This window comes from Scomber scombrus, chromosome 17 (genome assembly GCF_963691925.1).
Source record: "Scomber scombrus chromosome 17, fScoSco1.1, whole genome shotgun sequence".
Classification (NCBI taxonomy): Eukaryota; Metazoa; Chordata; class Actinopteri; order Scombriformes; family Scombridae; genus Scomber; species Scomber scombrus.
The window spans coordinates 9,651,047-10,161,931 of NC_084986.1; the positions used below are offsets into that span (position 1 = coordinate 9,651,047).

At 39.9% G+C, this 510,885-nt stretch overlaps 10 protein-coding genes across 11 annotated transcripts; 4 read left to right on the top strand and 6 right to left on the bottom strand.

Annotated features, from left to right (window-relative positions):
* Positions 1 to 45,367: 45,367 nt before the first annotated feature.
* On the top strand, positions 45,368 to 76,456 carry opn8a (opsin 8, group member a). Its single transcript, XM_062437788.1, has 4 exons — positions 45,368 to 45,440; positions 60,055 to 60,348; positions 64,635 to 64,960; positions 76,082 to 76,456. The coding sequence occupies exons 1-4, from the start codon at positions 45,368 to 45,370 to the stop codon at positions 76,454 to 76,456; spliced, it is 1,068 nt and encodes a 355-aa protein (XP_062293772.1).
* Positions 76,457 to 87,545: 11,089 nt separating this feature from the next.
* opn8b (opsin 8, group member b) lies at positions 87,546 to 100,985 on the top strand. The gene is made up of 4 exons (XM_062437789.1): positions 87,546 to 87,615; positions 97,972 to 98,265; positions 99,612 to 99,937; positions 100,641 to 100,985. Exons 1-4 carry the CDS (start codon positions 87,546 to 87,548, stop codon positions 100,983 to 100,985), a joined length of 1,035 nt encoding a protein of 344 aa, XP_062293773.1.
* A 4,372-nt stretch (positions 100,986 to 105,357) lies between these two features.
* On the bottom strand, positions 105,358 to 121,948 carry mmut (methylmalonyl CoA mutase). The gene is made up of 13 exons (XM_062437355.1): positions 121,856 to 121,948; positions 120,380 to 120,816; positions 119,210 to 119,577; positions 118,953 to 119,110; positions 115,317 to 115,488; positions 114,965 to 115,213; positions 114,748 to 114,859; positions 111,908 to 112,023; positions 110,453 to 110,568; positions 109,175 to 109,306; positions 108,926 to 109,073; positions 108,402 to 108,569; positions 105,358 to 106,288 (listed from the first exon to the last, which is right to left on the bottom strand). Exons 2-13 carry the CDS (start codon positions 120,774 to 120,776, stop codon positions 106,160 to 106,162), a joined length of 2,265 nt encoding a protein of 754 aa, XP_062293339.1. The 5' UTR covers positions 120,777 to 120,816; positions 121,856 to 121,948; the 3' UTR covers positions 105,358 to 106,159.
* Positions 121,949 to 123,057: 1,109 nt separating this feature from the next.
* fkbp1b (FKBP prolyl isomerase 1B) lies at positions 123,058 to 133,205 on the bottom strand. The gene is made up of 4 exons (XM_062437347.1): positions 133,027 to 133,205; positions 132,264 to 132,311; positions 125,010 to 125,122; positions 123,058 to 123,773 (listed from the first exon to the last, which is right to left on the bottom strand). The coding sequence occupies exons 1-4, from the start codon at positions 133,061 to 133,063 to the stop codon at positions 123,645 to 123,647; spliced, it is 327 nt and encodes a 108-aa protein (XP_062293331.1). The 5' UTR covers positions 133,064 to 133,205; the 3' UTR covers positions 123,058 to 123,644.
* A 1,063-nt stretch (positions 133,206 to 134,268) lies between these two features.
* On the top strand, positions 134,269 to 138,242 carry wdcp (WD repeat and coiled coil containing). The gene is made up of 3 exons (XM_062437345.1): positions 134,269 to 136,188; positions 136,444 to 136,564; positions 137,335 to 138,242. The coding sequence occupies exons 1-3, from the start codon at positions 134,269 to 134,271 to the stop codon at positions 137,526 to 137,528; spliced, it is 2,235 nt and encodes a 744-aa protein (XP_062293329.1). The 3' UTR covers positions 137,529 to 138,242.
* A 244-nt stretch (positions 138,243 to 138,486) lies between these two features.
* Positions 138,487 to 155,924, bottom strand: mfsd2b (MFSD2 lysolipid transporter B, sphingolipid). The gene is made up of 14 exons (XM_062437346.1): positions 155,583 to 155,924; positions 150,753 to 150,878; positions 150,498 to 150,622; positions 146,577 to 146,700; positions 144,849 to 144,927; positions 144,523 to 144,704; positions 143,104 to 143,194; positions 141,870 to 141,991; positions 141,277 to 141,360; positions 140,923 to 141,006; positions 140,562 to 140,671; positions 139,319 to 139,462; positions 138,907 to 139,083; positions 138,487 to 138,699 (listed from the first exon to the last, which is right to left on the bottom strand). Exons 1-14 carry the CDS (start codon positions 155,922 to 155,924, stop codon positions 138,651 to 138,653), a joined length of 1,839 nt encoding a protein of 612 aa, XP_062293330.1. The 3' UTR covers positions 138,487 to 138,650.
* Positions 155,925 to 160,036: 4,112 nt separating this feature from the next.
* Positions 160,037 to 165,774, bottom strand: ubxn2a (UBX domain protein 2A). The gene is made up of 7 exons (XM_062437129.1): positions 165,704 to 165,774; positions 165,245 to 165,307; positions 164,761 to 164,872; positions 164,417 to 164,526; positions 163,415 to 163,552; positions 162,785 to 162,946; positions 160,037 to 161,185 (listed from the first exon to the last, which is right to left on the bottom strand). Exons 2-7 carry the CDS (start codon positions 165,286 to 165,288, stop codon positions 161,002 to 161,004), a joined length of 750 nt encoding a protein of 249 aa, XP_062293113.1. The 5' UTR covers positions 165,289 to 165,307; positions 165,704 to 165,774; the 3' UTR covers positions 160,037 to 161,001.
* Positions 165,775 to 168,107: 2,333 nt separating this feature from the next.
* atad2b (ATPase family AAA domain containing 2B) lies at positions 168,108 to 246,598 on the top strand. The gene is made up of 28 exons (XM_062437087.1): positions 168,108 to 168,263; positions 170,027 to 170,193; positions 171,111 to 171,142; positions 171,256 to 171,403; positions 171,980 to 172,079; positions 172,185 to 172,314; positions 173,158 to 173,307; positions 173,471 to 173,546; positions 174,104 to 174,205; positions 174,414 to 174,525; positions 174,763 to 174,878; positions 175,561 to 175,735; positions 175,986 to 176,074; positions 176,952 to 177,111; positions 177,996 to 178,086; positions 178,302 to 178,613; positions 179,251 to 179,401; positions 181,742 to 181,928; positions 182,735 to 182,920; positions 195,146 to 195,281; positions 196,543 to 196,736; positions 196,888 to 197,047; positions 200,860 to 200,982; positions 203,125 to 203,253; positions 223,233 to 223,970; positions 225,779 to 225,909; positions 236,176 to 236,304; positions 243,385 to 246,598. Exons 1-28 carry the CDS (start codon positions 168,165 to 168,167, stop codon positions 243,424 to 243,426), a joined length of 4,365 nt encoding a protein of 1,454 aa, XP_062293071.1. The 5' UTR covers positions 168,108 to 168,164; the 3' UTR covers positions 243,427 to 246,598.
* Positions 246,599 to 247,413: 815 nt separating this feature from the next.
* On the bottom strand, positions 247,414 to 463,322 carry LOC133997421 (kelch-like protein 29). Of its 2 annotated transcripts, none has more exons than XM_062436992.1 (15): positions 463,130 to 463,322; positions 446,927 to 446,995; positions 379,758 to 380,069; positions 344,784 to 344,931; positions 341,420 to 341,941; positions 317,558 to 317,696; positions 310,949 to 311,145; positions 308,507 to 308,619; positions 307,446 to 307,592; positions 295,442 to 295,640; positions 281,824 to 282,006; positions 279,353 to 279,533; positions 258,835 to 259,028; positions 250,778 to 250,922; positions 247,414 to 248,777 (listed from the first exon to the last, which is right to left on the bottom strand). In XM_062436992.1, the coding sequence occupies exons 3-15, from the start codon at positions 380,028 to 380,030 to the stop codon at positions 248,594 to 248,596; spliced, it is 2,625 nt and encodes an 874-aa protein (XP_062292976.1). In that variant the 5' UTR covers positions 380,031 to 380,069; positions 446,927 to 446,995; positions 463,130 to 463,322; the 3' UTR covers positions 247,414 to 248,593. The 2 variants fall into 2 exon arrangements, with proteins under 2 accessions (XP_062292976.1, XP_062292977.1); XM_062436993.1 differs by having other exon boundaries at positions 446,922 to 446,995.
* Positions 463,323 to 475,079: 11,757 nt separating this feature from the next.
* trib2 (tribbles pseudokinase 2) lies at positions 475,080 to 482,958 on the bottom strand. The gene is made up of 3 exons (XM_062437292.1): positions 481,480 to 482,958; positions 479,676 to 479,968; positions 475,080 to 477,363 (listed from the first exon to the last, which is right to left on the bottom strand). Exons 1-3 carry the CDS (start codon positions 481,747 to 481,749, stop codon positions 476,889 to 476,891), a joined length of 1,038 nt encoding a protein of 345 aa, XP_062293276.1. The 5' UTR covers positions 481,750 to 482,958; the 3' UTR covers positions 475,080 to 476,888.
* Between the last annotated feature and the right edge of the window lie 27,927 nt (positions 482,959 to 510,885).

Genomic DNA, 510,885 nt, shown 5'->3' on the forward strand with positions numbered 1-510,885 from the left:
CCTTCCACTATTTGAGCATTCAGTCATGAAAGGATGAAAGGGTTTTCTTTTTAAATTAAACTAAGCAAAGCAAATCCTGAATTTGATGCAAGATTGAAGTTTGGTAGTGTATGAAAAAGGGAAACATGGAATTTTCCACTCCTTCTGCAACAAAAAACAGCATAACTAGAAACTAGCTGTTTTACCTTCTGAATGGGCAAACAGGAGCTCTAATAAAGAAATAAAACAATATATGCAGTAGTTTGAGAAGGATGACGCAGCCTAATACAACTGCAATAAAGTTAGAACTTCAACTATGGCTGATTTATTTGAAGTGGAAGGGAAGTGTTTAATATGAGACACATGGTTTCAATAGATAGCTGAACTTCCATGCCATGAATTGCAGAAAGATGTATAACTGACTATACAGGAATCGGTCAGTGATAAGTACATGATATAAGCCAGACACAGAAGGATGCCATACGAGCCTATTCTCAAACAGACTATCCCTTTTATTTCAGATTTTTTTCAGTCAGATCTGTCAGTAAGCTCTAATACAATTCAGATTTTACAGAATGCAATGTTCTAAAAAGTTTTAAAAGTCATATTTTCACTACTATGATAAACTTTTTAAAAGAAACCTATTTTAGTCCTTATCCCATATGGCGGCTTGCATCTTTCTGGGTTATATCTACAGAGACAGACAGGTGCAAACAAATACACACCGCAATGTGCTCCAGGGCCTCTACTGTACACAACCGTGGATGTCCAAATATACCAAGTCCCACACCAAATCTACTTATGCAGTCTTTGTTCAGTTACATAGACTAACATTTGGTGCCTCTGTTGCCAGAAAAATAAACACAATCACTCAAGACTGTGACACAAACCCGAAATAGTATCTGGTGCTGAGCAGCTGGCCAGTGATCCCAAAGTACAAATCTAAACCCCCTAAAAACCCTGAATATTCAACTCAAAGTTTTAATCTAGTTTTAATCAACAAAATAAAAGTATTTTGTCTAGTTTTCAATAGTGAAATTTTAGTCTAATTTCTGTTGTTTTTAATCCTTGTGTTTTCAGCAGTTGTCTGAGGCTACAGCTTTTGCCATGGTTGATCTTGACAATTACTATGGCAATTCTTGTCTATCATGACGTTAACAGAAAAAGGTGATCAAGCTGTTCACCTACTGTCGGTCTCCCTCATTCAATTTTGCAGCTACCGGTGCTCTCTGCTGCAGAGCAACAGCTGTGCACTCACTTGTTCACTGCTTGAGACAAGCAGCATAATCTCAGATAACATTAATATAAAACTGGTTATTCAGTTAACATCTACCAGAAGATTGAAATTGGTGATACAACAACAACAGATATTCCTACTTATAATAATAATGTTACATTAGGTCCAGGTCTTGATCATTTCTGCTACATCAACATTAGCTTACTTTCTAAATTGTGGCATGCTGGAAACATAGGTTTTAGTTAATCCAAGATGTTTTTGTTATTGTTGTTGTTAATGTTGTTTTCCATTTTTAGCTTTCAGAGTCTTGGACGGTGGAGGATTCTGCTTAACCAATCAGGAGCATTTCAAGTGATTCTGCAGATGTGTGTAGGTTGATAAACTTTGCATTAAAACAGTTATTAGTTTATCTGTCTATTCAGCTGTGTTTCACTTCATTTACATTTTATTCATGAACAAAAATTGTAATGTATATTGTCATAGTATTCATTTTCAGAGGTATTTTGATTTGGTTTTTAAAAAGGTCATTGATTTCTTTGATAAAATTCAGACTGTTCTTAAACCTTTAGTTTTCCAGTAAAAGTCAGCATAGTATACATACTCTTTTCAGTAACACCTTCCTTCACATTTACACAGTTACACACATTCACACCTGGTAGCTTCAAAAATATTCAAGTCATCAACTACTGGCCACAAAGCAGCTCCGCTGGAGTGGATAAGGGTGAAATACCTTGTACAAGGCAGCCTGACAGCCTTTCCAGCCTTTCAGCAACTTTCTGGTCACTCTAACCTTTAGGCTGCAGCCCACCATTCAAATCTCCTACTACACTGTCTGCGTGCAGGCCAGCTGCTAAATCAAACACTTCTTTCTTGCTGCTTAGCGTTATGTTGTGGTGCTGAAGCTTCATTTCACAGAATTTTAATAGATGTTTTTTTTTCTGCTTGTTTATGGGCATGTGTGTGTTTTTTGCGAGAGAGAGAGAGAGAGAAAAAACCAAGAGGGAGGGAGCATGGGGGGTTGGGGTTGGGGGGGAGGTCGGAGAAAGATGGAGAGCTGTGTGAGAGAGTGGGAGTCCTGAGATGAAACGCTGACATGGAGTTTCCTTATGGTGTAGAAACGGCCCATGAGTTCGGAGGCGTTGTTGAGACTACAGAGAAACGCTTTCCTCGTTTGTGCTCCGGAGGAACTGACTGATCACTGGCCAGTCTGCTCGCTTTCGAAAGACAGTTGTCTCTGTAGTTTCCTGATCCGGACCAAAGCCCTTTGTGACTAAACAAATGGAATAAATTACCCAACTGGAGTGAATTATAGATTTTCCCCCTAGAAGTTGCTGGCATTTATTATATTACAAATGCCTTTATGTTAGGAACAGAAATTAAATGGGGAAGTCGTAAAAGTGCACTCCCAGACTTATGGCAACAGCCTCCATTATTCTGTTAAACAGAAACGCTCCTCTGGAAGGGTCAAGCATTTATACTTCTGTATATGTTTATATCATTTTGAAGATCTCAGTTATTAGTTCAACCTGGTGACCCCACAGACGCTTTGCCTTCTGCCTCAGACGACATTTCCTACAGTGTCAAATGGGCTCCAGGCATAAGCCTTTGAGCTCGGCTGCTACATCTGCTCTACATATTCATCCCAGGGCCTCTTTAATTCTTGCCCCGCGCCCACACACACACTCTCGCTCACACACACACAAACAGAAAACACACACGCCAAACTACACATCAATGCGCACACACACAGACAAGCAGACACACACGGGATTGAGCACACATAAACATGTACTGTGATTACGGAAGTGAAAAAAACAAATCATTATTTAAGACTTTAGACAGTTAGCAATCTTTTGAAAACAATAAGATGGTGTAAGACTAAACATGTAATCTTATTTCAAACATCTGTGATCTTACTGACCAGCCAAAGAAGTTAATGGGCCCAATATCAAACAACAGAACTGGTGATGAATGGAAAGTTTTAATGAATGTTCAGGACTGCCCGCCTTCATAAATGCATCAATAAATTTGGTTTAATCTATTTTTTACAGTGCAGAGCCGTGGTATCTCCCAGACATATTATGCATTACACAAACATATAATCTTAATAAAATAATTAATTCCACCACCCTTCCCTGGTTTGATGCTACACTGACGCAGCATGACTCAGGTTCAATATGTGGGCTCTCTCTAATGTGGCAAATGTTTTTTCGATCTTGATTTGAGAGCTGGTGAAGCTCACAGACAAAAGTTTTGAGCATCACCAGGCATTAAGACCAAAAAAAGCCCTGTTACTGTATCAGCAAAATGCTGAAAGCAAGCAGACAAAGGCTGGTTTTGGATATGTTTTGAGGCTTCTCAGACGCTGCTTAGCACTTATAATACTATCAGTAAGGATTATACAACTCTGGAAAGTTTCAACCATGACAGTCATACTGTAGTTTGTTGCAACAATAACCAGGAATTGTAAAAAGTAAGATTCAGCATTTACATTTCAAATGAATCTAACAGAAATGGGAACTTGAACACAGTACCTTGTCAGATGACCCTGCAGTGCATTGTGGAAGACTTTGAGCCAGGTTCAACCTTTTTTTCTTTTTTTTTAAATCATAACCCTCTGTGTTGACACCCGTGCTGTCCCAAAGCAGTACTGAAATGAATAAATGTGAATTTTTTTCCATACAATTCTGTCTGTCTGAACACAGCCTTTGAAAGAAAGGAATAGCTAACATACTGTAGCACCCCCCAGGGAAGTTTTTCTGTGGTCCTGATCTGCTTACAGAAAGGGAAACTTTGCTTCTGGTGTTATGTTAAATTCCACATCAATATGTGTTTTACCCTTACCTTAACCTAAAACCAACTTTAGCCTTCACCCCACTGGCGCCTAACCATAATCTAACCTTAGGCCCAACCTCAACCACTGATGAACACACCACAGGAAACACTTTTTTATGAGGAAACAATCAGCACATGATCAGCTTGAAGTACATGTTTGAGGCGCACCACTGATAAGACAAACAGTTCACAACAGTTTTAAGGAATGCCAGCAGTGGAGAACGGGGCAAAAAATGGTTGCTGTTCTGAAAAAATCAAACTGTGCGTTTGCTAAAGACGTGAGCAGTAGTTGATATGATACAGCAGAGTCTGAGAATGAGCAGCAGCAACAGCATGGCTGAGCACTGACAGCTCAAATAGACCGCCTTACTGCAAATGCTACGTTCGATGTGTCATGCAGCAAGTAGAGTATGCCATGTGTGACTGTAGCATTGCACTTGAGTTGCGGGCCTGAACTAACTCACAAGCTTCACTCCATTTGGTTTAAAAAAAAAAACAGACTTTATCTCAGTTTGCTTTACCGCATTTATAACAAGTGACATTTCAGATCAAAATAATTTCCTTTTAGTTGAATTTCCACAATCAGCTTTCATGTATAGTGAACTTTGACCTGCAAATTCATGTCATTGACCAACTGTACATCATCTTTACATTGCTGACCTTTGAAGAAACAGAAATAAAATTGATGGAGAGACCAAAATGGAGGAAACAATCCTATTAGCTGTGTACCATTAATAAATAAAAAGAAAACAGCAGAGCTCACAGCTGGCAGAGGTAGAGAGATAGAGAAAAAAAAGAGAAAAAATAGGAGACACCCAAACAGAATTGTTTATGACAGCGCTTCTAGGCTTATACAAAAAAGGTAAGTAGGCTATAGCGTGCAATATTATTGTAACTGTCACTGTGTTTGATTGAAAATACACTTCTTGGCCTTGTTTGCTTAAATAAATATGAAAAAAACTAAAGTACTGTCAAAACACTTGATATTTGAATGTCAGCAGTGTAGAGCATGTGTGTGTACATGCTGTAGGTATTCTGTGTATACAGACGATCTAAAACTACTTAAAGCAGTGTCTTGTTTATGTCAGCAACTTCTCAGAACTTCAGTTGATTTTAGACGTCAACATTTCCTTTGTGATTTTCAAAGGTTATGAAAATGAACATGGGTCATGTCCAGTGTTCCGTCAGCAGAAATCTGCGGGCTGTGAGCTACTGTTTTCCTTGAGATGGAGAGATGGAGAGCTGTTTGCCAACGCGTCATGGTTTGTTAACAAGTTTCTGACTACCTGCATATAAATAAATCTGCCAAGTTTCTGCCGCATGCTTCTGTTGTCTGTTATTATTAGTATTTTTATATGAAACGGCATAACTCACTCAACAGAGAAAGCCTGCTGGTTTGAACCCCCCACAACGGAGAGTTTGGGTCAAAGAAAAATCAGCAAACTGCGAGACAAATTGCTCCTGGGGAATACTGGGAAAAAAAACCTACTGAACTTGAGTAATTGAGTTACACAAAACAGAAATGTACAAAATCAGCGTCGCCTTCAAACCAAGTCTCTTCCTCTCTCGTGTGTCTACCAATCTTTCTCTCCTGTCTGCCAATCTAGGCTCTGCTACAGCCTATGTTCCCACTGAGTCATATTATTTCCATATTTATGTCGGCAGCAGCCCCTCGCTTTGATCTCCTGCCTTGTTCAGAGGCTGATCCTGTTATGGCTTGTTCCTGTAAATACTTTGAAGGGCTCCAGGATTAGAAGATCTTGGACCCAATGAAAAAACAAACAGCTCTTACACAGATTCATTTATAAGGCCCCTGAAAAGCACAAAAAAAATCATTTGGTAACAGTAGATGGAAGTTTACTCTGTAATTGTTGGTAATTGTGGAGCCACTGTTTATGGGTCCTGACAGAGTCAGATTCTGAGTGATTGAATTTGGAATGTATTTCTGCCACACACAGCATTTACCCTTTGAAACTTGACTGCAGCTGGGGTTTGCACACTGTAACCGTCTTTCTGCTGACCCCTTTGCTCGCCATGGGTGAGGCTAGAAATTTAAGTTAATGGGATACCACTGAGCATGCACGCTTGTCGCAGTTTGACAATAACAAGACGGGATACACGGAAACATAGTTTACATACATCTTAAAGAATGCACACAGACACATTCTCATGTTCACAAAGACAGCAGATACTGAGAAGTATTTTACAATATTCGGGCCAGTGGACTTGAGTGAGCACAGGTGCTCTCTGATCCTCTGTATCAACCCCCTGAATCACACAATCCTCCAAAAAAAGAAAAAGAAAAAAAAGAAACTCAATTACACCCAACTCTTTTTCCACGCTATCCATAGAACAAAGACACCATGATCCTTTTAAGTGACAAAAAGGCGAAAAATAAAAACAGAAAGCCAACTAAAAGAGGAATGCGTGTTGGTGGCTGCTCCACATCCCCTTGTAGTTGTCAAGATATGTAAGGAGTTTCTTCTTTTCCCCCTTTTATGAAAGCCTGTTAACTGTCGCACAAGTAGTGACCGCAGCTGTTTCGTGACATTTATTTTCATGTCGTTTTTTTCCCATCGTTCTCTAATTGGCTTCTGTTTGTGTCCTCCTCTCATGTGGTCTCTTTACACTCAGCTTAAATGAATGTGCACTCAGGCTTGCTTTGAGGATGGGGTAGGGGGTGGTGGGGAAGGAGACAAGTACACATTTTTTCAGTGGAGGTGACATAAATGTTGGAGGTCACAGAAATTATTATCTTTAATTCCCAGGCTGCGAGTGTCTTGATTTTCAGTTGCAGCGTGCGGGTGACCTCATCCACTTCATTGCACATTTCATCGCACATTTCCTGTCCTTTTGCCACTTGGTCTGTGGTCTATCGCCCTTCATCGTGTGGTCTCCCTCTGACCAAATCACCAAGCTGTGTAAATTGCACATTGGGACAGACAAAAGAGTAGGGTATCATTTTGACTACTGTATGCTGTGGCACAGTATTTAATGAATGAAGTATACTTAACTATAGTAAAACGGACACACACGCTGCCTGCTCATTTTGCATTTGTTTAATCTCCCTCTGAAGTGCCTCCAGTCCTTTGATATTCTAGAGCGTGTCTTTTTACGTCATGACAGCCTGTCAAATTAGTTTTTTTCTTTGCTGCTGTTTTATAATAATCTTTGAAAATGACTCTTACTCCTGGATAACCTACAAAATCTTTCCTCCCACACAGCTTTATTACAGCAGTTAATGAACAATCTCTAAATCGTACAGTATTTACACTATTATTATCGCAATAAACAGCAACCAAAACAAATATTCTCAATTTATTCTGAACTTATAAAATCGGTTTCACTGTAAAACAGGCCAGGAAAACATAGTAATGGCCGAAAGCAGAAGCACACACTGTAGGCATTTACCACAACAGGCCACAGAAGCTAACCATTTTTTATAGTGGTGATGTGAATAAGCCAGATAAATGGGGGTAATGCATAGCCCAGAGGTTGCACATAGGAAGTGTAACCAGCAGACCTTATTGTGTTCTTTGGACATGTGTGACTTTACATTCCAACTCAATACCCAAGGCTTGTAAAGATAGTATAACGACAAACACAGACAGCAACCGGAATAAAAACATGCCTCCGTAAAGCACAAACACACACACACACATACACACTCACACACATGCACGCACACACATTTACTGGAAGAGTGACAGAGCATTGCAACGGGAGAAAAAAAACAGAGAGAAAAACAAGTGGGCAAAACCACTCGGGGGAAAAAAACACCCTATATTATCAGGGGTGGAGATCTGCCACAAGCACATTCCTGAATCAATACTCACTTCATCCCAAGCTATTTCAATATTGTTAAATAATACTGTTGAACAGGGGTCAGCCACCTATGGCATCAGTGCCCAGAGTGGCATGCAAGGCCATTAAAACGAGTGTGCGGAGGAATTGGTGAGCTAAATGAACAATTTGACTTTAAACAATACTGAATTATTTAAAATAACAATGAAAACTTAATTCTCAAAATAGTGTCAAAATTAACCATTGTTTTTGACAGCAAGTGAACACACACAATTGATGTGGTCTATTATACCCCTCCTCCCCCCTCCCTCTGATCTGCAGCTTCACAGCGGTAGTGAAAATGTAGCTAGCTAGCTAAAAAAACAAAAACAAAAAAAAGTAGATGTGTCTAATATTCGCCTCTTTCAGCCATCTTGAAAAAACTAATATGGATTAATTTCACAAAAGGGCCGAGCTGTGTACACTCTGTTGAATCAGTCAAGAGGGTAGTGAACACATACGGGAAGCAAAACAGTGTATTTAAAATCCACCCAAATTTTTTAAAGGAGGTTTTCCTCATGTTATGTGTAATAGGTTACGAAACAGAGACACGATCGTTAACAGGAACAAAGAAATGCCTGTTTCTGCTGGAACTATACAGGTGCATTACCGACAGGGCTGAAAAGTTAAGGGACCAGCGAACTTGCATTGGTATTCAGCGTAGCTCTTAATGAGAGCATGGATGTAACCGTTGTTCTAGCAGTGTTGGCAACAAAGGAGAGATATGCAAGGAACTATGTTGTTTAAAGCCCATGCATGGCACCACTGTAGGGGAGGATGTGGTAAAAGAATTTACTGATCATTTTAAGGAGAGTTGAGTTGATATTGAGAAATCATTTGCTGTTACCTCTAAACACCCGCACAGTGTGTGTACAGTGCTGATTTTTTGGCATGCAGAATCTAGACGAGGAAAAAAGTAGTAAGAAATAAATAAATAAATAGATACATTCTCATTATGAAAATGAACTAGCATTCAGGTCTGTGATTTTTTAAAAATCACACAGAACATCCAAAAGGTTACCGACCCCTGCTGAAGAGAATCCACCAGGTGAGGACTATGCTGCATCCAGCAGACATCACATCTCTGGGTTAGACATAAAACTGGTTGTATCATAAAAGCCAATACTAAAAAATTCCGTTAAATTAGTAGTAGTTAAATTTAATGTAAATAATCTATTTATCTACCTAATACGCTTACTGCTAAGCTATGCTAACTGACTGTTAGCTGACGCCTTAAATTTACGATACTGATATGTGAGTGGCATCGATCTCCTTATCTAATTCTAAGGAAGTAAGCAAAAAAAGCATATTTCTCAAAATGTAAAACTATGAAACATTTATAAAAAACCTGCAGAACCTCAGCACACAGATGTAATTAAAATACATCAGAAAAAGGGTGTGTCAGGTAGTTCCCATGAACCATGATGTGTGTGTCTATGTGTTGTGTATTTGCAAGTCCTGTGAAGCAATGTGAGCAGAAATTTTGTCAGGCTGTAGAATGCATTTCTGGGAACTTGTCGAATAGCCAAATTCATTTTTGATTACACAAAAAAATAACAAAATAAAACAAAAAAGAAATGTGGATCAGTAAGTTAATGAATCAGTTGAGAAATAGTCCAAACTCTCGTAAACAAGCAAGAGAGAACATCATTACGTAAGTGTTTTGGGGAAGGAAAGAGGAGTGTGGGTGTACAGTAGGTGGGTTGTCAGTGAGAAGAAACTGGACAGCAGCAGAAGATAGTGAAAAAGCAGGAAAGAAGAGGCAGAAGAAAAAACAGTAAGTGACTGAAACGCTAAGGGGGTGAGAGGTCACAACCCTGACACGTGTAGCTAGTTGAACCTTTAACTTGTAGCAGAGGTCACCGCCGGGAGGCTTGCAAGGGAAGCGCTTTATTGTTCTGGGTTACGAGCTCCTCTAGGAGCTCCTAAATCACACACACACACACACACACACACAGACACACACACACACACTACGGGTCATTCGGGGCTGCTGAGCCAGATACTGCCTGGCCTGAGCAGATTTTTCCCCTGGTAAAGTCTTTATCCTAGACGCCTCACCAGTCTATTCCTAGAGGCTGCTGAAATGGAAAAGACGAGATGGCTTTTATTTCAGACCATTTTATGATATGAACTAATGTATATGAAAAGACATCACCTCATAAACCAATAGAGTTGCCTTGCTCGTGCACCTACTTTATACACCACCCAGGATAATTCACATGAAGCGTGAGAGCTGCAAAAAGCATTCAGATAATGGCATGAACTGTAATGTTGACTATATTACTCAAGCTAAAACTATTATAAATAGTTAAATAAATCAAATACATATGATTAGTCAATTGACAAAAGATTAATCCGCAACAATTTTGATTATCACGTATGTCACTTTTAAAATTCTCTGGTTCAAGCTTTTCAAATGTAAGTATTCATTGATCTTCTTTGCCATTTACAACTGAATATTTAAAACTGACTATCTTTAGGTTTTAGAGCTTACAAATCAAGGAATCTCAATAAGTAACTGTCTCTGGGAATTATTTTTCAATTTTCTGACATTTTATAGCAAAAACGATTATTTGATTAATTGAGAAAATAATATGCAGATTAATTGATTATGAAAGTAAATGTTACTAATTGTTTTTTTTGGAGAGATGGCAGGTATTGAAGGGAGAGAGTGAGGCGACATGTAAGGAAAGTCTGCGGCCAGATCCGAACTGCAGATGTTGCAGTTGTGTGGCATGTATCTTAACCAGCAGGCTACCAGGCCAGGGCAACAAGTGTTTTAATTGTTTTGCATTAAAGATCAGAGGAAAAGGATGTAAGAAAAGGTGTTTTACTTTAAATTACCAGTTTAAATATACATCTTCAATACTTCAAAACAACACACTTGAGCATCAGTTCAACAAACCTCACGAGGCATGTGTTTACCTTTAAACCCAGATTCAAATCTAATTTGACCATAATCTGGGCCCTAACAGTAGGTGTTCTTCATTGATTCATTGTAAACTCTGGTAAGTGTCAGACTGAGAGGTAGCAGAGAGGAGTGTGATGATGATAACCTCAAATGAATTCTCCTCTCTCCACCCTCCTCCACAGTTTATTAGTTTAGGCCAGAGGCCACTTGTAGCCTTGCAGAGTGGACGGTAATTGTGTGCGTGCTCCTTAAGCACCAACCGCAGCAATAATAGACTGAATTATACAATAAATTCCCTCCAGATGTGCTCCCTCCACTCCCACCCACCCACTCCAATTTGACAGTTCGCACACCCACAATCTGCGCGAGTGGGCCTCTGTCCACACACACACACGCACACACACATACGTGCACTCAGTCACCCATACACACGCTTACAAATGTACACACACACGGTGGCTTAGTTGCAGTGTTTGCATTGTCAGATTGTTTCCATACTGGTGTTAGCTTGCTGCGTTTCCTCACTGCTGGTGTAATTACAAGTCGTATTAGCTGATAGTGTTTTGCTAACCTCCTAATAGATGTCCTCCTGCCTCAAAAACCTCACAGAGACTCCATTCAATAATAAGCTTCCTTTCTAATACCCAACACTATGACACACACACACACACAGACACACACACACACACATACATAGGATGATGTTTACAAGTGGTTACATACAGTTGTCCCAGTTGCTCAAAAACAAAATGATGCACAGTTAACGTTTATGTGATGTGGATTTTTTCATAAATTTTTGATAAGCATTATAAATGTAGTACTCAGAGAGAAATGCAGTGAAAGCACATCCTAAATAAAAAAACAGAGACACCCTGCATGGGAATCTAACCATCTATTTCTGTCTTATGGAGGAGGCAAGCGAGGAGCAGGATAAGGACAAGAGGAAGAGAGAGGAGGAAAAGAGCGGTCAGACTAATTATTATGTACACTGCTGTTGAAATGTGAGTCCGTTCTCTGAAAGGGGGTATTTCTTCCAAAATGTTTTCATTCCTGATTTTTGTGTACTCCTGCCTACCACCATAGAAACAGGGTTTCATATTTTCTCATGGCTAAATATTGCCCAAATCTCAGCCAGCATTGTGCTGATGCAGGAGGATGGTGAGAGAATGGACCACCAGTTAGATTGGCTGCTACACTTTCTCTCCATCTCCAGCTTTTGTTGATCAGCTGCTGCCAAGATCTCTGCATCAGCCTGCACAGTGCCACCCAGTGTTCAAGCAAAGGGCTTATTCACTGCTATAGTGCATGGATGAATGAGTAAACAATGATTATCATTAATTATATATTTTTAAAAACATTAGAAATACAACTGTTATTAGGAAGATGTATCTTGAGTATCAAAATTAAAATATCAATTATTTACACTGCCCTCGGTGAACGACATTACCATCATTATTAGATCATGTATAAAATGTAAGAAGCATTTTAATGAAGCAGCTGGTGGAGGTGTAGCAAATTTCTTACTGCTTTATACTTTAATGGGCTGTTCAATCCAGAGCAATGCATCATACATTGTAGGATAACCATATGTTTTGTATGTTAAATCTTAATCTGTAAGTAGTAGAGCTAAAGGTCGTAGTAGAGAAGTAGCAGAAAATTGATATATTCAAAGTACCTCAGAACTGCACTCAAGTATAGTACTTAGTTACTTTTTACCACTGGAAATAATAAAAATGCATTTCTAATAATACATGTAGTGAAATAAATTAGTGAATTTGTGTTTGTCTGTGTGTGTAGTGAATTTACTGGATTTCAAAGTAAATAAGGACAGAAGATACAGGAAAAAGAAGACGAAGGATGATGTACAAGAAAGATCCTTGATCCTTTGATCTACTTGAGCAAAATAATATTAATAATGTAGAGCAGCAACGCCTAATTCAAGATCCAAATGTAATAACAAGGTAATACTACCCCCAAAATTAAAAGTTAGTCACTCCCAAATGAATTGGTGGGTATTGAGGTTATTAATGTTTCTTCAGTTTCTTCACTTGGAAAAAAAAGGGGAAAAAAAGAAAAAGAAAAAAAGAAGCCTGTTTTTAATTAGCACCAGCTAAGACAAAAGCAAAATTCAGATTTTTCATCTAAGTCTACTTACATTGTTAAATATTTGACCTTTAAGTAAGAATGTGCCTTAGCATGTTCATTTTTGTTATTAATGATGGTCATTTTGATGATATAATGTAATTTTGAAGATTTTGTTCGTGGAAGGATTAAATTAAGATCCATTAATATCCATTATTAGGAATAAAAATATTACCTGAAATGTTCCCTTACAACATGGCCATGTTTCATATATCTTAACTGACAGTGTTACCTCTGTTATAGTTCTGTCACATGGTGATATTGTGTTTGCCAGGTGAGAGGTTGGCTGCACTAATCAGTAAAGGCAGAGTAATTTGCCTGCAGACATGTTCCAGAGCAGAATTCCCCTGTGCTTTGCTCAACCTGCTGTCCCAGGTGGCTTCAATGCTTCAATACCCCTTTTACCTGCTCCAAACTACAGGGCCAGAAAAAAAAACAGAAAAAAAAAAAACACGTCATAACAGGAAACAGGAACAGGAAAGAGACTTGGCGGACTCTGAAGAGACCAGGTGCAGAGTTTGGCTTGACTCCCCTCTCCTGCTCTCTGGCTTGTGCAGGCGGGAGGGTGGCTGCTGGTAGCGGAGGACTTTTCATCGCCAGGCTTCTTTATCAAACCCCTGGGTCTAGTTTGTTCTCCTGTTGCTGCTGCTTGGTGGGTTGCCGTTATAAATTAAACTGCAGGAGATGTGGGGAGCTCCCTGGTGTATCCTTGCCTTACGACTGCTCACACAGAGGGTCAAATGAAATATCAGCTACACTGTTCATTTTTTTAATTACAAGAAGCCAGCTCGTAAAGGCAGCCTCATGAGCCAGGGTGGTACAGTTTCCTCTTTTTGTGTTTTTCTCTACATCTTACCTCCCTCGCTGTCCGCTGTATGTCTTTCCAGAATTACATTTCTGTTAAAGGTCCTTGAGCAGACCTTTAATCACCATGTTGAGGTCTTCGTAGCAGCTAGTGCGATTTATTTGACCCATCAGAGGAGGCATACTCACTAATTATTGCTTGTAAGATAGATATCCTTCATCCTTTCCAAGCTTACTCTTGGAAATTTACTGCTCAAGTTCACTGTCTGTACAGCGAAGGGAACAAATTAATTTACAGTCCTGCTGACCAGTTTAGAACATGATGACGTTTAGAGGAAAGAATTACTTTTAGCTTACCCCTAAAAGCCACACTGTAAAACAGTGTGAAAGAGATGAAATCAGATACTAAAACAAAAAAAAAATCTAAAATCATTAACATTTACAGCTCGGACAGATTTTTTTTCATCTTCCCTGCTAAAGATGCTTTCATTGAGAATATTAGCTTTCCTAGCACCAAAACCCTTTGCCCAATTAATTATTTGCGTCCCAAGTAAGAGTGTGTTGTTTTTGTTTATTTTTTTTGAGTGGTCATCGGCTAAGTTCGTCATTCGGAGCACTTGTGGCCTCCTGGGTGGTCGCAGCAAGTGCCAAAGATGCCCCTGCCGTGTTTAATCTTTGACATTTATTTGTTTGCTTTGCGAATGAATATGCAAGTTGGAAAGACTTATTAGTTCTAGTGTATCTTCATTACAGGGGGCCGTTCATCCTGCTAGACTGTGGTTGTCCAGGCAGCCGTTCCCCCAGACCAATGTCCAGACACCGCCTGGTAACCTCGCCTTTAGTCCGCGCTCAATCACTTCTTACTATCTGGCAACTGTCAGCATGCCGGCGCTCAGCTCGAAGCCACACTGTCATCACAACAGCAAATGGAGCCTAGAATTAGTTCAGGTTTGTATCAACATTTTGAAAATCCAAAAACTTAAACTTTTGATGAACCAGCTAAATAGGGAGCGGGTTGTAATGCTTTTAAATATTGACTCTTTTATTTTCACATTTGTTGTTGTCTCTCATAACATTTCGAGGGACCGTGCTTGTTGGTGTATGCACGTGTAAGTGTGTTTTATTCGTTCCTCCTCTGTAGCATCCACTAGGCCTCTATAAGCTGGCCTCACCTCATCTGGCAGCCATTACCTGCACACATGCTCCTGTCTGAAGGTTGATCTGCTGGGTTAAACAAATCCAGGCAGTGCAGCGCGGCCCGCCAGGAATCAGCTCCATACATCAGCTGTGGAACAGCCAACATGTCAGGGTTAGAGCTGGCTACCGTTAGCCGCGCACTATCACTGATCTCGCAACGCCAAATATGCTAGAAAACGACAAACTCACTTTAGTTCAGGTGCTGGATGTGGTGATCAAATATACTGAGATATGTGGCTTCTGCTGAAGAGGCGTTTGGGAGAAGGGAAAAGACTTGTGAGTTTTCTCTCTAGAAAGATGTGACACGAATCATTTCTAATGGATGAAGTTCCAAACTAAACAGTAACAGGCATATAGTCTCGGTATTGAATGTGGAATTCAGTAATTATCTGCAGCAATATGCTTCATCCAGCATTTTGGTGTGAGACGAGGCATAAATGCGTAACTGTCTCTCAGCGGGGATGGCATGGAATTGACAATTCGACCAAGTTTGTGGAGTCTGATTCAATTCCGTTCCCAATCAAAAGCTTGAGATTCCATTTATGTTTATTACATTTCCTGTTTCTCACTTCATCACGTCAGAATTGAAACTGACAGGGTAATTATCATTTCATCCTAAATTGATCCCAATCCATGTGGGCTGGCTCCAAACACAGAGACACGAGAGGGGGAAAAAAGAGAGATGGAGGAGGAAAAAAAAGCATTTTGGGAGCATTTGGCGATGGTTCAGTCATCTGTAAGACGTATCGCTTGAAGGGTGGGGAGAGATGGAAGGAGAGAAGCAGGGAGGGAGAAAAGGAAGGGGAGACATTTGGAGATTGCGTTGCGGGTGTTCCCTTGATGTCCCCCTGACAGGAACCAGATTGGGAGCCGCACGGCGTCGGCGCTTTGGCTTTTTATTCGTCTGGCTCCGCCGGGTTTTTCCTGGCCTGAGCAGGCCCGGTTCTGAGACGCTGTGGCCCACTTGTGGAGCCAGCCTGTAGTTTAAGTGAGAATAACAAATGCTTGAAAAAATAATAGGCCTACAAAAAGAAAAAGAGAGGAGCAGCACAATCCTACTATTGTTCATGGTAGCTAGGCAGAAAGCACAGTCAAGCCACGTCTTTGGGACATTTTACTGGCTCTAATAAAGAATGTGTGGTCCCTGTTTTGGAGAGGTCCGCCAGACTGACAGATATGCTCTACAGTAGTATTGGATGGTTCCGTATCATGTATTTTGAGTTGTGTTACTTGGCACGGCTCAGATGAGACCTGTCATTCATCATGCTTTTGCTTAGCTGAAAGTAGTGGTCCGAGTTGCTTATGATGGCATAGTGTGTAATAAGTTGAATAAGTAATCATAAAGGCGCTTGTGGATAGTGGCGGACAGGGCGATTTCACCCCAAAACCCCCACGTACACTGACAAAATCCTCCAACCTGACTGGCATGCTTTAACTTATAAGTAATGGTATATGAGGCTTTTCATGAACAGAAAAATATGTATATATGTCACTAAGAAATAAAGCTGTGAGTTATTTACAGTACATGAACCAAATGTACTCTGAATCAAAGGTTTTATTGCTTGTGTGTAATGTGTAGCTCAGCACCAGGGGGTATGCAGCTTGACATTGAACATCTTTGTGTGGTTATAAGGTTATGGGTTTATTTCAGATGGAGTATACAGAAAAAAACAAAAACTTTTAGTCTGTAACCAGAGCACCTGGAAAAAATAGGTGAACATCTCTAAATCATCAGCTCATTTATAGAATATAGCATTAAATTTCATTTGAGTTTATTCTCCATTCGTCAGCCTTTTCTTGTTCAATATTATTCATCGTTATGCGGTGTTAATTCCTGGACTTGTAACCCACACACACACACACACACACACACACACACACACACACACACACACACACACACACACACACACACACACACACACACACACACACACACACACATACACACACATGTCCCTGGCTCTACTGTGTGGGGTACAGAAACACAGTTTGGTCTGTGCTTAATCAGTTCTGTTTTTAAGTGTTCTCTGCTCAGTTTTCCAGCACAGCCCTGTGAAAGAAAAACGTCTGGTCGTGGGTGGCTTAGCTGGGTCACTGAGCCCACAGAGTAGAGCATTTCATAAGAAAGAGCCCACTTAATTCTGAACCATACATCGCATTAGCTGATTTACATGTGGACAGCTATCATTTTGTGAGGAGTTTGACATTGATAAATGAGGTGTTTTACCTAATAGGTAATAAAAACAAATTACAGGTCTTAAGAGAAAGGATGTTCTTCATTTGGCTCTGTTTTCTGTCTCTTCGAGGGCAAGGGCCAGATTGTTTCCATATGATTGTAGCCTTCATTTGTTAAGACTGCAGACAGAGATTAATAACGGTATTTTCTGATGACCGATCCATACTTTGCCTTGGGGTTATTTTAAGGAAAAAATTATAGGAACAACTAAACATCAGGGACAAATGACTGTTTTATCTGCACACTTGGTTGGAACAGATTTATAGGTTACTTAGCTATTAATAATATACTGTATTTTAATGTATCGTGAAGTATTATTTCTCTCCCTGTGATTCTCATTCTCTTTCTTTAAATAGCCTTTTACACTGTTTGCACAAATTAAACTTTATTAATTACAGGAAACTAAATTCTCTTACCACCGCCATAAAAATGTGAAATGAACACATTAATGATATTTATGCCCTCTGAGTTGTATGTTGAGAGCAATAAACATTTCTCTGATTAGCAAGGCACAAATAATCTTATGGCAAAAAAGCCACGATGTTTTTACTATAAAGCTGTTAATTATGGCGGGTATAAATGCCTCAATGCAGTAATTATGTGGCTGGTGCCCTTGTCCGTGATCCATCAAATACCCTAAAATCAAATTAGTGAAACCATAAACAATCTACTTATGGTCAGTAGGGATTCACAGAGGGCGAAATGCTGACATACAATGTGAAATGACAAATGATAGTCCAGAGACGGGAACAAATCAGTGCTCTGACCAGAGTTTTTTTTTCCAAAGAGAAAATATTAACCCAAACAGTACTTAGTAGGTGAGGGTGTGTTATTCTTAACCGGTTTGAATCACTACTGGACTCTCCAAGTCCCACAGAGCTCGTATATAAGCTCTCTCAAGTTTCTTCAGCTAGGCGTGAAAAGGCTTCCCTTCTGGTGTAATGCAAGCCTGACAGAGGACAAGTCTGCCTCTATTCCCCGTCTCAGCGCAGTCAAACTCAAACTGAAAGGATGAGGCAGCCACATCCACGGTCACTCAGGCCATCATTTTTACCCAGCCTAAAAGATCCTTACATTGTAAAAGCTGATCAGTGAGGTATGAAACCTTACCTGACTATATGTCTGCAAGTGGCAATAAATTATCACACTGCTCTGTGGGAATTGTACTTAAAAAAAATCTAAAAAAATGTGTCAATCTTTTTTTTTTTTTAAACTGCACTCATGTACAGGTACTGATGAATACATTATGTTTGCCATGTTGCTAAATGGAAAGTCCATATGTACATGTTCAATTTGAGAGGCTGGAGACATCGCTTTTTAACCCTGAAATTATGGGAGTTATGTTTTGTCACAATCCTGCAAACATCATATAGAGAAACAAAGGCGATACTTTCCCTGCGAATTGAATTTTGCCTTGCTTGTAAATGATGCAGGCGTACGTAATAACTGCGTAGTCAGACCGAGGTAATTTTAAGTGCCACATCCAATCAGCACTATCACCACAAAGCATCGCAGCTTGGAGCACAGTCATTCTCTTCACAGAGCCCTCAGCTGAGGTGATACTCAACCACTGAAACACAGTAAAAGTTACCGATACAGAGCAAAAAGAAAGGGTGAGGAAAGAGAAGGGGGCAAGAGGGATCGGGGGGTGGAAGGGGTGAAAGAGTCTTGGATCTTGTGGTAAGTGCCAGAGGGACACATTTTGTTGGAACACAGGGTGTGCTGAGTGATGGGAGAACGGCTACAGCAGTGTTTAGAAACACCAGTCGGCCAGTCTATTGCCTAGGAGCCTGGGTGTCTGCCTTGAGCTCTCCCCCCCACCGCTCTAAGTAGGATGGTACATGCAGCCTCACTGCATACCGCTCCTGCGCGCCGCTAAAATTAGCCCCCCTGGAACCAGATGGAATTCTAAACAGAATAAACTTTTCTTGACTTGATTATATTGAGCCTTTCCAAGCTCCGACATTAAAAAGAAAGAGAGAAGGCAAAAAACGAGGGGGAACCTTAGAAGCTAATTGCCGTGGGTCTGGCGTGCACATTGGGCATTGTGTTTAGTCGAGACGTTGCAGTAATGCCGGAGCCTTTCCCCGGGCCGTGTCTCCCAAAAGGGGAACTGTCACATCTTCCATGCGTTTGCGGTGGGCTTGCAGCTCCACACGGACTGCATGTGAAGCCGCTAATTAAAAGCAAGCGATCCGTAACTGTCTGGCTCACCACGCCGTGCTCATCCATGTGGCCCCCATCGGCTCTCGTAGACCCCCTGGCCCCTGACGATGACTGTTTGGCCTCTGCATGGGGGTGATTTTGAGAAAAAATTTGATGATTCCCGCATGAAGCAACACCGACAGTATTACTGTGTATTTATGGGATTCAATGAGATGTATTTTTAGACACTGACTTTATATAAATTGGGTTCAAAACATTTAATTTTTATATCCTTCATCATATCAAAAAATAATCATAATATTTTGTAAGTGACAGAGTGTTTATCATTTTTTAATTATATTATACTGATTCTTTGTCATTTGTATGCAATTTCTGTGCATTTTCTGTAATATAACTGTATATAAGCAGCCAACAGCCAAAACTCTTGGGGTTTTAAAAATAAATACAAATAAATTGTGAGGCAGACAATAGCTGTAACAAAGAAGTGTAAACAGATCAATCTAAAGAGCACTTACAATACTATACAAATTCCTTTAATGAAACAACCCATGGTTGGTAGAGAAGATGGAATGGGACTTTGACTCGCTCCAAACAGTGACTTTGATTACCAAGATTTGTTTGTTTCCACAAAATGACAGCTAAAACCCCAAGTCCTTCTCTAAACCAAAGTCTCACAACACTCCAAACTCGGCCCAGTGGTTGGCCACCTACAGAACTGAAAAAGAAAAAACAAAGGGGGAAAAACCCTTTTGTATCAAAGGCTATCTTCTAGTGACTCCCTGGCTCATGTTTATCGAACGCTGATTTTAATGCTCCATTTTTATCATGGCGATTAGCATTGTTTAGTAATCAGTCAAACCGAGACTTAACCTTGTCCATGTGAGTGTAAACACTTGTCTTCTCAAAACAGCTTCATTTGGATAAAGAAAGGACAGAAATGTCTCTGCAAATGTGATGGTATATTTCTTGTATTGTTTGCTGAAGCAGAAGCACATGATGCAATGCTTGTGTTTGGGGGAAAAAGCAGTAATTGCAGTATCAGTCATATGTGAGCCATGACACATATGACCACCATGAATCTATCTGCCTTTTCTCTCTCTGAAATCTGTCCCATCCCATCACAGTTTTTCCACCCCTCGTTGGCTTAGCTTTCTGCCGCAAATTTTATATGATCCCTTTTTTCAATAACCTCAGTTTGCTTTGATTACTTTAATCACCTTTGAATGCAACCAATTTTCAGAGTTTGCGGTAGCTCGGCCTGGGCCTGCTTGGTGGCGTGTGTGTGATTGAGGTAAGGCACTGCTGCAGTAGCTCATGTGAGCTGGGGCTGAAGCGTTTCCTCGACAGAAGGAAGGAAAACCTTACAGAGGAGGGGGGGTGGGGGGTTGGATGGAGGTAATGTGAAGGGGAGAGTGAGGGAGCGACCCAGACGGTGACTTGGCTGGGGTCAGGTGTAAACACATGCACAGCTGGCAGACAGATGTGCTCAGACGAGAGCCAGTGACCATGTCTTTGGTTCCTTCCTCTCCGCTCACCTGATGTTCGGCTAATTCAGCAGCAGATGCAGCGAGCCTCATTGAGAAACAAAGAGTTAGCTGCAAGAAAAAAAAATTTCACACACATGTAAAATTGTGTGCAGACTTGCTTAAAATATACACAAGTGATCTTACAATGCAGACAGTAAGAAAAAATGAAAAAGTGGGAGCACAAAGAAATCAAAAGCTCTGGTTACTCCAAAAGTGGCCTCTGCTCCACTGCGACTTAGCTAGTCGAGCGAGTGTGTGGTCGATGAGAGAGAAAGTATAACATTTCCCATTTTCTACTTTACTGGAGTGGTCTGGGAGACTCATCGGATGGGATTTTAAAAAGATCTTTCAGTGCACTGACAGCCATGAACGCACCATGATTACATTCCTTTCACCCAGAACTTTCTTCTTTTTTTTCTGCTTTTATTCAGCATGTGCCAGGCCAAAAGGGACGGACAATTTTGTGCATTTTTGTGGATTTTCTGAGACCCCTAATCAAACTTTCAAACAAATGATCTCATGATGTAATGGACTGGAGAGATGCAGGCAACAACAAAACAAACTCTCCTCTACTGCAAGAGCAATAACCAAAAGTTTACACCCCAGCAAACACTTTAAATATTTACCAACCTTAGTAAAACAGTCGGGGATTATCCTGTATTGTTATAACACTGAGAAAAGACTCTCATACTTTCCATATTTTCTACTGATTCCATGAGGCTGAAAACAAGGAGAGGGATCAGATTAAAATCTCTTTGTACATAAACTACCCATTGACTCACTGTCTTCCTGTCGGAAGGAGCAATTAGCTCTCCGAGACAAAGATCTCAGACATTTTAAATGGCTGAAAATAAATAAATGTGGGTATTGCCGTTAGACTTTAGGCCCTGTTTCAATTAGAGCAGAGGCCGTGGTCTGTGTCTCTCACTGAGCTGCTGGCTCCTTCAAGCTCTGCTTCTATGGGGACTTTTTAATTGCTACGTTTTAGCTGAAAGGGAAACAGAGAGGGGAAATGTACTGTATTCATCTTGGCCTCCCACTATGCTTCACTCATGAAGGCCTGGGGTGATTTGTCTCTTTAACGCGGAACGCCGTACAGTGAAGTACAGTGCTGCTCAGACAATGCATTCATTCTTCCCATCATGAATGGAGATTTTCTTCCACAGTTTTTTTTTTTTTTTTTCAGCGGATTGATTTATGTGACATAATTTATTATGACCAGCTACCCGAGCTCCTTCAATTTCAGGAGGTAAAATGATCTAGAGATTTGCTAAAATCACAACACCTTCAATATAAAAGCTTTTGACAAAGTCTGCACTTGATATTCATCATTAGATTAGCGTCTGGCATCTGTTAAGCCTTATATAACTGATAAAAGTAGTCTGTGGCTCTTATTTTAAGGATTGCATTCCATTTCAAACATTCCACACAATCTGCTGAAGTTGGTTATACTTTCGATGGAGCATAAGATTTCAAACTCCTCACTCTTATTGCTTTTTTCCACATCCAGCTGATGGCAGCCATGTCAACTATCAAAAGGCAGAGTCTGCTTACTGAGATGACTGATGAGCGACAGTAGCCAGATCCGTGTGTGTGCGCTCTCTTTCCAGCATCCAGACATGTGGGTCATAGAGAGAGACCAGATACACACCTCCTGATCTCTCTGCTGTCAGATCAACACTTTCTGTCAGCACATCCCTGTTTCCCTCTGTGCCACTATCACACTCTATCTATCCCGTCTATTCCCTGTCCTTAGGCATCCCATCAATCATCCTCGTTCAGAGCTTCACAACCCCAGAAATTTCTTTGCATCTGCATTGCGTCGGGGCGAGAATGTTTAAAGGTCCCTTTGTCCCTTTGAGAGCGGGAACAACGTGAATTTCCTCTCAGATGCGATAATATGATGACGGTTACGCTATTTTCGGGGTCGCCGCAGTCTCTTTTTTTTGTTTCTCTCAACACCCATAATTAGCAACGTGTGCCTTCCACAGCGACGGTTATACCTTTCAACCTTCCCTCTCTGCGCGTTGCGTGATTACACACAGACAGATGGTTTGAGTTTGAGCCCAGCCGCCTCGTGCTAATATCAGACATGCTTTGAATTTATCTCACATCTTAATGGACGACAGTATAGACAGGCAGTTTGCAAACTGTCGAACCATTCTTCTCGCCCTCTGTTTATTACCGTATTTATTTGACTGGATTCAAGGAATGAAGCAAATTGGCCCCTGCGAGAACGACATAGAGAAACTATGAAAGTGAGAGGGGTAAGGAGCTCCACAATGAATGGTCATGTATTTAACTGTTAAGACTGCGGTCTTAAGAGCTGTCTAATGCTTGTCTGTCTGATAAAAAAAAACCATTACGGAGTGATCCCACACAATCAAACCATTCTCTTCCATCCTATTTCCTCTTTGAAAACCAAGGCCTCTCCTTCAGAAACTGAAGTCTCTTCCTGTCTCTGGCAATACTGGATCAAAGAACGTCTTCCATTCAGTGACCAGGCTTGTAAGGGTTATAAGGTGATCAATGATTTCCATCACCCTGGGGCCTCTGCTGAAGAATATCTTAACACGCTGTCTTGACCCAAAGGCCACAGGAATACATCAGTATACTTGTGGTCATTTTTAATTTTAATGTCAGGCCTCTGCAGTTGTGTAGTATCACGTTTCACTACAGTGGCCTGTTCACTTACTGAAAGATAAACTCCTTTTGTTGATCTAAAGTGGTTTGCTTACGCTTCATCAATTGGTTGGTCGGTCAAGCAGCAGTTTTGGGAGGAGAGGCGAGGGCGAACGCCGTTGCCTCAGCAGAAGTGGTAGAGGGAACAAAGACTGGTTTATGGCGTGTGGCCATCAGACAGGCTACATCAACACTGTTCGTCAGGACCCAAGAATAGTGCGGAGGGCTGAGTCAGCCTAGCAGCAACTACCCACAGCAAGCAGAAGAGAGGGATAAATGTGTGTGTACTTGTGAGATGGCCAGGGAGAGAGAAAACAACCCTAGGTTCTTGTTAAAACGAGATTGTTAAGGATTCCTGCTGTGGCATTAACTTCTTTGCCATTCACCGTTTGACTCCATGACTCCACTCTTGACCTCGTAGCACACAAACACAAATGGGGACTTGGCCTCTATAACAGCCCTGTTTACTGGAAATGCTGCTCACCAGGGACAATAAAGACTTATGATGCATACAAGGCTCCTGCCGACCTTTGCATTTGTGGCCTAATGTAAGTCCCATACACACATGTGCACTGTACACACGAACACAAAGAGAAAATGAATAGTAAACAACATACATAGAAATAATTACTCATTTTATGATAAACCATGGATAAAGATGCAAAACATTAATGTCCTTTAATGAAGGCAGGAATAAAAATTTGTCTTTGTTTCGGTTCAAAGGCCCAATAAAAACCCACATTAAAGATTAAGGGGAATGATATTAGGTGAGCGCATAAGGAAAGAGGTGCACCTATTAAAACGCTGACATGCAAGCATTATTTATGGAGCTACTGTTTATAGCAACAGGACCCAGCGTTGTCATCGACCTAACACTTAGGGTGTTGTGCGGCAGAGGGACGAGCTGTTTATTTTGTTTATCACTTCACTCTATCGGCTGCATATGGAGTGTGTATGAGTGTGTGCACGTGCATTTTCATTTGGAAGTGATCTCCTGTGTTTTTCCTGTTGCAGAGCACAGAAGCGTGTGGTGTGGAAGCTCAAAGCTCTCGCCCACATCAAGAGAAACCATCCGTCCTTACAGCCGCAAGCCCTCCCTCTCTTCCCCCCTCTCAGGCGTAATAACAGAGCCATCAAATAGCCATATTTATAATCTCTGAACGGGCCAATTTTAAAGTGGTCAACTCCAGAGGTATAGGAATTGTTGAGAGCAATTTGCGGTTTTCATTCTTAAAGAGGCACCATCCCAGTGGCAAATGAAATAAAGTCAGTTTCCTTTTTTTTTTCCATTTGTCAATATGAAAGCTGGGTTTAATTACATCTTTGGCTCTCTTCTGATATCATTTCAAAATGATTTATTTAAATTGGGTTGGGCAAAAATTATATTGTTATAATTTTGCTCCATGTTTGTGTGCCACAGAAATTAGGGCATTTATCAATTTCCAAAACGCAATGATCAGATTGTGCCAGCCTGGTACAGCAGGCTATGCGTGGGATTCATATGAAAGCAATTACTGTGTATTTTCAGTAGCAAGTACTGTGTTCAGTATTAATATCATTTGTCTTGACTTTACTGAAATAAAATTAATTTGTTTATCATGAGAACGTCTTCTAAACACACCTACATATCTACAATATTCATCCGCGCTGAAGCACCAGTTTTCAGAGGAAAAGGGAAGTTAAATGCAAGCAAATAGCATCTGGTTTAGCAACACATTGTGAGCAGAACCAGCAGCAGATCAGCATACATTAATACATTTCATCTGGTCATTACTGTGCAGTCATGGAGCCAAGCGTTCCTGCCAGTTTCCAGCCTCCTGTCACTTGCCGGTATCTGACACTGATGGAAAATGCAGCGTGTTTCGATCACCACAACATTACCATTCTGTTTTCTCTATATGTTGAGATCAGATGACTCCCGAGTGTTGATCTAGTATGATAAATGTAGTGCTGTGTAACACGCAAATCACGCTTGATTTGTGTGTGTGTGTGTGTGTGTGTGTGTGTGTGTGTGTGTATGTTTGCATTTGCCTTTACAATTCATTATAAAGTATCAGCGTTAGGAAAGAATATATGTGAAAATGAATTGATGACATAAAAACCGGACAATGAGGAATATGGTCTCATTTATTATTATGTATTTAAAGCCACTGTGTGGAATGCATTGAGATGATAGCATCTATCAAATTTTTCTAATGGCATGTTTTTGTGTTTAGATACATGATACTTTAAAGCCACGACGCAGAACTAACAAATAAAAATAATAATAATAACAATAAACACAGAACCTAGAATAATTGACAACATTTCATTCCCCCTTTACGCAGAGTTGTATATTATATTTATTTGGTAGACCAATAGAAAATCGAATTACTCTTTGCTATTCAAAGAGTAGGTTAACGGTTTTATTCTCATTTTCAACACAAAATATATTACAAAACTAAAAAGATTTATAAAAACAAAGTTCACACAGTATACTGCTCAAATCGTATAGCTGTGATTTGTTATCCTGTCATCAGACATGCTTTTAGCCACATACTCCACTGAGAAACAAGTACTGTAACAATATAGTAACTATATTACAAATCAATGGTCATCCATTTGTCTAAATAAATGCCATGCATGTACAGTATACCAAATATTAGAAAAACCAAACAACTTTACTAATACTAAAAGTTGAAATATTCACATTATCTGACCTACTACATACATGCATCTCATATTATATTGTTTTAGAAAGAAACACTGCCAGTTTATCTTCTGCACAAGCGTCTGCAGTAGCCAAACTACACTAGAATTAAAAAGGAGCAGTTGCTTTTGGCCTGAGGGCCAATAATTAAAACACATTTTCTCCGACTTTATAATGAAGGAACAACTGAATATTTTAACCGTCTTAATCACATTGTTTACTGATGCCGTCTCTGAATCCTTTCAGACTGTGTGTGATATGCAATGCCAAACCCGTAGCTATTAAGTCGAGCCTCCTTTCATCTTTCTGTCCTTTCTGTTTGCTCTCTGCCCCTGAAGGGTTGTGCTCACGCATGCCACCCTCATAATCAGCCATTCTGATATTCAAATGAGAACAGAAAAGCATTATTCACACATGTGCAGTTGACGACCAGAATACATCAACAGACAGATGGCATGAAAATGGCCTCATTTTTCATTGCTTTGTAAAAGTGGAGATTAAAAAGGATTGAAGTGAAGCATGAGGGGGAAATATTGTGAAAAAAGGGGCCAAACAGGGGGAGCTGTAGAGCTGTTAAAACATGGCCAAATTACACTGCTGTCTGAGCAGGAAGGAAACCGGGCTTTATACACTCCTCAATAACTTCCTGTTAAATATCCACAAATCACAAACTCACAAAAGGATTACAAAAAAAGTATGCTAGAGACCCAGAGTCATCTAAACACTGGCTGTGTATTTATGTGACTCCACTTGTAGGAAGCTGACCACCACCAGGTCCCTCTGAGTGTGTGTGTTTGTGTGCATGTGTGCTGTGTTGGATGGGATGTGTGTATCATATAGAGGAGGATGTTATCAACATGGCAGTGATGAGAGATGAATGGCGTCCCACAGGGCCGACCTAAGCCCCTGCACATGTGCACAGCACTACCGCCCACTAAAAATATGACTCCTGGATACTTTTCCGACTTCTGGCTCTGTCCATAAATCAGCAGCCGGACAGCAAGGCCTGGACTTGGCAGAGTATCAGACGTGCCTCCAGTGACTTGGCCTGTCCGTCATCCTGCCACTGCTGCCTCAAGCTTCTTAATTAATGTGCCAATTGAACGCTGCATATCATAATGAACACACAGCCCCTTCTATCTCAGCCTTCCTGGGCTTGTTATTCTTGGTCCCCGTTAAGGATACGTCCCTGTGTATGTTCGGATATTTATAGGTAATGGATCTATTAAAATGCATGAGAACGAATTAAAAAACAAATAACTGCAAAGGTGCTCAAACGAGCTTGGAATGTTTGGAAGGGGATTTTCGGTTTGATGTGTTTTCACAGCGTAGCTGGCAAATTTATCACATTCACTTTTGTTGGTGTTACTCCGTCGCCTAACTTCATCATTTAGAACACACAGGTTGTTTCGGCTCTAGAGATTTTTCATTTTCATGAGGATTCCCACTGGCTGCAGTGTGAAATATGCTCAGGAAGCTGACTTTAAAGAGTTAAGTAACCTGTCCAACAGCACTTTTCAAAGAGAAGAAATAAAAGGTTCACTTTCTCAAATCAAGTGATGACAGAGAGCTACATGTAACTCTTTTTCCACCACTGACCATACAGAATATCTAACCTTTATGGAGCGTTGTAACTTATAGAGCTCATTGCTCAGCCTCGGATGGCAGTTTTTCTCCAAGCAAGGGGGAAACTGTATCAATCTGACAGCCACAGGTAGAGGTTAATGTCTCTCCATTTGTAACTCTTTGCTGTGCGTAATGCCACCTCCCTCGGTTATAAAGACTTCATAAATCAAGTGCGTCGATCCTCTGCGATTCTCAGACCTGTGACAGGCTGATTTACGGTTACAACTGCTAGCAGGCTTCTCATCCTTTATCCTCCTTTATTGCCCCCCTTCCCCTGTGTTGAGGCAACTATTCCCTTACCTCTCTTTTTCGCTCTCTCCTCTCCAGGTGTCTGGACTCTGACTTAGCACCACAGCTAGCCAACCAACACATACACACTCACACAGGAAAGGGATCTACTTCTAGGGAAGGCTAATAGGATGTGACATAGTTTTTGGCTGACTGGGAGTAATGTGTGACATGTCTACTCTCCATGGTGGGATGTTTTTCAGTGAAGTAGGACATTTTTCAAACCTGCCACAGTGCAGGGTTTAAAATTAAGTTGCATTACAAGCAATGCAGTTTCAAAAATAAGCAATACAACAAACTCCTGAGGCCTTGATGCAGGGGAGCAGGCCAAGAGTCTCTGGTGGGATTTATTACTACCTGGTCACTTTTAGAGGAGGCTTCCTCTGCTCACAAATCATGCATTTTGATCAGATCGACCCTGGCCTTGGCTGGGGAAGTAAGCATGTAGATTAATTGGACTGGACTTCTCTCTGAATTATGATCCAGGGCTTTTGATGGTAAGGTAACTGTGCGCACTTGATGCACTTTCCAGGTTATTTAAGAGGAGCATTGGGAAGGAGGTAGCATACCACATGCTGATAAGTATTTAGGAGGTTTTAAACTGTAAATCTGAGGTATATACCTCTCCAGTGCTGATATACTTCTTGTACTTCCATAAGTGTGTACTCAAGTACCCAGTCTAATACTTTCTATGTTTCCTTGTCTCAGGCCATATGCTATTTTTCAAGCTTCATGGTTCTTGTTGTACTGGGAAGACCTTCAGTGAGTCTACTTTGAACCCCAATCCAATTTCTCCATGCAACTCAAAACCATAAAGAGCAATTTTTAAGGAGTCTTTGTTTCGGTCATTGAAGAAAGGAAACAGTCCTTCTTGGATATGTTTGTACTCAAAATAGTGGAGTCTTTGTTTTAAGAGACTTTCATTTATTATGGCTTCATGTCTCTATTTCTGCTGCAGCATTGCGTAAATTTTTTTGTCTTTAGCCTTTGCCTGTGTGTGCAAGTGTGTTTCTCTGTACATTTGTGTGTGTGTGGCAGAGAAAGCTATAGGCCAAGTCTTTTAATAGTCTTCAGCGCTGTTGCTGAGACGGGAAGGGGGCAACCCCAATCCAATAATCTTGTTTGACAGTTGGGAGCAGGGGCAGCTAGGCGACAGTGTCCCACAATGAAATTGTAAAAACAAATAGCATATGAATATGTGAAAAGGCATGGGAGGAACTTTTCATCACATTCTGGGCCTCTTATCTTCAGCAATATATGTATACACACACACACACACACACACACACACACACACACACACACACACACACACACACACACACACACACACACACACACTATAAATGTAAACTCCTCACAGGCCCTGAATATGTCAGACTTTAATCCAGTCTACTTCACACGTGTGTATTATGACAAGCACAACTTCTCTGTGTCACTTTTCTCTGATTTTCTCTCTGTTGCTCTTTTTGTGCAGACTGGGGGGATTCTAATCCTGTTAAGACCTGCCAGGACTAATACAATGACAGGTCAAACAACTACTACTACCCCTCCACCACCACCTCCCAAGATTAGGGGTGTTGACACAGGAGAGGAGAGCAACTGTGTTTGCCTCTTTGGTGGTTACTATCAAACCATTATGTACCATTCTTGACTATACAAAGTTAGAGGACACATATAAAGCACAGAGGCCCATTTGTTCTCTATCAAGAGATTATAGTCATGACAGCAATCCTACTAGGTTGGACCTATACATTTCTGTATCACTTTAACACAGCACAAATCTAAACTGAATGTCGTCTTAAAAAACAGGCAGCAAAAGTGATTATTTTTAATTTAATTTGTAATTCATTAGTGGATTCAATGCGAGACACAGGTTTCAGCTTTCCTTGTGCTCAAGATGGTCATCAACCACAGCTTCTGTCTTCTTTTTCCGTATCACAACATTTTTAACTCACCACTGTGCTCTGCTCTGTCTCATGCACCAGGTGCCAAATATTGTGCAAGTTTAATAATCATTAACATAAAAAAGACCTATTTCTGAATAACAAAAAGTCATTATTTTAACAGATAGCTGACACCAGCAGTATTACATAACCCACAGCATGATGTTGCATTGGAGATGTACCAATGCCACTACCACTTTCAAAGCAAAAAGACCAAGACATAGTCAAAACATGTGTGCATATTATTTATCAAAAAACTAATACTAGACAGTGTGGTCTGACCACCAGAACCAACCAGACCTACATATATAATATTAAAAGTTGTTACTAGAGACAGCAGGCCTTTCCAGGCTGGCATCATAGAGGATGGAGTGCCACGTACTGCTCTCATTTTGCCGTTTCTGTCTTAGATGGGTCGTGGGTTTTTCACCTGCGGTATACTTTCTGCAAATTTTATAATTGTGCAATAGTTTGCTCCATATTGCTTTCTACCTTGTCCAAGCAAACACTGACTGAATATTTGATTAAATAATTCATTAATACATATTCAATGTATTCATGGGACTGTAATAGAAACCTCAAAGCTATACTATACATAGAACATTATTCATTGAACCCTGTTTAATGTAATATGCACATCTATGTACATCATATCCACACATTCACACATGACACACTAACTAAAGAAACAATATAAGAACTGATATCTGAAAGTTTCTTCTAATTGTCAACAACCATAGTAGAAGAAATCTCCAGAAAAAATGGAGCAGCTGTTACGGAGAGTTGTGTGTAAAAACTGAATCAGATGTAGGAAAAACTTCAAATGTGGACCCGCTGCTAATATTACTGGTGCATATGGTGTTTATTCCAATGCATAAAAAAACAAACACATTTTATGTGTCACTTCCAAAGTGCCAACTAGCCATGAACATCTAATACATGCTTCTCAGCAATCTATGACATTGCCTCCACCCATGATAAATGTGCCTGCTTGCGTGTTTTACATTACTCCGCCACATCTGTGAATATTTTAACAATTTCATGATTTTAAAAGATATTGCAAATTTAGTTTGAGCTTTATATAACAAATATATTTCAAAATATTAAACACACATTCAGTTTCAAATACATTTGAGATTTCTGATCAATAATACTTTCAGTAACCTTGGACATTAGTGGTCAATTTTATACATTCCATTTTTTATACTTTGAGTGATACTGGCAGAGTATTTTAATGTATTTTCAGTCATCCAAACATTCCACTGATTTCAAATCTCCATGGACTCAAACTGTCGGCTTTATACTGCATTAAAAATAGAGACTCTTTTCAACTTTAATTTCGCACTTGCCTCTCTAGTGCTCAGAACTTTAAGCTTAGTGGTCAAGCTTTACCGCAGTGTGCAGCAGTGGCCCTGTTTGGCCTAACTTAACAAACCTCATTATTAGACAAGGGAATCTCTTTATGACAGCCTCTTCTAACTAATGGCTCACTCTTCAGACTGGCCGGACACATAATGCTTTAAACAGCAGTAAACCAGCACTGCCCAGTCTTGTGCTTGTGAGCTGTTGAACAGATGAATGCACAATGTGTGTGCATTAGCGTATGTTCGTGTATAAGGGTCTGCTCTGCCATTATTGGATCTGCAGGACACAGTATGTTGACCCATGGGACTAGAGTTCACACCAACACACACGCTATGACACAAAAAACACACGCTGTGGTTTCTCCTGCGGCCGCTCAGCTCATTCAACTCTGACCACCATCAGCAGCCCCCCTGCCTCACTGGTTCCCCATCCCCAGGGATCACACAGCGTCGCTGGGCACTCACATCCTCGGCTATGGGCAAAGAGCCAGCCGCTGGGGCTGAGGCGGGGGGGGATGCGTGAAGGGCAGAGGGAGAAATATGAGAGGACGATTTATTAAGGAAGGAAAGAAAAAATCTGGATGTGAAGAGGCAGGGGAAAGAGGAAAAGGTGGAGGTCGGTGGGGGTTACATATCACATACTTTATCATATACAAAAGTTCCAAGTGTGCCTGTCATTCTGGAGACTGCGGCAGAGCTGAGGGCTGAAGAGTAAACGTCTGTGTGCTGATGGAGATGAGGCGATGGTGACATAGGTTACACTATGGTCATTGTATGAAAGCTTAGGAAGAGTTTGCTTATCTTTAAAGTGATCGCTCAATCAAAATGAAATATATTCAACAGGAATTTTATTAAAATTGTGATATATATATATATATATTCCCTGACAAAAAAATCTACTGTGATGCATTTATTTGTGCTTATTGATTTATTTTAGCTACCTCGAAATGCGCTTGTTTTCAAATCTCTTGTCTGAAAATTATTACTCCAGCAAAAAAGTCTGTGATTCAGCTTTGTCCACTATTGTTCTGGGCTTCCATCAAGGAAAAGAAAAAGCTGTGTCATCACAGAGGAGGTAGTGGAGGGGTGGGTTGGGGTGTGTGTAAAGTGGGAAAACTGGCTTGTTCCAAGCCTTCTAGGCTGTTAATGCCCTCTTTTCTTAGACACACATCAGCATATCTCGGGTGTGAGAACAGAGGGAACGAAGACGAAAAGAACAAGAACATTGCTCAGCAACAAGTCTGACTTCCCTAGCATCCTTTCCTCAGTACACGTCCTGCCAGCCCCACATAAACATGGTGAACCTGTGGAAAGTTTCACTCCCCTTTGGAGGGTCCCTTTCTCTACTTGCTCATTTTATTTCTGTCTATCTGGCCCTTGACTCTGTTGTCTTGTTTTAGGAAAATTCCGCTGGTGGTAATGGTGTGCACACCTATAGCCCTAACGTCTTCCATGTGACCATCACGGAGGCAAATACCAATTTGTGTTTGTTTTAGGCAAACAGATCAGTTGCCACTTCATCCATCCAGTTTACCTCTCTGTCCTGGAAGTTGATGTTCTCCCCCAGACACACTGTGGGCATACAGGCTCTGAAAGTTGGCCACACCTCAGCTAAAAAATCCCCACCCCCACCCGTCACCTCCTCTCTAGGCTGCACTTTATTTTCAACATCATGTGACAAAGTCTTTGATATCAGGCCCCAGGCCAAGAGGGAATGGGAGATGGAGACAGGGAGAGACATTTGCATAGGCTTGTTAAAAGCTACCAATTAGGAAAAAGGCCTCACACATAGTGGCCTTGGCTTTGCTAGAGTACAATCTCAAATCAGGACAACATCGCCATCTGCAGGAAAGCAGCAAAATCAAAACCAATAAAAAAAACTTCCATAGTACAGTGCTGCGAAAACAACACCAATTCTCCTCACTGAGTAGTAGAATTATAATTTTGATATCAGCAGGCTCCTCTTTTGACCTGACACCACTGCACAAGAAAAAGTAAACAAAATGTGTTGCTACTTGGCCTCCTCTGCTGCTGGTGGCGCTCTGAATTCCTTCTCCGTTCATGACTGCGGTAAGAGCTGGATGATGGCCTTGTTTGTTTAGCCAACAGTGTTGACGCCCACCCACAGGTGCCAAAGGTATAGTGAGTACTGTGCCAGCTGTTTGCAAGCCACAGCAGCCCCTGCACTGCTTGGCTTCACCCTGCTTGACTGCCTGATCTCACAGGAAGGGAGGAAGTGGTTGAGTTACCCAGCAGCAAATTTGAGGTTTATAAAGGGAGAAAGCCGTAAAAAAAATCCAAGTGCAGTTTCCTTTAACTCAGCAGCTAGCCTGAGTGAGGTACTCTTTCCTAATATGTAATTCGTTCATTGTCATTAGTCATTAGTCAGTGTTAGGATTGCTCTCAACACCCAGTCAGAGATAGTGGAGAAGAGATGTAAAACACTTTTTAATGTTATGAGTCAGTGGCAAGCTTAAGTGGAAAGGCGAAAGGAAGGTGTTCCAATTTCATGGAAGCTTGATTACCTTGTAAAGTTGAATTCATTACACTATTAATCTGTTGTTACCTGTGTCACACCAGGGAACCACCCACAGCGACCACAAACAGGCAACACATGCTCACTGCAGGACCAATAATCTGAGAATGTTGCTCAAGCAAAAGTACAATATCAGTCATCACTGTGGCAAGCTTGCAAACAGTACACACATAGTCTAGCTGCAGGGGGAAATACCTTTGCATTTCTCATGATAGCATAAAGCTGCATTTTACTTGAGATGTGAAATCAGTCAGGCATGTCTAGCATTTGGATTTCATGAAGGCTTACCTTAGCATGGTCCTGTCTTTGCCAAGAAGTAATAGGAAGAGGGGGGTAAGGTAGGGAACTGGCAGCTTTGCTTGACTTGTTATTGCCAGTACAACGAAGCTCAGTTCACACTCAGCTGTGGCATATTTGGAAAACTTCAAGTAAAGCGGCGAGAAAAAAAAAAAGCTTTTAAATCAGTTCCACTCTCCAGTAAATTACAACCCTGCATTTTTAATTTCCTCTCTACATACAATGTTATTCACTTGCATCCAAGCCAAACATGGGCCCCTGCAGCTTGCATAGCTCTGCAGGACAAACTGTCCTCTCATGCAGCCGCTACCTGTCAGGAGCGCAGGGGCGTGACTGAAAAAATGTACTCCTTGATGTAGAGTGGAGAGGTGTGTAAAGTGGAAGAAAAAAAACAAAAAAAGAACAAAACGAGACTAAACCGCCTTTTCTATGTGCCTAAGGGCTGAATTTTACATCATATGTGGTTTGAAATATTCTAAATTTAATCATTGATAGCAGTCATTGTCAATTATCTGTATATGTTTGTCCAGATGAATACTGTGGTGAAGTGATGTCTGCAGTCTTTAAGAAGAGCCAGACGTGCAGACAAATGTTACTCCAATTTCAAATGAAACAGAAGTCCTTAAACATACTGAAGATACAAACTGGTGCCATGTCGAATCCTGAATTCGTGGACTTTGCATACCAATATTTCATGGCAATAATATTGCTATTACACGCTAAGAAGAGAATGTGCATACCCAAACATGCTTAGTCCATGCCTCAGGAAACTGTCTAAGCTCCTCTAACCACTATAAAGAGACGGACTTGGCTGCTGAAATAACATTAAGAGCCTGTTACTATAATAGCAAAGCCTCATTTGTTAGCATTACATATCTAAATACCATCTGAAAACCATGGCTCATTTTGATTAAGCAGAGTACTGTAACAGTGTAACATTTCAAACAGCTTTAAACCCACTGTAGTGTGTAGGCCCCATTTCTATGTCATGTTTGGAACCAAGTTAAATTACATGTTGCATTGAGCAAATGTGTTATCAAGTAAACAAAAAGTTTCGTTGTACTGTGTCTGAGCCACAAAAATTGAAAGCCAGAAGTTGTTCATTAGCATAATGCATGAATAATGTCATTTAAAAGACAAAGCAGTGTATCTGCTTTTGTCATCAGCGATGAATACTGCAGGCCTGTTTGACAGAGATGTCTAACAGGTTTCAAACATGAAAGAGGGTATGAGATCTCATTTAGTACACCAGACTAAAGTTATCCAAGGTTCTGCTAATTCAGCTCTTTCTGTGCCACACAAGGCGATAGGATTTGGCACCTGGCTTTTGCTTAGGCAGGCCTTGCATGTCTATGTAATCCAGAGAGACAGCAGGGGCAGGGCTCGAACTTCTCGTTAGATTTACCCCAGAACACAACAACATAATCATGTCATTACCCTTAGGCTATTCTGCCACATTGTTGTTGCGGGTGGGAGACACTGGATTTGATTTCAGCAGACTTAGCTGACCTCTGTTTCGTGGCCCACCAGAACAGGGGAACTACAGCCGGCCGTCGTCCATGCTGGCACTCAGCCTAGCTAAACATTTTACTTTCATAGACAAAAACAAAAGCGTTTCGCCTTTCTTTTCCCCCATTTCGCCGAGTTCTAAAATATTTTTTCTATCAAGCATTGAGGGGACATGTTTCTAGGAACTTTTTGGTCTTGCCATTTTGTGCTGCTGCTGCAAAATTCTGCCAAAATTCCTCCACACACCCCCTCGATCTTTCTGCTCCAGTGTTGATTATTTTGCTTTTTGTCTTTTCTTTCCTCCTAAATGTGTTATTCATCCTGTTCCGTGTGTCTCCAGGCACACTTCAGAACTGGATATAAAATAAACAGTCGCGTTTTCACCCCCTGTCGCTAGGTCTTGACTGCATATACCTGAAACAATAAACAGCTGGGTTTCTGGGCTTGTTTATACTCATCTCTAGCCGTTTGAGTACAGAAGCACAACAGGAACTAGACTGTGTGTATGGATTTGCTAGGCTGACGCCCACTGCGAAGCATAGGGTTGGTGGACGCTACTAGACCATGATAGAGCGGAGGCTGCTGGCAGGTAGTGTGCGCTCTGTCTGGCAGAGCTGAGGTTTACCTTGGAGTGACACCAACCATCTGCATGCTATAAGGACTAAATTGCCAGCTTGATGTCCAGCAAGCGAGACAAAACCGTTCCACATACATGAGTGTGTGTTTGTCTGACTTTGTGTATGTATGTGTATGCCTGTACAAGAGATCCAGACAGAGACAGAAATACAAAGACGGAGAAAAAACAGCCACTGCTAAGGTATTATTCAGTATCTCATTCTGGAAGATTTAAATGTAATTTCAGCCTACTTCCATTTACTGTCTATTATAAGTTAAAGCTGTTCTGATGCTTTAACATAAACAATGAGTAAAATTACTCTGTATAACGTGAAATGGAACGCTCATAGTGACAAACATACTGTTAATAATTATTCCCTTTCTCTGCAGTTCATTTCTCTCAGCGCTACTTACCCTTTTAGTGTCATTAAACTCATTGTTTTGGTTTTAAGGCAACAACTTCTGCAAAACTGTGTGAGCTGTGATTCACACTCATCGCTTTCAAGAATGTTGTTTTCAAGGCAAAAAGCTCTGATAAATTATTTTAGTCTATATGCATAGCACCAAACAGCTGACAGACAAAGGTTTTTAAAGGAATAGTTCAGATTTTATGAAGTTTGTCTGAATGAGGTATTTATCCATAGTATCCGGTGTATTACTTGCAGTATATTGGGGTCGGCATGCACTTTGGCAGCAAAAGTATTTTAGCCACCTAAAAAAAGACACCTTAAAAAAATTTTCATTTTCCTTTTTTTCATATTCCCATGAATGTCACTCACTGTTTACAGTGTTCCACATGCATAGGAATATGAAAGTTCTGCGATTGAGAACATGTTGTACCAAAGAACAGGGCTGTTTGACGACTAGGTAAAATAAATATAGCATGCGCTTAAAGCTGGAGTGCAGGACTTTTGTCTCCCCCCTCTGGTGAGGTGAGAGTAATTACAAAAAAATGGCAGCACATGCTTACGTCAAAGGTTCAGTCGTAGCCTACTCTGTCGCAACTGTCGCGACTGTAAAACGCCGGATAAATTGATTTGAGTATCACACAACCCCCACAAAATGACTCATTTAACCATCAGAATTTGATCAATTTGGTCCAATAGCATTTGGAAAGTCAAAAAGAGCCACACAATTTAATCATTTTATCCCCATTCAAGTTAGCAGAGAGATAACTGTAAATTAGCCACTCGGCTGGCTGAAGTCTCTAGTGTGCATGCCCCGCCCAAAGTGCATGTGCAGTATGCATTCATACAGGCAGCCAGGAATGTCAAACCCGACACCCGATTAAAAACTTTAGTATACTGTGAAATACAAAGAGACTTACGTGGCAGTGATAGGCTTCAGTATTGTGTGACTCATTTGGCAAGGGGTTGAATGTAACGGATGTTCATTTAGATGTAAAACTTCCACATTGCAGGTTTAAACTGATAACTTTTTTTTTTAGGTGGGCCTTTATTTATAATGTGTTGCTGCTGGCCCTGGCCCTGTACATTGTTTAGCTTCCTTGCAGGTAGTTCTGTCTGCTCCTCCAAACAGGGACTGCGCTGACCCAGATCTACTGCAGGCAACACATTGACTCATATCACCCCACTTAAAAATCCGCTTTCTACAAATGTTGCAGAATGCATTATTTTTTTAAATATTGGCATGTGGTGTAGAAAACCTAACTGAACAAGGTTTTGGAGAATAATCCATTCTGGATTTTCTTGTCTGGTAATTGTCTTTCCCCTGGATGACTGATCATCTTCATACACTGATGGTACTGACCTCTTTCACACAATGTACTCTTGGTGTCGTGCACACTCACAGGCCTGGCATTTACGGATTTGTGTCCTGGTCCCATCCTTTGTCCTGCTTTACCCTCTTCTCTGTCAATCCTCTCTATTATCTATAAAGCAGACATGTCCATGAAACAACAATTGAGTAATCATTAAAAATGTACACTGTGCACACCGATGAGTATCTTTCATTGGACAGCCAAAGTGCAGTTCATGCTATAAAGTGTCAAGCTGTCAAGCTGTAGCAAATGTACTTAATCTAGTTGGGATTAAGAGTTGGCCGACACACACAGCCATCATGGTTTAGTCAGGTATGCAGTGAAAGATTCATAAATAATCCTCCCAGCATCTCAAGACACAACACGCCCCACTGACGCCTTTAATTCAGCTGACGACAAAATTAAAGGCCTTCATTACCCTAAAGTCATCTAGGGGAAACAATCTTTAACAACTGAGACAATCACAGTATAAATGTCGTTTGGCAATCCCCAGTCAGCTTTGGGTCTCTGATTGATTTTCCAGAAGGATGTGGGACTCACAAGTGTGGCAGCTGCTTAAAATAAAGTGACAATTTTTAATGGGGTTTCAAACCTCAGCGAGTCACTGCATCCTGCCAAGCCCCTTGTGATGGCATGCATCCAAACCCCTGTTTTATCGAACAGGACATAGAGGAGTGAGCTTGTTCTTTTAGCTCAGTACCATTAGGATGCCTTGATGCAGTCAAGCATTTTCTAGGGTTGCGTCTCGAATCAGCAGTAACTTTTAATATATGCCATATGTGTTCACAACATCCTCTGCTTTAAAGTTACTTTTTTGAGGTGAATGCTCCCCTGGCAATCAATGGCATCAGAAAATTCTGTTAAGTTGAGTTAAACCTAATAGGGTCAGGTCAATCCGTGAGGTCTGGGTAAAGCTGTTTTCTATTATGATGATAAAAACGTAATGAAAAACATTCTTCACTATAGAGAAGTGATCCGGGACAGCTGAAATAGGTGTTCAGGCACACACAGAAATCGAGAGAGGGAAAGAGAGTGAAAAACTCAGATTAACAGAAAATGCAATTACTGTCTGTCCAGCATTCCTCAACAGTATGGCCAATTTCACAGCAATTTTAGCGAGTCAACAGGTCGTAAGTAATCATAATGAGCACCTTAATGTTTTCACACGGCGCACAGCACCCCTTTGTGGTTTTATCCCCTGGCCATTTGATCCTTTTAATCATCTACAAGCTATTTAAACTGTACACAGGAGCTGTGGGCTTGTACAAGTCCCAAGAGAAAGCCCACCACCTCCATGTTTGTGGAATACTGTCATTTAAACACTGTGTCAACAGGGATCAGGTTCCTCTCATGGTTTCTCTTTTGCTCAAAGGCTGCGGGCACACTGTAAAAGTGGATCCTGCGGTGACATTGAGTGAGTAGCTATTTTTTACTGCAAGTCATTATGGCACCGTACTTTTCAAGTTGTGTCTGACAGGTAGGGGTTAGACTTTTATGGGCGACTGTGTTGCAAATAACAAATGACAGCTTCAAACTGAATGACTGCAGGGCAGACACTGTACCTCTAAAGTATTGTCTGTCCTATTACTTGATCAAACAGGCATCCAGAGTGAGTGAAATGTAATCTTGGATCAATGGCTACAGGAATTTCTGAGACAACTGCAATATAGCTAGCTGCTACTTTACTTAAAGTCACCTATACAGGAATGGTGTAAAACTACACCCACAAAAAAAAAACTGCATCAAGCATTAAGAAACACACACCCTCTTATTTCTTCTAACACCTATGCTATTTTTATCCAAGCTAGCGACATAGCTCTAGGACTGTCAGTTGCTCCACCACTTTGCTCCACACTGAATTGACTGTTGGATGGTTTGCCGTGAAATTAGGTTTGGACATTCATGGTCCCCAGAGAAGGGCTTTTCCTAGAAACGTCAGTGGCAAGACAAAGGTTTCACTTGTCATTTCAAATATCGCAACATTTACAAGATGGACTGGCACATTTTGTACAGATATTCATTACACAAATCATCCACCAATCCTCCAATCTGACTGCATTCCCCATTGGTAAAAAAAAAAACAACAACGAAAAAACAAACATTTCAGGCATTTGGCCCAGATATTTTAGCTATTATGAACCCATTTCCAAGTTGCCTTTATTGTTGTTGAGATTTTAGAAAAAAAATGTCTCTAAACAACCAACAGTTTTTTAAAGGATTTAAATCAGTTTTTTTGTTCTCTACAGACTGCTTTGGTTAAGATAACCAGTGACAAACTGCTTGCTACTGATGCAGGCCTGTACTCTATTTTAATTCTGCTTGACCTCTGCTCAGCCTCTCACACAGTAGACCAACATGTCTTGATCAGCAATCTGAAACTGTTGGCATCACATGGTTCATGTCCTATCTCAGGGGTTTTTTTGGTGCCCGTTTTATCTACCATATACATGCAACCCCTTGGGAAAAATCATCCAAAGACATGACATTGAATTTCGTTGCTATGCAGGTGATAATCAATTGTATGTCCCAATAGAGCCTTATACTACAGCTCTGTCTCTTTTCTAAATTATAAATGGGATGTCCAAAGATTTTCTCCAGTTGAATGACTCCAACTCAGAAATGATTGTAGTCACCCCCTCTGACCCATGCACTAGCATTATTAACACTCCATTATCTAGACTGGGTGCCTTTTCTAATATTAAAAAAGGAGGCTGGTAACCTAAGTGTCATTTTTGATAAAGAGTTGTCTTTTGATGTTCAGGTGACTAAAGTGGTGCAATCCCGTTTGTTCATTTAACCAAGTTTAGATCATCCCTTTCATTGGGTACCTAGAGTAGGTCATCCACATTTTATTTTCTCCAGACTTAACCATTGCAATGTACTTTATTCAGGTTTTAGCAGGTGAATTTTAAGGCTGCAACCAATTTTGCCAGGCTTTTAAACGCTCTAAGAGATGCGACCACATCACACCAATCCTTCATGGCCATCACTGATTACCTGTGAGTTAAAGAATTTTTGAATTTGTGATCCATATGAGCCTCATCACTGCTTGAGATCCAGGGGCACATGTACACTGACAACACACAAGCAGTGTCTGTATGAACGGAGTCCAGGTTGTCTGTGCATAGCTCTGTCGGTGCCAAAATGATTAAACAAATACCCCCTTTGTGCGCAGCAGCCTTGATTAAGCTAGGTTGTAAGGAAAGGAAAGTGCCTTTGGTGGTGCCAAAATTCACTTGCCCTGTTAAAACATTGCTGCTGTCAAAGTTGTTTTTACTCTCTCACATGGAAACTAAATTTATCATGCCTCTCTCAGGTATTCAGGGTGTTTTTTAAGAGCATGAGTGTGATTATTTATGTGAAAAATAAACATTGAAACCTTATCTGTATTAACGGTCACAGAATGCTGAAACCAATAAATTTCATTATGAAATGATTTGCAGTGGCTCGATAAAAGTGGAAATAGGTTTGTTGTGGTTTATTTAATAGATTGTGGGATCTTCAACTTTAACTTGATACAAGCCAACATTCGTCATTACTTATTTAAATATCAGAATATATGCATCTGCTGTATTGCAAAAGTGCACCTAGTGTGGTTACAATCATCATCCCAGCTCCCAATAAATTATAGTACTGTGCAAAGGTTTGAGGGCCCTAAAAGTAAAAAGAGGATGCTTTCAAAAATAATACCAAGAATACTTTTTACCTATCCCTAACCCTATCAATAACTTCATATAATGTTCAGTACACAAAAGAAACCTAAATAAATCAATAATTGGTGTGACAACACTTTGCCTTTAAAACAGCAGTTCTCCTTGGTACACCTGCACAAAGTTTTTCAAGATACTTGACAGGTGGGTTGTTCCTGCATTTTGGAGAACTTGTCACTGTTCTTCTGTGGATTTAGTCTCTTCATGTAATTCTGGAATAACTTAATGATTTTGGTGATCAACCTCTTTGGGGGCCATACTACTGTATCTGCTGCAGGACTCCTTGTTCTGCTTGTAGCTGAAGATAGTTGTTTATGACTCTGGCTATATGTTTGGGGTCATTGTCACATTGCATAATAAATTTAGGACCAATCAGAGGACTCCTTGATGGTATTGAGAAACGGAGCATCTAAACATCTAAATTTCCTGAAACCTTTGCCTAGTACCAGGGCTCAACTGATACTGGATGTTTGGGGCCAATGCCAATATCGATATTAAGGAGCATAAAAATGTTAAGCAAATAATCTTAAACAGAATATATACTTAAGACATGATCCCTCAAATGTAGCTATCAAACACTTGTAATAAAAGTATGTAATGGAGGCATGACATTTTACAGTTTAACAATAAACTTTATTGTAGACAATAACGTCAGCACACTGAAAGAGTAAAAAAACACATAGAACAAGAACGTGCATATATATTACACTTGAATTAAGAAAGACAATCAAATATTCACATAAAATATAACAATAAAAATGTCAGCTCATATTGTCAAGCATACCGATACAGATATATCCGTGATGGGCCAATATCGACAGATAATATCAGCTGAAAAATCAAGTCGGGATTTTCCAAAGTTAAAGAGAGAATTTGAACTAAAAAGACTATAAATGACACCAATCCAAACTCAGACTCATGATTTTGACTGCTGAAACCTAATCTTAGCTCACAGAACAGAACGAAGACTATGGATTATTTCCTGGATCTCTTTGATTAAAATGGGAGTAAGGTAGGCATCTCTTCATCATTAGGCAGACTTGAACAAACCTATCTATTAACCAAAATGCAACCTTTATTTCAAAAGGTATCGTCATTCATTGGCCATACCCAGTCCTTTCATGCGGTATACACAGTTCTTCGTGCGGTCATGCCTTACACAATATTTCATTAACATGTCAAAGTTGAGCGCTATAAATAGTCCACAGGTGACAAAGATTTGTTCTTCAGTGGTGATAGAAGGTGTATCACTGTACATATTCATGCATGACTGCATGTCTCTTACAGTCAGCGGATAAGGCATGTGGTGATATTGGACAAGTCATGCAGTGATATTGATGTGGATACTATCAAGGGCTGGATACACCACTCAATGTGATACTTACATAAACATTGCTTATGGTGTTGATGACTTGCTGTGTTGTGGACCTCAATGAGAGAGGATACGGCTACACAGCAACCTTTTATTCTCCCTCTATGTGCCTCTCTTTGTTTGGTTTCTGGTTATCTTGTTTGCTGGTGAGTTTATTCTTGCCATATTTCATACTGTACACACCTGGGCTCTATGTATTGTACTGTGTATTTTTCATACAGTCATTGACAACAGAGCAAATACAGAGAACACAAGCAAATAGAGAAATTGATTAACAAGATAACAATGATTCTGATATTATTAGAGTTAGAGGCATATTGCTGTTTTATTTAATTTATGTGCAATATGCCTATTCATTCAGGTATAGAAATGACTCAAAAAATGACTTTTTCTCACCTTAAACCCACTCTATTAGCAAGGCCTGACATTCTTTACCAAGCTGTGACTGATTTTACTCTCACAAGTATTCAGAATCTTGAGAAATTCTTCTAAATGTCTGTGAGCCTTGAACATACCTGCTTTTGTATAACTCTTTGGACAAAGGTTGTTATTGTTCCTTCTCTTCACACAGTTTTGCTAATGCATAAACCAGTGTGTCACTTTTAAGAAGTGCTGCAGCATATGACATTGCAGGACAATATGATAATTATATATGGTCAAATCAGTTACACAAATATTGACAGGACTTTTATACCTCACAGTAACACCACATGAACTCTGATGATTTCACTGCCCTTTTCACACATAAAGAGGTGCAAAGATCACTTGGATAAATGTGGAGAAGGTGCAAGGTAAAGACATGCTGTAGGCTATATTAAGTGGGGCTAAGGGTTCAGTTGTCCCTTGAGCCAGTACAAAAAGACTGAAATTTTCCAGGAAACTGTCCATTAATTGTTAATCATGTCCATTGACAATGGCTAAAATAGCCTGAAAAATCAATTCATATAACACAGAAACAACAGTACTTTACTATACTATACAATACTATAGTGGATTTTTTTTCCTCTTGTAAAGCATAACGTTTATGTTATAGGTTTATGCACAGTTTTCTATACATTGTAAATACAAAAGAAGAAATTCAATGTGATGCACATACAGGTGTGTGTCTTTGGAATAAGAAGAAATTAGACCCTCTATGTCTACAAAACAGTTCATACTAGGACTCATACTAGCCATACACAAGCTTAACCATGCATCCTCACATGTATTGTACTGTATTTATGGATAGACAGCGGCCTGGTTTGCACCATAAATCCCCCTGACTAAGATATTAATCCCATTCCATTTGATCTTCAATTCAATCTTCAATAAAAGCTACAGCAGACAATAACACTTCTGTCCCTTCTTCACTTTTCATAATTAAGTTACAGAAAATGATGTTTCAAGTATAGCCTAATTTAGTTTTAAGTAATTAATGCAATTGATTCATTCATTAATTCAAGAGATTAGAAACCATGTTTTGTAATTTTGCTGTTGGCAAGAAATAGTGGTTCGTCTTTTCCACACACTGCTGAGCCGACATCATAACATTTAATTACCTCTGCTTGGCTGTGTTTGTGTTTGTGTGTTTATATTCAGTGTTTCTTTTCTTTTTTTGAGGGATAAGTAAAATGTGTGATGAAGTAATTGTTAGTAATCATAATCTGGATTGCTTTGTGTGTGTGTGTGTGTGTGTGTGTGTGTGTGTGTGTGTGTGTGTGTGTGTGTGTGTGTGTGTGTGTGTGTGTGTGTAAGCCTGCACAATTGCAATTGCGCAGATATCAGTGTAGCTTGTGTATGAGGAGGGTGGAGAAGAGTCTGTCGATCATTTCAGCCATTGTGTACCGTACAGTAAACTGACCAAGCAGCCATGCCCATATATTACAGTAGGTGTCACATCCTGCACTGCATAGAAAGAACATGAGGGCTGACAGAAGAGACAGGAGGCAACATGCTCAGTTTTTCAAACATTCAGTACAGATATATTTGGGACTAGACTTGAGCTGTTAAAAGGTTGTTTTTTTTTCCTTCATTGATTTCTTTTTTTTTCACAATTTGTGTGTTGTTGTTTTTTTCCACTGACCGGACAAACATGGATGATAAATACATGTCCAAACTGTCACCTACTGTTGATTTCTGGGCAGGGATCTACTTGTTCATTATTGGTAAGTACACTGCTTATTCACTTCACTGCTGTACTGTGTTAACTGTAGTGAAGGATACATCTGAAGTATCTCCTAAAATTAATATTTTAAGCTTGCATACAGTTCTGAAAAGTGATACCCTTTCTTTCAAATGGATGCAGGCAGAAGGTAAACACCATTAATGACTCATGATAAATAACTACTTTATTAAGACACATTCAGGGTGCAAAATTTCAATGTCCACCTGTACTGCATGTTTAATTCTTATGAGCTCTCCATTGTAAAGCCATATAATATAACTTTTGCTGTATTACTATTTGTTCCTATAGCTTATAAGAAACTCAGCTGAGGTGGTAGGGCTTGAGTATGCCATCAGAGGATTTTAAACATGTTAACTGGTACACAATTATTGATTTTTGATATTTATTAAGAAGATTTAATTTGATTATTAAATGGTCCCCTTTTCACAAAGAAACATTTTTTATCTCATCCAATTTGCTTTTCATGCCAACTGTTCTACTCTTCATTGCATTTATACACATCATGCTTTTATACATGAGAATAGATATCTCCAGTTCACTGTATCTCAATTGAAATAATGACTATAAGATTTATACTGTATGCCACCCTTCAGTGTTTCTTTGATCTAAAAGTCCAATGAATACCCAATGTGCTGAGTTGACACTAGCCATTGTTCACATTGTATATATACATACATAAAAAAATGCATGCGGGCGGGCGCGCACACACACACACACACACACACACACACACACACACACACACACACACACACACACACACACACACACTGTGTTTTGTTCTATAAATCTCAATTTGCTATAAAATGCCCACTATATTGTGAGAAAAAAAAAGCAAGGTAAGACTTTATTTTACAGTATTAGATGTAATAAGCCATACTTTGTATCAATTTAGAAAAAAAATACATTTAAACCCTAATTAAACCCTGATTATACCTGTACAGATTGAGGAAATGTTCCTCAGTGCAGCTCAAATGCTTAGTGAAGTAAGCAAGATGTTTTGATGCCCGTCTTCACCATGCCCAAAATCACTCAGAGAGGTGTACCTATGGGTGTTCACCATCTATGGGTGTCAGCTGTGCAGCACCTCATTGCTTTACTAAAAGGACCTAAGAGAACAAGAAGGCTAGCATCACTTCCAGACGTTAGTGTAGAATAGAGGAGATATTTACTTTTTAAATATGGTTCACTAAAACTACAAAAAGATAGTGAGCTAGATAACTTTTCCATGAACTACCAGGTAACAGCCCAGTTGAGTTCTAAGTCAAAGTTGTTGCTGATTGCTACAATTGATCTATTAATTAAACACATATAGTTATAACCTGCAAATATTGTGCTCAAAGGTATCATTTAGTAACATTATAACAGTTATTACTATTACATTTGACCACTAAGCAAATTATTCCAAGACAATCAAGAATGAAGTAAACATACATGTTAAGAACAAGGGGAAGTGCTCATCTTCACTCCTGAATCCCATTTCATAATATCTTAAGACAAATAGAGCACTCCAGCTGTGTTACAATTTACACAAAAAGTGAAGTCCAGGCAAATTAACACAACAGCAGCCGCCTTGAATCCTGCAGTCATCATATAAGTCAGATGTTTTGCCCCTTTTTTATCCCAGAACATCTCAAGGTGGTGGGGCAGTGGTAAGGACATCTCCCTAACGCTCCATGCAGCTGACCCTAAGATCCTTGTTCATCCTACTTTGCATCTTTTGAGCAAACGTGCACAGATTTGCAAGATGGCGCCAGCATGTGCGGCCTGCCGTCTGCCAGCTCTGCTGTGTTTGATATTTGCTGTTGTATTACTTTGTGATCTCTGCCAAGATTCCTTTGCTCTGTTTGTGTATGATCGCCAAGCACTTCTTGGCATTAGAGCATCTCAAAAAACACTGCCAAACTTTGATTTGGGTGATCAAACCTCGGGTCTTCCTCCTCCACTGGCGTCTGTGCCAGCTTACCTGCTGCACTCACCGGCTGTCATCCTACGAAGGAAGCGCTCCAGAAGACGCGGAAAGAGGGCAGGTGTCTTGGTGAAACTCAAGATCCTCAGACGATCCACCTGTTGGACCGATCCTCGCCTTCTTGTCAGAGGATCTCATGTGCGGCCCTTGTGTCTTCGTTGGATCCAGCCTGTTGTTCCTTCCCGCCAAGCCGCTGGATGCCTTCACCTGCCGGCGGAGGTCCCCCCTCCCAGATGTCGGGCCCGCAGCGGCGGTGTGGATCTTAGGAATCTCCGGCCTCTGCGCCGCGTTCTCACCCAGGCCCGCGAGGAGATTACTCTTAGCCTGGCTCTCTTAAATGCTAGATCGCTAGCAAACAAGACTTTTGTCTTGAATAACTTCTTCACTTCACGTGAGTTGGATTTCATGTTTTTGACAGAGACGTGGATTCAAGTTGGTGAGTCTATTCAGTTCTCCGAGCTGCTCCCCCCTAACTGTCTCTTTTTTAACTCCCCCCGAACCACCGGCCGAGGTGGAGGGGTAGCATCTGTATTTAAATCCAGTTTTCAGTGTCGATTGTCACCGTCGATCTCTTTCTCTAGCTTTGAGCTGCAGACATTCATTGTAGACTTTACTACACCCGTCCTGTGCGCTGTAGTCTATCGTCCGCCTCAGTTCAATAAGGATTTTATAAAGGACTTCACAGACTTTGTGGCAGGAGTGTCAGTGAACTATGATCGGTTTTTAATTGTTGGGGACTTTAATATCCATGTCTGCTGCGAATCCCGTCCCTTGGTGAAAGACTTTCTGAATCTCATTGACTCTTTTAACCTTACTCAGTCTGTGTCTGATCCGACACATGAGAAAGGTCACACACTGGACCTTATATTATCTTTTGGTCTGCAGTTAAATGTCAGTGAGATTTGTGACTCACTTATGTCCGATCACTTCGCTGTTTTATTTAATATTACACTGCCTCTCTCCCATGTGAAACGGTGCGCCACGAACCGCCGTGTGCGCACAATTAACCCTTCCACTGCTTCTGATTTTTCTGAAGCTTTTAATCATTCTGTGCTACATACTGAGGATCAGTATGGTACTCTTACTCCCGATGAACTTTTAGACACTTTTAATTGTACTTGCATTGACATATTGGATTTGGTGGCGCCTTTTAGGTGTAAACGCCCCAAGCCAGTAACAGAGCCATGGCTTAATGACACCACTCGCACTTTAAGACGTGTATGTAGACGCGCCGAGAGGAAGTGGAAGAAAGATCATCTACACGTTTCTTTGGACATTTTAAAAAACAGTCTATTGCAGTATCAGAAAGCTGTTAAAACTGCCAAGAGTCTGTTCTTATCCAATCTTGTGTCTGCTAATAGCCATAAACCTCAGTTCCTTTTCAACACCTTAAATACTCTTTTAAACCCCTGTAACCACAATGGTGTTGTTCCTTCACTTAAGCTGTGTGAAGATTTCCTAAGGTTTTTCATTGACAAGATCTCAGATATTAGGTCCTCTCTTTTGCCGTCTGCATTGGATCCTGCCGTCTCTCCCATTTGCCCTGATGTTTTTGACACATTTGAGCAAGTGTCTCTTTCAGCTTTAACTGATATTGTCCAGCACCTCAGGCCTTCTCACTGTCCTCTTGACAGCATCCCACCCCGTCTTTTTAAGGACGTTTTCCATATTATTGGGCCCTGTGTTATGGATCTGATAAATTCATCTTTGATGTCTGGATGTGTCCCAGCTGCCTTTAAACATGCTGTGGTCCAGCCCCTCATCAAAAAACATAATCTTGACCCCACAGTTTTATCCAACTTTAGGCCTATCTCCAAGCTTCCTTTTCTTTCCAAGGTCTTGGAGAAGGTGGTTAACGAACAACTGCAGTCTTTTATTGATCTAAATGGCATTTCAGAGAAGTTCCAGTCTGGTTTTAAGTCACGCCATAGCACTGAAACAGCACTTTTAAGAATTTTAAATGACCTTCTTTTAACAGTTGACTCTGGTAAATCTGCTGTCCTGGTCCTTCTGGATCTGACAGCTGCCTTTGACACAGTGGATCACAACATCCTCCTGTCTCGCTTAAACACCTGTGTGGGCATTAAGGGTACCGTTCTTAAGTGGTTTCAGTCATATCTCTCAGATAGGAGCTTCTCTGTCCAGCTGGGCCAGTATTCTTCGGCCACTTCGCCGCTGAGCTGTGGGGTGCCTCAGGGCTCTATTTTGGGCCCCCTCCTCTTTTCAATATATATGTTGCCATTGGGATCCATATTCAGAAAGCACAATGTCTCATTTCATTGCTTTGCTGACGATGTACAAATCTATATACCCTTAAAAACAAATGAGCAAGCCTCTGTCCAGGTCTTATTAGACTGCCTCAATGACATTAGATCTTGGATGGAAGTGAACTTTCTCTCCATGAACAAAAATAAAACTGAGATTATTTTATTCGGCCAACAAAATCTCCTAGATGGTTATAACAGCGCCATTGGCACCCTGAAGTCTCACTGTCACCCTTTTGCAAGGAACCTTGGTGTTATCTTGGACAGTGACTTTAGGTTCGATAAACAGATAAGCTCTATTGTTAAAACGAGCTTCTTCCAGCTAAGACTAGTAGCTAAAGTAAAGGCTTATCTCCCTAGAAAGGATCTTGAGAAAGTTATCCACACCTTCATTACATCACGCCTAGACTACTGTAACTCTTTACTTGTTGGTCTCGACCAGTCAGCACTGCGCCGGTTACAGGTTGTCCAGAATGCAGCTGCCCGCCTGCTGACTGGAAAGAAACGGCGTGATCATATCAGTCCCGTCCTTGCATCATTGCACTGGTTGCCTGTTCATTTTAGGATCCAGTTCAAGGTTTTATTAATTGTTTTTAAGTGTTTAAATGGTCTGGCACCATCTTATTTAGCAGAGCTTGTGCAGCCTCACAGTACGTCCAGAGCACTTAGGTCGGCAAACCAGCTGCTCCTGGCAGTACCTCGGTCCAGACTCTGTACCCGTGGGGATAGAGCCTTCTCAGTGGCGGCCCCAAAGCTGTGGAACAGCCTACCTATCCAGGTCAGAGCTGCACAGTCTGTTGAGCACTTTAAAACACTGCTGAAAACCCATCTTTTCTCCTTGGCGTTCAGCCACAGCTAGGCGAGAATCCTTGGCTCTTATTTTATTTTATTGTATTTTTATCTTTACTTTTACTCTTTTTAAATTGAGCTCTTATTATTCCTTTACTGTTTTATTTATTATTATATTTGTGTCTGATTATATTGTATTTTAATAACTGTACAGCACTTTGGTTCAACTGAGGTTGTTTTTAAATGTGCTTTATAAATAAAGTTTGACTTGACTTGACTTGACAAACACCAGAAACTCCCTCGTTCCACGTCCTCAACCAGTTCCCAGAGTGCCTTTGTCTACTTGGACACAGTAATTCCAAGCACGTTCAGGAATTGCTGTGTGTATTTTTCAATGAAGCCCTGCAGAGAGCTTGTTGTATTTCTCCTTCTTAATATTAGGCCTACAGTAACCATTTTATGGATGAAGAAGAATTGAGACAGGTTTGCATGCTCGAAGACATTGGTGTAGTTGAGTTAAAATAGGGTTAGACTTTGAAATTCATAACGTGCATATGTTAGTTAAAAGGACCTGTTTATGTTTTGGAAGGTGGCAGGCTCCGTGGAATAGGACCTGTTCTCTATATAGATATAAAGGGCTGACTCTAAGGCAACAAAAACATCACAATTCCTATTTTCATGGGAAAATGTTATAGAGAGAGAGAAATAAATAGATCTTTCTTTTTGTACAATGTATAAGACTAATAAATATATTATTAATATCAGTACGTTTGTTTCCCTTTTATGCATCTGACTGTAATTGCCTGCCATATAAGCCATAATACTTACTCTGTTCAATATTCTTAGAGTATTGCATCTAGATCTTAATAAGTATGTTGTTGTGTTGGTTTTGGATACGTCCCAATCTGTAGACTCTGCTTAGGGTTAGGGTAAGGTAAGTATTCCATTTTATGAATATAGACTTAGTTTAACAAAATAATGAAGAAAGCACTGAGACCTCTTAAAATCTGACTCACAGTGTCATCTATCTTAGATTCAATTCAGCCATACAAATGCAATACCAATAGCTTCCCAGCAGATGTCGCCATTTCAACTGTATAAAATGCTTCAAAACAGTGAACCATTTTCAATGCAATTGCTTCAAATTTGATTTAGTGCTTCAGAAAGTTTTCTTTAACCCCCTTCACTCATGGCTGGTAAACAAACTCACGTATCTAGCAAAGTAAAGGACAGCAGCAGACATTTTGACTTCTCACAATAGGAAAAGCACAGGTGGAATTAATAACATTAATGAAGGCTGCATTACATTAATTTGAACCTGTTCCAAGGCTTTGGTATTGTGTATGCTCACTCACTGACATGGCTTACTGGGACAATTAATGGAATGGAGCCATCATTAGTGTTTTTATTTACACCTGTACTTTTTCTTCTGTCATGAAATGGGTATATTTAGAGATAAAAAGGAAAGTGAATTTTGGGGAAATTGGGTTGACATTAAACAGGTGGTCAGAAATAATGAATGCTAATAAAGTTCCCTATCTGCTAGACAGCACTTTTTGTCAATACGTTAGCCCAACTGCTTGTGTATCCTGCAGATTGAGCCAAAATCCAATTACAAAGGCTTTGAGGAAGTGCCATGCTGTTTGAATTTGTATGTCCTCCAGATACATATATACTTTACAGAATTGTGTCTTCTGAATTTAGTTTGCCCATTTGAGTAGAATGAAGACAAGACAGATACTGTTGATGTTGTTATGGGATAGAACATTTATGCCTTACAAAGGGGCAACAGTTTGTGACACTTGTCTACATGTCTACCACAAAATGTTGGTTAAAGTTTAAAGTCTAGCTTTCAAAAATAAATATAACGACTGAAATGTGTGTGTGTGTGTGTGTGTGTGTGTGTGTGTGTGTGTGTGTGTGTGTGTGTGTGATTCAAATAAACTACAGTACTACGTCAAATATGTCATTCACACGACACCATATCAAATTTGTTTAATGAGTGTACAAAAGCAGCTGCCTTATATGGTTGATGTTCATTGCTAATTCATTCTGATAGCTGATCCTCACTCTCTCTGAGAGTCTTTTCCCACATGACCATGAGATCCTCTTATTATTCCCTGCCTGAAGAGTCCAAAGAGTTCATGCACACTGCTGGTTTGTAGAGATCATTCACCACATGATCAGTGGCATTATCCTGAAATAATGGTTGAAGCTAAATAAAGAAGTGATTATTTGTATTGTGTGACACACACCCACTACAGGATCATCCTGAGCCCCCCTCCAGTGATCCAGCAGAATAAATGTCAAAATCCCTCAAGAGAAGACCTGGTATTAAATACAAAAATACAAACAAACAAGGATTTACAATTTGATTGTTAGTAGAACATTTCCTGTATTAATTAAGTGTAATGTACTATAATTGGGGTAAGAAACTTAGGGAAACCTGGTTTCTTGAAACACTGATTTCTTGGCCAGGTATAAGAGTAGGCAGGTTTCTAATAAGCTATGCACATGCAAAAAAAACCTAAGACTGCAAGCAGGCATCTATCAGCAACAGCAAAGAGGCGGCATGAAAGGAGAGATTACAATGATTAATGTGTCCTTTCATTTTTAAAAACACCAAAAATACACTAACACAAAGCAGCCTCCAGAAGTATAAATAAGTTCATTTCCCCTGCTGAACATCTGACCATTAATGTAATTAACACACTTTATATGCTGTAAGGAACAGCGCCGCTCTGTCTGTCTTCTTTGCATGATCAGTCTGTTCCAACACAGACACACAAAAAAGCAAAATAACAGTTTACAGTTTACAGGTTACAGTGCATGTATAGTCAGTCAGTCAGTCATTGGCCCTGTTTGGACCTGGTGTTAAAATACTCCTGGGTGAGCCAATCACAACTAGACAGCCGAGACACATTGCTGTTTATACCTGTCTCTATTATGCGTCTCAAGTGATCTCGAGCTGACCACTTATGTCCAGAGTTCATTGCTGCCTACATAACTTCCACAAGGAGGTCAAACGGCCCCACGCAGTTATTACGTCAGTCAGACAAGCGCCAGACTTGTTTTTAGAGCAGGCTGAAGAGCTAAGAGCTAAGAAAAATGTTAAAAAAACTATTATACATGTACAGGCAATTCCAACCGTTCAGATGATTACAGTCACGTACATCTGTGCTCCCCTCCATTCTTTCAACCGTTTACCAAAACAACCCCCACGTCCTGCATTGATGACGTATTTTCCTTTCACGTCCTGGTCGGGGACACGTCGGGACGCATTAGCGTTTACACTACAAAAGATAGCATCCCAGAGGTCGTTTACACTTGTATTAAGCGCTGTCCAGTTGTGCTCGGATGTTAATGCCAGGTGTAAACAGGGCCATATTTTTCAAGTATACACAATAACAGAAGTTGTCACTGCAGACAAAGAAACTTTGTCGTCTGTACCCTGCTCTACAAATAAAATTAGTAAACACATTATCTGAATATCTGCATAACCTGGTTAACTAATTTAATTCAGTCTTTGTTGAATTTCACTAAGATGAGCGCAAGTTGTTTCGCTTTCACAAGCTGAAAATAGTACATTTAATAAATTCATACATTTCAGTAATGGTCAGCATGTGTCAAAATATCAGACGACTAAAAGTGAAAAAAACGGGAGAGAAAAAACTCCTTTAGGAGACACGGTAAACCCCAGGAATCAAGGGGTTGAGATGCAACTTTTGCAATTCTAAGTAGCAGAGGAATGTCTAATAGACAAGTCATATGTTAATTTAAATAGTACTCACCATGTCCATTCATTGTAAATCTGATTACTTCTTCCCACTTATCATTACAGCTGAAGGCTAAAGCAATCAAATCTCACTAATCCTGCTTGACTAATTGACTTGGGTTTCAGGACCATGCCTTAGTTCACAAGGATGCACATTCAATTGTTTAGTCATCTTCTTTAAAAATGTGGCAGATTCATTTAGATTGCAAACAACCATATTGTACTGAAAAATGTCTGCTAATGTTGCATTGATGTCTCGCAGTGATACAATGAATGAGGTGTGAATGCATATCATTCAAGGCTGCACCATGAGAGAAAATTGCCTGAGGGACAACAACCTCATATGCTTTTTAACAGATTAAAAGGACTATTTAAAAAATGAACACATGCCTGCAGAATATTGCTTTTTGTATCAATCAACTTTCCACAAGCTTATGTAAGAGAGAGATATTATATAAAGCAGATTGAACCAAGCACACACAAACCAATCTTTTTAATGGAGATTGGCAGTAATTTTGTAATTATGGTCAACAGTCTTTCTATTGTTAGAATCATATGCACTGTAATCACTTTGCTATACAAGAGTAACAGAAAATATGAAATATTGTAAAGATGTAATTTGCATTTACATATTGTTGGTTACTGACTCCTGGAACCCAGTAATCTTATTCAGTTGAAATACTTTTATATTACATATTACCACCAGTAAATTACAAATAATTTATATTTTTATTGAATTATTGTTTTTCATAAATATATTTATATAGAGCTTTATAGAGCCATATGCATTCCTATTGGAGTGGAAAGCAGTAATAGGTAGGGGGTCGGGTAAAAAAAGGAATTGAGGGGACAGCTTTGCACAGTTCTTAATTGCACCAGTCTTTGTCGTGTTTCTTTGTCTATCTGCATACTGTCTGAGCTTGTACTTCAGTACCATCTTTCCCCCGGCACATATTTTTGCAGTCATTTATCCCTCTTTTTCACCTGTGGCATAGTGATACCACTGAGGTCTTTAGTAAGGGCAGTATGGAAAAGGAGATATGTTCTTACATTGGCAGCTCTTGGTTGTCCTTGGATCTGGGGCACTGGAATTTCTTCAGCAGCCGCTAGAATCTTTTTTTGAATTTTTCCTTCTCTTTTATTCCTTTTGCAGCTCTCTTTCATCTTTACATTCAATGTTATTTGGAGTCTTTTTGAATGTTTTCTTCCTTCTTTATGTTGGCTGAAATATAAACATTAACAAAAAAATCGACCCTGAAGTTGCTACCCAGATGATTGCTACCCAGATGGTTGCTACACAGGCTCACCTGGAATGCATACATTAAACTCCACTAGTAGTTGCCTGCATATTATGCCATAGATCATCTGTGTTTGTACTTAGCATGTATTACGCTATGTCTTGTGCACTCTTTGCACTATACATCTGTGTATGTATAACATGGCTAGTTGACTAAAAATAATTTAACTTTCTTCTTGTTTTCTTCTATGTAAAACTGTGGTCCTTTTTGGTGAAATAACAAGCTCAATATGACCTTTTCAGTAATAATAAAAAAGTCTGATACAAAAACTACTAAATTTGTTTTACTAATTCTAACCTTGAAGGACCTGCAGTAAGATTTAGATGCACACATGGATGCTATCTAAGGTTGGGTATCTAGAGTCAAGGGAGTACAAGCCAAGAGGAGGACCATAAAACGCCAATTACTCAACAACACCTCGGGGCTCTAAAACTCCAGCACAAGCTTTCCATGTTAGAGAACCATAACAGAAAAAATAACATAGGATCACCAGGATCACAACCTACAGAGATGGTAACAACACAATTGCTTTACTTCAGGAAACACTTCCCAAAAGGATACTCTCAATTGGTATAAAACATATTGAGATACAAAAAACACGTCCGATTAACAGTCTGCACAGGAAGGAAAACATCCCACAAATCATGATGGTGCTGAAGCATGGAGATTGTAATATTGTGAATGGTGCATGTGAGGTGATGAAAAATGCTCCTATCCAGGATTTCGGCAAAGCCCTGCATTATATGCTGACAACAGTGACAGAAAATATTCTCCGATGTGCAGAAGATTCTACACAAGAGCATCACATCCTTCCTGATTTACTCCAACACTTTGAAGATCAGCGAACTGCGCAGCTTTACCGTTCCTCAAGATGTGGAATAGTTGTTGTGAGGGTCTCAGCAGGGGGACAGAGGGAACACCCAAGGGCCATCGGCACTCCATCAGCACAGGAAAGGATCAAGAGCGCTAATACCAAGGAAAAGGCATACTTTTACAACCTTGATTTCACCACAAGGTCTGCCCCATTTATTATCAACACATGTTGCACCATTGAAACTTTGACACTAATGGTTACAAGACTGCTCTTAATTCTGTCACTTTAGGAGGCAATCTTGACTCCACTAACGAAGTTATCTTCACATGCTGGGGAGACAAAATTACATTTACATATGGCTTAAATCTATACATTATCTATATATTTCACGTTTATCCCTGTTGCCACTAAATATATGGGATAAAGCTGAGTTTTGGAGCTTCGATGAGTTGTATTATGCGGTTGTCACATTACACAGAAACAAATGCGGGCACTGTGGCCTGTTCATATTGTCGTGGATTCCACCCCCTTAGTACCCCCTTAATCTAGCCCCTAACACCCGCAACTGCAGGGCTAACCGCCAACATCTGTCTTTAAAGTGAAGTGAAGTTACACCATCGGTTGGCCGATTGCCACACATCATCACAAGGCAAGGAGCAAGAGAGTAAGAAAAGCTTAATTGCATTCTCTGCTCCTCTAACATCTTACATCTCGTCTTGCTCGTCCATTCAACACAACCACAATACTGATGGAACAGAAAATCAGGCTTAGGTTATTCATAACGACAGTGGCTAACAATGAGGCTAGCATCAATCAAAGCATAGTTTCCAAACCTTTTGTAATGGAAACCACGTATTTTGTTCTATGGAGGATGGCGGAATACACAGTTCAACTACACTCAACTACAACAGGCTGAGCAGTAATTGTTGAAGGCAGCATCCATAATTAGCCTTTAGGCTCGTTCATACAGTGATCCCATATTGTTAGCTGTAAAAAAGATTCGTCGTTATGCCGTCTTTGCATTTTTACATTGAACCAAACAAAGCCGGCCCGTGTAACACAACAACATGAGCTCCCTGTCCTACTGTGCTGCTGTTCCTTTTCAACAGATGTTGACAATCCAGTTCTGCAAATATTCTTGTGTCTTCTCCATTTGTTTATTGGCAGAACAACTTAGCCCACCCAACTCCATGCCATGTACCTTTAATACAAAACAGGCTGTGTAAAAGGGGCTTTTATTGACTTAAATTTTGGTTATGATGAATTCAGTCAGGATGTTGATTATGTTAATCTGTTGTTTAACTCCATGCTTAGCACATCTCAGCACCTGTCTGTATCACTTCCTGCCATGTTGTAGGCTGTCCACTTTGTATATGAATAGGCCTTATAGTGATGTAGACAGCTGTGTCTACTTTATATGGGAGAAGACCTTATATAGTGTTGCATACTGCTGTGTCTATTTTATGTTTGAATAGGTCTTGTAGTTTTGAAGACCACCGTGTCTTTTTTATGTTTATATTATTCCCATGTAAGAAAGACATGGTACTGAGAGTTTTCAGTGCTGAAACATTTGAAAGTGACTGGCAACCTGTTTTCTTTTCTTTTTTCGAACAAGCTTGTTTGACAGAGTAGCATCACTGTATGTTTTATTAAACAGTAGGCTTGCTTGGCTCTATAAGTGGCAATTTGTGTTTATGGATAGGATATGCTATGTTATGGTTGTGAATTTTAAAATTACTTAATAAGAAGGGCCCCTTGAGAATGCTCCGCCGCCCCTGAGCTGAGATCCCATCTCTGGTATCTTTTACTCATTGCAAAACTCAGAATGTAATACTTAATTATTTACTTATACTGGCTGATACACGTACTAGCATATGAATTAATGGAGTACTGGCACTTATTTTTTTCCAATTCAAGCTCTAGAGCAGAAGAACACCATACATTACATCTCTCTCAATTAACTATGGTCGTTAGGGGGTCTATTAAGAAGGACACTGCCATGAGAAGGGAGGATGGGAGGGAGTGGGGAATTATATGCATGCACTAAGCTTTAATTATTTGTATCTGTTACCTCTGAGTCATTTACAAATGGATTTGTTTACAACACATCCTATGTATTTTGAGAAGCTGTTACTTGATATTGATTACATTATGAGAAATAAATAATTGTTTAGAATTATATGTTAAAAATGGTAACAGTATTGATGTTGTACGCTTGTTCCTCCTATTTAAACCTTATAAAACATCTAAAATGGAACATCAGAGATGAGAGAAACTAACTTGTCTTGTAAATGATGTCATTTCTTATATGCACTATTATTTTTCAAGGTTTTTTTGGTGAGGATAACAGTGTTAGTATTAAATCAGGTGACACTGATAAATTAATGTATAATTTTAAAAACTAATATATACTTATATCAAAAACACTTTAATGCCATACTGAGGAGAGAAGACATAGTAATGTTACATTTTAGATTACATATTTATTTGTTGTAATTTTTTTATTGCTTATTTCTTGGACACAGATCTATGTGACCATCACAATTATGTGGACGCTATGATATGCATTATATTATAGATGTGATTTGAAATGTTCCTTTTGCTTTTTTGTGAGGATTGAAAATGTTAGCATACACAAAGAAGTAGCTACACAATGTGGCACTTGTGGAATGGGTCCACCTGTAGAAATGGTAAAGAGCTGAACATTTATGAGTTTTCATGCCAGTCTCAACATCTCACAAACAACAAGCCTCAACACACTTTTTTGAGCTCTATAGTGTCTGGAGTTAACCAAGCGTGGTGTGAGAACCAACCGCCTGCAGTGACTGAGGTCAGAAGAATAGGAACAATTGTTCAATTTACCAGGGGAGGGTCACAAGTATTGAAATGATGCGTCAGTACAACAGTACTTTAAAGAATCACATCTCAAATTACACAACACATTAAACCCCAAATGGTTCTCATCCTTTTAGGAGTAAGAAAATAAGTGAGCACATGATGATCAGTGAGGAATAAAAGTATGCTCTGATGCATCCTGATCTTTGTTGTGGAAGGCTGCGCACAGGAATTGAATTTTGAAGAAGTCATGTCAATTAATTTTTTAAGAACCATCATGAAACACAAGGACTGCCATTACAGTATGTTTCCTTTCCTAGTTGAGGACACAAAACCTGTGAATATCCACACAGCAAATCCAAATAATCAACTGCAGCATATAGTACTATCACTGTTGTGTTTCATTTGATCAGAATACCAATACACACTCACTTTAAATTAAATTTGTAACATTTCTTGTTCCATTCCATGCAATTGTCTCTTGGAAACCGATGTGAAGGTAAATGGAGAAACGTAATTAAAGTAGAACACAACAGGGTCGTAACAATAGAGGTAATGTAGGGGTTTTCTTAGTAACACACTTGCAGAGGCTGAGACATGTTGTTTCCCAAATGACCAATGGCTTTCTACACCCACTCAAAACCTCTTTTCACTCAAGCTTTATCTGGGTGGCGTTTCCCACTGAAGCACCCTTATCTAATCCATTGCTGTAGCTTTCATGCCGGTAATGCTTTCAGACCTTCTTTGACGGGCGAGGGGAAACCAATCTTTTTACAAGTTTAGTTAAGTTAATATGTGTTGAGATGTTTCTTTTCTTGTTCCTCTATTCTTTTCTCATTATTTCCTGCAGCCATCCTGTCCATCTTGGGGAATGCAGCAGTCCTGGTCAATGCAGCCCGTCGAATCACCCTGCTCAAAGCTCCAGAGCTGCTGACGGTGAACTTGGCCATAACTGACATTGGCATGGCCCTCAGCATGTATCCTCTGTCCATTTCCTCCGCTTTTAACCATGCCTGGATTGGAGGTGACACCTCTTGCCTCTACTATGGCTTGATGGGCATGATCTTCAGCATAACCAGCATCATGACTCTGGCTGTGATGGGAATGGTCAGGTACCTGGTAACAGGAAGTCCACCAAGGACAGGTAGTGAAATTTTCTTTATGGTCTAGGACCAGATGGGATTTGAAGGAAATCAGAGCAGTTCAGCTTTTAGTGTAAATACCAGCTGGCCTTAAGAAATCAATATCAAAAGTAAGCAGTCAATCTTACCAAAGGTCATAGGCAATTACCCTTATTCTGTAAAGCAGACCATCTGATGATAAAGAAATCCTTTTAAATTTCTAAACCTTATACCAAACTATTATCCATAAACCTCACAGATCATCATCTATGACATTAACCTCACGTTTGTTGACCAGGATCATTGATAAAAGTAAACAAATAACCTGAACCAAAGTCAAAAGTAATTTAACAATCAGGACCTGACCTGACTGATCTTTACAACCATGATTTATTGATCTGTAATAGTTCGGCTAACTCCCAGTTCTTCGTTAAGCTCAATGAACAAGACTCACTTTCCAGGGGATTTCTGTCTTCTTTCATCTCTCTGCTCACTGAGTGCTTTATTCTTGCCAGCCAGTCGGTTTTAATAGGATCACAAGCAGACAGTACACACAGCACGGTCTGCTGAATAATATATACAACTGATGCTATAACTGACATTTAGGCTGATATCTATTTGTTCTATAACACCAAGCAATTTCATAGAGTACATACTGCATATTAACTGACCTGGGTTACCTGTGGGGAATAACAATACTATCCAATTAAGTATTCTTGTGTCTTACAGTATCTTTTACCAGGAAAGGTTTATATAAATATAGAATAGTAACTAGGACAATCACTGACCCAAAAAAAAAATTGGTATCATGAGTTCTGTCACTGCAATAAAAAAGCTTCTGTCTGTTTGTGGGTATATAACTAATAAGATCTCTGTTCTCGAGTAATAGGCAGCAGCCTTGCAACCCCTTAATGTTGTAGCAGCCTGTACTACTGCCACAGGCACATAATGGTTTGAAAGGATAATAACAGAATAAACTGAGGGTGTTTGTTTCTAAAAGAAAAAAAAATCTTTCAGTCTTTAAATTTAACATAATTAGCCATAATTAGCCACAATATAAACAAAGGATTGTGATGTGATGAAGCTAAATACAGCTAGACCTGGCTTGAGAATATGCTGCATATATTAGGTGATAACTGTTCAGGTTTTGGCACAAAAGGAAGCACTGAAGATAGCTGCAGTGGATTAGAATAGTGATATATTAAAAAACACACCCACGGAGGTAGTTTGAAATCCAGATAGTCTTATAAAGCCACACATGATGACTTTCATTCCCTCCCCTTACATACAAAATCCTTTTGCTACTGCACGGTGCTGTCTCTCATATTCAGTATTTTATGTAGTATGTAGTTTCCTTCACAAGCATTCATTGTTTGAAGATATATAAACAATACAAGAAAATGAAATAGAAAAATTATACATAAATAAGCACCTACGATGATAATACGGTAAAGGAATGGAACAGCAAAACAGCAGGTGCCAGTTTGCACTTCAGCTGGAAAATTGCAGTGGGATTAATTTGTGACTGAAGATGAATATTAGTTATAAGAGTAAATTGACGTGGGTATAGCTGTACACATGTTGCAATACACAAGTTGCATGCTAATGCTGTAAACAAATAAGGGGGCTTTGAACTTTGTGTTATTTACACATTCGATAATTGCAAGTACATATCAGATGGAGACAGCCTGTTCTGAGTTCTCAAGAACAAACAATCCAGTAAGCTTTGAAAATCCCAAGGAGCCTAAGGCTCTGCCTGTATCACCCCAGACTCATAATGTTCTGATCTGCGGGTGATTCAGGGCCTCTAGATGCAGCCGGCATGGTCATGTGAGTCATAGGCATCATCAATACATGCTTCTCCCCTATGAAACCGGTGAGCATATATACACTACCGGTCAAAAGTTTTAGAACACCCCAATTTTTCCAGTTTTTTATTGAAATTCAAGCAGTTCAAGTCCAATGAATAGCTTGAAATGATACAAAGGTAAGTGGTGAACTGCCAGAGGTTAAAAAAGGTTACCCAAAACTGACAATTATACAAAAACACTGTGTCAGTGAGTACAGTTTCCTTCACCATCAAAACGCACTCAGAAACTGGGGGAAGCTCTGAAAGGAAGAGGTCTGGCAGACCCAAAGCCACAACAGAGTCAGAAGACACAGTATGCAAGTCTCAGTTTCAACTGTGAAGAGAAGACTTCGAGTTGCAGCAAGAAAGCCATTGCTAAGGCAAGGCAAGGCAAGGCAGTTTTATTTATATAGCGCGTTTCATACACAGTGGCAACTGTTTTTCCTTTCCTCATCTATTGGCTATAAATTAGGGATGTGCATGAGCCCTTTTTTCACGGTCAGCTAAACGGTGGGTATAACCAACGAATAACCAAATGTTCGCTGCATGCCGACATTCACAAGATCTAAATAGATAATGCATCTAAAAATAACTTTCAATATTTATTATAAACAACAAGCTTTTAAAAACAAAAGTAAAAGGGCATCCCTCCCATGGATCAGTGGAACAATAATTCAAAGGATGAAAGAAAGGGATAGAGCCTTAAAAGTATCCAAACTTACAACTGACAGACACAAATTTACATCATTCAGAAACAAAGTAACAAGAGAACTTAAGAAAGCCAAAGCAAATTACTTCCTCGAAATAATAGAAAATTCTAAGGGAGATGTTAAAATCATATGGCAGCAACTAAAGAAATTAATTGGACAAAATAATGTTAGGAAACAGATAGAATTAAGGATAAATGGTACAGTAACAAATAAACCATCTGATGTGGCTGAAGCCTTAAATGATTATTTTGTGGAATCTGTGACTACTATTGCCAACAGTTTCTCCACACAACAGCAGCCCAGGGATACGTCTTTATCACAACAGTACAGTTTCATACTACAAAATCCTGTTGCGTCCACTTTTAATCTGAAAAGAGTGTTGGAAACCCAAGTAGCGAATGTAATTAATTCACTTAAACCCAAATGGTCAAAGGATGTGTATGAGATGGACTCTGCTATGGTTAAGGATCTTTGCTGTGCATTTTTTAGATTTCCGGAAAGCTTTCGATACAGTCAATCACAATATTCTACAATCTAAGTTTGGTCAGTTTAATTTCTCTTTGTCCACATCCAGCTGGCTTAAATCATGTCTCTCCACTCGAACTCAGTGTGTCAAAATACAAAATGTATTATCCAGTTTCAAAAAACTCACTACAGGTGTGCCCAAAAGGTTCCATCTTGGGTCCAATCCTTTTCAGTCTCTATATAAATTATTTACCATCTGTGTGCCAAGACTGTGAAATTCTAATGTATTGCGATGATACCGTGATCTTTGTAAAGGGAAAAAATCACGTTGAGGCTGCGGCAAAACTTACTAGGATAATGGTCAGAGTATCTGACTGGTTAAATAACTGCTGTCTTCAACTTAACACTACTAAAACTGTTGCCATGTTCTTTGCAAAAACAAACAAATCTTACACAGAACACAATGTTTTTATTTCAGGGCAGAGTTGTAAACGAATATCAATATCTGGGTATCCTGATTGACTGTAACCTCACATTTAAAAAACATGTAGAAAAAATGTGTAAAAATCTCAAATTTACACTGGCCAACTTTCGGAACCTCAGGAATCATATGTCAACAGAAGCAGCAAAAATGTACATGTTTTCTTTTATAATATCGTACATCAACTACTGCTTACCTGCCTGGTCCATTGCTAACTTCAGCACTCAAAAAACGCTCATATCATTATAAAACAAGCCCTCAAAATCCTAGATAAAAAACAAAAACCTTTCATCACTGTTCAATTTTACAAAAATATGGACTTCTAAGCTGGGACAACCTTATCCTACACCGTCCCTCTTGTACAAATAAAAGAAAAGTAAAGTAAGTAAGCTTTAACAGCGCAAACTTGTATTTATTTAAATGATAATCAGCCTTCATTTCTTTACAAAAACACCTTAATTAAAAGAAAAATCTTGTAGGCTTACGACCCTTAAAAATATAACAGCGTGGATTTTGTTTCTACCCATCGTAAAAAAACATTTGGTATTTGGTTTTATTGAACCATCCCCACTATAAATGGTCAGTTTTATCTCACAAAACTAACTGTAACATGTAATGGATCTTTATTACTAGCAGACTCCTCATTGCATTCTGGTGAATGCTACTGAGAAGAATAATGTGCACATCTGGGGTCTACAGTAGACAACGTATAACAATTATTTGCCTAGTTACTGCTTATGTTATGTATAGGGGTTTGCAGATAATTGACACACTAACATGAATTTAAATTCTGTTTATGCACAGGTTTCAAGTTCCAGAGGAGAACCATCAGTATTGTGATCAGTGGGATCTGGCTGTATGCTGGCCTGTGGGCATTGTTTCCTTTGCTAGGATGGGGAAGCTACGGGCCGGAACCTTTCGGACTTTCCTGCTCAATAGACTGGACCGGTTACGGGGAGTCTCTAAACCACGCCACCTTCATCATGTCCCTGTCTGTACTCTGCACATTCCTCCCCTGTCTGACAATTGTCTTCGCCTATTTTGGAATTGCCTGGAAGCTGCACAAGGCTTACCAATCCATCCAGAGCAATGATTTTCAATATGGCAACATCGAGAAGAAAATCACTCTTGTAAGTATAAAACAATCAATGCTGCATTGAGTCTGTTCCTTTTTTCTTTCACTGATTGCAACATCCCCATCTTAGGCGGCGTCATTTGTGTAATGCAGAGAGGGATTAAAAGTAGGGATGTAATATCGGGAAGTATCGGTATCGGGTTTTTATAACTGATGTTTGTTCTGTAGGCTTCAGCATTTTCAAGCCTGCATGAACGCAGCATGGGACATTTAGTAGCGTGCGCTTGATGACGTATAACAACAACAACACGCTAGAAAAATTCATAGCGTCCACCGCCATGTACACGCACACACAAACCAGAAACGAGGTTTGCCTCCTCGTTGTCATTTTCTCTGTTATGTTTTCGGCGAGTCGCCTCTGTGACGTCACCGTCAGAGTCCGGTGGGTCCTATCTGGGTCCTACTCTGCCATGAGCCCCGTTTCCACTGCAGGAGAGACACAACAGCTGAGAGGACCGAGTGAGAGGATGTTCCTGTAAAGGTACCGCCTCCAGAAACGGGGCTTATGTCTGTGGTTTGGAACTATTTCCAAGTGTGTCCTACGGATAGTAAATTTGCAATTTGCAATGACTGCAAAGAAGAAGAATAAATATGGCAGTGCCATATTGGCACTTTTTTCCATAACTTAAGTTGAAGTTGTTCTCTTATTTTGCACAGACAGTGTTTACATTCGGAAAGCCATGTTGCATTTATGTATGCATCCAGTGGGGCATCACAATAAAATTAGGTATAATGTGTTAATTCCACAACAGGAGATGTGTTATGTTGTTACCTAACAGTTTTGGTGTAAAAAGCCTGCATATATCGGTATCTTAAATTAAGAGTTGGACAATATCGGAATATTGGATATCGGCAGAAAAGTAAATATCGAGCATCCCTAATTAAAAGTTCTTAGACCTTAACAGTGATCAAAGACTGTTAGGAGTAGCAGAGCAGGTGTCCCCAAATGCAGGAGACTGCAGGCAAAGGGAACTTGAAAACGACATATGTATTCCTGCTCTGTGCGGGATCTCGTGCGACCACACAGTATTTCAGTGATCGCGCAAGATTTCGTCGATGTTTACAGCATTAGCTGGATCAGGTAAGTGTTATTTTAATAAACTCCTGGTGTACTTACAAACTTTCCAATGCATTGATTTATGAGTAAAGATCCTATTTGTACTACTGTATACGTTTGATAACAATCCAGGCATTATTAGTGGGGTAATTTACGAGATACACTGTTGGTCCCATTAGCGCCTGTACTAAGCCATTCGGCTGATAGCTCGAACTCCACCAATTTGCGACCAAGGGGAAATGTAAACTAAAGTCTCTTTAAAGTTCTGTAAACATAAACTAAATATATTCTTTTACACCTCTGAAATAACATAAAATATTCCCTGAGGTATAGGCTACATTCACAACATACAGAGAAATACCTCACCATTTTCTGGGAGCGTGTCTATGTTCCCACAGCTCTATGTTCCCACAGCTCTATGTTCCCACGTTTCAACCCTAACCCTAATCCTGTGGGAACATAGGGCCTAATTTTGAAAAAAAATTAGAAATGTGGGAACATTTTCTTACACCTTTGCCACACAAAAAAGAAACCGCATCTTCATTCCTGCTGGTGTGACTGCAAAAGTTTTTCAAATAGAGCATTTGTTGTTTTAATTTACCCCATGATTTCATCATGCCTCCGTTGAGATGCTTCCTCACACTCTTTGAGAAAATCCATTACTTGAGTGTTATCTTCTTGCGGCTTCCTTTTACACTTGAAACCCACAGTGGTCTGAGCAGGTGGTGAGAATGGCAAAGGTCATGAGCATTCGGAATCAAAAGATTGTGCAGCATCAAAACTGGAGGAAGGAAAAGACGGACCTTCTTCAGCGGAAGGGTTTGCGAATTGGGTTGCTGTAGCAGAGCTGCCTTGCTTGATGACCTCTGGCTGCCTGACAATTACTCCCGTTGCAGTACTGACTACAGGACATTCAATATCATGATGCCCCCAAATTAGTTTACTCATTTCTTTAAAAAACTGAAACTTTGTGGTTGCTTTCCCTGTTGAGGCATTGTTATCTATGGCCTTCTTATAGGAGTCTTCCAGGGTTGTCCACTTTCTGGACACTTTTTCAATTTCAAAATTCTGGTGAAACTGAGTTTTCAATTTAGCTCTAATTTCCCCTCAAAATAACTTATTTTTCCCTCTGGCCATTCTGATTTTGGAGTTCAATTCTGCTAGATTGCAAGGGGGCTCACAGTTGTCTTTCTTCAAATGCTGGTGCATGAGATCAATTAAGAAGAGGGTCTGGTCTTTGCTGAATGATTGATTCTGGGGCAGCTCCCTCTCTTCTGTACTTCTCTCACCTAAATGGATAGAGAAAACAAGTTATTCAAATCTAACCCTCCTTTTGTGTTTGATTCACATTTATCAGTTTGGTGTTTTCAGCAAAAAATTCATGGTGCATTTTAACATAATGCAATAGGTTATTTAATTAACCACGGGAATATTGCAGACAATCAGGGTCCTCAAATCGGCTGGCTGCGACTGCATCATCTCGTTTTGTGAATGGGCACTCACCTGTTTCAGAAACAGTACTAGATTGAATTATGTGGAGAGCAGTCGTGTAATCTGAGTCCACATACAGCCTGCCATCTCCTTCCTGCTGATATAGAGTTTGGGCAGTGGGCTGGGTCATCTCCCAGTCCCAGTATACCATACTGTCACTGGCATACACTATAAACCAAGTAAATTCACGTGAGAAAGTAGCATCCTACAGACCGCATATCCATAGGCTATCGTTGGCTGACCCAACTGCTAGCTAGCATCTGCTCTGGGTAGGTAAAACCAAACAATAACAGCATTTTTTTAAATGATGCTAAGTGTAAATAGAGATGACATTAAAATTCTGTAGGCTACAAAATAATCAGCTAACAGCAGCAAAAATGTTTATTGCTTACCATTCACGATTCCCTGGTTGCTCTCCACCATGTTGAAAAGGTCAAAGTGTATCTCATCTTGGCAGCTCGTGTATCAAAATTATCTCCAAGTTCTCCAGTGGAAATAACGACGTGAGGGGGCATTCATGTGCATAGCACGTGAAGGCAGCATTAAATACAAGCTAAACTGACAAGTGAAGTGCAGGAGGAACAGGAAAATTGGAAAGGAGATAATTGGCAGAGCCAATGAGACTGATGCAGGGCAGGTGTGGAAGGAACAGCAGGCTAAGGACTTAGAAGGAAAATCACAGGCCAAATAGAAAATAAAAACACAGAAAAACACAAAAAGTAGGCTCAAGAAATCCTAAAATGCCAGCAGGCCAAATGTGAACAAAAACGCCATGTGCTACAGAACCAAGTGGGCTACAAGACAATCGGAGAGAAATGCAGCCATTAAAGTCCAAAACATACATCTTTTCCACTACCCAAAAATTGATACATCACCACCTGGAGAATGAACTGCATGATTAGCACAAAACCTGCAGAGAAACCAGCCTGAAACATAGTCTCAAAACAATCTGTCATAAAACAAACATTCCTGTTCTGACCCTGCAGCCTGTTTCAGAAAGCAGGCTTTAATGAACTCTGAGCCTAACCCTGAACTCTGAGTTAATGAAACCCAAGATGGAAAATCCCTTTTTTTAAATTCCAGAACAGCTGATCAGAGTCAGTCGATAAAGTCTGAGTATGTTCACTGTGAGTTAAGCACGTGCATAACTGCAAAAATCCATAATCAATGGAGCTACAATGCTAGGATTCACCATAGCAACAGGTAAAAAAAGTAGAGCCTCCAATTGAATCACATAGGTAGACAGTGCACATTTATTTTTAAAAACATAAAAAATAAAAGATAAAAAGAGCCTTAGAGTGTGAAAAACGCATCAATAAGTTAACACAAAGTTGTATTCTGTGTTGTCCATTAATTAATAATTTGCCAGACATTTCCTTAATGGATGATGAAGTGGAATCTGACTGTGTATCAGGTTGCAGCCTTAAAATATATTTGTTCAACTTTTATCTGATGGGGACAAAACACAAGAGGCAGCAACTGAAGATGAAAAATATAGTTAGGTTTTTTTAAAACATCAGATATTTACATTTAGTTCAAGGACATAGAAATATGACTGTAAGCTCTCACTCTGATCCAGTAATAATGTATAAATGCTTTGCACTTGAAAAGGTGTTGAAATTAAAATACAGTAGATTTTAAAATTTTAGACATCTATTTGTATCTCGACTTAACAGCATTCAGTGATGCTGCTCCATCCTGCCCACTCAGAAATATTAAAATATAATCTCCAAAGTGGAAGTTTTTAAAGAACCATACACTCACATAATTTATAGTATAACTGGTTGAATTACAGCAACCTGTATTCAAACAGAATGTAGCCTGGAGTCCTACAACAAATTGCATCATGCTATATCACTGTCACACACCTGATTAAATATATGAATGAGTATATGAATGAAATGAAGGCAATTTAATTAAAACGGTTTAGTTTGAAAACAAAAGGCCTTGAGTGGTGAAAAGGCTGCTCCTTTAAAAGACATTTAGCACATATTGTTTCTAAACAAAGAATTGTTCATTCAGATGTGTCATTTTACCAACAAAGTTAAAGTAAGAGAGCAACAGATTTTCGTTCTCATCAAAAACAGACTACATATCACATGATTTACACTTGTTTCCTATGTGTTAGTCTTAGTAAACAGAAATAAAGTACCACAAAGCTTATAATGAAAATGATCAGTGCTGAATACTAGAAAGACTGAACACTAAAAACATCAAAAAGTATTAATGCATGTACATGACTTACACACTGTGTTCAAATTCACACGTACAGCTACAGAGAGACATTGTATCATCAGAGAATAAATTAGACACAAAAAGAGACGAGTTACATGTTACTCACCGTTTCTGATGTCTTCTTCTTTCTTTGATGGAGATTAAGTATCCATGTCATGATGTCACTGTTGCATGCGTGGCTGTTGATACAATTAACAACAAACAAGGTAACTGTACTGGTTGTTTCATTTAAGTTAAAGAGCAGGTTGCAGGTTAAAGACCCCATTGAATGAATGTTTAGAAAAATAATGTAGGAACTAGTTTTTCTTTAAAATATACTTATAAATACACTATTGAGGCTTTTGGAGTCGTTTTTGTGAGAAAATTCAACTTCCGAAACTGAAAAAGCCGAACCGGAAGTGACGTAACGAGAGGGAAAGCAGTGAAGGTGTGGTGTCAGGACAACCAGTGGAGAGCAGGGCAGGTGTCTTGGTGAGGGACAGGTGTTAGCTCATAGACACGTTAGCCAACGATATGTAATACTGTGCTCACATCATAATATTGTACAGATTACTATCATGTATCAGGTAATAGCAAAACTATTGGTCATCTAATACAGGCAGGAGTATTAATACTTACCAATAACAGAAACTAATGAGCTTGTTAAAGTCGCGTCTCATACTCGTTAATATCCGCCCACACTAATATTTTGTCCTCTCTATTAACATACATGAGGGGCAAAATATTAGGAACACCAGTCAAATATAATGCACCATAATACATCACCATTACTTAGTATGACCTCAGTAATACACATAAAGCAGAACTATCACCTTCTTGGCAATGTTAAACACTGAAAATGTATAATCTACATAAATGTAGAATTTTGAGGCTACACTATGAGTCACAGTGAAGCACAGATGATTGAGGAGCCAGCAGACAGCAAGCCTCTGAGTCAGTAAATATTGCAGCTCTGGCTGTAGAGTCATCTCCCCCTTCATTACTAGCAGAGTCTCCCAAATCCTTATAAAAACACCTCAAATGTATTTACTGTACAAAGAAAGTCACCAAGCTGTAACTAAACTTGACTAACTAAACGCTAGCTAGCGTTAGCTGGCATTGCTGACTTATGAGCTTGGTGGTTATAAATTAGCTGCGCTGCTTTACAACAGCTTATACGTATCACGTTGCTTCTCATAACTGACATCATTATGTTGACTAGGCTGGTAATTAGCAAATGATATAAAACAAAACTTACAGTGCACATTTCACTTTTTTGTGAGCTGAGTCTCTGACGGGTCCATGTCTCCTGCCGGCGGCAGGAAGCTGCTGCTGACTATACAGTCTTTGCTGACAACTGATGGAGGTTTTTTTGTTTTTTTTGTTTTTTTTCTTCAAAACTTTATTAAAGTTTGCAATGTACAAAAAGAAATCAGTCATTCCAGTTGACATTTTGTGCAATAGCAGAAACTGATGGAGCTGTATGCACCGAAGGCACCAGCTATGATGTCATTAAAATGAGAAACTATCTCAAGATAATGATTTAGTATCTCAAAATAATGATAAACTAACTTAGAATAATGACTTAGTAACTCAAAATAACGAGATACTATCTCACAATCACAATTTAGTAGTCTATCTCAAAATAATCTCTCAAAAAAACGAGAAACTATCCCAAAATAACAAAGTTTCTCATTATTTTGAGTTACTAAGGCATTGGGTAGTAGAAATTTTTTACTAGAAGTTTCTCTGAAGAATCACAGACGACGGAGTGATGAATCTTTCTCTTTTACTCATGCCAGCACGGAGAAGGACACACAGGGGCGCATTAACATCACTGGAGGCCCCTGGGCTACAGAACTTTGTGAGGCCCCCATCCCTAAGTGGTTGACACACTATATTTTGCCTATAAAAACTCAATACAAGGTCATCTTTGGCTCTGTGCTATTTATTTGTACCAATGTATGTACCATTAACTATGTGCATTTCACTTTTCCAAATGAGTCAACATATACTCACACACACATGCACCCACACATATACACACACACAATTACATCAGCACAATACTTCACTTAGGCAAATAATAACTGTTCCATAGGCTATGCAACAAATCAAACATATTGTAAGCAAATAACTGATTTATCTCTGTGCCATTTATTTATTTAATGTATGTGCATTTCAGTTTTGCAATTGAACCAACATGCACTCACACACACATGAACGCATGCACACACACACACAATTACAACGCCACTTGGGTGTGAACGCTTCATTGTCGAAAATATTAGGCTATGTGTTGTTGTCTTGTCTGTCGCTTTGTGTGCCGTCTACGAAGCTGCGTGTTGGATATATATGGTGTGATTTTGTTACATTGTATGAAAGATATGGGAGGAGTGGAGGGGGGCCTCTCGGTGTCGCACCATCCCCATCACTTTTACCAACAGATGTCACTGTAGTGCAGCATCTTGTGCATGACGGTCGAGTGTTCATTAGCCTACATAATTATTCTCAATTTTTAGAGGCCCCCCCATGGTGGAGGCCCTGGGGCTGTAGCCCAGGTTAGCCCGTTCATTAATGCGCCCCTGAGGATACACAGTTGTTCTACTGAAGAACAACAGTTTCAGCTTATACTGTAACTCCTAGTAGATCACATAAAGGAGTCATAAAATAACTTCATTTATTTTATAAATGATACTGAAATTTTATTAATGGTTTATTTTAGCCAATTACTTTTTGCCTCTCAAAAGTAGAGGAGGAGCAACCTCATCTGCCTCTATGGACGAGCCGCCTCTATAAATAAGAACTATCATGTGTCCCCTCCACGTATGTACTGTAAATGTCTAAATCACTCGAAACCCCCCATCAAACCTCATAGCTGTCAGATATTTCCCAGCAGCAGCCTTGTTCATTTTATGTTTTTCTATGTGCTGTCAGGTGGAGGCATGTTTTGAAAATAGATATCCAGTCTTCTGTATGTTTTTTCATGATTTTTATAAAGCTAAATCTATAATGTCATCCCATCAAACTGTGTCATAAACCGCAGTCATGTTCAGGCAGTATCTGGGCAAAACATATTATTTGACAGGCGTATAGATCTACTTGGTTTGCGAAAGACCTAAAAGTAACCGCTATGACAACCTTGACAAAGTTGATCTAGTGGATACACAGTATCATTGCAATCCCCATTCCCCTCCCCCCCCACTGTTGAGTCAGCTTTTGGAATATCCAAGAAAAATAAGGATGTGAGGGCTGATGGGAAAGGGTTGCTCAAAGGATAAGGATGGGTTTTGTTGTTGTTGTTTTTTTGTTTTTTTGCCAATGTAACTGAATGTAACTGAGCTCTGCAAGACACAGCTAAAACTGGCAAGTTAAGTAACCCCCTGACTCTGTTTACTGTTGTGTTGCAATATGCTGGGCAGTGGAATAATGGGCAGGACATATGTGTCTATTTCTGTGCTGCTTTTTATTGTCTGGACAGGGATGGAAGTCATGCACTGGTCATTCATACGGTTGGCTCTGACACAGCACACAAGGGTATATCTCTAATGAGCTGTTAGAGTTACACGGTAGAAATGCAGTAGCATGAAAGTATGTACCTGGGTAGGAGCAAATTACACATACTGGTCAGTCATACAGTTTGCTCGCCAAGGTCAGCTCAGATACAGCACATTTTAAAACAAAAATACAATATTCCAGCACAATGGCTAATTAGGTAGCGTATTTGAACCATATCATATTATACGATCAATTTAGAATTCTTTACACTTTGTTATAACATTTTAATAGTCACAACACTAGCATGTTCAGTATGTAAATGAAGTCAAATTTAAAGGTGCTATAGGCAAATGTTTTACTTTAGACAGAGCCAAGCGTATAGTTTTCCCCTGTTCTTCATGTCAGGCTAATTGCTTGCTGAGTCTTGCACCATTTACCGGACAGAAATGAGAGTAGTATGAACTCTCTGCGATATTTTAAATATACAAAGTCAAATATATCATGTCAAACTATCCCTGTGTCACATATGTGAGCATTGTTTTTTGAAAATGGCTCTCCTAAAACAGCAGGGAATTTCTTTTAGCACACCAGCAGGAGTAAATAATGTCTTTCTTTGAAACTATTTTTCAGATTTATTAACATTTGATATCATATTGGTGATTTAGGGAATATTAACAGCAGCAGGGAAATGTATGTGGGACAGACTCAAAATAAATGACAGTGCCCCTGTTCATCGCAATGAAAGAACAGTGAAACGCTGTGGTTCATTCATGTGTTTTTAATAGTTTTTGGGTAACAGAGCACAGAGGAACAAGATATCAGGCTTTGGCTACAGACTCAAAATAAACGACAATGCCCATGTTCATCGCGATGAAAGAACAGTGCAACGATCTGGTTCATTCATGTGTTTTTATTAGTTTTTGGGTAATAGAGCAAAGAGTTACACAATTATTACCTGTTCGCAGGATAACGTATTGTTGGATTTTGTCTCTTCATATAATCTGTTGAAGATAACAAAAAAACATATATACAGGATATTGCTTAAAATGTATGTATGCCCGCCTGCAGGAATCCCAAGCGGTAGAAAGTGGGTTTTTTCACCTCTATTATCACCAGCACATTGCTACTCAAAACACTCCATTCCACATTAAGAATGATGGGCAGGTTGAAGAGTGGCTGCTCTCGTGAGAACACCGGCACTCCTTCTTTTATCATTTCCTCATTATTTGAGCACTAATCCACTCTATTTTGATCTGAACATTTACATTGCATCTCCATATGTGAGCTGTTTTTTATATGCATGTGTATGTTCGGGTGATTGCTTATTGATGAGTTTGTCAAAGTGTGTGCATCAGGGAGAGTGCAGGAGAAGGGGGGCTAAACCGTGATAGCAAATAATTGAAATTCATTTTGGTGTTTGCCACATTTCCTGAAATTCTTAAAACTGCCCAGCTTTGAAAGTGTTGACTTGCTTGTTTTTTTACTGCATATTAAAAAATTCAAGCGTCTGTTCATAATTATTTTGCCTTATATCTTTAATCTATCACAAACATAATGGTCAGGCTTTGGTCAGGCTGCAGGGAATGTGACAGTGCAGTTAATAGAGGAGGGATTGACAAAGATAAGAAGAGAAAGTGTTTCACTGATGTGCCGATGTTGCTTGACGGAGCGCGCAAGGTCAACAACTGGTCACCACTCTGGGGTTTTACGCATCTGGGTTTCTGTGAACACAACATATTTGTTTGTGTAGCCACAAATGCCCTGTGGACATGGCTGTTGGGGGTGTGTGTGTTTGTATGTATGTGTGTACCTGTCACATTCAGTTTCACTTTGTTCTTCCACACAAATGCATTTTATCCTAACCAAATACTTAAATGTGTTCTGTAGATCACAGAGGTGGATTTATCAGCATCGCCTGATTTGTAAGTCTAACTTTTTACTTACAGAAAGGCAGGCCACTTGAATAAAGAAAAAGTGTCTTTTTTTCCCCTTAATGCTCTTTCTCCTCAGCCACTCAAGGTAGGTTGAATCTATGACATGTTCAATAAATTTACAGCATATAACAACCTCTGCCCCCTGTTCAACCTCAAAGTTATGTAACGGCAAGTGTAGTGCACTGTACCTGCACTGTGCATCATTTTCAAGTGGATAACAGAATACACTTTTTAAGCATTTATCCTTTTATTGTAAAGAAATGTATGGTATCTATCAGCTAAATAAACGGTTTGAATCAGAAGACTTTATTGTTCATCACATGGAAACTTTCAGTATCTTTCGAAAAATCTCTGTATGCAGAGGGAGTCATGTTTTCTGGTTTGGTTTCTTAGTCAAGCATGTGATATGTGATGGATTGAATAAAGCCCCAAACATACAGACCACTGGCAGACTAATCAGTGCTTTTTCATCTTTTACATGGGTTTGCAATTCATACTCAGATGGGAATAACTGTCTTTTTTTTTTTTTATCACGATCAAGAAAATGATTGATGCGTAATAGGCAAAGCCGGAATGTACAGTGTATTCACAATTATGTATTAATTGCCATGTGGAATGACATCCTGCTCATCAACAACTTTTTACCTTTTTTGTCCATCACATATTATGTCAGGAAATCATATCCCTCATTTCTAAACAGATGTAACTCATTTCACCTCACCCATCTGCTTGATTTGAATTACTACCAGAGCGATGGCCCGCTGTTTTGTCTTAATTACGTACCCATGGTAACACAATGGTTTCCAATGATACATCTAGCCCTCATCAGTAACAATTATTGCAGCTGTTTAATTTTGTACTATTTCTCTCTTCCTTCCCTTATCTTTTCCTCTCTTGCCTCTGTCTGCTATGCTTATTTTAGATGGCTGTGATGATCAGTTCAGGTTTCCTCATTGCATGGACCCCCTACGTGATTGTCAGCTTCTGGAGCATGTTTCACTCCCTGGAGCAGGACCACATGGCTCCCGTCATAACACTGTTACCCTGCCTCTTTGCGAAGAGCTCCACTGTATACAACCCTTTAATATATTTCGTCTTCCAACGTACCTCCAGCCACAAGCTCCTCCGCCTGCAGAGACTGGTGTTTTGTTGTTCTCATCAAGCCAGTTCATCTGCTGAAAGAGCAGAGCTGGAGAGCAAAATAGTCAAAGGCTCAGACGGTTCAGACAAAGCATGTGTGGGTCTAATGGGAGCTCCTGGAAGACACCCTGGCAGTGAGGTGACGACTGTGAGCTGAGACTGTACATGATGACGTCTACGTTCTTTTTTGACCCCTTTGTTTAATCTGTCATTAAGAGATTATATTGACATATTATGAAATACACTTACTTGCTTTCTTGCCAAGAGTTAAACAAGAAGAGTAATACCACTATCATGATGCAAACCAGAATCATGGCTGGCAGTTAGTGAAATAGTCACAATCCCACAAATAATACTTATACAATAATCACAGCTTTTATCCTTGTTTTTATTTCAATATTATCAGTCCACATTAGTCTGGCGGACAGACCAGAGGACCTGCAGCTGGGAAACATTTTCCCTAATGTCAGTTCCCATGTTAAGGTTTTCTTTGAATGATATTTCAACATTTCTCAATACAAAAACGTGAAAGTGTCCTTAATAACTCGACAATATGATAGATTAATGTTACAGCCATCTGTTTTAATTATTTCTCCTTCAATTCTGAGAAATCAGGTTTTTTTTTGTCAGTTTTCGATAGCAGAAGGCTACATTACCCATAATCCTCAGGAACTAATGCTATAAGGACGATGACTGTCCACTCTGTTACCCTGCATTTATTATTAAAACTACTATTCACTTGTAATTACTTGTGTATTCCAAACTTTAAAAGAAGAAGAAGGGGCAGTAGAGAGAGCGAAGCAGTGAACAAGAAAAATTAATTATTTTCTTATTGTTTCATGGCGATCACGTGCTAAATCAAAAATAAATAACCATCAAACATTTGGACAACAGATGATTTACTGTGGAAAAAGATGCTATTGTAATTTCATTTTTCTGCGTTCCTACCTTTTATTCATTCATTTTCCACTGCAGGATGTCTCGTATCATTTAAGTGATGATTCTATTGACAATTCCCTGACAAATCAGTGGTCAGCGTTGTTTTCACATCACCTTTTAGTATTGGCTCAACTCATTTGGAACCTCAACAGGCTTGATAAAACCTGGTATCCACAACTTTTACCAAAAAGTTGAATAAAGTCAAGTGGAGTCAAGTTGAGCTGTACTATGCAGTGGAAAAGCGGCTTATATCTCTGTTCCCAATTCCCATAGCATTCTCTATGTACGTGTTGCATTGTATATGGGCTTCACATCAATTTGAAAACTCAGAAAATTGTATTCAGCTCTGAATTATGGTCTGCACGACAAAAATAACATATAACACTGACTATAAAAATGACATCTCCTAGAACTGACAACTTGAGCAACCACTTGTGGGATCTCATAGAAGAATACTAAAACAACTTGATCGTAAAATCATAACAATGGATATGGCTTTTTGTCCAGCATTTCTCATTCTGCAAACTATAAAACTGTCAAACTCCTGTAGCTTTCAGATAATAAAACGTTCCTACATTTCTATCTTGTTGTCGTATGGTGCACATTAACAATGCAGCACAGATGGAATGGGACACAACATTAATAGATTCTTCCACATGAATTTGGCCATGAGGGACTTACTGTATATCCCACATTTTTGCAAACTTGCATATAAGAATCTAATTAGGCTAACTGGAGCTTGATAAAGAGAAACAGCTTGCAGCATTAGTGTGTTTATGATAAAAAAAGACGAAGACGATTAGACTAGGAGGAGGAATGGTTTGTATAATTTGGTTGTCTGTTTTACACAAAGAATCAGACTGGGAATTATAAAGCTCAGATAAAAGATGACTGATTGGTATTTACTTTGTGTCATACATCAGAGTAAAGTACAGACAAATTGATTAAAAGTTGTAGAAAAATGGCAAATGCACAACACTGTATTATACAATGTACTGAATGGCCTGTCCACACATCTGTTAAACATGAAAATGCACTTTTGTTGACTTGTGTTTGTGTATATTCGCAATAAAGAAATGTGTTCAGTGTGCCAGAGTTTGTGTACCCTAATTGAGATATTTATTGAGAATAATTGATTGTATTTGCATAGCTGTTTTTCTCTCTCGTGCAGCTCATCTGTTGTTGTTGTTGTTTTTCTTTTCTTTTCTTTTTTTACATTTCAGTGCATTTGTATTAATGTATGAAGCAACTTATTTAATTTAAAGAATTAAGACACTGACAGAGGGAAAAGGGAAATGACAGTGACACACAAATGACAGTGACACACAAATCATGATACCATAAGAAATTAAATCATACCCAGCAGCACTGCTGGAGGACATGACATTTACAACCTGAACAGGTGCCTTGAGATTAATATGAAATCAATACCCATCAGGTGCCAAGTGTCCAACTTGTGTAATATATATTTTCCTTATTTCCATGTTCTTATCCATTCCATCATCAAAATAGAGATGTGCTATTTCTACTGAGAAAAAAATTATAAATTATTTGTAGGATTAGCATGCGTATTTTAAACAAGCTCTGCTGTGCCTGATGAGACCTTCATATCCCCTATGCTGTCTCATTATTCTTCTTATGATTTATGAGGTTATCAGAAAATGGTTAGTTACAGGCTCCAGTGATGCTGTCACACTGAGGAAATACGAATACCAACTCTTCCTGTATTCATATTTTAAAATACTCCTGCAGAAGAAGAAATGTCCTCCGACAGAGCTGAGAAACCTAAAACCCATAGATGTATCAACAGTTCATCAATCTCCCTTCAACTGGCAAAATCTGGCTGAAATTGTGTAGTGTGATCCTGACATAAGCTTTTATCAAAGAGGTCAGAAGTGTTTAACCCTTACTCGTAAAAACCATAGGGTAAAAATAGGGTTTTCCAAACCAATATGAGAAAACTAGCATAATCCAATACACATAAAATTATTAAAAAAGCAGGATTTGATTATTTCTTTCAACGCAGAAAAAGCTTTCGATTGTGTGGCTTGTATAATTCGTGTGTAAGTGAACTGCAGGCAATTACCTTTTTATAAATAAAGATACAGAAGAAAACTATCTCACTTATTAACTACCCACCAAATATGAATATAAAATTAAATAGTATAAAAAATCATTACATTTCAGAAATTGATCACTCACTGTCTCTATCCTCTACACCTCCTAAGGCAATTTGAGTCTCTGTCTCTAAATGTATGCATGATTTTAAGTACTGATAGACAATCAATTATCTCCCATCCCACTATTCTGTTATTTCAGAGAAAAATAAAAAAAATTGCTATGTCAATATAATTGCATGAGTTCAGTGTCATTGATGAGGTGGGTTAGGAGACCATGAATTTAGACTCCAGTATCTAATCTACCTGGAACATATGGTACCTGGTAGTGGTTTGACGTATTGAACAGACTATGTTCCATTATCAGAGCTTATTGAATGTGGGGTCAAAAAGGTCATTTTAAGATTCTTTAAATGTTCATTGGAAAATGGGGGAAGGACTTAATGTTATGCAGCATCTTTGTCTCTTCAGTATGCCTTGGTTACTGTTGCTACTGATGCTTTCCAGTCTTGTGTAGCACATACACGGTTTAAGAATGGTGACAGATTTAACACTTGAAATTCTTAGTAATTTCTTGAATAATGGATTTTCAATTTCACATACGAGTAAATAAAACCAGGCTTCTCAGTTCTAACTGATACCCATGGATTTTTTTCAGCTGAAAAAATGGTCTCTAGCAGCTGTAGCTATGCTAATACTGAGTTGACTGAAAAGAGAAGCCTTTCAAAGGGTCTTAAATATGCATTTGATGTTAGTATACATGAAGTAATCCTAAAAGACTAAGCTAAAATGACGTGTTTCAGGCAACATAATAACTTTTTGCCAATAACGTAATAATTAATTACGTTATTATACGTAATAAGTTATTACGTTATTGGGCTGTTTTAAAAAAAAAATCCTTTACAAATGTAATAACTGGAGGCGATAACGAAATAATATCACTTTATTTAAGTTTAATTTATTGGATATAAAGTTTTTCTACTATCTTCTCTCTCTCTCTCTCTCTCTCTCTCTCTCTCTCTCTCTCTCTCTCTCTCTCTCTCTCTCTCCTCTCTCTCTCTCTCTCTCTCTCTCTCTCTCTCTCTCTCTCTACACAGATACAGAGATTTCTTATCATACAATTGTGTGTCTTTGCAAACATGTCTGCTAAGGAGCAGAAGAAGAAAAATAAATAAATATATACATGTTAAATGTTAAAGAAACACATTAAGCTTTGGTCTTTGTATTTTCAAACAGTATGCTTCGCCTTCACAAGGGAAATTGACCTGACAATGAGAAATAATTGATGGCTTTGGCAAATTTTGGCTCCCAGGTGAATGCATTACTCCTGAACAGGTATTTTTGTGTAACCTTAAACCTCACAGAATAATGTAGTGAGTAGAAACCACATGTCTTGCCTTTGAAAGTAGCTCTAAATTAACACCAGTAGTAAACTAGTTAGCCAGGAATGCTAGCAGCTCACATTAAAGCAGAACAATTACATTACCCTCCAAACTCTTGAGATACCTGAGTAATACTCTGCTTAGAGCATCATACTGCAGGTACACGGCTTTAACATGTGGACAAAAAAACAAAGCTTGACAGTCCTGCCATGCTTAGTTATGGTGAAAAATGTTCAGGGAAGCGTTATAGAGGCATATAAGCTCATGACCTTGCTACTTATAAAATACTGGTTATGGTCCATGTGTAAATTAGTACAAATACTGTATAACAAAAACTTACAGTAGCTTGGTGCTACCTATAAAGTGTATTTTGGCAGTCAACATCATGTCTGTTTTGTAAGAAAAACAGGAACACAGTGTTCTGACTGATATAAAAAAGGGATATTCTTCAAACTAATTAAAATGTTTTGGTCAGGGTATCCTGCACTGTGAATGGATATCTCACTTCCTACTAGCTGAGAAAGCAAATGACAACCTGTTACCAAGCCCTGTCATCATGTTGTCCCTGAAAGTGTTTCCGTGTACAAAATGTGACAGATGAAAAACACTGAAACATCACATCCTAACTGCCTTTTTATCTGACTGATCAAATGCTGCTGTGATATATATCCAGGATTTATGCTTCAAATCTCTGACACATGGTGTTAATCGCTTAATCTCACATTACCTGTACAAAATCCTGCAAATCATTTAGACTCTATGAGGTAATGAGGCAGAAATGCGATGGTCCAAACATCATGAATTAGATGGAAAATAAGTGCTTGCATGACAACTAATTTTCACCTCCCCCCTGATGATGGGGGGAGATAATTGCGGTAAATAAAGGCACTGTACCCTGTATAGTTTTTGTTGTAAACAACCAGGTTTGTTTACATTCAACATCTCACTATTCACTCTGAAAATGACCTCAAGGTTTAACAAACAATACCTTTCTTTCTACCTCGTTAAACATTTGAAAGCATTTTCGAATTATTTAAAGCCTGAATAATTGAATTCAGTGTTAACATTGGTCTATTTCTGCTCCTCATTATTTCAGACCTATAGTTAAATGAAAGATAAGGGTTAACATCAATAATTCCATGTAAAAGGCATATCACACCCCCCTCTCTCTCCGATTATTTCCTGTCTGTCAACCGTCAAAATAAAGATGTCTGTGACTGAAAAAAACCTTTAAAAAATAAATAATAATAATTCCATGTAAACAAGCATACTCTTCCAGGAAAATGAATGCCACTTCAACACTGGTACAAAAACATCTTTGTCTGCTTTATCCTCCAAGAGAGTCTAATTAATACACTATTATGTTAATGTTGTTTACATTTTGGTTTCTACAATCACCTCCCTCTGTTTCCATATTCTCGCTATGTGACTCTGGTTTCCTTCAGCTTTACCATGAAGAATATGGTCAGTCAAACAGATGCATACCAAATAATTTATTTCACTAACTAGAAATACTGCAAACACCTCTTGTTTGCCATTGTGACTATTATTGAGGTGTCTATATCCCTCACTGTGAAATGCAACCAAACAAAACAAACATGACTTGCATATAAAGCTGAGACTCAAAGGATTGAATCAACAAAATCAGATAAAATATTTTCAAAGGGACGTTTTCACTGAGGGTTGTGGGTCATTCCAGATTACATAGGGAAATTGATTCTGCAAGCATACAATTGAACAGCTATGGTTCATGACCTCTCATAACTGCTGTCAACATCTGGATGGGTTTGTGTTGTGCTAATTGATTACTTTTTCCTTCGGTTAGAAAAAAAAATCTATTCACATACATTCAAGATGTTGTAAGTTGATTACCAGAACATAAAAAAATGAATTGCTGCCACTACAATTTTTTACAGTAAGTCGACTGAAAATGACTTTTGTGGGGTGGATATATCACTCACTTGATTGGGTGGGACAAACAAACAAAACAAAACCCCAAAGAACCCCTCTCAACGAAAAAAGTACCAAGAAGTATGTATCTGTGTGTCTGTGTGTCATAGCACAACATTGTTGGATTACATACCTGTTCTACAAAATGCTTGAATGATGGAGGACACGGTTGTTCTCCCAACAATCAGCTGCAACCTTGAGAACATTGTACAAAATTGTCACCCTTATATATTTCATCAAAAACATGCGTAAGTCCAACACAACCTGATCTCACAAAAATACATGAAATAACCATTCTTGTATTTCTGTGAGATCAGGTTGGCCAGTCCTTGGCCTCTTCTACCTTTTCCTCTGTTTTGGTTCCCTACCCTTCTCAACGCAGCCTTACTTCTTCCCAGATGTCAACCCTGTTCATTTCCTTGTTTTTATTCCATTGTCAGAAATTATAGATATCCAACAACTACTCAATTTAAATTCATCAAGCTGTCACTTTCCACAAACCAAATGAACAATGTGACAGTTATGTCTCTGACAATGACGCAAGCCATCAGCAGACACTGTCGGATGCATTCGACACACACTTTGGGGCCTCATAATCAAATGTAACATCACTACAGTGTGCAGGGGACTGTGCCTAAACTGTGTTGTTTTGAGTTGTCCTTGTTTTTCATTTTTTGGAGAAACTTTTTGGTTACCTAGATCTGAATAAATCAAATTAATCAACCAACAAGTTTGTGTCTGCCTCTCAACATCTTCCTTAATGCTCTGGCTAAGTTCCCTCACAGAAAAATAATGAAATTCAGTTCCCAATTTTCTTATTTTGGGTCTGAATGAGATTGGTGTACGGCTAGATATAACCTTTAGATAGGGTGGATCAACGGAGGAGGTGAGGTTAGTGATACTGTCAGCCTATTACTGTGGTGGATCATCAATACTACTGTAGGTTCACTTCAATGGAGGGGGGTTTCAGTATTTCATGAGAAAATGTCTTTAGTGTTCTTCATAGATTTTTTTCTTCTTTTTTTTCCTTTTCTAAAAGCACATACAGGTGTTCTTTGGTCGGTACACTGGTTTTCATCATGAATGCCTGATCCATTTTCATCTTCTTCCAGTTCCGTTTGCTGCTGGTAATTATTGTGTCCTAGTCCACAGATCATTATTGCTGATCTTTTTTGGCCAGTGACTATTAAGAATTCTTCTTAGGCAGTTGTTGATAAAGGTTTGTACTAAACTGATTCTGGTCTTTGTCATCCTCCAGGTCTCGGTGTTATAAAGCAGCACATATTTTACATTGGAGTTGAAGATTCTTATTTTTGTTATTGCTCTATCGCTCTAGAGCAGTGTTTCTCAACTGGGGTCCGTGGACCCCTAGTGGTCCGTGGTGTAATTGCAAGGGGTCCGTGAAAACAAAATAGCTTTTAAACAAAGATCCTATGACATTTATAGAAATAGGATTATTTTACTCAAATGTGACTGAGACTTTTATCTACCTAAACCAGAGGGTAGCAGGACTTTTTTTTTTCTCTAATTACATGTTTCACAAGTGTAATTTATTGTATTTTAATAAGAGATCTCGCTCCCGTTTGCATTGTTAAAAGTTACTGCATGACGCTGTTAATACAAACTTAACACGATCTGCATCCGTTTCAAATTATGAGCCCCCTACTGTTTCAGTGGGCATACACCATTCATTTCCTCATAATGCAAGAAATGCATTGAAACATCTGCAGGAAGGTGATGTGGGAAAACTCATTAACTTGCAAGGTTCAGGTTAGTGCTTGAAATTAAGCTACGAAGAAGAAGAAGAAGAAGAAGAAGAAGAAGAAGAAGACGACGACGACGACTCTGGGCCACCCGAAAAGAAAAAGAAAACAGACAGCAAAAAGAGGCTTTACAAAGAAGATTACATAATATTTGGATGTACAGCAACTGATTCGGACCCTCAGCAGCCTCTGTTTTTTATGTGGAGAGGTACTGTCAAACCACGCCATGAAACCGGCACACCTGCAGGGGATTTAAGCACCAGGCACCAATCATCGGTGGGCAAGACTGGATCGCGCCCCCCCCCCAGATCTGGTGGGAGGGTCCTCAGGGTAGATAATAAATATGCAGGGGGTCCAGGACCCCAAAAAGGTTGAGAACCACTGCTCTAGAGCACCAGATGTTATTGAGATGTAGAAAGCCTGTCTTTGCCTTGCCAGTTCTTCAATCAACCTATGTTGCTATACATCCCTTTGTCCGTTTGTCAATGACACTCCCCAAGAAGATAAAGGATTCTGCTTCTTTGAGCCTACTGCCTTCAAGTGTGATTGGTTCAACAGTGGTTGTATTCATCCTCATGAATTTAATCTTTCCCTTACGGATGTCAAGTCCTACTTGTGAGGAGGCAGCTGCATGTGTTGTGGTCTTATTCTGCATCTGATGGTGGCTGTGTGACATTAGTGTCAAGAATGGATCATCTGTGCTGTTTGTATGAGGCTGACTTTCACCCCTAGACTGTAAGAAAACTACAAAAACTAAGTACAATGACGTATGAGTATATGAAGATGACAAATAAAACAAATCTATCTTTATAGGTCAGAGTAGTTTACAACCCTAAATAGATAATGAAGAATTGAGCAGACAGCACAGAAAATACCTCTTGAGCAGCTAAATGCTCCACTATGTTCACCATGTCTGCCATTAGTGTTGGGCAGGTTTGTCAGAGCTTTTTCACTGAAAATAGCTGCCTGTTTTGCCAGGATAGTACATTGAGCAGCATTGGATACTGAAGTGTCATTTTTAAAATGCCCCTGCCCCAACTGTAGAGAGCAGTAACAGTTGGCAACGTGAAAGGCAACAATAAGAAAGGAGAAGAATGAAAGTGCAATCAGATGTAAACAATGCAAGTTGCAAAATATTCAAAAAGGGTTTGTAAATGTTTTATAAGATAAGAAGTGCATTCGACATATGCCTTGGGGGATAAACTCAATGTGTTTCTGTATAACATCAAATATAAACAATGGTGCATTTGTTTACAGTGAAAGTTCCATGGAGTAAAAGTACCCTGTGGACCCACCAGCTCAATGAAAGCTTTTCATGATTTACCAAACACTCCCAATGTTGTTTATCGCAGACAAAAAGAGCAGTACCTTTGAGTTGTTTTTGCTCATTTAACTTCACAGATACTCAATACTTGCACTCTAGATTGCAAGTACAGCGTCATGTAGTGCTGATGCTTTCAGATCAAATCTCTAGTCAGAAAAACCCGAAAAACATCCATCAAAGTTGAATCAACACTTAACATACTTTTGAACACATTACCCCATGGCTATATCAGCTTTTTGAGTAGACAAACAATACTCCAATCAACACCTTTCACCTTCAGAATGACTTGTCAAAGAAAAATCTAAATTTACAAACCCTTTAAAAATTGCTAAGTACTCTCAACATGACAAACCGTTTTTCATTCAATTTTTGACAGCCTGGCATTATCACGCTGTCCTTTTTCACACACACTTGAACGCAGCAGTAAAATATGTCTGCCTTTCTGTCCTTCACCTAGCTGTTAATAATAACGTCATTACTGGATGACCGTCTGGACAATGTAGGTCACTGAGTCTCCTCAATGGATGTCTGGGCAATCATCTAGCTATCCCAGGTGTCATCAGTGATGGACATACTGAACAGTTAGAAGACAGCTCAAAGAAAAAAAATCCAATCAGCCTGTCAATCTTGAAGATACAGGCTTTTGGTTCTTTGAGATTCTGTCCTAGAAATATCCTTTTCTCTATGTTGTTATTTCACTTTGATTGACTTGTCACTGAAAACGCTATGTAATTCCAATAGAAGATAATCTTCATTATGATCTAATTAGCTTCATAATAATAGCTCATGTTGATGTAATGCTAACTGGATTCACTGTTGATGTAATTAATTTAGAATTTAATGTATATTGACAGCCATAAACCAGAAGCACTGCTCTGGAGAAAAGGGGGAAGCAATTTCAAAGCCCCCAGGATGCCAAAGCCCTTCCCAGTCTCCGTGAGCCTACTGAACAGGGCCATATTTTAGAATACTGACCACAGGAGTTCAAGTTGCCCCAAAACACTGAGGACATGGCCACTCTATCCTCAATGATAGCTGTGGCTATCATTGAGGATAGACAAAAAAAAAATTACTTAAAATTTGAAATAAGTCATGACACTAAGAGGTTACCTAGACATGGTCCAAATAAAACTAACCAATTATTATACTGACTACACAAATGAGAAATCTCCCCCACCCTTCTAAATCTGTAATGGAGCCAAAGGCATTACATACAATGGTCTCAGCAAAAGCATTTATGTAAATATAACACGCTGCTTATAGGCCAGATACTATCCATGACCACTCGTCAACTAGAGCTCATCAGTGCGCTTGAATGCTGAGGTGTAGTGGGCGGGGAAAGCGGGGGAACACCGTCCACCCACTTCTTTCAGTATGATTAAAAATAAAAAGATAATTATAACAAGTAGCAGAAGAAAAAAGACAGGAGAACGAGACCTGCAACCGATCCAAGCAATAATCATTCTGACCCTTTGTGGCCATTCATTTGACTGTTTTGGAGTAGTAGACTAATGAAAATCAAAACATCAAACGTAAATTACACTGCTGTTTTTTCATTATGGCAACCACGTTTGCTCAGCTCTAATCTGCCCCCCCCCCCCCCCCCCCTCACACACACACACACACACACACACACACACACACACACACTCTCCCTCCTACTTCAGGACAGATGGATCTGCCATCGGAGCGCACCAGCAGCGGCACATCTTGACTTTTCTCCAACCCATTAAGACGGATCGCGTCTCTCTTGTTACTGGTTAAGGTTCCAATGGATATCTACAGTTCAGCTTTATCACCAGCGCTGGACATCGGGACAGGTTGTTACCTGTTTGTTTTAGGTAAGTTTACAGCCACCCAAGCTTGAGTAAATGTTATAGTAAAGTTGTCAATAGGGGCTTGAAGGCTTTGCATCTCTGCTCATCGCAGTGCTGTTTGGGTAGGGGGAAAAATACAGTATCAACTTCTTCTCCATGATTTCGGGAATGGAAAACACAATAAGTACTAAATCATAGCCTACCTTTTCATAGTTCAAATTCACGCACAATTCGCTTTGATCAGGCATTTACCATTAATTATAATAGCACGCTGATTGTGAAGTGGGTGGACTTCTCTTTCATGCGCACATAAAGATTTAATAAGGCACTTATGTCAATATCTCTGCTGTCTGCTGTTTTATTCCTCCTCATGTCAAACTTTCATGCACCACACCTAACCCAGGTACGCCTGTTAAATGTTTTCAAGGTGAGAAATCATGACAATATTATGCCTAAAATCTACATTAACAAATCCCTTTCTCTCTGAGACAGCTCTTACTTACGTGTGTGTAATGTGTGTAAAAATGTATTTAAAAGGGCCACATTTTGAGAATTCACCTCCCATTTGGTGGAAAAAAGGTCAATGTGAACTATGGAATTTCAGGGTTAAGACTTTTGGTTACAAGTATGGTTTGTCATAGTATGGTTAAGGTTAGAGATATAAATGAATATAAGTCAATGCAATGCCTTCATATGTGACACAAACACGAGTGTGCATAAAGGTTGTAAAGGTAACACTAACCCTAAGATATATTCCAACCTTTCCTATTACATAGTTCCACATGGACATGCAGTGCCCATAGTACTGTAATTTAGTTGTGCAATTATAAGATAAAGTAAAACTCATCCTTTAGAAGATAATTGGTGAGCAATTAGTCCAGTGTTTTTTTCTGCTGATAAAATGGCTATGCTGTGAGATGCTATAATTGTATTACTGCACATGCTACATTCATTGATTATATATCTTACAGTAAAGCCAGGCTTAATATTGTGTAGCTTTGTTATGATACATGCGGCTCCCAACTGCTCACATCCTCTCTCCACAGGAGTGCCTTCATCTTACTCTGCCACCATTATCTAGTAGATGTTGTAATCAGTCTAGTAGATGTTGTAAATGAGCATTGACATTCACCTCACATCTGGTTTCATCCCTGCTCATTTCTCTGTTATTCACCAGAAGGAGTTTGCAACTGATTCTATAATTTTATCATTGTGGTGCATATTACGTAAAAAAAAATAATTTCACACATATTTGGATTAATGATTAAAGTCCCTACTTCACTATTATTTGAATTTGTAACACAAACTGTAATGGTATGTATGTATATGGTGCAAGGAGGAAGAGGGTGCAATGAGAAAGATGAATACATAAAACAAACAAAATTAACTTAAAATAAAAAGCAAAAAGAGGGAATTCTAATAAAATATGAACTCATTGATTTCTCACAGAGGGAATTATATTATTTTGTGAAAGCCTGACTCTTTCATATATTCTCAATATTGCATATTACTGACAATGATTATGGAGACATACATTAGAGTTATTTCACACCTTGTGAGGGTTTTAACAATAAGCATCTTACTTTCATCATTTCCTCACTTGTATTCAAATAAATAGGTAAAGAGGATTATTGGCTTATCAGATGGTTGAGGTAACATGACTTTAAAATAGCACAATATAATTAATCATAGCATCAAAATGAAATAAAACACAAGGGGGTAAAAGGTGTGGAGAGAAGAGCCTAATTGGGTCTTGAAATGAGATCTTGAGCTGGTTCAAATACCTTGGTGTGGCATGCTGTTCAATTCTTTTCACACCACACACTGCTTTTATTAGCATGGAAATAGAGTGGGATGTCAGCGCTATGGTGATTACTCTGATTCAGATCATTAGGATGAAGCAAGCCTCCTCTCAGATGCTTTGCACAAATAATACAGAATCCAGGCCTAATGATGAAACTAATAGTAACATCAAAGGCATAGAAACTAAGATGAGTGTCAGTCAGTACCTGACTCCCTTCAAGAATTTCTATGGGTATTAAGAGCCACAGGTTTCAGGGGGTTGACCCTAGATTGGATCTAATCATACCTATCAAATCGTACTTAATGGTTTGTGTTACTGGCAAGAGTCATGGGATGTGGGGTACCACAAGGTAGCATCCTGGGTCCTCTATTATTTTTATTCAGTGTAAAAAGCAGTTGGCTCATGCAATATATTTGATATGCTGACAATTCTGTTTTATTGGTCGCACACGAAGATAAAATAGTGGGAGAGGAACTTTGAAATCTAAGTAGATAGCCTTCGGATAATAGATTATCCCTACACTTTAAAAAAAAAAAAATGTTTTTAAGATTTATTTTTGGGTTTAGTAACTGGCAGAGAGGGCCCACAGGAATCAGTGAGAGAGTGAGAGGAATGACCCACAGCATAGGTCCCCGACCGACCCGAACCAGGGATGCCGTGACTATATGGCACCAATCCGATTACTCGACTACCAGGGCGCTCCCCCAAGATTATCCCTACACTTGAGAAAAACTGAAGGCATTTCTTTTGTGTTTTTTTGTTTTGTTTTTTGTTTTGGTTCTAAAAAAAATTGAGCAAGGTTACCAGGTTTTAAGGTCAAAGTTAGAAAATTCGATAAAACTACTACAGACGATGTAAATGATCTTGGCTGCATTTTAGACAGGTTTTTATCAGGTGAACATGTGGATTTAAATGCGTTCACCAAGATTAATCAAAGATTAAATATGTTTTTAGCCAGAAAAGCAACCTTTCTGGACAGCTCAGTTCGTCACACACTAGCTGGAGCTCTAGTTCAAATTAATGTTGACTACACTGCCATCTCCTGGTACACCAGATTATCACAACACCTTAAAAACAAAGTACAAAAGACTCAAAATAAATCGATAAGGGTTATATACTAAAAGTGCACCAACTTGCACATCCTGATCCTAAACATTTTAAATAGCTTAACAGGTTGACAGTGCAATATAAATATATTAAGATGCTGCACATTTTTAACAAAATTGTTAAAAATATGTCATTAAGTTATAAATTAATTATTTATCAGTACTAAGAGACAATCATAGCTACTTTACAAAATGTAGCATGACAGACACACACCTTCCAAACCTTTTTGACTCAGTATCCTAATGGACAGTACAGTGGAATAATCCGGCCACTATCTTAAATTAAGTGTTTCGCAAAACGTGTTTAAAGTGGCATTAAAGAAATAGCCACAAAGTACCATGTAGTATAATTCTATTTTAATTGTAATTTTTTATGACCAAGACTGTTGCATGTTGACATAGCTAACCCGCCACCTGCCATTTATATACTGACTGTATGGTCTTCCCTTGCTGACTTGTTTTGCTTTTATTTTGTGGTTACACTAGAGAACTGCAATGTAATATATATATATAAAAATGCAGTGTTATATGTGTTTTTCTAAACCATCACTAAAACACTGCCACCCGCAGGGTGAAAATCAAATTTGTGGAAAACAAGAAGGCCAGAGACAGACCTAATACATAAATAAATAATAAATAACTAAATACAGAAATGAATAAATCTGATAGGAAGTCAGCACACCTTTGCTTGCCCACATGGCCTAGTTCTACCAGCTGGTCATGACATGCGACTTGACTGTTCAGAAGCAAAGTGAACAGAGCATTAAAGAGTTTTTCCAGTGGGTTTTAAGATAAAGATCAATACATTGTTTCTATCTATCTATCTATCTATCTATCTATCTATCTATCTATCTATCTATCTATCTATCTATCTATCTATCTATCTATCTATCTATCTATCTATCTATCTATCTATCTATCTATCTATCTATCTATCTATCTATCAGTTGTCCTGCTACTTGCTACAAAATGTCACTCATGCATATAAGCATCATACAATCTGATCTGTGTGATTGGAATGTTTGGGTTAGGTAAATGTTCATAAATTACCTTTGATTCTGTGTGTGGTCTGTCTCACTTCCTATCTGCCCAAGAGGATCAGGCATGGTTCATGTTTTTAATATTACTGTTGGAGCTTAACTAAGTCTGTGGCCTGTCATACCCAAACAAAAAAATGTGTAATTTGTCCCTATACCAAATTTTTAACCACACATGTTTTTTGCATTCATATCTATATTATCAGTTTCAGAGAGCAGAACGTGTTTACTTTATGTTTGATACAGTTAATTTATACAGAAAATACATTCATAATCTAACTTATCTTAAATTTTGCTGAAAGTGAAGGATACAACAACAACATAGAACAGTAGGTTTTTATTATAACCATTAAAACCATCTATCACCTATCAATACTGCCCACAAACCACATGACTTCCTCCTCTGTCAATCTACACAATCAACAGCGTTTAGTGTATTAGTCATAAAACAAAACCACAAACTGGTTTGCAATTTTCAGACAAACACAACTGCAAAGAACATTTCTTTTACAAAATACTTTCATATTGTGCAGAAGTTGCACCTCCCTCTCTTGTGTCCCCTTGTGGCAACTGAGTGTTTGACTGCGGATTGATCAGGGAAAGATTTGGACATCTATGTTGCTGTAGCTGGTATGTTGGGAAAGTGTTATCACCTTTGCTTGATAGAAGTCACAGCTGCCTTTCCTCCATGCTGTCCTTCTTTTCTGATACTTTCTCTCCATCGCTCTCCTTTTTCATCTTGAAATAACAGATTCACCAAATCATTCCTTTCACTCCACCAAATCAGTGAAATAAGGGGTCAGGACCAAGTTTTCCATAAGTGCCGGCTGTTGGCCAGATGGCCGAACATTAAAATATTTCCAGCCAACTACTGTTTTTTTCCATTCCCTACTGCTGTAGGGTGCCTTGCATCCAACTGAGTGGAGCCTTTGTCATGAAAGTGAAAGCTAAACTGTCACTAACAGCTTGTTTGAGTGTGCTTGTCAGTCACATAAAGAGTAGGCAGGACTCAATTAGGCCACACATTTGCTGGGTTTGGTAACTTCAGTCCAAATGGCTTTCCAGAAAATATACACAATAGACACATGGCTTTTTGTTATTGTGAGCTGCTTTTCACCCCGATTTATTGATTTGGAGTGTTGTTTTAGAACTCACTTGTCTTGCCCATCTGTCAGTCACTGAGAGGTTTAATGTGCAATTTTGTCCACATTATAACCTAAAAGCCTAAAAACGACTGGACCTATGTTATACATTTTTGTCTACTTGTGTACTTACATTATCCTAAATGTTTCCAACAGTGTTCAAACTCAGAGAAATTTGTAATTTCAATCAAGGTAATGTTCTGTTGTTTCATTTGGTAGCCTGTCCGTGGCATCATATCCCATGGAGTCCGTCTAGATGCGAATCCTGGCAAATATGGCAATATGGAGGGGAATGGGCAGTTCTTGTGACAGTGTCAAGTTCCCCATTGAACTGTGTTGAAACCTTTGGACCTGAAATGCTCTCTATGTACAGAAATTCATAGCAGCTGCACACAACAAAATAATTTTGAAATATTTCCGATCTCTGAGTTTTGTGCTTAAATAGTACCACAGCTGACAATGAGTTTGAGTCCAAGGTTAAGTGTTAGTTTTGGGTAAATAGAAAGTCACAGCAAACAAGGTGCCATATTTAAGGATTCTGTCTCAAATAACGTAGCAGTGTTAAAAGAACAGAAAAGCAAGCTTAAATATTATCTGCTAATCAGATAGAATAATGTTTTATTGGGCTGAGCAATCAGTAATTAGTAATTTGTCATTCAGTTGGAGCTCTTGTTGAGAGTTATTTGCAAATGTGGCTTCAGAGGTTGCTGTCTTGATCATTGCACACATCCTACTATTCAGTTCTCAAAGCAAAGAACACATGTCATTAACTGATTTACAATTAGCCCACAACTAGCTCAACTTGCTTATGTTGTGTTGCTGTAGTGCTCTGTGGTAAACAGAAACAGCTGAGCTCTAATGCTTATCTCTACCTCATGATGATTCAGGTTATTAAGTATTTGCATTCTTTAGAATATTTTTACTCTTTCTGTCTGGAAGCTGATATAAATTAAAACAATGGAAAGAATACATAACCATGCGTTTTGAATGGCTACACTCAGTCAACATCTGTTGTGACATCATATTGGTATGAAAACATGATAAAAACCAAATAGCAACACATTCTGACCAGTCATCATGACTACTATAACAGTGACATGAGCATTTAATCCCTGTGCTGTGTGAGAGAAATTATCATATTAGTTCTGCTATGAAAATAGCCCTCAGTGTTTGCCAGACTGCTGTAGAAGACAGTCTCTCATGTTCATTTCAGCACTGTCAATCCTTAACACTGTAGTCATATTATAAAACCTGACAGATGTTTGGTCAAATGTAAGAGCAAGCAGCAGATGTCAATGCACACAATGCAACATATCTCTACTTCCGGCAGACAGGATGTTAAAAGACACAATTTTGGAGTCGGAGCACTTCCTTGTTGCTGGGAAGCATAAGGTCAATAAGTTTGCAGTCCAGAGTTCAGAGAAGGATTAAACTTCAACCCATTGACTTTGACTGAGATCCGACAACCCACTCATGCTGTGGGCGTTGAATCTTTGGATGGACTCCATGATTCTGCTTGAGCAGTTTGAAAACTTTACTAGAGTGTGAAGCTAATTAAAAATAAAGAAACATTTTGGGATGGTCATGGAAATAATTTTAATGTCTACTGTAGGAAGCCATGTCTTAAATTGAAAAAATGTAATTCAACTAGTAAAACCTGCTGCCTACACTGTACCCGTGTGATGTGCAGAAAAAGCTTATGCAACATCAGCTGTTCTGTCACGCATGAAGCATCTCCACCACTTACTGAGTCAGAGTGGTGCTATCAGACTGACTCTTTGAGAGGAGGTGCAAGTCTCCAGGGTTATACACTATACATTACTGATGGTCATGTGGACTGAGGTGAAAGTACCTATAAAAATTTAAAGCTGTACCCGGGGCATTCGATTAATTATGTGCTGTCTCCTCTGAGTCAGATGCTACAACTGATGTTGTGGTTCTTGGAATGTGATTAATTGTATAAATTGACAACTTTTCTCAGATCTGGTGTGAGATAGGGTGTCTAGAAGAATACAGACCTCGCTATTGTCATACAACACTAAGCGTCCATGGGCCCTGTAAGCACTACTAATATTAGCTATTTATCAATTCCCTGTTGAAAAGAGAGCTATTTCACCTCCAAGGAACCTAAACAAAGGCTAATGTTGTCATTTTCTTCAACTATCTCTGTAACAGGAAAAGAAAAAGGTTTTATGCAGAAGCTTTATCTTTGTTTGTGTGCCTGCTAATGGCTCTCCCTTGCTCCTATTCTGGTTTTCTTCCCTCTCCTCTCAGATCGAATGGGAGATGTACACAGCAATTCCTGTCATTTTATTTGTACAACTAATAAAGTATTAAGACGATTTAATCTCAGTTTAACCAGGTTAAACGAATCATTGGATATTGTCGAATCACACATATTTGCTTTCTTGCCATGAATTAGTTTAGAAGATTGATACCACTCTTGTTACTTTCTGTTCAGCATGAAACTCTGTCCCAAGAAAAAACTATCAGCCTACCAGCACCTCTAAAAGTGTGTTCAGAGAGAATGCCAGACGATAAGCGTGGGCGTGATGCAGTTTTTTGTTTTTTTTAAAAGATTTTTTCTGGCATAGACACCTTTATTAGCAGAAGAGAGACAGGAAATCACGGGAGAGAGGGGGGTGTGACATGCAGCAAAGGTCCTCCAGCCAGGATTCAAACAGGGGTCCTCTGCGTATGTGGCAGGCGCCCTAACCACTAAACCACCTGTGCTCCGGCGTGATGCAGTTTTGCCTGGGGCAGCACAACTGAGGGGGAGTGCAAGCTGAAAATATCCCAACTTGAATGAAATCCTGGGGCTTGATCAAGCTGCATAAAAGTACAAAGACAAGGTATTGTCATCTACTTTCTTTATTTGAAAGTAGATGGCATCGAGGCTGACAGGAAACAGGGAGAGAGGGGAATGATATGCAACAAATGTCCCTTGAGTTGAACCAGGGATGTTGCAATTATGTGGCATGCAACTTTTGTTTGAATTTTTTTGTAAGGTTCAATATGTAATTTGATGAATAGTCCAAGGGTGTCACCTGTTCAAATGATGAGCTGTCCAGGGCTGCTAGCCCTGCTGACACACATCTATCTTTGTAAAGAGGATGCATTTGTTTTGTTTTGTTTGTTTCAGTTTTTGTGCATTTAAAACTAGATTGTGATCAGTAAGACCTGTAAATCCGTTTGTAGATTGGGTATTGCCAATAAGTGCAATGAAGCTACCAAATACAAATTTGTATCATCTGCATAAAAATATGTTATGAATGTTAAGAATAGACATGGGACAAAAAACAAAATGGTGATTTTTCACTTTGCCGCAAAGATTAGGTAAAAGTCTATGGTTGGGCCATGGGACCTGGCTGTAACATGGTGGCTTCTGCACTATAAAATGGCTGAGTAACTGAGTATGTGACCCTTTGCTTTGTTTTGGTTCATGTGTATTGAGTCTTTGTTTGGCCTGTCTGTCCAGAAGGACAACATGCTGTTTAATTTTGGACACATCAAGTAAAGGAGTATCCAAAGCAAACAGAACTTAGGGGACACTTGTCAATTTATGTCCTAAACAAGTTACAGAGTGCCCCCCCACCTGCCACTGGGACATCACACTGTCTACATCGTGAAAGTCAAGGTGGAAAAAACATAGAAACCCCATCAAAACAGGAGAGGCAGACAGATGAAATGTAAAGCAGGCTGCCAATAAAGTGTGCACAGTCAACTGTTATCTCCTTCACATTGTAGTTGATTTGCCTGTGAGTATGGTTAAAAAAAGAACAAAGGACTAACCAGTGAGACAAAAGAACAAGATCCTCGTTGGAAAAACCGAGCCAGCTCATCCTTGATGAGCAGGCAAGACTACACTGGCAGGAGAACCCAGACTGCAGCCTAGGTTCATAACAGAAAAGCAAACACTGGTGGACCAAAAAAAGTCCATTGAAAGTCAGATACAGGATGAGCTAGCTTGTTCCAGTTCAGCCCGCCGCTACCTTGAAAAGAGATAAAATAATTAAATTGTACGGCTCCTCTAGGCTTTTTTCTTATCAGACCAAATGGCTGGGTTTCCATTATCTGGTAATTACTTTTATTTAGTGGTAAAATCTGTTGAAGTCAGTCATATTTTAAATCTCTCCAATTGTAATGTCTTAGAAAACAATTTACTCAGGCACAATTTTAATTGTGATTTAAAAAAAGGATAAAAGTGTGCCAGCAGAGACAGGTTTCTCTCTGCAAAACTAAAACATGACAGCACAGTGTAGTCGCCCTGAGGACATGGTCACAAGGCTTAAGCAGCTGACCTAAAATCGTTGAACTAAAGCTGAAGGAAATTCTTTCTTGTTTATGTGTTACCCCAATGAACGTAGGCTAGCGTAACTTTAAAAAAAAAAAATATTTATTTATTTTTTAAATAGTGTTATGCATGTGAGTCTATTGACTGGGTTTATTTGATTTGGAATACAATCTATAAGCAAAAGTAGCCTATTTTTCAATCAATAATGAATATTCTAAATATACATGCCCTGATGATATCATTCTTTATAAAGCATGCTTATCAGTTGTTTTTAAGCTCAATGAAAACTGAAATTTGACTGGAATTTCTGCCATTTGTCAGGGATGTTGAAATCATTCCGGACACATGGACTTTAACCAATTTTTTAAAATGGAAATCCTGCCAAATATATCAAATTCAGGAGTTGTTCAAAGAAATCTATGCAGTTTTACATCCTTTTCCCATGATTGTGTGCAAGTATCATAAGTTGTAATTAGTCAGTTTGTCTACTATATCAAATAGGTTGAAAGCTATTGTTGTTCCTGGGCTCTTGCTTTGCCCAGGGACTACTAGCTTCTTGTCAGTCTGTTGAGAGCGTCCTGTCTGACAATGAAAACAAACGCTTCTCTCTCATCATTTCACTCATTTAACAGGACATTTATGTCTGGTCGCTTGCCCTGCCATCTGGGACCTGCAAACCGAGCACACCTAAAGTGATTACAGATAATAATGTGTGCAAGGTTTGTTGATTCACAACATAAACAGTAAGCTGAGGTAAAAAAAAATAAATAAATAAAAGCTGCTGGAGCTGCTATGACGCAATCAAGGCCTGTAAATGCAGATTATTTGTTGTTGCAGAGAAATTGCCCAACAGGTTTTGTTTCATACACGAGGGAACATGTATGGATGTATTATAAGAAAATCCAATGTGTCTTTCCATTCACACAGTCATCATTAAAATGTAGCATAATTTTTACCTTTAATCCTTTATCCTTACCTTTCTGTTTCCTTGTCTCAGCTGTTCTCTCCATCCTGGGAAACCTCTTGGTTCTTTTTATGGCGTTCAAAAGGTCATCAAAGATGAAGCCACCAGAGCTGCTGAGTATTAATCTGGCAGTGACAGACCTAGGGGCAGCTGTCACCATGTACCCCCTGGCTGTGGCTTCTGCCTGGAACCACCATTGGATCGGGGGAGATGTTACCTGTATTTATTACGGCCTGGCAGGATTCTTTTTTGGCTTGGCCAGCATCATGAACCTTACTATCTTGGCCATAGTGCGCTTCATTGTTTCACTTGATCTGAATTCTCCCAGTGAGTATTACAGGTGTCTGAAACACTGACAAAATATAACCAGACATTTTCTGAAAATATTTTAATTTATAAAGCATTTACTGTCCTAACTCCGATATTTTCTATTCTCCAAGAGACAGTAGCTACCATTATTAAAAAATGACTGGTCATGTGGTGGATGATTTAACCAGTAGTGATAAAAAGCATTCAGTGATAAAACATAATTTAGCATGATGATAGTGTTGTAAAAGATTAGGGCAAAAGCAAACAGGTCCAAGAATAATGTCAGCATCCTCACCAATTGATTATTCATGTAGAACACATGGACACATTGTTCTTAATTATCATACAGTTAAAGGCAGTCATAACACAGGTAGAAAGGTAGTTAGCCAAACATTTGCAGCTTATGTTACAGCAGATTTTTAGAAAAGGCTAATAAAAAAGGAAACAGGCCTTAAAATTCTTTAGATGTCATTTCTACAGCACCATATTTAGTAAATAGTAGCTGCTTCAATTTTGCAATTAAAACATAAATGTTCAAATCCAGTTTAAAAAATGTTGTAGAACATTTCAGTATTGGATGTTCATTTCTCTGCCCCAGCTAATAACTTTTTGTGACTGTCTAACCTTTGTGTTGGTATATTGTTTGTTCTTTTTGATTAACAATTCGGCTATATTGCCAGCCAGGCTATAACTTCCTGCTATGCCACTTGAAAATATACCAAACGAACCTCTTTTCTGCTGACAAACCTAGTGGCAACTTTGTGCCTGAGGTAAACAAACGGTATTGACAGTGCAGTTGAGAAATGTAGAGTTCATTTTATGCCTTATAGTTGACAATGTTGAAAAAACTGTAGAGACTTAAATAGGCTATCACACAAATAGTATTGGAGAAGAAAGGTAGTCAGATGGTGTTTTCCATGAACTTATTGACTAGCTATGTGTGGTCAAAAGACCTACACATATGTCCAAATAGATATTAAAAAAACACAAATAGAGTACACATATTTGCCCTGATAAGTACATAAGAACTGTAATGTAAACTTGGAGAGCATAAGACACACACACTAAGGAAGTCCACAATGAAAGTGATCACATCAGCATCAGGCTCTAGGGAAAAGATCATAGTAAACAAGAGATAACTGTGGGAAGACCCTCTGGATATAGTGCCATTTTAAATAAAATCCTTTTATATCTTATCATCACTGCCTCTTCATTGTTTAATCTGTTGGAAGAGGCAAATTTAGGTTCATTTATTTCCCCATGAGCTTCAAGATATTGGTTAGATAAGCAGACTTGTTTTAGAAAATATAAAATAGTATTTTCTGTCCATCTATATTATAGCTCATTTCTCTTTCTCTCTGCAGAGGAAAAAATCAGCTGGAGGAAGGTGAAGATGCTGTGCTTGTGTTCATGGCTGTACGCATTGCTCTGGGCTCTGTTCCCCCTCCTTGGTTGGGGGCGGTACGGACCGGAGCCCTTCGGCCTGTCTTGTTCTCTTGCCTGGGGACAGATGAAGCATGAGGGCTTCTTTTTCGTCATCTCAATGTTCACTTTCAACTTCATCATACCTTCTGTCATCATCTTCTCCTGCTACTTTGGCATCGCCATCAAGCTCTATTATACCTACAAAAACTCCCTGAACTGCAACCAAATCCCCAATATTGTCAAGCTCCAGCGAAGGCTGTTAATAGTAAGTAAAGTACCAATATGTCATTGGGGGCTTCAACACTGAATTGAATCAATCTTGATTAAATTGACAGTAGTCTGTTATTAACATTATGTGAACATTGTGAAATAACCCAAATACACCTAGAAGCTGCAGTGCACAGACAGTGTGCATGTACAGTACAGGCCTTACTATTAGTTGTTTTAATCATTTATCAGATACTTGTAGCTACAACATTATTCTGACCATTTATCCATTACTTTTAGCTAACTACTTTACAATTTTACAATTTTACCATTACCTCCATTATTTTCTACATTATTTTCTACATTGTACATTTCTTTCCATTACTATCTATTTTAACCATGTATATATTACTTTTTACCCCCAAATATCCATATATCCATTAACTTCAGCTAACTAAACCATCCATTTAGTTATTACTTTAGGTAGTTGTTAAAACAGTTTAATGGCTTTTAGCATCCATGCATCAATTACTTTAGCCAATTATTTCAACAGTTCATTAATAACCTTTTGCTCACTTCAAAAATTTCAAATAATTTGCTGTGCAGCTGAAGGCACAGGCCGTTCATATACAAACTTGTTATACCTTGTATTTCAAACAGAACTCAAAACATACAAACTAAAAAATGCCTGATCATATTTAAAACTATTTCCAGAGATGTTGTGGCGTTTTTACTGACTTTATATTCCTGTTCTCTTGCAGATTGCTGTTTTGATCAGTGTAGGCTTCATAGGCTGCTGGGCTCCATATGCTGTGTTAAGCATGTGGTCAATTTTGGGTGACAGTAACACGATCCCGCCTGAAGTCACTTTGCTGCCGTGCATGTTTGCAAAGAGCTCCACCGTATACAACCCCATAATCTACTACATCTTCAGCCAGAACTTCAAAAGAGAGGTAAAGCAGTTGCGCTGGCTGTGTCTACCTTCCAATCCAAGCCACGTCAATGACAACTGCATTTATTTGGTCAGCGCTGGCATAAAACCCAAGGAAACTGCCCGGTCTACTTTACACGAGATCATGGAGTCAAAGGCAGAGACTTTGGATTGAGTTTTTGGGACATGCTTCAGTGGAAAGACTTTACTAGCAGCAAACACTTGTTGTGCTATTAGATGTACATCATGAGCGCCTGGTTATGTTTTAAAATGGTGGAGTAAACGTGTAATGCTCTCAAAAAAAAAAAAGAAGTAATTTAAAACAAATTTCCTGGACTTCTACATCATCTAACCTCTTGGATTAAGTCAAAAAACAGTGACCTGCACTAGTCTAGATTAGTTTGATTGAGTGTGCTATAAGGACCAAAAATGTTTCAAGAACACTATATAATTGGGCAGATCAGGATATGGCTTTGCATGTAGTAGGTTGCAGGCTACTAAGCCATCTTCAGTGTTAAACCTGATGTCATCTGATGTAAGATAATGACTGTTGTTTACCACTGTGATGCCTGTCTGCAATAGAGACGAGCAGCCTTATAACTTTGGCCTACTGACTTCCACGACTACTTTTCTGGGTCAGTGTTTCCCAAACTGCACCAGGAGTAACCCACCACCTGTCCAAAATGTTTTTCATCCCTTCCAACCCTGCTCCACCAGAGAAAGAGCAGTAGCTAACCTGGTGTGCTGACCTCAGAGCTGCACTGATTTGAGCCAGTTGTGGTGATGCAGGGTCTCTTTATTATTATCAGATATGAATTTGTTTTTCACTGTGTGAGAAAATGGACATGTGGTGTGAGAGCGTGTGAAAATTGTCAATTACATGAAGGTCAAGGTCAGTGTGCGAGAGTTGGCAGCCCTTAAAAGAGCTGGTTCTGATTCAGTTGCCTCGCAAACATCCCACAGCCAAATTCTGTCCCACCAGCAAGCTAACGTTAGAGCTAAATTTAGTTAATGTTGACTGGCAGATCAGTTCAGCATTTGAGTAACAGTACAATCGTACTTGTAGTTCATTTTCAAGTTTGGCTGAAGTCAGTGGGCCAAGCAGGTTCATTGAACATACGCAAGCCTATCTTTTCCTATGTGCTATTTTCACAGTTATGCTAGATGGCATGTTTCTCACCTTTGTAGTCAGTCAGACTCCTGTATGAATTGACAGACTGTGATTGACAGCCAAAGCATGTTGTGGCAAATGACCAGGGACAAGTTTGAATGAACCAGCTCAAAAAGTGGTCCAAAAATGTAAGATTTGTATTACTTGTTTTCATTTGCTGAAAATAGTAAAATGATCATTGCTTTATGCTGTTTAAGTATAATCACCTGATTGTAGGTACTGTACAATAATACGTTTATTTTAAAAAAGACAAAAAGTGGAGTAGCAAAACCATAACTTTGTTCCCCATAATTGAATAATATGGATGCATTTGTTCCACTTGCTCCATTGCTCAGGCGCCTATGGGTCTCACAGACATTTTCAAGATAGAAATGTTTTGTGTTTTTTTCCCAGTGCAACTGGTGTGTGCTATTATAACATAGCAAGCAGGGTAATACTGGCCTCCTTTGTGTGTGGCCAGTATGAATGAATGGGAGGGTGTGTCTGCATATTATGTTTAAATGCTGTGAAATTGCAGTCAACTAAGATAATACATTAGGGTTAAATCTGTGCTTAGAGAATACAAATCCCATAAACCATTGTAGCCCAGACACAGAGTCCAATTCACTGTTGAGTTAAGTGTGTTATTGAAGAATTAACCTTCTTAAACTGCTTTTAGTTTTGACATTCGCTGTGTACTGTACATGTTTACGCAAATATAAAGCAAGATGTGAAAGCAGAGGAGTGGCAGCTGCACAGGATTCAGGAAAATGACTCATTTTAAACATGTGACAAAACCAAAGCTTGTATGACAGATCTTATTTTGAACACAGAAAAAAAAAAAATACAAGAGACGTTTACATTCATGTTTCAGGTTCAATCTGTGATAGCTGCTTGGTTGCTAGATTTTGTTGTTGACATGTAATCATTCGTATGTGTTTGATGTTACTTTATAAGTGACAGCTGAATGTTTCTCAAGCCTGCCCATAAAAATGTTTACAAAAGTTTTGGTCACCAACATAATCTTGCGTCATGAAAGTAAGAGAAATACCTTCTTTTTTTTCTTCTTTTTTAAATTTTTATAAAAATGTTTGCAATTCATATAATTTTTAGCAGCTCTGTGCATGTTGTTTAGAATGAGGCTGTTATACTAGCTATTATATGAAAAGGGCAAGACTGACATTATTTTATTTTAATATTATAAACAAGTCTGAGAAGAATACAATAATTAATTTATTCTACTAACAAGCAATGTCAGTGCAGTCACTACACTGTCTATAGTCATTGAAATGAAGGATTAAGCCACCTGCATAGAGTCTGGATATGTCTAAAGTTAATAATATCCACCAGAATAGTTTTCCAAAATGTCAGACGAGTTGATAATTCATTTGTAACCTGGGAGCATCAGTTGACAAAACAGAATCAACTCAAGGTTCGCTTACTCGTCTGTTATGGAGCTCTTGAACGTATCACACTGTCATCATTAGCACATTGAGTTTGCTCTTTAGCCATTGAGCTGTAGACTTTATACTAAACATGGATCTAGAAGTTATAAAGAAAACAATTGCAACTGAACAAATTCAATCTACTAATGAGGACCAGGTGATATGGTCGAAAGCACCAGACTTTGAGTGTACCTTGAGCTGAGATAGTCAACAGCAATGAACTTCTATGGCACAGAAGGATAAGCTATATCAAGTTTAGACTACTCAGACAGTACTTGTCAGGAGGATAAATTAATTGCTGATTTTGGTTTTTCACAGTATTTGTTTGATTTTAAAGCCTTATCATTTAAATCCTTCATTTTGTAACTTTGTGAACACTTAGAACTCTGAAAATAAGAGTTTTGGGGTTTTTTGTTTAAAAAAAAAAAGTGTGTATAGCAGATTTTCATGTCACCACAGGGTTTAACGAAAGAGTTGTTGGATTGTTACTGGAAATCCACTATGATGGTCTACTGCCTGTAATCACAGGATATTATTGTATGTAATTCAGCTTAAAAATTGATTTCTGTCACACTTCCGTTTAACAGATGACTGCTTTTGCTTTGCTTTACCCAGAGGTTGCTTTCCCCTCGATACACTGTCACCTGTAGTCCAGCAATTATTTAGCCATGTTTGAGAATAAACACTGATTGAATGCAATTCTTTAGTGGACATCAAATCCATTGTAATTCAATAGTTCCTGTCAACCACACATCCAAACTTCATCACTGTAGCAGTGTGCTGTGGCTGTGTTTACTGAGGAGATTGTGAGGCTCATCCTGAATTCCAGTCAGCGACAGATGCAACCGTGGGACTTGTGTGCATTCAACCTTGGAATAAGTAGCTGACTGAATGCTGACATTTATGTGTCTATTTTCTTAGAGTGAGAGCTCAGGCACAAATGTTGGCAATGTCAGTCTAAAATGTCACTGTGTAGATATGCATAAAGTCCACGCACTAAAATATTGAGTTTTACACTGAATATATTTATTCCTTAAATTAAGTATTGAACAACTAAAAAATGTTGACATGACATGTCGTTAATGAAGTGATTACAATAGACCCTTTTCAGACAGACATTTTGATCTCTAAAACGCAGGAAAAAGACGTGTGTAAATAATAATGTAAACGATGATTCATTTTCATTAACTTTCCCAGTAAGCGATGTCAGTGAGAGAGCATACATAATACCAGCTAAGTCCTGGAACTGGCTCATTTAAATATAATGCAGCCTTCATTCATGTTATTACTCCCACCTGTGTATGTATGTCTGCTGTAAAAAGGGTCTATTCATCCTGAGGAACATGAACACTTGTAGTAAACTTTATGGCAATCAATCTGATAGTTGAGACATTACACAATACACTAAATATGTCAAGAAAAAGCCAGGTATCACCAAAGTCATTAGGATTCATCTGTTGAGGAACATGAATTAAACGAATGTTATGACAACCTATCCAGTAGGCTGGACTAAATTGGTGAACTAGCAGTGCAACATTAACATCCCTGGAGCAATGCTGCTAGCGTGGCTGAAAGAACAACTCAAACAGCACCAGAGGAGCTGCAGAATTAAATATGATACACTGGAACTGAAAATGGGTGCAAGATGGATTCTGTGGAACATAATGTCCCAACACACTGATGTGTTTGATATCAAACGAGGCCAGCAACAACTAGCCTGAACCAGAAATAAAAGTACAGAGTATATCCAGAGAATAATTGCTGTGAGGGAGATATTCTAAAAACTATACATATGCCAACTCTGTCAGGCCAATTACATCAAAAACAATAATTCCCAGAATGTTTAAACTTTCACCAGCTAGGTAAGAAATATTGACCTGATATATATCTAAAATAAGATTGAATGAATCCAAACTTTCAAAACTGCACTTCAAATAACAATTAAGCAGATGTTCAAAGTTCACATACTTTATTTTAGAGCACAGAGCACTACATCTGATTCAGAATCAACAGTAGAAAAATACTATCTCCAGCTTTTTCATACATTGCAATCACTGTTCTGTGGTTTTATCCTTGAACGAGAGCCGGTTAAATGTAACATGATGCACGGAGGCAGGAGATCAAAACCACACAAGGCCACTTTGAAGATAATATCCATGAATGTAAAAGGCAGGGGTATTTGTTGTTGTTGTGATGTGAAAGTCTGTCTATCATGTCCATTGCACTAACACTGTTAGACCCTCCTAGCTAAAAGCAGATGACACATAGGCATTTTACAGAAAACCCCAAAACATTATGTTGTAGTGTGATTTTAGTTTGTTTACATGTGGGTATGCTTTGAAGTCTAAACATGGTCTCATTTATATCAGACATATTGAAGTCTTTCCTGTTAAACTCTAGTATTGATCAAAGAGTAAAGAGGTAAAAAAGTGTTGAGTGACAGCAATCAATGAGCAGAAGAAAACAGTACCTCTTGTGATCTTGTCTCATGAGGTAACAGAAAATGGCAAACTGTGAAGCTACTGATAATAATTACAATCTAATTTATTATACAGAAAATGCAAACTTAATACAACCATGCCACTCCAAAAACTGCTTGATTGTGTGGATTGCTTTACATGCTGTGGAATTGTCAATTTTGTGCTACAAAACAGACCCATTCTGAACACAGCAAGAAATTTAGGATCCCACCCCCCACTTCTTTGTTTAAAAAAAAAAAAGTATGAATGGAAATATTAGTTTTTCCTCTTAAGTTCACATGGCTTGCCGGATGTTTTCTAGGCTCTTCTCAATATTGTCGATAACATCCATCGCAGCTTGTGGGATCCTGGTTCCTGGGCCGAAGATGGCGGAGACACCACTGTGGTACAAGAACTCGTAGTCCTGCATATATAGGGAGGTGGAGCACAGTTTAGATGAAGTGCAGCTAATGAGGAATTCAGCTTTCATTATATAGAGACAGAAGCGAAAGTCCCTGTGTGATTCTGTGGTTAATTATGCTATAGATGGGTCTACTAGAGGTATAGTCCCTGTGTGATTCTGTGCTTAATTATACTATAGATGGGTCTACTAGAGGTATAGTCCCTGTGTGATTCTGTGCTTAATTATGCTATAGATGATGCAAATGGGAGTAAATCCCTAAAAGGACTGGGCTTAAATTTATTCTGCGGTTGAACACCAACATTGACAACATGAAATGATTGCAGGAGGCTGCTCTGCATGGAGAGGGGAAAATGCTGTAGCTACTGTGGTAATGATCATTAAACGAAACAGGGATTGGTTCTTTGGACTGACAGGTTGTTTTTTTTGTCCCCCTGACATTTTTGCATTTGTATTTGTGGGCTTTTCATCCAATGCCACGTGTTGCCATGCTGGAGGCGATGCAAGCTAATCTTGCTTGTGAGAGATGGAGGGAAATTGATTTCTGTCTCTGTAGACTGTTATTCAACCTTAGCCTTTGATACCTAAGTGCCCACATCCTCTAAAGTGATGATACAGGGTTGCTGCACACTTTCTTAAAATCAAATGTAATGATTTTGAAGACCTTTATAAGACCTCAACGGAGAAAAAGGAATACCCTTTCCATAGTAAAATGAATGCACCTTATGGATGAGCTAAATGTTTGAAAGCAACTTAACGATATTTATTTTATCTTTCTGGATATTTTTGTTTCTACATATGACCTATCACATGTAAAATGTTAAAGGCAATCAAATCAATGGCAAACGCTCTTACACTTAATATTAGGTTAAACTCAGCATTTTAAAGTTTAAATTTGACAATTTCCTTGGAATTGTTCATTTAGTTAATTCTCCACATTAAGACACATCCAAGTTTCAGTATATCTACCTTTCATCTACTTAAACAGTCTAATAGATCTGTAAACTCCAGAAAAGTAGCATCAAAAAACCATCCTCTCCTCTCTTTCTTCTTGCATTATGGCTTCGTACTGAAAACATTATTGTCCAGATTCTGGCAACTATGAGAAATAACAGAGTACTTTGTGTCTTCACTAAAAGCCCCCAGCCAACTAACTGCTGGGGGCTAACTGATTATCATCTGTACTGTTTTGTGTACTTATTTAATCCTGTTGGTGAGAGCAAGCAGTGGCCAATCGAAACATTGTCAGAAAAAGAAAGACCTGTATTGAGTCGTGACCGAGGACCAAACCACTTTTAAATGAGTGAATGCTGTGGTGTGATATTTCTCATGCAACCAAGCATCACTTCAACATTTAAGATCTACCATAAAAAAGACTTGATAAGGTATTTTATGACCTTAAATCCCAAATATCTAATTTAAGATCTGCAGGAACCCTGTGATAACTAAACAAAGACCACTATACATAAATCAAGGTCATTTAATTTTGCACATAGTGCTGGAGTACCAGCTCAGTGTGGGAATGTTCTAATCATGACACTGGCAACTTGTACAGACTTTCCAAGGCTCATTAGGAGATTCAATCTACTGGTTTTGCTTCATTTATTGACAGAAAGTGCACACGTACTCTGCAAATGTGATGCTTTCATCGACTTTGGGAAACATAAAAGCCTAGTATGAAACATTGGTTTGGCTGAATACAAATGAAGCATCTATGAAGAGTATGCACAGAGTCATTAACGCATGGACTTCTAATTCAAGCATGTAGAACATCTAATTGAATGCAAGTGAAAGCAAAGCTTGTGCTAATGATTTGGTCACATTGAGGTAAATAACAACAGCTGTTGAGATCTAGTTGTCAATATAGACACAAAATCCGAACATCCATTTATAAAATTGAGTCATTTTACTTAAGGGAATTTGGACTATGACATTAAGGGGGACAATGAAAGAGAAAACAAAGATGGATGTTTATGAAATGATGTTAAACAACCGGTTGGCAGGAAACTCTGATGAATTCAAAAATGTAAAGATTTGATAAGATAGGATGTATCCATATTCATCCCCCTTAGGAGAAATCAAATTGACACAGCAGTACAGTGGAAAAAGAGTTTACCTGAGGTGGGATGACACCTCCACAGATGACCAGGATATCTGGCCTGTTAAGCTTCCGCAGTTCCTTTATGAGCTCTGGGACCAGGGTCTTATGTCCTGCGGCAAGTGTGCTGACTCCAACACAGTGAACGTCTGCGTCAACCGCCTGCTGGGCAACCTCGAGCGGAGTCTGTCAACCAAAAGCCAGACATGGAGAAACAGAGAAAACGCAGAAGGCCAAAATGTTAAAAAAAAAGAAAAAAAGAAGCATTTATTCAATCTTGTGAAGGGCACGTGTAGAATCTCCCTCCAAAACATTCCAAGACACACATTAGGGTTTGTGTAAATTTAAAACACCTTTATTTCACATGGCAAAGTGAGCAAAAATGACCCAATGCAATGAGCCCTTCACAAGATTGAAGAAACACAGGGCACCCCAAGTATCTAAAGAGAACCACAAAGAACCAGCAGTGCTTCAACTCCCAAGTGTGTGAGATGATGTAGGCAAGTGTGAGAAGTAGCTTCACTCAACAGTGTGACACCGACCTGAAAAAGTGGTCCAATGTCAACATCAAAGCCCAAGTCAGCAAATCCAGTGGCAATGACTTTGGCACCTCTATCATGGCCGTCCTGCCCCATCTTTGCCACCAGCAGTCGAGGGTTCCTGCCCTCGAGCTTCTTAAATTCTGCAACTCTGAGATTAAGAAAAAGTGGAGGAAAATCCTCTGTAACTCAACCGGTTATGCAATCAGTCTGTACATTATGATGCCCCAGATGCTGTTTGTTATTTTCTACCTATTGTGGGCTGAGGAGATTTCTTCATGCTCGCCAAACTCGCTGCGGTACGCTCCGCTGACCATCCTGGTGCTGGCCTTGTGTTCGCCAAACACCGTCTTCATCGCATCAGTTATTTCACCAACAGAACACCTAAAGAAAAAAGAATCGGCTTCCTCAATATGTTTTTACATTCAAATGTAAATAATGGTAATTTTAAGGAGTCATTGCGGATGTTTTGCTTTTTCATTACAGACTTTCCCATGATTGTTGTATGCTTGATTATCTGTATGATTTATGGTAGTGCTGTACCCGTTTCTGTGTCTTATGTCAGAAAGATTCTCTGTAGTGACAATTTGCACAAGATCACTACCGCAGAGATGGTAATAAAACAGCAGCAATCGTGTCACTTTCAACATCATTTGTAAGTTAACTGCTGAAATGCAAATTACAGAGCTGTTTGTGGTTATTTGAAAGTATACATCATATTGTACTGCGGTGCATTAAGGGTCTAATGGTAGTGGAATAGCACACTATGTAGATATAAATAGCCTGTTCTAAGCTAACGAAAACAATGATTCTTATTTTCAGGTGATTATATACTAATAAAAACATAGTTATGAAAGTTATATTTAATTTCTGCCAAGTACATTCCAGTAGATGCCAGTAAATTATACACATGTTGCACCTTTAACAGTTCAAATACAGTACATAAAGCACAAATCCAGCTTTGGTAGTCTAGTTGCTCTAAAATACATTAAAAGAGAAAACTGTGAATTACAAAATCCAGATATAAATACAGACTTAAGTAAGAAAGGTGGCCAGACAGTTTACCTGCGAGATCCAACTAGAATTAAGTTAAATCTAATTTCTGAGGAAGTCTCTGGCAGCAACAAAAAAGCATTTTACAAAATCTGACTCGCCTCTAAAGATTTAGTGTGAGCGTGGCTTTAACTTCCGCATGACAGCCTCAGGCATGGAGAAATACTGACCGCAAACTAATCTAAGTTATCAGTGAACAAGAGATCTTGACCAGAAAAATATCACAATGATCATGTTACTGTGCGGTGTGTGTGTGTGCGTGAAACAAGATTGCATACTTCTTATGAAGTAGGACATTATTTTACAACAATAATCTGTTATACTTTAGCATCCACCATCTGGTACGCCTACTGTGTGCAACCTTTTCACCGGGATTGTTTGATTACGGAAACGTTTCGGTGAAGACAACATTAGGTCATGAGCAATGAATGCAAGTACATCGTAACGGCTAGATTTGATTTGTGTGGGAGTTGTGACCTGGCTCGCGCTGCCTCCACAGCCAGGGCTAAGAGGTTGCCCTCCCTGGTTCGGGCACACTCCTCAATGGCAGTCAAGCACTTCTTTGCTGCCTCTGGGTCTCGACTCTCCCTCACCTATGAAAGAGAAAGCAGAGTTTTTATGTTCACTGCTGACAACACTGATATAATTCTGTGTTTAACAAAGCGAAGGAAAACATCCAAATTGCTTATAGCGGATAGTTTGATGTGTCACAGCAGATACAGCACAGGTGTTACATATATCATTAATGATGCCTCTGTTTCATTTTAGTTGCTGTCATTTTCAATTTTCCAGTAAGACATGCAGAGAGCCAGCTAGCATGCATAATAATAACAACAGGACCCTGGTTGGTGACAGACCTGATTAGAATGCAGCAATCATTATTAATTGAAGTTATTAGTTGCACCTTTGTTCCTCAAGTCTAAATGCCACTTTGGCCCATATTGCACAGCCAGGTAAAAATGTATGCGCTTGAGGTCAAACCAACGGTGGTTTGGACCAATCAGCGTTCTTTATGTAGTCGTGAGCATCGATGCATCACTCAATGAAAAACAATTTGTCATGTGGGACTGCCACATTGTGAGAATCCTCCTGACTGTCAGCTAGTCTGACTTCTAGATAAACCCTTTACGTCCTAGAAACACTTGATTGACTTCATCTTCTGGTTGTCACAGGAATAAGAAAAGCTTGTCATCTTTCCTCCTCTTCGAGCACACGTCTAGCAAACGTCAAGCCCTAGACATTTGACTGGCAGATGACAGCAGGTTCAAGGAGCATGCTTGATAACTGCCTGCAGGCTCACTTGACTTTATTGCCATATGCATATATCTCACATATGCAGAGAAGAACAGTTGAGGAATACAAAGTTTAGGGCTTAATCTTAAATATAGCTTCTTAAAGATTTATGAAACTTGTCTAATATATATACATGCGCAAAGCCAGCAGGATGGCTCTAAAATCAGCAAATTCCAGATGCGGAATCCTCTGTTGGTTTTTGTATTTGATCAAGTTATATTTAGTTTTCTAGTATTTTAATATGAAAAACAAACTGTCACAAAGTTATGTCATTGACAATTTCATAGTAACAAGTTTACGAGTTAGAATTGTTTTCTTCACATTTACTTGAATACATTTTTAGCATTTTCCTTGTGAAGAAATAGTTTGATATTTGAAAATACAAATTCTAATATACAGTACAAAAATGACATCTCTCACAGTGTAAAATTTAGTTATAAGAATGGATGATGAGAGCCTTCCGCCTCCCAGTAGCATAGTGGTGTAACACACTTAACGTGTAACTGCAACATTGTTTTGCTTCCTTTTCATGGCTTGAATTGGAGTGAAATTTGTAGTATCTTTTAAAGCAAACAGTGCTATCTTTTACCCAAGATACTGCTGATATATCTAGGGAAAAAAATGTCAAAGAACACTGACCTTGATCAGTTTTTCAATCTGTTTCTGACGTACAACAGTATTATCTATGGCCAACACTTCCACACTCTCCTCCTTCTCCAGACGGTACTTGTTTACCCCGACAATGACCTCCGATCCTGAAGAAGAAGAAGAGACACATACAAAAGCATATGCATTAGTAAGTAAAGAAAGAAATACTGCCTTTACTTATGCTGCCGCCAACCAGACAAGTTGACTTTCTAGGACTTTGAAGAAATTAGATCTAAAAAAGGTATTAAATGTATTTTCCTTGTATACGTTCACATGCTTGGTCAATAAAGCTGATTCTGATTGAACACCATGTGGTAGTCATGAAAGTAGATGATGCTTTAGATATGGATGTTGCTGCAAAGAAGCTACAAATACTAAAACATAGATGCTTCACACACATCTTAAAGCACAGAAGATCTATACAATCACCAAAGTTTCAAGCTGGGCACCCAAGATTAGTGTCACTAATTCAGTATCCGACCATTTGTGTGAAACCTTGTCTTACATAACGCATTAATTCTTGAGTTATGGCCAAATACTTGTCTTGTGAAGTCACAGTGACTTGACTTTTGACCACCAAAGCCTAATCAGCTCTTCCTTGAGTCCAAGTGGACGTTTATGCTAAATTTCCTCAAGGCGTTCCTTATTTATCAGATTCACGAGAATGCGAAAGAAAGACCGACAACCCCCAGGTGTTCCTGAGATATTCATAAGAATGGAGCGGATATGAAGTCACAGTGACCGCCAAAATCTTATCAGTTCATCCTTGAGTCCAAGTGGACATTTGTGCTAAATTCCCTCAAGGCGTTCCTTATTCATCAGATTCACGAGAATGGGAAGTAAAGACAGACAACCTGAAAACATGATGCCTCCGGCCACAGCTATTGCTGGTGCAGATGTATAAAAATGCATTCCAGTGGTAAGGAAAAACAGTCTTGTGAACCTTTGTTGTGTTTTCTAGGAAACAGAACAAGGAACTTTCAGATGAACAGAGGTCTTCACTATCACATAGAAAACACAGTTCTCAGTGGCGTCACAATACAAAATTCAAGAAGTAAACTAAAATAGTGCGTGTAGGATTTATTATGATGGACCTGGAATCATTCAATCCTTGAGGTTATGCCCAGTTTTACTTACTATCCTTACTGAAAATAATCCCCCTATTATAAAACAAATCAAAATGGCAAACTTACAATATACCAAGATAGTAGGTGCTATGTGCAGCAGGATCTGTGAACGCAAGCATATCAACTGATTCTTTAAAAGGCAAACATGACAGAAAGCTTCAAATTATGAGGTTCACCTGCTTGGTTTTTGTTTTGAGCAGCATAAACCTATTCTCTGATTTACCATTACTGTGTGGTGGTGCTATACTTAATTATCAAGTTACTGAAAAGGTCCCATCTCCATTTCACACACTGTATGCTGAAAAAAAGCCTCAATCTATACAAGTCTCAAAATGTACAATCTCACAATGTGATCCCACTGCATGAAAAGTCCAACATACGCAAGCAAAACTGAATGCCCATCTTAAGTGAAAAAATTGTCAGCTGCGAAGATGAGCTGTCACGTTGAATCAGCAAGCTGATGAATATAGATGAGAGCAGGCATCAGGGGGATTACAGAGAAAAGCTAGAAGGTTGTGCTCTATCATAGTAATTTATGGCACTATGGGACATCAGTAAAAATAAATCTCTAAAGAGACACGAAAGGAGCCACCAATTTAACTCACAGTTAACACCCTGATTTACACATTACGTAGCTCCCCTTTCAACTCAGCAAACCAAACACTCAGCTGGATTCATGTGTGTATTAAATGCTGTTCTATAGGCTACACATACAAGATAGATCAATTGTAATCACTCGGTATAAACTCGCTTGTAAATTGCTACATAAACAACTGGTGAACTTACAATATTACAGCGTAATCACTAACAGTAACTAAACATGTTCACAATACACAAATTTAGCACTAATTTGTTCTCATGAACGCACATAAACTGAGGAAATGAACTTAACGTGTCAGAAACTCTTGAAACCATCTAACTTTGATTAGTCTACTGCTGTTCTCTACAGCCTAACGCGAGCCATTAGTAAAAAGGTGTTGCCTAGACGATTAAAACTCACTGTCCATAACCCTTCATGTTCCTTGAGTTTTTTGAACAGTGCAGCTAATGTGTGAAGGGCCATCCTAGCCACTATGTAAAGGCTGTTACAGCTGAAAAACAATAAAATTCAAAATACAGCATGCCTGAGCTCATGTGATTGAAACTGAAAGAAAACAAGACCACTGGATACGGAACAGAACTGTTGTTTTTTTGTTTTTTTAATTTATAAAAAGATAGAAATATTATTTCATCCTTATTTCAGAAGGCAATTTTAATCTGGCTCGTTCAAAGCACTGACTTCTGCAGGATGAAAGTAAACTGAACTAGATAATGTTATACATAACAAGCGGTTTTAAAGGGCAGGCCACTGACCTGCTCAAAGTAACGTGCCATTTTATACCACTTTGAGGTAGGAGATAAGCATTTAGGAAAAAATTTAATTCTCAGGCTGTGTAGCATTAAAATGCTAAACGTGTAAATGCTTGCATGCTTTTGTGCTTGTGAGATTGGCAGAGACTTCAGTGCTGGCAGTGGAACAGCGGCACTAAAACGCAGAGAATCAGTTTAGCCATGCGGAGCACTGAGTTCACTGCAGTGGTCTCCTGATAAAGCACATACACAAGTACTGTACGGTAATTAAAAAATGTACGGTACGCAGAGGAAGAGGATTAATAGATGAAAGAGTGAGATTAAAGGCAATAAGTAGATGATATTATACTGTACCTGAGTCAATACGGGCCTGTCTACGTGCAGCACATTCCTCAATGCGAAGTTTAGGAATTCCCTCTGCCACAGCTCTGGCCATGCCTCCCACCTCTTCGATCTCTTTAATGAACTGTACAGAGGAAAACACACATTTTTTAAGAGTTTAAGTTTACCACACATGCTCTACATTTCCAATATTTTCTATTTAATTCGATTTCATTTACTTTTTACAAACCTTTAAGGCTGTGTTGTAGACGTCATCCGTGAGAGCTTCCATCATGTGTGAGCCCCCCCAGGGATCAGCGACCTTCGGGATGCCTGACTCTTCCTGGATGATGATCTGGGTGTTCCTGGCGATGCGAGCGCTCTTCACTGTGGGCAAGCCTAGAGCTTCGTCAAATGAGTTGGTGTGGAGCGACTGGGTGCCCCCGAACACAGCCGCCATGGCTTCAATCACAGTCCGGATCACATTATTGTAAGGGTCCTAGGAAAAGGAGCCATATGGGAAAGCTGTAATTATTCTACAGGTTTGATTTTTTAAAGTTTTGACATTTCTTATTTTATTTTAAAAAGTAACTAATGTTTACTTGTTCAGTGAGAGACCAGCCTGATGTCTGACAGTGAGTGCGGAGGAGGAGAGACTTGGCATTCTTGGGCTGGAAGTTCTCTTTAATGAGCGTGGACCACAACTTCCTGCCTGCCCTCAGCTTGGCTATTTCCATGTAGAAATTCATCCCAATACCCCAGAAGAAAGACAACCTGACAGCACAGAAAAAAAATGCCAAAAGAAAGAAATACAATAATCAAAAGAGTGAAAATTACTACGAAGTCAATTCTGCACACAAAAGTGTTTTCTATACAAATCTTCTATTTGTAGACGACAATATTAGATAGATCTACCACTGTTAACAGTCTCTAAGAAGGACAACCTGCTTGTTAGTGTATGAATGTGTGTGTAAATGGGTGAATATCTACATTTATTAAAAGGTGCTTTGAGTGGTTACGAAACTAGAAAAGTGCGATATAAATGCAATTCATTTACCATTTATGCATTCATCCATGTCTAATTAATTATGCTTTATATCAATGCCAGTAATATAATAACAGATTTTAGCCAGTGATGTCTATAATTATAAGGCAGGTGCTATTACCTTTTTAGCAGAGACAAGCATTAAACCTCACACATGGTTTTTGTTTGCAGCAATTTTCTAACAAAATGCCATACGGACAAAAATCCATGTCACAAATAGAACAGGGTTTTGTGCTACACTGATTAATTTAATGATCCATAGTAGTTGGGAGCATAGTGTCCTTTCTGCCCATTTCACCTGTCAGAATCCATAAGGACTGCAGTGAGAATTTGGCAGGTGATTATACATTTATAAGGGCTACAATGGGAAGGCAGACCGTGAATATTGACTGTCCAACTGTCCAACTGCCTCAGTGTGATATTTGATAACAGGGCGACACTCTTGAACTGGACTTTTATAATAAATGCTCTTTTCACACAGGTGACCAACATTATTCTTATTATTCTTTAGGTAGCCAAGACAGAATTAGTTATGGTAATTTTTTAAAAATCCATTGGTATTACTATACAGTTTGTACTACATAATAATCGTTATAGTATACTGTCATCATACTTAAAGGAAATGTCCAAAAATGTTTTGAAATGGATACAAATTCTCTGCTTTACATAATAATTTATGTCTAATATGTTTTTTCCATAGAAACGTTTAATGACTATGATTTAAATGTACTTCTTCTCCCTACTTGATGTCACACACCATGCTCGTAAGTACACACCTCAAACTGAGATTTCAAATGAGCACTGACGATAACAGATTTCTAGTGTCAAACACACACATCATTCTGCACAGTGAAGCTTAAACATCACAATAAGGAAAACACATTTTACAGTGGAGGGGGACTTTAACTAATTTATACTAACTGTGAAATAATACAACGTCACTGCTAATTTAACTGCACACAAAGTTTTCTACATCTTTCTGAAGGTGTCTCATCACCACCAACAATAACTTAAATGATGCTCCACTCGTGAGCATCTCCTCCATTTCCTTTGTATTGCACTGTGTATTTAAAAATCCATCATTATGCACGCTGTCTGGTTTGACCATTCTTCATTTTGTCTTTTTTTCCAGTGTGAATACCCTAAAAAAACCCAGCTAGAATCATAAATAAAACTGACAATAGATAAGGACAACTGTAAATAAATCATACCCTTTTATTGCACTATAGAAACACGACTGTGCACTAAAATCCTACTTCCGGGGCTTCAAAAAGTCAAATGATAAAAATTAATTTCCAGAAAGTACAGTATGTGCGAGCTGGTTGTGAGTCTAGAAAAAAATCAGAACATTCAGCAGTTCAATTAGCTCTGGGAGGAAAAGCTTCGATTTCACACCAATTTAATTAGTGTGGCTGTTTGTGAAGCCTGTCTGTGAAGTCATTATGTGATTAAAGCTCAAGCTAGACTGGGCTCTGACCCCGTGCCTATACAGCAGGCATGTGAAACGAGTTTTGCACACGCAACAGATTTATTTTAATCTATGCAGCCGACTGCACCGTCTCTGTGCAGGGCTCACATCTCTGCCATAACCGCAGCATTCATTTACGCGTGTATTGGGCTCAGAGCGCTTTCGACCCACAGATGACGTATGCCCAGACACGCAGACGGTGCACTCGCTGCTGCTGCTCTGCTGATGTGCTGCTCACGCTACACTTGCTATCTGGACACAGGGTCAGGATGTTTGTGAGGACAGCATGACTGAGCCAAAGAGATTTATAGAAGTCGTTATACAAAAATTATACCATTTTTAAAAAATAGTGTAGTTTTTGCTGTACTCATTGGTAAGTATGCATTACTATAGAGGGTTCGGGGTTTGTAAAGAAGCCTTCAGAAGCCGTCTGTTATTTCAGATCCTAGATGTTTGACTTTTAATGATTTCACATTGAAGAAAAGCTTCAGTCAAAGCCAACCATGAGTAATGTCACTTTTACTGTGTCTAGGAGCCGATAACAGTAATGATTGACTCGTGCCACGAGATCTCGCGAGATGAAACGCAACGATATTTCTCGTTGAAGTGAATTTTGTCTCGCAAAGCTATAATTAAGGGGCGCACCAAAAAAAAAAAAAAATGTATATATTAGAATACTCTACTCTTTATAATTTACTTTTTGGTATTTGTGATTGTATCTAACTTTTGTATTTATGGTTGTTATTTCCATAAATACCAAAATGATCCATCTATAGAATATCTTTATTGGGAAACCTTTTACAGTGCTGCATACTGCATATGATAATTATATATTTAGAAAGTAGAACTAAAGTGATGATTCTTACAAGATGATTAGTTAAAACATTTCAATTCAATTTCCATTTTGTGAATTTCAAATAAAAAAATCATGTATTTCCTCATTGAAGTTTTCTTAAAAATAGTGTTAAAATCTCGTCTCGATCTTGTGAACCCAATATCGTGTATCATCTCGTGAGCTGAATGTATCGTCACACCCCTAGTAATGATTGATGGTGTTATGAGATGTGATACAACAGCCATTTAGATGTAACCCAAATTTGTTTCTGATTACAGAGGTACATCGAGTGCACATTCTACACACAATAAGAAAAGAAGAGTTTTTTGTTTGCCTTTTGTCAAATATTTACATCAGACTGCACAGTCCTGACTTGTTTATCACTCATCCATCCACTTTATCCTGAATGTTGAATCACACTATTATGACTGTAATTTGCATTGTGCTCTCTGACAGAATTGCAGAGTACAAAGGAAGGATTATACAATAGGTACCTATTCATTATAGAGCCATTATATATATTTAACTGTTGCTCATTTAAATTTAAATCGGTGCATGTCTTGTTGCTTTTGATCTTCATGAATGCTGGCAGTCGTCAGGAAGGTCTTGTGCGTGATCTGCCAAGAAGCAAGACTTAATAGCTCATTTGTCCCTGCTGCCATTGGCCAACTCAATGTGATTTTTATATATTTTTTGTACACATTGGGCCTGATTTACTAAAGGTCTGCGTGTGTAAAAACGTGTGCAAACTTGACAACAAATTACCCACTCAGGGCCTTGTGTTTAGTGTGGAAATTTAAAAATGCAGCTTTTAAAAAGGACATTATCCAGTCATAGCTGTGAGCTACATATATTTAAATCACGCTAAGAACCACCTTTATATTTTGTACCTTGGGGCAAACTCATCGATGGTTAAGCCTGCTTTCAGACCAGTTCGGCAGTACTCCAGGCCGTTAGCGATGGTGTAGGCCACTTCAAGGATGGCATCAGCTCCAGCCTCCTGAAGATGGTAGCCACTGATGGATATGGAGTTGAACTTGGGCATGTGCTGTGAACATCAAATTATGATTAGTATTAAATTAGCACCATGATATCACAAAAGGAGATATACAGGTAAATGGCATAGTAGCATTTAAGTGGTACATACCTTGGAGGTATAGGCGAAGATATCTGCAATGGCGTGCATCGAAGGTTCCGGGGGGAAAATATACGTGTTACGCACCATAAACTCCTTCAAAATGTCGTTTTGAATTGTGCCTGTTAGTTTGGCTAAGGGAACACCCTGCTCCTCTCCAGTCACAATAAACATCGCCAACACAGGGATAACCGCTCCATTCATTGTCATCGAAACAGACATTTTCTCCAGAGGGATTCCATCAAAAAGCATCTTCATGTCCTCAACTGTGTCTATGGCGACTCCAGCCATGCCGACATCTCCGTGAACTCGTGGATTGTCTGAGTCATAACCGCGGTGGGTAGGCAGGTCAAAAGCGACGGAGAGACCCTGTTGTCCAGCTGAGATGAAAGAGCGAGAGAGAGAGAGAGAGATAGTGGGTTATAGAAAAGGAAAAAGGAGATAGACACAGAGCAGGTGAGTCATAATGGAGCTGTGATATAAAACATCACTGAAAACATCCACAGACATTTCTGCAGAGCATGAAAATGTCTGAATGATGTGCAGGCTCAGTGCTTTACACAGTATTACATTAAAACAACACTGTATTGTAAACTTTGACGGCATTGACAGCCTCTAACCCTTTGCATTATTTCACTTTATTGATTACTGAAGGAAGCTGATATTGTAATTACTAATTAGGACTTGAAAAAAATACTGTTGCTTCCGATTCTGACATCCGAATTGCTGCCTATATCTCAAATTGTTTTAGCAATTCAAATAGAGGGATAATGAAGTGAAACAATATGACATTTCAATCTGATTATCAGGATATAAATAAATGGTATTTTCATTAAGATTACACAGCATTTTAGTCTTTGCATATTTATCGATCAAAGTTTTAGATATTGTATGTAATCCAGATTGAAGAGTCTAGTATAGTAATTTTACTTACTGACTGAAGTCCAAGGGAGGTGTAACAGTCAAAAACACATTGACCCTATGTGAAGGGTTCAGATATTTTACAGATATATGCTGTCTAAAATTATGTGTTGAAATAAATCACACAATTCGGGAGAAGAAAATATGAATGCACATGAGATTTAAAGTGTTGCAGAAAAATGTGGGTTTTCACTTTGGTTTGAATCTTTGGTGTTTTAGCTAAAACATAGAAGTATTCACAAGGACAAAATTTTGAGCTACCTTTAATGTTATCCTTGTAGAACTTGTTGCTCTCCTCGACAGTACTAAAGCCAGCATACTGTCTGATAGTCCAGGGTCTGTTGGTGTACATGGTAGGATAGGGCCCTCTAGTGTACGGAAACACTCCAGGCAGTTCATCTGCACTGTTGGCTGAGTCTGCTTTGGTGTACACAGGCTTGATGTCGATGCCTTCGGGCGTGCGCCAGATCAGATCTTCCGGGTTTTTCCCCTTCAGCTGTTTCTTAGCCAGGTTGGCCCATTCTGTGTGCAGTTCGGCCAGATCCTGACACGATGCGGAGGTGTGTATCAGAGAGCGGTGTATGTGTGCCGAGGTGACAGAAGCTCTAACCAGGCGGCGAGCAGCCATCGATGCACATGCCCTCTGAGCTGTCAGCATGCTTACTGTTGGCTCAATCACACACACATGGAGGGATCACCTGAGGGAGGCAGGGAGGAGCAGATAAGAAATTTAGTTGGACCAAACTCTAATGCATCCCATTTCCTCTTTTATGGAGATTAAGTTACAGCCTTTAAAAAAACAGAACATTAGAGACAAAGAAGCTGCTTCACATATGATCATTTCTGAGTTATTATTAAGTAATTCAGCATGGATACCATCCACCAAAGCAGCATTACAGTTATAAATTAACCTGTAGTTTTGGTTCACTGCTGGATTACGGACTTCTCTTGCATCTTGCATTAATCCTACTGACTGGGGTATATCTTTGTCATATCCCACAGGTGCTTTGTGCTATCACTTCAATTGTTCATGACTTTGTCAATCAATTTGCTCCTAATGTCCTCATATCATTGTCTTCTGTTTTAATTAGTGCTTTCTTAAAACCCAGTCAAGAGCACCCAATAAACTCAATGAAATATCTGTTTTTCATGGATCTTAATTTAAAGTATCACACACAATTGGGGGGGGGGCTTTGTGGAAAGACTATAAGTCGGATAAAAGCTGCTTGTTGTAATAAGGTAAAGTTCATATTTTCATTTTATGCAATATGTTAATTAACTATCTTTTCTAAAATGAAAATAATCGGGGGTTTTCAGATGACATTGATTACATAACTAATATCAAATAATTTTAGTTATAATATTAAATAATATTAGTTATAGTCACTGTCGAGTTATTATTAACTCGACAGTGAAAACGTTAGCTAACCTAACCAACCAAAAGGTTAACGCTAACATACACTTGTCATCCTTCATAGAGGTCGTTAAGACATTAAATGATTAAATAAATACGGTCGAGCATGTAAACTTGTTGAAATTTATAGTTTAAACAAAGCCCAAATTCCATATTTATGTTGAAATAACACAAAATAAGCTGCAGCTGCGAGCTTGATAGCTAATCGTGTCTCTTTGCTACCATAGCTTACAGATGTTTTCTAACCTTTAAAGAACAAAATAGTGCTTCCGATGAATTTCATAGCACAAATTTTACTCAATATTTTAGGATAATTTGCTGACCTTGTATTGTGTTGGGCTTTTTTCGGGTAGGCGAAAGGCGTGTGTTGGTCTGTCCAATGAAGTTTCATAACATTGGCTGAACTTTAACCTGCGACACCGGAAATGAATGGAGCAGCTAAGATTGTTGCATGTCATGGAGATCAGTAACACCAGTAATGTTAGTAGTGCATTCTCAATTTGTGTTATAACCAGTGTCGGGGAGTAACTAGTTAGCCTACATATAAAGAAATTAAATAATTTAATTATAAAAGTCAATGTAACTGAAATCCGTAACAGTTACTGAGAAAGAATTTAGGTTCGTATGGAAATGTTGATGATTACCAAAGAGAATACATCTGAATATTTTTTCTGTAAAAAGCTTAGGCTATAATATTCATTCATAATAATATTCATTTTGTTACTTTTCATATTTTTGATGTGCACAATGCCTTCTTTTGCCATTTCCTGTCATGGCTATTTAGTAAAGCCTGTCTGAGAACATGCTACTGAATACATTTATTGGTGTTTTTAATTCTTTGAAATATTTTTTTATATTTTGTAATTATATCTTGACGTGGGCCTATTTTAAACACACGTGGGCTTAAATGGTGTCACAGTACCAATTAAGCCCATGTCGGACTTTTTTCATAAAATATCTTTATTTTATATTCCAAAATCGACATGAAACAACGAATGCATTTTCAAGTGAGATACATCTTGCTTTATAAGTTACAATCCCCCTTATAAATCATGTTAGTATCCATGAAAAACACCTGAACTTAGATTTTGGTGCTTAATGGATACACTTACCTTAACAGCTGAAAACATTCGTTAGAAAATTAGAAAAGTAATTAAATGTAATAAGTTAAATTACTTTGATTAAATAATTACATTACTTATTACATTTTAAATAGAGTAACTAGTAATCTATAACCTATTACGTTTTCAAAGCAACCTTCCCAACCCTGGTTATTAAATATTACATCTATTAGTGAAGCTGGTCCATACCATTCGCTTTGTAGGATTGATACATAAACTTATGTATGTGGCACTTTTACGATATTGGTTCTAATAATGTACTATGAATAATTTGGACTCGGCCACATTTTTATAAAATGTGCCACTAGGAGGCAATGTTGCAGCAGAAGCCCCCCCATCAAGCAAACCTCATTTAGCATTAATCCCTTGTCACTCTCAACCACAAACTGAACACGGGACACATCTTTCTCAACACAGTACATGCCATTTTTATTCAAGAGTTGGTCAATAAACGGTCATAGTAGCAATGGCTCTTACAGAGTTCTGTACAGTATTGGATTGGGTTGATTGGATCGGGTACACTTGCAGTTAAATGTTTATGAGGGATATAAAATATACTAAACATAGCAACATCATTCAGAGCATTCAGCAGGACAAACCTTTTCTCAAAGTGGCAATGCAGACAGTGGTATAATGCCCAGTTAAGATACAGAGCAGAAGTATTGTACTTTCAACATGTACCTTTCCTCTGTTGCTGAACCTGTAAGGCAGTATATATTTTTTTTTTATTGAACAGAAACCAAAATGTGGTGCATGTGTGGAAAGAGTCTCACATGATGTGAAAATTGTCTTGCAGTATCTATTATTACAGTATTGCAACAAAGCAGCAGTAGATACGTTTAAATATTGAACTGAAGAAGACTGTAGAAATCAAAGAGAAGGAGAGCAGGTGGATGGTTGGAGGCAGCAGCCGGGTATGGTCTCCCTGTGGAAACAGGTTGTGGCGAACGCAGCCTCTGTAACCTTTAACCTTCGTATTTCAGCCCAGGCGTCACTCAAGCTTGAGCAGTTCCACATCGAATATAAGTGTGGCGTTCGGAGGGATGACCCCGGGGTGGCCTGTCGCTCCATAAGCCATATCTGGTGTGCAGGTGATTTTAGCCCTCTGGCCCAGGCTCATCTGAAGCACAGGAGAAGAAAAAAACAGGAATGAGTACGGTGATTTTTTTCCCATGTTTCCCATACAAGCTCCCACTCAACCAAGGTACACCCACAGAGGGATTTTTACTTATTTGGGCTGATAAATTACGACATCTTGTCAGACTTTCCTTGCCACTGTCGCCAAGAGTACGGTTTAGACCTGCTCTATGTGTAAAGTGCCTTGAGATGACTTTGTTGTGATTTGGCACTATACAAATAAAGATTGATTGATTGATTGACTTTGCAGGCTTGTTCAGGCCATGTCTCATTAACCACTCGTTGTTCTATTCAAATATCCCAGTAAACCATGACGGTGCAACAGTGAGCCAACATGCACAATAACAGATCCCTGACACCCAAAGCAGCTCATGAAATGTAGCCATCATTCATTTTGATTGTTTACACCTGTACTTTTTCCTTCAGCCACATGACCACACCAAATTACGTAATAGCGTGATTTCTTATTTTTTGAGGCAAGAATTAGTTTGTTCATTTTAATTCACTTAGTATTAAAAAAACAACAAACAGAGATGTTTAACTATATACGTAGTAAGGATCATGTAAGTCTGATAACTTCTTACATTAAAATAAAACTCCAACCAAAACCTTGTTTAAAACAGTATATCCTTTTTACTGTATTATTACACAACAATACAGCTTTGACAAGAATACCTAACTGATTGGTCTAATCTCTCTAAATATCACACTTGAATAGGGCTGAGTATCAGTACTCAGTACCTTTCAGGTATTGACTGAAATAACAAAGTACCAAGTGGTAGCAAAAGTTTTCCAAGTGATACCAGCATTTGACTCTTTTTGTACCCAGATCTAAAAACAAAAAAATCCATTTGAATGTTTTTTTCATGCAGCCAATTACTGCAAGCGTTCTTTGATTTAATGTGACAGGTGATTGGCTCTCTACCTCAGCAGCTACAACCTGTACAGTCTGTGGTGGGTCAGCATGCTGAGATCACACCAAATGTTTGAAAGTATAACTATGCTATGCTCAGCCTGTTGAACAGAGTAGGAAAACAAGTATCAAATGAAGTACTCTATTAGTATCAGTATCACTTTAAAGGTACTGATGCTGGTATCAATTTTTTTTTTAAACAATGTCCATCATTACACTTAAAATACCACCTGAGGTAACATGGCCTGAATTAAAGCAACAAAGCAAAAAGGTCAAATAAGGACTATGTAAACGTTTTCCTCTTACCTGTGCTACTCCTTCTTCCCAGCCTTTAATGACCTCCATTCGTCCAATCTTGAACTTGAAGGGCTTGTTCCTGTCTCGAGAAGAGTCAAACTTTTTTCCATTCTGCAACATACCTGCCAAAGACAAATTACATGTTTTTATGGTTATTTTTTCACTTTTGTATGGTTACTGTTGCTTGTACTATATTTGCACTGTACCTATAATGTAAACACAGCATTGTTATTTTGCACAGTGTGATGCCAGATCAATGAGTGCCTTTCCTTCAGTCGCTAATGTTTTGGACTGAGTCTTTTTAAGATTAAAGGTCTAAGGAAACATTGGCTCCGATTGAAGGAATTATTCTGCTGGGTCTTCTTATCAGGATCTTTGGGTCTGTTTCAATTATCCAAATGAACAAAGGGAATGTGAATCAGGAAGCATTGGCCTGGTTTAGTGAATTATTTTTAAAGTTAACTAGGCCATTGCTTGCCAGTATCTAGACCACAGGGAGAAAAGGATAACAAAGGCGGTGCAGTGCGGGATTATTCTCCTTCAGAACACTGACCGATCATTCAGGCATGATAATAACACTGGGGCTAAATACCAAAGGCACAGAGACACTGGCCCCACTTCATTAGTCGTTTTAACATGCCCTCCTTGACTTCCCCTTGCCACTTTCGCTTGAGGGACTCCAAGCTGGCATCTGAAGAAATGCTGTTACTCTGATAACTCATGTAAACTTATTGACCCTTTCTACAGTGAACAGAGACAGCCAACAACAGACTTTGTAGACTTTGGGACAGTTTGTAATTTTCTGTAAACAAAGATTTCCATTTTCCAACATGCAGCACCAAAAATACAAAGAAGATAACATGGTCACCATGTCATCAACATGAATGTAACTAATTTGTGCCATATGATCAATCTTAATCTGGGTTAAGACACCAGTTTTTAAGATTTTCTTCCTTGTTAACATACTAAATTTATACCTAGCTCTATGAAAGAATTCATGTAGTAAATTTATAAAAAATTAAGTGCAATTTATTGTGAGAAATAATTGAAATAATCTGGTTGTGTTAATCCAATAGTTAAAATCCAAAGAATTTGATGCATTAATCTGATGAAATACCTTGATTTGGCTGAATTAATTTCCTTTTTAATTTAATTTAATTTAATTTCCTACATTAGCCAAAAGCAAATTCAATTTTGGTTATTTTATCACTAAGTGGAAGATGCATTAATATTAATAATATAGAAATTAAATGAGTCATTAATCCATATCCCCCACCCCCAGTATTAAGTTAGCTTTTTAAACCTGGTTACCAGTCTTTCAACTGGAAGTTCAAAAAAATAAATCTCACAACAACCACTAGCGTTTTCGAGGTTCCTCTGGAATACTCTGTTGATTTATCTTTTCTCTGTAGTAATTCAGTGAGTGTGAATACTTGGCATTTAAAGTTGTGTGTTAACTAAAGTTTACTAATGGTGTCGGGCTCATCTAGTCGGATGAATGTTGGTACTGTACTGCTTCTCTTATTTCATTCTCCCCTAAACTTAGTAGGTCCTTCACTTCCAAGAATCACAGTAGCCCAGATATCGGTGGTCTGGGCTCGGTCCAGCCATGGAGTCATCAGGTGCACACATCCCAAAGTGAATACCACCTGCTTCTGGTCATGTGGGTAGCAGAGAAGGGAAAGCTTTCTTGTATCAACTGCAGAAAAGTGGGTACAGTATTCGGGCAGGAAATATTGATGAGCAATGTTTGTTGGTGGGAAGCCAGCGAGGGATCATATCTTGGGGCGTGGCACTAATACCTCCTAGTGGTTGGTTGGAGTGTCTGTTCAGCAGAGGGGTTGTCAGCAACAGGGACTGTGGTTCACACTGGCAACTGGTCAAAACCAGTTTTGAGAAATAAAACTAAAAAACAGCACCTGATAAGTGTTTCCTGTGGAAAAATAGCAGTGTCCTAGAGAGAGAGAGGGGGATGAATTCCAATATTTCACTAACTGACAACAGGAAATATAGATTACACAGTGTATAATGAAAGGTAGGTCAAATTTCACTGTTGCGCTTCACAATGCAGCACTTCCCACATAAAGATAACAATGCTAAATGTGGACTGTATCTTGCAGGAAAGCAGAAAACATCCAAAACTAATCCTAAACCCCTGCTTGTATCACTGCTCCGTTATCACTCTCTGGATAAGCATGGGTGGGGTCTGAAAAAAGAAAGCCGGACCCGTCCCTTCCTGACGCTGGCTCCGAAGCTCTCTCCCCTCATGAGAAGCTTTTAACTTGGTTGTGCTGCAAAAAGCTGGAGTGCACAAAGGGGTGGGGATATTTTTACTCCGTTTACTGTATCCCGTCTCGCCCCTCGTCTAGGATGGCTGCCAGCGCGACAACCCCTTGGCCCGAGCGTGGATGAAATGAGATGGGTGTAAAGCTATCTGTCTACGACAAACTTGTATGTGTTGCTGCAGTTCACAGCTGCTCAATGGAAAGAATAAAATCTTGCTCAGGCTTCACTAATATATCGAGTGTAATGAACTGGGAAAAGGTGAGATTCTGAGTCCGGTGGGATTTGCTTGGTAATTATTCATTCGCCATGTAGCCACTGTCGTATTTCTCCTCATAGTCCTGTCCCATCGTCTCTATGAAGAATATAAGCCATGTCAAACACCCAGACGATTCAATATTCAACAACGTGTGATGATTAGAACGAAGTGAGGTCTTTATATCCATACTCAGGAGACATATTTCAGCAGCAGATTCCAAAAGCTCAAACCGATTTAGAATTAAAAGCTGCATGACAACTCTTTCTTCCACACTAAAATGAAAGCACTGAACACTTCTCACGGCATTCAATCACAACATTATCCCTCAGAGGGCCAGTTTGGCAGTTCCTGACATACAACCCGGTGTTCCACTCCGCAGTATCTATTTCTGTGCCACACACTAAGTGCCATTAGGTTTCCACTTCAGCACGTTTCATGGTGAAGTGTGGAGTTCAAACATGGTAAGGAATGACGTCCACATTTAGGCATGACATCACATCCAGTGAGCCTGTCTCCAAAGCTGACACGACTTATCAATGGAGGTGCTGTTTATCGTCATGGCCAAGTTCTATAACTTTGTCAGTCATAGAAACCTGCGTGCTGCTGCTGTAGTTTCGCTTCATACTGACTGATAAAAGATCTGATACCATTTCCTTCCTCTAGTGAAGGCCTGAAAGAGTAGTTTGTGACTGCAATGGCTCAGACTGTCTCACAAATAGTGCAAGAAAAAAAAACCCAATCATCTCTCTTCAAATTCATAATATGTCCCTGAATGAGTCCATTTATTTGGGCTGCAACTTATTAATGTTTTTTTTTCACATCTCACAGTCTTCCTTCATCTTAGCAAACTCCATCTGCTCAGGATAACTGTGAGGATGCCTAAGCTAAATTAAGATTAAATAAAAAAAAAGAAGCAGAAAATCCTCACACCAGAGAAACTTGAACCATGCTTATAGTTTTTAACTGAAAAACAATTAATTGATCATCAGAAAAGTTGCGTGTGCAGTCTATAACTGGACTGGGCTGCTCAGAGTGTATATGTGTGGGGGGGAAAAAAGCATAAGCAACTCCAGTGAAAAATAATCAGAGACGAAAATAATAACACTACTCAGGCCAGCTTGACCCACGACAGGCAGCTAGTCTGTGTGACACTGCTCTGAGATGTGCTGCTGATAGAGCTGCTGCTCTGCCAACACGCTACCAGTCAGGCATGACAGAAACAAGAATGTGTGTGAAAGAGTGAGCAGCTTTTCTAATTATTTTGTCCTGCCAGTTACATGAAGCCAGAGCTCAGCCTCGTGGCAATGACTACTTGCCTAATTTGGGAAACCACAACTCTCACCAGAGTCAAAAGAGGGTCATCACACACACACACACACACGAGAGTGAGTGTCTGTGTGCTCTGGCATGTGTGCGTATGTGTCTGCGTGGTTCGAATCCCAGGGGTGAAAGTGAAGACCAAAAAGGCATTGCAGTCAGTGCCTGTCTGTGTGTGTGTGTGTGTGTGTGTGTGTGTGTGTGTGTGTGTGTGTGTGTGTGTGTGTGTGTGTGTGTGTGTGTGTATGTGTGTGTGTGTGTGTGTGTGTGAGTAGAGGCCGCCTAATGTTAAATGCTGGAAACAGAGTGGTTTCAAATCCCATTACGTTTTAGAAAATCATTCTAGCTTTACCCTTATCTTCACTCCGCTATCTGGAAAACTAATACCAAGGAAGGGTGCAGTGGGGGGTTCTGTGTTAACAGTCAGCTTGATGACTTGGACAGGCTTATGTCTCAAATCTACTGCTAACCTCTATTACCGGAACTATCTCTATATAAGATCTCGAAGTAATCTTGTCGTCGACCTTTTAAATAAAACAGTGTCTGCCTTTAGATTGCACTGGCCTGTGGAGTAAATATGTAATCTGAGGTCATTGTTCATTCGGCTTTTTAACAACTAAATGATTATAAGGGCGCTACAGGTGCATACATACTTTACTGTGAGGCACATATTTTATCTGGTATGACTAATTACAGAACAAATCCTCTAATTTCATCTTTGATAACAACATTCTTCCTCATATCTTGTGGCTTGTGTTCACCACTACGGCCTTATGTTCCCACGGTGTGCAGCTCCACTCCTAAATAACGCTGCATGTTTTTTACCTACCCACTGCAAACGCATTTCCCCCCCTGATACAATAACATATTTATAGCACTTTTTGTGTTCTGTGGGCAAGGTCCTTGCTTCGGCTTTACTCAGTTTTTGTTTTTGCATGCCACCACTGCCAAAATACCAGGAGCTTATGGATAAATCCTGTGAGCTGAAGAGGAAAAGCGAAAAGAGAGATGGGAGAGGGAGGACTTTGATGAAACATATTGAAAGAGAAATCCGTCTGCACTAAGAGTGCCAAGCTCACTTTGAACAACCACAGAGGCCATTCCCAGGCTCTAGGACATCCTGGTGTTAAAGGATATCATTACACAGGACACTGTAACCAATTTGTTCCATTTGGGGAAGTGATAACAGAAAGCCGCTGTTAATGGTGTGATTGTCGCCATGGAGCAAAGGGAATAAAGGCAGAAAAAGCAAGGACGGAATGCAATACACGCATCGTAGAATCGGGTGAGGTGCTGATGGATATTAAGACTCATTACCAAAGAAACAATGGCAGTTAAAAGGAAAATGGGGCTGCCAGCCAATAAGCGATTAACTACCAAACCCTCCCATGTGCAGGACTGAGATATAGCTATCTCAAAAGACTGGCTTCACATGCTCAGATGTAACATTTCCAATTACTGCATAATTTGTTACTGCAGTGGCTGATCTCTGCACGGATCAAGCCCGAGGGGAAATCTGATTACTTTTTCCACAGTCCCAAAAAAATGTGAACAACACAACACTTGTTATCCAGAGTTGGCCTGTATCTGTCTGACTATCACACACGCTAGGGAGACAGATCTTCAGTTCTTCCATGAAAGCAAATATTAGAAGCAAGCCAGTGAACCCAAGCAATCAATTCAGTCACAGATTAAGACAATCATGTGAGCCCAATTCAAACGATAAAAGATGAAACTCCCAGCAACAGGAACAAGCAGGAATTGGCTGTAAACCAGGGTGGGAAATTAACTTTTTAAAATATGAACATTTACTAGCCGCTGACAGATAAATGTTCAAACCACTCAACAGTAAATCATTATTTCATATTATTACCAGCCACCTTCTTCTTTTACCAGCTGGAGACTAGTGCTAATTTATCACCATGCATGTACACATCTCTCCACTAAAGGAAAGAATCTCTGTATGTATGTATGTCTGTCCTATGTCCTTATTGCTGGGCACTGCAATACACATTTGATTGGCAGCAGAATCAACCAATGAAAGGCTGTAAACTGCTTCCATGGTCCCACCTCAGACAAGTCTCACCAGTGAAGCTTCTGTCTGGGTTAAAACTACTTAATAAACTAAATCCTTATTGTTTTAATTGGTACATTTGTCAAATGATATAATCACATGCAGTTCTCAGAAATAATAAAGGATTGGCATGACTTACACAAGCACCGCACTACTGCACAATAAATTCAACAATACCCGCACACTTGAGTTACACCTGTGTACTGATAACACAGAGCGTGCAGTAGCATTTGTAACCATGTAATAAACCTTGCGATTCTCAGACAGACAGATGACATGTGAACTAGGTTTTGTTTACTTTCTGTCTGACCTAGTTGTCTGGACTGCCAACCCCAGGGCACTAAACAACCCAAATGTATTTCTCAAATGTCTCAGCGTCTTACTGCCCCACCTCAAAATTGAGCAATCTGACAAGAGACAAGCATGAAAAAGAAAGCATATGTGAGCAGAGCAGTATTGCCCAAAACAAAGGGTAGTAAAGCTGACGATAGATGAACCTAACCAAAACTGGATCTTTTTACAATGATAAAAAATGAATATGGTATGGAGAATTTTGCCTAAAAAGCAAAGATCGATATGTGCACAGCTGAGATCTGGTATTTTACTTCTGACTGTTGAAAATGGACAGTATGTGCTGTCTAAATGAGAGAACATAAGTTACATTTTTCTACTGTCTTTTTTTTTATTATCAACTGCACAATACTTTGTTTAGTAAGACAAAAATAGATATTGATTTTGTAAATATGGATGATGCACAAAGACTGAGTTGACTGTTCATGTATGAAACATAAATTAGCCAGTTCTCTGGAGAAAGCCTGGAAGAAGAGGTAAAAAAAAAAAAAAAACTCTTTATCAAGACAATTCATCAGTATGCAACTTAATGTGAAAAGTTCATTTGGGATTTTTTTTTCTGATATATGCAATACCAGAAGATGTAGTTTTTGTATCTGTAGTGGTATCTTGTAAACCCAAATTGGATGGACCAAATGTTTGGCATGACACACTAATGAAAATAAAACTAAACTAAGTATGTGTGTGGTACAACCTCTCAAATACAACTGGAGGCTAAATGCTCATTCTAATCAAAATCAAATTAATAACTATTGGGTGTGGTGGCATCTCCGCGTCTTGATCTTTTAAAACTGTAAGTGATACACAGGTGAATACATGTTTTATAGATGAGTGTACTGTACCGGCTTCAAACTGAGTCATGTTGTTCCACAGATATTGACAAAAACACACACACACACGCACAGGGACATTATTTCCTCCCACAGCAACGGGACAGGAAAGATGTCTCTTGCCAAAAACAAAGAAAGAAGTCAGTTACCTATGTAATGAACAACACATGTCTGACCCTTCTTTGGAAATGTTCTTCCTGTTGAGAAAAACAAGAGAAAACATGTGTTATTGTTTTTTTTTTATGTGTTACACTTCATAACAATGGCTGGGTTAGGGTAGGGGAAGTGTTGTGTTTCTGGCAGGAATGCCAACCCCTCTTTTTGCCTGCAGACATAATGTAATCAGATATACTTTTAGTCTCATCCTCAAACCAGTAGTAGGCTATATAAAATACATTTCACATATTATATGCTTTACATTTTCTATTACACATATCACAGAATGAAACAGGACTTTAGAGCTTTTTAGTTTTGCCTCACTTATTTTAATTTACTGACAAATCTCAGTTTTATTATAAGTAAATTCCCAATGCGGATTAACCTTGGCAGAGTCATTCAACAGCAAGTATGGAGAGCTCTAGAAAGATGATGAATAAATAACACAGTAAAAATATACTGTGTTGAAATTATTTTTGGCTTTACAGACAGACAGATCCTTATAACACCCTAGAATGCTATTTTTTACCTTAACTATCTATCTAACAAGTTAATAATCTTACCACACACATATTTTTAGTGTGTGTGTTGTATAAATTATGTTGACATTTCAGCAGTTTTTTTGTTTTTTTTGGCCGGCTTTATGGGGAGCAACCGAGCCCCACCACTACCACCACCACCTCCTCCACCTCCACCACCACCACAGCCGCCGCCACCCCCGCATTAAAGCATGCACAAGCGAATAAATGAACTTACCATCACCGGGGGATATTGTTTCGACTTCCACGCCCATGGTTGTGCTACTTTTCGAAGATTAACCCTGGAGCATACAGCCTTTGACAGCCAATGTTACCCGTTTAGCGGTGACAAGTCGGGCTTTATCGGTGGAAACCATGCATTCACCGACCACTACCGACCCGTAGCTCTCTGCACTACCGTCGACACAAAGATATGTTCGTGTTTGTAGCGCAGCGGCGTCGAGATCTTCAACTACCTCACGTACGTCGTCTTCAGCTTTGAGCTAATTAAAATAGCCCATGCCCTTAATTTGTAAATGAATACATCAACTAGTATTTATTCTAGTTTAATTTATATTATTTGGTGGTTATATTCCTTATCACAGTTACTATTTTAGTTAATTTAACTTGCAAAAGGATTTGACATTTAACGCACACGCAGCGCCCTCAAGCGGACAAAATTTGTGAAAAAAAGATGCTTATTATAGTTCAACTACATATCCCACAATGCACTTACATCGTCAGTTAGTTTTGCTTCCAGGTCAAATAGAAATGAGCATTGGAGGCACATTTTAACCGGATAAATGTGAATTAATGGTTGGGAAATCCATTCTCAGTGTTTAACTAGGATTCTTCATGATATGTTTGAGGTTTAATAAGGTATGTTTAGAGTGAATGTGTTTGTTTTTTGCTTGCTATATGTAAATGATAAGTTCGCATTAACTAAAAGCATGTCATGATTTCATGTGAGTTTGTATTGGGAACTTATTTGTCTATGTTTAAAACCTCATGCCAGTCACACATGTAATATACCTTTATAACCTTCTCTGGCTGTAATGAATATGGGGTTTTTTTCTCCTTCTACTCTTGACATCTGTGTTTCGTGGGGGGACGACATACTTTTTTAGTACTTTTAGTGATGCTGTGTCACCAGAACCATTTTGAATGCTGGTATGAGACACTCCCACTTCATAGTTAGTTAATGCCCTGAGGTCCTGACAGGACCAGTGTGTTGTTAAGGTCATTCAGGTAAGCAGCTATAAGTGTTCGTCACCACTGCCTCAGCTCAGGGAGAGGATTAAGGCATGTACTTGGAAGAAGACACAAGAGAGGTTTTGCTATTCTTAAGCTGCATAGGTAGCAATAGCTACTGTTGTGTGAGACCCATTCAGATCAGATACAGATCTATGCCATCAATGATAACTTTTTGAGTCTTTTTTTTCCTTTTTCTTTTTGCTCCAGCTTCCTCATACCTGCCAGGATGGATCTTGGTAAGGCAAAGCTGATTAGGACAGGACTCAACACTCTACACCAAGCCATCCACCCCCTGCACGGGATAGCATGGACAGACGGCAAGCAGGTCTGCCTGACATCGCTCTACTTCGTCCATGGCGAGGTGAAATTCGGGGACACCAATGTTATCGGGCAGTTTGAGCATGTCTTCGGGCTCTACTGGGGCCCGCTGTGCTGTTCTGACTCCCCTGCCTTGCTGGCTGTTCAGCACAAGAAACATGTTACCGTCTGGCAACTGCAGCTCAGTGCTCTGGAGCATAACAAGCTGCTGTGCACTCAGACCTGTGAGATGAGTGAGCCTTTCCCTTTGCTCTCCCAAGGCTGTGTTTGGCATCCTAAGCAGGACATGTTGGCTGTACTGACTAAGAGGGACATTTCTGTGCTGTTTTCTGTCAGAGTGGACAACAGGAGAATCAAAGCAGACATCAAAGGTAGTGGGCTTATCCACTGTGCTTGCTGGACTAAGGATGGCACACGCCTGGTGGTGGCTATAGGCAGTGCTCTTCACTCCTACATCTGGAATGATATCCAGAAGAGCCTGGTGGCCTGCTCCTTCTGCCCCATCTTTGATGTGGGAAGCTACATCTGTGCCATCGAGACCACAGGGGAAGCTCAGGTAGCTGTGGCTACAGAGCTGCCTTTAGATAAAATCTGTGGGTTAAATGCAGGCATGACTTTCGACATGCCGACAGAGACGGAGTCTGTGCAAGGCCACGGCTCACATATGGTCATGTCAGATGAAGATAGCCCTCATGACTCAAGAAGAAGATCATTTGAGTCAGACAGGTGTTTTATGCCCAGTTCAGGCCCTTTAGACCTCACCCACCTCCTGGCAAGGCACCGTCGCTCAGACCCCAGCCCCCTTATTAACCTGCGTCGCAGAGACACTATGACAGGTTCGGGCCAGGACTCCTCACACCTCATCCTGGTCACGTATGAGCGTAAAGTCACTACCACTCGCAAAGTCAGTATCCCTGGGGTTTTGGTCCCAGACATTGTGGCTTTTGATCCACGTGGATCAACTGTTGCAGTAGCTTCCAACACATGCAACATGGTGCTTGTATACTGCATTACAGCTTCAGCCATGCCTAACATCCAGCAGATCTCTCTGCAGACGAACGAGAGGCCCAAAGGGGTCTGTTTTCTCAGTGACAAGATGCTGCTGATGATGGTGGGAAGACAGAAGTCCAATGACCCTGCCTTCCTCCCATCTTCCAACACAGATAAATATATACTTCGTCTTATAGCCAAAGAGTTGATATACGATGGAGAGACTCCTATCACACCATCGCCCTCTGTTCACAAACCTGAGTCTACTTCTAATGTCTGCGCACGGATTAGGAGGCACTCAGAGCACCTATCTAGGGATGACAGGGAGCGCCCAGGGATAAAGGAGTTGATGTTGCCTGGAGGGGGGGTGATTCGTTCGCCAGGGAACAGACGCAGGCTGGTGGAGGAGGTGAGGAGCACTGAGCCAAGCCCCACCACCAGCTCTGTAGACTTTGCTGACCGAGCATCAGACAGAGCCCCGTCCAGTGCCTCATCCATCACGGTTGAGAATTTCGATATGGACCACGTCAGCCGCATGACCAGTCTGGCAGTGGCTGGCCAGGCCAGCAGAGACTCCAGTCGGAGCAGTTCTCCACGCTTGGAGCAGTTGGACAAGCTCCACACAGAGCCAACGCTGCCTATGCATGAAAAGACACCCAGCCCTTCCAGGGAGCGCGCACTGGAGCAGCTCGTTCACAACATGGAGAGGCTTTTTACTCGCTTTGCAGATGTACAGCAGTGCCTGACAGAAATCAGAGATTATACCCACAATGGCAAGAAGGCCCTGACTGCATACCCCAATGCCTGTGAACCCCCTTATGTCAATGTCACATGTCAGGTACAGTGTTACTCTACATTATCTCTGTAGATAATTGTTACATTATATGTAACAGACAGTGCCAGTATAGTAACCCTAGCTAATGAGGAAGAGATTCCCTCTGTTCGTCATTAGCGGCTTTTACTTGAGGGGCTTAAACAACTCAATCAGCTGCAATTTTCACTCTCAGGCTAAGACTGCTGTAATAGCTTTTACACACTTATTTATTCCGAATTCCTGCGGTTGTTTACTTTTTCCATCTTTGTGCAAATGCAGAAGCAGTTGTCAGAAAATGTGTTCATTGATGAGCGGAGGCCAGTGCTGCTGTGTGATGGCAAGTTGTGTCTGCGAGCCCTTCAAGACCTCTTCAACCTAACCATTGTCGAGATGATGTACGGTATGTGGAGCCTGTTAAGTTTATGAGAGTAAATGACATACTCCGCATCACATTCAAGACTTAACTGCTGCCAGTTTGATGCAGTTAAGGACCCAAAATAGCTTTGTCTTAACTATGACTCAATATCTGCGCAGCCCTCTTAAATCATCTATGTTGCATTGCTTGAAGATTAAGCATGTTGTGACAGGTACTTTACAGGGTTGATCTATTGAAACCACTTCAAGGAAACTCCTTCTAGGCTTCTTAGGAAGGTCCCCCCCCCCTGAGTAATTTCAGCAGGCTTGTGAGTTGGGTTTCCCCTCTGAGGTCACGCAGATGTCAGCAGTTATTCTTTTTAAATGTTCTAAACCTACAAATTACCCACTGAGAATGCATTTTTTTTCATTTATACATATTGTGTACAATAGTACAATCTTAAGACAACACTTTTTAGCATTGTTCTTATTTTAACATGCGTAAGCTATAATTGGAAGTGATTAAAAGCCTAGGTCAGATTACAAGGTTTTAAACAAAAGCAGCTTACCACCATTTAACATGGACATTGTTTTGTTGCCATTATAGTAAAGGCAGTCCTAAACTGTGTGTCACTGAATTTGTGACCGTGCAGTTTTAACTCGCATTGATTTACTTCAACGGATACAATATGATTTAGAGACTACAGTCTGGCTTACATTGAATCTCTTTGAGGCTTAATTTGTTAGATAATTAAATGGAGCTCAGATGTGTAGAAGATTATGCTGAGCCAACCATTTTCTGTTTTTTTTCTTCAGGGCCATTGTGGATTGTACTTGTGGCAGATGCAGACGGCTTTGTCCCCCTGACATTTAAATCCAAAGAGGAGCTCACAGTGCGGAACGGGAAGCGGAAAACTAACCTGAAGGCCCCTGGGAGTCCAGAGACCTCATGCCCATCTAGTCCAGCCCCCATCCAAAGCCCCAGCGCAACCATAGAGGCCCCTGTATAGTGCTGCCTAACACTCACCTCAATCTATGGACGTGATGCATCCATGCAGATAACCAAAACTAGATGTCATATGTATTTTTGTATGTATTGGAAAACACTAGTAATTGGAAAAAGAGCTGCCTATTCTGTTTACATGTTGCTGCTTTGAAAGAAATTTGAGTAATAACCCATTTTTTTCTTTTTCTTTTGTTTTTTGACAAAATGTAATGCAGTTATGGTGTAATCCTTCATTAAAGCAGGACACCGATTGTAGTGCCATAGCACCAAAATTTGTTTGAAATAGCCTGAAGACATATTTTCAGTTTTATCTGATTGTTCCAATACCAATTATTCTAATGCCCTGGTAAAAAAAAAAAAGGCATAGGCTAATGTCTGATGTAAATGTTTTGTTTCTTTATTGGAGCTCTGCAGAAACCCTTACATGTATGGGGTTACAGTAAAGTCTATGTAATTCTGATTTTTATGCAAAATAGTCCAACTCAAATGTTACAAGTCTAAACTTACCCCCTTGAGGTATTATGCTTGTTGCCTAATATATTCAGGAGAACACAGTTGAAGATCTTTGCATTGTAATATTATCAAGCGCAATAACACAACTGATCACTAGAGGGGGCAATACTCAACAGAAACCTTCCTGACAGTAAAGTGTTCGAAGATCTATGGAATACCAAATCAGTGTGTATCTTGTTTCAAGAAAATTCAATATTTTGGTAGGTTTAGGATATTAAATTTGCATTAGTGTACACTTTTTTGTATTATTTCACTTATTTCCATTTCCTCAGCAAAGAAACACAACACACACAAATGTACTCTGTCTAGAAACCAACCTCTACAACATTTATTCCCTTCATATAATCAAACCTTCATCATCATCATAAATAAATAACAGTGTTGTAGAGCTAAACACAGCAAATAAGGATATACATTCATTTATATAAATTAGGTAATATATATTCATATATCGAAGATAACTATACAGTACATGTTCATGTGAAGATGAAACAATAATGTTTACAGTTAAACAATTCTACTATTTCTCAGTGTAATATACACTAATGAACAACCTTCCAGCTGCATGGCTGGAATACGTGGCTTTGTGAATTCACTTCATTCAAGATCCAGGTCACACGTTACTCAAATCTTCCATCGTTTTGGAGCTGATGCTTTGTTTCCTGTGGGAGACATCGATATTGATAATAAGCTACATTAATTGTAAATCAAATGCAAATTACACCATTATTGGCATAATAAGAGTCTGAGAGAATACTAGAGAAGCAGTGCTAACATTTCTCTAATATGTTAAAATGTAAAAAATGCAATTAATAGTTGAGAGGTTCAGGTGTTTTTTCTCATAGTGAACATTTATGATTTCAACTCACCGTAGCTCCTCCAGGCAGAGTTTATTCCTGAGCCGAATGTCTTCACTGATAGGATAGAGGAGTAGGATCATTAACCCTGTAACAATGAAGGCCACTGGGGCGGCACCGATCAGCAGCTTCAGAGTGTACACAACAGCAGCAGGCTGCTTGCAGGCACCAGTGTTATACCCTGCAAACCTACACACACACACACACACACATGCAGAGATCCCATTTAAACACAGGCTATAGAAAATCGACAACCAACTGCTGCAACAGTGCAAAGGTGCATACTCGACACCTTTCACGTGATGAATTATACATCAGGGCTGGGGGTTAATGCATTTTTTGCAAAGTGTCACTTAAAGGCTAATATAAAACAGCATACAGTGTGTAAATTAGGTGTGTATGCGTGATAGCGAGGCAAACTTACTCCAGACACAGGGTGGACACTCCCAGGGAAATGCCTGCAGCAAACTTGGTGAAGAACACGTAGAATGAGTAGAAGATGGCTTCATGGCCTTTAGAGTAGGGGTTGGCCAGTCTGAAATCATCCACCACATCTGGCAGCATAGACCTGAATTGAACACACACGATACAGAGTTGAGTGACGGCACCTCTGGATACCAATCTGTGGTATTCTGTTGTTTTTTTTCTGCAGGATTTTGAGAGCATGTGTCCTTTGCCTTTAATTTAATGATCATCACTCCTAAGACATGGTAAAATTTTAAGCTAATGTGTGCGTACGACCTCCCTCACGCTCTCCTTTTAATCATCTTACACAACCAGCCACTGATAATATGAGGTCTACTTATAGCACTATGATAAACTGGTGGGCTAAAATTACAGGGCTAATAACATGATTAGATAATGAGCTGTAAGGGCAGACACTGCCTCTAAATCATAAAAATGACATCACTTCCATGACCGTGACGTGACTCGGGCAAATGGACAGGAGTTACACAAAGCACAGAGCCTTCAAGGCATGGAGTCACCACTAAAAGCCTGTTAGTTTGATTTTGACAATTTGCATCAAACCAAATTACTAGTACAAGAAGCAGTGTCGCCTCACAGACATTTACATAACTGACACTAAAGGTTTCGTGAATTTTGAATATCTCAAGGCTGCAAAGTGAACTGTAATATATTTACATGTGCGACTAAACAATAATGTAAACACTGTCACGACATTAAGATGCATAAATTATATTAATATTTTATTATATGTGTGTATTTATGTGTGTGTGTGTGTGTGTGTGTGCGTCTCCTTCACCTAGGAGTATTTTTAATTTTGAGAGGTCATTAAGCTCTTTGAAGTCTGAAATTAGAGTTAAACCTGTTAAAGTAAATGTTCCTTCATTGAATGTGTTTACATTGGAGGAGGAAGTGCACATATTCTGTTTTCTTTTGGTTGCCATGGCGTGGTCAGTGGTTAGGATCCGCTTTACCAGCGGGCAACATAGAACGTTTACCAAACTTGCCTGTTTTTAAGCTGTGACAGAAAACTAGAGCAACCAGAAGAAGGGGAAACTCAGGATTCATCTGATATCGTGACAGATGTTTTCACTTTCAGGGTTGTGTTGTTGGCTGCCAGTTTGGCTCAAATATTTAAATCACATCAATAAAAGATTTGTGGATGAGTGTAGTGTGATATCATGTGCTCTGAAGGGTCTTACCATGGTAGCAGGAGTGAGGCGGCCACACTGAGTCCAGAGGAAACAGCTACAACATAGGCCACCACCACATTAGGGATGAACACCAGCATCATGGTGAAGGGCATGATCCACTAGATAGAGATAAAGAGTGGTAAGACATTCACTTCATATTCTTTATTCATCTGATGTACTTTTTTTTCTTTTCAGAGGCATGGAGTGTGCCAAGATCTTAAGTCTTCAACAACTTGCATTTTTCAAGCGTTTCTGTGGGTTTCAAGGATGCCACATTTCCAAATTCATCCACAAGATGGCACACACATCAAAGCGTAACAATCAGTGCTCAAAGCTACTCTGGCAAACCAAATAAAAACAGTCTACTCACTGTGATACCACAAAAAGCTGCCGTCTTCTTCCCAAACCTCTGTAGGAACCATTGCCAAAGTGGGATGCTTATCACTGCAGAAACCTGGATAAACATGGGCAAGCAATAGATGTGTGACGCACCAGTGAAGAGAATTGTTTTGAATGTGGTTCAGTGTGCAAATGTGCCGTGAGTCAGTAAATTGGGGGCAAGTTTCCTTTTTTAAAATGAGATATTTTTAAAATGAGTTAGATAATGACTGAATAGAACAAATGCATTTTGCCTTGTTTAAGTTACATACTACTTCATTTAATACATCTTTTTAGACATTTCAGGGTGCTTGTGAGGTGAATCAGTGATAATAGCAGGACTCACCAGGATGGTCAGCACAATATTCTGGAAATGATCCCTCAGGTCAGCGGCGTAAGTGCAGAAGAGAACAAAGTTGCTCTGTACCAGCTGCAGAAATAGAGATCAAACATTCAGATATTCAGAACTATCTTGTCTATTCAGCACCGTCACCGGGCACTCAGTTGCTGTGTTGAGTGCCAAAGGAAGCGACTGGAGAAGCTGCTGACGGTGATTCACAGAGATTTATTCCCACCCCGGGCTCACATGGATGACAGCTGACACCTCCGCGATGAGATGGCGAAAATATACAGAAATAGATCCCATGCAAAAGTTGGAAAGTCTGCAATAATTTAAACAGTCTAAACCCAATGTGTCAAAACAGAAGCAAAGGCCTACAAGAGACACATAGCGAGACAGTGCTGTGCTGGTATCACTATCAAGAGTCCTCAGATTTAAAACATGCTTTAAACCATGAGCTTTCAGTAAGTGCTCTTCTGCACTGATCAAATCAATATTGAGCGGCAGCAACTGCTGCATTTTCAGGCTCCATTTACTGTAACATTGAGGGTCCGGAGGGTCATGCCTAAGAAGTGCATTATAAATAAATTTGCATTTACCTGAATGGCAACAGTAATGAACAGGAACGCAGCAGTCAGAGTGAGGTACGGCCCATGTCTCATCACCAGGATGAAGCCGTGATGGAAGGGGATCTGCTTCTCTGTCCTTGGGGTATATGGATCTAGAAGAGTTACATGTGGAATAAGAATATAAGTGTGCAGCATATCAAATAACACGCAGTAAGTAAGAGGTGATGGATTTGCTCACTGGCAATCCTGGAACTGCCACTGCATTGCAGTAGATGCTGTTTGTCGTCATTTATAGTGTAATAAAGAGGGATTGAGAACTTACACTGGTACACAACCAAATAGTATTTCAATGACACACTCTTGTGTGGGAAAAGATGCAAGGGATTTATACTCTTACCATCCCAGAAATAATGCATATTAAGGGCTTTCTTCAAGGTTTTATTTTGACTGTAGATTGCAAAAGAGTTCCTGAAAATGTTAGACTTAGAAGTTTCTCTTCTGTCACATTATATGTGTGCAAAATTTAAAATAAACTTACAACACAGAATGAATATCTCCTTAAAGTACATTTGTCTCCTTGCAAGAAAGCCATCAAATGGAAATGGCTGCAGGCAGAAGCTCCAATATGAACAATTCATTATGAAATATTGGACTGCATTTGTTAATTAAAAGGGGCTGCATGGAGAAACTGACCTTTAACTTCAGACACCAATATGAACAAGATGTAAAATACTCAAAGGATTTGCTTGTAAGATCCACTAAAGCCCCTGTTCGTACACATGTATCAATAATAATATCAATAAAAAATAAAGTTGGAAAGAAAATGCAGAGAGCCACGTACACCGATCTTACCCACCTAACGAGAAAACACTTCTGGTTGTACTAACCTCAAGTTCAGTACATTTAAGATGACTTTTAGTATTTTTGTTTTTAATTGATAGCTAGCAGATGAAATTGACAGGAAGAAACATTGGGAGAATGAGGGGCATCACATGTCCTCAAACAAACTGATTTAAATCCTAAATGTGTTCCCAAATGTGGAATAGTTCACTAAATGCTGCAAGTAATGTTATAATTGATTTATCTGTAGATTTAGTCCAAAACCCAAAGATATCACCTTTGAGAAGCTGCAATATTTGCTATTTTTTTTAAAGAAATAACTTCAATCATTGTCCATCACCAGAAGATTAAACGATTAACAAATAATTTAAAAAAAATTTGGCACCATTCTTCACACACTCAAAAAGAACAAAATAAGTCTCACCCTCTCTCTCTTTGACTCCCAGGAACATCACCAAAGTGCAGACGAGGAACACTCCGCCTATAACACCCGCAGCTATCATGTACACCTCCTTCTGCAGAGAAAAAGAACAAACATGTAGCCTACATCAATCCATCTCTTCTTACACAGGCGGCACAATCCAGTCTATTCTGAGCCCTTCTATAATCTTTAATTCATAATGCGCCTAAAAAATGCAAGTGCCTTCATTTCCAAATGCTATACATCCATTCTGGAAACAAAATGCCACAATATAGTCATTGTTAATTTCTTAATGATGAATACATTCATCTTGTTCTGTTGAGTTCTTTATAATTAGTGTATGATTTAGTGCGTGTGACTTCCTGTGTTGTTTTCCTTTTAAACGGCAAAATACGTCACGCAAATTTCACTGTACAAATACAAGCATAAACAGGAAGAAACCTCAAGTAGATCTGTATCCCAAAATACAACCTCGACCATTTAATGCCGTACCCCGACAGGAACTGCTCTGCCTTAAACAACCTCTGTTTGTTTGCTATTTTTCCATGTAGCTCAGCCCAGCGGTTCATTATTATTTATGCACATCAAACACTCCCTGTTTCCGAGGGCAGACTGAGTTTGCCCAGACGGTGTGCCACCCTCACCAGTGACCACAGAGGAATTTAGCGGGTGGCTGCAGAGGGTTTGGCGTGGTGACTAGGTTGCCCTGGTAGGGTTCAACCAAAATCCATTGGAAAAGGACCATTTGAACCCCAAATAGCTGCGGTGCAACCAAAATCCAATATGGGACAGTTTTGATTTTGGCTTGTTTCATCTTTGGGAAAAGTCCCATGACGGATTCACAGCAGCACTCATGTTTATTCACAGCTCTGCGAACTGAAATGTGGACATGAATGTGTCCTATCATGTTCCTTTTCCTCCAACTTCAAGTTAAGCTGCAGCTGCCTTGAAGTAAAAGACTAATAATTCCAACATATTGAATCTGGGGTGCCTTCAAATGTTCTGGGTGGGATATAAATAGGCCTAATGACTTGCAGACTGTGACTTGAGACCCCTCAATGCGGGGCAAGACTTTGGAGTCTGATGTGAGGGAAGGGACCCTCTTTGTGGTCTTGAGAGGGGAGCTGGCTCAGGATGTCGGGTTCAGATATCAAACAGTAGGGTCTCCTTTTATTCCAGTGGGTTATACGGGTTAAAAACATGGAGCCATTTGGGTGTCAGAACATGTAGACTGTAGTCTGTAAATATGGACCCAATTTCAAACAATCCTCCTTTTTATTCAACATCGTTTTGTTTTTTTAACCTCGGATATTTAGCGAAAGTAAACCGCCTTGAGCACAAACAGTCCAAGTTATTTTCAATCCAACTCTGTGGCCTACTTTGAGAGCACCTGGGTTCCTGGCTTGGCATAGTGACACTTACAGAGTGTGACAGGTAGTCCTGGGAGCGCACCAGGCTCTTGATGATCTCTGTCCCGCTGCTGTTGCCAAGGTTACCGGCAGACATGTTGTGAGGCGGGCAGTGCTTCAGAGTGTGGGCGCTTGCCACAATCTGACCCTGGATGGCGGCGCCCACAAGTGTCCCTAACACCTCCATGGTCATTCCTGAGAACAGTACAAGTCGAAATCCAACTATTAGTCACCACAATTCAAAGGAGATAACGCTGCCTTAATCGGAACAGACATGATAAAGATGAATTCAGCATCGCAGGCATTAATAACTGATTTTTGCATATTAAAAGACCTTACTGTAGGCAGTGGCTGAGTCTCTTTCCTTCTGGTCTGTGCTCAGGAACATGGTGAGAGCAGAATAAGGCACGTGGAAGCACTAAAATGAAGCAGAAAGACACAGTCATGGCTCGGCTAAAACAGAAATAAATACTACTGCCGTCAAGCAGTTACACAAGTCTCATGAGGTAATAGAGATAATGATTTACATATACACTGCTACTGTTGCACCTCTATGGATATCAATCTGTTGATTGTTCACTTACATACAGATTGAAATATGTCAAAAATTGTTGGATGGATTGCCATATCATTTGATTTAGACATTCATTTTCTCCTTAGGGTGAATTCAAGTGACTTTGGTGATCCTTTGACTTCCTCTAGTGCTAATATCAGGTCAAAGTTTCAAGTTGTCCTATAGTTTGGTTTATGAACAAATACCTGTGTTTTTGGTCATGTAACAAACTAAGTTGGTCAAAACAGTAGTGCAACCTGCTCTACATAAGCAAACTTGCATTGTTATAGTGTGTATATGCGTAAGCCTCACACAGCCACTAACATGGCAGTAGACTCTTAGTTGTGTTAAGATATACCATTTGACTGACAATCAAATGGGAACACCCAAGATATCTCATGAAATCTTTTATCCGCATGTTCCTGTGAAAATGCAGATGCAAAATATATACTGTATATATATCAAAAGCAATGTTTGCAGTTTCCGTGCTGGTGAACCTCAGCTCTCTGTTTTCTCCTTCCTCACCACCTCTCTAAGAGAATAGACGAGCAAACCGAGTCCTGCTTCACTTTGTAATTTACACAAGGGCTCAGTCAGCACTGCGGCCAAAGGAGCATGCATAGCCACGACAAAAATAAACGCGGCCGTGAAAGGATTTTCTTCTTTTTTTTTCAGCCACTGGTTCTATACAGCATGTCATTTATGGGGCCTTTACTGGATGCAAACATTTATAGAATTGAAACTGCTTGACTGCGCTGTGCAGATGGAAGTGAGAACTCATAAATTTGATGGAGACCCAGAATTAGTTGATTACGTAAACAGATGATATACTGCACTTTAACCTCTGTTTACAGATTTTGACCCATCTGAATGATAACAGCTGGATTTTTCCCAGCTAACTTCACACAAACACACACATCCAGAGACAATGAAGCAAGGCTAAAAGTGGTAACCAGCATTTACCCAGCAGGAGGTTCCTGGCAGGACTGACCATATACTTATCAAGTAGTTAGAATGACATGCCAATTACAGCTCACCACAGTGTGGCTGTAGTGGTCTACATGCTCTGTGGCACATGTTATATGGGTTACCCCAGAGCAGAGCAGAGCAGAGCACAGAGGGAGAGATGAATAGTTTGGGCCATAATAACAAAAGGCAACCTAAATAACTACACTTCCCTTTGAGGTGAGCTATCTAAGAGCTCTGGGCTCTAATCTGCTGCACATGTCACAAATCAAAGTGTAAATCCCACCAGGAACTGTCGGAGGCTTGCATGAGATGACTGTAATCGCATCCACTTTAAACGTTGTTATTCATAATGTTTGTTGCATTCGGTTCATATGTTACGTAATGTGTCATCTTTAGATGCTGCACAGACCTCAGTCAGAGCTTTCATCTCCGGCTACCCACTTAACGTCTCTCTTGTGTTTCATGTGAAGTCCTGCCTAATTATTTAAGGCATGCACACTTTCTTAAACATCAAATTTGCTTCTGAAAGAGCCATCCATACTTACAGTGATGAGTGTTTGATAGAGGCAGTAGAAGCCTAGATACCAGATGAACCTGCCGTTGATGAAAGGAGGAACGAACCAGAGGTAGAAGTAGGACACCACCAGAAATGGAGTGCAACCCACCATCCTAAAGAACACAGAAATATGTCAGGTGAGACTTTTTCCAAAATGTAGTTTGCCCTGAAAAACGTCAACTTGTTTCAAAGAGGTGTGCATCTAAGCAAACTGAAAGCAGTTATCATTACCATTTGAAGCTGACAGATTAGAGATGACAGTGGTTGTGTTAAGTAATTTTCCTAGCAGTGTTCAAATCAGGCCATATTTCTGGCAGATTACAGCACGGCTAAGCTAAATGATCATGTTGTTGTAAGTATGTTAGGAATCTGTCCTAGGATGGGATGGGCAAGCAAGGAAATACCAAAATATTTCAAACCCACATAGCATTTAAAGATCTAAGCACACACACACCCACACACACACACACACACACACACGCAAACACATGAATATGCAGTACACACTCAAGCAAGCGCAGCATGAAGCGTTTCTGCTGCGTTGTGCCTTTCTCTGGACTTGGAGTGATATGTGGGCCATGTATAATTCATAAGTAAATAACTGGCATGTATTATTATGGTCAAAGTGAACAGCTGTGCATTTCAAAATGAGTAGAAAAAGGGCAGATGATGGATGATGAACAGTATGACTCATCTACAAACACCAATATGTCATCCACCCTCCTATATCATTCCTTTTAAGAGCAAATTGAGTTTGCTTGTCGTGTGAGTAACATGAACCCAGGGGCAGGAAAATTGTTCTTATCATTGACCTTAGTCTGAGGCCTGGAAATGCTGTAATACCAGCACATCTACAGGTAGCAAAATGGAGTGTTGGAATTTAGGTGACTGTGAAAAAGCTCACAGGGGCTCTGACCTCTGACCTGTTCAACATCAGGAATAACAAACAGAGAAAGTGGGAGAAAGAGGTAGAGAGAGGCCGGGAACAGTCATTTCTAGCATCGTCCAGCCCTGCCACCTCACTCTCCTCCTGATTGTTTGCTTAAACAAAGGCAGCTGACAACGCTGGTGCTGCAGTATTGACCGGTTGGTCATGGGAGCAATGAAAGGGCCCTGTGGCCGGTGAATGGGACAGTTAGAATGTTCCTGCAAGATGACTGTGTTCGGAGAGGCAACAAAGGTATACGAGCAAAAACACTTGCACACTTTCTCACACGTCAGTTGCACATGAATACACACTCACACCTGTCCCAATCTTTTCCACAGTCTTAATTAAGAAGGAGAAGGTTGATAAGAAGCTGGCACTTAAATTCTCTGCTCTCTGACTTGTTTGGGACACTTAGAGCATGCTAATTAGATGGTGTGCAAGGGAACAGAAGGGATTTACAAGAGGTGAGAGTGTGCTTTCTTGGTTGATTTTGAGTTTAATGTAAATATCCTAAATTTTAAACTACTTTTGAACTATGTTATCCTTTTGCTCCACTACACAGCAAACATTGTACTTTTCACCCCACTTAATTTATTTGAGAGCTATAGTCACGTTACTTTCATGTTAAGATTGAACATTTAAAAAAAAAAACCATTCTAAAACACAAACTATTGTTAAAGATTAAAACAGTGGTTGCCAGCCTTTTTGGTTTGTGACATCCTACATAAGAGCAGCGTCTAGCTGGGGCCCCTCGTCTCAAGGGTTGTTAGTATTGCCCCCAAATTGAGGTTTCCCCTCTCAACTTTTCAGATGGTTTCATTTAAACTGTCCACTTTTCCATGGCCAAGAGCTACAATTATCCAATATTTCCATAAAACAAAAGCAAAGATTAGAGAACAATTCCAAATAATGAAGAAAAATCTGTGCAGTATAACTTTGTTTCTTCTATTAATCATCCCACCAACCCCCAGATTTATCCTGTTATCCTTTGGAAGGGGCCCAAAGCCTACATAGACTGGGAACCCCCAAACTAAACTATCGAACTGTTTATATAAAGTAGTTAAAACTAGCTGCACAGTAAAAGTAAAATGCTACTCACGCATTGAGGCATTTATGAGCAATTTAATAACGTTAAAGGGGACAATCACTTTTAATATGTCTTTACTCTTACATTGTTTTACATTGTTGTATTTCTACTCTATTTTTATTATATCCACCACTGATATACCTTCACTGACACAATATTATATGAGAAAAACTGCTTTCTCAAGGTAATAGTTTTCACTGGGATGGTAGATAGCTACAATCACAAAATAATAAACAGGGCAGCACCCAAGGGGGGGAGTTTTGGGCCAAATGACTCCATCCTAAAGAACTCAAAGATACAAATCACTTCATGTCTGGCCACTGATGTGACAGCCAGCAGGGACACGGACTTCCTGCTGAATGGGCAGAGGGGACTTTCCAAAGGGGGTAAAAAACGAGGGAGTGTCTTGCAATCTCATCACAAATACTAGTGAACACACATATCAAAATATCCACATACATCAGACAAAGTATTCACATGGACACAGTCACATACACAAGCACAAATACATACATACACACACACACACACACACACACACACATACACCTACAGCTTCCCAGGGGTAATCAAAGCTGATTTAACAGCATTCAGCATCTGTCTACTAGCAAGCGCGGTCGGCTGGCCACAGTGGACTTGGTCCCCCTCCAGCACTGTCAGTTTGTGTGTAATCTATGGTTTATAATGCAGTAGGCATTAGATACGCGCTGTGTAATTACATTAAGTGTCATGCCAGTGTGCTCAAAAGACATATATTGCGCACACACGCAGAGCCGCTTATAAAGTCATCTGTAGTAATCGTAAATTATGGAAACTGTGGTAAAAGCTTCATATAATCCGCAGTTATAGAGTCACAGATTGAAAATTGCACTTGCTTTTGAAGGCCGTGGGACATTGAATGACAAATTGCAAACAGACAAAAAGAAATCTGGAAGATGTCCAAATGTGTAATGAGGTGTCAGACAAAATCAATAAAATGTCACCAAGCAGCATGCTAGCAGATGATTTATGAAAGAATGCGGTGGACTTCCTTGTTTATAGCTGTGTGGCATCAAAAGGCACAAGCAGCCCACACCCTTTAAGCATACAGTATGTATAGCTCATCAGAGGGAGCGTCAGGAACAATGTAATTAAAAAGCACTGACTGCTTTTTCAGTTCAATGCTCCCATGAGCCCAAAGAATTATTTAACAACCAACTGAAACTGGAGCATGTGGTTTGTTTTTGTTGAGATTTTGCACAAATGTTAGCATAATATAGCTACTGTGTTTATGTCTAAGACAGTGAGGGCTAACCAAAATATGTTTCATAATTCTTTGTAAAATTGCAGCTTGCACGATCATAAGATGGATGTGAACAGCAGCACTTTACCATGTGTTTTCTTAGGAAAAGAGCATCATTTGTCCGAGGTTATTAGCTCAAAATATATAAATGGACACTTAATTTCATTCTTAGGTGACATTTTAGTAAAACAAAGCAAAATGTCAATATTGTCAAAAGACTAATGGCTAATGCAATGCCATGCCTATGATTAATTACTTTTTCTGGGTTCATTTTAACAATGCTCAGTGATTGCCTCTTTCTGTGTGGTCCTAATGTATATATTCATATCTTATTGGTCATTTCTTGAATTTTTAGAAAATAATTAAGGGAATGACCATTTCAAAATACCCATTACTGACAATTTCATCATATTATCAGTAAAGAAGTGGATGGAAATATTTTCAGTTTCATTATGTATGAACCAACTGGGCCTATTTTCGAGGTGACAAACATTCTCAATGTAAAAGTGTAGAAACAATATAAGGAAAATCTCAGACATACAGAAATATGTGATGAAAAATAAGAATTATGTATGAATACAAGAGTTTCCTTTAGTGAAAGCAGGGAGCTCACCAGGGCATGAGCCTGCCAATCTTGGTCCATTTGCTCTTTGTAATGAAGAAGCCAACAACAGGGTCGGTCACTGCACCCCAGGCTTTACCAATGAACAGCACCATAGATGCCTGGAAGGCATTGATCTACAGAGCAGAACAGGGACAGACTGGAGTTAAAAACACAGGCAAAGAACTCACATTCCTATTTCTTCATATAAAGGAGCCACACACACACATTCTTGCTCTTTCTAATTCTCATCCTCAAACACATTACCTGAGCGACATCCAGCAGGTAGATTTGCAGGAAGAAGGCTGTGGCGCTGGCAGCCACCTCCTTGGGTGCACCACCGATGGCGAAACACAGCTTACTGCTTAATGACAACTTGTGGCTCAAGTCTGTCTGTGGAGATAAGAAGCAGAGAAGGAAAAAAAAAAATCTTAAATTAAGATTTTGGTGTCCTTGTAGGTGAGGCTCCTAATGAGCCTCACCTTTTCTCCCCCTGCAAGCAGTCTGATGACCACTCTCATTTCAAGCAGGAATGGGAAATGTGGGAAATAAAAGATGCCAACCACTGCAAAATGATTCCTGACATGAAACACATTGACTTTAACTGCTTCTCATTAAAGTTTTAAGATACAGTATGCATAAGTAACTATAAGATGGCTATGCAACTGTGGACAAAAACAGATGACTGCTCAATGGTAGGGTGCAAAAAAGTCACATATCTATGATTGTTAATCAGACATTTAAGGTGAGGACATTTCATCAGACTCATTCTGGGAAAAGGAAGTCAGCAGTACATGTAAGGAATGTATCACTTCATTAGTTAGTAATGGTGGGATATTAAGTGTTAACATGATAAACTTGAAGTTTCATTGTACATAATCAACCATAAACAAACACTTTAGTTTCTTTTCATAAAGGAAGCTCAATATTGTAACAAAGACAACACAAACTCCCCCAAAAGTCAAAACTTCTTCCAAAACACACTTGCGTGAGAGGTGTGTCGCTCTCAAATGAATTAGGCCATGAAAACAGACTTGTGACTCACAAACTGTGAATCTTGTTATCATTCATGATCTGAATCCTGAAAGGGAATTCTATTTCAGGTGCTCCAAAAATAACAATCCTTCATCTTTAAATCTCAACGGTTTAGTGATTCAGTGGAACGTAAAGAAAAGCAGTTACTGCCTCAGTGTTATTACGTCAATCTGTGTTTGCTGTGATGTATGTGTAGGATGTGTACATGGTGACTAGTATTAGTATTTGCCTTTACAAAAACACACACACATTGTCTACAACCTTACGTTTCCTACATCTGAATCATCATCTCTTCTTTTTCCTAACACGTATTACTCTAGCAGATAAGAAAGATGTTTATGTTTAAAATCTGTGGAAGTGAATGTGTGTGTCTGTGCAAAATAGAGGATCGGAAGGAGACCTCCTGCTGGCTGTTTGTATTGTGGTCTATCTGTGCAGACACTGAGGGACATGGAGGAGCCTGAGGAACCCACAGAGTCATCCGCGACTCCGTTTCCCCTCGCCTAGCTCTGCTTAAACCATCAGGCATGTGACTCTGTGTGCGCTTAGTGTGAACTTGCGTGTGTGAGTGTTTAGCAGGAAGGGCAAGCTTTCATCTACACACATGAATAAGACAAGACACCACAGTCTAGGGAGCCCAATATTTACGACCGTCTCAGAGGCTGTGCACACATATCAACCTTTGCCTGCTCCCGCTTCTATAAGAACCTTTGGTGTCAGACACACACACACACAGACAGACAGACAGACAGACAGACAGACAGACAGACAGACAGACAGACAGACAGACAGACAGACAGACAGACAGACAGACAGACAGACAGACAGACAGACAGACAGACAGACAGAGAAACACTCACACACAAAACAGTGTCACTCCACATCCAGCGGCTGGGTCTTGGCCCACAGCTACTCCCCTCAGGGCTTTATGAAAGAAGGAAATCACCAAAGGAACCACAGTCCCAACCGACACACTGTTATTATCCGGCTCACGTTTTCTCTTCCTCCTTTTTTCGCTCCATCAAAACGTCGAGGGGTTCGAGAACGACAATTACCAGGAGGGAGGTGTGTAATTATTCAATCGCAAGACAAGCGGGTCAGAGGTAAGTAAAGGCTGCGCAGCGGTTCCAACTTCAAAACTCTCTCTTCTTCCACTCTCACTGCAATTACCCCTAATTGGAGAGGAAATCAAAGTCTTTGGTGTCTGGAGAACGCTTCTTAACTGATGATGTGCAAAAATACTCTGCACACCCAAAACTGCTCTCATTCTCTTAATCTAAAAACTCATTCTTTCCCTCCAAACTCTCAATCTTTCCTTACTGAGTTCTTATCATCAAAGAGGATAAACAGGATATCCCATCTACTGTTGTGTGGATGCTCTGCCTAAAGGACAAACAAAACCACATACACACAACACAAGACATACACACACACACCCATATAGTAACACTGCAGAGTAAAGGGAGCATCTGCAAAGTTCAGACTGTCAACAAGCAAAGGACAAGGACAGATAAGACTAATCTCTAAAGTTAATGAATCCTAACACTGAGGAGGAAACAATTTAAAATGTCTGAACTGCACAGCAAGTAATTTAAATCAGGATTGAGGATAATTCTTGAGCAAAGAAAGGAGGAGCGGCAATGAAAGAAAAGTCCTCATCCAGCTGAGCTATATCCTCCAGAAATGTGTACACTGAATGTTTACACGCACAAAGTTAAGCTGGTAAAACAGATCCATAAAGCTGTTTAAATGTGTATTTGGTGAGGGATTTTCTGACAATTCTGGGTATCGGGGTCACAACACATATTCAAGTCATAGAAGTCAACAACAGTAGCTTTGCGTTGTCAATTCAGATTATAGATTATGAGTACGAAAGGAAAGGTTGATTATGTCAGTGATGGCAGCCAGCCCATAAATGTCCCGTGTCAACAGGCTACTGTTGACACTGGCTAAACTCCCAGGGAATCGGTCCAAAACGTAGAGATGGACTGCTGTCAAGAATGTATAGCCTGAATCACTTTTCTCATTCTTCTAATAAGTGTGTGAATACACAAACATGAAAGTAATATAAAAGGAAACACTGTGTGCATGGGTCTTGTCAGCAGGACATCGCTCTGTTTAAAGTATTCTTGTAATGGACTGGGATGCTCCTCATGTTGAATTTGCTCTGGCAGTTTACCCATTACTGACTTTAGATCCTTCCTTTTATATTTTAGTCTCATTCACAAAGGGGGAATAAACTTGTATCATATGTCCCACTCATATATCCTTATAGGACACATCTTACACGTGAAACATAAAAATTAAGTTCATGTTACAAGTCTATCAGAGAACAATGAAATGCTATGTATCTACACTGTAAAACACAATATAGAAATTTAATGGAATAAACTCATCTTTTTATGCTGAATGTAAATATTAAAGTTTTAAGTTTAAATACCTATTTCAGTTTTTCATTTTTAAACCACTGTCCATTTTTAGTTCACTTTACTCATCCAATTCAATTTTAAAGAAGATGATTAGCACATTAGGAGAGTTTAACCTTTCTTAATTGTAGTGTAGGAAACATTTGCATAATGGCCCCTTATTGTGTGTTAAGTCATAGTTGCCTATCCACTTTAGTCCCTACTTTGTACCTCTTCTGATATGCAAGAAGCTCCAACAGGAGCAGTTACAGCTGTGAGGTCTCAGAGAAAAATAAAAACAGACTCTTCAAACTGAGAAAAAAGTAACTGCAGAGCAAATCTGACTTCATCATTTGTCAGCGTGTCTAAACAAAAATAGATTGACTTATTATCATACATTAAATGGACGTGTTTTATGAAATTATTCAGCCTCAGGTCAGTTAACTGTAATAGTGATGCATATTTTAGATGAGCTCACGTCAGGAATGTTTTGCTATCTTTGGGGAAACCTGCTTTGTAATGTTTTGTTTGTACCGAAATCTTCATCTCAGGTGTCAAATCCAAGTCAATAGAGTCAGAGTGAAACAAAGAACACAGCAAATGACACAGAGGTTTAGTGGAAATGTTGCAGAACTGGTTAGATCATGTGGCGTGATGCTACTTTGTGGGCACCTTGATTAAATATAACAAAACAGAAAATTAGTGACTAATTGTCCTGGTATTGCATTACAAAAGCATTTGTAATACTGTCTACATATAAGGTATCGACCAAGGGACAATATTGGTATCTATGTAAAGGTTTGGTTTTGCCTTGATTTAACAACCTGTGTTAATGAGAAGCATCAATCTGGACATCTTCTCTTACTTCGCACTTCTTAATCTTGATTGTGTGCTACTCTTTTTCTAAATGACATTTCTTTTTTCTTTTTCTTTTTGAAGCCAAATTTCCACCGACAGGCCAAACACACTCTCACACGAGCTTCCTTCACACTTCCAACTCAAACAGCGATCATTTCTCATAAACAACATAAAACAATCACAGGAAAGTCGACTCAATATTTTGGCGTTTACCAAAGGTGAGTGAAATTACCCCTCTCTAACATGCATCCATTGTCTTGCTTCCTATAATGGCTTTGATTATAACTGTCTACATCACGAACGTCTTCCTTACAAAGAAATCCTGACTTTTCATCAAGCAAGGGTCATTCCTGTCAGTGAGACTGACCTTTCTTGTCAACACAATCAACTTCCAGGCATTGAATCCAATATCAGGGGGATTACAGTTCACAGGAAAACAATGGAGCTGAGTAATCAAAAACAGATAAGCGACTAAAGAGATCACACTTTCCATCTTCTCCTCCTTCTTCCATCCAATCATGTGAAGTCACTCACAGCCAAACAAAGGTACACACACACACACACACACACACACACACACACACACACACACACACACACACACACACACACACACACACACACACACACACACACACACACACACACATCAGATAAGTTTGACAATTTCAGTCACTTAAGTGTCTTAATACATCTAAGACATGAACAATAGTCATGATTTACAACAATTCCATTATGCTACATGTGATAACAACCTGTAATACAACACAAAAGAAGCACTAACAACAGATGATCTTACCTGGTGAGGTGTTTTGGTGAACAGCGGGTCTGTAGGCTTGATGAGCTTCCCCGCTGAGCCCTGCGCTCCCTTCTCTCCCTTGGCCATGGCTGAGAGACTGTGAGTGAGGCGACAGCCGTACTTATGCGACTGTGTGTGTGAGGGAGTGTTGAAGTGAGTGTGACTGTGACTCCTGGTATGAGCGAGAGTGCGAGGAGCCTGCCACTGCGTGCTGTGTGTCAGAGGGGGAAACTGGATGTGGCTCTGACTCCGGGTGTGTGTGTGGTGTGCGTGAGTGACGGCTCCTGAGGCTGGGAGCTCCTCCTGCTCCTCTGTCACAACTCTGCTGCTTTCTGTCGCCATTCACATGCTGTTTTGCTCTGGAATGAGGCCAGGAGGGAAGGACAAAGTCAGACAGGTGGTGCCACACACACACGCGCGCAAAAAACGCACACATATAGGTTGCACACACACTCAATAACAAGCATGTGCTGCAGCATACAAACACAAGAATGTAGGCAAACACATAAACACACACATGTATGAGCACAGACAAAGACTCCCTCATTGGATTCAAGCACAGAACACACACACAAACACACACACACACACACACACACACACACATAAATGGGGCAATGCAGAAGAGCACAGATGATGACAGCTGCAGGAGAATGCAAAAATAAATCACACACACACTTAACCTTAGGCAACCCTTTCAGTTATATAAGAAAAGTAAGATGTCATGCAGGTTAACATCATGCAGTTGTGCTCTGCTGTATTTCAAATGCAGCTGATTAAGGCTGAAGGCACAGAGAGGGGTGCAAAATAAGACGATGTCCCGTGCAGGAGTAGCTATGTTGTCTGCTCTCATCTTACTATTACTGTAAATCCATCAGCCACTCTATACACCTGATAAGAACCTGCAATTTAAAAAAAAATGTATCATCTTACCCCGTGTTGATGGAAAAGCAGCCAATGCTGTCAGCGATGCAGTGAGTTGGGACACTTAGTTAGTTTGGTCAGTGCGGTGATCTGGCAGTCAGTCAGCCAGTAGACGTTCAGGATGAGAAGGAGACTGCGGAGACGGAGACGGTCTGCGCTCCTCCACCACTCACTTGTTTTCAGTGTGTGGTGACGGAGCTGCGCCCCACAGCGGCCGTGACGATGCGTGATTCAATCGGATTGCATGTGCGCATCTGTGAGGAGATTATGGCAGGCGATGGTTTAATACCAGCAATGTACGTGTGTTTTGGATGAACGTGTATCGCAACAAAGACACAGTTATTTGTAGAGTAGCCTAAGCAAAAAATAGTCACCTTATTTTACCTTATCTGATATAATAGCCATTCTACATTCATCTAAGATACGATTCATGTAAGACATCTGTTCTTGGCACCTTCTTTTGTCAATAACACGCTTGGTCACAAACTTGTTTACAGAAAGCAGGCTATAAATCTTTGTGTGTATTATCTTGGCACTGACAACATCTCCTCAGTTCGTGTGATTGTTGTCACGAAGAAGTTTTTGATAAACCCGGAATGTTAAATATGCAGTTTGTGGTTTTTTTTTTTTTTTTTTTTTTTTTTTTTTTTTAACCTGTGTGTTAATTACCCGTGTGGTTCGTTAGAAGAGGGACTTGGAAAGGTGCGTGTGCGTGACAAGAATTCAAAGAAGGAAGCGCTTAAATATCCAGCTACATATTTCCCAGCCTGCATCATCACCTTCCTCAAAGTCATATAACATAATCATCATTATAATGGTGTTTGTGGAATTCAGTAGCCTGCTTTGTAGTGATAGCTACTGGTAAATGCCAAACGGCATTTTAGATAAATAAACTTAAACTTGTGTGCCAAATATTTTGTGTGTGTGTGTGTGGTTAGGTGAAGGTTAGGGTTAGGTTAAGGTTAGGGTTATGCAAGTGGTGGTTATGATTAATGTTAGGATAAGTCTCAAGGACACGTAAATCTATATAATGAATCTATATAATATCTATTAATGTGTGTGTGTGTGTGTGTGTGTTTGTGTGTGTGTGTGTGTGTGTGTGTGTGTGTGTGTATGTGTGTGTGTGTGTGCGTGGTAGGCCTACTTAAAGGGATACTCCAGTGATTTAACACAGCGTTTTCAGAAAGTTGAAAGTCATTCAGACGAGACACACAATTATAAAAGTAGAATGATCAAAATCCAATTATTGGAGGTCGAGATTTCCAGACTTTTAGTCCCAGATCAATCTCCAACACTATGTCCTATATTTCCCAAGATTTAACAGTATCTTTCATTAAGGCCTGGTCCACCCGGCTTTTAAAATGACAACATTTTGAAGCAAGATAAATTAATTCTAATGGAATTGCCGAGTTTAGTGGATTACACTCATGGTGGTGAAGTAAATCCACTAAAATTTTTCAAATTGAGTTCAACTTTGACCCGCATGTTTGAACTGTTGACTAAAAGCAAGCTGTTTTTACAGTGCTGACCTTTGAAGGATTCAGAACTGAAGAGTCCCAATTGGAGAAAGCTGTCATAAATCATTAGCAAGGTTGCACTGTACCACTTTTATTTAACCTCCTCTGTTGGAGTATAAAATGCTCTGTAAAAAAGGAAAGGTTTACATCTCTTGGATAAACTGTGTGAACTTACTGTACCGCAACAACATTGTAAACCAACAGTTAAGTAAGCTTGGTCGCCTGGAAAGATTTTCAACTTCAGCTGAACTCTTAATTGAATGAAATGAAATGTTACCTAACCTCTAGCACCACATATTTTGTGTGCATGCACAGATTAATTTCGCTTTCTGGTGTGAGTAAGCCTTTAGACTGCTTCTGTCTCCTGAATATCCACTTCTGTCAAAACCCATACAGCCACACCTGACATCTGGGTGATTTCTTAATGACTTTGAAAGCTACCTAGAGTACCACAAAAGTCATTATACATCTGATTGATAGGCTGGAGTGTTGCCATTCTCATAATGTTTTGCAGTGTTGCAATGCAGGGTTGCAGTGCCAGTGCCAGATTATTCTGTATAAAAAATTGTTCTTTTTTTGCTTATCTCTGAAAAGAAACGTAGCCTTTTCTTTACATTTTTGTCTGGTTGGACACATTTGTAATATTATTTTTATAAGAAATTTTTCTTTCTTTCCTTTTCCACACACGCTTTCCTTTTCATAAGCAGTTCTTTCAGTGCAAGATGCTTACTCTCCACAGTAAGCCTCTCCTCAGAGCATGACATCAAACATGTCATGGAGACCTCAACTGCTGAACCCAGACCTCTGCATAAATTCCAAGCATGCAAACCCCTCTACCAAAACCACATTATTGACAATGAAAGAGGCACCACCACAGAAAAGGCAGGCATATGACCTGCATTAGAATGGGTATGTTTCCGATAATGCGTGAAGAAGAATGTGCAAAATGAAAGGTTGGCTCCTGCATGAGTAAAAGGGTCATTCTGAAAGGAAATGTGGGAGTTAAAGGGAAAGTAATTCCCTGCATGCTTAGCCTTATTAAATATGTAGCACAAAGGAAATGTGCTCCCTTTTACTCTTTAGCCAGAGCCCCTCTGGCTGCCAATGCAGTGAAAACCACAGCCTCCACATTCAGGTAAAAGTCCTTAAATGTTCAGCATGGCCTCATGAAAGCTAATCTTTCAGAAGGCATTATGATATTCAAGACATTTCTGCAGCTGAGTGTCTTCCCCTGACCTTGACCATCCTGAGGCTGTCATCTCTTCTTCCTCCTGAACCACGAGCAAACACACACCCTCTGCTGTTCTGTACACCACCCTCCCATTGCTTTAAATATTGAAGATGGATAATGGTGTTCGCCTTTTCCCAAGGCCGTGCAGAAAGCTTGGAGATGGAGAAGCAAGCACACGTGTGCTCTTACACATGACAAGAAACACAAGATGCCTCATTCAAGACAAGGAAAAAAAAATCCAACAAGGATTGAAATTTACTTCACCCCATCTGATCGTTTTTTGTTCATTTTTGCCTTCTTGGTAAGTTTTCTTGCAATGCCACTTATTCGTACAATACAGTGACTTCTATCTACACAGAGTGATGGTTTAGTTTTACACCATACCATCAGATGCTTTTCATACTAAGTGCCTTGAGAAACACCACTGTTAAGTCATCATTCACCCAATTTGGACTTCTTTGACATCAGTGGTCCCTTTCCGACTCCTTTATCTTAGTCCCCATTAAATCTGTAATGACAGCACAGATGTTGCATTACAATATGAAATAAGGTGCTCCTTGGTGTCATGCCGTAATCAACATGATCATCTTAATCTCCTGAAGCTGATGGATGCCTCAATTATGAAATGACTCTGTCAGCAGTCTTCAGACAACACCTGGGCAGTGTTAAAATGGATTTGAAATCTTTGAGTAGGAATTCTATGGTGCAATCAAATATATCAGACTTAATTTAGATTTTATTTCTCTTACAAAATGAAATAATAGAAATACACAGAGCTTTGAGGATTTTTATTGTACCTTGAGCTGTGATATGTCTTGAAAGGATGCATTCAAATAACATAATACATTCCACATTCTATCTTAAATACCCCCCCCCCCCCCAAAACAAAGGAAAATCTTCACCAAAAAAAAACAACAATAAATGACAAAACAACTGATAGACCTAAACAGGCAGGCCACCATAAATAACAAGTTGTAATATTTCCTTATTTTTATCATCATAATATGCACTTAATAGATCATATGTTCATTAAATACAATTTTAAACCTAAAGATAAAAATTCAAACAGCAGCCCCTCATTTTAGCAGTAAATAGTGCAGAAAAATTGGTGATCACAGTTTGGGAAGACTTTAGAGAGTTGGTTGGTGGTGCTGGTGGTGGTAGTGTTTATATGTGTGTGTGCACATGTGGAGGGGGAGGGTTATATGTAGTAGACCAACAGATGGACACACGTACGACCGATATGTATGGGCGACATTTTCTTGCAGTTTAGGGATTTAGGGAGATCTTTTGGCAGGTAAACACCGTCCTCGGGAGGAAGAAGACAAAGAAAGAATTGACAGCAGCACCTTGGCTTCACCTGGGATGGTGGAGATGCTTGTAACTAACTGACAACATCTCTATTAGATTGTAAATAATCCCACACAGAGACTGTAGACGGAAATAACAATCGTCAAGTGCAGCACTAACTGCTAAATCGGGAAAGTTGATAAGGTATGGTATAGTAGGCCTCAACACTGCAATCAGAGGGGGCGGTGGGTGAGGTGTAAAGAGGGGTGGGTGATTGAGTGCCCTGGTAGCCCAGTGGTTACTGTGCATGCAACACAACGTCCCTCTTGTAGCATGTCATGCCCCCCTCTCTTCCCTTGTTTCCTGTCTGCTTGTCTACTATCAGCTATCCATCAGGAAAAAAACAACAAAAAAAACAGAGGGGTGGTCTGTTGTGTATATTATGGGGCCCGATTGGTCAGGAGTGTCCAAATGGAGCCTGTGTGTTCAGGGGTCTCTGGACAATAACAGCGTTAGCCAAATCCGCCTCCTCAAGACTTAACTCTTTGTCGTTGAGTTCCCGGAAGGGGAGCGATGTTGTCAGGATGAAAGGTGGGCAGCTCCTCTGGCAGCGTGCCACGAAATCTTGAACATCATTGATCCTAGCAAAGACAAAAGAACATGAGATTTCTTTAAAACACATCATAAATGTTAGAAAAAACACATGAAAAGACTGTGAACTATGTAGTGCTGAATTGCATAGCTAGAGCGTTAAACAGTTTTACACCATCTCTGTGTTCGGGATTTTTTTGGGTGGGCCTGGAATGGTACATTTATGACTGGGAGTCACTTTGGATAATCCGCTAACACTGGTGAACGGGGCCTTTTTCAGTAATGTTAACGCTCAAGGAGTTATTTCAAATCCAGCTGAAGTATCTATTGATGAGCGGAATCGCCAGCAACTTCAGCTTCAGCTCTGGCTGATGAGAATGGGTAGAATCAATGGAAGCAGCACCAGCAGCGGCTGACAATGGCTGCTGACCGACGCTACGGATTCAGCACCGACTGTGTGGCTGGAAGGTCCCCAGCCAGAGGAAGAGCATTTGCCGAGCAGCACTTTACCAAAAGGCAGTGATGATACGCTTGTTAACTAGTCATTTAAGTTAGATTTTTACTGAAACAAGTCCACATTTACTCTAAAATATATGTGCCAAATTGAACAGTGGCTCCTAACATTACTAACATTTTTGAAAATGTCTTTGGTGTGGCTTGCCTTAAACCAACAAACAAAGCCCATTTTAAATTGTGTATTTTTAGTTTGGTATGAGCATTGTTAACTCAGAGGCCGTTCAGTTGGGAACGTGCTTTCAGTGCCTTCAACGGACATGCCAGCTTTCAAAGAAGGGTGCTGTTTATTTTTCCATGATTTTGAAACCTAATTTTATATACTTGGTGATCTTTTTAATCATTCATATTTGGCTGGGTGGTTAATTACTGGTGGGACAAACTCAGAACACATATTTATTATTGATTTACACAGACTTTAAAGACAAAGGATCAGGACGGAAGATTTATAAAGCACATAAAGAAAGACAGAGTAAGACACATTCCCTAGTGAACATCATTCATTGTTTATTCTCAAGCGCTAAGCTTTCCTGGCCAAATAGTCTACTCTCTCTTATGACACATGATTTCCCTCTGAAGTACTATACTAGTAACATCATCTATTATTTATTATAACCCAGCACATACAAGCGATCCTATGGTTGCTCCCCTGTACACACTGAGGCTAGCTGGAGGTTGGAGGGGTTCAGTCCTCGCCATCCTTTAGCTACTAACCCTGTTATATAAATGCTGCATCAGAGTTACGCAATCCCTCTCTGGGGATTTTATAGATCCACTCCGTTGCTACATCTCAGATTATGTTTTCTGCAGCCCCATGCACTGTGGCAGGGATATAACATGCACCATGCCTGCAACTCCACCAGACTAGAACTAAGCATTACGTAATCCTCAAACAAACCCCCTAGCCACCTCCCAAGCAAGAACAAACAAAAATCTTTTTGTCATCTCTTGAGCTTCTCCTTTTCTGCGATTCTTGAGATTATGAGATTTACAGACTGCACAGCAGGTGTAGGAAGAGTCAAGATGATCCCTACACAGAGTAGTGACTCTGTTTTTAATATGGAGATATTATTTGGTGATGTCAAGCTCACAGATAGAGATATGTAGTGTTTCAGCCTTGAGAATGTGATACCCACCGATGCGATAGGTTAAACCTCTGCACCAATCTCCTGCCATCAACCAACCAGATCTGCAGGGAGGTAACAGGAAGGGTGTGGTCTAGTGTTACCATGGGAATAGGAGGAGATTCTCCATCCTCGTGCACAGATGGTGACCTGGCCACTACTCGGGGTGCAACACTGGAAATGGACATAAATATAACAGATTAAGCACCAGTATAGCATAGGCAATGTGGTTTCTTATTTGGATAATTGATAGATATGGAAAGATAAAATCTTTCAGAAAATCCTTCTTAGACTCCCAAGAGAAATTAGTATTCATACAATGATGCTCTGAAAATATTGAGGCCCTCATTTCATCAGGATGACTGTCTGCTCTGTCAGATTTTCTTGTCCGTTTTTACATACCTGAATTTAGAAGGACACCTAGTGGTAAAAAGTAGAATAGTATCTTCCTATGATAGATTCAGAACTTGAGCCACTATTTGAGAAAAAATACCAACTCAACAATGATTATGAATAAAAATTATTAGATGTTATGTGCAAAATAATCCATTGCAGACATGAAAAATCATATTTTTTACATATATAACGCTCTGAAATTTTACATTTCCTCTGTTAATACCATCAGACATGAGAATCTCTCACCTGCCAAGCCGGTATCCTCGGCCACTGAATGGGTGAAAGGCCTTTTTCTTGGGAACATAATTTTCTTCCGTCAGATCCTCCACATTGATCTCCAGCTCCTCCTCCTCTGCTCTGCTCTCCCACTCTGCCGGAAGCTCCCTGGGACAGATTAAATACCAAGCTTTGAGTCTAGTCAAATCAATCAATATGACAAATGAGCACTAATGAGCGTTATGCTTTATCTATCTTATGTCGCCTGGTTGCAGTCTGTAGGAGGGACATCTTTACTACTAATTTCCCTTTGGAGACTGATGGGTCCGACTGTAAGATCAAACCAGTGAATCGAACTAGGGACAGACATCATGTTACATATGAATTATATAAGATTTGTCTCTCCCAATACATGTTGTGTGTATATATATTTTTTGAGTTTTTATGTAATGTAAAACTGTAAATTGTTAATACTGCATCGTGCAATGTGACAAAAAATTGGACAACCCAGAGAAATCTTTGTTTTTGTCAATAATACCCTTTTAGACCAACAGTGACCTGTGCCTAAGGTCAATCTGAATGGGTCAATGCACATAATTTGACCTCATTTGGCAACAACTAGCTATAAGATGAATCTAAATTAGGAAAAGAGATATACAAAGAGGGACCGAGTGACAGATAGAGCATGTGCTGAGAGAACTGAAACTGATACACTTTTACATTTGGGATTTATGTAATTTGAAAGTCATGGAACATCTAGATTAAAAAAACAGTATCACTTTTTCTTTGTATGAAGCACTGTCCTCCACTATCAGGTATTTCGGAGGGAACCTGCTTAATTGTTTCAGGCATGAAGAACAGGCCACATGCTGAATTAATAAAAATCAGAAGTCTCATCACTTGTACAGCTAAATCTCAGGTCACCAATATATTTAATATATAATGGTCCTTTGTGCTTTGAAACTGTAAAAACCTCACTTATTACACCATTAATACACTTTGGAACTTCTTGCATGTCCAAATGAAACTCACCCTCTTTTAATGGCATCCAGGAAGTCTTGGTTTTCTGGTATTGAGTAGCTGCGAAACTCCTCATCGTTTACTGTGAAGCCATCCTTCCACAGCCTCACCACCATCTCCACCTGCAACCAAAGCCACAACAGTGAGCTCTAATCTCTGAGACACAATGATCCATGTATGGGCTGAACTCCACATCACCAAGCTGTTAATATATGTCAGCCTCAGTCAACAGTCTTAAAAGTTATTAATTCTAGTTTCTGAAACGCTTAGGTTAGACCGATGCTTTCCTGTGATGGCTGCACGGTGCACTTTTCGAGATTCAAAGTAAGATTTAGTGATGACTATTTGTTTCTGACCTTGGAAGTCCCTGAGGCATCATAACAGATCTTCTCCACCTCATCAAGGAGGTCTTCTACCGAAAAACTACGCCTCATTGGAGCCTCAGCTTCATTTTCTTCATTGACAACCCTTCAGAAAGAAAGACATGGGTGTAATTCAGTCATTAAGCGCCTTATTAACTTCACCTTGCCTTTCAGTCACACAGGGTTTATTATACAGAAAATATTGAGCCCCCAACCCCAAAATTATGCTATAGATACTTGTTTCTAAACCAGAAAATGTGCCCCCAGAGACACATTAATTTGCATTGATTTGCCATTTGAGGGGCTTCACACTTTAAAAACACTAACCTCAAACCTAACATCCAGTGAGTTGCATTGATACTGTATGTCAGTAAGAAAGTTAGACACAAGATATAATAATGATAACTCTCAAATTAAACACTGAACTTTAAAAATAAGGAATTTAAAGGAACAATGCAACCAAGTTGATGTCACTCACCAATTTTCATCTTTCTCACCCCCTACTGTGTCAATATCTTTCATGACGTTATGTCTTTTCCATCTAAGTGGGGGAAGAAAAGATCATAGTAGTAGTGGGGGAAAAAATAACTATAATGTCATTATAATGGCTTAAAAATAGTAGGCTATAACCTTTATTAGGTTGTTTATCGAGTACATTTACTCAAATGGCATTCACATGTACACACATTGTGACTTAAACTGTCATAAAAATGTCCTAAAATGCTCTAAAAAGATCTAAGACGTTATTGGTAAACAATCAACAAGCAGTTTGTCGCGTTATCGTTCATTATGTAAGTGGGCGTCACAGCCACTACGCACGCAGACCCAAAAATCTCGTGGTATAATGTAACATGGATTATATATACACATACATTTACACACAACGGACGCTCAGTTTGCATGCGTGTAATAAGGCTGAGGTCAAATAATGATTTACCAGTCCGCGTTTTCTCTGTTAATCCGCGGCTACACATCTGCAGCAATAAATTTCGGGTTAGCAGCTCTTCTGCTGAGCAATGCGTGACGTACTTTGGTGCCGTAAATAGGCCACTAGTGCCGTAACGAAACTATACTGCTGAGCTCTGCACACCACCCCCCCCTCAGATAAAACAGATTATACAGTATTAAATGGCATAGTAAACACACCTGATACACAAGGGCACCCATACAGAACAATACTGCTCTATAACAGTTAATTGCTGAATATATTATAATCTTTTATTATCATTCTGATTTCTCTTCTCCTCTATTGTGTTTGTTTCTCCTCTGTGTGTACTAGATCACTTTGGAGTAACTGTGATGTGTGTAAATTGCTATATAAATAAAGTTGAAGTTGCACTACATTCAAATACTCATATCATGAGGTAAACAATGACAATAATTAGGATATAATCTACATTTATGTCTTTGTGCTTGTCATCTTTTCAGTTGTAAATTCCTTACTTCTGCTTCTGTAAATCAGCTTGAAAGACATGGTGTAATAATTTTGTAATTTTTTATTTTATTTAGACAGAGATAGTGCACAATAAAACATTAACCCTGTATAAAACAAGGAGAGATGCATTGCACAAGGTTTTAGAAAATTTGCTATTTTCCACCCGTAGTCCCTGGGCAGGTAGGTGGAACGATAAATTAAATCAATGAGAGAAATTCAATGTGAATGGAGAACAAAACACCAGTTCATGAAATTCTACATTGTCATCCCCATATCCCACCCCACCTAATCACAATAATTCAAAATTTGTGTTAAGTCGCAGCAATAAAATTATCAGGAGACATTCGTGCATTGTGTATCTGTGGTACAATGACATTATAATGATCATGTCTATGTGCTATACTATTATGTTATCAGAGTGATAACAGGTTCATTAACCTATTTCTTTACAATCAGATCACAGTTTATGTCTTCAACAGCTTTATGCATGTACCATCATACGAATAAATGGAAATAAAATAATGTTGTTTTTTGTTTGGGGTTTTTAAATATATTTTTAAAAGATACTGATGAAGACAAAATGATGAAACAGATGGCGAGCACAGTGGCATTTTCAGTCATGTCAGAAATAGAACTGGCAACACACACACACAGTTTTGGGTTTCAGCAGTGCCACCCAAACTGGGGTTAAGTTATCCCACAGAGGATCTGGAGAGGATCACAGGTACTTCCTGGCAGACTACAGTTTTGTTTAATGTCACTTTTGCTTCATAGCAAACCGAGACTGATCAAAGATTTCAGACTTTCCACTGTTATCACTCCCACCTGTAGTAGACAGATAATATAATTAATTAAGTTTAGATATGTGTGTAGTAAACTAATTTGACATCCTACAAAATAACATTTTAATGCAATTATGAATATCTCCAAAATGTCAGAATCAACACATTTCCAGTGATTCATACCAGGTTTTATGTTTACATAGTTGATATAATACTTGTGTATCTTTTTTGATATTAGCATTTAGAATAAAGAGGAGTGGATTGAAGATTTGGTCTTTCACATAATATGATATTCCTCTGAAGGGTACACTGTGGACTCAAGATTACAGATGTTCTTTTCTTAGTTTTCTTGACCTCATTTCTTTCCTTATTGCTCTTTTTCTTCCTCTTATATACGTCAAGGACCCCTGAATAGACACAAATTAGACCACAAACTCACATTTGATTAGATTTTGTCCCAGGGTCCCCCATCAGATGAAATGTTTTGCTTGTAATGTAGCTTATTATATTTTATTGCTTTTTGATTACTTTTCTAATTTTCTAACGAATGTTTTCAACTGTTAGGGCTTTCAAAAATAAAAAAACAGCAATATGTATTCAGTAACATGATGAATATTAAAAGAATAAGGAAAAATCCTACTCCTGTGCAAAATCTTATTAAATGACATAGCATTACATGTAATTAGTTATTTCCCAACAGTGTGCATTATGTCTGTGTTACTTATAGTGACAATAAATTATTCCCTGGAGCCCCTCAAGGACCCATGGGTGTCCCCAGACCCGACTTTAAGAACCACTGCCTGTTTGTACTTATTTTTTATGTAGCAATACATGGTGCGGTGACTTTATAGTACCTCATACATACTCCACCACTGAATTTATTATAACCCATAACATTATATAACTATTAGTATTGACTATTATGGTCTCTTTGATATTTATGTAGTATCCATGATGGTAGCAGGAGCAATGTTATGAGAGAGAGAGAGAGAGAGAGAGAGAGAGAGAGAGAGAGAGAGAGAGAGAGAGAGAGAGAGAGAGAGAGAGAGAGAGAGAGAGAGAGAGAGAGAGAGAGAGAGAGAGAGAAATGGCGCCTCGATGCTGCGCTCACTGAGGCAGTGTTTGGAGCCGGCTAGGGAGACTCTGTAAGTGCAGACAAAAGGAAAAAAAAACACACAAACATGGTGAATACGAGGAAAAGCTCACGGCCAGGGAGTGGTCCCTTCATCTCCTCCAGGACTAGGTCGTCGTCGAGAAACGAGCGAAACTCTGAGGAACATGTAAGCCGGTTTCTTTTCTTTGCCGGCTGTGAGCTGTGCTGTTAGCTGCTAGGTAGCCTTAGCCGTGGCCTCAAGGTTGCTCCACACAATGTATTACTCACAGCAAAAAAACCCAAGCGGCGTTGAGCTTGACACCCGCTCAGTCACGCAGATACACAATAAAGGAAACGAGTGAAAGCGATCCATACGTGTGTCACATTTACCCTGGACGTATTGCACAGCTGTCAAATCACAATCTAGCGATGTTAGCTCCCCGACTAGCCCCAAGTTGAGTTCCCTTTGTGTTTGGCTATTTTACCCCGGCGGACTTGTTTCACTATTGTCTCTACGAATAAGCCTTTCAAATAAGGACAACTGGGGGTTATGACATGGTGGGGGGCTATTAGCTGCACTTCATGGTGTCGTCCTGGATGTATTAGTGCAGTTATTTTTCTTAAATGTGAAGGAAAGTAGCGTTAGTTAAAGCTAGCGTTTGTATAGGTTGCAGCTAGCTGACAGTGGGGGAAGGGAGTCCAGGTTCACAACACTTGGCTGGTCCCGTATTTAGCTAGTCTGAACTTGGTGAACTTTGTGTTGTTAGTACCCCCAAAGACCACTACCCATCCAGATTGTACAATAAGTGTTTTTAAATGCACTCATATAATGGTATATACGATATAGGGCTTTTGTAATGGACGTTAAACCCAGCAGCTTTACTCTCAGTCCGCCTGACCTGCAAGCTGTCTGACAGTCTTTGTTTCAAAATGTAAACATTGAGATTATGCAAGGCTAGGCTGCCTGTTTCCGCCTTCTTTACAATAATCAAAGTACTCAACACAGACAAACCTCATAATTCACCAATCTGAGGATTTAGTTGTAGTCATTAGCGCATTCTTTTTGTTTAATTGGCTGTTTGGCGAGGGTACTTTAAAAAAAAAAAGAATGTGGTTCAGGAAACTCTTTCTTGGCTTATGGCCAAATCCAACTGGTTGCAAGCCAGGCTAACTGAAGGCACATTAAATGTTATTCGTGATTAAAAGGCATAAGAGTAATAATAAACCTTACACTCCCACATTTTTCACGTGTAGACGTCAGATTGTTTGTGCACTCACCACTGTCAGTTACCTGAGGCAGTTTGAAGTGTTTAAATGTTGTTCTTGTAAACCTGATCCAACAAGTGACCATCTTTCTGTTACAATGTTTGAATTTGAAAGGAGGAGTGATAACAAAAAGCACCAATATGAACCCCTCCTCTGTGCCTTTGCTCTTTATTGGTACCATTTTGCACTTCTCAGTCTGTCTGCATGTATCTACACAGCCAGTCAGACAGACCCCTTTGCAGGCATTGCAGACAGTTGCCTATGACAACAGTGAGATATGCTCTCATATCAGCAGGGAAGTTAAGCTGTGAAGGGCGTGAGCATCAAGGGCATATGTCTGGTTGAGGCTCTGTTGTTATTCAGAGAATACATTGAGGAGTTACGTACAAGATGTCTTGTACGTAACTATTATCATGATGCTCTTACTGGGTCTTGCTGTTTGGAGTTCTTGCTTTCTTATGTTCTTAAGGATTCGATTTTTACGTTGGCAGTGTGGTCATGCATTTTTCTCAATTCATAACGTGATTGATTGGGTCATTTTAATGCCAGTATTGTGAAATGTTGTAACAGAATGTGACATCCTCTTTTTTTCTCCTCTTGCTTCATTTTCAGATTTTTGTTACTGTTGTGCTTGCTCCTTTCCTCCTTTCATAAATGTTGGTTTGGTGTCTTTCTTTTCATCAGAAGGAGGCCAGTAGTGATGTGAGTAGTACCAGCAGCCCTTGGTTGGCCCCCCCTTCCAAGCGGACACGGCGGCAGACCGCCTCTGAGCCCAGCTCCAGTGACACTTCTCCGTCCCCTCAGACTAAGGGCCAGAGGGTCAGCTGGGACATTCCCACCTACCGCACTAGGTCAGGTTCAGGCTTTTGTTTCACTTATCTAAAGTATTTCTTAATGATGATTTATATTGTGCAACAGAACAATGCAACAAGTACATTGCTATATTTGCTTCGACAAAAATTTGTTGTGTTAAAGTAATTTAGTGATTTGGTTTGTCTGCACAAAGCAAGTGTAGGTAACCTAGAGTTAGCCTAGATGTCCATTTCTTGTCACTGGTCAGATGTGTAAAGAAATCCTACAATAATGAAGATACTGTCTCATTCATTAGTGTCACACCACATTCTTCTCATGTTGTGCATTGTGGTACAGACATATATGAGCTCTCAAATAGTATAATGTATCAGTCCCTCCAGGATTTCAGAGGTTTGTTTGTGATTATTGTGGCTAAAAATGCTTGACTCTGAAGTGGCCTTTCCCAAAAGTTGATACAAATTGCAATGTTTTATGTACACCTTTTGTGGTAAAATTGCAGGAATTGGAAAAATTGCACACAAAAGAAAATAATGTAATTATTTAAAACTGCTATCTGTCAGAACAATGCATAAGCTTGAATTTTTCTAACTAACTAAATGGAAACCAAATTTGGGAACCTTTTGGAATTGTTTTGCTCGGTCTACGGCAGTCAGCCAGAGAGATTTGTCCACCTTCCACCTGAATGTGTGCCTGAATCCTCCCTGACGACTTAACTTAAATTGCCACAACACCAATTGTCCCAACTGGTCCAAATCACAAGCGTTCTATTGATTTGGCCATTTCGTGCACCTAAGTTGTGGTCATTTGACAAAAATTACTCTCGCTAATATTGCAGAGATTTTTTTTCAATTTGTGTTAACTATTGCATTCACAAAATCACAATTTCCTGGAGAGACTGATTTGTGATTATGGTAGGCTTCTGTTCAAATTTTCCCTTTGTTCTTTTTATTTCTAGGTTGTCATCTCGTATAATGCAGAATGGGCACGGTAATGCAAATGTCTTTTTCAATCAGTCAATTCTTTGTAGTTTTACACATAGCATATAGCATGTATAGCAATTAGAAAGATGTATTTCTAATTTAATTTTGTGCATGCTGCAGCCCATATGAGTCACCGGAATGAGGAGAGTGGAGGGGGAGATCACTCTCACATGAATGGCCATGTGGAGCTGAAGAGGAGCTGCAGGGTGAAGAAGAGCCAATTTGAACACCTCAATCAAAGCCTGCTGTTTGACCAGCTGGTCAATAGGTAAGCTAGCAGACACACTACTGACACCTTTTCTTGTTTTGTCTCAAACAGAGGAGATACAGGAGACAGGAGCATGTAGTTTAATATGTTACCTGGAAGTAGACTTGGAAAGGGCCATATCGAGTATATTTATTTAATTGTTTTTGGTGTTGTGATGGGATGCATGACGTGGACAAGTATTCTTTTTTTTTTTTTTTTTTTTTTTTTTTTTTTTATGGCTCAATTTTCCAGAACATTGGATTAAGCTAAAATATGACTAAAGTTATAAGGTTGACCATCAGCTTTAATTTTGTCTGTTTACATCATCCACTTATACAAGTTCTGAATCCTGTGCTTCTATTCAAAAAATATGGATGAGAACAGCCTCAAATAGAAATGAAAGTCAGCACTATCTTCATTGTTATTCTTTCTTTTCATTCCCATGTGCTGGAGTAAAGAGACCACACAGCAAAAAGTCCCTGTTCAAAATTGCACTGTAGACACTGTAGGTCATATAACCCCCCCAGCCAAGAATGTTTCTTGTTGGGTTTCTTAAAGGTGCCTTATGTTTCTCATTCTGTGTGGCTCTATGTGCAGCACTGCTGAGGCTGTCCTTCAGGAGATGGACAACATCAGCAGCATCCGGCAGAACCGTGAGGTGGAGCGACTCCGCATGTGGACTGGAGACACTGAGGAGGTGAGTGTTGTACTGCTGTAACACACAACCCAGAGCTTGGAAAGTCCAACTGCCTGATAATCTAATTTGAACACAAGTGATAACATTAAGGATCTACTGTTTCAGGAAAACATGGACATGTATTCCCGGGTGAAGCGTAGGAAATCCATGCGCAGGAGCACTTTCAGTATGCCTGCACACCACAAAGTCATGAGTAAAGCGGAGCAGGAGGATGAAGAGGAAGAGGGTACAGAAGGCCAGTTTTCTACTTATGTGCTCTTTATCAATCGTTGGAAAGAAGGAGACATCATGAACATTTTAGTGAACTGTCTCATCTTGTCACTGAATTTATCAAATTAAACATTTAGATTTGATTGGGTGTACTATAGGCATACTATGTAAGATTTGTGGGTTGCTGTTTGTGAACACAACAAGTTGGGCCTCTCCTCCCCGGCTAAACAACACCAGAGCAAGCTGAGAGCGAGCAGCATTAGTCGATCAAGCTAGAGAGTGAATGAAGAGAATCAGAGAAATAAAATGTTATTTCCTGATTGTTTCGTGGCAGTTACATTCTACAGCACAAATAAGTATGCACACAACTTCGCACAAACCTGCGGGAAGCTGCTGAATTGCCAGATTTGGCATGAATGTGGCCAAAGTGCATGCTTCTTCCTGTCAGCTCTCTGCTCTGTATGTATGTGTGAGTAGACGCAGATAGAGAGGAGAGAGAGAGAAGAAAACATCCCATTTTACAATGCTGTTGAAAGCATTAAGGGGGAACAGTGAAGCACGTTAAAAAATTATATATTGTTATTGGCTGCGGGCTACATACCCCCTGCCAAAGGTTGATACCCTCAACGTCCCAAAATAAATAGAAAATAAGAAACTACAGGCAGAGGGCAGGGTCTCTAAAGACACATACTGCCACACACTTCTAGTGGATCATAAGTGATGATTGAGAGGAATTACTTTTGTGTGAGTTTATACTTTATTTATTTATTTGTTTTAACGAAAATCCTGCATAGTGTGCATTAATATTTAGATACTCAATCTTTTAAAATCTCATACTTGGTAGTAAAACCACACTTGTGTCTTGCAGAATCTCATGAGGAAGAAGAAGAGGAGGATGCGGATGATGATGATGACGATGATGAAGGGGATGAAGCGGAGGAGGCAGGAGAGGAAAATGACAGACCGTACAACCTGAGGCAGCGTAAAACAGTGCAGAGATATGAGGCACCACCTATTGGTAATTACAGTGTTTTTTTTCTTATCAAAAGTTTCTATGTATTTGTTTAGCTGTGTTAGAAGCTTTGTTACTTAATAAAAAAAGATTTTCCCTATTTAATCACATTTGAGACTATTTTCAGAATCTTGGTGTGTGACGAACAGCTGTTTTGTGTTTTTCTCAGAACCTGTGAACAGAAAACCGAGCAACCAATCACTTTTTGACACCCACAGATCCCCAGCAAGAAGAAGCCATATAAGGTTGGTGGAAATCAAATCTGATGCTCAATTCTATGCAATGTGTGGCTCTTAGGCACCCCTTTTTATTTGTTCAGTGACTAATAATGTCTGAGCTATATTGTTATTGGTCTCTCCTGACCATTAAAGGCCCAGTCTATAAAATGTATTGGCATCTAGTGGAACAGACTTGGCAGAAATGGAATATAATATTCTTAAGTGTGTTTTCATTAGTGTATAATCACCTGAAAATTAGAATCATAGAGTTTCCTTTAAATTAGAGTGAACCCTTAATATCTACATAGAGAGCCTGCCATGTTGACTAGCCATGTTTCTACAGTAGCCCAGAATGGACAAACCAAACACTGGCTCTAGAAAGGGTCTTTTGTGTTTTTCGTGAGTTTTGTGACCACTGTAGGTCCTCCTGCACACTTGGAACTGGGAGGTGAGGGGAGGGGTATTCAGGTAGTTGCACTCTGCATCCTCACCGTTAGATCCTACTAAATCCTACACACTGGTCCTTTAAGTAACATGACAGTGTGATGGTGTGATACTGAATCTAAATTACCACACTTCTCCAGAGTGAAGAAACATGCCATTCACAGCAGTGACACAACCTCGTCTTCTGATGAGGAGCGGTTTGAGCGAAGAAAAGGCAAGAGCATGACCCGAGCAAGGAACAGGTGATGCATACTGCTTTCTTTCTTTTTCTGTTTAAATTGTTTTTTTTTTTTTTACAAAACACTTTTGTTTCAAGGTAATTTAAAGGTTAATGAGTTCTAGGTCCAAGGGCTGGAGCCACAGCCATATTATCCTTGTGTTTTTGTGACCAACAATTTGTTCTTGTCAGATGTAATCACTTACTTTATATCAATCCTATTTGTGTCACAGATGTTTGCCCATGAACTTGACAGCTGAAGATCTGGCAAGTGGGGTGCTGCGGGATCGGGTGAAAGTAGGTGCCAGCTTGGCAGACGTAGATCCCATGAATCTTGACAGCTCAGTGAGTATAAACAGTAATAAATGCCTATAAGCTGTAGAGTAGCACAATTTTGGGCTTAAAACTTGGAAGTGCTCTAGCTTTTTTGAGCCAAGTAGTTTACTATTTGATTGGAGTTTGCTAATGATACTTAATGTATTAATACATTTTTGTTGCCATACGTAGAGACTTCCTGGTTTAAGCTCTTTCAAAGATCTTCAATGTTCATAGTTTAATTTAAAATGAGTGTGTTCCCCCCAGGTGAAATTTGACAGTGTGGGTGGCCTAACTACTCACATTCAGTCGCTAAAGGAGATGGTAGTGTTCCCGTTGCTTTACCCTGAGGTCTTCGAGAGGTTCAAGATTCAGCCTCCCAGGTGAGAAGAACCAATATGTGATACTTTTTTTCAAGTTTGGCACTTTGATAGGGATCCAAGCAGTGACACTGTTGTAAGTTTGCTGTTGTAAGTTTAAACAGACAAAAATAATCCAGTTTTCAACGTGTGTTGTCATTGCCTCAAGTGGAAAACAATGCGTCCTCTGTAACGCAGTCAGTAAATCACCTTCTCTGCAAATACAAAGGGTTTGAATCCCCCAGGTGGCCAAATCCTACTTGCTAACAATGTAGCAAATCATGCATGTGATATGTTTTCAAGTGCGTATTAAGGTCATGTTAAATTGAATGTTCACAGTCTGCTCGGACTTGGATCATTGCTGCTTCTGGCTGCAATGATGATGTTTTGGTCTGAATTATGTTCGATTGAAAATAGGTTATATCATGTGTTGACCACTTAATTGACACTCAAGTCTTTCAAGATGACATGGTGCAAAGATGTAAAGTAATTTATGTAGTATTTCTCATTAAAACAACAAGTTTCTCACTAATTTAGTAGATGTAAACAGATTAGTAGAGGGGCAATTCAAAACAAATTAGCTCAATTACAAGTTGAAATACACTGAACAATAACGATTAATGTACCGGCTCAATTAAAAAATATGTTTCTTAAGTCGCAATTATCAAATTAACACATTCTCCATTTCCTCTCCCTTCCTTTTTAGAGGGTGTTTGTTTTACGGCCCCCCGGGGACAGGAAAGACTCTGGTAGCACGGGCACTTGCCAATGAGTGTAGCCAGGGAGACAAGAAGGTTTCCTTCTTCATGAGGAAAGGAGCCGACTGCCTCAGCAAGTGGGTCGGTGAATCAGAACGCCAGCTACGCCTGCTCTTTGACCAGGTGAGTCACCTGCTGAGATCTGAAGGCAGTTGGTGGTCAACATTCTTGTAGCCAGTCACCTAACCAGAGTTAACTTCACATTGAAAATCGTAAACTGTTTTATTTCTTGTTGCTATAATGCTATTATAACTTAACTTTTGTATCTTTTGAAACAATCTTACTTCAACTGTATGCTTAGTCAGTGTGTGTGTTTAGGTGAGCATAATGGCCTTAGTGGTTTTACTTGGATCTTGTGTATGCTTTTGATTAGGCTTATCTGATGAGGCCATCCATTATCTTCTTTGATGAGATTGATGGTTTGGCTCCAGTTCGCTCCAGCAGGCAAGACCAGATACACAGGTAAGACTAATGTGGTTAAGCCCTCACAATGAGGAACCAACAACTATTCTGTGTTCTTATTTATACTTCATACATACTTGCACCTTCAGCCAGGCCCAGTGTCAAATTGCTCTTGTAATTAGTATGGCAGTGAGCATCCTACTTATTTTTTTGTGTGTGTATCTTTTATTACCATAGTGGAAATTATGGTTTCACACGTCTTTTATATAAAGATTAAACATAAAAAAAGGCAACTATTAAAAAAAACTGTACAAGTGTAACCTGATACTTCTCCTGTGGATGGGTTCCTTTTTGTTTGTTGTTCATATGACATTGATCAACCATAGAAATGGAAATCTGAATTTATATCAATTTTACTTTTGATGTAGAACATTTTTAAAAGTAGTGGGTGAGGAAGATTCCAATAATGCAAACACTTTATCTTTTATTCTTGAGGGAAATTGAATATCTGTAACTGTGATATGCATCATTACAAGTCTAGCGCTATTCAAAACATGAAATGTGCCTATTCTTGAGTGTTTAGATGCTCTGCACTTCTTTTCATGCTGGGTAGTTGTAGTCAACAGGGAACTGGAACTGTTGATATATTTATTATGTCAATACGGTTTCATGAATCCTGTCAACATTGACATAATCTTGTTGGCTACACCTACATGTTATGTTATTGTTGTACTTCTTGCCTACACTGTGTATTCAATCAAGTCAAATTTTATTGTCCTGTCCGAAGGCAATTTAAGTCAAATTACTTGTGTAACTTTTGTTTATGGTATGTTAATGAAATTCTGGCTTCAGTATATAATATATTGTACTATTTTTCTACTATATACTGAGAGGCATGTATTACATTCTTTTCTACCACCTTTCTTCCTCGGTTCAGTTCTATTGTGTCCACTCTGCTGGCCTTGATGGATGGCTTGGACAGTCGTGGGGAGGTAGTAGTCATTGGTGCTACAAACAGACTTGACTCTATCGACCCGGCACTCAGGAGACCTGGACGCTTTGACCGGGAGTTTCTGTTCAACCTGCCTGACAAGAAGGTGAGACACAGTGAAATATCAATACAGGGACACAATCATCGTCTGATATTCAGTTTGATTTACAGGGAAAGTTTTTTTTCATTAATATTTGTCTATACCTAAAAGATTGCATGTTATGCAGTTGTCATACATACTCAATGACAGTTCACCAAAGATGTACTCTGTATCTCCCTGACAACCACCAAATGACAGCAAGCTATCCTGTGCAGGCAGCACATACTGTACATACAGTGCTTCACCCACACACACACACACACACACACAACTAGACACACAGTATAATGCAAGTAATCAGTGTTTTACTCATAAGAGTTATGTGATGAAATTAGGACATGCAGCCCTTTGGCTATCAAGAGTCTCCTCTGTTTTTCCTTGCTGTTGGATGTTTTGATCCATCAAGCAAGTGGCAAAGCAGATCCTCATTAAGTCTCTGGACAATTAATTTTAGCAGATTTATTTTCATGCAGCTTTGATTCCTTTTATCTTACACTTGAGGAGATATGGCTTTTTTTTTAATTGTACACAAAATAATGTGCCTGCATTTAAATGTGACAGTAAGTCAGATAAATGGTCACTCCTTCCCATTGAGCCCATCTAATTGGTTGCCTTGCATTCTTTGTCCACACAGTAGGATCACTGGTAATCAAAGTCTTATCTGCAGGCCATTGCTGGCTAAGATCAGCGGGAGTGAGCCCTGACTTACTTAAAAACTTCACTCTTGTGAAAATGGCAAGCATGTTCAGCCCCACTATTCCATTTATTTTAACCGGTTATTTTTACCATAATAGTGTTTTTTTTGCCATGTTGCTTCTATTAGGCTACACAGGACCTGACCTCGCTCATGTTTTCTCTAATTTTCTTTGTGTCTTTCTCTCCATGTTCAGGCCAGAAAGCAAATCCTGGAGATCCACACACGGGACTGGAATCCCAAATTGGCTGAGCCATTTGTAGATGAACTTGCAGAAAAATGTGTTGGTAAGAGTGAATACCGGGTCCCAAAGTGTGTAAGTGTGTACTTTGGGACCTTGTTGCAATATGAATGTCAGGCCAAATTACCACTGTCTAATGTCTCATGTGGACCTGCAAAGGATATAGCACACCAAGCAGTATCAAAAAAGCAAAAAACAAACTTCTTCATCTTATCTGTGTTTAAATCAGTCTTAACCTTTCTGTATGCACATTGCTTCCAGGCTATTGCGGTGCTGACATCAAAGCACTTTGCACAGAGGCAGCCTTGGTGGCATTGCGCCGCCGCTACCCCCAGATCTACGGCAGCAGCGTCAAACTGAAGCTGGATGTCACATCCATTGTCTTGGGGCCTGGCGATTTCAGCAAGGCCATGAGGACAATCGTCCCAGCCTCCCAAAGGGCCCTGGCTCCCCCAGGCCGAGCCCTGTCCCCCACCCTCAGGCCCTTGCTGGCCAGCTCTTTCTCCTTGGTGCTGAAAGCTCTGCTCCGAGTCTTCCCCCATGCTCAGTCTACTGACATGGACAACACACACGGTAGGGATTTGGGACTCAGGGAATCATGGTTTCAATTGTGCTGTTTGTTTTCACTTTACATTTGATGGTTGCTGCTTCTTCCACCCTGACTCTTACTCTCTTCTCCCTTGCCATCTGTGCTTTACTTTTTGGCACTATGTTGGTTTGATTTGATTATTTCTTTGCCCACCTTTTTACCAAAGTGCTTGTATCACCATTGCACACTAAATTTCCAGTGAAATATTCCACCTACATATGCAGAGGTGATAACACAGTGATTAGATAACCAGTCATCCTGCTATCCCCTCAATCACTAAACTTCCACTCGTGTCAACAGAAGAGTGTTTACAGCAGATTAGCCACTGTGCTGCACTTGACCACTGGGAGACTGCTTACTAGAGTTGTACCTTTTTGCACCCAATAATGGCACGAATTTCCCAAGGTGTTGTTTTGTTTTTAAATGCCCATTACATTTCGCCTAATAAGCCAGCTCTTTTTTTTTAAATTCTCACTTTTTGGTGAACTGGCCACATTATTGTCAGTAAAAGGGTGGCTTTGAGGATTAAAGTTTGTAGAAGTAAACTTTTGAGTGGATTGTTCTCAGTAATGCGTGGAGAAATGAGCGCGGCTGTTAGAACTCTGTCCCTCTCTGTGCCAGGCGGTGACAATCATCAGCTTGAAGAGGACTTGTACAGCGACAATGACAATGAGGACGGCTGTGCTTCCATATATGAAGTCCAGCCTGCTGCATCCCCAAAGAGTCAGCTCTCCTCTTCTGCAATGCACAGACCCTTCCTCCATTACTCAACGTGAGTCCACAAAATTATGGTTTCAATGGTCACCACAAGATTAAGTTATGGTAAAGCTCATTTGAAGTCCATAGTCTTAGTACACTTAACACAAACAAATTATAAAAAAATGAGCAGATTCAAATGAAGTATGTATAAGTATTTAAATTAATAAAACAAATACTGCCCTGTCATTTTTTGCTTGTTTGCAATGAATGTAAATGGACAATATGAGTGAACATTGAAGGGAAAAGTTGTATGAAATACATTGTCTATATATTGAGAGGCATGTGTTACATTTCTTCCATCACCTTTTTCCCTCTGACCAGTTGTATTGTGTCTACTCCAGGGCTGTCAAAATTTTCCAAGAATGATCTTCAATTATTTCTAGAAAACACATAGGTTCGAACCATTCAAATATCTATTTTTGCGTATTATGTCCAAACCAACACAATGAGAGACATAACTCTTGCTAACCACATTTTTTTTTTTACAGGTTAGGTAATATTCATACAGGTTACAAAAGTTATCATATTTTCAAACAGGTTTTTTTTTAGATCTTGTGAATCACTATCTGCGGCACAGTTGGGTTGTCAAGTCTCTGCCATCATTAACACACGGTTGTTGAATTATTCGCTTGTTTCAGCTTGACCTACATTTCATTTCCAATTCCATGAAAGTTACATTTTGTGACTCCTGTTCATCATGTAGTGCATTCAGTGCAGCAGCCCAGGTGTACGCAAGAACATGAAAGGCATACAGCTGCAGTAGTAATGCTATTTTTCCCCACAATTGAATGTAATTTGCACAATATAATGTCATTTTACAATTTGATTATATAATTAAATTTAGAGTATTCGTTGACAGCCTTGGTCCACTCTGCTGGCCTTGATGGATGGCTTGGACAGTCGCTGGGAGATGGTGGGAATACAAATGAACATTGGAGGGGAAAACTTTTTTTGAAAGGCATATCATGCAGTATGAAATACAGTACAAGTAGGTTTTTAAAAGTGATGTGCCATGCATTATGTGTAAAACAGTATTTGGAACACATTAAAGCACCGAAACAACGGAACATATTTGCATTTTCGGTGTCTGTATAAGCAAAGCATTAGCTGCTTGTGTATTTCAAGAGCAAGAAACAGCACTCACCTGTGGAGGAAATTGCTAGATTAGCAGAAAGACAGTCCTGAAATCAGAATTGCAGTCACTGCTACTTTTCAGAGATGAAGTGACAAGGAAGAACAGGATGGCTTAATCACTGGTGTTCAGCTTTTCATTTTTTGGAACCATTTATGTATTAACCTGCTAAGAAATTACCAAGCTTACAGTCTTCAGCTCTTCAAAATATACTTGTTACACTGAAATATGAATTTTTCTGCCAGAGTAGTGTATCCTGTGTACATAAGTAAAATGTCTCAAGGCAAATGTTTAGAATTAAAGAAGTGGAAGAGCTTTATTGGATGGTCCACAAACAGCATTAAAACAGCACTTACTGCTTATTCGCTCTCTTCCTCAAAGAGCCCTCAAAGTCAGCATGAACTGGCCCAAATTATCAAATCTTGTTATTGAACACCTGTGCGTGTGTTAAGTGTCCCATTTACAGAGCAGAATCATTGAACAGTGAAATGAGGGCAGAGATGCCATCACTTCTGGTTTGTCTAATAGATGCAAACTTTCACCAAAATGACTGGTATTGCGTACAGATGCAGACCTTACACACAGCACAAGCAGAGCCCATACCTATATGGCGCTTTTCCACTATACGGTTCTAGCAATACTCGGCTCGACTCGACTCGTTTTTTTTTGCGTTTCCATTAGGGATATTACCTGGTACCTGGTACTTTTTTAGTACCTGCTCTGGTGAAGTTCCAAGCGAGCTGAGCCGATACTAAATGTGACGTCAACAGACTACCGGCCACTGATTGGTTGGAGAGTCTTCACTGGAAGAGTCATGAGCCGTCCCACACAAGACTCAAAAATCACCGGCAACAGTGATACAGCCGTTCGGCTCAATTTTCTTGCTTTGTGTGTGACAAAAAGCCACATATAGCAGCAAGTACACCACTGCCTCCATGCCCTCCATTGTTTATGTGTTTGGGTCGCGTATAAAACGAAGTCACGGCAGTTTAGCGCAGCCTTGCTATGACGACCCCGCCCACGTTGAGTAGGTACTATAGTAATGGAAAAGGTTGTTCCTGGTACCAAACCGAGTCGAGCTGAGTAGTGCTAGAACTGTATAGTGGAAAAGCGCCAATAGTGAAGGGAAATCAAGATAGTATGTCTCCTGGTCAGTTATCTAAGCCGATAGATACTCATGCAGTGCCAACTCTGAACTCCTCCCCTCCCTTCTGCTTCTAGCTCTGCCCTCCAACAGCCCACAGCATACCGGCCTCGTCTGCTGCTAGCCGGGGCCCCAGGCTCAGGACAGAGCTCCCAATTGGCTCCTGCCTTGCTGCACCACCTGGACAAGCTGCCAGTGCACCGCCTGGACTTGCCTACTCTCTACTCTGTTAGCGCTAAGACGCCAGAAGAGTCCTGTGCTCAGGTAACACACACACTGATGCATGGGAAAATATGGATATAGGTTCAAGCAGATCCACTCAAGGCCATCTGTTGCACTGGTGGTTGAAATAAGGCAATAAGCAACTTACTGGTTTTAACATTGCTTCCCTCTCTAATCAAATGTCAGTGGTGTACCTGCTCTTCCACCTTGCATTTACGCTTAATAATTTGTGCTGTAAAGGCCAATTCATACTTTCCTTCTGTGGATGCCCGTGTGCAGCCCCAAATTTGTGACCATGTGGATTGTACACAAAGCAAGCGCATCAACTGCGCATGTGCTAGAAAAGCAAACAGGAATGCCTGTCTTGTCTACCCTATGTATGTACTGTATACCTATTCTCATTAAGCTGTTGCTCTCATTTTTTGAATTTTTCTTGTTGTTCAGCGACATACAGAAACTCCTCAGCTGGGTTCAGACTGAAAACAGCCCTGTGTAAAACAATACACTGAGCTGTGTTGGTGTGGGCGTATTGGTTAAGTGCTGATGAGACAATCAAATACAATTTAGGAAAATTGTAGTTTATTGCAGTTTATAATACTCAGAGATTTTACAACTGTGGAAAGTTATCTGTAACCCTGTTAGCTACAACCCTGTTTGCAAGCAGGCACATGTAGGGGCGCATCTGTGTCCAAGGACCTCTGAAAAAAGTATGAATGGAACTGCGGCCGTGTCCACTAGACCACAGCTGCCTGTGGATGCAGAAAGGGGAAAGCATAAATTGGCCTAAATGTTGTTATTCAATCACAGTAAAGCAACACTGTGTCTCTGACCTATCTGTACGGTTCTAGGTTTTCCGTGAGGCCCGCCGGAGCGTGCCCAGTGTGGTGTTCATGCCGCATATCTCAGAGTGGTGGGAGACAGTGAGTGATACTGTGAAGAGCACTTTCCTCACCCTGCTACAGGATGTGCCATCTTTCAGCCCTGTTCTTATTTTTGCCACCGCTGAGACTCACTACTCACAGCTGTCAGAAGAGGTAAGAACTGAGTGTAGTCACACACCTGAACTGAGATTCTTCCACTTTACTGGAGACCTGTTCCATGTTTCTTTCTTCTTTTTCAGAAATGTATTATGTATTGGTTTCAATGCTATTCCTTCGGTCATTTCTTTAAGGGGAATATTAACCGGTTGCAATTTAATGTAGTAGTGGACACTAAAGTGAGATCAAAAGGATATTTTCTTCTTTTCATAGTCAGGATCGCTAGTGCAGACACAACCACACGGGGTCATGGTCAAGGTCATCTGCTCCCATAGAGTTTTTTTATCTACTTTAGCTCCGTGTTCCTTTTCTTGTCATTCATCCAACTGCCCACTTTTTTCCCTTTGGATATCACCCAGCCCAGCTCCTTTATCTTTCCTCTTGGATTTATTATTCTCTCTCTAAAAGCCAAAGCAGAGTCAGACCACCCGTTGGGGGTTAGGCTGTAGGGGAAGGGTTCATTAGAGTATGGGGAAATAGAGAAAATTGAAAGGGAAAAAAAGAGACGGAAAAAAATAAAGAGTAGGGTCTTTTCTAGGCAGGCAACAGAAGGACTTTAATTAGGTCTGGGGGTTGACAGCCCCATGTCTTCACCCCAGGACACACACACCATATCAATATGCCTGTGCAGACTGTGCACGTTTTTTTCTGTGTGTGTGTGTGTGTGTGTGTGTGTGTGTGTGTGTGTGTGTGTGTGTGTGTGTGTGTGTGTGTGTGTGTGTGTGTGTGTGTGTGTGTGTGTGTGTGTGTGTGTGTGTGTGTGTGTGTGTGTGTGTGTGTGTGTGTGTGTGTGTGTGTGTGTGTGTGTGTGTGTGTGTGTGTGTGTGTGTGTGTGTGTGTGTGTGTGTGTGTGTGTGTGTGTGTGTGTGTGTGTGTGTGTGTGGCTGCTGCTTTGGCATGGCCTCAACCCTGGCTACACTCCAAGGCTAGAGAGACTCTCAGGATGATTCTTGCCCTGTACTTGACTCATTATGACAGAGGCACCTGGGCTGTTGCATCCATTTAGGTTTTTTTTTAACCTCTGCAATTCTTCACGTTCTATTTGCAACATCCTTTTTTTTTTTTTTTTTTTTATGGCCATTTTTACTTGTTACCGTCTTTCTATATTGTTCTCTATCCTCGGTTGAATCTATTCCGCCTGTATGGTTGACAGTTCCCTGCAGTCCCCTGCATCCCTCGAAGGCTTTTTTTTAACTTAATTTAACTCCAGCATTATTGTTGCATATTTGCATGCTGTGTAAAGAGATTAAGTTTGAAAATGGAAGCAATCACACCCCATAGACCATTCAACCCTATTGTCATAAGGTAGCAATTCATTGCGTACAAGATAGCTGAAAAGTGGCTGAAACTGTGTGGGACTGTCAATTAGTTTTTCTTTGAATTAGCTTTTTCTTGGTCAGTGAGCCGTGTAATCTGGAAAATTTGGAAACACATAATTGGACAAATGGTGTGCTCAAGTCAATATGAACACAGCATGAGGGTATCAAGTAGAAGTCGGCCAATAGTGGATTTTTAAAGGCTAGGAGCAGGAAAAAAGCAATATCAGCCAATATCGACCACCTCCCACCCTGCCCTCCTGTGTGTTAAACACTGTCTTAAACTTTATTAAGACTTTAAAATAAATAAATACATCAAACTAAACTATTTGTTCCCTCCAAGTCATTTGTTCAAGTTGATAAAACTAATATTATAATGGAGGAAATGGTCTGCTTGTCCACTTGAACTTCATGCAGCATTAATGTTTGTGGATGTGTTTCACGGCTTCTGCCACCAGGTTGTGCCTTTGAGTAAGGTGAGAGAGTTTTGAAACAAAAGAAGAAGAACTTCCTCCATTGTTGATGTACTTTGCAGTAGTCAGTACAAAGCTAGTGGGTTTTAGCAGCACAGAAAATATGCTGGCAGGCTGTAAACAACATATACTGTTTCATTGTGGTTGTAAAGTGCGTAAATAAAGAAATTGCAAGTTATAATACAGCCCAAAGTTGGCCTGAGTCTCTGGCTGCCATATCTAGCCAAATTCTAACAACAGTGCTTGCTAGCAAAAAAAAGACGGCATGCTTTAGGCTTAATAGCAGCAGATCTACAGCCAAGCTGATTAATCGATTGATGTCTATTATCAAGCATCTACTTATTCTATGCTGGCTTTCTCCTTGTGTGCTCTTCCCCATTTGAGTATATCATGCTGCTATTTTGTATAGGGATTACTTAATTGCACTTATAAATCAGTATTCTTTACTTTTTTAAATTTATAATTGTATAGTGAAAAATCCCTTTCTTTACTCATTTTATCAACATATTTAGAAGCAAGTCATCATGACATTCTCTGCCTTTTTCTGCTCTGTTCCCACATTAGCGATGATAAACACTTTTTTATATATTTAATGATAACTTGTAGACAGAAAGATGAACATTATTGCCCAACCCTTGTGTTGGACAATTGCCCAGTTTTTGCTTCATTTACTCTAAGAAAAAGATTCACATCTATGACATTCTCACTTTTAAATTAATTATCAGCTGCACCATGCTTTAGTGGACTGGCTGCCCTGTAAATTAATTGTAATATAATCGTAATTTTTAATGTGTTTAATCTTTTGGCCACACTAGGAGCTTCAAATAAATTTAAGTTAAGCAGTTAGTTTTGGTAATGGCTGCTTTTTGGTTATTCCTAATGAGTCAATGCTGGTTATTTGGCTGCCAAAGTTTTCTATGTCAAAGCTTCCCACGATTACATGAAAGCACCAATCTCCCAGAGCTTTTAAATAAATCCATGCTTCTGGCTCTACTACAAACAATGACATAACTTATTAATTGTGGTGGATTACTTATCTCAAGCAAATTTCAAGTCTCTTCTTATGTGATTTTTTATACTAAGATGAATATAATAAGTGGCTCCCACATGGTAGAGGTTCTCCAGCTAAAAGTCAGAAATAAGTAAATAATTGTGGTATTAGATTTGATCAAGTTAATGTAATTGTGATGTTAAGCCAACACATAGAAGCTATGTGGAGAACAGACACAAATGTGTAACAGCTGCCATTGCTGCTAGTGATTTTTGGCTGGACTGCAGGGATCAGCCCTATAAACGCGATGTCCATGATTGACTGAGTTAGTGAGTCACTGACTAAACTTCATTGGTCGACTGAGTGATTCGTCCGCCTTCGGCTGACCAATGGTGAAACTTCATCACTTGCCTCAGCTTGATGTCACAACGTGTAGCTACTTTCTGTATCCACTGTATTAAAATTAAAAGCCCTCAGGTGTTTCATACACGTTGCAGCCATATTTGGTTTTTTGTATATATATTTTTTGTTTTTTTTGTGTATATGTATGAGCTATTGGATACATGAATTTCCCCTATGGGAGTGAATAAAGTATATCTATCTATATATGCTAGGTTTTTACTTCGTCTTGTCTATGTGATGCAGTTATAACTAACTAACTAACTACAAGCCCTGTATGGAAGTTGGTCCCACTGATACAGTGCCCCAGATTTTTCAGAGAGGGCAAGATTAGCAGACTGTCTGCTGAAAGAATAGATTTGTGCTTTGGATGCTATGCAGTTTTGTCTATTTTAACCATGTAATTATTTGACCTATTTGTTAGAACTGTTTGTTTTTTCAAATGAGATTCCCTATCCCCTGTCACAAAAGTGTCCCAAGGGCTTCATTCATGTAAAGGTTTGAGGAGTTTTGGATTTCAGTTTTAGGCATGGCCATGCTGCAGTCTACGGCGCTTTAAGTGATTTGGCTATCTCTGAGAGTGTTGTTTCTCTCTCTGGCACGGAGAACACAGTGACAGCTGCTGTCTCAGCTCCAAAGCTCAGCAGGGAGCAGGGAGCATCCCTCCCTAGCCAAAACTGACACTACAGGCTTGGGTCCAACTACATAGCCTCCCTTCCTCCCTTAACAGCCGTTCCCCCTGCATAGATTGACTTTCTTTTTCAGCGGAGGACCGATAGAAATTGCTAGAACATGTGATTGTTAGGGTGAAGAAACTGCATTTAGAGAGCGAGAAATGGCATCCCAACAGTTCATTACATTTAGTATTCCAACACTTTTTTGTGATGTGTGTTATGAGGCTCTTGTAAGTGCTTTGTAATGGCATGAACTGCATGTTGAATGTGAATGCTGGCAGCACAGTTTAACCGTAAGGATACAATTATCAATGCATCAGGAATCTGGTCTCAGTGCTAAGGGACAGTTATACACCGTACCAAACAACACATTTGCCATCACAGTATCATCAGTATCTAAACCTCTTTACTTTATGTTGCTTTTGCAGCATATTCTTGTATTACTGGTATTTAACATGTTTTTCTAAGCATTAAGAAAAGTTTTAAGTGTGAAAAATGTCTACCTGGCTTTAGTAGAGCTACACTTTACCAAATACAGTCAACTTTTTTTGATAGGATGAAGTCTTAGAGCGCTGGGTTGGGTGTTTCTGGGATTTCTACCTTAATCATAGTTTTGTGCCTTGATGGCATCTATTAAGTACAATAATTGTTACGTATAATACATGTAAGGCCAGGTTGTGTTAGAAAAGAACTAGGCAGAAGTGTTTATAGTTGTTCTGAGCTGTCATACTTAAAGGTGGGCTGAAAAGACCACCACAGAGATGGATGAAATGTCAAATGTGCAGGCCCTTGGACAGCCTTACCTCAAAGACGTTTATTGTGTTGCATTTGTTGGTACACACAACACATGTTGAATGCAGTTGTGCAGAGAATGGAAATAATTGTTTGACAATCTGACGCTTTGTTTGAGGTATACTGACCCCATTAATGACTTTCAAGTGCACATCCAGCTTTTGTGTGTCATGTACAGTATGTCTCCAAAAGTATTTCTTCAAGCAGTACCCTTTTAAATAAAATAACTGGTAACATCAGTTAGTGATAGTGTGGCAGGGTGTGCACTAATTAGCAGCAAAATCACTTTACCATACCGCCTTTCTTCCTGTCTCTTTGCCTTCCTGCACTCCTTCCTTCCTGTCTTTGTGCAATCCTTCGCCACGTTTCTGGGTTTTGGTCGCCTTGGCAGTAGGCTAATCAAGATATACCATACATCCCTCTCCCTGGTCACATCCTCCAGCTCTTTTTGGGGGATTCCAGCATGTTATGGGTCTGCCTTGAACAGCCTGATTCGCCTCAACTGACTCCTTTTAATGCAAATGACTTGTGGTTCTACTCCAAACTCCTTTTTAAAAAAAAAAATATATATATATTTGTCTATAGTCCAATACAAGTGACAAACATGAAAAACAACAAAAACCCCATAATATATGACACAGCATAGGACAAGAGGGAGAAGTAGATTCAAACAAACCAAAAAAAAAAGAACAGCTATAAAAAAGCAAAGATACAAACAAATACAATTTTAAAAAAAATAAAAAAAAAATAAAAAATAGGAAAAAAAGGCATGAAGTTTGGCTTAGATTTCCTTATTGTAATACACATGTGGTTAGGTAGGAGTGTTTGTGTTTGAGGTGCAGCTTTCTATTCTGAAGGGGGTTTAACAGAGAACAGATCCTCTGACTTCAAGCTTTCCTGAATTAGTCCAGTCCCCCAACCTTCTCAAGCCCCCACAGTCACCAGATCCCAATCCGAGGTGGTCCCTTAAATCAGATATACATCAGATATGGTTGGGATGAAGGGATAAATAGCATATTAAAAAAAACAAACCATAAATGAGTATGCAAAAAATGAAATTGAATTTATAAATGAGTAATGTTTTTAAAAAAGAGCGGAGGAGTTTCAGTGTAAATGATCTATTAGAAGTTTATTCTCACTGTATGATGTCTAGGTTATTTTCTGATTTCCAGTTTAAAAATATCGTCTCTGTAACTCCAAAAGTGCCTGACTGGTGAGCAGTGCCAAGAGGCATGCGAGTAAGTGTCAGCTGTGTTTTGTGAGCAGCGTGTGCATCTGTCTGACTCATTAAATCCTATTTTGGGTAATTTCTCACTAGTGTAGTGTATTCTATGAATAACCTTTTCTGCATGAGTTGTAAATTTGAGTTATTGCTCTCGTTGAAGTTATTTTTGCAGATTTGGGTCCAGGAGCCAGCATTGGTACTAATTGAGAAGTGTCATTTCCACTTACAGACTTGGAGAGATATTGAGGGTGTCTGAAATGCTGAGAATTATATAAATGCCTGATAAGATTTTTGAAGATTTTTGGAGTTGGATGAGTTACACTGCTCAGAGTTGTGTTGAGTTTTGATAGGATGGTTGATTTTAATTGCATGTAATTAAGAAACTGTACTCACTGGATTAGATGTTGAAAATCAACAAAGGTAAAATCTTGAATGAAATGATGTGTAATCTATTAATCATTCCACGCAGTGAAATTTAATGTTGTTTTTTTACTGATAGAGAAGTCTGGCTTTCCAAATTGGTGAGCGGAGGGATGGTACGAATATGGAGTTTGTGATTTGAAGCTTGCCACTAAGCACCAAGACAGAGTTGAAGCTATTGTTATATTATGTAATGCTGTTTGATGGTTTGGCTGATGAATGTACGTCATTGCATAATGCCAGCTCCGTTTCTAACGAAGTAATCAATTTTGGAGGGTTTTACAAGATATTTTTGCTGATTGGACAGAAGTTTGGGGCGTCTACCTGAGATTTTTTTTTTTGTAAAGTTGAGAGTTTTATCTAGTTTTTTGTTAACATTTTTTGAAGATAGCTGAGTTTAGGGATTTGAACCAGGAAGTGTTGTGACAAGTAGGGATCAATGAATATAAATAGCTGATGTTTTGATAAGATTGTCATTTTGATTGTTGCTGTTCTTCCAGAAAAGGTAATTGGTGGATTGGTCTAGCAGTTTAAGTCATCTTGTAGAGATTTGAGTAGTGGTGTAAAATATAGATGGTACTGCTCTGACAGCTTTGAGGATATATTGAACCCCTAAATATTTAATATTGCCTGTTGGGAGGTGATAAGGTGATGCCATAGCTGCCACATCCCTTTCATTCATACCAAGTAGTATATGATGGTGGATTTTAACCAATTCACAAAGTATCTGGAGCGCTCTGAGAAAGATTTTATAACCATGAAGCATTCTTGCAGGGATGAATGAAGGTCGTGAAGGAGTAATAACAAATCTCCTGTGAAAAGTATAATTCTGTGTTCTGTAGCGGATGTCTGAATACCTTTTTTGATGTTGCCATTTTGGTGTATTGCAGCTGCTAGAGTGCCAATGAATATAGCAAAGAGGGATTGAAAGAGAGGACATCCTTGCCTAGTCTCGTTATGTAGAGTGAAATAAACCCCTTGATAGTGACCGTGGTCATTGGTGATGTGTATAGTGCACTTATCCAATGAATAATGATTCTCTGAACCACTTTTTTTTTTAAGGAGGCAAATCAGAATTCCCAATTAACTTTAGCTCTGTCAAATGCGTTTTCTGCATCAAATGGTAGAAATAAGGTGTTGTTGATTTTTGGTGATTTGAAAGCTGTATTAGGCTGTATAGGTTGCCAGTGTTAGTAGGTGACTGTATAACTTTAATAAAAACCTGCCTGATTGGAATGTATGAGAAATGGCAAGACTTTTTTGACGTTCTTTGGGTGATCATTGTTGTGTTCATAGTTGGTAGTATTTTGGAGGTGATTGTAAGTTCTGCTCTCATTCTTATTAACATTTTGTCCAAAAATGTTGTGTAGAAGTCACGAGGGAAGCCGCCCTATCCAGGTGCTTTGCTATTGGGCATGCCATTGAGTGCACTGTAAAATTCTTGAGTTTTTTTTTTAGAAGTTCCTGAATACATCATTTATATCTTTAAAATTGTGGCGAAGCTTCCTTGCGTAGTCCTTTTAAAACTGTAATGGTTGTTTTTTATTTGTTTTTGTTCAATTAGATTTGCTAGGTTTTTACTTATTATATTTAAATGTGTTGTGTCTGAGCCTCTCTAATGAGAAATTGGATTTTTTTTCTACATGAGCTTGTTCAGTTCCAGTTTGTTTTCTTAATTTGTAGCATGGGATCGGTGGCTTGTGATTTCAAGTTCTTTTTATTTTTCCTTCCAATTTAAACTCTGATTCTGTGTCTTCCTTCTTTTTATAGGATGAGCATGAAATGATCCTGCCCCTTAATACAGCTTTGCCAATTTCCCCAAGAAGTATCGGAGAGGAGAATAATTTATTTCCATGAAGGATGCCTTCTCTCTCTTTAAGAAACAGTTTAAATCTGGTCCTTTATCAGAGATGTGTTTAACATCCATCTGGTGGTTGGTTTCTGTTGAGCTTAAATCAAACTGGTGCTTGTTCGCTTATAGTGCTCAAATGAATTTGTGTTTTTGAGTGGTGGGAATAGCTAGTTAAAAAAAAAATCAATTCTGGAGGATGAATGATGTACTTGAGAAAAAGTAGGAGTATTCTCTTTCATCTTTGTGGTTAAACCTCCAACTATCACAGAGGCCATAGTCCTCCATATATTGCTTAAACTACCGTGGATTGGGAAGATCTAATATTACCTGCAGTACTTGATCTTTCTATTATCGGGTCTACTACAGATTTTAAGTCAGGTTGTTGAGTAGAGAGAAGAGTTTGTGGAAGTTATGGAAGAGATTGTTATGAATAGAGATAATAATAATGACAAATTATCCTTCTGAATCTGAGATTTTAGTGTTATGGGTGAATTGGATTTTATTATTATTATTATAAAAGATGGACACTTCTCTTTCCCTTGAATTGTAATTGTCTCGAAAGATGTTGGGTAATTGAGATGATTTTTAAAACTATGCTTCTTGAGCCAGTTAAATGAGTTTCTTGTAATGGGCGTGTTTCCATGTGCATTTGGGTGACGTTCATAACCTCAATTTTTTGTTCCAGTTGACAAATTTAAGTGATGGCTAATGAACACAAAGGTATACATGTGTACAAAGTGAACACATTGATATTTGTCTGTGTATGGATATGTATTAGTGTTGTGTGATTGAGAGCCAGGAGTGTGTGTATGGAGGGGTGGGGGTTAACAGGAGAAAGAAACAAAAGAAAAGTGGAAATGTGAAACATAGACATAATTACTACTTTGTTGATAGAATAGAATAAAACTTTATTGTCCACGATGGTGGAAAATTGTCTTTGGCTCACCAATAACAGATATACAATAGACATAAATTACATAACTCCATAAAATCATTCTTAAAATACATTAAATACATAAAATATGTAAGGTATAAAAATACAAGTGCTTAACAGTTCCTATGTGCATATTGATAATTTGGAAGTGTATACAATATTAATTGCATTTGGGATAACAAGCAAAATAAGGTAGTGGCTTGAGGAGCTTTGAGACTATGCAGTGTTCATTTATATGTTTCTTGTGACTAGTTGCACACTTTGGAATAGCCAAGGTGTCAGTTTATTGTCACGGAGGAGTTGTCCAGCGTACAGTTAATCAACTGAGATGACCACTTTTTTCCCAATAGAGAAAAGACTTTCTCATTTCTCTAGAAATTCACAAGAAAACTGACCGTTCATGCCAAAATGTGCTCAATCATCAAATTTGGTGATTATTGGTCTTGCCCGTTTAGTGGTCAAGAAATCTTTCTTTTGGGATCAGAGGAAGAGTGTCCTAAAGGCTCTGGGTTACCAGAAAAAATGAAGTTCTCTCACATTCAATGCACTTGCAGATTTAGCACGGTTTCTTTCAATTGTTTGTCATCTCTGGATACAGCTGCTATTTCCTCAGTGAGACTTTGGATGGATTATTATTTTTTTTTTTATCTGTTTGTTCTCTTTGGTAAAGGTGAGGATCTGTTTCTGGCTGATCTCCAATCTGTGTTTTAACCTCTGAAATTCTTTTGTATAGCAGTTCAACGAGGGAATTCCTTACATCCAGAGCAGTCAGTTTTTGGTCTACGGATAAGAGTATGTCACTAACCTCAGGAAAACCTTTAGAAGTCTCTGTGTGGGTGGGCGTGTGAGTCTGTGAATGTGGTGGGTGAATGAGGGCGTTTGGCAGAAGGTGCAGAGCTCTTTTGTTGATCTCTTTTTTTTCTCTTTTCTTTTTTACCCATTGTGCCAAGTTGGTCGAAACACTCGTCAATACACTGTTCCAAGGCTTCCAGTTTGTCCGTTGTGGAGTATTGAACCAGGGAAGAATTATGTTTGTAGTTTTTTTTTTTTGTGAAGTGTTGTTAATTCAGCAGCGGGGCACTGCCATGATGAATCGCACACTGGGTCAAGATCTGGAGTCCTACTCCAAACTCTTTTAGACTGTCTGAGCACCACCCTATTTTTAAGTTGAGCCCAACAAAACACGCACTTTTGTGGCTCACTACCCAAAGATGATCAGAGATGAGGGTTGGAATGTAGATTGACTGATTAATCAATAGTTTTGTCTGTAGGCTCAACTCCCTCTTCACCACCACAGTCCAGTACAGCGTCCGCATCACTGAGGAGGACGCCACATAAATCTGTCGCGCCCCATCATCCCCTCACTCAATTGTCACCAGAAGCACTTTACCTTATTGTCCAGGTTTGATTATCAGCATTTTCCACATGCTTTGTGTGTTGCAGAATGCTGACAGCACTTTTTTGTGTGATCCCTTCTAATGGGAGAGCATTGAATACCATCTTTAGACAATAATAATTCAGTAAGGTTTCTCAGCTATGGTTGCTTTTATGTAGATCACATGAAAATGTATTCACTCAAGATGTGTTTTACTCTTGAAGCATTTTATTCCTGCATGAGGCTTTTTTTTTCTCTCTTAAAAAATTGAGACCGGCGTGTAGCAGCGGGGCAGAGTTAGGCGCCCTGATAGCAATGATTTTAGTTTTACTTTTAAGTCAATCTCTACAATTAAGAATTCATTATGCCCACAGATCAGGTGTCCAGTTTTGTTTTAGAGACGCTGCAGCCAGACATCCCTCATTTTCTTTGTACATCTCAGCCCTCTCTTCTATCCCCCTCTCTTCTTCCATCCATTCATCTATCAACACATTTCTGCTATTCCTCACTGTGCCAACACCCCTGCAGCCTTTATCATGATGAAAAATACTGAGAATCATTACCTACTGTGTGCTACATATACTTAGACTATCTGTGGCTCCCCTGCTGCTTTCCCCATTTTTACTCCATTCCTCCTTTTTTCCACTCATCTGAGGAGAGGAGAGAAAAAAACCCAGAGTGGGAAAGAAAGAGAACAGAAGGCAATGCAGAGAGAAATGGAGAACAAACATGTCACAGATAAGGGAGAGGATCGATGGCAAAGACAGATGGGGGGGATATAAAGTGGAAAGTAGGTGCTTAGTCTGCAACGGGGTTTCCCTTCGGGAGCGGCCTTGAGCTCCATTGTGGAATCGAACTGGGAACTTTGAAGCCCCCCCCCCCCCACACACACACACAAACACACACACACACACACACACACACACACACACACACACACACACACACACACACACACACACACACACACACACACACACACACACACACACCAAGTATCGATGTAGCATCTGCCAGAAATGAATGTTCATGTTTTTGTCTGCCTACACTGTATTTTCATTTATCAAATAATTCAACCCCTTGCTTTGGCATTTGGCTGTTTCACTCATGGTATTGCTCCCAGTTATTGATTTGACCATAAAAATGACTGGTGTCGATAAATGGCAGAATTTTCAATTATTAGTCTATTATAATTCAGAAAATAGGCCAGTTTAAGGGCTGTGTTTTATTACTGATGTGTATAAGACACTGGATAAATATAATTTGTACATATTAAATGTTCTCTCTTCTTTAAATCTTGAACATCTAATAACACTTAGTTTCCGCTATGCCGCTCATGTTTTAGCGTCTTGTAGTGGTGGATTAAAACAAGCACATCAGCAGCACACTGCCTACTCAATATTCTACTATTCATCATTGTCCTCATTTTCAGTGTGTGGCAAACCTAAATTTGAGTAATCAGTTGGCTACAGTGGGTGTGCGAAATGAAAAGGAATTGAACTGAAATGTAGTATTCTCAAATTTTGATTTATTTTATAGGGAAGTGAAATTAAGAAATGAAAGAAGTATATTAAACCACATCCATTTTGCTGGAAAAAATACAACTTACAGGTCTCTTTATTATAATAATTCATGAAAACTAATTCAGGTATTTTCATACATATACACTTTGAAATGCTGGTTCTTTTACAAAAACGCATTTAATTATAAGACAGCAATATGTGGTATTTGTGACTAATTTCTCATTGCGTCCTGACTGTTTTTAATTCAGGTGAGAAGTATGTTCCAGAGGAGCTATGGGGAGGTAGTAACGCTGTGCCCTGCAGGAGAAGAGGACAGGAGGAACTTCTTCTCTAACCTGCTGCTGGTCCAAGCAGCCAGGGCTCCACCACGCTTCAGGAATACAGGTATTTACTTTATCCCCTTACAGTATGCATACACATGCAGGCTTAGATGGTTATGACTCATCTAAGCTGTCAGTCCTAGAGGGCAGTGTTGTCTGCATGTGCTTCTTTTCTTTGTTCCCGCAGTACTTTTTGGATCTAGTCAAAGGCAGGGGATCAGATGTTATTTGATGTGTGTGAGTGTGTGCGCATAACTCGTTCACATTTGCTCACTGCAGTATGTTTGACATGTTAAGAATAATTTTACTTGATTTAAGATTGAGAATAGAAACATGGAGATGTAAGATATAGGGTACTGCACACACAAGACTAAGATTGGCCCAGTGTGAAGCCTGTATTTTCCTTGACATCTCTATCCCCCCCCATCACATCTTGATCCACCCCTCAAACTACCCCCTGCCATTTTCCCTCAGTGCTCCCCCGAGCCCCCCCACCCACCCACCCACCCCGTTCCAGTTCAGTTTGAGAGAACTGTCAACGCAGGCTTTCAAATGGAAATTGTGCCCAGAGTTCATTGGCTGATTCTTCATTGATGCAAGGCAGGGGTCCCCCGCTTTACTCACCTGATGCTCTTCAGGGGTCCCTGCTTGACTAGGACGGCAGCCCGGCTTCCAGTAGAGAGGCCAGCAGAAAAGCAGAGAGAGGAATTGCTATGAGAGGGCACGGCCGCTATTAGCCATTATTAGAATCAGGGTTTAAATTGCTGCTAGTGAGTGAAGTGGCCCAAGGTGCAGTGGAGCCTTCCTAATGATGTCGGCAGATGCCTTGGGCTAGGACTGCTGCGGAGGTATAGGAGGAGAGGATATCTGCTTGCCTTGCTTCATCACTCTGTCACTGGCTAGAGGCTATTCCTTAGTGTATTTCAAAACATGTGTCTGTGAAGGAGCTTAGCTGTATTATTTTCTTCAGCTGTACAAATCTTAAAACATGCTTCTTCTTTTTTTCCTGGGGTAAGTATTACTTGGTCTCTGTCTGGTATGGATTTAAAAGTAAAAGGTCATGGATCAGGTTTGAGGAGGGACTGTCTAGTTGTTAATTTCTAACCAATGTGCTAGCTGTGTGTTCTTTTGCATAGTTGGTTGTAGTGATTTTGCTTGTAGCTGAGGCCGTTTGTGTATTATTTTCTAGCCAGGGGCATACGCACAAGGATTTTTTATTTATCCTCTAAAACTCTTGATGTTAAGTTTTTAGGTCTTGGCTATAGATGGAAGTTGTGTTAAAACTTTGTCTGTGCTTCTCAACTTTTTTGCTTCTCTTCCAACAGAAAGGTGTGAAGAGTTACTACCTGTGGCGGAGGCTCCGGGCCCCAGAGTCCTGTCAGCAGAGGAACAGCGCCGCCTGGCTGAACAGGAGGAAAACACACTACGTGAGCTCAGGCTCTTTCTCAGGGACGTGACCAAGCGCCTGGCCACTGACAAACGTTTCAACATCTTCAGCAAGCCAGTTGACATTGATGAGGTAAAACATTCATTCAAATCATCGGAGACCTGCACCTTGCTATCTCACTGATAGGTTTAGGTTTTTAAGAGATTGTCCAATTGACATATGCCCTGTAAAATACAAGGATCCTGCTGGAACATGTTCCCTGTACTGTGTGCTTGTGTGTCAGGTGTCAGACTACCTGGAGGTGATTCGCCAGCCCATGGACCTGTCCACTGTCATGACCAAGATTGACACCCACAAGTACCTGACAGTGAAGGACTTCCTGGTGGACATCGACCTTATCTGCAGTAACGCCTTAGAATACAATCCTGACAAGGACCCTGGAGGTAAAAAGGACACTGACATGCTCATGAATAATACACACTTGCACATTGAGAGCACTGTTCAGTACATTAATGCACATGCAATATATGAATGAAATATATTTTAAAAATCTGCGCTATTCACATGTTTGCAATTAAACAGACCTGCATCTTCATCTAAAGAAACTTAATGACAGCACCACTCTGCCCCATGTAAAAAAAAAAAAAAAGGAATAATTTTAAAACAGTTAACATTTCTGTTCAACAGTCGTCTAAACACATTACAGAACCATTACTTTATTAACGCACAGATATTGAATCAATGTCCTTGTACTGTATCTTCCCATTCAAACCCTGGTAATAAAACAAACAAGTGAATTTCACAAAATGTCATGGAATTCCTTCAATCCCAAACCCAACCATAATAGTGGCCTCATAAATGACCCTGAATATCAATTAACAACCTTTCATATGTTCACATCTTTGTGATGACATTTAACAGTCCTGTCATAGTAAGTCTGCATCCGACTTTCCAAACAAGTATTACAATGTGTTTCTGTAGTTATTGTTGTGTTCCATTAGGCCGTCATTGTGTGAGTAAAAAGTAATTAGATTTAAAGCCTAATGACTTTTGAAGAGGGTCTCTAGGCAGTAAAATCACGAAAGAACGCTTTTCTTCAATTTGGAAATTCAAATGAAATAAAGTGCATACAGGCCCGACTGAAAATACCATTTCCACAGTGTAATTCATGCTCTGCAGCTGAGGATGGCTGCATATGCATGAAAATTTAATTGTGTCTCTTGTCTTGCAATTTGAACTGATTTTTGCCTCAACCCTCCTTACTGTTTCAGCACCTTTTCCAAAGCCAAAAATGGGCTTCATAATGAGTGCTGGAACACATAAAAACACACATGCACACCCAATCGATCAAAGAGGCTTGTTGCAGAAGCTTAGAAATGAATTGGACTTATTTATACAGTTTTAAATGGGGCACTTGCTTAGATGACAGGAAGAAGCCCATGAGAATGAATTTAAAAGAATAACAGGGGAAAAAAAGAGAAAACGTAAGAGCTTATTGCACAGAAGAAAAAAGTACTTTCTACTGGAATCAAATCCTTAACAGCAACACTATGATGTTAATTGAAAGCTACATACAGTAGGCCTGCTTCGGGACCATTCAATTTATGTGACCATTTTAATTCTCGCCTTGTGTGTTTAGCTGTTTCATTCCCTCACAAGGATATAGCCGCCTGATACTAATGGAAAGCAATTCTCTTCCAGCCCAAATGAATAAATCATATCTCTGTCTTTGCAGGCAGGGGCTTGGGTCATTTGTTGGAATGCAGGGTCTACAAATGATACACTAAAGGGGAAAAATGCAATTAGGCAGTTTAATAAAGAAGACTAACGAAGCCTCTTGCCTGCTCACCCAGTGCCTGGCCCAGGGAATATGGCCTAGACCCTGCACAATTATGCTGCTGGGGCAGTTTTACACCACCTCACAAAGTGCTGGGAAAAAAACCTCATTATCCCTCAGTGGTCTATTTCTCCTTGTCCTTCATGCAATCTTTATCATACTGTCCTCCATGTACAATCATGTTTGCTTCCCTGTCCTTCTCTCCCCACCTTGCTAAATAATTACTTTATTATGTTAAAAAGCCTGGTATCTCTGTACTCCACAATGTGGCTCCGTGTCACGAATACTTCTTTGTTGCTTGAGGGGAAATGGTGATAACAAGCCTTTGACTATGAGGGAACACGTACGCAACAGTGTTGTATGTCAGTGCATTCCTGTCTGTTGTAGATGGGGAGGTTAGACAGGGCCCATAAGGGTGCTGATGAGCTCTCGCCATCCCACCTGGCCTTTGACACCTTTTCCACTGACAGACATTTCTGCCCTTATAATGGACTTGGTAGTGCACACAGTCAAAAGTAAAGTGCATGCACACACACACACACACAGAGACGCACACAAAAATGGCTCCCATCGCAATTAGGCAGCAATCCTCCAATTAGAAAAAGGAGAAGCTGCCAGATTGTTACCCCTCTGTCACTCTCTGCCTGAACTGTTCTCTCTCTGCCTCCCGTAATGAGAGACGACCTGTTTACAGTGGCTTTGCTTTTAGTCTGCCTCTTCAGTTCCGTCCCTGCATGGAGGCAGGGAAAAAGGAGGATTTAATGATATTGTGGTACATCTAAGGGAAAGCAGGCATAAGAGTTATAAATGTGTGTGTTTACATATGCATTTAAAAAATATTTCAGATTATGTTTGATAGGGAACAATGAAATACAATGAACGTGAAGGATTTTGGGAGGTTACAATTTTTAGACAGTTCACTGAAGCTACGGAAGACATTGTCAATGTGAAAGACTCTTAGACTGACAAGGCCCGACCTCTGCCATAGAGAAAAGGCTGCATCAATGCCAGGAGGGAGAAAGAGAAATTTGGTTGCATGAAAATTGGGTTAGTCTCATGGACAGTTTAGCAAAGCCAAAATGGAAGTAGAAGGACAGGATTTGGTTTTAAATTCACAGCAATTTAATGTTGGGTCCTGGATTCAGAGTCTCAACTGGCTGCCCAATAATTAGTGCCAATCCACTTACAGATCTATGCTTTTGTAAAAAGTCTCCTCATCCTGCCTTTTCACAGAAAAGAGGAAATTTGTTTATTGTACAAAAAAAGGATTTGGGTAAAAAGACTGGCAGCCATTGAAAAGATACAAGAAGCGCAGAAGCACATTCATTTTAATGCAGTTTACCCTCCCAGCAATGGTTTTATGCAAATTAGCCCACCTTTCCAGGTCCAATTTAAGCTTGTCAATTAAGAGGAGGAAATTGTTTTTGTAAAGGTTGGATAATTGTCGACGGATATTCACACCTAACTTCTTGAAATTGCTTTTAGGTATCTTAAATTGGAATTACTTACCGGGGATCTGAAGGGATAGATTGTGTACAGGAAAGCATTCATTCAACTTATAACCTGAAAAAAATCCAAATCTGTTGCAGTTTGATTGTCTTGGGGATGGTCAGATCAGAAATAAACAATTTTAACGTGTAATTTCCTTGATTAAAACTGGCACATTTAAGCACGATAGATGAAGGTTTGATCAAGACAGTAAATAAAAGCGGGCTCAAAGAGACCACCACTTCTGGTGTCTCAGTGGATGCTGGAGAGAAAAGAATATTGAGAAGGCGATAAATATTGGAGGAGGAGCGTTTGTTTTTTCATAAACCCGTTTTGGTCTGGTTATATAATGTTTGGCATGACCGATTAAACCTGCAGGGCTAATGCTTTAGCTAGAGTTTTATAGTCTGTACTTAAAAGAGAGATGGGGCGATAAGAAATGCAATCAGAATTATCTTTGCCTGGTTTTAATAGTAATGTTATTGAAGGCTCAGTAAGAGTTTGAGGCAAGGCTCCCTGTTCCAGAGAGACTCATATTATTTGTAAAATGTGTCTGCTTGTGCAGACCTTTATCTTTAATGGGTGAAATGGTGAAATCACAACCTCCCGGCATGTCTGAGTTCTGCCTGCTAACATTTCTCACCAAAGCCAGCTCTCTCCTTTTATTCAAACTGTGAGAAAATGTTACAAACCCTTTTCTCACAGGTACAGTGAAATAAGGGGAGGGGGCTGCCTTTTGATGCTTTGCTCTACGTAAATGATAGGGTACGGAGAGCATGTAACATTGAACTGTAATCTACAGTCCTGATCAAGTCCTGATGATCAGGAGGGTATATTCTTGAAGATGCATGCACTCACATGTCCATACATACAACCACAGTTTCACAACTTGTGACACTACTGTTGTTTTGTTCTCTCCTTCATTCTCAGACAAGGTGATCAGGCACCGAGCATGCAGTTTAAAGGACACGGCCCATGCTATATTTGCTGCCGAGCTGGATCCTGAGTTTGATCGCATGTGTGAAGACATAAAGGAGGCGCGCAGGAAGAGGGGTAAGAACATCATTTTAATTAAGCAAAATGGAAATAATGCTTACAAAACATGGAAAAATGAGCAGGCCTAAATTAGCAGTTTGCTGCTTATGAAAAATACAGTTTTACAAGATTATACATTTTAATAACTGTGATCACTTGATAAATACTTGTTTTTTTCATTATGTTATTGGTTCAGGAGACTACTATAGAAGCCAAATAACACACCACGAGTTGTTTATTTTAATATACAAACATTTTGGTAGAATACTCATTCACTTGAATGATGAGCCCTAGCCAGTCCATGACTGCTATGTTGTTCCTGGCTTGCGATCTCTCCCCTCTCTGTTGTACAGAAATGCTTTGATAGATTGGAGAATGAAAACTTGCTTTTAGGGGAAGAAAAATCTGTAGGGTAGCTTAGTAGTACTTGATGGAGCAGGCAGTTTTTAGTGCAGAGTATGTGGCGCAGAAAGAAGTGATGCCTGAGGCTCCAGTGTTCCAGACAGTACCTTCTGTGCTAGCTGTCTGCCTGGTGTTCTGAATCTGTACGCTCACCAAACAGCCTCAAGCAGTTTTGAGTGGACTTTGGGTAAATCTAAATTATGTTCATGCACATAAAAAACACACATTTAAGATGTAGTTAAATGATACACTTAAGCTCTTAAGTATTGGATTTTATGGAAGTCGTCAAATATTGGCGCACAAAGGCATGTAATCATATGCAAATATTCCTGTTGCTATGCTTGCCCACATGGGAATAGCTTAATTAAAACATTTCCTTATACTTAACACGGTACTCTTTCAACCAGGGCTCCCGCTTACCCATATAAAATGGTGTGTAAATATACTAGTCACTAAATTTATTTATTTATGTCTTATCACAATTGAGGTACTGTAGGTCTGGGCACTTGCCAAGATATAACAAGGCTTTGTGTGTGTATGTACATGTGCAAGCATGTGTGCAAATGTTATGCACAAAACTTTAGGATCTGGCATGGCCTCTAGCATTTCCTCCCCATGAAACATCCTTTTATCTTTAAAGAGATGAGACTGTCACATACAGTACGTGGCCCAATTTTCTTCTAGTCTGAGCTGATTTGTTTTTGGTTTAATTTTTTGGAAGTATTTTAAAGCTTATAAGTATATTGAAGAAACTGCATAAGAAGACCAGATTTCTTTAAAAAAAAACCCTATCTACAGTATGCACAGCCCTACCCCCTGAGGGCCTATTGACTTCTGACTTGAGCCACAGAGGCCTGACTCTTCTATGTCAAGCGGGAAACTTATCAAAGAGGAAGCAATTTTCAGAAGTCACTCTGTTGCTTTTGATTTCCTCTTTTAGCAACTAAAAGCACAGGATGCTAAATTAATATTGCAGGAGCAGAAGTCAACTGCCTGAGAGGAGGAATACAGCATAGTAAATATTTCATCTTCCAGTCAAGGTTCAGCTATAAAGCTATCAATTAGCCCAGCACTGCATGATGTCCAGTTGTAGCAGTGTTCAAAACCTTCAGTTCATCTGGGGATAATTTTCCCCCATGACAATATGGAGCTCTGATAAATTTGGCCAAAAAAACCCCATTAATATTACTTGATGTCCAGCTGAAATGTCTAATTTTCAGGGGTTTATATGTCTTAACTCTCCACCTCTGTTTTCATTCCTGTCACACTCAAGCTCTCAGTGAAACTAATAGCCAGTGAACTAAGAGACAAGGACACATATGAGCATGTTGCTTATTGCTCCGTGTGAGAAGGAGCTTGCATTCATGTCCTCAGTCACATCTGCAAGTTATATTTTTCTATTTTATGTTGTAAGATTTGTGCTGATTGACATGTGCTGGTCCGCCGCTCCACATATTATAACCCTTTGGTTATCTTTGCCTGTCAGCTCACATTTTTATCATTGTCTGTCCAAGAATCTTCCTTGTCATTTTGAGTTCATACACATATCCATACACATACAGTCTTCCTGTCAACAGTATGTTTCAAATTGTTTTCACATTTACGGCCACACACACACACACACACACACACACACACACACACACACACACACACACACACACACACACACACACACACACACACACACACACACACACACATTCATGCACAGAGTATTGTCTGTGGTTGGTAACTGATCCTCTGTGGTAACTGCAGACCACCAGATGCCAACTCAGCTGACGGCAGCGCCGGGTGCTGTGGCAACCAGAAAGCATCACGCTGCAGGAGAGGAGCAGGCCAGGAGCAGCACTCAGGGCGAGGCCACTGACAAACAGTGCACCACTAGTGAGTTTTCAAACGCACAACTGCACAAAGTCTGCACAACCCATACAGAGGGATTAATAAAAAACTACACAGTGATCATGCTAATGTGTGTCTTCCATCACACACCCACGTTCAGGTTACATGATAGTAGTGCTCCATAGTAGAGTCCACTGCCCAATTAGGAAATGTATACTATACACAAACCACAGGTTGCTAAATAATTGTTTTAGTAAAAGTGTTATCAAAACAACTGGGTAGTGAAATGGTGAAATAATAAAAAAATATAAAAAATAATGATAATGCATACAATTGCTTGAAAAAAACAAAGCAGTTAAAATAACTTAAGGTCAAATACAGGACTTAAACAGACTTATCCCATGTACCCTTCTACCCCACAGTTTGACTTACACACCCTCAAACTTTGACTCTTTCTTTCTTTCTCTCTTGTTTTTTCCTTTATCCGTCATCGCAGTAAGCAGCTGTGTTGTATTACAACAGCATACCAGATGTATGTGATGCACACCTGTCTGCTCACACGCAATGCCATACACATACATTTCTCAGCAGTTGATAAGCAACACAGTGAGCGGCCTCATTAGCAGGCTGCTCTATCCTAACCACTCAGAACATGACCACGCCACAGAGCAATTACATGCCCACCTGTGGCAAACGGCAGGTGCCTAAGGGTGAAGGGAGGGCTGGGTATGGGCAGGGGGCAAACTAATGAGGTTGTTACCTGAACGAATCAGATGTAAGCAGGTTTTACCCACATTAAAAAAAGAAGCCCCCCAGCTTCCACCTGGACAAAATGTACAGAATGAGATGGGTTAAGAGAGGCGCTTACAGCAGACACGTACATAATGTGTCTGACATGTGTAGTAACATATGCTCTGACTGAAAATAAAATCACCAATGTCTTCTCATTGTCTGTGCTCTGCATTCACAGATGATGCATTTTCTGTCTCATACTCCATCTTCCTTCATGGAAAAGATGTGGCATGATTTAATTGTGTAGGCTGAAGCAATGTTTCATCATCAAAACAGCAGGAAACCTTTCCATAAAAACAATATTAATGGTCTGTCTGTCTTTAGCCAAAGTTTAGATGGTCTGTAGTTCAGATGTCCAACACAAGGTGGTGCTTGTCTCTCATGTGAGCACCCTTAATAGGACCCCTGCTGTGTGGGAAAACCATTCCTTCTCCAGGGGAGATGGTCCCCTCTTGAGAGATGAGGGCCTCTGTTGGCCATCATAAATATTGTAAGACTCTGGGCATGTCTGAAGTCTTGAGCTCATTGCTATTTTATCCTAAAAAACAGCTGTATAGTAGGGAGAGGATATTTAGACCTAATTTTCCCCCAGAATAATAGTCAAGATTACATTGTCTCAGCTTCGATGGTAGACTGTTAAATCAGGCCGGATCCAGTTTTTCAAAGATTTATTCTTCAGTTAAGGGGTGGAGATGTAGAAAATATTAAACACATTTCAGTATAATGTGGTGCAGTAAATCACAGTTACTAACTACAGCCTTAATTGCTGTAGAGCTTATTCAACATCCCTGAAACCCTGTCAGCAAAAACTGAACTTAAAAAGATCCACAAATGTGTGATTTACTGCCTTGGTATTTAATTGGATTACATATTGCACAGGAGTACTTGATAAACTGATGTCTGTGTATATGATCATTGCATATTTATTAGAGCTACAAGTATTTAGGTTATATGCAGTATTGATTAATGTATTGCTCATTAACTAATCATAACTACTCATTCATATATTTGTAATTATGTGAAGCCATTAAAAGCGAACTAATCTACATTTCTCAATATATTTCTTGATAATGATTTACTATTAGAAATGATAAATTAGTATTCTCTTATTCAGCTTATTTATCAGGCGTGTAAACCAGACTTCTTCTCTGACAGTAGGCGTCTTATATGCTACTTTTTGCTGCAGTCTTTATCTACAAAGCCAAATGTCACAGTTGCGGACCACCAATTTGGAAGCTCTTGGGAGAGTCATTATCAGCTTCCACCAGAGACTTAATTAATTAAACTAACTCAGGTGATTAATTTGTGACATCGGCAGCCAGTTCTCACCTGGAGCACCTCAGCAAGGCAGCTATTACGCTAATTGATCACAGAGTCAGGGTTTGAGATACGACACAACCCTCGCAACTGAATCGTGCTGCATCTGGTGGGGGAGATGGCAATTTCTGTGTAAATACTGAAGAAATAATCACTTCATGAAATTGCACCCGATGCTGCCGGGTCATTTCGAGGGTGTTGACTTTCCTTTCCTCCTTTTGTTAAAGGTTAGGACAGTCGAAGGTTAAAGTTATCCTAGATCATTACCTGCAGGGGGAAGCCTATCTGGAGCTGGTTTGGTATCTACAGTTCTATAGGGCTTATATCTGGGCCACCTTTTCCTCCCTCCGTCCATCCCTCTATTCAGTTTGCCTAGAGCTGAGAATTGCCTGTGACATTCAGATATAACAGAGTGGTGGAAGGGATGAGATGCATCATTTGAAACTGTGGAGGAAGTTACGCAAAAAGCTTTTTGAAAGCCAAGGATATTTCTGAAACAGGTGTAAAAAGCAGTGGCTGGGGGTAAGCCCCGTTGTTGAAATCTAGATTGCTTGGGCAGCTGCTGCCACTACCAGGTCAGTCAGGGACAGGAAGATAGGAAACCTTGCTGCTTTTAATGCACAAAAAAACAGGAATGAGGATGTGGGCTCCATTAGCTTACAAGGATAGCACTGTTATGGTTTCTGTGCTTCCTCTTCCTTACAGTGAGTCACTCTCTACCTCCTCCCTCTCTTCTGCCACTTACAAGGAGAGCTGAAAACCCAAGGCCCATTACTTGGGCCACAGCCCTGAGTTCATTCATGGTGCAGCACCACAAGGATCCGGTTCATATAGAGTGCCTTACTTTCATTCATAATTGAGTCCCCTCAGTTTATCTCATTCACTTATGACTTCTTGTTTGCTTGAATTAGCTGCCTTTTTCCGTAACAGTCAGCAGCAGTCAGCTTAACTAAATATTTATGTCTGAGAAAGGTTTATCCAAAGGTTGATAATCAATCTCCTTTTTTTTTGGCTTGGTTCACCAGTGTTTTTCCACTAGTAGCTGACAAGATTGTCCTTATTCAACTGTAGACTGTTTGCGGAAGAAAAGAATAACGATGCAGGCGCTGCATAATGTGTCCTCTGCGTCACTCAATAGCATGCCCAAGGCAACAGCCACCAGGCTGCATTCATGTAGATGGAACACTGCTGTGTCTTGCCGCTCCCCTGCCTTGCATTTCACATCACAGTAAACAGACAGCTCCTCTCTCCCCATTGCCAATGTCAATCCATCACAAGACCTTGATGGGATATTTAAAGTCATAATAAACACCCCTGCTTCCTTTTTACTTCAGGCTGAAGTAGTTACTGCATAAAAGGATGGCCAGCATTTTTGCTCAGGACAAAAGAAGAACAGACACACAGCCTTTGACGTGATGGTCACAGTGCACAAGGAAATGGATTAATAGGAGGACACTTTTTTGTGAAAGCACTGTTGAAGTTAGTTGTGTTAACTTTATTTTATTTTCTGTGCCTTCTCTGTTTCAATGATGTAGGACCCACTACTATTGCTGAGGAAAGAAGTTTAGCCTTAATCCAATGTGTTTTGTGTTTTGCAAGCTGCTCTTTCAACCCAAGTGACCTGTAAATACCCTCAAAGTCCTGGAAAGGTTACATTTCCATTTCTCCTCCCAGTCCCCCTTTTCTGTACCTCTGTTTTCTGCTCCTTTCACCCTGTCCCATCCTCAAAATTCTTTCCACTTTTCCTCCGCCTTCATCTCATATCTTAAAAGTTTGAAAATAAAAACGTGATTGATTTCTGTCCCGTAGTTGATCCTGCTTGTTTTGGATGTATGAAATGCTTAACAGGCTTTTCTTCAAATCATGTTTTAAATACATGTCTTTGCAATAATAGGATTACATTAATCAAAAAATGATTGAAATAAAATTCTCTACAAGTCATCATAAATTCAACAATTCAGTTTATACTGGATTTACAGCAAACACTTAACAGCATCTGGTACAGACTTCAGGTGATAAATGGCACATTTTTCTGTGGATGGAATATTTCTTAAGCCTCCTACAGGCTAAAATTAGAACATACTTGTGGTCAACAGCAGAAAACAAAGTACATTGCCTGAAACTGAGATGGCGGTGATGTTAGCAGCCATTAGACCTGGACACTGATTCTGTCCAAGCTCCTTCTCAGCGACCGTGCAAAAGCAATCTTCAGCTGCACACTCTGACACCTTGTGGTACTCACTAATAAAATCCATGCAAAGTATGCAAAGCCCTAAGAGAATAAGCACTGAGCATAAGCTGCCATTTTGTGGGCACAGATGCCTCTTGGATCATTGTGGCACCAAGCGTGAAATGAATGTAAAATCATCCATGATGCTTCTTGCTTCCATTTATTGTTTTAGGGTGCAGATGAGCTGACATCAGTGTTAGTGTCTTTGAAGATTCATTCTGTGTCGGAGTCTATTCATTCCCAACATATCACTGTGTGTTGTAGTTGCTGCGTGTTAAGTGTACACAATGGAGAAGGTTGGGTGGTGATCCTTTTCTCTGGATTTTAATGTCTGTTCTTTATTACTGTGGAGGGCAGATAACTATATATATTATTGTAAACGGCTTACATTTCTGCCAGAAAGAAATGAGCCTGGAGAGTTGCACTAGAATGATTGAGCATTACTGTGCGTGCGTGCGTGCGTGCGTGTGTGCGACTTCAAGCTGTGCTGCCCAAGGATGTTTGAAAGGTGGGGAAGGGAGGGAAGCTTTTGATAGCCAGACAGGAAGAGTTATAATGCTGACAATGCCCAATTCTGATATCGGTATTGTCTTATCGTAAGCAAGGCTTAGTGTAATACAGAGGATGGCAGGATTAGGGCAAGGGTGAGCATGTAAAATACTGCAGCATAAGGTCTCCATATTTAAAAGGATTCTTTTTTGTAATTTATTAGTTTAATGCTGTTTTGTTTTTGTTTTTTTGCACCTGATGCCTTGTACGCTTTTTAAAGTGTAGAAGGCTCCATTGAGTGTCTAAATGCTGAAATTTCTGCTGAATGACTGAGTAATCAGATGGTAGGACCTGGATTGACATATGTATTGTTTTGAGATTGTGTTTTTATTCCAGGAGCAATCTGTCAATCACACATTATATTCAGAGCTGTATCACAATTATATTGTGAGCTGTAGACAGGTTTTAGATTTTCACAAAGGATTGACTGGCCTGCCGTTCCAATTAAAGTGGGTCTGGAACTGTGCTTTCTATGATGGAGACTTTTTTGGCTGGACTACAACAGCAGGGCCAGCCCTACAGCCGCAATTGTCCATGACTGACTGACTGAGTAGCTGAGTGATGAAGTTACACCATTGGTTGGCTGAAGGTGGCAGAAAAAGGCCGGAGCTAAGTATCCCTGAATGCATTTTGCACCAAACAACAGCAACACAGCAGGATTAAGCTGTGATTCAGCAATATTTAAGACGAGAAAGTAACCACTTAGATTACCAATAAGTTGTCAGTTTATCCAAATAATGCCTAATTGTTAAGAGAGGATCTGTGCGCAATCATTTCATGATAAATAATGGTAAATAAGAAAATAACAATTGAACAAATACATTAATGAATGTAAACTTCACATACATGAAACACGTTGGGGTGACGCATGACGGGTTGTGGGTAAGTGAAGTAATATAAAACATAAAAAAACAATGTAAATCTTAATAACTGCTTATAACAGCACCATGTAGTCTATCTATGTATTTTAATTGTATTTGTAATGTTTTTCTTTGAACAGCACCTAAAGTTACAATTAATGTATATAAAAGTGCTATACAAATAGATAAACTTAATTTAACATAAACACAATTATTTTTAAAATGTCTGATGGTAACCAGGCAATGTACTCATTAAAAGTCCCTCATCTCTAGTGATTCATACATAGTCCAGTCTTATCCTAGCTTTTGACCTTCTCTCATTTCTCTGTTTCTCTCCAACACTAAAGAGCAGCCCAGCATCTCAGCATTTAGGCTATACTACAGACAGAAAATTATACAAGGCCTCCTGGGCTTTCACTCTCATTGTTTTTACCATAGTGCAGTCGATTAGTCAATTTCAGTAAACATCAGAAGCTAGTAAACGCCAAGCAGCCTAATGAGGTGTATTCCCTCTCTCTGCCTGGTTCTGAAGTTGTAATTGACTGGAACAATTGCACAAACATGATGCATTAGCGCTTGATTAGTTGGAATGACTTATGGATTTGCTGGTGAGATCCAAATTATATGTTGGACTTTGTGCACTACTCAGACCCAGCTTGATGGAAAGTGAACTATCTGAACTATTTCATAAAGATCTACCTTTCTCATAACATAGGCACCATGTGTATTATGTTTTGTAGTTTTATGCAGTGATGTGTTGTAACTCAATCAGTAACTGGTTGGATAAGTTATTTAGATTATATTAGCCTCTGTATTCTAAAAATACCATTGGTGACATCACTGAACCAATTTTCTCTTAGATTCTTGAACACAAATTCATCCATTTATGCTCACATCTCAGTGGACTATTTTAAGAAATGGCCGCATTAAGTGACATGAGTCAAATTAGACCACCATAAGAATAGGAATGTGTACCAACTGGGTTTTTAATTACATCAAATTACTCCTAGAATCACACTTATCCAGTCTAATCACCACATCTCCATTAAACCCAGAGATGGGATGCATTTTCTCTCACACATAGCTGCCACTTACCAGCTAACCACTCATTAAGACATGTCATGAGAGCCAAGGGCAGTCATGTAACTCATCAGCTTAAGTCAGACCTCTATGTGGATCATTATTATTTATCATACCATCTTATCTGTGCCGAGCCAGTTAGTAATGGCTTTATGTTCATACGGTGTTAACATGACAAATTTGAGTAAGAGCTTTTAATTATACTACCATTCTATTGTACTGTTGTGGTGGCATCATCATGCCACTCTGCGATCTTTGTCATGGAAAAGTGGTTGTAAGTCGCTCTCTCTATCTCTGAGACCTTTAGGTCTCTTTCAGTTTGGATGAAGGACAGAGCTCTTTGAAGTAGACAATTTGGTTACGATATTAAGAAAGTCATGTAATTCATGTCATGTCGGTATGATTATGTTTTCAATAACTTTGAATAAAGGTTGATTCTCTTTAATTGATGCATGGTTAATCAACTCCTTACTTAGGGAGCTGGTTACTGCATATCTTTGTATCCGTACATGAGCATCGCACAAGTTTAGTGCAGTCTAATGCCTTGAAAAATGACTTCAGCATTATTACAGCGGTTGTTGAACTGGCATCAATCTGTGGGTATCAACCAAAATCAAGCATTATCACCTTCACAATTACAGGTATTTTGTAATAGGTTATAACACATTGTCATATTTTCCTGATATGGTAGTCCCTTTATTTTTCATGTATGTTTCATGTATGTATTTATCCAGTTTATCCAGTTATCAACAGGTTGTCAACAGATTGAAAACGGTTAAATAATGCCATCTCTAATGGTGTAACTTAACAAGTAATTTAGTATTTCACACCTAAATGAGGACCTTACCATGAAGACATGTAGCAGTCCCACAAATACAGACTTGGTTCGGCTCTGCAGCTCAACGGCAATGCTTTCAGGCAACTCACAGGGATTAGTATGGTGTCAAAAGTGGATTTGCAATTTTCTCAGATAGAACAAATATGCAATAACGCAAACACATTTGTTTTGTTTTTCATTACTTCTGGTTACTTACCAATTTCTCTGCAATAAGCTAAAGTTATCCCGCCAATCTAGACATGATCAGCTTCAATAATGTATTTTTTCATTGAAGAACAATGCCAACATGAGAGCAAAGAAATACAAGTAATAGCTTTCCTGGAAAGGATAAAGAAGGGCCTCAGGTGGATATAGGTGTAGCAGCGTGGTGTGAATGCACAGGAAGCACCAGCAGTTCAAATGGCAGTTAAGAATGATTATCCCAGTTTGACACCTTTATTAGACCATTAGGCTAAGTAATGGTAATGCAAGATTAGAAGATCAACAGCACAGTACCACTTGAATTGCTTGCCTGAACTAGCAGACTCAGTTCATTTCAGCTAGAGAACGTACATGCTCGATGAGAACATTTATATTGAAAATAAATGTTAACACAGGTTTTTTATTTTGGTGTCTGGCAATGTTTTGATTACTGCCTGTAGTCAGAATTGTTGAATCAGCCAAAACATGAGCTGGGAGCAATCAATAGTAACTATTCAACACCACATCAACAACGTCCAGCACCAACACATCACGGGCCAGTTTCAATTACCATTAGCCTTTGTCTAGACACTGTCTGGGAAAATTGCCATTAATGAGTGGGGAGCCCACAATATGACCAAACCCATATCCCATTTTTCTCTCAAGGAGGTGCAAAACAATGTAAGATGTTAAATCCATTTTTTTTCCAACAGGTACAAGAAGAGAAATATGATACACTGAAGAAAAAATAGAGCAAACTTTTATTTCTGTGCAGAAACTCAAAACTGATGGAGGGAGGGAGCTGCTGATTCAGGATCTAATGTTAGCATTCCTTTTCAGTCCTCATTTGTGAGTCCACCAGTCCCTTTGATACCCAGCAGTAACTAATTTGGTGTGACATTATGACATCATGCATGTGACTGAAAGACGTATAATTCTTATTTAATTTTCCACCATATAAAAGTCAATGAACCTAAAGGGGAAAAAAATGATCCAGTAAGATGTCCGTGGTAGAGTAAAGAATCCCTGTGTAAACAGAGTTTAATTAAATATCCCTTTCTGCAATCCCTATTCCCTATTATGATACATCTGTGACTGAATTGCTTAACAGACTCACAGGGTATCTAATTAGTATTTAATAAAATCAATTTAGCAAGTGTCAGAGATCCGACAAAGTAAAGTGGCTATCCTTCTCCGTGACTGTGATATGCTTCCAGGTCACGGCTTTTGCCAGACGGTCAGCAGAGGGTGAGCAGAAATCGCAAAGTGCAAAAACATAAGCTAACTAATACGATCCCCTCTAGGACCTCTGTATTGGTTTCAACACAGGCATATTATTTAATGTGGTTGTAATTAGTTGTTTGAATGGCTACATTTTTAAAGATTCACAAGTTTCATCAATTCTAAATAAGCTTATAATATAATATTTTTAAAAATAAGATGGAGAACACTGCTGTTTCGTAAAAATGTGTGTGGATTAAAACTGGATTAAAACTCAATTTATGATCTTCTGGCAAGCAACCACAATGCATTTAACAGGCGACTAAATGAAACGGACCCTAACATTACAGATTTGAACATTGTTGGACACATATTGGAAGTACACAACTAAACAAAATAAATAACATAGGTCTAGTCTTTTTTAGACATTATCATTAAAAGTAATATAGAGTAGACGGGCAAGACAAATGAGTTCTAAAACAAGGCTCCACATAAATAAATCATTGTGATACAATCAGCGTGAAATGCAGCTCACATTAACAAAAAGTCATGTGTCTGTTTTATTCAGACTCTCTCGGGATGTCCAGGGGCATAATCCTCCGAAAGAAGATTTTGCACATTTTAAAGTTAAATCTATCAGTCTGGAGCATTTTGAGAGCAAAATTAAGAGGCTAGTTGTATAAAGCACTTTGTGGTCTTGTAAACAATTTTGTGCTCTAGTCAACAATTTAATCATAAAGACATGGGTTGTATAGATATGAATGATGATGACACGCCATTTATAACCAACTATTATAACTATTTTCTGACATTCTTTTGTATTCAACAGTTATTTCTGCTGAAAACAGCAGGACAAAAGTTAGACCTGCATTGATTAGTCAACAGAAAATCAATCAGCAACTATTTTGATAACCAAATAATATGAAAAATGCCAAAAATGTACTTGTTGCCACTTCTCAAATATGAGGATTTAAGCTTTTTGTGCTATATATGATAGTAAACTGAATTATTTGGAGTTTGGACTGTTAATTGGACAAAATGACATTTGAAGACATCACTGTGTGCTTTAATAAATTATAACCAACTATTATAACTTATTAAGTTTGTACTGTGTTCAGTAATCGCTTTTGCTGAAAACATGGACATAAAATGAGTGCTTAAGGATTAATCAATTGGTCGATAGACAGAAAATTAATCAGTAGCTATTTTGATAACCAAATAATCATTTTTAAAAAGACTGCTGTCTGTTTCAAAAAGAGCCTGGCCGACTTCGGTGCACTCAGCACTGGAGCATGGAAACAGTAATGAGCCGAATGTTTCCAATAGAGCTTGTTTTGCTCCTAGATAACACTAAGACAACACTTGAACTTTTATAGTCGGTCATGCTTTTGTCCTGCGTTGCAAAATGATGCTTGAAAACAGACAATATTGAACCATTTTGTAGTTTTTTCCTCCCCTAGATTGAATGAAATACTCTTCAGCTAGCTGTTGGACATTGTCATTCTCCTCTGAAGGGCTCTTGTTAGGTGCCTACCTACATTCTCTCCTCCACAAGGGGAGTGATCACACACATCAGTCAAAGTGAAATGACCGGTGCAGATCTCTTTACCCCCTTACTCCTGCTTTACAACATGGCTATATGCATGTTTTTGCTGTGGGTAACAGACCTTCCCCCCCCAGAAGATTTTCATACGCTCCATGTATGAACATGTGTATGTGGGAGGTTGTGTGTCAGGCTGACATTTGCAACAGTACTTGGAGCTACTGGTGCATTAGGGCATATCTGTCTTCTGAGAGGAGGGTACGAGAGGTACTGTCATCCCACTGACCATATACTGAACAGGTGAGAGAAAGTCAGACAAAAATGAGAGATGCTCTGACTGAATTATGGCCTCAATTCCCCTACTTTGTATGTATTTCTCCTTTGTAGTGCCATTGATATGCAGTCAATACATAGTCAGGCCTTCATTGTGTGTGACAAGATTAAACAATTCAGATCGCTTGCAGTCCATTCTTTTGTGATGTCTTTTCCAAGCAAATGACGTTGAGTCCCACTTTTAGTGTAGCTGTGACAAATAGCAGGATAAAGCAGGGTGTCAGATATAGAATCTGCAAATTGTGGTTCATCCCTTGTTACTACGATGCAAGACATTTCAAATTTATGTGAAGTTCTGTGAATGCAAGTATGTACTGATGTTATGAAGCTGGAGGCCATTGGCTGTTTGCATCTGTCAGAAGTGGTTTAGAGAGCAACTGTAACCACTGCAAAACCACCATTTTCAATACGGATATAATGGGAACGTATGAATTTTAAAAACTAAACTGTATTTGAAATGTATTCAGACTTAAACAGTATTTCACAAGCGCACGCTGTTTGGTAAGGCTGTATAGGCTGCTATGTAGGGGGAAAAAAGGGAGAGAGGGAGTAAAGGAGGGAAATAGGAAGGGAGTGACACATCAATTGAGTGAAGTGACTGATCTCCTTCATTTCCAGAAGCAAGGATGGGATCATTTATTGATCTGGACATTTCATTAAGTGTCATTGCAAAGTGTCACACCAGGTGACAAACAGCTGTCTTCCTTTCATGACCCAGAGACCCTGGGGCCCTGTTTCACCATGACAGCCTTTGTGGCTTTCTTTTTTCTCCTACAGTGTTTCACATTTTGTCTCCTGTTTGCTTTTCACCCCTTCTTTTGCCTACTTTCTTACTCCATTAATTAAACTCCCAAAGCAAATGTCTTTCAATGAGGAGTGACATTTAGAAGCGATATCAAGCCATAAAAAGCACTAATTGAAGTGAGCGAATTTGCATATATAAAACAATTTCAGTTTAAAGGCTGTTCTTTTGTATTTAGTGTGAATACTGAAGGGCAGGTCTCTGATATCCTCCAAAATAGACACAGACTGTGAATGTGCATGCTGTTCTGTAGATATTACATTGAGTCTACGTAGGCGGATATGTTACACAGTTGCAGTCAGCATGCTTACTAACGCATATAGTCAGTATATGCAAATTCATTTTTTATACATTCATAAACACAGCAAAAAAAGAGACGGAAACTAAAATAGAGAAGCTCAAAACAGCACAATAAGTGTTTTTTTTTCCTGTAGCTTGAAGAAAAGATGAGTAGAAGTTCATTTCCTAGTACATGAACAAAAGATGCGTAGTTTGAGGTTTACCCATTTGACAGAAGTGTCAAGGGACGGAAATTATTGTATACCTGGCCCATAAATTACTAAGTTAATACACAAGATAAACTGAGTTTTACCCCTCAAATGAATAGAAGCCATTTGCAGTTCAGCTGCACTTGAAGTCGGCCTGATATATAGTCTTCATTTTACCTCCACCTACGGTTAGAATTTTACATGGAGGATTTCTGCGGTGTTCTATGGTATTACTCAACAGAGCAAAGGCATCGTATAAAAATATCGTTATTTATACATAATCATCTTTCACATTTTATTAAACTTGTGAAGGGGTGCTTTCACAGAGTGGTAAAATGGTAATAACCACTTATTGCTTTTTTATTTGTTTGTTTACATTTCTAAAGACACAATTTAAATTCATCATTTAGTTTAAGTTATCAGAAACAACTAGTTATAGCAGGGGATATACAGCCTTTATTCTGTGTTAATAACAGCTTAGCGGAAGGATTCAGATTGAGGAAATAATGGCTGAATCCCCAAGGATGGATACAGTTAAGAAAATATAGTTTTAAATGATAAGCGGATCAGAACCAAAACAGGATCAGAATATAGATTCTGTATTTTTATTAAACTTGCAAACATTAAAACTTGTTCCCAAAACTTTGCTTTCTTTTAGTAAGAAACACGCTTGCAAAATGAAATATGTAAAACAAATGAAAACCCTTTCATTTGTCCTTTTCCCCAAGTGTATTAAATGATAAATGACAATGTCTGTGCTGGATGATGCTGATGAGCATAAGTAGACACCAGATATTGGTGGCATTGATATTTTATGCTAATTAATACTGAAGCTTCAGAACCCCAAAAGATTCATTTGGGACAGTCTTATGAAGTAAATTTAACACTTCATTAAAAAGGACTTCAGCTTTGAAGTATCTTAATTAAATTAAAGTTTAGACGGTCGTGTGCTAATGATTTTCACTCCCCCATGCACTGTTGATGTACAGTATGTCTATCATCTGCCTTTTAGCAATCTTTTGTCAGTGGGAAAAAAGTGATAATGGTATATTCTAACATCTGAATTATGATACTATTGTCAAAAAAGACAAATGAAATAGACAGTTTGTCTTAATGATAATTTTGCTCTCAGTATATATTAAGGAGACTTTAAGTTGTTCTTAAGAACTGACATTATCCCCAAACAGGTTAAACCTGCAATGTGAAACATTATGACGTATGCTTACAGATGAGCTCGCTACTGGCTGCTAGCTGCCGTAGCCTACATGTCGTCACGTTGTATATATTTTATAAAGGTGTATATGTTTTTGTGTTTTAAATTCTGACAACTCTTTACTCCAAGCTCCTCCCCATCAGTTGCAAGTGATGAGAGCAGGGCAAATCAATACTTCATTAATGTAACAAGATTGAGGTCCAAACTCAAGTCGATTCCAATGAAACAGGATGACGAAAAGTAGAGCTGGATGCTGTGTTGTGCCCGTGACCATGTATATAGTGTGCCTGCATTAGAGTAACTGTATACGCATGAATGCTTACAATACTGTATGTGTAGAAGAACATGCACAAAACCTATTTGTTACAATAAATGACTTGAGAAGGATACAGATCAGCAATTAAGTAAGCTAAATAACAAGTCCTCATGTTAAGACTCTTATTTTTTTAAAGCTTTTTTATATAAACTACATCCTGAAAAATGTATTTTGACTTGATACTCATATTTGACATGTTTGACATTTTTTGAAAAACCTTTGTGACCACTTCACAGTAGGATTGAAGAAGTCATTGTGTTCTTAGTTACATCTCAGACATACAGATGGGTGACAGAGTCCACACTCGTGTCTTTGTAAGATGTAGGGCCACCACTAGCTGCTCTAACAGCTTCAAAAGTCTGTGATATCCATTCAAGTCTCTAGATATCAACTAAAGGGATGGACACCATTAGTCTAAAATATTTTCCCTCATTTGATGATTGTATGATTGTAGTAGAGAGCATTGTCTAACTTTGGGCCAAACTCCCCCATTCATGAAGACAGACATGTTTTTAAATTGTTTGTCACCATAACAATATCTTGACAAATGCTTTCCAATCATAATTAGTTAATTTAACTGTTACACAGCTATAATGCAATCAAACATTTTAAGGTTAAATGTATACTTGCTATTAAATGTGTCTTTACTTTCATGGCTTCAACCAAAGTTATACCTGATTCACTTTGCATTTGTTTATTTCCCGAAGGACTCTCCATGCTGTCCCATTTTGTTTTCTCTCAGATTTGAAAGTCTAATATTTTTCAATTTGGAGTTTTGTTGTCTTACCTGAGATCTATCACACGGCGACTCTGAATCCCAAGTCAAATGGACTCCGCTGTGACTAATAAGCCCACAAATCCCGTATGGTTATTAAATTACAAATGTGAAAAGACAAACAAATCTGTTTATATATGCATATATTTTCTCTGGCACGGGTTTTCCCTTGGCCCCAAAGTCTTGTAATATATTTCCCAGCATGAATGTGCCCCAGTGTTGGCCCAGTGTCCTAAATGTGAATTATTTGAGGAGAATTAGAGAGCAAGTTGTCTCTGGAGGCAAGGAAAATGTTGCACATTGCCATGGAAACATATGCCCCATAGCCCCCACCCCACACAACACACACACACACACACACACACACACACACACACACACACACACACACACACACACACACACACACACACACACACACACACACACAACAGTAGGTAAGTAGGTTAGTAAACAACAGAGCATCTGTCCAGGTTTGGAAGAGTCTGTGTCAGTGTGAATTTGGGCAGACTAGCTCATTCCCCAGACTGTGCTACTGAAAAATGTCAACACATGGCCATCAATTTATCTATATTTTAGACTGGACCACAAATTATTTGTGAAACATGGGATCTAATTGAAAAAAGCAGCAGCAGAGGTTTGTGATACCACTTGCGTATCAATCACGAGTTAAGTTTGCTCATAAGGAAAAGTGGCCAGTGTGTGAAACTCCTAAATGACTCATATATAATAATAATGGAAGATCTCCTATATTTTTCCTTCAAAATAAAATTGAGCAGTGGTCTGTTTAAGAGCTAATGTCCCAATTACATTGTCTGAACTGGCAAAGTGGATTTTAAGGTTCAATGAGATCATTCAGATGGCAACTGATGGCAACATGTGTCTGGTGTATATATCTAGAGAAATGCTCCACAGTTAGAGGCATGTAATTACTGCATGTTTCATGATGATGCAGCTTAAGTCATTTGTTCCTCACATAATTGAACATGATAATCCCTGTCTGGAAAATTTGTCAGGATCATCATTTTAGACATACTTGTAACCATGCAGTAAAGGTTTGAAGCTTTATTATTTACTTTTTACAATAAGTTTCACCTTCTGCCCTAAAGTTCACAGCACACTACTGCAAAATTGTTGCCTCAGCGAAATGCTAATTTTTAAATGTGTGCAGCCACTTCAGCCACAGATTTACAGTGAAAAATTGGCCAGTGTGTTAGCAAATGGATATGGAAGAGCAAGTCTCAGTGAAATGATTACTGTTGAGTTAAGTGTAGCATGTATCTGCATGGGTTGGTGGGGGAGATGTGGTAGTCTGACGGCTTATGACACAAAATTCATGGTAGATCATGAATTTGTAAAACTTGAAGGTTGTTCAGTCCAAATGTTTTTCCTTTCGGCTATAATGTAGGAAAATAACTGAAAAATTTAATACATAGCAGAGTGGATTGATTACATAGATTTGTTTAACTAGCTTTGAAAAAGTGCAGTAGGTATGAGTGAGTATTGAGTCGACACTTATCATACCATTTTTCCCAAAGTGGGCTTTATGGGCTTTTATCTTGGGAGCATATGAAATAAATAAATACCCTGCACATTATTGAAGAATGCTATATGATTGGGATGCTTTAAAGTTTCCTTGGATGGCCCTGCTATGAACTGCATATAGAAATGTATCTGGATTATACTGACAAGGGCACTTATTCAACTTTGCTATAAAGGAAGTGAATATGTCTGGCTGTGTTTACCTGTGAAAGGAAAAATCTCAAACATTTCACTGAATATTATTCAAAGGTTGTGTTGCAAGCTTTAGTGCCGTACACAGCAACACTGAAATGGAAACAAATGATACTACATTTCTTTTTAAATTTGTTTAGACAGATTGAATTACCCAAATTAGCATAAACATAAGTAAACATACAGCAAAGTGATGTTGTTGTAAACATGAATGAAGGCAGAATGGCACCTAAATGTCTAAGCTTGACATTGCAGGTTCAATGATTAAAATGGTGTAAAAGCTGTCAGTTTTTATTAAGTTTTAGTTGACAGATTGTACAGAACATATTCTCCCTTTGTCCTGTCTTCAATGCTGGGTCCGCTGGTGATCTGATTACTCAATACAAGGAATTATTAAATAAAGAACTCAGTGAATCCGAGACACTGATTCACAATTCAACCCAAAGGCTTTTTCCGGAGTATGCCGCTGAATTGTCCATCATTGTCAATGAACTGATTTATTTATTTAATACTTGCTGGTACAGCAGTTTGGAAACTCTTCTCCTGGGGCTTTTTGTTCTCAGAAGCTTTATTTGTCTCTGTGTGCACGCACACACGCACACGCATACACTGCTCTGACAAGTACGTGTGATGGCAGCTTGAAATATTTCTGCCACTACATGAATCTTGTATGGGTGAGGCACTTTTAATTATTACAAAGTGCTCTGCTTCTACTCTCGCTTTCCCTTTACTACTTCTCTTCTTCCCACCCCTATCAGCATATTTCCCCTCTGTGGTTGGCTGTTCATGCTCTAACAATTTTCATGCATTATTTAAGAGCTGACTATGACGAGTCATTTGCTGCCATTCTGTCTCACCTTTTCCTCCCTCAGGAGCTGGCTTCATAGCTCTGATGGTGATAGCAAGACCTCTCTCACTGAGTTCTGAATGGTTTGTTTTGGTTTGTGTGTGTGTGTACGTACGTATGTATCCAGGAAGGGTTAAAAGGGAAACGGTTCAGCTGAATGTCCCTCTACTTCATTTTCTCTCCAGAATAACTTTACTTGGCTGTGTTTGATAAAAGGCACATTATAAATAAATGAATGCAAAACTTCAAGCAATATTTTCTGTACTGGATTTGAAAGGAGCTAAGCTATGACTAATCCCTCGACATCATGAGGTGACAGCTCTAAATAAAATTCTAAATTCTTAAGAGCAAATACTAACTAGTGGTCAAAACAGAACACTCTCATTAGATGATTCACACACATATTTGCACGCACAGCAAACCATTATTAATGGGGGATACTAGCATTAAAAAATATCCAAGATGCCTGGTACTTACTTTCTCTCCTCACCTCCTCCATCTTTGGTCCCACTGTAACAACAGAGCAACTATCCCATGTGCCAGTCATGCCTGAAGAAGAATGAGGCTCTGTGCCCGCTCCGTAGAATACCCTACGACATTTTCCTCCCTCCAGATCAGATCAGGAAGAACTGAAAACCAAAGCTCAATCCCACCTTTCAAACTCACTCTGCCAACATCCCATGTACCCTCTTGAGAGAGGCTCTGTGACAAACTGTGGGGCCTGATGGCCAGTGGACATGCTGCTGATTACTGCAGTATGCCTTGGCAGCAGGACGTGTCTCATTGTCTGTTTTAACCTCCAGAGCAATGCTTGGACCCATAGTGTATTTTAACATGCGTTCATACAGTGAACAATTTAAGACAGTGTGAAGTTGAAAAGCCAGGCTGTAGAGAGATAAAGACACGGCAAGACAGTAAGAGGTAAAAGAGGCAAAAATGGTACATATTCTTTGTTTTCCTCGAGATGTAGTTGTGCATATATTGTTTTTGTAAGGTGTTTTCAATATGCACTCTTTATTAAAACATTTTAAATCACCTTGAACGTGTAGACAAGATAACTTCAGGTACAAACATGTACATTTGCTGTTTGTAACAGTAATTGCACAGCATTAGCTGGCACCAGGTGTACTCCATTTCTCTGTGTTGTTTGCTGTGCTTTGCTGGTTTCATTAAGAGGGTCACTAGTGAACATAGTTACTTAAAAGGAGGGTCCTGAGCCCTTCAGCAAGCTCTGGGTTGCTTATTATCCCCTTTTTGTTGTGTGTTTTTCCAGTAGATAGAAATATAACTTCTAGTTAGCGTGTTTTTCTTCCTACTCCCTCCAAATGTTAGCAAGTACTTAGCATAACATTTCATTTCCACATTCTCTGATGTTTGTACAGTGTGCACAATCACATCTTTAGAGAGGGAAAAAGAGACTCGGCTAAAAGCAATGGGGAGAGGAAATTTGACAGGCAACATGAAGGCAGATCATGATTTCTTGTCAGTTTGTGTAGTCATATTGTGGGAAATGTGGTGCAGACACAGATGGAGCTGTTCTGTAGTATCAAGGCAAAAGCTTAGCCCAAAGCGTACAGGCAGTATATATCGTACAGTATGATCTCTTTAAAAAGCATAATGCAGTTGTGACCATTTAGTCCTCCGAGAATCAAGATGACATATGTTATTGATTCTGCTAGAAATTCCACTTTGGCAGATTTACGTCATTCCAATGGCCCTTGACAGAATTATAATGGCTAAGACTTTATGGATTTTAATGAGCCCACTGTGATCTAGTGGGCCTATCCACACTTGAGTCTATCTACAGACACACACATGCAAATGCATCTCTTAAGTTATCTCTTCAAAAAGTCAAAAGCTGTCTGATGTGATTCAACAGATGATTTATGCTATGAATTCTTTTTGAGGTCAGGCCCAAAAGGTTTCTTTGGGGTTAGGGGATGCTCACTGACAAGTTATGCTAATGCTGCTCATTGTCAGGTTCAAATGCTTTCCTCTCTAACAAACTGACTTGTGGTGGTCCCTACGTGTTTTCTCTTTCACAGTCTTTCTGTCTCTGCCCTTCTCTCTGACTTTGTGGCTCTGAACCTCAGTGCGTGTTAGGGAAAAGCAGTAAATGAAGGCAACCAAATTAAAGTTTCACAACATTTAGCATTCATGCTTGCTTGCTGTGACACTTTTACTGCACTCTCAGAGAGCAGGCTTCTGTTTTCCCCTTCCTCTTAAAGCCCTAAGCACCATCTGTTGTCATTAGTGTCCAACATCCATGATATAGCAGGGCTGCTATCTCTTTCTGCCTCTCTGTCTTGCCATCTTTGTTAGCCACTGCTTGTCCAGATTTGAATAAAAACAACACTTTGGCCGGTACTTGCAAACTACAGTATGATGCTAAGTGAAGATGGCATTATGGCCCTTCCGCTGTCATTATTTTTTATGGAAGGAAGTAGTGAGAAAATATACTTTGCAATTTAAATAAAAAATCTTGGGTTGCTTTCAGTTGTCTTAAATCAGAAATACAATTTTTCTTTTCTATTCTTTTCTTTTGGCATCGCCATTCCTCCTATCCTCTGTGCTCTTGAGCCTAACAGCCTTTGAGATCTGTACACTTCAAATAATTTACTCAGAGTGTAATTGACTATGGCATGGAGTGGAGCTTATGCTTTTTTCCCTGTGTTGTTAAAGGGTGGTATGTATAGTTTTCTTTATAAAAGTGTAAGGAGTAGTTAAGGGCCATGTATTGATTTTTGGAAGGTGAAGAAAGGATTTTAAGTGTTGTTAAATTGGATGAGCTGCCTGAACAGCTGTTCATTTTTTATCATTTCTCAGAGTTATTGTATTATAGAATAGTTTGTCTGAGTTAATAAGGTTTTCATCCTATCTTTTTCTCTCTCCCCTCTCTATCACAGATCATATAAAGCGGAAGGTTCGTAGGCGGCCATCTTGGGGGCGGGGCATAATCCGTAAGAAGAAGATCTACAAGAAAGGAACTGAAGAGGAGGAGGATGAGCCTGAGGCGGAGGCGGAAACCGCAGGGCCCAGTGACTCATGTTTGACACAGGATGAGGAATCATCATGTGATACCACAGGTCCCCAGCCCAATGGCCACCATCCCCATGCCCCCTCCACAGAGGAGGAGAGCTCCAATGAGCCCCCTGTTGCAGCTCCTGCTGAACCTCCGGATGCCAATGAAGCACGAGAAGAGCCAACACCTAAGGAAGAGGAGCCCACAGCCAAAGAGCCAGAGTCTGAGAACACAGAAAAACACACTGAGCTGCTTTGCCTTGGTGGCAGTTCTCCACCCAAGGCAGAGGGGGATAACCAAGCCAAGGAGGCTGACTTCCAGCCTCTGATTGAAACGTCCGAGTCTTCAGATGCTGAGGCCCAGCCTAAGCACACAACGGCTCTCCTAGTGTCACAAGTGGACTGTGTGAATGGGAATGAGTCGATGGACAGCCTGGACGTGCAGAGCCTCAAGACAAGCAGTGAGGCTGAGAACAGGACTCCTCAGAGTAAGCCTGAGGGATCTGACATGCCAGAACAGGAAGAGCACAAAGACAAAAATGAGAGCAACCAAACTCAGGAGCACCCTCCCCAAGATGGGAGGATAGTAACGGAAAGTGTTGAGGAAGATCAAGATAAAGAAGGTACGAAGCTTGACTTATATTTGTTATGATTCAGTTTTTTAGCACCGTTTGTAAATGTGCTCCCTTTTTTGTTTAGTATAGTTTTTCTATGTTTTAATACATTCAGCATCAATGTTTCAACACTAAAAGCAAAATAAGGATGCTTTCAAAAACAATATTATGAATTACTTCACTTTTCAACAACCTAAATCAAATCAATATTTTTTAGTTCAACACTTTTCCTTTAGTACAGCAGCAGTTCTCCTCAGTACATCTGCACACAATTTTTCAAAGTACTTGGCAGGTGGGTTGTTCCTACATCTGGGAGAACTTGCCACAGTTCTTCTGTGGATTCCGGCGTCTCAGCTGCTTCTGTCTCTTCATGTAATCCCAGACTGACTGGATGATGTTGAGATCAGGGCTCTGTGGGGCCCACACCATCTGTTGCAGTTCTCCTTCTTCTTCTTGTCGTTGAAAATACTTATTTATGACTCTGGCTGTGCGTTTGGGGTCATTGTCATGCTTGCTCATGCTTATAAATACATAAATAATATATACTTTTAATGTATTTATTTTTACCTGTGAGTAAAATTAATTTGCTTAGTGCTTGATGCATTGTATATTTGCAAGAAATGTTTTGTTGTTTGTGAGTTTTAAGTCACAGGTGAAATAGCCAAGCCTATTCAAATGTTAGGACAAACCATGAATCAGTTTGATTGATTTTTTTTTTTCTCTTCCTCTCAGCATTTGCTGATGTTTCAAGTTTAAACTGCATCTAAAAGCGAGTTTTTGAGTGAGAAGAGAAAAGTGCAAAGTCTACTGCTTGTTTAGGTCACTAATTTTACTTGTTAATCACTGCACCCTTATGATAGATGCGCTATTAAGGAAGTTAACAAAATGTGTTAATGTTTACACATCCCGTCAGTACTCTTCCCTCCACTTAATTAGGATGATACATTACTTTTTTGATCATCATCCAGCTCGTCTGATTTACACTCAGTTTAGCTTTTAAAATAGAGTGGAGCACATGAATAATGCAACGTCAGTCATACTGAATATAAAAATACAATCCCCTGGCATAGTAGATGGTGTATTTCAACAAAGAAACTCCAGTGGCTTGAAAGACACTCCACAACCTCTGATATGTATACTGATTTTTTTTTTCTGGTCTACAAAAGATTTACAGTGTTGGCTGGCTTTCCTCTCCTCATTTCTGAGTCCGCCATTTTTATTTTTTTTCCTTTTGTCATTATGCCCTTTATGGAGTCAGGGAAAAGCCAATGAGTGTAGCGTGTTTGATTAAGAGCCTGTAGTATGGCTGGAGAAGAGCAGAGGCCAGCTGAGGAAGGCTGAGGTAATGATGCTGCTAGAATATAGAGTAGCCATCAGAGGATGTCACGATCAGACGACAAAACACAAACAAACTCTGGCTCCTTAAACAACTCTGCTACTTCGCCCCCACTCTCATTATGAGCCTAGCCAGGCCTTTTGTTTCCATCAAAACGATTCTTGAACACTGTTATAAATGGACAGGAAGGAGGCCAGCTGTGAAATATTGTGCACTCAGTAACCGCTAGTAGCTTCAAATAGATTTTCTTCTCATACTGTCGTATTGCATTAATCTTGTAGCCATGGCAGTTGAAATTTATTTCTTTTCAAACTATTCAGTTTGTGCTCTCGAGTGGTTCACAGGAAAGAAAGAATTCAATAAAAATCTAATTTAGCTGGTCCAAAATATTGGGTTGTTTTTGATTTTCTCTGACCCTTTTTCAATTCTTTGAATCATTGTTACCCTTTCTTCCATTGATCATAAAATGTCCTCTTTACAGGGGATTCCTCAGTGGGGAAAAACAAGAACAGCCTGTCAGAGCAGTTGAAGGGATCCGCTGAAAGGACGGAAGAAGAGCCACATCCAGTCCCTCCTCATCCTCCGGTAGTGGTTGACCATGAGCGACTTTCGGTGAGAAAGCTTTTTATTTATCTGCTCATTAGTGGTGTACCGAAACATGAAATTCTTGGTCTGATTGGTGCTGTGGTTTTGGGGTCATAGTTTGACATCTTTTCAGTACAGCATGGAAACTGAAGAAATGTCAAACAACATGATTTAATTTGACGAGGCAATTAAGAGTTTAAGATGGATTCCCTAGATTACCTTTTGATTAGATTTAATACCAACTACTCAGATCTTTATACGTGAATGTATAATGTACTACTATACATAGTGTCATCAATTAATACTATATATAAGCATTAATTATCCAAACTGTACAGCGTGCAGTAATTTCAGACATATCTTTAATTAATGTATGAAAATAATATTCTTGCATTGTGAGATAAGTGTCTACTGATTGGATAATAGTGCAGAAGATCCCGATAAAGATCATCAGAGATATAGAGTCTGTCTGTTTTGACAGTATAGGTGGTATTTGAGGAAATTCCAGTGTTAACCTACTGTCTAGCATTGATTAAGAGTAATGTGCCCATATAGGTACAGCTATCTAATTCTTTTTTTTAAATAAATTAATCATAGTATGAAATAGTTATTTATTTTTTTGGATCTTAACACCTAATCTTCTGGAAGGACTGCTGCACTGTGAATAAAAATGTGTTGCTTAAAGTTCATTCCTTAAATCTGAAAATTGTGACCCACACTTTGATAGTTGGTCAATTATACACATTCTCTCTCAAATAATGTTTGCTTTCAACCAAGTGATTTTCAGCTTGATTGTTCACGTATGTGCTGTTTGTCAATTGTGGCTTTGTTGTGTTACTCCAGCATTAGTTGACTTGGTCGACGTTTCTAATTAAAAATGCACAGAGGAATCTACTTAAGCACTCAAATTTAACATTCTCTAGTCACCACATTCATTGCGGCTCAAATGATTTGTTAAGGAAACACCATGTAGCACCTCTAGTGCTAAAACATTATCTAACCCACCAAGATTTTAGCTTTTTAAATCCCTAGTCTGTGCCCCATCACCATCTCGGTCGATTCTACACGCTCATCATTCTTATTCATACCATGAAGGATGTAACAGCTGGGGTGATTTAGCATTGTGCACTGACTGTGGTTCGGAGATTTAACAGGTAGTGTGATCTGTGGCAACACAGATGGGGCAAGTGGAAGAGAAATATTCCTAATGGGAAACATATTCATAGTCGGACAAAGTGAGTATGGTTGTCACTTGAGGTATTTAGTTATTTTAGCGCGGAGGAATTAGTGTTAATATACTCTCAATTTAACACCTAGCACTTGCAGCACGTTCCAAAAATAGAAAAAAAGAAAATTAATTAAATAAAAATGCATTAAAGCTACAGAAATCTTTGAGACAGAAAATTCAGAGGTTACATTATAGCCAAATATTAATAGATTGATTTTTGTGATATTTCATTTATAGTGCTATTAACAAAGGGTAGATATTATGGTGGGGAAAAAACACATCCACAAAAATCCCACCAGTAGATTAGAAAAACCCCCTCAAATATAGGTTTATTTTTATGCAACAGAACCAGCTGTGTTGAGCCGTCACATGTTGCCTCTGACTAATTAGACTGTGATTATGAAAAAGAGGAGCTATAATCGAAAAATGTTACCAATATGCTTCCGTTTTTGTCCTATTTAAGTTCAGACGGGGTGCTTGTTTAAATTTTGTTCTCAGTGTGAGTGAAGGGCTTTTATGAGAGCTTTCTCCTCCCCCTCTAAAGGAAGCAGCTGTTCATTTCTATACTCTATATTTGTCACTTTTGAACCACATGCATAAATATGCAAAAGCAGCAGACTGAACAAGCCAGTGAATGTCCCTCGGTCAGAACGGAGTTAGGAATGGTGCTGTTGATCATCCTCCGCTTAAGCCCGCTCCCTTTGAAGGCTAACCAATCGTGTTATCTTTAGTGAGCCAGCACAACTAGCTAGACCTGTTCCCTCATTTTCTTTCTGGCATAACCCGCCAAAAGCACTGTATGGTGCTCATCTCAGAAGCCTTCTGCGCTTGGCATTTATCCATCCCTTTGTCCTCAATCCTTTCTCTTGCTTCTAAATATAGAAAAGGTTACAAGGAGCTAGTATCTGTGTCATTAGAAGTCTGCCATCATTTGAATGAGGCCTAGAAGTTTTTTTTGTGCAATGAGATTTAAGGTATGGAGGATGGGGTAAGCCATTCATGGGTGACCAGCTTTAAGCTTCCTCCAGATCCATAGGTCTGTTGTGGAGCTGATGGTGTCACACTGCCCTTCTCAGATGGATAACTCTGAACTTCCGAGGCTTATCCCTCGTTTCCATTTCCACCGATGGCTCTGCCACTGGCTCCCTTTCCTTTTTTATCTTTCAACTATCAACATTTTGTATCCCTACTATCTGAGCAGGAAAGGGAGCCAATTACAGTGTCGGACCAATTTCCCATCTCTCAATCAACAGGTGTTGTTCCTGCAACGGTATAAGGAAACAAGGTTATGACTGAAACATGAGCTTCTCTCTGCCCCGCTGGATCTGCCAACTTGTCCCAGGATGTGTGTTCAAGTAACAGAGAACATGTGAAACAGCTCCACGGTACTTTGCACAGTCACGCTAGGGTCCCACCTAATACCCCAAGTGTAAATTGGAGCCTCGGCTCAGTGGGCTCCCTTGACAGCACTTCTGAGTGATCGGGTTGGAGGAGGGGGGTGGCTTGGTTTTAGGGCACTCTGTGTAGTGTAATTGGTGTAAAAGAAGTGTTCCTCTGACAAGCACTTACTTCCTTCTTTCCTTCTCGCTCTGAAATGACATCCAGCTATCAAGCTATTATCTAGTGGCTTTTACCCATGTCCCATAGGGATGATGGGGATGGCGGGGTACACATCGCGTCTTGCCGATCCTGACTCCATCTTTCAGATTGATTGACAGGCTTTTTAGTTGGCTTGATCTCGTTGCTTCAACTGGCTGCCCCTACGAACCGCCACACACAACACTAATCTGGAGGTTTATTTGTTAGTGGAGGAAGAAGGGAGATATCGTAAAGAAACAGATTGTGAAAAGAGGGGACTGTGAATAATTGCTTTTTCATCCCCGACTTACGGAACAAATTGAATTTCCGGTGCGCAGGATGAGAGTCACCATTTAAGCAGATATTTACTGGCAGCACTGGAACTGGCATGCTGCCTGATATGTGTTAGAACCCAAAGTGAGAGGTGTACTGTTCCTTCTCCCTTTCCTCAGTCATATTCATAGATTGTAGAGGGCTGTGCTCATTATTTCTGACTTTTAACTTGATGGAAGGGACGCTGAAATCTCCCTGGAATTAAATACCATCACAGTGTAATGAGTTTGTTCACAGTCCCTACACTCAAAGCCTGTAGGACAGAGACGGTATTATTTCAGCATCCACACACCCCTTTCAGAGCCATGGCAGTTATTTGCTCTGATTCACTTAGTAAAATCAAGTTCTCTTATTGTCAGTTTCACTGAAATGATGCTTGATGCTGTCTGGACCAAAATGAATTCCTCAGCATGAATAAATGGGTCCTGAGGCTTGTTTCTCTCTTTACTCAAAAGTGTCTCTCATTCTCAGCTGTTTTCTTTCATCAATAATCAGACCACAGATGGACTGGAAGAAGTGGTGCTGACGATTGCAGATGAGAATTCACTAACAAGAAATCCAATCTCGCCCGGCAATTTTTCCTCTTTTTTACCAAGAACACACAGATTATCGCTTGCTTTGCTGTTTTCTTTAGCAGCTGCCTAGAAAGAGCTAGTGTCTCTAGCTGCTGGCCCAGTATGGAGTCTTTTGGCTTGATGCTTAGCTATTACAGCATGTCAGGATTTCCTGTTTTAGAGAAGCCTGTCAACAGAAATGGCCCCATTTCAGTTTGTCATCTTCCTTCATTTTTAGTACTAATAACAGCGGGGGCCCCTTTGGCGAAGTAGCCATGCCACATGTCTATTCAAAAGAGAACAGCTTAATACTAGTGCTGGACCAGTGTTTGATTGTCAATAAAAATAGATAGCATTTGAAGTGCTCCTTTTATTTTCATTCATTCCCACTGATGGCCTTGACAGTGTAGCTATTTGCATGTAATTGCACTCGCACAGTTGCGGCTATTGGCCATGCATGTGAGGGCCAGTACTGTCAATAGCTCCGACAACATAAATACATCAGTCTCTCTCATTTCCTTCATATTCTGTGGTGATTTGCCTTCCGTCCAAGCCTTCAGGGTGATTTATTTTGCCCTTTGCAGTGCCCGCACTTCATGTGTCCCACTCAACCTTTAGCTATTTACATTAAATATTTTCATTGTTTGGGATGGTGTACTCATTATTAGTTATTCAGCACATTAATTCACATGTTATGGGATTATGGATATTATGGGGATAAAAAGACATCACTATTTTATGGTCGAGGAGAACATTTTATAGACTATGAAGAATACAAACAAAAGGTTTTTTGTTTTTTTTCAAATAAACACAGGTCAAACTTGCATATTTGGATATATCAAAATGAAAAATATGCATTTTGTTGAAATGTTTTAAACTGTGGTTAACATTAGGAAAAGTCAATCTTAAATAAATGTGTATAGGGCGTTTTACAGCTCTCAAATTCGAAAAAAAATGAGTCAAATTTGACCCAGAACAGTATGTAAGGGTTAAATGCTTTACTAAGATGTTAAAGCTAATGGAGAAAGACACTGCTTTATGGGCACCCATGGTAGAAAGTGCATTCAGAAGTCTGACAGTGAGATTTTTTTCTTTTTTCTTTTTTCTTTTTTCTTTTTTCATTAAAAATGTGCCCTGCCGGGAGACTAGCCTTAACTCTCTAAGGTCGCCATTGATAAAACATTACTCCTTCATTGATCGTTTTCCTTGGTTGAGTGTGTAACTGTTTTTGTTTTTTTTTGTTATGAATTATTTAACTTGAGCTTTTTTTCATTATCTGAATGCCATAGTCACTGATTTAAACCAGTGGCATCTAGATTTAGTGTGACATGGTATTGAAATGCATGAAGGTGGTAATTTACATACATTTGATGAAAACTATATTAGCCCACATATTTAAAAAAATTAATGAATTACATCAGTTGATTTTTTTTAATTTTTAATGTGCTGAGACCACACTAATATGATTTATCATGATTGTCCCTGACCTTTACAGCACTATATATATATATATATATATATATATATATATATATATATATATATATTGCATTACCTGTATGACTGAGTACCACAAATGTTTTGCCACTGAACATTTTTTACATCTTCAAATCACCATCTGCTCGTGCCACATCCACCCTCTGCCTCGACTCAAGCCCGCTGATGGCATTCATGGTAACAAGCACACCAGAGTCATTTATAATTTATTCTTTTGCTAGTGTCGGGGACAAAAAAAAATTCAAAGTTAAAACAGGAAGAAGGGGAAGAATTGTTCTCTTAGAGGCAGATATCGGAGGCTTAATAGTGTCCCTGGTGACAGTGACTATTGGGCTTCAAATCCTTGTTTTTTCCCCCTCTGTTACCGCCTAGTAGCCCTTTTCTCCCACTCAGTACTGAGGAAGGCTTTCATATACAATCAAATATACATGGAGCCAGTGAGGCATCCTTCAGCGATCAAAGAGGAAGACCCTCCACTCCAGCACAGTAAACTGCAGTATGCATGCATAATTGTTTACAGTTAGCTTGGTTTGTACATCACAAACTTAAAACATGTTTGCATTCCTCAGCAACATTTTAATACATTTCATAACTACACAGCATAACTGATACTTTCTTTTAGTATTTAATGTTTACTTATTTGTCACTGAGACATTTCTATTTTTATTTGTCACTGTCACATTTTAAAAATGTCAGTAAAGAATCTTGTGTTTGCTAGCCACCAGTGGTCGAGGCTCCCACCTTACTGCTGCAGTGATGTAGATGGTAATTCGGGGTGTGGTCAGTATACCTTCACATCACTGTCGGTTTTGGTTACAGGAGCAACAGATTTGAAACTTTCAACCACAAGAGATTTGTGAAACAGTTCTTTTCCTTTCAGATTACTGCACATTATTCTTTAAACATAACCTCTAAGTGGGAAACTAGCACACCTTGGAAACAGTGTTGAATGTCACAGATGCCATTTATACATTTATTAATAAATCCATGTCGACTGATGTAGCTGCTTCTTCACCTTATCGTGACCTAAATTATCTGGGCCTAAATCCAAGAATCTGGTGTCAGAAGGGCAGCATGATGAGATTGAAAAATGTAGCTGTGTAGACCCAGTGTTGTTACTGTCTCAGGCGATCTTAGCCTGGTGAGATGAATATGAGTTATATCAGCATGTCTGTGCTTTGGGGTTGATGGTGTAATTAGAATTGGCATTTCATCTGGTTCGTAGGTCAGGGATTAAATGCCAGAGCTGCAACACTGTATGATGAAGTGTTTTGATGTCCAATCTCTAGCCTGAATCCAGTCGTATGATTCACTTCTGGCTTGTTCCTCTTATATTTTTTCATTATTTATGACCGTTTGGTGTGTGTATTTTTACATTCACTAAGCTATCTTTGCACTTTAATGATGTTTGTGAAGTTAAAAAAAAAAAAAATTAAACAAATGAATACATTAAAAATGTGGTAAATGCAATTTAAATAAGTAATTGTTCGGTCAGAATCCTGCCCATATGATATGAGAAAACATAAAGTCAGTATTAATTATTCACTGTTTTGCGAAAAGATCAAATCCCCTCTTACAAGAAGAATTTTGGCACTAATCCAACTCCATACTCCATTATTCTCCTTTGTTACCTAAAGTATCGGTCATCCCGGGCTCTTTTGGCTCCATCTGTGGTCTATAAAAGCACACGGATAGATAGAGATGTAAGTAAAGAAAGGAATGTGAGAAAGATGCAGAGGGGAAGATGGAGCAGGGAGTTTAGTGGGGGTGAGGTTAAATGGTCCATGTCAGTAGCAGTCTTTAACGCATGGGATTACTACCCTTTTGTGTGCCGTGAGCTTACTCAATCACAGAGCCTGTGTAAGACACACTCACACCATTTACCCCACACTGTCACAGACATCCTGATCAAGCTGACAAAGGTTGGACAGTACACTGCTGCAATCAGGTGGCTAACTGTAAGAGGAGAATAAATAGAGGGAATGTAGAGAGAAGGAAACAGGGAAGCTAAAAATGTGAATTAGAAGTGAATTTAAAGATATATTGATTCATAATAATAATAATAATAATAATAATAATAATAACCACTTTAGTTATGTACCAAAACCAAAAGTTACAATGTGCTTTACACTAAAACAGATAATACAAGTAAATAAGATATTAATATGATAAAATAATTTAAATAATTATGAAAAATACTATAATTTAAGAAAAAGCCATAAGATTAAAGGGAGTCTTAAAAGAGATTTAAAAAATATACTGAAATTGCCTTTCTGAGATTTCCAGGCAGGTAGTTTAGGCCCAGTCGCTATTTGTGACAAGTCGAGATTTTGGAACCATTAACAGGGACCTGCTAGAGGATCTCAAGCAGCAATCTGGCTCATAGGGAGCTAGCAGAAAATTATAGACCTTAGAAAAGAAAGGAGCACCAAAGAAAGAGGCATCTCCAAGTATTGCAGAGAAGGACCTTTTTTGACAAATACAAGACGAACCAATCCAGAGCCACATCACTGATGCCAACGTAGTTCTTCAGATGGCCAATTAAGACATGTTGGTCCACTGATTTAAAGCTGAGCTGAGGTCAAGGAGAATTAAAATGAAGTACAGGCCTGTGTCGGCTGAAAGCAGTAGGTCATTGGTAAAAATTTTGATTGTTATTCATGAAAGAAATCAGTTGAGTGGAGACAAAATCTTCGACTTCGAAATTAGCAGCTTGCAGATGGAGTCTGAAATTACTTAAAACAGAGGGATCTAGAGAGGGCTTCTTTGAGAGGGGGTAAACAGTAGTATGTTTAAAAATAGGAGCAGAGTGCCTGTAGACGGAGGGCAGTTAATAATTACTGAAATATCTGAAATACAGCTTTTAAAATAAACGTGGGAATACAGTCTAAAGGGCAAGTGGACGATTTTGAAAGTACAACAGCGTGCTCCAAAAAGTTGGAAGCAAAGTGGGAAAAGTGTTGTCTGGGGGGGGGGGGGGTTGAAGAAGAGGTGAGGAGAGCCTCTATAAAACATTGAAGAAGGCAGGAGGTGAGAAGATGCTCTATAAAGGGGAGAAGATGCACTATAAAGTCGTGAAATGCACTTCAAGCACAAGATGGGAAACATAATGAAAGATAGAAGGAAATGCAGTGCCAGTCGCATGAAAGGAGGGTTGGAGCAGAGTCCTGGAGAGAATTTCACATTATTATCTACGTCTGAGATAGGTTATAATGATGCCAATTAAAGCTTTTATGCATATTTCATTAAAATGGTATCTTACCATGATGTGCTCTTTTTGCTCCTCCTTTATGATTTCTTGTCTGGACTAAAACTCACGAAACAGGAGAACTTCCTTGATGATTGATCAGTAAGACTCATTGTGCAGCCAGAGAAAAATGCTCCATGTGGAGCAGCTTGAGTGACTTTTTTGAAGGGAGCTCTGATGATCATTATCATTTCTGTGAGCACCTTTTTTTATTTGTCAAGGGGACCCACAGTTATTAGATTGGTCAGGTGGAGTTTTTATGTCAAAGGCATATTACTGGTGAATCCTCCTACACTACCTGATTAAGTAATGGAAGTGTGAATATTTGAAAGGTATTGTCTGCTCAAAGTCATATTTCCAGGCTATTGAGTTCAGTATGATAAGCACCCTTTGGAAATCTAGCTGGGAGAGTATGGAAAATGAAACTTACTTTCGCTGATGGAATACTAAAAAGTGGGTTTTTTATGTTTCTTCTCCTCGAAGATTGTTTAAAGTGAATCTCTCTATGAAATAGAAAACCTTCAAATATTGATGCAGATATTAATATTACCACATTGCTAAAATTACTATTGCACTGCTTAAACAACAAAAACAAGAAACACTTCTCATGATTGCAGACCTCTGAAAAGCCTAATAACCTCCCCTGTTACTCATTATTTTTACTGTCAACATTGTAGTGGGTAGATGAAAGAATTGTTATGCAACTGTAGCGAAATTCTGATCTGATGATGGTTGTAGGGAAATTTGGGGGAATTATATCCACTGCGGCTGCCTCTTAACATGTTAGCAACTACACATGAAGCTATTACAGTGAATAACTAAACATGGCTCTGTGGACCCCGCTGACGTTATATCCAGTGTCACAAGAAATGTACCTCTTTTCAATTTATGTTGAGAGCTTTGGAGGAAAAACTGAAATGTTAACTGTCACGATAGATCCCAAGAGCATCCCGTGCTTTTCTATAACTCCATTAGAGGTGTTTGTGCTGAAAAGTAAAAACATCCTAACAAAGCAAAGTAGTGTGCCTTAGCATCAGAACCCTGGTTATGACTGCAGTCTAATCTTTTTTTTTTTTTACCAAAGTTTCAGTTGATTTGAAGCTTTAGTCTAACTTTAATCAACAAAACTGCTCTGTCATTAAAACAGAAATCACTGTCGGCTAGAGTACAGTGATGCTAACCTTTTTGCCTCTGTAATTTTTCTTTTACTCAGTGTCATTATCTCTCAGACGTTCACTGATGAGAGGCTCAACAAACATTCACGTCTTTATTAATCTTGACATTGCCGCGGTTTTATGTGTTTAACGCCTGGTCACTGTCTTTCACACACACACACACGCGCGCGCACGCGGGCACAGCTCATTTCATTTCTGTTGAGGTTTCTCTGTTTGCCTTGTGTCACTGATGGTAACTTTAATTATTGCGCCTTTGCTGTCTGAGTCCATGCATTCTGATGAGCTCTGTGTTTAAATAGACACACACATACACACACATAGACATTGGCTTGGGTAAAATGTGAGGAACAGGTCAATTAAAAGGGCCTTTGACTGTCCAGAATGTTTTAATTAAAGTAGCAGTGAAATGTAAACTTGGTTCTAATTATGATTAGCCTTAATTAGCTGTCACTCTGATCTTAATTGCTTTTGAATTTTGCTGACCTCCAAATGCTTCATCTCCATGCACCAACATCGACACTTGGCTTGTGCGACCAGTTATTCAAGCAATATTTGCCCACATGTGTCTGTTTCATTATCGGTACCGCATGCTAGTAACATTGTTTAGAATGTGCCTTTAAGTCGTGTTAGTAAGTAAATAAATCATCAGTTCTTAATGTGTAATTGTATCATTCTCCTCAGGCTCTACTGGATATGGTGGTGAAGAAGAGTGAGGGCTACAGCGTGGAGCAGCTGGAGAGACTGTACTCTCTTCTCAGCCAGTGTATCTTCCAGCACCGCAGAGAGTACGACAAGACCCAGCTACTGGAGGTTAGAGAGACATTCATACTCTGGGCTACCTTTTTTTTTTTTTTTTTTAAATTTCCTTTAACACTCTAGTTGCCATTACAAATTTAGTCGAAGTAAATCATAGAGCCACAAAAAATAGGCACTAAATTTGTATAATTGTAGGAGTTCTATTAAAATATTCAACAGTGTGTCAAATAATATAATACAGTGAATCAGATTAGCCTTGAGGCAGATTACCAGATATTAGATCTTTTTTTTTTTTTAAGTGTAATCGCTAGAATCTAATGGAGAAAATAAGCAGCAGATTAATCAATAATAAAAAATAATCGTCAAAGCCCTATTTGAGACATTGCTATGTGATTTTGTCTCTTCCATCGACCTCATCTTCTCAACACACAATGGTTGCCCCAACACCTTGTTGCTAGGTAACCAGCAAGTCGATTTAAGCCTCTTAAGAGAATATGTGAACAAGGAAAATTCATTTGTAAGTGAATGTGAGACCCTCTTTTACAGCTGTTCAGCAAGGGTCATCTTTTGTGCATGATACAAAAGAGTGGACTGTAGTAGTTCTGGAAAAGCTGAATTCAGGGTCAAACGCTGTTCAGGTGCTCTACTGGACTTGATGAGGACGCCAAAGGATAAATAATTATTTTCTTAACCATGTGCAAGCAAAATAGCTCAGTCCAAGTAGTTGGTTTTATGATGCAATGACACGTCGCCACTTTGACAGTGAGAGTTTTAAACAGCGGGTAGCATTTATTGAACTAATAACATTTCAGGCATGATGGAAAAGTGGATGAGAGCGTATATCTGTCCGTATATCAAATAATGCAATGCAAGTATCCCTTTCTGGAGCTTAGACATAGACATCAACATACACTGAAACTGGCTGAACAGGATATTGCATCTGGAAGACACAGGAAACATGACAGAAAATACTACTAGGTGTAGCTATTGGTAGATGGATAGATATCCACCCTGGGAGAGGAGCCAGACAGTAATGGTATATATCGAGATCAGGTTTGAAATTAAGGGCTTTTAATTTTTAATCAGTGTTCTTTTTGTTCCACAGTAGGATCAAATGAGGACAGTGGGGAAGGAGTGGAAAGATTTTGTTCAGTATGTATAAGTCCTGGGAACAGACTCTAAAAACATAAATCAGAGAATCTTACATTGAATACTGTTTGTTTTAAGACTTAAAATGATTTGGCTTCTGTTGTCTAAGAGGCAGATTTACAATTTTAATGATAATCTATGTCTAACAACTTGAGTGAGATCTAAGCCGCATGAGATATGACATTTGGATTTAAATTCCTTAATACATTCATTTTATCCTCATCTCTTTTGAAATTACTACAAACAAAACATTCTTTGCCTACTGTGAGTAAAAGTTAATGAGAAACCTCCAGTATAAGGTTAACATTTTTAGCTTCTAATCTGTCTTGACAATGTTCCACATAGAAAAAGCTGCTGTATATTTTCCCAGAATCCCATCTGGTCATCTGCCGCTGCTGCTGTAGGACGTCAGTGCAGACAGCAGGGCAGGAATGGCAGTGTCCTGGTGCTGGTAGCCAGAGCTGGCTGCCAGGATGTCAGAGAGACAGGGAGAGAGCAGTCAGCCAGGTGGTGCCACCTGTCAACGGGCCGGCTGGTGGAGGAAGAGAGGGTGCACGTCTGCGTTCTTTTCATACCGCCAGCTTAAATTGGTGTTTCCAGAGCAGAAATGTCAGCACGTTTGGCACGTGTTCTGTTTGCTTGTGTTTCCAATTCGCATCTCAACTCTACAGCAGGTCATCTCCATGTAATTCCCCAGGGAATGCAAAAACATGCGCATATACACTGATGCATGCAAGGTTGATACTCACTAAGTAGTTCAGGTGTGATAGCCATCACCAAGGTGTTGTTGATCAAACACAGAGGAAGCAGAACTTTCCTTTAGTAGTTTGTTGGCAGGTATAAAGGTGGTTGACTGTGTGACTGACTGGAAACAAACACATGCATGACCCACAGAGAACAAGTAGGTTACACATTTTATGCAATCATAACACGACATACTATAACTTATGAAAATAAGGCAGCAAAATAAAGGTCAGCAATAGTCTACACATGCTCTGGTAAAGCAAGGACCAAAACAATATTTAAATATTAATAAAATAAAGAATAAACTACCCTTCAACAGTCAATGTCATAGTCTCCTTCATTGAAATATATTACATAGTTTAGCGTCATTTACTCACAGGTTAGGTTAGGTTAAGGTTGGAAAGTTTCTCATTCAAAGTTTACATGTTAATAACACAAGATAACACTAAGTTGGATGAATGAATGTCACCCAAATAACTCCACTGAATATGCATCAATTACCTACACTCAATAAAACACTCAAATAAAGCCAAGGTATTATTACTTTGCACTGGTTCCATACATAATGGTATGGCAACAATTATGCAAATAAGGTAATAACAAGGCAAGAGTTTAGCTTGCAGAAAAATAATTGCAAATGTCACAATATGTTATAGGTATACTATTCAGGATTTGTCAGTTGGTGTTTCTCGGCTCAGAAAGAGAGAGAGAGAAGCACACACCCACTGCCCAAAGGTCGAAGCCCAGAAGCATCCCAAAATGGGCAAAATAATAAGAAAATACAGGCAGAGGGCAGCGTCTCTGCAGATAAATACACCACACACTTCTAGTGGGTCATAAGTTATGATTAAGAGGGATTACTTTTGTATACATTATTTTTAGGAAAATCCTGCATAGTATACCTTTAACCTTATTTGGCAAAATTGATTAAATTCTGACATATAGCAACTACGCAGGTTTGTTAGCAACTACGCAAGACCAACTTAACAAGCTACATCTAGAATGATCAGTTAGAGTGCCAATATAATTACACCTTAAACACAAAGGCTGGTAAAACATTTAGTTGTTTGATTCACACACACAGGTAATCAAATAGTAATTAACTGCTCATTAAGCTTATGAATTTAGCCTGCAAATGTTTTCCTCTCTAGCCTCTTCCCTCTTCACCTTTTAAGTTTGACTGGTTTACTGCAGGACTAACCAACATTGGTTGCAGCCACTCTGGAAGTTTTAGTGCCACTTAATGGTCATAGGGCAAGGTGATATGCTCATGTACATCACATGATCATTGAATCTGCTCTCACCTCAAGCGTCTCTTCAACACTCAGTATGGCGGTTGAGGTCATATCCACTTAATGTTGCACTCTGCTGCAGCACATGTTTTTGTCTATGTTGTAGAGACAAGTGAAATGGAGCGTGTCCATATATTTGTCTCCTTTACGCTCCCCCCCATCTTCCTCTGGGTACGACTTGTCTCGGTCTTCCAGAGGAACTGACCTTTCAGCCAGATGGAGTGGACTGCGCCCCGCTTCCAGTTAAAGCCAGAGGGACCCTTCCTGCTCTGCACACAATAGCACACCAACTATGTTCCTGTCTACGAATTGGCATTCATATTACTTTTGGCCTAGTACTACATTTTGGCCGTGTTTCAGACAGCAATTAAAAGAGTTTGTGAGCCTTTGACCTTTTAACCTGGATCTGTGCATTGACAGAGCTGTAGATGCCAGTAGAAAAACAAGCTGACCATCATGACAATTGCTTATTTATCTGCTTATTTGTGTTTGCAGCCTGAAGGCATTTACAGGAACAGACCTTTTGATGGCTTGTTAATCCAAAGCAACATCAATAGACATTGTCAAATGCAAAAAACACTTTGGATTTCTAGGTCCATGTAGTTATTTGGTGGTATCTTTGTCTTATTCGGGTCTGTATGTAATAAAATGTAGATGACGTGAAATTTGACCATATGTGCTCTTTAAATAATGAATGTTAAACATCTGGCTTTTATGTCAAGCTAGAACTTCTTTTGAGACTTCTTCTCATTTTGAAGAGAAATTAGCTTCTCCATTGACAGTAGCCTCTGTAGAGCCGAATGTGAATCTGTCGTCAGTAGCTTGCAGAACAACTAGGGCTGGGCAATAAATCAATATTATATTGATATTGTGATGTTTTTATAAATATCCTCTTAGATTTTGAATATTGTAATATCAGAATTTGGAATAAGTGTTGTCTTTTCCTGCTTTTAAAGGCTGCATTACAGTAAAAATGTAATTTTCTGAGCTTAACAGATTGTTTTATGATCTGCCTTTATCCACTTAGTCATAATATCCACATTACTGATGATTATTTATCAAAAATCCCATTGTGTAAATACTTTCTGAAAGCACCAATAGTCAACCCGACAATATTGTCACAATATCAATATTGAGGTATTTGGTCAAAATATCATGATATTTGATTCTGCCCATATCACCCATCCCTTAGAACAACACGGTTCTTTCTCAACTCTCACTTTTTTTCCCAGGAAAAAATCCCTACAAAGTTAATGTTTTTGCTCTCCTAACCTGCACATACACACCACACGGAGTCCTGTTTTCTCAGGGGTTGTAGAAAATTTGTTCTGGGAAAATAGAGGTAATCAGTAAACAGGTGACAGTGAATGGGACAGGTTCAAAAAAGATGGGTACACAAGTAATTTACAACGCCTTTGTCTCAAATAGGTTGAACATCACAAATGGATGACAACAATGTGGAACCTGTATTTTTCTTTTAATAAAACAATCTGTCTTTTGTTGCCTGTTGAGTGATAGAAAAATGAGACCTTCTTTGCCATGCAGGTCACCTTCCACGCATGCTAGAGAGAGAGCCCCACAGGCCTGGCTTAATGTTAGTGAGGCAGAGTAGGTTTGTGACATGGAGGATAGGTGCTGTGGAGGCTCATTAGATTGTCTGCTGTGTTTCCGGCATGACAAGGTGATGGGCCTTCAGGCAGATGGAACTGAGACCACGGAGGTGCAAAGCATCAAGGTGCCAAAAAGCTTATTTGTGTGTGGGCGTACAGTGAGATATCGCAAAATAAGATGTGTTTAGACATCGGTGTCTAAACACGGGCTGTACCTGACGAGTTAGAGCTTTCAGGGAATTTCTAAATTAATGAATTTTTATTCAGTTGCACGTTAACTTCACTTTTCATAGCTTCATAAGGTTTTACAGCTTGTGCGACCTGGTGTTGATAGCTGTGGGGGTATGATGAAGTGTGAAGTGCTTAATTGATGTTATAAATGGAGTCGGAAGGGAAGTTAGAGCCATATGCAGCATGGCATCACTCCTGTGACCTTTTTGAAATGTATTCAGAATAAATTGCTAGACGTGCTGGGTATAGTTTGCATTACATCTAGAGTGTATATGAACAGCTGGCCACTATCCACTCGTCTCATTTCGGAGAGGACTTGAGCCCCAGTTGAAATGTATTCATTTATTTATTTATTTCTCCCCGGTGTGCCCAATGTGGCATGTTTAAATTCCTTGTTTTGCCCAACTAGCAGTCAAAAAGATATACAGTTCATTATCTTAGAGGACCCAAACAACCAGCAAATATTTACATTTGATGAGTCAGAAAGAGTGTATTGTTGGTATTTATGTGTAGAAACATATAAAATATTGGTGATTCATTTTCGATTGATTAGTCAGTTAATAATAATAATAATAACGGAGTGTCTATTTGCACCCCTGGTACAAATAGACGTATAACAACGTGAAAACATGGCGGACATTCATCTTCCACGCCAACAGAAAAGGGCGAATTTAGAAAGGTTTCATCTCTAATGTTTGTTCTAAAGACATTTCTGGCGGGAAAGTTGTATTATATTTTATAATCTTTCCTCAGTGAATGCATAAAAGCGTCAGTTTTATTATTCCATAATAGCAAACATATTGGGCTGTCACGTCACTACTTAGAACCGAAGCGGTGGCGTAATGGGCAACGTGTCCGTCATTAGTACAGGGGACTCAGGTTCGAGTCTTTGCAGCAGCAGTTATATATTGATGTTTTCAGCGGAAAAACTCTGCTGTATTTTCATAACTGTGTTAAGTAAATGCATACAACCCGAAAATATCTGAATTTACAACCTTCAGGTTGTTATATGATGGAAATCATATCTTGACAGATAAGTCTATGGTTGCCGTGGATACCAAATACATTTCAGACCACTGAAGTCTCAGGCATTGGCCGTGAGACACGCATTTCAAGCTGCTCTCACACTCACATGCCACACCTGACATTTTTTCACGCCGGGAAGTGATAGATCTCACCGGATAGAACCGGATAGAAATTATATATATAATATACAGAAGAGAACAGCAACGTATATTTATCCCGCTGTCCCGGTGGGATACGGGAGACTTCCGTATCTCCAGACGCTCCCCTCCGACACTCAGTCCCACAGCATGCACTCCTAATTGTACTGGGGTGCAAATAGCATACATTGATATTTGCACCAAGACGGGTGCAAATAGAACACTTTGCTACATATACCAGGGTACAAATAGCATCCACTTCTAATTGTACTGGGGTGCAAATAGCATTCATTGATATTTGCACCAGGGGTGCAAATAGCCTTTGCCTAATAATAATTAGATATCACAAAAAGTTTCCATTGATTTACATTTCAAAAAGTACAGTTATGAAGATAATGTTAATATTTGAGTATCCCCAAAAAGCTATGCTCTTCTGACTAGATTTGCGAGGTCAGTGTGTGAGATGCAAAAGTTTTTTAATGAAGGAGAGCGGGTGCTGCCTGGTAAAGTTAATCTCTTCAGACGTGTAATATTGCTTTTTCTGTTTATGGTTAACTTTTTGTTGTAGATGTTGAAATTGGTATCTTGTAGCGGCGTCTGTTGCACTGACTCAGCCATTCAGATGAGAACACACACAGTGTAACATCTTCAAGGCATTAATCATGGTCTATTGCAGGCTAACATCCATCTCTCTTCCTCGGGCTCTGTTCAGATTTATTCAGTGTCAAACTCTGCTGTTTTCATGCTCAGAAAAATTGCCCGTCTCATTCCAGCACAGCTTTGCTTCATTTTCCATCATTTATCATGGTGAAAGCTGTTGTTTGCTGTGGGAAATTTCCAAGTAATATTGAAACCGTGGTGCACAGATGCTTCATACACACATCCAAGTTCCCTGTTTCGGTTGAAAATAAGTAATATGTGTTTATGTGTCTGTTTTTGGTGCAGGAGATGGAGGAGAGAATCCAGCATTTTGATACATTCCTGTGAGATGGAGAGAATACCTATCAGGTATATCCTGAACAGCCCGGGACCACAAAGACACACACAAACTTGAGAGAGAGAGAGAGAGAGAGAGAGAAGAGAGAGAGTGAAGGAGCGTCCGAGTCCAGCCCTCAACACACAACTACACACACGGAAAATCCAGCGCCCTCCTCCGGCAGGGAGGGTACACAACGAGGACGAGGTTGAGGACAGAGACATTCCATGGTGCTAACGTCTCAGGAACCTGGCCAGATCCAGACCCATTCTACACAACCAAACCCCTGGAGGTGTGTCAGTCACACACATGCGCACTCACACCAATTGTGACGGTGCCCTGGTGCTACTCGGGTGCTATCTTAACTTTTATCCATGCTGCTCTTGGGATTCACTTCTTAACTTGGACGACTAGCAAAACCAACAGACAGATCGAGTGATGTCATATCACAACTTGGCCGTTTTTCTATTGAGCGGCCTGTGCATACACACTCGCACACCCCCTGACACTTTTGGTATGCATGCATTTCTTAAAACACACACATACACACACATACACACACACACTCACTCAGATCCTCACCAGCAGAAGTGTGAATGCAGAGTGCCGCTAGGAGATGAGGACAGATAATGTTCTGAATCACTGAACTACGTTGCTGAGCCAATCTTGCCCTCGAGTGGAACGCTTTCCCACAGGCCAGTTATTACCATGCTATTATGCGGCTCATTTTTTCTGCCATTTTAGCTACTTGATTAGTTCAACATCTGAGCCACTGTCAAGGTTAACTCACCCAGAACAATAGTTTACAAAAATAATTTTTAATGCGAACACAAAAATCTTGATGAGGTTAGCACAGCGGGACTAGAAGTGATTATGTCCTTTCCATCACGGCGGTCATCGGGTGTGGAAAGCTCATTGTTTTTCTCTGAGTTATTGGTGAACAAGTGCAGCGTAAGCCTAGGTCAGCTCTTAAAATAAATTAAAGAGAGAAAAAAAAGAAAAAAAACCCTCACTCAAGACATTCGCTCACAAACCACCTCTGGCGTTCACAGTCTTAGCAGATTGTCACGTTCTAAATAGTTTGTGTTAGCTGAACCCCTCCTCGTTACATTCATAATACGAATGTCCTCCCCCCGCTCTCCACTCAAGCCGTTCCCGCCAGTTGATTTTCCGATCAACAGCCCGGCCAAGGAACTGGAAGCAGTACAAATTGGAATGCGTCTGTAGTTTGCACTGCCTAGTGTGTGCCTTATTTAAATCTCATATGAAACTGATATATTTAACATGATTTTTTTATTTAGAACTACTTGTTTAGAAATACAATGAACAGGCTCCAATTTGGGGTGGGTCCTAACCACTGAGGTCACAATGACCTTGAAGGAAAAAAAAAAAAATATATATATATATATATATATATATATATATATATCTTAACGCCATTAGGTCTATTAAAAACATATCTAGGTTATACATCTCTAGTTAGTTTTAACTTGGTCCAAAAATAACTAATTGACATGTGAAAACCTGAGGAATACTTGTTGATATTACTTCTCAAGCACTTGAAATGTTGTGATGTTTAAATGTAATTCATGCCCTGTTAAACCCCACACTAGTTGGGCAGATCAGTCACCACCTGAACAGGTGTAAAGAGAGGTCAACAAACACCAGCTTTTCTTCAGTTTTCATTTGTGAAAAAAAAAAAAAGATGCGAGTCAAATGATTCATTGTGCCAAGTTTCATCCCACTCCCTCAAAGGTGCTGAGTTCTGACATAACGGTGCCTGTTCACATTAATTCTGTTTTCAACTATGAAAAAATGTTCTATTAGATACGATTTCTGTATTATGTTGTGTATTTGATAATTATTTTTTAACTTGTTTTATAAGGTGCTTTGCTCAAGTTCAGATTGTTTTTGCATGGGTTGTGAATCCATAATGAACAAGGCCATTCTAGGCAGTGCCCGTCACTAAGGTGTATAAAGCATTACATGATTTTTTTTTAATGATTTTTTTTTCTCTCCTCCTTTCAAATGTGTACCGACTTTATGGATTTGTTTCATTCTGTTCTTTTCAACACCAGATGAGAGAGGGTGGATTTTCATTTTGTGGCCAACACAGCATGTTCTTTGACTGCAGTAAATGCAGGTATTTACTGAAGCTTTATAAGGTTCTCATGGCATTCTCATGGTTTTTGAAGATGCCATATTTTGACCAGGTGTAGACTGGAGAAGGCCCCTTCTTTCTCTCAAAAGCACTCTTGTCCAATCCTCAAACCTCTTGGTGCAACTCTGACCCCAGCTCACCTCTGCCTTTTTTCTCAGATTCTAGGTGATAAAAGCAAAGACCATATGCAAACTGGCAATGACAGGTTAGCACTTGGACTACTGCAGAGAGAGAAACCAAAGCTACCTCAGCTTAATTTATTTTAATGCAAAAACTGTTTACTGGGTACAAAAACAGTATTTTTCTCTCCCCCCAAAATACTGTTGCCACATCTACAGTACCATCCCAGGTACCAGATCAGTGCAACCACGGCTGCTGCAGTAATCCAAGAGTCGTTTATCTCTCTGATTGTTATGTATGTTTGCATTTGAGCCAGATGATGATTGCATACGTTTTAAGGATATTTCATGGACTGTATATTTTATGCTTTAGTTTCAGGTTTGCTTCATTTCTACTGTACCTTGAGACGGAGGAGAATATCCTAGATCTGCTCCTCTTTCATTTTATCACCCCATACCTTCTTAGAAGCTATAGAGAGCATTTTTCTGCCTCATTACACATCCATCGCCTTTTTTCAAAATCAGTTTTTTTGCAGATTTTCATCTCATGATTCTTATTATTTATTATTAAACATGTTTTACACCTAATATTCAGTAAATTGTCTTTTGTACTTTTGAAAAATGTACTAATTGGAAAGCCTCACGCATCCGTTTATAACAGTTTTGCTGATTTGCGTAGCGTTTGTGTAGCAGGTTTTTTTGGCGTGTAAGGGGAATAAAGGGTTTACAGGTCTCTCAGGTTCAACACGCGACAACATGCCCTTTCAAGTTTTCTATTTATTTTAATGTTCTGGTGTTTTCTTTAAGTGGTTACAGACTGTGGCATACTGGAAGAGACTTAATATTAGGACGGATATCTAAACTTAAACATAATGTCTGTCTCGTGCATCCCAGGAAGAGAAACAGGACCAGACTAAAAGTGTTTCTTTTAAGGTTGTTCACTTTGTCTCCACTTTCTGCCAAAAGAGTTATTTTTATGAATTTAGAAACACATTTGGAAAAGAAATATGGGTAGTTAAATGTCATACATTGTGATCTTCCTTTGTTATAATAAATTGTAGCCAGTTTGGACTAACAACCAATTTTTGTCTGGTAGTTGAGACTACTTAGTCCAGTATGCAGAAGGAAAGGGTTTGTTTTATCCTAAATGACTTTGTTCTTCCCTATTTTTTTCCACAGTTAATTTAGTCAAGACCTTTCATAGCTTTGTCAATTCTGTTTATTTTGAGGTTAAGTGTATTTAACACACCTGTTCGTAATTGTTACTTTAGTGTAAGTTATATTTGAAATGAAACATTTACTGTATTTCTCGAATAAACTGCTGTGATATACTTGAATAAAAAGGTGCAAACTGTAAATCTGAAGTTTTTGTTTTTTTCTCACTGTCAGATTGGACATTTGTGGAGTTCACACTTGAGAAAGCAACATTACACAGGCTGATATCAGTGAGGAAGCAATTCCTTTTTCAAAATAGCATTTTTTTAAATGTCAAAATGTACTTTTCACCCGTGTTCTGTGGTAAATACACAGTAAAAACCTCACTTACCTGTTCCAAGCATAATGTTTCTCCATGAGGTAATTAAAAAGCTCTTACTTTACCCTTGATTTATAACACAGTATACAAAAAACGCATGACAATGTGTTCATGTTCTGGTATATGTATTAGGTTTCAATAATAACAATTGTTAATTTCTCCTTTTTGGGTACAGATTTACAGACATACCATTTTGAATCCAACCTATCATTTTGTTTTTTCCTAAAAACATTTATACAGAATTGCCTTCCGGTTTTAAAATATACATATTTCCTTCCTGTATTTACAGAATATCAACCCAACTTCTCTTTTGGGTTGCAATGAAACATATTGTATAAAACAAAAGAAGGTGGGAGGAAGAAGACAGAGAAAAACCTGAAACAACAAATAACTTCTATGATAACAGTCACAGGTGATTATTGTGCTTTTTTCCCCGGAGGAACTGTCCCAACTTGAACATCTGATCCGACATCAGTGGAAGGAGGAATTCCCACTCTCTCTCTTTGTCCCAGAGAGCAAAAGAGTGAGTCAAGGAGGGGGGAAAAAAACAGACCACTCACTGTCCAGATGATATCTCAATCAAACTGGAATTGCACAATAACAAAGATAAAATACAGATTTTCCTCATTTTAAACCCTATCTGACCCAGATTTGATGTTTTTTTCCTCTCATTAGAAAAGCCCGGTTACACAGAGTTCAAAATCTGCTTTTAAAATTACCTCATAAATCCTTACTTAGGAATTTTGCTTCCTGATACAGCGGAGAGAGAGAAGAAACTCATCACATCAACTGGATAAGAGGTACACAGTCAGTTGATAACTTTCCTTCAGTTTTCCTCCCCTCCTGTAGATGTCACTAGTGAAAAACGTTCATACACCACAACAAAACTCAGCTCGCTAATGAATGACTATGAAACCTACACCTGACAAACATGTTTTACTCAAAAAGGGACAAAAATCTGGACCTGTATTGGCTTACGCTGCACCGAGTCAGAGTATATTAAAGAAACGAGGAGGCGGTGAGCTGACAGATCAGGAAAAGACAGAACTGAAATGATGACACTGAAAACAAAGAAGCTCGTAATTTACTAAGAGGTTCCCTGTGCCTGTTGGATGAGAGGATGAACTACTACCATGACACATACAGTACTGGAGGTTAGGCATCGTCACCTGACATGGCTGAGTAGTTTAACATGAGTACATTCTGCACAGGGCTTTTTGAAGGGTGGGACGGGTAACGGTGGATGGATGCTGGCATCAAGTCCAGAGGTCACTGACGGAGCGACCGGCTGGCCGTAAGCTGCTGTAACGCATCGTCCCACACAACCGGAGCTCAGCTGGTGTTCAAGAGTGGCTGAGCCGCTCTCAGCCGCTCTGAATGTACTTCTTGATGACCACGCAGCCGTGTCTGAAGAGCGGGCAGGGCATTGACTGCAGGAGCGTCCAAGTGTTGGTGCAAGGGTCAAAAGTCTCCATGTTGCCGAGGGTCGGACCCTCACTGCTCACAATCCCTCCTGTGGCGTAGATTTTTCCATCCAGGATTGCAGCGCTGAAAATACACAACACACAATTTTGTTCAATAATCTTTCTTTTTTTTTTTTTAAAGTCAAATATTACTTTATGTGTCAGTAATCACACACTTTTGTCTGTTCAGAATACTAATGAGAGGTAATTAGTGCCAGGAAGATAAGTGAAAGTAAACTCTTATGTGGCTTTGATATTAGATAGCTACAGTATGAAGCAGAGCAGAAATATTGCGTATTGTTGCTCATGATCAGACAACAAAGCCAGACACAAGACAACATCTCCACAAGCATGCTGGGGGCCACGCCCAAGATTATTTGACATCACTCACACATGCTTTCGATATGCCCAACAAGCCTACTTTTTAAGGTAAGGGAGAAAACAACACACATTACATTTCCTCTCGAGGGCGAAAGAAAAACACAACTAATGAAAAAGCAAATATCTCTACAAATGTGCTCATTTGATATGAGAAACAGAAACAGGAGTTTGTGTGCAGAGAGGATTAAAACTTGGGCTGTAAGCTGATTAGGGCTTTGTACTCCTATTGGGGTTTGGAACGATCTGCATTTACATAAGGTGCACACTCAAACACACATACACATACAGAGTGAACAGCATGCAAGTCCTATTGCACAAATTCACAACACTGTTGGGACTGGAAAAGATTATTACATAAAGCTTAAATCTACTCAGAGAGAAAGCACAGCTGATCCAAAATGGAGAGCGCGCAGGGCAAAGCCTGGAGCTGCTCTTCCTGATAAACAGAGGGGAGGTGCAGGCCCGCGGAGGGCTGGACGCAGCGAGGAGAGAATATCTGCTCTCCTGCACGATGACCTGCCCGACTTCATCTTCTGTGCGGGAGCATGCACTGTAGATAGTGCCGGTGCTGAGTATTTGTGTGTTTCTCTCTTGGCAGCTGTATATATGTGTGTGTGTGTGTGTGTGTGTGTGTGTGTGTGTGTGTGTGTGTGTGTGTGTGTCTGTGTGTCTGTGTGTCTGTGTGTCTGTGTGTGTGTGTGTGTTGTTCTCCCTCCTTCCCCTGCATCTTTTCTTCTTTTGTGTCAGACTTAGTTAAATGTAGCAGAACAGCTGCCTGGCGTGTGTTGCTGCAGCTTATCAATAACTCTGACAACATGATTTATGTTATACATTCTGCACGTAAGATCACTGTCTGTAATTGCTTCCCAAATGTATTTCGTGCATGCCTCTTTCTTTCAGCTTCTGCAACATAAAAAAAAAATAAATAAATAAAAAAAAAAAAGTCTGGAGACTTGAAAACCGTGGGTTCATTATCCAGCAAACTGCACACCTCAGTGGCTCGAGCTGACTGGGATATTAGGATGTGATCCCACTGTTGTTAGTTTTCATTTATCTCACTTTTTCAGCTATTATGTGTCCACAAATGGTGTGAAAGTCACATAGTCACAGATATATTTGTGATTTTTCTTCTTAGAACACAAACATGACACCCACCTAACTGTGCAAATACACCCCCCCCCCACCCCCCCCAAAAAAAAAAAAAAAAAAAACAGTGACTTGTATGTCAGTGTAAAATTGAGCGATTAAATGCTTTAAAAGAAAGTTGATTAAATCAAGCGGAGTCTACTTGAACGGATGTGTCTTGTTTCACACAGCGTGACAGACACCGGCGTTACTGATCAAGCAAATTTAAAAATCAAGCCCATGAATTAGACAACAACTGAGGGAGAAGTTTCACAACTCTGACTGCATCTCATTGGAAACACTGTCAGCCCTCAACTGACTTTGTTCAAATTTTAATTAATCAACCTGAGTACATTTTCGCTGTGCAACCGTTTACCTGGGTTATGACACAAAGACTGACAGATTACTAATAAGCTTGAGTTTTACATATTTTTCTAGGCTGTATAATAATGCTGGAGGGTTTTTTTTTTTTTTTTTTTTACACCAAACATCGTGCAATTTGAGCTTTTGAGAAATCTTTAAAATGCCACACTGGGGATTTAACTTACATGTGGTGCTGCTCCATTAATAATCTCTTACCTGCAGAACTGCCGAGAGTGATTCATGTTGGGACCAGCCTTGATGTTGCCTTTGTCTGGGTCATAGATAGTGGTGGCTCGAGCGTAGGCCCCTCCCAGGATGAATATAAAGCCATTTAGAGTCACTGCAGGGGCGTATTTGTTATCTAAAGATATGAGAGGAAGTGAGAGAGAGAGAGAGAGAGAGAGAGAGAGAGAGAGAGAGAGAGAGAGAGAGAGAGAGAGAGAGAGAGAGAGAGAGAGAGAGAGAGAGAGAGAGAGAGAGAGAGAGAGAGAGGGAGGGAGGGAGAGAAGAGATTTTTGTTTAAAAAAAAGCACAAAGCTATTGTTTGGATGTCATTCTCACACATAGCAGAAATTTCCATTCAGTATAATGGCATCAATTTGTTTTTTTCTATTTTTCTCTCTCCCGTCCCCAGGCCGCTTGCAAAAATCATCAGCAACATTCTCCTTATCACTTTACAAATGTGCCATTCTCAAGATTGCTTTGGAAAAAAAAAAGAAGCTGAATAATGGCAAACCTGTGAAAAAGTGGAGTTCATAAATCACTACGGCTTTATTGGGTTCTGCTGCAAAATATGTTTGGGCTTGGCAGCGATATAAAAGAGTTACCTAAGTCCCAATAATTCACAATTGCATTATGCCCTCTGGCACCTCCATAGATTCTAAGAGAAAAAAAAGTGTGCACGTGTATTTGAAATACATGGGTGAACAGGTGGGATACTGCATACTGTATAATTCAATCTGATACAGTATATAGCACGAGGAAAACAGAGGCATTGAAGCAGCACCACAGTAGAATTATAGATGATGGGAAACAAAATGAAACAGTGGTTTGTGCGGAACGATGCCATTGGAAACCTGCAGCTCGTGAGCAGCAGCCCTGCTGTGTAGGAAGAGGAAGTGTGTTTCAAACTCGGGGCAATTTCTCTCGAGCCGACTGCAGCTGGCCAATTTACAAGCAGCATGAATAATGCACAGACACTTGGCCACGAGCCGCCCTCCTCGCTGTTTTCTGCCACAATGGACGGACATCCCTCATTCAGGTTGGGCAACTGCAGGAGTAAAGTGTGACGCCTTAATAATGGCGGTTGGAGCCCTGAAACCTTCTCTGGTGTAGTGAGCCATCTTCCCCTTTTTCTACCTTTCTTAATGTTGCTGAGAGGAGAATGACATGTTTAACAACGAGTATGACATGTTCAATTTATGGCAATCCATCCAATAGTTGTTGAGGCATTTCACTCAAAACCACAAATGTCAACCTCCTGGTGGCACCAGGAGAAATGTCAGCTGGATCATCAAAGTTATAGGTTTTATCCTCTGGAGGCAAGAGATGCTTCTGCTGCTCTTCAGACTGACTCTATGTGAGAAAGCCACACTTCAACTACTACACTTCAAATCATGATGTTCGGAAACAAACAAAAAACACTTAACTTTGGCCTCTTTATGCTATTGTTCTTACTGTATAAGACCACACGGCAATCATTTACACACAATGAACCCGAACCTGAACTTCCTTTGCAACCATCCAAGGCAGTATGCGCTTCAACTTTCACCATTGAAAAACAAGTTGCCACTAATTGGTCCTTGTGAGGAAAATCATTGTATCAATATGTATAAATGTTTGTGTAAACTTCTGAAAGGTTAAAACGCTTAGTGACACTCATCGAAACTACGTGTGTGAGTCTGAACACTGTTACTGTGTGAAATAGAAACAAAGAAGATCTGTTCATGCTGAAGCAGATCCCACCATGTCTGATTGGGTATAACCATGCATAGAGTAGTCACAACAACTCCTAGAGGTTGGTATGAAAGAAATAAAGGAGTATTCACCCTAACATTTTGGGGCTTGCTGCTCTGCAGAAGCCTGTATGTCTGTATCAAGTGTGAACGAGCCATGCTGTGAGCATTAAAGAAAGTGACAATACTGTATTGAGAAATTGTTCATTGAAGTCAAGTACAAGATGTGAATTGCCATGACATCCTCCTTGCATTCTGCCTGATGTGTTTATTTTCTTCTTTTACTTTCTTCATCTTATTGATATGCCGCTGCCAGTCTTCCCGATCCTGCGTGAGTGTGTGCCAGCATAAGTGTGTGTAAATGATGTTTTGTGTTAGGTCCCATAAACACAGAAGACTCATTTCTCTCTACTCTGTGCCTGAGGCAGAATAATAACAGGATGCTCTCAAAGGAAAAACATTTCTCTCCTTTCTCCACAGAAACTCTCACCATCACTTTCCGCCTCTCTAGTGGACTTGCAGAAGGTTTGAGTGCTTGGAGGAGTACCAGGCAGGTAAATCTCCTTCTCATTTGGCAAGCCACAAAGGACTGCTTCCGGGGTTCAACATCTCTCCACCACTTTTTGCTTTTGCTCTCATTCCCTGGCTCCTCTCTGGGCCTTCGATGCGAAAAACGAGCCGTTTCTGCTGAAACACGGTTGAGCTACAGTAACAAGCTCACAAGTATTGTCTGTGTCAGCTAAAAACTTTCAAATTCTGAGATGGAGCAGCATGTATTCCTGAAGTCTTGCAATGGATTGTGTCTGTTTTCACAGCTCTGAGGTTTTAAAGCTCAGCCAAGTATCCACAACTGACCACATTCTACATAAAAAAATGAATAAAAGGGAAGGGAAGGGAAGGGGGGAAAAGACAGCAAAACAAGGTTTTAACACGGCATCGGTGATAGAAGTACAGGCGTGCCTGCAGGGCAACATAGGCTGACGCAGCCTCTTACACCCTGATAAAACAGCTTAGTCACCGAGTCTGGAACCCCTCAGGCTGAGGTCAAGGGCAGAAAACAAGTGAAAACACATACATACACACACACACACACACTGCTATGATGAAATGTGTGGCTGCTGTCTAAACAAACACCTTGTTGTTCCTTCACATCCACTGCTATCTGATTCCTGCATCAACACAGCAGATATCTGATTTCATAAAACCGGAACACAACTGGAGGGATAACACATACACACACACACACACAAAATATATATCACAACTCACTCAATCAAACCAATACTGTGTACTGTACAGATCTAGATAAGACCGCTCTCTCTGATAGACTCCCAAATAGCAGTCGTCATCACAAAGCTACAGCATTATAGCGCGATGGAAATGTGTGGTCAGTCAGAGGCGGAGGGAGAACATAAACAAGGAATAAAAAAAAAAAAGACATTCTCCTCGAAAGATGGAGAATGAGGTGCTGGGTACACTCTCTGGCTTCCTGCGTCCTGCCAAAGAGCGTGAGGGAACATTAGGAAATAGGACAAAGAAGCTTCAGTTCTTGCTGCCAGAAGCTTAGATAAGATTACAACAAAGGTAATTGGAGCAGCCAAAAAAAAGAAAGAAAAAAAAAAGATTTCGTCTTTCACACAATGTCCTTTTATGTGGTGTGGGGAGAATGAGAGCAGCCTTTCAAATGATGGGCCAAAGTATCAGGTGAGCAAAAGAGAATGATGTACCTTAATTTAATACAATATTGGGGTGGGGGGGGGGGGCATGTCCAATTAGGTAGCTATGGAAACACCCCATCCTCTCCACTTATCTCGTTTTGTCACTTCACCTTCTTCTTGCTCTACCTCCATAATGGTGCTCTCAATTGCTTTACCTATTCGACGGCTACGTCATTCGCGCGAGTAATTGTCCTGCGGTCAATTTCTCAATCGAGCAGTCTGGATGCAACACTTCTGCTCTTGGGCGCCTGGAGCTGGCTAGTCGATGGATTTCTGTCTGTCAGTGGGAATGAGTGCTGGATGCACACTCGAGGGAGCCAGTTGGATTTGATGTGTGTGGATGTCCCTCAGAGAACGTGTGAATAGATGTGAGATAGTAATTGGCTTTTAAGAGTTTCTAATGAGTAAATTCACTATTCACTATACAAAATTCAATAAAATTCACTTTACAGTTATTGAAAATATTCATCCCTTAATGAACTATGTGGTGTATATCCCAGCAGATATTTTTGTGTTTTTCATCCTGATATAATAAAGGTGTATGACATTTTAAAAAATTAATCATCACTATCTTTCCGTTCATACTGCCAGAATCAGTTTCCCTTTTATTCTACAGAACATGCTGTGAAGAGTTTCTGTAGGGACTATTTCTTCAGTAGAAATTAGTTAATAAAAGTAATAATGGAGAGTGATGTGTAGGTAGAGGAAAATAGTCCTATATATGGTTAATGTATTTGTGACAAAAAAAAAGGCTAAGAGTCTCGCAGCTCAGTGAGGCTGTTTTTAGGCACAGTGGTGCTTTGAGCTAACATGCTCATGATAATGTTTACCATGTTCACCATCTTTGTATAACATGTGAGCAAGCTACCATTTGAAAATTAGCACGTAACAAATTTTAAACCTGTGACTGATAGGAACATCTTTAGTCTTGAAGGTATTTGGTCATAAACCGAAGTATTGGACGAACTGAATTTGTGACTTGAAGGTGGCACTGGTTGAAAAATTGAGGGACCACTAAAGTAATTACAGTTAATCCTGAGGGGGGTGTGAATGATTTATGGTGATCCATACACTAGTGATTGAGACATTTCATTTAAAACTACAAATGTCAAACTGATGGTGGGAAAAGTCAGACGATCACCAAAGTTATAGGTTTCATCCTCTGGGGAACTTGAACATGGCCACATTTTGTGCCAACCCACCCAGCAGATAAACTGAGCTGCTGGTGGCACTACAGGAAAGGTCAGGGGGATCACCAAAGTCATAAGGGTTTATCGTCTGGACATTATGTAAAAAATTATGGATTAAAAAACCCAGTAGTTGTGAGATTTCAGATGGCACCAAAACCAAAGTGGGGGGCCAACTGAGCAACACTGCCAGCCCCAAATTATGATTAAACATATATTTAATTCTGTTTTTCTGTTCTGTAGAAGCATTTCCTATAAAAACTGATATCAACTAGTAGTTTATTTGAGAGTCCATCTGTGAATTAGTTTAAAAATATGACACAAAATGATGTGGACGATTTTCTTCTTTAAAATTATGTAAAAATATAGGGAAAAATATCAAAATCACAGAAGTTGAGAGGAGGCACATTTTATGAAAGGTTGCAGAAAATATACTGATAGCATACTACCATACTATGTTGCAGTACAAAAAGGAAGGACGAATAAAAGAGCTGTGAGGATTATCCAGAGAAATGTCATTTTCAGTGCTGTGACCAGCACAAACAAAGCTACATTCACCTCCGCTGAATGGGGGTGGAGGAAGAAATCTCAGAAACATATCTGAAAACCTTGGCATTTGGGCGAGCTGACCTTTTACAGGAAGCAATGGGGCTTCATAAATAGTTTACTGTATGTGAGGAGGCTCAATTTTGCTCCCGTTTGTCTGTCCATGTACTGCTCATCAGACAGATGTATTGAAGACAAAGGAAGATATGAATGAAGTAAGCTGCAGAGACACTGTGCATCTCGATAGACTTGTTGAGGGAACTTTTTTTGGCACGAGTAATATTATTTTTCACCCTGCGAGAGATAGGAAGTCAGTCCTGATAAGTGTTTGTGAAACCCATTTGCAGTCAATGCGGGAGATGGTCCGTGCAGAGTGAAAACACACACACACACAAACACACACACACCTCACACATATGCGTACACATACACAGGCGCACGGTTGTAGAAAACGCACACAGCTGTATTTGTGTCAGTCGATAAGACAGTGCTGAGAGTCCGCGAGAGACGGGGGGAGGGGGGTTACAGAGAAGGAGACAGTGAGACAGAGAGCAAGCGGGGGTGAGAAAGAGAGAGAGAGAGAGAGAGAGAGAGAGATGAACGGAGAGATTAGAGAGAGAGAGCGATGGAGAGAGGCAGCGGGTTGATCGAGAAACACTCCCCGTCGGCTCACTAAAATCATCGCCGGCCCAATTTCACAGGAAGCACTAAACCCGTCCATTATCTCCTGGCTCGTTGGCTGTCAGACACAGGCTCATCTACACTCTGACAGATGACGGTCTGTCTGTCTGTGTCTATCAAAGACATACAGCACGCACACACACACACACACACAAACACATGCACACGCACACGCACAAATACACATAGAGTAACCTCCTGGCTCGTTACATAATTCATGTGCTGTGTACCTGTGCCCCTGGGAGCATGTATGGTTGATATGAGGCAAAAAGAGCTTATGTGTGTCTGCATCTCTGTGTGTGCATGCATGTGTGTTTCTCACCAGACTTTCTCTCATTTCTCCTCTGCCAGCTGTTCTGCCAGCCCTTTAATACCATTCAGCTCTCACCCCAAACACGCGCATTACATAATCATCATTTCGCTCACAGTAGTCTCACTCTGAAAAGGCACTAATAACAGAGAGCAAGTTTCTGGGCAACAGTGCTGAGGGAAGTGCCTCTGCGCTGGTGCTTTAATGACTAGAACAACTTCTTGTCAGGAAACATTTGAATGTAAATACATTTTGACCACATTTCTCTCTGATGCCCGCTGCTCTAAGTGCTGTCTGCAGCAACAGTCTGCTACCATTTCAGACACATTTGTTAAATGTAGCATTTGGACGGCTCTTTGTCATGACTGTCCATCACCTGCCAAACATCATAAATGGAATAATCTGGCATCAAATATAGAATTTGTATTTGATAGGGAAATTAATTTAATGGATATAAACATAGATGATTCTCCTCTGTACTTATTTATTTCTGTTGCAGTTGCAACACAATGAATTTGGTGGTTAAATTTCACAAGCATGTTTATGTGTGAGATTCCCAAGCCAAAAATGGGAGACCAAACAACTCAGAAGATATGCTCAAATAAATAGCAATCATCCCCATGCATCTTTTAAGGATATTCCTTTTGTGAAAAAACTTGCATGTGGTTACATCTTTACACTGGAAACACAGCTGACAGTGTTTTGAATCACAGAGATGTGCTCTGTGTTTTTCCTGCTGCCTTGGAGTTACAGCAGCTTGGTTAAATTGTTTCTTCTGGTGCTGCGTCCTTCACAGGTCCCTGGTGACTTCGGCTGGAATGCGGTTTGCAGGGGTGTGCGGTGAATAACCACAGAGTTTGGCCAATAACATGTCAGAAGCTAGGGTCAGATCAACCCATCATTTCAGCTATGGTCTTCTCATTATAATGATAATAACATGGGAAAAGGGGAGTAATGGGAATAACTCAGAAGGATGATAATAGCGATAAGGAGAAAACAACATGAATGGAAAAGGTCACAGCCTGGCTACTGCATTTTCTGTTGCCATGGGTGCAATTCAACATTTTCAATCAATCAAACTCTAAGATTCCTGTTGTAAAAGGTTTCAATTACAATTTTAGGCTGTCTTTAAGTGGGAAGAACTATGGGACATCTTGATTAGAAAGTTTGATAGTATCCCCACCTGAGCCCTTAAACTCTGATATAAAATCCAGAAACATTCCAAAATGCGTATCGGAAGGGATTCCCTAAAGGTATAATGGATCACTGAAAAACGATACAACTTCAGAGTCATATACTGATCTACTGTATAACAATATGTTGCCTTCAAATGGCAGTCGGTAGTTTATAATTTCAACAGGCAAAGTCAAGTACATCATACTGAAGATGTTCAAGTGGGTAGAGTCATGAGAACACTGTTGCTAGGCAACAATAATGGGGGCCCAAAGACTCCTTGTTGCTCTCTAACAAGATTGTAAGATGTCAGTGACCCAAGATTAAAGGAAAGCAAGTTGTTTATCGTAATGTTGCAAAAATGTGCCTTTTCCACTTTTGGTATTACATTGCTAATAAACTAAACATTAATATTCATGTTTTTATGATGTCTTGAAGGAGAAAAATTTAGCTAGTGGGTGGGTGATTCTCTCTCAAATGGGAAATAAGAAGTCATAATGAGGGAAAAACAGACCACACGCTTGGGAATATCAAACCACAATATGGTACACACCGGTTCAAAAAGTCAAAACAGCTCTGTAGAAATACAAAAGGTGATGGTAACAATGGCAACACGTCCCCTGAGGACTTGTCATCTCAACACTGCTTTCAAGTGAGTGTGAAAGAATATGACAAAGACTGTTGGTGTTGTCACCTATCTTACCTATCATGGGCGATTCAATGAAACTCCAAGTGTTGCTCTGTGGTACGTAGGACTGCAAGACACCCGCAGAGCGCCCGGCCTCGTTCACACCCCCAAAAACGTACACTTTCCCTCCGCACACTGTGGCTGCTGCTGAGTGGACTGGCTTGGGCAGCGGAGTCACCGTCTCCCACTGGTTTGTGATGGTGTCATACCTGGCAGGGGGGGAAAAGGAGATTTTTTAAAAATGTTTTTGCATTTGTGTGTACCATTATATAATAAGTGCAATCTGGGATGGATTGGAATTAAAAACAGAGAGAGATAAATCAAGAGAAACAAGATGAATTGCAGGTCAAGGTTCAGACATGACAGATGAGTAAAGCCACAACCGCACTTCCATTAAGCAGAGCTATGATGGGAAGTCTCTGAATTACTTATGAAACCACTAATGATTCATAAAGTATTCCAACACTCTACAGTCAGTCATTTACAACCACACACACACACCAACTGTATACAGAAACACTCCAATTTTAAAGTTCCCATTGGTCTGAATTCACTGTGAAACGCTCGTTTTGGCTGCGGGGCTGACAGATATAATTAGCAGAATGCCTACACCACCAGGGAAGATGAAAAAGACCAACCATTACATACAATGACAGCAATTAAAGCAATTACACAAAGCAACATATGTTGGGAGCTACAAGCCATTAGTCTCTAGAGTTGGGCTGTGTGTCAGCGCTGAGCTTTGGACCTTTCTCACTGAGCCCTCTTTGGCAGAGACTTCAACGGCGAGCCTAAAACTCAGTCGACCCAAACTGGCACAAACAGACGCAGCCAGATGAAAGGGTCTGACACAATGGGCTGCATGAGAACAAGACACTGGCTTATGGGACTGTGCCCTTGTCAGAGGTTGATGGTGTGTATGAGTCTTTATGTATATTTCTTCAATTTGCATTTCTGTTTGGTGTGTGTGCCGTACTGTATTTGCGTGTGTTTTGACGTGTTTGTGTGTATATGTTTTTTGCCCCGTGGCTCCATTAGCGCAGTGTGTTAGCTGTGTAATCCTGTGTCCATGGGCCACTGATCAAAGCGGCCGTGCCTTCCAGCTGGAGTAGGCCTCATTAAAGAGCTGCAAACGGATCCAGGATTTGTGATTAAAACACACATCCACTCAGACTAAAGCAAGCTTTCTTAATCAAGGTAGTCTCTTTGTTATGAAAAAAAAAAAACACCTTTACATGAAAATCTGTATCCACCGTCCCCCAGGACAACATACTTTGAACTTCAAACACTTGAGAGATGCTTTATTGCTCAGAAAAGCAGACTACTTAACTGTCACAAACAGCTCACTAAGGTCAATGACATTCATTAGGCATTTTGCCTAATTTTAGACAGCGCACAGGTGTCTTCTTCCTTTAGTATTCTTTTATTTTCTCATATGATGCACCTTTCCTTGACATGCAGGTGTGCAAAGACAATGTTTGTGTGGATGCTTTTCCTGCTGCAACTCCTGTGGCATTTGAAGTCAAGCTGAATTTAAAAGACACCTGGAAGCACTGGTTGCATCCACCATCCTGCGAGAAGGCCGTTAGATAAAGTGCGAGCGGAGACAGGTGAATTAGCATTTGGGAATATTCTCTTTGGGGGTCTGATAACGTCCTTGGCAACAGCTGCTGAGGGGAGGGGTTTAAATCGGCTGGCAGTCTGAGAAAGTGGTGACACAGGAGAAACACTCTGGGAAAGGTGGACTCGAAGCCAGTGCCAATTAGCACTGTTTAAACACGGACAGACACGCACACACCAGCATCAGGCTGAGTAACTGAGCCCTGCTGAGATAGAAGGACTAATACGTGTCTCTCTCTTTGGCAGATGTAATTACCCCTCTGACCACATTGGGGGAGGTCCATAAATTTAAGGGTCAGGCACTGCTGAGTGATGCTGAGTGCAGATAGACAGCAGACCAACAGGACTATTACAAATAGTCATGATACGAAAGAAAAAACATTGAAAAGACTTAATTGTGCATGTAAATACGACATACTGTTAAAGTTAACTAGGAAATAAGAGAGGTTGTGAATCTCTTGCTGTATTTTCTTCCTTCTTTCATGTCAGCATATTACTCGGATCCTCAAACATGTTTTCAAATCTTAAATTTTTCTCATGATCAACAAGAATACAGCAACAAGATACAGCTGCACAAATTAATTAATGAATTAATGAAACCAGAGAGAAATATCACGCAACTCTGTAGTTCCCATCAGATCTGCAAAGCTTTTTAACATCTTTCAGAGTTAGACATTTCCATCAGGACTTGGTAGAAACCGAAAGAGCTAAACTGAACTTACATTAATCAGGTCGCTGGAAACACTGCTCTGTGTCTAACATGTTCCCCATATCAACTTTTTAAGAAGAGATGAGATTTTTTGTGCTGCCCTGGTATGATAATACCAAAAAACAATTATTGCAGCTGTAATAGCTGTAATAGAATAAAATGTCCCTATTTATACATTTAACAGTCAAGAACTAAAGCTGATCTTCTTAAAGGACTTTTGTATTTCTATGCATGGATCAGAACTGAAGAGACGTCATCTTGTTTCCAACGTCCCACCCACTGGAAAAACACAAACACAGAAATATCTCATGTGAAATAACTAGTATTTGACAGTTAATAGTGTGTTCATGTAAGACTCCATTTCTTTTAGGAAGAAGCCGATCAAGAAAAATAGGTTTTGTGGGCCATTAATGTAAACATGGCACAGCTATCATCCAGTCAAACGGGTCAGGAGTTTTGATATCGTGGAACAAGTGCAGGTCAGAAGAAAGTCAGTGTCTCAGTTAGTCTCAGAGGTCATGAATTTGATTGAATTCATTACACGTGGGATTCACCATCAAGCATTTAATGTGAACCGTGACATTAGGACTGACACTAAAAAGATTCTCTGAGTGGGTGTGTATGGTTTGATTCAATCTCCAAGGCAGAGGAGATGGAGGGAGGAGGGAGACAGAGGAAGAAAAATAACACTAGGTTCATTCCAAAACAAAGACTATATACAGTATCTTCTTTTCTTTCCTCTGAAGCTCTCATCAGACAGAAAAAGGCAGGCAGAGCTTTTACACTGGCACTAAGACACTGTAGGAGTTTATCCATCACCATGTTGCGCTGCGTCGATTGCTTTTTTTAAAAAGTGTTTATACACAAAGACCGATCACTGCATGAAGCCATGTAATCGGCTGCAGCTCCTGACAGGGCTTGTTTCATCACGCAGGGACAATCATCTCGAAAATGCGGCTGCAGGGCTACAACAGAACCAACAATGTAGCATTGTGTTCTTTTATGTTGGGAGAGAGACCCAAAGAAAGACACATAGATAGAATGGAGAGAGTTTGTGAATAAAAGAAAGAGGTCAGACTTTCAACTAAATTTCCCTCTGAATATGTAATCTGGATAAAGGAAAAACATGTTAATATGCTCGCAGCATGCACTGCGACTGACAAGACAACAAATCAGAATTATAATTCGATGTTAGCCAGGTGTAAAAGCAATCCACGCGGTGTGATTTTGTTGCCAAAAGAGTACCACCGAATGTCTCTCTGGACTTTGTTCTCTACAGACACATCTGGATGAGAGGCATCATATTTGATTGTAACAGGTGAAATTGGAATGTTGCCGTGGATACGCACAGTCATACCTGCCATGTTTGTTTACGGTGACAGCAGATGTATTTTCCTTCTCCCCACCTGTTTACTTGCTCTGCATAGTGCATATGACTAATTAGATCCAACTGCAATATACATGTCTGTAAACTATAGGTAAAATATGTAAATACCAGGTGTTGAATACAAGTGTGGGAGTGGACTGTGCATCATCTGAATGGCATATTCACATGTAGACTACATATTTGATGATTGTTGGTGTCCGGACCAGAATGCTGCAGCATCCATCTAAAGCAGAGCACCTTTAACTCAAGTTTTAACATCTCTACACATAGGTAGCTGGGGAGTAGATGTCAGAATTTGAATGCCCACAGTTAAGCCACTTAAGGGATTGACTATATTTCTGACCTGCTCACTCCATATGAGCCTGAGATCCTCCGGTAGTTCTTTGTTAGCTAAGGTTTTTTTTTTTTTTACTACTGAAGCCAGGAGAGCTTTGTATAGATAAAAAGCCAATTCTGAAAAAACAAGTCCATAAAGAGCATAATTCGGCATATCCCCCCATGTCCAAATTAAAGAAAGAGCAGTTACATTTTAGATCAATTTAAACCAGGCAAAACCTAACTCAATTTAATTAAAAAATAAATAATCTGGATGAATGCCAAATACGGAGAACTGGAGATCAAAAGGTTGCAATATGAAATTATGGCTCTTTCTGGTTTTATGATGCTGCTGGATGATGAGGATTAGGGGAAGACAGGAAGATCACATGACTACCAGCTCTGTTTGTTACATACTGCAAAACAGCAAGACAGGAAGATAACAAATACCATACATCTGTTTTAAATAATATACATGTAATGTGTGTAATGTATAATACATGTGTGGGATGAGATTAACATTTATAGAGTCATTGACCTGTCTGCATTTGTAAAATAAAACTGGATGTAAATCTTATGTACACATACATATCACATGAGGACACAGTAGACGAGATATGTAATGATTTTCTAAGACGTCAAAACTCAAAGACAAATTGCTCTTTTCTCTAAAATCCTTTTTTCTGCTCTCCTCAAAAAGCAGAAAAATGTCTGGATGTGGGCTCTCAGTCATGACGTCATCACATCGCATAAGACAAGCTAAGAAAATGTGGCGTATAGCCATATAAGCAGATATTGCCTCCCCAGGCCTCCATTTTATAATGTTGGCAAGGAAACACATATATATATATCTGATTCACAGACCATGAAAACGAATAGATGCAGTAAACTGTCAGCTGTAATGTAGCCTGCTATTGGATTTATTCAGTGGCATAACACGTGTAAAAGCCTTGTGTACGTGTGTCATCTTGTTTTTAGAGCAGCCTTGATGCAATAGCATCTAATTGAAAATGTTGGTTTCGTAGATAATGGCTATTTTGGCTAATTTACATGTTGTTCACTACTTCCTGCCTCTTGAAGCTGACCACACACCCTCCATCTTTCAAACATAACCTACACAGTGCATAGACTAGCTGTCTGTCCTTCCATCTTACCAATACACACAAATGGTGCAATCTAATCATGCAGAAGGCGCCCAAGGCACCTCGGTCAATTCACTAATATGGTTACCTGCAGGGTAGTGTGGATGAAGAACCTCGTCTTTCCGCATACCTCTGTGTCTGTGTTATTCACACAAACAAGCGATAAACTATAATAGATGAGGCTGCCAGTCTCTGAGATACTGACATGTATCGTTTTCCCCTGAGATACAAACTACAGTATGAGTAACGAGAGTGGGGAGTTAGAGGGGGAAAGAAAAAAAAAGGTCCGATAACAAAACCACTCAGGCTCTATACATCTCACCACTGACAAAAAGATCCATTACATGGTAGAGGAGTGCATCACATTGCAGTTACCACCACACTAGAATGCCATGTAAACACCAACTGCTCAGTAATGACTACGGTGTCCCTCACACTAACCATTAAAAGTACTGAGATTCAAACAGCTTAGACTGGAAGATGATGCACAAACAGGAAAGAGAGACCTGTATTTATTCAAGTTGTTAACAACGCTTGCATGACACTAGCCCAAAACAACACTGTAACCTTTAAAAACTGAGCAAGCGCACTGGAATGCAATGGATGCTTTGCGTTTATTGCCTGAAGAGAGGAGCTGATGCTGTAGATTCTATCGAGCAGCAACGCATGCCCGTAAGTTACAAATTCACATTAATCCCTGCACAACCCCCACTATCTCGCTCACTCGCATGAACACTATCTCTCTGTCTCTCGCATTCTCTTCCTGTGGCCCACATGCACCCTCAGATACACGTGCACACTTCAGCATGTTAGCTGTGTAGTTAAATTCGCCTTGTTAACTAAATAAATGTGTTTTTAATTGGTTGGTTTTAATCATCACAGCTGACTTCGTTTAAATTTTCACACAGATTTGTCTACTACACTGATGCACCATTGCCCGCGGCTGGTCAACAGCATCACTGACTGGCTGTATTTTTATCCATGCTAGGAAGTGTTGGTTAATAAGTTGATCTGCCACTTCAGTCCAGACTGAAAAATATTAACAACCACTGGACTGATTGCTATGAAATGTTATACAGTCACTTCCCCAGAGGATAATCCTACATTGGTAACACCAGTCCCTTTTGCTTTTAAGTAAAATGTCTCAAACTCTTGGATGGATTGGATAACATTTTTTATACATGCATCCATGGTGTTTTGAGGATGAAATACTAATGACTGTGGTGATTTTTCCTCTAGCCACCATTTGTGGTTTCCCTCAACAACCATTGGATGGATTTCCATGATATTTGCTTAATGTCCCCACCAGGATGAACTGTAATAGCCCTGGAGATCCCTTAACTCGTCATCTATTGCATCATCAGGTAAACATTTAAATTGTCTAATACTTTGGCTTATAAACGAACATGTGCAAAAATAATGACATTCCCATCAGCCTGAGCTGTACTTCATGTTTAGCGCTTATTAGTCGTCTGACATGGGGAAAACAGTAAACATTCCTGTGCCTGCTCTAAATGAGCATGTTAGGATGCTTATGTTAGCATTTATCTCAACCTCATAGAGCCTCTAGCATAGCTGTGCACTCTAAGCCTTGTTAATTGTTTCTGGTTTATTTATTTAGTTTAGTTTTTATTTAGTTTTCTCTTTCTTCTTACCGAGATGAACCGATATGAGTCTCCACTTAATGCACACCCACAAATATGCAGTAACTAACTGTACAACTCGGGACTATAAAGATGTGGACTGTCTTCTATTTTGCCACATTTGCTAGTAGCCACCCCCCTGCCCCTATCTGATATTGTGTGTCATTACCGTTAAATTAAAAAAAAAATCCTAATATACTATACAAATATTTGAATGCAGTGCCATGTTTGACAGTAGTTTGATTCTATACCGCCATCCTTACAGGCACAGAAAGAGAGGGGGAGCCCGTGAATGTGAATGAATCAATCCCTTATCATAGCCCCTCTGTTTTCTGTCAGAAGTAATGAACTGAGAGGTTGTGATTTGGCTTGAGGAAAACAGCGCTTCTGTGAATCAGCTCTGGCCTGGAGGGCATTTAAAATAATTTGCACACAGAAACAGGCATCATTTGCTTACATTAACATTTTTCATGTTTGCCAAGAAATGTTCATTAGTAGCGAGGTGGGGGAAATCTCAACAGCATGGCATGAACTACTCTATGGAGTCCTGGTATGAAGAAAGAAAAAAATGCTGTTGAAATTGAAAGATGAACTTTCAGTTTGAACCAAATGAGGCTGCAGATTTGTATTTTGCATGTGGCTGTTTTGACAAAGGAAGCTGCTGATAGTGACATTGGATGTTCATTTAAAATCATCCAACTGTGACATTTTGTTTCTTTGCATATTTGCTTGTATCTCATCCAAAATGTTTTCCTCACACCTGGGCAAGATCACTGCGTGGATGAGGATGACAGGAGAAAAAGAGGTAGGGAAGGACACTAAGGAAAAAAGAGGGGGTAAAGAAGAGAAAACAAAACCAGTAAAGGTGAATGGGGAAAATATTTGTTTTGCATTCATTTGTATGTCTATCAAGTCAGGCAAAAGACAGGCACATGAAGGTGAACAGAGAGAGCATCCATTTTGCAGAGGAGGAGGAGTGAGAGTCTATCTGTGTTGTGTCAGCTGCCATCTGTGTGTCAGAGCACATCACAGAACGTGTGAGGCCTGTGCCCACACCTCAGCCATCGCCCTGCTGTCTGTTGGGCACCAACGCTCACACATACAACAAACCACCGTCGTCACTCTTTTTTCACTGACTCACTCTCTTTTGGTTATATTTTGCCTACACTTGGAAACATGCACACATACAGTATGGCGCTTTTCCACTATACAGTTCTAGCACTACTCGGCTCGACTCGACACGGTTCCAGGAACATCCTTTTCCATTACAAAAAAGTACCTACTCAACGTGGGCGGGGTCGTCATAGCACGGCTCAGCGAAACTGCTGTGACTTCGTTTTATATATATTTATATTATTATTATATTATATTATATTATTATTATATACGCGACACAAAACACATAAACAATGGAGGACATTGAGGCGATGGTGTACTTGCTGCTGTATGTGGCTTTTTTTCACACACAAAACAAGAAAATTGAGCCGTATGGCTGTAACGCTGTTGCCGGTATTTAAAAATGCCGGGTTTGATTCTTGTGTGGGACGGCTCATGACTCTTCCAGCTACAACTCTTCTGACCAATCAGTGGCTGGCAGTCTGTTGACGTCACATTTAGTATCGGCTCGGCTCGCTTGGAACCTCGGCAGAGCAGAAACTAAAGAAGTACCAGGTACCAGGTACTATCCCTGATGGTAAGGCAAAAAAAAGAGTAGAGTCGAGTCGAGTCGTGCTAGAACTGTATAGTGGAAAAGCGCCAAGACAGTAACACACAGTTGCTTTTTTCAGTCAAAGGTTGGTGGGCGACTTCTTTATATCCAATCTGTGGTGGGTGAGTTTTGAAAATGCTCCCCTGCAATGCATTCTCGTCTACTGAGGCTATTGTTGGTCAAAAACATCAGTATCTCTATATATTTTCTACAGCGATTTTCTGTCTCTATGACTGTTAAACATAAGGTTTACTGTTTTTAATAGCTGAAAAATGTCTTCTACCTGCACTAGAATTATCTCTCAGAGACTATCCTTGAAAATAAAATACGCCACTGAGAACCAAAATGGGCCCAGAAATGGAGTCATTATTTAGCTTCTTTTTATTTATTTTTTATTTTAAGATGCTATAATGTGATGCCATGGTTGCTAAGAGACATGTATACTTATTATATCTTGGGTTGCAGTGTTTAGTGCATGAAACTATACAGTTGGCTACAGTAAATTGTGAGTTTAGCAGCAAACATGGAAAGGTACTGGAGATTATTTTATGATCCAAACATTTAATCTAAAACACAATTTGGCTGTTATACTGATTTGTTTTTTTTTTGGAAATACAGAGGTCCTCAAGTAAAGCAGGAGCAACAGGTACAAACCCACCTTTTGCTATGCTCTATTTCACAAATGACAGCACTCTGCAAATTGTCAGGGATGAAAACAAAAACAGCAGCTTTGTGACAATTAATTTGCACTCATTTGTATGCACCTCTGTTCCCCCTGTTGATTTTTTCTACATGTGACAGCTGTTTGTAACTGTGTTCCCTCACTCCGGGTTGCTAATCAATGTCTGACAGTGAAATTTACTGAGTCTTACTTTGTAGAGAAAGGGCGCATCGCTGCTCAGAAATGTAAATGGTTGGGTGTTCCCTTCCTATAAGAAGTGCATCATTTTGCTGAAATCCTTGCAGCTATATCTGGGGAACTGTGAGGAAGACATAACAACAGTTGCTCCTCATTTTAACACATGACATGAATGACTAGTGATGCACTCTCCAAGACTCCTGTTGGCATCAGCCTCAAAACTAAAAAGCAAGAAAAATGCATTCCCATGTTTTGTTTCTTGGACTGGATTATACCAGCTATGTGTAAATCCATCACTATGTTTGTTCTTAGTAGCAACAATTTCAAACTAGCACCTGTGAGGGAAATTTCACATACAACACATATAATCAAGTTTGAATATCTTTCTTTTTTAACACACATCTACTTATACAGCTCATTTTCACTATGTAATCATCTTTTTTTAAATTTCAGAATCTTAACTCTTTAACTGAGAGATTCTGCTGTGAAAGACATCTTAGTCACTGAGTGTGAACAAAGAATAACCGATTCAGAAATGCCAAGGTTAAAGGTACAGATAAGAAAGTGTGAGAAGGTGTCCAGTCAGATGGTCCCAGTGGATGAAAAATGTATTAACGGTCTCTGAGCGGCTGCAAGAACCTCACCAGGAAGGAGAAACACGATAAGTTACAGACAATGGACGAGCTGCAGTTTTTAATTACTTCTGAGGGTGGCAAAATGCTTTGCAGCTTTTATTCCAGCTGGCTATACATTGTGTGTTTCACTCTGCCTCTTCACTCTTTGTCTAACAAAGACACTACTTTGTGTGCATATGTATTAAGGTGTGACAATATTGTGAGAGATCTTTGTCTCGTTCCTCTGTATCAGAGTGAAATTGAAAAATTGCTACGACACTCCATTAATACATACAAAATTTCAAGCTGGTAAATATCCATGTATGGATACTGTAGGTTATGTTTCAGAGTTAATCATATTCAAGCTATTTATAATCAGTGGCTATTATCTGATTATGCTAACCTACATGGCGTTATTTGGTCATTTAGTCATTTAGTCATTTGTAATTAAAATGATCTTGTGCTATTTTTGTGAAATGTGATTTAAAATCTTCTTGGTTTACAACATAATAAACAGCATCTTGTCTGTGACCATATTCCCTTTTTTTTTACAAACCAAATGCGTCACAGGGCCGCTGTGGCCCTGGAGGTAGAGTGTGGTCGTCCACTAATGGGAAGATGGCGGTTCAGACCCTGGCTCCTCCAGCCTGCATGTCAAAATGTCCTTGGGCAAGATACTGTACCCCAAATTGCTCCCGAAGTGAGTGTGTGTAACTGAGTATTAGATTAGATCCTGATGAGCAGGTTGGCACCTTGCAGGGCAGCCTCTGCCATCAGTGTATGAATGTGTGTGTAAATGGGCGAATGTTGACAGGCTGTGTAAAGTGCTTTGAGTGTTTGGAAGACTAAAAAGGCGCTATTTAAATACAATCCATCTGTATTAGCAAACTTATATTAGCTTTATTTGTTATCACTCAGCTGTGCAACAGTAACAATAACTAGGTGTTCATAATAAATACCAACTGATCTCTATGAAAAAACTAGTTTGTGTGGTGTTTGGTTTAATTAAATGATGCATAAATCTACAATTAGTGAACACTTACATTATAAATAGGTTTTCTTTTTAATTTACAGCAGCTGGTGCAACAGGTTCTTGTTCCCTGGACATTTTTGGCTTGTGACCTTTAAACAAATCAGTGTCTACTTCTGAGCTCTTGTCACAGGTAATGGCTGTAGTGTGGAAGGTTAATTTTTTTTCCATCTTGTATTGTTTGAAGGAGAGGGCAGAGGAGCTGTGCTTGCTATTTGCTAATAGTACACACATCGGACAGATTGTTTATGATGACATCTGGGGATCTGATGGAGGCCTGCTCTCCGTGTGGAGGGTCTCGGAGTGTGTTCATCTGACAGATTGAAGTCAAGGTCAGCCAAAAGACACACACACACACACACACCACACACACACACACACACACACACACACAAAACACTCCACTGCCATCACTGTAGAAGAACAACACACCCACACAACTCATTAACTCTGATGGATTACAGCACATTTCAGGCTAATAACAGACATACGTGTACACCTCATACATAAATGCACTCACACATGCACACACGCATGCATGCACACATACCAGACTATGGCAGCGCATACGAACACAAACACAAACACAGATGGACACAGACCTGTCACCTCAGTGTCACCTTCAGCTAATCCTTGTGAGACAGGGAGCGATCCATCCACTGGCCACACAGATTTACCCATAATCCCTGTGAATGAACTCATTCAGAGCAGAAGTCTAACTCCTCAATGTGTGAGTACACAATCTGTTCATACACACACACACACACACACACACACACACACACACACACACACACACACACACACACACACACACACACACACACACACACACACACACACACACACACACACACACACACACACACACACACCTTCTGTATGTAGATAAACTGCAGATATAATGTACAGCACTCATGTAAACTTATAAAGGCACCTTGAAAGACTATCAAGAGGAGAATTAAGGGAACCATGAAAACAGTGACTGTGTGCTCTTTTAGTGCCTCTATGTGTGTGTGTGTGTGTGTGTGTGTGTGTGTGTGTGTGTGTGTGTGTGTGTGTGTGTATGTGTGTGCGTGTGTGTGTGTGTGCGCACGTGCGTGTGTGTGTGTAAACGCAGATTTAATTGGATGGGAATGTCACGTAGGACAGGGGACATGAGTGCTGCCAGTGGTGTAGGTCGTACACCAATTACTGCTCCGCGTTCTTCAAAACTAGACGGGAGATGGAAGACTGAGACCCCACTTCATTACCAATGTAAGCCCGTGTTGATAACAGCCATGTAGGGCAGCACCACGGGGTGTGGGGTGATGGGTATGATGGGTAGTGGTAGCGGGAAGGGCGGCGGTAAAATTAAAATTGACACCCAGATTGCTGGTGAGAAAGTGTCTGCAGCCAAAGCTTAAATTGCTTCATTGTGGTTTTAGGAAGCTAGTAATGATGTCAGGTTGCATTTGTTAATTGCAAAAAATACCTAGATCATCACTGACTAACACGTAAACAGTAACAAAAATTAAAGGACAAAAATAAAATTCATTGAGTTTTTTGCACCTATAATTCATAAGTATTTGCACTGCAAGAAAAACATGATTAGAAATCATTATTGCAGATTTAAACAAAATCTTCACCCTAAAATGTTATGGGAATTTGCTATTTGTCCAAGGGAGGCAAGTCCCCACATAACACTGTTTAAACAGATTTAAGTACCCACAACATGAGGAATACCTGGTACGCACATGCATAGAGAATATATATATATGCTTTGGTGGTTTGTGGGGAAAAAAAGGGATAAACTATTTACTTAACTCAGATAAGTGAATATGTATTAGAAAGAAAAAATGGGTTCCACAGCAAAAAGGTTATTCCCATTTTTGGAATTTAAAACAACCTTGATGGCCTCTATTAAGCAACCTCAATACTGTTATATGCTATCAGTCTTGCCTGAGTAATCCGTTCACTGATTGTAGGGGTATTTTCCATACATTAGTATACATTCAATGCTGTTTACAGTATTTTTACATATAGACACATGCTTAGTGGTGTCTCTCTCTCTCTCTCTCTCTGGTAAGACCTGTACACAGTTGAAAATAACACTGTGTCTGCACTTATCTTGTGTTTATGTGAGCACCTTCACCTTGGGCGCACACACATACACAACAAATCTATATATAACAACTAACCCTCCCACCTCCAGTGTTGATCCCTCCCCGGGTGCCAGCGAAGTGCGGTGGCTAGATATTGCAATGGTTTGCCAGAGCTATGCTTTCTAAAGGTCAGTTGTCGCTTCCTCCTGTGGGGGATGGCGAGCTGCCTGCCAACCATCTCAGGGGCATCTGTCACATCCTAACCACTGATAATTAGCCAGCAACACACGACTGACTGGATGACTGACCGGGTGACTGGGTGGTAGCCTGATATGAGAGGGTAGAAGTTTTTATGTGTGTGCACCTGTGTGCCTTTTGGCATAGAAAGATGGAGGGTGAATGAGAGAAACATAAAGAAGAAAAAGGCACAGAAGCAGGAAGAAGGCAAGAGAAAAATGACTTGCCTGTTGGTAAGGCTGGAAATTGTCCAAAGTGCCAGCCCATCGTTTATCAACGAGGCGGAAGCACATACAGTTTGTACTACTCATTACCTGCAGCCTCTCTCTGCCTTTCTCTAATACCATCCTCGGGCACACCTACTGCTGCTTGCCAATGTTTCTCCCTAGCTGTCACACACACATATACACGCACAAACAAATGCACAATCTCTGCACCATCTACCTCAATGTCTCTGAGACCTCAGCGCCCCATTAGAAGACAATGAAGAGGAGACACTGTTTTTACTCAAGCATGTTAGACAGATATGACATCACCTGGCCTCGCGGGCCCCAAATACACCCATCATCTCCTGCCCACCTCATCAGCGCAGCCAAGAGACAGAGGGAGCAATGGGACGAGAGGTGCAGGAGACAGTTTGGAGAGTGTGGTTAAAAGAGGAAACTGGGGGGAGGATAGAGGGAGGCGAGGAGGCATGGAGAGAGTGATATGAAACGTAAGAGAGATATGATGATCTGCTTGATGTGGGCCTGATCTCTTTCAGACCTAGACCCTAAAATCAGCACAGCAGGTCTGCCATGGAGCTGGGAAATGACTGGGCTTGTATACACAGTACACACACATTCACACACACAAAGACAAAAGGTTTCTTTCTGTCAACACTCAACTAAAAAGTGCACTTACATAAAGGTCTGTAAATATATAAAGCCTGTCAGGGCATACTCCAACACTCAAAATGAATGAATTCATAGAGATGTGTTCTGTAGAAAAGGTTTCAGAAGGAACAACTGAAATGAGTCGTTGCTGTGTTAATCATCCTACTCAATCAAGCAGGCCAGAGTGGCTTAAAGGCTCATGCATGTGTGTCAAATTATAAATACTTTCAATTACTGACAACTTTCAAATGCATGTTATGCCATTTTAGGTGCTTTATTATGTTTTTTCTGTGGTTCCAGGCAGCCATTAACTTCATTAAAATCAATTAGGTTTGAGTCTCTAAATTGTGTAATCCATCAAAGTGAACATCAAGTCTGCGTAATTTTTTTCTCGTACCAAGTGTGTTAATTAGGGCTGCAACTACTGATCATTTTCTTGTCATTTTTTGATTAACTGATTGTTTGATTTATAAAATCTGAGAGAATAGTGGAAAATGTGCATCAGTTTCTCATAACTGACAACAGCTGACATCTTCATATTGTTTATGTACATCCAGCCGTTAAAAAAAAAAACATCATAAATTTGCATCATAAATGGGAGGGAATAGTTCAAGGGGATAATATGACATGGTTTGATAGGCTAATATACTTCACTTTCTTAATAAAAATAGATTGACACCACTCTCATGTTTGTATGCTATAGGACGCTAGAGCTAGCACGCAGTTAGCTTAGCTTGGCATAAAGAGTCACTTCACCTTATCAAAAATAGTTCCAGCACATAAATCCCCATAAAAAAAACTCCAAACTGTTGTATTATGTCACTTTTCGTTTACAGGGCCAGGCTAGCTTTCCCCCCTGCTTTCAGTCTTTATGTTAAGTTAAGCTAACTGCCTGCTGACTCGTTTCATTTTTAACGTACAGACCTGAGAGGTCTCAATCTTAACACCTAAAAAATCAAAATATTATATTTATTAATCAACATTTTTGGCTAACACTAATAATGATAAGTAGTAGTAATAATATAGATTCAATTTTCCAATCACCTTACAGCTCAACAATAATGTAACACTAACAAAAATGAATGCACCTTAATGTTCACTGGGATGAATTACACAACTCAGACAAGTTTCAAGAGTTAGCTGAAGTATTGCTGAAATAAATGGAAACCAATGAATGCCTGGATGTAAAGAAGCGTGATTTGATAAATGATTAGCTATGATGTTAAATATACATGACTGGTAGGAAATGAGAGCTGTGTAAAAGAAGAGGGTGAGTAGGACAGACAGACAGAGAGAGAGAGAGAGATGTGAGAACTAAAAATCACAACTGACATTTCAGAGGGGAGAAGGGTACCATCGAGGGGTAATGAGGGTGTGTGTGTGTGTGAGTGTAGGGGAGAGATGGTGGGTGGAAGGGGGCGGTTGGGGTAGAGTTGGAGGGTGAACCAGTGCCTTGACAGCACAGTAGGGGCCAGCGCTGTGAAGTTGGTTAATCCTGAGGAGAAGGGGATTAGCTCGGCAGGGGGTAACCGCCTCAACAGGGGGGATCTGGGAGCCCGTTGTCCCTGACCACAGTGTCATGTTGCGGGGCTACGGGGGCTGGCTGTCCCCATCACCACCCCTCCCCTCCCTCCAAAACTAGCTCTAGGCACTGTCTGACCTAGTACGTGGAAACAGATCTACACAGTTACACACACATAGACATATAAAAAGACATGCACAACAGCTCATCAGTTCATTATTGCTGTGGAGAGGCTGGAGGGGCTGAGAGAGAAGAGTGAGGGTGTCTTCACATGAGCCCATTGGTTCCAGTATGACTGATTGTCCAGAGCTCATAGGCCCACCTGGGGGCTGCTGCATCTACACTCCCCTTCTCATCATCACCCCTTGGCTCTGTGCTGCTAAACTCTTCTTGGCTCACCCCTCCTCTCTCTCTTTCCCTCTTTCGGGACTCTTTCGCTGCAGGGTCCTGAACACCTGGGGCCACAGAGCTGCAGGACACTCCGTTGTTATTAGCATCAGCATCATCACCTTGCTGATTATTTTCCCACTGTCTCCAAAAGAGAGTGCTGTTGGGCAGAGAGCTGAAATGGACAATGGAAGACTTCCACCTCCAAGTCAATGTGTTGAATGTGTGAGAGAGCTGCCTGTGTGTCTGTACACATGTCGCCTGTGTGTTTAAAAATGCATCTGCATTAGAAAATGAGAATTTAGATGTGGACGGCAGCATGTGTGAGATGAGTGCGCTTGAATAGACCATACCGGCCATGATCTCCTCTTACTGGCACTTTGACAGCTTCTTTTTTGCCTGCAGACAAAGAAACAGATCCCTGTCAGAACGTGCTCATACGGCAGCCAGAAGGCAAGCCCTGCCTCGCCACAACTCAAAGAGCTGCTGACGCCTTTTCCTTCTATAAGTGTGACACAGGGTCCCTCCCACCCCTGGTGTCCCACAGAAGGGGACCTTTCTTTGGGTGACTGGCAACCCAGCATGCGTACAACCCGCGGACTTTGAGTACTTACAATAAGGACTTGTCAGTTCATGGAGCAGCCCACAGAGGAATTCAGTTAGCTGTGTGCAGCGTGAAGCAGGATGAATCCTCCCACTGAAATCTCCATCTCACTGTATGTTCTTGGTCATTGTTGAGCTGATGAAATGTCCAAGGAGACATTCAATGCTTTGATTACAACCTTGCCTTGATGACCTTGCTCTCCAGGTTTCGCCTCCTACATCAGCCAACATTGTTGAAAGCCCATTATGCTGGTCAAAAGTATATGTAATTTAATGGAAACGTTTAATGGACTCTGAAGAAATAGATGGAGGACGGTTGTGTAGGACAAAGCCAACAGTTAAGTCAGAGCAAGGCTGATCATTTTAAGGAGGTCAACAACCTTTATGGAGATAGAAAAACTACAAGACAATGGCAAATACACCTGAGTAACCATTCACAGGTGCAGGGAAGCTTATACAACTACAACAGATGTCATGAAAGGTCATTTTAGGTTTGAAAACTTAACGAAAAAAGCATATGGAACATGATCTTAGCAAACTCCTCCAGACTTGTTAGCCAAACAGTACGCATCCCTGATGAGAAAAGCTAGTCGCTATACTCAGTGTCATGTTGCTAACAGTCTTCATGCAATATTAACTTGCAATAGAGCTTGGAGGACGCACAAACCTGTGCATAGTGCGCAATAAATAAAACAAAACCATCTGTGATTGACACATCATTAGACAACCATGAATTATTCAATATCTGCAATCATATTGGATTGCCAAAGGATCAACATGCTGAGGAGCATGCAGGCCCAAGGTACCTGATTGCAAGTTAAAAGCCTCCCGAACTCGACTGCTTCCATCCCTAAAAATCTGTCAGTCATTAGTGTAGAGAGCGGAGACGGGAATAAGCCTGCTCAGTCCTCTGAGTGTTGATTTGGACCTCCTGCGGTTCCCAAAGAAAGGCTGCATCCTACTAGCTTTGAGATGGCTCTGATTGAAGACATAATTGTGAATGTGGGTGAATTTCATGGTTAGGAGCGTGAAACCCTCAGTGAGATGGATGGAGAGATGGGGAACGAGGAAGGCAGTGAGGACTGCAAATTAGGAGTCAGTGTGCTGAGAGCCAGAGCTGGAAGGTAAGAGATCTTGGCTGGGGCCGGCTGATATGTAGACACACACACAGGCACGTAAAGAGGCATATATTTGTACATATACTCTAGGAACAATGAGCACTGAAACAGAATTGTGTGCAGAAATACAGATGCATACACAATGAAAAACACTGGCTGTGTGTAAATAATCTCCACATCAATCACTCTATGAGCATGCCTGTGAGGTCTTGCTTCGGTTAATCAGCTGACAGGGTGACTCACTGATGCTTTGTTTTTTTGTAGTTCCTGACAAAGACGGCAAATTAGGATGTTTTAATTTCTTCACAGCTTTACATTCCCAGAGAAAGAGATAAAAAAACTCTTCAGAAGTAATGTAGGGTTGTTGAAAAGTTCTTAGTTTAAACTTTTTAGAATTGGTTTTCTTAAAATGGTGGGGCTCATATTGGGTATTTATGTTAGCCATGTTCTCATTTAGACCAAATGGATAAATACGAAAATTTCAAAAATATATTTGTGACAGACAACTCTATGAACAGAATTGTAAAATAATAACACAACTTTTTTATTGTAAATTATGTATAAACCACCACATTATAGATGTAGAAAAGATTAACTTTCTCTCTAGAGATATACAGTAGAAATGTAAATGTTTAGCTTTGCAGAACACTTTTACTATTTAATCAGTTTCATAATGAAGTAAAAATATTACTGTCTAAGTTGGCTACAAGCATACTTTTTTTTAAATTGAAAACTTCACCAATGCTAGGGATATAATTTCTTCCCCCTCAAAACTTGAACTTTAAAGTACTGTAAAATTTCATACGAATCAGGTTTTAACAGCATGAAAGAAAAAAATATGTCCAACCTTTTCCTTTGTTTTACCCCCTTTGTTGCCTTTTTCATATTAAATACAAAAAGATGTTGTGGTCTTCACAAAGATGCATGCAGCTCACACTGCCGATGTTAGCTATTAGATCAACGTTCATGAAGATATTCACAGCAGGTCAACCCATCTTGTCAGAATAAGGTAGGCTACTAAAATAAAATAAAATAAAAGAAATGGAAGTCTGAACCAATGAACAATGCATTTGTAATCATAATATCTTGCCTAAAGCACCAACTTTCTACTATTTAAACATTTTACTCAACAAATAGCAAGTCTCTGGACTTTCTGACTATATTTTGACCCTTGTTCCACATAGCGGTTTCTAAAAGACAAAATTAAAGCCTGTGTTGCTTAGAAACAAGCCCATTGACTGCTCCGACAATTTGCCCAAACAGCTTGAGAGACCTGCTTTTACATGATAAGGCTGGTGAATACAACCCTGACCCCTGTGTTAAAAATGGTTTGCTTCAGCCTAGGCACCATGCATTTCTTTCCTTACAATTACGAGTTGAGCTATTTTGTTCGTTGTATTGGTTATTTCTCCCTGGTCGGTGCAACTTGTGAGAGGGCAGCACTAGGGCAGTAATAATAAGCAGAGGAAGCCTCTGGCAGTTCTTGGAGAGAGGCAAAGTAGGTTAAAGTTTTACAATGCTGATAACTGAGTCCAGTTCGGACCCTGGAGAAGCTTGATGATTGCACGAAAACACACACAAGGGCACAGGCAGAGAAACACATACAAACACATCACACCGTGAAACGCTGATTTCTTTGGAGCCATGAATGCCCTAGATGCACTGGCAGCTCTCAAATTAAGCAGCTCAGAGACAGAGGAATCAAATGCGTTTCCATTACGGGGCAAATATTCCATCTACCCCCTGTCATAACGACACTGTATGGCAGCATTATAGGGAAATATCAAATTAGGCTGTTTCATTTGGAGGACTGTTGTGCATTGCGAACAGCTTTGGAGATCAATTGAGCTGCTAGGTAATGAGCAGCAGCGGCCTGCTCTAATATACTCAGTAATGTTCTTTTGATTGCTTTGGTTAATCTCGCTCAACCGTGCAGGGGAGGTAGCCCCTTCTCTGCTGAAACTCACTCCTCAGCCCAGGTTAGAGGGAAAAAGAAGAAATGGGGGTCTTTGTTGCAAAAGTCAAGCAATATCAATGATGTTATTAAATCTGGAAAATACCTAGTCATGTTTTATGCCACTATGAATTCATTATAGTATATTCTATGAGTACACTGTCTACGTCTGATTTATGCTGAAGAGTTTGAACAAATGCAGAAAAAAGACAAGAAAAACCCTGTTGAAAAAGCCTCACTGGACGGCCTTCAAATGAAGTGTTGGTGATGTGTCGATGCTGAAGTGGATGAAATCAGTCATAGTATACTACTTTGCTCTGTAAAAGCAAATCCTCCCACTCATGGACCAGTCACAAACAAATAAAAGGCACTCTGTTGTTCCACAACACTCACAGCTGTGACCATTTAATATGCTCCAGCTCAGATTCATTCCTCTGCACCTTTTGCTCTCACAGAAAATGCTAACAAACCTGTCCAACCACTTTTGCAATATGCTCACCGCACTACTGCATGCCACACCATCTGCCACATTTTGCTGCGCAGTGTGAATATTTATTTTCTCAAACTGGATTTCTCAGCATCCACCTACTTTTGCGGAATCATCGACATGTGCCTGGAGATGGCTGTCAAATTGGGGTGAGGGCTGCACAGGACTGTGCATTCACCAGCTGGGAGATGCTGGAGGTGTTTGTGGACAGCCTGCTGTTGAGACTGCGTGACTCTTACCTCTCCACATGGTCCAGGTTCCCGGATACACCCAGTCCTCCGATGGCGTACAGTTTGCCGTCATATACCAGGCTGTTGTGTCGGCAGCGGGCTACGGTCATCCGGGACACCAGATTCCAGTTGTCCAGCAGGGACATGTAGCACCACACATCAGCCACCATCAGACCAGACTCTGTACCACCTGAAAATATGAATAACAAAGAAGGCATGAGTGATCATGACTACAAGTTGTTACACAGCTGGAAGGCACTATATACATCCAAAATATTGCATCAAATTAGGGGATACTGATTAAAATATTGATTTTTTTCTCCATGGAAAACTGGCTGGAAGTTGTTGCTACTGTGCAGACTAGTCAACCAGTCAACCCACAAAACTGTACTTGTTTCAGCTTGCTTCAGAGCAGCCCTGTTAGCTGTGTAGTTTGACATGTAACACCAGCCGTGACTTCGGTGACCCTGTTCCAAGTGTGCAGAAGGTTACAGACCGGAGCCTGTTGATTGGCTAGCTAGAGTACCCCTGATTTCCCCACTGGCTGTCTGACTCCCGGCGGACACATGCAGACCTGTTCCAATGCCCAAACACAAATTTACATTTATATGAAAAGAGGGAGCGGAAAGGTACATGCAGGACAAATCCTGTTGCAATTCCACGGTGCAATGTCAAGGTCTGAGTACCGTGCAAGATTCTCGCACAAATGGACCGTGGAGGGAGAAATTCAGTCTACCTCTGGCGGAGCAACTTAAAGGTGTCTCATAGAGGGAGTCACAGAGTGCACAGTGTGCCGCTATAGAACAAAACAACGTCTGTACAGCCGGACTGTGAAAATTTAAAAAGTTAAATAAAAACCTCCACAGAAGGTAAATAGGAAAGCCATTCTATACAAAAAGAACTCTTTTGAAAAGAAAGACTAAGTTGTCAACAGTATTGGGCACAGTAAAGCTTTCAAAGCAACCGATGAGTAAGCTTCAAGGCCAGCCACCCTTTTAAAACTCTTTAACTGTTTCACAAAGGCTCCATAAGTGGGTGATGGCCTGGGGAGCTTCTTTTTGTTGAATCATAGTGCTCACAGAAAGAAAATGTCATCAGATCATGAATGTCAAGTGTTGTGGCCTTTTGTCAGAATCACATCTTCTTTTCCTTCATTTAAAACTATATTTTAACAACTTTTTTAATATGCTGCTTTATATGCTGGTTACAGTAAAATGATCTAAACTATGCCTTATATTTCATGTAAGTGTTATAGATTTTATTCAGTATGAATAAAAAAGTTTACAGCACAAAAAGTTAGTATTTCCGTAACCACCCTAATCCGGGTTTTGATCTAAACTAATTTTGTTTATATGATGGACTGGCTGCATAGTGGGGCTATATCTGGAGCACTAGTGGGGCTAGATGGGGCTATAGTACACCAATAATTACAATAGACCCAAAAAGAAATTATCACACTTGACATTCAAAATCCTGTCTGACTTTTCTATTGTTTGTCATGTTTGTCCCATCCTAAAGCTGATCTAGCCCTATATAGTCTCCAATTGCCATAGAAACCTTCTATGGACTGGAATCACCTTGGCGAGTTGACATTGCTCAAATGTATTGTTTCATCATCCAACAAGGTCCCAGACACTAGTGAAAATGATTAAGTGGAGGCAGGCATCCAGAGAGAAAGATTTAAAAGAGCCGGGTGGGGCCACCAGTGACTTGCTACAGTAGCTCGTCTTATCTTACTCACTCCTGGCAGTGCTGTTACGACATGTTTGGCAGAGAGTCTGTTTCCCCATTGAAGAGTGGTTCTTTATGCATTTAACACAGCCCTCTGTGGTTGGGGTTAAGTCTCAGGTTAGGTTACGGTTGGGCGTCAAAGGGATAACTGGTTGGAGTTAGAGCCCATGGCCCAGGCTGAAGGGAAGGTTAGGGGGGATACAGATTTCGACAGCAATACCACCAGCCAGACGAAGCTCCCTTTTAAAAAATTCTAAAAGAGGCTTTATTTGGTGCCGATATGAAGAGACTTCTGGCTGAAATATTCTGTCAGTAAAGATGATGCAGGCTTTTCTCTTATTCCCTGTATGTGTTGCTTGTTTGTCAAAATGTGAGCTGTGCAGTTTCTGTGTTATTCTCCTTAGAATTTTTTAATTTTCTGAGCTTTAAAAAGTTGACTGTTGCATCTGCTGACTGCATCTAACTATGTTCTACACTACCTGTCAGAGTGTTGAATATTGTAGAAAAGACGTCATGTGGTATCTACAACAGCAACTAACAAATCCTGCATAATATGCCTTTAATTTGCATCGTAGTTCTTTGTTCCTGATATGTAGATTCAGGGATAGCCTCTACAACAGCCAGATCATCACCTTTCACAACTACAGTGTGATAAACCTATGGTACCCACTATCCTCCTGCTCTGTGTCCCTAAATAACTGCAACAAGAGAGCTACAATTGTGCTGTTGGAGTGGGCGATTTAGCTCACCTGACAGGTAGATGTTGTCTCCTGCCGAGATGACATTGAAGAACTCGCGGTCGTAGAAGGGCAGGCTGGCCAGTGGGTACCACTTACTGTTCTGTGGGTTAAAGCAGGTGACTGCTGTCAGGGAACGCTGGTTCATTCCGATAGCCTGACGCCCTCCCACCAGAACTATCACCTCTGCTACACCTAGAGGACAAAGGAACCAGAGGAGGGTGGAGGAGGAGGATGACGAGAGTGGACAAAGGATGGGAAGAGAGGAGAGAAAGCAGGTCATCAGGGAAGGTTTCCACAAGTAAATAAGGGCCAAAATTGAATCAAAGGCTCTTTCAGACGGCCCAATGCTGCTGTAAATAGTAGCATAATGTTTTGTGACATGTTGCCCAATGTTAAAGTGTTTACACTATACAGCTTTCAGTGCAAGGTGAACATTGTTGTACATTTATTAAAAGCAATACTTTAACAAAACCTTTGAACCCTTTTATTTTCAGACAAAAACCTTGATAGGCTGTCAGAGAACCAACTAACACACAAACAGTGGTAGATTATGTGTTGTTTTGGATGCACCAGGCCTTGGCTGTCCCTGAGTCAATAAGCTTGTCTGGAAATGCTAAACAAAATGCAAAATAGAAAAGTTTCCTCTCTGTCTCAGGAAAGCACTAAGTTAAAGAAAATATAACTCAATCACCAAGACTGATGGGGCTGTCATTTGTTTGGTTGCTGGCTATCTCTTGCATTCTCCCTTCCTGCAAATAATACAAGCACTACCCTTGCATTTACCCATCCACACACTCATGGTGAAACATAAACTGTTTGAGTATGGCATAAGAGAATCGTAAAATCAATAGGCGAGAATCAATGTGTGTACATTTGTATGTGTAAATGTGTCGTGTCTCATACACACACATGGTCTGAGAACCTTGTGTGATTAAAGAAGATACTCGAAAAACACGCCTGGTGCTCATCCCTATTACTTCTCACCCGATCTCTGCCCTCAGACACGCATGCACACACACAGAGCTGGTGGATAAAGACACCAGTGATCCAAAACACACAAACAGGTTGGCAGGCTGCCACATGACTGTCTCAGGTCCTCTCAGTCTTCAACAGCAGGCTCCAGTGAGCAGGCAAGACGACGAGCAGCCAGACAGAAATGAGCTGTGTGTTTGAAAGCAGCAGGCAGGCGGGCAGAGGGAGGCAAGCCAGGGAGGGAGAGAAGGGTGATAGGGAGAGATAGAGACAGTGTGAGAAGAAAGACAGCAAGAGAAAAAACAAAAAGGGAATGAGAGGAAAGAAAGACAGGGAGGGAGGGCTAATCTTCATACACTCCAAACCAAGGCTAACCACGGGTTTATCTGCTTGGATCGATAATTTTCCACACAGACACTCTCCTGACAGGCACATCCATAGGCGGCTGTGTTTTCCTTCTGCTTCTTTCAGTTAAAAAACTACACCCTTGTTTTTTTTAAGAGTTTCTTTTTTCCTTTCCAAGCTGGTAAAACAGAGAGCTTTTCTCTAGGAAGAGGAAAAGGGGTGAAAGAGGAGAAAGATACAAAAACTACAATGGGCTTTACTGAGGCTGAGCAAACAGACAGAGCAGTAAGCACTGCCTCAGACATATCGTGCACATACAGCTTAGACTTAGTGGACAGCTTAAAGCTGGCTGGCTCTTTTCCTTGGTAAGATTTTAAGAATGTGTTCCTCTGCGTAGGATAGAAAATAAAGTAATGGCTCAAGGAGAAATTGTGACACTGTCACTTCGAAGATGAAGGTCTGGTACACAAGCTAAAAAAAGGACAATCATGACAAAATGCAGAAGGCGTAGGAGACGTACAGGAGTCACCGCCCTAACTGGCAGCATGTGAAAGATGTGTGAACTTGGAGGGCTGCTAAAAAAGATTTAAGTTGAACTCGTTCCCATCATGGGCCCGTTTTTACAGCTCCATGGCACCACGCCTCAAACGGTCCTTAAGACCTCCAACAGACCTTGGATATTCAGCTAATAAATGGGAGTATGCTTTTGTAGGGCAGTCACAGCTGTTCTTTGAAAAAAAAGTGAAAACAGGCTCTTTGTCTTCCCTCTCATGAGCCTCCAACCATACCTACACACACATTAATTATATTGACTTTGTTCTGCTATTGTTCTTCCTCTTGATTAGTATGCTGCTATTGCTGTACGTGTTTGTACTCCATTTCTCTTTATCACATTCTTTATCCAACTTTATTGGATTTTAAAAGTTTGACAGTTTTTCTGTGTTTTCATAGGATTACATTTCTCATCTCATGTCTTTCATCCTATTTGCCGTTTCAGTTTGTTTATATTGATTGCCTCAATTAACTTGGCAAAGTTTCTGTGTCTATGTCTGAGCCAATTTGGGATTTTCTTTTGTTGGTGTGCACATCAATCGATATTCTACCATTCAAAGGTTGTTGTAATGTCTGCATAGGTTCATAGTTTTCAAAATGAGATTTATTTATGAATTTATTTTCATCTTAAAACATGGTGGAAGATGTCCAGAATACTACATTTCCTGATGTTTCCCTCTGTTGGATTTTTACACTTTAGTATTAAAACATAAAGATGACACATAAATGTACTCTTCCAACAACTTGAAGCCCCACTGTGTCTAATTAGAGAAACTTTAGCAATTCCACATGCTGCTTCAGTGTGCCGAATTGTACTTCTTTGCACATGCTCGTCTTTATTATCACCTAGTGCCCATGTGCAAGGTTTTTCTCTGCACTTTCCACTTGGCCAGACACGTCAAGGAGAGTCCACATCTGGGCGTTGAGGCTGCTGCACAGCTCTGACCCCTGAAGCCCTGAACACACTCACAAGCTAACACAACCCAACACCGGCCTGTCAGAACGCAACAAAACAGGAGAGCGGCACTGCTGACGGGGAGTCACGGCATCAGATCAGATGACTGCGTGGGTGACTGTATGTGTGTATTTGTGCATATGTGCCAGCTTTCTCAGACAACGAAGCCTCACAGGGATGGCTGTCAGTCAGAGGCTTGATGCGAGTTGGGTAGAGGGATGAAGGGGATAGAGGATCGAAGGATGGAGACAAGCGGTTGGGGATGAAGGGATAACGAAGACTTGACAGCTCTTATTTTTCTTTTTCCTGGTGGAGTTTATACCCATGGTTGTTGGGGGGAGAATATGTCTACTTCTGATTCTTACTGAATGTATGTTATATTAGTGGTATTTGTGGTAAATTTAACCTGTCTATTTTCAGGAAAGATTCAACTGAGCACACGTTTTAATCAACACCCTGCTTAAAAGAAATGTATTTAAGCAGGTACATAATTAAATTCTTAGTGTATAACAGTACAACCATGTCCTTTACCTTTGGGTACTGTGCAGCACAAGAGGATGTGCCTCGTTTGTGAATCTAGGCTAACACAGCTAAACTCAACTTGTACTCAGAAGTAGTGTATTTGTAATAGGGTGGAACACTGTGGCAGCAAGCAATAAGATTTAACAGGGAATAAAATGGTAACATTTGGACAGAGCCCAGTATTAAATCTATCCGAAAGTGGTTTCTGTTGTGTTCTGAGGGGCGGACAGGCTGGTGTAGGAGCTGAATCCCAAATTAAAGTTGATGGCCACCCACGGAGCGTGACACACACGCATGCACACACGCGCACTCCAAAATACACCTCCCAACAATTTCTGCGTATTGCTTTCACCCAACTCGACTTTCAACTAAATGAAACTTGTCTGTGACAGGAGCACGCCGCCCATGTTTTACCCCATGCTGGAACAAGCTGTATTCTCACTGTGGACATACATATACGCGCAATCACACACAAACATGCAGTCACTCCAGAAAAGGAGAGGTTGAAGGAAAGATGAAGACAGAACGGGCAGATTCTGTTGTTTCCTCTTCCCTGCTGCCACACTGATTCTTATTTTACTTTGTTATGTGTCTGCTTGCTCTCTGCCCCATGCTGTGACCCTGCTTTCCTAATTCCTCATCTTTTTTTTTACCCTGCGGCTAATACCTCTCTTTCTCTCTCTCTCTCTCTCTCTCTCTCTCTCTCTCTCTCTCTCTCTCTCTCTATTTCTCAAACCTAGTGGGACCTTGCTCCATATTTCTCTTCCTCTTGCCCTTAAACTCATTCTCTCTCGAACTCCAGCAGTCTCTTTTCAATATTCCGTCCATTTCATCTTAACTCACTGCTTCCTCTTCTTTTACCTAGTGCACCTTTTTCCCCAGTGTTTTTCCCTTTTTTGACTTTTATTAACAGGCATACTTTTCTGCAGAATAAGTCGAAGGGATATTGCCAGATTGGGTTGGGTGGAGTTGCCCAGACACACACATTTACCCACTGAGGATTACGTTGAGGGTACATGACGCCAGGAATCATCCTCCTAACATCAAATTTCCTTGGTCGTGGTTTGTATTACAGTAGCAACCCACCATACCAGTTCCAAAGTTCGTTCTTTACCTTTGGACCTTTTGTCAAAAAAATCTCACCTCAAGGTCCATTTAGTATCAGGTTATATTGCAGGAACTTCATTACTGCTGTTTCTACAATGACAAACTTTAGGAATTTTAAACCTCAACTTTTAAACCTGTATGGATGAGGAGACCTGACAGTGCTAAAAAAAGAAGGGAGAAATTTTAACATGTACAATTTCCGTTACAAGTGGGCGAACTAATGAGGATCAGGAAATATGATTAAAAGCTCCAAAACAGCAGCTCAATGGGCCTTGAAGTGACATTGTTTTGTCAACTGGCTTGCTTTATTCTCCCGAAGCCTACTGCTGCTAAGAGACTAAATGCAATATAAAAACATTTAAATCAACAAAAGATAAAGACGACACTGTAATTTCCTTAAGCATGCGTGTAGATTTACACCTGTGCTGTAGAGATTAATTACAAATCATATTGCTGTTTCAAATTGGTTTGTTCAATTCAGTTTAAAAAAAAAATCTGTAGTTTGATCTTCTTTCTTTAAGTTGAGCAATCAAATCACTGTTAAAACATGATTGTTTCATGATAATATCTATGGCTTTCACAGTCTTTCAGCAAGTTTTAACCAATACTGGTAATTATATTATGGCTAAGCTGACTTTGTGCTTTCAGTCACCAGTGAGGGGAGCTCCAGTTTAAAAAGATTCTGACTGGGACAGTGACACTGGTCTTTCAGTGTACTCAGTTCAACTTGTTTGTTCATGTGCAGAACACTGCCACTGTAAAGTAGGCTTGGTGTACAAGATAATACGGGTAACTAAATATATAGTTGGAGTGCCTTTGCACAGTTCACATCTCAAATTGTCTGAGAGATTCAAAGTTCTTCTCCAACTCTGCTTCTCTTTATTTACTGTTCATCTCCTCATTTATGAATATTGAAGATTTAAATTGAAATCTGTAAAGGATTCAACTTAACTGTGTACATTTATGCAGTCATGTTATAAGGGTTTGAGTTGTTTTTTTTTAAATTTGACTTTAACTTTAGCTTTATTATTATCATTTAGGAAATTGCCTTCATTTTCAGCCAAACATTATGACACAAATGACAGGAATACACTGATGACTATGAAAAACCTCCATCTGCTCTGGCAAAAACAAAACATGTCCACGTTTCAGTAAAGGTGACACATGAATAAATATGTGTGCGTAAATGTATTCATGTATGGGGAAAACTGGAAGTGCACAGACTTTTACTCACAGGGTATCACAGCCACAGTGACACTGGCAGTCTGTCTCTCAAGGCTCAGAGCCATTTATATCTCACTGCTGGTCCATAACCATTTCTTCTTATCTCAGTCGCCTCTCTCTTTTGCGTTTTTTTCCCTCCCGTAATCCAATGATTTCTCTCTTAGGGTGCTAATTTGCTATGGTGAGGATCAGTGGGCCAAAGGCGCCCAAATAATGTCAGGGTCCAGGGATGTAGAATGTGTATACTGTATATGTGCATGATTTTGACGGTGTGTGTGTGCATTTCTGGATATGTGTTTATCTGTTGAGCAAAAACTGAATGCAAACCTTTTTTGTGGCCTCAAGTGCCCTCAAACTCCATTTAAAGGGTCTGTTCACTGTATGAGTCAACTCTAGTAGTGAAAAGCTGAAAAGTGTTTTCAGCACAGATGTTACTATAGCCTACATCTCATCGGCTTATCAGAGAGCCTGCACACAGATGGGGAATCCTTTTTAGTTAAGAAAACAAGAGCTAGTCCTACTTGATCATGGATTATCTCCACTGAATATACTCCTCTGGCAAAAGGGGTCTAATATATTATCCTCAAACACTGGAATGTTCTCAAAATTGATCCATCTATAATATCAGCTCAGAGTCTCCCTTGATCACTCTAAAATGCAATCTGAGAGACAGACATATTCATTCAGATACTCGAAAACCACCTGTCAGATGCTAAATTCTTTATATATATATCCACATACTGGTTAAAAATACACACACACACACACACACACACACACACACACACACACACACACACACACACACACACACACACACACACACACACACACACACACACACACACACACACACACACACCATAACATCCTTCTTATACTGCAGCAGCACACATATTATTGGAAGCTGAATTGTAACTGTAACCAAAACTGCAAAATGCACATGAAACATTGATAGTGCTATGGCATGAGCTAACCATGGCTATGCAGTATCATTTAAGTCCTCTCACAACAGTGGTGACTGGTCAACTTGTTGCTCCATTGAGAAGCATTTTGGACTCACACACCACAGTTGAAAATTAAGAATTTATTTTGTCATGTAAATTATTATATTCAAAGCATGCAGTACTCGTACATGTTGTACTCTATTTTTGTAACAAAGATAAATATGTCCTCTTTTGCTTCTAAAATCCTGTTAAACTAACTATCAAATAATAATTGTTAACCACAGTAGTGTCAAAACATTGTCTGCTTGCAAGATTAAAGGCCGGAAATCAGTAAATTCTTTTAAAATGACATGTAATAATACATGGTGATGGTGACACAGTTTTGACTTCATTTGTCAATTTTTTTCAGATTTCTGCCTCTCCTCCAATACAGTGGGGGTGAGAGAAATTGTATTTGTAGAGCAGCACTGAAAAATGACATTTAAAACCTAAAATAACTGGTGTCCCCAATACACAGGATAATCCATACATCTTGCTGTGAACACTTTTTGATGGAACTACTTTTTATCGAAGAAACGGTCCATGTTGTGGTTTGTTATGTGGGTAACTGGGACATTGTGCATAAAGAGATCTTGCTGTTGAATTTTTAAATATATTGTTTGGTGGCAGACATCTCAAAGACGGTGATGTCTCAAAACTTGGGCAAATTAAAAAAAAATTTAAAAAACGTGGCAGGATACACGTAAGTGAGAAAATACGATTTCTTGTAATTTTGGTGAACTGAACCTTAAAAGTCAGTGGTATTTGAATGTCACACATTCTGATTTTATAGACCCGGATAAGATACACACACACACACACACACACACACACACACACACACACACACACACACACACACACACACACACACACACACACACACACACACACACACACACACACACACACACACACACACACACACACTAGATCTGCACAATCAGCACATGCAGTGGCACAGCTCTAAACAGTTTCACTCTGTCTGTTGCATATTGGATGAAGCTGAAGAAGCCTTCGAGCCTTGCAGCAGGTCAAAGTGCCAGATGTGGCATGAGCGATGGCGAGGCTGATCCATGTTCCTGTAAATGCTGCTCGCTTTAGGTTTGAGCACGAATTGCAGCTCTAGGAAGAAAATGAATCAAGTTTTCTGGCAACGGCCGAGGCAATCGTTCACCACCCCTCCGCTTCCCTCCCTCTCCCTCCCTTCCCTTGTTCCATGGTAGCTCAGGCTGACAGTAGTCACTAGTCAAAAGGTCAAGCAGACGGAACCTTAATCTTGGCTGCAGCCCCTGCAGACATTCAGACCAGAGGTTATCTAATCTGGATTTACTGCCTCCATGTTACATTTATGAGCTGAGATAGATGTGTTTGCTTGAGATCTCGCTGATAAGCCGCAGGAATATCAAAAACTCATACTCCAATTCTCCAGTGAATAGCTGCATCCAACTTTCTCTCTCTCTCTCTCTTGCACGCCCTCTTTTTTTTCTCCTTCCCTCAAATACCATTCCAGACTCCAGAAATAAAATCGGAAGAGGATCCGCTGAAGGGCACTCTTCACATAGAACGATTAAGACATTTCTGGCACATTCTCTTGCATCCTGCTTTTCCAGTTTGAGAGGTGAAACAGAGTAATCTCACGCTGCATTGGCTCTAAAAGACAAACCAGGCTGAATAATTACACAGAGCAGGACAATAATCAACGAAGTCCTGACATAAAAAAACCCACAAAAAAACCACCTCAAAGCTTAAAATTGTCTTTCCAAACCGCTGACAGCTTCCCCGTTGCGATCGCCTTGCTAAATGCTTAGCGTTGAGGCTGTGCAGCCAGAGAGAAAGATGACAAATAAATTCAATTATTGCATGAAAAGGAGTCACTGTCAGTGTTGACGAGGATCAGTTGAGGAAACGACGAGGCGATCAGCGAGAGAGTGTTAATCGCGCCTGAGCCAGAAGCAGTAGGTGGCAGGCTTCAGAGGAAAGCCATCTGATGATCTTTTATGCTCTCCTTACAAGGTGTGAATCTTGTTCTCCTTTCTTTTGCACTGGCGGCACTCAAGGCCGCCCTCCAAGGAGCTGCTGGCTGACGGAGGTGTGAATGAGGAGATGAATGTCACGCCTACATGCTTCGGACCTCACAGAACAGCCAGCCTGGTTTTATTGTCTCTACACTGTGGATGCGAGCCAAGCAATTGTGCTGGGTGATCTAATGAAATCCATTGTTTTAGACCACCACACAACCAGGACACTGTGTTTTATTTGGCTTGCCTTCTGCTGCAGGAATTCTACCTGCTTGATAACATTTTACACAGGGTCAGTTTTGCAAGAAAAAAACTTGTTCTAGGAGGCTTTTAACCGAATAATCTATAACTACAAACACCAATTAATGTATAAGGAAGGATCACATAGATAAAATGCTTGTACAGAGACACAGGTGCATACTCCTATATCAGTAGCCCTTGCTGCTGCTGCTGCTTCTGTGTGTGTTACTGTAATTGTTAAGTGTTCCACTATGAACATTTGATTACAGATGATGAAGTGGACGGAGAGAAAGACAGGCTGGGAAAGAGTGAGGCTACTGTTAAGGATTCCCTCCAACAGTGTATGTACTTTATGGTTTAACAATGTGTGTGTGTGTGTGTGTGTGTGTGCATGTGTGTGTGAGCAAGACAGAGAAACAGTGTGAGTCGAGCTGGACCCCTGCGTCTCCTAGTCATTACAGCTCATTTGTCTGAGTGCTATTCCACTTGGCTGGGTTGAGTTAACACTTTGCCCTGGCACTCTCCACCCTCCTCTGAGCCGAGCACAGCGACACATGTGGAGAGAAGGAATTGGGAACATAATGTATGGGTTTCTGTGGGCGCGTGCACATACACACACAGCTTGTATACCAAAGAAAACCTTTGCCTTCCCCTAATAGCACACACATTTACATATATAGATATTTAACGCCTCCAAAATCCGAGTGCATCTTAGGACTTGAGACAAGCATGTTTGTGAGTAAACACCCCATGAACCCTGGGAAACTCTAATGACAGCTAATCAGACGCACATCCACACTCTAATTAACCAATTACAGTAGCAGCTAATACACATACAGTGCCTGGAATCATTATGACACACTCATAGTTTTCACTTTACCCAAGACTCATTTCTTCTTTCAAATGAGGAAGATAGGCGACTGTTAAGAGAAGACACCAGCTACACCCTCCCATGCCTTCCTGAAAAGTTCACTGTTGCAGCAGGAAATAGGTACAATGAGATGCAAGTTAAAAATAAGTTACATTTTATATGAGTGTGCACATCATGTTGAAAACGACATAAAATGAATATCAAGCAACTCTTTATGTCTAAAATTGTATTCATGTTTGAAGATCAGAGACAGCCAATTTCTATGCTGACTATCTTTTTGGCCACTTAATTAACATCTAATAAAATTAATGGGCAGAGCATCCACTCAATAAAACACTCCAAAATGCAAAATTGGTGCACAGCAATACAGAACATTGTCTCCTTTTTAGTCAGTGAGGCAGCTTAAAAATAAACGTTATGCCATGGTGGTTATTCAGACTTTTATTATATGCCTAGTGCTAATTCTGAGAGAAAAAGAGCTTCGTCCAAATGTTATTCAACATTATACATATATTTTTGCTTCGCACCAGTTCACATTTCACTGGATCTTTTTCATTGGGTCATAATATAACATTTAAAGCTGCTCTAGTCAATATTTTAAATTAACAGTGGAAATAATGTGGAAGGAGACACTTGTAGTAAAACCATAGTGAATTGTCACTAGACTCTTCAGTTCCCCTCAGCTAAAAGGAGCAGCATCTTATTAACTCATCGATTTAGTTTTATGTCCTACAACTTCACAGTTTTAAACATTCACTCTCTCTGCTCTCACAAGAGTTGTTTTCAACAGCAGCAGGTAGCTGTTTTCAGGTGAAAAAACTATCTACACTACCTTTAGTGCCAAACAGCAAAAAGACAAAACTAGCAACTTGCTGGTGAACATAGCAGAGCCATGTATTTGTCAGGTGGACAGAAATCCAACTCCAAATAAATGCTAATGTTGCTGTGAATGTGTGAATGAGATAACATGTTTGTTAACACTTTCACTAAGCAGATAAATATGCCAGCTTGTTGTACAGCCTCTAGTTGCAAAAAAGCAATTAATGCAGGTTAAAGTTTAAACTTATAGAAAATTAGAGGCGGACTAATAACTATATCAGTATGGCAGATATAACTGATTTCAACTTGTCACATTTGCTATCGATACTGTGTATAGAGTAACAACAAACTGCAGTATAGAAACACCAAATTTATGTTCTAAAAAATGAATATTGGCAGATGTATTACTTTAACATTTTTTAGAACTTTGAAAGTCTTTTAACACTGAAATCCAGTATTGAAAGCCTGGCTTTATCAATAAGTAATAAAGGAACACTTGCACTGCAAGTATAACATCAAACATCTGATTCACAGACTGAAGTCTAGATGTGAAAGGATATTAATAAATATCTGGCTCAAAAGAGTAAATTAAATTTCTAGATTGAAAAAATGTCATTTCAATCCATTCAAATTTATCAGTAGTAAGAAGAATGAATGTGTGAGCCACTCAGACCACTCGGCCATGCTCACACACACTCCCACACACACACACACACACACACACACACACACACACACACACACACACACACACACACACACACACACACACACACACACACACACACACACACACACACACTGTATGAACACAAACACACCCATTATAATACACCCACATATTCACAGATTGACTACGCTCAGCAAGAAGTGCTTCACGGATGGCAGTTTTCCTTTCTTTTTCCGCTTGACAGACTTATCAACCAAGCTCAGGTGGTGCCCCATCTGCTTGCGCACATTTAAAGTACACACACACACACACACACACACACACACACACACACACACACACACACACACACACACACACACACACACACACACACACACACACACACACACACACACACACACACACACACACACACACTTTCTGCTTACACAAGAAGACACATGCTCAAGGAATAAACTCAATCAAATGTCTGCCCTTCAAATTTCATTTCTGATCCCCCTGGCTCCTTCTCTCCCTCCCTCTCTCCGACCACATCCCGACCTCTCCTCCTGTTCTTCCACGTCCCTTCACTTTCTTGTCCTCTGTGAGCCAGCCTTGTTCACCAACAACCTCAAACTCTCCTCCCAATCTTTATTTTATTTTCACGTCCACGTGCTAGTCCCCATGTCTACCCTGCAATCCCAATGACCATGCCCCCTGCTGTGCAGAGCCCATCCTGTCCAATGCAGCAGATGGCTGAGCAACACACACACGCACAAACAATCACGACCACAGACGCACACACGCAGGCATACAAAACACACTCAGACCTGAAGGAATGCACACAGCTACAAAAAATGTCAAAGTAAATTTGTGTTTATCTGTACACCGGGTGCAGTACATCAGAACACATGCGTGCACAGTTTTTCACACTTCATTCGATGAAACCAACACACAAACATACTGATAAAATGCCTGGCCCAGATAGTCAGTCATAATAAGAACTTCAGCTTCAGAGAAGTTCAAAACTTGATCGAGAAAACATATTTCTCATTCACTGAGCCATCGGGGCATAATGCATCATGAATGTATTAATCCCAGCAGCATTTATGCATTTATATAATTCTGTTGTACAGAGCCACAAGCTGCTGTGAATCAATACACACTTCAGTCTGCATAATGAGGCTGTAGATATGCACATACCAAACACTATAAAATGGGCCTTGACAGAAAATGCTTCAAGAAAGTGCTGAGAACAAAGAGAAACTACTGGATAGAATGCTGAATGCAAATAATGCCACAAATGTCTTTTCTCAAGAGGCAAATGATTTTTTTATGAAAGGCCTCATGCGAATGCATAACAAGCAATTAAAGATTCAAAAATATTAACCTAACGCAAGTCCCCCAGTGTTTGTTTACAGTCAACATACTGGCTGGACAACAGAGTTGGCTAGTAAACTGACCTCTCCATAAAGTGCCATTTGTTAGGCAATTATCTTTATTCTACCAAGCAGAAAATAACTTGTGCTGAATAGTAAGGTGTGCTGGTGCGAATCTCATAATACCATGCAGACACCATAATTAGGCAGCTCTACACGGGGAAAGAGTGAGGTCCTGGCCGACCTGAGGGAAAAATCCAACGGCCAAATGTAATTTGCAGGAGCTTTCCAATTTCCATGAATGATTCTTTGATTTTAACGATGTAAACAAACATAGTCTTCAATGACTTGGACACTGCCAGCGACCGGAAAGTGAATGGTTGGCTGGTTGCTTAGAAAGCGAGGACAGACCTGACTGTGCCTAGCTGGTGTTAAAAAGTTGTTAGGGGATGTTTATGTGCTGGGTTTGCTGTAAAAGAGTCTGGGTCTCAGTAGTCCACAAACCCTGGGAGGCCGTTATGGTTGGCCACTTCCAACTTTCATGGTAAACGCAATCATACTTGGCTCCAGCAGTCACTTGTTTGAAAATAGAAAGCAAAACCTGCCCTGACATTTGGAAATATGATCTGTTGCTCACATGTGCATGTAAGCATTTACTGTAGTTGTGTGAAAAAACATTATGGAGTTCTGAACCATTGCTTTCCAGTTGGTGGATACAATCAATACAATGCAGTGGCAAGACTGGGTCTCCTTGTGGAGATCTGACCTCTCTGTCACCTTGTTGCACTGAAATATGAAAAGTGGGTGTGAGTGTGTGGGTGCATGGATCCAAGAAATGCATTCTGGGTCAACTACACCTGTGGGCGGCAGATCATGTCACTGGCAGCTTGTTTTTAGGTCGTACAGGCCAAAGATGACGCACATCACTTTATTTATGCTTTTGTGTCTGAATGTGTGTGTGTGTGTGTGTGTGTGTATGTACCAGCAGAGAGTCTTGGCCGGGTTCTGGGTGTCTGCATGTCTTGCCGTGCGTGGGGCAGCATGTGGTAGCGCTTTGCTTCGTTGACCAGATCACGACACGCTTCCGAAGATTTGATCAGCTCCTCGTTGTCCACTACGTTCAGCAGGTAGGACGGATGGATGAAGGGAAGACGCACCACCGCCAACAGCTCCGACAAATGCTGAAAAGACAGAGACATAGTGAAACAGGAAAAGCAAGGTTAGAGGTTGAAGGCTGAAATCAGTGAGTGATGTTTAAATAACATAACAGGGGAAAAAATAAAGAAACACACATAACCACCAATAAAATAGCGTTTGTGGATATTGAAATTAATTTAGACTGAGTGAAATTACAAGGGATGATCAAAGAGGTTTTATATGAACATCATTAAACAAAATAGAAACGCAGTGGATCAAAGTCAGTAAACACAGACACTCACATCTTTCACAAGGAACACAGTTGGATTAACTCCCCACTTCATTATGAATGTTTTTTGCTGTACAAATAACTTTGATATCTTAAAAGACAGGAGAAGCAACTATCATGTTTGATAAAAGCGTAGGCTGCTGTAAGTCAGGAAAAGAAAAGAAGAGACCATTAGATCAGTTACCTTCTATGTCAAGACCTCAAAGCTTCATTTTGACACCCTGCTTGCGTCAGGTTTCTATTTCTATACAAGTGCAGGACAATATGCCCTCGCAAAGATGGAAGGATGAGAGAATAAATCCACAAAATCCTCTGAAATGCTGACAGCTTTTTTTATGTATTCGCAGTGAAAGGCTTATTCATGCTCGTACATTTGCAAAAACTACTAACAACTCTGGAGACTTCTAATTGAGTCATTAAAAGCAATTCATCAGAGAACAAAAGGATGCCAATCATGTTTTGCCAAGTTTTCAGTAAGATCCGCTCACCATCTCATTTTCATGTGCATTTCGTTAGGCTGCGAGAGCCGAAACAAGGCAGCGGGGGGGATCTTACTGCCACCTTCTGCTTCCTATTTTTTCGGCCTCAAAATTAAATCTTTCAATCTGACAGCTCGTGTTCTTCTGCAGCCAAATTTGGATCCAGTTCTGGCTAATCACAAGCCATTCAAACCATGATATGAAATCAAGATGCCCTCGCCAGCTATAGTTGTTGTTTTTAATATTTGATAAAGAAAAACGAATTAAAACTGATTTTACACAACTACGGCTTAAAATTGGAACCTTTTCCTCTAAGGGGCCTACTGAATGAAGATTATGCTTTTAAGAGGGTTAAATTGAGAGTAATGGGTGTGAAAAGAACCTTGACTAAGAAAATCCTCAACGAAAGCAAAACTAATGTCTCTGTACATGTTCTATAGCTGGGTGTGCGTATGTTTATGTGCTTGAAATGTATAGGTGTTCAGATGCAGAGGCAGGGCATACTGTTGCCAGGGCAACCTTGTCTATAGCTCTGGCTGCCGAATGCTTTTTTTCTTCTGTGTGTGTGTGTGTAAGTGTATGTGTGCCGGTGTGTACTCCCATGGGAGTCTCATCTATGTCGACAGTAAAAGCTGTAAACAAGCTTGGACAGAGCGACAGAGAGCTGGGTGGATATTGACCCCTCTGACCTTTCGGCACAGAGCAACGTGACCGAGCCGCACGGGGAGAGTGACAAAACAACAGACTCAGAGAAACATCATTCAGGGGACAACAAATAATACGCTGACACTCTACCTAAGCATCTCTCTCTCTCTCCCACCTGAGGCCTTTTACTCTGGCATGTGTCCCATTTGTTTTCTACCAATGTCCTGGGCACGTCTGACCAGAAAGCAAGGAATCAGACAGAGAGAGAGAAAGAAAGACAAAGCGGAGGAAAGAAGGGAATGGCATGAGAAGGAGGGGTAGAATGAGAGGTACTACAACAAGAGCGGAGAAAAGACAAGATGAGCCAACTAAAAGTGAGCTGAAAAGATGACGAGAGGACAGGAGAGAAGACGCGACAGTTCCACGGTGGTAAGAGACATTTCCTTTCTGCAAGCTCATTGGGAGTGAAATGCCGTCCTGCAGATGGGACTGTCTGCTTCCCTCCTCCATGAATGCGCACAGCTTAGCCAACAGTTTATCAAACACACAGCTCAATACCCACATAAATATTGGTGGGCGCTCGCAGCGGCTCAGCTCAAACACGTAAAACCAAGCTCCTCTATTCTTAAAGGTTAAATATATGACATTCAGCCCCGATGCCGCCATGTTGAACATGCATGCTTACAAACATATAACAAAGAAGCTCAGACACACACAGAGGGAGTGTGACTTCATTCTCTGCTCAGGATGACATTATTGTATATCTTTACATAGAAAATAGTTGTTGTTGACATCAAGTGGGGCTGCATCACACCTTTAATGGAAGAATCATTAGCTTAGGAGAAGCTGCTACTTCCAATTACAGTGTCCCCATAGTGGGATATATGCCCCAGTAGTTACTTAATCATGTCACACTCAACTGGAGGTGACTTAAGCTTCAGGATTGCTTTTCTATTACAAGTTACATGTCTCCACATTTGCCACAACCTCACCTACATTTATGTTATGACACATATTTGACTTATATTATAAATCCCTTTTAGAACAATACCCTTCAATTTACAATTTAAGGAAAAGGAAACTCCATTTTGTTCTACTGTATTTAAAGTCAGTTTGGCTCATAAGATCATTTTTGTGTGTTTGCAGGTCATCTGAAATAGGTCCACAACTGACTTTTCTGCCCTTCGGAGCTAAATTAAAGCTGTATATGGGGCAGTTTCAGCCAGGTGGTGCCCTTAGTGGCACAGCAGAAATAAGTATGCTCAAATGTCTGTGGGTGTGTGTGAAAATCTTGCTCCCATTTGGAACAGCAGGTAGACAGGTTAGAAAGCCCTGGGCTTGAATTTTTGTCTTGAGTCCTCTCTGGGGTAGATTTTGCTTGTTGTGTGGATTTCTTTCAAATATTCAGGTCTCCTGCAACCAAAAAGCATGAAGCTGGAGAGAGCGAGTGATTTCTGTATTTCTGTGTACACTCATGGACTATCCCAGGTGTTTCTTTCTCTCTTGTGCAAAGCGTGCTGGAATGGATATCAACGACCTTGAATAGGAATAAGCAAGTATAGAAAAACAGTCATCAGGTGTGGAGTGGCACTTTCAGAAACAAGCTACTTTCAGAATTTTAATGAACAAATGAATTCTGAGCACAACCAGTCAGCAGGTCGCGAGGTCAAGGCAAGATGGACAGAATGGGCCGCCTTGGAGTTCTGTGCACGTGTGTGTGCTCATTAGCAGTAGCATCTTGGCACCTTGTGAAACCACATTCAAGTCAGTGCTCAGTCACACTTGTATACGCTTAGTTAAGTTTCCTCATACCTGTGGAAAATAAATAAAGAAAAACAAAAGCATCTAATGTACCATCTGCAAATCTTAGATGCACACAAACCCACAGCTGTTGTGGTCTTTCTTCCACTTGCCAACCATCTTTAAAATGGCAGTAAAACTACTTCAAAGAGACAGCATCTGGTCTCTGCAAAAAGGCAAGGACTGCTACCACATAAATATCCACCCAAAAAATATGCCGATACACGTACATTCACACGGAGCGGTGCACATGTGAATACAGGAATACAAAGATGGTTCACCAGTAAAGTATGTAGCACTGTATTATAATGGTATGCTGTTTGTGGTCATATTTGTTGTTAATCTGGTTGGTGTCTTGGCTGTAAATCTTTTTTGAAGAGATTAAAACAACGTAAAGTCACTGAGGCTGACCTGTGATTTAATAAACAACCATGGATCCAATTGTGGGACAGCCCTGAGTGTGCGTGCATGTGCATGTGCGTGTGCGTGTATGTGGATGGGTCTGTGTGGTTTCCAGACTGGTGGGATAATGCCTGGCTGTTTTTCTCTACTATAAAAAATTACTCTCCATCTCTAATTCTAACTAACTCACTATCTCTCCCACTTCTTTTTCAATTTCTGTCTCTCTTGCCACCTCCATTCCAGCTCCTCGCTCTTCCTCCCACACATGCATATATCGGCATGGAAATGAGGGAGAGTTGCACATTTGCTGCTAATATTCAAATCCAAAGTGTCAGACCCCACAAAAAAAGAAGCTTCATGCCAACCATTGAATCTACTCGAGTAGAAAATAATGCAAAAGCTGTTTACTCAAAGTTTTTTGTTAAATCTTTTCAAATAATGTCGTTTTTTTTAGTTTTTTTCAAAGAAGACACATTGTCACATTGACACTGCTTTGCACTTATGTCTTCATATCCCATATATTTTTAGTAGGTACAGTACTTCTTAATTTTCTTGCATTACTAGTTTTCAGCGCTGGAGTCTGTGCGGTCGTATCTTGTGGTCACTGTCCTACCCATGGTCATTAAATGGACAGTTAATGCTTATCAAGTCACATACCTACATTATGTGCTAATTTTACGGTGGCAGCACCTTGATTAATCACATACTCTTATGCACATTTAAATCAAATATAGTTCAGGTGTGCTCTAGGACAGGACAGTTCATTCTATTTTATTACTATGTTGTTAATTACATGTCGTCTTCTTTTAGATCACTTGACACTGAGTAAACATACTTCATTTGAAGGTGAGTTTACACCATATTTGCTTTGAAAAGCTTTTAAATGCCTTGGTTTACTCTATACAATGAATCCATTTATGGATTATAGAAATCTTACAAAAAGCAAAAGGCCCCTTCCCTCTCCAAAAAGTGGGCTTTGTTTAAAAAATAAGTCAATGTAGAATATGCAACTGTCAAGAGGGATCTATTGAAGAGTGAAATGATAAAATAAATTAATGTGATTTTGGATTGAACTTTCAGAGGCATTTCCTTTTTGAGAAAAATAACCAGCACAGCTGCACCATTATAATCCTTTAGTCCAATCCCTTTGCTGAGATATATTAAAAATCTACAAGCAGTTCTTAACAGTTTAGCTTGTTCATCCCCTCATCTTCACCACCTGTTTGAAACTTCATTTTTCTATCAAAACCCAAACTGTCAAAATTGTTTTTACTCATCATGGTTGAGCTTTCCTCTTTTTGTGGCAGATCTGTACGCACATACACGTAACCCTAATATTGCCAGCGTGTGCCTTCCTGGTGAATTGAGGCTTAATTCCTCAGTGTGGGTAATTAAATTACCCCGTCATTTTACTTTATGTAAACCAGGATAAGTCATTTTTTACATGTCTGAAATTTAATTGAGGTCTGACTTTGCAGTATCTCCAAAGCTAATCTAAAAGTTAAGTAGATTTGATATTTAAACAGACTGAAACCTTCCTTGGGTGTTAAGTCTGGTAAATATTGATAGAAGCTAAGACTTGCAAGCTTTTATCTTCCTTTTTAGGGGCATGGTGAGTGACTACATGCACTCAATGCATGCCATATGAACTGTGCGCTAAAAGGGTTATATTTCTGTGTATATGTGTTCATGTGTGTGACATGAACCAGGTAAATGAGAGCACTCACGACACACAGACCTATGACTGACATGTCTGCACTCAGCAGATGAGAGCAGGTGGCAGGCATGCATCAGCCTCTCAATTTCTCTCCATCTCCAACAAGCTCTCGGGCAATCACTCTCTCATGTACAAGCACACAGAGTGAATGCGAGCGCCGTCCCTGCAGATGAATAGTATGACCTGTCATTTTCATCTTCTCGCCCACTCATGCAGGCAATCTTTGTATACTTTTAAACAGAGACGACAATCTAATGGATTCAAATCTTAACAGCTATGGTGCCAACTGAAAGAAAAAGAGCCTACTTTGCATTTAAAGAAAAAATATTCTCTTCTTGCATTCTTAATATGGAGTTTAGTGGGTTTTTTTGACATGTGGAACATATGGAAGGTAGTCTGAAGACATATGGAGAAGTCACTACTAGTTTGTCCATCCACACACACTGCCCCTGTTCAATTCTCTCTGGACAAGGAGCATTTATAAGGAGTCCATATGTTTATCCACTTGTATTCTGATGTGCAAACCAGGTAACACCTTCTGGCTTCACCTTTCTAATGGTCTGTAACTTGCACATTGACCCAGTACACAAGAACACTGGGTCAATGTTCTCAGTGCCAGTGGATGCACATGCCCAGGAGCCACGTCAACATGCATATACTGCTAAACCTGCAAGGAAAACAGAGCAGCACAGCCCAGCTCTTAAAAAAAAACCCACACATACACACACACACATATTCAGGCAGGTGGATGTGAGTGGGTTTTTGAGCCTGGTGAAAGGCAGGGATAATGTGTCTAACAGGGAGCCTCTCAGATCTGTCAGAGGCAGCAGAGAAGCAGCCGGGAGGCCGCCATCCGCTAACACAGATGACAAATGTCCACTGAGCATTTCCCATTCCACTACTGTCAGCAAGGACTAACGCCTCTTACTGTGTGTGTGTTTGTGTGTGTGTGTGTGTGTGTGTGTGTGTTTGTGTGTGATTTTGTGTGTGTATGCGTGTTTGTGAAATGATTCAGTGCCACGGTTGCATCAAATAAATGACACATGAACGCTCATATCTATTTGCTTTGCTCCGAGCAGCTAGGAGTATGCGTCTGCTTTAGTGTGAAAAATGGACAATCTGATGCTTAAAACCCAGCCTATATGGAAAAAAACACACAAAAAAACCCCCCACACACAAACTTGCTCACTGACTCACAACAGTGTGTTCAGTAGAGCGCATGCCCATGTTTAGCCTCACATCGCTAACAAACGCACTCAGCTGAAATGACCACAGCTCAGTGTCCTTTTGAGTGCGTGTAGGTTTCTGTGTGAAAATACACACGTACCTTTCCTACTGGTAACACATTATGGACGAGTAAAATATGCTTGTGCAAATGGTCCTTAATATGAGTTCAAGAGATGTCCTTGTTTTGCTAGGTGTGTTTGCGTGTTTTTGTGGCTGCATGACTGTGTGTGCATATCAGCCAGGGGGAAGGATGAGGGGGATGGAGAGAGATGTAGCGGACGACAGACGCTGACTGCTGCCCTGAGCAACTACTGACAGGTGCAATGTGTTCTCCTTTGAGGCCTATTTCAGCTTGAATTCATTCAAAGAAAAAAAAAAATCTAATTTCTGCTCATTTCATTAAAAACATTATTACAACAGACTGCTTGCTGTGTATTGGCAAAAAACTTTCTGGCATTGCCTTGTTTCTAACCTGAATAATCTTACATCATCAGTCATAGTATTATCTATGTTATATAGTATCTAGTAACTTCTGTATTTCCCCTTAGTGCAGTACATTTTTATTATTCCTTTCAAATCTTGGGATAACACAGAAGGTTGCTTCCTTTGAACAGATAGCGCAATTTGTTTGTTCTGCATGCATTGTATCGCTCCCGAAACTCTAGAGTGCTTATAAGAGAGCCCAGTGGAAATGAGATGCCTTTCACTCGTTCTGGATATGCAGCCGCCGTGGTTGAGTGGTTGTGTTCAACTGGTTGCACACATCAGGACTGAGCGTGCCCTGGGACGACAAAAGGACACAGATGAGAATGGAGGTCCAGAGTTCACTGGCTTGCATCAGATCCCGTCACCTCGCTAATACACAAGTCGGAGTCGGGTTGATATACAAGTGACTTTCAGGCTTGTGTGAACGTTTGAGTACAGGACTGGGATCTGAACAGTGACATCCTGAGTATTTTTTTGTAAATCCTATGTGTGTGTGTGTGTGTGTGTGTGTGTGTGTGTGTGTGTGTGTGTGTGCATGCAGGAATGTGTGCTTATGAGTTGAAGAGAAAGAGACAAAGAAGACGGGAGGCAGAGGCGCAGAAGAAAAAAGCCAGGACTGCTCGGTGCATCAATCTCCATTGTCTGGCTACGTATCCTCAAGAGTGCGTATTTGTCACAGATCATGCTGGCGGTGGCCTGCATCGTGTTCATTTTGGCTCACTCCACAACAGTTTCGGTTCCCTATTCAAGGATGATTGTTGTGACATAAAGCTCCTCGTCTAATAAAATAAAATAAAAACCTCTTTTCTAACGGTGCATGACGATGAAAAATTTCCATTTTGAACATGGAACTTAAAAAGAGAATCACTAAATTAAAAGTGAAGCTTCTGGTGAAAGGGTTATCTGTAGTTTTGTAAAACCATCAAGGAAACTCAGTTTATATCCCTACACAGCATCAAAGCATTTTTTGTCCTTTGATAATTTTATACTCTAACAACATAATGATAGCATCATTTGTTCTGGGAATATTTCTTCTTAATGAATGCTGTGGAAAAGATTGCAGTACCACATTACTACAGTCGATTGTATAAAATCCCCCAAATAGGAAATAGTAACTTATAAGCATATGAACAGATAACTTTAACAGTATTAATTTGGCCTGGAAGCTGCAAATGTCAGGCCAGGCCATTGTTATTTCTGATGAGTGGACAGCAGGTCCCTGCTAATGACAAGGCTGGCCTTTTTTATCAAGAAAATACACCATTAACTGTCCTTTTTAGCTGTTACATTAGTTGGCCACTTTCCAAAGAGCCTCTTTTGTCAGGTTGAGTCACCTGGCAAGATAGGATCCTTTATGAAATATGTTGAAGTGAGGCGTAATGGAAGTCCTATTCAGGGATTTGGCAGAGACGGGCCTGTTATAATTGGAGCCATGTCTGTGGTCGTCCCACAAAGGACTGTTCGATGAAAGGAAGGACAGGTCTCTCTCTGTCAGCACCTTCAGAGCGAAAACACGACGCAGGACACAGTTTTTGCACCCTCTTGTTTATGTGATTTATGAAACCGGTGACTTGCAGGCTGAATGTGGAGGCGGATTTTAATTCTCAGATGTGATGTTTCATGATCAGCAAAAGTTAGAGATAAGCATAATGAATCTGGGGCTGCAACAATTTCTATTGATTAGGCTGTTTGGGTTTTTTTTCAATTACAGTAATATGTTTGGCATTTTCGCTCAATAAATGACTGTAGAATAATAGTTTGACCTTTTGAGAAATGCCCTTATTTGCTTTCTTGCCAAGAGTGAAATTAGAAGATTGATACCACTGACATATCTGACAGTTAAATACGATACAACTAGCTTTCAAATAGGTGCATTTCGATCTAGAAAGACGAGTACATGAAGTAAAGATAATTGTTTATTTTAACAAATGCTGTCACAAAAGTCTTTGGCACTTAGACTGTACAGGACATTTTGTAATAGAGGGGTATCAGCACTGAGCGGCACTATAAATCCCTCCACTGGTGGTAGTGGCTGATGACTTTGCTGACTGATAGACTGATGAAGCAAGGCATTGATAGGGGAGGTGGAGGGGTGCACATAACAGCAGTGTGAATGCACTAAAGCTGAGAGAGGGATAATTGTATTTAAAAATACAGCAGTGAGATGATAGGATAACAACAGATGTGTGTCACTGTGCTATTGGATAGATGTGACCAGCTGATGTGAACAGCCGATGTCTCAATTGACAGCCCGGGCAATGATGGCAAGGAAATCAGGACCGAGCATGCGTGAGAGATGTGAATTGCAGGGCTGGTATGAGAAATAAAACTACAGGCCTAAGCATGCAAAATTGCTAAATCTCTATTTCCCAAAATGTTATATTATGCCTTTTAAGATGAATAAATTATCAAAATTGTTGTTAATGTTATGTCTACTGTATCATCAATTAATGATGCTCCTCTGTTGCAAGGGTTGTTCCCTCAGTCTCTTTGTGTCTCATAGCAAACCATTATTAACGCTCAAATGTTCTCCTGTCTCTAAGCGATGTCCGGGCCCTGTTTCCTGGTGCCATTGGATGTTAGTGACAGCATAGCGGAGAGAGAAAATTGCATATAATTTACGCAGCGCCTTCAATATGCCACTTTTCCACTCTATAGCCTGCAGCTTACATCCCCACAGCACATGCATGGACGCACAAACACACAAAAACACACACATACACGCACTCTGAGGCGAATGAAAAACGCGCACAAACTTAGCTCCAGGCTTAAAGCATTTCCTCCTCCTTGCCTAAGTTTTTCAGCAGTGCTGTGACTTTCTGCTCTGACATGTCATTAAAAAGTGTCACAGGTTCTGGAGGAGTGATTTTCCCTGCACTCTTCCTACAAACCAGCAGAGGGGACAGAGGTGAGGGATGGTGGGAATGATGAGCTGCTGCTGGACCATGCGTGTCAACTCAGACCTCAGGGTCACCTAACCTTCTCCTGTGGCATGATGGAAGCAGCCTATTCCCTCTCTGCTCTCCCCCACTCCTGTCCTCTCTGCAGGCACCCGGCTTGCTAGTTGTTTTTTCGGTCACACATGGGCAGGAGATTTGAGCTTGACCGAGAGCTCAATCACATCTCCGCTGCCTGGATGTCATAGCTGTGCACAGAGGCACAAACCGATGAATATCACATTAGAACACAGGGCTCTTTTTCCATTCCCCTTTCTTCACTTTCTCTTTCTCTTTTCTCAATCAGTCTTCACCCGTTTCTGTCTTTCTGTCTTCCTCTGCTTCTTTCTCTCACTTCACCTCTCTTCCTACCTCTTCTTCTTCTCTCCCTTTCTCTTCAGAGACGGGTGACCTGGGTCTCTTGTCTCAGGAACCAGTGTGGTAGGTTGTTCAGACAACCGGGAAAATGTTCCATTTCTTTTTTCTTCTACTTCATCTGAGTAAGTCACCTCTGCACCTCTCCATTAGAGTGTGAGATTGCAGGAATCCGCCGGACTGAGCTGGCTGAAGGTTTTGGACGCAGATGACAGGAATCGCATGTCCTCTTAAAAACTATGCATCAGTCTTGTCGTGGTTTTTTTTACATTTGCTGGGCCACCGAGTCAAATTTTCTATCAGTCACCCCACAAATTTCAATTTAAGTGGATTTCTCAGCAGGACTGTTTGATACCCACGTCATAAAAACGTCTTAGATACAGTTTCTCTCTTAGTACCTATGTAAACCACTCTTCTTTCTCATGTCTGACAGGCATCTCCATCAACTTTCAATGGTTTGTCCATATACTTTGTGTTGCACTCAATACTCTTCACTACAAAACACTCAGTGGGCCTGATGGATATCACCATAATCTCAAAGTGCCACATATCAAAGGATAAAAGCTAAATGTTTAATCCAAAAGGTGAAAAATTCAAATATTGACATATGTGCCTCATAAAAGTGGGGGCCAATAAAGTTACATTGATTGCAGAGGTCTGCACCGAATCTGATCCAGCTGATATAAGGCAGTTCTCCCCCTTGCTGTTTGATGAGAAGACATTACTCTGAATGGATAACTCTTCCAGTGATAGATCGCTGTAATTTATCTGATAATCTCACCTCCTTTTTTAAACAGCCATAAAATACTTGAAAATCATCAGCTTTAAATTCACGGTTTTGTGACTGAATCCATAAAAATCTCATGACCTGAGGTTTTAACCAGTGGATGGATATCTGTCTACAGCACGGTCCATTTACCTTTTCATGAATGTGAGCTTGAGTTGATGCTGTGACCTTGACGCTTATCGATTTCACGTTTGTTAAAATTTGACCTGCTGTACCTCGCTGTCAATACCTATCTAGAGGATATAACCTTTGAGGATGATTAACAGCCTCTAGGAATACATCAAACACCTGTTAAGGGGGAACAGAAAATAGACTGCAGCTGTCTGCATTTTTGTTGGTTTTTCATGCTCTATAGTGTCTCACAAACAAAAGTTTAACTAAGAATAGAGCGCATTCGGGGGGCAAGGCACTCCTGGGATTATGAACTGCTGTGTTAGGCTGCATCTGCAGCATAATGTTGATGAACACCACCAAGAGAGAACAAGTAGTCACTTTTCTGGTTTTCCATGCTGTATACCTCTCAGAGCAGACAGCAAGGGTCGATAGAACAACTACACTAATACCGCTGTCAGTGGTAACGAGGGTTTTATCTCTTTTTTTTTTTGGCCTCGTGACACACAGTGTTTGCTATTTGGAAGTACACAGTATTGTTGGAACAGAGCAGACATACACTTCACAGACACACTCATCAGCTGCCTTTTACTACCTGCACTCTGGAGTTGGGGTCCGGTTTTATCCATTTGAGGACAGTCTCATAGACCAGCTCCTCAGCCTTGGTGTTGAGACTGTCGTTGGACAGATAGGCCACCAGGTCCTCCTTGGACACACTCAATATCTCTTCCTGCCCCGCCACCTGAGGAATGACAAATTCAATTGGTTAAACCCCTAAAGCTTTCACAGACTAGCACGTACAGTAGAGTTGGGGCTTGCCAATTCAATCATGCTAAACCATATCTAATGGTAGGACTGTCATTCTGAACAAAAATAAATCAATGTTGATGATCCTTGTTTACTTCCTTCCTAGGAGATTAATAGAGGGTTGACACTGAAACTGGTCTGGTACTCAGTAACAGTGTTTAAAGCTATTTAATCTACATGTTGTGTAGACATAGCCTGGCTTGCTAATGTAAGCACCTGGTAAGTCTACTGTACATTCAGGAATTACTTGGTTTGACTCAGAGTTGGAGGGCATGTGGACCCACTGGTTCACTATGACTGTCACTTCTGGGGTGCTGCGTACAGTAATCAGGGATAAGATGGCAGCTCCTGGTCAGTAAATACCTCATAAAACGCAGGCTGGCTGCTGCTCATTAAACCATGTCTCGTTTTGTATTTCTACATGTGCTAAATACAGAAAATGTGACATCATGTGAATGTGGAGGCTTTGACATAGCTAAGCTGAGTAAGTAATGTAAGTATTATATCTGACTTCTTTACCTTTATGTTATACTGTTGCTTCATGTATATTTTTTATCAAAGCCAACCAACTGTAATATCAATTTATTTATATATATATATATATATATATATATATATATATTTTATTTTTATTTTTTTAACCAAAATTGACGTTATCTTTGATTTATTGATTGATGAATTCTAATATGGTTATGATTGAAGATACATTATAACGCTGTTTTCTGATTTATTTGTTGTTTTCTGATTTATTTGCTATTATCTCTCATCTGTGAAGCTTTTTTGTAGCGTTGTTCAATTGTCTGAGATCAATGAATGGACTGTTTGGAAAGAAGCTCCATCTCTACCCACCTCAGGGAAGTTCTGCAGTGCAAACGCTTTGGCCATGTTGTGGAGCTCCGTGCAACTCATGGCTTCAGCCATAGCCAGGACCCCTAGACAGTTAGCCGCAGTCAACTGTTTCTCTGGGGTCAATAAGCAAGGTTGGCGAGGGAGACGGACAGAAAGACAAGACACAAAAGGACAGACAAACCAAAACAAGGAAGAAACAAAGACATAAAGTAGATTGATTAGGAAAGATAAAAAACATCACTCAGACATCCATACAAAATCTGAAGTAGAGGGCTACAGAGATGGAAAAAGCTGTTGCAGGTACCACAGACCCACAGCCTATCGGGGTGTGTATCTGCCACAGACTAAGGTAGAACAAGTATAATAACTCAAAACAGCTCCGGGGACAAACAACGAGGGGAATCGATAGCTCACAACCTAGGTAGGAGGTGGCGGATGACAGGGAGTGGGATTTGGGATTAGCTGGGCCACTTTACAGGAGCTGTGTCAGATCTTGGGGTCTACCATACACATACACACAGCTGAGAATATATAAAACTAACCTGATGGCCAGGCCAGCAGGGAGAGGGTTTATGTTACCATCTGCGATCTTTTCTAAAGGTACAGCATTTAAGGTGGTGTGCCTAATTTTAGTTTTTTTTACGCACAAGCTATTTATCACAAAAGAGAAGAAATATATTGGTTGTGTAGTCCACACACACACACACACACACACACACACACACACACACACACACACACACACACACACACACACACACACACACACACACACACACACACACACACACACACACACACATAAACACACATGAGCAGGCAAACACATGGATCAACTGAGCAGTGTCCACTGGAAGAGGCCTGATTAAATAAAAGACATTAAAGGCAATAAAGGCAAGCAACTCCAGGCCTTTTTTTTATCACAAAAGAATGAAATTATTTCCTAAATAAACATCAACCAATAAAGGTCACCCAACATCTGCTAAATCACAGCTAAACAAAAGCCAAACCAATGACCAAATAAAAGCAGGCTGCATGCTGCATCAGAGTGGGAGTTAGGGAGTAAACAAAAGGCTGCCTGAAAATGACCCTGTTAAACCATTTGGGCAGATGAAGAGTTATTTCGTGGTGTATGCTTACATACTCAGAGCATTATGCTCCACAATCCTTTCATCAGTTTCTTCAATGCCAGACAGCCAGGTTTGCAGTTTATTTTGTTGTATCAAAGTGGGTCTAGTTAACTTAGATGAGTAGAAAAGGGACTGCAATCATGTTTAGGTTGAGACAATGTGAAGATATTTGAAAAAAACCTCCCATAGTGAACGATATCTTGATAGCAGTTGGACTATCGAACGTGTTGCCTCTTCTCTTTAAATGTTCAGCTAATTAAAACGAGCAGCTTGTACAAAATAAGTGACTTAGTTTGTATTTGCTTGAATCTGAAGTTCTATTAATAAAAAGACAAAGTGGTGTAAGTAGGTTGAGAAGGTGTTTGTCATTTCTCCCCTGTGTATTTGTTATAAACTTCAATAATATCTGACACAGTATCAATTTCTCTTTGCTCAAGGACACATGCCTGCGTCTGTACTTTCCCCATTCTTAATGTGCTGAAATGTCATGAATCTTGTCGAGAAAGAATGGATTGACGTCTCACTGGCAATGAAGTCTACAAATGGCTTCCCTGTTTTCCTCGTTCTTTTTTTTTTTTTCCTGCCCAAATAGAGAAAAACAAATCAATAATGTGGCTGCTGTTTCCCTTGTGCTTTCCTTCCACTCCTCTCCTGCCTGCCTGACCTTTTTGGTAACATGCAACTTCCCTTGTGTTACCCAAAATATTTTATTAAATAGAATGCAAAACCTGACATTTTCAGCTTTTTTTGGTTGCCTGACCCACTAAAATCTTGAACATGCCATTTGATTTTTCATGTGACCCCCACAGGCCCCTGAAAGCCCCTCCCCCTTCTTTGCTCCACTATCCGTAACTTGTCTTAGTATCAATCTGTTTTGCTATTTTTCGATTCCATCATGGTTCAGGCCAGAGGATTTGACATTTAAGTGACAATTGCTCCGTGACCTTTTTATAAGTCTGCCCCCGTGATTGGTCTTGCCCACTGGGACGAGATCTGAGGCATCGTGCCCAACTGAGAGCGTTAGCAGGCAGGTTCCTCACACTGCTGCTAGCTTTGGAAACATGACAAAAAGGATTGTGATGTGCCAGAGTCAGGATGGAAATTTAGGCTCCACAAGACATTCTGTAAGGCTATGCATAGTGATGAAGCATGACAGCGTATGAAAATACACAAGGCTGTAGATACTGCATGTTTCAGGAAAGGTCGCATTGGAATATCTGATGTAATAAGTATGCGCACATGCTTGCTGGCACAGCCACATAATACAAACACACACCCAGCCCCCACCCCCCCACCCCTGGGCTGTTCCTACCTAGGAAGGAGACACAGACTTTACAGAAGGTGTTGAACTGGAACTTGTTGGCGGCTTCCAGCAGCGTCTTGGCGTTGGCTGAGTCGATGACTAGGGATCCCGTGTAGACAAACTCAAGCAGCAGCTCTAGCACGTCTGCGCTGATGTTGCTCATGTTCAGCTCCAACATCTCCCCGTTCCGCGTCTCCCCCGATGACCTGATCGATCAATGACGGCAGAGAGAAGCGAGTTAACAGAGATTCTGAGAGGAAAAGGCAAAGAAGCAAAAAACAAAAAGAGGACACAGAAACGTGTATGCTACACACAACACCTATAAAACACCTGGGCCAGTACGAGAGTGGGGAGAAAATAAGAGAATCATTACACAATAAGATAAGAACATAAAGTGAAAAGGGACAGAAACAGAACTTTGAATGGTGTTCTACTTTTCTATGGGGCTATAGCAGATTTGCAACTATAGTGCTGCATCTGAAACAAAATGTACTCTCTGAACAAAGATTAGGCAAACAAAAGTTATTGCTTTGCTTCAACAGGCATGCTTATCATGTGTGCTTTTCATGTATGCATAGTTTTAATGGTGGACATGCATACATGGCAGGGTACATACTGTGTGAGCTATCGGACAGAAAACAGAGAGAAAGAAAGTGACGGCACAGTTCATTTACTGACACATGACAGAATGCAGACAATGCTGGTTAAAGCATCTCGTACTGGAGTGTGCCCGCTGTTCGTGAGCCTATGCTGCTGCAGTGTGCGTGTTGGATATCAAAGCGGCATACCCACTCATACTGGCGTGGTGTAAGAGTTGCCAGGGAGTGCTTGGATGAGCAAATTAAATAGAATATGATATCCCATCGTAATGTAGAGCCGGAGATGTGTGGGGGGTGGGGGCCGCTTTCGGGACTAGGAGACGTGGTGACTTCATCGGGATCAAATGGCCGAGATTAGTTCACATGCAGGATCCCCCGGAGGAGGTATAAAAGCGTTAAATAACACCTCGCCACCCATGTTTAATGTCCCATGTGAAACAATAATCCACTCAAGGGCAAAATAAATGGAATCAAAACCCCACAGAACGCATGCCCCCACTACTGTGTCTTTCTCCCTGCGGCTATGGACATCAACAATATGAAAAGTACCCTACATTAAGATGGATGGAGGCTGTTTGCTTCTGTCATTCACTGTAGCACAATAATAACACTCTGTCTGGTTCTGTGTGTGTGTGTGTGTGTGTGTGTGTGTGTGTGTGTGTGCATGCTCGCGTGTGTGTTCATGTGTGTCTCTTTTCCTTTTCTGTTGGAGCCAGTTTGTTGGATTAGAAATCATGACAAACAGTCAGCATTTAGTGAGACACGGACAGCAAAACAAACAAGATGAGACAGGTAGGACGGAATGGTTAGAGTGAAGACGAGGGGAGTCGATGAGGAGGAAGCAAAAGGAGGGAGGCAGGGCGAGACAGTTCTTCCACAGGGAGCCAGCAGCCATCCTTCTGAGGGAGGGGTTGGGTTGTTCCATGACTGTGCCTTGGTCTTTTAAATAAGAGATACCCCTGCCCACCCCCGAAAAAAATCCACCATCACACCTAAACAGAGCCTTTGTCCCCGCTGCAATAATCATCAGTAGCCTGTAGTATATGAACTGAGACATTAGTCGTCATTTAAAGCGCACTCAGGAGGTGAAAGGGGAGAAGGACAAAAATAAAATAAAAGACAATGGCATTTGTTTCTGGATGGACATTGGCTGGAAAACCAAGGTAGTTACTCTTTTTCCTCCTGCAAAGCAAAAAGCCACATAGTGTTATTGCCCTTTTTCCGCACAAAGCCCTGCAGTGGGGGCAGGTAGTAAGAAAGAAAGAAGGGAAAGGGTGTGCCGTTCAGGGTTAAAGTGATGGAGGGAGGTGGGGAAGAAAAGAGGGAAAGGGGAGCTAAAAATAAAAGAAGAGCATGCTCATCAACCTGGTCAATTAGTGCAATAGGAACCAGCTCGAGTGGCAGTTTGTTTTGTCTGAGCACTTATGTTATGGAAATGACTTTCCGGAGCTTCTAAAAGAGGTGGATATTTATGCTGCATCTGATTGCAGACTTGAATTTAAATAGTAAAAGATGGAGGCAGGGAGGACAGGAGAGACAGAGGAGATAGGAGAGATAAGGCGAGGGAGGGAAAAGATGGGCACACTCAGGCAAAGAAATTTGTTTGTGAAAAATGCACCACTTATTCAAGAGGAAGTCTTAAAATCAGCAGACTGTCAAAATGGTGGTGAGCAGAGGCAGAAAGGAAGGAGGGGAGTGGCAAAACACGCACGCGCATGCACACACACACACACACACACACACACACACTTTCTAATACATTCTTCAACCTAAAACAAGCCTATTTTACAGGGAATACATTTAGCTTGTTCTTACAAGACCATTTATTCTGCGGGAGTACATACACTACCGAGATATGTTAAGATAGGAGCTCATTCAGATGCAAAGCTTGCACTGTCGGAGCTAAAAATGGCTTTCTTTTACATTTTTTTGTCATGACACAAATCAGGAATAAATTAATTGTTTATAAAAATAAACAAAGATAATGTGGAAGCTTTTTCAGTGTTGGGATTCATGTTTTGCATGTGTTTGCTTTGTGGTATTGAGGCCATGATATCTCATCCAAAACATGAGGTGTGACATGGGAGATATCAAGGCTATTTGGCTGGAACAAGTCCAGTCAGTGTCAGATGCTCTAAAGGACAAAAAGGACAAGGTGACAAGTAGGTGGAAAGTATAAAAGCCCATACCTCCGTCCAAGTGTGAACACATTGCCATCAGCACAAAAAAACCCCAAAACTTAAACGGGGACATTGGATTGACAGAACTTTTGACATAAAAACTTGACATGGAAGTTTATTTTGAGAAGTAATGATGGGAAAGGGAAATAAGGACCATCTCCAAAGCCAATATGTTTCAGATTGGTGTAGAGCAACATTTCATCATTACATTTACAATTTAAAAAAACCCTTACAGGGCAGTGCACTCAGGGCTCAGCTGCAGTGTTCACACAGGGCCGACACTGTAATGGGCTTTAACACAGCTCTCTACCCATCTCAAAGTCATAAAACTCTGACTCACAAGCATAGGAAACCATGGGTTGAAAAGAGAGTGAAGAAAGGAGAGAAACAAATGGCATGAAAGCATGTGTCAGGACTGCTTAAAGGTTCTGAGCTTTTTACATTACTGTGGTGCGGAGATGCAGTGGCCATAAATTAAATGCCCGCAGAGCACACTTATTGGAAAATCCCGAGGGGTAAAATGGAATTACCGTAGATGATCTGTAACCCCGCTCTGTGCATCGGCCCTTTAAAGGGTAGGGTAATAGGTTTTTTCGTGGGGGAGAGGGCACACGTGTGCATACATTTCTGAGCAGCATTATATCCTTCAGGTATCATGGGGTAAGATGGCAGGTTGACTGAACTCATGCTGTAATGGAGGCCTGAATACTTTTTATGAGCAGGGCAGTGGTGGAAGAGCACACTGCAAAGAGGGAGATAGACATTTTAAAGTTTGTTGAAAGATAAGGGGGTTCTGTTTCACAATAGAAAATGATAATAAATGGATGTGTACAAACATTTTCTACAGCATTTCAGTGAAAAGGGTTATGTTTTTGTTATTTTAAGCATCATTCTAAAATGTCTCATGACTCCAGAGGAGTATCTCCCAATAGGAACATTTTCTAATTTTTTTAATCAAATTTCTTACTTTACCATTGCCTGCTGCTACATTTCCACTCATTGCAAATGAAGCCATTCATTACTTAAGTGAGTACTTTGATTAGTGAGTGTGTGTGTTTTTTCTGTGTGTGTGTGTGTGTGTGTGTGTGTGTGTGTGTGTGTGTGTGTGTGTGTGTGTGTGTGTGTGTGTGTGTAAAGTGTGTGGGTAGGCCAGGGGGAAAAAAAGTGTAACCTGAACTCTCTAACCCTCCAGGAATTACATCTCTACTTTCTATCTGACTAATGGCATCCTGCCTGGATAGCACACAATAATTTTGTTCTTGCATCCTACACACACACGCACCCACAAACACACACACAAAAATGAATGCAGTGTAGCACGCACGCACGCACGCACGCACGCACACACACACACACACACACACACACACACACACACACACACACACACACACACACACACACACACACACACACACACACACACACACACACACACACACACACACACACACACACACACATTTGCACATACAAAATTTCAAGATTTCAAGTACATACTGTACATATACAACCTAGTGGTTTATTGTGAGCTGACAGGGGGTCTGGATGGCAGTGAAGCTGGTTGGGAGGATGGGTGGGATACAAAGCGTGTAAGGAAAGGAAGTCTCTCTCTGCCTCTCTCTCTCTCTCTCTCTTATTTGACCTCATAAAGATGTGGACAGTAGAGAACCACGTGCTGCATCAGTATAATTCCAGCCGCAGTGGAAAAGTGACCTGAGCGGCACATGGGAGGCCGTAATTCAATGACAGACAGGCCTTTGGCAGTCTTTGCTCCTCTCTGATCGAGCTTGCGACATGCTGCCTGGCCGCAAACACCACAGAGCTGTGACCATAATGATCTCTTTTTATCGCTTCATACTCTCTGCCTGAACTTACTTTTATTCCTCTGTTTTTGTTCACTTTCTGTCCCTCTCTTGTCAACATTTCACTGCTACTCTACGCAACTTTCCTTTCCATAGAGCCAAGGTGCCACATACCTTATAAAACCAACAACAGTCTCGTTTGATGGTGTCATGTTAACATAACACTGACGGTCATGACTTAATTAGATCAAACCAAAGGCGTCTTATGAAATAAACAGTTTAACAAATTCATAAAAATAGTCTCCAGTGTGAAGTCAGATGAGAAAATTTCTGTTTAAGATATAATCTCATGAAAAATGACAGTGTTATGACAATAAATCAAAGTAGTTTTACAATTAATTAACCAATTAATTAGAATTTGCTCTATTAAACTGTCAAATTCAACAAGAAAGCTCAGACAATGTAGGCAGCAGCAAGCATGAAGATGAGCTTGATGAAATTCAGCCCACTCCTTTGGGAGCCTGGGTGTCTTTCAGGGGTCCTGTTTTCATGCATAAATGAGCTGGCTATGTCCTGGATAAGAGGCACAGACGAGACAATCTGATAGACAGGTTAACCAGCATGGGGGCTTCAGTTCTCTCCAAAGTCACTTCAGTCTCTCAGGAAGGTTTTCTGCTATTGTCAAGGTCAAAAAAAGACCCAGACTCACTTTTTTATTCATGCAGCGTGTATGAGTGTAGCTGTCATGGAGATGAGTGGTCCTGGTACAGACGTGGCTCTGTGGCTTTTTCTAACTATGACGGAGTCTATTCTCTCTCTGGCCTTCCTCTCTCCTTGCACATTCAGGAGGAACAAGTGTATCTGTGGCAAGCGAGGAGGCCGCAGTGGCTGATAAGCAGCTCACCGCTCTCTGATGAGCTCGCTGTGGAGGCTGCATGGCTGCAGGGAAAAATGGCAAACTTCCCTAAGGCATTCAAGCTACCGCTAGCGACTGTGTATCTTTCTGTTTGTCTTTGTCTTTGCTCAGCACTTCATCTCTAGCCATGCAAGCAAGTACAAACACACAGTCACACACGCAAACACACAGTCACACACGCAAACACACCAAGGCAGCAAAACAACTTTGGGTCCAGGGGACTCTCAATCAAGCCGAAAACACCTGCAAGGATTTGAAGTAAGGATGAGGACATTAGGGATTTATGGTATTCCCTCTTCGGAAAACAAGTCAGATAAAAAGAGACATACGTGCGCTATCAGACTTTACACAGTCACACTCACGCATGTATACACACATCTAGAGACACTAAAAAGCTGCCACACAGAAACACACAACCACACGTGTATGTAGACAGGCACGCACGGAAACAAAACAGCTCGTGAAGACATAAAATGTGGAATATGAAGGGCAGAATAGTAGGGGAATACTTAGATCCACATCAAATGAATACATTAGTGGAGGGTGGTGTTAACCAGTGAAACTGGTGGCTCCGTAAGCTGTCTTAGATGTGCTTTTGTTTTGTCCTTTGTTTATGAGTCTGACATGTCTTTTTATTACACTAACCAAGATTTATTAGCATATGAAAAGGGTGTTTTTCAGCAAAAATTCAAGAATTAGCAACAGAAAAATAAGGTAGCTTGGGAGACAAAAATCCCTCTGCCCACAGAAGACAGCGTGACTTTGGTGAATTACCACCCATAGTGCAGAATGTATGATTCTTTTGTTTTGGCCCTTTGGTGAGTTTTAAAACATCCCCAGTCATGGAACATTTTCACTGCTTATTAAAATGGAAATGTGGTTAAATTGCCCTACATGGGGAGGAAAGGTAATGACGAGGGTTGACCTTTTTCTCCAGTTTCAGATACATTCATTTGAGCGGTAAGAGGAAGGAATGGCTGCTGGCCCTGTGTTAGGAACCAAAGTCTTCACACACCTGCAAGAGAGAGAGGGGAAGGGAAAAAAAAAAGCGACACAAATGCGCCCTATGAAAAGAACAGATTGGATCAACAGCTGGTGGGAGGGGAGCGAAGGCAAACCTTTTCACCAGGTCCTTGAAATACAAGCTGCAGGAAGCTAGAACATTTTGGTGGACTTCAAACTCTTTGCCTTCAACATTAATTTTCAGGTCTGTAAACTCTTTCGCTCTGCGCTGTTGGTTCAACTCCTTCAACATCTCTGTAGAACAAGAAAAAGAAACAGACAATGCCATATTTTGGTTTAGAATTTTCTCTCTTCAAACATACATGTGCATCAATAGCATGACACCAACAAAAACTAAATAAAATAAAAAGCACAAAAATACAAACAAAAAAACAGAACAAACTGTTGAAAAGTGCAGATTGTAAAACACAATACAGTATTACTGGAGTCTTAAGAAACAGTGTTCATTATATGATAGAGAAGAAATGACATGTACATATTTCAACAACATTTCAGCAAAGTCAAAATGAAGTGTGTGTAAAAAACAAGTAGCAGAGAAGAGTGCATGTAAAAAAAAAAAACAAGAAACATTTAGCTCACATGTTCTATAATGTACCATACTGATGAATATGCAAAACCTAAAGCAAGTTACTGGATAACAGGAATATTTACAGTTCATGCACACGAGATTGAAAACAATCATTTAACTGTATTTGACTTCTGTAAATGTGCACTGGAGCACTAGAACTTGAATGATGGGAGCTGAATGAGATTTTAAAAAATGTCTAAGAGAGACACTGTCATTGCATTATTCATATTGAAAATAAAATGATTTGGCTTCTCACTAGTGCCCTACGCAGTGTAGAGTTGACCTTCAAATGTTGCTTAATGAGAAAACTACTGCTTATCCCCAAATCTCTCTCTTGCAGAAAAATACCCTGCACACGCCCATTGTCTTCCTCTCTGGAAAGACCAAAAAACTAAATGACACAGAACACAATCTGAGAAAACAAGCTTGGAGCAAACCAGTGTGCTGTTGAAGGCCACAGTACACAGTGAGTTGTATAATTTGCTCTAGTATCACCATGTTGGGCCTGGCCTTACTGCAGTGTTAGGTCGGAGGCGCTTGTTTCTCTGTGTCTTAATGAGGCGCCATGAGGGGATGCTGAGAGAGAAAATCAGCGGGAGACTAGCATCTTATTCTACAGCCTTAGGAGGGATAACCAACAGTGAAGCTTTGTTAATCTCCTATCGAGAATTCCACTAAAAACGAACACTAAGAGATTCAAATGGCATGCTACAAACACGATAATGTGAGACATTATAATTATAGAGAAAGCCAACTTCTATAGTGTCATCTTAGAATTAACAGAGCATTTCATAGCAACTGCGGGCTGTGAGGCAGAGTAAACACTCATTTGGCACAAAGCGCAGTCTGCATTGTGTATAGGCATATATTCCAAGCAGGGGGGAGACAAAGGGTGGCCAAAGTATGGGATATGTGATGATTCAGATGAGAAAGGTGGCAAACCCCCTTTGTTTAGTATAAAGGGTTACTTTTTAGCCCTTATCTGGAACAGTTCATCTAGATACTAGATACTAGATACTACCTAAATGATTCATTAATTTTCTATCTATATTGTCTACAAGCCAGGTCTGTGTGGGTCTGTGTGTATTGATGAATATGTGCTTTACACAGCCGTCTTGCTGCTTAATGTGGGAAACTGATCAGATTGTAATTGTATTAGTGACATCCAAGCTGAAATTAAAGAGTTTTCCGTTATCATCCTGAAAGAGGTCTATGTTCACGCCAGACTCAAAGCAGGGATTTAATTAACCTGGAATGACACTAGCCCCTCTATTGGGCTGGAATATCCACTCATTTAGCTTCTTCAATTCTCCTGACTGACACTAGGAGCTCAGCTCTGAATTAATTTGGTAGCTGAAATTATACAGTATAAAGACACATGACAAATACGGTGCAATTCAGATGTGCACTTTGGTAAAAGCCTTTTCTCTGAGCGCTGCATCCCTCAGAGTTATCGCATCAATGAATTAATGGCCAGAAAAGAAAATTAGCTGGTTATTAAACATGCTGAATAGAAAATGGGGAAAAATAATAATAGATACAGTTTTTGACAATATGTCGGCTGTACTTTGACTAGATGCACAGCCGCATTGTTTGAGCGAGCCGTACACGAGCACACGCAAACACAAAGGCTTGCATTTGCCTTGTCTTTCATCCATCTCTCTCCACTCTCCACATTCCACTCCATTGCTGCTTGTCAGTTGGCCAGCTATCTGATTACTGTGTGGGCATTGACTGTGAATAGTGAATACACAGTAGTTTTGAGTTTGCATTAGTGAATCTCCAGCGACCGATATGGCTCTCACCTCCAATCAGCCACACCGCATACCATCCATTTGCACCAAGAATAGAGAAAGTGAGAGGGGGAGACAGAGAACTCCACTTGTCAGCAAACAATGGCCGCCTCCCTCAGAGCTGTGCAGACTCACCTGAATGGCTGTTGGAAAAGCTAATTATGGCTTCTTGGGGGTGGATCGGTGTGTGCCCTAGAACAACTCATCACTAGTGGGGACCATGAAACTGCACATGGCGTCCCCATTCTCAGGTTTGGCGTGGAGTGTGGTGAGGCGCAGCCATGTTCAATGGGACCACAGCGCCTTTGAACACACCAAATGTCTCAATATTCTTAAGGGGAAAATCTCTTGAGGACTGTTAAGTTCTGCAACGGAGAATTGCACTAGATGGATAAAGCAGTGGCAACGTTTGTTTTGGTGAGGTAATTCTCATTGGGACAGTGTATAGTACAGTTTTGGAGTATATCACTGACTGCAAACAGTGATGAAACACACTACCGTTGTTTCCTGCCCTTAAGCAGTTCACAATAATAACACCACCCTACCATTGCAGATAGCACAGGGGGTTCGAAGAGTATGCCAACTCTGCTGCTCAGCCTAGTAACGGCGTACTGCTGTCAATTATCTTTGAGCGCTGTGGCCAATGGGGTCCTCGGGTGCAATTTCCAGTAACCTATCAGTGTGCACTGTGGTTCCTTACTATAGGGTGTAGTAAGTTACACAGTGATCTGTGATAGGCTATTATAAAAGGGCCATGCATCACACTATTGGTTACTGAACCTGAAGCCATTTTAGGGTTCCACAGTTATTTTGCATTTGCCTCTGTAGACCCACCATTTTGTGTTCAAACGCTAAATGTTGTCATATTTTCTGTATTTTTTGAGGAACTTGCGAAACTCATATAAGTTGCTGTTAAAAAAAAATACTATGAGCGAATAAATGATGTAAAAATGGCTATATTACAGTCATTATAGGATGTTATTGACACATTTGTGAAAATAAACTGTTGTAAAGATTACATTTTAATATGCTCATAAATATCTGTTAAACGGATTCTTACAGCAAACATAAAATTTAAATCACAATCATATAAATATGTACATTTGTTGCAACACAGGATTTTCTGAGATCAAACTTGAAGTTACAAATGTATAGTTTTGCTTCATTATAATTGATTATGTGGTTGCTTCAAAATATTATTTGTTGTATGCCATTTTTGGCATTATTCAACATCTAATAATTTAAATAAATATTTGGATTTTTTTCAGAGCAAGTAGAAAGCTGTATGGTAGAAGTGATGATTACTGAGGATAGATGAGATATGTCTTCAAAGTACCTCATATAAAAGTAAATGTGGCAAAAAGTGACTTTTTGACAATTTTGTGTGCAATTTAAAAAATAATTTCTCTTATCGTTCCTCTTTTCTTTCTTATCTTTTCTGGCATGTAATGTCTCCACTGCACAAGTAAAAATAAAATCAACCACATATCTATCAAGCTGGATGACATTCTATATTATTAAGCTGTAGAAACACCTTTCAGTGATGCGTTCACTCTGACCTTTTGTTCTCTTTTTAACTTTCAACAATCAATTCCAACCAACTCTCCCAGCTTAATTACCCAGAACAAACGATGCTAGCTGATCAATAATTCAATGTACAACTCTGCCATAATGTTTTTTCTTAAGCTTGAGGAAGACAGTGTACCAGTAAATGTTTCATTGAAGCAGTGCATGATCATTTTCCACCCCACATATGACAATAAAATGAAATTACTTTATCTTCAAAGTGACAAGAGGATAAAGCTTGTAAAGCTGTTTTTATCAACATTTTCCAGCACTGTTTTATTCTGTGTAAGCATGAAATATCAAAAAAAAATCCTAATTATTAATTTAAATGATCAAACTGAATACCCTAATTTTATTGTATTACCCTTTGTTCAAATACATGCTGTGTTTGGATTTAATTAAAATGTTTTTATTAACTAATCACATTAAATGTTAAAAATAATTGAATAATGTATAACTCATATCATTATGAAGAAATGTCATGGTAAATAATGTTACTACCAAAAGTATAGAAAAAAAATCACCATCAATTATTTTACAAAATTTTGAACATTTACAGCAATGATCAAAGGAAGGATGTTAACCTTGACAAACTAGATCTCAATAGATCAACAACTGACATGTGAAATGTAACATTTATATGATGAGCATAATGGTTACTTTTAATTAAACTAATTCAATTACATTTTGCAAAATAAATGAAGGCAGATTTTAGTACAAAAGGAGCTGCTTATTTTAAAGTAGCAGAGGAAGAGAGATAGCAGTAGTGTGTCAGGACTGAAGCAGAGTCTGATCAAAATGGGCTTCCTTATGCAAAAGCCTTTTGATAAGTAGGGACGTTTGAGAAATTCCATTTCAAAGAGGAACTTACAACAGAATAAGAAGATTGGGACAAGAGCATGGTTCATAATAAATGCACACAAAAGAACTCTTTCCAAGTAAAAAAGCTTTCAGTGTTAGGCTCCCCAGAAATGTCTTTCTCTTGCAGAGAGCAGAGGGCCTGAAATCCCACAGTAGAACACTATATGATAATGTCAGGTGGATTTGAGATGAATTTCTTCTCCTGTGAAGTGTCACACTCATAATAACACTGAATGAAGATGAATAAATTACCTGTTTTTAATTTTGGATTCACTTATTTTTGTCACATAATCCGAAACATGTTGTACATCTCAGCAGTGGCCATGGGCATAGACATAAAAAAATCTTAATTTCCCAAGCTGGCTTTGATAAGGCAAACACTTTATATGGTAACCCTGTTTCTGGCTCGCCACATTAAATACACCCACATGCAGAATTCATAGAATAAGAGCTGGTGAAAAGTTCACTTTAAGCATAAATTGTTGGGTAATGTAATCTTTCTATTCTGCCAATTCAGGTCCTTAGTACAACAGATTTCAGCTCTGAAGCTAAGGATTTGTGCTAAATTCTTAAAGGAATGTATGACTGATGGATACATGTCTTACATGTTTTATAAAATGTCCTATCTCTATTCAGCTACAGTAAAAACTTAGTTATTTAAAATGAGGTCAAAAGACCCTCAGAACAATGTTTAAAATGGAAATAAAGAATTTCTTGAGCTCACATAAAGGTCTATCTGCCATTGAGAGTAACAATTCAGTTATAAAAAAGCATGCACTTCTTGACCTTGTGTACTTGGACTTTTTATATTTGGTGAGAAAAAAGACTTGAAAAAATGTTTTTGTGTTGTACATAATGACATACAGGTGTAACTGTAATTTTGAGAAAAAACTTGAACATAAATCCTCTCAAACATTTTACATCTACTTTCAGTAGAATTAAGTTCTTCTGAAATGTATTTAAGCTCCAAAGAGGTCTCTATAAATCAAAAGAAACAGAAGGCGGGTAACTCTATGGAGAACAAAAGGAAATCAGAATAATGAATGATATGAAATTTAATTTTATGTACTGCAAGTCAAATTGAATAATGTTTATATTACATTTTTATATTTTACATTTTTATATTTTACATTTTTATATTTTACTAATGTAAGAGGATTAATTTTCTATATATTATTTTTCTTCTTGGAAAAATATTTTTTTCCCTAAATTATCATTTACTGCACATTTTTAGGAATTGTTTCACTGAGTAGTTTTTAGGTGTCTAATTTCTAAACCTTTGTTCAAATGTATGAAATATTTCAATTGAGTATAACAAATATTGTTTTACTTTTTTAAACACCTAAATATATTATTAAAAGGGTTTGCCTAATATTTTATCCTATTTAGTATTTTATAAATTTTCTTTTATATACTACATGCTATATACAGTATTTATATTATATATTGTATACACCAGTACAAATTTTACTTTAAACTGGCAACTGAGTAGAGCTCAATACATTTCACTGAAAGAGTGGCTTTCCACAGAATATTTAAAATAAAATTAGTTTTTGATATTTAAAATCACCCTGAAAATGAATTATGTCATATTTGTGAGCACAAAATAGAAAAAAGGAGGCGACCACTGTTCAAAAAGAAAGTTGTATAATCCATTATTTTGTAACACCACCATCTTTAGCTCAGGTCAGTTCATTTCAAAAGCCATGTTGGCTAAATGTCAGACTTTAACAGGTGCAATATGTCATGAACACTATCAGGCCACTCATCTAGATTCCATCTTCTGTACAAGCGATGCTTGACGTGGACAAAGGCCATCAGATCCCACATGTTATCCAATCTAGTCTGTGTCACTTTCAAGGTGCAATTACTCTGAACAATCTTTAAAAACATACCTCTAACAATCACTGTCACCATTCATTTCTGGAGACGTCTCAACTGTTTTGTGCCTATTCCCAGCAAATCATGCTCTTACTCATGCAAGGCATCAGAAATCTTCGAGACCCCTTGAGTCTCTAGCTGTCCTGATTTCAGTCTGTAAGAGAGCAGTGGCACCATAGAGCCATAGAGAATAGTCCATGATGAGGACGCTTTATTTTTCCCTGCTTGAATCTGCTGAGCTGAGCTGTTTGAGCCTCAGCACTCCTGTCAACCAGCCTGGCCTGAGCCAGTGGGGGAGGCACTATGACAGAGAAAATGAATAGGAGGAAAAAAGAGAGTGAGGAACCTGTGCCCCTCAAAGACGCTGTCTGGGCCTTTGTGGCCTTCTCCAATAGGCAGGCAAGAAAAGACCTGAGTGGCAAAAAGCAACGATTTTCTGTCCTGCACTGCACACTCAAACCTCTATGAATACTCTCTGGTACAAGGGTCAGGCATCCACACATACCCAGTTACACACACACACACACACACACACACACACACACACACACACACACACACACACACACACACACACACACACACACACACACACACACACACACACACACACACACACACACACACACACACAAGCAAACAATTGGCACTAGTAGAACAAAGTCGAGGCAAATACAAGTACAGGCTCGGAGGAGAAACAACATAAACAAAGAGAGGCCTGGAAGCATCTGTTGGCCTGCTGTAACAGTGTGACAGGATGTCATGAAATGTTGTCTTGTTCTTTGTGTTTGTGTGTGAAAGATTCTGGTCCTAGCTGGCGCGGGGGCTTCCTCATTAGCCAAGTAGGGGGGACAGTAGGTGACAAGCGGTCATACTCCCTCAAACAGGCTTTAACAAGAGGATACTCCTGCGGCTAGCAAACAAGCGCACTGTCATATCGCTTTATTCAGTGTCTGGTTTAAGTTTGAAACAAAGAAAATGCTTCATTGTTTAAATATATACTCGTTGGAAAAAGTTCCCTATGACCGTCCTCTAAAGACACACAGCAGAAATATGTAAATATTCTGTACAGTAGTTTACAAGTCAGGCAGGTTAGAGATCACAGGAGGTTTAATTTACACTAAGTGATGCAGTTGTGGCATTACAACTCAAATAATCTACTCCCTGGCTGATGCAGGAGTCTCAGATATTTTCAACTGCAGTTCATGAGGAAAAAATAAATGATTGCTTCCAAAACTGACAAAATGTAAGAGAGTGGGTGGAGGTTTTGTGAGATATGGTTGCCTAAGAAACTCTGCAGTGAGCCTAAAGGATTTCTGAAAAAACAACAAAAAAAACATTTTTGGCATTCCCTATCATGTTAACATTTAATCAAAAAAATATTTTTGAACATGCAGGCACTTTCAAATATTGACAGTATATATTAATTGCTGTGATCACTTTAAATGCATCTACAGTTTAAATATGCATATAATCTCCTGATGCAAGTTTAAAGCAGATGTATTTATTTATTTTTTTACAAGGACGGTTTTTTCAGTAGGTTCAGAATTATTTGTATCAAAGGTAATAAGGATTTTGTCTGTTATTTAATAATGTTATTAATGTCACAACATTTAAAATTACATTCATTTAGAGTGTTTTGTGTAGCCTATTTGATTTAGTTGAGAGCTGTAAGAAAAAAACAGAAAACTGGTCATTAAGGTATCTGAGCTAAACTTTGAATTACATTTGTCAGTTTCTAAATTAATATTTCAAATAATAGATTTGTTTTATGGCAGGTATAGACAGATGACTCTCCATTTCACACTAGTAAATGACAAAAACAAAAGAGAACAGTCATGCACATCTATCTTTTCTCTTTGCAAATCAATGTAGAGCGAGCCACAGATGCACCACAGGAATAACTCCAGAAGAATAACTGGGACATGACTTCTGTTCCAAATCATTCGGAGGGGAAAGAGGAGTTTATTCCGGCTGAAAAAATTTTAAACAAAAAAAAAAGAAGCAATGTCTGTCTGCCTAAAAAGTCATACTGCCTATTATCACATCCAATTAAAATGTTCCAAGAGAATTTGAGGTGATCCAAAGTCTTCATTAATGAACATGTCTAGAAACCATGTTCTGACTTAAAAGCAAGTCTTAATTAGGGTGTACAGATGTAATACTGATTGCACAAATATCTGTCACCTGCTCAAGTCACATGACTGCAAGAGCCAAGTAGACCTAAGCCAAAAGCATATAAGATATAGGTGTAAATTAGATTGACTTCAATACCAGCAAGATCCAACCACATCATCAAAGACGTGTATAGATTTTATATTCCTGGAGACCCACTTTTCTTGTGTGTGTGTGTGTGTGTGTGTGTGTGTGTGTGTGTGCGTGCGTGCATGTGCGTGTGGTCCCTTTATAGCTGTTTGACACGAGGAGTGCAGCACTCCTCCTAAGCTCTTTTTGAACCCTGTTCTTTAACTTGCTCAAAATGTGAAAGTCAATATGGTGCTAACCTACTAACGTGACAGACCTGACCAACTATATCTTCATCAAACATCACTGAAATAAAACACCCAGTCAAGCATTCAGGGACACCAAAATGGAAACACTGTTTTCATGTTTAACCATTTTACAAGGGGAAAATAGCTCAGTGCCAACTTAATGCTCGCCACCTGTTTTGACAATGAAGCTACTTGGTGTATGTCTATCATGGGACATCCAATAATTTCCATAATTCCCAAAATATAGGCTAAGCTGATGACAGTTCCACATAAAGAATTGCCTGCTTAGACTTACCATGATTTTATTCTTAGAGTGGGTGAATCTTGATGGGCTTGACATTAACACGCTTTGTTCTCACACGCACAGCTCCCATTAAATGTCTTTTAACAATTTATTTAAGTTATTTAAGCCCTCGAAATCCAGTTCTGAATTTGAACTGGTTCTAAAATTTCAAGAACCCAGGATATTTTTATGGTCAATTATTTTATCTGTATCTTTTTTATGTTTCAGTGTAACTTTTGGTCACATTGTCTCTGCTTTCTGTCCTCTCTCCACACACACACACACACACGCGCGCACACACGCGCACACACGCGCACACACACACACACACGCTAACCGTTAATAGTTATAAAACAAGCATTTACTGAATTTACTCTTTTTACAAATATTATATATTTTTATATACATATTATATTATATATTTCTCAAAACAGCAATTACTTGATAATGAAAAAAAACGATAAGAGTATTTTTAAAGAACCGAAGCGAAAAGCAGTATCGTTAAAGTCTTAACGATACCCATCACTACTACATCACTACATATCGATATAAGTTGTCAGAGTAATACAGATTCTTCACATCCACCACACAGCTTCTAAGTAAACTCCCACGCACATATAAAATAGATTTTAAAACAAACAAACAAACAAAAAAATCCAATTTCTGAGAAAGCTTCAAATTTAAGTTAAAAAAAACCTGTAACCATCAACTGATAAACCATGTTTTTTTATGCTGTGTCATAAATGTCAAACCTAATTAACCTGCACATCACAGAATATCCCAAATTTATTTTTACCCACTTGCTCGTTCATGCATTATGAAATAAACATTTGGATGTTTCCAACAGCACCTTGAAGGCAGCTTAATATGAATTTGTCCAAATGAAAATGTATTCACAATTCAATGTGTTTGTTATTGTCAGCTCAGCATAAACAGTAAAGTGTATAATGTAATTTAACTTAATAATAGAAGTTCACAAAACAAAGAGAGTGGGGCGAGAAAGATGGACTAATGAGATGTGATGAACACTGAATTAACTGATAATGATGACCTAATTAGTTAAATTAACTGCTTCGATGATAAGTTGCAGACTTGTAATCGCTTTTCTGTTTTTCTGCCACTGAAAGCAGACAGAGTTTGCAGTGGGGATGTTGTCTCCAATTGGTCAATTGACAGCCAATTGTAATTCTGGGAAATGACAGCCAATTACAGAGCAGCCAATTTCACATGTTATAATAGGACTATGCCATAACTAAACAAAACATTTAGAGAGTTATTGAAATGGATAAAAGCCAAGAATATAGAATATATATAGATTGTATTTAAATATATGTAATAAACAATCAAACTAGATGTCAGAACAGAAGATGCTCTTGAAATGTTTCTATGGCCAACAGACATCTTTACATTCACAAGAGGCAGCTGCCTTATTATTCCATAGCAACAATCCCTGAGTGCAAAATATATATTTCCTCCATTCCTCTGAGCAATGTGCAAATTACTCATTGAAATAAAGCAATACAGCTCCACAAATGCCCTGAAATTCTTCACAAATTAACAACGGATGTCAATTACTACAGTGAATTAATAATTAACTGGTGAATCACAATTAATTACAAATGGTTTTAATATTGAGCTCCCAACTCCTTATTGTAGAATTGTACAATTAGAATAGCCAAAAATTCCTTTATTATAAGGAAAATCCAAGAACTCCTTACTTCTAACAAGAACTGCTTTTGGGAACAGAGATAAAATGCTTTAGGAATGCAGGCGTACAAGCTTTTTTAAAGCTTTTTTTTGGCACTTTGCCTATATTGGATAGTGGGCAGTGAAGAGGCAGACAGGAAACAACGGGAGAGAGATGGGTATGACATGCAGCAAAGGTCTTTGGCTCGAATCGAACCGGGGATGTTTCGGTTATGTGGCATGTGCAGTGACCATTTAGCTACTGGGTCACTCAAAAAGTTCAATTCAAATTCAAACTGCTCAGGCCAAACTTAAGCCCTGCATTTATAGAATTGCTTATTTGTCATAGTGCCACAAAGGCAAGTTGCCAATATGGATTTTCTTTTAATAGTATGCCACATGAAAATGTAAAAGTGGACTGTGCCCTATCACAGCTTAGCAAACATTCTGCTTTAGCATTATGGAAGACCTCACTGTCAAACTCAGCTCTGGGTTGAGTAATTCATTTGCCTCACAACAAATGACATTGTCATTGTGCAAAGACACACAGGCGCTGTGAGACACACATGCAGCCATGCATATGCAGGACTAACACACACATACTAATATGCCTAAACACAAAGACACAACACACACACACTCGACTTTAGGCAAGACAATGTCATAAGAGAATAATCATAATAACAATATTGTGCTTGTGAGGAAGCACTGGCTGGTGTAGATAGCATACTGTATTCTTGGAGGGGATTTGATTAGAAATGAGTGGGTGTGCAACTTCTCCATCTTCCCTTTTAATTAAATTGCTATGTTACTATTTCATATAAATTACTGCAAGGGGCAGAGTTCTATCTAACCCACGTTATAAATCCCGGTGGAAAAACAAGGCTAATTGAGTGAAATGAATCATCTGGACACAGCTCTTGTGCATCAATGAGAATACAACCTTTCACAAAGCATATGTTCAAACTATGTTTCATTTGCACTTCACCTTGGGAGGGTTGACTGAGCACCCAAGATATTTTCGAGCATGAAGTTCAGCCTGTGACTAATTAATGTGTTTGATGCCCACTCACAGGCACAGCCGAGAGCTTTACAATCTATGGCAGGTAACACATCTGTTCCAAGCACTCACAGAGAAAGAGACTTGACCTTAAACCGCAACATCATAGCTACAACAAATACCAAAGCTGTCTTCAAGCCCTCAGTCGGGCAGTATGTCCACTCTGGCATTTCATCATCAAAAGACTGAGTTTTCACCTGAATGAAACTTGAGGTACTTTATCACCCCCAGGCAGTGGCAGTGAACACTCACAACAACAATCTGTTTAAACTCTCCACAGAATTGCCTTTAATAATCATATTTAAGCATTCAGTAAGCACTTTTGTACATTGCAGCTTTCAATAGACAAGCAATGGTATTTCCACAAGACACAACATTGCAGGGAGCTGAATCAGTGATTAAAGGGACATTACTTTATTATTAGAAGGGGTACTGTGGGGCAGCAGAGCATGTTACTGCAATAATCCAGGTGTTCTGATTCCAAATATTTGCAAATTGGGTCCAAAAGTCCAACTAACTTGTCCAGTTTCTGCCACCACCATCTATACCTCAAAATCTAAAAATAAAAAATGTGAATATTTTCTTCTGTCATTACAGCACAGAGTAGCTCTCCATAATTTTAACATAGTCGCTATAAGGATATATTTTTGCTGAGGGTCTATTTTATTTCCTGACATTAAAAAAACAAAGCTCTTCAAGTGCAAGCTGACAAACACTGCTTTGGGTTATCAAAGGTCTGCGAGCAGGACAAAGACCCAGACCCCCGTCTATGAATATGCAACCGTGCTCTACAGACAATGGGCTTCATTCACAAATAGAGTACGCACAACTCTGTTCTCAAACTGTGCGTACAAATGTTTTAAGCACAAATCCAGGAATCATCAGTATGTTCCCACCTAAATTTGTAAATTGTATTCAAATTTAGAACTGCCTTTGACCATGTATACACACAAATCATAAACAATCCATGGTCTTAAAAAAATGATATAGTCAATATTTATTCAATGTAAACACTACATTAGAGCCACAATTATTTATTTATTTATTTTTTTTAAATAAAACAAATTGGGCAAACTGTTAATAATATATATTTTATTTACTAATTATGAAATTAGGAGTTAATATGTTATAATGCATAAATCATCATCATCATCGTAAATGTATTGAAATTATTAATACAAATTTAAATAAAATTGGCCTGTTTCCACTTTTGGATAACAGCAGCTTTTATATCAGAATTTCCAAATTGGAATGTGACAGCGATTAATTTCCCCCCATCAGATTTGACCGTGATATATGCAGTTGGTTAACCGGCAGCCTGCTCAGTGTTCCTCACAGCCTGACAGGTCAGTAGTGGCACAGGGAGCGGCATTCTGCTTTCACTACATCACAGCCTGTTGTGGACAGAAACAAAACATGATGTGCACCTGGCACAGCAGTGGGGATTTATAACAATCAATTTCAAAGATCTACACATTTACCACCTTTTTTTTTATTTTGTAAGGGACATACTGCGTGGTAGTGGTGCAACAGTTATGCAGACTGTATACAGGATTCACAATCTGGCTCCAAGTGGCTGTGCCAATGACATGTTTACCAGCCAAATCTGCCTTATCTGGCTGCTGCCTCTCAAACTATTGTTTGCAATTCAGTAACAGTGAAGTTTTTTCTACATTTTTAATGTCTTTGCATTGAGTGACAGCTCTTTACACTGCTGTGCCACTCCAACAGAGTTTTCCCTATATAGAGAAATGGTGGTGTGGTAATATGCTAATTACTGATAGCTAGAAGGTGCCTTTTAATTTAGACTGATTCTGATTCATTAACATACGTTGGGCGTGCATGTGTCTTGAATACAGTGGTAATTCTGCATTCATATAAGTCCATTATGTGCATGCCCCTTTAAGGAAAGCTGTGAATTTGTTTTACCTTTAAGAATATTTATAGTACAAATACACCTAAAATTAAACTAAGTGCTCTACTTGATGAAAAGTTTAAAGTTACTTCTAATACTCCGCTGCTTCCAACGGCTGCCTGGAACCAACAGCTTCAGCTGTGCCAAGCACTCTTCTACCCTTCACATTCAGGAAGCAGGCATGTACTGGTGGCTGAGCACAGATGCCAGTGTATGTGTGAGAGAATGTAGATATGCTGTCCAGCTTGTCTTACACCTCGACCGTGTTTATGAGTGTGGTTTGTCTACATTCCTTACAAGCTTTGCACATTGGCATACTACTAGCCTCTATGGGCTACATTTCTCCCAAGTTGACCCCTTAAACAGCAGGACAACACAACCATGCACAGAAAAACACGCACAGAAAAAACAAAACAAAAAAGCCTCATGCCACCCATGCAGCTTAAGATAAATGTCACATCTCCCCCTGTAGACAATGTGTGTTTACTGGGTAACTTTGTAGGAGTCATAGCAGCCCAAGCAGAAAGGTTAGTGGTGGGGTTAGGTTGTATGTGGGAGTCTTCTCAGCAGACTGCACACCTGAGATGAGCTCTGAGCCTACTGTGGAGTCAGGCGCGTAATCTTTGCATTTCATCAGATTTTTTTATTTATTTTTTTTGTTTTGCTCTTTCCTTTCTTTCAGTCCTTCTCTCCTTTTCTGTCTGCCTGTCTCTTTCTCTTTCTCTTTCTCTCTCTGGGGATAGAAAACTATCTATTATGTGACTGGATCACTTCACAAATTCAGATTTTGGCCAGCATGCTGCAGTACTTATGTGTGGCTGATGTATCCTTGTAAAGTTGTAATAAAAGTCTAACTCTGTGATAGCAGACAGCACTCCAGCAAGCTGCATAACAAAAGTACACAATATCTGTATTTAGCGTTCCAAGAGAGGAGAATGGATACAATGAGTATTGTCGCAGAATAATGATAATAATCAACACCACAATTCAGAGCTGCAGCCTCTAGCAACAAAACACATGCTGTAAACTTAATAGGGCAGTGGCCCAGTGCCGTTTCAGCGTGCCAGTGTGTTCTGTTTCACTGCTAAGGAATACTTTAGGTTTATCAAGCTTACAGAGTGCACCACTAGCCTAGAAAGATCTCTTGATTGCAATTCAGGCCATTATCATTTGTCTATGTCACAAAAGAATTATACTGTATGTCTTCACATGCTAAACTTGTTGCTAACCCTGTAGAATAATGAGTTGGAGAGAAGAGCCATTCCTGCGAATGTCTGGTCTTGTCATTAGTATTTATTAGATGCCCTGAATGCATTATCAAACCCTTTTAAAAGTTTCTGGGTAAAGGGAAAGTTTGACTATCCACTCAGATAAGTGAACACACAGTGAATATTAGAGAGCTAATACCGCCGAACAACTTCTGGAGTTTCTTGCTGAGATGCCGTGGCGCATCTGCTGCTGTTTTGGATACTGCGTTCCCTCCCTGTTGCAATTACGCCCTCTCATTAGAGAGAAACATCCGCTATTGACTGGCTTCCTGGTAACATCTGCTGTGTTTACACTCGGCCTCATTGATAATGCATTGCCGCCTATTTCATTGCTGATGTGCAGCATAACACATTGACATTTGACTTGTGGCAATTAATCCCGTCATATCAGATAGTCTGTGACACGAGGTGTTTAAGATTCAGGCCTATTTGAGGGTGTAAGCTCCATTCACTTTGACACTACTTTACACACAAATCAATTTGCTCCCACATAACTAAGGGCAGTGGACGTTTCATGTAGGGAAATGGCACTGTTCCAGTCCAAGTCCTCTCCTGAATACTCAATGCACAATACCGTGGCTCCCAGCAACCGAGTGTCACGCTTCCTCAAAAATCCAAGCAATTCATAGAACTCACCATATTTTGTATTTGCTTATTATTTTGTAATACAATAAAGGGTAAGGATATGTCACAGTGAAATAATCATACAAATAAAGAAATCTTTTTAAATAGTCGCAGTAGAAAGAAACTGACCTTACCTTGTAACACCTACCTTCACTATAATAGCAATGGAATAACTGTAAACATAGACTTGGTGATGACTTAGGTAGCAAATTGAAATTCAATACATCAGTGTTTAGATCCTCCTTTTTTAAAACATATACAATGGTTGAGCTCTCTCAGTCCTTTTTCTTTCATTGCAGCTCTAGCACTGAACAGGTCTTATATTGCAAACACAGATGATGAAATTAAGAGTCATCAAGATTTCAAATGAAATATTAATCGTTTATGATTCTCTACCACCTAGCTGAGCCTCTGGACACACACACACACACACACAAAACTTGGGAAGTTGGAGGCACTTTGATTGTGCGTTTCAGATCAAAACAGCCATTTGTCTGTCAGAGACAAATGAGCAATTTATGTTAACCAGACTTTTTTTCCCATCTCTTCAATCCTTTATTCTCTTAAATTTTACACTGCCACTTTGCAAACTGAGGTATTATTGGACTAACACCAAAAAAACAGCCTATTAGATAAATGGCTAATAACTCCGGCATCAGTGGAGTAGAGAAAGCATGGATGAAGAGAGAGAAGTTCAAAAAGAGTGGAACAGGTGGCAGGTAGTGAGGAAGGAAGATGCAGAAGATGGGAGGGAGAGAGAATAAAAGAGAAGGGACGCGAGTGGATGGAAGGAGAGGAAAGAGGGGGGGGGGGGGGGGGGGGGGGGTATGGGAAGCAGGTGGGTGTTAAGATTGGGGGGGGTTGACTGAGAGACAACAGGATAGGAGGGGTGACGTCGGGGGTGGGAGTGGAACTGAGTGAAAGGAACAGACAGACAATTGCAGTGAAGAGGACGGGTGGGGAGGAGAGTATAGGTTTAAGAGAGGATGGAGGAGGGAGGGAGGCGTAGATACGGTGCCCCCTCTAGCGTGGCAGGGAGCCGGGCGGCTGCTCCTTGGCTGCACTGCGTCTGTGATTATGCATGTAGCAGCCGGGCTGTCAGGGTCTAGGTTCTGCGACTGTGCCGCCGCTGAGCTTTATCTTGAAATCCCGGTGATTAATGAAGCCAGAGCCACGTTCTGCATGGAGGAGGTGGACGAGGAATGATCAATCTTAATGAGCTATCCGCCGTCCCTATATTAACTGTGGTGGGATATAATGTATGGGGCTCCTGGCGGGGCTCCTCTCCTTTAAAATACGATAACGAGGGAGAGAAAGAACGAGGGCGAGCAGCTTTCCTTCCTCCGCTTATTACACGCTGCTGCTGCTCACCTCACGTTTCCTCTCCTCTCCTCCCTCCCTCTTCTTTTTGCTCTCTCCTGAGAGGCCGATCTGTACTAGAACTGTTAGACATCTCAATGGAAGCCATCCTTAGCAAAGTTAAAGAGACAGTGTCAGGTACTGTAACTACTAGGCTATATCTGCCCAGAAGAGCAGTGGTCTCCAGACTGCTCCTGCCATTCTAAAATAATAATAATCTCTTTTTTTTTTATAGACCACTTTTCAGGGTCTGTATATCATCAGCATCATAGACAACACACAAATGACACACAACATTAGTCACACATTAAAAGCAGTTTGGAAAAGGTGAGTTTTGATTAGCGATTTGAACACGGACAGGTAGGTGCAGTCTCAAATGGAAATGAGATGTTTGAATCAATATCATTAATATGTAGGCCCCATATGGACTCATGTTCCAAGGTTACGTATAAGCACATCACTGAGGTACTGCATGTATTCATTTAAGAGAATTACCTGCACATACTGAGTCCACAGTGATTGGAATAAATTTCAACTGCATTAATTATTTGCAATATTCTCAGGCCCTGTGAATTTTGTTTTACAGTAGAGCTACTTTGATTTGAGGAATGCTATGAGAGTGAGAGAAAGAAAATCCTTTAAAAAGGTCCAGTGTGTCGCATTTAGTATTTTAGTAATTGAATATAATGTTTATAAGTATGTTTTAATTGTCTTATAATCCTATGAAAATAACAATAATTCATTCATTCATTACCTTAGAATGAGCCCTTTATATCTACATAGGGGCCAGGTCCTCTTCCATGGAGCCTGTAATGTTGCACCGTCATGTTTCTACAATAGCCCAGAAGAGACAAACCAAACATTGGCTCTAGCAAGGGGCCTTTCTTGTTTTTTTGAGTTTTGTAGCCGCTGTAGGTTCTCCTACACGCTTGGAAGGAGAGGGGGAGGGGTATTCAGTTGGTTGCAATCTGCAACCTCAATGCTTGATGCCACTAAATATTACACACTGGTCCTTTAAAATCCATGCATTTCGTATTCCAACTTAAGCCTGTTTTGGAATCATAATAACCCTAGTTCTGCTTTAGCTAATCCTGATGTGGATAGCTTTAAGATAATCGCCCAGCACAACACAGCAGTGACTTTAATGAATTTGCAACTGCTTATTCCACAGACGCTGATCCAGGTCAGCATATTGGAATTGAAAAAAAAGAAAGCCTTACAACTCTTACACCAGATTCAGTATATTTGTCTCGGTGAAAGGCATACTTTTGTTTAATTTGCAATATGGATGCAGTCAAGATCCTTTGCACTCCATCAAGTAGAAAGAGAAATTGAGACAGAGAAAGAGGGAGAGAAAGGAGAAGGGAGGGTTTAATTAATGTGCTTGCTATGATTAATGGTCTCAGTGTGGCTATCACAAACTGACTGTGTTTTTAATGACTGGTTTGAACGGTCTGTCCTGCCAGCAGTATATTTTTGCGTTTGAGTCTAAATGAATATTTATGCATCACTAATATACTGTATGCTTTGTGTCTATTTAATAACTATATCTACCTTACTCAAGTCCATCAACAAATATTTCCAAGGTTATGCAATCTCCACAGCACATTTAAGAAAAAAAACTTATTATTACATCCAGTTATATCATAAACCAGCAACAAGGTAGAAATAACCTTTTAAAACAGCATGTCAGTAGTTATGTCAAGGTGTGATAAATCAAGAAAATAAGCACCTATTTCCCTTAAATAAGCAGCACCGTACATACAGCCTGCCCTTGTAAACAGTTGCTATCTTGCTTATTTGTGATCTATAATTTCCTCAGTTAGTGGCAATATCGCAGCAATTATGTGCAAAGAACCAATACCCAAGTGGGCAGAGATGCTGCAGTTCCAATATGCTTGGCCCAAAAGTAAATAAAAATGAATATATAATTAAAATCTTGTTGAGACCGAAGTTTGAATAAGGCAGATAAGGAAGAATAGCTGGCGATGGATGTGAAGCTGCGCCAGCCTCGCCGTAGAAAAGTAAAACACTGATCTTAACTCAGCAAGGCATCTTAATTGCATTCACTAGCGGCTCCAGAGCTGCTCGGTCCCAAGATGATGGCTGATGTGAGCTGACTGGAAGATGAACTTCCTGGGCAGAGAGGAGGCTGGGTGTTGCTGGGTATGTGCAACAGTGGAGGAGTACATCTATGTCTTTGTGTTTGTGTGTGTGTGTGTGTGTGTGTGTGTGTGTGTGTGTGTGTGTGTGTGTGTGTGTGTGTGTGTGTGTGTTCCTTCCCAGTGTGCATTTATGCATGTGATCATCTGTGTGCATATGTGCATCTCTACCGGTGTGCGTGTGAGAGAGAGAGAATGGCGCCGGTAAAGGCCAGTGAAGTAGAAGGAAGCGTTAAAATGATGTTTGACATAAGAGAAAGGGGCAAAAAGCTGCAGCACATGCTCAGTACAGCAGCAGGTGGCCCGACATATCAGTCTGTGACCCCAAACTTCTATTTGAACTGAGGCTTCCAACACATGCAGGGACGGTTCATCTGCTCCTTATTTTTTAGGCATTTGCCAACAAAAACAGCATCGCTTTCAGCATCATAGTGTGCTGCATGACCGCAACACAGCTACTAACAGTCATCTCAGTTCTCAGTTCATGCCAAGCTGGAAAAACAATATTAAAAAAAAAATTTGACTGGCTGGCATGGGTAACAGCAGTAACCTTTAAAACAGACTCAGATATGTGGAAATCACAACTTCCTTTTGATAATGTGTTTTTCAGTTGTGTCAGTCAATCACGTTTGCAGTGAGCGAGTCCCTGCTGAGCTTGGCACTTGCTTCCCCTGGCTGATATTCATCAGGACAGCCATCGATTTTAATGACTTGGTCAATAGACACACACTGACTCCGCTCTCTGCATCTCCTTCTCTCTTATGTTCACCCTCTCTTTCTATCCATCTCTTTTACTCTCTGCTTCTGTGTCCTATTCTTTGTTTTTTTATAATCCTTTTTAACAACAATGTCAGTTATCCTGTATTCCCACATTTGACAAAACCTGACTACTGTAACTCAAGCTACAGATGTTACTGAAGTTTGCCAAGATTCTGTGTTTATTCTGATAAAATCCGCAGTACAGAGAAACAAAGAGAACACAATAAGAAAGGAGCAAGGAGTGGGTGGTGTGAAGGAAATTAACAATTGGCAAGAGGATGTGGAGTTTGATTTGTATACTATGACAGGCAGGTATTATAAAAAGCCCTGCTGTGGTTGGAGAAACCAGGTAGGCAGATCACAGCCTGGTGACTGGCATGTCTCAGTAGGTGATGAGGTTAAAGCTGCCTTCTAGCTGCTCAGTGTGAATCTTTACACACACACACACACACACACACACACACACACACACACACACACACACACACACACACACACACACACACACACACACACACACACACACACACACACACACACACACACACACACACGGCATATACACAGACATACACAAACACACATAGTATGTAATGTAAACAGAAATACAGAAAGACACCTAGACAGACGCACACGCTAAGAGAGGAACACACAGTTGTTGATGTGCCCACTGATGCAGAGCGAAGACAAATTGCTCCCTTTGAAGGCAAAGCCAAATCAAACACGGAGTGTGATTTCTGTCACTGTGGTGTTTGGCTTTAAGGCTGTGAGGCTGACATCTGACAAAACATCCATGCAGTCACACCCAAGAAGTCGTACAGGCGCGCAGACACACACACATTCATGAACGCATGCAAACAGGCATGTGAGCGAGCGAGCGCGCGCGCTGCGCGCACACACACACACACACACACACACACAGTGGCCTCTTGTGCAGCTGGATTAAGGAGGAAGAGCTCTGTCAGCTCCTCCAAAATCCAGGCCTTTGCCATCAAGAGCCACAAAACCTCCTCTTCACATCAGCGCTTACCAGCATTGTGGCTGGAGGCTCAAACTTTTTTCTATGCACTGACAAAATCACTTAAGTAGTGGTTTTAGTATTTAAACTGTCTGTCCAATAATCATTACTGAACACCTGATATGAGATGCATGACCAGTATCTGACAGTTGCAAGTAAACATTTAGTATCCTAGTATCCAAATTAAGGCCAGAATTATTAACAAGGAAAATACCAAATTTGTATCGTCCACGTTACTTTTGAGACCTCCATCAGGATGATAATTCAAGTCTCCCACATGTCAGCCAGTGGACAGTGTGAGTGTGCGTACCAATATACTTTTTTGAGGACAAAGCATATGTATGTGTGTGTGTGTGTGTGTGTGTGTGTGTGTGTGTGTGTAATAGATAGATAGATAGATAGATAGATAGATAGATAGATAGATAGATAGATAGATAGATAGATATATAGATAGATAGATAGATAGATAGATAGATAGATAGATAGATAGATATATAGATAGATAGATAGATTGCGATGATAACTTGCTTTTATGTTTAGATGTGTGCAACTCACTATCTTTGCTCTGGGATCAGACTTGCCAACCCTCTTATCCTCATCTCAGCCATTAGAGGGCTGCAAAGACACCGACCCCTAACCTGTGTCTGCTTTGATTCCTTCACAGAAACTACTTCTATTTAGGTTTTCATCTAAAGCAGAAAAAGAAAAATCTCTCTCTTTTTCTCTCTCTTAGCATTCCAAGGTAATCGTAACAGAGGTGCGCCAGAATGCAGGTTGCAAGAACCTACCCTCCATATTTTACCACTATGCCACTACAGTAGGACAGCAGGACCCTTACCAAATTTGATATGCAGCGTTAATTGATTTAAAACAGAATGCATAAGACCTGCGGGAGCTCGGGATTTGTAACTTGTGCGTGAGAGAGAAAGCAGAAGGAAGCGAGGGAGAGGAAGAAAGAGACAGGAAGTGACAGACAGAGATAATCAGAAAGACAGAAAAGCACAGAAAGAACGACAGCAGTGGGCAGAGCCTGAGGGCAGGGTGGTTGGGGTGGCACTGTTGTGATTACGGCTGCAATGTTAAGTGTTCTTGTCAGCAGAGAGGTCTGCCTCGCTGCTCAGGAGTGCTGCTGAAGAACACCACGGCTGCTAATTCACTGGTGCTCAACATTTTACCTATTTCCACTGTCCTTGTGACATTACCCCAATGACGTGCTTAGTAATGTCTATTTAATGGCAAGCAGGGATGAAAACAGCTAAAATGGTTGAGGAGATGTGAGACTCAAGTGCCTCTATTTCCAGTTTGACCTTCAGAGAGGCCTATACAAGATTTCAAGTGTGTATAATGTCTGGAAATTGACACAGGGACACATCCATACACACTGAATACTGAATACTGTACTGTGAATCAACTGTATCATAAGACGAATAGCAGCAACAGTGTTTCTGCTGCTGCATTTTCACCTATGTATAGTGTGTAATTTCTGTATAAAAAATGTTGTCGTATGAATACTGTAATTCCAATTAAACTCTTTTCTTGGCCTGTTTGAGGAAGGTCAATACATTTTGACATGTACATGGTTAATGGATCGCAACAGTCTATCCAACACAGCAGAAGCTAAAAAGCTCTAATGCCAAAGAGACTGGACCAAGCTGATGAGCCTGTCTAATTATCCATTTCCAATTCTACCTGCAGTCTCATTTCATTGTATCGCAAGCAGCCCGCAGAATAATTGCTTTTTGCAATCTACAAGTTCATTTGCACACATTTTATTGATCAAAATGAGTCAGGAAAAAGAAAACAATCTAAACCTAAATTAAAAGCTTCATTAAATGTGAAAATTGGTCGGGGAATTGCGAACATCTGTTTCTAGCGCCCTGCGTCATAAACTCCAAGGTTAAACCAAACACCAATTTACGGCTTGCAGACTCAGGCATGAGCCGGTGCTGTGAAGCACCTTCACAAACACAGCACAAGTCAACAAGGCTTCAAACGATTCGAGAGAGATGTGAGGGCAGGGGCTGAAAGCTCTTCCTGCCTCGTGTTTAGTAGGCCTTGTGAGTATTGCAGCTAGAAGCAGTGAAAAGATAAACCTGACACACTTTAACCAATTTCAGAACACAACTGTACAGAGTCTGTGGTTGTATAGTAGCCTGATATTTGTACAACATGTTCTTTCCAAACACTTCACTACAAGTTCTATTACAAGTTTTAGAAGCAGCCATCTCACGGCTACTTTAGGTGTAACTCTGTTCTCTGTGACCTTGGAGCAGTTGCGAAGTGAATTGGCTCTGGTTGCCAAGTTGTATTTTAACAACCTCTTGCTTGAGTGTTTGCGGCCTTGTTTATGACTGCTGGCATCTGAAACAGCTCTGGTACACAGAGAAGAGGCAGAGGCCCGCATGTTTCATTCCAGCACGGCCCACATAACGGGAGGTCACAAGGAATAGAGAGCTAAGAGTACATTGATTTAATACCCAACACCTCCCAGCTTGGATTCACTTCTGAGCCTGGGTTGCCAGCTGAACAGATCTGCTTTGATTTAGCCTTTGAAAGTTAGTCGTGACAGGTTCCATATCTGCTAGAAACTGACTAAAAAGAAACAAACAAACAAAAAAATCCAATTGAACAGAGCGCATCAGCTGAGTCTGTCTCTGCTTACCTTTAGGATGTCCTGGATCACTGAACTCGTATTTCCCCATCCCGACTGTCCGCAGCATTTGCAGCCCGTTAAGACCATCCTGATTGTCTGTAGCTGTGGACTGGGCCTGCGCTGCTGCCTGTCCATTGGTCAGAGGCAGGGTGGGGGGCTGTATGAGGCCAGGGTGAGAGGTTAAGTGGCCGTTGCCCATCACACTGTGAGGGTTAGGATGAACCACATGGTTGGCTTGGGCAGAAAGGGCGGATGGTGCAACTGTGGGCTGAGCTGAGGGGTACGGAGGCTGGCTGGGCATGCTCAGCACCATCGAGGGTGGCTGCTGAGTCGAGTGTGGCGTCATTTGGAAGTGGGCAGTCATGAGGGGGTGTTGCGGGGGCATTGGTGTCTGGATGGATGGGGTTACTCCTATGATAGGTGACTGCGCAGTCACGCTGTGGTTGAAGGAGGGTGGCTGGGGGAGGGCGTAGGTGTGGGGCATGAGACTGTTCTGGCTCACTGCTGCTAACGGTGCTGCCCAGGTTGGACCTGCCAGAGAAATGGAAAAACAGAAGAGGGAAAGGAAGGAGAATGATCAATTATATATGCAGCTTCTACACCATAGCACCACGTGAAAGTCACAGTAAATTTAATCTATACTGTGGACTGACTTGTGGTATTTTGGTAAACCATACATAAAGTTGAGAACAGGAGCAGAAAGCTGATTTGATATCAAATAGAAACAAAAAACAGCATGAGAAGAAAGACTCAGCTTGAGTCTGTTCCTCTCCACACCACAACTGTCAGTGGTGTGCCACTCAGCACCCGTCTGAGTTTGTTTTTGACTTGAGACTTAATATCAAACAGAAAATATTTGAAACAATGTACAGATCTACACCCAATATCAACATCATAATAAGATTAAGAGATTTATTTAGCTACAAGATGAACAAACGGTATTCTGAATGTGAGAGCATACATGCTCAGAGCATGTGGCAGTCGGCACTATTATCTGTGTAAGAGTCTGTGTTTACCCAGACACTCTGAGCCAATAATTTCTCTTCCCTGAGGCGCTAGATGCTGAGGGTGTGCTGGGAAGACGCAGCCATATTGGACCTGAATGCTGCTTTCCCTACATTCACTCCCACTCCCCCATCTCTAGCTCCTCCTACCGTGGTCCAAGCTCCAAAAATAGCCTGCCACTCTGCCAAGGGGCCATAGGCTAAATCACAGCACCCAAAAAGCTAAAGAAAAAAAAGAAGCCCACATTATTCATGAAACTGGCCCTGCTGATATAATAGACCGGGCAGGGAGAGATGGGGAGAAGACAGAGATAAAGACAGATAGTGAGAAGAAAGGAAAGGGAGAGAAGAGAATAGGAATAGAATAGTCTAGAGTAGAGGCCAGTTCACTTCATAATTCACAAGTCATCGAGCTAATCCACACCCAAAGCTGTATTTCATGTCCCTTCTTTTGCTCATCTTGATGAAGGATTCTTATCATATACATTAATATATTAATTTCATATATTATAAAAGTCTCAAGGTTTTAATGATGTAATGGCATTGAATAGAATTTGATACATACTGTAGTATCTCTTCTATGTCCTTGTCCTTATATTATCATGACCCAACATTTCCTACATTCACAGGTTTTTTCCTGCAAGGATTAACAAAATGAAGAGATAATTAATATTAAATGTATTCAGTGACTGTAGTTCCACGACTGTAGTTCCACTTATTCATATTTACCTATGGACCACATTTGCTTATGTCTAAAGCACAGCATCGAAAAGAAGAGTTACTTATTTGGAAGGAAAATAAAGAAAAGTTGAAAAAGAACTTTTTCAAAGACAAACTTTCTTTAACAGACAAAATAGTGAAGTTTCTGTTGAAAGAAACCGTTGATTAATTCTGGCACAGTTGGCAGAGAACTTTCTGGCAACACAGTTCAGTGAAGTGTGGAGAGGAGCTGGCTTCATTGCAAACGCCAGTCACAGTTTGGAATAGCACACACACACAAATCAATATGCAACACTATGGTTGGATTTGAGAGTCATATGCGACAGCGCGCTGGGTCGGTGACATCTCACTCTCCTCACGCTTCACTCCAAGCTGTAGTGTGGGTGTGGGAGCTGCAGTGGTGGGAGGGAGGGGGAGGCAGAGAATGAAGTCTCGTTCACTTACACACAATAATAAAACCTCCGCAACTTCATGGCCAATTCAGCCAGCCCCTCAATGCACAGCAGGGGGCCATGGCCACACAGCAGGGGGATGCACCACCACAGGAGGCAAACACAGAACTGCACGCTCCTATCACTACTGCATCATCCCATTGTTAGAGCACTTTGAATGCTTTCTGCTACAGAAACATTCCTTTAGGGGTAACATATCAAACTGCTTAATAATTAATCCATGAATCAATCTATGTGGAAGATATTTGAAATATAATTAGGAGACGAGTTGTACAGCCAGTAGCAGCGGTTCAGACATGTTTTAAGCATGATTCTTTGCTACCACAGGGTAGCAGCTGTCTACAATCTGGATTTGTTGAGCCAGAATTTCCACTGGAACAAGCTCTGTGCCAGTATTATTCTTAAATGAGACACATTTGTGATGAGCAGGAGGCAGAGGCCAGCAGAGCAATGGAAGGAAATTAACTGCTCTAGGGCAGAGCCATTCTGGGTGAGTTCATTACAATAAGAGTAAAAAACTTCAACATTGGCTTAACTCGTTAATGTCGGGTCTGCACACCGCTCTGTGCCACTATTGCTCTGTACACATTTTAAAGTGTCATGAATAGAATAAGGTCGACATCTAAATTAGACTCGGTGGAGATCATTTGGAGGACTTTTTCTACATACTGTAGGTTTATTTTAGACTAAGCTTCAGCTTCAGTTACTGACACAATAACATTAACAAGGACAATAAAATGAGAGCAGAGTGAAGGTGGTGTGGGACTGTGAAGCTGGTAAAGGTGCAACATGGCTTGACACTTTTTTTCTTTTTGTAAAATTTCTGGACATCATACTGACACTTCTATAATTATATGATTAAACTGATTTATGTAAATACGTTATTTGTGGATGTATATTATGCATGATTGTATATGTAAAATATGCATGTTATGGAGGCCAGCATGTATTTTATGTAGGGCAAGTCAGCCAAGATGCGTCATTAGCATTTGATAACACTGTAGCTGGCCAGGGCCGTCTGGGGTGTAGCACATACGTGTGGTTCGTGTACATGCATATATCTGCTGTGTGCAGGCGTACTGATGATGTAAAACTTACATCACTGAAAATCTGCATCGGGTAGAGCAAGGGGATGTGTGAATGTGTCTATCAGTATATGTATGTGGGTATCTAAATGCAGCATGTGTGATTCATTACCTGTGGGCTCGCTGTCTCGATGTTGCTTGGTGGGGGGCTCATCTGTATCCCAGGGTGTGAGCTGGTTGATGGGCGTCTGTCCCCATCTCACCCCTGGAGCCAGAAGCAGGCCGGGGGTCTGGCTGTCTCCAGGAGACAGACCAGAGACCTGCAGCACAACAACAAACATAACATATACTGATTAGAGCATCATATGAGGAAAAAACAAAAGCCAAAAGAAATGTGTGAGAATCAAACCACTTTACACCCCCTAATCTTTAAATCTCAAACAGTACCACTTTGTTTGTACATGACCCGAAAATCAATTTTATCAACAACTATTATTTAAATACTTTATTTGCATTTTTGAGTTTGAATCAAAAACGCAAAAAAATCACAGTCATCTGAATTGACTTCAAGACCTTGAAGTCCACTGTGATGATGGAGCATGGCATATAATTAGCAGTGAGTGAGTGCTGATTATAGCCTATATTTAAAATGGGAACAAGGAAGAAGAAAATCTGTTCATGGACTCAAGACTCTTTGAAGAAAGAGCAATATTTATATTTGTATATACTAATAACAATTAACTTTCTAGTATAGACTACATTCAAATTCGGATCCTTCCCCCTGAGATTTTGTATATCTTAATTTTGCAATGAATTAAACATTGTGTTCAGTCAAGTGAGATAATGAAATTCTGAACACAAAAACGACAAATAGAGTAAGTAGAAAGAAATCCTTTCGCAGGGATGAGAGAAAAGAAAAATGTAACAAATCTAACTGCCAGGCAGGGAGAGTGCAGAGCCAAGCCTGATTCCCTTGCTCGCCTCAGCCAGCCTCTGCGAGTTAATAGAAAAGACCCGGTCGCCAGGCCTCTCCTGCGTCCTCCTGGCTGATCCCTCCATCCCTCAATTCCATTATCCTCCCTGACCCGGCGTCCACTTCATCAAGCACGCCATCATGCATTCCAACAGCTGTGTCGACAAAGCCTGACAGAGTGTGGTCTGACCGCACGGTGACAAAAAATGCATTCCAAACAATTTGGTTCACAGCAAATTTATGTCTAGTTTTACATATTGGATCAATCCCATTTCAGGAAAAGTGACCCTTCCTGCTTTAAGATGGATTCATCACAGCTTTTCTAGGCCTTTTAAACTTTAAAACATTACATGATATTGACGGCACAACAGCTGCTCTGTAATATACAACTTCACAATGGCAGACAGGTTCAATGTGTGTCTCTTTCTAGATAAATCCATACTGAAAGTTATCTGACAGTTTGTAAGTGCTAGGAGCAATAGAAAAAAAACAGCGAAGGCAAACATCTCAAGGCAAAGTAGAAAACAGAGTGATGGAGTTAGAATGAAGCTGGGTTTTGGGGGAGACAGGCTGTCAGGTCTTTTTGTCCAGCTCAACCTGTCAACTTCAGACAAGAGAAAACTGAAAGGATTTACTCAGAGAATGCCCTAAGCGCTCAATTCCATCTGAAGGCCCCGGAGACACAGGGAGGTAAAATTCTGACCATTTTCCAAGGTGAGCTGTTGCGTTCTAAAGCCCACTATTTGTTTTAATGAGTGTTTTTCCCTCCTTTGCTCTGTGTGGTTTACTGTACTTCTCCCCAACCATGCTTTACCTTCCCCTCTATACAGGCAACTCATTAATTCGCAGCATTGAGTCTCTTACTTTCCTTTAGCCCTGCACCTGCCTCATAATATTCTCTCATTAATACTCCCACCCATTTACACAAAACAGAAGAAAAACAGGAAAAATAACTTCTGCTGAAAGGCAAACCATCTGTCACAGCTTTAGTGCACCAGGAAAAAAGTTTTTAAAAAAAAGGTTCTTCAGCGCCATCACATTGACAGCATATCAGCTAGGCTCAGTAACAATCCTGACTTGAAAATGATCAAGGTTAGATACATTACACACACAGAGACATACACACTGGGAACACAAGCATGCATGTGCACACAGCAGGTGAAAATACATGTGTGTGTGCATGCGTACACACACACACACACACACACACACACACACACACAAGCACAGAACCCAGGAGATATCAGACGGGATGTTTATTAAGATGGCAGACTTGCTGCAGGCAGGCAGGAAGGTACTGTAGGTTCTGGGACAGCGCCTGCCATTTTCTCTTAATATTATTTGCTCTCCCTATTTCCAGTCCCCTCCTCCCTGGCCACCCATTATCACCGGGCAGCAGATGGTTTCCTCTGACTCGACAAAAACCATGCTGGAGAAGAGGAAGGGAGCCAGATAAATAATTCTTCAGTCGTGCCAAGCCATTCTGTGTTTGTTGTCAAGCCGGCTGGGGATGGGTTTTTTGTACCGGAGGCTGTGCACGCATCGCCGGTGCATATGGACCACATACTGTAAGTGTGGAATGTGGCACTCATAGTTACACACAAACATACACACAAAAAGGCACAGTCACATCCTTGAGCATACATGCACACCTATACCCATGTTTCTGCATTCATTAACTGCATATACACGTGAAACACTTTCTCACTGACTGAAAAAAGAAGTCAGATTGTATGGAAGTCAATGAGAAAATTATTCTACTTCTTACTTGATTTATTACCTCAGTAAACAAGTTTCCTAGTAAGTTTATGGTTTCAATTGCTAGTTTCAAGTCTCATTCCAAGCATGTTGATGTTCATTTTGTAAATTATGGCCTCATTTTGAGTAAAATACATGGGTATACTATTTAGGCCATGGCTATGTTGTGACTGAAAAGTTGGTTAGGTAATGTAACCATGGTTTAAGAGATTCACAGAATATATGCATAGCTGTAACATCACTATTTAAGTATGTTTTCAGTTCATGAAAGTTAATTGTAAAATTTTGAGTGCCTAAAAGTCTCAGTCAGTTTTTAGTTAGCGCATAGTTAACCATAGACTGTAAATGCATTGTGCTAACCAAGCTAGCAGCTAGAACTAGGGCTGGCCCCACCCTCTTATCCAAATATGGTCACTTCTGGCTCCAAAAATCCAAGATGGTGAGGGTCAAAATGCCATATTCAAGGCTTCAAAACAGGAGTCCACAAACCAATGGGTGACATCACACGGATATATATATATATATATATATATATATATATATATATATATATATATATATATATATATATATATATATATATATATATATTTTTTTTTTTTTTTTTTTTTTTTTACAGTCTATGCCAATAACTAACAAGTCTAACCGACTCTAACCTAAACCCAAAAATATTCAGCTTATAAGAAAATAAAATCAGATAAGCGCTCAATTGACTAATTGTTTCAGGTCTAGTGTTAAAACATTCTTCAGTCTACACTATCATGTAGACTAAAGCTTCATTTCTATCTTACAATATTTAAAACACACTTGAGTTTTGCTTAGAAAATGACATACCTCTAAATTTATGGTTTAATTTAAATGCATTTGAGAAAATACACCATAAAAATCAGCTACCTATCTATGGAGAGATGCATGTACACAAATGTAATCATAATCAAAACTTCAATAACAGCAGTGATTGTTGTTAATTGCCATATTGTTCACACTGTTAAAATAATATTGCATTATAATTCTACTAGCTGGAATCAGCATATGTTTGGCAATTCATTGATTATCAAAATTGTTGCAGATTAGTTTTCTCTCCATCAACTAATCACTCCATTGATTTATTGCTGAAACATTAGATAATTTTCTATCATGTAGACAAATGCTGCATTTATCATACTATATTCATAACACATTGAAGTTTTGCTATGAAAAACCCCAGGAAGAGTAGCTGTTGCCTTGGTAACAGCTATTGGGGATCCAAATAAACTAAACTAAACTGGTAATTTTAGTTAATTGATAGTAATTTTGTTCAATATTCTAGAGTAATTTAAACCTAAAAAGACAAAATAAAAGAATAGCTGCCCATTTTCGAGTTTCCATGTAAAGCCTTTCTCAGAATTTGATGCAGCTATCCATCTGCTCCTTCTGCACTATCGTACATGCAGATACACATGAGCACACATATGCATACACAGCAAAACTAGCGGATTCTTCCTCCTCCTCAAAACTTTGAATGTTGACATGTCAGTATCACTGTATTGGAAAAATAAAATCAATACATCAGGTCTAAATATACACTTTTCCCCTTCTACTCAGGCCATGGAAACAGCAGTCTGATTCTGCCTGTGATATCAGCTATTTTCTGGGACATGACGAATGCTGACATCTATCACTACGTGTGCTCTACCATCTCACAATAGCAACCAACATTATTGTGCCTACCAGAACCTCTTGCCATTGGCCACCATCTGCTGTGGGTACATACAGCATAGGAGGGGCCTCGTGGTGAACCAGGGCTCTGGGCTTTGATTGCTTTGAGTCATCCACAACATCCACATCCAAATAAACAGAAAGCGTTTGCTCATGGCTTTGTGTTTGCCTTTGCATTTTGTTTGAGCCAGCCCTTGTCTGTGTGAGTTATTGCACCAGTAAATCCTATAATAACATGGGGTAGGACACCAGACATCCACAGAAAACCACCACCATGGACATTCTGCATAAGCTCCAGCTCTGCGTACCTATTATGCTCGTGGTATCGGCCAGTATACCTAAGCCTGAACATATAGCGCTCCCAACCAGTAAGAGATGGCTCTAGTTTCCCCAGAGAAATAATTGTATTGCTCGAGTCAGGGAGAAATAGCAAGAGACCGAGAGAGAGAGAGGGATGAGTATGTCTATAACACCCAGGTCCCATTGGGGTAAACAATGTTACAGCACACACTGATCAAATCAACTAACTGCTATGAGATTTAATAACAGGTCTGGGTGAAAAAAGAGGTGGAGTGAGAGCAAAGTCGGTCTTGAAAAAGCAGAGAAGGAGAAAATAAGGGAGGGAGAGCTGAGGCCTTAAATGGAGAAAGGTACTTGCACACACACAAGCACACACAGAGCAGGTCAGCAACAATACCAGAGTGAAAAGCTAATCTTGTGAAATGTCATTAGCACAACTTCCAGACACAATGAGATAGCAATGTGCAGAGTGCAGGCTAGTACTACACAGGTTGATTATGTTCTACCTTTTAAGGTTCACTGTTCCTCTGGTGGCAAAGCTCTTTAGGCAAGAGGAAAATAACAGACTGCAGGCGAGCACTGTTGTGTGATATCACTCAGCTGGCATGGTAATCAGGCAGGCCTGTTAATGTGTGGCTGTTTTCCTGATAGGTTTATCGTTTAATCTATTCCAAACGGATGGACCAGGAATGTTCCTGGACTTTGGGTTGTTTTGTGTGGAACTGTCATTATGGTTTAATTTAAATGCATCCGGAAAAAAATACACCTTCAAAATCAGCCAGCTATCACTGGGGAGATGCATGTACACACACATTTAATCATAATCAAAATTTCAATAACAGTAGTGACTGCCATGCATTGCTATATTGTGCACACCGTAAAATAATGGCGCATTGTAATTCCACACCATGTAATTCCACCATCTCTGAGAAAAGAAAGAATGGGAGGCAGAGTAAGACAAACCCATCCATCACATAGCCTTATATCATTGCCTTTGACAGATCATTTTCAGCTTTTACAAAATGGAGAGGGAAAAAAAACCTCCCTTTTCCACCTCCTCCGTCCTAAAGCTCCAACCAAGTGTGGACCAAAACTGACCAGAAGCTTTAAGGAGTGTAACAGCGCACAACTAATTTTCTTTCGGACATTATTCACTTACTGTATAGAGGTATCGCTTTTCCATGACAACGCGCTGACACCTAAATGTGCAGTGGATTTGTTCTGGGCTTCCATCATAATAGTGCTGAATACTAGAGCCGAACCATGGGGCTGCTGTGTCCAATCTATTAGACTGGAACATAGCAGAGAATCTCACGAGTAAACAAAAAGACTACCACGCCATTTTTGGCAGCCATCTTAAAATGGAGTGGTGCTCCAACATGCCGAATAGCGTGGGACCACAGACGAAGGAGGTGTGCAGTAAGTATGATGGCTGCATACTGAAGAGAATAAGCAAGGTAATCTTTTCTTCTTTTTTTAAAAATCTGTAAATGATCCATTATATTATGCCGAAAAATGTGAACTGATACGGCATAAAAATCCATTGCATTGTGGAATATGTAAAGTGCAGCATTTTTCTAACATTAAAAGCAAATCTTTTGTGGTGTTTAAATACCTTATTGTAAAAGCTTGTATCTTAACTGACAACCCTATACCAGTCAGATAAATGACTATAGATAAAAATCTATGCCACAGCCTTTGTCAAATCCCTCTCCAACCCAGGTTGGAAACTTTTTTTTTTTTTTAATCACTTGCAAACATGTTTCTGAATGCAAAAGCTACAAGTCAGAATTATGTTGTACCAATAATTTCATAATTAGTGTTCGATTTCTCACTATCATCAAAATATGTAGGAAGAAACGGGTTGCTAAAAGCTTTTTAAAAACTAAAATGTTTCTGGGCTTAGAAAATACAAAACATTATTTACCCAAAAGTAGCTCAGTATTCTAACAATATTTTAAACATTGATTCAATTTATTCATTTTATTTTCATTTGTCCTCTACTCAACAATGTGCCACTGTAACTGTCTCTTAAAAAACAACATCAGTTTACAAAACAACATTTCATATCTGTTGTCAGATATGACATGTTGATTTTGTCTCATCTGAGATTTTGTATTACTGGTGGTTGACTTTTCATGATTGGCAGTTTGTGCACTAAGAATTGAAAATCCAAACAAAGCTCATCCTTACAGGCAACCAACACTTAAAACTGACCCCCAGCTGCACAACAGACAACCATAATGAAAACACACAACACAAGCGCCTGCCGGGTATATATGCTATTGCTATCCGTAGCCCACCACAGAAGGGCTATGGATACAGACTATAATTTCAAGCCCCGGGCCAAACGACTGAAGGGGAACAGACTTCACTTCCACTGAAATTCCAGCTAAGACACTCCGACAGCTCGGCGAGCTCCTGGCTCGACGCACACGCTCCAAAAAGGAGAAGCGTGATCGCAGGGGCAAGGCCGACAAGCTTCAGTGGTAAAGCAGAGCTGGAAACCCCGCCTAATATCCCATGAGTGCTCCGAGGTTGCAACACTTGCCCTCCAAACCCTACCTCAACCCCTCCTTTTCTTGTGTTTTCTTCTCTCTCACAGATAGCGTAAGTGGCTGTGCTGTTACTGTGCCGTGAACGTGTTTTTTTCTGTGGGATTAAGCAGCATCTGTGGTGAGGCTTCTTAGAGAGGGTGACTAGTGCTTGGACATGTGAGCTATGGAGACTTCCTTATGTCATGGTAACACCTCCCAGAGGAGCATGTCAGGAACCATGTTGCCCTCCATTGGCTCTGGCCGGGACAGTGAGAGACATAGGTCTCTAGCAGGCCATGACCCTGCCTGATATGTGGTGAGTGTTTGGGGAGCAAAATATCCACTGCCTGTCACAGCACCAGCCTCGGAGGCCCAGAGACGACTATGTAACTCTTGTCTGTGGTTGAAATTGAGGCAAAATTACTGCTATGTGTGGTCTTGTGTATGTGTGTGTGCAAGCATAGAGGCCACTATGGGTAGCTGTAATAAATGAGCGTTAACTGGGCAAACAGCCATTTAGCGCTAAAGAGTAAATTGAATTTATATTGATATTACAATATGAAGGGAAACAATATCATCTTTGCCAAGAGTGCAGTGTGGGGAGCTTTTTAAATGCATTTTACAATGCATGCAATCTGCAAACTCAATACTACGATGTTTTGGCACATAGGCCAAAAAGCAAATGACCATATGGCATGGCTGGAAATCACAGGGAAAGTACAGTGAAAGACAATGGCCTTCTGCCTTATGCAGATTACACATTTTCTTAATTGCTGATTTATTAAATTGCTACAAAAATAACTGAGTTAGGGTTAGGGAAAGATCATGTTTTAGGTTAAAATGATCACGAGATATTAAGTGCAAAAAAGTCCAGGTAGAGTATTTTCAGAGCAACAGGTCTTTGGAGCAGTGGCAGCCCAAGGGCCTACAGGATGGACCAAACGCTTTGGCACTGTGTTCACAGCTGTTGTGTTCACTGTTGCTGTTGACATGAACAAAAATTAGATCCAGGAGGTTTTCTGTGAATGAATCCACAGTGTATTAGTGTATTTTTAGCAATAGTATTCTCCCTCAATTGTGGTTCGTTATAGTTACTGAGAAAAAATCTTATCAATTTACAGTTGGCGAGTGGGGAGCTTGGGAAGCTATAAATGCATGTGTGTGCAAATATCAGTGCCTGAAGAGCCGCTGATTGAGATTACTCCCATGTAGCATGCGTGGGAATAAATGACAACATATATTTCTCGCTTTCCAGCCCTGCTGATGCACTATGCTGCTCTGTCTTATCTGTCCGTGCGCCGTCAGAGTCCTCTTTGCGCTGCGAAATTGTTCAGGTTTTTTGTGTGAGATATCCAGCCAGGCACTTCCAGTCATTGGGTAGCTAGCTCCCTTTTCAGTGCAACCGGAATTGGTTGTGCAGTTATCCATCTAGGGGTAGCCAGTAAGTGGTTGCCATAATAACTGGTAAAAACAAAAGGTTTACTTGGAGCAGGACTGTTCTCATCATCGACCAAGAGCTGAATGTAGATGCAAGGCACCCCTACAAATCCCCCCCCCCCCCCCCCCCCCCCGAAAAATGAGGAACATCTTTGCTGATGCCATCCTGAAGAATAACCTTTCTCTTAGTATCTTCTTCGATCTAATTAAACATCTGCAGCAGTTCCATGAAGCAAACTCACATGATTCACATAATAGATCATATATTACTGAAAAGGATGACGCTTAAGTTGAATCTTGTAGGATAGACACAATGGAGGAGCACATGAGGATCTACATTCCTTGACTGCCATGTGAGAGAATCTTAAGCACGATGCCTCAGCGCTTCAGGGAAAAGTACGGCAACACCAGCTGCATCATTTACTGCACTGAGACCACCCTGCGGTAACCACACAATCTTGACTCCAGAGGTGAGTCATGCAGCAATTATTATTCCCGCAATACTCTTATGTATTTAGTTGCTATTGCCCCATGTGGGCTTGTTATGTTCATTTCTGCTTATGGAGGCAGATGTAGCAACAATTCCATCATTCCAGAGTTTGGCCTCCTGAAGTACCTTCATCTTGGTGACCAAGTGATGGCAGACAGAGGTTTTATCATCACAGACCTGCTGTTTGAGAAAAGGGTTAATCTTTTTTAGCAGCGTTCACTGAGAAAGGAGGGCAGTTGTCTGGTGAGGATGTTATTGGCACAAAGAAGATAGCAATTGAGTGCATACCTATGGAATGAGTTATCAGGAGGCTCAAGGTGTTCAAAACAATCCCCCAGACTGTATCAACCTGGTGCACAAAATGGACAAAACCCTCCGAATCTGTGCAGCAGTTGTGAACATGCAGGATGAGATCATCGATGAGGATGCTAACTCAAGATGGCAAGTTTACATTCTGACTTCCACTGAACCTGAATATTTGCAAATATTTACGTATTTGCCCTGCTGAATGGAACTGCTTTGACCGCACAGTGTTGTGATTGTACTATCATCTGCACGTATGATTTGTCTCTAACATTTTATTTTTCAAATATCTCAGTGCTGCACTGCTGATTGTGTCAATTTTAGAGGAAACTGTAAACCATTTACAATTATAATGAAACAAGAGTGTCTTGGATGATCAGAACAGTTCTTTTGTTCGGCACCTTGATGTTTTATTTTTGTGTGTTTTGTGCCTTTTCAAGTCCTGAATGAGACTGAATTATTTTTAGACTATTTAAATGTTTAAAGATACAAAAAAGTTGCTATTTCACTTGTGTCCATCTAAAATATGTCTGTCATTATTCTATTGTTCATTCTGTTGTCATTTCAGTTGCTTATTGCAATTTGTTAGTCATAATATAGAGCTATTAAGAAAAGCTTATCATTGCAAATACATAAACTGACACTTACTAAACTCATGACATTTGTTTACATAGAAAGTGATTACACGTGTTTGCTATTAAAATGATAGAACATAATTAGGTTTAAACACTGTGCAACTCATATGGCATTTATTTAAGCAATGGAAGTTATATGTAGAAATTCAATTATACCACCTATCACATAAATAACAAAAAACATACAAAACAGACACAATGAGGTGTGTGTCTGTATTAACCAAAACAGTAAAATACAGTATAAAAAAAAGTTATACACCAAATAAAAGTTGAATTTTTTAAAAAGTTGAATAAGATAGAATATAGAATTTAAAACGTAAAAGGCAAGCTGTTTCTATTAATGTGCAAATTAAATGTAAAATGTGCATTTCAAATTGCAGATATGGCTATTTAATGTGCAAATTAAACGTTAAGTGTGCATTGTGCATTACCACTTGGTGGAGGAGTCCCCCTCCCAGCACAGAGGGGAGTAACTGAAGATAGCTATTGCTGTGGGCAGGAATGACCTTCTGTAACGGTCCATATTGCAGCTGAGCTGAAGAAGCCTCCAACTGAAGGCACTTAGTTGTCCGACCATAAGGTTGTGTGGGGAGTGTGTAGTGTTGTCCATATGTACATATTTATGGAACAGAGTGCTGGAGTTGATGTTTTTGATCTAGTGCTGTGCCAGTAAGAAGCGTCATTAGGAAAGGCTGGTTTGGGAGCCTCCACAGCTAATCCAGTGGCATTAAGACATATCCAGGGGAGCGTGTCAGCCAAATCCGTGAAGGGATGCTCTACATTTGATGTAATCCAGTGTATAAAAATCTGTGTATGTCCATTAGCATTTGGTGGCTTTGTACCTTGTACAGTTGTTGTTACAGAGTCAATAAATTGCTCACTCTCCCGTATTTGATGCATCGTTTCAATCTTCTTTTCAAGCTGTGTTATCCTCTCAATCAGTCACTCACACTCCGTGCAGCTTACTTATATTGCTGGGTTTGGAGACATAGCTTTTAGGTTAGCTTTTTGGAGACATAGTTTTACCGGTTGGTCAGAAAAGCTTTGTATGCTAGGCTATACTAGCAGTCTGTGATGGGACTCTGAAACTTTCCCATGTCCCAAACTTTTTGAGACCAATTCTTCATGTCATCCTCTACCTCATTAATAATTTGAGGGTCTGGCACCCACCTACCATTTTCATTTTTTATTGATTTTTTTAAGTGATCCCATGACTTGTTAAATCAATTAATCTAGTGAGGGAAGCGTTCCAACTGAAGTGTGGCAAAAGAACGGATGTTTGACCAACTGTTTACTTCCGCTTTGCAAAAAAAGGTGAATACCACAAAAAGGGTCTCTCTGAGGTCTTACAGACCCACACAACACACCCACTTTACTACATGACACTGCCAATGCCAAATGTTGTTACCATAACGGCATGTTACACAACACACACACTCCCCTGACTTCTAACCCCAACCATCTCACTCCTCATGCCTAAACCTAACCAAGTGGGTGTGCCATGAAATAAAGTGGATGTGTTGTGAAGATACTATGAGTACGCGGACACACCAACTTTAATACCATCGCCACAGGGCAGCTTTACTGCTGCAGCAACTGTGACAAATGAAAATAGTGACATCTGTATGTTATCAGGTTGCCATTGTAGAATCTTTCACTCCTTTCACTTCTCTCCAACAAGAACAAGTTAGCTACTCTGTTAAATTAATGGAATTATTCACCTTCACTTTGAGTGAAGCAGCTGCACACCTCAGATAATATTGCTTTACATATTGTCCTCTGCTCTCCCGTAGACTGTTTGTTTGACCATAACTTCACACCTCCACCCATTACTATGTGGTCCCTCTGCACTTGTTTCTCTTTCAACAGTAACTGCCAAAAGGATTGGATGGGAAGGCAGGAGATATAGCAGGAGATGTAGTTCCTAAAAGATATTCTCTTCACGCAGTGTGGAGCTATTTAATTATACCGTTAAGCTGTTGTCCAGCAACAACAGCTAAATGGTGAGCAAATCATCTTCTTTAAAGATAATCTTTATAGGATTTCTGCTTGATTTGAAGTATATAACGAGAGACTAACGAGATGGAGAAAGAAGATCCAGTAACAATATCTTTCGTAATGGGCTGGATTGGAACAGGTTTGTTGAATTTAACCGATAATTTGATACTCATTGTGTGATGCAAGCTACACAAGCACCGACAGAGCAGACAAGCAGTTAGATGGATGCTACTATCCCTTGGAGCTTCCTATTGACTTTAGCTTGGCACTGAGAGATCTGGCAGATAAAGAAGCAGCCTCTGGTCAATTGGGATCACGAATACAGAACAGTCAGGTTTCTGGCCAACATCCATGCTGGTCTGAAAAAAAAAGTCCAAATATGAGCTCTGAGACAGCTTATTTCAAACCAGATGGTATTTACATAAGCAAGGCTGTATTTTGTTTAATTATTCCTTCACATCCATAGGGTTAAGCCTGCTGAAACACACATACTGAAGCATTTTAGCATTTCACCTGGGAGGCAAAATCTCTAATCAGACTACAAGTGTGAGTAATTAAACTAAAAATACAGGCATAGCCCTTGGTCTGTATTTGCTGCAAATGTGCTTAATGGTGTAGCGCTGCAACATTATGAGAACACAATGACCAAATTCATCAGCTCCACTCAGATGAACTCTGAACATTGAAATGAATATGCCAGTTGGCTACAGAGTAACTATCACCTTTCACGGGGTTCCTAAAAATAGCCGTATTAAGCGAGAGGTACAGCAGAATCTGCATTACAGCGCTGTCAAATCACAACCCCTTGTGACTCCACTAAGGTATATAATTACCAGTGTGCCTACAAGCCTTTTACTATCTGTTATTTTTGCAGCCTTTTTATACCACACTAAGGTTTTGCTGGTAAAATGAATAAAATGTACTACAAAAGTGTGCATAGGAGCCTCAGAAGAAAACAAAAATGTGTAAATGAGTTATTTTGTATAAGTGACATAACTTCGGCAGGGTTATGGATCGCTGCCTGATAAATCCACATAAAACACTGAACAGGTAGCCAGATGTGTAACCTGGGGCCATGTTCCAACCTCAGAGGTTTCAGTCTTAGAGCTCCAACACTGCTCCCCCAGGGTTTGTGAGGAGACTGAAAGACTGGTTTTATCCCACAAGATGAAGTGGTCAGTGCAGCTCTGCGCCTCTGCAAGCACAGAGGGGAGTCCACACTCGGCACTGCTTGGGGTAAGATATATACTGGCGAGACATGCTGAGATCATTAGAAGCCTAAGACTCCTAAAGAAATTGAGAAATAGCCATGAACTACACTGCGGCAGGTGGATAAACAAACCTACGCTTGAATTATGGGAGGATTTTTAAGCAAGGGCTTTCCAGTCTGTCCGGAGCTGCCTTTCAACTGTCTGTGAATGAGCTTCTCTTGATTTGGTCTAATGTTGTTGCTTTTTCAAATGCTAATGCTCCTCTATACAGATGGCAGAAGTAATTTCAAGGTCCATATCCTGTGTCGAAAGTTACAATTGTCAAGTCAAATTTGGATGTTTCAGAAGATTGCTTGATGTCTCCATGCTTGTTTTGTTTCTTATCAGCATACAATTTGGTAAAAAATGTTCTAAGCCAACCACCCGTCCCTACAAAAGTCCAGTCTACATAAAATATAGTCGGGGAAAAACACACATCTTGTCTGCCATTCAAAAACATTTAATAACTATGGATTCTGGGCTATTATTCCTATTGTAAAAAAAAATAAATTAATATATCAGCTTTGAAAACACAGAATCTTCTGTCTGCTTAGAAAGTCAAAGTTTTTAACTATCTTTTGTTTCTTTTTATAAACTGAAAAAAGCACTGTGAAGTCTGCAATTACACATTTTTAGAGGTAAAACTGATAGTGTACACATCAATGTTTCCTTTGTTTCCAATTCCGATGCTGTCCAGCTCTCTTCAGTAGACTCAGTAACACTGTGAGAATCAGAGTCATTTCAAGTGCCAGTGCTAAAAACAAATCTTCCATATTTAAGAAAAATTGGAAAAATTACAAAGATTTGTCTTGGATCACTTTAGTGGGGTACTTGCACACATCAAATTTGTGAAAACTAGGACTTCAAAACGCAAAAAGACACACATTTTTGAATATTTACTCCCTATGGCATTTACAAAAAGGTTTGATTTTGTTTTTTGATTACTTATGTGATAAAGTGAGAAAGGAAAAACAGTGTTTCTGCTTCATGGACACAGACAGACAGCATTAATATTCATGAGTGTGATGATAAATCACTTACATGGATGAGTCATGTTACTAAAAAATCTTCCTGCGGCTAAATATAAAAATAGCATATCAATGTGCATAGAAGTAGGGCTTAATACCTGAGGTGTCTTCTTTCTCTCCTTCTTGGTCTTTTTACTTATGTAAGGAGACACATCACACACACACTAATCAATAACATGCAAAAAAGGGACTATTAATACAATGTTTCTTGGATACAAGAATTGTAGATTTCTGTATTTGCTCTAGGCTGTAATATTTTCAGAAATGCATGCAACTTTGCAAAAGTGTCTTGTAGAAGAAAAAATAATTTCGATTAATCGTAACATCTGCAGATACAGATTTATAAATGTAGCTTTAGTACACTAGTTTTTGTGGACACTTTGTCTCGAGGTCCCTTCCCTTGACCAGGAGTGTGCACAGCCCCTTTACTGTATCTGAATGAGGTAATGACGCCACTGGGGGCAGAATTTAAAGACACCTTTGTTGTCAGAGGCAGCACCTGCACTGTACACAGATTTCTACTTCCCTTACACACCCTGCACACTGGTTCCCTGTGCACTTGTTGACAGGAGCTTGTAATCTGAAATAGTTTGCAGGGTTGAGCTGTTAAGTCCCTTATAGGAATGGAATATAGTTATGGTGGGATGGGGGATGGGGAAGGATGAGGAGGAATAAGAGGGAACATCTTCCCTCCAAAGCTTATTGAGCTGTCAGGTTTCAGTCCCTATCAGAGAGCATTGATTTTTCTGTCACATATTCAACTGTATGTGCTTTTACATCCGTCTGACAAGAGCGCTTCGCATAATGGGCCTGCTTTGGTGGTTATGACCACATCAGAAAGCCTGTCTACTTATTGATCAGTGTTGACGCCAAGCATAGTCCTTTATTTAAATTGATCCATAACAGAGTGGCCAAGTGCTGGTTTCACACTCTGATCTTTAATGGAAACTATCAAACTGTACATTGAGTGAGACACAGTGGAGTCATCACAGGGAGAGACACGGGGGTGACACAGAGATCGTTTAATGTGCAAAAATGTCTAAAAGTGGAGAGTTAACATTTCCCTTTGCAATGTAGTCTTGGTGAATTTTGAAGAGCTGACTTGAAATTATATTTTGGCATTAGCATTTCAGTGACCTTTCCAACACTCAAATCAGCTGTCAAAAACTATACTACTGGAGCGCAATGAACCAAAAGACAGTGGCATACACTTAAAACAACTGATTAAACGGATGCATTATTTTTTCCCCTTGTTTGTCATTTATTAAACATCATTTTTTTGTCACAAGCAGCTGCATGGAAATATATACAGCATTAACATCTTGACTAAACCAAAATTATGCTTTAAAATTCCCCAGAATAGCAAGCAACCTGTAAGCTGTCTAACACTGGAGCCATACCATCACATTAATATTAATCTTAAGAAACAATGAGAGAAGACAACAACTAGGTTGTGTTTTCCATAGAGACCAGGCAGACCTCATAATGGAGATATACAATGTGCATGCAGAGGACATTGCTTGTGAGAACAGTCGCAATCTCTTGGCCATGCCCGGACATTAGTGAGAGTCATTAGGCTCATTTAAATGAGGTCGTTAAGCCGATGAAATGAGGCCGTATATTTGAGTGCAGAAACAAAAGAAAGAGTCCCGCATTTCTCATTGGTTCGCAATCACTCTTAAGTCAAGTACACCATAACTCTGGTAAGAGGGAAGTGCTTGGGTGAGGCTTTTTGGGGGACCAAAAGTCACTGGCTAGAGACAGTTCTCCACACCATTTATCACTGTCAAATAAACTTTAATACTAGCAATAACGGCAACAACAACTTTTAACACCCTGTTAGTTTTGTAGGCAGAACTTGATAATGCAGCCATTAGGATGACTATATTACACAGACTATATTTTTTTCCTAAAGCTGATTTTATTCAACCTGGTTTGAATCATAGCCAAAGGAGGTCCCTCTCTCACACGCACACAGACAAACACACACACACACACTTACTGTGCGGTGTGCAGTAAGCCCTTCCGCACAATGAACACACAGTCATTTTCACAGTCTGACTTTTAACCAGCTGAGCCCACTCTTATCTAATAACAAACATTTGGTGCAGGAGATGTTTTAATTGCAGTGTAAGTCCTCTAAAATAACTGCCCTTCAGAACAACATAAAAAAACATGTTCTGATCTGCCGTTGCAAAGGTTTAGGTTCGGTTACAGTATGTTCAACTTAATTAATTTAATGATTATGGGCCTAACACACTTTGGGTTTGTAGGTATCAGGTAGTGAACAGCAATGGACTTTATGGCTCTATAAAACAATCACACTATTTCCTACTTTACTCTCAATAGGCAAAATTCCTATGGCTGCTAGAGGGCTTTGTCAATTGAGCATAAACATATGTCTTCGTTGGGCATTTGTTGAAATTACTAATGCGGTCGTTTTTGTTTGGAGGACAGTTTCACTACTTATTTGCTTTACTGCGTTTTATACAGTATTAGAGAGACAGTGGGCAGTCTGGATGGTCAGGTAGAATTATGAATAGAATGAGCATAAGAAAGGAGGGACAAAAAGAAGAGACAGATATAGGCCACACAGAAGAGACAAATACACACGCCAGTAATGCCAAGATAATAAGAAAAATACACGACAAAAACGGGAAGACAGAAGGAGTGAAGCCTCATTGTTCAACATTTATTGTTACACCTCTACTGTGAGCTGCCTAAACAGGTAGAGAAGTGACGACAATTATTCGTTTAAAGACAAATCCCACTTTAGTGCTGATCTAGGATTATGGCTCTGATTAAAAAACGGTGTTCCTTTGATTGCTCAAGTCTGATGAATCAGTCAAGTGTGATATAACCAGAAGATGTGCCCTGGAATTAAATACATCCCACTTTGTTGTTTCTGATAGAAGTGGTCCTCTTTTCCTATAGTATCTCGCTTTCAATGCAGTGTACTAAGACTGAGGAGGAGCTCACAAAACATTCACAAAAAGACAAAGGATCTCAAGATGAGACAGATAAATGATTAATTACAGGTGCTTTTGTAAATTGTAGAATATATAAAATGATAATCTTTGTAGGCTATGCAGGGTTTAAATTCTTTTCTCCTGCAGTTTTTCTACACTTTTGTCCATCTCTGCAGCTGGGTGCAGCTCCATTGAAAATCTTGCGTATGGTAAATAGCCCTTAAATTAGGTCCCTGGCCTTCCAGCTTGGTTATCTGTGATGATCGGAACAGTGTGTGCTGCTTGAAAAGACCCATTTTCCCTCTGGCACATCATTTAACATGTCTCATTTACCAGAAAAATATGCAGGTCACACACCAAGAGATTTCTGGTCACATCCTTACCTCGCTCAATACAAATTTAAAGGATTTGAATTAGAACAACGATTACATTTCTTCTCCTTGTGTTCCCACCTGATAAATATTAATGTTTTCTTTTTCTTTGACCACAATAAATTTTAAGTAGGGGCCTTCAGCAGAAAGGGAAAAAATGCCTTTCACTTGGTAACGATAGCTCGACCTAGATCTTTGAGGTGCACCTTAATATAAAATAAAAAACACCGGACGAAGTAGAGGAATATAATGCTAGGAAGTGAACAAATATTCAGTTCAGCAAAGAGATAGGGTCCACATCATCTTAAAATGTTAGATATTCAGTGTGAATATAATCCAAACAACACCTAGCGAGCAGATGGACAGACCTAACACAATTAATTTCAAAATGTCAGCTTTCAGTCGAAAAAATGCATCAATGCTTTATAGACAGTAAAGTAAAAAAGTAAAAAGGGATTTAAAAAGTCAAACTCAATATAAACAATGCTATTTGAATGTATGCATTTGTATTTTCACTCTTTAACCCTGACAAAGGCTTTTACCAAAATAAACAGGTTTTCTTATCTTAGCTCAGAATTCTCTTTTGATGTGAAAATTATAATTAAATCAATCTCAATCTTGTGTAAAGTACAAAACAGGTATATTAATATTTGTTTGTTAAAGTACAATGCCTGCAAATGACAAAAACAACACAAAAAATTCATAGTAAATTCAAATTGTCTGTCTTCCTGTTAGGCTTAAGGTATGGCTCCAAGAGACTTTTTTGTAAGTCTGGGTAAGATTTTCTTCATCTATTTCAAATTTAAAGTAGAGGTCTTTGACTTTGAATTTTTGTAGGAGCACTATCAAGCCATTTTGCTACACCCATGGCCCATGACACATAAAATATTTTTTTCAGATGGAAGAAAATAAAAAGCAGCAACAGAAGAAGAAGAAAAAGAAGTAGAGAAAAAACGTTACTTGACTTGCCAAAAATATTTGACAAGAAGCAAAACTTCATTTTCTTTAAAATAATTCATTGTGGTCATCATACTGATGCTCTGTTGGGGTATATAAATCTACTTTCAGAAACATTTGATCTAGCTTATGACCTTCAGCAAAGATGTGTTTCCCATTACTACATATGTATTGAATTTTTATTTCGTTCAAGATCTGAAATGCATGGTATGTTCAGTAATTTATACACAAACACTATGTTAGACATTTCAGAATTTCAAAGCTTCAAAGATTCAGAGCATGAGCAAAATTGCAAAGGTGGGATTTGAACTCATAACCTTTGCATTGCAAGCCATGTTGCGACTCAACTTCTGAGCAAATCACATCACCATTGTGTGTGTACAAGCATGAAAAATACCTTTTGCTTTTTGTGTGTGAAAACATAGTTACAATACTCACCCTTGAAGCAGGTTGGCCAATAGATTCATGAGAGTCCAGTGCCAATTATCAGAGCATACTTGCTGTATTAGTCAAGACTGGCTGTATATATCGAATATGGATCAAGGCATTCACTATTCAGCCCGCAGTATTTCTGTTTTCCTTTTTATGTGTGGGAATCATGATTTACTTTCATACTAAACTTATTCTTTTGAAACAATCTGATATAAGAATATACAATCACGAAGGCAAAGGAATTCAAAGCGGCGACCTTGCTGGTCTTGGATGTTCTGCTTTTCTATTTCCGTCAAGCTTATATTGTGTAGGCATCACAGTTCAAATCAGTAGCTGTCATCCAATGAATTGCAGACGGTTTATTCAGCTGCACTTATTCATTTTTAACCTTGTCAAGGTACAATAATCATTCTGCCAGGAAACAGACACACCCACATGTTCACTCTAAAAAAAAAAAAAAAAAACAGAACACACACACAACACCCTACGTTGCTCTGCAGAAAATGTTTCATTCCCAGCTTGGCGGACACAATTTTAAGTAACAAGACAATCATCCTCATTTTCAATAATTTCTATTATTATTATTATGGCTTCACAAAGCCCAAGATACATTTTCAGTCCATTCTGAATTTGATTGTTCTGGAGTTTCTGTGATTTAATGTGATTCAGCCTTGACTGTCCTTCAATAATAAATTAGGAAATACTGGCAAAGACTTTTCATGGCCAACTGAACGTGCACAAACACTTTACTAAAAAGTACAATATACTCTCATCTTTTTGTGCCCTTGGTAAAACTCTCTGTTCAAGTGATATCTGACACAGTTTGCTTGTTGAAACATAATTAAGATTTTTCCCAGCGAGTGAACAATACAAGTCCTTGATTGTGTCAACCTGAGAATGCCCTTTCGAGCAGAGATATTAACATCTGCTGCTTGTCAAATCTGTGAGTCAAACTGGATCATGACATGCTAGGTCTAATAGTTTGAGGATTTTTTTTGTGTGTGTTAATGAAGGACATGAGATGTCAGATAAAGAATGCATTCAATATTCTCTTCATTTCCCAGTCGCTCCTATTATCATAGCAAAGTCATTTAGCGTGCTGGTCAGTGGTGGCGATTTTCTAGCAGCCGCAGCAGATTAACACACCTGCCAGGAACCACATTCTTCATTCGAGCAACATACATTATTTGCATTTCAATTGCTGACACATCCTGTTAAAAGTTCCCTTTTACTGAAATGAAATGTTATGCTAATGACTTTTTTCCTTTATTCTTCTTGCGATAGTTGTGAGCTTCACGACGAAGTTTGTGTTCAGACTCATGCTGGCATTAAGAGAAGAAAAGGAAAGATCAAATCATGACATCGCTGGAAGGTTTGCCACAGATCTGCAAAAGTTAACATTTAAACAGCACTGCAAAAAGGAACAAGTCCATGATAAATCCCGGCCCTAAAAATAACACAGGCAAGCTCTGTATATTGACTGTGCTTGGCTCGAATTTGACAATATTTATTGCCCCCTCAGATGCACAGCACTTCCCATAATGTCTCATGATGAAATGGTTCCAATTTCAATCTGACCTTGAAAGCGTTCTCCTTATGCGCTGTCCTGACATACACCACAGTGTCATCAGGAACAACTCAAGATATGGCAGGACTGCGCAAACAGTCCCCCGAACTCAGCATCGTAATTGAGCTGGCAGCTGGAGAATTTCCAACGACAGCAAAAATAATCTCAACAAATAAGCAGAGGTAGCGTTGTGAGACAGAGGCTCTTTTTTTTGTTTTTTTGTTTTGAGCAAAATGGAAATATGACTCAAACTGGGCTGGCAGTAGCTCACAGTAATAGCACCAGTAATGGATCAAATGAACAGGGGATATCATAATGGAAGTGCGGAGAAAGCAGTGATAGAACAATCATACCTTACATTTTCATTTGTGTCAAGTCACAATACACACGCACACCCTCTCTGTCTTTCTAAATGACAGGCAATGACAGACAGTACCTCCTGGCATGGCTGGCAGAGAACAACACTGAATGAGAACACCAAGTCCACTGGCGCTGAGATGACAGTCCTACACTGACAGCACATCTTTAACAAACGACAGAAGAAATGCCCTATACTGATGCTGTGATGATGAGAGTCAGGACACACAAAGTTGCTTACGCACCTGTGCAGCAATTTAAGGCATAATCACCCCAGTATGTAAAGAAGTGCTCCACTTCAGTACCAAGCAATTATAAAGTAATTACCTAATTTAATAAAGGTGTCACACTGACAATGATTGATTATTGTGGAATTAGTTTACTTCTCCGGTTTGTTGAAAATAGCTTTACAGCTGATGTCACTGCTAACCAAGTTTAAAGCAAAACTGTAGGCGGAAAACAAAAATGTAATTAATGCTATTTTTAAGTGTTGCTTTTAGTTCAGAGAACAGGACTTCATACTGAACTGAGCAATATTACTTATGTTCAATGTCCAATATTCTGTTGCTCATGCCACATTCTGTTACCCATAGAGAGGCTTACTTGGATAATGTATTCTGTTACATACTGAAGATCTGTTACAGATTACCTACTCAAAATTGTCAACCAATAGTATAATCCAACAGATTAATCAAATTTTGTAATCATAATCTAATTTCTTTCAATTACTTTTGGATTGCTTTGCCTCTAGACTTAGTAAAGTATTATGTTGAACAGACAATTTATTCCATTCCAATTTGCAGACTAATTTGAATAGGGATATTATCCTCCTCTTCAAACATTATCAGCTGTTATTTCCCATAAGTATCTAATCTGATTACGGTTGCAATATAGTTGGCTGTGCTGTTATTAGAGCAACATTACAGAGGAATACAAACTGTGTGGCCTTTGTTGTTTCACGTATTTGTGGCTGCAGAGACAACCAAAACATGTGTCAGGGATTAGGAAGGACTTAAAGCTGAAGGTAACTTAGACGGCCAGTTGTTGATTTTACTAGCAAGGAATGTGGAGACCGCACTCAGTGCACTAGAGGAGCAATTGTTGCTTAATGCGATTGGAAAATCGATGCTGAAGCAGCCAAGAGTTATTTGACATAATCTTAAATCAATCAGCAAGGCACAACTTTATAATAACATAATTCATACTACCTATATTTATAGCACAATAATTGTTAAGTGGGGTAGGATATTTGCTATCCTGAAATATTTTGTTGTCTTTTATGGAAACACATCTTAGAATTAGTGTGGAAGATGAAGTTAATGTCCCCAAGATGGTACAAAGTTCAGATTTATTGTCTCAATAGTTTTCACATGCTCTGCTATTTTTCAAGGTATTTTTCATCTTCATAAATGGTGGCAGAGTGTCTCAGCGGTTAGCACTGCTGCCTCACAGCGAGAGAGTCTTCAGTTTGAACCTGTGTCTGCGTGAAAATCCAGACATGCATGTTGGGGGTCTCTGTGGGTGTTAGGCCAGGCATCGACGAGCAACCTGTCCAGGGTTTACTCTACTCTTCAAACAGTGCATGCTGAGATAGCATGCAACCAACCCCCTGCAAATTTTAACAGGATAAGCCATTACACATAGATGATGGATGGCCAATATTATACTGGAAATGTTATGTTAACCGTGAACTGTTACTATATCAGGTGGTACATAAAGTGAGAATAGACTAACAGGTTAATCTAACACCAAGTTGCTGCATTTCCCCTCCAAATTCGAGTAATGAAAAGCAATAAGTACATTTACTCAATTACAGTACTTAATATAAGTACTATATTAGTACTTAGTAGACTACTAGTATAATATCATGGGCACTGTAGTTCACAATTTCCAATTTCTGCTGATTTATACTTCCTCTCCATTATACTTCAGAGGGATATATATATATACACATAATTATTGTTACTCTCAACTATGCATGTCATTAAACACTTAAAACTGTACAGGAACAGTCCTTTAAAAAAATAAAGCAAGAAGTTCACAACTACTAAACTGTGTAAAAAAAGAAAACATTTACATGTGTGTACAGTGGTTGTGGTTATGGTGATGGCAGAGAAGTACTTGGCAGTGTGATGATGCGTGGAGCTCCTAATGAGAAACACCGAGCTCCCAGTAATTTGTTAGCCAGAGTTAAGGTCAAACCACAAATGCTGCATGATTGAGTCACCCCCAAAGTCCCTCTTAGAATTTGCATTTAAAATATATCTATTATTTATATGTGTATTATTTAAATGGCTGGCTGAGGCTCCCCGGAGCACAGTGCACAGGGCAGCCCCACTGCAACTGGACCACAATACCAGGGGCCGACTGTAAAATAATGGACAGAGAGAAATGGAAGAATAATGAGAGACAGATAAAAAGTTGTTTTGGGTCTAAGAAAAGGGTCTTCTATAATGAGTACCTTGTTAAATTTAAAAACAAAAATCCTTACTTCAAGCTTTGTGTAACCTTCTCAGTCATTTTTGTGACAGCTTAAATAAGATGGGCAATCAGCTTATTGAGCACTGTATGATATTTTTTGTATAAATTTGACTGTGCTTTACCTTTTCTATGGTTATAGTTACTGTACAATATGGTGCAAAATCCATCATTCCAGTGCCTACAGTGGATGTCATTTGATTTGCACATTTATGGTAATAAACCAAAAATATTGGATAAATTAAAACTTTGATCTAATGATGACATAAGATGAAAAGTTAGGAGATCACCAAACTGATTATAATTCACCCTGAGGCGAACATTCATTTCTGTATCAAATTTGATTGCAATTAATCCAATGCTTGGAGACATTTCAGTCTGAACCACAAATGACCCTAGAATGGCGCTAGAGGAAAAGTCAGGGAATCACCAAAGTCATTAAGATTCTTCCTCTGGGAACCATGAATGTCTGTACCAGATTTTAATACCATTTCAGTCTAGATGAAAATGGTGGATTGCCTGCAAATGCATTGTATCTGTGCATTGTAAACACTACACAATCTGCCACCTTACGGATATCTGGTTGGTTTATAAAAGCTAAATACCTTCTCCTGATCCACCGCCTCCATACTTCAGGTTCTGTGTTCTTCAATGGAGACACTAAAGCTAAACAAAATACAGCCAGGATCTTTCCCAGATATCAACTGGGGGGAGGGGGGCACAAAGTCAATTGGTTAATGATTTTGTTTCCAAGTACTTTCAAGAGGCCTCTCTTAAGCCTTGCTTATTGTCTCATTTGTGCATCCAACTGAAAACATTACCAAGTCAACCAAAGAAATTTCAAAGTGAAGGCTGTCAATGTCTATTCACAAGTGCAGGCACTTTTAGTCTACCTTTTTCAAGTGAGAATGAAAGAGTAAATGTCTTAGTTTTACCAGGAGTCAAGATTCTGCCCAAGGCAGCATCTGAGGGCATTTGTCCATTACTACTCTTTTTGTAGCCATATTCATTTGCACAAATGTAGCCTGGGCAGCTCACAAGCCAAACATGAAAAAAAACCCTCTGGTGTCTTTGCTGCAAGTAAATGATACTGAGAGCACCCGCAGACCTCAATACCACAGGTGTGAGACAAACCTGAAAGAAGTGCTAGACACGCTGGAAAGTGATGTATTGTTTTCCTCTGCATCTTAAACACTAGTCCGACTGTCTCCTCACTGACATCTGATATTCCACATGACATGACTGATGCTTTAAAAGCCAGCATTCACCTTACGTATGGAGTTAACCTTAAAGTGGCAGCACTCCCCCTCCGAATGTGGACCTTTTTAAATGCCACAACTCTTTATTCTCCGATTGTAAAGCAGGACAGACAAAGGGATGGGGGGGATGGGTATGGAGGAACGGGAAAGAGGCTGGGAGTTTTTGTTAGGGTTTTTTTTCCCCCCTCCAGATGAAAACCAAATGACATACAATCAGCTAGGCTCAGCAGGAGGTTCACATAACACTTGAAGGAGAATATGGATGCTAAGTGTGGGTCTTTGAAAGACTAGGGATCTGATTCACTCATTTAATGATGCGCTCAATTACATAGATGAATAAATGGCAGTCTTGAACTAGAGAGCAAAGTGTCCTTTGGGTTCACTAAAATGATGCTTAGTAAAAACAAAAAAAGTAGCCTCTAAAATGTGGAGCAAATACTTTTGATAGACCAAGCTGGCCATGGTATATCAACATGTTCCCCAATATTAGCACATTAGCACACAGCTTCATTGCACTTCTCTTTAAATACAGATTCCACAGGTAAACCTCTAAATCACTGGTACACTGGTGAGTATTGGGGACTAAAATGACTGACATAAAAAAAAAGACTGACATAAAAAATAAATGATATTTTAGGCTACAAACCTTTAAAGGGGATGTATCATGCAAATTTCCAGATATATATTTATATTCTGGGTTACCACTGGAACATCTTTGCATGATTTACAGTTCAAAATTATTATTTTTATCTTATAATGCCTCTTTATGGAGCCTTCAGTTCAGCCTTGGTCTGAAATGGGCCGTTTTAGCTCCTGACTCTTAAAGGCCCTCTCTTCTGATGAGCCCACTTTGTTTTGATTGGCTGGCTACAGGACGCTTTCTCTTGGCAGACTTTGGTGGCTCTGGAGGAGCCATTAACAAATTTCAGTAGTAGGATTTCATTTCTTTTTCTTGTTCTTCACTCAAAATGGAAACTTCTAAATTACATCTGCACGTACTCAAGTCTGAATTTGATCCAAAATATGTGAATAGACAATGCAAACTAACTACCCATGAAACAACCTTAGCAACAAAGGCTACCAACAGATGGCCATCAGTGGGCATGCTTGAACAATCTGATGGTGACATTGAAAACAAAACATTCACAGCAGGCTTGAAGCCCTGGTTTTTGACTTGCAAGTAGCATGTCACATAAGTTCACTTCAAGTTTTTGATATTTGACCATGTTTTGACCAAAGAAAAATGTGGGTCAAGTATCACTTTCACCTATGACACAAATATCTTGCCCTGTTAGGAGGAGGTGCAGGAGTGACAAATGATAATGGCAAATCTAAGACGACAGGCACATCAAATTACCCAGGGATCAACAATGACCTCTTGAAACCTCAGCAAATCGAGCAACCCTACAAATGCTGCAGAGTGCACTCTGCCTGACCGCAGTCCCGTGTGTTTGTTTGTCGTTTGGTTGTGTTCTCCTTTATGTTGTCATGAGATTTGCTGAGAGCATTTCCAGTCTTGAAGAGATGACTACTAGGAGTCAAGCGTCATCTGTGATCCCTTGGTGTCCTGTAAAAGCTGTCTCCGGCATCAGAGCATGCGGTTGCCGCTATCCCATATTACATCTCTGCCACTCAGCGCCAACGGATCAGCAATCCAATTTCACACACGCGCACTCAGAGGGAGGCAACGCTGATGCAGGAATGAGGATCTATGCTTCAACAAAGACAAGAAGTTGTTTGAAGTGGCTAGAGGGGTGGTGGTAGGGAAAAGGAGAGAGATGGGCTGAAGAATTAGATAGAAACAGTAATGGAAGTGTGATGGAGGGAGATAAAAAGCAAGGGTGATAAAGCGGGGAAGGGGTTTCTATGTCTGTGTTACTTTCATCAATCAGGCTACTGCAGAGAGCAGAATAAGCTCCTAATTCCCCAACCCATCTTTGAGCACAGTAGACAAAGCAGTGGCAAGCACAGAAGACCTGCAGAAAGGAAAAGAAAGAACCACTGAGATGAATTTATACTTTGCAAACACACCTTTGTATGTGTTATGATGCCCAATGAGCCAGTTCCTGCTCAGTCAAAAACGAGCGAGACAATAATCTCTGTGTGCTGCTGGGAGAGCAGATGCACAGTATTGGATGACAACGTACTCCTCAGCCCTGTCAATATCGCACACTCATATTGCATAGTCATTGTGACACAAATAGAGAAGGGGCTTGCATCTCATCTTTCACAAAGCAGAGAGATTTGAATCTGATATCCGATGACTGCTTATTAGATTGAGCCATCAGGCCGTCAGTTTGGAGCCAGACTCATAAGACAGGCGGTGTGTTGAGGAGGCTGCTTTCCATTCCCACCCACACACCTAAAACACAGCAGACAAAGAGGAGAGCAAGACCCTGCTGGACCATCTTCTTTTTTCCTTCCAGAGCACTGTTCGCCGTTTTTAGTGACCAGCAAAAACCTACTGTAGTGCCAGGACCCATAAAGGTCTCCTACTTTTGGATATCCATGGCTTTTAGAAAAAAAAAAACAATCTTTGCTTCTGTTGTTTATTTGTCAATGAGGATTGAAATCCAGCTCTGACGAAGCAGACGCATCGAAAGCAGAGGCAGGGAGAACAAGGACTTGGCCAGGTTTGCAGAATTGTGACAGGAAAAACAGGCTGTTGGATGGATAAATGCGGTGCTCCATTGTTGGTACAAAAGGTCAGCTGGGATCCTAGCCCTGTAGACAGGAATACAGACACAGGAGGACCCACGAGAGGATACGGATTGGATGAAACCTGTGGAACATCCTGTCACAGTGAGATTGACAAGACAGACAAAGATAACACTTGCCTTCACCTATTCTTTGACCTGTTGAATTGTTATCGTCTCACATCTGCCAGTATTATTTTGATGTGGATTTTTTTTTCCAAATCGAGAAGAATGCTGTCAATATTTTCTGTTCACCGTACAAGATGATGATGTCCTGACTATTTGATGAGGGTGTGAGAGTTCTGATAAATCTGTCATCAGATTCATAACTCCCATTTTCCATCCATCCGATTTTAAATGCAGATAACAAAAAGATGAAGTCTGACAGTTCCTTTTTTTACAGTGTCTTTCCACTGACAGTTTGACAGTGTGCAGTCCTCATGACTGAGGTGTCTGTCTGCCTGTCTGTCTGTCTGTCTGTCTGTCTGTCTGCCTGCCTGCCTGTCTGTCTTCCAAGCTGTTTGGATTTCTATCTGTCTGGCCTCGTATCTCTGTCCTTGATTAGCAATCACTGCAGCGTTGCCTGGTCTGATTCAGAGTGGAAAGCTTTAATTCTCCCCACATGGTGCCAAGACTTCCAGACCTTGGTGCCACTGCTCCTGGTAAACACACAATCACTGCCTCTCGTTAACACTCAAAAGTTTCCATATATCCTCTTAAGGAAAATCACTGCTTAATCCCTGCTTTGCTCTCTTGAGGTCCTCTCTTTCTTAATGACTCTGTTGCGGATGCCTGACAGCGGATTTGTTTGTCCACAAACGTCATGTTTGTGTTTATGGAAAAAAGATGGTAATAAAGAATTAATGCGCAATTAATGGAAAGTAAAACTCCAAGTAAAACTATGGAGTAGGAAAATGATGATTTGTAAACTGTCAAACCAATTAAAATCAGGTGTACGCAGCTAATTAGACAAGCGGAACTATGAACGTATTCCTTGGAAACACCAGTCCTATTGTATAGTGCCAGGAATTCAAATCCTGTTTTCCCAGATGAGGAAAAATCCAATCAGAAGAAGAAAAAAGAAAATGGCATTTTTAACAGTGACATGTCTAATAGTTAAGGGCGGCTTTCTGCATACCCAGTGAAGGCTGTCTTGATCCAAACTGACATTTTCAACCAGATGGACAAGGCAAAAAGAGCTGACAGGTTTATCTCAGCAGTGTGTCAGACAAGCTGACTTTTAGCCATAAAATACACTCAGACACACGCATCACTTAAGCACTTACAAAGAACAAAATGTGCAACAGACCTGTGGCTCCACATGTTTAAAATTGCATAACTGTTCAAATACTGATACTCAGATAAAGAGACATTTGACTCACCTATGAAAAAGCCTTCAGGTTTTACATGATGGCATATGGATAATAAATGAAAGCTGCGGTGGTGAAATAAGGTTTTTCTCATCAATCAGTTTGGTCGACTTTTGAAGAATAGTCTTCTGAGAGCTGGATTTTGTGACATTTTCACAGTGAATGCAAATGGCATGCAGCGAGTGATAGAATGGCAACACATACAGTAGAAGCTAATAAATCAAATCCAGGCAGCGGTGTGTGAAGATTGTTTACTTTCCTGCTCCTCAGAGAAAGATAAAGGCACCTCAGAAAGCCTGCACTACTTGGTATTTAGGAGAAGTGTATATTTTGGATTTTAATTTGACTTAAAATGTCAAATAAAAGTACAACACAATATCCTTTATTCTTAACCGTTATACATTGACATCAACATTTCTGGTAAACTATAAATACTGTGAATTATATCATCAAAAAGGATGCGTCATGAATTTATGTCCAACAGTATAATGTAACAAAAGGCTCACATTATTTCAAGCTGTGAAGCAATCATTTTTCTTCTGGATATGTTTAGTGTTCTCGGATTTCCTCATAAGGAAAGCAGGCTTTTCTTTAATACCCCGTCGTGAGTCTGTCTGCTTTCGACATGTTAAGTTTCATCTCATCTAGATGATAGAGTTCCACTATTTGATAGAACAATTGTAGTTTCCTATGTGAAGCTAATTCAAAAGCAGCTCTCACCTGCTCCCCCACACCGCGCCTCCCTCCCTTCCTCCTGTCTCCGTTCTGTCTCCCTCATCCAGCTCCCCTGGTGTGCACCTTCTTAAACTTTAATCATCTCATATTCAATACATTTCACAGCAACTCGTCACAAGGTTATCCTAGTTTTCAAAAGACTTGTTCCCCTTTTAGCCTCAACCTCAACAAAGATTCGATGATTTCTGAATTTTTCCAGTTTAGCCTATTCATTACCGGGCTCCCTGACACAAGACTGATGTTCAAATGGTGAAGGTTTTCTTGATCCAGATTTAAAGCCCCAGAAAAATAAAAAGATGAATAAAAAAAGATAAAAGAACAAAAGCTAAACCACTGCTAATGCACTACAAAGGTAATACATAGCCATAACATACTGTTTTTGCAGTTGCCTTAAAAATGTTGAACACTTCAAAGCTGACCAGAATATATTCGATCATAACTTGTTCTCCTTGTCACCCATGTGTCTGGAAAATGAAATAAATGTCCACTGGTTGTAGAAAAGAAAGAATCAGTCAGAGGAGGCATGCTTTTTGTGAGTTTTCTCTCTTTTTTGATTGTGTCAGAGTGAGGCCATGACACCTGCTGTTCTCTGGGTACCATGTTGTGTTGGAAACAGTATGGGGTCTGCTTCAATCCATTGGCTAGCTGACCTGGCTCAAATCAATGACCAACAAGACACAATGTGTGATTTTGTTTCAAGACGATCTCTATTGATTAGTGCTGTCAATGCCTAGAAATTGGGATTTCTTTTTTGTTTCATGACATTTACCTGAGATAGAAGGAAAAGTTTTTGTGAAAGAAACAAAACAAAACATAAACCAGCTTCAAAATCAGACCTTTTCAAGTACGGAAATACAGTGCACTCAATATACATACTACTACAGCTTTTAAATATTATGCATTACCCCTCACTGTTAAAGAATCTCTGCCAGGTGGTGAGATCTGTCATGGGATGATATCATCCCTTCATGAAAAGGGGTATAAAAAATAAGCCAATCAAAAGAAATGAATGTATAGCTATTCCTTTCGAGACGTGCTCAGCAGAACAGAACATTTGGCCTTGCCGGGAAAAAACACTTTAATGGACTGCCAGCAGCAAGTATTACATTGAATCCGATCAGATGAGGATCAAACTATGGTATGAATTGCAGCTGTGGCTGTGGTAACACTTCTTTAATAAATAGAACTAAATAGATAAATACTAAACTTACCCATATTTATTGTTTACCAAGATGTTGGCTTGGATGCTACTTTGTTTTCTTGCCAGCAGTTGATTTAGGTCAGCACAAGCAGCATGTGTCATTCATACATTTACAAATACACAATGGTCTTTGGAAAAATGACTACAATGTCAAGCAACTACTAACAACACCATCAATGTGAGGCCAGAAGGACGACTGACAGCTCATCATAACATGACATTAAAGTACTCCATCACTGTTTACCACTGTTTCGTAACAGAACTACTCAACTGCTCTAGTTCTGCCCACACCGATGAAAAACAATTCAAGTAGAGATTTGAAACAACATAATTTGCCACTACCATAAGGAAAATTGAAAACTAATCTTTTATGATCAGAGTACTACAACTCATCATTTTCCAATCAATTAAATCCACATGATTTTAATTATGTTTTCTATATTTTCAGCTACCCAAAATTGCAATATTGTTAAAATATTACAACACAGAAAGGGTCATCTCTCTATTAGACTTCATCTACAGGTTCCCCTTATTGGATATAGTACCGCAGTTTTAGTACTACTGGCCATATAATACAGCCACTATTGGAAATTAACCACCCTACTTAGGATTTGTTTCCAACAAACAATGAACTAATTGGATGGCTAAAAGCTGAAGGTATAGTTCATTTGGGTGGCTTGAGACTGCTTTGTTGGAAACCAAATTCAATCAGCAGCAGAGAAGTAAATAAGATGGCGAAGATTATAGAGAATCAACAAAGGCTTATGAGCTATGACCTTATGCTAAGAACAGTCATTTTGTGGCACTCTTTGGATCAATACATAATTGTATATTCTTCTAATATCCACTATAGCTCCTGCATTTGTGTTCAATAGGAGTTGGTAAAAGAAATACAAATCTCAGCTCTAATAAACATCCAGAGAGGATGGATTTAAACTATCAAGTTAAGGGATTAAACCATGTAGGGAAATCCACACGTTTCAGTGGGCTATCTGTGGGAGAACACTGTCTGGGGAATATTATGTGCAGGCAGATAAAAACCACAGCTTTGGCCCGTGTTTAAACCCTATGAAATCCTTACTAACACTCAATAACAGACTGTAACATCAATGTGCAAACATTTAACCAACCATAGAAGTAATTTACAGTCAAAATCTTTCACAAAACCTTTCAGAGGAGATGAATATATTTTTTTAAATGCATGTGTATTTTCTGGATCACTGTTTTCATTTAGCCCTGTGATCCCAAACAATCCCATCAGCAGTGTTTTCCCTTTAATATTCACAGTCTTGGAACATTCAGTACTAGAATGAAAAGTTTGGGACATATTCATGACACAGTAATACTTAAGGGAAGCAAAATCTGACAGGTAGCTTTTGTAAGAAAATGGTATATGATTACAGGTGTTATAGTCAAATAATACTTTGACACTTTGAAAAAACAAAGTAATCCAAGTTTGTAACACTGTCACACTGCCACAATGATGGGGAAAAAATAATATAATGGTGAAAAGGAACTTCAACTTGCTTAGCTGCTGTGGTGCTAAAGCCGGATTGTTGTTCATTTTTGCAAATCCAATAAGCTATAATATGAGCAACAACTTCTTTTGAAAGAAGTAAATTTAATCATCACCTGGTAATTTGAATGTTGAGAGGAACTGATATTCTGAAGAAAATGTGCTGTGGATTACAGTATCGCTATCCAACAACTACAATGGGATACAAAGTGAAACTACGTTCTGCTGACATGCTCATGTCCTGTACATCAGCAGGAGACAGAAATAGTTCTGGTTATTAACATTATGGATTTAGTGTGTGCAGTGACTATATATCCGTGACAACTGTACAAAAATACATAAAAATTAATTAATGGCCCGACAGGGGATAACAAAGTGTAGCTCTAAATTAACTATAGTCCACCGTTCCATGTGGTTAGCTTTACATCAGGATGAACAATGTGACCAGATGGTACTTTTTTCTACTCTCAGCATTTGTCCTACACACACCCTCACATATTCACACCTACGCACATGTGCATGCACACACACAGCACCAATATCATGTCAACCAGACAACTCTTTCCATCACTACTGTAGCTCAAGCAAACCACAAAAATGTATAAACAGACCACACAGAAACAAACACTCAAACAACATACTTGTTCTGTGTCCCATTTTAGATGAAGGGAAAATATATCTCTGCTTATACACACTTGTAAAGGTTTTCTTACATAGATTAATATGTGCTCGAGTATCACTCTCACACACAAAAACAGTCGGTGTTGGTCGGTCAGTACATGTCCTGCTGCTGGACTGTGTCCCCAATTGGGCTGTTGTGTTTATGAAGAGAGAGTCTCCAAACAGTGGAGATCAATAACAACCTGTCAGCTTTTTAGTGTAGCCATGGAAAGAGTGGAGACACAGGGACCAAGGAGAGAGAGCTGCATCTGTCCATCAGACTCTTTGTGACCCCCAACAGCTTTGATCAAAGATGACAGAAAGAGAGAGAGAGCAAGTAAGGACAGCAGACAGCAAGGAAGAAGATAGAAAGACAGGCTCCTATGGTGTTGGCCAGCTCCTAAGGCCACTGTTTCTTTTCTAGGCTGTAATTAAAGCAGAGCCAAGACTCTGGATATTTCTCTTTTTAAACGCTGCAGGTCTCTATTGCCTGTCTTACAAAGGATTGTCAAAGGCAAGACCAAGTAGAAAGGTAAATCCCTGAATAAAGCTAACATTGTGGCATATAGGGAAGGCTCTGCATAATATCTGCTGTGTATACTGTACACACACACGCGCATTCCCACATATACTGTACCTTTAAACAAATGTGCACTCACGTACAAGGCAAGGCACCTAATTGCTCTGGCAGCCATTGAATGATGACAATGGCCACGGTGGGAGTTGGCAAGACTTTGTTGGGATGTATGTAATTATTCAGCTGCACAAAAGGAGGGGCCGACGCGGTGCCAGAGCAGATTTACTGTGTCTGTGGTCAGTGCATTCAGCAGGGTTTCTAATGATGTGCACTTACGGGCTAAATTACCAGAGCATTGTTTACCTCTGCTCTTAGTGTGCAGGCCCCACCGAGAGCAAGAGACCGACAAGGTGCCACAGGAAGAAAAGAAAAAAAGCCCAGATGAATCTGCTGAAGTTAAAATTAACCCAAATGATCTGATACTGAGGAGATGTGCTGTAATAAGATGAATAGTATCCATGGAAGCACAGGCAGGGGAAAGGCTGAAATGTTTAGCTCTTTTTTGGTAAAGTCCCCTCTCTTCACATGCTGCTGACAGCCAGCTAGCTAGCAAAACCCCGGACGAGGGCGTGGAAAACACAAACTGTATGGCTCTTGATTATACCATTCAGACATTTCCAATCAGCACTTTTCTGTGTATGGTCTAAACATAAACAGAAATATGGTAAAATATGATCTAGGAATGTTTGTTTAGTAACCACTTATATTGCTGTTTCTTTCACTTGGGGCCTCATTAAAATTCAACAACCTATTGTGCATTAATTTGTTATTATTATTATCATTATTAATATTACGATATTATTATTATTATTATCATTATTATTATTATTATTATTATTATTATTATTATGTATTAATTTTTTTGACTATATAGTGACCGTGCCGAATAATTATTATTAAATAGCACGGTCACTATACTGCCTGGTGATAATCTATAAGAGGTTAGAAAAGGAGCAGTGTGCAGCCACAAGAGAATACGTTGTTGTGTTTTCTTTACTCTGTGTTACATAATGACATGGTCCTTTTGTTTGCATTTTAAGAAAAGCACTAACTATAAATACTTCTGAAAGCAGTAGCACCCATCTGAGCCGCTCTCTGCGGTCATTTACATAATGACAGAAGGAAATTACCAAGGAGGTAAAGGCAGGACAAGCCTGCCATTTGGCAGAGAGAGAAAATTAAGATGGAAGGGAAATTGTTTGGCAAGAATGTGGCATTGGGCAGTCACAGTACAGAGAGAGCAGCAGAATTGGAGTGAGGGATAAGTGAGAGAGAGAGAGTGGATAGGCTGGAAGAGCTGAGAGTTGAACCATGAAGACAGGCATGCCAGGGAGTTGGACAGTGCAAAAACATTTGGAGAAAGTGTGAAAGGAGAACTGGTAGACAGTGAGAGAGAGGCAAGTTGGAACGCCTCAAAAGCATGGAGAAAGCAGGATTATGTCCAGCTGGGGAGCCATCACAGATTAAAAAGTTGTCACAGGGAGAAACAAAGACTATAAAGAAACTTGACAGAGGAGGAGAAAAGAGCGACAGGTTTCCAAGACATGTCAGAGAGAAGCAGGTGTCCTGTCCTCCATTAGGATGAGGCTCTTACCTTGGCTGACGCTGGAGTGACCGATCCTGCTGTTGGGATGCCTCGCTTGACCGCTATGTCGCTGCTCGATGTTGTCACGGCAACTGTAACCGGGGTGGGGAGGAGGGAGGGGATGACGGGGAGGGGAAGGAGCCCCGGACGGTTGTTGCCATTGACAACTGCAGAGGCACAGCTATGATTGGCTCCTCCATTGTGGAGGCCAGAAGGACGGATGTCTCTCCGCTCCCAGGGTCCCCGGTAGTCCCTCTCAAAGCGGTGGTGGTGGCGTGACATCACTTCCTCTTCCTCTCAGAGGGAACAACGGGGGCAGGCCTGCAGGAAATGGACAGGAAGATGGGAACAGGTCAGATTTATAGATTACATTTTTTATTAAATTATGTAAATGTAGCAAGAGACAGACAGGAAGGTTTCAAGGGTAGAAAAAGGCTGGAGGACAAAGAGAAAAGCCAGACACCGAGTGAATTAAGGAGAGAACATGTTGACATGGAGGTGTAAACGCTCCCAGCATCTGCTCCCATTGCACCTGACTGACATGAACACACTGCGGCTCATTTGTTGCCTCTAATTCCTATTCTCCAGTCATTAACGAGGGCTGCGACAAGAGGGAGAGGAATGAGCACTGCTGAGCAGGTCTATAAAAAAACATCATTAGTGCCAACACTAGACGGAGCTAAATTTATTTTTCAACGCATCTACGCTTCAATATGATAGGTTAAAACAATACAGCCGAGTGAGATGCAAACAGGTACATACTCAGACAAGTTGTCCTGAGGACAGCACAGCAGTATCATGACCTTGTGGTCAAAACTCATTCATCTGAATAGATAAATACCCCTGCAATTACAGCTCATCTCATACATCTAATGGCTGGTTAATTCAATCAGATTGCCCTTGAAGTGCATTTGAGGGTTCTCCCCTTTTCAAGCACAGCAGGCTGTGATAGGCTAAGAGGCGACAGTGAGCTGGAATTACATCAGTATGGGGCATGGTGCTATTGTGTAGAATGAGCGGCGTATCACTCTATATTATATCATAAATCAAAGCAGTGCAGGATCTGAGTAGAGAAATCCATCACTGAGGGGTTTGTCGCACATTGTACTCCTCCTCACCAAAGGCACGTTATGCTTCCAAAGCCCTTGATAACAGATGAAATAAATAAATAACAACCTCAAACCAGGTTCAGCGAGCCCCATGCAAAATCCCCCTGGTCTGTAAGGAGAGAATGACAGCAGATGATAAGTCTTTATTCTGCACGCTGGGGTCTGTCACGCTGCTTCTTGCCTCACAGAGGCGCGAACGCCTTGAAATGCCAGCTTCTCTGTGTGTATCTCTGTGTGTGTGTGTGTGTGTGAGTGACTGTACAAAAGCAGTATATACTACAAGTGAATGACAGCGTAGGCACATAAATGTTTCAGCAGGATGTAATGAGAACACACATGTTCAAAACTCCAATGTAGTATGTAAGCGAGTGAGCAGGCTGTTGGAAATAAACTAAAACTGTAAAGCTTTGATGCAAGCGATACACCATGCAGCCTGTGGTGGGGGCACTGGCCCTACTGAATCTTTACCTGCTGTGACCATCCACTTATTTACCCACTAAAACACTCACTTTCTCTCTCTTCACTGCTCTCACTCTGTTCTGCTCTACTTTATTATTTTTCTTTGTGCAATTTATTCATAATATCCCCTTCATTTATTTCTCTCTCATACAAGTGCTTCTCTGTCCAAACATCCATGGTGAGCAACTAAAAAGCTGTGGGACAACGCTCCCACGCTCTCTTTCTCACTCTCTCTGCAATAACCTTTCTCCCTCTCTGCAGTAACCCCTTTTAATAACCTCAAATTTTCCAATAGAATAAGCTTGTATTATCTCTAAAAATATGTGAAACAGAGGGAGTAACAAGGTGCTAGTCCAGCGGAACAATGGCAGGGTTTGTGCCAGGTAATATTCTCTGTTATCTCCTGAGCTCCACACCTCAGCTGAGAAATAAGAGGGCAGCCAGAAAGTTCCTCCACATAAAAACAGGAAGAACAACATTTAAAAAAAAAAGAAATGACATTATCTCCTCAAAAGTCAGAATTGGGAGCAAAACACATTTTTGCATTCACAATTCTACACAATGTATTTTTTATCCTTTTCATTTGTGAAGTGTGTACATGCTGCTGCTGTGCATCTGAGTCTAGACAGTTCTGTATTCTGTTTTGTCTCCCAGTAAACCATCAGAAACAAGGTTGCACTGGAGAATAAATCAACTTGATCATGTGGATTGAACTGAACCAAAGATAGTTTTGTGGAATAACATTCAATAAGAGTGCAATATGAAGCACAGGGACAGAGAATGAACATTGAGTGAAGTGGATGATATTTACACAAGAAACAAACATTTATCCCATAATGTCTGTCTGCTCCTCCAGGCTTTCATTCAAAAGTGGAAAAAACCTCTTACATGAAATTAATAAATTAGTAAAAGTCATGCAGGTATCTTATGAAAGGTTTTATACACACCTTCACTTAAGTGAAATTATTTTTTCTAAGTGTTCACACCAAAATTCAATTACCCAACAAGTCCTCATGCTGAAACACCAGAGTATGCAGTTTGTATTTTCTGATCTGCCACTTCTACGGTTGAGGTATGGTTAATGTTAGGTCATTTAAACTACTTTGTTCATGTTTGAGAAAGTCTGGTCATAGTTAAAAGAAACCAAAGCCTAGTTAGCAGGAGATGAGATGTGAACCACATGTCAGGTGTCCAATTCAGACAATTTTCACAGTTTAACACACCTTTAATCTATTCTTTTTTCTGTGTGGATTTTATTTTATCTATATTTGTATCTATATATAGATAAAAATCCACAAAAGGAATTTTATATCATATATCATCAATATATATTGTAATATACTATGTAATTTGCAATTTGTTCTTAGGTCACATAAAAACATTTACGACATATCCATCAAATTAAATACCATTTCAATTCAAGGCAATTAAACACATGATGCAAAAATAATATAAAAATACAATATGTCATTTATGGTATACATTTGTATTTAGTAATTTGTTTTCACATTTTGATATTGATACATTAGGTTTATTTTGAATACTATATTTCAGGTGGACTTCGCAAGGGTTATTGGTTATATTGGCACTCATGTAGCCTTTATTCTTTCTTTAAATGCTAGAATATATGTACATACAGAATAGTTTTATTATTATTTATGAAAGATAGTTAGAGACATAATAAGACTTGTGTTTTTGTGAAATAGTTTAGGGCAATATGTTCCTGATAGGACCCGTGATAGCTTGTTGTATTCTGTAACAGAATGTAGCACTGCATTATATTGTGTAACATTGTTAATGGATGTAGAACATTAAGCTTGTAATTTATTGATCTGAGGTGTGATCCAACACATGAAACAAGAAACTCATTCAACCTTCCTCCTGCACGTGTAAGTAGAAGAAAGTTGGATTTTATTAAATAGAAGTCAAAACTAAATTGTTTACAGAGCTTTAGATTTCTTAAAATGGTCACTACACAAAGTTTTATTAATGTAGTCTGGCTCTTAAATTTACATCATTATCCAAAATGACCTAATACACACAGATTTATTAAAAGAATGGCTAGCTGCTGAATATCCTATTGTATTGCAGTATATAAAGTTATGTTTATCACCTACATTCCCCTTTGATATCATATGTAAGTATGTTAAGTTGATGGATACAATTGACAAATGCTGTTGTTTTTTGAAGAGAGCATCTCATATTATCATGTCTCAAATTCTATCACCTACTTACCCAAGTGGCATTTTCAGAATCTTGGCACTATATTTGAATATGTGCACAATCCTGTAAGTGAATTCCTGTCATCCTTGCTTTCACTATGCATGTCATTGTGTGCTGTGTAACTGGAGGCTGGCAATTGATCCCTGCAGAACGAGTGCCACCGAGACAAATCCCACTATATTTATGGTCCTTGGTGAACAGAAGGATTTAAGCTACTAATTACAGTCTTATATTCTCTTCACAATGATGTTTCAGCTACTCCTTTAAAGTCTTTGTGTGTGCCTGCATGTGTGTATGAGCTCACGTCACCTTGAGGTTCGGAGTGTGTGCTATGTGTTTTCTGAAAGTGAGTACAAAGAGTGTTCTCAGAGGCGCCTGTGGAAACACACCAAACACACCTGTGGACACTGCCAGACTAGATGAACACTTAAATACATCACATCTACAATGACACTTTGCTCTGTGCTGCATGGCTCTAGGGAGAAGGTGCCAATAAAGGTTTGCCCATTTTCTTTCACATCCAATGAGCTTACTGTCAGCCCTGGACAAGACAACGGTCTTTCTGAGGAGCGATGATAACCTTTGCTGCAAGGCTCGCATGTGAAGCCAAGCTTTTCAATTTCATAAGAAATTAATGACAGCGTTTTAGTCATACCCTAAAGCAATTAATGATATTCTTCAGCTACTGCAATCCTGTCAGCATGTTAATAATCTTACCTGAAAGTATCAGAGTTTCCCACGCCAAGTACTATCTTCTAACTCTGGCTGCTACTTAGAAAAAAACAGCTGATGACTAAGAATTCTTTGCAGGGAGATGAAAATCTAAACAAATGATTAAAAACACTAATCCTCTAGAAGCCCAAGTAGCAACAAAAAGGCTCTGGTTTCCAACAAAAACAGAGGAGCTGAAAATTCAAGTGAGAAATACCATGTCAGCAATCAAACCTAATGAGCTGACTGACTGGCTGACTGGCATCTCCATTGTGTTGTCAGTCACGTTATGAGTTAAAAGCAGTCAGCTGCAGTGGAGGCAGGTGTGTTGGTCGCTGTGCTTTTTAGACTCTTGTTTCAAAAAACGACTATTCTAGCACTGCTGATGCGTCAGAATGTAAATTGCAACCAGCATACGATGTTCCAAATGAATGTGCAACTGAGACAGAAAAGTGAGATTGTGTGGGAGTCTATATACGTAAGAAAAAGACTCAGTAATGGAGTAGAACAAGAGTAATAAGTTTGTGTTTGTATGTGGGCGTATGCCAATGTCTGTACATTTGCAAGGCCAACTGTAGCTGACATCATGATGACCTCATTGCTATTACCATGGAGATGCTCTGCATGTTCCCGTGCTCGTGCGTGAGCTCTACAGTAAGTCCTGGTGGAGCATGTCGGGAGTCTTCGATAACTTCGGTTCATGAGCAACGGCGGAGTGATTAGCCAAAATAAAAAGTTGCCTGGCAGGTGGGAACGTGAGACACACACCCTCGTGAACAGCATCTGTCATTCCGAGGCGGCACGCAGCATGTCGGGGTGTGTGTGACAGAGCTGCGTTAACAAAGACATGTGGGAATACGCAGGGCGCCGCAGATAGACGTGAGGAAAGAGGGAGCATAACAGATGGACAGAGCATGGCAGCTAAAGAGAGACAGTGAGACAGTGTGAGGGAGCGAGCAAATGAGATATAACAGCAGTTAAGTGTAACAGCAGTATGTGTGTGTGTGTGTGTGTGTGTGTGTGTGTGTGTGTGTGTGTGTGTGTGTGTGTGTGTGTGTGTGTGTGTGTGTGTGTGTGTGTGTGTGTGTGTGTGTAGCCTGAAATAGAAAAATAGGTGTTAAGAATGAGATCAGGGTGGGGTAGGCTGTGTGTCATACTTCTGTTCTGGGGTGTTTGGTTTGCTTTGCTTGCACATTCTGCCCTGCGTTTAATATCCCCAGCTCATCCAGTCGCTACAGATACTCCCCAAGAGAAAAGGCTCTCCAATCTCAGACACACACGCGCACACACACACACGCACACAAACAGCCACCTGCTATACACACGAGTCTGCACTAATGTCAATCAAAGAGTCTGGATGGTACAAATGAGGGCCAGGGACAGTAGGTATGCTATAACTTTTACAGGAACAAGATATCAGTGTAAATGAGTGGCCCTGTGGGAGACACGCACACACACAATAACTATCAGAAGCGAACACGCTGGTGTACGTGCATGTATATACACCATTACGGTTGCACACCAGTAAATGTGCTAACAGTTCATCCAGGACAACAGAGGTATTCATCCTGATATTTAAATCATGGTAGTGACTGTTGGTACAGGAATAGCCCCGAGCAAGGCAAGCCACAGTCTCTGGCTTTTTAAATTCTCCTTCTCAGCTTGAGTCTTTACCATCCAAGACACACCAGATAATGAAGACACCGTCTCAATTTTGATGGTGCATCTATCAAATCTGTTTATACAAGAAAGCAAACATACACCAGCATCTGCCCAGTCAAAAAACACAGGTCTCCTTAACTAAGATTTTATTCATTTTTTAAAGGATTATTTTTTTTTATAAAGTATTGATTGATGAAGCAAACTGATCTGCCAGAAAAGAACCGGGGCTTCCTGGGTATTTTTAGCTTTCCCTCATAAGGTCGTGATATACAGTAGGAGAAACTTAATTGATGCTCCAGAAGAAGGAAAAGAAAATCCACAAGAACAACAGAGCGGAAGCCAGAAGAAAGGCAAACACAGGAAAGGAAAAATAGAGTTTTGCATGTAGCTATCTCATGAGCTCAGACGCAGCTTGCACCTTGTATGTGTGTATGTGAAGACGAGAAGCGGGGGTTGCAGAGAGGAAGAGAAAGGCCATCTTCAGGGATAAGAAACATGGATGAATGCAGCTACCTGCTGGCATGGAAACAAACAAGTCTATTGTTGGGATTGGTTCTTAGCATTAGTAGGTCCAATTAATCCCAACAGTTTGAGGGGAATTAGTACTTTACTACAATTCGTACACCTCATTAGCGGTCTGAGTGGAATCCAGAGACAACAGGCAATCAGCAGCGTATCATAAAAAACGTAAGATCTCTCAAAACAGAGCCCACAAGCTTACACGCCATTCACACCCAAAATAGTTTCTGTTTTAGCAGGTAAATAAAGGCACACTATATAGGCTAGTTTTACTTAAATACCTACTGCTCCAGGACAACTGGGATGGATTTGACACGCAAATAAACCTGAACCACAGGGTAATCACCAGCCATTCTGAGCAGATCTTGTTCTAATCTGAATCCAGCACCTCACATTTTCTTATCTCATCTGCCTATTAGGATTTCCACAGAGCTTTCAGAGGGGATGATAGTGAGAGATGGCACTTTGTACATTAATCTGACACCTTGATGGATGAAACACTGGTGGGTGACATGCACACACTGCCTCATTTTGCCAGAGACAGACACTTCCTGATCATCTTCTCTTTGATAAAGCATGCAAGCAAAGGCCAAATCATTCAAAGCGGATAAAAAGGGGATATGGTGTATTAGGTAGGGAAATAAAAAAGGAACTGAAGCTGAGGGTTATTTTTTCTTAAGATGAAGAAATATTGCATATACCTGCACCACTGACAGCAGCATTTCCCCTTTAGTTGTGCATCAGCACAATTCTTTTAGCGTAGAATTATTACCGTAAGTAAAACTTTCTACCAATCTAAGAAAACAGGCAGCTGTGTGTGCGCATGTACTGCATGTGTGTTTTTGCGGGGGATACAACATGATGCAAGGGTTTCCAAGCTGCTTGTTTACAGTCGTTTGAACACACAAGCGCTGTTATTACTTTTGCATGATGAAAACTGCATGGGTCGACAGTCATTTTTCTATCCATTTATGTCATTGCTCACTGGCACCCGTGCAGACAAGAATGACCATGGTGTTATGAAATATTGCAATGATCGAGTTAGTAACACCCTGCCAGTGCTTGATTGTCAGTACACCAGGCATGTGATTAGCCTGAGGAACAGAGACGCACTGCTACCTTCACCACTGCACACCGCACACTGCTGCTCAGTTAATTAAAACACTGACTTTCAACAAAACGCCACATTATCACAACGGCAAGACACGAAGCTGGAGAAAAACCCTGGGGCTAGCATGCACACTTTCCTATCCAGCCTTTCTGAATTCTTTTTCTACTGGGAGTGTGAGCGGCAGTTTTCCAGACGCCAATCACACAGTGTGTTTATGCGTGTGTGTGTATACACGCGTGTGTGTATTCTCTGTGGCCCGTGGCAGCTGTCGCCTTTTCTCTCCTCGCTGCATCCTTTTGCAAATTTCTCTGTTCTCTAAACAAAAACCAACAACGGCATCAAAACAAACAGCTCTCACTGCTGATGCCACACACACACACACAGACAGCAACACAACCCTGCCTATACTATATACTATATACACATAAACACTCAGGGCAGTTGAAAAAAACCAACAGCAACATCAACAAAAAAACTTTATATGGAATGCTGCATTATTGCAACTATTGTGATATGCGTGTGTTAATATAACAACACACATGTGGGTTTGTGTATTCATATGTGTTTAGTTTAGCTATGGTAGCAGGACAACAGTACAAGTGCAAGAATAGTGACTTAATTATCTAAATGGCTGCTGCGGAGATTACTGAGGGCAGTGGGCATCCATCTCTTTCAACACCGCCAGCTTAGAGTGCACGGCCAAGCTGGAAGAGAGATCAGGAGATATAGACATCAATAAGAGAGACGTAGCGGCATTGAGAGAGTGAAAAAGAGACTGAGAGAATTACACGACAGCAAAAGACAGGAGACAATGTGGAAGAGAACAAGCAGAGTGGATACAGTGACAGTGATTTACAATAGATGTTTGCAAGCAGACTGGCCTTCACTACAAAATGCTGCCATGGCATGTGTTAGCAGCATCCACAGCAACAGAGAGTTTTGCCGGAAGCCAGGATCATGACATCACCTCCCCAACGCCCTGCGTATTTCGATTTTACTTTTCCCGTCATTACCATAGAGATGCTCCGGGGTTGGATTGTATCTTGACCCCCTGCGAAGCGACAAAGGCTCTACATTTAGATCTATCCCTCCCTTACATGAGTGGGAATTATTGACTTTTTTCAGCCAAGCGGTTGCCGCGGTCATCCTCAGACCGGAGGGCGTCAGGTTTGATCCCTTCGTGTGCACACTGGGATCCAAGAGCCCTTGAGCAAGAAGTTTAACCCCTACTGGCTCTGGAGACCCCAGTCCTGCTGGTTGAACCTGAACCCTGTCCACAGGAGCAAGAAGAGAATATCCATTTTGAGGCTGACTAAAGTGTGTTATATGAAAATAAAAAAAGATGTAGATGTGTATCTCCTGTGCCTGATCATGCTCTGTGCATGCAAACTCACTGAGCCCACAAACATAGCAATGATTGAGACAGGCAGATGGCAGCAGGACCTTGCCTACCTTGGATCATGGTGACAACCAATGAACATTTCTTTTAGTGTGTGCATCCATAATTATGTGAGTCGAATATTCTTTCGTGCTGTTAGTGTTTATATTTAGCCACAAGTGTATTTTGCAGAGTCAGTTGCTGTTGGATGTATAATGAGAATTGGATACAGCGTCTGAGGTGGGGTGTTGCTCATTCCTATGAAAGTTGCTCAGTGGCACCTGAAGCCAAAAAAAGCCACTTCCCACTGTAGAGAAATACTCAGACGAAAACATACTGCACGTGCTCTATCGGCCCAATGAGTCCATGGAGCAAAATCAGTAGACTTCCATCGGCTAAAACCACTAATTTCCACTTTAGCCCTTCCTGGCTAACTTAAATAGGGATAAAACAATTCAAATTTGCAGGCTTCCAGACTTTCGAAATATGACAAAACCGAATGGATCAAATTATTACAGTGAAACAAGTCATTATCGCAGGGGTTAAGCCGCTCAAAAAATGTATCTGCTGATTTACAGATGTCTCTTTCACAATGTAAAAGTCTTTTGTGGCCCGAGTATATTGTAATTACATGGTTTGGCCACTATGTCAAATTGGCCTCAATGCCTGGCACTGTTCCTGGGGACTTTGTTTGGAAGACATGATTCATAATTCCACCAACTTGTACCAGTCTGTTAGAGTAGTGTTATTGGTGTTATTATGGATCACACTGCTTTTCGTTGCAAGACACATCCTACTCTGCCTGTGATTGGTTTACGCCTGATATGTTTAACCTAACCCTAACCAGTTCCTAACTTTCAGTGAGCCAGATCATTTGGCTTAGTTCAGCACAAAGAAGTGGCTCTTTCGGCTCCCAAATGGCTCTTCATTAATTACTACTTCTGGCTTTTATAATTCAGCCAAATTTAAAGAATGTTCACCTATGACTGGTATGTGTGCACGTATATGATCATGTAAATTATTCAGTGTAATTATGCTAGACTTAATCATTTCCAGATTACCATTATTTTACATTATGTTTAGTATAAAAATGTATAAAAATATTCATGTAAAATTCCATACCATTCCAATTTGAGTCTATTGGCAGCAGATATCAGATCTGTCCTGTAGCAGCCTACTTTAAATTTTGCATGTGTGCATTTCTCCTTAGATTTTGAGGGGGGGAAAAAAGCAGTTCTTGGATGGGAGCAGGCTCCTATTATACACGTAAAGGAGCCAGCTCATAGAGCCAGCTCATAGAGCCAACTCGGTCGCGACCAACACATCACTATCTCACACAGATCCATCCAATACTGTACCACTAAAAGGTGATTTAGAAACGAACAAAATTCTATCTCTAGAACCCATTCTAGTGCTGAAATTGTTTAATGCCTTTATTAAATGTTCTTGTTAAATCAATTTTTTTAGAGGAAATGAGTATGAATGAGCAGCTTATACAGCCAACTTTTCCCCTTGTTAAAAATGTAAGCTGTGGTTCCTGACAGAAGGGACTGTGGTGAGGAAAGAATGCTGATGACTGGAAAGCTCACTGGTTTAAATCCCGAGACTGTCTGGGGAAACAGAGAGTGAGCAAATAACACTCTGCTTTCAACAACTACTACAAATGCACCACTGAACAAGATATAAGTACTGTACTGCAACTTCTCCAAGTCATACTAAATTGTCTCTTTTAGCTTTACCCCATCCAAATTCAAGGGCATCTAGAGATTTAGTATTTTGCTCTTGTGTGAATCTTTGTCGGTATGCAAACTGGAACCCAGGTTATCTGGATGAGGCCCAAACACTGCCTGGCTTTCCCGAGTGTCACCTTTCATTAACAATCTGAATGTACTGTTCATAAAGGTATAACTTTGGTTTAGAAGTAGTGGGGACACAATAATAAATGAGTTTACCTGGAAAAAGTATCGAACAATGCTAATGAGAAAGCCGGACCCATATTGAAATTGTATTATTATTAGTGTAAGCCCTTTTTCTATTATACAGAGGCTGTAGTGTGTGAGTCTAATGCTAAAGTAAACTAGCAGTGAGAGAGAGACTCTGCTTTTCATACACTGCTCGCAGATACATGCTGCAGTTTAAAGTGGATTCATTTTCAAATTTATACAGGTAAATAGAAAAATCTTGCTGTTTTACAATCATGATATTTAGTTTGTCAAAACGCTTTGGAAATATCTGACGGGCTGATGACTATTTTACTGCCAGCCAGCATTAGTAAGAGTAACGTTACCTAGCAAGAGTGTATCAATGTTGGCTCAGTCGAGCCTAAGATCAACAGAGAGGAGAGGGGAGGGGGGACTTGGAAGAGAGACTAGGAGTTTGAGCAGGCACTGTTTCCATAGGGTCCTCGTATGTGTGTTTCTCCTGCAACATTAGTTTTCGGACTATTAAACTGTGGACTGTGAAGGAGTCCTATACTGCCTTCTGAAAAAGTGCAGTGGACATGTCCACTGTACCCCCCCACCCGCTCCAACCCCTCCATAAATTACGCCCCTAGCTGTTTAGCTCCCTGGTGAAAATATGTTGAACTCTTAGGGGGAAAAAAAGCAAACATGAAGTCAAGACTCCATCTGGAACGCAACCCTGAATGAAATAAATGGCTGATAATGGATGGACAGGCTGACACTTGTAGAGTGCAATTTCAAAGGCAATAAGGCTGATTTATCATGCATTTCATTATACACTAGTTCATTTTTTTCTCTAATTTCATTGTTAATGAGTTCTTAAATTTTTCCCCTGAGTGATGGCAACTAAGAGGACATAACTCACTGCACTCTTGAAACAGTTGACATAATAAAGATGCTGGAGAATTGTTCCGACATGGTTTTTAAATTAGTGACTTGTTTTGTATGCTTTGATGAACGGGGCCTTTTTATAGATTTAAGTCAAAATGGAACACTACAAGGAAATATGTAATAAAATCAAAGACCAAAGTTTCTTTTTTAGAGTTGATTACAATAAAAGCTAAAGCAAAACAGAGCTCAGACTGCCAACTCAGTCAGCTCCAATATTTTCTGTCACGGTCAATGACAGAGCCTTGAGTCAGTCGGTCTTCACTGCCAAACACACAAAGTTTGCAAGTACGATCACATAACACAACCCTATCCCTAACCCAGGTGAGCGCACACAAACGTACACCCAGGACAGCGCTCTTTCCCTGATTAAGCCAGGCCATCTGCTTGAGTCCCCTGTCACCGCTGATGGCTGCTGTCTGCTGTCTGTCCAGGCTGGCCCCTGGCAAGCCAGAAATCCCCCAGCGTGATCCAACGGCATATTAATCTCCTCAAATCTCAACCTTTTCGAAAGGGCAGATGCCACGGTAACCTCAGTGCACTTGTTCAGGGCAACATCATCTCACTCTCTCAAATACACGATTCTGTCACTTCTACCTTAGATGACATAAAAAGTGAAGGAGAGGCGAGTATATTTTCTTTTCCCCTTGTATCCTTCTCTTTCTCTCCACTTATCTCATGTCCCTCGGTGCTTTCTCTAAAAGCCATTCTCTGTCTCTGTCCGTCGTTTCATATCTGTATGAACACAGTGGCTTTTCAGAGCGCACAGTGAGTGGCGCCGCAGCCCGGTCTGGCCCAAAGGAGCAGTTGGAGTGGTATAGATTAATGGCCCAGGAGACAGCCTAGGCAAGTGGAATGAACAAATAGAGAGACCACTGAAATGACTGAAAAGAAAAAAGAGAGGGGGAGTTGGGGGGAGGAGAGGTAATGATAAGGAGAACGAGGCGTACACTAAATTGTAGAGAGATACTGACTGGGAGATGTGTTTTGTCACAGTGTAGTTACATACCTGTCACACGCTGACAGAGTGAATTAAATCTGAATGGGTCCATGTGCGTCATCCCACATGGATTTGTGACCCCACTCCCTCCCAACCTGAGTTGGATGAAGGTTGGACACTGCCTGGATTTAGTAAACATTTCCATTTAGGAATGGAAATTTAATTTTGTGCTACTCAGGTTTAAATGACATTTATGACCGTTTACATTCTACTAATCCAGAAAAAGTGACTTAAAAACAGAAAGAAATCGAAAAAGGAAGAGAGAAGGAGAACCAGTGGGTATCAACTTTATTTGGTACTTATTTGGTATAATTATGTGTAATTTTAAGTAATTCTACAAATTAACTGTGTTGTTTGTGGAGCTACAGTTGCAGGCTGAACGGTGACAATGTGTGATAGCACATTTAGTAAACATTTCCATTTAGGAATGGAAATTTATTTTAGTGCTACTGAGTTTTAAACAACATTTATGACCATTTATATTCTTCTATTCTACGAAAAGTGACAGAAAGAAAGAAAGAAAGAAAGAAAGAAAGAAAGAAAGAAAGAAAGAAAGAAAGAAAGAAAGAAAGAAAGAAAGAAAGAAAGAAAGAAAGAAAGAAAGAAAGAAAGAAAGAAAGAAAGAAAGAAAGAAAGAAAGAAAGAAAGAAAGAAAGAAAGAAAGAAAGAAAGAAAGAAAGAAAGAAAGAAAGAAAGAAAGAAAGAAAGAAAGAAATAGAATAAGCAAGAGAGAGCGACTTTGGAATAATTATGTGTAATTATGAGTAATCCTATAAATTAATGGGGCTGTCATAATGTGAACACTACCACAAATCTGCAGTCAGAGACAGACAGTGTGGGTTTTTTAACAGTTAATTATAGGACAGAGATGACAAAAAAATAATCTCAGTATTGGTGAAGCTGTTTATATGACGTCATCAATCTGACACCATTTCAGTTTGAATTCTACTGTGTTTCATATTGTTATTAAATGGTGACATCATATTGTATATGATGTGACAGCAACATGATGCATTTGAAATAAACATGAGACACCACTTTTGCTAAAAACAAAGTTGGAAGGAGGCAGTGGTGAACAGGATTGAGGAGTTACAGTAAGCCAATGTCTCTAACATAAAAACAATGGAGTTATAATATACCAGTCTAATGTGGATGGTTATTTTGTAGCAGCCTGGTGTGATTTGCATGTGATTTTATCAAGGTAAAAACGACCATGTGTAATAGCACTGCACTGTGCCAGAAACATACAGAAAAGCAGCATACATTTTCAGCACAACGTTGTGACGGCCTCATGGCCTCTAACCTAAATTGATTGGTTGTATGGGATTTGGGGAGTGGCTCATCAGGAGAGATGATCAGCACCTGGATTGGTGTGAATGCCCCTTTATAAATAGAGCTCTGAGCATTTACTCTATCTCTCCTGTTTGAGTTGCTGGGTTTGTTTGAGCTTTGGTTATTTATATTTTTGTTTCATTTTACATTCATACACATTCACACACACCCATACATTACTGATGAACTGACATACATAGTTATTTTAGTTTAATTCAATAAATGTATTTTTTCTAGTTTAAAGTCATGTGTGGTCTCCATCTTTTGTCTTACTTCTGAGCCAGGTTGTGACAACGTCAAAGACTCAACTTCCACCAAAATACCAAAAACTCTCTTTGTACTGCCTCATATGAATGAACCTCCCACCTTATTTCACCTTTCCACCCACCTGTGCACTGTGCGTGTTGTGCTCAGCATGATGTGCTCGGGCAAAGTGAATTACAAGGCCAGGAAAATATGGAACTGTCATTGCACTGCTTGTGCTGGTCTTTGAACGGCCACAAAAATAAGGCCCTAGGAGTCTACAGCCCTGCCTGCAGCTATGTGCTGCTGTACATAGTCACAGACCAACTCACATATTGACAGGCTGACATTGCCCTCCCTACACTCGCACCAATGCCTATGGGTCCAAAACCTCATGTGTGAGTCACTTTATGGTTAATATATTTGGGATTTGAACTTTTGGCGAAACAAGCAATTTGAATATGTCACCTTGGGCTCTGGGAACTTGTGGTGGATATGCTTTAAGACTTGGACATTTTATAAAGGATATGATTGTTAACTCAATCAAATCACCGACAAGTTAACAGATAATAAAAATAATCATTAGCTGCAGTCCTAATTACAAGTTTAATATTCATCATACATGGCTCTAAGTGTGTGTACAGTCTTATTTCTGAATTCTCCTTGGGTGTATTGAAAAATGATGGGTAGTAAGACTACTAAACAATTTGAAATCTGCCACAAACCTGAAGTGGCTGCAATGTTTGCTGTGATTTATTGAAAGAATGAATGAATGAATTGTGCTGCAGCTACATTAGATAGAATTACAGCGGGAAATTCTTTTTCATTCTTTGCCCTCTCTTTGTTTCTTTTATTTTCACTCTCCTGTTACCTCCCAGCGCCCTCCCTTCCTTACCCATGCCTCAGCTGTGCTCTCACACACAATCAGCCACATGAGTCCAGGGCCAACATAGATGAGAGAGAGAACGAAAGACGGGGGAGCAATGGAGGTTGTTGGGCAACATCAGAGATAGCGGAAGTGAAGTGAGAGATAAAAGGAGAAGAGAAAAGAGAAAAGAAGAAGCGAGTAGAGGAGGAAAGGCAGTGACAGAGAGGTAAAATGAGAAAGCCCAGTGAGATAGAGAAAAGGTGAAACACACACACACACACACACACACACACACACACACACACACACACACACACACACACACACACACACACACACACACACACACACACACACACACACACACACACACACACACACACACACACACACACACACACACACACACACACACACACACACACGTTCTTTAATCAATACGGTGGGAATGTGGCCCCATGGTAAATCACTTTCCTGGCAATAACAGAGAGCAGCCACTATCCCTCTTTTTAATATGTTGCCAGAGTGTCAGTGGGTGATACACAGCAATATATAGCATGGAGGATGGGAGCGAGAGGAGACGGAAAGTGGGGTAGTCACGGGTGTGTGAGTGTGTATTGGGGGAGGTTGTGATGTATAGGCCTGGACAGTTGGTCTGCACTCAGATAAAAGAGGGGAATCATGATTAGGTTGTGTAAAATGTCCATGCCAAAACACACTCACACACCCACACACACACAAAGAGAAAAGCTGGTTGGTTGGAGACCCCGTCCTCTCTTTCTCCCCCAACCCCCTTATTGTGTGTCCATTCTCATAAGCTCTCAATGCATCAAAACCTGCCTTCCACTGAACAAGGATCCCCTATAATATGAGAGGGGCAAAGAAAATCATCGCAGGGGTAAGAACTATCACTCTCCTCTTCTGGTCACATCGATTAACGTGATATTGAAGGCCAGGCAACTTTTCCACCTTGGCCTCAAGTCTGCCTGTCATCGTCCAGAGAGCCACCAGATTACACAATGCCCTGGCAGGTTGACCATCACTTACCTATCTGACCGCAGGGTGCATCATCCACCATGTCTTTTATTGACTTGATTCCATCTCGCTCAATCTCATCTTCGCCCGCTGTGTTTGAAACCGCTCAGCAAATGTTGTTACCGTAAACGAGAACGGCTTCTCAATTGACTTGGGTCCCCTTTAAAGTGGTGCTAAATAAGTAATGGGGCGTCTCATCTGCTTTGGCTAGCCAGTAGCTGGATGGGTTACAGTAAAGGGAGATTAATGGATGGGAAAATGGAGATAAATGTATAAGCTAAATGGAAGCACCAAGCCTGTGACGAGACCCAGTGACATATAATCTCAATGCACAGCTGGACAACTGTCAAAGTGTGTGTCCCTACAAGGTGAGTTACAACATACAGGTAAGCCAATGTTTTCACTGATGGTCATGGATTTATTTTAACACTTGACCGAAGTCACGGTATTAGTACGATCTAAACCTGACTCATTTTTGTAGAAGTAACAATGGGATGAGTAATGAGTGTCTGGATAAAGAGTTTTTCAGGAAAAAAATGGCCTGTTAGATAAATGAATAGTGACCTGGATTTGACCTAGTTGCAGTTTCATAGTCAGAACACACGGATGAGAGACATTGGATATGTTATTGACCCTATCACTAAAATACAGAAAGAATAATAAGATTAATATAAACACAGTATATAATAGTATGAGAGTATGGGCACATAGAGAATATGTTATCTGAATTATATGAATGTATAACTGGACTGTCATGATTTGTGTCTTCGTGAATGCACTTTTAAATACCAAAAGTCATTTGCGTAGGCAGAGGCAACACTTCAGACAGGGTTCGCTGCAATTAATGACAGGCTGACTCAATCTGGCAGCTAAGACCAGCACCACCACAAAAACATAAGCAAAATAAAAAAGCAGTACAGCTGAACAATGACAGATGAGGAAATACACAAGTCCTCGACCACAGAGAGCTGCTTTATTAAGGTTGTTGAATGAAGATGAAAAACTGAGGTTCCTTAGTTAATGCAAAAACATTATTGGTTATTTGATTTTCTGCATACTGTTTTTGTTGTCGTGGGACATGTGATCCACTTCCTCAATGTACCTTTGGCTCCACTGCAGTAACTGTACCTATTCTGGCTATGCCAGGACAGGTTTTCTTTTTTCAAGGGTGTGTAGTCAGACGTGGAATCACTGGACAACACATCACATATTTTTCAATCATTCATGCATGCAATTCAGTTAAAGTCAATTTTTTTTATTTGTATAGGGCAATGTAAAGAATTTCTCTCAGGGGACTTTACAACCTGTACAGTAACAGAACCTTCTCCATTCTGAGACCCTTGATTTGAATAAGAATAAAACTCCCTAAAAAAACCCTTAACTGGGAAAAATGGAGGAAACCTGAGGAAGAGTAAAAGGGGAGGGATTGCTCTCTCAGGATGGACAAAATTGCAATAGATGTGTGTACAGAATAGATCAAGAAAGCAAAATCGCAAAAATACAACATGGACCAATAGGATGACAAAATTATAAGATGGATTGATAACTGAAAAATCTAGAATGCTGATACTTTTGACTTTTCACATATTTATATTTATTTATATGTATTCTATTTCTGTGTTTCAAATAAAAAAATAACAGCTGGCGCTTGCTTTAATTCAAAACACTGGTGTGGTTTGAGATGCCTCCACTCTGGGTGGTAGATACTACTGTATGTAATTAATGTAAATGCTAGAAGCTGGATTCTGCACATGAATATAGTTGTCGACTTTCTGACAGACTGAGGCTCCTCTCATCTCTGCTTTGTTCCTACAGTCTTGCGTCTTCCCTGACAGTGCCGTTGACAGGCCAAACCACACACAGCACAAACCCCGCTACAATCAATTCACTCAATTTTATCTTAATTAGCTGACCACAAAGAGCGGCACATTACTACTGAACGCAGATGAGGTGTCTTGCTCTGCCTCGATCTAGCTGTCGCTTTAAAGACATTTTCTGTATTGCTCAAATTTCACACATCACATTTTAATGACATGTGGGTCTAATGACCTGTGTTAAGTCATAGGCTGTGACAAACCCATGACACATGACCAAGACTAACCAGTTTGCATCCATTTCATCAACATCAAATGAGAGACGACTTATCTCATGATCGGCATCAAAGGAATTGCCATGGACAGAAGAGGATCTTTCAATGCTTCCTCGTAAGCAGGCTTTTTAACCAGCCGCTTGTCATTTCCAATGCAAAAAATGAACTGTTTGAACCAGGCATCTTATTCTGCTGGTGAAATATGAGCTATGGTATAGTTCTAGTATAATCCACAATGCCCCTGGGTGCTGCATAAAGAAATGTGTTTAAATCAGATGGGCTCACCATAGAAACAGTTTAGGAGTCAGTGTAACACTCCTCCTACCAGTTCCTACACTGGGGCTTTGTAACCACTGAGGATAATGGATGTCTCCACAGGCATATGTTCATAAATAAAACAAGCCAAGGTACTCGCCCGGTATTAACTGCACTTTTTTTTTTTTTTTTTTTTTTTACGTAAAAGGGGGAGTCAATGCTAATGGAACACATGCAAAGCAAATAAGGACAGTTCTGTGGTCTTTTGACCTCTGGTGTCTACGAACATGACTGCATGTAGCGAGGAAATTCAGAGGGAAACCTGTATCTAGAGAGGAATAAATATGTGGATAATATTTTCTGCACTCAGCAGTGATGGCAAAAAAAAAGCTGTGAAATGTAGAATTTGATATGCTGTGAGGGTCAGCCCCAGGTTCTCTGGGACCAGTGGTGGAAAAGCAGATGAGCCAGAAATGGTAGTATGAAGTGTGTTTGTGTACAGCAAGCAAAAAATACATCAGGCTCTCGTATGCATTCACACACTATGTATGGATGGGCTGAGACCTGAGCTATGACAGCAGCAGCATGGAAAAACATATTAACGTGTAAAAGATACACTCGCTGCTTGTGTGGTTGTGTGCTGTAGAGATGAATGTAAAGGCTGCTAGACGACATATGTGATTTGTGTGTGAGAGGACTAAAGGAAGAAAGTTAAGGAAACAAAGAAGGATGACATAGAGGAGGAAAAAAGTGGCGAGGTGGGGAGGGGGGCTTCACAGCAGAGCAATAATTTACAGGTATTGTAAAAGCAGGGCTGGCGGGGATGTCAGTAAAACAAAAATGCCAAGCCGTTCTCTGGAGGGAGTGAGGTTTTATACATTTCTACAGACATTTTTCATCAGAGGACAGTGGAACACTTTCTCGAGTAGTCCCTCCTGAACCTTCAAGTAGGGCAAAGTGCTTTCTTTGGAGCTATTTTTTAATTGCCATGTAAAGGTGAATTCAAAATATGACAAGAAGCAGAGATGGAAAAACTTGACTTATAAAGGACATGTTATCTACAAAATGTATTATTATGAAAAAATGTCATCAATTGTAATTGTAAACAATTTTGCATCTTGCATTTGCCTTTTTTCTTCATCTTTGTATCATTCCACTGATGCAGCTGCCATTGGATCAGTTTCCAACCCTCCACACCTAGTTTCCTCTGAAGCTGAAGCACAGAGCGATGGGTTAAGGGCTGTTATTTCATGCATTCCCTCAGGCCCCTTCACTTTGATAAAGGTTGCATACCTCTCGCTCTCTCCTGACACTTCCACCTTGCAACCCTTGTCCCCTCTCAGCGCGCCCTTTCCCTCCGGCAGAGTGCAGTTTACCGACCATGACACAGCGTGCCGGCTGGATAATCCCAGTGAGACTGAAGTGCCATTAGGAAAGGGAGGCCGCTAAAATGCCAAACCATATTACCAACCCCCTCCTCTATGGGTTCTCGCTCTGTCTTTTTTACAGAGGGCACATGGTACTGCAACTGTTCATTAATGCAAGGAGGTGGGGGAAGGGTCACACACATGAAACTCCTTCCGTCATTCAGTCACTTATCTATGGTGAAAAGCATGACTACATTGCGGGTGCCCTTTGACTACGGGGGCCAAGGAGGGAAGAAAGGAGGTGTGTGATTGTGTGGGTGCGTGGTGTGTGTGTGTGTGTGTGTGAGTAACAGTATAGTTATGACGCTACCTGCCGACACTGGCAGCCTTCAAAGTTAATGGAACACCTGTATGCACACTGTGTAAAAAAGCGAGAGTGAGAGGCACGATCGGTGTGGATCGGCGTGTGGTTTTTGCACACTCGTGACTGCGCATATGGCTGTGCATGTGTACATTATTCACTGGAAGAGCTGTGAGCCTTGAGACACCACAGCTCAAAGGAAATGGTAAAAGAGACGCCACAGAGCGCTGCCACCGGTCATTTCTGTCAGCGGCACAGGAGAAGAAGAAGAAGAAAACCATCTCCCTACAACACAGTGCATTTTCAGGGGGAAAGAGTGGGAGTGTGTGAATACCGTAGTAGAGCCCGAAGGTGAAACATATCAGAGAGGTACAAAAACTGTGAAAAGAATTAGGTCAGAAGAAAAAATAAAACATTTAACTTCTGTGTGGCAGATCAGTGTAGTTACTTTGAAAACAATGGCGTTTTAGTGACATATTTCCGTAATACTTGCCCTGATCTCTAAACAAATATTCAAATCTGATCAAACAAGCCATTATGTTGACAGTTTTCAATTCCTTTCAATGACAGAATTGTCTGCAGGCAACCTTTGAGGAGGAGAAAGCGGGCAGCTATATTATGCAAATGTCTGTCAGTTTAACGAATCAGAGGCAGAGAATTAGCAGGCTGTTAGTCTCTCTTAGACCCGCAAATGCCGCTAATACAGATGAAGGGCTGGAGCCTGATTTCATTACTCTGAAAAAGAGAGGAAGGGGATGAGAAAGGGGGAGAGGGAAAGAGGGAGAAATTGGGATTGAGAGATGCGGAGATGGAGACAAATGTATGTGAAAACACAGGCCTCTATTCAGAGCCCTATCAACTCCAAATATCAAATTAGCCAAATGAATAGTACAAGATAAAGGACAGCACGGGGAGGAGAGCACGGCACAGTAGACGAGCAAATGAAAGGAACAAAAGAGAGAGAGAGAGAATGAGAGAATGAGAGAGAGAGAGAGAGAGAGAGAGAGAGAGAGAGAGAGAGAGAGAGAGAGAGAGAGAGAGAGAGAGAGAGAGAGAGAGAGAGAGAGAGGAGAAGCTATGAGGGCATGTTAAGAATGGGGGGGATCGGAGAGTATTTCAATAATCGATAGAGCGTGAAGTGAAGAGAGAGTGAGACACGGAGCGAGAGAGACAGAGAGGAGCAGGATATCATAGTTCATTAGTCATAGCTGGTGACAACTACAGACTGTAGCAAGAAGATTGTCACTGGGTCTTAATCAGATGAGAAACGATGGAATGCCAGTTGTTAATTCCAACAGCATTATAGCGCCTATTGTCTGATCTGAAGGGGCTTATCGCAATCTCTCTACCTCCGAATGCTGCTGCTCCTCCTGCTGCTATGCCAGCAAACAAGCTGCCAGCCAGCTCACCAGGGAAACTCTAAAGAGCTGAGGAGAGACTAAACTCTCCCTTTCTGCAAAGTCTCACTCTCTTCTACTGTTTTTCTCTCTCAGCCCTGTCTCTCTCCACTCCCTACACACACACACACACACACACACACACACACACACACACACACACACACACACACACACACACACACACACACACACACACACACACACACACACACACACACACACACACACACAGGAACTGAGCATCATGTAGTGCTACAGTAGCCCTTGGTTCTACACGGAAGCATCTCTGAGGCAGAACCCAGGAAATCAATTCTCCCTTTTTAAGCAACTCATTAAAGGGCGCCAAGGAGAGTTAAAGCACTTGCTCAAGACATACCATTACAGTATATTATATATTCTGTTTCAAGGCAAACCATGATAAACACACACCATTACGCAATGCTGCAATGTAATGTTCATGTTAGCACACACACAAAAGTTGTATACATTCAAGGCATACAGTATACTAACAAAAAAAATGCAAAACACGCAATGATAATAAAATGTCATATTTTCTGTCTTCTTCCAACTCTTGCTTGTACATAGACACAAATAAATACTGCAACATCCTCCTTAAAATGCACATCTCCACCATGTTTTCCTCTCCCAGGGTCTGTTCCTGTCAGAACCATGGCCCAAAACTTTCAGTCAGCCGGCTCGGCTGGGGACGGCCTCTCCGACTCAAACAACTTCCCCGCCTGGCTGGAAATGTGTTTACTGTATTTGTACCACTACGCTGCACTGCCTGCCTCATTCACCACAACCAAACAGTCATGCAGCTACAGTATGTGAGCACTGTGTCAATTTCTAGGTGCCCCTCCGTATGGGGTGTGTGCTGTGTGATATACGGGGGGTAGAGAAAAAAGAAAACAATTCATAAAAGAGGAGTAAGCTCAACACCCAAAATAAAGGTGGATTATGTGAGCTTGCATGCCAATCAACAGTCAACCCCCTACTGTACATAGTTTTTTCATCTGTCAAATCCAAGTTGTTTTGTGTCAAAGTGATCTCTTCTTTGATGCATGGCTGCAACTAACAACAATTGTTATATTATATTTTTTGTAAGATTCTCAATGAAAATCCAGATAGGACAAAACATGTTCCCTCCAATAGCCCTTTCATACAAGAGAACCCCAATCAATGGTTTAACTGAATGTGGATTGTATTTGTGTTAAGGGGTTCCAATGAGTTATTACTAATAGTTTTACTTAAGCTGTCCATACATTTGATAATGTATTCATTCATCAATTAATAATTTAGTCTATAAAATATCTTGGTTTAATCAAATGTTTCAGCCCTGATCCCACACAAAATCATTTAAAGAAGAACTCCACACCAACAAGTTGTATTGACCTTTTGCTGGCTCCACAAGCTGCACAGGGTCTCTATAAATTGACTCAAGCGATGTCATTTGAGTCAGTGTTGGTTGGGGCTGAAGACAAGAAGTTTGAAAATGAAAACAAATCTGGGGATGTGAAGAAAGAAATAACAGAGGTTGACAGTCCCCTGTAGTCTGCCTTCAATATCTGCTTGAGGCTAGCAACTCGAGGCTACATCATCTGCTATTGGTTTCATCATGAGTGCAATGCTACTAAGATTGATACAATTCTAATAATTAGCTAAATAATACAGCAGCCTACCACACACTCCACCTGACATAATACAGAAATCATCCTAAAAGATACTCAGAACACATAGTAACAAAAATAGTTATATACACAGCAGCAGAATATGTGCAATGTTGATAAAATATGCATCTTACACACAGAAAGGTGCAACTTGCTAAATTTGGCACACCTTATTTTTCAACAGCTAACTTGATCCAAATACTTGAGGACCTGGATTTATTGTTAAATTGCTTAAATAATTGATATGTTATGACTGAAAGTTGAATACGGAGAATGCAACTAACATGACACAATCATCTAGAGAGAAGGCACGTCACTGCTGGAGTTGTTCAAACTACAACACTATGGCACAGGGGTGTAACGGTACACAAAATTCACAGTTCAGTATGTACCATACTGAACTGTGAATTTTGTGTACCGTTTTTCTAGCTTTTCTAGCTTTGGGGTCACGGTTCAGTAAGTTTTAGGTGGAAAAAAGAAAGGAAAAATATATATATTTTGGTCCTTGTTGCTAGATGTCAGAGTCAGTCACACAGGTGTGCCCAAATAATTTTTCACATTCACACACTGTGAAATGTACACATTGTAGAGTCTGAATGTACTAAAGGGGAGCAGCAGGACAAACTGGACAAAACACAGAAGAACAACACGGAAATGAAAGGATCAGAATTTCAGGTGGTTCATTTCAACAACTGATACAATCTATTAAAATATGCCAGAATCTCAGTACCCAAGTGTTAGGGCATTTCTCATAATACTCTAGTAGTCTGAAGTGGCTCATTAATACATTTCTGTTTAATTCAGAAAATAAAAATAAAAAATGCTAGTCACCATTTCCCAAATCCCAAGATCAAGGATTCAACATGTTTGTTTTGTCCAACCAACAGTCCAAATTAAACGATATAAAACAGAGAAAATCTCACGATTTGCATTTTTGCTTGAGAAATAATTCATGATGAAATCTTTGTTGATTAGTCAACTGATTAATCATTTCTGCACTAATGCTTGTGTTGGTAATGTTTTTCATAAACTGCATCTCTTGACATGAGAGAATTTTGCAGGTTGTTTAGACCAATACATCTGCTTTGAAAACAGACACAGTACAGACCTTTTGTCAAATACTCTAACTAATCCTGCTTGGAAAGACTGTTTGTAATTGTGATCAGGCGTGTAAGTCTTTATGATGTGTTTACATTTGCTTTTCTCCCCTCTGGACTCCTTCCCATGGAGTGTAGACATGAATATTGGTGGATTAAATCTAGGCAATCAAGACATTTTTTAACTGATCAGTATTGGCTATATTGGGCAAGAACCCAAGACCAATTCTACGTCAGCTGTCACACAGGTGTTGCAAACATAGAGCACAATTAGTGGCAGGACGCAGAAGCACACTCTGGCATTACCACAGCTAAAATGCCTGAGGTGTAGAAATATTTTAAATTGGAAAATGAAAGCAGTCCTACATCCATTTGTAATGTCTGTAATTCGAGCATTTCGCAAAGAGATAGTAACAGAGCTTCATTCAATACTACTGATTTGAAGACGAAAATAAATTTAAATACTCAATGGAATATAGTGAGTTCACTCAGGCATAGGCTCCACCGAAACAACAAATACTGGAGGATACTTTTAAAAGGAGAGGGAAATTTCCTGGAGACAGCGACAAGGCCAAAAAGATTACACAGAGGGTAATTGAATTCATCGGTTTGGATGACCAGCACATAGCTTTGGTAGAGGATGCAGGTTTTCGCTGTCTCCTGCAGCTTTTGGAGTCACAGTACGCCCTACCCTCTCCATACTTCATTTCAGACACTGCCCTACAAAGAGCTTTATAACAACAGAAAGCAAAAAGACATTAAGGAACAGCTTGGATGCAGGATTTTTTTATCTCAATGCATTGCACAGTTATTCAATTGTCAAGCATATAGACTGATTTGATTTGTATAACTTTAACATACTTAAAGTGCACACTGTGCAGCTGCATCACCTTAGAAAATACATTTGTGGGATCAGGACTCTGTATCAGCAGATACTCAATATTAAATGACATGGATCGGGATCAGTGGCAAAAGAAACTTGATCAGGAGACTCCTAATCTATATGTGTGCTTTCATGTCTGACAGTGTGTGAGAGGGTGAGAGACACTCTACGACAGTGTGACTTTATGTGACAAATCGATTTTGTGTTTGACTGAGTGTGTGTGTGGTCTGTCATAGGCTACTTTTGGGGACAGATTTAAGACTTAGGACCAGCTAAATGGGGACGACTTGTCCAATTAGGGACAAAAGCCAACTGGGAAAACATTTTGGGCTAGGGTCAATCTCCAGGAAATGAATGTAAGCCTATGTAATGTCCCCAAAAGTGACCATGATCTGGTGTGTGTGTGTGTGCGTGTGTGTGTGTGTGTGTGTGTGTGTGTGTGTGTGTGTGTGTGTGTGTGTGTGTGTGTGTGTGTGTCTATACAAAACACTGCAGAACTGTCTCTCCAATTCTGTGTGTATGTACTTTTGCTGCTTGTGTGTGTACCCTACAGTATGTGTGAAACACTGCGATATAGTGTGACTGTTTGTGACAAAGTGTATTTGTGTGTGCAGGGATTAGTTTGTCAATGAGTGAGAAAGATACTGAGAGTGAGAGAGGAAGAGCTTCTGCTTCAGTTATTTGTCAGCAGCGCTGGTGTTTCACTTGGCTGAAGAGACCAGTCAGGAGGGACCAGAGTACCTTCTCCCTGATGCCACACTTTCTCACTGCACTCTGACTGACCTCACACCATTCATACACACACACACACACACACACACACACATAGACGTACGCAAAAGAGCACACAACCACACATACACTCAAATGCACAAACAAGGACAAGGACGTGCACACAGGTGTATCCATATGTGAACACCTGAAAGCACACATTACATGTATGAACGCATGTATGCACATGGACACACACAAGGATATACACAAGGATGCAAAACACACACACATGCATTTTCTAAGTATAGCAGTGTGTGATGTATGGAAAGCCACTGTATCCAAGGGATTGAAGTGGGTTTGATCTGGTTGGACTCAGAAAACAAACCATATAAGGCTGACACATTCAGTATTTTCTTTTAAATCATTACTCAAAACTCATTTCTACAGACTAGCTTTTATGTGATGCCATCTGCTAGTTTGTTCATTTTGCATATTGCTACTGTCTTTTATTTAATCTTATTTTTACTTTGTCTTATTTATTTTATATACATTTATTTTATATACAACTTTCATTTATTTTATATTATATTCTCATGATCTCCAACTGTATTCATTGTCCTCTACTCTCATCTTGTCAATGCCAGTCTAGTTACCTCTCTCTGTTTTGTGTCTTGTTTTTTTTTGTTTTTTTATTGTAATACTTTTGCTTGCCTTGTCTGTCAAAGCACTTTGTGAACTTCTGTGTTTCTGAAAGGTGCTATATGAATAAAGTTATTATTATCATTATTATTATTATTATTAGTGGCCACAGCAATGGACCCGTGTCCTTGCGTGTTTTGGAGTGTGAGAGTGTGTGTGTTGGCATGACTTTGTGTGGTAGGTTTTTATGTGCTCTCTTCTCCCATTCTGTAGCTTTTCTCTTTCTTTTATCATCTCAGTTATATATTTTATACTCTCATTCTTTCTCTCCTCCTTATCGATCATACAGAAAAAAGTGAATGTATGCCTCAGCAATTATTCTGTACAAAGACTTTAGAGTTCAAGGTAGGACTGTATACGCAGCATTGGAAAAGAAATCTGCTCTTCGTTATACTTCATCTTTGGTTGGTACCCACATGTGTCTGAGTGCAATTTTATAGCTGCAATACTGTTTTATTTCAAAGTGCTACGCAGGTGTTTTAGACAGAAATTATTACCTGATGTTCATAAACTGGATTTGAAATGGTTTACAACCTGCCTGGATATTGTACTTGGAACAGCAGACAAGGCTGAATGAAAAGAGAATTCTCTTATTTGCTTCATGTAAAATGCAGCGTGGTCCACATTGAGTGTGAAAACAATCTGCTCCACACTTAGTAGTAGTAGTCTATTTAAGGGACTTAGGTGTAATATCACGAAACAGCACTCAAGACACTGACAATGTAGAACGTGTTAAAAAATGTATGAAAACTATTTTAAAAGCTTCCTGTTCTGACATGGTACACATGCATATGGCATAATTAACACTACAATATCATGACAGTTTTTGAAAAAAATGGGTCCTTGATTTCAGACGGAGGTTAACAAAAGCAGGACAACTAGATAGCTAATTAGGCTAAGGTTGGCTTCATGAGTTGAAACAAAAGCCCTGTGAAAGTTGTCTTAAATAAGGATGAAATGCACTTGACGGCTACATTTATTAGACATTGAGTGCATATCATGCTGGAAGACTGTGGCTAAAGCTGCAAGTCCCAAGCAAAACAACAGAGATTTATGAGCCTTGCAGAATAATTCAAATGAAGAGACTGATCATACATTTTTTTCCATTATTTAATTCTAACATAACCCTGTTTAGCTAGCACTCTTGGACGAGCTATACAGATTTATGCTTAATTGTTCATATTTTCAAATATTATGTTTCACTTTTAGTTTTACGAGAGGAAAGACTTTTAAGGCAAGGACAAACCCATGTGTTTATGTAATACTATCTTGGATTACGAGTTTGGCTGGGGATGCTGGAGTGTAAACTTCCCAGAATCCAATAACGAGCAGTACAGGGAGGCTAATGATACCCCACCCTTCGATAGTAGCATCCAGAACTGGCTTCTACACAGTGGAAATTACTGCACAGTGGATGTGCTAGCGTGAACAGGGGTATGTTACTACTGACGGTAGGTAGCTACAGTAGCATGCTAACAATAGCAGGTTATGCCAGAGGAGATAAACACACTGTCTAATCCTCTAATGATTTTGCCTATTTGGTTGTCGGTCTTTACATCCCAAGTATAGTTACAAGCTAGAGGCCCATGCACAACACTTTGACATGTGGACAAATGACCTGCTGTGCCTAGTTAGTTGCTTCGCTATGATGAAACATTCACTGCCGGAGGGAGGGATTTAGTGAATGGTATCAGTTGCATCATTTTTGCATCCCTTTTTTTTTGTCACACAGTTGTATGGTGCTGTATGTTCAGCATGGTCACTTGGGTCAGATGGTTTTATTTTAAGATTTATAAAGGTTATCAGTCAAAGAGGCCCTAAATGATAACTCGTTTTAATATGAATAAACACCTGGCATGGTAACTGCAATAATACTCAAGAAATAATAACAATAATAATAATAGTAGATTCAGCACTTTGAACTGGGTGAGGAAATGATACAAAGAGACAAATTTATCTGTTAGAGAAATCCATCAGCATCAGCAGCTTTGAAATTGGTTTTATCTCCAAAATGACTAATGTGCATTTAGATGACAGGGCCTGCACAATCAGGAATACGTGTTAAATTTATTAATATATGCGCTAAACAAACCCATCAAAAACAAGGGATAGATTGAATTGGCAATGTTTTCCCTGAGAGAAAAAATGCAATTACTGAGCTGTGTATGACAAAATTAATAAATAAATAAATAAATAAGGAAGTAAAGAGTGCATGCATCAACTTACTGTCTCTTCACTGGACTTCACTTAATACCTTTCACATTTCCAGAGAGGGCTTCATTCTGTCCAGATAGAGCTCATAGCCACAGCTGAAAAGGTCAGCTTCAGTGCCACAGAGGAGTCTAATTACCATGTATTAAATGGTTCGACCCCTCTTCATTTGCATTCTTTGCTCAGAAGTTGTTCTGTTTAGGGGCAAAGATCACACTTGGCAATGCATGTGTAGCTCTCCAGTGGAAGTTCTTATGAGCACATGAGAGAATTTGTAACCACTGCTTCTTTGCAATGCAGATGTGCTGCATTCTGCTGCAGCAGCCATGCGCATTGGATTGTTTGTTGAGTCCATAATTCATGGATGAACTAAAGCAAATGCTGTTTTGACAGGTGTTTTTTGGTTGGTTATCTTCAGCCCAAAATCAGAGCTGCACCAAAAATGTTACAATACAATGGAAAACACTACATCCGTTGTCATGTCTGTACATGTTACAGTTTAAGTATTTCTTCCTGTCATCTTGATTTCATAGCAGTGTTTTTTATATTAAGGTTAAAGGGCCAATCTGAATCTTACTGTTCACGTATGGAGAGTGCATGTCAAAATCTAAAATAGTTTTTCCACTGCCTGAGTCTAAGCATCTGAGCTAAATGTGAATTGGTGGTGTCAGTCAAAATAATGAACATCCTCATAATAGCTCTGATAACGTGTCACTAAATTCTAATGGATACATTGGCATCACTTTTTATGAGCTATGTTGCACTGCCAAACCCTCCCAAGTGTCTGCCATACAAGTAGAAGACTATGGTGAAAGCTAATGAGATCGACTTAATGTTGGGCGTTTAAAAGTCTGTTTGGAGTTGATCAACAATAGATCAACCTGACATGTGATTGATCCATTTACTACCCTCTTCACTTCACTGTGATATTTCCCAGCACAGACCATACACAAAGCAACCTGGGTCAGCACCATTAGCCACTAAAACCGCTATTGTTTATTCAACCAATTATTTCCAAACTGCTGACACAGGTTGAAACACGGTGAGGGGTGGAGCCGTGGGGACGAGGAGGAGGTGGAGGGGGTTAGCTAGTATAATAAAGTGCATATTCACATAGCCAAGAGCCATCTTCAGGGCAATAATGCAATAATGAGGAAATTCATTCAGCAGCCCTGGTGGTGCTTGGACTACATGACTTACTCATCTGATAAGACAGAGGAGCCTTTTAGTCCCACTGTTTCCCCCTTTTATTTTTTTTACTGTAAATACAAATACAGAATTTAGCACAGCTTGTCTGGCCTTCATTAGAAATCAAAACTGCCCTCAGAGCTAGAACAAATATGAATATAAAAGTATTGATTACCACACTGCACAATGCACAGCTCTGTTGAAGCCACTTGAGCAGTCCAGTGACTTGTCTCTTATTGTTCATAGAGCTGAATATGGGCTTTGATTGAGCAAAACTCAGAGGCTGGCACTGACGCCAGAGCAGCGGAGTGGAAATTAGAAGGGTTCTCCTTAAAATCCCAGAATCACTGCAGCCAAATGAAAATACACACTCTGTTCTACATTATTACTTGTCATACAGAAGCAATAAGTGGGAGAGATTTACAATAGGCAGAGTAATACCTGCTAATATACTTTCCTTCCATGGGGCCTTTAGTCTGGAAATCTTCCTGTAAAAGAGCCTCTACATTCCCAAATGACTGCAGAATGAGTAGTTAGTGGAGCATACTGGATTTAATCAACTATAGAGCAGACGTGTGGATGAAAAACTGACAATTGTGCATTTGAATTTAACTGCGAAAGACATACAAGTACAAGGCGTTGCAACCTGGTGTTAGTTTTGATTTAATGACATCCAGATGTTCATTCTCAGAAACGAAACCTGAAAGTTCAAAGGGTTTTTTTTTCCTACAATCAAAGATCATCATTCGGAGTTTCTGCAGGCCTGACCAGAAAAATGCACAGTGGGTTTTAGGCTACACTGGCAGGTTGGATACCCTCAGGCTATTCAACTTATTTCTTTAAACTCTCATGGTCATTTCTCTAAATGACAGTGAAATATTATCATGGGTGCAGGGATTGACGTTACCTCTGAGTACTGAACCCTGTCAGCTTTTTGCAGTTATAGCCTGTCTCTCCAGTGTATTCCTGGGAAACACTCATTTTCCCTGGGTGAGATGAAATCCTGCAACACACTGACATTTAAAGGCTGCACATCTTAGCGCTGCTTTGCACGCTCATTATTTTCCTCCATGATTTACCCACGTAAGCAAATTTTTTTTAAATACTAGAAAATGCAACCATTTTTCTTCCACGTCTGTTGAGCCTCAAAGGGATTCTTGTTTTAATTAAAAATGTTACGGTGACTGCTCTGTGACTGGACAGCAACTATTGTCGCTGCTTCATGGCCACAGAAATGGCAAATGAAGAAAGGGCATTTTGTAAACCACAAAAAAAGGCAGTCAGATGAAAGGTGGTTCACAGTGTCCATTATTTTTGTTCCAGTTTCTGAATATCTCAGGAGATGAAAGAAATAAGGCTCGAGGGAGCAGCAGATGGAAAAACTCCATCATATCTCAAGAGATACAAACATTCACTCTTTCTTGCACACACTGAAGTACACAAGCTGTGCACAGACACAGATACATACAGGATTTTCAATTTGCAATCAGACCCAGCGTGGTGAACTCTCCATGTTCGCCTCCACTGTCCCTTGTATTTGGTATCAAAGTTCCGCCCCGCCATAAAAGCCAAATTCTCTATGACATAGTGGAGATTGCTCTGTCGAAAATGCAATCAGCCAAAGCCGTCTCAAGTGTTGATGAATTACTGTGGCGTAGGAAAAGACAATGACTTGTCAGTTTTGCACCAATTGGCTCCGTCGAGGGACAAGCGCATAGGGGACCTGAGTAAGTCACAACCCGCCGCTGCATCCTCCAGATCTTAACGCATCAACATTCTTGAATGTTAAATTAGCTGTGCAGCATCACAAAGATCCACATCAATCCAGATAGTATTCAATATTTCTGTTATTTTCATTATGAGGAATGTAATTTGCTCATGAAACTTTTTATCACAGTTTTATAACCGTGTCAGCTGCCACTTGAGGTTGAGGTACTTTCATATTGTCGTGATATTTATTCTGAGGACAATTCCTTTTTGACAAGATATATTTTCTTCAATTTCCTGGCTGATGAATACTGCATTTCCTTCTGGTGCTTTTCACAGCGTCCTTCTAAAAATAACATTTGGAAATATGCTACGTTAATCTTGCTTTGGTTTGTCAGTTATAAAAGATAGAGGCTCCTTCAGTCTTATGCACATTCATTCATGATTATTAATATGGCATGGTGACTCGAGTTTCTTTCAAATAGTAAAACATAATTTCCTAATATGGATGGCACTTTGCAAAATGCAATGCTCACCTTCAGTGTATCTATGCTGAAGTGAAGGGGAGTGAATTTGGTTGAAGAAATGGCTCATGGGGTAAAATCACTCTACTAGCATGTAGAAGCTCTCCTAGGAAAAATAAAGTGATGAGAATCAGAAAACAAATCAGACTGGAACTGTCCTCAGAGTGTAGGAAAAACAACCATTGTGAACATCTAATTAACATATTCAATTTCAAATGAGCAACATTTGGAGTTTTTGAACATCTTGTACTGTAAGTAGATAAGAGCTCAATCTATGCTCTTTTGTGTACAATCAAAAACTTTGATTTGGCTTTGACAACATTCACTGGCGAAGACGATCCTATTCATCACTCCCCTCCTCCACCAACTCCATCTTTCTCTCATCCATTTTTATTTGCTCATTCACATTCCCTCTCTCATCCCTCGTTTCCTCAGTCATCTAAAAGAGGTTGCTGCAGGCTAAAGCAATTGAAAGTGTGTAGTCGCCCACATAAAATGCAGCTCGAAGACAGAGTTACAAAGGGGCCACATAAAAATATAGCTCGTTTACTGCCATGAGTTGGTTGAGTCAGCCTAAACCTTTGAAACACTTGTCCCACAGCTGCTTCAACTGCGATTACTGTTTACTCTCTACAAATGCACTGTCTCTACTGGTCATGAATTTCAGACTAAGGTGAGCATGCTAAAAATATGATTTGAAAATGGGAAAAAAGGAGATGATAACAGCAAACCAAAGAGGAAAAATAATATGTATCTATGTTTCCTTTATCACTATCCTCCAACTTTATCACACAGTGATGGTTGCGAACATGTTTATAGAAACCATGTGTTTTAACTTGACTAACCAAACATAAATCTAGTTTTTTAAGACTAAAGTGCTCAAGTAAATAATGAAAAATGCAAAAAACATCTATCCAATTATTCAAATAATAGATAGAGATTGTTTCAAAAGGGGGCGCCATAAAACAAGTACAGACTAGTACAAACATTTCAGTCATCATATATTGTTCAAGCATATTACTACACTCATCACCATGACAACATAAAAAATCCATGAGGGCTTGCTTGGCTGTCCTAAAGGGGATGAATAGTGACTTACTATTCAACTTTTGTGATTACACCAGACGACCTGCCCTGGTGAGTACTCTTGCCTCGTAAATAGAAACGCTGTTAGCAATGCAGTTCTTTTAAAAATGGATTTGCTGTTACATCCCATTAAAAATGGACAAGAGAGGGGTCATCTGGAGTTTGTGTTGATTCAAAGCGCCATTCAACATCAGCCGGACACAAAAATAGGCTAAATCTACACGGGGCAACAGAATAAGAAACCTGGCTGTTATGTGACCTCCCATTTCCCCTCAGTTGGGATGAGTATATCATATAATGGCACTAAAGTGCTGACTTGCCCATGTTGCCTCTGTCAAGATTCATCCATGTTAATTCACAGGGGTCTGGGTTCATTCTCTGTGGCTGAAGAAAACACTAACACACACTAGATAGAAAGGGGGGGCATTTCCAGGCCTGCACCCTGGAAACGGTCATTAAATAGTCATGGGTCCCTGTGCTGAGCTGTGCCGAGCCCGGCTGGGCTGCGGCGGGTTGCTGCAGGCTTAGTGCGCATGTTATGCTCATCACCGCAGGGGTCAGATAGAGTGCAAGGCTGCTCTTCAGTTACGGGACCAGTTCATTGTCACAACATGGGAGCCTTACCACACACCTAGCTAAAATTTGCACAGACACAAACACACACACACACATTCCCCTCACTTTAACCCCACGCTGGCTTGTCTGGATGGAGCGAGGTCATATCACGGTCACTGAGCAGTTAGACGCGTCACAGGAACAGAGTTTCCCCAGCAGACTTTTCCAATTTATTTATTTATTTGTTGGGTTTTTGTTTGTTTGTGTATTTTAAAGGCTGGCTGTCTAGTCTTTTTATTTGTGAGCATGCGTGTCAGTATGCGTATGTGTCATGTTTCTGTCTGAGTGAGGGTATGTAAGCTGGTTTTGTGAAGGTCACCAAGCAAAGCACATGAAAGGCGAAACAGCCTTTGAGCTCTTATCGGGCGATAAGAGTGGTGTGTGTGTGTGTGTGTGTGTGTTTGGGCAGTCACAATGGAGCAGCCCTTTGCAGTGCCCAACGGTGGAAGCCAATGAGACACGTTTGTGAAGTGCCGTGCTTTAACAGATCTGCTCTTGATGTTCTCACATTCAACTTTTTCTCCCAAGTTTACAATGGAAAGCACACATTTAATAGCAAGTCATGCAGCGGTGCATTTTTCCTGCACATTGAAGGAATAGCTTAGCCAGAAAGTCAACTTTTTTTTTTTTGTGCTGATGAATTATCCAGTTTATATTTTAACTATAGAACTGAAGTAAATTGTGTAAACTATAAATTATTACGAATTGAATAGTTATTGATTTTTTTGAGGACTTATAACTCTAGTTCCTAACCATTTTATCCTTATGACCTCTCAAAACAAAGCAATTACAGAAAGGTTGGGAGTGTTTCCAACAGAGATTTTCAAATTGTTACATTTAAAAATTGTTACCATAGTAAATCTATACAGTATTTTACAAGAGGAAGAAATGAGAAAATAAAAGTGCCCTCCACAAGAGCCCTAGAGCTAAAGTTGAAATCGTTTTTTTTTTTTTTAAACCAACAATACAAGACCAAGGACATTCAAGTTAAAATTGTATTAAACACAAAAATGTGGAAGAGATCCACATTTGAGACACTAAAGCAAGAGAATGTTTACTGTTTTTTATTAATATACCTCCTTATCAATACATTTTCTGATGATCAATGAACAATGACAGATCTAGTCAGCAAAGCCTCAAATATTAATGATCAAGAAAGGGCCTCACCCATCTGAGAGTCATACACTCGACAATCCCAGACAAGCAATTAAGTCCATTCCATTACCCCGGTGTGTTTCTTTGCATTAAACCCACCTTCTGATCCTCACCCTCAAGCCCCAAGGCAGGCATCTTGCACACTCAACATATAACTGGAGAGAACTGAATCAGTCGAGTGATGAATGACTTCCAACACACTGTGGACTCAGCAAATGTTAAATATTCTCATTAGCTGGTTGAGAGATCACACACACATACACAGCTACCGCCTATAACCGTCTGAGCCCGAGGCGGTCCAAAACAACCCTTGCCACCCCACTGTCCCCCCACCACACTCGTGCTTTCTCCTCCTCCTGCAATCATCACCCTTCTCCTTTTCTGTCTCAATCCATCGGTTGTGAGGATTCAGGCACTGGAGCGACAGGCAATACTGCCGTCTGAGATGTCATACATGTCTCTGTCAAAGCAGAAGCAGCAGGGCACTGGAGATGGACAGACACCCGATATGTTGTAACTGGTGCTACCCTTTAGAACAACTGATCCGGGTTGTTAGCACGGGAATCAAGATTAACAGAACCAGCTGTCCTTGCAAAATGCTGTGACTTGACGTCTGTCCTATCCTTGGCTTCTGCTCTGTCAACTGTAAGCATAAAATACATTATAATAATATCCTGGTACTGAATAAATGAATTGCAAATGTAAGTGTTTCACTGATTTGTGCTGCAGCCATACTATTTAAATTATCTTTATTTTGCTCTCAAGTTTCTTTCTTTCTCCTACCCTAAAGAGAAATGGGTAACAAGACATATTTGGCTCCATTTTCTGCAGCACCCAGCTGCCAACAATGGGTCTGTTTAGGAGGAGGGCCTGGGATAAAGAGTGGAGAAGAGCAGGAGAGACAAGCTGAGCACAGAGCTCAGGGCAGAGGTGGCTCCTGGCCATCCATCTCTGGTTTCAGGATTCAGAGAGTGCTGACAGGTCTGAGTCCCCTGGCGCAGGCCTCTGGGCTGTAACCACGGATACCCAGACAAACCAAGAGCTGTCACTCAAGCATTACCAGCTAGACAGAGTCACAGGAGATGGGAAAACAGGATAGTGAGACACCAGGGGTGTGCGTACGTGCTTATACCTGTATGTGTGTGTGTGTGTGTGTGTGTAGTACAGAATACAAGACAGGAAATGCAGAAGCTGCGATTGCAGACACAGTCACTTTTGGGACACACATACAGAGGACACATGAAAAACAAATTCTTGATACTGAAGAAGGTATTGGGGAAACTCCAGGCTTAGACACACACAGACATGCTGATAATAGCAAACTGCCACCTCATGAATTTTGCAGCTGTCCAAATCTCCTTGACATTTTTACACAAGCATGCTCTTCCTTTGGCAAGCGCTACCATGCTTATAGAGAGATAAAGAACAGTGTGAAGTGTGCATAGTAAAACAAAAAGAGGTGGTAACAGAGATTGGTTTTAAAAGCGTGAATGATCAAGGTCTATTTGAGGGCAGGTGACTGTTTACAAATGAATCAATGCACAAGTGGAGCAATGTCAGACCATAAAAACAAAATTACATTTTTATGTTGGCCTCTCCTTTCAGGGTACACCTCACATTTTTCTAAGAAACAGGTGAAAACATTTTTTTTCTTGTTTTAAAAAGAAAAGGTAATTATAGATGTGTATGCTACAGTGTACAGCAAGTTTCCAAGGGTTTTTAAAAGTATACTTTTCATGGATTGTATCTAGCGGATGAGAACAAGTAAAATACAAAACATAAAACAAATCTGAATTCCATCAAAGTTTCCTCAAAACAGCAGAGAAAATCCTAAAGTACCCCTATAATGTCTGCACATTGATACATTGTCTACAGCAGAAGAATAACAAATAAATTATTCAAATCTCTACCTTGGTGAAGTCAGAGGGGGTTTTCTCTTTGTTCTACACCCCGGCATTGATTTCTCCCAGTGGCGTAGAGTGGGATGCCTGAAGGTTAGACACACACACACTATGTAGATAAATGACTCCTGAGCTCTGGAGTTTGATCCAAATGAAGCAATGATGTAGCTCACTGGCCCGGGCCCACATTGAAGTAAAGTGTGTTCCAGTAAAGTTGTGTGAGATTGTGTGTATGTGTGTCTATGCCTGTGTGTGTACATTTGTGTATACTCCCACCAGTGTGGTAGTGATGAGCGAGGCTGTAAATAAGAGGGAGGAGAGAAAGACACAATCTGTAGCCTTTGTATGAGCTATGTACGCATGTTGTAATGATAAGATCTTTAACTCTTTATTTCACATCAGCATAGTAGTATGCAATTACACGCAAACAAACCCTAATGAACTTCAATCACAAGACAAAATATGGAGCACAACAGACACAGTCAGTCCTAAATGAGTCATTTTTCCTTGTAAATTTTAGACAGTGCACCTCAGACAAAGCTGTGTTGTTCCTAAATGTTTTTTTCACAGCCCTATTATACACTCAAAAAAGTGAATGAGGTGGGTTGTGCACTTAATATTATTTTTATGTTTTCAGTTTACTTAAAATACATGTTTTTGTTAAGTTGATATATTTTTTTCTAGTAAAGTCCATGTAATTGTGTCTTTTGTCATGTGTACAAAATAATTATGTGTTGGTTAAACACAAACCATTTAATTTAAGTGAATTATGCTTGAAATACTTATTACACCCTGAAGGTGGCAGTAAGAAGAAGATTCAAATGCTTCAGACTACGCATGCGCAAACTCTTTCTGAACCAGCTTCCTCGAGGCGTGGCGGCTGGTTGGCGGTCAAGTTCCGAACGATTTTCTTCGTGTTCTGACTTGAGAGAGGTAGGGGGACATTTTTCATCCGAACATATTGAGCATGATTTAATTGTGTGTTTGTGATACAACACTTCTTCTATATTTCCGAAGTGTTTGTGTTTCAGAGAGCGGTAGACAACGCACGATAACGCTACCTTGTTTGGTCGGTCTGCTTTTATCCCCCTCCCCCTCCCCTCCCTCCTCCCGTCTGTGAACACGTTAGCAGGGTGAAGCGATAACATAATCATATTCAGTCTTTTAACCTAAAAGTTACTTTCTGCAGGCAATAGCAATAACGGAAACATCACTGTTTACAGGCAGCTCAAGTCTGCTGGTGACCACAGAGAAAGCTGTTTCTTTTTTTCTTTCTTTTCCCCCCTTTTTGTATGTGATATAGGCTATATTAGCTCTGAATGGGCTGCTTTAACCTGGTCAATGTGGTTTGGTGAGTAATTTTACTGTCGTGTTCTATCCTGTCTGAACTTTAAGATAACAAGCTTTTTTTCATGGGTGACTGACCCCATATTCCTTCTAACTCACTGCTCCATATTAAAAGTTTTCCATCGGCAAACTAGTGGGGGGGCTTTTATTGTGAAACAGGTAACCTTACAGGAAATGCTACGTGTTTTAAACGGCAAATTACATTGGGCTACTCGGTTACTAGAGGAAGAGTTGGCACGTAAGTTAACTTAGCTACTAAAGTAAAGCACCAGTGGTATTTGCTAAGGGTAACATGTCATCAACAACGGGAGCGGGTGTTATGTTGTAAGGAGCTTGGAAGCGGGGGTTAGCGGCGGATGCTAACCGCTAGCTTGATGCTAACTTCGGCTAGAAATGCTTTTTAAATCAGCTATAGTCAACATTTTTATTTTATTTTTTGCAATTCTGCTTATATTGGATAGTTACAGTGTAGAGACGTGGAGGGCAGGGGAGAGAGTTGTAATTGCTTCGAGTCACATGGGAATGTTAATCATTTTGTGTAAAATGTAACACAGGAAATGCTGTTACATTACAGCACACCTGTTTTTTTTATACGTTCTTGTGAGAGTATTTCTGTTTTTAAATGTTTTAATAGGTACCAATAATATGGTGTTTGTGGACATTATGTTTTCAGGTGGAAGCAGAATTTGTGAGGATCACTACTGGTCCCCTCGTCTCAAAGTTCCATGCACAGCTTGACCAACACACTGCCCAGCTCATCAAAGTGTTCAAGAAGAAAGGAGGCTCTGCAGGGACCAACATCAGCAGGATTTTGGTCCCAATCACACAGGTATGTTTTGCTATCAGTAGTGACCAATATGGAATTATAAATTGATGTTGACTAGTCAGTTTTGACAAGTATACTGACATGTTAACAGTCAGAATAATATCTGTGTTTTTTTCTCTCTTTAGAATGAAACTGTTGAAAAGAGGAGGGAGTGCATCCTCAGGGCACTCTGTATCTACCTGAACGAAGACCCGAACATCCTCTTCAAGGAATACCTGGTTGGTAATTTTTAATTGTTTAGTTTCTACCTGTAATGAATCAGTTTCAATTTTAACCTCTGTGGGGGTGTTCCCAAGGCCACTGACGTTGATGGCTCGTTGGTGCCCTGGGTGTGGCTTCGTTAGTGCTCCATCATGTTGTAACGACAGCCAACTCTAAGATATATATATTAGATTAAATAACTCAGGTGACAGATTCATTCTCTAAAATTTTGATGGAATCACTCGGCACTGCTTTATCTTATTTTTACACAAATAGCACTTTTTGAAGTATCATGCTATTTTCATTAAAAGGAAACCTGAAAGGCAAAAGTTAATCTTTGGAATTCATAGACTGGTTATGTCCTTTATTTCTCCTATGTAAAGGATACTGATGCTGACGCTGTCCAGAGGGAGCTTGAGCAACTTACCCTTGGCATCTACATCATCAAAGTCGAGGGAGGTGATGCCACCACACCTCCAGCTGATGTTGGAGTAGTGATCGAGGGTGTTGAAGTTCTACATGACCTGGGAGACGTCACCTCTGCATGTGCACTCTTAATGGGTGTAATATATGCACTGAACCTCAGTTATCCTAAGGAACTGAAGACCTTCTTTGAAGTACTTCAAAAGCTCTTCCTTCAGCTGGATGCTGGCAGACTCTCAACCAAGGTACAGATGCTCAAGAACAAACTGTATGAATGAACCAAACATTGATTTGGATGCTGAATGTGAATAAAATGATTATATGTTAGAAAATGGAGGAGGAGGGGGAAAAATTCACTTTTCTCACTTCAGAAAAATAAACAAACATTTGGAAAAGTTTTGGAAAACTACTACCATTAGTGAAGTTAATTGAGGGACCATGCAGCACCAAAATTGTTGACAACTGAATGGATATTTTGCAGACTTTTTAAAAACCAGCTGCACCCAAAACAACTGCAGAGCAGTTGAACAAGACCATCTTTCATACTGACAACTTAAAGCCAACACAAGGAACCTTCGTTTGGCAGTTCCTGTGGACAAAAGGCAGCATACTAGACTAACTTACTGCCATACTTGACAACTTATTGTATCATACTAACTTACTGCCAAACTTTGCCTGAGAAAATGTAAACATAGGCTCTTCTGCTCTGCCAACCGTAAATTGTTTTGTCTGATTTTGCCCGCCTCCAACCCAGTGGCAACCAATTAGAATGGGAAATCACAGAAATAGAAATGGCAAATCTTCTAGCTGAAGTTTTTGTTTGTTTATGTAGACATTGAAACTCTTTCATAACCAGTTAAGAACTCCTTGTAGTGGCTGCAACACGAGCTGACCTGTAAAAATGTTAATATCAGTTTTTTTTCCTTCCACACTACTGAATTAAAGGTTGACAGCAGCACGTGTGTTATAGTTTGACTACTATGCTGTTTCAAAAAAAAATAGAACTACAAGCTTGTTATATTGTTATACAATAATATTGACAAATCAGGGATGTTTTGTTGGATGTTTCATTTGTTTATGCTGTATCAAGGTGGTTTATAATTGTAGTTGGTAATGCTGCAACCCAAGTTGACATGTTTGTTAATATAATTACATTTTAGGGTATTTCCTCCACAATATTAAAATCAAAGTGGACAGCAGTACATGTGTTGTAAATTAGATTATTATGCTGTTAGGGTTAGATTATTATGCTGTTGTAAAAAAAAAAAGAACTGCAAGACTGTTGTATTGTTGGACTGCATAAAAGCAGTTCACAACTGTTGGTGTTGAACCATGCCGCACCCTAATGTCTGTTAAGGGTTTTATTTTGGACCAAGTGGCAACAAAATGTTAAATGAATACTGGTGAATAAAGGAAATAACAAAAATATGTTGGGTGTACGAAATTCATTTATGTGGAACCTGTTGACAAACTAAAATTAGGTCACACTAACTAGTATAAAATAAATTGAATGAAAACCTATTTTAATAAATTGAACTTAAATGTATTATGTTTAAAGGACAAATGTAAAATATGTAGCCTGTAAATATATTATTTATGTCCATGTAACATAACTGAATTTGATTAGATAAGCTTAAATATCTCTTGTTGAACAGAAGTAATTTTATCTAGTTGGGTCAATTCACATTGTGTTAATGTAACACAAGTTCATTAAGTTAGATTAACTTAACATTTTTGCTTTAAACTAACATAATACATTTTCGTGGAACCTGTTGACAAAATAAATTTAATTAAAGTCAATGTTTCATTTTTTTGAGTGTACCACTAAACCAGAAACAGGAAGTCAGCATTCACACAACTATTGCCAAACAACTGATACCCCACAAGCATGTGTATTTCTTTCTGTATTTGTGTCAAGGTGTGCCTTTGTATTTAAGTGTATAATTATGTGTTATGTTGTTGTTCATACTTTTCTCCATCTTTTACACCCAACTAACACAAACCTAGATGGATGTGAATCTTCCACTGTTTGTGTGCTAGTGTGTGTATGTGTGTGTATGTGTGTTCACGTGCATGCGATGGTAGTGATGTTTATGTTTTTCTCCCCTCTCAATCCCAATGACCAGCGGTGTTCCTCGTTGTGCAGTGCTGCAAAATTGGCCTGAGAGGTTTGGGAACATTTCCCCCTTACAAACAGGGGCAAATCAATAACGTCTCGGTTGAGAGAGCCACTCTCCATACGAAGGTGAGCTGACTCAGCAGTCCCAGCTGCCGAAGGGGGAATGAGGGAAGTGGGGATGGAAATGATTGCTTTACAAGCGGTAAAATGCACGGCGGTGTTGAGAACCCTCTGTGGACACTGCTACACGCCCTCTCAATCCTCCACTGGAAGAGCGGGATGGAGAGGAGAGCACACGTATACATGCTTGGCTTGGTAATACAATAGCCCGCTCTCTCTTGAGCTGCAAGTGCAATTGAGCTCTATTGGTTTCTCTTCTTCTTACTCATACATGCTCCCTTTCAATCTACTCCAACACTGTAACCTGGCAAGGCCTGATTTAATCTTTGCCAAGTCAATCACAGCTCTACAGTAGCTCTACGATGGAGCCAGAGACGGTAGGAAATTCCTACCGTCTCCTTACTTCTCTCTAGTCTATTTATTCTTCCAGGTCTCAGCAGCTATCAGTGTGCTGATTAAACGTGGGAGTTTGCTAATTACAGGGTGATGAGGCGGGAGGATGTGAGAAGAGAGGGTGGACGTCGCACGGTGCTCCAACGTCCTTCAGGCTAAGCAGGGAATCTGCAGCAGCAGCAGCAGCTGTTGGCAGTGGAGAGGAGAAGGTGGTATTACCTCTCATTAGAAGTCCTGAGGGGCTGAATCCTCTCTCAACATCACCTGAAGGTCTCATCAATTTTCTCTCCTCACCTTATTTCTTAAGCCCTGAATCAAGCGTCAGTACACCTACTTACATTGATGTCTGCCCGTTAACTAAAAATTATTGGAAAGAATTTTCCAAAGCACACTAAGTTTACACTGATTACACATTAAATTAATTTATCTGCAAAAATCTCCTTTTTGAACCTCGCTCGAGATAAGTCGTCCATCACAGTGAACATATTTTTGTTACTAAAGCTTTACTATTGTTGTCTGATAATGCAGGTGAAAACAGGGACCATCTGAAAACACTGCAAGTGAGTGATCAAGGACACACAACATCTGACATATTTTAGACTAGAAAAAATCACTGCATTCATGAGCTATGTTGTCAGAAAATGAAAAACCCTATTATAAACAAGGTTTGAACCTTGTGAAAAGCAAAATATGGTCATTTCCTTGACTTAAAAAAGTTTTTGTTAAGCAGATGAATTTAAAACACACCAGACAGACAGACACTGCCTCTCTGCCCTGGTGGGAGCAGTGAAGGAGATGGTTGGATGTCGACATCAGTGTTGGCTGCAGGAAGCAGTGCACCAAGTATGCAGCTAATGGGGTTAATAAAGAGATTGGTGTTGAGTAATTGGCTCCCATGTAGGTAAGTAAGAAGAGTGGAGGATTAAGGCTTACATGATTGGATAAAGTGAACATGCAAAAAGTTGGCTTTCAGATTTCAGACTGATGGGATAGCAGAGCAAAGCAGGGAGATCTATGAATGAATAGGAGTCCCGAGGCATAGCTGTGAGGGAGTAATAAATAAAAGAGTAGGGAAAAACGAATTAAGTTGTAACTTTGACAAAAACTAAAGGCGACACAATGCTCAATGTGATGGACTGCTTTTTTCAAGCAAAGTCTCTGCAAGTTGATTTTCAAATCCAAAACAAATGGAAACCAATAGCTTCTGAGAAGGAGAGAAATCAATTAGTGGTCTAAAACATGCAAACAACTGTTCTTACAGCAGTGGGAATCAGGTAAATCTCTGAGGCTGAATGTGAGTGGCTGTTTTCCTGGTTGTGTTGTGCTCTTCACGCTGCACAGTGACAGTAAATAAAAATTGTGGCATCAAGCTCCAACATCAGCACTGCGAGAATGGCAGCATTTTGTCATCTAATAAAGCCTGCAGAACAGAAAATATTAAGGAATGCTCTATGTGACAAGCTGAAAGCAGTACGGCATCCCTGTCCATCATCTGAATGAAATGTTAAATTACATAAGCACTGCAATATGTCAGTAAGTAATAGCCTACTACTAGATCTTTGCTGCATTTTGGTGTCGGTTAAAGCAGGTTTACCACGGCGAAGTGTGATAAAATGCAAAAAAAATTAATAAATAATGAAACACCCCAAACAAGTGATGGTGTGAAAATACTTTGTGTACATTACATTGTGTATATGGGATTTTTTTCAACCCATATAGCAACAGCTCCAAAGCATGAGCCTTCGCTGGCTTTTCCTCCATTCTGGGGTGATAAAATCCTGCAGCCAGGGTATAGCAAGTTGTTGACAGTGTGAGAATACTTGGTGCACACTGCCTTTATAGCAGCCGTCTGCTCTGGTGAAGGCTAGATGAGCCAACTGAGGTGAATATATTACTTTCACTCAGTGAATGTCACAAATGCCATTTCCAACTGCTGAATGTCACACAGACTGTTGGGATGACTGCTAACACTGTGGAGCTCCATGACATCTATATTCCCACTGTTAAAATCCTGCATCCCTGTTTTTTATTTATCAAACAAAATCACAGTTGCTCTAAGCTACAGCTGGGCGATATGGACAAAATCAAACATCACAATATTTTTGACCAAATACCTCAATATTAATATTGCAACAATAATGTCAGGATGACAATTGGTCAAAATATGTACACAGTGAGATTTGTGGAATGTGGATACAATGACGAATGATGATGATTAAGTAGGTAAAGACAAAAAACAGAACAGCTAGAACAGTCCGATAAGTCAAAAAATGGCATCACTTTACTGTAATGCAGCCTTTAAACCCAGGAAAACACAACATTCATGCCATATCACGATATTATGATATCCAAAATCTAAGATGATATTGCTACATCGATATATTTCCCAATCCTATTATGAGCCAGATAAATATTAGTAAGGTAGGGGCGATTGGTTGGTGTGTTTGTGTATGGCTTGAACTTTAAATGAAAGTGAGGTTTTGTCTTCCAAACTAAGCACAATTAATAGTGAATTAACTTAATGCTTTATTACTGTGACCAAATTAACATTACAGATAACAACTTTTGTCTGGGGTGTTATTTGGTGGTGGGGAGGCGGCAATTTTTAAAGAGCAACCTTTTCGGCTAGCGATGCCTAGCAAGCTCTGGTATGCACTCGTTAAAAAAAAAAAAAAGTGCAGGACAAAAAGAAAAGAAACTGATGCACGTCTTTCTAACACACTCGCCTGCCTCGGTGTAGCTCATTGTTTGCAGCTCAGTTATCAGGGGCATGCTGTTGTTGAGTGCTGGGAGCTGATGCTGATCGTTTCCCACATCCTCAGATATAAATGTTTGATGCCGAGGTCATTCTCATCTAGCTATCCATACCTCTTATTCAGCCATCACACATTACTGCCATAAATGTCTTGATTAAATAAGATGAAACAGTAATTTCAGCTTTCAGAGGATGGGAGAACTAAAACTGGAGCTTTGCTTTAATGAAACATAATCATATAATTATGATTAAGGAAACATCTTAACACAAGAGAGTGCAAGCTCCAGGTTATGCTCATCATTGTTTGTTTGCTTTTGAGAAAAGATTGAATATTTGTTTGTTGTTTTCATAAAAGATTAAAGTTCTATTTAATTAAAGGTTCTTATCAAATCCGAATTGGCTGAATTATTATGGGTATGTGTTAAAGTTCCACCACTAATATCCTTTTCCTGCAAATAAACCACATCAATACAACAGCTAGACAAAATAATATTGTTGTGGATCAATTACCGTTTCCTCCGGCTCTGAAAATTTGTATTGCTCATGATAACAAGAAGAAGTGGTACTGCAAATAAAAAAGCTAACTATGACATGCAGTTAGACACCTAACCATCACTATACAGTAAACAATAATTATTCTTTCAAAGCACCTGAAAATTACACACAGAAAAAACAACTAATTTCATGGAACTGCCAACACGTGACTGTTTTTACACATGAACCACCTATCAATCTCTGTATTGGGCAAGTCAAATCGGGCTCTTCTTCTAGCTTTGTGCGTCTGTCAAGTAAAAAAAGACAGGACACTACTTTCCGAGAAGAAAAGGGGAACTGTGCAGACCAGCTCGTACAACAAAAGAAAAACAATCTCCAGTAATTGCCTGCCATCAAACAGAGAATAGTGATTCAAAATGCGGGATGGAGGGAGGGTATGGTAGCTCATATTGCAAACCAGTCAAGGACGTTAGAACCATCCATCTTCCAAGGAATCTCAGAGCTAATCAAAAAGGAGAAGGAGGGCTGGTAGTGGTGGTGGTGGTGGTGGTGGTGGTGGTGGTGGTGGCGGTGGCAGTGTGTTCCCTGCCAGACGTAGATCATTAGAGCTGGACATGACACATACTAAACAATGAGGAGTTAAAAGACTAGGCTGCCTCTGACCTTTTGATGGTAAAAGGTGGGAAGGCTCACACGGGCAGAGTGGCGCAGAAGCTCATTGATTTCAGACAGTTTATCTGTATCACAGGAAACAACCCACACAGAGTGCAAGACCAACACTTTCACCTGTCAGGATTAGGTCTATAAAGCCAAGTCGACAGAGACAAGAGGAGCATGATGTAAACATGGACACACAAATCAGATATCCATCTGTCCATCCACCCATACATTCATCAATGTGGTTTAAAGCCACTCACCAACAATGAACAAATCCATAGTAATGTGTGTGCTCCATGTAGGTGTGCACATGTACACCCAAGAAACATTAAACATATGTAGTCATTTATAACATACATTCAGCAGTGAAATGGGGTTTCTTTTTCGCAACCAATGTGTACCACATTTCTGGTCAATACTGAAGCTAGACATTTTATATTGATTAGTTTGTTTCCAGTGCACCGATACATAATTCATCAACTCTATATGTGTATGTGGGTGCATATGTATGTGTGTGTGTGTGTGTGTGTGTGTGTGTGTGTGTGTGTGTGTGTACTGGAAGGTTGAACCATCAGTCAAAGTCAACACCTCCCTTCACACAATTACCAGAAGTGTTATGGTGAAACAAAGTCTCCTTTAAAATGCAGCATGCTGCACCAAGATTCCGGGGACTGAAGGAGCACTCACAGCTCTCTAATCTTCCTGCTCTCCATGAAAGGTTAAAAAAAATGTCTGGGACCAGTTCATGAAAGAATTAAAAGCCTGATGCGATTAAAAGACAAGAAGAGAAAAGAAAAAGAGTTCAGTGCCTTGCCCGGAGCACGTTAGCCTCGTCAATCTTTCAGTGGAAAATGGGTTTGGGGCCGGAGAGTGTTTCCCCACAGGCACATCACAGCCTTCTCCACAGAACAGTGATCATCATAGCCATGCGCTCAATCCAAACCTTAGCCAATACCAGGACAGAAACACAACTTCATTGCAGTCCTGGATCAGTGGTCAGGGGCAGTTCCTGTAAAGTGTTGCTCATATCACAAGGGCACCGTACTGCTTTGGTGAACAATCTTGGATATACACATTCAGCCACTGACCAACGCCTCAAATACTCTCCAGCAATGATTCATAGACATTGGTTAATCTTATCAGGGACTGCCTGGACACAGCAGTAATAAACTGGAAATTGTCTAGTGAATCTCATATCAAATCACAACCATGGGGAAAATAAAACAACACAGCTTCTCAAAGCAAGAACGGATAAGTCTACGGACTTGTCAGTCCTTATCAAGGCAAGCCATAATGTGATGGTGGTAATTAATTATATGATAAACAAATACATTTTAGTAGAATCACTAATGAGTTATCATAAACAGCAAGAGTTCCTGATTCACATTTTTCCATACCTCATTATGCACCCTTTATCTAATATTTATCCCATATCTATAAAGAATGTAAGAATGATACATACCTGAGGCTTTAAACAGCAATAAAACGCATGGCTTTTGATTCAACCTTCAGGTTAATCAGACACAGAAATGTAATATCTTTATTCTCCGCCTCTTTCTTATTGAAAACTGCCAGTGAGAGCTCAAACTTAACTGAATCTAAAGGTTGTTTGACTGGTCGCAAGTAGAAAAATGAGATTACAGTGAGGACTTGAGTAATGAAGGAAGCTGCTTGTCCTTCCGCGATATAACTCATTCCCTGTTCGCCTTAAAGGAGGTAGTAAAGTCGCCTGTCACAGACATAAAAAATGACTGGCCACTTCAATTAGTCCAATCATAAAATATAATTTGAGATCTATCTAACATGACCTGAAGACTTGGAAAAAAGAACTATTCTGTTGTTCATCAATTAAATATCACATTTACTGAAGTTTTCTGTCTGGGTCGAAAGTGACATTGAAATATAATAATGAGAGGTCATTGCATGGATGTACTTTAAAAAAAATAATATTTAAACAGGTGATATGCATCGAATCCATTAAATTGCAAGGAGATTTTGATGACACTGATATACTATACTACAGCTTTTCAAAGGAGAAAATAAATATTCTGGCAATGATTCAGAAAAGAAGTTGAAAATGAGTAAAATACCACAAAGTCTATATTTCAAGTTAGAATTAAATTACTGCTAAGTCAAAATAAAACTTATTCCATTTAAATAAAATCAGCATGGAACATTGTGTGCCACCACCATGAAGCAAATGTGAGTCACTGTTAACCATCAGCAAAACAACAAAGACTGTCGTGATTCTTCCATATTTGTCAGACATGAGCCTGCATTGAAGAATGGTTGCTGGACAATCCTTCAAAATGACTTAACAGTTTGATGTCCTGATTGAAACCATTTTGTATCCATTATCTGGCATGAGCTAGATAGCATCTCACCCCCGGCTGTGCAATGTTTTGTGGATTATTACAATAGTTCAAGAAGGTTTACAGAACATAGACGGCCCTGCCGGCAGTGAAACCAACTCTGAATTTATTCTCCTATTACGTTAAAGACGAGGAAGGTAATCCTGATGGTGCAATGTGTCAAGAATGATTTTGGATGAACTATTCTGTTCTATCTACCGTTTCCCCAGCAGCTTGCTGTATAAAAATGATTAAGGATTGATTAAGCAATTTTATTTTGCCTCTTGAGTATTTTCAAGCACAACGTGGCCCTGAGTTTGACGTGGTCCAGGGAACACTGAATTGCCTGAATAAGCACATAATCTTTAAAAATGTGTTATTAGGTTGGTGGTGTTGACTCTTTCATTCCTCCACCTATGTTGGTGAAGCGACTTCTATCTACCGACTGACAGAAGTCAATTGGCGATGTCTGTTGTAAATATATATATATGTTTATACACTACCCACAGACTGATCCAGGCTCAAAGAAATAAATGAAGTCATTTGAAAAGCAACAGAAAGATCATCCTAATACAGCCTTGTCATCATCTTCGCTCGTAGATACCGCTGTTTATTTTCCCCAGTGAAGCTGTGGCCCTGCGTAGTGAAGATGCTTTTCACTCAACAAGCTCATCTTCAAAATCTGTTTACCAGAATGCAGGGTAGCAAAGGGGGAAATTTGACTCACAAATTCAAACTCAGAGTGTTCATGTCAATGTCCTCCTATCTGATTGTTTTGGCATTCACATCTGAATAGGATTGGGAGAGTGAGGCAAACACTGAGGCAGCGGGCTGCAGATGGTGCTCCGGTGAGAAAGTGAGTGGCGAAAATGCCGCCACCAGACACACTGTGGCTAATCAACATGAGAACACAGTCGAGCCGAGCTCGTGCTTGCTGGGCACGGAGTAGACAGTGATAAAACAATGTGTTAGAAGCACCTGCGCAATTTCCTGCTACTCTGCTCTCTGCAGTCTTCTGGGTGCAACACTATCTCAGTAAGACACATTTTATTAGTTTTATTTCTCCAGCAAAAGATTATTTTGCTCAATACAAGGGGCTTCATTTTAAACAGCACATAGGATCCATACCAAAAGTGTATGTGCGCACAAAAAGCAAAAAATGCCATGCGCAACAAAAAATCTGATTTAAAAAAACTTCACACACACACACACAAATGTGTGCATTTTTCCCTTTATAACTTACAATCAACTTGAAAATGTGCACATGTGGATGAACCTCATATGCCACCCACTACACTCCCACAAATAACCATAAATGGTCAATGCAAAAGCCTTCATCAATATTGATGTACATGTGTTCTGTGGAGGACAGCAGCAGTAACAGAAGAAAGTCTGAGAGGTTGACGACTGCAGCAGCTGTTAACTGTTTCTGCTGTAAACTGTTGCACCGACTGTTTGTTACAGTCAGCCCAACAAACAAAACAATGACTAAAATTTAACAAAGAAGTCAGACATCCAGCTAGATGCAAAGAAGTGTATGGACTAGTCAAGGCTCAAGGACAAAGAATTGACCACCTGGTATCTGTTAAGTATTTATTGTTTATAGACACACACATGACTGATTAGACCACACACACACACACACACACACACACACACACACACACACACACACACAAATACAATACAATAAACACTGTATTCATTTATATAGAATGTACTCCAAAGTCCAGCATACAAGTTTTTCTCTAATTTAGATAATCCATATATGTGCGTGTTTAGGGGGGGATGAGGGGTGGGGGCAGCCCACCTGCACACAGTTGTTTTCACATAAAAGCTAAATGAAAATCAGACTTGTTGATATATGCATGGTATTACAAGATTATATTAAAAATATATTAGCTGATCTCATCTTGGATTTCCAAACTGATGATAGCAATTATCATCAGTTTTAGAAATCCAAGATAATTAACATTATGAAAAATATTTCATTAATAGTTCAATAATTAATCACAGATGTAATTGGTTAGGATTTATACTGGCTTACATCTTTTAAAATTGAGAAATGCTTATGGAATAGATCACTATAACCACAAACACACATAACACTGCTGGTTTGAATGTTTATGATAAAGTGGATCTATAATCACTGTTTGATATTAAGTGAAATTAAATGTGGGGAAACAATTCATTAAACGATCTGGCTTCAATTTACCACCTCACCATCTGCATCCCTCATTCCCTCATTTCCAAAATGTTCATTTGCATGGGTCAGAGTTTCTGTATAGGTGTGCATGTTCTCCGGTTAAGTTTGTTTTTATAAATTTCATCTTTTTTCAAGGAAAGTGATGTACACATCTTTCAAGCCTTGTTTTGTGCATATGAAACAGTTATAAATGAGGCCCCAGAGCTGTGGACTGAAACAAAGACATAAAATCGGGACTTAAGATTTGATATGGATCTAACAGCTGAGGGACTTGATTTACTTGATGCCTAAAGACAAAAACATTCAAGTCTCTAGTTTTGACCAAAAGAAAAAAAAGAAGCCATGCTAGCTCCTCTGTGAAGCTGTATTTATTTTCAGTAGTGCAACATGCTCATATGCTTATATTTATCAGGTATAATGTTCTATCATCTTAGTTTAAAGAGTTGGCATTTGTCAATTAGCACAAAAAGTAAAGGACTGCTGATTGTGAAGGGAATGTCATTAGTTTAGCAAGAAGTCATAAACCAAAGCATTGGTTTAAATCTTTGATCTAATGGTGGTGCTAGATGGAAAATTTAATGGATCACCAAAATGATTAACTCATCCTGAAGGGGACATAAATGTATGCGCTTAATTTCATGACAATCATTCCAAGAGTAAAACCACAAATGTCCACCTCATGTTGATGCTAAGACAAGAGGGGATCACCAAAATCAGTAGTATTCATCCTCTGAGAACCATGAATGTTTTTACAAAAATTCCTGGCAATCCATCAATTTTTCAGTCTGGAACAAAGTAGTGGACCACACGGCAGACATTGCCATCCATAGAGCATTCTTGCTAGCATGCCTTAGGGTTATTAACGCATATTTGAAAGGAATACGTTCAAGTGTCCTTTTAAGTTCAGAATCTGAAAGATTTGGCTTGTGCAGACTGGAGACTTGGCATGGACTTGCAACAAAAGACTTAAAAGCATCTCTGTTCAACACTTTGAATGTGTTACATTTCATTGTTGCCTCCAAAAGTGCTCCGAGAAACAAAAAGCTGACATTTTGCTTAAGGATCCAACAAAAAAGGACACACCACCAACAGCACAGTGACTAGAAAGCTCTTCAATTGCTCATGCTTTATTTGCTTGAAGTGGTATCATAGTTTAGCATTCAATTCAATGAAAGGAAGCTGATTTGGAGAAAATGAAAGCGTAGAGTAAGCAGAGAAACTGTGAATGAGAAATGTGTCTTTTTAGTCAAAAGATCATTAGTATAGAGTCTGGATGCGGTTTAAAGAGCAATACCACAGATCTGTGAAATCTGGGCATTATTCCCACCTACCAATAGCAACTTCAAAACAACAGGCTTTGTGCTAGCCTCAGGGTGTGCTTCTATTCAGCTCCCAAGATCCTCCAAACCAAACAGTTTGGGTGACAGCTGGAATTTCAGTCTTTAACATGAAGGGAAGCTTCGTTTGGACAGGGTTTTAAATTTGCAATTGCAGGCCAAAACACACAGAAATAAAGCCCACCATGGGATGGAGATGTTGTAAAAACCTTTGCCTGGTCTCACAGGAGGTATCAGCAGACTATTAGCTATACATTGGCTTTCAAATGCTGATTTACACCTGAGGGTTTTCCTTAGCTTAACTGAAACTGTTTCATAGAGATGCAGAAACTGCACAACCCTGAATAAACATTGAAGTATTGGTATACACAAATGTCAGGAGACACACACATACAGGTCTGCCATTATGCAATCAGGATTATGTAAATTGTATACAGAATTACGATTAGATTAAAATATTCATAAGAATAATGAATAAATAAATAGTGGTGTAAATATAAACACCATTTAAAATAAGTTTAACTATTTTTTTTTAAAATAGCTCAAATTACTCAACCAAAAGCAAAAGTGTGGGTTTAAATCCTGATTAAAAGTTTTGAGTGTTAGAGGATACTTTCAAGATCACTCTATCGTCTGTTTGACACCTAGCAGAGTGACTAATGGTTGCTTCACCAAGTTTAGCCGTAGCACTGGGCACTACTAGCAACCCACTCCCACTTGACCTGAGAGGCCTGTCAGGAATGTACTTTTAAACATGTCTGAAAATGTATTTGGTCCCACTTCATGTATTGATTTATAAACAAGCAGCATTGCCTTATATTCAGTTCTGTGGCTGACAGGAAGCCAGTGTAGCCACTTACAAATCAGGGTGATGTGGTCTGACCTTTTGGTCCCTGTAAGAACTCCAGCAGCTGCATTTTGAATAAGCTGAAGCTTTTTGATGGTCTTTTTGGGGAGCTCTGTCAAAAGACTATTGTAGGAGTCAAACCTGTTAGAAATATAAGCGTGAATGAGCTTTTCCAGGCTATTGACACGAAGTCCCTGAGTTTGGCTGTATTTGTAAAATGATTAAAAAAAAGTGTTACTGCTTTTATGTGGCTTATATTCAGACTAAGGTCAGAATGAACTCTATTTAATTGTACATTGTTTAAAAATATAACATGTATACAGATAAAGAAATACAAATACTGATTGGTTATAACACAATTCACTGTATTAATATAATTTCATCATAAAAAGTGCATGCCTGTATTTTATAACCACTGCAATATATCTGATAATTTATTTAAAAAAATTAAGGAAATGTATTACATATTTCATTCAAGCTGTGTATTACCAAATACAGCAGATTATTACAACATGCAGGTGTTATTACATAATGAAGTGAATATTTATTATATTGTGTCGAGTTATTACATAATGTGGAGTTTTTACATAAGATGCCTTGTAATAACGCATTATGTGCAAACAAACGGAGGGCAGTGAGGCTGAAATGGCAACCTGCAGGAAGGGTCTTACACTAATGCTTTCTCCAGCTGCTCCACCTTAGGCTTATTCTTCCATTGTGCCTATCAGGGAAGGACGAGAGGCCATCTGAACTGAGCCTATCTGGGGCCAGGGCAGTGCACATTGGCCCTCACATGCTCCATTAAACTGGGAGAAGGGGAAAGTATGAGGTCTTGACAGTTCCTGGCTCAGAGCCACGCCGTTGACACAATTACTAGACCCTTGTCCCTCGTCCGTGCTTTGCTACCTTGTTTAAAATGGCTGCCTGTAGCCACGATTGTGGATGTAAACAACAGAGACACTGCAGCCAAGAGGACTGAGCTTTCAAACAGCCCAATGAGAAGAAATCTTGCTTTTCTTCTGGATCCCTTCATTATAAATGTATTTGTTTGTTGTGCTCAATTGTGACAGTATGAGGTTGAATTTCAGGTTGCTGGGCAAGTTTTAGGATCTGGCCTTATTTGTTCAAGATCCCAATACTACTGTCCTAGTATTAAAGCTTGTATAATAACAAAATCATAAATTAACACGGTTTAGTGCTATTATGACTATTTGAAAAGGCAAAACAGGTATGTAGAAGTACAAACTACCCTTGACAAATGGAAAAAACACCTTGAACCATGACAGACTTGCAAAAATCAAATTCAGAATATTGCCATTTTCCCTGAGGCAGAAAACAGCTGGTCTGGGCTTCATCCCCAACACTCACATAATATTCTCCCTCTCCCAAGAAACACCCACTGCAGTGCGCCTACTTTCTTTAGCCAGCGGACAGTTTGCCAAGTAATGCTGGAAGGGAAATTAAGTTTCATCTCAGAAAATGTTTTGTTATGCAAACCTACTTGATAGTAAAAATAATTGAAGTATCGACTGATTTCAGACAGAACACCATGGTGCGTTGGCAACAAGAACTAGGATGCATTTAGCTTTCCAGACTTCATTAAGCTGCTTTATGGGAGAAAAAAAAAGATGAAATCTTCCGAAATTCACACCAAAGCAAATAATAAACCTCTTATTTACCAAAGCTACAACCCGCTACGGGTTTATTCAAGAGTGACTGACACCATAATGATTGAAGACTGCCTCTTCCTGGGTCAAGTGATTTCTCTACATTTCACTTTGAAATAAGAACAGCAAAGGAATAGGGTTGATGCTGATTCTACATTTCTGAAATATCCTGCCCATCCTTTGCCGCCAAACGAAAATAAACAGGCAATTTATTTTCATTGCTTCTGCAGTAAATAAGTGGTTGTGAATTAAAGTTACTGACTGTGGCTTTACATTTTCCAAACACAGTTTTACCATGCCTAAAAACAGCAGTAATAGTTAATTATTATGGTGCCAATTGCATTAAATACACAGTCATTTGTCACGCTAAGCAATGTTGTTAATCACTGGCTAGTATGTAACTGCCCAGTGATGAATTGTTCCACTACTACTAAAACAAACAGCAAATAGGTTATTTGCTGAAATTATCAATGTTAAGCTTCTCAGTTGCTAAGAAGCTTTGTAGTCTGACCTTAAGGTGCAGAAAGATCCAGAAAATTGGTTGACAAAGAAAAAGAAGATCCCGCATCACCTGAGGGAAATATAAAGTATAATTCTGGCAAGCCTATTTCCCAGGCCCAGAACAGAGCAGGGTGCATAACTGATTACCTACTGCCGGGGGAAAAGTTTCTGATTGGATTCATCTAAACCCGGGTCATCTCAGAACAAGATGCGATGTGACAACTCCAACGACTGTCATTTACACTCACTTACTTACTCATGTTTACAGCCAGGAGCACTAACAAACCAAGTGGTATCATTGGCTAGGTTTACATGGATATATAATATTCCACTAATAAGCGGAATAATAGCCCAATCAGAACAAAAATGCTTATGTAACTACCTCAATCAGAAGAGACTGGCCCAATCCAGGCCAATTGGAAATCATTTTCCATCAGGTTGAGAGGGGTAGTGTAAAGCTTTGATAATCTGTTCAGTAGGAAAATATTAACGCCTAATAACCACTCAATAAACACTCAAACTGATTGTTTCTCTCTGGTTGGAATAAATATATTCTTTCTGCACAAGTTTGCCCCATGTGGGGTTAACTTCAGGTGACGTGACGGTAGAAATACAAAGAGAGAGCATATGTGTGACAGACAGTATGAAGTTAGCAGCATATCTGTGAATAAAAAAGTGCAGTGTATGTAGTTTAGGCTATTTGCCAAAGAACAAATCCTCCACCCCCCTTTAAGTTGTTGTGGCTGACGGTGGCCAGTAAGAACATTTTGACATACCGCCCTAATGTATTCATCACTTTTGCACATGTCACACAGCTGTTCCGATTAAATGTGTCAGTGCATGTAAACACCAGAACGTATTAGATCACATCCCGTGTGAACAGCTGACCCGAAATCTTCAACCAGAAGGATTTCAATTAGAGTGAAAAAAGTGCACATGTAACCGCAGCTACTGACCTTGATATCGACTCCATAGAGATTAAATACCTGGGACCAGTAAGTTAGAACTGAAGAAGCCTCTTGGATGAGAGGTGAAACGTCCTCAAGTATCTACACAAAAGTATTGCTGCCCTTGATTCAACCCTCTTCGGATAACTATGACCAGGATGACTGAGAACACTCACAGACGAGACAAAATGTATCTTTCTCGTATTTCTACTGTATGTTTTTATTCTAATTGAGATGAGCCTGCAGGGAGAAAAAGGGAAAAAAAGGCAGAGAGAGATCATGGAGAGGGACAGCCTTCAGTCAGCTCCTTGCTCCTTGCTGACCTAGATCCAGGCTGAACGGGGATGATATTAGCAAAGCAATTAAGGGAGATGACAGCCATCAGGCAGGGTCAGACTGACAGGCATAGCAGTCTGTCTCCCTCCCTCTTGAGTGCGTTCTCTGTCTTTCTCTCTCCCTCCTGTAATGGCTATTGATTTTTCACAACCAAAACAAGAGGCCCTCTTAGCCCAGAAGTGGCTGAATTGGTAAAGAGATAAAAAATAAATAAATAAAGTTTTAAAAGAAGAGTGTGTAAGAGGAAGAAGAAAGTGTGGATGGCGTGGGTGCATTGTAAGGGGAAAGGACTGAGGCTCACAGGTTGGTGACCCTGTCAGCTCTTTGCTTGGATGTGCTGAAATCACTCCAGGCATGTCAAAAACTTAATTCCCCAGAGATGATCGGGAAGTTCAACTTTTACCTCAAAAGTTGTTACGTGTTCTTGCCATGGGGTTGAAAAAAAATGATAATATTTGGGGCAAAGTAAGGGAAACGTAACTTTTTTTCCTGGTGTGACGAGGATAGAGTGTGGACATTAAAGTTAAATCACTCTGCAAAAAAACTGAGTAAATTACGATGTTGTTGGATTATTCTCAATGTATCTATAAATATATATGTTGGTTCATGTCACCACTTCAATCTTCATATAGATATATATACCAATTAGATATTTCTGTACATAATATCACTGCACAGTACACACTTCAAGTCTACTTCTGAAGCTGCATGTTTGATTATAATTGATAGTTTAATACCCTTGCATGTGGAAGAATAGCCTGCACCCTCTCTTGGAATGATTTCATTTGATTATTTTTACATGAAAAATGCTGCAGTAAACCAAACAGGATTAGAACTATAACTGGCTGAAAAATTGTATCACTCCAATGAGATGGTGGTGGTTCTCCAAACATTACAAGTGACTGTTGAGCAATAAAGCCTGACTGATATATCGGTCAGCCGATATTAATGGTCAATATTGGCCTATCACAGATATATCGGTATTGGCATGTATGTTGTCAGATACATGTCCACATATATAGAGATAGATGGAAAAAACTACAACTACTAATACTACTAATACTCAATTAAACTGTAGATCTTGACTGACTCTTATATGATCTTTTAGTATAACTAAAGACATTTTATATCTCAATATACTGGACTTTACTCCAGTACAGTCTCTACTCTACTCTCTAAACATCTGGTACTGCCTATACCTGACCTATAGAGAAGGAGGGAAATCAGCCATTAGAAGTTTTCTAGCAAAGTTTGTTTTCAGTACAGGTGTAAGGACCCTAACTATACAACTTAATGCTGGGACAAAAAAAAGAACACACATGAAGCAACAATCCCAGAGAAAACAAGATTAAGGGAAATCTCATAAAACCATATTACAGTATGGCTGCGTTAAAAAACCCCACGAACCATACATCCAAATCAGATTTCGAGCAATTACAGGAGACAGAGCCACTTAAATCACTGGCCCACTCAGCTGTCACAGAACTGTGAATGTGTCGCTGCCATCCCAGCATGCTTTGCTCCAGGCGTGCGACTCAGTGCTGTTGTGTTCAACATGTCTGCTTTAATCTGATCTCAGTGGGTGGTTGTAAGTATGACAAAAGCGAAAAGAGGTAGACAAACAAACTACCAAATTCCACAAAGTAACAGCTGAGTGGAACATAAGTGGCATGATGAGATAAAATGGCAGAGAAAAAAGGTTTGTGACAGACTCAAAAGTATGCATACTAGATTCTTTTAAACACAAAAATACAGTATGTTATCAACAGTCTCAAATCACCACATTAAATAAAATCTGTAGGTGGCGGCTCTGAAGTCACACCTGTGCGACAACTGCATAGAGAGGTGGTGTATTTTGATAGACTGTTCACCAAGATATTTGTTCTTCTTTCATCAGTGTTTCTCGTCACAGAGGGTCAGTATATACAGAAGAGGGCTTCTTTTTCAACTGCTCTCAAAAGCCAAGAACACTTACCCATCTGATACCTGAAGTACACTTCAGAAAACACGCTTCACTAGGCTCTCACTGCATGCTGCACTGTTTTCTTGCTTAGATTCTCTAAGCTATAGTGTCAAGTTTTTTTTTTAATCAACGAATTTCTACTTCAATCTCAAAATCAATTTTACAAGCAGTGCTTTCATTTTTCAGTTTACAACTCGGAGGGAAAGAGTTGAGTTGTGTGAGCAGCTAGGCTGATGTGAATTTTGATTATTTGAGTAAGCAGCGGGGGTTAAAACTAAAAGATGATTTGTTTTTGCTTGAGCAATATGCAAGGATTTCAGAAGAAGGTTTGGGGGCAGAGTTGAGAAAAAATACATATGGTGCAGGAATGCACATTTACAAGTCCAGGGTAACCTCTGTTGAGCCCCTATAGAAACCCTTTGACATCTGCAATACACATGTGTCCCATCCATAAAACTGCACGAGGATCCTGTTAACAACCATACACGTGCACAAAATACACAACCTGGGAATCAAGGGATGCGATTACAGACTATATCATTAAGGCCAGATAGAATTTGAAGAACAAATCTTTATTTTCAAGAGGCATGAGTAAAAGCATAACAGCAAATGACCCCAGTAATTGCTTAACTACTTAATGCCGGTGTTAGTTCTCTCATCTCTGCTGAAAGACCTCAGCAATAACCATTCAGATAAATGGCAGCAGTCTCTCAAGTCCCTGTTTCAGTGGAAAATGCATTTATAGTTTTTCTCTGCCTCGAGCAGCACCAGTGTACACACAAACCTTGGCACTTTAGTCATGCTTGTGAAAAGCAGTGGAAAATGCCATAAAACATCCGAGACGTCTCCTACATATGTAAGGATAGAGATATGTGCCATAATGAGTTGCTCTCTGCAGATGGCCATTAAGGCTTATGTCAATATTAGGAAGATATCCAAACAAAAATTTGGCTGATGATATTGGCAATTAATTCAGAGTAAATTTTCACGCAGACCTTTTGACCAGAGACGATAAGAAGGTACATCTGAATTCTTTGATAAGAGACCTGTTGGGAAATTAATTTCAGCAGAGAACATTTGGTCCTTACAGAGCTGCAATGCAATTAAGGTTAAAAAGGAGTTTTCATACCAGGCGTGGAAATTGCTTTCTTTCAAATGTACCTTTGTAAATCTGACAGGAGCTGGAGCTGGAGACCACGGCTATTCACGATGTCAGTATGTCTTTAACTGATGCTGGACAGGAAGCCGCTGCACTGTGCACAAGCTTGGCCCACCAGTCAAAAGGAGAAGAAATCATATTTTTGTCCACCAAACAGCTTGAGTCAGCTGAAAAATGTAAATGCTCAGTCAAGTTCCGAGAGCAACAAAGAGGAAGAAACAGCCAAAAGTTACATTTTTTATCTGAATCTCAGATATTGCATAATATGCTGTGCAAGCTCCATTTTATATGTGCATTGTGTCAGCCTCATTGTAGAGGTTACAGTGAAATAAAATAATGTTATTGGCATAAGTAGAAAAAATAAAACTGAAAAACAAAAGCTGGCTGCATTTTTTTAAGTAGCAACTGCAGGGTATGAGAAGGAAAAACCTAAGTAATATAATGCAATAAAATGTTCTGCAAAGATGAAATTACCTATAACTCTGTTCCTGAAACACAAAATGTTTTACATCCATGCTCAAGTTTAGCTCAGTTTAAGACATTAAGTGAAACAATATACCTTCAGTGTTTCCCCTAGATTGATTGCTTTGGGGTGGCGGTGGCGACCTGGGGGAGCTTCTCTGTTTTTGTCGTAGTCAGATTCAACTAACCCATTGTTACTATACTTTGGAACTAACCACCTTCACTTTTGCAGAAGCTGAAGCATTTATTAACTGACACACTGAAGGCTGAACTATACATTTACTGCCAGACTGAAAACTTACTGCTAACCTTTTCTTCTGCTCCGCTCACATTCACCGTCCCTTTTCTGCTGCGTGCACTCGATCAACCGCTCACTCGCTACGCACACACAAAATGTACTGTCCTATTCCTTAAAAAAGGGGCTACTGATTTCCTAAATTCAATTTTGACCTGGCGAGGGTTCTGGTCTTCCAATACCATGGCAACTAATGATATACTAAGCTTTGATGTATGGGTCATGCCAGGAGACCTCTCCATAGCAAGAGCATGGTTACCCACTATAAAAATCAATATTGCATCAGTTGAGGCACAGAAGACGCTCAGATGTAGATATTCATAAATGGAACCCATTATGTTTATTTCCAGTTCTATATTTTTATTCTGGGAATCCACTGTGGTAGCTTTGCATGATTCACAGTTCAAAAAAACCCTCAGTTCAATATCTGTCTCTTAACAGGCAGTCTCAGTTCTTGTCTCTTTAAGGCCCCCCTCCTGATGAGCCCACACAGGGATTACTTCTACATAAATGAACCTCATTATTTGACACTTGGGCTACATTTAGTATGAACATACAACATTGTCACATCATATGTCTGAAAATAAGGAAAAGCATAATAGGTCCCCTTTAAATAAGACAGCTGATATGACAGACACACTATATGCTCCAAAATGGCAAAGCCTGCTGTTTAATATTGTCAGGCTGCAGTCACCAAAGAGGAAATGAAGGTTTGGTAACAGAGGGCTCAGGCAAACCATGGCTGACAGGATTTTGTGGATGAATAGATGGATGAACGGACAGCTGGTGATGCTCAACATTTTATAGCTTTCTCTTTGCATTACTGTGATAGACTTACATTCCTCTGCTGAAATGCCAATTTTAAAAAGTACTAAAATTATATATTTTAATTGTCCTTTTAATAAACAAATACAAACCTGCAAAACATGTTTGTTGAATTGAATGATTTTTCATTACAGGTGTGCTTTTGTAAATCCTGGAATTTTTCAGCTCCTGGTTTTATCAATAAAATGCAGCTGGCACTGTTAAAACAGTGAAGGTGCCTGATGCTTTTTATTTCAGCTAGATTTATCACATGTTGTTCACCATTAGCTCAATGACACTGTTGAGGGAGAGAGTGTTTTCTGGTTAACCAAAGTTAAAACAAACTGAACAGTAAAAAGGTTTGAAAAAGTGAGTTGTTTTCAGTGGAAAGCCAGGTGACATTTTCAAACCAGTTTCATTCTGGAAAGCTTATAATGAAGCTGTCATAAATGAAATGGGCTTTTTGTAGCCTATTCAATTTACAATGTGCTATTTGAAATACTGCACAAAAGAGCTTTATAAAACAGTTTTTTAAACATCAGAACAAGCACATGAAGGTGACATCATGGAGGCTAAATGGCATTTCAGCTTCCTAACTTGCAAAGTAGAAAAGTTTTATCTTCTGAGCAAAATATAATCTGGCAGTTAAAGTTACATACACTTAAAAAAAAATATATATATATATATATATATATTATTGTCATTTTACTCATCCACTCCTTACTGAGGACACTAGAGATAAAGTAGTTGTGTTTATGCTGTACAGTCCCTAAGGGTACTAGACTGCACTGATAGCACTGCTGAAAGTGCCAGCATGCCCATTCACAGATATTAGCCTCAATGGCCTGGATAAGATACAATGTTAAAACCCCTGCTGTGTGTATGTGTGTGTGTTTGTGTGCGTCAGCCTCTTAGGATTCTATGCTCCTTTAACCATGGGCCGACCCCCTGCAGTGCCTTACGTCTTAATCACTCCATGGGCGTGCAGGAGACAATGCCTCACTGTTTATGTGACAAGAATATAAGCGGGTATGTGTGACAGCGCAAGCCGTGCCTGGTGTTTATGCATGTGTGTTTATGTTCTGCTTCTGTTATGGTCTGGTAACGCCATGTGAATGGGATCCCCTGTGCCCGGAAAAAAGAGGGAAGACATTTTTATGATTAAGGCAGTGGCAATGTGCCGCGAGGGCAGGAGGTCGTCTCATGAATGGCAGCGAAGGAGGATTGTGAAAAAGCTGACCTTTCTCCCCCCCACCCCCCCTCCTTCTCAAGGCTTTTTTCCCCTTTGTCAGCAGGTAAAGACTCCATCTTGTCTTAATAATGGTGGTACGTGGAGGCTCACCTTCAAGCAAACTAAAAGGGAGGGTTTTTTTAAATGAGGGTTAAAGATTACATAAAGCTACTTCTGCTGTATTTATCTATGTTGAAAAATGAAGTGAAGATGACACATGACAAAGCATGAATGATGGCTTAAACGCTAAAGAAGAGAGAACATTTCAATGCCTTCATTCAATCACAGCAGGCCCAGTACATTAGGTAGAAGCACATATGCATACACACACGGTAATTATGTACTTGTACGTATGTATGTACTCTCCATTATGAAGACTGAATTCATAAAATGTTAAGCAATATACATTTATTTTATCTAATCGCATCATTACAGATTGTAATGGCTGAAATCATCACAATAAATGAGGATTTTAGTACATATACAGTACTATGCAAAAGTTTGAGGCACTAAAAAAAAAAGGGAAGATGCTTACAAAAATATTACTATAAATTGTTTTTATTTATCGATTAACTTCATATAAAGTGCAGTACATAGAAAAAGCCTAAATGAAATTGGTATCTGCTGTAAGCATGATTTGTCTTTAAAACAGCAGCAGTTCTCCTCGGTACACCTGCACACAGTTGTTTTTTTCTTCACAGTACTTGGCATTTGAGTTGTTCCTGCATCTTAGAAAACTTGCCACAGTTCTTCTTCTGTGGATTTCAGTTGCCTCAAATGCTTCTGTCACTTCATATAATCCCAGACTGACTCGATGTTGAGATCACGGTTGTGTGAAGGCCATACCATCTGTTGTAGGACTCTTTGGTCTTCTTGTCGCTGAAAATAGTTCTTTATGACTGTGGTGGCATGTTTGGGGTAATTGTTATGATGCAAAATAAATGTGGGCTCAATCAGATGCCTCCTTGATGCTATTGCATTATGGATAAGAATCTAAAACTTAACTAAGAACAGATGCAAATTGTAGTGTTCTGTTATATACCTAAACAAGATACATATGCCGACAAAGCTGTGACATTTTGTATGAACAACCATGATCCACTATAATTATATTTAATTATTTTATCAATCAATTGATTAACTATTAAATGAATTGCCAACTATATTGATAATCGATTAATCATTTTTGTCTTTTGACTTTTTTTAAGCAAAAATGGTCCCAAGTGAGTGAATACTAATGTTTTTGGGGAGCCCTTGACATTTCTTTTGGGCCCCCATCAGGCCACATCATCATATCACAATATGATTCAAGTGAACAATGATAGATGATACTCGACCAGCCGTTGGTAGGTAATGAACCCCATCTTCCCATTTTGACCTGGCATATGGCATCCACTGATCCAGAGAGAACTCCCAAAAATGTGGCTGACATCATTAATGTGGATGAAAAATGACATTCTTCATAGTGCATAGAAAATTACTGCTCAGTCCAAAGTTTAAGTTAGTCCTATGGACTAGGACAAAGCTGAAACAACAGCTAAAACAAGGTGACCACTTGGTGCTGTTAGTATTCACTGACAGGAACTATAATTTACTGCACTCCTCAACAGAAGAGATGTAGCTTTCTTTGTCATTAGCTGCTGCAGAGCCCCCTGCAGTCTTTTATTCGCAGCCACTCCCAACCTTCCTAAACAACTACTGCAGCAGGTAGGCTGCCAGCTGATGGCACCTTTGTCTGAGCGGCTCTGCATGCTGCCACAGACCTGTTTTCCTCCTCGCAGAAGCTTGTCATCTATCATTACTCGAGGTAGCCTTGAGAATGATTCCGGCAGACAGTTCCAGCTTACTGTCTGGGGGCTCAACATAAACAGACACACACTGCTGGGCAAACAAGGATGATGATGACCATTACTTTCCAAGGTATGTGGTATAAAAACTTATTGTGTTGTGTTCCAGCTTCAATACCACACGCAGTATTGGCAGACAGTGGAAGGTTTCTGATCGTTTGGATTTATAATTCTGTACTCTGAAAAGATTTTACTCTCTGTTATCCTTCTCACACTCTGCTGTGATGATTTAGGGCACATTTACACCAAGAATGTCTGCAGTGGTTAAAACTAACCCTGGATCCCTCACGCTTTGTAGTTAAAAATGAGAACAACAGCATTCATACTTGGCTCTGCAACAAATAAGGAACACTAAGGCTGCCTGAAAATGCAAGTCTGCATCCTATTCCAAGCTAAATGTGGTGCAGTTTGTTTGGAGTAGGAAAAGACATACCAACTAATGGAAAAACCCAAAACCACTCCGAGTTTTATGGGTATAAGGAGATGAATGGTGACACCATATAGCCAGCAGGTAACCATTGGACATAAGATATTCCCATGGACATTTTCGATTAGCGGGTAGATAGGTTGAAAGCAGAGTAATGATAGCAGAGTGAACCTTAAAAGTTTAAAAACTTTTCTTGTGAAAAAAACAAAAAATACATGACACAGATTAATTATGATACAAAGCCACATTGTGGTCAGTACATTCACATAAGAAGTATACATAATAACATCTTTACGATCAGTTATTTTATGCCATAGTGCCTACTTACAAATTTGGGGAATCAGTTGCTACAATAATGTTGAGGTGTGATTATTTGGTGGAAACTGACAATTTGAAGGCTAATGGTCTGGGTATGCGCAGAAAAAAAACCAAGCTCATACAAAGAGTTGTCAGACCACATCAGAAGGCCAAAGTGTTCATAGCTGTTTGGGACGGCCACACACTTAAATCAGGGTGAAAAGCCTCTAGCCATTGAAAGCAGTGAAACCAAAATGGTATAAATACAGGGATAATGGCACACTTTTCAGACAGCCTCTCCTGGAAGGCAATTATTGTGTTATGCTCATTTTTACACATGAAAAAGTGAGAAAAGTAGTGAGAGCTTGAGAGAACTTCAAACCTCGCTTACTTTCTCACCTCCACAAATCTGGTCTATCACTGTTTGAGGTGCACATTAATGTCGGCTTGTTGGTTTCAGAAAAAAAAAAAAATTCCTACCTATGATTGCTTCAGATACTGATGCCTTAATGACTAATGTAGAGAAAACCCTTTTCCACAGAGGCCAAATATTTAGCTCGAGTAGTCTTCATCAACTCTTATACTTTGGGAATTTTCCAATTTACTACAAGCAGATGCGCTTTTGTCATTGTGCTGTTTAACGTGAACACATGATGGACAACTGGCAACAGTCTGCAGCATTACACTAACTGTAACTACTGTGGTTCAGATGACAACATAATCTGCAGGTGCGATCACAGAGGCTTTAAAAATGAACTGTATGCAGCACTACGGTTAATTTGACTGAAAGCTGTGTGGACCACCACAGCTTTGGATCAGATAAGCAGCCTTCCAAAGCGCACACACCAAATAACACAAAATTATTTTACACCTGAAGACCCCCAGTGAGGGTTGAACCCCAGCAAAAAGTGCACATAATGAGTCCTGCTCATCAGTAATGCACTGACCCAGGACGGGCACGTACACACAGTCTCAGACACACACACACACACACACACACACACACACACACACACACACACACACAGACACAAAAGCCCAACCCCCCATGTGCCTGTGGCGCCCGCGCCTGGTCACCTCGCTCAGGGATCAAAGGCAGTATGTCGTTCTAATCAGTCCTCGCAGTGGGCAACCCCATTAATTCAATTCTATTTCATCAGCGGTGAGCAGACCACCAGAGGGGTCTGTACATTCCTGGGGTCCTGCAGTCCAGAAGTAATCCTATCTCTTAATGACCTGAGATCAGACTCTAACCCCGTAATTGCTGACAGAATTGCAAGATCTTTGCAGGAGAAGAAACAAAGACAGACATAGGTCATTTTTGTCTGGACACTGCGGGGAAGTCAAGCAGAATTAATGACGCCATATATCAAATAATTCCAGACGATCGACCCCCCACTAAACCAGGCCACCACCACAGAACATTTACACACGCAGCAAGCTCTATCAAAAGATCAAGTACTGCCCATTATGGTTGGAGAATTGGAATTTATCAGCTTATACTAGAGTTCTATTTATTGTTAGTTTGATCATTTATTTTTAATTTTAACAACAATAATGTTAGTTAAATTACTAAAAAGACATCTGACCTAAATGTTTTCCAAGGGAAAACAGGATACAATGAAATAATGAGGTGGGATATGACTGATTTATATTTTATTATGCTATCACGCTGTGTGACTTGTCTGTGGCATAATAAAATGTTTATTGGGACATAACATAATGAGCTTTTCATATCTTACCGTACCTTTGGTCTCTGGTGGATGGGGATGCTCATCACAGACAAATTAGATCTTTTGAGTATTGCCGTCTACACCTGCAGAAACAATAACAATAGGTGAATATGGTGAGGCTTTAAAACTGAAAATGAAATGAAAATGTCTATAAATCCGTCCCTAATACTCTTGTGTTCGCCATCTGTTAATGATAAAAAATCAGGCATCCCTTCACTCAAAGAATGAAAAAAAAAACCCATTCAAGTGAGAAACAATCTGCATCAAGAGATTTATTAGTGTAATCTTTGGTCTGGAGAAGAGATAAATGACTCCACAGAGACATACGCTACTGTGCAAACCCCATCAATAACTCTCCAACTGTCCTGAGATAATATTAGAGGTCAACGCCAGATAATTTGGCAGCGGAAAAGGTCAAATTGAAAACATATGGCTAGAGTTGGGAAAGCTCTCACAGACTGGTAACAAATGAATGCCTCAGTGACAAAAAAAAAACTACAATATATGCAAAACCGAACGCTCTGCTCTTTTTAAGATGACGACAAAGCAGATGGTTCGCATGGGAGATGACTTCAAAGGCCTTCATTGTCGGACGCAACAACAGCCCTGGTGTTCGTAAACAGCAATCATCTGACTCCTCCACGGTGGCGGCCTTTGGAGGTCACCACATGTCATTCTGAGTTTGTTGTGTGTGTGTGTGTGTGTGTGTGTGTGTGTGTGTGTGTGTGTGTGTGTGTGTGTGTGTGTGTGTGTGTGTGTGTGTGTGTTGCTATTTGGGATCAGTGTGCAAGGGCAATTTTCTGTTGAGAACATGTTAAAACTTTGGAAGACATCCTTGATCGCTATGAATTGATCACAGTAAATCATGGCAAACAAAGGAATGAATCTTCAAAGGACCAAACAGCATCTGACTCATTTTGATGCTTTCGGAACATTTTACTGGCTGAAATGAAGATCACACTTGCCCTGCAGCTGATCTCAAAATCAGTATAAATATCAGGTTTTGGTAGGATCCCCTTTCATATCAAAGAGCAAGGCGGTTTCTTACTAAATTTAACAATCATACAGGCAAAAATCCATCATGGATCAGGAACAGATACAACCTTCTGCCCCCAGAGCAACCTTGATGAACCAGAATGAAGCACAGCTGTGTTGAATTTAATTTCTTAGCTAGAAAACCTCTTGCTCTGTTCTCACTGGGATTACTGGTTTCTTTTTGCACCTACACATAAACCCACAACTGGAAATTCTCAGGCACATTCATGCATGCTCTTCGGGGGTTCTAAAAAGCCATTCTGGGAAATGTAGGCAATTTCTTACTGAATGAGAAGTAAATGATGTAATGTAATAGGCTTTTGTGCCTTGTAGGTACCTGTAGTTCAGGATGTATGTAATACAGAAGTCTAGAAACATGGCATTATTGTTGTCCCAGGCTGTATCAGCATGTGGCTGTATGTTGCACAAGTAACCAGTAAAGTTATCTTCACAATGGAACTCCGTTGTCGACCCTCATCAGTATGCATGGTGTCAGAAGTTAAGGCGGAAGAAGTGTGGTGCAGTTTCAACCTCCACCGAGTCTGAGTCTGCAGGGCAATCTTGCTGAAAATTGGGAAAAACTGGATTCAGCACTTCAAGCTCTACTGTACTGCTAGCAGCACCGCAGAGAAGTCCGAGAAAGTACGGTGTGCAACGTTCCTTCACATCGCGGAAGAAGAGGCAATCAAAGTATGTAATACTTTTCAACTTTGAGGGCGACGGGAAGTTTCAGGACTATATGGGCCCAGAAAAAATTTACCTATACACAGCACATTCAAATCCATTGATTTATATGTCATGGATTAAAAAAATAAAGCCAAAGACTGAATTTGGACAGTTGCACGACTCCATGGTATATGACAGTAGTATGTGGCTGTGACATAATTATGTGGCATGACTAACGACCAAGTGAGAGGCAGACTTTTAAGAGCAGCCCATCTGACGCTAGAAAAAGTGATTGATATCTGCTGTGCAAGTGAGATTACATCCAGGCAAGTTGAAGCAATGACAGAGGAAGTAGAAGTGAACAGAATAAGAACAGTCAGGCCAAAAAACAACAAAGTTAAAGCCAACACAGGAAATCATGAAGAAGACGAGTCAAGTTCTAGTAGATGTGGCTTTAAACACGGAACAAAAAAATGTCCTGCAATTGGCCAAACATGTAAATCATGTCACAAGAAAAAAATCATTTTGCCAAGCTGTGTAGATCACAGGGTCAGCAGCACCAACATGGAAATATAAAGTGCATGCAATTGAGCAAAGTGAGAGTGAAAATGATATTTTCATCGGCAGTCAAAGCAGAGCATGAAAAACACATCAGGGTGATGGAGTCTGCAGAGACAGAATCTGAGGAAGAAAAATGGACTGAAGGCTTGAGAATAAATAAGAAAGGTGTGACTTTTAAACTGGACAGGCGCAGACTGCGATGCAATGGCAGTTAAAACATTTAATGAACTCAATGTGAGAGGCAGGCGCAGGGCGAGTAAAAGCAAACTTATTGCTTTCTTTGAGTACAAGGGCCAAAGAACATTGAGTCTGAAATCACACCAAAGATGTTCCAACTACACTGGGAGGAGCCACTTGTTTGACACTAGGCTTAGTAAAGAGAGTGCATTATGTTGGAAAGGTGAATGACATTGTTATAGACTATGATGATCTCTGTAATGGACTACGTTGCTTACCTGATCAGCACCACACACACAGACCACACTGTCGTGTCTAATCCAGGAGCACTCAGGGCAGAGTAGTTGCAGAACTACTGCACATTGAAAAACTAGGTGTAATGGCAAGGCAGACTGAGCCAACAGAGTGGGTTAACAGTATAATAACTGTGGTCACACCCAGGAAAATCTGTATCTGCATGGATCCAAAAGAAACAAATTATCAAATAGGAGCAGTACCCATTGCCAAGTAGTTTCCCATATTCCAAATGCAAAGTTCTGTGTCAGACACTACTTCTGGCAGATAAAACGTGATGATGAAAGCACAAAGCTGTGGACCTTTAACACCCCTGTGGGAATATACAGATTCCTACGTTGCTGTTTAGGGTTTTATTGGTGTCAGAGGTGTTTCAGAGGGCTGTCGTGCAGATGATTGAAGGTCTTCATAGTGTTGTAAACATCACTAATGACTTGCTTTTGTCGGGAGACTGCATGGAAGAGCATGACCACAGGCTGAAGAAGTTATTGGAGAAAGCAAGGGAGTACAAACGGAAACTTAAGGGGCATTATTATTAATAGCTCACTTTTTCAGTGCTCGTGTGTATGTATGTGGGTCTCTGATGTGCCTACTAGTACACAAACTGCGAAGAGGACCTCCCAGTCAGTTTGGTGTGGGCTGGTTTGCTCTGTACTCTTGTGATTCAACAAGGCATACAGATTTGATGCCCCTTCTTATGTTACATGGGGAGAAGGGTGACAAATTTGTGTCTATCATGGGGTTGGACTGGGGGACAGAGCCACTACTTGCCAACAGAGGACTGGCCGTTCTGAATAGGGCTGTTTAAACAGGATGAGAAGGCTGCTGTGGTGCTTGATCCTTGTGTTATTTTGACCAAAGCATGTCAGACACATTTTATTAAGACCCCAAGGAACTGTGTTAACTTGTGGAAAAGGGGTATAATATGGTCCCTTTAACAAAAATAAGTACTTTATCAGGACAAAAGAAATCAATTACACTGGACACACACTCAGCACCATTGGACTGAGTCTGGATGTAGGAAACAGTGAGAGTAGTGACACACCTACCACGACTGCCACAGAAACAGACAGGAACTGCTGAGGTTCATGGGGGATCCAGTATCTCGCTAATTCATACCTTGTCAGACATCAGTCCTCTATTAAGGAAGGTGCTTGAAGGTGAAACAGAGTGTCACTGGAAGGAAACAAAAGAGGAGATTTAAATATCTAAAACAGGTGGTCACCATTTCTCCAACTCCAAAATTTTGTGATGTCAACAACCCAATCACGCTGTCAGTAGATGCCAGCTCAGAAGGCATCGGAGCAGTCGTACTGCAGGATGAACAGCCTGTAGCTTACGAGTCAGGGGCACTCACTGACTGTCAGCGCAGTTATGAACAAATTGGAAAAGAGCTTGTCATTGTCTATGGATGTGAGAAACTCCATCAGTATGCTTATGGAAAAGATACTCATGTTGAGAGTGACCACAAGCTGCTTTAGAGCATCTTTAAAAAGCCTCTAACTAAGCTCATACAAGTCTACAGAGGATGCTGCTTATGCTGCAAAGATACAGCCTGAAAGTCACCTATAAGCCGGGCAAAGAACTTCATATTGCAGGCACGTTAAGTCGAGCATTCCTCAAAGAGCAGAAAGAAGATCTGGTGGAGAAAGAATTAGATGTGAACATGATTACACCCCAGCTACTCATTTCAGAGGAAAAACTGCACAAGTTCAGAAAAGCAATACCAGAGGACCCTGAAATGCAGCTACTGAAAGACATTACATTAAGGGGATGGCTGAATGAAAGCAGTGCAGTACCAAAAGAATTTCAGCCCAATTGGACATTTAAGGATGGAATCGCCCACACATCTGGGCTGATGTTCAAAGCAGCAAAGCTCATTATTCCACATCAGCTGAGACAAGAAATGCTCAACAAAATCCAGGAGTCACACATAGGAATTGTTGAATGCAGAGAAAGAGCCAGAGACATTCTGTAGTGACCACATGTCTTAACACATTGAGGATATGGTATTTCAGTGTGCCATTTGTAATAAGAACAGGAAAAGCAATCCAAGAGCGCCATTACTCTTACACCCGATACCAGACAGACTGTGGGAGAAAGTAAGGACTGATCTCTTTCACTAAAGACGATCTAGTTTCTGCTATGTGTGGACTATTTCTCAAAGTTTTCAGAAATCACCATCATTAGCAGTATCAGAGGTTGAAAAAAAACAAAGATCAATGTTTGCAAGGCATGGCATTCCTGTTGTTGTCATCTTGGATAATGGTCCTCGGTATGACAGTGCTGAGTTCAAAGACTTTGCAGAAAGCTGGGAATTCAGGCCAAGTCAAACTGTCAAGCAGAAAAAAAAAATATATATTAAAAATCTGCTGAAAAAATAAGAGTGTAATAATGACAACCCCTACATTTCATAGACATAGTATCACAACGCACCATTGGAAATTGAAGGATTATCTCCAGCACAGGTTGTTGATAGGATGGTGGCTGAAAGATAACTTGGGCTGGATGGATATTGTATTGATATTATGATATGAGACTAGATATCATGTTAGATTTTGGATATTGTAAAATCCTGATTTTGTCCATCGGCCAACCTTACTGCCAACCTCAACCTCCAGGTACGCAGTTGAGAGAAAAGCTCTACTATTCGACAGGCAAACAAGGAGACCGTCTGACCTGCAAGTGGGAGAAAATGTAAAGGTGCAAAGAGGAGGGAAAGTCATGGCAGCCAACTGTGGTCCTGCACAAACACGAACAACCACTAACTTTTGTGGTCTGCACACCAGATGGGAGACTGTGAAGGAGAAACTGAAAGTATCTGCGGAAGACAGATGAGAAACCCTTCTACAAATAAACAGGAGGACATCTACCTGAACAAAGACTCACGGATGAGACTGTGACACAAGAAAGAAAAACTTGCCACACACACACACACACACACACACACACACACACACACACACACACACACACACACACACACACACACACACACACACACACACACACACACACACACACACACACACACACACACACACACACACACACACACACACACACACACACACACACAAAGTAAGACTACTTGTTAGATACAGAGAGTAAATTGAGAATATCCATATGACATTGATAGTATCTTGCTTTCCTGTTAAAGATATCATGGTTCAAGAGGTTTTGAGTTGCAAGGTAATCTAAGTGAAGGCTATATGCAAGTAGCAGTTTGCAAAATGTAAAGTGTGTGAATGGTAATTCTCATGTTTTGAAATAAGACATGTTTGCAGCAGTCAAGCTTAAGGAAATAAACAGGCCCTCATGTATGTAAAAAACAAAACAAAAAAAACATGTTTTCCTGCCTTTCCGGTACCTGTAGTTTTCTTCACAATTTCACTTGATTGTCAAGCCTCATCAATATAACAGATGAGGACGCTTAAGGGAAATTCTGATGAACATAAAAGTTAATTATACCCACTTGATCAGAATAAAAAGTACTTCTGGAACAAATCAGTTGTTACAATTTGACTTAATGCCGAATACGAGAAATCAAAAGAGTCTTATTTCCTTTGAAACTCTCATGTATCACCGCAGGATCCTTTGAGCAATGCGCCAGCAGGCTCTGATTATTTTGGTCAGTTAATAAATCATATCATTTATGTTTGCACAGGTTTAAATTGTGCAGGTACATTACTCCTTTTTTTTTTTTTAACCTGAAGGGATTCTGTCAAATATCATTAGAAAAAAAGGTAAAAAAGTTGAACAATCTGCTTTCCTTTAAACTAATATACTGATTATAGAGACAGTTCTCAGGATGGGCTGCAGAGTAGAACCATATGTCTCAGAGGCAAAGCAGGCAGGGAAACCTTTTCAAAGTGTTAAAAGTGAAATGTTATTGAACGCTCATTCATCATGTTTTGCTGACTCTACTTCCAAGTCACATACATCACGTCGAACTTAATAGTCTATAGAACATGGTTTTGACTGGGTTTTTCCTTTTAAGATGAAAAATGGTGGATGAAGGCATGTTTCTATATTCCTTTAAAAAAAAGAAAAAGAACGTCTGATTTCCATTGTGATGATTGTGCAAGAATGGAAACAGCTACCTTGCCAAATCTTTCTCGAGGGGATGATAAAAGACAGTAGCTCGCTGGTATAAAACCAGTTCTTTCCACCATCAGTTTATGGAGCTCAAACGTGTCTGCTGTTGCACAGAGGGTCTGAAAAAAAAATCTGACATATGGCTGATTGTGTAATGCTGCCAAAATAATGCTAGGTGAAATCTCAAGTTAGACAGTATCCAACAGTGCAAATATTTAAAGAAACTGTAATGAGCATTACACCTGAATACATAATGCTCTGCTGTCACCTTTCTTTTATCCCATTATAACATGATATTTCACATATTTCACAATATAAATACACAAAGCATTGGCTTAAAGTAATGGAAATTCAAAATTTTGTATCATATTATACTGAGCACTGTGGTAACTAAACCTGACAATTCCTTATTGTATATTTACTAGAGAAAGAGTTGAAACCCCGGAGGAAAAATGTTTACTTCGCCATGAAATTAGAGATGTTTTCCATTAACGCCACACAAAGCAAGATCATTAACTACCTCATTGACTTCTCCCTATGGATTTATATTTTGTCTTCTCTTGCAATAATTAACTAGTCGAATATCCATAAGGAGAAAACAGTTTGTGCCCAAAAAGTTACTGCGGAGTGATATTTAAAAGCAAAACTGCCACAGTAACATATAATTAATAATTAAACACTTCATAATAAGTGATAGAAAGCCCTGAAATTGAAAATCTCAGTCTTCTTTCATGATCTGGATTAATGTGAAATTATTTTAGGGATTTATTGCAGCGTTAACATATTGTTTAAGAAATTACTTTATTTATTTTGTCACCCTCTCTTATTCACAGGATGCACAGAAAAAAACAGTTGTAGCATGCCAATTATTGTAAACTTGTCAAAATGAGCCCTGGCAATAAATCACCTATGTAATTATCAATTGATTGAATCTGCTATCTAACTGTGAAAAACACTTGGAAGCATAATACATCAATTTTAATGGCATTTCTTAATCAGAATGCCCAGCAATCAGCAGAGACCAATTAGGGCCTGAGAGATAGAAACCCGCCATTAATAATCAAACTTGGCTGCCATCGCACTGGCTCTGTTCTCAAAAGGCTGCTAGAGCCATTGTTAAGAGGGCTATTCATTCAGGGTGCAGGTATTGTCTAAAAATTCAAGATTTGTAATGAGACTCGGAAAATAAATCAAGGGACTACTCTCAAAACTGCACTGAAACTTAGGGGAGCTTTGTGTTTGCCATATGTTTTAAATGACCACTGATTACGGAGTAACTACAGTTTAAAGATTTCTCTCATAAACTCAGAAGGCTCCTTTTCCAAGCGTTAATGAATTCAAGTCCACAGAGGGGGAATGGATATGCCCATCTTGCAAATGCTGCAAAATAGAAAGTCTACTCAGGAAAGCTATAAATTACAAAATAGCCCACAAGCACCAAGCAATGACAAAAGATATCTTCACAATGCCACCTTCAGCCACCAGTGTCTTAACACTATGGTTAGTTTTTATTGCAACCAAAATGTCTGTGTGTCTTTGAATACAAAAAAAACTGCAATACATAAAATATATGAGCTACACAGAGACCAAGCAGAAACATTGCCCTTCATGTCTTTCCAAACAGGAGTTTACTTCTCTCTGATTTTCACTGTTCATTTCCCTGGCTGCAGATATAAACTGCAATCACTTGACTTTCAAGTCCACTCCAATGAACTGTTAAGATGTAAAGCGAGGTTAAGTAACCAGGATTTCATTTGAGCAGAGGCAGCAGTACAAGCACTGTCCCTTTCTTTCTTTTACCTGTAAACACTAACAGAAGTAGTCCAATTTTTTACATTTACATGACCCACTGAGACTTTGTTTAAGCGAATGTGGCAACATGCAATTTTCATCATTCACCGAGTATCAATGGCAACTACTCAACCCCCATGACAGACAGCAAGAGAGCATTTTAGCAAACGGTCTGCAGCTAAAAACAGCTCGTTTTCATTTGATATTTGTCGCCAGATGTCGTGCAGTAATTACTATATACAATTAATGACCCTGGTCATTGTGCTGCAGGTATTTATACAGGGGAAATCTACTGCCAGCATGAATTAATCAAAGCTGGAGTACATGCATCATAGAATTAGGTGGCTGGGATGGGGCCAATATTTTATAAGCTGCTCTGGTCCTTGGAAGAATGCATCCATGCTAAGGCAAACAGGTTGTAAATAGGATGTTATTACTGATGCACATCACGCCTCCTGTGAACATATGATTTATGTATCCTCTTAACTCAAAAGCCACCTTTCGACTTGCACTGTTGGAGTATGCAAATCAGACATGGCTGTAAGTCGCTGTTATGTATACTTCCATTAACTGTGAACTATTTACATATTCATTCCTCTTTCATTCCTCCTGGAGATAAATAATTTAGAGTTTTACAGTTTCCTTGAAATGAAATACACGGCAGAGGAGGATAGGGAAGCAGTGATATCACTAAATAGAGGCAAACAAAAGCCAGATAGTTGCAGTTATTCTTTATAAATGTATAATGGTCATATAATGATTTCAGAGGAAATCCTGCTTGATATCACATATTTTCAAAAGACTTAATATGTTTTGTTTTCTTTAGAAAACCAAGACAAATGAAAAAAAAATAAGGCAGGAACACTCCACAGCACCATTACTGCAGCATGTAAACTATATACAGCTGTTATGTAGTAGCACCATTCAACTGACAGTAGCAAACCTCAAATTGTTGTATTATAATTTTTCATGGTTCTGAAAAGAAATGCGGGGGAAGGAATGAGTTCAAGTGACTTCAGTGACCGGTGAAATTTGTTTTCCTCTTGAAGTAATTTGAAGTCTGCTTTGCCTCAAGCAGACAGAGATGGTTTGAGCTTGACATTCCAACTCAAAACCTGTTCCAGCAAGCCTCTCTTTAAGCTTCGCTTCTCCTCAAGACAGATTCAATTATTCAATTTCAAATAAATTATTACATAATAAATCCTTGTCCTTCTGGAGGGCCAGTGTACTCTAAAATAATGTCTAGTATATACTGCATTTTTAACAGCATAAACATACCTGGAATAGATTGTATATTGTATTATAGATGTTTATAATAAGATAGTAAAATACACCTTATTAAAATGACTAAGGTTCATAAAAGAGACGCCAGGGGAGCTGTGGCTGTCAAATAGCCGCAGAGCAGGAATACTCCAGTAGCCAGGCTTAATGGGAGTCTGCATAAACAACAAAACATGTCAGTAGTTGTGGCAGCAGCGATGAGCTACAAGATGGGAAACATTTTCCATGTCCACCTCCTTCCCATCTCTTGCCTGTCTGTGGAGCAAACCTGCAGTGTCAACATATGGGGCTAACAGGCTTAACCTGCCCCCCATGGAGCCACTCACCACAGCAGCCTCACAGACTGCAGGGGCCCTGAGATGAAGCCTCACAGGCCCGAGTCCAAACCAAATCCTCACCCCCTGTCCTCAAACATGTCAAGTGAATTTAAGCTGTTCGTGTGGGTATTAAAATTATGGTAATGGCATCAATTTTTCTCAGATAGGTTAACTGGATTTTTTTTTTTGTGTGTGTGTGTGTGCAGAAACCAAATATTTCCAAACACTGCATGAAATGACACTGGGTTAAAGCTATGGGTGAATCTGGAATTGGGTCCTTATTGGGTAAGTATGGCCCTTGGCCCTGGCTGTTAAAGCCAGCATGCTTCCTCAAGGCCTAATGAGTCCCAGCATTTTGTTGGGCAGCGCAGCTTGGCTTTGCTTCCTGCAAAGCATAGCTCATAGACTTCACAGAAAATATTAAGGCCAAAATAACAATTGACATGTGTTAATGCACAAAACTCAGATATAGCATAGATGGAAGACTATGCACTTTATCAAGGCTGTTATCTATGGCCATTCCTGCTTTTATTAATAGGCAATAGGCATTTTCTTCAGGTAAAACAAATGAAAACCAACGTTAAAGACAAACCAGCTAAAACTCTTTATAACTCCATTATTTACTAATATATTTAAATATGATTTATGTTATGCATTTTATATTAAGACACTTCTGATATATGTACACAAATTGCATCTATTTTATACAGTAATTCATTTTTTTTTAAGTAATATTTTATAATCCAACATCAATAGCTACATATAATTTAACAATTTAACGTTTTGAATTAAAAAACTAATTTTGAATGGGAGAAACTAACAATTGAAAGTCAGCTTCCAACACAGATCTCCATAGATGGAAGAGGCTCACGGCTTAGTGCATTTTGAGACCATTTGGGTCTCTGAACAGTAAAAATGCTGGCTTTTTAGAAATGTGATACCAGCATCACCATCAGCAACTGTGTTCAAGAGGGCAGCTGAAGAGGCTGCCTTGCATAGTTCACTGATCTCTAAAGAGCTCGAGAAGTGCTGCATTTGCTCGTGGCCTTTTGCCCTGTGTACATTAGCGAGTATATTATGTTTTGTAATAGCCCGCAATGTCAAATATTACACAGCATATTCAACCAAAGACCTCACTGCTGCTGAAACCCAATAAGTGAAGCATAAAGGCTACAGTGGGAATAAAAAAATGAGTCACTGCTACACTGTTACAATATACCATTCACCGTAGAAAAAAAAAACGTGGACAAATGCATCTGTGCTGTCCTTGCACAAAAAGTAACATCTTTCACTACTGAAAGGTAAAACTTGCTTTTCTCTCACTTATTGTTGCACTGCAGAGAAAACACCAGCATCTACAGAATTTGTCCAGCCATGTTTATCAGTAGCTTGTTGTTAAACTAACTGGCTACAGAAATTACATTTGAAATTAATATTAATAGAAACTGCAAACTGCACAGTTACAATTTATTTGCAAGTGTTAATTTGAAAACATGTGATGGCAAACAAAAAAAAACGATTGCCTCAATCTGCTTCGTCTTTGAAGGAAATTACATCTTATCCTCCTCCTTTCAAAACTCCATCATCTTGATATCACAGCTGCACACGGACAACCAATTCAAGACACTATCAAGCCCATTACCTTTGATACGCTAATAAGCACGGCCACACATCCTGAAACCCACCATGATTAATGAGAGACTGCATCTTCTAAAATGACTGAGTTAAACAGAGCTTGCCTCACTGCCTCTTCAGAGCAATTAACGGACGGCAGGCCACGGGTGAAGCGTGGATGCGGCTGTTGTTGTCTCCAACAGGTACAGATAATTTAAGTTTGCTCCTGCTGTCATTTAACTGCTGCTCTCGCCACTTCAGCATGACGACTTGATAAGAGTAAAAAAAAAAGAAAAAGAAAAAAGATGCTGCCACCTTGATAAGCATGCTGCACTCAGCTACCTGTGTGCACCACTTATGTGGATGAAGCAATTTAGCTATGATGGGCTGTATTTCTTAATGCGATGCTTACAGAGAGAATTCAAATGACAGTTTCAAATGTAACAAAAACAAGCACGAGTAAAGAGCATTGTGTATTGGTTAGAGTGAAACGGTATGCTTTGTCTGAGAACGGGGTTATACTGGAATGCATCACTTGGCAGTTGAAGCCATATAATGTGCCACAAGAATTCGGTCACCATTAGCCTTTCAGAGATGTTACGGCTAGTAAATAATTTTAACTGTGTGGTCAGAAATCACACTTCAAAACAGAAGAAGTCTCTCTTGCTAATCTTAGGTCATTTGTGATAATTAACTAGAGTGGGTCAACCCATATTATCAGCCGATATTGATCGATGATATCAAATAAGCTGCAAATGCTCCTATTCGCTTCATATTAATGCAACATCATACACTCCAGGTTCAAGAGATGCTCATACTCTAGCACAATCTAAAAATTAAACAAAAAAAAATTCAAAATGATTTCTAAAAAAAAAAAAAATTACATTTCCACAAAGCGAAATGTGAGATTAAAGTTATATAAAAGTAATTCTACATTTTTTTTTTTAAATATATACAAGCTGTGAATTATTAATTTTCAAGAAAGCAACTTGATCATTTTAAAGGTCCTATATGTAGGAATCAGAAATTATTTCTCATTAGTGACACTAGTGGCTGTTAAGTAAGTTGCAGTCAAAATCCTGTTTTTCGGGCGTGTAAGTGATGTCTTTCCCCTCACTTACACTTCTCTTAATAACATAAAAGATCTCTATCGTTGTGTTTGGCACTGTGTTACAGCAAAACATCTGTCACTCCCCAGTCAGCCCCCCCCCCATCCCCTGTACGTGCACTCACTCACACACAAAGCTGCGGCCAGGGAGCAACACGCTGCAGTTTTGTTGTGAAGTGTGTGCTTATTATCACCTTTGGACTACCAACAGAAAAAAACAAAGAGGGGTAAGCTATGTTATGCTGTCGTTCTGGAGCTTGTTTTCTGCTCCTTTGTTGAGGAAATAATGTTCTTTTAGCTGCGTGTGCTCGGGAGTGGGCGACTTGTCATTGCAGGGGTGTTTTGTTGTGAAATGTGTTGTGGTCGACAGAGGCAGCTAGCTGTCTCATTAGCTGCACAGCTAATGTCTGCAGGGCGTTTCTGGTCGGATAACACTGTTTTTGTTATGTCGTTATGCTGGTCGTTTGTTGATGTTAGCGGGAGAGAGGTAAGGCACTCTGGGGTGTAAAACAAACTTCCTTCCAACATCCTTAAATTTTTGAGGAAAAACCGGCCCAGGTCCTTCATATTATATATATATATTCATATCAGTTCACAGGCTTTTACAGACAAACGAGAAAGTCAAGGAATTTTAATTGTAACGTTACAACCCGTTCCCTCATTGGCGATACAAAAACAATACATGTAAATTTCTTCACAATTCTTACATATAGTACCTTTAATATTTAAATTATTTTACCAATGTCTTTGTTCCCTATCTGTCGCTACAGATTATTAAATTAATTAATTATTTTTTCCCGCTCAATCAATTGAAAATTTCCTATACAAAATTACAAAAAACAGCTTCTACTGTGCATACTCAGATTGCACACTTAATTCAAATGGAGTGTGATTTACTAATGTATGGAAGCTGATCTTTGTATCTACACTCTGTATGATCACCATATTTCCGGCAGCTAACTAAGTATTTCAGTCAATAACTACAAGAGCTTTCCTCATGCTCATTAATTTTGTTTTTGCTCAGTCATTTTAAATTGATCTTGACCACTGCAGTTGCATTACAGGTAAACTAAACACAGAATAAATCCAACACTTTTTAAACTTAAGGGAAAAATGGAGTCCATCATCTAGTAAAAGCATAAAAACATGCACAATTGGTCTTCATTTTGATTGGGGGCAGGCTGGTTCAGATTGGTCTTGTAATATCCACTGCTCAACTGGAAGTGTAATTGCCGGCTATAGTCACACATTTATATTTTGCTTTGGTGAGCCAGTGCAGATAAACAGAAGCATTATGTGTCATTCTTTAAAAATAAATAAATAAATTTAAAAAAGGAGACAGTGGAAATGGCTCCATCTCATCTGGGCTGCCGCCTTGCACAGCCGAGGCACCATTATGTTTATGTGACTGCTGTTACACGGAAAACACTCGGGGCCTGGCTTTCCGTGGTCATGTTTGTAGAGAAGCCTGGCACAGCTTCTGCTCTCTGGACTCCTTTTAAACTACAGTACATCACCAGAGGCAAAACCAGTGGATCAAAATTCACCCAAGTGCAAGAATATGGAGCATTTCATCTGTCCTACCTCCTTCTTCTGTCTGCTATGAAAGCCTGCTTTTCTGGAAAATGAGGAGGAATTTAAAAAGAAAGAAAAACGGCCTCAAGCGACAGTATTGTAATTTGCTGACCATAACAACAGGAATCGTTTTTCACTTGGCCTTTAATAATAGGATAAATGTCTCGGGGTTATTTCTAAATGAATTCCTCAGGCCAAATCGGGTCCCCGGGCCAAAGCAAATCATGTTTGATATAGAAGGATTATCCGTGATTGGGTTTATTGCAAAGAAGCTTGTGACAAACTAGAGAAACCACAATACTTCCACAGAGGTGAGTCTTGCCTGTCAATAAGGCTATGTAGCTCAACACACACTCACACACACCTCTCTATATTGCTGCTGATGCTGCTGCGTTATCATCCACCTACAGTGACTGGTTACTCTAAATATGCAGAAGCAATTCTCTGTCATACACGGCAGATGAGGCGAGAAGACCCTGCTAAATGGCCCCAGCTTTGAGGCAAAAGCATTGTCTTACCTTATCGAGTGCAGAGCTGCTCAGAGAGGACTAGGACTAAAGCCCTTAATCCCCGCCTTGATTCACAATAGCCTGCTAGGTTTTCAAATGTCATCAGTGGGGAAGTGTGTCCTGCTCTTTCCCCACATGTTCGGTGTTAATACAATAACAACACCAGGGTACATCCATTTAAGAATATAAGATAAGGGGGGCTGTACACCTATTTATCTTTATAAAAATAGCCGCTGCATCTAAACAGGCAGGGGAATATATAATAAATAATGCTAAATATGAACTACAGATTAGATGTAATTGGGATCGGCATCCTCCATATGTTCAGCCAAATAAAAACAGTGCTTGTCATAGGAAGAGTGGCAGCGGATATCTTAATAGGTGGATTCATCAGTAACTTGAAGAGTGCCCCTCACCACCGGTGCTCTACTTCACAGTCAAGGGTGCACTGTAACAACACATGGGACGTGTGATGAGTAATGCTTTGTTGCCTGGAGGATGAGTCTTACGCTGTGTAGGCTACAAGTAATATACATCTAATAGGATTTTATAAATACACTAACAGGCATGGCAGCGTGCACAAGTACAAACAATAAGGACAATACAGCCGTAGAGTGCGGTTCAAATATAATTGGTGCACTTTGGATATTTATGGAATTGTTTATTTTGGGAAAGTATAAATACAAACATATGTTAATATTAGCGTACCAATTGCTTTATTTTGCGTGATAATTTACTCACCATTAAAGGTTTTATGGCATAAACAATAGTTTGTAAAACTGTTACACTGATCGTACAATTAAAGGGTGTTTTTCAATGTTTTTTATAAGAATTTAGCTGCGACTGTCACCAGCTGTTAGTCCCAGGTTGCTGAGCTTTTAACCGGTCGTTACTGTACTACTCATGAATAGTATTTGCTTAAACTAACCTGTTCGGTTTCTGTCAAAAGGTTTGAGATGAGAAGTTATTTCCCTCATGCAGGAGCGCTTGCGCACAACGTGCGCGTCGCAAACACCATTTGGTAGGCTATGGTCCTCCGCTAAGGGGTAGCAGTGAAACTGATGATACTCCTCTCATTCATTCGTGATAGGACAAGTGCCCGTGTGCCGTTTAAACTCCTGCCTGACACAAAGCACGTCAAAATTAAGCCTGCAAAGAGTCAGCGTGGCGACTGTTTCAATGAGCGCTTACCTCCCGGCCGCTGACTGCTCCTGTCCCCCGGCGTTTGTCCTTGTTTCGCTACGGCGCTGCTTATGTATGAATGCTGTCTTTATCCCGCAAAGACTGCTGTTGCATTTTACAGCAAGAGGAACAACACTGTGCACTGGTGGCGGCTGTGTGCTGGTCGGTCAGTGGCCTGTCTGTGCTCCCCTCTGCACGTCACCAAGTGGAGTGGACAGGACTTGGCAGACGCGTCTATCTGTGCTCGCTGCGCGGCGGCGGATCTGGGATGTAAGCGACTGCTTGGAGGGACTGGCACACCGTGTGGCCACTTTACTCCTGATGCTGCTCCTCCCCTTTCACTTTGCTTTCCTCACACAAGCCCTACAGCGCCTCCCACCCGCCACTGTGCGCAACTGCATGTACCTGCTGCGCTGTATTCACACTGAAGCATTAGTATTGGCAATCCAGCCGTTCTCAAAAGAGAGTCTTGGGTTCATCAGGTCCACATTTGGTGACATTTGTATTCATTCTCTAGATGTACAAGGAGAGAATGTGTAACTATGCAACTGTTATTGAACACCCTCTTGCAGTAAAAAAAAAAAAAAAAAAAAACGATTTCAATAGGCTATGAAAAAGGGCTCCAGAAAACATTTTCACAAGGCTTTCAACTGGTCAAAATTTCCCCAAAAAGAGCTCTACCACAGGTTTTTTTCATTGATGAGCACTGCTACTTTTTCATCATACCTGTTAGTTAAGTGCTGGTAATTGCAATCACTTTGATCCTGATTGTAAATCAGCCCCTGATTAGATGGCTCGAATGAAAATCAACAGGGCCCTCTCTAGCTGGATCCAAATCATCTTAAAATCAATGCTGTTTTTGCTTTCCAGGCCTCTTTTCCCGGAACCCAATGAGGAATGAGATGTGGTCAAGCCAAGATGTGAAAGAAGAATAATGAAGTTAGAAAAAGGGCTGTGCCATTAAGAGAGTCCACTTATACAATTGGTTGTTCAACTGTGGCATCAGAGAAAAATACCTGAATTATGCACTCTTTTAAATATTGTCTTGGCAAGCAATTTTGTTTTGACATAGCCACATGATCCTCTGCATCTTTCATGAATGGTGATGTGGAAAACAAGACCTGAGGGCCCTTTTTTAAAACATTTAGACAGTTCGACCAGCTCTTATCTGGGCTGCATCTTAGATACTGGTGCGTCAATTGACTCAGTCAAGAACCCTGTAATCCAAAGATTTTTGTCTGGGTTGGAGTTTTAAATACTGTCCACTTCTTACAACCCCCTCTAAAGCATTCCATTTGATGCTTAACAGGACTCTTTTTGCTTACCTGACAGCTCATCACCCTATCAGTGAAACATGAATGCAGAATCCATTAGTCCATTGGTTTATTTTGTTACATTCCTGTACAGCCCCTGCATATCCTTAGTACACCCACACAGGTGTTGTCACTTATTTTTGCTTGATAAGACCTCCTCTCATAACTGTGTGGGCGTGTACATTGTGTTTGATTGACATCTCTATCAATTCCACGTTAGCAGAGGACAACTTTATTGTTCATATTAGTGGATAGAGTTTGGCAACATCATGTAATGTCTTGTATAGTGCCACTCCTTCAACCAGCAAGGGTCTAATGAGAATAGGCCAATAGGCCTTTTTATGAAAACTTTATTACAGACTTTTCACAGTAGGAAAATCACAGGTATAAATAATAAAATTGATAATGGCTCAATTCCAATTAGCTGCCTCAGTCTCAGAGTCCTGGCATTGTGTATGCTGGCTCTCTGTCACACTGCCATGGCTTATTGGGACACTTGAATTGAACACACTAGAGTCCTCATTAATGTTATTAGTAACACCTCAGTTTCTCCTACTCCAAATCAAAATGTCTGCTGTGAAGAAGCCCTGTGTAATGATTCTAATTATTGGAGAAACAAAACAGTCAGTTGGTAGCAAAGCATATCTGATCTTGAGTTCCTTTTTTATCACATGCAACAAGCATCACGTTTCAACTAATGACCCGATTCTCCCCACTGTTGTAACACTTGGCAAACGCATCCCAGAAAGTAGGAGCAGGTTCAGTAACAGCTCATGGATGCTTTTCAGTACACAGCATCGGGTATTACTTCCTAATTCTTACTTCCTTCAGCTACTGCATTACAATTGCATTACCACTCTTTTGATGATTTATCCCTAATCAGGTTCTGCAGGGGAAAGAATACCCCCAGTGTTACAAATCCTATTCTTATAAGACACTCTTGACATAGTGATATCATCTAGTAAGAGAATACAGACTGTTTGACACACATATAGAAAGTGTGTGACTATCATTAAATCACCACTAATTCAGACTAGTTTTGAAATTTAGGCTGTACTGTATTTTAGAAAATGCAAAACAATGCTTTAAAAACACTCGCTCTTAGCAGTGTATAAATATCATGTTCACCAGTATACAAGTTAATCTATGCACTCCAAAATGCTTGGGTAAAATACTTGAGTGCACTCCACTCCTGAGACATCCAGCGTTGCATCAAAATGTCACACTTGGCAGAATAGATAGTGGGCCTTATCAGGGGTCAAATTCTATTTTGCAGTCATTTCAGAAGTGTTTCAGCTGTGCCTTTCAGCCATGGCAGCATGTGAGATGGTGTGCAACGGTGTGTACTAATTTTGTGTCGAGCACAGTGAGCCAGCAGGTGCTATGTTGAATAAAAAAAAATTAAAAAAGACTTTTACATTATACAAATATAAGACCGTTATCTGATATTTTGGAGTGCTCTCCCAGAAGAAAATTAGTATTATGCTCAATGATGTAGCAAGCTCCGCGGGAACATTTGATGATAGGCTTACATTTAATAGTATGACTCAGAAATCAGGAAGATAAAAAATAGGAATGAGGAGGGTGGTGCAGTACAACTCCGCAGTTAATGGCAACCCATACAAAGTCTGTAAGACGCAAGGAACAACAATGGGCCATTGTGATTTGATAATTAACAAAATTGTAGTGTGTCTGTATCTGCACTGACAGCAAAGAGATAACCTAAGACTGTTTTGCAATATTAAACATTTTATATTAGGACACAACAGGATTTACATGATTATTTTAAAAGGGCAAAAGTAATTTAAGTATTTTTTATGTCTGTGTTGAATTTAAGGAGAAAAAACAGTAAATAGACAAACTTACGAAAAGGTTCCAAGAAGTTATGATATTAATTAAAAATGAAACTGGAAGCTGCATTTATGTAGGTGTGTTGAAACTTGTTTTGTTTATCTTTCACAGGTTACCAAGCCTTTACTACAGTGCCAGTTTTTCTTCAGGGCACTTTGTTACTCATGCCCTTTACTACAGTATTTTAGTCTGTAAACAACAGTAATTGGGCTCAAGGGGCAGCGCGCAAAAACAACTATGTGTTTAACTGTCATTTCATCTTGCTGTTCAGGGATGTATTTTCTGTATAATAGAAAAGACACAGGAAAAAAAATCTATAGAATTAGTTCGATTGAAAAAATAAAAAATAAGTTTATGTCTACTAGAGTTTTTAAAAAGAGTTTTAAAGGAGTCTGACAACTACAATGACTTTGTGTTAAAACTAGTAAAACCAGAGAACCTGTTCTTTTCTCGGCTGATGTCCTCATTCACTTCCACAGACAATCGATCAGCTTTTATGTATCTATTATTTATCTCAGGCTATATATCATCCTGGTTGCACTTTGACACCAGTGCCACTTCTCATACCAGCTGTGCCAGGGTCACCTCACTGTATGTATCAGTGTATGTCATTGTCAAACAGTGTAGCTTGTTTGCAACTTTTCTGTGATTCTAGTAGTTTGTAATATTGGTGTAAAAAGGGTGTGAAATAAAATTAAGGATGTTGTAGGCTTCCCACATGCAGGTCAATATATGAACTCCAGATCAGGGGAAGCAGAGATTTTAACAGATAATTGAAAGCCTTGCATATATAAGCTTCATGATAATCTAAACACCCAGATTTATTATATGAAATTATATTTTCATCAAAGGATGGCGCATATGTTTATCCTCATGTTGATAAGAAATAAAAAAGGAAAATCATTCATTGTCATTATTTTTACTGTCCGTGTGGAAATTATGTTCTTCATAGTCAATTTTACAAGCTTTGCAAATAGCGTATACTTTAGTCGAGTTGATTAAGTATAAAAGAGGACCCATCCCTGTGTGGGAGACTCATGTTGGCTGTGTTGTTTTAAGTAGAACTACAGAAAAGGGTGAGTCAACACATTTATCCTATTAGAAGGAAATGAAGCAGACAGTGAGTCTGTGTATCCATTATGGAAATCCATATCTGTCTGGAAATAAAACAGCATAAGTTCAGTCTCTGAATGACTACTTCCTTGCAAATTATGATGTGAGCACCAAGAACTGAGCTTTTTTTTTTTAAATGTTAAATTTAATTTTTTTAATCAGTTGCTATGCTTCTCGGATCAGCCTTGGTAAATCAATGCATGTTAGCATCCTGAACAAGGCACATTTGGGCATCTTCAGAAAAAGATTTGCAGCAAAAAACACACATTTGGTGAAACAAAATTTATATTCAGGATAACTCCTGTGAAGAAGAGTGGAGCAGCAATGCCAAGTTTTCAGATATGCAAATGTTGTTAAAGGAGGGCCTTTGGGTGGAAGTACTTGGCCAGCATTAAATCATAATGACATTTATGCTGCTCAGCCCCTGAAACTATCAAAGTATTTTATTGTCTTGTCTTTGTTTAACAGATTTTTTGATGTAAAATATTTATACTGTCTAACAGGTTGGTTCTTCCTTCTTTGAGCTTGTCAGTGACTACAGGAGATTACAACATGGTTGAACAGCTGCTATTGTTGCAGTGATGTTGAAGTGGTGTTTTATTTGGATGGAATGTGAATTAAATTGCCAGTATAATGACAATAACCCTGTAAATTGATCACAATGTATCTTAATGGTGTAAAGAGCAACTAGCAATTGTATTGTTACATTCCTTCTCCACCATAGATGCCTGGAAACCAAAACAATTAACAGGACTATTTCTGTAGAGATGACCACAAACTCACACTCTTACTGCCGCAGATGGCAAAAGGCTCTCTTCCAATTAACAAGTCTAATTACATCGCAACTCTGCAGAGTTGTCTGGCGTTCATTTTGTCTGATTGTGGGTGCGGTGTGCGTGTGTGCGTGTGTGTGTACAAGTGTTTATCAGAGAGTGTGAATTTAAAAACACAGCCGAATAATAAGAGGGGTCAAAGGACAAAATGTTATTTCTTACTTGGCTTTGTAATTTGCACAAAGAAGACTCAACTAAAACTGAAACTCTTAACAGGCTTCAGTGTGCGTTTGAATCATTTTTGGGCCACAGCAGGTAACTGTTTTCAGCTCAGATACCACTTCTTCCCGATTTAGGAAAATGTGTGATGAGTTAGGTGACAGCAATTGTTTCTTTCCATTCATGAAATGTATTTATTTTGATCAAATTAAGGCTACACAGGTAGCATGGTTTATCACGTCACACATTTGGCTGTTTAACTATGGGTTTGGACTGATCAGGCTTGCATTTTTAATGGGTATACCAAATTTTACTGATGTACAGTAATAACCATCAGCCATTTGCTGGCATGCAGGATGTAAGCCTAACATCTCCCGACTACCTTACTGAAAAGGTAAACTAAGCCTGAACAAAAACTAGACACTGCACACTTCAGGGGTTTTATCTAAAATGAGTCCATGTTGTTTTCTCCTTTCTCACTCTTCTCTTGTACCTCAGTAAGGCACAAAACAACCTGTTTCACCCAATTATCTCTCCCACAGGGCACAGTCAGGCAATTTGGCTCAGTCAAGACTCTGATTCATTGAGCCAGATGATTTAAAGCTTTTGGGGGCCACAAGTCAGCCCACCAGGACTGAAACTGCTCTGTGATTCTCAGTTGATATTTAGCAGCGCATGTTGCTCCACTAAAACTTGCAGAGATGTAAATAGCTTGTTATTTCATGTGTTATTGTCGCTCTCTGAAAAACATTTGAGAACAATAAGATGAGTATGTAATGTGTTTTTATACATTTTATACAACATGAAGTAACATAACTAACCCATACTGACATTTGAATGCATCTACAAAGTGCAGTTGATGAGGCTGACATAATCTCTTAGTAACCAACAAAGATGATCTGCAGAGAGGCAAACACAATGTCCTTGACAAACATAGAGGTAATTATCACAAACATTAGGCCCCATAAATCTGATAATTGCATACATGCCTGGGGTCTTCAGAGAACTGCAACTCCAATTACTGTATGAGGTTTAGTATTCAGTCAAATAAAAAGTCAATGCTTCATCTTACTCCTGCAGTCAATATGAAGTTGTCCTTGTACGAGTGGCGCCTATACCAACCACAGATGTCAGGGCCAATGAAACAGTCCACTGTGGCTTTATTGCTGTGTTAAGCCATTTGTGTGGGAAAATGACAAATGAACCAAAGAAATACCTTCTGTAAAGTGTGAAAATATTGTGTGATCTCCCTTCTGCTCCAACCAACCTCGCCTATAAACACCGCTTAAAGCTATTAATGGTTGATCAATGCGTCAAGTCACTCTGGATTGTTGTAATTAGAAAACAATGCCCCAAAAAGCTATTTTAAGTCATGCACTATCAGTGAGAAAAGCAACAGAGAGGATAATTGGGTATTGACAAAAGAGTGTGAAAAGCAAAGACAGCATGCGAGACCACTCTCCAATTTACTCTGTCATCTTGAGGCTCTGATTATGCTGTTTACTGACCAGATAATGGGGGCAACGTTTGACAAAAACAAACATTTTAGGGCGAACCTTCGAATATGAGCAACTTGCATAAAAATATTCCGAACACTTAATTGGGATGATGCTTCCCTAGTTCCTGCAACTGTTTGTGAGGCCTGACACACTCATTACTTCCTGGCTCCCTGGAGTTTAATGTACTGTTATTCACTGGGCTGAACAATTTTTAAAAGCATAGGAGTTTTTCATGCTTTCTGGGGTGTAAACTGATACTAAACATCTTGTTAAGAGCTAATTACCAGATTAGCGTAATCAAGGTTTGTGCTTTCTGCTACATATGAATTTTAGGGACATTGATCAATTCATGTTCTTTTAGTTTGGAATAAGATTGATAGACGAGGTGGTTAAGCTTGTAAACAACAGATTATGTAATGCAGGAAGAAAATGCACAGTTTCAGGTGGGATTTGAACCCTAGCAGTTCTCAGCAATGTTTATGGCATGCAAATGAAGTTTGCTATTAACAACTTCCATCCAAAAACTCTGTTGCTGAGCGCCATCTAGTGTTGAAAACATTTTTTTTTTTTTTATGTTTTATTTTTCCCAGCACTGTAGTTGTGTGTCTATTTAATACTCTGTGTTTAATGTGCTACTGTGTTTTTGAGATGCATGATTTGGAAGAGGTCTGTGTATATATATATATATATATATATATATATATATATATATATATATATATATATATATATATATATATATATATATATATATATATATATATATATATATATATATATATATATACAGACCTATTAAAGTCAGACCTTTTGAGTGGAAGAAAATTGTTAATGCTCTAGAACACTGGATTAAAAGTTATGCACTCATGCAAGAATAAAGCTTTCTAGTTCACATATGACTCATATATCCACCTGACTGCGTCCCAGGCTCCTCGTCGTCTCCGTTGCTCAGTGGGTTTAGTTACCCGGAGCCAGTCAGCAGAAGCCTCATGGCTGGATGGAAGACAACAGAGGCCATCTGTTGTCTGTGTGTTTTCTTTGGTGCCCTGCCACAAAACTCAGCCAGAACACCCAAGGGTACCCATGTGCACTGCGCTGCGCCTGGGGACCAGCTCACTGAAGCACCTTTATAGCCTACTGGCCTCATTGGGGGACGCCTGTATTCTGCCAAAGCCCAAACACAATCGCAGCGGTGTTTGAAAAGGGCCTTGTTGTAGCAGGATCGTTACACAACCATGCCATTAACCTTAATTGGAGCAGCTTGGTGGAACACAGAAAAACTTTCAGAGCTCTGAGACAGTGATGTTGTTCCCCTGAGTTACATAAAATCGAAACTGATCTCAGGCTGAGTTAATTGAATTGCAAAATACTTATATTCCTGCTTAAGAGCTGAGGAGTAAGTGAGAAGTAAGTGCTATACAGCAAGACATCATTATCTTTCTTCTCTTGACAGACTGCCAAGGCCATTACATAACAGAAAGCTACATAATTTGGTGTGACAAAGCTATTCCCCGTTCCCCTTATTTCTAAGAAAACATAATGACACCACTGGGTTAATTTCCATATTGGTTGTGATTGGGTGTGGGCCAGGAAACACACACTTAAGAATATACATTAAGGGACAAGGGGAAAGTTCTCATTAAAACTTAAAACTCCTAGTTTGTTTGTTTATTCACCTGTTAACGATACTAATTTAGCTTCAAGGCTGAGTAAACATCTTGATATGAACTTACCCTACAGCACAGTTCCTGTAACACTGAGAGAAAGGTGACTGTTTTGAGAGCTGTCTGCTTATTCAACACACATCTTCAAACATATAAGAGGGTGTATCCTCAGATTTTAGCTTTCTTTCCCATTTTATCAGACTGTTTGGTCAATCTATCTCATAGAGGACTACAATCTAGATAGCATTTATTATCTCCTATTCATCAGAGAAATAACCCACAGTACTTCCTCTCTAAATCTGTTATGTCATACCCATATTAAGCTCCACAGATTGAATTTCAAAACTCCACATGTTTTGGAAACGGTAGCGCAGCTGACATCTTTGAAATGTAAATTTATGACCAAAAAATGTCATTGTCGCTATAGTTAATCATCCATTTTGTCTTAATGGACCATTTCCAGAATGTGCCTTGGTCTGTCTTGCTGAGGATACTAGACAAACAGAGAAAAAACAAACTCAGGACTTGAATAGTTTTCCCCAACTTAGGCTCTGTCCTCCTGGTGTTACAATAATCTGCAAACACACATCAATTATTTAGCTCAAGTCTGAGATTTTTTTTACTGTGTTTTCTAAGTCTTGAAATGGTTTGTGAATGTCAACAGCTTTCACCGTCAGCTTGACAGATTGTGGAAATGCACAGTACTGAATGAATAGTGTTAACATGAGATGAATCATTCCTGCCAACAGGCAATACAAACAAGCAGGGGAGGAAATGTGGCTGTCTGCAGTTCTGATCTTGGCTTGCACCTGCCTTTAAATCTCTATTTCGCAACCAGTAATGACTTGAAAACTAGAATTTTCTGAATTTCTAAACCCAGTCAGATTCTATCGAAATTGTTACAGTTGCGCTGTTTGCCTAGGGAGTGTTGTTTACACAGTGAAGCTGCCACTGTGTGTACTCAGCAGAAGCTCTCTAATTACTCAAAGTCCTAATTGCACATTACAGAGATCAAAACTAATTCAAATGCGAGCCTGCAATCAAAGCCTTAGAATATAAAAGTTTACATACATAGTGATGCAAATATTATAGAAATCATTGTTAATCAGTTTGATTAACAGTTCACAAACAAAACATGATTAACTTGTAAAATATTGTTAATATTCTAGTTTTAGCTGAGAATGTTACAATCAGCTTCAACTCCACCAAATGCCTTCCACAGTTTGATTGCATTTTCTATGAAGTCTCCCTTTATAAAGGGTTCATAAGCTGTAACAAATAGCTTTATTAATGATTTAAAGTATTTACTAATAATTTATAGATCAGTTACAAGCCAATAATAATATCAATAGCTGGGTTTCCATGTTGTGAAAAATATATAAGGCTGTTGAATTATTAATACGTCACCTTCTTATAGCCCATCAGCAAATGTTTGTGAGTCATCTATAATCATAAAGGTTCACAAGTCTTTAACAAATAGTTCTTAGTAATAATCAGCCTGCAGATCTGAGATCAAATCGTACACATAACGATAACATCAACCATAACCTGGAAACCAAGAACCTTTATAATTGGTGTCTCAGAAAATGACAGCCACATTTGATGCATAATAAATATGATGATAAGACACTGAATCAGATAATTATCTGAAATTATATATTATTATTCTTATGTATTTTTCTTTAATATAATTTTGAATGAAGGCCTATTCCTTTTTGAAAACAATGTCTTTATTGCATTTTTAAAAATTGAAACTTGGAAAACATGACTCTACATGAAAGGCATACACATTTCAAATGTTAGATGTTAAATTTATAATAAGTAATATATGTCATACTATATGCAGATAGATTTTAGATGAAACCAACAGAGAAAAAAACTGCAATATTTTTTAAAGAGAAAATAATCACACATAAAAAGCAAACAGTGAAAATCATGGATACAAATCGATGAGTCTATAGAGGATATGTGTAGTCTGTACCTGCAGTCAAGGGGAATTAACAAGAGTAAATGGACAATTAGTGGTTAACATGGTGGTAATCATATTTATTAATATTTCAGTTTCTGCTCAGGATAAAGTGATTTATAAAAGGTGACCATATTTTATAGAACTTACCCTCCCATTCTTTTAATTAATATTTCATTTTCTCTAAATCTGTATGCATCATTACTTCTCTCATTCAATTTGCATGAATCTGAGCCGATGCCTACTTCTAGCTGAGTAATATTTATCTGTATGCCTGAAGGACTAATTACTTTTAATGAAATATTTTTACAGTGTGGTATTTGTACTACTGTCACTTCCACCATTGTTGCCACTAGATGTCAGGCTAGCACTCAGTACAGTAACTCCATTTTATGAGGGTCATAAGGGCCACTGAGCTCTCTGTTGATGTTCTTGCATTCTTCATCATGAAATTGATTTGCCGTTTTTTCGGGTGTGTCCTGTCCAAAAATCTGAATACAAAGCAGCACAGTGATCCATCAATTTCAATTTGGATAACAAAGAAACTGGGAACCTTTTGGTGTAGCTGCCAGAAAATATGGTTGACCTAAAAACCTTGTCATAGTAAATCATTTTCAGTGATAACTTCTTATTTATTGCCACACAGATCAGATATCATTGTGTGCCACAAAGACGTTCATTTATCTTTTATTTAAAAGAGAGATAGGGAGTATTTGGGTTATTACAACAGCCTTCTGCCTTTTATGATAGAGACATGGCTTTAATCAGGATTACCCTGCATGAACATGACAGGTGGAAGAGCTGTGGGCACACATACACACAGAGACACGTGTGCACAGATGGAGGCCCACCAACACACATGTCCCAGCTTTGTACGGACAAATGCAATCTGAAGTGATTTTTCCTCCTCAGAGGGACTCAAAGACAGGATGATGTCAGCAGAGCACGAGGAGGTCAGCTAGCCGTAAAGAACTACAAAATAAAAAATAAAAGACTGTCGTTGAGGGCCTCTCATGAGAGTGCCACCAGGAAAAAATATTTGACTGAAGAGCTTTTCCTAGTGCCTCATGTGTGCAATCACTTAGCTGGAGTGGGACTGACAAAGCAGTTCAGATGGAGCAAAAGCTTCTTTTTTTTCTTTCTTTCTTTGCTCATTTGAAATCTATTCAAGTTCTGTCTGTGATTGCAATCTCATGATGAACTGGAGAAGTGCTTTTGTTAGGGCACAGGCTGAGTGAAAAATAATTATTTTTTCATACATAGCTGTATGAAATGGACACAGAGCTGAAACCACTGATGAATAGCTTTCTCAGATATAGCAGAAAAGGATTCCTTTGATAAGCCATCACAACACATTTTCCGGATCACACCATTGAGATCTCAGTGGCAATCTTTTGACTTTAGATCATGTGAGGTTTTTATTAGGTATATTGGAGGAGATTACATCTTTTAATGAGATAATAAATATGTTTTAAGAGCACAATGAGGTATAATTCTTTATGTTGACTAGTGGCTTTTTATTTTTGGTGCTGTTTAAGTGTATGGAAAATAACATCAAACTCCAGCAGCAGTTCACAATTTATTTACTGAATAAATTTTGGACAAAACACCAGAATCTGTTACGATACAATCAGAACATCTGAGGCAGATATCCCACCATGCACCACCCCCCTCCATGAAACAAAAGGACTAAACATTAGCACCAAATCAGCACCAACTTAAATAAAAGGTAGCTCTGTCTACAAAAACAATAAAAGCAATAGTTGTTTTTTTTATTATTGAAAAGCAACTCAGAAAGTAGCAAATTGAGAATTTTCATGTTTTTAACTTTTCTTAAAAAACAAGCACCCCCCGCCCATCCCCAACCCCCCCTGCTAGGCAGGCTATAGCATTCATGGGGCACATGCCAATGACTAGATAAAAACACAAATTCAAGTAACATTGAGATACGACAAAACATGTCCACTGGTACCCATTCCGAGCATGATCGTTTCACAGAACCTACGCAGGCAGTAGAAAACTAACATGAGGTCCTGGAGTGAGCATGTCATAGCAATACTATCACTGAATATCGCGTATCAAGTTTTTAAAAAGAAATGAGGGAGACCGGGTGGCATGGGGCTGTCGGGCACAGGAATACTGGCACAGAAGATATTGTGTTTATTTCTAAAACTTCAGACAGACATTTCCCTCTTTGCGCCTGTCCTGTGTCAAGATATTGCCTACATCATACATGAAAAGGGAATCTCTGAATAAAGAAAAACCCTGCAATGTAGTTTTAAATATATATATTTATATTTATTTATATATATATTTATATATAGATAGCTGTTACAATTTAAATAAATGTTGCGTCCTCGTTCCTACGACCGAAGAATGAATTTAAATAAGAGGAAGCTAATTTTAAGAGGTGGAATCATCCATTCACCTAACACATCAAGTGCACGATGCCATGTTTGGAGGCTTACCAAGAAAACTGTTTAAGATTGAGGTTTAGGGAGTGATATTAAAGCAGCAGTAAAAAAAAATTGGAATAGCTTAAAAACAAAAACAAAAATGAGAAAAGACTGTTCATATAAGTAATGTTACTGACAAATGAATGTGTGGTAAAGGCTTAAGAGACTGAGGAGGCAGAAACAAATAAGTTAATGAAAACAAGGCCGTCAAGGAGTTAAGTGACTATGTCAGAAATTTCAATAATGTAGAATTTGAAACAAATGAGAGATGACAAAACAAAACTTAACCACGAAACAAAAACGAGGTCAAACATGTTGATGATTATGATGACAAGAAAAAGCCTATGCTTCTCCATTTCTTACGCAATGGTCCCAGGTCAGGGATAACCACCTTGTATTACTTAAACAACAGAACGTGGGTTTGTGATTTCTGACTTCTGACTCTGGATCTGTGGCTTTTAATTGGTGCCATTAGCTATGACTAAAAACAGAATCTGTAAGAAAAGGTGTGGTGTTGCAGTTTGTAAGTTCATCTTGACTTGTTCTCCTTGGTTTCCTGTGTTCATATGTCCCTTCATGCTTCCCATAGTGTCAAAAACGGTGAATGTGTCTACTGTTATGAGCACCACATCAAACCAAACAGATCCAAAAGAACATTTGCTACATTGTTTGCAACTTGCATGTCTGGCGACAACATCCCCCGAATAGGAGGTACACCAGGTGACGTATAGATGCCATTTGTCATGCCAGGCTCAAGGTTTTCCATGAAATGGTGGAAAAGGAAACAGAATGGAAACACCTTTATTATGAGTGACAAATGTTCACCTATTAATCTCTAAACTAATGTTTTTGGCTCTGCTGTGAGCGTGGCGAGCCGACCGTGGTGGAATCGTCCGTTTGTGCTTGGTGTTTGCTCAGCTGAAGAACTGCTCCAGCTCCTCCTCCATGTTCACCTCAGGCACCATCTGCTCCTGCTCTCTTTCTCCTCTACCATGTACCGGAGCGCCCCCTAGAGCCCCGGAGGAGGCAAACCAGGGGTGCTCCAGAATCTCCCGAGATGTGAGGCGCTCTGCGGGCTCCCGGCGGAGAATGGAGCGGATCAGGCACTTGGCCTTGGGTGTGAGCGTCTCAGGGATGTTGAAGTGGCCCCTGCGGATTTTGCTGAACAGAGAGCCGGGCTCAACGTCATGGAAAGGGTAGCGCCCCACGAGGATGGTATATAGCATGACTCCCAGACTCCAGACGTCAGCTGCCTTCCCCGAATAGCTGCCGTTGGCATTGAGGATCTCAGGACTGACATAGGCTGGGCAGCCATGTTTGTCTGACAGGGAGTCATCATGACCATCCAGGATATATGTGTCCTCAAGGCTCTCCAGCTTCACTAGGCTTCTGTAGACACAAGAAGGAAGACAAGAAATCATTGAACATGATGATACCACTTTACAAATCATGGACACGGATTCATCTGATAATGTGAATGTCGTTACGAGATCCTTCCTATCACAGTTTCAATCTCTGGATGACAGCTAGCAAAACTCTATCTGTGTTTCTGGTATACTAAAATCAAATTTGAGACAACTGGACAATAAAGCAGAATAAAGACTCAAGTGGGGCAATTTGCTCTGATTGACATCTTAAGTGTTTTAGATCCCTTGCTTTTGGATATCAGAGGAGGTAGTAATGCTCTTGGCTTAAGTTTGACATTTCCTTTCACTTAGATAAAAGCCCAGCCAAAAGCATTGACGTACAAATAGAAAAGAACTTCATAATTCAAAAGGAACACAATTATGGGTGACTGATCGTCTTCATGCATTGAACTGTTTGGCTTTGCAAATCAAGGACCAGACATGGCAAATTTTCTTCTACTCTCACCTCAAAATAGCATCTATTTGGACTCTACTCTAAACCACACAATAGCAACTATGATAATAATCGCTGCTTGTTCAGATTGTAAAGAATTCAGAGAGTATTTTCCATGTGCATGGTTAAGAGAGGCTGTGCAAATGCTGCCATCTGCGTGTGAGGTCCACGAGACAAAGAGCCAGAGCGTGTGATGGTATCTGCTGGGAGCCACTAGGGGGAAAAAAAGAAACTAAGAAGCACTGGCTCTAGACAGATTCAAGTGTATGATGTATTTTTTGCCATCTGGGACACGTGCAAACACTACACTCACAAGTTCACCGTCAGTAGGCATTTGCCTTCATTAAAATGCTGTACAGTTTTCACATTTTCATATCAGAAGACTTCTTTTGTATCCTTGAGCTAAATGCCAATTGTTCCTCTGTAAGATAAAGAGTAATGTGCTTATTTAAATACAGCTCATTACTGGCTGGATAACAGCTCATTCGGAGGACATGCACAAACCTTCAATTAAAGTTCAGAGGGCTTAGAAATACAACAAAAGACTTAGACCAGTTTTTAATGCATCTTTCTTTATTTAAGCTAAAGGGGATTTAAAATGTGTGGTGATCTTAAAATGTCTCATGAGCTTGGTAGAGCAGTGAAGAGATCAACAGGGCCCGTTTAAGTAGCTCTGCTGTGTTGGATTCCCCTCGAGGCTAACCTTTGACCAGTGCTCTTTAAACAGGCTGCTGTTTGGTCAAAGGCTAACAGCAGTATGACAAAATGGGGTCAGGAATTCAACACATGCTGTGGAAGCCTGCTCAGGTATCATTTTATGTCTCATCTTATTTCTTCACTTCTCTATGTGTTCACCATAGCCTTTTGTCACACTGTTGGGTTCAAGCCAGTCTGTAAAGCAGCTGTATCTTCTTGTCTTTGTACACTCGTGCCCACTGAGCAAGCACTGAAGAGGTGAAAGGATTTTTGACAGGCAGTATAGTAAATGTGACCCAATACTGTCCTGCACCATCACTCTTAAAATTCACCCGACATCAATCATTTAATGGGAGGGGGAATAGGCATCCCAGCCCATGAGCAGTCTAGTGAGACATTCAAGGTCATTGGACCCGTACTGAATATGTGAGTCAGCTCAACTTCCCTTTTCCACAGTTAGCGCCAAAGAATGACGTCATGCACTAGGATAGAGGGCACCGAGGTGCAGCCTGTGCCTCTGCCATTAGGTGTTAGATAAGAACTAGCTGGAGAGGTCTCCCAGAGCAGCACAGAGCTAGTAACAACTTCACTTTCAGAAATGACCTTAAGGAATAGGGGCAATAAAAGGTTCTTAATCTAAATCGACATCTAACAAAAGACATTTTTAAAATATTGTTCATTAATAAAAATGGTCCTCTCAGGTTGCTTTGGCAACAGACGCCTGGATTTTTATATGTGCAGTTTTAAAATACTACCACCAGGGGTCAGTACTTTGCACCACAAGTCTGAACATAATTCTTTCTCCTGCTGATCACTACAGAAGTGCATCAGTAGTAAAGGCTCGACTTAATCGATCATCTGTCATGCAAAAGCTAGTCATGGTAACTTCAAGTGTCACGTATCAACTACTAAACCATGTGCATGCAAAAGCTAGGTAGACACAAAGAGCTTATGTTTCCTGTAATCTGCATAACATCTGGGAGAGGCATGTCAGTCTTGTAATGTCTCAGCTTACACCAAGGATTGTGTAAACTAAGACATGACATAGATATTACTTACAACATGCACGTACGGAACAGAGAATAAATGCCAAAGTGCACAGCAACAGTCAAGGTTCAACAGACTATGGTTTCTCCAGAACTCACCTGTCATCATTCTTGAAGACAAATTTCCTCAGTTTGAGGTCACGGAGGACCAGTCCGTTGTCGTGGCAATGTGCCACAGCCGAGGCTATCTGATAGAAGAGTCTGGCAGCTTCGTCCTCCCGCAACTTCTTGCAGGTGCGGACAAAAGAGTGCATGTCGCCATAGCTTCTCTCGAAGAACACATAGGCTCGCGTCTCCCCAAGCAATATCTCCAGAATTTGATTAATATGCTGGTGCTGGCCCAGGGCAAAGTAGGCTGCCAGTGACTCCTGGTATCGGCCAATGTCAAAAACCTGCAATTATAACAAAGGGAAGCATTTACTGTATATTTCTAGTCTATGCTGCAGCCAATTATTTTTCTTATCTTGGATGACTGCAACTATCTCATTAGATTGTTTTGCTGTCAAGATCTTAGGGTGAAAACATGTGGCAAAGATTCAGATTTTTCCATTTCCCGCAGTGGAGACACAATTAAATCAAATTGAAGGAGCTTCAAATGATCCTTTAATTAAGTCAAATGCGAGCAATTCACCACATTCTTGTGTCACCAAACTTGCGTTCACTCTTTTGGCAGAGGGAAAAAGGTTGCACAGAGGGGGAGTGAAAGCATCATGTTAGTGAACGGTATTGTACTGCAGCCTGGGGTTGCCGTGTCTCTTTTGTTTCCATAGTAACCCCCCGATTGACTTTCAGTACAACCAGTTCAGGTGAGAGGGCTTCTCTGCTCGCAGTCAATATAAATACACCCCACAGCTCTAGGGATTTCAAGTTGTGACCTGGGCTTCCAGCTTGGCAGGACTGATCAATCCTAGAAGTGGGGATTGATTGGTAGTGTATTGGGAAAAAAAGGCAAAAAACACATGAGGTCAAACAGCAGTTACCTCACATGCTGTGCCAAAGGCCATTAATTTGTTATTGCCATGACGAAACATTATCTAAAGTCAAAAGGTACAGGTTATTGGATATGCTGTGCCTTATGAGTCCAATGGTGCATGTAAGCATTGTCTCAATTCTTCAAACCACTTAAGCCTGCTTTAATCTGGAATGCACCTCAGGGACAACCCCTCTGCCCTAATAATCAGTAATACACAATATAGACTATAAAAAGGTGGTGAGGAAAGGCCACGGGTCTGTCATCGATCTTAAGGTGAGAGGGGTCAATGCTGGAGCCAATGTCACAGCAGCTAGCAGAACTTGTAAAGTTCCCTTGCCCCTGTGTGCTTTTCTCTCAATTGCAACTGACCTGAAACAGTACTCAGCCCACTAATATTTGATGCAAACGGTGAAATATGAGCGTGCTTATATGCACCCAAATAAAAACCACGGGTGAAAAAATACCAGCTATAGCATTACACTATGAGAGAGAAAAGGCCAGGGTAAACAAGAATAGCACTGAGAGCAGTGTGTGCGTGGTTACTCACTCCTTTGTCAACGTTACATCATGCAATCCAAACCACGCAGCCCGCCCCATTCACTTTTTCCATTAGGCTCCTCTGCCAGCTCTCTATTTACAATTCAGGCAATTATTAAAAAGTTGAGTGGGGGTGGACTTGCAATAGCCAGGCCAGTTGAGACTTAACACACTGGTATTTATCTGTACAGTATGTTCTACACACTCAAATTAACCCATAAGCATGCATGTTGCAATGAATGCAAAAGGCGAGGAGCACTTTATTTGCTCTGCAATGTGTAATTTTCCACAGCTTACTCTCATTTTAAAAGCTGGGCAGAGGAGGGTAGGGGTTTTATAAATGCTATTTTGGGAACACAGAGGTAGGATACGTCTACCACATTGCCTACTAACCTTACATACGAGCTCTTCCCCGCTGTGCAGGTGGGCGGCTCTGAAAACGTGGTCTCCCTCCAGTGGCTCCAACAAAAGGTAGTCCCCGATGCGGGAGATACAGTGCGAGGAGTCCGGGGTCTCCGGCGGGCTGGGGGACCCGAGGTTGGGACTGAAACTCTGATGAGACTCTGTAGTCCTTAAGCAAGACAATTCTTCGAAATCGTGCGATTTGTGCCGCGATCTCCCATAACGTGAAATGTTAATTGGATTTGACCTCTGTATGTTCATGAGGAATGGTGTAATAACTCCACAAAATCGTGGGGGGGGGGGGTGTAGGGGGGGAGACTTCCTCCTCCTTGTTCTACTCCTCCTCCTCTCACTTATGGGGCACCACTTTGTTGCAGCCTCAGTGCAATATCACAAATCGTCCAACACTTAAAATTAACCTCTAATGAAATTTTAAAAAGAAAAAAAAAGAAAAAAACAGATCAAGTCCTGATTTAACTCCAAATTGCAGCTGGAGAATATGGCAGACTATCAACAGGCAAAGTTGGTTTTCATAGGACAAAAAAGAAAAGAGAGTAGGAGGAGGGGGGTCTTTGATTTTTCTTGCTTAGTTTAACTGTTCATTTGGCCCCTTTGTTTTCCCATTCAAGAGATAAAGGCCAGGCTAAAACTGAATAATTACTGACCCGAGTCGACAAAAAAAATTATGCTGCAATTTCATTAACGATAGCAGTTCGAGCAGCGACGATAAAACTGCAACAAAGCCCAACAAAAGTCAGCTTTTACAATGAATGAAGAGCTATCCCCGCAGCTTGTTTGCTAGCTTATCTCACCGGTTAATGGTAATGGCACGTTTCATAAAACGGAAACAAATGGATACAGCTTGCAGGCACAGAGGGAAAAAACTACAGAAGCAAAAGGGAAAAAAAAAATATATATATATAAAGCAAGTTTTGCAAGCTTATTATAGCTTCTGATATCGACAGACAAAATGATGGCTATAGCAGGTGCAAAGCTGACTAGTTAGCTTCCTTTGCTAACTAGTACCAGGTCAGTGCACGGCCTTGTTCCCCAGGATCATATCCATGCACGGCGACTGTCATCTACCACATAAGGAGAAAACCCCATCCGGAAAAAGCAAAAAAACTAATGTGTAGCTCTTTGTGTGCGGGAGTCGACGTCCTCTCTCTTTCGCTTGGTCTAGTCCAATGGAAGAAAAAGTGTCGTCAGTCTTGTGTGTCTTGTCTTGCTGCTGTAATCTGCTGGAAGGAAGGAAGGCAGGAAGGAAGGAAAGAAGAAGAAGAAGAAGAAGAAGAAGAAGAAGAAGAAGAAAAAAGGAAGGGACGGCCGGCCGACTTTCCCAGGCCTATCCCTTGATTCAGCAGGACATCCTCTCTCACCCGTGGTGCCGCTGTGCTTCTTACGTGGCTGGGAATCTAGTCCATTCAGTGCGGAGCCGAGCTGCACACACTGCGCCTGTACAGATGGAGAGTGCTGCCTGCCTGCCTGACTGGCGGAGGGGGCTTCTCCACACACGCGCGCGCGCGCACACACATACACACACATACACGTACACACATACACGAACATAGCGACCCGCCCCCTGACGTCACTCCCACGGCGAAACCTCATTGGCTGCCGAGCAGTGCAGTCATGTGAGAGCCATGTAGTGAGGCTACACCCCCCCCCCCCCCCACCCCCACCCCCCTATGAATCTATCACATGCTAGTAAATTGGATGGGGAGGAGGGGGTAGTGAGAGTATAGCTACTGTACGTACTGTGTTACAAATGTGTTTCCTCCAGAAATGTCATTCAAGGGAAACCGAGGGGGGGGGGGGGGGGGGGGGGGGGGGGGGGGGTATCCCGCTCTCACAATAGCATGAAGATTCATACCATGCAGCAGTGTATAAGTTTACTTGCATCAAAACCAGTATGGTGTCATCCAAATGGAAACATATGCACCAATTGTGTTAAGCATTAGACTTTATGTATTTGATCATGAATATGCTGCAAATCATTTTCAAAAAGGTATCATGCTATTGATGTGACTGATAAGTGAATCATTCAAGTTTCTTGCAAGAACAGGTAAGCAAATTTACAACGGACACAACAAAGGCATGGTAGAGCATGATGAACAGATTACAACTGATGCAAAATGCATTAAAAATCCACTGAACTGGTATTTTAAGTTCATAGGTGCAATGACTATCAGCTCTTTGTCATGAGATGTAAAAACAAGGTATTTTCATTACAATTTTTGTACAAAATGTGGAAAAAGGGTCTTTAATGCCTAGGTTTTATTGAAAAGTGGCACAAGTCTGTGTGCTTTTGAGACATCTCCAGTAACAAATTCCTGTCTTGCAGAGTTGTGTCTCTGCAATATATTACAAAAGCAAAGGACGGAAGAGGCTCATTATTCATTGTTCTTCCTAGATTACCAGGGGGTGTGACGGCAGGATTGTGCAATTCCATGTAGGAATCCGGGGCGGTGTGAGGAATGCTTGCAGCTGGACGCAAGACACTGACAGAAGTGTTCGATTTAACCTTTATTCCCCTGCTTGCAGGCAGTAGCAGTTCATACATGCATACAAAAACACACACTATTCTAAGTCTTCATTTCTCACTGCCTGCCTGAATAAGCCCCCGCAACATGGAAATGCATTTTTCACACAGAGGCCTCTCATCTCAGAATGGTGGTTCACAGTTGCAGAATGTGGCTGCACCCACAAGCCTTTACATCGCAGTCCTCAAGCTTATGTGTTTGTTTGTATGTTTCTGGGTTCTGTGATATAATCTCTGTGAGCCACCGACTTTATTCTCGGTTATAAAGCTAGAACATTCTTTACTTTACAATGGCTTTGCTTTTGTTTCACCCATTCAGTTGAGAACAATGTGAAAAAACAAACAAACACTGAGCTACGGAAATGTCGCAGGTTACACTCAGGAAAACACAGACTGATATACAGCAAGCCTACACATACCTCATTTGTGTGTCATGCCACTACAACTCTGCATTTGCCCATCGCTCTAACCCCAAATAGGGATTCTGCTAAGCCTCAACCACAGCTGTGCATGAATCAGAATAATAATCCCCAAAGATTCCTTTTGCCCTCATTCCATGATATACTGTGTGACTCATTCGCAGTGGAGAGCAGTACTCGAGAAAATCCATTGAGACTCATCAGCTCTCCAGACTCGCCTACACGCCAAGGAATAACGGCAGGCTGCCCCAGCAATGCCTTCCAGCGAGTGCTTATGACTGTGTATGTGTGTGTGTGTGTGTGTGTGTGTGTGTGTGTGTGCGTGCACCACTGAAACAAGATGTGTCCTAGAAGAGCACAGAGGTCAATGAGGACGGGTAAGCATCTCTGAATCCCTGGAGTGGTGTTACTCACCAGCTTCCTAATAGGCTATGTTTCCCCTGTAGTAAATGATCTTAAGTCAGTTTCCCTTGTAATGTTGAAAGTTACAGGACGGCCTTAGGGTTTGGATCCACCAGGGGAATGGCATTTTCATCGTCGAGTGTTTTTCACAACGGTTGCAATCAAATGAAAGTTATTAGAATGAAAACATAGAAACATTGTGAAACCCAATGAAATGAGTGTTATATTCCTGCATTGTGCATTCTGAAATAGCCAATTTCCCACTGTCACATAGCAACGCAGCTAGCAAGCTCATGTTGACACCAGCAAGAATCAGAGCTGTCACATCTACACCCTGCGGGTAACTTCCACTGAGAAATTCAATCATATGCGAGAAGATAGATGCAGAGGCAGAAAAGACGGGCATAGGAGGAATGAGATCATTCAGTGAGAGGGAGAAGAGAATCGATGTGAGGGAGAGCGAGACAGGAGGACGGTGGATGGAAAAGCCGGCAGCAGGAGAACGTGACAAGTGGTGGAGAGATTGAAAGAAGGAGGAGGAAAGAGGGATGAAACTGACAGAAAGTGTTGTTGCTCCCCAACGTCTTCTTTGGAAAACAAGGGAAATACTTTCTGTCAGCTCGGGAGCTGCCAGCTGGAGAATTTTTAAAAAGTTGGACATTTAACTTTTAAGTGGAAAACATGTTTAATACAGAACTGTACAGAAATATGCAAAAGTGAAGGGCAAGTATGGCAAAGAACAACACAAACACTTCAGTCTCGGTCATAATGAAAGCGCTGACGTCAAGTTATTATCAAAGATATTCTCAGTTTTGTTTTGACTGCAGACCCCGTTCGTACATGGTTTATTTTTATATATACCATTGAGAATTATATAAATTCCCATGATACTTGTTCTTTTTATGACTCTTGTTGAGCATGTTGGTACAGGGCAACAGCTGCAATACCCCTCAATTTCAAGTGAGTGAAAAAAACATGTTATTTTGGGGATGGGTACATGTGCCACATTCTGCCCTACACAGTGCTTTGGGACCTAAGGCCTGTTTTTAACCAGGAGTGAGGGCTGGAGCCAGAGATTCGAGGACAGGAAGGAGGAAGAGAGGAAAGAGAGAAAGGAGGGAGAGAGGCGGATAATGTTTCACTGATTATGTGACGATGTTCACATTTCTTCCCTTTCTTTCCCAATAATTTGCTTTAGGCAGCAGCTCATCAGACAGCAATTGCAATCATAAAAATGATTGCCATTACAACATGGCATGTTATAAATACAAATTTGTAATCAGATCTACCCAATGAAATGACATGTTATACAAAAGGAGAGCCCTTGTTAATAATTGTGAATATGAAAGGTATTATTATCTTTATGCTTTGAGGTTGAAAGCAAGCCTGCTGACGAGTGCCAGTTTTCATTATAATGAATGCATTCACAGAAGGAGTGTTCTCGTCTCTCCTAAGAAGCGGAAACAATAAAGACACTTAAAGCTCTGATGCGTGATATATGGCAACCCATAATATAAATTTAAAACTTCCATTTGCAGAGTGAAGAGAAGGGATGCAAACTCAAACTGATCAAAGTGGGTCAGGGAAGTACACACACACACACACACACACACACACACACACACACACACACACACACACACACACACACACACACACACACACACAAAGCCTAAAAATGTTTCTCACATGACAAAATGGATCAGCAAAGTTTTGCACCCATTTACAGAACTTAACTGTCATACACATTGTGTCTACTTAAGGCATCACAGGAAATGTGAGTGCAAATTAATGAATGCAATGGTTGAAAAATTGTCCAGTCAGCACAAAGGTAAACCCTAGGGGACACTTCAGCAGATCAAATAAACACTGGTATTTCCGTTGACCTTAATTCAACCTGCTGGCCTCCGAACAACAGTTTTTGTGCAAGCTGGAAAGACAAAACAAAATGAACATGTCCTGAACTGATGAAATCAGGATGTACTGCCTAAAGAGTTAGACATTTTTGGGTGAAACATTTTCTGTTTTTCTCTCTGAGGGCAGCAGGAGGTGTTAGTGGCTATGAGTAGCAGGTCACACAGACAAGACCTCTTCTACATGGAGAGGAAGGATCTTGGCTCGAGGGGGAGACAGGATTGGCGTCACTGGCTTGGATCTCTCTCCTTCACGAAGTCAGACAGCTGAGTGAGGACTTGTGGCAGCTCTGTCACTGGACAGGGTGACTCACTCACTCATAAGTGGAGAGGTTAATAATAGTCATACATTAGAGCCACAGAAGTGAAATCACACAGCTTTAGCAGCTTAAGCCGTCCAAATGGCTCAGCTGCAAAACAAAAATGCATTTCTCTGCCTTTTCTATCTCTCATTCATGTGACAGTTTATAGGTTTATATGGCAATTCATGTAATGGTTCATGCCACAATGTGAATGTCTTCAAGCTAAATTGCTCACTGTTTGAACGACGTATTATTGTAATGTGCAGCACACTATGTATATTCTAAAGCGACAGGCACATTAAGGCATCAAGCATAACACGTCAAAACTGTCAAGGCAATGGAAGAAAATTGAAGCAAATAAAACATCAGTGGTGGCTTGATCTTCATTCTGCTCAGTCTGACAGCTGATATTGACTTCCAAGTGTAGAAAATATTTCCTGGCACTGCTACACCTGCATGGAACCGCCTACGGCATCACAGGGAGAGCCAGTTGGGTTTATTAAAGTTCCTGAACACTTGACATTTTGGAGATGCAAGGCAATGACACTAACATTAAACTGCATAAGCTGGTGATGAGTCAGTCACAACTTTCCACTATTTTGAGGGCGTCCAGCACAGTTAGGAAAGTGGATTCAGTAACATGAGCTCAGAAAGACTCAAAGACTTTCAGATATAGACAAATTAGCCTCATATATATTCTTGAGTAGCTGCAGATCTACTCAGGAATATTTTCTGTAAATATAATACAACATTGAGGGTGTTGTCACTGATGAACTAGTTCGCTCATGATCTGTTAGCAGTACATTAGTACATCCAAGTTCATATGCTGTCCATTTACATCCCAGTTCATATTAAAGTTAACTATCCCACAGACTTGGGACAGTTAACTTTAATATGTTGTAGACAGCTTTTCAATACATTTATCAACCACACCTGGAGCCTAGAACTCCATGATTAGTGAGAAATTTGTTTTCGGGTGGTGTGGCTTGTTGGGTTTGTCAAAACAGTTTTGGCTGAAGATCATTAATACTTAGAAAACCTGTTTTAGTGGCTGTCACGCTCGCCTCAGAGCACTGACAGCTGTTTTTGTTGTGGAGTTTAATTGTTCTCCCCAATTTTATATGGGTTTCCTCACAAAGTCCAGCAGCTCAGGTAAATTCAAGTTAACAAAGATGTGAGCATGAATATGGATTATATAATGTACACGTAATCCAACCTCCATAAAAAAATGTGGTAATATTTGTGCAAAACCAAATAAAAAATAGAATGTGAAAAGTCAGAGCAAAATTATAACAGGCTTCTCTTGAGCAAGACTGGATTACCAGTCATCAACCAAAGTGAATGATTTCCCTAGGACCTCAGACCATCAGGGGGCCCAAAGACTTGAAGGAATTTGTAGTAATTTAGTAACCTGTTGTATTGGTTGCAATTCTGTATGCACCACTAAAGCTGAACAGAATATAAACAGAAATGATGGTGACCTTAAGGCAACACCTACAATAGTACATTATAACCTCATCTTGAGGCTATGTCTCATATAGGGACATGAGTCAAAAATCTAGTTTTAAAACCACCATAATTTCCGTGCTTATTCATAAAGACATTTGTTGTTAATCCATTTAACTTAAACCAGAGCTAACATTACCATTACAAACATACGCAACATGCAAGCAACACTGTCACCATTCGCAATCTTGCATGAAAGCGGTGCTCACAAATCGCTTTTGTGTAATGGTCCTCTGGATTGCATCATATTGTCGTGTACTATTTTGCCCATGCGGGAGGTGGACTATAACGGGGAGGTGCAGACTGTTACAAGGTTGTGTTATTAAAGGGGTGTAACATAACAAATATATGCTTCAAAAACGACGAGAGCTGAAATAGCTTCAACCATAAAATGAGAATTATAACCTTCACAGGGGTAATATTATTGAGAGGCCTCCTTTTATCACGTCCTTCCCCTGTATAATATGTGCTGTAGCATATGACATGAATGTTATTGCTGTAAGGTATGTACTCTTATATTAATGTACAGTGTAAAGACAGAAGTTGAATCAGATGCTGTTTGTCTTTTCAGATAACTTGTAAGAACACATGAATTGCAAGGTGGATGAAAGTAGTTCAAACATGAAATCTCCAGAGTCTCTGTGACTGTGGGTTATTCACATTGTGGAAGGTCACTTAAAACTGGTCTTGTTCTGTGATTCAGTGCTTGTATGATAAGCTATGAAATGATGAGAGTACACTGTCCTTGCCTGGCCTCTGCATGACAACATAGGAACACACACATACACACACACACACACACACACACACACACGCATGCACAAACACATCCACATCACTGCGATCCATGCAACATTCAAGCTGCTGCCATGGAAACCTGTCTCCATCCCCCAGGGTATATTGTACAGGACCGTAAACATAAACACAAACACACGATATGCTCACACAATGAAGTGCACATAAGGGACCCGATGCTCTAATCTCCTGGGAGAGAACACTCTGCTTGGTTTATGAGCGATTTTGTGCCAAAAGGTACATTCCACGCCTGCTTAGATAGAAAATTATGGCAAGGAGTCATGATTCACTTTGCTTTTGCTATACCATGCATCACCTTGTAGTCACAGAACTCTATCATAGCATGATTATGGTCGCCTTACTGCCACTTCCATCAACTGAAGTGAATTACCGCTTCGTTATGCTGTATTCATTTTATATGCAACAGCATTTGTACAATGTTTTTTCTTGATTGGGTGGAACAGCCTCCAAAACTGCATTTAGACCATGCGACATTAAAACTGAAATCCATACAAATGAAATCTATTTGAGCGAGACAGCATCTTATGCATTTTTCAATTTTCAAGAAGTAACCACTGTGCAATTATTTTCATGCTATTATTGCGCAGAACAATCAGACAGGTTGAGTCTCACACAACATGTGGAAGGAGCAGACTCCGAGGTGGGGGACACAGCAGTGAAGTAGACATTGATAAAGTGCTGGCGAAGACATCACTTGGTACTGCACTTCATTACTTTAGCTCAACTTCCTGCCTGTAGTGCTGCTGGGTCTCATGTGGCAAGCCTAGTCTCTCTGTTTGTACCTACCAGACACTGGCAGGTGCAAATACACACACACACACACACACACACACACACATAAGGCTCCTTTGAAATCCCACTTCTGTGCAATCACTCATTATACCGTGGGTGTCAAACAACCTCTTGTTGAAGACAGCGGGGATAACTGCTGCATGACAATCAGTTCAAACAAACAAAGCTCTCTCCCTGTTTACTCTAGACACTGCCTTTAAGAAAAATCTCCTCCTATTGTGCACTGAAATCAGGAAGGCAAAGTTGTCATTGGAAAATGAAAATCCTGGCCACGCTAGATAGAAAGCAGCAGATATCAGATAAGTGCATGCATTGTTTTGTTTAAAAAATATGAATGGTTACATGATGGGAGTAGCAAAGGGAATGCCTGCCTTTTGTGATAGTCTCACAAATTCTTGTGTGGGCTTTTTGCTGTACTGCTTTTCAATTCACATGTATTCACATATTGGGGATGTGCAGCTATTAAGATAATAATTGACTGTCGACGCAAAAGCATGAGCTTCAGGCAAAATAGCCTCAAGCCTGACAGAGACAAACAACGAGTGGAAAGAGGAAAAAATGAAAAAGGGAGGAGTGAAGGACCTGCGATTACTGTCACAGTAAGCAACATTTGCAGCATTAGCTGTGACAGTAATGATCTGTTTCTACCATATCTGGCTAACAGAGGCTGGCATGTCAAACAAACCATGCCTGTGGCAATCAGTACTGGGCATGACTCAATGTATTTAGAACACCATTACAGCTCAGTTGACTGCAGTCTACTACCACAGGGATTGTAGAAGTCTGTGCACAAGAAATGCCTACTCTGTTTTTTTGTCTTATTTTTTCTCTGTTTTTGAAAATGATGGCTTAGTAGAAATGGATAATGAGAAGGATTCCTATTTCTCAGTGCTCAAAAGCCTCTAGAAAGCCCTCTGATGAAGGGCTCAGATAATCATTACCAAAACCTTTCAAATTGTCTGCCAGAAAGGGCCTGTAACTCATTTTAAGTCTGATTTTAGATAAATCTCTAATGTGGTACATCGTAAAGAGACAGCGGGGGTGTAGGTAGTTGGATCATTAGGGGTAGCAGACCTTTGAGATATCATCTCAGTGATTGTATCTTTGATGGTTTTCCTCCTCAGAGTAGGACAGCCCCTTCAGCAGCACACCTCTGTAAGTGGAGCACAGATCGGGAGATAAGGTTGATGATGAGAACAGCTCAGCTGCTAGTTTCTCAGTGTAGCACCTTTCTGCTGACGTGAGAGTCCTGAGCTCTAATGCTGACATCACAGGTGTATGTGTGTGTGTGTGTGTGTGTGTGTGTGGGCGTGTGTGAAAAAGAGAAAGTTTTGCCTATACTTGCATTCGCACTAGATCCTTTGTTTTCGAAGGTCATCATCTAATGACTTCATAATGGGCCATCAGAAAACTCCCTCCTGGATTATTCACCCACAGATTCACACAGATGCATTTCTTTCCTCTTTCTCCTTTCACACACACATGCTCACATGCAATACACAAACACAAGCACGCAGATGCACATAACACAAGGGTGATGTAATTATTGCAGCCTTGGAAAATTCTACCCATTTCCTGCTGAGAAATTACCTGCAAATGAGAGCCGCTGTTGTAATGTAATTAAAAACAATCACTAAAAATGCAGGATGTATATAATGTTTTATCTCCATTGTAATGTAATGAAGTGTATTACATGAAACAAGATTAGGTCAAACCTAGTATATGGCTCGACTGTGTATGTTCAGTGTGCCTAACTGTGGCCAATTTGTTAGAGGGAGAGTCAATGATAGTGTCTATATTTTGAGTTCCTGGATATTAAAATGTAATTGAAATTTTTCTGTTGTGGTCCCAGTATGTTTGTTATTGTGTACTGAAGTAGCATATCACATGGTATGGTTAAGCAATATTTTAGGAAAAAAAGGGTATAAATGCAGTTACAAGAACAGTACTTAAGATGTTTGATTTAAAAGAGAACTTATTTTAATTATAACTCTTCTAACTCAGCTTTCATCTTTTGTTTATGTGGGATTGGTGTTGTAGGCTAACAGTCAGTCATCTGTGTGACTTTATATCCATGCCGTGACGTCTTTCAGGGTATACAAACACCATAAACACACCTGTCATCTGTCACCTGAGCACTGTTAAACCAGAAACAATGCAGCTACACCTTATTTTGATACAGCCTTTGGGCTTAGCACAGTACGGCACAGCTATGTTGATGATGCTAGTCTTGCTAACAAGTTGCTAGGCACTGTGCATCCTGGTAAAATGGATCTATCGTGTTCCTTTGTGTCCATGGGTTGGTGCTCCTGTCAGCCTCCACGTGAGACACTTCAGTCTGTAAATGTGAGTTTTCAAAACTTATATCAGGCTCCGCTGTAAACATCCCCCAAAGACGTAACTGAAACTGTTTGTGCAGATTGACTTTGAAAGAGCAACGGCCAATGGGGAAACCTCAACACTGGGCCAGTTGACCAATGGTGTAACTTCATCACTCAGTGACTCAGTCAGTGTTAACATATGGTTGCTTTTACAAAGTTCCTGTGTGTGTGTGTGTGTGTGTGCGTGCGTGCGTGTGTGTGTGTGTGTGTGTGTGCGCGCTTGTGTAGTGTACTCTGGGAAAGAAGACACTTGCTTCACAGTCCTGTCCGTCAGACTAAACAGAAGTTTTAGTCACTTTCCACCCTTACCACTGACATCACCATTAACTATGTTGACAATCCCAAGTTTTCTCTGAATTAATCTAGACCATTTTGCTTTAACATTATCACAGAAAAGTGTGAGAATAGTACCTATCTTTGATCATTTACAGTGATGTGATGTTACGTTAATGATAACAGTGACTCTGGCACAGGGGCGGAGTGGGGCACTAAAAGCCACCGGGAGAATTCTGACCGGCCCAGCCCGGACGTTGGACGTTTCCTTTTATTAAATAGTATAGCCTTGGAGATTTTCGCGGAGGGTACAGCCTTGAAGTAGAATAATGATGTATAACGCATAGGGCCGGCTTACACACGTCTCGCGGCCGCTCACATTAAATGTGGGCTGGTCCACCTGACCTCGGTGGCCGACCGGCCGACCGGGAAAACTCCCGATCGTCCCGACGGCCACTCCGCCACTGCTCTGGCAACTACACTACTGATGCAACAGATGACATTTATAGTGATCATGATGCTGATGATGGTTATTAGAGCAATGAGAGGCTCAACATTTGAAACTATGTTGCTTCAAAAGTCACAAAAGCCTGCAGACATGAACAAGGACTTAAGTATGTCTTATTATTCCCTGAAATGTATCCTATTGTGGTGTAATCCTGTATCAGATGTGGCACAGCCACAGCACATATTGTCTGCCTGTCAGGGATGCGTAAATTACTTTGGGGATGCAGTTTGGATATGGTGTATTATTACTCTGAAATGTGCCATGAGTGCCAGCAGGCCACTACATTACATGAAATCTAACAGATGGCTTTCTACAACCTGTGCAATATGTTGAGGTGACCTCTCTGACTTCAGATGTAATAACTGCCAAAGAAATGAGGGAGTGAACCGAAAAGCAATCTCTTCAGACAGTGATAACATCACACTTTGGAGGCACAGAAAACAACGGGATTAGACTGAAAGAAAATATCAAATATTATACACAATGGATGGCAGATGTCTGTGTAATAAGTCTTTCACTTTGTATTGATTTTAACTGATCAAAGAATAAGATACTACACATTGTATACACAGTATTACTGTGAGGCCCTGACATTCTCAACCTCTCCTTGAAGAAATGTTTTATGGTTTGTTAGTAATGTTGCCAGACTGATGACATGTTGAGCATAGTAGCGGAAAGAGCAGTCAGCTAGCCAAAACAACAATATACATACAACACATTATAATAATACATTAATTATATTCCACATGCCTCCAGGTCCATTATAAATGTATAATAACTAACTAATATATTCCAGTCCTTTTGTCAAATGTTCATTTAGAAACATGGTGTGCTCTTTTCTGGAATTTACTTGGGAAACACTTTACAATAAAGTATACAAATACAAAGTTGATATGAAAGAACAAGTAATCAGGAACAACCTGATAAGTAATCAAGTGCTGACACATAGCTGAATAACTCATCAACTCAAAAACTCGATCAAGTATGAGTATATTTAACTTCAAGTGTACTACTAATTGTGTCACAGATAATCAATGACTCATGAAGAAAGCGCGCAGTATGTTGATTCATAGATATCTATTAATCACTACATAATGTTTCTTTCACATAGTCTATTCAAAGTCTGTTCTAAACTAATTTATCATAATCTACATTACAGTCCTTGTGCTCAGTTTTAGCCATTCATCAATGATTTGGTTACCTTTTCAAACATTTAAAAACATTTTGCTTTGTCCAGCCTTTACATTTTTATACAAAACGTAAGCTTTATAGGAAAGATCTTTTTACACACTTTTTTACACACGGTTTTTCATTTATAGATATGTGTGTTTATATATCTACTATATGTCTATTTGTGTATATGGGAATGTATCTGTGTATTAAATCATTTGATTTGTTGTATCTTCAAATGTGCAAAGGAAAACTAGAATCAGCTTGGCCCATTCAATCACATACTTTTGGTGTTTTCTTTTTTTTATATATATAAATGTGTGTGTGTGCGTGCGGGTGTGCGTGTGTGTGTGTGTGTGTGTGTGTGTGTGTGTGTGTGTGTGTGTGTGTGTGTGCGTGTGTGTGTGTGTAAAACTTGTTTTGCCCTTCCAGCATGTAGCAAAGCCATTCAGCTAGGTGAGTGGAGAACAATTTAAAAATGCACAAACATTAAGTGGAGCATCAGCAGCATTCATATGAAAAGCCATCAGCTAACCTGTAATTTGTGCTGTGTTGGGTTTCGACAGCAGTTTTTCCAAAACTGTGATGGAACTGTATTGCAGAAGAAGACTAGCTCCACTCCATTGTGGAAAAACTAACAGGCCCACTTTAAACCGGCCCCCAGCCCTGTCTCTCTGTTACAATGAATCTGACTCAGCCTTCCAGAGGAATGAATGGCTGCTGCCTGCTCACTGCTCCTCTCTCACATGGCCCATTGCCAGAGCTCTAATTTAAGCTCCAGGCCTTCTGCTGGGAGAGGGGGAGTGTAGAAGAAGCCTAGCCCAGGCAGAAGTGCAGCGGGTGGGGGAGAGTGCTGGGCTCTGCTCCCTTGAGTGGAATTGATGGCTGTTAAGCTCATCAATGGGGATGAGTCATCTGAGGCAGTCAGCCGCTTCATTCCTGGTCTGCCTGACTGAAGTGGAGGAGGGTTGAAATGCTCACTGTTATTACCTGGTCTCTCTGGTGGATCATGTTGTATAGAAAGCACAAAATAACTCGCATCTTCCACCACGTGCTACTCTTGAGACTGGATTATTGTATTGCTGGTGTGAGACTTTCAATTGCAACACATTCATGTAGTGATATATTTTCTTATAATTTCTTGAGTGTTTGCATAGTCACCAGAGCCAAGACCTGTGTATTTATTCTTGTGCATACTCATTCAAGCCATATGTGCGTTAAAAATCTGTAAAGCAACAATTTCCATATCCGTCTAATTCTCAAAGGTCAGAAGCTTTTAGACAGCCAGAAGTAGGCTGATGGCGGTTGGCTGAACATGCATCTGATTCCATTTGGGCTGGTTTCAGTTTCAGAGCCTCCCACCTTCCTGTCTCATAATCACTCCTACAGATTTTCGAATCAATTCGGGCCGCAGCTTAGACTGAAATGACTTCTGATCAACAACTGGCAATCATGATGCCTAAAAAATTTTCACTGTGGTCTCAGAAAGATGTTTGGTGTCCACACAATATACTATGATTGCTCAAAATTACTGAGAATGGCCATAAAGTGAACTCCAAAACACTGTTTAGGTCCAAAATGTACATTCCTTAAACAGATTCCAACAGCTCTTTTTTTCATCTCCATGAGCTGCAATATATCTGGGTGGTGACTGGTCTATAAATGCTATCTTTAAATTCTGTGGCAAGCATGTTACCATGACTGCTAGCTGGCTGCCAAGGGTTGTGTGATAGTATCGAATCGAAACGAAATGCAGCTAGGAAGCAGGAGCACAATGTACAATGCCTTATCACATTAATTTTCATGTCGGCATCCTGCTTATCAAGCCACAGCAACCACAAACACATCTCAGTACTGCATGTCATTAAGCCCCCTGCACATCCCCTTAACTCTATGAGTTTGTTTGTGTGTGCATGTGCCTTCGTGCACTTGCACAATTTTGTTGGTGCGACAGGAATGTTAAAAGCCCTCATTATCTCTATGGAAAATGCGTGATTGCTGACCAGAGTTGTGTTGACATGTCAACCCTATTATGTGCTATCAGAATGTATTGAAGCTCAGGGACTGAACCACGCTGTTAAGTAAAAGTAACTGTAGGATGCAGGCAGGTTTCAAGACGTGAAAGGTGAGGATGACACGAGAGAAAGATGTGTAAGACAGTAATAAGAGAGAAATAAAAATCCCCCTCTATGTTGCTATTTGCGGCATCCTTGACTGCCTACACCCTTGATCTGTAAGAGAAGCTGCCCACCAACCACGTGTTTGGGCTGTAGTCTACACATAGGAGTACAGGTTCTCTTCTCTTCTCTTCTCTTCTCTTCTCTTCTCTTCTCTTCTCTTCTCTTCTCTTCTCTTCTCTTCTCTTCTCTTCTCTTCTTTTCTCTTCTCTTCTCTTCTCTCACTTATTGCAACACAAGCAGCACAGTACTACAATAACAAAGTTTCCACTGCTCTCATAAAAGGGATTTCCTCTCATGCATGATCTTAATGTGTATGTGCTCACATATACACATACCAGATGGGTGACAAATTAAAGGAAAAAACAACATTAAAAAGTCTTAGTAAAGTGTTTGGTCTCCATGTGCTGCCAGAACTGCTTCAATTCACCTTGGCATTGATTCTACAAGTCTCTCAACTGTGGGGATGAACAGGTTGAGGTCTTGTGACTGCAAAGGCCATAGCATCTGATTCGCATACTCATCACACCATTCAGTGACCCCTCGTGCCCTATGGATGAAGGCATAGTCATCCTGGAAGAGATGATCATATGATCATATCACTTTTTTCCACATCTCTGTAGACCAGAGCTTTTTGCACTACTGAACTCTCAGATGTGCTTTCATCTTTGTAATAAGGGGTTTATGCACTGCAGCCCTACTATAATATCTCTCTCTGTGTAGTTGTCAATGGACTGTTTTTGCTGACCGTCTGATCACATCCTGCATTGACATCATGGTTATCATGTGTGCTGTTGACCACAATTTCCAACCCTATTTACTGATGTATTACCCATAAATCTAAATACAGATGTTACTTTAGTCACTATTTCTATTGAAACATCAGCCAGTTGAGCAGTCTTTGTGACGCTTCTGTTATCCATGAACAATGAACCCTCTTTAAGGGTCTCTTAGATCTTTTCCTTTTGTCAACTCAATACAAAATCATTGTATTTTGTATATATTCATTAAAAAGACAAATACATCTGACTGACAAGAGCCGTGACACTGTTAACAAAATCAGAATCAACTGGGCTTGCTCAACATTTTTATGCATGCCACAGAGCATCATTGAATGTTGATAGCTTAATCCTACCAAGCAGTGTACCTGTGTGGAGGCATCTGCATTTGTTATGTTTCTCCACTTTCTCCACTACTCAAGTTTTTTCTTTTATTTGTCAAAGTCTATGTGCCAGCACAGCCCCAAAGAAAGCACTGCATGTGAAGGGACATAAATGAGACTGTGCATGCATGCAAAATAAAACAACACACGTTTAAGTGCACAGAGACCAGATTATAGATCGAGCTTGCACTTGTCCACACTCACACACGCAGACACGCAAATGAACACACAGGAAGCCCTGCAGTGACTCAATGCCACAATGATTTAGGTTCAGAATGGCAAAGGAGTGCTCATGACTCAGAGTTTCCATTGTGGCTCCCACTCTCCCAGTGGAACTTTGTGTGTTTGTGTGTGTGTGTGTGTGTGTGTGTGTGTGTGTGTGTGTGTGTGTGTGTGTGTGTGTGTGTGTGTGTGCGTGTGTGTGTGTGTATGCAGGTGTGTGTGTTCATATGTGTGTTTGTGGTGTGTGTGTGTGTGTAGCATGTCTGCTGCTGTTGTTCATATAACCACTGTGCTCGCTCTGGGGCTTTACCAACTAAAGTGGATCACAGCACAGTCTCTCTTTCTTTCTTCTAGCCTACCTAATGTTGTGCGAGCTCTATTTATGCTCCATGTTTGTGAGAGATAGCTAGAGGCTGCCGTGAGCACAGGGCAGGATAAAGCATCAGAGAGCATATGGTGGCACACAGCACAGAGCCAGGGGTTTAAAAGAGAAGTCTTTATTCCCACCCCACAGAGCTTCAGCTTTCATGCTTATACCCATCATGTGACACAGTGCAACTATCAGAACATTAAATGAATTCTCAACTGTGCCTGCACAACAAGCAACTTCAAAGTGCAGCTCTGCCTTAGCTGAGAGTTCTTGGCTCAGACATCAAACGTGGAATCACTGTAACCTTACCATAGATGAAAAGGACAAGATTTTCCTTACTGCGTAATACCTGGTGAAAGCATCCCAAAATCAAACCTTTGATATGACTCTGAGAGCCTAATCAGGCCAGCCATTATGGTGTGTCACTCAAACAGGAATGCATGTCTACCAGCCATATGCAGGCTTTGTTTTTGGGGGTCATATTTAGATGAAGACTGGTGAAGAAACTCACTTATGCATGACATACATATGTACACATGCATATACACATGTATACAGTCTCTGTTATCTGTCCTACTGTTTTATCTTAAAAATCTTAAATCATATATTGATCATTCTTATTCTTATGATGTATACGTCATTAGAATGGAAAGTTACTGGTACTATTCTGTCAGTGAATAGGAGAACAGAGAACATTTCAAAAGCTTATCTGTATGTAATAATGTTTGGTCCCTGTTAGATAAATGATGATGATGATGAACGAGATGGTGCATACTAAATTGAGTTTTTTATCTCTGTCATGACATTTTTTAAATGTTACTTCAGCTTTTTACAGGAGCTGATGATGCTAAATGCAGCTGAAATTAAATTGCCCAATCATCTTCTTACACCTCAGTCATAACAAAGCCAGGAAAGAATTCAGAATTAAGTTTTATGACTCTATATTGTGGCGTCTGCAGCCAATCTTTGGTCTGGTGGTCTGGACTGCTGTGTCACATGGTTTCCTGCCTGCAAGGTCACGTGGTATCAGGCCGCTCCTTACTGGAAGACAGGAAGAACTGGTCTGTGGTGTCTCACATGCCTCACATGTCTCTATGAAGATGCTAGTGGGCTCATTTATAATGCATTAATGGACAGGGCCTCAGGAAAGCCTGTCTCCTGATGGGGGAGTACCAGAGCACTTCCATTCATCACGGCTGGTTACAGACTCACAGTAGACAGACCTATGATGTAGCAACTTGGCTCAAGCCAGCAGAACTGTAGTGATCAATAATGTTATAGGCCATTAGGAAAAACTACTAATTTAGCTACAGGGGAAATCACAGAAATTTGGCAATCTATTAAACCATTTCATATCTATTTGGACTTTCCTTTTGAAACTTTTCAGCAATTTTAGACACACGCTGCCTTTTAAGAAAAAGTTCTGATGTAAAGTTTAACAGCTTTTGCCTCAGCCCCGAGTGCTGCAGCCCGCTGTCTTTCCAGTGTTATGTCTCTTGTTGTGGCTATGATCAGAACATGATGCAAGGCAGGGCGGTGAGTGAGAAACATGTGGCTGGTGGCTTGGCTTTGCCTGGGGAGAGGGACCTCACCTTGATTGTTGCTGATGAAGGCTGACTTCACTCCAGGCCCTCAGACACCAAGCTGTGCTCCAGCCCAGAGAAGATACAAGGCACATGACAAGATTTTCTTGAACTAATAAGACTGCAAATATGTCCCGTGATTTCAGAGAAAAATGCATAAGAATGTACTGTATGTGCAACTTTAAGCAACAAAACACTGCCACAATAACATGAACAGAGAATACAGATGTTTCGAAGGGCAAGCCTGACAGTGGTAAAATGAAGTTAAAATCATGTTGTGTTCATGCTGACATATACAAACTAATTATCACCTTTTTGCTTATTATATATCTGTCCCAGTACATGAGTGGAATTCAACCATTTCATTTGAAGGGTGGCTTTAACGCTCGGATGGGAATTGATTCTTTTCTTGGAAGCCATGCCAGATTAATTCCTTCAACTCAGACAGGCAGAGTCAGGGTATGAACTGCTGCTCAGTACTCCAGAGGAAAGAGGTCAAACTGATTCTTCTTTGCTAATTCAATCTCATGGAAGTTGAATCCACGTGCATGCATCAGCACAAGTGGGCGTATGTATTTGTATGTGTGTGGGTGTGCCAGTGGGTGTGGAGTGTGGAGTGTGGTGGGACACAATCATCCTGGCCTCCGGTTTTTGTTTTTGTTTTTCCCCACTGATGCACACTCTGGCAGTGAATCTTTTGGGGTTTATTCCACAAGGGCAATTATGAACATAACCACAGCGTTTCCTGCCCTCAGTCTATATTGTCATTCCACAGGGGTCATCTTCTGGGTCATACAGAGATGAAAAGTGGTGAAGATACACCAGGAACATTTTAAATACTCACTTTCTTTGAACAAATTTGTTCCTCTCCATTTTTTAATTCAGTCAGTCGTACTCAAATGCTTCGAAACCAAGTCACTATCAGGAGGAACATTACCGTCTCCCTGTCATTATTAACAATATAGTTTATGAGTTAAAGATAATGCTCTACCCCTCAGGGCTCATGCTTGGTAAAAGCAAATTATCTCAGGAGTACATGATGTGTGCCTTCATAATGACATAATGAGTACCCATTGACATGCACACAAGGAGCGAGGCGTACATGTAACGGTGCATGCAGACACCCACAGACACCTAAACATCCATGTATACATACTGCTCACAAACACATAAAGACACACAAACAGTATATAGAGCCTGTGCTATCTTCATCTATGTGTGTGTGTGCTTGTGTGTGTGAGTGTGACTCAGCAGGCCTAGTTTAATAAATAGATGTGGGTTTGACAGATTGACACACTGAAAGGACGATTCTGAGTTGCAGACATTAGACGTATGGCTGTGCAGATAGCAGAGGTTAAGTCAGTTCAGAGAGCAACGTCTTTGCTATGCTCACACATCATCACTCGCATGATAAAAATAAGAACCTGCTCACGGTTGACCTCTTAATTCCCAAGTTTTATAATCCAGTCATTCACTGTGAGGGTTATATTGTGATGAAAATTGTGTACTTTTCTGTAAATTATTTTTTTTCAAGGTCAGCTATGAGGCTCAGCAAATAAATACAAGTGAACTCATAAATTAACTGCACGTTTGGGGCTGGGGGTTTTGGGGGTTAGGGGGGGCATCTCAATAAAAAACCTAATTTGTTGTGAATATGAAACTTATTCAATTCCAACTTTTGATCTGCTTTGCATATTTTGTGCTAATTACAGCACAGGAGGAAATGCCTTCTTTGCATATTTGAGGGAACAAGAGTAGGAGAGCAAGAGTGAAACAAGGAGACAAAGAGTGAGAGGAAAAAAAGAAGAAGATTACATGCTGTTGCCCTCTATAATGAGATTGTCGTCATATATTCCAACCAACCTTAATACCTCTCTGCAGTGTTTGAAGATTGTGTTTCCATTGGGGCTGGCCTGGATGGACTGATTAATCACTTTTTAATCAGGATGCCTCAGTGAATAATTCACCCCTTTAACGTCTTTTGAAGCACTGGGGCGACACAGTTTTACATTTATTTGGTCTCAGTTGCGCTACTTCCAATGTTTATCACAGAGACAGAAAACTAAATGTTTGATTCCTTTACACTGTTGCAGTGGTGATACACTGCAATGCAGTAAAGGATGGCCAATAGCCAACAAGTGACAGTGTTGTACAAACTGCTCATCCTTTCAAAGAAAAAAATAACCTAATATTTAATATATTGCATCACTTTCTAGGTCTCTGCCTTTCTATTTCAGTCTCATTGTTTCTTTGCAAATGCAGACATGCTAAACCAGAAACAACCCCCCCCCCCCTTAGAAAAGCCATTCTCTTGCTTAGTTTACAGATATGCTCTGATGTCTTAACACCGTCTCACACACTGTGGAGTGACAAATTACTTGTTAACAGGTGGCTCAAGTGCATTACCACCCAGGTGATTTGCGATCACTTTACATAGATTTACATTATTTGACATTGAGAAATGATCCACTGGCACAGACAGCATGACGGCGAAGTCACATTGGAAATTAGTCACACAGTGTTGCAGAAAATACAGCATTTAGAGTCTGAAATTTGATTAAACTGATGTTTCAGTAGCACTTTAATGTGCTTATGTACTGCTGAGTGTGATGTGTATGTTTATGTGCAACATAAGCATGTATGCACATAGGATTTTGAGACTTTTAATCATTTTGTGTCATATTTAGGGTATTTACATTACTGCAACTACTGCAAACTCCTAATTTATTTATATTTTAACCTGCTTCATTCAATATTTTTCACATTTCAGTATGTAAATACTAAATGTCGTGAGAATTATCACTCAGAATCAGCTATTGCAGGCTTAATATTATTTAAACCTTTTTGGATGTACAGACAGTATGTACATATTTACAACATAATGCACTTCATCTTTTTCCAATGAGAAGATGACTTTTACTTTCAGAGTGTTTCCAAAACTGTTTGCATTGTATACGTGTACAGACATGAATACTTGCAAGTGTTGTGTTATCACAGACGAGGTGTTCCAAAACCACCAGGATCCTCCGTGGGTTTACCAATAATACCTCGACTATATTCTGCTGCCTGGCTGAACACTATCTTCTCCTTGCTAAGAGAGCGATTCACTGCCATTGACTCACCTCAGCTCACACGCCACATCACAGCACTCCTAGAAGAGAAAGGGCTTTTTTCCTCCCCCGTTCTCTTATTCTGTCTGCCTTTCTCTTGTCTCAGATTATTCATTCAAGAGCTAAAAGTCAAAGTTTATCTCTGTCTTTCTCAGTGTGTCTCGATGGTTCTGTCAATCTACGCCCTCCTCCCCTCCATTACTCTCCCCTTTTATCATTTCCCCTCTCTTTCACTCTCCTAGTCTGTGTTGGGGAGGGGAAAAATTCATGAAACTTGTGATGTTTCGTGGAAAAGCAGGGAACAGAGTGGCACAGAACAGTCAGTCAGCCTATCAGTGTGTATGAGTCATGCAGCTGCTACAGTTAAGAGACAGTGAAAAACAGAGAGGAAGTGCAATAGAGTCAGTCAATTAAAGAGAGCATAATTCAAGAGGGAGGAAAGAATAAAAGGCATCATAGGCACAATGTTTTTTGAAGCTGGTCATCTCGAGGAAAAGTGAAGAAGGGACAACAACTGGAGTGGCAGGCTTACAGACAGTTATCTCTGCATATGATTTATGAAAGAGAATCATCAGTATCAACCTCTAGCCATCAACCTCTTCTTCATCACTGCCCTCTTATCAGCTTTGTCTTCTCCTGAGCTGAGCAACAGTGTTTTGCATACGGCCAGCAGGTTTTGCATGTGGGCCACATTATTGTCACCTTGCTGAATTGCATTACAGAAAGTGAGTGGAGGAGACTCCAGAGAGCAAAAAAGAGAGGGAGAGACAATCTTCTCCAGGCAGGGGTGAATTCAATCTGTACTCACTAAGGGGAGTTTCTGTCCTGCCCTCTTGTGAATTAGCTTTCAGACTTCAGCAAGCTTGTGTCTTGCAGCACAGTTCAATGTGTGCAGTATGCCATGCCCTTTTACTTCAATTTTACCACAGCACAGATTAATCATAGCCCAATCTGATTCTCTGCTAATAAAGCCTTCAGGCAGAAGTGCACTATTTCTTGAACTAATTAAGAGCAGAACTTGCTGTTCTAGCCAAATTTTAAAAGATTGTAATGCTCGGTGAATCCTTGCTGAGAAAAACTACAATGTGTGTGTGTGTGTGTGTGTGTGTGTGTGTGTGTGTGTGTGTGTGTGTGTGTGTGTGTGTGTGTGTGTGTGTGTGTGTGTGTGTGTGTGTGTGTGTGTGTGTGTGTGTGTGTGTGTGTGTGTGTGTGTGTGTGTGTGTATGGGTTTTTGTCTTTCTCCAAGCCTCTGAAGTCATGTGGGATGTTGGCCTAGTTTGTATAAAATCGAGTCAGCATATCAATGTGTGCATGCATAGACTTTATAGGACAATGTCTCATTTTGGAGATAAGTATCAGATTTGATACCGCTGTGAGCTAAATTTCCCCAATTGAATGTGGGCTTATTTACACATCACAAAAAAACTAACTGTCATTAAAAATTCTAAACTCACTTAATATATCCACAAGATGTGGATGAGGGGTACCAAATCCTGACCTGAAACCAAAATGGACACTGCAAACTCAACTGGGACCATCAGACACTGCCAAGTGGGACTCTTTTATGTGCCTTTTATGTCTGAAAATAGAGCCAGCAACTACCACAAACCGTTCAACACCTGAGCATCTCCATAAAACATTTTAAAATCTTCAAAGAACCCCAAAAGAGAGGAACACTGGAGCAGTGTATGGCATCAATTGCAACTGATGTTGGGAACGCTAAATTGTGAAATAGCAAAGATCCTGGGTTAGGAGACTGAAAGAGCATTGGAAACAGCTGTCTGTGAACACCAGGGCAAAACCAGTCAGAACGTCGTCAGTGAAGGGGTCACAGTCATCAGAGAAACATCACAGAGACCATCTTCATCTGATGACGAAGAAAAGGGTTACTATCTGCCTCTCATATACCTTGTTATTATATTATAAGAATTAAATCTATATTGGACGACGCACTTAATGATTTATGTTCAATGAAAACTTTCAGTGCCAATACAGTAAAGGAGTGTGATTATATGTAGGCTGGCAGAGGGTAAAGGTATGGGGGAGGTTGGGGTGGTGAGCAGGTGGTGTAGCACGTTCTCCTAGTTTGTATCATGTAATAGGCCTGCAAATCAGTTTTGTCTTTTTAATCACTTTTACTATGATCTTTCCCTAACCATAACCCAGTATTTTGCCTTAATAGACATAAACAGAAATATTCTTATAGAATATATGGTCATGTATTCGTTGCTCTTTTCAACATGTTGATACCTTAGCAGCTATGTACCCTGTAACTTAACTTTTCTTTGGATTGGGACTATTTCTGTATTTGACAATAGATTCAATGGAAATTGTCAACTCAAACGCTCAGACAACCTCAGAGACTTAAAGCCTGGATAAATAAAAGCTTAATTCTACATGACTCAATACTGCTAATGGTAGGAGAATATATGTTTTCTTTTTGTAATTCGGGTGAATTATGAATGGGCTGCATGAGATTTCCTTTAGCTAAATTCAGATCCTGTGTTGTGGCGGCTGCAGCCTGATTCTATGTGAAAATATCATGACTCACAGTGTTGATCCTAAAAGGGCAACAATGCAGTTCATGTCTACATGTGTTATGTGAATGATGTTTTGGTGGCACTATTCCTGTAACACATAACAAATAGGGCTGGCTCAAATCGCAGGGATGTGAGCATGTAAGCTGTGAGAGGCGGAGAGAAGCATATAGCAGACATATGTGACAGCCTGGCAGCTCCAGAGATGCAGAGATAGAAATGGCAGCATCAGCAGCGGCATACAGAATCACCCTGTACCCATCCATCCACACGGCTGAAAAGCAGCTTCAAACAGACTGTGAAATCCATCCTGGGCTCCACAGTTTGAAGAGAGGAGGAAAGGGAGGGAGGGACAGAGTTTGACTCATACACAAGGGGAAAGAAAAAGAGAGAGACAGGCAGAGAAGGAGAGACAAGAGGGACGAGGGATTCAAACGAAGTGAGAGACATAGAGAGAGAGAGAGAGAGAGAGAGAGAGAGAGAGAGAGAGAGAGAGAGAGACGGTCAGTAGCCTCAGCTGGAGTTATTGATGTTCAATTGACTTTGGAACATCTGCGAGCCCATTTGGTCTTGTTAATTATACAGCACAAATTTAACTTGCACGCTCGGTGGCAGAGACAAGGGAGGAGATGCTTGGTGAACTGTGGAGCACTGTGTCCTGACTTCTCCTTTATCTCGTGTTCAACCTGCCTGATGATGACGCTCTCAACTACTGAACGTCTCCATGGTAATTATGCAGCCTTTGTGCAGTTAACTGCTCTAATGCCTGGAAATATTATCTACCTACTGAGAGAGAATTTCAGTACTAATATGTTGCCTTTCAGCTAAGATTATGCAGAGGATTTTTGCTGTAAATACAGTAAAGGCTATACTTTTGAGATAAGGTGCAGAGACCTCAAATAACCTCTTCAGCTATGAAATATTTTCCACTTTAAGCCCCCAAAAACACAATTGGCTCATTTAGCACTAGTATTGCCTCCATGCTGGCACTGCAATATGTGGATGTGCATTAAACTTGGAGTTAATTTAATATGACCAAAATACATTTTTAATGGAATACCAAAACTGCCTTTACATGTTGTAATCAATTTATTAATTAAGTTCACTCTACCACAGTAATAAGAAATATCTGAGTACGATGCGTACAAGTGCGTTGCTCAGAGACAAACACATCACTAAGTCTCAACTATACAAACAGCCCCGAAACTGTGTGTCGAATTGAATGATGAAATCTGAACCCAAACGAAACCGCATCCATAGAGAGAAACGTGTTGGGCATTCTGATTGGTTATATAAGAAGAGCATACAGGGAAAGCAAGTGCAATTGCATGCACACGCGCGCGTGCACGGCAAACGCACAGACACAGACTCATACAGCCCCCAGAGGCCTGTGTTTGCCTTTCCTGTAATCTGAGCTTCCGTTCTCTGAAGAATGATGTAACTGAATGCCAGCCCTAAACCAAATAGGAGAGCCAGCCAGTCAGACATGTTGAAATGTGTGTACATTCTTTATATCTCTTTACATCACTTGTATCACTATTTACTACTAATTGCAAAAAGGGTGTCAGACAGAGAACTTATGTCCTATTGCAAACTCTCTTTTTGCCTCCACAGATTTTTCCCTGCAGTAAACATGATCTTTTATTGCATCACGTTGCCCTGCAGATACTTTAACAAGGTCACCAAGATGTGGCAGTAGACCAAGACACACATAACTCCTATAACACTAAATCTTTGACTGGTTTGTGGCCCATAAAGGCGAGTCTCTTGGAGTCTTTTGAAGTATACACAGTCTAAGGTTGTGAACTGGTCAGGAGAGCATCTAGTCAGAGATTTGAATAAACATCAAGGAATGATCTGCAATGACCTCTTTCTCTCTTTTCTCTTCTCATTTCTTCCCCTCTCCTCACTTCCTGTGCTTTTGTCTGCAGTGAATATTCCCTGCTAACCAGTAATGAGTCACAGTGCAAGGCTCTTCTCGAGCAGGAGGCAATTGCAACAAGGCCTGTGCCTCCCTAACCCTCTTTCTGCCTTCTGCCTCAGCATCACCAGCAGGAAGCCGAAGCTGCCTCAGAGAGGCAAATGTTATTTTTTAAAATGATCCTCCTGACACTTTCCTATGTATCTGCTTTCCAAATGACTTTTCCATCTTCCAGACTGACAGCCATCTACGATATCAATAATAAATTACTTACAGGGAATTTTTTTAAGGAAAGTGAAATAAACAGTCATCTGGACTGGCGTGTTTGGGACCCGACACAGACATGCTGCTGAGTCTCACACTAACAACGTGAAACATATGGCCCATGGCTTATACTTTAACTGTATAGTGTGTTGCAACATAAGCGTGTTGTGCAAAAGAAAGGGGCTCTTTCTTTTCCCTGGTGGTGAAATAGGTCAGGGGTTTCTTTACTTTGTAACACTGCACTTAATGCAAAGGGGGTTGCTTCACAAGTTTTAAGTATGTGTGCAAGTGTGCATGTGGATCCGTGCTTGTTTTCCTCTCCATGTGACCTATTTGCTGATCGACCACAGTGTTCCCCGCTCTGCCGGGGTTTCCATGCCAACGAAGCCAGCGGCAAGACAAAAGATGAGGACTCACTTGTGCTTGATCAAAGAGACCACTGCTTCAGTCTGTTGCTATTGCTATCTAGCATGTTCTGAAACTGATATACTGTAAACAAAGAGTGTATTATAGAGTATTCATCACTGTGTTTTGTGTACTGCGCTTCAATGTGAAACTAAAATAGCTCCAGTTTAATTGTGATTTTCAAGGTGCATTAACTGACCAATTAGAATCAAAACAGGAAATGCAAAAATATCTATTGTGATGCTAATTAAAATGAATAGCTTAATATTCAAATATGGAGAACAAAGGATGAGTTCTTACTCCATTGTGAAAAACAATCAATGGAGTGCACCGACTCCTGATCACATGCAGAACACAAAATGCTGTAGTGACAAGACCGAGAAGTAAGCTGGAATAAGCTGTGTTCACATACTTATTTCTCAGCACATGATTAATACTGATTGTTATTCATGGAGGAGCATTTTTATTGATGCACTTTTTGTTTGCACACCTGATTGTTAACACGCCTCTGGCCCTTCATTTTTCACTGTGGATGCACGCTAATGTCAGTGGCAGAATGAACACTTGTTTCCACTTGCAATGTTGCTTGCGGGAAATTAATAGTCTCGGCTACTTTAGTGACACAGCAGTATTAGCAACACTTCCTAAGTTTCTCAGACAGCTAGTCAAACAGGCTAATTCACTGCAACGTTAAGTAAAGTTGAAGTAATGCATTCACATAAACAGTGGAGAGAGAATAACAGTTGGAAAGCGGAACTGTATTTAACAGCCCTCTGAATGAATGAGTAAAGAAATGCCACAGCAGCTGCGTTTAGTGATACTGCGGGGATAACTTTCCACTCCATTCATCAGCAGTGAAAGAGGAAGAGGGGTGAGTAAGTGAGTGAAGGGAAAAGGAGGCGAAGATCAAGTGAAAATGAGAAAGGGAAACAGATACAGATTTGATGGATGAGACAGGCAAGCAAAGGGGAATTAGTAAGAAAAAGAGAAGAAACAAAGGAGAGTGCTGCAAAAACGGAGAAAGGGAGAGGTCCTGATGAAGGAGAACAAAAGAGAAGCATGATGTTTGGGAAGAGTGTAAGTTTAGTTCAGCCTTTCAAAGAGATGCAGCGCCTGACTAATTTGCCAGCACTGAGACCTCAACCAACCAAAGCCAATTTGTGCAGCTCAAGGTGACCCTTGGGAGAGCAAATCAGTGTGTGTGTGTGTGTGTGTGTGTGTGTGTGTGTGTGTGTGTGTGTGTGTGTGTGTGTGTGTGTGTGTGTGTGTGTGTGTGTGTGTGTGTGTGTGCATGAGTGAGTGAGCGTATGTGAGAGACCTAGAGAGACAGAGACAGAGTGTTCCCTTTTTTTGATAAATCCTCATCAGTGCTGCTGTGAACAAACAAGCACTGCGTTCACCTATCAACCAGCCACATTTGGGCATCCTGACACACACATACACACAGAGCCCTGCATCCTCATCACGGGGGAAGATTAATGATCTCGCTGTTGTCTTTTCTAGATAACTGCCTCATCATCAGCCGAGCACCCCGCCTTGCTGGTCAATCATCTTAATGTAAAGAGATAGACTCAGATTCCTTTAACCACAACCGCATTCATCTGATGATCGCTCATTACGGGTTCTGTCCTGTGAATAGCTAATATGATACACAGTATATTCATAACACAACTGAAGGCTTTTGGTTGACCTTAAATGATTCTGAATGAATGGTTCTTGTTTAATCATAGCATGAAGTTGTTATTTGTCATGATGCTTCATGGTCTGCCATGAGAATCTCTAAGTTTATTTAAAATTGCTCCTTCATTTAAAAGCAGCTTCATGAAAGTTGCAAAACTATGTGATCAAAATATTATAACAAGGCTTTCCTGTCATGAAATCTAGGATGTTTTCCACCAGACACAAAAAGACTTTTGAATAATAAAAGAATGAGATTCAGAGCCACCAGAATGTCAATTCAGTCCTTGCAGTCTCTGATATCTTTGATGAAGTCCTCTCTGCAGCAGAGTTTTGCGCTATCCTTTGAAGGTATAGACATATTCTGACACAATATAACGAGATCACTTCAATCACATCTGCACATAACTGCAGATGCTTGCATCTGTGTTGCATTATGCCATTCATTTTGTTTCAGTGGGCTGATAAAGAGTGTGAGTTTGAGGGCGTGTGATGTGGAATGAGGAACGCTCTCCTGTGTATTGGATTAATGGAGTCAACAATTCCCTGTGGCATTTCCGTGATTATGCATATACCAACTCTCCCCCCTCCGTAGGAAGATAAACAAAAACAGCTCAAAGCAAGTTGTCTACCCATAGGAAACGTATACATACGCATACATACACACACACGCTCACAAACACAATTGTAATGAGAACATATGGTCACACTCACATTAATTCTTGCCTGCACATACAGTATACATACATGAACACACTAAAAGAATACGTATTGAATGTGCATGCCTTTATACTGCATATACCAGCAAGTACACACACACAAACACATATCCTTTTTCCTTTTTTTTTGCAGGGTGAATCACCAGCCTGCCAGTCTTCCTCGGGGTCTCCATCCGGATGACTCATCCCTCATCAAACGGTGCCTCTGTAGGAAAATCACTCCCAT

Excerpts from the sequence above, each read along its gene's own strand:
- LOC133997421 (XM_062436992.1), bottom strand. The coding sequence starts at position 380,030 with ATGTCACGCCACCACCACCGCTTTGAGAGGGACTACCGGGGACCCTGG. Across the intron at positions 308,620-310,948 it reads AGTCTGTGTCTCCTTCCTAG|AGAAACAGTTGACTGCGGCT; the intron begins GTAGGAACAGCC and ends TATTGACCCCAG. Across the intron at positions 259,029-279,352 it reads AACCTGGACCATGTGGAGAG|GTATGACACCATCACAAACC; the intron begins GTAAGAGTCACG and ends CCCCCCTGCCAG.
- opn8b (XM_062437789.1), top strand. The coding sequence starts at position 87,546 with ATGGATATCTACAGTTCAGCTTTATCACCAGCGCTGGACATCGGGACA. Across the intron at positions 87,616-97,971 it reads TTGTTACCTGTTTGTTTTAG|CTGTTCTCTCCATCCTGGGA; the intron begins GTAAGTTTACAG and ends TCCTTGTCTCAG. Across the intron at positions 99,938-100,640 it reads TCCAGCGAAGGCTGTTAATA|ATTGCTGTTTTGATCAGTGT; the intron begins GTAAGTAAAGTA and ends GTTCTCTTGCAG.
- atad2b (XM_062437087.1), top strand. The coding sequence starts at position 168,165 with ATGGTGAATACGAGGAAAAGCTCACGGCCAGGGAGTGGTCCCTTCATC. Across the intron at positions 168,264-170,026 it reads AGCGAAACTCTGAGGAACAT|AAGGAGGCCAGTAGTGATGT; the intron begins GTAAGCCGGTTT and ends TCTTTTCATCAG. Across the intron at positions 174,206-174,413 it reads ATGACCCGAGCAAGGAACAG|ATGTTTGCCCATGAACTTGA; the intron begins GTGATGCATACT and ends TTTGTGTCACAG.
- mfsd2b (XM_062437346.1), bottom strand. The coding sequence starts at position 155,924 with ATGGCGACAGAAAGCAGCAGAGTTGTGACAGAGGAGCAGGAGGAGCTC. Across the intron at positions 146,701-150,497 it reads ATTGGCAGGCTCATGCCCTG|GATGGTGGGTTGCACTCCAT; the intron begins GTGAGCTCCCTG and ends TGTGTTCTTTAG. Across the intron at positions 143,195-144,522 it reads AGGACTACCTGTCACACTCT|AAGGAGGTGTACATGATAGC; the intron begins GTAAGTGTCACT and ends TTTTCTCTGCAG.
- opn8a (XM_062437788.1), top strand. The coding sequence starts at position 45,368 with ATGGATGATAAATACATGTCCAAACTGTCACCTACTGTTGATTTCTGG. Across the intron at positions 45,441-60,054 it reads GATCTACTTGTTCATTATTG|CCATCCTGTCCATCTTGGGG; the intron begins GTAAGTACACTG and ends TATTTCCTGCAG. Across the intron at positions 64,961-76,081 it reads TCGAGAAGAAAATCACTCTT|ATGGCTGTGATGATCAGTTC; the intron begins GTAAGTATAAAA and ends TGCTTATTTTAG.
- mmut (XM_062437355.1), bottom strand. The coding sequence starts at position 120,776 with ATGCTGACAGCTCAGAGGGCATGTGCATCGATGGCTGCTCGCCGCCTG. Across the intron at positions 112,024-114,747 it reads ACAGGCCCGTATTGACTCAG|GATCGGAGGTCATTGTCGGG; the intron begins GTACAGTATAAT and ends CTTCTTCTTCAG. Across the intron at positions 106,289-108,401 it reads GAGGTGTCATCCCACCTCAG|GACTACGAGTTCTTGTACCA; the intron begins GTAAACTCTTTT and ends CTATATATGCAG.
- ubxn2a (XM_062437129.1), bottom strand. The coding sequence starts at position 165,288 with ATGAAAGATATTGACACAGTAGGGGGTGAGAAAGATGAAAATTG. Across the intron at positions 163,553-164,416 it reads CTGGATGCCATTAAAAGAGG|GGAGCTTCCGGCAGAGTGGG; the intron begins GTGAGTTTCATT and ends AATCTGTCCCAG. Across the intron at positions 161,186-162,784 it reads AGGTTTAACCTATCGCATCG|GATCAATGATGTTCAAGATT; the intron begins GTGGGTATCACA and ends TGTCTTTGCTAG.
- wdcp (XM_062437345.1), top strand. The coding sequence starts at position 134,269 with ATGGATCTTGGTAAGGCAAAGCTGATTAGGACAGGACTCAACACTCTA. Across the intron at positions 136,189-136,443 it reads ATGTCAATGTCACATGTCAG|AAGCAGTTGTCAGAAAATGT; the intron begins GTACAGTGTTAC and ends GTGCAAATGCAG. Across the intron at positions 136,565-137,334 it reads CATTGTCGAGATGATGTACG|GGCCATTGTGGATTGTACTT; the intron begins GTATGTGGAGCC and ends TTTTTTCTTCAG.
- trib2 (XM_062437292.1), bottom strand. The coding sequence starts at position 481,749 with ATGAACATACAGAGGTCAAATCCAATTAACATTTCACGTTATGGGAGA. Across the intron at positions 479,969-481,479 it reads GGGAAGAGCTCGTATGTAAG|GTTTTTGACATTGGCCGATA; the intron begins GTTAGTAGGCAA and ends TTATAATTGCAG. Across the intron at positions 477,364-479,675 it reads GTCTTCAAGAATGATGACAG|AAGCCTAGTGAAGCTGGAGA; the intron begins GTGAGTTCTGGA and ends TTGTGTCTACAG.
- fkbp1b (XM_062437347.1), bottom strand. The coding sequence starts at position 133,063 with ATGGGCGTGGAAGTCGAAACAATATCCCCCGGTGATG. Across the intron at positions 132,312-133,026 it reads AACAATATCCCCCGGTGATG|GAAGAACATTTCCAAAGAAG; the intron begins GTAAGTTCATTT and ends TTTTCTCAACAG. Across the intron at positions 123,774-125,009 it reads GGGAAGAAGGAGTAGCACAG|ATGAGCCTGGGCCAGAGGGC; the intron begins GTAAGAGGAAAA and ends CCTGTGCTTCAG.